At 36.9% G+C, this 576,716-nt stretch overlaps 25 protein-coding genes, 5 long non-coding RNA genes and 3 other non-coding genes across 59 annotated transcripts in view; 16 read left to right on the top strand and 17 right to left on the bottom strand.

Moving 5' to 3' along the window:
- Positions 1–11,943, top strand: part of mtmr4 (myotubularin related protein 4) — a 47,640-nt gene extending 35,697 nt beyond the window's left edge. For all 6 annotated transcript variants that reach the window (XM_055198198.2, XM_055198200.2, XM_055198197.2 and 3 more), the window contains 12 exons: positions 2,337–2,450; positions 2,634–2,812; positions 4,570–4,698; positions 4,779–4,890; positions 5,341–5,536; positions 5,675–5,860; positions 6,610–6,780; positions 6,980–7,134; positions 7,485–8,730; positions 8,857–8,967; positions 10,014–10,102; positions 10,228–11,943. In XM_055198198.2, coding sequence (XP_055054173.2) covers positions 2,337–2,450; positions 2,634–2,812; positions 4,570–4,698; positions 4,779–4,890; positions 5,341–5,536; positions 5,675–5,860; positions 6,610–6,780; positions 6,980–7,134; positions 7,485–8,730; positions 8,857–8,967; positions 10,014–10,102; positions 10,228–10,405 — 2,866 coding nt within the window. In that variant the 3' untranslated portion in view covers positions 10,406–11,943. The remainder of the gene's footprint in view (positions 1–2,336; positions 2,451–2,633; positions 2,813–4,569; positions 4,699–4,778; positions 4,891–5,340; positions 5,537–5,674; positions 5,861–6,609; positions 6,781–6,979; positions 7,135–7,484; positions 8,731–8,856; positions 8,968–10,013; positions 10,103–10,227) is intronic.
- Positions 1–77,929, bottom strand: part of LOC129439531 (uncharacterized) — a 91,403-nt gene extending 13,474 nt beyond the window's left edge. For 3 of the 4 annotated variants that reach the window (XR_008642827.2, XR_008642828.2, XR_008642829.2), the window contains exons 1-3: positions 77,848–77,929; positions 77,459–77,567; positions 20,160–20,333 (exon numbers count right to left, since the gene is read on the bottom strand). This is a non-coding gene — a long non-coding RNA (uncharacterized lncRNA). Of the gene's footprint in view, positions 1–20,159; positions 20,334–38,382; positions 38,578–77,458; positions 77,568–77,847 lie in introns of those variants that run through there. The other variant, XR_012365598.1, reaches the window with a different exon arrangement.
- LOC141348954 (carbonic anhydrase 4-like) lies at positions 14,571–27,831 on the top strand. Of its 2 annotated transcripts, none has more exons than XM_073861193.1 (8): positions 14,571–14,719; positions 22,972–23,016; positions 23,093–23,257; positions 23,331–23,476; positions 23,614–23,706; positions 23,791–23,857; positions 25,187–25,350; positions 25,633–27,831. In XM_073861193.1, the coding sequence occupies exons 1-8, from the start codon at positions 14,620–14,622 to the stop codon at positions 25,801–25,803; spliced, it is 951 nt and encodes a 316-aa protein (XP_073717294.1). In that variant the 5' UTR covers positions 14,571–14,619; the 3' UTR covers positions 25,804–27,831. The 2 variants fall into 2 exon arrangements, with proteins under 2 accessions (XP_073717294.1, XP_073717295.1); XM_073861194.1 differs by having other exon boundaries at positions 14,572–14,715; positions 22,968–23,016.
- A 1,143-nt stretch (positions 77,930–79,072) lies between the features above and the next one.
- Positions 79,073–86,181, top strand: LOC129439527 (carbonic anhydrase 4-like). Of its 2 annotated transcripts, none has more exons than XM_055198204.2 (8): positions 79,073–79,217; positions 79,995–80,039; positions 80,147–80,311; positions 81,022–81,173; positions 81,330–81,422; positions 81,516–81,594; positions 83,387–83,550; positions 84,500–86,181. In XM_055198204.2, exons 1-8 carry the CDS (start codon positions 79,157–79,159, stop codon positions 84,680–84,682), a joined length of 942 nt encoding a protein of 313 aa, XP_055054179.2. In that variant the 5' UTR covers positions 79,073–79,156; the 3' UTR covers positions 84,683–86,181. The 2 variants fall into 2 exon arrangements, with proteins under 2 accessions (XP_055054179.2, XP_055054180.2); XM_055198205.2 differs by having other exon boundaries at positions 79,074–79,217; positions 81,516–81,582.
- Positions 86,182–92,971: 6,790 nt separating this feature from the next.
- On the top strand, positions 92,972–98,830 carry LOC129439530 (carbonic anhydrase 4-like). Its single transcript, XM_055198208.2, has 8 exons — positions 92,972–93,077; positions 93,525–93,569; positions 93,649–93,813; positions 93,892–94,043; positions 94,625–94,717; positions 94,802–94,868; positions 95,673–95,836; positions 97,310–98,830. Exons 1-8 carry the CDS (start codon positions 93,014–93,016, stop codon positions 97,490–97,492), a joined length of 933 nt encoding a protein of 310 aa, XP_055054183.2. The 5' UTR covers positions 92,972–93,013; the 3' UTR covers positions 97,493–98,830.
- On the bottom strand, positions 97,352–109,216 carry LOC129439532 (uncharacterized). The gene is made up of 3 exons (XR_008642830.2): positions 109,085–109,216; positions 108,540–108,641; positions 97,352–97,488 (listed from the first exon to the last, which is right to left on the bottom strand). It is a non-coding gene; the product is annotated as an uncharacterized lncRNA (long non-coding RNA).
- gusb (glucuronidase, beta) lies at positions 109,149–122,401 on the top strand. Its single transcript, XM_055198202.2, has 12 exons — positions 109,149–109,423; positions 113,406–113,591; positions 114,351–114,532; positions 114,639–114,781; positions 115,439–115,626; positions 116,909–117,052; positions 118,525–118,703; positions 118,910–119,056; positions 119,574–119,658; positions 119,895–120,071; positions 120,212–120,347; positions 121,608–122,401. The coding sequence occupies exons 1-12, from the start codon at positions 109,232–109,234 to the stop codon at positions 121,769–121,771; spliced, it is 1,923 nt and encodes a 640-aa protein (XP_055054177.2). The 5' UTR covers positions 109,149–109,231; the 3' UTR covers positions 121,772–122,401.
- A 48-nt stretch (positions 122,402–122,449) lies between these two features.
- On the bottom strand, positions 122,450–126,322 carry LOC141358998 (uncharacterized). Its single transcript, XR_012365599.1, has 2 exons — positions 125,911–126,322; positions 122,450–125,868 (listed from the first exon to the last, which is right to left on the bottom strand). It is a non-coding gene; the product is annotated as an uncharacterized lncRNA (long non-coding RNA).
- Positions 126,323–126,853: 531 nt separating this feature from the next.
- Positions 126,854–138,979, bottom strand: vkorc1l1 (vitamin K epoxide reductase complex, subunit 1-like 1). Its single transcript, XM_055198210.2, has 3 exons — positions 138,685–138,979; positions 133,007–133,116; positions 126,854–128,024 (listed from the first exon to the last, which is right to left on the bottom strand). Exons 1-3 carry the CDS (start codon positions 138,873–138,875, stop codon positions 127,798–127,800), a joined length of 528 nt encoding a protein of 175 aa, XP_055054185.2. The 5' UTR covers positions 138,876–138,979; the 3' UTR covers positions 126,854–127,797.
- Positions 138,980–142,514: 3,535 nt separating this feature from the next.
- Positions 142,515–152,258, bottom strand: dhx33 (DEAH (Asp-Glu-Ala-His) box polypeptide 33). Its single transcript, XM_055198213.2, has 12 exons — positions 151,902–152,258; positions 151,438–151,598; positions 151,081–151,308; positions 149,617–149,787; positions 149,352–149,537; positions 149,161–149,272; positions 148,921–149,080; positions 148,276–148,364; positions 147,959–148,086; positions 145,922–146,125; positions 144,983–145,069; positions 142,515–144,901 (listed from the first exon to the last, which is right to left on the bottom strand). Exons 1-12 carry the CDS (start codon positions 152,107–152,109, stop codon positions 144,593–144,595), a joined length of 2,043 nt encoding a protein of 680 aa, XP_055054188.2. The 5' UTR covers positions 152,110–152,258; the 3' UTR covers positions 142,515–144,592.
- Positions 152,259–152,662: 404 nt separating this feature from the next.
- On the top strand, positions 152,663–155,979 carry rplp0 (ribosomal protein, large, P0). The gene is made up of 8 exons (XM_073861114.1): positions 152,663–152,711; positions 153,209–153,319; positions 153,563–153,738; positions 154,378–154,465; positions 154,554–154,703; positions 154,816–155,007; positions 155,367–155,498; positions 155,763–155,979. The coding sequence occupies exons 2-8, from the start codon at positions 153,266–153,268 to the stop codon at positions 155,919–155,921; spliced, it is 951 nt and encodes a 316-aa protein (XP_073717215.1). The 5' UTR covers positions 152,663–152,711; positions 153,209–153,265; the 3' UTR covers positions 155,922–155,979.
- On the top strand, positions 153,875–154,003 carry LOC129441223 (small nucleolar RNA SNORA63). Its single transcript, XR_008643400.2, has one exon. It is a non-coding gene; the product is annotated as a small nucleolar RNA SNORA63 (small nucleolar RNA).
- Positions 155,117–155,245, top strand: LOC129441221 (small nucleolar RNA SNORA63). Its single transcript, XR_008643399.2, has one exon. It is a non-coding gene; the product is annotated as a small nucleolar RNA SNORA63 (small nucleolar RNA).
- On the top strand, positions 155,550–155,677 carry LOC129441224 (small nucleolar RNA SNORA63). Its single transcript, XR_008643401.2, has one exon. It is a non-coding gene; the product is annotated as a small nucleolar RNA SNORA63 (small nucleolar RNA).
- Positions 155,980–160,044: 4,065 nt separating the features above from the next.
- On the bottom strand, positions 160,045–198,996 carry LOC129439539 (cytosolic phospholipase A2 gamma-like). Its single transcript, XM_073860805.1, has 18 exons — positions 198,795–198,996; positions 197,413–197,438; positions 197,139–197,250; positions 196,831–196,973; positions 196,212–196,413; positions 192,975–193,077; positions 192,581–192,721; positions 187,535–187,600; positions 186,288–186,356; positions 186,058–186,186; positions 168,588–168,653; positions 168,438–168,491; positions 168,201–168,329; positions 167,894–168,006; positions 167,703–167,800; positions 167,471–167,627; positions 160,539–160,701; positions 160,045–160,459 (listed from the first exon to the last, which is right to left on the bottom strand). Exons 1-18 carry the CDS (start codon positions 198,798–198,800, stop codon positions 160,293–160,295), a joined length of 1,944 nt encoding a protein of 647 aa, XP_073716906.1. The 5' UTR covers positions 198,801–198,996; the 3' UTR covers positions 160,045–160,292.
- Positions 198,997–220,799: 21,803 nt separating this feature from the next.
- Positions 220,800–225,428, top strand: LOC129439545 (membrane-spanning 4-domains subfamily A member 15-like). Its single transcript, XM_055198223.2, has 7 exons — positions 220,800–220,901; positions 221,392–221,542; positions 221,723–221,839; positions 221,933–221,989; positions 222,633–222,779; positions 225,023–225,157; positions 225,248–225,428. Exons 2-7 carry the CDS (start codon positions 221,393–221,395, stop codon positions 225,305–225,307), a joined length of 666 nt encoding a protein of 221 aa, XP_055054198.2. The 5' UTR covers positions 220,800–220,901; position 221,392; the 3' UTR covers positions 225,308–225,428.
- A 492-nt stretch (positions 225,429–225,920) lies between these two features.
- On the bottom strand, positions 225,921–241,723 carry LOC129439371 (cytosolic phospholipase A2 gamma). The gene is made up of 14 exons (XM_073860804.1): positions 241,698–241,723; positions 241,368–241,479; positions 240,220–240,362; positions 239,915–240,116; positions 236,939–237,041; positions 236,705–236,845; positions 236,306–236,371; positions 236,152–236,208; positions 233,296–233,418; positions 232,253–232,390; positions 232,068–232,145; positions 231,807–231,961; positions 227,481–227,658; positions 225,921–227,414 (listed from the first exon to the last, which is right to left on the bottom strand). Exons 1-14 carry the CDS (start codon positions 241,721–241,723, stop codon positions 227,254–227,256), a joined length of 1,683 nt encoding a protein of 560 aa, XP_073716905.1. The 3' UTR covers positions 225,921–227,253.
- Positions 241,724–244,894: 3,171 nt separating this feature from the next.
- rcl1 (RNA terminal phosphate cyclase-like 1) lies at positions 244,895–258,477 on the top strand. The gene is made up of 9 exons (XM_055198226.2): positions 244,895–245,063; positions 245,270–245,341; positions 245,459–245,634; positions 246,299–246,373; positions 250,141–250,265; positions 250,430–250,555; positions 250,984–251,140; positions 256,963–257,066; positions 258,102–258,477. Exons 1-9 carry the CDS (start codon positions 244,949–244,951, stop codon positions 258,253–258,255), a joined length of 1,104 nt encoding a protein of 367 aa, XP_055054201.2. The 5' UTR covers positions 244,895–244,948; the 3' UTR covers positions 258,256–258,477.
- Positions 258,478–262,403: 3,926 nt separating this feature from the next.
- On the top strand, positions 262,404–355,580 carry mcc (MCC regulator of WNT signaling pathway). 4 transcript variants are annotated; one of them, XM_073860239.1, is made up of 19 exons: positions 262,404–262,651; positions 263,696–263,940; positions 265,812–266,011; positions 305,656–305,769; positions 313,621–313,763; positions 320,976–321,124; positions 323,863–324,026; positions 327,631–327,837; positions 331,400–331,546; positions 331,907–331,996; positions 334,278–334,426; positions 334,552–334,692; positions 338,939–339,040; positions 342,235–342,417; positions 346,480–346,714; positions 349,202–349,399; positions 351,696–351,787; positions 351,888–352,010; positions 353,310–355,580. In XM_073860239.1, the coding sequence occupies exons 1-19, from the start codon at positions 262,518–262,520 to the stop codon at positions 353,488–353,490; spliced, it is 2,997 nt and encodes a 998-aa protein (XP_073716340.1). In that variant the 5' UTR covers positions 262,404–262,517; the 3' UTR covers positions 353,491–355,580. The 4 variants fall into 4 exon arrangements, with proteins under 4 accessions (XP_073716340.1, XP_073716341.1, XP_073716342.1 ...); XM_073860240.1 differs by lacking the exon at positions 262,404–262,651 and adding an exon at positions 262,847–262,880; XM_073860241.1 differs by lacking the exons at positions 262,404–262,651; positions 263,696–263,940; positions 265,812–266,011 and adding an exon at positions 278,322–278,686.
- Positions 355,581–357,130: 1,550 nt separating this feature from the next.
- ten1 (TEN1 subunit of CST complex) lies at positions 357,131–357,925 on the bottom strand. Its single transcript, XM_055197947.2, has one exon. The coding sequence runs from the start codon at positions 357,903–357,905 to the stop codon at positions 357,384–357,386; it is 522 nt and encodes a 173-aa protein (XP_055053922.2). The 5' UTR covers positions 357,906–357,925; the 3' UTR covers positions 357,131–357,383.
- A 1,853-nt stretch (positions 357,926–359,778) lies between these two features.
- ppp1cc (protein phosphatase 1, catalytic subunit, gamma isozyme) lies at positions 359,779–379,289 on the bottom strand. Its single transcript, XM_073860251.1, has 7 exons — positions 379,034–379,289; positions 366,536–366,668; positions 365,961–366,191; positions 364,999–365,103; positions 363,394–363,617; positions 361,126–361,260; positions 359,779–361,044 (listed from the first exon to the last, which is right to left on the bottom strand). The coding sequence occupies exons 1-7, from the start codon at positions 379,085–379,087 to the stop codon at positions 360,955–360,957; spliced, it is 972 nt and encodes a 323-aa protein (XP_073716352.1). The 5' UTR covers positions 379,088–379,289; the 3' UTR covers positions 359,779–360,954.
- Positions 379,290–382,568: 3,279 nt separating this feature from the next.
- On the bottom strand, positions 382,569–391,576 carry myl2a (myosin, light chain 2a, regulatory, cardiac, slow). The gene is made up of 9 exons (XM_073860554.1): positions 391,477–391,576; positions 390,849–390,943; positions 385,950–386,205; positions 385,293–385,390; positions 384,668–384,743; positions 384,458–384,562; positions 382,993–383,071; positions 382,866–382,914; positions 382,569–382,768 (listed from the first exon to the last, which is right to left on the bottom strand). The coding sequence occupies exons 4-9, from the start codon at positions 385,386–385,388 to the stop codon at positions 382,664–382,666; spliced, it is 510 nt and encodes a 169-aa protein (XP_073716655.1). The 5' UTR covers positions 385,389–385,390; positions 385,950–386,205; positions 390,849–390,943; positions 391,477–391,576; the 3' UTR covers positions 382,569–382,663.
- cux2a (cut-like homeobox 2a) lies at positions 389,427–397,986 on the top strand. Its single transcript, XM_055198233.2, has 11 exons — positions 389,427–389,599; positions 390,692–390,723; positions 390,859–391,024; positions 391,350–391,408; positions 391,489–391,525; positions 392,143–392,224; positions 393,805–394,311; positions 395,736–396,257; positions 396,569–396,757; positions 396,858–397,125; positions 397,250–397,986. The coding sequence occupies exons 1-11, from the start codon at positions 389,516–389,518 to the stop codon at positions 397,545–397,547; spliced, it is 2,244 nt and encodes a 747-aa protein (XP_055054208.2). The 5' UTR covers positions 389,427–389,515; the 3' UTR covers positions 397,548–397,986.
- A 7,313-nt stretch (positions 397,987–405,299) lies between these two features.
- LOC129439556 (phosphatidylinositol-3,5-bisphosphate 3-phosphatase MTMR3) lies at positions 405,300–422,156 on the top strand. Of its 3 annotated transcripts, none has more exons than XM_073860284.1 (19): positions 405,300–405,455; positions 407,971–408,055; positions 408,137–408,202; positions 408,410–408,526; positions 410,585–410,675; positions 411,053–411,211; positions 411,296–411,389; positions 411,468–411,581; positions 411,667–411,824; positions 411,905–412,039; positions 412,238–412,349; positions 412,437–412,632; positions 414,586–414,771; positions 414,918–415,231; positions 415,283–416,114; positions 418,146–418,256; positions 418,564–418,652; positions 419,134–419,160; positions 421,250–422,156. In XM_073860284.1, the coding sequence occupies exons 2-19, from the start codon at positions 408,053–408,055 to the stop codon at positions 421,434–421,436; spliced, it is 2,991 nt and encodes a 996-aa protein (XP_073716385.1). In that variant the 5' UTR covers positions 405,300–405,455; positions 407,971–408,052; the 3' UTR covers positions 421,437–422,156. The 3 variants fall into 3 exon arrangements, with proteins under 3 accessions (XP_073716385.1, XP_073716387.1, XP_073716386.1); XM_073860285.1 differs by lacking the exon at positions 405,300–405,455 and adding an exon at positions 406,220–406,317; XM_073860286.1 differs by lacking the exon at positions 419,134–419,160.
- Positions 422,157–424,377: 2,221 nt separating this feature from the next.
- cita (citron rho-interacting serine/threonine kinase a) lies at positions 424,378–524,679 on the bottom strand. Of its 5 annotated transcripts, none has more exons than XM_055198241.2 (50): positions 524,525–524,679; positions 523,326–523,426; positions 523,074–523,209; positions 521,727–521,902; positions 520,873–520,971; positions 514,395–514,537; positions 512,807–512,900; positions 512,329–512,535; positions 509,502–509,655; positions 502,155–502,341; positions 484,846–484,951; positions 483,044–483,187; positions 482,250–482,369; positions 473,237–473,407; positions 473,063–473,116; positions 471,393–471,446; positions 470,949–471,089; positions 470,441–470,566; positions 469,980–470,075; positions 464,829–464,945; positions 464,610–464,719; positions 464,256–464,430; positions 462,020–462,217; positions 461,798–461,851; positions 459,190–459,387; positions 458,864–459,057; positions 458,183–458,318; positions 457,845–457,949; positions 455,635–455,775; positions 453,527–453,634; positions 451,401–451,593; positions 450,027–450,191; positions 447,063–447,086; positions 446,117–446,254; positions 443,124–443,304; positions 442,933–443,024; positions 442,667–442,771; positions 437,907–438,076; positions 437,350–437,391; positions 434,580–434,660; positions 434,291–434,426; positions 432,615–432,754; positions 432,179–432,271; positions 431,976–432,084; positions 430,905–431,033; positions 430,745–430,825; positions 430,565–430,643; positions 430,299–430,478; positions 427,344–427,704; positions 424,378–425,553 (listed from the first exon to the last, which is right to left on the bottom strand). In XM_055198241.2, exons 2-50 carry the CDS (start codon positions 523,422–523,424, stop codon positions 425,530–425,532), a joined length of 6,366 nt encoding a protein of 2,121 aa, XP_055054216.2. In that variant the 5' UTR covers positions 523,425–523,426; positions 524,525–524,679; the 3' UTR covers positions 424,378–425,529. The 5 variants fall into 5 exon arrangements, with proteins under 5 accessions (XP_055054216.2, XP_073717225.1, XP_055054218.2 ...); XM_073861124.1 differs by having other exon boundaries at positions 427,353–427,704; XM_055198243.2 differs by lacking the exon at positions 437,350–437,391.
- LOC129422327 (uncharacterized) lies at positions 475,300–477,147 on the top strand. Its single transcript, XR_012365307.1, has 5 exons — positions 475,300–475,854; positions 476,395–476,477; positions 476,575–476,706; positions 476,795–476,895; positions 477,006–477,147. It is a non-coding gene; the product is annotated as an uncharacterized lncRNA (long non-coding RNA).
- On the bottom strand, positions 476,965–478,356 carry LOC141358837 (uncharacterized). Its single transcript, XR_012365308.1, has 3 exons — positions 478,111–478,356; positions 477,511–477,647; positions 476,965–477,191 (listed from the first exon to the last, which is right to left on the bottom strand). It is a non-coding gene; the product is annotated as an uncharacterized lncRNA (long non-coding RNA).
- Positions 524,680–527,212: 2,533 nt separating the features above from the next.
- rab35a (RAB35, member RAS oncogene family a) lies at positions 527,213–532,208 on the bottom strand. Its single transcript, XM_055198248.2, has 6 exons — positions 531,966–532,208; positions 531,567–531,617; positions 531,327–531,450; positions 528,602–528,726; positions 528,384–528,508; positions 527,213–528,121 (listed from the first exon to the last, which is right to left on the bottom strand). Exons 1-6 carry the CDS (start codon positions 532,015–532,017, stop codon positions 527,993–527,995), a joined length of 606 nt encoding a protein of 201 aa, XP_055054223.1. The 5' UTR covers positions 532,018–532,208; the 3' UTR covers positions 527,213–527,992.
- Positions 532,209–536,188: 3,980 nt separating this feature from the next.
- gng10 (guanine nucleotide binding protein (G protein), gamma 10) lies at positions 536,189–539,241 on the bottom strand. Of its 2 annotated transcripts, none has more exons than XM_055198256.2 (3): positions 538,985–539,204; positions 537,442–537,574; positions 536,189–536,796 (listed from the first exon to the last, which is right to left on the bottom strand). In XM_055198256.2, the coding sequence occupies exons 1-2, from the start codon at positions 539,063–539,065 to the stop codon at positions 537,449–537,451; spliced, it is 207 nt and encodes a 68-aa protein (XP_055054231.1). In that variant the 5' UTR covers positions 539,066–539,204; the 3' UTR covers positions 536,189–536,796; positions 537,442–537,448. The 2 variants fall into 2 exon arrangements, with proteins under 2 accessions (XP_055054231.1, XP_055054232.1); XM_055198257.2 differs by lacking the exon at positions 536,189–536,796 and adding an exon at positions 536,872–537,246 and having other exon boundaries at positions 538,985–539,241.
- Positions 539,242–539,700: 459 nt separating this feature from the next.
- On the top strand, positions 539,701–544,234 carry rabepk (Rab9 effector protein with kelch motifs). Of its 4 annotated transcripts, none has more exons than XM_055198252.2 (8): positions 539,701–539,801; positions 540,159–540,215; positions 540,305–540,459; positions 541,104–541,259; positions 541,357–541,530; positions 541,615–541,764; positions 542,181–542,330; positions 542,917–544,234. In XM_055198252.2, exons 2-8 carry the CDS (start codon positions 540,163–540,165, stop codon positions 543,135–543,137), a joined length of 1,059 nt encoding a protein of 352 aa, XP_055054227.2. In that variant the 5' UTR covers positions 539,701–539,801; positions 540,159–540,162; the 3' UTR covers positions 543,138–544,234. The 4 variants fall into 4 exon arrangements, with proteins under 4 accessions (XP_055054227.2, XP_055054229.2, XP_055054230.2 ...); XM_055198254.2 differs by lacking the exon at positions 539,701–539,801 and adding an exon at positions 539,822–539,949; XM_055198255.2 differs by lacking the exon at positions 539,701–539,801 and adding an exon at positions 539,979–540,053.
- On the bottom strand, positions 544,229–548,066 carry hspa5 (heat shock protein 5). The gene is made up of 9 exons (XM_055198251.2): positions 547,907–548,066; positions 547,115–547,265; positions 546,754–546,985; positions 546,529–546,666; positions 546,336–546,448; positions 545,860–546,250; positions 545,534–545,771; positions 545,284–545,451; positions 544,229–545,196 (listed from the first exon to the last, which is right to left on the bottom strand). The coding sequence occupies exons 2-9, from the start codon at positions 547,228–547,230 to the stop codon at positions 544,631–544,633; spliced, it is 1,962 nt and encodes a 653-aa protein (XP_055054226.2). The 5' UTR covers positions 547,231–547,265; positions 547,907–548,066; the 3' UTR covers positions 544,229–544,630.
- A 3,005-nt stretch (positions 548,067–551,071) lies between these two features.
- Positions 551,072–554,638, bottom strand: fastkd5 (FAST kinase domains 5). Its single transcript, XM_055198250.2, has 2 exons — positions 554,481–554,638; positions 551,072–553,694 (listed from the first exon to the last, which is right to left on the bottom strand). The coding sequence occupies exon 2, from the start codon at positions 553,680–553,682 to the stop codon at positions 551,265–551,267; it is 2,418 nt and encodes an 805-aa protein (XP_055054225.2). The 5' UTR covers positions 553,683–553,694; positions 554,481–554,638; the 3' UTR covers positions 551,072–551,264.
- A 5,382-nt stretch (positions 554,639–560,020) lies between these two features.
- On the bottom strand, positions 560,021–574,507 carry lzts3a (leucine zipper, putative tumor suppressor family member 3a). Of its 4 annotated transcripts, none has more exons than XM_055198258.2 (6): positions 574,010–574,507; positions 569,691–570,311; positions 567,036–567,608; positions 566,511–566,831; positions 564,100–564,351; positions 560,021–561,647 (listed from the first exon to the last, which is right to left on the bottom strand). In XM_055198258.2, exons 2-6 carry the CDS (start codon positions 570,219–570,221, stop codon positions 560,952–560,954), a joined length of 2,373 nt encoding a protein of 790 aa, XP_055054233.2. In that variant the 5' UTR covers positions 570,222–570,311; positions 574,010–574,507; the 3' UTR covers positions 560,021–560,951. The 4 variants fall into 4 exon arrangements, with proteins under 4 accessions (XP_055054233.2, XP_055054237.2, XP_055054234.2 ...); XM_055198262.2 differs by having other exon boundaries at positions 564,100–564,330; positions 574,010–574,501; XM_055198259.2 differs by lacking the exon at positions 574,010–574,507 and adding an exon at positions 573,729–574,003.
- Positions 574,508–576,716: the final 2,209 nt, after the last annotated feature.

Here is a 576,716-nt window from a genome sequence, read left to right as displayed (position 1 = left end):
ATTCACACTAATAGTAGCTGACCCTTACACTTTTGGGCTTCTAGATGAACTAAATTCAGGAAACATTTGTGGACTGATTTAAATTAATTTTTATCTAAAATGTGTAACTGTGAAAGAGTAGACTATACACGTAGTTCTGCTTATGACAAACATGGGCTTGTTACTGTCTTCCTTCAGCATGTGTTTGTATGGCTGTCCTTTAGAAAAGTGTGTGTGTGTAATAGTGCGAGACATGCCGTAGAGTTTTATAATTAAAGCAAGCCAGAACCTGCTGAGAGTCAGTGGCACACCAAAGAAACAGTTTCTGTTTAACTGGACTCTGTGTAAAGTCTGCCATTATAGGGTCACCAAAGTTCTTATGAAATAATTGGGGTGATTAGGACAGACACTGTTAGGATGAGACCAACATGGTGAGGGTGAGACAGACACTGTGAGGATGAGACAGGATGAAGATTAGTCAGACTTGGTAAGAGAGAAACAAACATTGTGAGTGAGACAGACAGGTTGAGGGTGAAACAGTAAAGTTGAGACAGACTTGGTGAGAGTGAGACAGACAGGTTAGGTTGAAACCGTGAAGTTGAGACAGATTTGGTGAGAGTGAGACAGACTTGGTGAGAGTGAGACAGACAGAGTAAGAGAGTGAGACAGTCAGGTTGAGGTTGAAACCGTAAAGTTGAGACAGACTTGGCGAGAGTGAGACAGACGCGGCTGAGGGTGACACCATGAAGTTAAGACAGATTTGGTGAGAGTGAGACAAACTTGGTGATAGAGTAAGACAGTCAGGTTGAGGTTGAAAGAGTAAAGTTGAGAGAGACTTGGTGGGATTGAGTGAGACAGTCAGGTTGAGGTTGAAACCGTGAAGTTGAGAAGGACATGGTTAGGGTGAGACAGACCTGGTGGGAGCGTGAGACAGACCTGGTGGGAGCGTGAGACAGACCTGGTGGGAGCGTGAGACAGACCTGGTGGGAGAGTGAGACAGACCTGGTGGGAGAGTGAGACAGACCTGGTGGGAGAGTGAGACAGACCTGGTGGGAGCGTGAGACAGACCTGGTGGGAGCGTGAGACAGACCTGGTGGGAGCGTGAGACAGACCTGGTGGGAGCGTGAGACAGTCAGGTTGAGGTTGAAACCGTAAAGTTGAGACAGACTTGGCGAGAGTGAGACAGACAGGCTAAGAGAGTGAGACAGACAGGCTAAGAGAGTGAGACAGACAGGCTAAGAGAGTGAGACAGACAGGCTAAAGGGGATCGCACACCGGCCGCGCAGCTCAGCGCCGCGTTGCGTCGCGCCTAGGAGAACTCGGAGGTATTGTAAACCGGAAGTGTACTTTAAATAGCGCGACCTTCGTCAGATAGCGTCTAATTCAAAATGTAAAATATACGTTAGCAGCCAATGTTAATCATTAATGATGTGGGAAAATATGATGTTATTTAATGTTAAACTATGTGAGTGGCGCTCTGTGGCGCGACAGGGATTAGAACAACTTCCTGAGTCACAGCTGGGCGGCGCGGACAGGCGCCATCTGGCGGCGCCGGTGTGCGTACACTCATAGAAAACAATGTCTTACATTTTTTTAGAACGGCGCGGCGCTGAGCTGAGCTGCGCGGCCGGTGTGCGATCCCCTTAAGAGAGTGAGACAGACAGGCTAAGAGAGTGAGACAGACAGGCTAAGAGAGTGAGACAGACAGGCTAAGAGAGTGAGACAGACAGGCTAAGAGAGTGAGACAGACTTGGTGAGAGAGTGAGACAGTCAGGTTGAGGGTGACAACGTGAAGTTAAGACAGATTTGGTGAGAGTGAGACAGACTTGGTAAGAGAGTGAGACAGACTTGGTGAGAGAGTGAGACAGACAGGGTAAGAGAGTGAGACAAACTTGGTAATAGAGTGAGACAGTCAGGTTGATGTTGAAACAGTAAAGTTGGGACAGACTTGGTGGGATTGATTGAGACAGTCAGTTTGAGGTTGAAACTGTGAAGTTGAGAAGGACATCGTTAGGGTGAGACATACCTGGTGAGAGTAAAACGGATACAGTGAAAGAAAGACTGAGGGGTAAGACAAACTTGATGAAAGCGAGACAGACAGGGCGAGACAGTGAGCCAGTTAGTTTGAGTGTAAAACAGTGAAGTTGAGACAGACATGGTTAGGGTGAGACAGGTTGAGACAGACTTGGTGAGAGTGAGACATACACTTTCACTCAAGTGGACCTGTGTTCATTTTGGACGCTGGATGTTTAAATGTGGTCATTTTTTTACGAAGCACCAGATTCATTAAAGTGCATCACAGACATGCAGTAAAAGTGTCTGCAAGATTTTCTGATGTGAGTTTGTTTTTTCTGCAGGTTGTGTTCGAGTTATCCTCAAAAACTACTGGTGCCTGTTTGGATCACAGATAAAGAGCTTGAGAGTGTGGGTTCCTTCAGGTCCTGGAAGAGAATTCCTGTGGTGGTCTACAGGTAAGACCAGCTGCTCTTCATCTTTCTACTTCCTGTTCTACCTCATCCACACTAAGAACGCTGAAGTCAGAGCAGCAGCCATATTTAATTTAGCATAAACCGAGTCATTGAAAGATTTAGTTAATGTATTTTTAGTTTCTTAATTAATTTGACTAACAACTACTTTTCTTCATACTTCTTCAGGCACCAGCGTAATGGAGCGGTGATCGCCCGCTGCAGTCAGCCTGAGATCAGTTGGTGGGGTTGGAGAAACACTGAGGATGAGTATTTAGTGACGTCTATAGCAAAGGCCTGTCAGCTGGACCCTGGACCACGAGTCTGTAGAACCAGAGGAGACGGACCAGACTCTGATAGTGACTTCGGTAAGATGGATTTCTAATAAATGTTTCATTTACTGGACATATTGGTGTCATACTGACAAATTAATCATTTAAAATAATAGTTTGCACTTGCAGAAGATGGCAAAAAATTTCATAATATTATCGGGTGCTTTTGCTTCTGAGGGGCGGTTTCCTGGACACGGTTTAGGTTGAGCAATGATCTGGCCTTAGTCTCTTTTTACAAACCTACCTTGCAAAAAACATTGCTGGTGGTGTGCATGTTGATACAAAACAATGGCAGTGCAGAGCTTTCAGTTAAGTTGGCACAAACATGCATTTTAGTTTGGGACTAAAGGTAAGCCCCGTCTGGGAAACCACCCTGAGTGTTTAGAGATTTACAGTAAAGAGCTGTGGGATTTGCCATGACGAAACCTGTTTAACATTCAAACACAATTACACAAGTTTTACTAAGTGACTGTGTCAATGGACACCCGGCTGCAGACTGACCTCTTAATGAGTTTTTTGAGTCATCACAGGCTAAATTTGGATTGTGGTTTTTATATGCTATATAATAATCCATTATCCACCCGAGTTGCATTAAATTTTGCAATTACGTTATGAATCGTCTGAGTCCCCATGAATAGCAACAGTCCTGAGATCAGGTTTTGGCCGGCTTCTTTAAAAGTCTCTTATCCTAATGGAAGTTTCTCCGCAGTGCTCCTCATTGATTTTCTAGCCGGACAGGCTGATAAATTATAACTGCACTCTTGTTGCATTAAAACCACACTCATCTCTATCGATTCATACCCAAGTCTCCTCCTTTTCACTCCCTTTCTGGCATACTATGCATACTTTTTCCACAGCACACAGTAGGGCGGGGTGTCAATACGTGTGATGCGGTATGCTATAATCAGGGTTCCCACGGGTCCTTGAAATCCTTGAAAGTTTGTCTGGGGGACAAAATTCAAGGCCCTTTGAAGTTTTTGAAAATATACATACATATATACAGGTCATTGAAATAGCTTGAATCTATTTTATGCTGGAAAAAATCCATATTATTCTCTGTGTAGTGTAGGATAATATCATAAAAATCTAGCCTTTTAAGCACACGTGCTAAACTGTTCACTTTAAATGCTTATATCTTCTGTATGCAAATGTTGATTCATACCAACATGCTTTTTTCATAGTTGTGTTTGACACATGAAAACGAAGGGAACGAGACGCTGCGTCTCCCTTGCCATACTTCCTGTGTCCCTGTAATGCCGTTTTTATTTCAGATAGCGATATACTTCCTTGCTCTCGCGTAACCCTGTCTTTGTCGTTAAGCCTCACCATTGGTTGAATTTGATATACACATTCAGACGCACTTACCCCTGGAGGCGTCCACAAAGTGTCACCGCAGTGGGAACTGTAACAATGTATCTTAAAAGGCAACACAATGTAACCTTGCACTCACTTGAAATGTGTCCCCACATTTAGTCCTTAAATTTGAGGGTATTGGAGCTAGAAAGTCCTTGAAAGGTCCTTGAATTTGAAGTTAACTAAGGTGTGGGAACCCTATTTAATGGTATCTGGACATTTCGTTATGCATGGGATACCCAGATGACCAATACATCTGCCAAAACATTTAGTATGGACCAGGGTGTCTTCTTTACTTATTGTTTGGTCATATGGCCAAACATGTGCCACTTTGACTTGGATTTGATGGGCGATTGCAGTTAAACAAACTGAGATCAATACTATCTATCATTTGTTGAATGTAAATTTGACGATCTGTTTTCGTTCTGTCTGTGTCTCAGACTCTTCTCTGACGGGTTGTCCTGGCTCAGACGCCAACGCTCCGGCCCAGAAGCTTCTGATTCTCGACGCCCGTTCTTACACCGCTGCTGTGGCAAACCGGGCCAAGGGCGGAGGCTGTGAATGTGAAGGTTTGTGTCTGATGCTGCTTTTGAGGATCTCGGTCTGACATCACGATAGAGTTTGTTGACTAATTTGAGTCTTTTTTTAGAGTACTATCCGAACTGTGAGGTGATGTTTATGGGCATGGCCAACATTCACTCCATCAGAAACAGTTTTCAGTCACTCAAAGCTGTTTGCAGTCAAATCCCAGACCCTGGAAAGTAAGTTTGCATCTTTTTGTTTTTTTCTGACAGAAATACACAAAACAGTTTATTAAACATGAACATTTCATATTTTTAAAAAACTACAATTTGAGAATCAATGCTCAAAAGTATGGCAGTTCCTAAAGTTGTGAAATGTGTTTATGGGTATCGATTTGTTCTCCATAGTCTCTCCAGAAAGCACTAGTTTGATCTGGATTCAATTTAGCTACGTTCAATAATCTTTCATTGACTGTGAGCTTTCTTTGCATTTCTATTGCTGTGCAAAAGACTATGATGTTATATTTAGCACTAATATCATGTACATGATCAGCCTCAATGTTTCATCCTGTCTGATAATGTAGGTCAATCTGAATCTAGGTTAAAGATGTTTGACTAGACACCCCGAGTCATTTGTGTAGATTTATTAGTCGTGTTTTTAACCCTTATTTCTCACTTGGTTCTTCCCAGCTGGCTCTCTGCTTTGGAAAGCACCCGTTGGCTCCAGCACCTGTCCGTCATGCTGAAAGCAGCCACTCTGGTTTGTTCTGCGGTGGAGAGGGAGGGACGACCGGTGTTGGTTCACTGTTCTGATGGTTGGGATCGAACCCCGCAGATCGTGGCGCTTGCGAAGGTTCTCCTGGATCCTTACTATAGGACCATAGAGGTAAAGTCATGTAAACCATACATGCAAGATCTTTCTCAACTTTATGCATTTCAAAATCTTAGTTGATATAAATGTCCTGTAATTCGGGTTAGATGTTATTGGATCTTGATCTCATGCGGGGTTTCTCTCTGATCTCAGGGTTTTCAGGTGCTGGTGGAGACGGAGTGGCTGGATTATGGTCATAAGTTTGCCGATCGTTGTGGTCATCAGGAGAAGGGTGATGATGTTAGTGAACAGTGTCCTGTGTTCCTGCAGTGGCTGGATTGTGTACATCAGCTATTGAAGCAGTTTCCCTGCCTGTTTGAATTCAATGAAGCCTTTCTGGTACGTAACCTGTTGCCTTTTCTTGTCATAACAACCAAACATGATTTTGGTTTTTGATGAGGGGTTTTTTTGTGATCGTTGCGGGCAAAAATCCTTGATCTTGCGGCACGTTTTCTTATAAAATGCGATGGAATATGCATGATATTTATGCAATGAAATTGTGGGAACTTGCAAAAACTGTTTGCAGCTTTAAATGCAACAAGAACCGCAGATTTACACGTTCAATGACACGTAAACAATTGCAAAAGTTTTTATTAAGGAAATCTAAAATTTTAGTTCATGCTATAAAAGGGTAAATGATTTACGCTAATATTCTGGCATGCAAGCAAATTAACGTGAAGTTATCATCCGGTAGTGCAGTTGATAATATAGTTAACGTTATAGTTATTGTTGAAGTGTGAACGGCCCTTAAGAGTCTATAAATCTTGTGGTGTGTTAACACCAGATGCGAATAAGGCGAAAAAATCACGCTTTTCAACATTTTGACTTAAATTTCTTATTTTTGCCTCCACAAGAGCAAGCTCCTGATTGGTTAAAAAGGCGCGAATATTTGACAAAGTTCAGATTTTCCATCGAATCACACATTACGGGCAACAAATGCTCAATTCGCGTTGCAAGATGTCTATCGCGTCTTTAAATTGACTTAATATCGCGCTTAACGCTTCATTTGCTTCTGTTGTAAAGCACCTTTAGTGTGTTTTAAATGTTTTTATTGTCATGATGTACTGAATGTTTTGTTGCGTTTGTAGGTGAAGTTGGTTCAGCACACATACTCGTGTCTATACGGCACTTTCCTGTGCAATAACTCAAAAGAGCGTGACGCTCGCAACGTTTATAAACGCACATGCTCCGTCTGGTCTCTTCTCCGCACCGGAAACAAAAACTTCCAGAACTTTCTCTACATCCCCTGCCATGATATGGTGAGACAGTAACAATGTGTGTTTCAATATATGTGCCTTTATTTTGTATTATATGCAACAAATCATCATAATCATTGTCCTTGAAGGCCAGCCCTTCTTGTAAATATCACATTGGATTGTTTGTCTGGGTTGATGAATAAAAACATTTGTGCAGAACAGTGAGTATTTTGGCTCAATTTCTATCTGTACTCTGTGACAGATCTTGCAGCCGGTGTGTCACACGCGAGCTCTGCAGTTATGGACGGCCGTTTATCTGCCGACTTCATCTCCTTGTACAGCGGCTGAAGATGCCATGGAGAACTACCTGAGTCCTTCTGCACAGGGCGAAGAGTTCACCTCACGATCTCTGGACAGGTAAACACAATTCAATGTCATTTCAGCACATAAGTCACTACTGGTCCAGACTTAAACTGTTAACTTCACTATTTGCTGGTAAATTACTTGACTAAATCTTTGTTTGGCTTTGTAGAAATTAATATGGCCAAAATGTGCAAATTTAATGTCAGATTGCTTCTTAAATGTCACAAAATCAAGCAAACGGAAACATTAGATGTAAAGCATTAAAAGTTAGCTGCATTATTAGTAAAGATATCAGTGCATCCTTATCCATCACATTGTAATCACATTCTGCCCCCTTTTGGAAAGATGATGTAGTACTCATGACTTTGTAATTTTTGACAGCCTGATGTTTATTTTTATCACAGAGTCCCCAAGACACGCTCGATGGACAACTTGGTGTCCGCTTGCGAAAATGTGACGCTCACCCGCACCTCAAGTGACCCCAATCTCAACAAACACTGCCAGGAGGGACGCTCGACTCTGGAGTCCAGCCAGCCGATGTCCATCCAGTGTGCCGGTTCGTCAGGAACCCCAGAGGACGTCCCAGTCGCTGGATTGTTAAATGATGACCAGGAGTTGGAAATCAGTTCTTCGGCATCTCATGAGGACAATGTGAGGGCGGAGCCTTGTCTGACAACCCAGCCCCTGCCATCTATGCCCCACCCTTTATCTTTAGATCAGCACCCATCCCTTACTGTTTTAGATCAACCTTCACTTCCAATCTCACCCTTGCCTCAGGAAGTGCAAGTCAGGCCTGCTGAGGTCACTTCCTGTACGTCCACTACACCAGATCCACCTCCCGTCAGTAACGGTTTTGCACACCTGAAGGACAACGGTCCGTTTGTAAACTCCGAGTCATCCACGGTGTTTGAACGTTTACCGGTGGAAAATTCAGAGGAAACCGTGGAGGAGGAATACGCCGTCCCTCCCGTTTCTAAAGCTTTGTCTGTGGAGTCACAGAGCCGCATTGCAGCAAAGATGACCGAGGCTATGCGAAACGGCGAACTGATCCCCGTCAAAGATCGAGTGCCGGCCGAATACGCCAGAGCGGCGCGACGCTTCATCTCACAAAGCCAGCTGAACGATCTTTCCCTGCTGGGCTCCCAGTGGGACAGCGTCCAAGGTCTCGTCCAATCGGCTTGCGGAGGCGCCATACAGAATGGGAGCTATCACGGACGCCGCTTGGCAAACAAGCTCCTCCGCGCCCACGGCGCAAGCTCCAACGGAGGACCGTGTTGCCGGCGGGACCCTTTGTGCACTCCCGGAAGTCCGGTTCAGTCTGGCTGGTTCTCCTCTGTGAAAAACACAAGCTATGCCGCTCTCTGTTCGTCCGCCGCCTCTTCGTTGGCAATGGGACCGTCTTTCCGGCAACTTTGTTCTCCAACCCCGGGTGGCTCTCCGGGTCTGTTTCAGACGCCCGGGTACGTCGATGACGATGGTTTGCCGGTGGCCGTGGACGCCGTACAGCAGCGCCTGCGTCAGATTGAAGCCAGTTATAAACAAGAAGTGGAGGTTTTGAGACGGCAGGTGAAACAGCTTCAGCTGAAATTGGAGAGCAAACAGTTCTGCTCGCCGCCCTCAGAGCCAGACGTCGACTACGAAGATGATATTGTGAGTTGTGTATGGATTTGTGATCACTGTGATTGCACATAAATGCAATGTCAGTGTGTTAAATAAAGTCGCACTTGTAATGAGACTAACAGTAGTGTATGTTGTGTCTGTGTCTTATTTCGACAGACGTGTCTGAGGGAATCTGATGGCAGCGATGAAGAAGACTCTCTGTCCAATCACAGTGAAGATCGTTTGAGTGAGGGCAGCTGGGATCGTGTGGAGAGGAAGGACACAGAGGTTTGTTTTCAGGACACTTACAACACTACACCAAACCATCATTCAGACTCATTTGTTATCATTTCAAAAAGTTGAATATTTTTTGAAATGTCTGTGCACACATTTAAAGTAGTTGTTCGAACAAATCTTTTTTAAAAGGTTTACCTAAATGACATTTAATGAATTTTCTGTTGAGGATTCAATTATATCATGGTTTATGATAACTTATTTGAATGCGTTATAATGCACTTGAGTATATACGGTCACTAATGTTATTGAAACCTAATGACATAAACAACACAGATGTCATAATGTTTAAAGGAATAGTCTACTCATTTTCAATATTAAAATATGTTATTACCTTAACTAAGAATTGTTGATACATCCCTCTATCATCTGTGTGCGTGCACGTAAGCGCTGGAGCGCGCTGCGACGCTTCGATAGCATTTAGCTTAGCCCCATTCATTCAATGGTACCATTTAGAGATAAAGTTAGAAGTGACCAAACACATCAACGTTTTTCCTATTTAAGACAAGTAGTTATACGGCAAGTTTGGTGGTACAAAATAAAATGTAGCGCTTTTCTAAGCGGATTTAAAAGAGGAACTATATTTTATGGCGTAATAGCACTTTTGGGAGTACTTCGACTCGCCTGAAAAGTCCGCTCACCTTCTCACTCTCATAATGGGAGAGGGAGGGTGTTACTGCGCCGAGTCGAAGTACTCCCAAAAGTGCTATCCTAACAAACCATACATCAATGTATAGTTTATTTACTCAGCTTTCAGATGTCAAAAGTATAAAAAAAGCAATCCAGAAGTGGAATCTATAGTTAAATTTCTTTCTATAGCACTTTTCACAATTTTGCATTGTAGTACAGCGTCTTTACAGTAAACACGTTTTACTACAGGCAGGCATATATTAAAAAGGAGGGCTTTGAATATTATATAATGCATGGTGTTAAATAATACCAATATACTTCCAAATCGTTTAATTTCAAATGATTTCTCACATCTGTGCATTTGTTTTATTTTTCACTTGTCTCACCTTTATTGTTGTTTTGACTGTCAGGTCACTAGATGGGTTCCTGATCACATGGCTTCACACTGTTTTAACTGTGACTGTGAGTTCTGGATCGCCAAAAGACGCCATCATTGCAGGTGAGTCCTCCTGTCATCATCCCTTAGGTTTGAATTTAAGCATGGATGTGCTTGATTTGATAGCATCTGATGTTAGGTGCTTGAATGCGTGATGTGATTATAATCCGTGTGTGTGTTTCTCACAGGAACTGTGGTAATGTGTTTTGTAAAGACTGCTGTCATCTGAGGCTGCCCATTCCAGACCAGCAGCTGTACGACCCGGTTCTGGTCTGCAACACCTGTTACGACCTTCTGCTGGCGTCACGTACGCGAGAGCTGTGCTCGCAGCAGCTCAAGAAGCCCATCGCCACAGCTTCCAGCTGAAACGGCCAATCAGAGCTCACCCAGCGAGGCCCTCCGCGGGGGCGTCCGTACAGATGCCCGATATTTAGCGGAAGAGTTGCTCTCTGCGTAAAGAGGGACGAGAGGACAGTCAAGAGACTGATCTATATGAGGGAGAGGATGGAGTCCAGACACACACGAGGAAGAGCGTGCTTTGCGATGAAGAGCGTTTTTAATCGAAAGCCTCTCTGCTTGAGGACTGCAGGATGAACCCGTCCACCGGTCGGACCTTTCGGTTCAGATGCCCGCTGTGGCGTTTCTTCATCTCAGAATCATCCCATCTGTGTCTCACCAAAGGACAATCACGTCCCCTCAGAGACAATGACTGGAAAGCCCTCTGTGTGTCCATCATGAGGCTCACTATTTAAATGAAAAAAGCTGCTACAGTATTTAAAAATGAATCGATTCTACTTTTCTATTATCATTTTGTGCACTATAAGAGGGGATTTCAGACCAAAATGGAGAAAATGCAGTCGTTTACTTGCTGTCGTCCGTTGATACGTGGCTGTACGAAGCTTGAATGTGTTTTTTGGGGGGGCGGAGTTACTGAAAAGATTTAAGCTGCCAGTTTGCATTGATTTGATTTCAATTTTGTGTCGTCTGTTGTTATCGTGAATGGGTTTGATTTTCACGCCTCAGATCTGCGCTTTAGCTTAAATGTGATTTGGGTTTTTTTTTCACTTTGTGATGCAAAATACAAAAGAAGTCCTGAAATGCCAAAATCAAGCTGGAAGATGACACCATTCATTTATTCAGATTTCATGTTTATCTGGTTGGTTGTACGTGCCATGTTTTCTGCTGTTCGACTTTAACTGGAAACAACTGAACATTTATGCACCGATAATGTGTATGTTGTGTATGTTAAGATTAAACTATAGCCACGTTACACTTCTCCGTCTGTTGGATATTTCAGAAACTTAGCCAGAATTACTCGTGTACTATTACTAATTTTATAAGAAAACCACTTTACAATAACTAACTGGACGGATGGAAAGACGTGAATCATTGGAAACTGGTGGCCATTGTATATGAGGGTTTCATTGGTTTGGCATTACGTTTTCAATATAAATAAGTGCTATTTTTCTTTACATTGTCATGTTTTCTATCCAACCCGGTTCCCTAAAATAAGTGTAATGTTAAATCGAGAACCTCAAAACAGTGCCATCTTTTTTCTTTTTAATATATTACACTGTTTACCTTATTTGTAACTACTTAACACGTTTAATGGTACAATAGCTAGATGCTTAACAAAGAGATAAAACATGACTTAGAAAACACTGATCACTAAAGAACCCATTCGGTTCTGCGTTACCTGATTGTTCATTTTTTTTCTTTTTTCATGGTGTTGATGAAGAAAACATTTTGATTTCGACTTTAAACGAAAACCCAGAAATGTGATGTATAGTTGGTCTGTAACGGTGGCTAAAATTTGTCACTTAGTGAATAATCGTTGTAAAGAAATGCACTGTACAAGTTCAATCCCATGAGTGAAATTAAAAGATGTATGTCTTTATCAGCCATCTGTCTCCAGTGTTCACTTCATGTTTACATCTTTGATGAATCCTAACAGAAGTCCACTTTTAGATGAATTTATTGTTCTACAATATAACAGATTTTTTAAAATTTTATATTCTAACATTAAGCTAATTGTATTATTTATTTGTATTCCTCAAATCTTTCTCGTAGTGGATTTATAATTTTGTATTATATAACACTGATAGTTGAATTCTTGGCATTTACTGATCTGTTAAGCATTGTGTTACATTTATAAATGTAAATGTGTAGCATTTGGAAACATTTATCATGTCTCAAGTGTTATTTATCATCTCAAGTGATTTTTCATTATTTTGTAACTATTCAGTATATTTACATATAATTTTTAATACATTTCAAAATATACAAAAAATGGCCAAAAAATATATGCACTGAAATATGTTTACAAAAATGAATTCACAATTATATTTTTTATAAATGTTTTAATATATTTTGAGAAAAAAATATATTTTTATCATTTAAATTATAGCATTTATATTAACATCGCATTGGAAGAAAAACTTAAACATAAGTTTGAAAATGAAATTTAAACTGCTCAAATGCAAAAATATATTTAGAATTTTATACATACTTATACATTTTATATTTATACTTTATACATTTAGTAAAAACTGTTATATTTTGGCAAGGAAAAAATATATCTTTTCGCTGTATAGGTGTTAATGTACACTAAAAAAATGCATTCAATTTACTACATTTTTTTAAGGTGGGTGGTTGCAATCAGTTTATTTAAGCTACATTTAAACAATAGTTTTATTGTTTTGTTTTTCTAATTTTCTTTGTTTAAATTGAGAGAAAGAAAATGTATATTGAAAGAGAGAAAAAAATTGAAAGAGGAAAAAATCTTAAAACGGAAGAATTTTGAAGTTGTGCTTTGGGGCTTCCATAGGATTCTGCAGTCATAGTTGTTGAATGATGTTTTAAACCTGAGCATCAATATTTAAATTTGTATTATAATGATTTTGCCAAAAAATATGAAAACAAAGTGATAAATCATGTGTAGTGCTGAGATACAAAGGTTCAATAATTGTACGGGGGAAAACACGTGCTAGCTAGAGGTTTTGTTTGTAATCATCCAACACAGAATGAAAAGTAGTTTGATACACAAAATAATTTGATAAAAACAAAATTTTATCTCATAATATTTCAAGATTAGCATAAACACAATGCCAAACGAACAGTTGAACAAACAGCTGAACACAGTCAAAATGTAACCCCCCCCCCAAAAAAAAGTGAACTCAGGTCAGTTTTATTATGCAAGTTCATAAAACATTCATCCTTCTGACTAATAACACCAATTTTGTCTACTTTTTGTTTATAGACAGATTTAATGACAAAAATGCGCATCAGTAAAGGGGAGTTAGTTAATAATGATTTGTTAAATAAAACTAAAACTATACAGAAAACACTTTAATTATGTTTAAATCAAGTTAAATAATTATTTTTTCTTAAAAACATATTTTTAGAAAAATCTTGCTTATATTTTGTAAAAAAAGTGTCAAATATTTAGACAGATCTTGTTACTTACACTAATTTGACCAGCAGGTGTCGCCAGTGTGTGTTGTGTTTCGAACGGTTCAAGTGATTCGAAGCTTCGAAAAGCTTCGTTTCTCCCATCACTAGAGAATTGTTCACCAAAACTAAGTTACCGGGTTGTTCTTTTTCACATTTTCTAGGTTAATAGAAGCACTTGGGACTTAATTATAGCACTTAAACATGGAAAAAAGTCAACTTTTAATGGAACATCAATTTTGACCCATACAATGTGTTGTTGGTGCTACAAATATAACCGTGTTACTTATGACTTTAAAATGAGAAGTGTTTGATTATGTTTATTTTTGATGTTTTTAAATAGTAACCTAGTTTAATTTTGTATGAGTTTTTATAAGAGTGTGACTCGGTTGGATCAGTTTTTATTGAAGATTTATTTTATCTTTTTGTAGAAAATAAGGAAAATATATATTTCAGGTTGAGCTCTACAATAAAATGTAATGTATAGTCGATCAACTAGGCCCTGTTAAAACTAAATGCATAGAAATTTTGTCTTACTAAATACTCTTTTTGGCTCTTTTTAATTGTGCTGCCTTAACTTCGTCCACCGCTAGATGTCACTATAACACAAATTCTCATTTTCTTCACATGTATGTGTTCTCACATTGACCACAGGGTCTACTGCACATTTAATGTATGTACAGGTCATGACAGTGTCACTAAATTTATGGACAAAGCATAAACCTACAGATCTTTTTTCTCTGAAATACTGGGCTAAAACTAAACCCCACAAACATCACAACTACAACAACTGTATGCACCTCAGAACTAAATACTTTAAATAAGATTAACCTCAGTAAATAATTCTAACATGTTATATGGGATTTATATCCTCAGTTGACTGTGTTATTGTTAGCAATGCAAAGGTCATGGGTTCGATCCCATGAATCACAGATTCTGAAGTCACTTTGGATAAATGTGGATCAATATGAATAAATGTTATGTGTATATATTTGTATATAGTGTGATGTCACCTGTGATATCAGAGGAACGTGTTGTGGGCGGAGCCAAATACTCAATGCTGTCCATTGACAGATATAGCCTATTAGAATAGAAGAGGAGATCAGACTCTCTCTCAGGGTCACTTTTGAATGAATCAGTGTTATTGCTGGAGTCACAGGACGCTCACAATGAAGTGTCTCATTTCACTTTACCTTCTGACATCAATTCTGCATTTATCCAGCAGTGCAAGTGAGTACACAAGATTCACTATGTATTGAATGATGGGTTTGCATTTATTTTATTAATTGATTATGCATTTAAAATTCATAAAGTGTAATGCAGTTTATTTACAAACCGAGATAATTAAAGTTTTACGATGTGTTGGATGTAACTGAATGAGTTATGCTAATTAGGATATTTCGATACCAATGATTATACAAAAAATATAAAAAATATATCAGCTTTATGTTTCATGAATTTTTATTTATAAATATATAACGTGCATTTAAAGGTCAACAGTTTAACTGCTATGCAAAGTTAATTCATTTTTAAAATTTTAAAGTGAATGCAAATAATTATTTTAATAGAAATCCCCTGCATGCATTTAGTCTGATTGAATGATCCAGTGACCAATATCTAGTATTAATAACAATAAGGTTTTAATTAAATAACAGGAAGTAGATTTGTGATAATGAAATTAATTTATTGTGCTTTTTTCATCACTTTATTCATTTATTTGTGTCAATACCGATTAAACATACAACTAATAAATTATGTTATTCAGAAACAAAAATAAGGACGAACAGCCTGTCTGCTTATTTTTTTACACCATTAGATATCTGTTTTTGCTGTTAAAGCAAATTAGATATTTTACACTTAATGTTAGTCAATCAGATGTTTACATTTTCCTACCTAAAGCAGTCGACCAGAAGCTGTTTATCAAATCATGAAGAGAAACCTTTACTGTCATCTCAAGCGCAAAACACTTAAAAAGTCTATGAGGTGAATGCGCGCTGTCTGTGTTCCTCGTCACCCTCATATGAAGCTGCAGTTTTGTCTCTTCTCTTAAGGACAGTGAGTCAGGTTTTGTTTTTGAGCTGTAATAATGCAGATTAATAAGTTATAGATCAGTGCTTATGATCCGCGTACATGCAGTCATACCAGGCACGAGCGCACAGGGTTCGAGTCTGGCTGAAGAATTTCTCTTTGTGTTAACCAGACAAAATACATTTTTAAATAACAAGAAGTTTATTTTTAATAACATGAATCTAAAATAAAATGATTAATAACGACTACGTTATTTGATGTATCCACTGATTACGATCACGCTGTCAATCATGCGGATTGTTGCTATGGTTACCACCTCAGCACCACGCAGCGTCATTTACTGACAGGTGAAAATACGCGCAATGACAAGCTAGCTATCTAATGCAATTAAAGCAGTATTTTTAACTTTGATAATAGACATCTATTTTAATATAAAATGAAAATATGAGTGATTGCGTTAGCAAAAATATTGTGTCATTAACAATGTTAGTTGATCATGATAATTTATACCTGTAGGAACTCTGATAGATAGTTGTGTGAACTTGAGATATGACATCATACATCCGCTAACATCATCTTGACATCCATTGCAAAAGAAAAGTGAAGTTAGTTCAGAGAAAAGCTCAATTTTCTATGCAATGACATTCAGCATTTCTAAGAATGACTTAAAGGGAAAGTTCACCCAAAAGTCATCATTTACTCAACCTCATGCTGTTACAAACCTGTATACATTTCTTTTGGAACATGCAGGAAGATATTTTGAGAATTTTTTGTAATCAAATCGTTCATGAGCCCCATGCATTTACTTCCATAGTATTTTTTTATCCTATTATGTAAGTGAATGGGCCTCTTGATTGGTTTGGTTACAAACATTTCTTAAAATATTTCTTACTGTTAATAAATTGTCAATGAGGTCACGATATCCTTAAAAGGTGAATTCATCTCCAAAATTACAAAATCTACTTTTAGATAAAAGTTCTTAACTCACACAGCAGAACTCGCAAAGTCACTTATCTAAGATTGCAGAGTTGATTTCTCAATTGTCACCTCATGTTACATCAGAGCGACGTACGTAAATCGTTTTTATGAAAATATAGAAGACATATCAGGGGTTTTCAAACTGGGGTCTGGGGTCCCCCAGAAGGCTGTAAGGCGTCCCCAGAAAATTTCAGACAAAAATTGTAAAAATCTACTATATAGGCAATTATTCTCCCCGCAGTACTTTTAAAAGTATACTGTAAAAAATGTCTGCAGAAATTACAGTATTACTGGCAAGTAGCTGCCAGTAACTTACTGTAGATTTTACATTTATGTTATTTACTGGCAACAGTTTGTTCAAAGTTAAATGAACATAAAACATTTCTTTATTTTCTACAGTAAGTTACTGCATAATTACAGCAAATTTTTACAGTATATCTTTATTATTACAGTATCTTCGTTATTACTGTAAAAGTATATATTTATAGTTGTGATGTAAATACTGTTAAATAGCGTTAACTTCTATATAATCTGCATGGCTACAGGGGCGGAGCCAGAAATTGTAGACATTGGGGGCTTAGCCCAAATCACTGTAAAAAATACTTTGCTGCCTTGAAATTTTTTGTTAAATTAACTCAGACTTATAAGTCAGGTCAACAGAGATGAGTTATCACAACTTATAAAATATAAAATTAAGTTGACTTTTCTCAACTATAAGTTATAACAACTCACCTGTAATTATAACAACTCATGTCTAGTCAAGATAAATAATAGTAAGTTGAAATGACTTGTAAATCCGAGTTGATTCAACAAAAAATTTTAAGGCAGCAAAGTTTTTTTACAGTGTAGATATATACACTAGATGTCGCCTTGGGGATCTAAGCATGCATCAAAACCGCCACCATTTTGGAACAGTCATAGGAAGTAGGAAGTAGCTAGGTAACGCTGCTATCTCTGCCTGTACTTCAAATTCATGGATGATTTTATTTCCGCTACACCATTGCCTATAATGACGCTGATGCAGGGCTCCCCTGTTTCAAGATGGCGGCTCTATTTGACGCATTCGTTCCAATGAACTCCCGTAGCCAAGGCGACATCTAGTGCAGTGCTTCCCAATCCTGGTCCTCGAGGCCCCCTCACAGAAAGTTTTAGATGTCTCTTTATTTAAAAAACCTGATTCACCTTATCAGCCTCCTTCCAAAATGGTTAACATGTCTCCCTAACAAGCTGATGAGTTAAATCAGGTGTGTTAAATAAGGAGACATCTAAACTTTCTGGGAAATACTGATCTAGTGTACATATCTATGCCCAAATCTAGGGGTTCCAAAGCATGGTCCTCTGCTGATATTTTTTCTCAATTTATGGCAGCTTTATAAACTATTTTTTAATCTAAGTGTTCTCTGTGTTGTCATTCTGAAACTGTAACATAACAATTTTTAACAATGACACTTAAACTTCTTTTATCCAAAAATAGGCAACATATGTTTGCTGTAGGCTAATCCAGTAACTGTAAAGATACAAAAGAAAGAAGAACAATTTTGACCACACTAGCAGAACAATTTCTCACCTGCTTATGTAGCTTTACAGTTACTGGATTAGCCTACAGCAAACATATTTGCCTATTTTTGGATAAGAGAAGTTAAAGTGGCATTGTCAAAAATTGTTATGTTACAGTTTCAGAATGACAATATCAGCCCCTAGATTTGGGATAAGCCCCCAATGTCTAGAATGTCTGGCTCCGCCCCTGCTCTGAACCTCTGTTTGAAACAAAAGATTCGAAAACGTTTTTGAGGCTTAATGAAACTTTATGAAGCTTAACTCATTCACCGCCAGCCTTTTTGAGAAAAGTTGCCCACCGGCATTTTTGTGATTTTAACAAAAGTTTCACAAAATTCCTTGCAGGAAAAATTATCTTCTATAAATATATAAACATACAAATTATATGAAATTAAAGAACACACCCTCTGCTTTCAAACAAACAATAAACAAATAAACAAACAAACAAAATGGGGAAAAAACGTTTCATTATATATTAATTTTTTCCACTTAATTTAACCACTGAAATATGGATATTTCTCTTCAAAAATACAACATTTTAAGCAAAAAGCTTAAAAAATTGCGTTTTTGTAAAGGAATTTATGTTAGAGATCAGACTCAGAATGACTATCAAACATAAAGGCAGTTAAAATAAATCATTAAATCTTTTTAACTTCCATTTTTGATAAATTCGGTTTGGCGAGATAACTCGTCAATGGCGGTGAATGAGTTAATTGCTTTGAAATTGCCCATCACTAGCCACAAGACAAACACGTCATCAATGAGTGCGTTTACATGCATAGTCTTACGCCGATTATGCTTAATAAACTGATAACACGTGGGGTCATGTAAACGCGTAAAACGGTTTTCTTTAATCGGGGAAAGCCCATAAACTGCGTAAGCAAAAACCGATCGGCACAGGTAGTTTTTTGCTCATTACCCCGATTTTGTGTGGCATGTAAACACCTTAACCGGTTTTCTCACGGTTTTGTCCACTTGCGCATGTCTCCGTGTGTGAAAGATAAACGTCACACGCGGAAGTAAGCACAAAGTAACGCATAAAAGTCTCTGCTCTACTATCAAAAATCTGTTTATTATAAAAAAACTGTTTTCATGCGTTTACATGCAAATCAATAAACCGCCTATGCAGACAACTGCGTTTACATGGGACTTGGAGATTTGTCAGGTTTCTTGCAGGCAGTGACGTCATCGCCTATAGTACATAATAGTCGATCAGCTATATTGTCTTAAGCTATATTGTTTTATCTCTTTTCGTATCTCCAGAACCTGTAAATATAACATCAGTTTTTATTTTCGCAGTTTCTCTGCCAACTGCTTTAGTTATCCGCTTATTCTGTGCATGTAAACGTACTCTATGCAGTGATAAAATGGCGACTTCCATCTAATGGTACATTTACACGGGACAGCAGTGTTAACGCTTCTTATTTACTTTGAATTGGTGATGTCATGCTTTGCTGAACTTTATATAGCAGCCTAAACATAGTCGCATTGTACAACATTACAAAATGTATTTGATAACAAATGCCTTTTAATGACCAAAAAAGGGTCAAAATTGCTTGAACGAAAATCTGTGTATACGTAAACCATTCCTGTGTGATTATGTATCAAACACACACTGATATCAAATGATTCACGGAGATATAACATATCACTGCTGGAGTTTTGTTTTGGTTGACGTGAATAAAACCTTGTTTGTTTTCTTTGTTTTGTGTCACAACAGCGTCAAGTCTTTGGCCCTTTGAAATATAACTGCACCTTTTGTTTCTCGTGCCGCTTTATAGATCAAAGAACCGTTTGTTAAATCCAACACGTCGCTGTGATCACGCAGATATTGTGCTCCATTGACCAGATTCAGTGCTGTTGATGATACTTTGTAGATTTTAAACAAGAGCAAAAAATACATGTTCATGTTCTTCTCAAACCAAACCAAAACTTTGAAAAGTAAACTTCCTTATGAGATTTTTGTTTTCTTTAAGTACAGAAATATGCTGGTGATGATGTCAACAAAGATCTAGCTAAGATTAACTTCAGACAACATCTGTATGTGGTTCCTGTTTATGCAAACACTTAACAACACAATGCTTAATGAAACAGAAGGAGCGATTACCTAATTTTCTCCGTGGTGACGTATATCCGAGTGAAACCGGCTTTTAAAATAAAATAAGGCAGGGCTGGATTTGTATTTGTCCAATGAGATCTGATTGGATCATTTGAAGTTGGGTCATGTTGCTAACTGCAGCGATCTTCTCCCAGACCCCGCCCACCTGCCAGACCATATGACCTGAAGTAAAGAGAGATCGTTTTAAGAAGGGGAGGAGATTTGGGTTTTTGATTAAAGATTATGAGGGCACATGAAAAAAAAACACAATATTCCAAAACAAATTTAGTTTTTCAGTTTTTATTCATAGTGACTTTAAGGTGTTATGAAAGGTTGTTAGGGTGTTGTTATGTGGTTGGTGTATACTGAGGAGGATTAATGTGTCGCAATGTTAGATTCTTTAAAGAAATAATCTCATCATGATTCGAGGATCATTCATGACTGAAGCATGAGTTACACGATTAAACATTTGTCCTTTAATTCTACTTTAAGGAAAATAACAATGCATTTTGGGGAATGGTAGCACACAAGGTTGACATTGTGAGTGTGGCGGGAATAGTGAATTAATTGGATTTTCATGTTCCTCTGGAGGTGGCAGGTCAACATCAGGTGTGAGGCGGAGAGAGGATGCTTTGGGTTTCTGTGCCCATTCATTTGCCCTTTCATTGACTTTCTTTGTAAATCGATTATCATGTGTCCGCAGAAGGAAATGACATCACAGATGAAGTAGAAAGACCTGGCAAACCATTGGTCTTTGTGACCACACCAGAAATAACAAAAAGGCTGATCATTTTGTTTCAAAAGGCGTGTACATTTTTCATAAATATTTCTGCAACATTTCCACCCTGCAGAGGTGAAGAAATGCATTGTGAAATGAAAAAAACAAGAAACATAAGCATGACTCTTGAGATGTTTGTGCTTTAGAGTCATCTGTGAGCCGATAAGAGAGATAACACAGAGACGTGAACCCTCGACTGTGATTCCTGTGTTTTAAAATTGTTTGAATGGTGAAGAATAACAACTAACATGTTGTAGATATGAGAACAATTCTTGGATTTGAGACAAAAACACATCACAATCAATTGAACGCATATTTTATAAACATGGAATGAGAAATCTCGGATATTGTAACTAAATATAAAATAGGTAATTCTTGTGATTTTTTAGGTCATTCGCAGGACAAAGTGTCATTATTTTAACCCTATCATAGAAAGATTGCAATTTGTTAAACCACTGATGGGGTCAGATACCTTTAGCTCCTAAAATTTGCATGCTCCTTGACGCGCAGTTACAGTTAACGAAATGTGACATCACCTCTTTAACTCTTTCCCCGCCATTGACAAGTTATCTCGTCATTTAAGTGAAAACATTTGCATAAAAACATGTTCCTGATGAGTTTTTATGTTAATTTATAAAAACTGAAGCAAAAATAATAATTTACTCATTTTAAACTCTGTGTATGTTTTGATAATCGTTCTGAATCTGATCTCTAACAAAACTCCTTTATAAAAATGCAATTGTTTCAGCTTTTTGCAATTTTTTTAAATTTTTGTTTAAAGAAAAATACCCATATTTAAGAGTTTATACGTAGAAAAATTATAGATAGGATAAAAAAAATTCCCGTTTTGTTTGTTTGTTTGTTTGTTTGAAGGTAGGGGGTATGTTCTTTCATTTGATATATTTGTGTGTTTATATAGTTTTAGAAGAAATTTTCTAGGAAGACATTTTGTGAAACCTTTGTGAAAATCACAAAAAAAATGCTGGCAGGCAACTTTTCAAAAAAGGCTAGCGGTAAATAAGTTAAATATATTATAGTGCTAATCAAAACATTATTGTAAAGAGATAAATGTCATTAAAATTTATTTAAAATTTCTTCTGTATTACACACCAAACACAATTAACTCTTTCCCTTCCAATGACAAGTTTTTATGGCAATCCATATTTTCGCTATTATACTGTGTTGAAAGCAGAGGGTCTGTACTTCCATTTGTTATATTGTATGTTTATATATAACATCTGCAAAATGTAAATATTCATTATATTTTGCTATCTGTATTTATGGAAGCAAATTTTCTGGATGCATTAAATTCATAAAATCATAAGAATTGCTGGCACTGGCTAGACGGGGAAAAAGTTAAATATGTGCTATATGATGTATCAAAAGAAAGTCACAGAAAAACAAACACATAGTGTACAGTAAGATGAATGAAGGCTTTATAACAGTGGTTCTCAAACTGGGGTCCGGGGCCCCCAGGGGGGCCGCGAGATGGTGCCAGGGGGCCCCAATATTATGATATTTTATAAAATACATTAATTTATCATGAATTCTGTGTAATTAAACCTAAAAAAACACAACAAAACAAACAAAACCAACAGCACTACTTTGTATAACTTAATATGTTTTGTTTAATTAAAATGTTAAATTTTAGAACAGTTTTTGTCATATATTTTCTTTGGGGGGGCCGCGAAGGAATGCACCGTACACAAGGGGGGCCGCATGCAGAAAAAGTTTGAGAACAACTGCTTTATAAGAATAGAGACTGAATTAAACAGACTTTTTTTTATAAAATTGTAGTTTTGTCTTGTTATGAAATATGATATTCCAAGAAGTAGTGAAATTAAATCGATTCTTGAATGAACTATTGTAAGGATGCCTCTCTGGTCACCCTGTGATGTCTCCTTTAACTATACAAACTCATTTATAGTATACAAACTTTATATACCAATAACTACATAAAAGTATAATAAATAAAAAAACTAGATTAAAATAAGAGCTCATATCAGTCATTGTTAACCGTGACTCTTCTGTGCTTCTGTTCAGATTGGTGCTACCAGACACAAGTGAGTTGTGGTGGACATTGTAAAGGTAAATCAAACACTTGATGTGAAAACTCAAAGAGTCTTAACCAAGTCTTAAGTAAACATCTCAATGTTGCTTGAAGGTCCAGAGCTTTGGAAGGACGTAAACAGAGACTGTGGAAATAACAGACAGTCACCGATCAACATCGTGACAAAGAAAACCAAACTGGACGAGCGTCTGACGCCTCTTAAATTTAACGGTTATGAGACCAAATTCGACAGCATCATAAAAAACACCGGTCACTCCGGTAAGACCACAGACTGAAGACCAGCAGAAACCAAAGTCTCTTACAGAAGTTAAAACTGTTCGGTCTGTTTCAGTTCAGGTGGATATACCCAACACACTTACAGTGTCTGGAGGAAACCTGGGAGACACATATAAAGCCGTTCAGTTTCATCTTCACTGGGGAACAAAGGGAGGACCCGGATCTGAACACACTATTGATGGAGAACAGTATCCTATGGAGGTACCAATAACACATGAAATAGATATGTGACCAAATATAAAGAATAATGCATGAACCAGCAATAGTAAAAATATATTCAATAAATGCAAGCAAATGCAGAAAATAATTGATGGTTTTTATTATAAATCAATTTTAAGCTGCATATCGTCCATATTAAACAAAGATACAACAAGATAGAGGATGCATTGAAAGATCCATCAGACATCGCAGTTCTGGGATTCTTCTACGAGGTCTGACGTTCACTTTTAAATGAATAAACATGAGATTTATTCAGACGTGAAGATTTTGAATACATTATGATTTTTTTCTGACAGGTATCAAACAGTGCAAACAAAGGCTATGACCAGCTTATAGATGCCTTAAAGAAAATACAGAACACGAGTAAGTGTTGTTATTACTCCAAACAACTTGCCTTTACTTATCACATGTATAGAATATTAACACCAGTTCAGCTTGAATTAACATTTTAATATATATGTAATTTTACTTAAATCCTTCAATAAAGGTGTAAAGGTGTAAGTGAATCGCGTAAAAACATACAAATTAGCCACCTTGTAAAATATGTACAAATTGCCATTGAGATTTTGTTGAAGTGTTTGTTATTGGAGCTGTAAGTCCAATTTTATTAGATGAAACATCTTTGTATAACAAATCGATTTTGTGTTAACTTCACTGTAATTCCTTATTATTATATATACCCATCAATCGTTTCATGTACCCATGCGCTCAGTTGAATCTACCGATAGGTCTATGCAGCCTCGCGTGAGGTCAACACATAACTCAGAACAGAGAGAAAATGAGCCTGCACGGGTTTAATTAGACATTGCAGAGATGAGAGATAGAGGAAACAGGAGAACTTTAGTCTACATTAACATCAAAAACATTATAAATGAAAATAAAGGTCTTTGACATTAGGTGCCCAGTTAAGAAAAACTGGATAGAAGATTAAAAACGTGTAAAAGATACAAGTATGTACAAGCATGTCACAAAGCTTGAATCAATTCAAAATTGTTTTCTTGAACATGACAATGAGTTCACTGTACTAAAATGGCCCCCACAGTCACCAGATCTCAACCCAGTAGAGCATCTTTGGGATGTGGTGGAACGGGAGCTTCGTGCCCTGGATGTGCATCCCACAAATTTCCATCAACTGCAAAATGGTATCCTATCAATATGGGCCAACATTTCTAAAGAATGATTTCAGCACCTTGTTGAATCAATGCCACGTAGAATTAAGGGTCAAACACAGTATTAGTATGATGTTCCTAATAATCCTTTAGGTGAGTGTATATTGCCATGCCACTTATCTCATTACATTATGCTATCTGGATATAAATTATATGTATGCATATTTTGCCTAGAATTACAGTAGTTAAGGGAGTTGTGTATGGTTCTTTGGTTCATAACTTCCTATTCTGAAAGTTTCATCAATTGTGCATAATGACAAGTACAGCAACTGCATAGAGTTAAGTCTGATTTTAGGTGTGCCCTTAATTTTTTTGCTTGTGCTCCTAAACTTTTCAAGTCAGAGGCTACAGTGCTCCATACAGCGAAAAATGTCTGGAGCCCTGAATGACTAGACTTTTTTTTTTTTTTGGGGGGGGGGGGTCAAATGTAGTAACCCTTAGAGCACTACACTGTGTTAATTCTAATCCTGGACTGACTACCAGCAGATAGGTGATCGACTTTTCTGTCTGTGTTGTTCTGCAGATGGAAACATGACTCTTCGAAAGATCTCGCTTAGCCAGTTCATTCTGTCAGAGGAGAAAATGACTAATTATTACCGTTACGATGGATCTCTAACCACACCAGGCTGCAATGAAGTCGTGGTCTGGACTGTCTTTGAAAATCCCATTCCTATCAGCAAAGAACAGGTATGATTGAATCACAGCAGCTTAGTTAGGATTTGTAGATTCTCTTAACATAGCTTTTCTTGTAATGGTTCAGCTATGATCTTAAAGAAAATGAACCATGGTTTTACTACAGTTAAAACCAAACAACAATGGTTACTGTAGTAACACCATGGTAACCACAAAATAACCATGGTTGACTGTTTGGGTACATTTGCGTGCACGAAAAAAAACTTACTATACTCTGCGCTTAATGCTTTGAATATGATACAATGATTTCATACAAATTCTTCTTTTTCCAAACAGCTTGAAAAATTTTCATCTCTGAAGTTCCATGATGGGAAGACAATGGAGCTAACATTTCGACCTGTACAGTCTCGTAATGGACGCGTAGTGTATCGGTCGAGCGGTCAGGTGGTCGTAGCCAGCGCTCTGCTTCTCTTTACGTCCGTCACTACAGCGTTCAGTCTCATCTGAACTAAAGGCGACCCGATCCAAACGACCACAATGAGTTCTCATCAAATCAACGGACCAACAATAGAAAACCCAAACTACAGAATTACAGCACATCAAATGACGAATAACATAATATCTACAGGAAACTACTGTAGTTAGTTAGTTAGTGTAGAAATAAGTCTTGATCTGACAGTGACTGCATGACTTGTGCTCTCAGTAGTGTTGGACTAAAGTCTGTTAGCACCTCTGTGAAGGGCTGGCAACAAAGAAATGCATGACCTTTCTGTATCATAGACACACACACACACAGGTTATATTTACAGCATGATGCTGGAAAGCTTTTGATCCAAGTTTCTGGATATGTCCCATATAAAAACACAAAGCAATACAACTACACACACAACTTCACAAACCTGAGCTCCATTACAACATGCCAGTGGCTAGTGGCATAAACTTCTAATGTTGCATTCACACCAGACGCGGAAGAGGCGGCAAGCGCGAGGGATTTACATGTTTACATATACAAGTCAATGCAAAGACGCAAATCGGCATCGTGCGGTACGCACAAATGGCATGGTGCGAATGGCCTAATGCTGCGTTCAGACCAGCCACGGTAGAGGCATCAAGCGCGAGTGATTTCAATGTTAAGTCAATGTAAAGACACGTTGACGTGCGTCTGGAGGTCTCACGGCACGATGAGGCATTTAGACGCGCGATAGATGCGATTCCGCCTCATTTGCGCGTCTAGTTCGCGCGAATTAAAAGTTGTCGCGGAAAACGCGCAAGTTGAAAATGTTAACTTTGGCGGAAAAACGCACTGTGTTAACTGATCAGGGGATTGCTCTAGTACTGACGAGATTACAGGAAGCGAGCGGAGTCGCAGAAGCCTACGGAAGGCCCTCCCATGACGCAAATGTCCACATGAATGTCTCAATGACTAGGATTTCACGTGCGGCTTTCAGGCGCGAATGAAGCGAGTAACCTCAAAATGTTCAAGCGGCAAACTAGATGCAGTAGACACGAATTTGACGCAGCTGGTGTGAACCCACGGTAATGCGCGACGGCGTGTTCCGCGTGAATTAAGCGTTGCTGCGGGAGACATGCAAGTTGAAAAATCTGAACTTTGGACGGATATTCGCGTTGCGTTAACCAATCAGGAGCTTGCTCTAGTAGTGACGTGATTACAGGGAGCAAGCCGAGTCGCAGAAGCCCCTCCCATTATGCGATTTTCCACGTGAATGTCTCGAATGACTAGAATTTCACGCGCGAATTAAGCAAGTAAACTCAAAATGTTCAAGCATCCAACTACATGCGAATAGCACGTTTTTGCTGCCGCTACCGCGGCTGGTGTGAATGAACGGTAAGACTAGTCTTAAAGGGCATGTACACTAAAGCGTTTAAACGTGGCTAAAAAATGGCATGTGGACACAGACTGTAGGCACTTTCCAGCTTTTTTCAGGTGAGCGCTTTGGTTGCTATGATACTTCTGCTTTTTTTATCAGTCATTGAACAATGCGCCGGTTGGTTGTTGGGATATTAGTCCCGCCCATCCTCTGCTGTGAAAAGACGGCCAAGTGAGTAGTGACATTGATTAGCTGAGCTTTTCACCAAAAGTTGAAAATTTTTCAACTCTCTGCATTCAGCGTGGAATAACCGTTGAGTGCTGGCGCTCAGCGCGGACAAAACCCGTCAGCTTCTGTCGAATGGAAAAGCGCGGCACTTCCATTGGAAACAATTGAAAACATACGCCAGGTGTGCACATCCCCTTAAAATTTGTCATTAGTCAGTATTTTTTTCTTGAAGACTGATCATAACTGTTTTAAATATGTTACATAGAAAGATAAGTCTAATTTAAATCCAAATAGTAAAACTGATAAGCTCTCACTAATTGCTAGTTGGTCAGACCAGCCTGATCTCACAAGAATTTGTACGTATTTCACAAGTTCGCTAATTCGTAAGTGAATCGTACAAAAACATACATTTTTATAAAAACCACTAACGAAACCCCACCTCTAATGTTTCAAATCCACTGGACTTTCAAGGCGATATAGGTGAGACAAAAAGTAGAAATTATTACTTTTTGTCTCATAATTATGACTTTTAAAGTCAAACTTATGATTTTTCCCTTCATAATTATGATTTAGCAGAGCATGATTTATTTTCGTTTGTGACGGAAATGGGCTTCCATACTATATGCACTGAACAATGAACAAAATGACACTGTATTAGAATAGGAATGAAACTATTTTCTAAAAAAGGCAGATGTATTCCTATGACACATTATGTTAACTTCACTTTTTACACAAGTATGTTTTGATGTTATTCCTATGGCTGCTGTTTTTAGTATTTGTGTTTTTTGTACATGAATGCATGGTAATGGATCTGATGTTTCTTTCAGACATTACATTTAAATTCAAAGCAGAGCACTTCCATTGACTGCAGTATTGTACCTTTGCACACTGTGTCATGCATTTGATGTTATGATATTATGATTGCCAATTTAAATGTGAATGCTGATGATGAATTTCAGTATAGAAATAAACTACTGTATTTCCTTTTTACATCGCAGATCTGTTTTTTTTTTAACTGGAAAGATTATTTTTCACTCTGTGGTGCAAGTGAAGTTTCAATAAGGTTTTAATATGCACACTTTAGTACTAATATGTACTGTACCTCTGAGGTACTAATGTGATCTATTTAGGTGCAAAAGTTTTTCATTTGGAAAGAGTACCGCCTACGTTATAATTACATTTGAAACTGCGCAATTTAAAATAGAAAATTGAAAATGTGCCCAAGGCAAACACTGCGGCGCTGTATGAGGTCATGCACACCCGTCGCCATTGTTTTTGGAATGACTTATCGTTACACAACAAAATTACGCTTTAACCATCTAGATGCTCGTACCCGTTATAGAGATTCTACATAATCATTTTATACAATCTGTCTGTAGTTGTTTCTTATTGTCACAAGAAACTTTCAATGCAAAGAATGTTGTCATTGGATTTTAGGTGCACCCATTAACTTGGGGTTTAATACAGGCATTATAATCCGACAGTATGTGCATATATGTACTCTGATACCCTGACATTCATCTATAACACAAACCCGGTGAGATGAGGTCAGAATAACCGACTGTGAATGTTAATCGCATGTGTTAGTCTCACATTTCTACATAAAAGTCTAATCCATCAGTCGACAACAAATATAAAGATCTAATCCTTTTCTAATGAACTCATATTGAGTGCTGCTATCTGTACAGGTGTGCTTTACACCCTCTTCAGAAAATCTCTGAGCCGTGCAAATACGCCACACTGAGGAGAAATAAAACCACGAGGAGAAAATAATACATTAAAAGGAAATGCCGTATATTTTGTAAACATGATTTCCAAGGTAAAAATTGAATCGTGATGTTGTGTTTATTTTTATACCCGAATTCCCGAGATGGACGAGCCTCAAACTTGAGAGAAATGACGGATGGGGGAAGGATTTCTGCTGCTTTATTAGTTTTCATCCACAACAGCTTCATTGCCTTGTGTTGCCATTAAAGTAGCAAATACTGTGTTTAAATAACATTTCCCAAAACACATACAAGTATGAACCTGGGGTCCTCCATTCTTTCTGACAATGAAGCACATGAACACAACAAACTCGTAATTACGACTTCATAAGTCGGAATTATGAATTTCAATAGCATGTGAAGGCTATAAATGATAATCTTTAAAACCTACAGTGTAAATTCTTGAAATATTTTTCAATATTACTGCAATATTGAAAGAGAAGAACACTGTAAAAAGTGTTTCTGTGCCTTAGTAGATTTAAACAAAAATTAATTGAGTAAACTGTATTAAAAAATTTAAATTCTTGTTTTTTAATCAAAATATGGGTTTAAATAACATAAAAATTGGAATAATTTGAGTTATTCTAAATGAACACATTATTGAGTAAATTCAACTTCATTTTATTATGTATAATGCAAATTTGTAAGAAAGAAAATTTTGTGTTAAATCTACATGAATTATTTTAGTAAACATAACTGACTAGGCAGTGGACTTGCAGTTCCCAGCATGCTTTGCATGGGACTGCATTTGGAAAGTAAAATTCGAATTGAAACTTTTTTTGTTTGTTTTAAACTAAAAAGAAAGACTTGTTAGTGTTTAATGTTCATTTATCTTCGATATTTGGAAGAGTTTCTGTTTCTTCTTTTAGTTTTGTAGTTACCATTGTTCAGAAGACTGGTGCTTGTGCATAGACTGCATACCGAAGCATGTTAAAGCAATAAGCCCCGCGAAGCAGTGGGTTACCAGTGCATTTTATAACGGCTAAGGGGCGTTGTTAGGCACGACGCGAAGCGGAGTGCCTAAAACCCCCTTAGCCGTTATAAAATGCACTGGTAACCCACTGCTTCGCGGGGCTTATTGCGTTTATAAAACGGTTGCTTCAAATTATGTATAGCAGGATTTCATATAATAAAACACAGCAAATAAGTTGTAATTATATTAGTACAGATATTAGTCTTCCGCCAAACAAAGTAGTTCCTCTCAAGTGTGTCTGCAACAGAGCGGTTCCCAAGCAAAACAGACGGAGCAAAGACACAATGAAAATATGATTCATTAAGACTGTGGTGTTTATTTTCATAAATTAACATTCATCTAATTTATACATTAACATTTATACCGTGCAACTGTTGACGTGTGGATATGCTTGGAAGCATGCTTGACACTTTCCCTGCCAGCGTTTTTTAAAAGAGTTGCCACCCAGCTTTAGTTAAACATTAATGCCTTCCAGAAAAATGTTCTTCTTTAGATATATAAACATACAATATATCAAATGAAAGAACAGACCCTCTGCTTTCAAACAACAAAATAAAAACGTTTCACCCTACCTTCAATTGTTCTTTTATCCTCTCAAATTTTGAGCAAAATGTTGGGATAATTCCATTTCTGTGAATGACTTTTGTTAGAAATCCGATTCAGATCGCTGATCAAAAAATACACTTGAGTTTTAAAGTGTTGAGTGAAAGCATCAGTGTTTGTGTAAGATCGCCACCCAGTGGATAATATACGGTACAACTACTCCTCACGGAAGCATTAATGATTAATCAACAAGAAAACTCAACAATATTTATTGACACTTATCTGGATATCGCCATTAATTGTTCAATTGTTGAGGATTATAATTAATACAATATAATATAATTAGCCCACCCAATAAATCAAAATTGACAACAAAATCCGACATTTTGACAGTTATTTTCTACAGTACACAACAACAGTGGCGCAGTGATACAAGCTATGTAATACGGTTTGAGCCGTGGGTTTACCGGTGAGTTTTATCACAGCTGAGAACGCGTTTCAACCAATCAGAATGAAGAACCAGAACTGGCCGTTTTATAATATGCTTTACAGCTGCCCAAAATGAAACTAAGTGGGTGCGTTGATTGAATAAACGTTTCGTGCCCTCATCTCACGGAATAAAAAACAACAACTAACCATAAATATGTTACCTGTACTAAGAAAAGTAGGTAAAATTAGTTAACTCAACTCGATTTTATTGCATTCATTTTAAGTAATGTTAGTGTGTTCAATATACTTAAAAAAGGTTGCAAGTTGACTCAACCTAAAACTTCCCATGCAATCACTTGCCTCACTTTTTATAAGTTAGATCTAGGTATTACTTTTTACAGTGAACCAGGATTGCATTTAACTGGAAACATAAATGACCCTAATTGAACTATTTTGGGTGTCAAAAATCCAAAGTGGCCATTAAGCCAAAATATAAAGCCCAAATTAATAAGGTAAACAAGATTTTGTTACACTTGTCTACACTTGTCAAATAGTTTGCACTGTGATGGTGAAGCTGAAATCTGTTTAAACAAACAGGACACTTCAAGGATTCCCATCAGAGGTTTCCTTATTTTCCAGGTTTCTCCTGAGGTAAATCGTCATATCTCCAGAGACCTTCTGCTTTCTCAGTCCTCTAAACTGAAGTCAGAGCAGAATCAAAAGAGGTTTTGTCATGAATAAGACAAGAAGAACTTCAGAGGACAAAAGCTTGTAGTGAAACAGAGATGACCTTTTACACACACACACACCCTGTCCTCATCTGAGGTTTTTGGGATGTTGAGGCTGAATGATAGACAGTAACACATATAAAGTTGTGTTAAATTGTTAAAGTTCATCTCTCCTGTTATCTGTGCCTCATTCAAACAAAGATGTCTATTCTACACCCTTAGAAAACCAAAATACCTCAATTTGCATCAATTAAAGTTTGGAGGGTTTAGCGATGGGAAGGTGATGATCTCCAGATAATTTGGAGAAAAATATATGATGGTCAAAGCTCAGAGATGTCCCAGATAGCAGACGACTCGGGGACGGATTTGCACCGCCAAAGCCAGGAGCTCCGGTGCAGATCTGGCCAGGAGTCGTCTGCTGTCTGGGGTGTTTGAAATCAATCACTTGTAAGTTTTCATATCAGTTATATCAGTTAGTGTGCCGGGGGCCCGGGGCATAGCCGTCATCTTAAAAGTGATGGGGACAAGGACATAAACTGTGACATATTATACCCAACAAATTCTTCATACAGTGGTATACCAGTAATTGATAAACAATTTAGGACCAAAAATAATTCAGACACTTTGACCTATATATATATATATATATATATATATATATATTTTTATAAAGACAGGTAAATGATCAGTAATAGAAAACAAATAATAAATAATATAAAAAATATGAGCAATTGTCCAAATAATTATAATATAACATGCATACAAATAAACAGTGCTTTTTATGTTTGTTTAGGTTGGTCTGTAGAAACATAATAAAATATAAAATAATACTGCATGCATAGTCTTATAGGGATGTTTTTCCAGACAGAGCTTAAGTCTAGTCCCAAAATAAAATGCATGTTTGAGCTGCACCTTAACTAAAAAAACATCTTGCACTGACGTATCTTAAATATATCAGTGCCATTGTTTTGTCTCAAAATTGATTTTTATTTTATTTTATTGTTTATTTGATAGTGACCATGCATATTCATGAACATTGTTGTATAAAATGCAGCATGTAAATGCAATTAGTTACAATAACAATTTTTCATATGTAATCCTTAGGCAGACTAACATAAAGACTACAATCATACAACATTCATTCACTGTAAATAAAAAAGAAAATAAAAATGCACACCAGTAATGTTTTTTTCTAAGGTATGTTTGTAAAACCTACTTCAATGTTCTAAAATAACTAAGGCCTAGTTGTTGATTAATCTAAACCCTGTTTGGGAAACCGCCCCATACTTTGTATAGTTTAAATTTAGAAAAGATTATTCCTTTTTGCAGTTATAAAAGTTAATCATTCAGGGCAAATAAATGATTTTTTCTGATTGTCATTGTTTGACTAACAGTAGAAACAGCATTCTTGCACTTTTGAGAGGAAGTGCACGGATCCAATAAGCTACTATGTTTAATTTCTCAACCGCTTACATTCAACAAGGAAACAATACATAAAATGACACAAGAAAGTCATGCCACGGAGACAAAAAACTATTTATAGAAATTGACACAAAATAGACATTCTTGCTTAAGGCACAAAAAAGCTGAATTTCGTGCCATGGACACAAATAAATTAATCAAATTTTTCGTGACTATAACATGACTTTCCGTGAGATCATGTTGATCTGTTACGTTCTGCTCAAGCCGCGCTGGTAAAAGTTGATCGATCAGCTTGGTCATCTGCTTTTTCGGCAGTAAAGACGATATTAACTTGATCCTGTCCGCATTGCATTGTGAGCTAATCTTCAAAACATGGTAAGAAGCATCACATTTCTGACTGACGTCAGAGGTATTCAGGCCAATCACAACATACTGATAAGCTGCCAATGAGGGACATAGTGCTTTTCAGATCGATGAGCTTTGTACAAAATCAGTGTTCCAGTAAAGCAAGTTAAATCTGGAGCAAAAAAAAAGTACGGTATGTGGAAAATAATGTGTTTTTGAACCATAAACCATGCAAACACATAATATCAAATACACAAAATAGCAATAATGTTTTAAGATGCAGGTTTCAGGCACGCACTTCAAGTGGGAGCACATGCAACAATTTCAAACAGCATGTGAGTAAATAGTAATTTTTGTGCTTAAATGCTTAATTTGGGAATGCCAAAAGCATGTGAAATAGTCCTTTGTGATGACGCGGCAATGACCTTCCCATTTTACTTTTCTTTTGAAGCTCAAACAGACGCATGTGCATAAAAGATGCTTCGCTCAGTTGTAATTGGGTTAATGCTAATTCCCTAAAATGTAAGTAACAAAAAAATACATGGCGGGAATGGTAATGGCGAGTTGAAAAGTGCAGTGAACGTCCCACGTGTCCCCCATGTAGTGTGCTACCAATGCATTCTACATAGTAAACTTCACTAGATTTTAAAACAGAGCCAAAGTGTGAAAGGTCAAGTGAGTGACTGTGGCATTTGCTTGAGCTCCAGGTTTTGGAGATGTGCCTGATCTTCACATCAGCAGCACATAGAGAGATCAGAAACTTTAGATGCTCGGTGTTAAACCAGATTACAAGAACAAATCTGATCGGTATGATAACACGCCGGCTGTCACGTCCAGAGTCAATGGAAAATGACTCCCAGTTCAATGCCCTTGTGTTTGTTTGTGATGTCAGAGAGGTTTGGACGTGTCAAAGGTCACATTTTTGAAACAAAGCTAACAGTAACATATTACTCATACTTACTGTGATATATTTTAGTAATAATCATGCTCATATTTACTCTCTATTTCAAGTGTAATCATACAAAATCAGCTAAATGCATGCTACAGTCATCCCTAAACTGTATTTTGTGTACTTTATTATTATCATCATCTACGCATCTTATGAAACTACAGTTTAATTCATTTGTCATACCACAGGACTACAGTATATCAAATAAAACGAGAGGATGAAACAACAGGATTTTTTATGACCTTTAAGATATATACTCCTTATATACATTCACATCAGTATGCGGTGAGCAACTATTTCATCTCATACAATATGAATAACTTAGTGGATAACTTTGATCTTTCCTGATTTCGGATAAAGTTAATTGTCGATCAGTTTAAAAAACAAAAAGCAGAGAGTCAGAGACTCCTCTCTCTAACATAGAGAGATACCGCGGTAAATGTAATCCAAATAATGGTGTTGTGATCAATGACCTGCAGACATCACAGTACGTGTCGTCAATGTGGATCTTATACTTTGACCTTCATCCTCTCAGGAGAACATTATTTGCTTTTAGGTTGATCAAATACACTGGCACTGTCATTTCAATGTACTCAATATTCATCCACAAAAAAATGTTACATAATAAATTTAATGAGGTGCATTTGTAGATGATAAAATGCTTGTGCTTCAATAGTTCGTTGTAAAATGTGGGGTGACAAATCAATCAACAATGTCTCTATTAATATGAGATTATAAATTGACATCATCATAATTAAAAAAATACATATGTACACATATTATTTTAGATTTAGAGTATTTTAGAGTATAACATATCACATGTGGACTTAACATTTTGTCACAAAGGTTTTGCTTTTGCAATTGGTTTGTAGCCTATCAGAATATTAATAGGCCAGCTGGTATGTATCCCATACCATCAGTATGTATAGGAATCTTTTATGCAGAGTGTATTTAGGGCACAAATGTGTAAAGTAAAGTAGCTCAACTGCAAACGTCTGGCATTCTGGATTACGCTTTGCTAGCAGAAGATCTTATATCACCGCTGTCCCATATCAATGAAATTCAATCAAGCTTTCAAAACAATGCAAGGTGAGATGAGAGAGAGAGAGAGAAAGAGAGAGAGAGAGAGAGAGAGAGAGAGAGAGAGAGAGAGAATATTTACAGATGAAACTACTGTAGATTGAACAAGAAAGTTTCTGACAATGTTTGCGAGTAATCTGTCAGTATTCTGGTTGCTATTGTTATTTGGTTGCTACCCAGACAGTAGGCAACTTTGGGCCAAATCTGCTCCAGATCCACACTGGAGCCGCTGACTTTGGTGCGGATCCGGCCTGGAGTCGTCTGCGGTCTGGGTAGGGTCTTCTGGGCAACCCATCCTCACCCCATGTCGTCAATATTTGACGACACTTGACCATTCGTCAATATGTGACGGGGAGGGTATACCTTTCGCGTCATTTTTTGACGAACTGGGGACTTCAATACTATTACGTCCGTTGCATTCTCTTTCCTATTTTCTTACCATTTTCGCGTCGGTTTAGGGTTAGATTTACATAATGACATCCCTACCCAAACCTAACTCTAACCCCAACGCCAGGTGACAACTGTTTAATTTCGCGTACACTGTTTAATTTTGCGTAATCTAACCCTAAACCGACGCGAAAATGGTAAGAAAATAGGAAAGAGAATGCAACGGACGTAATAGTATTGAAGTCCCCAGTTCGTCAAAAAATGACGCGAAAGGTATACCCTCCCCGTCACATATTGACGAATGGTCAAGTGTCGTCAAATATTGACGACATGGGGTGAGGATGTGTTGTTCTGGGTGGTTTATAGGTTACTGCTTCCTGATGGAAGTCAAAACAGCCCACAAACAGCAGGTCTGGTTGCATATTTCCTCAAGTTGCCCTGCTGAAAAAAACTATAGAAACCATCACAGATATTCTAATGGTTTCCATTAAAATACCATTAGGAACCATTCGCTTTTACCATTTAAACACTACAAAATTCCTCTTTGTAGTGTGTTTTGGGGCATATTGCAGGACAAGATACATGTTTTTAAACTCAAGTTTAGATGTTTGCCCAAAGCTAGCCTACAATCCATAACTTTTGCCTCTCAATCACCATCTCTGTTTGAACTAAAAAAAACTGCAGTGATTTGAAGAGAAATTGGAATTATTAGATTTTTTTGTACGTTTATTTTCGGAGTTTATAGTCTCTGCTACTCTGTGCAGATTAATCTGATGTTTATTATAACCGCATCAAAGTGGATCTGTCATTTACCGAGCCTTTTAGGTGATATTGGAGTAAAAAAATCTAAAGTTTAGTTTTATGTGCTAATACAAAACCTTGATGTGCAGAATTTTTTAGTTTAGTTTTTTAGAAAGTTTAGTTTCGCGTGTGCACGCGATAGTTTCACGTGCGCATACGAAAGGCCCTGTCCCAAATGGCGCACTTTATGTGGACTTTCGGTCGCGTGGCCTTAAATTGCGCATGCTCGCTTAGTCTACGAGTCCGTAGGGTGTCCCATCTGTCATTTTTACGCTTTGAAGTGTGCTCATCAGCGCCTCCTTTGCCCCCTTGATGCGGTCTTCAGCGAAACCGGCATTGCAGCAGTCTTTGCGCACTTTAGCAACCGAGAAGTGCTTGCAAAAGAGCAATCAGACCAATCAGATGACGGAAGGAAGGAGTTCACACCTACGGGCAACTTCTCTACCTATTTCTGGCGTGACGCTCAAGTCTGTCCCAAAATACGACTCTGGTGCACCCACGTGGACTCGCATCAAGGGTCCCTAAAGTCTGCACTAGATGATGTCATCAAAAGGAGGACCACAAGTCCGGAGTGTGCCATTTGGGACAGGGCCAAACTAAACTTTATTTAATTTTTGCTCCATGTCCCCTTAGGGGCTCCAACATCATTTACACATAAACATGACAAAAGTATCAGAAAAATGTACATTTTTCAACATAAACCACGTTGCTTATATTCTACCTGTTTAAAATTCCTCTCTGCTCCTGCTGATATTAACTCTTGTTTTAGCACAAGCTCGGTCGCGTTCCCTTTATGAATCGACACTCCAGTTTCAGCTTTCATTATTTTAACAACAGACGTAATAAAATGACATGTTTACATGATATTCCCCAGATGATCTTTACTTAAAACAGATTAAACCTTACGTTTTGTAGTTTTAAATCACAGATATAAACAAGAAGAATAGTGATGCATGACAACACTCATAAAAATGACAGAGAGATCTATGATGTGAACGCCTGCTACCCACAGAGTGTCTCCAAAATAATTCACATAAACACTTCAGGCACGTACACACACACACACACACACACACACACACACACACACACACACACACACACACACACACACACACACACAGTAAAGGTGACCTGAAACACATGCTGTTCTGGTCTTTGACGTCTATGCCAAGACAGACTTATAAATAAAAAACATCAATATACATGTGAAGTGTGCTTTATTATATTCCTAACAATATATGGTGAAGTTCAGCTGGTTTCAAATCAAACTGATATCTGGTGGAATGAGCTTGAAGAATAACGGATATGCTGTAAGACATTATATTATTAACAGGAAGCTGCTGTTTGTTGGCTGTTGTCCGACCCACACCAAAAAAAAAACACTTACAGCATCACAATGAACTTGATGAATACAAATAAACCACTGCAGAACTGCTGTCTGTAAGGGTTCATTCAGTACAATGTGTGTTGTTTGGTTTACAGGATTTGCTTGCACAAGTGTAAATATGACAAAACACTCGGACAGTGTGTGAAATAGTATTACAATAAAGTGCCCGTAGTTACCAAACGATTCATTAATAGTGTTCAAATAGACATAACTTACCGCTACGTGTTGTTTCAGGTTGGAATTTTTGTACGCTGAGATGTTACGTATTGGTGGACACAGCACAGCATGCATTGCATTATGAAACAATTTTTTTGACCTCTTGGATTGAAACATAGAGCAAATTTGAGGCAACGCGTGACCTGCCTCCGAAAGCTCGCACAATGCACACGCCTTCCTCTGCTCCTTTCATCTACACCCTCTAAAGGTGAAGCGTAGCCACCTCTCGCAACGCACACAGCCTCTCCAACGTCTCGTGAGACTTTCAAACAAGCCATATAACTTTTTTAAAATATATATATTCGTTAATTATTACCATTTGACAGTAGCATAGTAAAGGCCCCGAATATAGCAAAGTAAAATTATTAAAGATCAATGCGCCAGCATAATAATGTAACGCAACTCCCCTCCACGTCACTAGAGCGCGCCTGTTTTCCTGACACATTTGTCGCCCTAGGCAACCGCCTACTTCGCCTATAGCAATGGCCGGCCCTGGGTATTGATCGTCCCTGCTAAAATATATACTGTATCCTCAAAACAAGATTCCTTTACTTATTAGACAATAATATCAAAGTTGAAGTTTTATAGTTTTGGAGTCCATGTCTGTTAGAAGCGAGCTCATGGTAGTTTAATATAAAAGTTGATTAAAGAAAATAATTATTTTAAGCAAGATTAGCAAAAAATGGATGGTCTTGCCACTGCTGGCACTAAACACTAGCTTTGGTGATATATAGACAACAATCACATCTTTAAATTTAATAACAATAAACATTAAGTTTGATTTTGAATGCATTTTAGAAATGCTTAACAAATGTGTACCTTTTGTGATGTTATGTCAAGCAATGTTTTAATCATTAGTCTTAAATTATTTTAGTTTGCGGACACCTGAGGTTTCAAGTTTGATCATAAAGATAAGAAACTCAATGTATGTGTCTGTCAAATACAAGAAATATAAGTGTAAGTGCAAAATCGCATTTTAACTTTAGGAATAACTTGTGTAAAAATAGATCGATATGGAGCACTGCAGCATTAGTTTGATTGTTAGATGTTGTGTGAACGATCAAATTCAGTTAAGTTTAACAGCTTTATTTTTTATATTAATTTATTTTTCAATTTAAATAAAACTACCTCAGTGATCGTCACTATTGCACATTTTGGCACAAAATGCTGAAAGACTTTGACTGTTGCCATCATAAGACTGATTTTATGTGACATTTTGCACATAATTATTTTTCTTTATTTAAAAAAAATTATATTTTTGTTAGTTTGTTGTTGTAAATGTTCCAATTGGGACAGAGATTGTTAAATTAAATGTTCATGTTATATATTTTGGCTGCATTTGTAAGTAAAAATGTAACTGCTTAACTAGGCAGGTAATATAAAAATATTGATAAATGAATGGGATCGTATTGCAATCACATCAAAGAAGGGGTTTGGTGATCGCCAAAAATCATATCACTGGCGGAGAAAATCGATTTTGTATCGAATCGCAATGAACTGTCCGATTTACACCCCTACTTAAAAATCTACTACATTTTAAGTCAGATCTGTTGGTTTCTTATTTTCAGTCTTTTTTTCAATGCATTTCTACTCATTAAAAGTCAGAGCTCTCAGGTCACTCTGTCCCTGTATGAATCTCGGTCGCTGTGATCTTATTCTGAAGGAAAACAATCAATAGGAAATGGTTGAGTGCCAAACACGTTTGACTGAAGTCCTAGACACTAGAACCATGATTTTGAAAACATGTCCTCCTCTATAATGATGTCTAACAGTCACAGAATAACAAGAATAATGACATCACATAACCATGAATAAAACGCAATAATAAGTCCTGATAAATTTACTAACTCATGCAAAGTTGGACCCAAACAATAAGTTTGTCATTAGTTACACTTACAGTAGTCTCATTAAAAACTAACCATCTTGGGATTACATTTATGCATCTGGCAGACCCTTTTTCATGCAAAGCAATTTACAGTGCATTCATGCAACACACTTCAATCAGTCTGAATGTTAAATGGGAAACAAAGCCAAAACCTTTGCATTGTCAATAAGACACCCTGCAAGCAATTTTGAATTTTAAACGCTTTATAATCAATGTTGACTTTGCTAAAAAGTGAAAGTTGGATCTACTTAAAACATTAATTCAATTCAATTCATATAGCGCTTTTCACAATTGTTTAATTGTTTCAAAGCAGCTTTATATAAATAGATGCAGGAAAAAACACAGAAAAATCTTAAAAACATAAACAGCAGAATACAGCGGTTAAGATTAAGATTACCTCATTTGGTAACAGTAACACTTAAAAATTCAAGTTTAATCAACTTAAATTTTCTCACTTCTACATGAAAAAAATTAAGCATTTAAAAACTACTTCATTACTTCAATTGGTAACAATGTTTAACTTAAAATGAGAAAATGTAAGTTGAAAAAAAATAATTTTTAGGGGTAACCAATTAAAGATTACCTCCTTTCACTTTTTACAGTGCATGATAAAATCTCACATGTTATTTTGGACCAATTTTAAGTTTATTTTGACCTGGCATGGGTTACTCATATTTGGACTATATTGATCTATAGTTAACCTAGATGCTGAAATGATGAATATTGCTTGCTGGGTGATTTACCAAAAGTGAGCTACAGGAACACTAAAGCAGAAGTTTACTGTACATGTTTCTAAACTCCTCTTTTTAACAAATAGTGACCAGGTCAAGATATAAATGTAAGACTTAATGTAATTAAACTCTTTCATGCTGCCATACTATTGCTCAAAATGAAGGTATGCAGTAATATAAACTGATATAAATTCAGGTTTATTTTTCTGTTGTATTTTACACAGAAGTCACATGCGATTGTGTTTGTAAATACTATTTGGAGTTTGGTCTCTATGATCACTGTATGTTCCAGAATGTAACATATAGAGCAAAAGTCTTGTTTTAGCCAAGTTTTATTATTATTTTATAAAGATACAAACAGAAAACACAGATAATGTCTACAAAAAACCCAACACAGTCTCTCAGGAATTCATATGGATTTTACGAGATGGTCAATTTATTTAAATTCGTACAATCTCATTTGTATGTTTCAGTATGATTTATCTTCGCCCCTGTGACATTGGTGTCAGGGGTGGGGCTTTATGGTTGCTTTTTTTCTAGTATTTGTATGTTTTTGTACAATTCACATCAAATGAATTTATATGAATTGCACAAGTAGATTACATACAAACTCAATGCAAAGACGTGATCAGACGCGTCCTCGCATGGGGCGATGCGAATGACGCGATATGGTTGTCGCGTTTGCAGCGAAAACACGCGCTATTTGCTTCAAACACATCTTCGCCCAAGTTGAAAATATTTAACTCGAGCGAAAAATTAGCATGACACAAAGTTAAATCCCGAGAGTAATCTAGAGCGAATAACGCGATGCCCCGCATTTGGTATGTGTACGTAGCATTACTCACGGGATTTAATTTCGTGTCATGCAAATTTTTCGAGTTGAATACTTTTAACTTGGGCGAAAATGCACTGTAAAAATACTTTGCTGCCTTAAATTTTTTTGTTGAATCAACTCGGATTTACAAGTCATTTCAACTTACTATTATTTATCTTGACTAGAGATGAGTTGTTATATCTACAGGTAAGTTGTTATAACTTATAAATTTAAGTTGACTTTTCTCAACTATATTTTATAAGTTGTGACAACTAATTTCTGTTGACATGACTTGTAAATCTGAGTTGATTCAACAAAAAATTTTGAGGCAGCAAAGTTTTTTATAGTGTGCGTTTAAGGCAAATAACGCATGTTTTCGCGCAAGAATGCGTCTGATCGCGTCTTTGCATTGACTTTGTACGTAATCTACTCGTGCAAATTGTTGAACTCGCGTCTGGTGTGAACCCACAGTTCAATAGTCCACATTCAGATCTTAATGATTAATGGTAAACAAACTTGGCTTGCTGTCCTCGAAGGGAGCTCTGCAGCTGAGCTCTAAACCTTCAGAGAGAGCGAACCTGAGGCTTGAGCCCCAAGTTCAACCCCCCTTGCAACAGAAATGCACAGAGGAAGAAAGAGAGCAGTGAAGGAGGAGATGGGGAGGAGGAGGGATGCCGGAAAAACTGCAGCTGGACCCGGAGGCTGGAAGGCTGCCTTATGTACGTCCATAATGATGATTGACAGACCTGAATGTTTAGGCTCCTCTCGATCCTACGTTTAGAACTACAAAAAGTGTTTTAAACAATACTGTATCTCAAGTGACCCTCACGTATTTGAACTTCCTCTTACAGCAAAATGTTTGGCATTCAATCAAAGTTTTTGTAATTTTACACACGTTCTTTTGTCTTATGCACCTGCCTCTTAACATTCCCAGACCCACGCTCCGTTTTCCATCGGCAGGATTTATGATCAGGATGAAAGCTGAATGAAGACGCTGGGACTCACAGTGCTGCAAGACGCCACACTAACACCAATCCATCATTGAGTCTGTGATTCTCATACACACCCTAATATTAAAAAAATCAGTTTAGGAGAGATGACCCTTCACAAATCAAACACACAGGGCTCCATTCTACTGTATAATCTATTGAGCTCTTGTGTGGGACTCACACGAAAATGTGTAAGTAGTATTTTTATAAAATTCTATCAACAATGTTTTATGACAAATAAAATCCACTAATATGACAACATTAGTATGGTCAGCTGTTGGTTTGTACCTTGTTAACATGTTTTACACTGCAACTTTAAAATGCATTACACTGTGTAGTATGTAAGCTTATAGGGGCGGTTTCCCAGACTAGTTCTAGACCAAAACAAAAATGTAAGAGTTTTTTTTGCCTCATAATTCACATAAGTAATGTTTCTCGTATAAGGCATGTTTGTTAAAATTAGTTATATTTCCTTATTTAACTAAGGCCTAGTCCTGGCTTAAGATAATTCCTGTCCGGGAAACCGTCCCATAATGTTTATGCATGTTTATAATGTACACTGACTGTGTGCTGTGTATATATCTTGTACCTGTTTGATTTATAAATATACAAAGAACAAAAGATCACTTTCAATTATTATTAATTCCTGAACACATTAAAATATGTATTTTATTGATACAAGTTATTAATAAATTGATTTATTGCATTTAATTTAATAAACCATCAGAATCAGCCCTCGGATTGAGAAACGGCCTAAAGGGCTCTGATTCTATCGCTATTCATTTAACCGTAACTCCTCAACAATCAAAAAAATAAAATTGTTCCTAAAAGAAAACAATTGCGCTTTTTGACAATATATGGTGTATTACGGTACTTTCTTGCTTTGTGTCCGTCAATCGCTGCAGTTTTGTGGAGAGCTGAAGGAGGAGAGTGTTCACTGAAATAAAACTTCTGGACATCGGTTGCACATGATTAAATTAGGTTTTCTTAAAGTGAAATTAACATTAATGTAAATTAGTGCTGGACAAAAAATAATCGTGATTAATCACATATAAAATAAAAGTGATTTTTTGCATAATATTGTGTGTATCCTGTGTGTAATTATTATGTATATTTAACCACACACACATACATATGAAGAGTTTGGTTCCAAAACGCAATAAATCCATTTTGACAAATTTCTGTAAAAACGTGTTTTCTATACCAAGAAAGTGACAAGATGAAAACCAGTATTTTCTGTTACAAACTTTCACATAGCATCTTTAGGTTATAAAAACATAAAAAATTCAAATCCATAACTTGATTTTCAAAGATTTATTATAAAAACGAATTCTTTTTTCCACAAAATGCAATAAATCCATGACAGTTTTTTATTTCAAAATGCTATAAATCTATTAAATCAATGTATAAATGTGCATTCATCTTTACCATTTTATATTTATTTAGTTGACTAGTGGTATACAATGATTAAAAAATAAACATTAATGGCATTAATCAAAACACTTACTTTGTAAGAACACAATGTTTTAGCATGAGAAGCTTGATGCTGTCTGGAGAACAAGCAACCGAGTGCCTCTCGCGGAAATTATTAGCTGTTGATGGCTTACGTTTCTTTCCCATCACAGAAAACCATCACAGGTTTGGCAATGCTATTAAAGTATTATTTTGTTTTGTTTGTTGATCACGAAGTACAAAGTAGATGAGGAAAACTAGGACTCCGTGTACTCAGCGCGCCGCCATGTTTGTTTACACTGCGTGACTGGTCCGCTGTAATATCAGAAATGGATTTATTGCATTCTGTAAAAAAGCAGCAGTGGCGTTTGTCGCATTTTGGGAAAAAAAGGGAGAAAAGATGACAGAATATCACGGCGGGTATTGGATTTTGCGTAAAATTAATTATTTACTTTTAACTACTGACCTGATATAAGACTGATTTTGGCAGTAACTCATTTTTTTCAAAAATGGCGTTTATTGCGTTTTGGAACCAAACTCTTCATATATTCATTTCAGAAAAGTTTTATTTATAAGTTTTATATATATATGTGTGTGTGTGTGTGTGTGTGTGTGTGTGTGTGTGTGTGTGTGTGTGTGTGTGCCTGGTAATTATCAAGTTGTGGGGACCAATTGTCCCCATAAAGATAGGAATACCAGTGTTTTTGTGACCTTGTGGGGACATTTTGATGTCCCCATGAGGAAACAAGCTTACAAATCAAACAAAATGATGTTTCTTGAAAATGTGAAGTAGTAGAAGGGTTTCTGTGATGGTTGGGGTTAGGGACTGGGGTAGGTAAGGGGAATAGAATATACAGTTTGTACGGTATAAAATGCATTACGTCTATGGAATGTCCCCACAAAACATGGAAACCATAATGTGTGTGTGTGTGTGTGTGTGTGTGGGTGTGGGTGTGTGTGTGTGGGAGTGTGTGTGTGTGTGTTTGTGTGTGTGTGTGTGTGTGTTTGTGTGTGTGTGCGTGCGTGCGTGCGTGCGTGTGTGTGTGTGTATACATAATAATAACAGATTATTCTTTAATAATTAAAGAAGAAAAAATAAAACTTGATTTAATTATGTTGAACTGGTGTACATAATTAAATTACATAGATCCAACAATTTTTTAAAGAAAAAATATTTTAAGAAAACTTAATTTAATCATGTGCAACCGAAGATTTTTTTCAGTGTAGGTTTGTTTAAAATTTTATTTTTTGTGGACAAAGCTTTTCAGGAATGAACGGATGTAAGAAATTTAAGACTTTGGTATATTAAATTTAAGATCTAGGATAAAAATCTGGCCGTTTTTAAGACTTTTTAAGGCCTTAAATTTAACTTTCTGAATTTTAGACTTTTTAAAACCCCGTGGGAACCCTGATAATACAATATCTCAAAGAGAGTACAGATAGACATTGTTTGCCTGGTGGATGTGAAACCAAAATTTAGTAACTACATTAAAAAACCAACAAAAAGATCCAGCACACTTTAAATCTTGCAAAAGTATCAAAAAATTATTCTCCACAGCGTTTTGGACCCATGACCTTCATTATAAACATGAACAATGAATAATATTCTTAATCTTAGTTTATGTTCATCTCAACATTTACTAATCAAACATTGTATCTGATAACATTGGCTTATGCACAATGAATTAAAATAAACAATGAACAATTATATTCATATGAACTAGATAACAAAGATCATTGTTCATTTATTTTAGCTAAGCATTACAAAAATTACTAACTTAAAGTTCTTACACATAAAAAACACTTTGAAAATGTCAAAAATTATGAAAGAAAGCAAAGCAGTTTCTTTATATTTACTAAGAAAATGAAAGTCTGTAATTGAGTATTTTCTTGCTGATGAAAAATGAATGCAAAAGTTGGTTATGGTTATATATTAGTATAGAGGACAGGCGAGGTCATGATCTTTTAAAAATGCATTGTTTGATATCGAATCCAGATGGCACAGCAGACACATGCTGAGAGAACAACACATCTCTCAAACATAAACGCTCATTTATGACAGAACACAAAGCAGGAAGGAATGAGGAAATGTGAAAGTGTTTCCTGTTTCTGGAAACCTTTTGTTTCCATACTTTCCTAATCTCAATATAATGACATAAACTGACCACAGGTTACAAGGGCAAAAGTTTACACGAGTCAGACGTGTGGAGAGGTTACACAGCCATATGTTACGTTTCTGCACATTAATTTAGTTCAACACCAACTTCAATTTCTGATGCATCTTTAATCCTAGAATAAAATGAATGTAAGAGCTCTCCAAATTTAAAACAACTTGCACTGACATAATTAAAACACATTAAAATACATCAGTGCCCTTTGTTTTGCTTTAAAATTCACACAAGTAATGTTTTTAGTAAGGCATGTTTGTTAAACTAGTTATATTTCCTAATTGAACTATGGCTTAGTCCTGGTTTAAGATAATACCCTGTCCGGGAAACCGCCCCTTGAATACTTAAAGTTAGGTAATCCATTGCATGCCAACCATTTATTATAGAGATGATCTTTATTACCAACGTGATTTCATGAGAATACGTGTTTATTTTTACGTAAAATGTGGTTGTACATTTGCTTATGTTTTCATACACGGAAAAGTATAATATTGACGTGTTGACAGGACTACATTACAGTATGTTAAATTATTTACATAACATAAAGACATAAATATTTGTATGTGTTCATATTCATAAAAATCTAAATTATGGGTGGCACTGGCGTTTCTTACTCATATTAATGACATGTATTCAGTCATATTTTATTAATGCAGTTTACTAATTTAACTAATGGAATATTCATGACTTTTAGAGAATTACACAATATTAAACAGGACTACACTTTAAAACCTTCAAATGAATGACATTTCTATAATCATATAACCATTTTGTAATATTTAGTTTGTTTGCCATGACACGCACAAGGTGTTTTCTTTTATGTAACAATAATTACACCAAAACTCAACATATATTCACAAAAGATGTTATTTTATTCATCCGCTGTAATCCACATCTTTCAAATTCATATAATTGTGAGGAACAGATCCAAATTCAGTCCTTTATCCAGCAATCTTGATCCCAGTTCTCATCAGTGACTGTAAACGTCAAATCTTGCGTTCGTTATGAATTTGAATTTAAATATTGCGTCTCAAGAAGCTTTACGACACATTAATTTACGGCAGTGATATCAAACGCTCATTGGCTCTTGCGTGATACATCACAGACTTGTGACATTTCCGTCTTTCAGTCGATGAAATTTGAAATGCGCGACTTGACAGAGAGAATCTGGATTAACGTTCTGGTGGATTAATAACTTTAATACTTCAGAGAGGACCACGACTGCATCGTCATTTTAACTACTTTTGGTACTGCTTTTGAAATTTTGCAATAAATAAGCTATTGTGATTACACTTGTGAATTTTGGGTAGAACTGTATTAGCGGCTTAAAATATCTTTTAAATGCTATATTGTTTAAAAAAAATCTACACATTTCTGTCTACGTTGCATAAAATAAAAAGAATACATTATATATTAATTGTTTTGGTATATAAAGCGTTTGGGGTAGGATAACATTATCAAATAGAAATGATACAGCAATATTTATGGTTTGAGGGAATTGTAAATGTTTTACGTTTTGTAGCTGTAAAAACATAATAATGCTACGATTAAATATTGCTAATATATCTATTGTATATTTGTATATATAATAATATAAAAATACAAATATAATATAATGTAGGGCATTCAATGTTACAGAACATACTGTACTGCTAAACCTCTGACATTTTTATTCACAAGAGAATTTTTTTTTCTCTGGCTGTTGATCTCATTTTATTCTTAAAGGTCTCAGCTGGTCTGAAGTGAGTTGGTTGATGTGAATCTTTGATCTGCTGTCAGGTTCGGTCAATGTAAAATTAAATCAGATCTCATGTAAATGTGTGTAGGTTACTATATAGTCAAAGCTCATGGTTGTGACCTCAAAAGATAACATTTTCTAAATAAAACCATTTAAATTTCAACATATGTCTCGAATTGTCAATGTTATTTCAAGCTTACATAACACAACAAGCTCTGAGTCTTGCTGACCAATAGAATGAAAGAGTTTACATTTCAAACGATAAAGATAAAGATGTTTCCCTCATCACTGGTTTTCATTTTTTTCTGGTGTGTTGACAGCTGCAAGGGTCATGATCAGAGATAGAGAGATAGAGAAATTGGAGAGAGACCTGAATATACTCTTGTTTATCTCCCTCCTGTAGGGTCTGCTTAGGAGAGAAATAAATCATACATTTAAAGGACCAGTTTACACAAAAATTTAACTTCTTTCATTATTTAATACACATTTTAGCGCTGAAAACAAAAATGGAGAACCTGAAGAATTTTTATGCTTTTTCATATAACTTTTTAATATACAAAAGTAAATTAATAATAACCACATCCTTTTACTTATGAAAATAAAACTATTATTATACTTCACATATTTCAGGTAATTTCATCACTGTGTGGAAGATCTGTGAAGATTTTGTTAAACGACAAGAAAAGAGGAGAAAGAGCTGAACTCAGCAGCATCTTTGCCGAGGACTCATGTAAGTCTTTCTAACGCTTGAATATTTCATGACAGGCTTAAAGATTTCCCCCAACAGAAAGTTTGGATACACAAGCACAAAAAGCTGATGTTCATGCAGAAATCTCTAAAGTTCAAAGTTTTACAGAAACTACAAAAGAAACTTCTAGAAGAAGACTCACAAAAACAACACTACAGCCTACACTCCCAAAATCTGTTTGAGCACTTATGTCCCATGTAAAGTCATTTACTTAGAGAATTGTTTCTAAACACATTATAAATTATATAAATGTATTGCTGAAACACTTTAAAAAGACTGTGAATCGTGGAGTTACAAGTTAAACAGTATTTCCAAATTTCTGTTTAAGATTATTTGGGTGGGGCTAAAAGAGTAGCTCAAAGACACACTGGAGCCACCAAGCATGGCCCCGCCCCTAACACAACACGAGCATCCATTCAGGTTGTAGCACTATTTGAAAGTTAAGAGAGATGCAGTTTTCCCGCGAGTAGGTGTGGTTTCAGTGCTGACAGTGGATGAAAGCAGATATAGATCATCAAATTAACATGATCCACTTAGGGCTGTCACAATGATAAAATAATCATCTTATCACAATTGTTTGACCTCATCGCAATGATTTTAAGATCACCGCAATGATTGCACATCTCTTTAAAAAACACAAGGGGGAGCTGCAGCGCCTGAATAAACGAGACAGTATCAGATGGTGCTCCTTAACTGACAGTGTAACATGATGCATTGCAAAGCCATTTAATAGAGTGGAAAAAAAACAGCATTTAAAGAAATGCTGAAAAACTTTGATAAGCAGTATGAACTGCCAGGTAAACATACATTTCCAAATTTAGGGAAGTTAAGAATGCTATTCTTAAGGATGTGTAAGGAATTGATTTTTTGCAGCCACTAGAGACAAGTGCAGTACTAATATCACTTTAGTAGGATTGTCTACTATTTAAGGCCTGTTCTGGTATAGTCAATTTATTTTTTATTTCAGTTTTTTTTACTTCAGACACTTTATTGTGTTTATTTCTTATGAAGCATTTTCAGTTTTTGAAAGATATATTCATTAAATAATTACTTTTAAATATGTGTTATAAACCTGCAGATAAACCTTGCAAAATATTTAATTTAAATAAATTACAACAATGTGTGGAAATTATTTTATGAACAAACAAAAAAATTATGAGAATTAAATTTCAAAGCCCTAAACAGACAGGTTTTAGACAATTAACCGTCAGCCAAATTTCATAATTGTGACAGCCCAAGATCCACTAACATTTGACAAACAAAGTCACAAGTGTCAACTTTCAACATTATATCTATCATTTCTAATACTTACTTTAAAAATACAACATGAGCATAAACCATGAAACCAGGTTTTCTGGCTGCACTTTTAGGAAAGTTTTAATCTGTATTCAGTCATTGCGGCACATTTCTCTGAAAGCTATAGTTTTTAACAGCATGTTTTATTTAAGACATGAAACTTTTCAATGGAGCACTCGGAGCAGAAACTGCAAGAATAAGGCCAACAAAGCACTTTGTCACAATGATATATAAATATAAATAGACAAAGTGCATTAAAGATATATGAGCGCATATATGAGCGTTTCCCGACAGGCACAGCCGACACACAGCAATGACAACAACTGAGAATAAAATATACTAATGGTAGTTTATAGCATTTAAAGCACACAAAGCTTTTTATATGTGCAGGCTCAATTATATACAATCAGAAATATCAAAGAGTACGTTTAATCACTTCACACACTGGGATTTATGGTCAATTCATAAAAACAGCATTGGTCTCCAACATGATGCCCGTGGGCACCAGGTTGCCCGCATGAACTGTGTGAAATGCCCGCCAAAACACATTCTATTAATAGCCTTAATTTTAATTTTTTATATTAGCTTGGCTTTATTTAAAGGTGTAGCAGAGGATTTTCTCGAATTTTAGAAAAGAACCGCCTTCTCCACTTTAAAAAAAAAAATGCAATTGCGCAACATTCCTGATTGACAACTAGGAGGACCAATAGTCTTGATGATCCACCCGGAAAAAGAAAATCCTCCGCAATACCTTTAACATTTTAAACAATGATAAAACATATCAACAAGTAAAATAAAAAAGTTTTGAGTAGACTAAATCAAAAAAGTAGTTCTTTGTATGAAAATGCTATATAAATGCAGTCCATTTACCATACAGTGTGTCATTTTAACCAAAAAATGATTTTCAACATGTGCTAGTATTTCAGTTATACAGTTCCAGCAGGTGAACTACAGAAGAAGCAACCAAATGTACCACATTCACAAGCACCTTTGTCATAAGTTAAACAAGCAAAAGTGCAGGGTGAGCCAGAAGCAGCCAAACAAAACAGAAGTGACACGCTCTGCTGACTCCAAAATAACTCGAAGACCCAGTCAGTCACGAATCTGCAAGATCAGACGTAAAGAGGGACTGCATGCGTACACGGCTCTCTGAAGCAGATCTACGCTGTGACAGAGAAAGATGCTGATTTGAGAGGTTTGCAAGTGGTATCTAAAAATGCTTTGGATGTGAAGTCAGGTCATGCATTCAGAGTACCTGTGCACCAATTTACCCTGCCAGAAAAAATAACCAAAATATATGTACCCTAGCTGTCAGAGGTGGTACTCCTTCAAAAAGTACACCTACACATTAGTGTCTCAAAGGTGTACAGCTGGAGTACATACTCTATTTTGACCAGTGTATTTCCAGTACAAAAAAGATGAATAAAGTTTGCATAAAGAAACTCTAGCCTGCGGTGTATTTTAGAGCTGTATTTGCTCATTACAGAAATAGTATGGTTTGTAAACTTGACTGGTCCTGTAAAAGGAAATTTTGGACTTTGGATTTGGACACGAGAGTTTAAACACGTATCTGCTTTGTGCTGACCATTGTGTTATAGACTGTGTCTGAACAGAAAACCATAACAGAGATTCTTACGTAACTCTTTAGCAACAAATTTGTACCTAAGGTGACCAAACATACAGAAAAAGATCTTCCTTCCTTACTGTATCATATCATGTCCAAGTTTCTTTATCTTGAGCTCACAGCTTCATATCAGACATCACACACACACACACACACACACACACACACACACACACACACACACACACACACACACACACACACACACACACACACACACACACACACACACACACACACACACACACACACACACACACACACACGCGACAATGATTTTGTCTTGAAGGACTCTCTTCCCACCATTGTGACAGCAGCGTTTGATCTGAGCTCTTCATGTTTAAACAATTTCATCCTGACCCTAAACAAAGAGCTTTTGCACGTAAACACTTAAGTTAAATGAACAGAACAAGCAAAAATAAAAATTCATTTACTCCCCAGTTTTGACTTTTTTTGAAAAAAAATGTAACAAAATGTCTAAAGTTACTACATTAAGTAAGGGATAATGTAGAGGCAGCTGGTAGTTATCGGGAAATAAGCCCCAACAGTGTGATCAGGACCCGAAGCGAAGCGGCTGCCTCTACATTATCCCGCTTATTACACGGCTACTTGTCACATAAGAAAAAAAAACTGGACATGAATATGAATTTGAAACATTTTATTGGCATATTTGTTTTAAATTAACATTTTTATCCTTCCGCGAGACTTTGCACAGATGCATAAAATGATGGTAATACCTTATTAAGATCCTCTGCTTCATACTTGTCTGTCTCCATTTTTTCTCTTTTAGCCAGTCTTTGAGAAGTTTTAATGCCCATTCTGTTTTTTTTTTTGTGTGTTGGCTTCGTAGCTGTCATGCTCTATTTTGTCAAGTTCAGTCTCAGTAAGCTCTCTGTGTCTTGTCGTTGTTCGTTCTTCTATCCGCTGTTTAAATGTTTTGTTTTTTCCATACATGTTAAAATTAATGTCAAAATTTTCCATTCTTAATTGTGGTTGTCCAGTGTTTGTCACAAGATGGCGCCAAACAGTAATCTTTATTGGTCTTTATTGGCGTGGAGCGATTTTAATCGTACAAGTAGTACCGGCTATGCGTTATTACTTCAGAGCGGTTATTATTTGAAAAGAACGAACCTGCAAATGTCTTAACTGACCAATCAGAATCAAGCATTCCAGAGAGCCGTGTAATAACTAATGTTAACTAATGAACCTTATTGTAAAGTGTTACCATTACAATCAAAACTTTGGTAGAAAATAAAATAAGTTTGGAAAGTCAACGATGTCAGGTGAAGTGTCAAGATATCTAGCACATCTCATTATTGAAGTCAAAGCTGGTATTATATCATGGCTGTACCCATCATTGAGGTAAAGGCCTTCTAAGGTCAAAAAAAAATTATGCGACCTGAAATTACCCAAATCACTATTTATCTGAACCCGACGTGCATAAAATTTTGTTTTTAAAAGAACCCGACCCGAGACAAACCTGACAAAATTAGACCCAAGTCCGACCCAACCCAGTGGCAAATTTGTTGAACCAGATGGGACCAGCCAGACAGAAAGAAACCCTTGCCTTCAATTAGTGCTGCCTCACGATTAGTCGCGACTAATCATTTGCAGAATAAAAGTTTTTGTTTACATAATATAAGTGGGTTTACGGTGTATAATAATTATGTATAAAAACACACACACACGCACATGTATATAATTAAGAAACATTTGCATGTGTATATACATGTTTATATTTATATATAATTTGTATTATATATAAATATAATTATTTATTATATAAATATATTTTTTCTTAAAATTGTATGTGTGTGTATTTATATATACATAATTATTATACACAGTACACACACACACACACATATATATTATGTAAACAAAAGCTTTTATTCTGCAAATGATTCGTCGCGACTTATCGTAAGGCACATTTAATTTTGCCCCCTGCATGTATTTTCAATTGTTATCTGATAATGACACCAATGTAATCGCTAAAATGTGCATTCACACAAATGTGCAAAATTAACCTAGCACCAGCCACACAATGTCGCAATCACTCTTGGCAAACAAAACGGGGGTTGGAAAAGGACTTGATGCACACACGTGAGATAGTTCGGGTCGTCTTGGGTCCGTTTTACAAAAACACATTCGTTTTAAATGACTAGCGACCCAAGGCAGTTAACATTATACACGACCAGTGTCAGAGGCACACGTGAAACTTTTACGTGAAACCGGTTGGACCTCGGGTTTTCGGATGGATCCGTGTTGACCTCTACATTGAGGTCACCAAGGTCCAAACTAGAGATGCACCAATATATCGGCCAATAATCGGTATTAGTCAATAAAAGGCGATAATTTAAACAGCCAATATGGCCAATATACCCTGTCAATCAAAAGAGAACCGGAAAATGCAATGAATTTAAGCTCTCTGTATTGAAAATGTTAAGAAACATCACTAGTTTAATGTTCAATAATAATGGTCATGAATTTAAAATGTAATATTTAAAATGTAGTTAATGCAAGTTAATAACTTCAACCCTATAGCAAAAAAAAAATTCAGACCTCTGTATTTATAAAATCCGTCCCTGCATGACACATCTTGATGTAAAACATTTACATGAAGCATAAACACAGAAGATTTAAAGGCTGCTGTGGTTGGGGTGAGTTTGGTCTGAGGAACAGAGTTGTGGGGGGTTTTCAACGCCGTAAGGGTGAATAAAATTTTTTGGTGAACTTACCTTTTAAGGAGATGCCAAATTATAAAGTGTACGACTTTGAGTTACTGTTGGAAAAAAAGCTTATTTCATCCAGTACTAAAGGTCCACAAGGACACTGGAGTGTTTCAAAGTGTCCAGATCTTGTGGATGTGTTTCTCTTCAAGTGCCAGATAAGGTTGCAACAAATGTTAAAGATGTCTTCTCACATGTCTCTGTTTATCTTCACAGAGTTTAGAAGAAACTTAAACAGAGTTCACCCAAAAATAAAAATATTAAAGGGGCGGTAAAATATTGTTGATTTTATTGTTTTATACTGTTGTCTGATGTCTACTTATGATGTTTGCGTGGTTTTTACATTCAAAAACATCAAAAGCAATAAGTAATAGGCTATTTTGTAACATGGATTAGTGGCTCTCTGGAGAAATGGTTCGTTTGAAGGGGCGGGCAGCATTGAAGACCTGAACGTAAACACCCACTGCTATGATTGGACAGCTTCATTCCCCCGTCATTACACGTGGGGAAATGTTTTAAAAACATTAATGTGATAAAAATAGCAGCCGAACACAAATATGTTTGAGCCACAAAAGATTCTGGGTGCTAAAGATGATACACATAAATGACAATACGAATATTAAAGTAGAAACAAAACTCGACGTGACTAAATTACCGTATAAAACACAGTAAGCGTGCATCAGAATCTAAACTGCGGCTAATAAATCCTTATCAATAACTTTGTATATTTCTATTGTGCTTGTGAGGTTGCTTTTACATTCACGTAATGTTACATACCACAGTTATATGATAAAAAATAAGCTTTGTTGAGTGTTTGACCTTTCAAACACAACTCGCCTAAATTACCGTATACAACACAGTAAACGGGCATCAGAATCTAAACTGCGGCTGATAAATCCTTCCTTATAACTAACTTTGTATATTTCTACCTTTAAATTACAGTCGTATTGTTAAGGGTTGTACCTTTATTAATCGTTTAATGTTTTTAGTAAATTAAAACAGTCAAACAAACGGGTTTAGAAACGGATGTTACAACAGGACATATCAAGCAATCTCTTCTAACAAAGCAATAGTGAAACGCAGTAACTTAAATAAAGTAAAATGTCTTACTGTGTATTATACTGCTGTGTCATTGTTGTCAGATCCAATATAAGTGGTGCTTCTGAGTCTCTCTGCAAATCCAGCATCGACTTCTTTACAAATGAATCCGTGTACACAACGTTAACAAACACTCCCCACACGAGCTGGAACTTCTTCAAAAGCAAACTTTATCCATGCATTGCTAATGTTATGTTCCAAGCCTCCGAATTGAAGTATTTAGCTTCTGTGTTGTTCCCACGCGGTTCTTCCACAACCAAAAATGCGTTTCCATGGTATCATAACAGATCACCGCGTCAAAATAAAAGTCTCTCAGAAAAAAATGTATTTAAAAGTCATTTTGGTTACATTTGTCAATCTTTAAAGACAAGTTTACTTGTTGAGACACACGTGTGTCACGCGAAGCTTTGGGCAGGGCTACAAAAGTAGACGTGTCCTTTTGGTTATGGGAAGGTGTTTCAATTCTACTTTGACGTCATAGATTTCCGAATTCCACACTGGAGTTTTTAGCTGGCTTGGTGCCAAAAACGGTTATATTTCAGTAGCACGGACGTTTTCAGTTCTGAAACTTGCAGGATGTTCATTTAAGTATGATGACCTCTTATATAACAAATTATCAAGTTAAAATTGAGTTTTTGAATCACCGCTCCTTTAAACCTCATGTTTGAGCTTCTTGAACACAAAAGAAAATATTATGATAAATGATATAAGCACACAGTTGTTTATTGTACACTGGAGGTCAATGGGTACACTCTAAAAAAACAAACGGTTCTATATAGCACCAAAACTGTTGCTTTCAATCGTAACGATAGAAGAACCATTCTAGTGCCATATAGCACCGGTGAAGAACCAGTGAAGCACCAGTGAAGAACCAGCGAAGCACCAGCGAAGCACCAGTGTAGAACCATACAGGGGCCATATAGCACCACATATGGTTCTACATAGCACCACATGGCTCCACACAGGCGCCCCACCGGCGCCTCACCGGCTCCTCACTGGTGCTATATGGCACCAAAAATGGCTCTTCCATCGCCACGATCCAAAGCAACAGTTTTGGTGCTATATAGAACCTTTTTTTTTTTAGAGTGTACCATCAACTTGCTTACCATCATTTATCAAAATATCTTTGCGTTCAACAGAATAAAGAAACTCATACAGATTTAAAACACTTTTGTGTGAACTATCAATTTAAATAAATCAGGTTATTTTATGCATCAACATTAATGGAAAATAGATATTAGCTTATTAAAATATTTTAAAATAAAAATGATAGACCACCACTCGTCGACTTCACTAGTCACTGGATCCTTTTTCCAGCCGAAGGGACTCAGCATTGGGACTCCTCTAAGAGTCCGATCGTTCTGATTGGCTGTTTGACTTAGCCAACCAATGGACAGAAGTGACAAAGTAAGTCAAGAAGAAACACACTGAACGCTAATCCCCATTTTTTCATCTGGTAAATACTTGAATAGTCTAAAACCCCATTCACACAGATATTTGGTCCCAGAAAATGCCCCTAAAATTGCCAGACAAGCTTCTGTGTGAACGCAAACACGTTCCGTAAATCTTCTGGGATCGTTGCCGGAAAGAAGACCTAGTAAGCTACCTGATTGACGTACTTATATGTCAAAATGATTTCATATGAACTAAGAAAAACCATTACCGTCTACAGCCACAAGGGTCGGCTCTATGCTGCTCCTGTATTTATGTAATTCAATGGATTCAGGGATTCGGAATGACTTTGGGACCTTTTTGAACTTGATTTGGCTTGTCGTGTTAATTTAACATATTCAGCCCTTCAGGTATGTTCTGCATGCTAATAATTGTTTATGTTACGTTAACACGTACGGACACCTATTTAGCCTGCTGTTATCTGCTATTGTTTTGTTGAATAACTCCAGATTAAATGTCTGTTCTTCGGCTTGGATTTTGTGAAATAATTTTCTAAATAAACGCGACATTTAGTCTACTGCGACTTATATATGTTTTTTCCTCTTCAAAATGCATTTTGACTGATGCGACTTATACTCCAGAGTGACTTATGGTTCGGAGAATACACTATATGTGATCCGTTCTGGCAAAATGAGTCCCAATGCACACTTTCTAAATTTGAGCTACAGGTGAAAAAAATATAAATATTGATTTTGGTCGAAATTTAGATTTTTATAAAATAAGGACATTAAGCCCTCGTAACGATCTCAATGCTCTAAATAATCATTAAACATCTAAAATAATCTTTATTTGTATGTTTTCTGAGAGGTGTACCATCCTAAATGCTTGACCTAATACAAAGATGCATCTCTAATGCACCTGACATTCTGGTTTCAGTTTTAAAACATACAGAAATTAGAAAATAGAGTACAGGACTTGCTTGGTGTTAAAATAATTATTAAGAGAAATAAGACATAAAACGATCAGTTTTAAAAATATAAGTTTTGATAAGAATTCACGCAGATATAATCCGTTATGTCTTAAGTAAATGTTTGGTTAACTCAGGCGCGGAGCTATGGGCGGGCCTGGGCGGGCCTGGGCCCGCCCAGATTGACAGCTGGCCCGCCCAATCAGAAATGTAAAAAAATACTACTCTGTATAGTTAAACATGTATACTACTTTATGTGGTGTAATTTATCTATTGCATGTTATGTTAAAAACAGTAAAATTATAAGTAAGCCTGATAACTATTTAAAAACTATTAAAGCAGTTGAATGTTGCGTTATAATGAAATATTCCCGAGCAGCTTTCAGCCATGATCACTTTGAGAACTTTTTTTGCAAGCAAGTAGAAAACGTATTTTGAATAACAACACGTTATAAATATGTGCTGCGCGCTTTCCTCTCAATAACATAAACACACAACAAATATGACAGCGGGGTAAAAAATAGAAAGAAAACATCTGATCATAGTGATGTTGTTTGATATAGCAGCACTATAAGTCACGCCATGTTTATTGCTACACTTTATACAATATAGCCTATTGCTTTTAAGCAACAAATAGCCTATCATAACAACATATAAGCCTACTGTGTAATTGAGACATTAATTTAAGAAATGCATTAAAGCAGAAAGACGTCTAGGCTGCGGAAATATAGTGGGTTCACTTCAATCCACACCACAGACGTTCTTGGTTTGCTTCTTATTTATTAAATCGAGGCAATTGTTTGATCAAACATTGATTAATATTAAGATACAATTTATACAAAACGAAATTCACGTTAAAGAAAGTCTTTCTACAAAACAAACCTCGCAAAATCGCTTGCCCGACGTCCATTACGGGCTATGGCGAATTCCTGTCGGGCTAAAAAAAATGATGCGCCTTGGCCGTCGGGCGGAGGAAAAAATATTGTAATGTGTTTGCATTCTCTCAGATTTAGTTAGGTAATTATGTTGTATGTAATTCGGCGTCATCTTGTTAGCCATTACTATCCTCACTAACAAGTGAAACTGTCAGAAAATGAAGTGAAAGCATTAAATCCATTATTCCTTTTGTTCACGTCTGATATGCGCGCTCCTCGGCTCCGCTCTTCACGAGTTGCTCTTGTGCTCATCAAAAAGTATATTAAATGTTTATTTATTTGTCATTTCGTTTAACCCCAGAGTCTAACATTATTCTAGCAATTCCCTTTTTCTTTATTTATTTAGTAAGTTAACTTAAATATGTAAGAACGAAAATATATTTTTAGTGATTTGCATGAAGAGAATATGATGTTAGAAGCTTCATTTTAAGCATTTAGTAGCCGTATTTATTCAAACACTTTAATAGGTTATTAAAAAAAGTATAAGGTTTTTTGGGTTCATTTATATTTCCTGTCACTGTGTGCAGGTTCTTTTTTGTAGGCTATGAGAGCCCAATATTTTTTTTTTACCAAAAAGGCTTAATAAATGTCACGTTGCATTACAATTTAAAGTATCAATAATGTCAAAAATGTGACGTGCAGTTCGTGTGTGTGTGTATGCTGTTTAAATTAGTGTTCTGAAGTTTTGACGAATTTTATAGACTTGTTAAAGTTTCTTATTCAAAAGTGACACCCATAGATTCAGGCCCACCCGGACTTAATCCATGCCCACCCATATGTCACGTTCTGCATCCGCCACTGCCCCATAGACATGGTCTTGGTGTCATTTTAAATTTTTTTCTGAACCACTAGTTTTAGCATTTAACCATGCTGAAAATTTTACTCACATATCTACCTTTTGCACATTTTATTTATGTTCAAAAACTCTTTCTACAGTAGCTCTTTCTAATGGTTTTTTTTCTTTTTTTTTTTTTTTTTTTTTTTTTTTTTTTTTTTTTTTTCATAACAAAAAAAAAAAAAAAACAAAAAAAAACAAAAACAAAAACAAAAAAAAACAAAAAAAAAACAAAAAACAAAAAAAAAAAACAGATAAGACAAACAAATAATAAATACAGCCATTGCCCATACATAATATGTTGTAAGTATATGTGTGTGTAAAGAATGAGGGGATATTTAGAGTAATGCATACACGTTGAACAGTAGGTAATCCAATTAATAGATACATTTAGATAAATTCATACGGTTAGAATAGAGGTAGAAAGAAAGAGGAAAAAAATAATAATAATTATTTTATAATAATAATAATAATTAATAATTAATTATTTTATAATAATAATAAAAAAAATATATATATATACCAATAAATAAAAAGGGGGAGGTAGCACAAACAGAGGGGTTGAAAGATGAGGAAAATACATACACCACAAGCACCTAGCCTTGTGTGTTTTGAGGTATTGGGGACAGATGTGGCATCGGGCCCAAGGAGCAGCCCCTCATGGTCCCATAGGGTAGTTCCAACCTCAGGCCTGCCCTGTTTTGTTTGAATAATGATAAATGAAAAATGAAAACCTCTAATGTGTGGTGCATTTAAAAAAATGGACATGCAGTGGAGATTCAGACCCGGGTAGTGGTCAGGTCAACACACACGTCACACTTACCCTATGTTATATTTGTAATATTAGGTTGATATTGAATTAATATGTCGATCAAGAAATCTACTGGTGTTTAGTGCATTAAAAACAGTGTGATGTGCAGTGCCGAACCAGGTCATAGTAAAGCCCTTGCCAGCACACACGCCACACTTGCCCTATATTTTGGTTATGGTGTCGATATTATATTTTTAAAGTGTTTTAATAATAGCAATAATAATAATAATAATAATGATAATAATAAACGGAGGAGGCACGAAAAGCTGGGTCAGACTGAGGCTGGGAATAGAAGAGGAAAGATTATGGGGACAACCAGGTGGCAATTTCCTCAAACTCAATGCCACATCCATCCACCATCATCAGGCAGAAAATCAGAGGAGAGAAAAAAAAAAAGGGGGGGGGGACTGGGGACAGAAGGAAGATGGGGGAAAAGAGAATGAAATGTCGATATGTTTATAATCAGTACAATATTAATAATTATAATAATTAATTGATACTACTAATAACGTTATCAATGTCTCTCCCTCTTCTCAGAAATGTGTTTGGGGGAGAAAATGAGAAAAACAACAATAATAATGTCAAAAACAATAATACTACTAGTAATAATAATGATAATAACAATATACTTTTTTTTTTAAAATAGATAATTAATTAAATAGAAGAGTGAGGAGGGGAGAATAGATCCATGTATTAGTATAAATAATAACAATAAATACAAATGATAATAATGTTAATAATAACAATGGGTAAATAATGGACAATATATATTATGATTTTATATTTATAAACAAGTATATTAGGGAAAAAAAGGAAAAAGAAAAATGAGGAGGAGGAATGTGCGTGTATCCGGGTTCAAATGTCTAGTAAACTGAAGTATTGTAAAAATGGGTTCCAGATGTCAGTGTCCAAGTTATCTGTGGATGTAGTTTTTTCTAATGTTATGTATTCTATAAGTGTATTTGTCCAGTGGTTAATATGTAGACAGTTTTTTGATTTCCAGTTTAATAAAATTATTTTTTTTGGCGATAGTTAGAGAAATAAGTATAGTATTTTTATGTTTGAGTGGAAAGTTGTTTATTTCTGTAATATTGCCAAGCAAGCAAAGTGATGGGGAAAGAGGTATTCTACAGCCCGTAATATTAGAGAGGTTTTTAATAACAGACATCCAGAATGAATAAACAGGTTGACAGGACCATATGGCATGAAAATAGTCATCTGTGCTTTGCGATGTACATTGTGAACAAATATCTGTGTCCCTTAGACCCATGTTAAACAGTTTTCTTTCAGTGATATGTGTCCTGTGAAGAGTTTTATATTGTATGAGCTGTAGATTTGTATTGGTAGTCATAGAGAATGTATTATTACAGATTTCCTTCCAGAGATCGGTATTGGAGGAGAACGCTAAATCTTTTTCCCATTTTGCCATTGGTGTTACTATTTTATCGTCATTAATTGATATGAGTTTATAAAGTTTAGATACTAATTTTTTGAATGTTGTAATTTTTAAGATTTCTTCCATTACCTGAGAGGGGTTAAGTGGATTATTAGTTATATTGATCTTCGATTTAATTATGGATTTAACTTGTTGATACTGAAGGAATTGTTCCACTCCAATACCGTATCTCTGGGTTAATATTTTAAATGATGTGAATTTATTGTCCTGAAATAAGTGATTAAGATGAGTAATTCCTTTTTGTTGCCATAGGGGAAAATATATAGGTTTATTACTTATTTGAAAATCCGGGTTGTGCCAAATTGGAGTATGTCTCGATGGTGTTAGTGATGAATTAGTAATTTTATTAATTTTCCACCAGGCTGTGAGAGTCGAAGTGATTGTGATATTTTTAAAATAATGAATTTTTTAATTGAAGTAGGTAAAAAGGGAAGATCTGCTATTGATGTGCTGTTGCATTGATTTTGTTCCAAATCTATCCATGATTTAGTGTAGTTATTTTTGTTAATCCATTTAATCCTATATTGTAATTGGTTTGCTAAAAAGTAATGTTGAAAATTTGGAGCTTCTAGGCCACCTTGTAGTTTTGTTTTCTGTAATTTTGCCAGCGATATTTTAGGTGTTTTGTTTTTCCAGTAAAAATGAGAAATTAATGTATCTAATGTTTTAAACCATTTATCTGTGGGTGTTACTGGGAGCATTGAGAATAGATAGTTCATTTGTGGTAAAATCTTCATTTTGACTGTAGCTATGCGGCCAATAAGTGATAATGGGAGGTTAGTCCAACGTTTGAGATCATCAGTAATTTTCTTTAAAATGGGTGAATAATTAAGATTAAATAACTCTGACAGTTTGGACGAAATATTGATACCCAAATATGTAATGTTGCCCGTGTGGAGCGGGAGAGACTTATTATGAGCTGTAGAATCCCATGCGTCTTCGGAGAGAGGTAGTATGGTTGATTTGGTCCAGTTAATTGTGTAATCGGAAATCTTGGAGTAGGTATTAATAATTTTAAAGGTTTCTTCTAATGAGGTATGCGGGTCTTGTAAACATAATAATAGATCGTCTGCATATAGACATATCTTGTGTTCTGTATTTAAATCTTGTATTCCTTTAATTTTAATATTTTGTCTAATTGCTGCCGCCAGTGGTTCTATAAAGATAGCAAATAAGGAAGGAGAGAGAGGACATCCCTGTCTGGTTCCGCGATTAAGTGTAAATTTTTTGGACGTGATACCGTTTGTGGTAATTGTGGCCATAGGTGAAGTATATAATATTTTTATCCATTGAATAAACGAGTCTCCAAAGCCAAATTTGTGTAGAGCGTTAAATAGAAATGTCCAATTTACTTTATCGAATGCTTTTTCGGCATCGAGTGATACAATTATAGATTTAGTTTGTTTTTGTTGGGCAAGGTTAATCAAGTTGAATAATCTACGGATGTTATCTGAGGCATTTCTGTTTTTAATAAAGCCAGTTTGATCCTGATGAATTAATGTTGGAATGACTGACTCAATTCTTTTAGCTAATGCTTTAGTTATAATTTTTAAATCTGTGTTTATTAATGATAGCGGACGATAACTGGTAGGATACATTGGATCTTTATTTGGTTTTAACAAAAGAGTCATGTTGGCTGTGTTCATATGTGTCGGTATTGTGGACGTGCTCTTTATTTCTGCGACAACTTTACAAAATAGCGGTGATAAAATTTGCCAGAAGTGTTTATAGAATTCAGCTGGTAAACCGTCGGGACCGGGTGATTTATTATTAGGCATATTGTCTAAGGCTTTACTTAGTTCCTGTTTTGTGAGGGGTGCATCTAATACATTTGCCTGTTCTTTTGTTAGTTTTGGCAGTTGTATGTCTTTCAAGAAATTATCTATTTCCGTTTCGCCTGGGGTGTGGTCAGAGGAGTATAATTTATAGTAGAAAGTTCGAAATATGTTATATGTTATATGTTATAATGGTATTTTTTCAAAATCCTTTTGCACATTTTATTTATGTTCAGTAGCTATTTCTAGCTCAAGCAAATCCACAAATTTATAAAAGGATTAATTCTTTTTTACAAGGTCGTCTGTTGACTGCTAAATATAAAACCCCTTCAATATAGGAGTCGAGTCAGCAAAAAAAAATATAAAATAGAGTACCGGCACCTCTTTTGGGCCACTTAAAGCACTGACTAATATGTTCCTAAACATTATCTTTCCGTTACGTTGCATAATTTAAAAAGAATACATTACGTATTTAAACTAGGGCTGTCAATAGATTAAAATATTTAATCGCAGTTAATCGCATGATTTCATGAGTTAACTCGCGATTAATCGCAAATTAATCGCACATTTTTATCTGTTCTAAATTTACCTAAATGTAACACTTTTTAAGATTTTAATGCTCTAATCGCCTGTTTACATTTTCAACAGAGCCATCAGCCATAGTTTTATAAATGTTTTTGCCTTTAGAAGACCTTGTTCTTTCTCCATTTCTGCTTGCTGCTGCATCATTTGTGACCTGTGCTGGCAAATTGAGTTGGGATGAGCAAATTTTCAAAAATGTGTCATTTATATTTTAACATTCTCTATTAAAAAAACTTCAAAACAATTGGACCAATTGTTGGAATCTGACAAAGCATGACAGAACTATACCTGTTAATGCAGAGCAAAAACAATATCAGTATACATATATGTTTTTCTTTTATTGTTTAATTTTGACATTGAGACAGACCACTTTAAGACTGTAGGCTAATGCAAGGGTTTAATATAAATGACACAACAGATACTTTTCCTTAACAGTTAACCAAACATTCACTTCAGATATCATACCTGCGTGAATTCTTGTCAAAACAGATATTTTTAAACCTGTAATTTTGTGTTAGATGTCTATATATATCGAGCCCAGTCTCCTGAAGATGCGTATAAATAGCACGAAGTGTCACGCACTCTCGCGTTTGTGTGCATGCGTTTCAGACGTCTGTGTCAGACATCGCTTTTGAGCCTTGTCACTCTTAATAACTCTTTTAACATCAATCAGATCCCGAACTTTATCTCTCTTAATAATTATTTTAACATCAAGAAAGTCCTGCGGTCTATTTTCTATAATTTCTGAATGCTTTTTAAAACGAAACTAAAAAGTGAAAGAAGACGCATCTTTGCTTTATATGGATTTGGGACGGGACACCTTTTAGAAAACGTGCAGATAAAGAAAACTGCACGTGCAGAAAACGTGCATTTTAGATGTTTAATGACCATTTAGAGCATTGGATTCGCTAGACGAGAGCTTAATGTTCTTATTTTTATGAAAAGCTCCGACTCATCTAGACAGCGCCAGTCACTTGCTGCGTCTCAATTCCTCCAGCTGTGGGTCAAACAGAAATTGCGTGTTGCCTTAATCGCGCGTTAATAAAATTAGTGCCGTTAAAATGAATTTGCGTTAACGCGTTATTAACGCGTTTATTTTGACAGCCCTAATTTAAACATTTTGTATAAAAAGAGTTTGGGTTTAGGGTAAGGTTTGGGTTTAGCGTAAGGTATGGGGTAGGGTTAAGGTGGTAACATATCGCTAAAATGGTTAAAAAGAAATTATACGGCAATCTTTATGGAATGAAATATACGTAAATGTTTTACGTTTTTTTAGCTGTCAAAACGTAATAATGCTACGTTTAAATGTTGTAAATACGTCTATATTGTACGTTTTAGCATCTTTTAAACGTACAAAAAATAAGTTTTTTGTTGTTTAAAGTTACGTGTAATTACTACGTATTAACAGTGAGACCAGGCTGGTTCAACTGTTATCATTGTTCAGAAAAAATCTGATTACTTACAGATCATTCTATTCAGCTAAAGATTAATTTTTTGTTTAAAGGTGACATAGAATGATTGAACGGGGTATTTATCCTTGTTCTGTGATGTGACATGTAGACACATTTTTTTTGTTTGGGTCTGTAATGCCTTAGAAGCTTCCTAAAAACCTCTCTCAGATAGCTCTATCAGGGTGGGGGATTTTAAACAAGTGGTTTTGCACATATTTGGCTCCCCCTACTGGCTTAACTTGCAATCTCATTACTGATTGGCTGACTTTGCTGCCACTCAAAAAATGTAGCCAATTATTTTAAAGTGGAGGGGCAGTGAGATGCCTGTGATGTCATAAGCATCAGTTTTTCAGATTGGGCTGTTTTCTGGCTGACATTTCTAAAAGAGGAATTTCTATGAGACTGAGATGTTTAGTATGTTCAGCACTTTTGTGAATGTGTGTAGACTACCATTATTCAACAAAGACAAGGTAAAAATGTTTTTTTCATTCTCTGTCCCCTTTAAAGGCTCATTAAATTGTTTAACTATCTTGTAAATTAGATATTTTAATTAAAAAAAAACCTTTTGAGAAAGTCGAAAGAGTCCTGAAAGATATCAGTAAGATTAGTGCTGACAAAAGCGACTTTATTTCTACATTGGGTTTATTGAAGACTGATAAAATGCAGGCTAGATTGATATGTCATTTATTAAAGATTAGAAATACATTGACAATCCCACAATCGACCTCAAAAGCTCAGGGCTTGGCTATATATCAATGAACAAAACTCGCTTGCTCACCTTCATATCTTCACTTTGTTGTCATGTAAGATTTTGTGAGAATAAAGATGTGATGTTATAAAGATTAAAATCGGCATGAAACGGAAGTAGCGATTGTCTTATTTTCCTCGTGGTGACACATAAATCAGGGATGGGCAACTTCGGTCCTGGTGGGCCGGTGTCCTGCAGAGTTTATATGCATAGTTTCATATATGCATATAATGAATTACCTAAACACTAAACATTGATTATGAAATGATTACACTGAAAAAAAATGCATTTTTGTCAAATCAACATATATGTTCCTTTAACAAATTATGTTAAACAATTTCAAGTTTGGTAAACTTTAAGTCAAACCTTAAAATCATTGGTTGATTGACTTGCAAAACCAAGTTGTTTTAACTTCATACTGCATTTTTTACAGTAATAAATACAGAAAATGCAAGCAAACCAAGAATTAACATTGATCCCATAACTCAGTACTCATGACTACCATAGTAATAAAAATCTAATTTTTCTGCCCGTCACCGTCTTCTCTACAAAACTTTCCTCTGTTATTCTTACTTCAGGCCACGTTCCAGACTCTTTTCTGAGGCTTGTTTATTCATTGTTTGTTTCATTCTGTTCCTCTCTGTGATGAGCAAATCTTCCAGCCTGCTGATTTACCCCTGACCCACTAAACCCTGCCCACCATCACCTAACGTCTCTCTCTTCACCTGCCAGGTCATCAGCAGGAAGAGGAAGTTGAATTGTACAGACCTGCTTTACTCGTATCATCATCCACCACGAGTATACAGAGAGATTCTGTTCACAGGTCAGAGATCCAGAGTTTACTGCTGATCTCATTATACAAGACAAAATCGCCACCAGATATTGTGTATTATTACACGGCGCTCTGGAATGCTTGATTCTGATTGGTCAGTTGAGACATTTGCAGGTTCGTTCTTTTCAAATAATAACCGCTCCAAAGTAATAACGCATAGCCGGTACTACTTGCACAAGTAAAATCGCTCCGCGCCAATAAAGATCAATAAAGATTACTGTCTGTTTGGCGCCATCTTGTGACAAACACTCGACAACCACGACAAGACACAGACAGCTTACTGAGACTGAACTTGACAAAATAGAGCATGACAGCTACGAAACCAACACACAAAAAAATACAGAATGGGCATTAAAACTTCTCAAAGACTGGCTAAAAGAGAAAAAATGGAGACAGACAAGTATGAAGCAGAGGATCTTAATAAGGTATTTCGATCATTTTATGCATCTGTGCAAAGTTTCGCGGAAGGATAAAAATGTTAATTTAAAACAAATATGCCAATAAAACGTTTCAAATTCATATTCATGTCCAGTTTTTTTTCTTATGTGGCAAGTAGCCGTGTAATAAGCGGGATAATGTAGAGGCAGCCGGAAGTTATTGGGAAATAAGCCCCTTCAGTGTGATACAAGACCCTCCGCTTCGCGTCGGGTCCTGATCACACTGTCGGGGCTTATTTCCCAATAACTACCGGCTGCCTCTACATTATCCCTTACTTGTAAATGATAGCACGTAACATTGTGTAGGTTTATGCTGAGATTGTTGTGAGTTAGATACAGCTGGTATATAAAGGTCTGGGAACATCAGCGATGGGTCATTTGTGCAGCTGAGAAAATGATGTGCCAGAAATAAATCGTGTTTCATTCTCAGGATCCTGAAGGGTTTGTAGGGATATACATTTCAATAGGAACCAAAACTTTAAAAATGACAGAAAAAAATGAAAAAATGTATTTATATGTTTACATTTTCATATAGTATGGTGCCTAAAGATGCATCAACTATCTTGGAAGAAACATCAATCCATTCTCCAAACTCCTCTCTCTCTCTCTCTCTCTCTCTCTCTCTCTCTCTCTCTATATATATATATATATATATATATATATATATATATATATTATAAATATGTGTCATTTTGCTACATATGAATATGGTAATATGAACAGGTAAACAAACACACTCAATGGTTTAACAACAGAGGTTAAAGTCCTCTTAGCATCCATGTTGCACATTTTGTTATTCTTATGGTCATTGTAGTGCAAAAATGTTTATTTTCAACGGCGCCTGTCGTGAGCAGATTTCCCCATGTTTTGACGCTTTCCGCAAGTCTCCTATTGAAAATGAACTAGACACATCTATACCTTAAAAAAACGTTTTCTTTTTTCTTTTATTGTTTGATTGACATTGAGGCAGGCAGCTTTAAAGGAATATTCAATTTTCTAAAAAGAAAAATCCAGATAATTTACTCACCACCATGTCATCCAAAATGTTGATGTCTTTCTTTGTTCAGTCAAGAAGAAATTATGTTTTTTGAGGAAAACATTGCAGGATTTTTCTCATTTTAATGGACTTTAATAAAGCCCAACATTTAATACTTAACTCAACACTTAACAGTTTTTTTCAACGGAGTTTCAAAGGACTATAAACGATCCCAAACGAGGCACAAGGGTCCCATCCAGCGAAACGATTGTCATCCTTGACAAGAAAAACAAAAAATATCCACTTTTAAAGTACCACAATTTCTCGTCTAGATAGGTCGTGATGCGCCAGCGTGACCCCACGCAATACGTCATGACGTCAAGAGGTCACAGAAGACGAACGCGAAACTTCGCCCCAGTGTTTGCAAGTGTTGAGAAATAGGACCGTTCCTACGTTGTTGTATGTCAACTGATACTAATTAATGTCTTTGCGTCAGTTTATTGTTTAAAATGGTCCGCAAATTTGCGTTTTATATATGTAACACGTGACCTCCCTACGTCACCACGCATTTACGTTAGGTCGCGCTGGACCGGACCTAGACGAAACGTTGTGGTTTAAAAGTGAATATGTTTTATTTTTCTTGTCAAAAATGACAATCATTTCGCTAGATAAGAACCTTATGCCTCGTTTGGGATCCTTTGAAACTCCGTTGAAAAAACTGTTACGTGTTGAGTTAAGTGTTAAATGTTGGGCTCTATTAAAGTCCATTAAAATGAGAAAAATCCTCCAATGTTTTCCTCAAAAAACATAATTTCTTCTCGACTGAACAAAGAAAGACATCAACACCCTGGATGACATGGTGGTGAGCAAACCATCCGGATTTTTCCCTTAAGAAAATTGAATATTCCTTTAAGTTCTACTGTAATTTAAGGATCTAATATAATCTTACACATCAGATATTTTACCCCAACAGGTAACCAAATTTTTTGCGGAAATTCTTGTTAAAACAAATATTTTTAAAACTGTTATTCTGTTTAGATGTCTATATATTTGGCTCGTACGCCTGTGCACGCTTTGGATCGAGGACGATCATTTTCAAACCTTATCTCTCTTAACAGCTTTTTTAACATCAAGTAAGTCCTGCACCTTATTTGTAATTCCTGCATGTTTTAAAAGCAAAACCAAAATGTCAGACGTGAATGTGGATGGAGACCCGTGTCAGTATTAGATTAAGGGCAAGATTTACTAAAGGGGCAAATTGCACAATTCCAAAAAAAGCACAGATGGGAGTGGAATATCTGCAGGTTATTTACTAAAGAAGCGCAAATTAAATAACACAGACGCAACAGCTGATTTCCAATAATCAGTCCTTCCAGAAAAACGCAGAGTTTTTTTGTGATTGTTGCGGGCAAAAATCCACGATTTTGCGGCACGTTTTCTTAAAAAATGCGATGGAATATGGGGGATATTAATGCAATTTATGCGATGGAATTGCGGGAATTTGCGAAAATTGCGGAACTTGCAAAAACTGCGGAAACTTGCAAAAGCTGCAATGATGTTCACGTCACATAATCACGTCACTTCATAACGTTCCCATGGCAATAGAGGACACGGCTGCACTTTTGGGAAGTAAATGCAACATTGTTCAACTTTCTGCTAATATATATATATATATATGACTTTTTTGTGTGCGGAAATATGTAATTAATGCAGCGAAAGTGCGTCGTATTTGGAAAAAATGCAGCCCCGCATAAATATGCGGACTTTGGCTGATTATGCAATATGTTGCGCGATCGCACAATAGCGTTTTTCTGGAGGGACTGAAAAATGACCAATACAATATACTAAGAGCAGCGCAAATTAGTTCAGGGTCGCATATTTATTTATTTATTATATTTTTATTTTTCTGTTATATCTTTACTGTAATTGTAACATGAAAGCAATTTCTCTCTGAGATAAATAAAAAAAAATTATTTGAATCAGCACCACAGACATCGCTAACAAAGCCATAGTTCACTGAAAAGAACTGTGCCTCTCTGCCGCTCTCGCTCACTTTCTAATAACTTCATTAATAACTGCATTATGCTGCGTTTAAACCAACCGGGTTTAAGGCGTCAAATTCGTGCTACCGTGCCTAGTTTGCCGCTTGAACAGTTTGAATGCATTCGCGCGTCTAGAGCGCCGCGAGACCTCCAGATGCGCGTCAATGCATCTTTACACTGACTTAACATTGAAATCACTCACGCTTGGTGTAAACGCAGCATTAGAATGCTATCAACGGCTCAAGCCTCCATTACCAGCTTTAAAATGACGTTTTGGAACAAGCAAAAGAGCTGTTGGATGAGACGCAGAAGAAATAGTCCTAGGTGGGGTAACCGTTGTATAAGCGAAATATTTGACTCCGGACCTTTGAATTATTGAAAAATAATTGGGTGTGCATTATTTTTCTAATAATTCAAAACTTCAGACAAACTGGTCAAAGCACACAACAAACACACAACATTTCATCTTTGATGTTTCACCTGATTGCACAATACAGATCCATTATTAACACACATAAACATACTTTATTTTACAATACTTAAATAACTTCATCTGATCATAGAGGAGACAAGACAAAGAAAAATCTTAAGTTGCACTTTTAAAGTGCATGAGACTAAATGAAGATCTTATTTATGTTGCATTTAAGCATCAACTCTTTTCAAAGGAGTACACACTAAAAAATGTTGGGTTATTTTCGATCAGCATTGGGACAAAAGGGAAAAAACTCAGCCGTTGGGATAAACAACCCAGCGTAGATTAAATTACAACCCAATTGTTGGGTTCGTCCTTTTTTGACATAATGAGTGTGAATTATTCAAGCTTTTTCCCAGTAGATTTCAGCAGATGTTTGCATTATCTCTCAATTGAATCTTGGAGAAAAGAGAAACAATGGAGATCTCATTTATTTCCTCTATAATTTCTCAGTAAAGTTTCCTCCAGCAGAACATCTAGTGTAAGGTTAAGAAGTATTTTCCTCCCTCAGCATTATAAAGACAGAATGAAGGGATGTCCTTTCCTGCAGATGTGGCCCATATCAAAGTCAAGGGTGTCAAATAATGTTGACAGGCCTTTTCATGAACTTGATACGGCTCTTGACGCTTCTGTCAGTTTCACTTTTCATTTTTCAGCGAGTCTCTGTTTGAGAAACGTGGAGGTTTTGTTTAGTTCGGTCTAAAGCTGGCGGTGAGAGATGAATTTGTTCGAGTCTGTCTCTTAATTAGCATACTTCTGTTTAATCACACCGTCTTATTCATTATTCATCACCACAGTGATATGAATTATTCAACAGTCACATATCCTCACAGAGAAAGAAGAGGAATGTGAGGGTTTCTCTCATCCTCAGCATGAAGCTTCAGCTCGCCTTTCAATGTCAAACCATCATTATTAATCCTCTTATTTTCTTCATGCTTTTTCTCTATTTTGCTTTGAAGAACCAAATTGCAATAAGACATGCTGAAATGTATGTAGTTTTACATGTATACATTTTTTAAAATAATGCATATTCATTTTAAATAATAAATGCATTAATAATGCACTATTGTCTAACATTTAAATGTCTGACATAATTTTAAATTTAAACACAAATTTAGACATGGATTTTTTTCTAAAAGCATGAATCCTTCAATTTTTTTAGAAAACACATTGAAATTGAAAAATGAGCTTAATCTACGCAACTTTTCTGCTATGGTGCCACAAGAAGAGATGCAAGTAAATGTTGCCCAAACATCACCAGAGACCTACTACAGTTATACTCTATTAGTTGTGCTTTTCATCAACTGGGATGCATTTGCATAAGCCACCCACACACAGAGACACAAACACTGAGTGAAGTTAATGATGTAAGGTTGAAGCTGGTAGGAGGCGACGTCCCACTATAAACTCATGCTGTTTCTGTGCACCACAGCTGGGATGAGACGCAGAATCGCTTACATGAACTGGTTTGAACCATTTTTGGTTGTACACAATTTTATGCTATTTATACACATGCAAGGAAGAATTAGATTAAACCAAACAAAAAAAAACTTTCCTTGTGTGTTTTTGTTGATTCTGTAAATAGTAAACTTTTTTATTAAAGCATTTCACCAGCAACTGACCTTGATACAATCCGGCAGATGTAAATGACTTCACGGGTGGTGCAAATCAGTATTCACAAATCTCTCATTTTACGTTTCTAAACATTTGTTTTGGGAAACCTGGTGGAGTCATTTTCTGCCTGCGTAATGCAATCTCTCCAGTTGTGGATCGTTCAGTCCCTCGGGATAGAAAACATAAACATGGTGGATGACGGTGTATGCAAAATGAGTACAAAAAGGCGAGATGGAGAAAAATTATCATTCAGATTGTTCACTCGTGTACACACACACACACACACACACACACACACACACACACACACACACACACACACACATTGCATTTGACAGCATCCCTCCAGTTTCATCATGTGGCTGTAATGAGCTTCAAAACCAAAATAAAAACCATCTCAGATGCCTCATGTATCAAATTGGTTTTTCTGTGTGTGGGATTTGTTTCAGGGTTTATTAATATAAGCGAAGAAAGATATGAGGTTAGTCATGAATTAAAGTGCTCATGTTTTATTTATCAAACATATTCTAGCTGGATTTCATTTCGGGATCTTGTTCGGATATCCACAGAACATCAAAATCCTTTTTATTAAACTAGAATTCATTTTCCTTTCTATTCATGTAGGGAAACATTCAAATAGCTTTTATTATAGGTATAATATCAGTCAAAATCTGTGATTTGGGTTTCACTTTCGCCCTAAACCGCCGTCAGAGGGACATTTTGTTATGTCTTACACTAGGCTGTCATGAATTTTGCCTGACCGTTATTTGTCTAATAAATTGCGACAATTATGACGATTAATTGGCTGTGATAGGACTTTGACGGTTATGACGATTAATTGTATGTTTTATTCCTTTGACAATGAAATAATTTTCACACTTTGTTGTGATTACTTACATTAAATATTTTGCAAGGTTTATCTGGCAGTAAGTTTTAATACACAACACATATTTATAAGTAATCTGATACTGTCTCGTTTATACAGGCACTGCAGCTCCCCCTTGTGTTTTTAGAGAGACGTGCAATCATTGTGGTGATCTGAAATCATTGCAATGAGGTCAAACAATCACAATGAGAAGATTATTTAATCATTGTGACAGCCCTATTTACACCGTTTTTCTTTTTGCATTTGTAAAGAAATAATCCAGTTCGTTCAAGTTTTTTTCCTATACAAAAAATGCAATATATACAAATAGTATATAATATATATTATTTAGCACCTATAGTGTAAAACAATGTGTACTGTACAGCAGTAAAGGTGCTGTGTGTAGATTTTTAGCGCCGTCTAATGGTGAGATTGTATATTGCAACCAGCGGCTCAGTTCACAGCTCACATCCCCCCCCCCTGCACAAAACATGCCGGTGACTTTCATTTAGGATCCACAGTGTATGTAAAACCACTCATTCTGACGTAATAAAAACAGTACAGCTCATTTTTGTATTATACACTCCCTCCAGAAAAAGGTGATGCAATCGCATGATTCAATCCGGGGGCCGCATTTTTTCCAAATACGCCGCAACTTCGCAGCATAAATTGCAGATTTCCGTGTGCAAAATATGCAGGGCTTGCATGATTTCATAATCCCCACATTTTAGTAGCAAAAATCACATATATCTTAGCAGAAAGTTGAAAAATGTTGCATTTACTTCACACAAGCACAGCCATGTCCCCTGTTGCCATAGGAACGTTATGAAGTGACGTAACTATGCGACATGAACATCAATGAAAAGCTGCAAAAGCTGCAAACAAATTTCATTGCATAAAATTGCATAAATATCCCGCATATTCCATCACATATTTTAAGAAAACGTGCCGCAAGATCAAGGGTTTTGCCCGCAACAATCACAAAAAAACTCTGCGTTTTTCTGGAAGTACTGAATATAATATTGCATTTCTGTCAAGATATCCTTCCAATATTCACACATTGCACCTTTAAAATATACATTATTACAAATTGTTAAAAATTTTATGAAAGTCAAAGTTTTTGTCAATGTTTATAAGTTCACTAGCATAGAAATACATACAGACATGGACTGAAAGCTGAAAGTCTTTTTGAATTGATGGGGTATTAAAAGAGCATGATTGCAGAGAATGAAGATACGGATGAGTTGTTGGCACAGTCCAGGTGGCACTATGATGTCTTTAGTAGATTTTGTTTCCTGCACCTACACACACAATCTGCCACCAGCTGGAGGTTCTGTCTCATGCTGATACACTTGGCTGGATTTTCACTGTGATGCCGAGCAGAAATTTCATCAGTATATAACAGCACAGGTATAAAGAAAAATCTTCAAGCTCATACTGAGATATCCTGGATTACCAGACTGAGGAGGACTCAGCTTGTTTGCAACGCTATCTCATGGCAATTCGTATTTATTTTATGAGGTGGCTAATGTGTGTTAAAAATTCCCTTTTTAAATGAATAAAGTTTGAGAAGCTGAAATTTAAAATTATTAAGGGACTGTAAGAAAAGTCTGAGGAGGTTTTACGTTATTAACTCTGACACAAGCAAGTGTTATGTAAATATAAATCTCATACGACAGATGAGATCTTTTAAATGTCAATTATTATAGTAAAAAATAAATGTTTATATTTTGTAAAGATCAAGTATAAAACATAGTCAATCTCTGTAAGTTAAACATATTTTAATGTTTTACAGCTGAGTTTTGACAATTATAACCTGATGGGACCATTCTTCAGAAATGAAATAACCCTGCAGATCTCCACCACAAAAATCAATAATCATTTAAGACCGGGAGTAAATTTAAAAGCTGTTGATATCTGCTGAATGGTCTAAGACATAAAACCTATAGCATTAAACTTTTAAATCATCCCTTTTCTTCCAAGACAGGATGATATGTACATTTCTAAATCAAAGTGCCATTGTTTGGTGCAGTTAGCCGTATTACAGAAACGTTTCTGTGAATTTTGACATCGCCTCTGCCCCTCTTTCAAATGCACAAACATGCATTTACACATGTTTACACATTTTGTCAAACCGACTGAATTTAATTCGATTGCAGGTTACGACAATACAGTTTACATGGACCCTAAACATTGCAATCTGATTAAAATGTTTGTTTGCATGTAAATTACATATAATCCGAACATCTGCGCCAGTGCATAGCCAGGGTTGCCAGATTTCCAAATCAAAATCAGCCCAATGAACATTCAATACTAGCCCAAAAGCATCCCAATGTTTATTCACAGCCCAAATACCAATAACTAATCAATGAAATCCTTCAATCTTTAACCCACAGAAAGAAAATCAATTCGCTGGAACTGTTTAAGACAGTGTTTCCCAACCCATTCCTACGTGGCACCCAAATCTGTACTTCGCTAAAAAGCAGAGGACTTGGCAACGCAGTGCACAGCATCTCTCGTTGAGGTCATGCTTTATCTCTAGATATATGAACAAATTCAAAATTAAGTTGGAGAAAGTTGTTCTTCAGAAGTTTTCAGATATAGGCAATGCCATTACAAACAGACTATTTGGTCGCAAGTAAACGTACGAGATTTTCTTATCAAACTTTTTTGTGTTCTTTGCTTTTTTGTAAAAGTTGAAAATAAAATCACAAAGCAGTAAGAGCATAAAGTAAGGCCATAAAAGCATACGGTGCAGAGGACAAGATTTGTGACTACTCGTTGACTCCTGCGTGAATGTGTTTAAATGCAATTAAATGAGGTTTTATATGGATTACATTTATATGTAAATGAGAAAATAAAGAGTCTGCAATGTGTCTTCAGCATTGCTCATAAACAAACGATAATTTACTCAACCAAGATCCTTTACTTTGATTATAAAAGCATATGAATAAATAACATTTAGCAGAGAAGAAGAATTATTATATTCACATTATCAGGGCTGTATACGGGTGAAGAAGAGTGTGGGGTTCATTTTAGGAGCCCAAAATTATTTAATTAAAATTGACATAAAGAGCCAAGAGCAACAGAGATTCAGGAGGTCCAGAATTCCTATATAAGACTCTTCATAATGAAAGAGAGTCTGCAGGGAAACAGACAGGATATTAATTTTGTATTTGTCTGACATGATGACTGATTTTAACTGTTTATTTAGTTATTCAATAGATGTGACCTCACTGAGGACACAAACACAGGGAGACTCTGTCATTCCTTTAATTGTCCAACAGGGGGCGATCTACTTTGTGCAATAAATAATACACTCAGTAGTATTATTTATTTTTTAAACAAAATAGATATGCTGCCATTATTTACTTAACTGTCTCTCTAAAACATTTTTACAGTAACTAACCCTGTTACCCCACATGTGCACTTTATGCCAAATGTTAACCTTGCATTTCATTTTTCAGAATTGTACAAACAACATTCTATCTAAAGGTCTGCATTGAAAATTGTACACAATGCTGTATATTATATATGTATATTGTATAACACTGCACACTGTATGTTGTGTTCAGTCCATAATGTATTAAACATTGCATAAACTACTGGACTTACCTTCAACTTTGACATTCTCAGTCTGTCTGCAGTACCACCATATAACCGCCAGGAGCGCTGAAGAGAGCGCCCATGATCACACACAACGGTAATGTTGTGTAGTTTGTCCCTCAAAAAAATAAAATAAACAAAAATTAACTTAAACATTTAATGCATGGAGACCACTATATATTTTAAGAAAAAGCTTTTGATAAGACCTGATAAAGTGTAGTCAAATCTTTCATATTTAATACTTGGAAAAACAAGTTGCATTCGAGTAAGTTAAGTTACGTTAGTTAATATCAGTGACGTTTTCGTTACACTGACTCGTTTGTGGGTGCATTTGCTAAAACAGAGTTTAACAGTTTATGTATTTGTTTATAAAAGCCTTGACATTAGTATATATTTACCTGTTTAAATTAAACTGATTGCAGTAATAATGCCGCTGACTTCTCCTGCTTGTGGTCAACATTTCTTTTTCGCATGCGCACACAGCACGCAATTTAATATAAATGCGTAGCTAAAAGACTTTTAAGTCAATAGTATTTACCCGTGTTTACATATAAAATATAATATATAAATGTTTTACATTAATCTCATTGTTTCTGATTTAATTACGTCATATGCGTCATACGAGTAGTTGCCCATAGGGCATTTTTTGGCCAAAAATTTGTTTTGAATACATGCTAAATACATTTTTTAGGAAGTAAAGCTTAATTAAATATATTTTTAATTTGAAAATATATTTAGTTTTAACCTTCATATATTAACATATATTTTTAAAATGTATTTCAGGGGCAACAAATACATCTCTAATTTTACAACCCATTCTTGGCCAAAATATAATTATGAAACATATTTAAAATTATATTTTTTGCTATATGGGTAAAAAAAAGGTTTTAAAGACTTTTAGATGTTTTTTAATACTATTCTTGGTTTGATGTTTATTTTATTTATTTGTTTATTTATTTTTGTATTTTTTAAGAGAACTATATTTTTTTAAATAAATACCAAACTTTGCAATGTCAGAATCAACCAATCAATCATTTACAATGAATTAAAATACATAATAACCACAACCCCAAACAAATAAATTTATATTTATTAGAATCATTACCATTACTGTCAGTACTGTTTGTTAGCTGTCCTCACTTCATCCACCGCTAGATGTCACTATAACACAATCTCTTTCCATCTCATGCATGTTCTCTTACATTTGTTACTGTACATTTATAGGGTTAGGGTTGTAGTCCTGGTCAGTGTCATTGAATTTGTGGACAGAGCAGGTGTTACTCCAAAAGCACGGTAACTAAAGATCATCAGTGTCTATACCTGAAATACTGAGCTTGAACCAAACCCCTAACCCTAATTCAGATCATACTGAATTTTTTTATACACCTATCAAAGACCTATCAAACTTTAAATAAGATCAACGTCAAACTGGACTGTACTTTACTTTCATGTATATGTTACATAAAGGAGATGACAGAAAAATGTTGGTCATATGATTGTCCTGAATTATTTAAGCATGTGATAGATGTGTAAGCACTGATAGTGTGATGTCACCTGTTAACCGTGATGTTCTCCGTATCACAATGTGTTGTGGGCGTGGCCAATGACTTAATCCTGTTGATTGACAGATATGTTAGAATAAAAGATCAAACTTTCACAAGATCAAATTTTACTCATTGTCATTGCTGGAGTCACAGGACGCTCACAATGAAGTGTTTGATTTCATTTTATCTTCTGACATTGATTCTGCATTCATCCAGCAGTGCAGGTGAGTCCAATGAGTTTGCATTCGTTAATTCATTGTTCATTTATTCAAAAGTTTAATGTAGTTTTTTAAAAGTTTTTGACGCTTTGAATATAACATATAAAATTTGGATATTTCATATAAAACAACACTGCACACATGAAGTCGACATGAATTTATCCCAGCATTATACTTAATATTTTTAGTATCCAAATAAATAATAAAATTGATCAGTTTTATAATTGTAACACAAAAATTCATGTGCAAATAACTATAATGATGGCTTAATTTCGGAATTTGCCATCAAGCTTAAAGGTCTTGCATTACACAATAAACACATTTTACTCTAAACCTAAACAGACTTATTGTTACATTTTATTTTATCATGATTATTAAATTATCTCCTGTATGATATTCTGTGGAGTAAGGAGATGAAATCAGTTCATGAACGAGTATGAATTATATAAAAACGACACACCCTGTAATATACATGTATTTTAACAAATGAAGTTAAACAATTTCAACTTGTCAAGTTATGTCAACTTATCACAGGTCAAAACTTAAAATGGTAGGTTGAATCGACTTAAAAACAAGTTGTTTTAACTTTATGCTCCTTTTTATGCTGTGGTCAAATGTAAAGTACTCTTGAGTTATTGTTACAAAAAGAAAATTGCATTGTGACACAATACTGAATCAAAAAGCTTCAAATCATGCTGTTAAGAATTACAATTATTTACAAAAGTGAAATTAAAATGACAAAACTTAATGATTTAACAGTGACTCTCATGTGTTTCTCTTCAGATTGGTGCTATCAGGCACAAGCAAACTCTGGTGTACATTGTATAGGTAAATCAAAATTTTAACCTTTTATAGCAGGCACATCAAACACACACATTATTTTTCATCACAGTATCTAAATCAAGTTTAACTCAACATCTTCATGTTGCTTTAAGGTCCAGAGCTCTGGAAAGAAGTAAACGCACAATGTGGAAACACCAGACAGTCACCGGTCAACATAGCGACAAAGAAAACCGTACTGGACGAGCGACTGAAGCCTTTCAATTTCACCGGCTACCAGAACATATTCAACGGCACCATAAAGAACAACGGCCACACCGGTAAGACTGAAGAAGACCAATGTTTGTTCAAACCTAAATAAATTAACCTTAACCCTGAAAATGTTCCCCCTTTAATTGCATGATATCTCTCATTCAACAAGAAATTTTGAGGTTTCTCTACAAGTTTATAATACTGTTAAAACTAGACTGCTGAGTTAGCGCTATATGCTAGTTAATGCTATATGCTAGCGTTTAGACGTTAGGCTACAATTCATTTTTGCAGATCCATATTGAAAAAAAAAACTTACCACTCAGAAATGTCCATTAACAATCTCCAAACAACTGATTATTCCTCAAAATCGGTATCTTCATCTGATAAAGACTCAAACATAAGATCTGTTTACACACACACAGAGCTACTGAAGGAGCTGCTCTAAGAAACAGCCAATCAGAGCAGAGCTCAACATTAATATTCATGACTCTTTCAAATAAGGGAATAACCGACCATTTCATTTGTAAATGGACATGAAAAACTATCTCTGGATCATTTTTGCAATTTATAAAGCCACAAACCTTCTATCAGAGAACAATTTAGCAGATTATTTCAATGCATTTTTTGGCACCTTTAAGTAGATTTAACTTTTAGGCAAATTTGTCATTTTTAGGGCAGTGAGTTATCTTATGTTTTTTAAGTTGAATTAACTTGTCTGTGCTTACAGAAAACCTTTGAAAAATTGTAACATGGTGCAATGTCATCTTTTCCTTCTCAGTTGAGGTGGACGTATCACAGAATAACACACCTACAGTGTCCGGAGGAAACCTGGGAGACACATACAAACCCATCCAATTTCACTTCCACTGGGGAACAGATGTAGGAGCGGGATCTGAACACACCATTGATGGAGAACAGTATCCTATGGAGGTATAACACGTAAAATACAGTAGATTCTTACTGCAAATCTTAAAATGAGTTTTGGTTCAGCATTACCTGTTATTTAAGTTACTTGAGGTAAAAGCATAATTTATAGTGATTGTTATGAATAATTGTTATTATTGTATGTGTTAACTTTCCCATCAGCTGCATATGGTCCATATTAAACAAAGATACAACAGTCTAGAAGAGGCATTAAATGATCCTTCTGGCGTTGCAGCCCTTGGATTCTTTATTGAGGTCTGACAGAATCATTTCTGCACTTTTAAATGAAGAAACATTACATTTATTTAGACATGAAGGTTTTAAACACATATGATTTCTTTCTGACAGGAGTCAAACAGCACAAACACAAATTATGACCAGCTCATACAAGCCCTGAAGAGCATACAGAACGCAAGTCAGTCTATAAGTATAACAAACTGCTTTCACTTTAAACTAAATTAATGCAATGTTTGTACACAATTTTGCATATTTGAAACAAATGTTGGTAGCACTTTGTTTTACAGTACCTGTACTTGCCTTGTGCATATATGGTGGATGGGTTGTGCTTGCCGACAAATGTGTTGTGCTTACTTTTAGGTGTCTACATGGTGGTTGATTGGTGTCATTGCTGTGCTTGCCAGTGGTGCATACTTGGTAGTTGTTGTGTGGCTCTGGGTAGGTACTGGGTAGTGACATATGCATGCTTGTGGTGTGGGTATGCTGTAACTAACCAGAAACATTGCATACTTTCAAATAAATGTGCAATGTGGGTATTTGGTGTTTGCAGGCAAGTTGTGGTGGATGACAGGTATTTGTAGTGTACATGTATGATAACTAATATCAAACACTACTGTATACATGATAAGTGTGTGGTACCTGCAGGCCAGTGTAAGTTATACTTATACCATACGTATATGATAACTAAGAACAAACATTACTGATGTGCCATTTTGGTACTCAGACTCAGTATCTTTGTTCTTTAAACCAAGAATTAAATAACCGTATGCATTAACTACTGGTTCACTAGTACATCCATGATAACTGCATGGAAACAGGACTGTAAAATAAAGTGTTGCTTTTTACACAGTTATTACATAGGACCTACCACCTAAGATATAGCATCATATACATGTCACTGTCCGGCAAACTAACCATTAACTATCATAAGCATTAAATACTGGGTATATTCACTAGTACACACTTATTGTGTATATACAATTTGTAAGTACAAAAGTGTTTGATATTAGTTATTATATATGTACACTACGGGTACCTGTCATTTGCCATAACTTGCCTGTGGATGCTGGATGCGTATATTGTACATTTGTTTGTGGGTGCAGTGGTGTTTCTCGTTGGTTGCAGTATACCTACACTATGGGTGTGTATCTGTTGTTGCCCAGTGCTTATCTGGAGTTACATAATAACTACCAAGTATGTACTACTGGTAAGTACAGTAATGATACCAATCAATTACCATGTAGATAAAGTGGGTGCCACACATTGGTCGGTGAGTGCAGCTTGTTTGCCATGTATGTACAGGGTAAGTGCACATACTGTAAAATAAAGTGCTACCCAAATGTTTGCATAGAACTAACAACACAAGCAGCGGACTCTGACCTAATATAATTTGGCTTTTTTTAAAAACTGTCATTTCTCCCACTCGTGTTTAAATGACAGCAGACAGACTCGTCCACAGACCACCACCCCCTCAGTAATCAGGTCAGAAGCGGTGGAAAATGAACAAAAGAGACGGATTAAAATACCAGGTGTAAACGTGAACGTGTCTCTCTCGTCCACTTGTCATCCGATCGACCAAAACGCATCTTAACATCAGGTGTAAACAGCCTAAGAAGTGTGTCCTGTATGAACAAAAGGCAGAAACAATGCCGGGCGTGTTGTGATAACAATCTTCAGCTATTTGACACGAGGCAAAGATCAGGAATCTCTTCACTATGCGCTGAAACTGAGATCATCAATAAAACTGCAGATAAAAAAAGAATGCCCGTGCGTGGCTTCTCCAGAGAGATAACATCTTGATCCGTCTGGATGATAGAAAAGTTTAAAGCTGAATGTGTCTCCGTGTGGATGAGCTTATGTAACTTTAATTCCTTGTGTGTATTACATAAAACATTATGTCATATGTAATTCATATGGGTTGAGTCTTTTTGTCCCATCCTCGTTCCAGCTAATTTCATTTTTTTGTGTCTGTCTTTCTGCAGATAATATCACAGCCATTCTTAACATCTCGATCAGCCAGTTTATTCTGTCAGAGGACAAACTGACTAAATATTACAGATACAATGGATCTCTGACCACACCGAACTGCAGTGAAGCTGTGGTCTGGACTGTCTTTGAAAATCCCATTCCTCTCAGCAGAGAACAGGTACGACCGAATACATTCACAAATTGCAAACTTTAAAGGATTCGTCCATGAATTTTTTATCCCGATAATTTACTTCACCGTGTCATCCAAAATGTTGATGTCTGTCTTTGTTCAGTCGAGAAGAAATTATGTTTTTTTTAGGAAAAGTTAAATTTCATGCAGTTTAAAATTACAGTTTCAAGAGAGTTTCAAAGGACTCTAAACGATCCCAAACGAGGCATAAGGGTCTTATCTAGTGAAACGATTGTCATTTTTGACAAGAAAAATAAAAATATGCACTTTTAAACCACAACTTCTCGTCTATCTCTGGTACTGTGACTCGCCAGCTCGACCTCACGTAATACGTCATCAGGTCAAGAGGTCACGAATGACGAATGCGAAACTGCGCCCCCAGTGTTTACAAGTGTGGAGAAATAGGACCGTTCCGACATTGTTGTATGTCGAATGATAATAATTAATGTCTTTGTGTCAGTTTATTGTTTAAAATGATCCGCAAATGTGCGCTTCATATATGTAACACGTGACCTTTCGACATCATTACGCAATTACGTGAGGTCGCGCTGGTGCGTCACAGGACTGGAGATAGACGAGAGGTTGTGGTGTAGAAGTGCATATTTTTTGTTTTTCTTGTCAAAAATGACAATCGTTTCGCTAGATAAGACCCTTCGTTTGAAATCGTTTAGAGTCCTTTTAAACTGCATTAAAACTGTTAAGTGTTGGGTTATATTAAAGTCTGCAATGTTTTCCTCAAAAAACATAATTTCTTCTCGACTGAACAAAGAGATACATCAACTTTTGGATGACATGGTGGTGAGTAAATTGTGGATTTTTTTTAAGAAAATGGACTTATCTTTTAAATGAAGACTCAACCAGACTTGAACTTTTATTCAAATTCATTATTATTTAACATCGATTTTGACCATAACAAAAATTCCTGTTTTCCAAACAGCTTCTGGCATTTTCTTCCCAACTAAAGTTTTCTGATGGCAATCCAATGGTGGGAGTATTTCGACCTGTACAGTCTCGTAATGGACGTTTAGTGTATCGGTCGAGCGGTCCGGCAGTTCTGGCCAGCGCTCTGCTTCTCTTTACCTCCATCATTACAGCGTTCAGTCTGTCTCATCTAAACTAAAGGCCAACAAGAGAGAAACCAAACCTACAAACTACAGAATAACAGCACGTCAGATGTAACTTTCCCAAAATACTTTCATTACTTCGTAAGAAACCGAACAAATTAGCCAACTTGTAAATCATGAACAAATTCTCGTGGGATCAGTCTGATGAACTGAGTGAAAATGTTTCAGGTCTTTTATTATATGCATTGAACACTGACAGAAATCACATTGTATTAGACTATGAATGAGATTTTATGCAAACCCCAAATACCAGTGGCGGCCGGTGACTTCTTTTTTCGAGGGTGCGCCGAGCATGATGCGAAGTTCGTCACAACATGTATGTAGCCCGTCATGTGTGTGGTTCGTCATTTCAAAATATGTGTTCTGCGCATCGAGTGAACCTGTGTGCATGTTTATGATAAAAGAGACGCTAGCGTTTGCCAGATACTCGCATAATTTCAAGCGTAATCAGAGTTTAGTGTTAAGTTACTGTCTTATTTTGTGACAGGAGCATCTCTTTTATCATAAATGGTTTTGACATGTGTGCAGCAGGCACTTATTTTAACAAAACACGTGGTGCACATGGTTCACATGACGCAACAAACACATATTTTGAAAACACAAGTAACACACGACGCTCCGAACACATATTTTGAATTTGCGCCCCTTGGAAGAGCAGTCACCAGCCGCCACTAATAAATACAGGGAGATGTGCAACTTTTATTCGTATTTTCGAGCTTTACATCTAGAGCACTTTCCATCCTACCTTTGCACATTGAAAATGTTGGGTCTTTTTAAAATGCACTGATAAAATTATGGTTGCACATTTAAATGTGACTTCTGATGATATATAATGAATTACTTTTCTCTTTCTTTTTAAAATTAATTTATCTTTCAGCTTCAAACAAATATTTATGTTACAAGTTAACTTCTGTGCAAAGCAAGTGTTTCATTTTTTACAAATTGAGATTTTTTCTTATTTTGAAATTATTTATTTTCTGTAAAAATGTATATCTGCCTCAGATGTTGATGCTGTATAATATGAGCACGAAAACATAATCACAGAAAATTGACACAATTTGGTAGAAAACATATTTTGTAGAAACTTTATGTGACTTAAAATGCACAAACCAGATGCAGTAACACTCAACAAAGGGAGAAGGGACGGCTCTTTAAAGGAACATTTGATGTTTATTTTAATTTTCGTGTGCACATTTATGAAGAAACACCATTATGACATTACAATTCTGACTATGAAACATGCTTTAAAACTTAAAAAATAAAAAATAACTGCAGGGTATTGTAAAAGGCACTGTATAGGAATCAATCTGTATATGGAGAAATGATTTTTGTTATGATTTTATTTGAAATATATTTATATTCAGTACTTACCTGATAAAATGCATTGTATATGTCTTTACAAGCCACATCAGCAAATAATTATAATTCCTGTTATACAGTGTCTCTATGATTTACATGCTTATATTTTCTCTAAAATAAAAAAATGCTTAAATTATATATGTAGGTCTTCTTTATCACTTAAAAGAGATAATAGACATTAAAGATGTTTTTATTGATATATGCATTTAATTTGATCATGTCCTTAGTGCAAAGTCAACATCCACGAGAAATATAAACCATGAAATGATAAAAACCTCAAAATGTTTTAAATTCTGTCAAAAATTAGGCTAAACTGCATTTATTTAAACATATAAATCATGTGTAACTTTATTTATTTTCTTTTTTTTTTACAATTTTCTATATTTACTGTGTCGAAAGTCATCTTCCACCCTGTTCATATGTAATTGTTGCCTCACAAACTACAACAATTTCTACAATTTCAATAAGACCATTTTTAGGAAGTGATATTATTTATTTTTTTCTGCTGGGATTCAACTGTAAAAATTAGCATCAGCTCTCAATCTTATTTTTTTAATGTTATCCTGCTTGTCACACTCTTAAGCAGGCTATGTTATTGAGAATGTTTGTCTGGTCAAAAAAACATATCTGACATAATTATAAAAGTGATTTTTTTTATTGCAATAATAACAAATATAAGATACAACAACAAATAAAGTTCAAGCAACAAAACAAAGTGTGGTTTAATAATTTACATAAAATATCATACATACGAAACCATATAAAAACCAAATCATATAGAATTCAAATGGAGATCACATTAAGAACCTAAAAGAAATGAAAGGGAAGAAAAAAAGAAGGGAGGGCATAAAATAAAATGATAAACGTTATGTTTATCTGTAGAAAGTTAGCCAAATTTTCCCACCCTTATGGATTCAACCATGTTAGGTGGAAATTGTAATAGAATAAATAACAAATAATAAAATTAAGTTGTTAATTTGGAAATGATCATCATGTCTGTCCTCTAATTTGTAGTTATTTCTCTGTCCAGAACAGAGAGTTGTTTTGGAACTTGTCATTATGATTCTGAAAAGGAAACAGCTATTTTGTGTTCCTTCCCCAAATGAAACCTGGGAAAATTGTGCATAGTTTTGAAACAATATTAAACAGGTGCAGTTCCACACATCACAGATGACAAATCATGCAGGACAATGACGGAGAGCTCATCACTGTTAAAACCTGTCAACGCTGATGTTCCACCCTGTTATGCTCAGTTCCACCCTGTTAGACAAGTCTTCTTAAATAATCATTTCACACATAACGTTACATGTTTGACATACTTTTGACTTATTTTGGTTAGGAGCATTGACAGCACTGTAAAAAATACTTTGCTGCCATACATTTTTTTGTTGAATCAACTCGGATTTACAAGTCATTTCAACTGACTATTATTTATCTTGACTAGAGATGAGTTGTCATAACTTTTAGTTGACTTTTTTGTTGCTGTTGATTTCATTTATTTCTGTGTGGTTGTGACGCAGCTATCACTTTTTAATTCAAATGTATTTGATTTATTATTACAGTCCACAGATCAGTGAACATAAAAATATTTACAGTATCCCGTCACTGATCATTTCCTTTCTTCTAAGGGGTCCTGCCTTTGTGTCTTGGGGATTTAAAAAGTATCTCTTCCAACCAAGAGGGGTTGACATTGATACATTTTGGCATTGTTCAGGATTGTGACATTGCAAACTTTATCACCCTTGGGTTTAAATGATGAAAGATTGTTTAATATGTTGTACAGTGTCCCTTATTGTATATTTGATGACATAAGAGTTTGTCATTGGTCCATACTGTATGTAGTTGACATTTACTGGTTAGAAGTGTACTTAAATATTTCTTTAAAAATATGTTAAGCATTTTTCCTAGGCACCTGTATTTTTTATCAGTTTGTGTTGATTGATTTTTAAAGTCTCAAAAGATTTCATGATTTGTATCATAAGGTTAGCTGTCACAGCTGAGAAAAGCAAATCATAAGATCCAAGTGAAGAGCTTGTTTGACAGGCCTTGCTTGCCACTGTGACATAATCATTATTTCCTGTATGTGAATTCAACAGAATACTTCATGCATTCAACTGATGATCTTCTCCAAAACATCCTACTAACATAGTGATCTTAATCTAAATGAATGTCTCGTCTTTGTGTTGTCTTTTTTGTTCAATTAGCAGACACAATTAAAGTGACTTACAAGGCAGAACACATAATACAGTATTGAACACGTCACAATTTATTTTGGTACTGTAAATATATTTCTAAAGCTTTATTTATTTATCAAACATTTTCACCAGACGTTGGTAACAATCCACACATGCCAAGATATTAAACTATAGGGGCCCTATCTCAACAATCTAAGCGCATGATTTAAAGCGCACGACACAAGTGCACTTAAGGCGTGTCCGAATCCACTTACTAAATACAAGGAAAATGGTCTATGTGTCTTGCGTAAAAGGGTTGTTCCTATTCTTCCTATTCTTGTAATGAGTAATGGGTGTGTTTTGGGCGTAATTTTCCAATAAGAGTCCCATCCCAATAATTAAGTGTTTTAATAGCTGATAAATTATGATGCATGATCTGTCACGAACGGTGGAGGCAGAACCCAAGTGCAGACAAAAAAAAAGGGTTTGGGTGAAGTCATGGAGACATGTTCTGTACAAGTTCACTTTACGTCAACTTCACTTTGTACTGCTTCCGTCTTTCATCACCTCGCTTTCTGGATGGATATTGTTTCATTTCACATGATAATCTCAAGAGCGTGCGCGTTTGTCCTCGGGGTTCCCCCCACACATCAGGATTTCTGATCGTAAATATTAACCAATAAGACCCAATCTTACCCCCAAGCCACTTTTCTTTAGTTCAAAAACATGGTTCCCTTCATCTCAGTGGAATAAGTTTTTGTGACTTTTCCAGATTAGCTGTCAAGATTCATATAAAAAACTGGGCTTTATTCTGCCGTTCTAAAGAGGCGTAAAAAAGTTACTTAAATAGTCACTTTGGGGATAAAAATGACCCCAATTGAAATGATCAATGCATCCAAAATAAATCTGAAAATTTCAACACAAACAAGTAGGCCTGGTACTAGAGCACAAATGCAATAGAGAAAAGACATGCTCAATCACACACACACACACACACACACACACACACACACACACACACACACACACACACACACACACACACACACACACATACGCACACACACTTATATTCAGTCAAATTTCTGTGGCATTTTGTAAAAATAGACATTTCAAAATGCATCGAAAACTACAAAAAATTCTACTTTTTGAAATAATATTTATTTTTAATGTCCTTTTAATGTTTTACATAAATTCACAAAATGTATCACTAAAGTATTGATGTGAGCAGTTGGCCACATCCAGTAAAATGAATGGGTCTCTATGGGCATCTGCTGGTCGAAATGATTTATTTTTTCTAAACTGTAATTCTTTTATGTTTTTTTTCTAAACACCTGATGGCCGAATTCAACACAAAACATCTAGATCAATATCTAAAAACAATTTAAATCAAATTTAGATCATAATTTATGTGAATTTACAGGCAAGCTAAAGGTGTAGTTGAAGAATTGGTAAACAGGTACAAAAGTACTTCATATCTCCCAAAACACAACATTAATGTATAGATGGGAAGTAAACAAAAAAATGATATATTATTTGTATCATTAAAAATTTTTTTTGTAATCACTCTTTTAATCTCTGGGGTCATTTTTACCCCCGCTGAACTCTAACGTATAGGAAAATCGAGGCTTATGAGGGTTAAACATGTTTAATAGAACACGTGATCGGGGTGGCTCCAACGTTCTTAAATAAAATCAAACAATTTATAATAAGAAATGTTAAGGTCTTTTTGATGTTTTTATAAACACCAGCTAAACCAGCATCAGCACCAGCATTTGCACCAGCTAAACCAGCACCAAACCAGCTAAACCAGCATCAAACCAGCATAATTCCCATGCTGGTCCATGCTGGTTTGATGCTGTTTTTTTCAGCAGGGCTTCCTTGTTCCATTTCCAAAATGAGTCTTTCTGAGCTCTACCTATATATATTTTATATTTATACATTTATTACGTAATATTTATATTATATATAATTATATGTATATATTTATATGAAATTGCAGTGTTTGAAAGGCACAAGGCTGAAATGAACTCTGTTTTGAATGTGCTGTTTTGACAGCAGTGTGTTAGCATTTGAACAAAGTGCTGTAAATCCACAGTGTTGTGCAGGTTGTGTTTAAAGTAATGGGATAAGTGTGTAAAGTTTTGAAAACTGTGTTCAAGCAATGAAAAATGAACTAGAGTTTGGTCCACATGAGCTGCTGCTGTGCAGACTGTAGTTAGAGTTTTGCACATGTGACTCCAGTTGTGCCCACTGTCGTTTAGCAATCGAAAAAAACTGTAATTCTTAGACAGCTTTACGTTGCACATAAGTGGGGAAGTGATGCTTGGAACAGAGAAGTAGAGTCAGATCACGTCCCTGGTTTGTCCTAAATGACCTCTAGCCACAAGAAAGCATGCGAGAGTTTGAGGACTTGTCGAAACACTTTCCTAACATGCAAGATCATCAATCAAAAGTGAACATTGCCTAACAGGTCATAACAGCCAACAATATAATGTTTGGAAAAATAGGACACGGTACGACACAAAATTACTGTATGCATTGTACATGAATAGTATAACAGGATACGTATGATATGTGTTGCGATGCATTGCTGTAAATAATATACCATAACAGGATTTACGATTAATATAGCAGTTTGTATATATGAAGGTTATGCAAAAACAGGATATACGAGAAATATGGTTTGAGTATGTGTTCGTATTTAACTATATTTCAAAATAAATACCAAAATTTGCAATGTCAAAATTAACCAATCAATCAACCATTTAAAAAATAAAATACATAATAACCATAACAACAAACACATAAATCATATTTATTTTAATAATTATTTATTAAAATCATTAACATTATTATCATTAGTGGTGCTTGCATTTATGCAATTATTCCTCAGGGATATTATATGTTACGATCCTTATGTCTGCACAAAATTCCGGCACGTTGCTCATCCCGTACAGTTTGTCGTAGTCCCATGAAAGAGGGCTCAAATTGACCGGATTATTGAGGAGAGGTGTGCTATGGGGAAGGGTTTCAGAAAAATGACAAAAACACCCAAAAAATCAACCACTTTTGAGCATCCTAGCAACATAAAATTCAAACAGTTATATCTCCGCTTCAGAACATCGTAGAGGCACGGGGTTGGACCGTTTTACTTGTGCCTCGGAGTGTAATCACTGGCCACATCATTGGCCACTCCCAAGCCACGCCCCTAGCAACCAAATATGGGCACCCTTGCAACCGAACAAACAAAGCCTTATATCTCCGCATCAGAACATCGTAGAAACACGGGGGTTGGACCGCTTGACTCGTGACTAGGAGTGTAATCACTAGTGGATGCCAATTTTCTCCCTAGCAACCAAATACAGTACCCTAGCAACCGAATAAACAAAGCCTTATATCTTTGCATCACAACATCGTAGAAACACTCTGGAGGTTGGACTGTTTTACTCATAGCTCGGAATGTAATCACTAGTGGATGCCAATTTTCTCCCTAGCAATCAAATAAGCAACGCCTTATATCTCCGCATCAGAACATCGTAGAGGCACGGGGTTGGACCGTTTTACTTGTGACTCGAAGTGTAATCACTGGCCACATCATTGGCCACTCCCAAGCCACGCCCCTAGCAACCAAATATAAGCACCCTTGCAACCGAACAAATAAAGCCTTATATCTCCGCCTCAGAACATCGTAGAGACACGGTGGTTGGACCGTTTGACTCGTGACTCGGAGTGTAATCACTAGTGGATGCCAATTTTCTCCCTAGCAACCAAATACAGTACCCTAGCAACCAAATAAACAAAGCCTTATATCTCCGCATCAGAACATCATGGCGGTTGGATCGTTTTACTTGTGACTTGGAGTGTAATCACTGGCCACATAATTGGCCACTCCCAAGCCACGCCCCTAGCAACCAAATACAGTACCCTAGCAACTGAATAAACAAAGCCTTATATCTTTGCATCACAACATCGTAGAAACACTGAGGTCGGACTGTTTTACTCATAGCTCGGAATGTAATCACTAGTGGATGCCAATTTTCTCCCTAGCAACCAAATAAGCAAAGCCTTATATCTCCGCATCAGAACATCATAGAGACATGGCGGTTGGATCGTTTTACTTGTGACTTGGAGTATAATCATATACTGTCCCCAGAAATTTGCCACGGCAAGCACCACTTCACATTTTCTTCAAAAATGTACCTATCTAGTTACTGTTTATTAGGCTCTATTATATTGTGCTGTCTCACTTCAGCCACCACTAGATGTCACTATAACACAATCTCTTTTCATCTCATGCATGTTCTCTTACATTTGTTACTGTACATTTATAGGGTTACGGTTGTATTCCTGGTCAGTGTCATTAAGTTTGTGGACAGAGCAGGTGTTACTCCAAAAGCACGGTAACTAAAGATCATCAGTGTCTATACCTGAAATAGTGATCTTACCCTTATTCAGATCATATTGAAATTATAACCACAACATTTCATGCATCTGTGACCTATCAAACTTTAACTAAACTTTTAATTAATACATCAAACTGGGCTGAACTTCTTTTCTGTATGCTGAATAAAAGAGGTGACCGAAAATGTTGATTATACTGTCATTAATTATTCAAGCATGTGATATATATGTAGCACTGAAAGTGTGATGTCACCTGGTACCAGTGGGTATCACAATGTGTTGTGGGCGTGGCCAAAAACTCAATCCTGTTGATTGACAGATATGTTAAAATAAGAGATCAAACTCTCACAAGATCACATTTGATTTCATTGTCATTGCTGGAGTCACAGGATGCTCACAATGAAGTGTTTGATTTTATTTTATCTTCTGACATTGATTCTGCATTGCAGTGCGGGTGAGTCCAAAGGTTAAAATCATTTCATTCATTGTTTATGTATTCAAATGTACTAAGTTTAATATAGTTTATTTAAAAGTTTTGGATATAACATTTTACGTTTTCACGATAATTTGGAGATTTCATATGAAACAACACTGCTCACATAAAGTTGGCATGAATTTATCTCGCCGTTATACTTCATTTATTAGTATTATTTAATAATAGCTCAATAAATATTTTAATTAATAGCTAAAATGCAAAAAAATTTGTGAAAAATAATTTGTTAGTATTATTATTGTAATTTAAACAAAATGCAGGTGTCAAAAATTATGTGCAAATGATGATATTTACCAAATGCCTCCATATGAGTCTGTGGTTGTTTAATGGTTTGTATAACTGATATTAATAACAATAACCTAAGAGGATATTTATTTAATAGTCAGTGTTAACTGTGCTTCTGTTCAGAGTGGTGTTACCAGGCACAAGCCAACTATGATGATCAATGTAAAGGTAAACAAACATTTCAAGCAAACACATACAGTAGTCTTTACTATTCAAGTTTAACTTAACATCTTCACGTTGCTTTAAGGTCCAGAGCTCTGGAAAGAAGTAAACGCACAATGTGGAAACACCAGACAGTCACCGGTCAACATAGCGACGAAGAAAACCGTAGTGGACGGGCGACTGACGCCTTTCAATTTCACCGGCTACAAGAACATATTCAACGGCACCATAAGAAACATCGGTCACTCGGGTAAGACTAGACTGAAGACTTGTTAAAGAAACCTTTGAAAAATGCCATGACATGGTGCAATGTCTTTTTCTTTCTCAGTTGTGGTGGATGTAGCACAAAATATCATGGCTACAGTGTCTAGAGGATTCCTGGGAGACACATATAAACCCATCCAATTTCACTTTCACTGGGGAACAGATGTAGGAGCGGGATCTGAACACACCATTGATGGAGAACAGTATCCTATGGAGGTACCAATAATACATGACATACAGTAGATTACTAGTAAATCTCTGTTCGATGTGTAATTGGTATATGAGATTTGGATAAAGAGAAACCACATAATCACATCAATGCAAATATAAAAGCATTGCCAAATGGATTTAAAGGGATAGTTCACCCAAAAATGAAAGTGCTGTGATCGTTTTCTCATCCTCATGTTGTTGTAAATCTGTATAATTTTTTTCTGATGAACACAAAAAATATATTTTGATAAATGATAGTAAGCATACAGCTGATTGCAACCATTGACTTCCATATAGTAGGAAAAACAAATGCAATGGAATTCAATGGGTACCGTCAACTGCATGCATTTATGAAAATATATTCTTCCATAATATTTGTTTTCCTACTATGGAAGTCAATGGTTACGATCAGCTGTGTGCTACTCATCATTTATCAAAATATCTTCTTTATTGTTCATCAAAAAAACAACAACATGAGGATGAGAAAATTATGATGAATTTTATTTTTGTGTGACCTATCCCTTTAAACAGATAATAGTAAGTGATTGTTATAAATAAATGTTTTTATCTGTTAACTTTCTCATCAGCTGCATATCGTGCATATAAAGCAGCGATACAACATCATTGCAGATGCATTAAATGATCCATCTGGCATTGCAGCTCTGAGATTCTTTTTTGAGGTTTGATATTCATATTATTGCATTTTATTAATTAAATTTATATAGTTATGAAGGTTTTAAACACATATGATTTATTTCTGACAGGAGTCAAACAGCACAAACACAAATTATGACCAGCTCATACAAGCCCTGAGGAGCATACAGTACACAAGTCAGTATATAGGGTTATTATTTTAAACAAATTCTTTCACATTAAAACCACAATATGTAAGATTTTTATAATAAAATATCCCCAAAATAATATTTTATTATATTATATTTAAAGCAGTTTTGTAATTACTAGGGCTGTCAATCGATTAAAATATTTAATTTAGATTAATCGCATGATTGTCATGAGTTAACTCGTGATTAATCACAACTTAATCGCACATTATTATCTGTTTTATACAGCCCAGTCTCACGAAATTTCGTTATATAGTCACGTATTTTTTTATTCTTTTTTCATGCTATTATCACGAAATTTCGTGTTTTTTCGTGATCGTATAACGAATTCCTGTTTCGTGCGATTATCACGTATTGGTTACTCGACTGTTTTGTCCTATTTTCTTACCATTGTCGCTTCGGTTTAGGGTTAGATTTACATAAAATTACATCCCTAACCAAACCCAACTCTAACCCTAACGCCAGGCGACATATAAAAAATAAATCAGAAAAAATAGTATAGATCAATATATAAAGTGACATTCTAATGGAAGCACCAAATCTAACCCTAAACCGAAGCGACAATGGTTTAAAAATAGGACAAAACAGTCGAGTAACCAATACGTGATAATCACACGAAAGCGGGAGTTCGTTGTACGATCGCGAAAAAGCATGGAGTTTTGTGATGATGGCACGAAAAAAGAGTGGAAAAGTGCGTGACTGTATCACGAAAGTTTGTGAGACTGGGTCGAAATGTCATGGGTCGAGTCTTTTTGTTCCATCCAAAAAAATGTGTCTGTCTGTCTTTCTGCAGAGAATATCACAACCATTCGTAACATCTCGATCAGCCAATTTATTTTGTCAGAGGACAAAATGACTAAATATTACAGATACAACGGATCTCTGACCACACCGAACTGCAGTGAAGCTGTTGTCTGGACTGTCTTTAAAAATCCCATTCCTCTCAGCAGAGAACAGGTACAACCGAATACATTTACAAATTCAATTGCAAACATTAAAGGATAATTCCGGTATTTGGCGCTTTGAGTCTCATTTCTGGTTTGTTTTGGATGGGCTGCGGTGATGGACGCAGGGGTTTTGACGGTGGGTCGTGTCTTGACTTTTCGGCTCGTTTGGAGGCGTCTCTTGACTGCTTCGGAGTGGAGGTCGGTGGCCATGCACAAACATGTCATTGAAACAGCACTTGACGTTCATTTTCGGGGCTGTGCTGCTCACCGAGTGGTTCGTGGTGTTCGTTGATGATTAAAAACAAATATATTGGCGCAATGTATGATTTCAATCCGTGTTATTTGCTATAGTGGAACTATTTTTTCAGATACAACCGCGTATATACTTCCGCTCTATATTTGAGTCTGAAGCATGAATGAACGTAGTCCAACAAACTGTAATAAAATGGTAGCATACTTTCAAAATCAAGTTTATTTATAACAGTTACACCATCGAATATGTTTTTTTCATCAGCAGAACAATAAAGAAGATATTTTGCAGAAACCCCGTTGCTCCGTCATGCAAGTCAACAGATCTGCACACTTTAAGAGCTAAAGCATATATATCCAATACAACAGTAATCCCCCATAACTCCGTGTGACATATTGACATCTTGTGAAGCAAATCAATCAGTTTTTGCAATAAACTGAACGTTATTTACAACACTATTAGCGTAAATGCCAAAGCAGGAAGCGCGCTTTACGTTCAAGGCGATCTCTTCCACACTGGTGACGTTTGGTGGCTGTTGGCTATGGATGTTGGTCTCTCTGCGCCACCTATAGAGCGGGAGCGTGAAGAGCACTTCCTGCTTGGCAAAAGCTCTGCATTAACGCTGTAAAATATTTATATATATATTCGAATCTCAAAACTGAAAATCGAATGTCAACCCACGGAACAAATATTCGAATATTCTGGTCCAGCCCTACAAATATGGGAAAAATTTCTTCTGAGAGAAACCGAGCGAAAAAACTACAACCACATGTAAAAACAAACAGACCCTTTTCTGTTTCCCGGCAGCGGAGTGATATATCAGCGAGCAATAGTCTTCCAGAGAAGTCAATGGAATTTTACAAAATGCCAAATAAAACACGACAGAAACTGTATTTCGCTACACAACTTGTTTTTAATCATCAACGAACACTACGAACCACTCGGTGAGTAGTACAGTTTTGAAAATGAACGTTAAGTGTTGTTTTAATGACATGCCTGTGCATGGCCACTGACCTCCATTCTAAAGCAGTCAAGAGACGCTTCTAAACGAGTCAAAAACTCAAGACACGACCCATTGTCAACATTTCTGTGTCCATCACTGTAGTTCATCCAAAACAAACCAGAAATGAGACTCAAAGTGTTAAATACCGAAATTATCCTTTAAGTGAAAAAATAAACCAGATTGACCTGAAAGTTACATTGATCATGATCATAACAAATTTTTCCAAACAGCTTCGGGCCTTTCCTTCCCAGCTGAAGTTTTCTGACGGCAATCCGATGGTGGGAGTATTTCGACCTGTACAGCCTCGTAATGGACGTTTAGTGTATCGGTCGAGCGGTCAGGTGGTCCTGGCCAGCGCTCTGCTTCTCTTTACCTCCATCATTACAGCGTTCAGTCTGTCTCATCTAAACTAAAGCAACCCGAACACAATGAGTTCTCATCGAATCAACAGACAACAGAGAGAAACCAAACCTACAAACTACAAAATTACAGCACATCAAATTATCCAAATAAATATTCTGTCACAATTTTCTCACTGACAGGTCTTTTTAAAACCAACGCTATCTTAAGAAAAAATTCAATTTTGGAATTTTGGAAGGTGGAAAATTAATATTAATTTGCGTGACCACATTTGTACATATTTTGTACTATTTGCTTTTGCCTCTCTGACATTAGGGTTAGGGTTAATTATTGTTTTTAATACTTTGTGAAAAATCATAACTTGTAAAATAGGTATGAATTCTCATGCTGTTAAAATAGGATTTTGATTCTTATTTTTCCATAAAGAAAAAGTGATGTTACTAAACACTAAACAGTCACAACACCACAAGCAAATATTCCTTATATTCACTTTATAAAAAAAATACACTTAATACTCTTTGTAGATTGATGTTAAACTGTCTTAGGTCATTTTAAAAATACTGGACATATGTAACAATTTTACACAATACGCTAACATCTTACGCACAATTATTTTGTTTTACGGAAAATGTTTTGTGTCTTTTTTGAAATGCACTGAACACTGACAGAAATCACACTGTATCAGACTATGAATGTCATTTCATGCTAACTCTAAATACAGGGAGATACGCAACTTTTATTTGTATGATGCACAATATGTTTAACTTCATATTCTTTTGGCTTTTTGTCAGACTGATCTCACAGAAAGTCGTGTTATAGTCACAAAAAATTGATTAATCTATTGTGTTCATGGCACAAAATTAGGTCTTTTTCGTGTTACTCGCACAAATTTCTATAAATAGTTTTTCGTCTCAGTTACACAACTTTTTTTTGGTTTCGTTTTATGTATTGTTTTCTCATAGTTTTTTCCCTATTTTCTTACCATTGTCGCTTGGGGTTAGAATCACTTTCTGTTAAATTTTTAGACATCCTAACCCAAACCCCAACTTCAGGTGAGAATAGTTTTAAAAGCTGAAGAAAAACATACCATACATGTACAAAACATACATGTAGAAACCAATACATAAAAGTACATTCTAACCCAAACCCCAAATCTAAACCCAAGCGACAATGATAAAAAAAGAGAGAAACCAATACATAAAAGTACATCCTAACTTGACACGACAAAGACATTCGTGCTCAAGGCACAAAAAAGCTGAATTTCGTGCCATGGACACGAATAAATAAATCTAATTCACGACTTTCCGTAAGATCATGTTGCTTTTTTGTATATAAATGCATATTAATGGATTTGATGTTTTCTTCAGACTTTACATCTATTGATTCTCTCTGACATTAGCACTTTATTCTTCATTAACATAATAAACGTGTCAGTTTTCAATGTCAGAGTCAAAACAGATCTGCTTAACTTTGCTTTTACAGACTGAGAAATTTACTGCTTTATAAATGACTACACTTTGATTTCAGTTCTTTCATTTTACATATACAATTGATTTCAAATCAATTCTTTTTCATTGTTACTTTAACTTCTTATGTATCTTAAGCTTTTATTGTGACTTCCCCTAAATAATTCCACTTTAAAGATCTTTAAATTGTACTGTATCTCTCTATGTTTTTTTAGTCTTTCTACTGTATGTAAAACGCTTTAAATTAGCTTTATAAAGTGTCTTGTATAAATAAACCTGACAAAAGAAATAGTCCACCTTGTTTATGTGTTAAGTATGTCTACAAGAGCAATGCATAGACACTTACTTCAGTGTTGCCACATATAGATCTCATACACTATGAGGTATTTACATCAATGAGTGAATGACAGCTGACTCAATTAACTTTAACACTTCTGGATTGGCAGCCGGAGGGAAAATATTGTTGTAACAGTAATAAATAAAGTCTAACAAGAATATCTAGATGTATGACGGAGACGTAGTAGTGCTTATATTACTGATGTTTATGAGACTCATAAAGGAGGTATTCACTGAACTGTACACTACATGTAATAAATCAAAGGATGTCATATTCTGTGTTGATGTTTGTTTGATTTGGCACTGCTTACATTATTAAAAATACCCAACAGTAACAGTGAAATACTGAGCAATGTGCTGGGAAAATCTTGCAACTTTCTGTTACTGATGAGACTTCTGTCAACTCTCTATTTCATCTCATTCATATGCTTATGAAATTATAACAAAAAGGTTGTACTTGTTGTGATACATTGCATTCTTATTATTTTTTATTGCATGTATTATAAGTGTTCCTGTAGTAGCCAACTGCACTTTAAGTTGCTGTAGGTGTCTGCCACAGACATGTTTAAATGCAAATGCATGTTTTACTTAAACTATGATTAAAACACAACTACAGGAATCACTATTTATCATAATGGTGACTAATAAAACTAGAGTTAAAACCTCATAAGCGCTTTTGGACAAATAAGAAAAAGTCAATCTGGTTTGTATGAAGTAAAATATGTTTTCAAGTTGTTTAATCCTTCATTGTGAGATCGTGAGACGTGTTTAGTTGTTGATTTAAATTATGGCTGTAGCCTATCGATTTCAATTCAAATATTTGTTAGAGTCCTAAAAGATTTGATGGAATTTTATTGTCATAATGTCAGCTGTCAAAGTAAAGAAAAGCAAAACGTCTATTCATGAGAATAAACTCAAATGCTTGACTGACAGGCCCTGCAAGAATAAAGGGAAGATACTGTGACATATCAGTTATATTCATATAAATTATGAAAGACTTCATGCATTTGACAGATGACAGATAATTACTCAAAGTGACTTACAAAGCAGAAAATATAATATATATTACAAGCAAACCAAGGTCATCATGCACTCATTTTTTTTTAAAGGGGCACAGTGTGCACACTTACTGTAATCATAATTATTATGTAACATCCATTAATAGAGTACACTAAAACCTTCTTATAAGCCATATTATCATGGACTATGCAGACAAAAAAGGTAAAAAGTGTTTGGAAGTTAATTGAATTGCTATTTTACCCATTAATGAAAAACTGAGTGAAAACTCATATTTATTCATCCATTTGGCAGATGGTTTTATCCAAAGCGACTTACGGTGCATTACAAGGTAACATTTTTTATTAGAATGTGTCTTCCCTGTGTTTAAACCATGACTGAGTTATACAGAAACATATGAACTTTAAATTGATGAGATCATTGGTCACGTTTGTGATAACAGTACATTGTAAAAAATTAGCTGTAATTTTGCAGCTGGTTGCCAGTAACTTACTGTAGACGATAAAGACGTAAAATTTGTAATGTTCATTTAACTTTGAACAAATTGTTGCCAGTAAATAACATAAATGTAAAATCTACAGTAAGTTACTGGCAGCTAGTTGCCAGTAATACCCAATAATACTGTAATTTCTACAGAAATATTTTACAGTGTACATAAACAGGGAATAAAAGAACACTGTAAAAAAATCAGTAGAAATTTGCAGCTGGGTTGCCGGTAACTTACCGTAGATTTAAATGTATGTTTTTTTAAGTTAAATAAACATTAAACATTTACAAGTCTTTGTCTTTACAGAATAAAACTAGAAAAACAGCATCAAGCAAAACATTCTGGAAAACAAAATCTGAAGCAAAAAACAGAAAAAGTTTGATGATGATTTGTGGTTCCCAGAATGCTTTGCATGAGGCTGTTATTGTATAGTTTTATTCTTTAAAGATAAAGATTTGTTAATATTTAAAATTTATTCAACTTTGAACAAACTCTTGCCAGGAAATAACATAAATTTAAATCTACGGTAATTTACTGGCAACCCAGCTGCAATACCATTGTAATTTCTACGGATTTTTTTTACAGTGAAACCTTTGATGCAACTTAATGTAATATGCCCTAATTTTTCGTTTATTTCAAATTTAAATTTAAATGCATTAAAAAAATGCAACTTAAAAAAAGTTATTATTAGTAGAATGCATTTTTGCATCATATTTAAAGTCATAGTCAGAGTATATGAACGTAAATGTGATTCTGCGCTCCCTCTAGGGGTGAATCTAGATATAAACATTAAAAAATGGACTTTGAACCATCATCTTGGTACAGGTAAACTGAACATTGCGGTAGGTAGCTGCTGCGCTTTGAAAGTGTTCGTGATGGCATTTTTAATTTTATCAGACAATAATAATGGCATATTTAGCTTTTATATTACAGTACAAAACCGTAACATTGCCAAGAAAGAACAGATCAAATTGTTTATGTTATACCATTGAAGAGGGTAGAATGAATATAAATCACAGCAGTGTTAACACTGCAAAAAAATGCAGCAGTTTAAATTGTTTGATTTATTTTTTAAGTAAAAGTAACATAAAAATAAATGTTGATTTGACAAAAATCCTGTGTATTTTTTTACAGTGCAGAGATCCATTTGAAACTGTATAAATAATCCAACAATGTTATCTTTTAAAACATTTTTAAAACATTTTATAAACCATTTTTATTTCCCAACATTGTTATATATTTATTTTAAAACTGATCACACACACACCTGATTCAGTCTCCATTAATGAGCTAATGAGTTAAATCTTAGGCCACCATGCTACCATGTGTTGTTTCGGTAATGTTATAGTGATCATATATAATTATTTATCAGTCGCTTTATTAGAATACAACCATAAAATACAGGAAATTTGGATGTACAGTACTATTAAAAACTGATAAAAGTATAAGCTGAAGTGCTTCCTACTTCCACTTGAGCAATAGCAGGCAGCTGCAGGATCTCTTAAACCTTAATAAAATTAAATTCTAATCAAATAACTTCAGAACTTCAGTCTCCTCAAAAAAGCTCAAGATGTGTTTCGTGCCAAGAGAGGTCACACTAAATACTGACTGATGCTTGAAGTAGACATTTAGTTCAAAATTGAGTTTTAATTTTGTGTACATATTTCCTGTATTTTCTTATTGTATCTTAAAAAAGAGTGAAAAATAAATATGGATAGACATTAAAACTTTGTTTAAACAACAAAGCTATGAAGTATTTTTTACGTGATTAAGGTGTTGTCCCGGGTGTTTAGTTTTGTTAAGACAACTTTATTTTTTGACGCATATTTTTTGTCATAAAGTCACCTGACAAAGCCTGTTTGAATATAAAAAAGAAAAGCACATGATATCAAATTCCAGAGCTTGTCTTACAGGTACTGTATAGGAAGTACTTTGTGGCATGATACCCAGGCGTGGAGGTAGAAAATAATTTACCAGGCATCATTGCATGAGAACTGTGAGGGGTGGCACCACTAAAGCATTTAAAGCCTGACCTACCTATTCAGCGCATACACAATACTAAATGAAATAAAATGATTGATTTTGGCTGAAACTGACATTAATGCACACATAAATAAACTTACATGCAGTGGCAAAGACAGAATTGTATTTTTTAGGTCAGACTTGGCAAACGTGAGTCCTACATTTTTCAGTGTAATATGACTTCTATTTATGTAACCAAACATTCAGAACATTCCTTTAGCGTCATCTCTAATTTCTGTTTCATAATCACCCTGCATGACGTCAGTGGAACGAGTGGTTTTGTAAATCATTGCCCTTTTTATTTTTAAATCATCCTGTTCAAACTATCTCAGATCAAATTCAAATTAACCTCCGCCGAAATGATTTAACATGATTAATGTTCAATATTCATTTGTCGGATATAATACTAAATAAAATAGGCTGTGAAAAGTTGTATCAACTTAAAAAATTACTTCAATTGGTAAAATTGTACTTTAGTTTCACTTTTGGTGAAAAATTTAAGTTGAATAAACGAAATTTTTTTACCGAGCCTCTAAGGTGACATTGGAGTAATAAAAATCTAAAGTTTAGTTTCATGCGCTCACGCGAAAGCTTCATGTGCAGAATTTTGTGCGTGAAACTATCGCGTAAAATTTTTTGGGGTTTGGTAGTTTTTTAAGTGTTACCAATTGTAGTATTAAATGTTTCACTTTTTACAGTGTATATAAACTATTTGATTCAATGGCATATAGACGGTTTCATCGAGCGCACGTGCAGTGACGCGATTATGTGTGGAACTTGCGGTCTCTGTTTAATAAATGGTCTGACTAGTTGCTAAACCTTACTCTGGAACAAATACCTCGTCGAAAATAACTAATGTTTTGGTTTCCTAAAGACGAGGGAAGACGCCCATCATGGATTACCACTAACGCTTTTTGAAGGGAGGTTTGGCAGCCAATCTGTATAGTATACATTATATAATCCACATTTTACACCGTAACGTTAGCTAAGTGAAGTTTTTAACACACTTTAGCTATGATTTCAAATAAGGTAATCTGTAATACTTTTGATCAAAGCACACATACCACCTTTTGCCGTCCAGTCTGTTTATTTGGTTGCAGTACTCATCTTTTACTCGTTTAAGTCAAAATGTATATGCACTAAGCGGTCACCTAGGTCGCAAACTAGGTGGCGCCCTAGGTGACCGCCTAGTTTGCCTATGCCTAGAAAGGGCACTGCACCCTTGGCGTCCGCCGTTGCTAAACAACCACGAGCTGTGCTTTCCATGATGGCAAGGAAATACCGGCATGCGCGATCGCTCATTTGCACATCACATAAATCATATCATGTCACTGTGTGCGGTCGGTTAATGGGCGCCTTGTGTTTGCCCAGAAAAGAGCTTTAATTAACCTTTTAAGCGTCACCCCACCCTATTGAGTTAAATCTACACTCTTGGAGCTTTCAAACAATATACAGTTTGTCATGATTAGATAAGAATTAATATGCAAACATTGAAGTAAATGTAGTCGTCATGCTGGTTGGACAGTGACATTTGGCAGAAAATAATTTTTTTGAGGCACACTCCCTTCATAAATGAATCAATTACTCTCCCTACATAATTTATTTTATAAAACACTGTTGAAATGTCTATTCTGGAGGCTTAGACTTTTCCAACGATATATAGTTTGTAGTGATAGATTAAAATTTACATCAACAATAATAATGCAAACTTAGGTGTCCGGTATTCGGGACGGCGACGCTTAACAGTTTAAAGGTATAGTTTACTTAAAAATTAAAATTCTGTCATCATTTACTCATCATGTTGTTCTAAACCTGTATGGATTTCTTTTTTCTGATGAACACAAAAGAAGATATTTTGAGAAATGAACCATTGAAACACCACGGCACTAATGATTTTAGCTTTAAAATGTGTAATATAGTAACATTAAAAAGCATCAGAATTAACACAATACTGTGTTCTACCTTGCACAATGTGTGATTTCAACATAAGAATTTATCATTGTAAATTTTATCTCATTTTCTGCTGAAATTCTCATTACCGCAATGTGTCCGGCTGTGTTTGAACCTGCGTTATGTTGTAATTTAATCAAATTAACACAAAAATATTAAGAAATAAAATAAATGGATGTTTTGCTAGACTACTTTAGATGACAGAAAAAATATTTACTGAATATTCATGAATAATAATAATGAAGAAAAATTAGGAAAATGATGTGTCCATGCCTGATGTTCTCATCCTCCGCAACACTTTTTGAGAACAGTTTAAGTACACATACAGAATTTTAATAAAGTTTGATTTTGAGTGACCAAGCACATGGACCAGTTACTTCAAGATGGCTACCAGGAAAGATCATTTTTTTACAGTTAATTTGAAATATTGTCTTGTCAGAATGCTTACACAACATTTTGATTATCATTACCGCAACAGATGCTTATTAAATGTTAATTTAATTAATAGAAGCATAATACTTTGATTTTAAATGCATGCGCAGAATCTCCAAATTATGTTCTTTCAGGTTTGTCATGTCATGTTGAAAATATGTCAGTGTTGATGTTTTCTGACTGTTGTGGTAATGAGATTTTTTAGGACTAATTTTTTAAATTATGTTACAAAAAGTGTTAAATGATCACTAAAAGTTTTTAAATTAATGTTCCCATTTACTCCAGACTTTGTTTTTCAATGTCTGGTGGGGAAAAAAGTAAATTTAAGCAATTTTGACATTTTCATGCTTGACATTTTTAAAACCAAGTTTTCGTGAGAATCACCCAAGTCCATAGACATGTCATGCAGAATTGGCATGCGAGTGAAAAATGTAGAAAAACAGGGCAGAACTGATATGGTGTTAAACAGACAGCAGCTACACTGTATATATTTCTCTTAAAATGCTTACCATATATAAAAAAACAACAAATATATCTACTTTATTTCCAATGACTGGTTATGTGCTATAAGTGCTTTGATATCTTGTTAGCCCAAATCCTCAACTTTTTTTTTTTTTTAGATAAAAGAACAGCACAAAGGTTAGTTTCTGTAAGTGACCTGATCATCGTTCAATGACCTTATCATAATGTCCTGAGCACTTTTTTTTGTGAAATTAGGGTTTGTTCATGTGATAGGAGAGAAAACATGAACATTATGATAATGAAGCATTTCGAACATTCAAATTACTTTTAAATGTTACACCAAAAAAAAAAAAAAAAAAAAAAATTTTCCACACTCACAAACTCCCTCACAAAGTAAATACCGAACCAAAAGAAAACAATGACCTGAGGATTAAGCTTAGTCACATATTTTTAATAATGCCATATGGTTGCAGGGGAGAAGATTTGCAAATCGTTTGCAATTTGCAAAACAGAGGGCGCTCTTGGTTTGCCTAATGAGGCATTCAAATAAAGTGTTTACACAAGGTAGATTATGTTGCCATTATATGTCATTCAAAGTCTGACTTTCTTTGATCCAAGTTAAATAAATAAAAAAAATTCAAATGAAAAGCCAAAGCACCAAAATTATCATAAAAGTATTGTAAGTTAGAAACTCCCTTTCCGATTACTCCTAAACCTGACATTATAATAATAATGTTTATGTCCATACAATGACAACCACCTCGTATAGACCACTTGCATTTTATTGACTATTCTTTTTATTATAGATGTTTATTAATAATGTATATTACTATGTTATCTACTGTATATCATATTGTTCAGTGCATGGGTCTCAAACTCAAATCGGCTTAGGGTCATTATCTGAGATTCACATCTCATAGTATGTCTTAAGGCCATTTTAACTTTCAAGTGCTTATTTTTACACGGCAAAAAATGACTTTCTTACTTAGGATATATGTCTTGTTTTCAGTACAAATATGAAAAAAATTCTTAAATCAAGATGTATTTTCTTGATGAGCAAAATTACTTTAGAAAATAAGTCTAGATTTTAGACAAAAAAATATACAATTTAAATACATTTGTGCTTAAAACAGGCAAAACATCTGCAAATGGGGTAAGACTTTTTTTCTAGAATTTTTCTTGAATTAAGTGTTTAAAGGTGCAGTGTGTAATATTTAGAAGGATCTCTTGAAAGAAATGCAAATATACAAAACTATATTATCAGTGGGGTATAAAGACCTTTTAAAATGAACCGTTATGTTTTTATAACCTTAGAATGAGACGTTTTTATCTACATACACAGAGAGTCCCCTTACATGGAAGCCGCCATTTTGTGCCGCCATGTTTCTACAGAAGCCCTTAACGAACAAACTTTTTTACTAAGTTGTCTCAGACAATGACATTTTTGTCCAGTGGTGGCTACACTGTCAAAAATAAAGGTACGAAGCTGTCACTGGGGCAGTACCCTTTAAAAAAGGTCCTAATATGTACCATTTAGGTACAAATATGTTCTTTTAAAGGTACATTTTGGCAGTTCAAAGTACTAATATGCACTCTTTGGGTACAAAGGTGTACCTTTTTGAAAGGGTACTGTCCCAGTGACAACCTTTGTACCCCTACTTCTGAGAGTGTATCGTAGCTTCTTTATGCATTTCAGAAGCGAGGGTTGGGACGTGGACTGAACCGGTGGTTGCAATTTGAAACCTTACCACTAGATGCCGCTAAAATTTACACACTGCACCTTTAAGAAAAAAGTTTTTTTTCTTACCCCATTGGAAGATTTTTTACTTGTTTTAAGCACAAATTTATTTACATTTTCTATGTTTTTTATAAACAGGTGTAAACATAGATTTGTCATAAATAAAAAATGTAAACAGTGGTTACTTTACGTTTAATACACAATGGTTGGTGGTATTTTATTTTTACACCGTTGGTGCAAATATTTTATTTACCCTATCATAACTAAATGATTAAAACCTTTAACTAAACTAACAAATTCCTGAATATGTTTTTGCACTATTTTATTTCTTGTCAGACAGAGTTTCTTTAATTGAAACAGGATTTTTATATTACAACATAATTCCTACAACTCTATTTGTGCTATTCAACAGTTTTAATGAATTTACTTTTATAGTAATATGTGTAGAAAATATTAATAACTGAAAGTGTCTGTAAGCTTTTGTATAGTGTTCAATTTTATAGCATAGCAAGCTATATTAGGCCAATGTATTACATTATACAGTACATACTATAAAGTGTAAGTAAGTAACGTGATTGTCAAGTATGGAACGCATAGTCGAAATGTGACCTCAGCATGTATCCCATCCCAGTGACACACACACACCTCGAGCAGCTGGCAGCAATTCCTACAGCGCCCAGGAAGCAGGTTAATGTTCCTTGCTCAAGGTGACCTCATTTCCGACCAGAGTAACTGACCGCACGGTGACATGATATGATTTACGTGACGTGCAAATGAGCGATTGAAATTGCGCTTTCCGTTCTTCCTTGCCATCATGGAGAGCGCGGCTTGTGGTTGCGTAGCAACGGCATACGCCATATGGGAGCGCCACCTCTCTCGATCGCCTTAGAAATGGAAATGTGGCCCCTTAAATGGAAGATTAAATGAAATGCTAAACAAATAAGCTAGAAGATAAATAATTAATTCAAATAATTTGGGTTATGTTATATTTTTAACAGCAGGTGCGGGCCAGAGAGAAAGAGGAGAGAGAGAGAGAGAGAGAGAGAGGCGGGAGTTTGAGACCCCTGCCTGGTTTAGTGCATAATGTATTGTTCATTTCATGGACTGCTGATTATCTACACCTGACTTAACATGGCAACAAAACTATCTGACTAGCCAGGTTATTAAACACAACCCTAAAACAAACTTACCTGATAACTGAACACCCATCTTCATCGTTGCATAAGAGAAACTGCAGTAACACAATATAACCGCCAGGAGCGCTGCAGCGCTGATAATAATGATGTCCACCGCTGAAACAAACAAAATTATTTAAAACATTTAAAGCAACAACATTTCAAAAAAGCTTTTGATAAAACCAACTAAATGTTACCTCATTTTTTATTTTTTATTTCTCACACTGTGGTCTGGCAAAATAAGTTGTTTTAGTAGTTTTAAGTTTAGCGGAGAATTGTTTACTCTGACTTTTGTACATTTCTGTGCATTTCCCAAATCACTGTCTAAATGTTGTGTGTAAATGTATATGTAGTTTATGAATGCGTTGTTATTAATATAGATTATTGTTTAAATCAGACTGACAACAGTGATAACACGGCGTCTGTCTCCCCCTCGTGGTCAACATAGCTTCTGCGCATGTGCGCTTATATATTTACTATACCTGTAACAGCACGCGTCTTAATATTTTAATTTTACGTATTGTTATTAAGTCAAACCAGCGCCTTATATGTTTGCTCACTTTACAAACTGTTGACTGTGTTTAAACCTCGTGTCTTGTTGCTGATGCGTCGTGACGCTCGGAGAATGTCACGTGCAGTCAGGAAGCGCGGGACAGCTGATCTGCTACAGTGTAGTAGTGGTAACATTAAAAGGTGCACAGTGCGCTATGAGTGCATCGGGATCAAAGCGCACCGCGATTATCGCGCTACTGGTCGGTGTTTGTCAGGCGTTGTTTCCCCGCGAGTCTCCAAACAGAGAAGTGAAAGATGTGAGCGGGATCTGGAGCTTCAGAGCGGACCTCTCTCCTGACCGGAACCGTGGCTTTGAACAGGCATGGTACAAGAGTCCACTGGCCGAGGTGACAACAAACTTTCACTCAGTACAAAAGTTTCAGACCAATGGTGAAATGCTTTTTTAGATTTAGACTTCAGTGGGTTCTTGTAGGTTCTGTGTTCCTGTAAACTGCACTTTTTTGCAAGCTTGCGCAAGCACACAGGCTTTTAATTCAATAGGTTTTGGTGTTAAAGTTCTGTGAATAAAACCCAACATCTAAATGATGTTTTTGTAACCAGTACCAAGAAAACCTTTTAATTTAACACGTCAAACTGTGTGCAATATATATTAATTTATTATATTATTAATAATTTCAACTTTGCAGAATAAAAGTTTTTGTTTACATACTAGTGTATTGTGTGTAATAATTATTAGGTATGCACCGATACCACTTTTTCCATCTCCGATCCGATTCCGATACCTGAATTCTGAGTATCGGCCGATTCCGATACCTGCCGATCCGATACTACTGTATTTTTCTTGAGCAATTTAAATTACACCCAGACACACACACACAGACACACGCACACTATATATAAATGTGTATAGTGCTTTCTGCTAAATCTAGCATAATATAATTATATAATATATAATTATAATTTTAAAGTAAAATACAATAATTTAAAATGATTTACAAGTTATTATATATTAGTAATTATTAACCATGGCAGTGTTTAGGAGAAAATAAAATAGGCACGTTTGATCAAATAAGTATGCTAAATATATTTTCCTTAATTGCGCAAAAAGTCACAGTAAAAAAGCTTTAGTGTGCAGATGGTTATTTTTGGAATTATGCACTTAACCGGACCTTTTATGCACATTTCGGGTGCAGAATTGATGCGCCTAAATCATATTGCGTGCGCATTCTGCGCAATACTGTGCTTCCTGGGTGCAGCATTGATGCTCTAGAAGCGTCCTCACACTCACAGGGGAGTCCTCGCTCTGCAATGGAAAGTTATGTTCATAACTATTAAAAAACAAAGAGATTAGATGCATCGTGTGCTCAGCACATACTGAATTGCATCCATCCAACAGCTTACTGAGACTTTATAAAATAAGATCTTTTAAACAGCCTACAGTTATTGAGTGTTCGTGTGTTGAATGACGCGTTTCATCCGTCCGCTTCACCTGTGAATTAACTCAGCATGCATCCATCCAACAGCTTACTGAGACTTTATAAAATCAGATCTTTAATAAAGCCTAACGTTACAATTATTGTGTGTGTGCGTGTGTTGAATGACGCGTTTTCATCCGTCCGCTTCTCATCAGTGGATTAACTCAGTTTGCAAGTAAGTTACAGTGTTTCTGTGAACATTAATATCTTTAAATGTGCGTTTGTTCCTTCACATGAAGTTATTGAGTGTAAGATTACTTTGATTATAGTGCATAAAAACGTTTATGGTGCTTTTAAAATACTTTGTCGTTTTAATCGCTTGTCAGTGACAACCATGCGTAACGTGCAGTATCGGAATTGGATCGGTCCTGTTAGTCCGATATCCGATCCGGCAAAAAAGGCCGGATCGGCCCCGATACCGATCCAAAATATCGGATCGGTGCATCCCTAATAATTATGTATATAAATACACACACAAATGCAAGTATATACATAAGAAATATTTGCATGTGTATATACATTTTTATATTATATATAATTATAAACACTTAATATATAAATCAATTTTTACATGCATGTGTGTGTTTTTATATATATACATAATTATTATACACATTACACACACAATACATGATGTAAACAAAAACTTTTAATTTGCAAACGATTAGTCACGATTAATAATTTTGCAGCTTGTGTTAAAAGGTTTTGCAAGCTTTGTCTTTGACGTTTTCCAAAAGAGAACTGGAAACTAACATTAGAGGAACGTGTGTTTGCTGGAAACATATTGCTAAAAATACATTTAGCTTGAATGTTCACTCTCAGAAGAAAAGGTACAAAGGCTGTCACTGGGGTGGCACCCTTTAAAAAAAAGTACATCTTTGTACGTTAAAAGTGCATATTATTAACTCAAAATTACAAATCACAGATGTTGTAAATCCATGTGTAATGCTCATGTGAAGAAACAACCTAGTTTGTGTTGCCTCATTGAGTAGATGACTCAATCTTTTTGTCAAAATGAAAGGTTATTTCATGATTAATGGAGTAGTCCACCCAAAAACCATGGGGTCCATTTACTTTATAGTAGGAATAAAATAAAAATGAATATGATCAGTCAATGGGGACCATTTTTGGGTGAACTTCTCCTTTAATAACTCCATATTTTAAGAAAGACGGTTGACAAAACAGTAAAAGTGCAGTCTGTAAAGTAAAAAATTTTTCTACTGTATTATGTATGATAGATCCTGCTGACTTCCATCCAGTCGATAACACCACAATGATAGATCTAATTATGGCTACGTCCAAAATTGTTAGATACCACAGTTCCAACTTTAGATCCAGCTCACTAAATGAAGTTTATTTAACTTGGACAGCATACCAAATGTGCTTTAGCTGATTAACCTATTGATAACATGTTAATGACAACTCGTGAACTCTCTCTCATGTCAGGGAAAAATGACTCGGCCTATTACTCAAAATGTTGTGAGTTAAGCCACAATGCAGATACAGAGATAAAGGACAGATCAGAAGGCAGGACACAAAGTGCTGTGATAATAGTCCCTTTCACACATACAGTCTTTACTGGTAATTTACTGGTAAATTGCAGTTAACATGTCATGTGTGAACAGAACCTTTCCGGTAAATAAGTGCTCCCAATTTACCAGTAAGACAGGTTGTAAGATTACCAGTAATTTACCGGTAAGCGCTGTGTGTGAACGAAATTCTAGGATTACCGGCATTTAGAACGGACGACGTCAGACCGCGCTGACAGATCGGGCCAATCAGAACGTTTTTTATACAGGTGACGCGTTTACCCCCGAACTGTTTACGGACGTTTCCACACACATGCTGCCTAAAAGTCGAGCACACCTGAAGTTAACATCCACATTTCTTCACCAAAGTCGTTTAAAACAGCTTACCGTCTATTTGCCATATTGCCAACGTCCTTAGCACACCATCTGTGAAGCCTAATGTGCAAACGCAGGTTGACGCCGCCTCACGCAATTTGTTTGGTCACGAGCAACTTCGCGACCGTTTGCCACAGATGTGAAAACAACAAAATACAGACCGTGGATATTAAGTCATAACCCGCCGTTGTTCACAAATACGACACGGAGCTCGCCGGCCACGCGCCACAGGTAACTTCCGCTTCCTCTCTGAGTTTACCGGTATTTTGATACTCATGTGTGAATGATGTCTTACTGGTAAAAAGACGAAACCTCACTGCATGTGTGAACAGTACATTTTTGTATTTACTGGTAAATTCATTCTGGTAAATTCATGGTAATTTACCAGAATTACTGTGTGAAAGAGGCTATTAAAAATAAAGATGGTTTATTTAATAATCTTGGTTGCGTTCAATTCTCAGTTTAGCTTTGTCGATGGTCAGACTAACTTCATCTGACCAGAAGCAGATTTAGCAGGTGACATTATACCAAACACAAAAATTGGACATTTTTAAACAGTGGAAAAGTTTTATATAAGATATTTTAGATAAGATATTAATGTAATAGATGAAATAGAACACATTTGTTTGTTTCTAATCAGATCTATCATGTAGTTTTTCTTAAAACAACACTATGTAGTTTCTATGTAAAAATGACTTACAGCTCCCCCATGTGGTTGAAAAGCTTAACAGTGCCTGGTATCAGACACTCTTCTGCAGGCAGGGGGAGGGGCGTGGCTGTGTTTCCTACCCTCCACCGCCACTTTCAGAGTGTGCTTGTAGCAGCTAGGAGGCTGCTCAGGTTGCAGCAACAGTACAATTTGTCCAGTTAAAAGTTGTTCTATCACTGAAATAATTTTAGAGACATTATTTAAAGGTAAAAAACTACATAGTGTTGCTTTAAGTTTGTGTGTGTTTAGTTATTGTTTCTGTGTTTATTTACACATACAGACAGGTCCTGTCATCGACATGCCTGTACCCTCCAGTTACAACGACATCACACAAGATGCCAAAATCCGTGATTTCATTGGCTGGGTCTGGTACGAGAGGGAAGTTTGGGTGCCTGAACGCTGGATCCAGGACCAGGGAACAAGGATCATGCTCCGAGTGGGAAGCGCACACTATTACGCTGTGGTTGTATGTAAAATCTGTATAATCTCTATGTTCGTGTGTATGTCCATATGGGCCAGATGTTGCATCAAGCTATAAAATGTTGTGCACAATTAAGACACCTAAAAATGATAATGTCTTCTGTGAAACATAAAAGAAAGCGGATGGTTTTTATAGACCTGAAAATGGTCTTGTAACTACGGACCATAGACTGTAAAAAAGATGGACGTAGTGTCCGTGACGTCACCCATAGGTTTCTGAAGGTCGTTTTTGAAGCTTAAAGTAGGCGATGCCTGCTGTCGCCATCTTGGCCGTGCATCACCGCGCGTCACTCGCGGATATCCAAAAATGGGTAAAGAGGCGGGACTTGGGTGAAGCTAAGGTGGCTGGTTGCTGAAACCATGCACGCTTAGCTCGATTCTAGTAACAGCAGTGGCAGTTCAACCATCACCCAAGTGGCCATGCCCTTAATTATACAGAAGTTTAAGGCTTAATATCATTTAAACGGATGAGTTGCAAAAAAAATTCAACCCCCTCACAGTTGTGATGAAGGGCAAACTTAGCTATAGAGACCAAAAACACTTTTTGTACCAGGCATATTATTTTCTACTGTAAAGTCGGCCATTTTAACATGGAGGTCTATGGGAATTGACTCCCTTTTGGAGCCTCTAGTGGCCAGTCGATGAATTGCAGTTTAAATCACTTCTGTATTGGCTTCATCAGAGAGATCTGAAGGTTGCCCCTCACTCAGGACTGACACTGATCTGTGATGTTTTTATCTCGTAGTGGGTGAATGGGGTGAAGATTACAGAACACGAGGGTGGTCACCTCCCATTCGAGGCCGAAATCAGCAGTGCGCTCCTGCAGTCTTTCTCGAACCCGTGCCGAATCACCATCGCTGTAAACAACACTTTGACTTTAGAGACTCTACCACCAGGAACCATCCAATACTTGACTGACCGTACCAGGTGATGTCTGAAGTAACCAACTGGTCCATGTAGCAAATGATGCTAGAGCTTTTCTTAAAACTGTTTTGTACCAGTTTGTAATTTTTGTAAAATCTCTTGCTTACAGATATCCTGCTGGTTACTTCATTCAAAACACTAACTTTGATTTCTTCAACTACGCTGGAATACATCGATCTGTCCTGCTTTACACTACACCACAGGTGTACATCGATGACATCACTGTGGAGACGTCATTCGCTGATAACATTGGTAAGACTTTTACCAGTGCTGTTTTAAAACTGACATTTCACAAGACTTTTTTAAGAGGTCAAATAAATCTTTGGTATCCCCAGAGTACCTATGTGAAGTTTTAGCTAAAAATGCCATATAGATAATTTATTAAAGCATGTTAAAATTGCCACTTTTTTAGGTCGGAGCAAAAATGTGTTCTTTTAAAATGCAATTGAGTAATAAATGGCAGTGCTGTGGTTGGATAGTGCAGATTAAGGGGTGCTATTATCCCCTTATGACATCACAAGGGGAGCCCAATTACAATCAGCAATTTTTTCACATGCTTGCAGAGAATGGTTTACTGAAACTAAGTTATTGGGTTGATCTTTATCACATTTTCTAGGTTAATAGAAGCACTGGAGACCAAATTATAGCACTTAAACATAGAAATAGTCAGATTTGCATGATGTGTCCCCTTTAAAACGTGCTTCTGGTCTAAAATGAGCTAATGTCTTTGCCACATGCAATGTAAAATAGAGTAATACAACTATAACAAAGTGTTAACTGAGAGCATAATACAGATTCAGTCAGTAGAGATTTATTTATATTGAACCCATATTGTTTGTTTAAATGTAACCTCTGTACTTTGTTTTCCGTTTCTCACCTTCCAGCACACGTTTCTGTTTTGTGTTATAGGACTGGTCAGTTATAATGTCTCTGTGTTGGGCAGTCTTAAGTTTACTGTGAAGGTGACTCTGTCAGCAAAAGATGGACGATGTGTGGCCACAGCTAACGCAGCCAAAGGAGTTCTTAAAGTAACCGATGTCAATCTCTGGTGGCCGTACCTGATGCATGAAAACCCTGCTTATCTCTATTCAATGGAGGTTTGTGAAATGATTCAGTTGTTGTGCTCATTTGTGACACTGGACCACAAAAGCAGTCATAAGGGTCTTTTTATGGTTACTTTCAATAGCAGGGGACTATTTTCGGCTGTTGCGTAATATCAATACGCCTGCTGCAGCCATGTTATGGCAGCAAAGTCTTTGATTATTACGCCAGTTTGAGAGTATAGTTCCTAACCATATCTGCCTAGAAAATCGCAACTTTTAATTTTCTATTGGTCTTAGTACACGACTACAGAAGAGTCAAGTTTTAAATAGGAAAAATATTCAAACTCTTTGGTTGTTTTTAGCGCGATGCTAATAGTCTAATCAGATTCAATGGATTATGCTAAGCTATGCTAAAAGTGCTAGCGCCAGACCCGGAGATCAGCTGAATGGATTCCAAAACGGTAAAAACTGTTTAAAAATGTTTAACTCTAGGGAAGCTGGAAAATGAGCATATTTTTTAAATAAAGTGGAGATTCCCTTTAACATTTTAATATTATATATATTTAATGCCCTTTTGTTTTTGTTCTATAGTTCTCTAAAGAGCATGATGTTGATCTAAGAGTCTTAGGAGAACACATCTAAGAGTCTTAAGACTGAATGTTAATATATTTATCTGAGGTACATTTTAAAAAGCAGGGTAACTTCCATTTTCTGTAAATGAGAAGTAATACAAATGTCAGTTTTAAAGATTTGTTTCGATCAAACCACTAAAAATGTTCATGGAGGTTTTTGCTAAATCAAGTAGCTTTGGATGAAAGTATCACGCAAAAGCAAAAATGTAAATTGTATCACATAATTATGTTTAAAATTTTACAAATAGAATAAAAATGATCACATGATTTGGCATTTCACAAGCCCTAGTTCCTCATCAGTAGTCTGTCCAGGCCTGTTGCCATGGGGGGCATTAGGGGGCAGTGCCCTCCTCCCAGATAACACTGTGTGCCCCACTTGCCTCACAGCCAATGGCAAGTCTCCAGCAGCATACCGTACCTTTCAATACGTTTATATTTAGTTTTAGACATTCTGTTAATTAAAATAAAAGAGCTTGGTTGTGGTATAATACATAGTTGACGAAATGATATAAGATACAGTTATACAGTAAGCATGCAGTATTGTAGGTTTACATATCACTCGTTATTCTTTCGGCACAGCTGCGCATTGTTTGCAGTCTTAAAATCAGATTTTGGCAGTTTTGTGCCATTATCAGCTCATGTCTGCAGAAAACTCGCACGCAAAAAAAATCTACATTTACAACAACATTCGTTTTTTTCTGTAGGTCGAGGTTACAGCGGAGGACGGACAGAAGGATATTTACAGTCTTTCTGTGGGTATTCGAACTGTAAAAGTCACCAGCACACAGTTTCTCATTAACAACAAGCCGTTCTACTTTCACGGGGTCAACAAACATGAAGACGCGGACGTAAGTAACAGTAAGGGCAGCCAAAACCAGACTTTTTATACAAGACTGCCTTTGTCAATGAAAATGACATGTTATTTAAAACCCCATCTCTATGTTCCATATCAAGGGTTTTCAATAGGGTTGTCAAAAGATTAATCGCGATTATTTTATTTATATATTTATTTATTTATTTATTTATTTATTATAATACACACACATTCATGTATATATTTAAGAAATATTTGCATTTAAATACTATTTATATAATTTATATATATATATATATATATATATATATATATATATATATATATATATATATATATATATATATATATATATATATATATATATATATATATATATATATATATATATATATATATATATATATATATATATAAATATATATAAATATTTTATTTTTAAATATAATATATTTTTTTTAAATATACATGATTGGGTGTGTTTTATATAAAAATAATAATTATACATCGTACACACACACACACACACACACACACACACACACGTTATGTAAACACAAACTTTTATTTTGGACAGCCCTAGTTTTCAAACTTTTTTTATGGCACATATGATGAACCTTTAGCAAGGAACCCCTTTCCTAAAATATATATGTCCAGATTTTTATAAAGAAACATTTCAACTGTGTTAGATACGTAGTAATGGTGATATAAAGACAGCAAATTGTTTACAGAATTACATAATTAGCTACACAGACTTTTTACAATTTTTGCTTTGTCTTTTTTCCTATTGAAATTTTCTAGGGGAACCCAGATTATGTGGGACCATAATTATCAGAAAAAGAAATAGTCAATCTCAGTCATTTACTCTTGTAGTGTACAGAAGACAGGTGTGAAAAATACTAAAGGGATAGTTCACCTAAAAATTTTAATTGTGTCATTCTGTCACCCTCAAGTTGTGTTAAAACTGTATTTATTATTTTGTTCTTCTGAATATTTACGGTACAATCACACGGGCCATCAGTGTTAGCGCTTCTCATTTACTTTGAATGGGTGATGTCACGCATTGCCAAAGTGAATTGTGGATCCGTCTGCCTCGCGTCACTGATGTTGCTCACGGCAGAAGTTGAACCTTTCTCAACTTTTCAAACGCCAACGCAGGTGTTAGCCAATCAGATCACTTTATACGAATAACCTAGTGCAAAGCCAGCCCATTACGTTAATGCAAGACCGGAGAAGCCCTTCGTTAAGCGTTAACACTGTGCCCCGTGTGAATGTACGGTTGCATTCAAGCAAGAAACAGGAGCACCATTGACTTTAATAGTGGAAAAGAAAAATACTAAATCTCCCATCATTCCACTCTCCTTCATAGCGTCATCACAACTCGCCTTTCCAGTTTTGAAAATGCGACCTCAATTTGCGAAAAGTTACATAGTGTGCCTTTAAACCAAAATGTTAAAGAGTTCTCATCAGACTAAAGCTGTTGTTTGACTAATACTTGCGTCACAGATTCGGGGTAAAGGCTTTGACTGGCCTCTGTTAGTGAAGGACTTTAACCTGATGAAGTGGATGGGGGTGAACTCGTTCCGCACCAGTCACTACCCGTACGCTGAAGAAGTCCTGCAGATGGCCGACCGTCACGGCATCGTAATTATAGATGAATGTCCTGGAGTCGGTATTAAAGACATGTGAGACACTTGACAAACACATGACACTTAAAGCATCATTGTAAACAAACACTGTGTTATGACTCTTCCATCACAAGTGTTAATATATATATCTAGCAATGACCTAAATTAAGGATACATTTCACAGATGAAAATGAATACATGCCACTTTAAAGGCGGGTCAAAGACTCTGGGATTAGCTGTTTTGATTTGGTTTGTTACTCCAGACGCAGTTTTGGGAACGCTTCTCTGGCTCATCATCTGACGGTCATGAAGGAGTTGGTCAGACGAGATAAGAATCATCCCTCGGTGGTCATGTGGTCTGTGGCCAATGAGCCGGCGGCTGAAATGCAACCAGCTGGATTTTATTTCAAGTGAGACAAACTACATGTGAATCCTCCATCTACCTGTTTATTTCTCTGGCGTCACCTGTGTGTGTGAATCAGTTGTTTGAACTGAGTAATATATTATAAGCAATATGTGTGTGTGTTTGTGGAGGTGAAAAACATAGATACAGGCTCTTATATTTATTTAATTTATTTATACACATGCCACGACTCGCAGACTTCACATGATCTAATATCACTGATCTAAGTTTTGTTTTACCGTCTAAAACTAGGGCTGCATAACGATTAATCGCAACTAATTGGTTGCAGAATAAAGGTTTTTGTTTACATTATAGGTGTGTGTGTGTGTGTGTGTGTGTGTGTGTGTGTGTGTGTGTGTGTGTGTGTACTGTTTATAATAATTTTGTATATGTAAATACACATATATGATGTAAACAAAAACTTCTATTTTGCAAACGATTAGTTGCGATTAATCGTTATGCAACCCTTAACTGTATTTATCAACTTTAACTTAAACCAATTTATCTGGTGTGTTTTTCTGTAGGGAACTCGTGTCTTATACCAAATCTCTGGATTCCACTCGGCCGGTAACCTTTATCACAGACAGCAACTTCGCCAGAGATAAAGGGGTAAAGAAATTAAATTTGACATCATTTTGATCACAATGATCTTTTTCTAACATTATTGCAACCATTTTACAACCTAAAAATAACCTATTTGAATGAATGCTGTTGTATTAGGTGATCATTCTCTTTTGTTAGTTAGTGGCTCTTTTTATAACCCATTTTACCAACATTATGCCACATATTTAAGTGAAACAAGATGTTTTTTTTTAAAAAGGAATGCACTGTATTTTCTGTCCTAGGCCCCATATGTGGATGTCATCTGTGTCAACAGCTACTTTTCGTGGTACCATGATCCCGGTCACACAGAGGTTATCAGCATTCAGCTTAACACTCAGTTTGATAACTGGTATGGAAAATATCAGAAACCTATAATACAGAGCGAGTACGGAGCGGACGCCGTGCCCGGCCTACACAGCGTAAGTCTGTACATTTATTCTTCATACAATCTTCATAGCATCACAAAGATCATGACTGATGAAAAATAGATGAAAGCATCTGTCAAATGTGTTAAATGCATGGACAGCTGTGGTTGATGTTGATCTTTGTTGTCGTGTAGGATCCTCCCATGATGTTCACAGAGGAATATCAGAAAGCGGTCCTGCAGAACTACCACAACGTGTTTGACAAGAAGAGGAAAGAGTTTGTGATTGGAGAACTCATCTGGAACTTTGCTGACTTCATGACAGCTCAAAGTAGGAAATACATGAATTCTTTCTTTCCTTTTCTTCCTAACCATTTTTTTATGAAGGCACGGCACACAGCATGAACGGATAAGGACATGGAAACGTGCTGAACAAATCAGATTTTGCACTGATTGTGTGAGAACGCTGATGTAAATACTGTAGTGTTCAGTGTAGTACAATTCTAAGAATAATTTTTCATAATTTGTATTGCAACAAAGCAGCATTAGAAAACTTTTTTGGCACAAAAACGTTAAAAAAACAGAAATTGTAATACAAATTTTCTATCTATGAAAAATTGCCAAGGTAGAGTAACAGTGTTGACAGTAACAGGATTGGCAGTAATACACATAGAAACACACCCTCTCTTTTTGTGTTTCTCCCTTACACACATGCGTTACTGTCACTGTCAACACTGTTACTGTCACCTCTGTTACCAAGGTAGAGTAACAGTGTTGACAGTAACAGGATTGGCAGTAATACACATAGAAACACATACTCTCTCTTTGTGTCTCTCCCTCACACACATGCGTTACTGTCCCTGTCAACACTGTTACTGTCACTGTCACCTCTGTTCCAAGGTAGAGTAACAGTGTTGACAGTATGTAACAGGATTGGCAGTCATACACATAGAAACACACACTCTCTCTTTGTGTCTCTCCCTCACACACATGCGTTACTGTCACTGTCACCTCTGTTACCAAGGTAGAGTAACAGTGTTGACAGTAACAGGATTGGCAGTAATACACATAGAAACACACCCTCTCTTTTTGTGTTTCTCCCTCACACACATGTGTTACTGTCACTGTCAACACTGTTACTGTCACCTCTGTTACCAAGGTAGAGTAACAGTGTTGACAGTAACAGGATTGGCAGTCATACACATAGAAACACACTCTACCTTGGTAACAGAGGTGACAGTGACACGTGTGTGAGGGAGAGACACAAAGAGAGAGTAACAGTGTTGACAGTATGTAACAGGATTGGCAGTCATACACAGAGAAACCTACTTAACTCACTCACTCACTCACACATTACTGTCAACACTGTCACTGTACCTTGGCAACAGAGGTGACTCTGAATAATTTGGACAACAGGAAATCATGATTTTCAGCTATATAAGACACTTCCTACTGAAAATATGATATTGTTATGGCCTATAACATCTTGTGATCCATGAAAATAAGACTTGAAAAAAGCTGAAAAAAAAATATGACTGGACACCAAATGTACCTGCAATTATATGAAGTTGCATGCTTTGTTTCTTTGTAGGCATCACACGAGTGGTTGGAAATAAAAAGGGAATCTTCACTCGCCAACGGCAGCCCAAACCTGGGGCTTATCTTTTGAGAGAGCGTTACTGGAGGATCGCCAATGAGACCGGTGTACTGCCAACCTGGACCAGATATCCCTGCCCATCATGGGATCTGCTCTGATTCTGTTACACGCTGGAGCTTTAGAGAGTAAAGGTGAAAATGATTGTATTATGTAAGTGAGAGACGTGCTGCCTTATTATCTTCATGGGTCAATCAGATTCATGGCACTGTTGTTTTATATGGGTGTGGTTGTATAATGAAGTCATATATAACAGCTGATAGGATTTTATGTCATTATCCATGTGTCACACAGATACATTAGTGCACTTCTGATGTGCAAAAACACTATAAGAGGAGATCACCAACATCTTTCTATAAGAAAAGCCTTTTTCTGCTTATTATTGTTTGTATATTTCATTACATTCAAATGTGAAAAAAAAATGCTTACAACTTTTGCATTAAAATTATGATGCTTATTTTTAGGGTTATTGCAATACTTTTCATTAGACCTTTGACCTTAACTTAAACTCTACTTCTTACTTTCTATGAAAACCTTATGGTTTATCTGTCTGCACACAAGTATGATCAGTGTTTTGTCCATTGAGAAAGGTCAGATCAATGTGAAGTACTCTTTCTCAACATTTCAGTCTTTCTCAGGGATGTCGTCATGATTTTATCTACAAGTATGTTATCGTCATCGGACTATTCGCCTGTTTCCTTTTATGTACAATAAATGTTACACCAGTCTCATTTTCTGTCTGTATTTCTGAAGGATATAAATGGGTCAGAGAAGGCACATCTGGAGAAATGTTTTAATGACAGACCAAATCCACACAATAATGACACGTTTTTTCTCTTCACTGTCGTCTCCTCCATGCTGAATCACCCGATGTTCCCCTTTGTTCTTCCTAACATGTAATCATGTACGAAAATACAGCATTTCTTGAGTTTATATTTGGCAAATACAGAAGCAAACCTAAACACAAAGTTGTTTCCACAAAAATACCCCATGAAGTTGCATTTCTGAAAAAAGAAAAAAACCTGATGCCAATGAATCTCTGTTCCATCCATTTTTAGTTTTATCTTTATCTACTAAAATAAGCTATAACATTAACAGTCTGTACATTTACACTTACATTAGGAAATAAAATAAAGAGGAAAAGAAATAATTCTGTTTAATATTACAGTCACATCCTCAGGACAGATTCATCTGGTGGTTTTCTGGAAAGTTGACCCAAAGCTAAATAACACAAATATGAGTAAAAGAATAATGAAGCGGTTTCACGAGACATCTGGATTTGGGTTTAGTGAGTTTCTGCTTTCATGGTGGGTTTCTCCACACGCACACGAGACAATACTTCAGATATTTACAGATGGATTTATGAAGTTTCCATCAGAAAGGCAAACAAAATTCAATCAAACTCAAGGCTGCAGTTCCTCCACAGCCCGGTGGCATACAGAAGGCACTTTTACTGACATTTAAATTCGTGAAGGCAACCCTATTTGTAAAATTTTTGGGGGGTCCTGTTTTAACATTTTCAAGTCATAAACTCATATGCAACAAAACAACATAAAACAAAATTTACTTTACACATTCCCGGTCTTGCTATTTAGTGTTATTCCAGAAAAAATGTGAGTGCTAATATTTCATTTAAGTGGAAAAACTTTGCTTCAGCTTTGAGCAACTCTTACTCTCATCTGACATGACTTCAACCTACATATTTTTCATGTTAAATATCTTGGATACGCGATTCCCAAGTAAAATAAGTTTTACTTCAATTTGCTTGCATGACATTTATTTAAAACTCCACTGTAGAACTGAACTGTCAAACTATCTACCTTAAAGGGCACATATTATGCAAATCCATTTTAACAAGGTGTTTGAACAAAGTGTATTGGCAGTGTGTGAACACGACCAGCCTACGATTACGAAAAAAATCCACACGCTTCTTGTTTTTTAATCTCCATTAAACCAAAGCAGTCTCATTAGACATGCCGTTTTGATTCTCTTATCAATGTGAGGTCATATTGATAAAGCCCCGCCCACTTCCAGTCCTGCATTACCATAGTTTCCACCCTAAGCGAGTTGTACTAGATACTTTTGTTCTATTTTAACTGAAAGTGCTCAGCGGTCTGTTTGTAAAGAAGTGAGGAGCTGTAGCTCATTTGCATTTAAAGGTACAGACACCCAAATAGGGGCATTTTGGACATGCTATAATAAATGATCTGTGAAGTATTTTGAGTTGAAACTTCACAGACACATTCTAGGCACACCTGATACTTTTATTACATATTGTAAAAAGGCCATAATATGTGCCCTTTAAGATCGGTTAAGTCTGACTGCTGATGTCATCATAGAAAATCACTGCTTGTTTATGCGGATGCAGAAAGTATATTGGCTTTCAAGTTCATTGAGAAGACCGCAACAATAAGCCACACTCTTAAAAATAAAGATGCTTAACGATGCCACAGAAGAACCATTTAAAAAAAATAAGCTTTAATATCCAAAGAACCTTTCAGTTTCAAAAAAGGTTAATAAAGGTATAAAAGAAATGGTTTCTTCAAGCAGGGGTTTTCAAACTGGGGTCCGGGGCCTCTAGAACACTTTTGGAGAAATAATTTTTTTTAAATTTGCTTTGTATCTTTCTAGTGTTTCTAGTTCCTTAATACAGTTTCCTTTATCTCACTAACTAGGCTTGTAAGGCAAAATTCCTTGTAAAGCTGCTATAAAACAAGATTTATAGTCAAAGGTTGCTGAAGTGCAAATAAATAGAAAATAGTTTCATGTTTGTACTAGGACTGCATGACGTATCGAAAAATTATTGTTATTGTCATAACAGTGTATGCAATATCCATAATCGCAGGGAGCTGGGATAACTAACATTTATTTACATGCCTTGCATGCTTTGATTAGACCAATCAGAAGGGGCCATACTAAATACCTGCCAAGTAGGTCTTGCGCTCAACGGTAGCGCGTATGGTCTTAATATTGTACAGCCCTAGTTTGTACATCCAGTGACTCCAAGTGTAACCAATAATGTGTGTTATACATAAAAACCTATGGATATATATTTTAGGTAGAGGGTCCCTCACAAAAGGTGCATATTTGGGGGTCCTTGGTATCATAAAGTTTGAACACCCCTGCTTTAAGAAACCTTTGACTTAATAGTTCTCTGAGGAACCAATAATGGTTCTCCTATGGCATCACTGTTAAAAAAACTTTTATTTTTAAGAGTGCAATTGCTTAACACAAGCCACAAAGCATCAAATGGTTGAGAAGTCAGAACATTATACCAACTAGTTATAGCTCAACAAAGCAAACTTAACATTACTTCGTCACTGAACTTATGGTAAAAGCCAAATTGAATTTTGGTCCACGACAGCAAGGAAAACGTTTTACAGGACTCATATATTCAAACATTTGAAACACAACACATAGGACTGACTACATGTGTCCCATCTGTCAGATTTAATATAGACTCCTGACTGACGTCCAATGATTCAGAAGCTCTTCTGAAGGTTCACTAACTAATGCGACTAAGTTTTATCGCTTACATGTTCCAGTACCTAACTGTTGGTAAAAACTTCCGTGATCACCCTAACTATTTTAGGCATCACACAAGTTTTAACTCGCAATCACCTGGTGTAATACTGGGTTGTATAGTATAGATAAACTCAAAACCTCACATTTGTTTAAATACAGTATTGACAACTGACAAAATAACGACTTCAATATTTCATTAAACGTCTAATACACAACAAACGGTGGACGATGAGCAACAAGCAGTGATATCCACACAAATACAATTCAATGCACTTTCACTCCAAATACAAAAGACCCAACGTACAGCCAAAAAACTGAAGAGAAAAACATGGCAGCGTTCGATTTTCCTGCTGGCATTATCAGTGACCGACTCTCTCAACACCTGGAAAAATTGTGGGAGATTGAAATATCATCCCAGCAAGCAATTTTGGCTAACAGGCATCCAAACACAGCCTAGACGATGCAAAATATGGGCTGTTAGTAGACGTCAAACCATAGCCCAAAAATAAATAAATTAACAGCTTGTAATCACTTACATGATGGAATATCAAACATCTCACAAGTTATTTTGGCCCAAAACAACATGCAACCAAATTCAAGGTTAATTTGACTAGAAGTGGGTTACTCTTATTATTAATCAGGTCTATAGTTAACCTAAACAGTGAAATGACAGCTATTGCTTTGAGGTGAAATTCTTCATAGTAGCACAGTAGACGCAGCGAATGTGATGTGACCAGCACGCGCAAAACTAGGTGAAAAAAAACAATAAAATACAACAAAAAATATTTGTAGGTCTGAAAATTGAACTTGGGAGAATGTGTGTGGACTCATAATAGTTTAGGTAAAGAAATTAAACATTAAGTTAAAGTAGAACCACAAAACCTGCAGAAAAGATAGTTAACCAGGAACAGACTCAACTCATCCCAAATAATCAATCCGAACAGTTTTACAGCACCCATATTACTGTACGTCAGAATTACTGTAATTGAGTAAGCTGTAATAACTCAATTTATGCATTATGACACGAAAACTATTTGGCTACGTCTTCACAATTGCTAATATGTGACCCTGGACCACAAAACCATTTACAATGATCTTTTTTATATTGAGTTTAAACCAGTAAGTGGAAAAAAGTGAATTAATTCTGTGTAACTGGAACCTACAAACATGGACACATGGTCAAAAAAAATATTTGGTTATTATATTTAGATTCTTCCTAATACCAAATAGCTGAAAGAAATCGGAAAAAAGACAAACCGAAGTTTGGGTCTTACTGTGGGTTTACACCAAACGCAAAGCATGCAATCGCATCGCGTTGCTCGCTCTAGATTACTCGCGAGATTTAACTTCGTGTCATGCGAATTTTTCGCTCGAGTTGAATATTTTCAACTTGGCCAAAGACCAAGTTTGTAGATTTTCAAAAACTTCCCAAGCCCTTGAATTATTTCCCCCAGATTCACAAACTTTCAAGGACGTGTGGGAACTCTGCTTGATACAAATTTAGCAGTGCAACTGGTTTTGTGGTCAGGGGTCACATATAAAAGTGAATTAATGTAGCATTAAATGATTTTACTGTAATCAATTAAACTGCACATTTAAATAAATTGGGCAGTCTTAGGACGGCTTTGAATGTCAACAAAATGTCATTTTACAAAACGTTTATAGTGATTGCAGCCTTGAATTTGTTTCAAGACTGGACTTATTTAATGGCAGATAAGAGTACAAAGAACAGCATTTGCTAAATTTGCAGTAAACTATTCCCAAAATAGTTTTTCTTTTGAAAACAATGGCTGAAAGTGACTGACATGCTGTAGTTCGGGACGTTTTGTTGTACTTTTCCGCTTTAATGTTTCAACAGTGAGACACAACCTAATATTTGGGAATATTGCTTTGCGTCAGCTATTTACAGAACTGCAAAGAAACACATCGTAAAAAAAGTAAAGTAGTCACAGACAAATCTGATCTACACACATACAGCTCACATTCTTCCATGTTTTCTGAGTGGTCCTCTTCCAAAACAATAAAAAAATCTGTAAACATAAAATTACACTTTCATTTCTTGGTTTTAATAATAGCGATCTTTTCTTCTCTTGGAATCAACTCTGCAAACATCACAATCATTCATGTTTACCCTTTATAAACCTTTAAAGTCCTACTGGAATCTGCTCGGCTCATCGGGGAGCAAAGACTCTTCCGGTAGATTCAAGTAAACAGAATCTTGACGTTTTCTCCGTTATTTTATTCCTTAAAGAAAGGACCATCTCTGCTATTTGTACTGACTGGTAATTTCTGCAAGTGCGTATCATTTTCCGCCTGATCCCTCGCACCATCGAACCTCATTTTCATCTCGGGGAAACAAACAAAACCGACAAGAAATTAAAACAGAGATTTGTGTTTCTGTTGCCAAATCCTTCCTCACAATGCAATAAACCGGTGATCAGTGGCCCCTAAAAATGACAATTTTTTTCAGTTGTTTTAAACACGACAGAATGAACATTTGTTTGGAAGCAAGGTCTCCTGGTGGCAAGTCACAATTTCAGAGGTTTAAGGATTTTCCCCACTTGTTTCAATGTTGTTATCCTTCCATGTGTGTTTTTTTAGTCTAGTCTCTCTTGGCTTGGAGCTGCTGTTTCCAGGCCTCGTTCAAGTAAACCAGTCGCTTGTAGTTCAGCACAAACAGGATGAAGTTCAGTGCGTATGTGGTCACACAGATGAAGCAAAAGTCCTTCAGGACAAAGTAAAGAATATAGCCCAGATAGAGTGAACCCATTACTGATGCGATGGATGTGGTCATCAAAATCAAAGCAGCCATAGCGCTGGCTGTTAAACCTGTACACAAACACACCAGTTAGTGATCACAAAACTCATCATACAATTGCATTTGTAATATTAACATACACACTTCTCTTAAAATTCAGATATGGGGGTACGAGCAGAGATTTAATCTTGCATGAATATGCACCAAATGGTGTCAATGCTCAGATACTGAATTTAATCCTAATTTAAATCTTTCCCCGCCATTGACGAGTTATCTTGTCCATTAAGAGAATACGCTCCTCTGCCAATGACGAGTTTTTACGACTATACACATTTCTGCTATTGTCATCTAAGTGACTATTATACACAGCTTATACACAACTTGCAACGTTTTTTTTTTTTTAAACACAGGGTCTGTTCATTCATTTGATATATTGTATGTTTATTTATTTAAAAAGACAATTTTCTGGATTGCATTTAACTTTAACATTAAAATTTTGAAAATGATAAAAAATGCTGGAGCTGGCTGGCAACTATTAAAAAACACTTGCGGGGAATGACAATCAATAAATAATTACTACAGCTTTGCTATATATAATTATAGTATAGCTTATACGAACATTATAATTGTATAATATAACTTACAGTATAATACTGTTTTGCATTTTATATCTAAAATACATTTCTATACCCTTTTTACAGCTGTGAAATCTGAATCTTAACAAAATAATTAAATTGTGGCCATGTAAGATCACATTAATAAAGAACTGTTATTGTAAAGCAAAGTTGCCAAACTAGGGTTTGCAAACCCATAGTGGTCCACAAAAGAATTGCAGGTGGTTCACGAGTCAATGAAAAATAAATGAATTACAATTAAATCATAAAATAATAAATAAACATATAAATAAATTAATTAACTCTTTCGCCGCCATTGACGAGATATCTGGTCAATTAAGAGAAAACGCATCCCAGCCAATGACGAGATTTTCTGTCTTTCCGCAATACCACTATTATCCACCAGGTGGCGCACTTCCGCAACTTATACAACCCGGAAGTAGCGCCTCACGTGAAAGAGAAAGAACTCTGTGTATGTTTTAAAGATCGCTCTGCATCTGATCTCTATCAAAAGACCTTCACAAAAATGAAATTATCTCAGCTTTTTACTCAAAATTGGGTGTTTTTAAAGAAACCTACCCATGTTTGAGAGGTGATTACAAGAGAACTAATGAAGGTAAGATGAAACTTTTTTCTTTGATTGAAAGCAGAGGGTCTGTTCTTTCATCTAATATATTGTTTGGTTATATATTTAAAGAAAAACATTTTTTGGAAGGCATTAAACTTTTGTGAAAATCATGAAAAATGCTGGTGCTGGCTGGCAACTTTTTTTTAAAACGCTGGCAGGGAACGAGTTAATAAATAATTAACCCAATAATGGGTGGTAATAACAATAAGCATTTTGAAAACTCCTGTTGTAAAAATAGGTAAACACTTAACAAAGGGTTTTAAAGACTGGCATCAAAAAACAAAGGCGAGTTTGGCAAATTAATGTAACTTAAGTTACTAAACAATAGACATGAACATTTGTGCGTTATTGATAGTGACTAATTTTATAAAGCTTTAAAAGGTCACACTGTTCAAAAGTCGAGATGCAATAAATGATCGCTTTGATTTTGAAAATCTTGTACTCAACCAGTTTATCATTTATTTCTTGTGAACAGCACGTCCTGTAATGGCAAACACCCAGTGTTGTAATGTAACGAAGTAAAAATACTTCGTTACTGTACTTAAGTAGAAATTTCACGTATCTGTACTTTACTTCGCTATTTAAATTTATGTCTACTTTCACTTTTACTCCACTACATTTTCTAGATAAAATGTATACTTTTACTCCGATATATTTTCACTAAGCATATTCGTTACTTGTTACTACAAAATAAAATCAGAAGAAATGTGTGCGACCTCAATAAAGCAGGTTTTAGCGAATCAGTGCTTCTAGATTGATTTACGCACGCTCGCACACTCAATAAGGGAGGTTTTGGCGAATCAGTGCTTCTAGATTGATTTACGCACGCTCCGCACACTCTATTTCACGCACACTCTTTTTTAGCGTAGTGTTGCCAAAGGATGAGAAAGCACAACTGTAAGTGCAACAAAAGCACCTACTGGAGGACCTCCCATTATCGTAATCGACCACCCCGACGATGAACAGGGTGAGAAAGCTAACGTTATACATCCGTGGCCGTATTTGTAAGAAATGTTTTTGTACATTGGAATTAAAGATTCCCGATTACCGAATAAAGTGCCTCTTATGCCTAGCGAAAATCACTTACATTTTGTCATTTAAAAACTCCCCGTCCAACCTGAAGAATCACATCAAGGTACTTTAAAATAATAGTTATTAAGTAAAGCCACAATGTCAATGTGATTCAACATTAGTTATCATAAGCCGTATTAGATAATTATCTGTCTAATGTGATGGCCAGTTTTAATAAACGTTAACGTTACACCGCTGATTTTCCCATGGATTTATTTAATTCACAGAGAACTCTCAACTGAAACACGCTTAAATGTTTATGGTAACATAGCATAACTGCCGGCCAAATATTCCCTCCGGTAGGCTAATGTTAGATTGAGAAATATTTGTTAAAAACATGTTAATCAGTGGCAGGTTAGAAAGAAAGTGTTAAGGACTATATTCACGTCTTTAAAAGCATCATACGTTTTGTCAAACTTGAGATTTCCTTTTATGTTAATTAACTTAAAACTCAGTGGTTATAGGATAATGTTGTGCTAATGTTATACATTGTGAATGTACGCTTGCATTGTATCAAAGTCACAGTGCTTTCATTGCCACACAACGAGTTGGCAATTTTTTCTTAGTAGAGCAGCTAACTTAAAGGGATACTCCACTTTTTTCTAAAATATGCTCATGTTTTGAAAGAAATAAGTTATAATGTATATTTCATTTTTACCTGAAGTTCATACAAAAGTGAAATTTCTGCTTTTTTATTTGATGTCAGCTCTAAAAATATGCTGTTTGCTCTTCTAACTTAAGAGAATTGTGCCTGAAAAGTGCTGGAAAAGACAGATTTTTATTTGATGATTGAGATTAAGAAGATAATGGGAACCCTGAATATGCTTTACCATAAGAAAGCCACAATAAAGTTCACAATCAAAGTTCTAACCGCTTGCTTTTAAAAAAAAAAACTTTTTTACTTTTACTTCAAATACTTAAGTACATTAAATATCAGAAAATTACTTTTGATACTCAAGTACAGTATATATCAGATACTTTAAGACTTTTACTTAAGTAATATTTTAAAAGACAACTTTCACTTCTACCAAAGTCTTTTTCTAGTACAATACTTGTACTTTTACTCAAGTACTGCTTTCTAGTACTTTATACAACACTGCAAACACCAACACAATAAAAACTAAACAAATAACCACTAAATTAAATAACCAGCTTTGACTTTGTGTAAAGCACATCAGTCGATCTCACCCAGGGTCACCTCCCTCTATGTCTAGGGTGGGTGGGTGTGTCTCATAAAATGGGCGTGGTCTACGTTTTGGGAAGCTTGACCTTTTCCCTACTCAGTCTTGTGTCAATCCCTCTCTCTAACTAAACAAACGTTTCTGGAAAAATCGTGCTTGGCATGGGGGGGAGTACAGATCTGGTGTTTGACATCATTGTTTTACCTTTCATTTATTTATTAATTTTAAGGGCGTTTGACTTCGTCTTTGCACGTTCCACTTGTGAACACTGGATCTGTACTTCCGCTTACGCCAAGCGTGACCTTTCCAATGTCACTACGTAATGCATGAAGTCATGGTCGTGCATCACAGAGACAATTAAATATGAGTATTTGTAGTTAAAAAGTATACATTATAAATATTTTTTTTTTAAATGACCGATCTAAACCGTTTTGCCCCATTGAAGTCCACTATACGATGAAAAATCCTCAAAAACCTTAATTTCTTTTTGACTGAACAAAGAAAGACATAAACATCTTGGATGATGGGGGGGGTGAAAAAAATGATCATGAAATTTTACTTTTATGGGAACTTCTCTACTTCTTTAAAACACTGCTTACATGGTCATTCGATTTTAAAACTAAAACCATTGGTTGTATGTAAACAGCCTCTCCGTTCATTCAGGAAATAAAGGATAAAGTAAGCAGTTAAATGTAAAACAGGTTCTGGGAAGTACAAATTGGTTCCACGTTTGTAACCGTCCGTTTTCCGAGTGACACATGAGCATTATTCTGTAACAGTTTGGAGAAAAAGCTCACTGTGTCATGACCCTTCACACAGATGCTGATGAATACGAGTCAGCAAAGCCCACGTCACCCCTGACGAATAAGCTGGACATGGGTAAAAAATCCTCTACTAGTTATTTAACTGCTGATGTTTAGTTAACCTCAAACACACAAACCTCACACTGTATTTGTTTCTATTTAAATCGATGTGTTAAAAAAGAAACAAGTTAATACTCTGGCTAGTACCAGACCACATCTATTAACCATTCAAACAGAAATAATCTACCACTTTGTTCAAATAAACCTACACGCAAATCACACCTGGAAGTGTTATCATAATTCTCACATTAAGAAGTTTGTAGGTACAGACATTCATTATAGGCATTCTTTGCAGTTTATCCCAAGGATTTTTTTTAACATTTATACCATTATCGGATTTATAACTTATCAACCGAAATTTAGAAGTGTACCGATGATGGACACTTTGGCTATATCGTCCAGCCCTAGCACACAAGAATCTACATTTTAAAGTAAGGATCCAATTTCAGAATTGGAATTGATTTTTAATTCCCAACACTACTAGAGAGTGCAGTAATCTTTTCTACTACAAATTACTTCGCATTTAATCTCCACAAGCTAAAATCAAATATTCGAACTTTAGTCTGTTTGGGACAAGGCATAAAATAATTGACAGCAATCAATATCAGCCAAAATATCTGTACTGCTATTATCTTGCTCTCCTACACGTTCATCAGTGTCTGTATTATAGTGTACTGATATTAATGAGACTCGTACCCAGTAACAGTTGAAACACATAGAAGAGAATTCCATAGACACTATTTGGCTGATTTAATGCGCTGTCGTTCCCAAAGATGGATCCCAACAGTCCAAATCCTCGACCCCACCTGTGGAGAAATATGGAAAAAAACAAGTCATATAGATGCAGTAATAGAAATAAGAAAAGAGATTAGATCTATAAATATATAATAATAATGCTTTAAGCAGTGGCCTGGACGTTTTCAGAGAATACGAACCATAAACTGTAAAAAAAGATGGACGACGCTTTCTTCCATTGTAATGAACTGAACGTAAAATGTACAGCGTTAGGTGCTGACACGTTACGCAAAAATGTCAATTTGGATCAAGGGCATGCGCAGAAGGAATCGTCCGTGGAGGCGGAGCTGCAGAATCAACCATAGAGACAGAGCGCAGTTATGCAAATTTGAAAACCACGCCCACCGGGGGGGAATTCAATCCAACCGTCTCCATTGACTTTGTATTGCGAGAAGCCGCCTCCTTGTCATTTCTGGCTTATAACAAAAAACAGAATAATGCCTAAAAGCTGCTGTGTGACAATATGTACAGCTAACAAGCCAAAAAAACAAACAAATACGTTTTAATAAGCTGTCGACCTCAAAAAACAAGCGTTTAAAGACACAAAAGTGGAAACAGACAACTTTTCATAGTAATACTATTAGTAGAACTGCGTCCACTAGGGGAAAACTAAGTCGGCGATCCACTTTTTTCTCCTTAAAGGCTGGGTTTTGCGGCTCGACAGCTTGTGGAAGCTTGTTTCTGGGTTCTTTGGCTTGTTGGCTGTACATATTGTCACACAGCAGCTTTTAGGCATTATTCAGTTTTTTGTTATAAGCCAGAAATGACAAGGAGGCGGCTTCTCGCAAATCAAAGTCAATGGAGACGGTTGGATTGCTTGTTGGTTTTCAGGTTATGACGCGCTGCGCTCTGTCTCTATCCGCCCAGAGGCGGAGCCGCGGTATCAAACGTCCGCCCAAACCCTTGCACGCCAATTCAACCACACCCCTCAAACGTCTCATTCGACAGGCTTTGACAAACTAATTTCTTCAGTGTGAAATAAAACAGAAGTCGGAAATTACAATCACATGTCATAACGACACGCGCCATTTCTATAGCATCAAAGTACTAGCTAAAATGAAATTTATCACAAAAATGAACAACTGAACATATATCAGTGTGATAACAAGTAACAATTACCTTAAAGAACCAAAACCATATTTCGGAAAAGTGTAAATTATTTTTTTATTTTGACCCGAGTCCCGTTCATTCGCAAGTAGACAGCGGAGTTTACGACTTATACTGCAGGGGGCGATGAAAGCAGCTACACTTTTCAGGATGTATGAGGCACACCAGATACAAACACATTCAAGAAGAATCTCTGGCCCAAATCCAAAATAATTCAAAACACAATGATGAAAACATTAGCATATACCAAACAGTGTCTCTCTTTATCAATGCTAACAACAGTTTCTGTCACAATATCTTTGAGATTGAGTTTAGAAAAAACATAAATATTCATAAGGCCGGAGCGTTACCAACAAATGACTTTTACTTTCTAAAGAACTACAACAGAGCAAAAACACTCCAAACATACAACGGCATGAATGTAAACATAAAAAAACAAAGATAACAGTGTTATACATTTCTGCAGCTGAACACATGCAAAATGCAAATGTGCAATAATTACATCACTTTGTACAACACATGTTAAGGGATCACGTTACACTTTTGATTCCACTGACCTCCATTCATGTGAATGCGATCAAGTCTCAAGATTAAGTCTGAAGACTTGAGAATCACTTGAAGATATGTGACCAGAAGAAAACTGGTACGTCACGGTGTGCCCTTTCTCTCTACTGAAAAGCAAAGATGGACGAAGCCCTCCATGCCCATATTCGCAGTGACCGCCTCTTGACAAAGATGTCATTTTGTTGTTATCGTCTGACTGTCTTAGGGTCAGGCTTGCAAAGCTTAGTGACAACACATAAAAGAGTGACAGTTATAAAAAAACACATTAAATGCATATCAGGTATCAATGCATTAACCGTGTGTTTCATGTCATAACTGAAGAGGAAATGTGTGTGACAGTCTTAAGTGGAAGTTGCATTACCTCACTTCCTGACAATGTGTTAAGCCTGGGATACACTGCATGATAATTGGCTGTCCCAGACGAAAGATTGCCATCGTGAAACTATCGTCGCGATTTCTGTGATCGTGGCTCTCCATCGGTGGTCCTATGTCGTATCAAAGACGGCCGTTTTCCCGGTCTTGCGTTCAAAGATAGCCTACGATAGTTTTCTGGCAGTGTCAGAAATTTGGCATGATCACCACACAGTGTGTTTGCTGCTATGACCTGCGTACCGGTTTTTGTTTACCACGAGCGCATGCTGGTGACGTTGCGCAACGTGTGACACAGCCGCCGAAGCTTCCGTGTCATCATCGTATAGTCTACATGCCTCTCGTACCCGAGTTTAAACGATACATGTCGCACAGTGTGATAAGGTAATGATCTTATAAGAGGACAAAAATCATGCAGTGTATTCCGGGCTTTAAAGATAGACTAAAGCCATGCAAAAAATCTTTAGGTCAAGATTATATCTCGTCAAACATGTTTCTGGACAGGTTTAATTGAGGCTGAATAAATACATCACTAATTCTATTTTACTTTATTTACAAACAGATTAGTAAATTGGTGGTGGGATTATGGGCTGGTCTTTATCATCAGCTCATATATTCATAAGTGATGTGTTTTTATAATATAGTGTGATTTCAACTTAACATTTTGCAGTTGTGTTAAATTACTTAGTCCATTTTGGTCACCACTGTTGATATTGTTTATAATGCCTGGTCAAATAAACACATAACACTGGTTTATATTTCATCCCTCTGTTTAGTTAGGTGCATTTGGGTTATATCAGTGCAGCCATCTAAATCCTTGACTGCCAAACTTGACAGAAGAATTCAGTTTTGCATCCAGAAACTGCAGCGAGGAATCTAAAGCTGCGTGCACACCGCCAGCAACCAGCGACTTGTGCATTTTAATGGAAACTTGGCAACTTCTGGTGACATGAGCAAAAGTCACCATTGGAACCAGTGAAGGAGGTGGTGTTTACCTCATCGGTCTCTCATCAGTTACTGATAGGATGGTTACTCACAGGGGTGAAATGGATCACAGTTGATCCATGACCCATATAGAACCCACGGTTCGGCTTGCATGCAATTGGTGGATTAATACACAAATTTAAATAGAGAAAGTTTATCATCTGTGTGTGTTTTAAAGACTTGCAAATGTTAACACTCAAGTGATTTTAAATAATTTAAGCAGAAAAAGGTGCTAAAGTGAGCAGATGCGATTAAATGAGCTCCATTCAGATGTGATCATTCTGTATGTAAATAAAATGTAAATATGATAAAACGGTTATGTATGTGTATGTAAATAAAAAACCGGCTGATTGAAAGGTAATAAAAGCATAACAGTCATAATTTTTCCCACTCCCTTTTTTGATCCAAAAAATTATCCGATTCGTGCCTCAAAAACTGTAATGCGATCCGAACCATGATTATGTGATCTGTAACACCCCTAGTTACTCATTTGTTTATAATTGTTACTAGGACAAACAGTATTAGGACCTCACTAAAGAGACTTGCAACTTACACCGACAAAGTCCCTGTCGGTGTGCATGCAGCATAAGTGCAGCGAACAAGTCTGATTCACATTACATTAAGCCTGATACCATCACATCAACAAGCTGAAATAATTCTGCGCTACAAAACACTGCTTCTAATCGCAATAGTGAATGTGGTCAAATTCATACTTCAGCTTTACGGCAAAAGATATCGATCAACTCATGCAATCTGATTATTACAAATGCATGCACGTGTAAAACGCTGGTTCACTTTAAGAGTCAGACCTAAAGCCTGATTGTGTAACGTTACAAAAACCTTCACCCCACCGAAGCTTGTTTGGTTGTTTTCCCCAAGGACCGCTTGCTTTATCAGAACTTCCCACCGAGCAACACGAATTGGGAGGTCTCACTGTGAGCAAACACAATGCAATCGCCTGGTCCTATGAACTCATTTTATAGACTCTGACACGCAAATACACAGATCTTTCTTCATGGTAATGTCCTCGTTATCCTAAAGATAAGTTGGCATATCTATAGCTTGGCAGATAATGTAAGAGACACTATTAACACAAATTAGAACCAGGTTAAAAACGTGTTGCATACATCAACGTATCAAATATATTAATAGGCAGCATTATATTATAACCTAGTAATGTGTTTTTTATCTGTGTGCAGTCAGATACTTATCATGAGATTCTCCTAAAAGTGTGTCAGCAAAAAAACAAAACAAAAAAACAAGTAACAATTCACATGACTGTCATTGCTGATATATCTGCATCTTTATATCTCCCAAAACAACTGATCTTGTTGTTCCCACATTAGAGAAGTTAACTTTACACTAAAAAGCCACTTTTAATACAAAATGCAATAAATATATAAATTATGTAAAAATCTCGAACACATAACATCCCAGCCGGCATTTCAGCGGTGATTGGCCGTTGAATCAACGTCAAGGATAGGTTGAATCACTTTTTGATTTTACAAATCGAATCAACGTTGAACAAACACCTGACATTATTTTACCCATATTTTAATGTTAATTTTTAAGATATTTATTAACATTTTGCAACCGTTTAGCACATTGACATTATTTCAACCATATTTCAACGTTAAAGGTCGGTTATATGCCTGGTATGATGGTTCTCAAAACATCATTGATCTGTCACTACATACGAGCATATAAATAAAAGTGCACTAAACATAACTGCTGAAGCACACTATTAAGTTATTGATTTAGGGCGCATCATGCAGCTGTAAACTGCGAAGTGTGTCATAAATCAATCATACTGATTTCAAAGGTTACAAAAACCAAAGTTAAATCCTGACTGATGCAGCTCACTGTATTTTTTATCATATGAAAACAAACATTAAAACCCTACTAGGTGACTTGTGTTGAAGTTAACAGGGCTCATAAACTACATATATTCATGAGAAATACACACTTTTGGAAATTTTCATAAAGGTGTCAGTTAGCTGAAGAGGAAAATAAACCAACAAATTTTTGACAGAGTCACGCATCCGATTTACCAAATAACAGAACTAAAGGTTTATTTATTCATTAAATAATGTGAAAAATCATTACTAGAATTATTGTAAATTCAGATAGATCAATGATGTAGAACTCATTCACTCATTAGCACTGTTAGCATTAGCAGCTATTACACTGTGTTTCTGTTCATATAACAAAAGCCCCATACAAATACAACTAATAAATATCAATTTAATTTTCACACATTTATCTTTGCGTTTAACCAGACCAGACCAGAAGCTTTGCCTGAAAAGAGCGTAAATAATTATCTTGTAATTTTTAAAGATTTACAATCACAGTCAGTCAGCGGCCCGGTGCGTCTCAAATCCTCACGCGCTCCCTACTTAGACAACACCGTCAAGACAGCATCACAGTTTTATTCAAACTTCTACATTGATGCTCAAAAACATCAACACAAGTCTGAAACGACACGTCTACAACGCCCACATAGGCTGTCTAGGTAGGGAACTCGCCGGGTTTTGAGACACAGCCCTCTTTCTTACCTGGACGTGAAGACTTTGGAGCAGCTAACCGAGCTGCTCACGTCGCACATGGCGCGGTAATTGGTGTCGCGGGTCTTTTCCTGTTCCACATGAAAAGCGTAGAGGGACAGCAAAATTCCTGAGAGACACACAAGCAGCCGCACTATCCTCTCCCATCGAGGGGTGGACACTCGCAGAACGGGCGCCGCCATTTTTTCCCCGGCCTTTGCAAGAGCGCGCGCAGCCTCCCCAGGCTCAACCGTTGGGTGCGCGGCAGGAACAGGGCTGGGCGGGCGACGTGGAAAAGCGTCGGGACGTGTCATACTGAAAGGGGGCGTGGTTAAAGAGCGGATGCGTTTGTTTCATATGGCTGGGCGTGGTCCGGTCAGCAGGGCGTGGTCACAAAACGTCTCGCCATTCCTGGGTCAGCGGGGGCCGGGTCGTGTAGGGGCCCTTTGTACTCGGAGAGGAAATGAACTAGGCCTGATTTATTGGATTGATTCTTCTTTTAAATAATATGTAAAAATAATATGTTTAATCAGTAGATTGTTGATCAAAAGTTATAAATGATATTGTATACGGTCACTGTCATACATGATTTTGGCAGTGACCCTGGAGATATTTGTACACAAATACAATGAATAATTTAACATTACATAAATAATTAATGAGTATAAAACGTATTATAATAAGAATTATTTTAAGTCATCTTGATGGTTACAAGTCGTTCATGTGGCTTTTGATAATGAATTATGACTCTTTAACTACCCGTGGATTAACCATTAATGAAAACCATGCCTTGATATTATTACACAGAGTTTTATTGTTGCTTAAATAAAATGCATGACGCACACAGTTTCTGCATGTAATAAAAGTGCATTTGCAATGCTGTGGTTTCTCACTATTGCAGACCAAACCTACGCTGATTTAAAGGGGACATTTCACAATCCTTTTTTTAAGATGTCAAATAAATCTTTGGTGTCACCAGAGTATGCATGTAAAGTTTTAGCTCAAAATACCATATAGATAATTTATTATAGCATATTAAAATTGCCACTTTGTAGGTGTGAGCAAAAATTTGCAGTTTTGGGGTGTGTCCTTTTTTATGCAAATAAGCTGATCTCTGCAATAAATGGCAGTGTTGTGGTTGGATAGTGCAGAATAAGGGGCGGTATTATCCCTTTCTGACAGGAGCCAAATTTCAATCTCCTATTTTTACATGCTTGCAGAGAATGGTTTACCGAAACTGTTACTGGGTTGATCTTTTTTTACATTTTCTAGGTTGATCGAAGCACTGGGCGTCACATGTCATGTCAAAATATTTATCTGCTGCAGACACTTCAAAGGGTTTTATGATAAAAGAGACGATTCATAAAGGCCAACTTATGTTTGAGTGCATTGTTAAAGTGTTTTAGACATAAAATGCAGAAACCACAAAAAAGCTGCAGTTTTTCATAGACATGAGAGAATGTATTACAATGTACTGAAACTAAACGTAAGTGTCTATGTATTATAAGCCTGGCATGTTTAATCCTTACAGGCACCTCAGTTTTTCTTTAAAAAAGATGCTAATAACATAAAATAAACAACAGCAATGACACACCTTGGTCACCCCACCCCTAGACACATTAACCTCTTGTTAATGTAATAGATTTTGTATGCATTGTGTCTTTGTGACACAAGAAGTACACAATCCATTTCTTACAGAAATGCAGAATTCGTAATGAAAACAGGAAAGAATTACGTGCTTGTGGTGTTAACTTACATTTCTTGTGCATATTTAATGCACAAAACGAAAAGGCCAATGCGGAAGAGTATATAGTGATGATGAAATATCACACAAGGTAAGTGTGTTCGACTTCATGCGGCGCGAAAAAACTGACAGGAGGTTTACATCAAAATACCGCGAGAGCGATAGAGAAATCATACTAAAGAGTTTACTTTCGACTTGCTCTCGCGATACTTTGATGTCAGCCTCATGTCAGTCTGCGCAGCGCTGCACGATATCGAACACACCTACAATAACAAGAGCGCTCCGCCAATCACACGACGAGATTTAGAAACCACGTGACCTAGAGGTTTAAAAAAACGAGTGACATCACTGTTGTTTACTCACAGAAGACAAGCGCAGCGAGGTGTTTGCATTGGAAACATCATAAGCATTATTAGTCGGATAAACATTATGGCGACTGACATCGACCGATTGGTGTCATTTGAAGAGGCTCATTATGATCAATATGAGTATTATAACCTCGAGGAATATCACGGCCATGCCAGAGGAAAAGGCAGAAGTAAGAGAGAAATTGGACTGAACACGAATCGCCATATCCCTGCTGGACACGAAAGAAAAATCACAGAAAAACTGCACAACAGTGAAATGAAACGCAGGAGAACCAAGAGTGCATCGTCTTGATCCAATTAAAGCAGGTGTAAGTGATATTTTGTGTGTTTCTTTAAAAAAAAATTTTGCTTTGCACACTCGAGTCGTTGCTGCAAGTCGAGGCGAATCCTTAACCTAGTTTACATTGCAAGCAACTGCCATTTATGCCATCATCAGATTGCATAATATTTTCTACTTCTCCTTTTTATTTAATAATACTGACAACTTCTGCTTTTAATGTTATGGAATATTTGATGAATAAACATTAAATGCACATCTTTGGTTCTGTTGACAGTTTGTCTAATGCTTTGTTTTGCATTACAGATGAAGACTGGACTTTGATAAAAATACCGGATCGTGGTTCATTTGCTTGTTTTGCTTTTTATTGACCCTTCATGAAAGACGATACTGAACACAAGTGGTGGCGTCACTGGGCTTAAGACACGCGCATGCGCAACTGTTCCACATTCTGCTGCTGTCACGTGACCCGCCTGCTGTTAGAAGTGTTGACATGAAGCCTGTGTGTTTGTTTTGGTGTTAGCCTTTTTGGAAATGTGCTGTACACATGGTGTCACATCTTAAACTTTATAAATAAACTGTGTTGAACTTAGAAAATGATGTGTAAAACAAATCTGTAAACTTATATAATAAAGAATAAGATTATGGTAAGTCGTAAATAAAGAGTGTACTTCTCTGTTGTTGCCTCATTATTATGAGTATCCACATACACATGTAAGCATATTCAATGCATACATTTCTGTACCATGTCTTGCAATTACGTCATTTGCCTATTAAAGTGGCTAAGGTTTAAAGGGGTCATATTATGAGATTTTTCAAAAGATGTAAAATAAGTCTTTGGGATCCCCAGAGTGTGTATGTTAAGTTTTAGTTCAAAATACCCCACAGTTAAATAATTATAACATGTTAAAAATTATTTAATGAAATGCAAACACTGATCACCATAATGGTGGTTTGTTGAAATTGAAACTTAATTGTGCTGTCATTTATTATTTTCTCTCTCTGCACTAAATGGCAGTGTCAGTGGTTGGATAGTGCAGATTAAAGGGCAGTATTATTGTAATAAGACTTGTTACCTATGTCACAAGTTACCTAATTTTTAACATGCTTGCAGAGAATGGTTTACCAAAAAAGTCAGATTTTTACACTATGACCCTTTTAAAGGGATAGTTTAACCAAAAAGAAAAATTCTGTCATAATTTTCTCATCCTCATGTTGTTTTAAACCTGTATGAATTTCTTTCTTTTATATATTCATAGAGGTTTAGATCAACAGTTTGTAAGATATCAGTTTGCATCTTTTTACAGTTTGTAACATCTGTTTCTACACTATAGTTCTGTGACCTTCATAAATCTTAAACTGTTGCACATAAAATAATTTATAGACTACTTGTCCTAAATTACATACTAGAAACCCAAACATGTAAGGGCTCAGATGTAGACCGGGACACACATTTGAAAATGTCAAGAAGGTTTATTGCACTTTACTTATTTAAAGACGGCATCTGAAGTATTTAATTGTGTCATTTATAGTGGGCACATCTGGTTGGTTACATTTTATGAACAAATCAGGAGGAAGACATTCCTTTGGCTTTTTTAATATTCACAAATTAATAACAAAGGATTTAATAACAATGAGATCAAGCAGATACTCCTTTAAATAAAAAAATCTGTGATATTCTGTAATATTCATACATTTGTTACTTTTACAAACAAAAAAGCTTTCTTGCTCATGCTGTAATGGAAAATATAAGTACTAATATTAAACATCTGCACCGGTACGCTCTGCGTATCATAAAAACCTGAGTGAGCAGATTCTTCTGATTTCATGCACATCTAAAAATACATGATGTGTTGGATATGATTTGTGAAGCAAACAAAGCAGTATTACCTATAATACATGTGTGCATATTATATGCTTTTTTGCTACTTGTAATACAAAGTGGCATGCATTTTATTATTATGGATAATAAATCAATCAAATCTAGATCAAAATGCCAAGTCACCTGCACTGTTTTAATTTTACAGATTTTCCACCGGTTTTTGAAATACAGTTATAAATACAGAAATATACTGCAAATTTACATATCCACTGTAAAATTACATGAAAAACACGTTAATGTGCATATAACTGGACTTGGCATAGAAATTTAAAACAGGGCTTATAATGTGTTTTACAATAGATTACAGCTTTAACTTTGTTTCCACATGCTGTGTTTATAGTCTAATGGCTAACATTGTATTTCTCTAACATGTCTAACAGTTGCTTTTTTTTAGGAATCTAATGGTAATAGGTTGGTAAAAGGTTGAAATAAACTACATTTTGCAGTCAGTGTTACAGTACTTATGCTTCCAAGTTAGGAGCAGAACGTATACAATATCCACCTAGAAACTAAAGAGTAAACAGCAAATGCTACAGCTGTACATCTGCAGCTAGTGAAAGCCCAACATTTATTTAAAGGAAAATTTCACACAAAATTGAAATTCTGTCATTATTTTCTCACCCGCAAGTTGTTAGAGATCTGTATAAATTTCTTTGCTTTGCTAATCACAAAAGAAGATATTTCTAATGAAGCAGATCTGGGGCACCATTGACTTCCATAGGAAAAAATAATACTATGAAAGTCAATGGTGCTCAGAAATGGTTTGGTTACAAAATATATATTTTTTTGTGTTCTGCAGAGAAATATAAACAGGTTTAAAACAACATGAGGGTGAGTAAATAGCTACGTTTACATGGACACTTTTTTGTTTCAATCAAAATAAAATCAATTAGATTGATGAATCCAAACTCACTGATAACAGAAGTTTCATTTTTGGCTGAACTATCCCTTTAACTAAAGTTGCACCAACATCTGAAATCTTCACATTCTTAGTTTGAATGCAGATTAATAATCATGGAATGGTCTTTAAAATGTGCTTACTAATGTAATGGTTTTATCTTTTACACAGAAGGTAAAATATAAAACCTTGTTATACTGACTGCAGTTTCATTCAGAAACATTAGTTTCAGTCTTCACCCGATCAAATTAATGCTGATTCAGCTGGAACAAACTGGAAATCCTTTCTACAAGTTTGCTGAACCGGGATGATTTTTATACTTATGATCCCTGTAATAAACTGGTTGTGAGAAACAAGCAAGCATTCTAGACACAGTAAAGCTAACTTTCATCTTCATCAGTTTGTAAAAGTACTGCAGAAACATTCATGACATCTTTAAATTGATAGCAAATAGAAAGGACTCGCTTATAGAAAAGTTTTAGCTAATAAAGCTCTCAAACTAGTTAAACTCTTTAGCAAAACCGCCAAACATGTTGCATATTTGCACAAAATAGTGCAATCCCTCAAACCCCAAAAGCAAAGTCCAAAGAACATCCACTCCATTGTTGTATTAACAAAATACATATTGTGAAAAATCTGTCGCCTATGGCTCGAATAAGTTCATGCAGTCCGTTATAAATATTCAGGAGTAATAAATGTGACGTATTATTATGTGTCCTCCAGTCTAAAGTTTCCCAGCGCCTTTAAAGGGTTAACTCTTGGTAGCGCGAAGCTTACGGCGGAAATACTCTGGCGCGGCCTCCTGTAGCCAATCGGAATCCACCAAACACAGATCCCTCATGTAGCACCGAGACGTGTGCAAGAGCTCATTAAAAACCACGTATGCCGGTTTGGCATGAAACAAGACGGATGAGGGATGAATCGCCACGGACTGATGCGTGTCGAGAGCAACGTAACTGCCGTCCGGCTGCAGCTGTGCGGCGTTCGTGAACAAACCGTGAGCCAGACAGCGGCGGACATTCGCCAGTTCTGACTGAGACGATTCCAGCTTCATGTTCATCTGAAGAAAAAAGATATAATGTAATCATGCAACTTTGGTTACGCTTGCATTTGATTTGTTTACTGTGCTTGGCTCGCATACCTTGATGCAGATATCTCGAAGCTGGGCACGAACTTCAGACACAAGCCCCATATTCCTGCTGTTGACAAAGTTCTCTCGACACCATTCCTGTTGCAAAGTATGGAAATAGACACAGTGTAACATACAGTTCAAGATATGCAAATGATTTAGTCCTTCACATCTATGAGGTTATAGGAATGTAAAGGTTAAATTGTTTAAAAATAGTGCAGATGAAACACAAGATGTTGTAAACAGATTTTGACTGCTTTTGAACATCCAAGTCTTGAACTTCATTTTAAAGGTGCAGCGTGTAATTTTTAGCAGCATCTAGTGGTGAGGTTGCGAATTGCAACCAACGGCTCAGTCCACTGCTCACCCATCGCTTTGAAACGCATAGAGAAGCTACGATAGCCACCACCGTAAAAATGTAATCGGAGACAACTTAGTAAAAAAGTTTGTCCATTAAGGGCTTCTATAGAAACATGGTGGAACAAAATGGGGACCTCCATTTAAGGGTGTATGTAGATAAAAACATCTCATTCTAAGTTAATAAAAACAACGGTTAATTAAATAAAGGTCTTTAAACACCCCTAAAAATATAGTTTTGTATATTATTTTGCATTTCTGTCAAGAGATCCTTTTTAAAAAATTACACACTGCACCTTTAAAGCCATAGTTTATCGAAAAATGTTTCATTTTGTCATCATTTACTAACCATCAAGTTGTTCCAAACCTGCATGAATTTCTTTGTTCTGCCTAATACAAAGGAAGATATTTTAAAGAATGTTTGTAACTAGGCCGATCTGGGGCACCATTGACTTCCATAGGAAAATAAATACTATGGGGGTGAATGGTGCCCCAGATCTGTTTGGTTTGGAACTACTTGAGAGTGTATAAATGACAAAATATTAATTTTTTAGTGAACTAAAAACTACAATAAACAGGCCATAAGATTCGTACCTTGTTGCCACTGACTTTCTTGAAAGCCCTGTAGATATTTAGAAGGGTTATGTGGTCGCCCTCACTGGAAATGAATTTCTTGCGTACGGCGAGGACGTCGTCTCTTCGAGCGGGAGGATTGTAAAGGACAGAGTCCACAGAGAGCAAAGAAATGATGGTCAAAATCTCTTCAGTACAGCTGAAGTCAGGAGAGATCAGGAGAGTCTACAAATAAACACGGAGAACAAACCAAACTTTTATTATTGCTTCACTAAGAATTTAAAACACATTAGATTATATGTTGGCTCATATACATTTTAATTTTATCAATAGCAACATGCATGCTTAAAAAACATGACTATGGGGTGGTTTTCTGGAGAGGATTTAAGCATAGTCCCAGACTAAAATGCATGTTTGGGCAGTCTTAACTGAAAGGGTGATTCTCACGAAACCATTGAAACACCACAGCACTAATGATTTTAGCTTTAAAATGTGTAATATAGTAACATTAAAAAGCATCAGAATTAACACAATACTGTGTTCTAACTTGCACAATGTGTGATTTCAACATAAGAATTTATAATTGTAAATTTTATCTCATTTTCTGCTGAAATTCTCATTACCGCAATGTGTCCGGCTGTGTTTGAACATGCGTTATGTTGTAATTTAATCAAATTAACACAAAAATATTAAGAAAAGAAATAAATGGATGTTTTGCTAGACTACTTTAGATGACAGAAAAAATATTTACTGAATATTCATGTATAATAATAATGAAGAAAAATTAGGAAAATGATGTGTCCATGCCTGATGTTCTCATCCTCCGCAACACTTTTTGAGAACAGTTTAAGCACACATACAGAATTTTAATAAAGTTTGATTTTGAGTGACCAAGCACATGGACCAGTTACTTCAAGATGGCTACCAGGTAAGATCATTTTTTTACAGTTAATTTGAAATATTGTCTTGTCAGAATGCTTACACCACATTTTGATTATCATTACCGCAACAGATGCTTATTAAATGTTCATTTAATTAATAGAAGCATAATACTTTGATATTAAATGCATGTGCAGAATCTCCAAATTATGTTCTTTCAGGTTTGTCATGTCATTTTGAAAATATGTCAGTGTTGATGTTTTCTAACTGTTGTGGTAATGAGATTTTTTAGGACAAATTTTTTAAATTATGTTACAAAAAGTGTTAAATGATAAGTAAAAGTTTTTAAATTAATGTTCCCATTTACTCCAGATTTTGTTTTTCAATGTCTGGTGGGAAAAAAGTAAATTTAATTTAAAATAAAAAATGAATAAAATTTTCATGCTTGACATTTTTAAAACCAAGTTTTCGTGAGAATCACCCGAAAACAACTTGTGCTCACATATCTTAAAATATATAACTGACCTTGTTTTGTCTAAAGATGCACACATGTAATAATTGTGTGTAATGTATGTTTGTAAAAACTAGTCCTGATATATCCATGGCATAGTCCAAATCATGTCTGGGAAACTGCCCCTATATGTAAATATAATACATTTTGCAAGCAATTTTCTAGTTTGCATTGTTTTCTTTTTGTCATCTGCCAGTCCAGGTAATAATAAGTTGGATTTCCCCCATCTAGTGGTGAAATTGTATTTTGCATTCAAACAAATAATGCTCTCTAGTCTAGCACCTTGCTTTTTCAAATGCATGTTGCAATAAGGTAGCCGTTATGTACTCATTTCCTTGTACATTTCAGCTGGTTCACGTGTTCTGAACGAAAACGTGTTGTGGAAATGCATTACGCTAGGCTAGTGCTTTTTGTCCCTCTGCTATTACAGTTTTTTAATTTGGCGGAATGAGATGGAAGCCTCTTTGGACTTACCCGTTCAATGTAAGTAAAGAGAAGAAATTCTAAGCTTACAAAGAAAACTCAGATCATTGGCAGAGGTCATTTAACACCAATGAGGACATATTTATAAATAAAGACATTGATTTTAACTAATAAAATACTTTTTTAAACTACACATTGTCCGTTTAAAAGCAAAACATGTTCAGTTTTATAAACCGAAATCTTACTTTTGAGAAGCGAGGCTCTAGGGGGAATGAAGCCATTTTTTTTCCCAGTGGGGTTAATAACACCTGCTCATCTTTTCTGTTAACGGCCCCCAGTATGTCGAGCTGCTCCACTGCCTTTTGCATCGACTCTGTCCAACCACAAACATACAACTCTCTGTATTATTTAAGCAATAAGGCATAAGAGACTGTGTTTATCCTAGATACAGTCATGGATGAAGTTGGTATGCATGACATGTACTGTTTTAAAACACAGCACCACTAAACCATATTGGTGAGGTAGTACTTGATGAATTAGATTAGTTAGTCGTTAGTCTTACCAGGTGATGGTTTAGACATAAAGTCAAAGTTCAAAACATCAGGAACTCCTAAAGCCAACAGCTGCAGAATTACACTGGCCAAATTACACCTAAAGTTATATAGACAAGACAGAAATATCATCAACAAACTCACACTCTTTATACATGTTAAGACTTTACCTCCACATCTATGAGGTTACAGGGATTTAAAGGTTAAACTATTCAAAAGTCAGACTGTTTATACAGACTAAAAATAAAAATAGTACAGATAAAACACAGGATTTTGTGAAGAGCCACTAAAGCTGCTTGAACTTCATTTTAAAGGGATAGTTCACAACAAAAAAAAAGAAAACTCACCCTGAGGTTGTTCCGTTCTTTTAAATACCATGCCAACGTCTATGGCTATATTCATGGCGAGAATAAAGTCTAATTATATAAAGTAGAACGTTTGTAACCAAGCAGATCTGGGGCACCATCGACTTCCATAGGAAAAAATAATGCAATGGAAGTGAATGGTGTCCCAGATCCGCCTGGTTTGGAACAACTTAAGGGTGAGCACATGAAAAAAATTTCATTTTTCGGTGAACTACCCCTTTAATGCCTCTTTACAGCTGTGACATTTAAACTCAACAGGCTCATACATTTACATTACAGTAAGTTCTGCACCTCTGTATTTCAGGAACAGTCATGCTGGCAAAGTTGTCAAACTCTTCTTCGGTATAAAGGCGGTAACAGAAACCAGCGTCTTCTCTCCCAGCGCGACCCGCACGCTGCCACGCCTGAGCTTTGGAGACCCGCTGCACGGCCAACACCTCCAGACCACTGTCTGATTGATATAAACGAACAAAGATCAGTTTCCCATGATGCCTTTATACAGCAAGTGTTTATCCTTTCTAAGAGTTTTACCTGGATTGTAGCGTTTGGCTTTTACCATCCCTGTGTCGATGACATATTTAATACCAGAGATGGTGATTGAGGTCTCGGCTATATTTGTTGACAGAATAACTTTCCTTGAACCCTACAATGCGCAAAAAGAACTTGAATTATTTTTATGTCAATTCAAACAGATGATACGAGCTAGACACATCCGTCCTGACCTTAGGCGCAGGATGAAAGACCCTGAGCTGTTGAGTCGGAGGGAGTGAGGCGTAGAGAGGGATGACCGTCATGGGTCCGCAGGTATCGGGCAGGTGTTTGGAGATGTCTCGACAGGTGCGTGCCAACGCTTCAATCTCCTCCTGCCCCGTCAGAAACACCAGGATGTCGTGAGATGGAGGAGCTTCCTTTAATGAAACACAAACTTTAGATTGTTTAGGGAATGCATGTGAACGGTAATAAACATCTCTCATCTCTCATACTGACCTGATGAATTTGAAAAACAGACACCAGTGCTGCCTGCAGATAGTCAGACTGAGGCTGCTTGGTGTAATAGATCTGAATGGGATGCTGTCTGCCCTCCAGATACAGAACTGGTGATTTATTGAAGTACTGAGAGAACAAATCCACATCCATGGTGGCTGACATCACTAAAATCTAAAGATAAATAACAGCCATTTAGTCCCATTTAAAACTTGACTCTTCTGTAGTTACATCTGTAAGACCGGCGGAAAATTAAAAGTTGCGATTTTTTTAGACCGCTATGTCTAGGAACTATACTCTCATTCTGGCGTAATATTCAAGGATTTTGCTCCTGTAACATGGCTGCAGCAGGCGTAGTGATATTACGAAGCAGCCCTATCACTGCGTGATATCATTGCGCCTCCTGCAGCCACGTAACAGCGGCAAAGTCCTTTATTATTATGCCAGAATGAGAGTATAGTCCTAACCATATCCTAACCACCGGTCTTAATAAATTTGCAACTCTTTGCAAATTTTCCGTCTGTCTTAGTACATGATATAACTACAGAGTCGAGTTAAATAGGAAAAATATCAAAACTCTTTTTCTTTTTTTTACCGCAATGCTAATGGTCTAATCAGATTCAATGGATTATGCTAAGCTATGCTAAAAAAGCTATCAGCCGAATGGATTCTAAAACGGTAGGAATCAAATGTTTAACTCTAAGGGAGCTGGAAAATGGGTATATTTTCATAAAAAGTGGAGTGCCATTTTAAGCGCGAGTGATTTACATGTTAAGTCAATGCAAGGATGCTAGACATCCTGCGGTGAGATTCGCGCAAATTGAGAGTTTTGTGCGTTTGAGATGAAAAATCTAAACTTTAAATATTTTAAACATTCTTTGAATATAAATCTAAATATTCATGCCATGTTAACCAATCAGGAGCTAGCTCTAGTAGTGCCGTGATTATAAGGACGTAGCAAGCTGAAGCACAAATACAGAACAACAATGGAGGACAAAATCATTGTTGCTGTACGACACATCTTCGTACTTTTATAGAAGCAGGAATAAAAAGGATCTTGCTTGGACGAAAGTGAGTGAAGAGGTCGAACAATCTGTTAAGATGTAAAAAACACTCTTTACTCAATTTGAGCTATATATATATACACATAGAGACTACAAGCAAGCTATGCAGGCAAATTGAGCATATTCACGTCTGAATTTCATGCACAAATTATGCAAATTTCACAAGCGAATGAGAAAAGTTCCACGAGCAAATGACAAAAATTTAAGGAGAAAATGATGTGAGTTAACTTAGAATGTTCAAGCTTCCAACTATGCACAAATAGCACAATTTATTTGCTTCATTCACTCCTGGTGTGAACACAATTACAAAGTTAAAGAAAGTTGTCCAGCGGTGCTTGCAAGACGGCAAATTAATAATATCAATCAGCATTGCATTATACTTTGAAAATAATCAGAGTCAAACCTTTAGAGGTACTTTGTTTTGTTCTGTACGTTTGCGCTGGGCAGATTTCGCAACACCGAACAGCACATCAGTGTGTACGGTCCGCTCATGAGCTTCGTCCAGGATCACCACGGTATACCGCAGTAATAACGGATCACCTATAGCTTCTCTTAACAACATGCCATCTGTCATAAACTTCAGCTTGGTCTCGGATGACGTGACGTCTTCAAAGCGGACTGTGTAGCCCACCTGAGTAATAATAGAGTTAAATAAAAGATAACAACAAATTAACCAATAAAGTACTGCAATGAATCTATTTTCAAAAATATCTATTTTAATCAAATCGTTTGAGTGTTTATGTGATAAGTGAGTACACACCAGTTTTCCCAGCTGAACTTTCTTTTCTTCTGCCACTCGGCCAGCCAAAGAAATAGCAGCCACCCGGCGGGGTTGTGTTATTGCAATGATGCCCTGTCGCCCGATGCCAGCTTCATAAAGATACTGAGGTATCTGTGTAGTTTTACCTGAGCCCGTCTCACCTGTAACAAGATAACATTGTGGTCACTTGTTAGTAGTATTTGATAAATCAAGCATCTCTATTTCTCATAGTTAAGAATGGTTTCAACAAAACCCAAACGCTGCATTACTGCTGAAGTAAACACAGTGTAACACTACAACAACTAAGAGCATTATGACATATTGTTACAAGAAAACAAAATCACCCTAATAAACAATAACAATAACTAAAGTTAGTAAATGGTAAATTTGACATACAGTATACATCGACATTTTGAAAGCTATCAACCGAGACATGAAACTAAATTTCTTTGCATGTTTCATACCGATGAGTACAGCATTGTTCAGTTGTCTGAGTTTATTGATCAGTTGTGTTTTCGCCTGGTATATGGGCAGCTGTCTCCTCTGCGCGTCCACGCTGGCCGGTGCGTAACCCGCTCGTGGCAGAAGCATGCCGGGCTTCTTATCGAGGCGAAAGAAGGGAGACCCCGGCTTGAATCTCTTGGCCGGAGGAGGGTCGGGGTCGTGGGGCATGATCTGCAAGAAAGCCGCGGCAGTGTGTACTCGTCTCGCTCACTTCTAAGGGCTGATTTCGTAAATAAGAGACTGGCGGCGGAGAAGACTCGCACTGCAGTTGTTTACATCACCTCCCCACGTGGCTCAGAGACTGGTGTCGCGCGGCAATGACGTCACCGCATACGACTTTTCGAAACGCTTTTTTTATTCACACAAAATATGTACAAAAATCGAGAAAACATATACAACTCATTACTCACAAGGATATATTAAAAAGAAAACAATTTCTGCCAGGAGTATTGTAATATTATAGTTTATATTATAAATAACGGATAATATCTGCTAAATTGTTCGGTTAATAAATGCTTTATTTTTATTTTAATACAATATTTTTTTCCTATACATTTTTTGTGTATATTTAGAAAATTTCAGATATATAAAAAGATAAAATTATTTCACGTAAAATACTTTTTGAATCCGTCAACTTCACAGTGACATGAAAATGGACCAATCAGCGCACAGACACGCCTCAAGCTTTTTCTGATTGGATGTTTTTTTCTGGTAAAACAATTTGCAGCTTCCTGTGTCGGTCTCTTTCTTTCACGCGTCCCTACCGTGAGGTAAGGCCTGTTTTAGCTCAGTCCTGTCATGGGTATTTTTTTCAAAAGACGATGTACATAATGGTGTAATTATATAGTAAGCGTACATAAAATTGTTAGTTGATAAACATAGGCCAAAAATGCAGCTAAAAGTTGACGTATGAATCACATTTTTACCCTTAAGCATGCTAGCATTAGCAGTTAGCACCGCGCCATGTGTTGAGAAATGAGAGATTTTGTTAACTCTGCTGTTTCCTACGTAATGTTTCTCGATCGTCGTAAGACAATTGGGGTCGTAAACGTTGTACGACGGTCCTACAATGTTTCTCTATTAATTTGATGTCATTAGTATTGACTTAATATCATACAGATGTAGTAACTAGCTTTGCAGGAACGAACGTGTGGGTCATTTTGTATAATAATGAAAAGGAAACGCTTACATCAAATACACTTGTATGAAACAGTAACTGCAAGGTAGCACAACGTAAGTCTTTACACAAGTTTCTTTATGTTTTCAGATTTATCAACCTTGTCTTTAAACCGGCTGTTAACCGATCCTTGGAAGCACTGTCAAGATGCCCAGGGAAGACAGGGCCACGTGGAAGTCCAACTACTTTTTGAAAATCATCGTAAGTTTTCTTCCCTTCTGTGTATTGTGATGTGAATAAGAGCAGGATAAGTTACAGATCAGCTGTGTTAGTGCTGGTTAGTCGTTCCCCCTGCTAAAATTAACCTGTTTCATACTATCCCTGCCTGTCAACACCATAGACCTGCAGGGACGCTTTGTCTCAGACATCATAACACTTTTTATAAAGTTATGACCTCAATCAGGTCATGTTTTTTTAATTTTGTATTTTTATGTGTGTGTTTAGCAACTTCTGGATGACTTTCCCAAATGCTTCATCGTGGGCGCAGACAATGTCGGCTCCAAGCAGATGCAGACGATCCGTCTGTCTTTGAGGGGCAAGGCCGTCGTGCTGATGGGCAAAAACACCATGATGCGTAAGGCCATCCGTGGCCATCTGGAAAACAACCCAGCTTTGGAGAGGTGCGTATCAATCCTTAAACATCTATAAATACTAATTTGTAGTGCCAGCTATAAAAAAGGCATCCCTATTTCTGATTGGAGATGTTAATGTTAGCTTTAAAACACTTTAGATGTAAAGCTGGTTAATACCAGAGACATGCAGGATAAGTTACAGATCAGCTGATGCCGTGCTGGTTTGTCGTTCCCCCTGCACAAATCGATTTGTTTCCTACTATCCCTGTTTGTTTGCTACCCACAGCTCACAGGGACGCTTGGTCTCAGACAAATTGTAGTTTTAGCACTTCCTGTTAAAATGAAACAGTTTAAGCAGGAAGTCAGTTGCTTATGCTATATATGATATATTAAATGAATTGTGATTATTTCAAGCTCAAAGTAAATAAAGCTGGTTTTCTTTCAGACTGTCAGACATTGTCAATTAGTATCATAAATGACAAATGCCATAATACATTAGACAAGACCCTTAAAAGATGAGAATTTGCATTTAATTGTAGTTTTATATTAAAATATTTACATAATAAATTTGCAAATATCTGAACAGCATGTCTCCTAATTTATATAAAGTTTCAAGGATGTTTTTGTGGTGTTTTGCAGAAAGTATAATTTTTAGGTGAAATCTGACATTTTCCCATGTTTCCTCAGGCTTCTCCCCCACATCCGTGGAAATGTTGGGTTTGTTTTCACAAAGGAAGATCTGACTGAGGTCAGGGATCTGCTGCTGGCAAACAAAGTGAGTTAAACTGTTTATCTTTTTTCAGATTAACACTTATGTGGAAGCCAGCATGGTGTTAAATCACAAACCATCTTTTATTTCTCAGGTGCCAGCTGCTGCCCGTGCTGGTGCCATCGCTCCTTGTGAAGTGACTGTGCCAGCTCAAAACACCGGGCTTGGTCCTGAGAAGACCTCCTTCTTCCAGGCTCTGGGTATCACCACCAAGATCTCCAGAGGAACCATTGAAATCCTGAGTAGTGATGGAGGTATCCAGCTTTGGTTTGATCGAATGTTTTGCTGTGAATTTCTGTTTGTCAAATTCAGAAGTAAATGTGAAAGTAATGCATGTTTTACCCATCTTATAGAGTGATGTCCAGCTGATCAAAAATGGAGATAAGGTGGGCGCCAGTGAAGCCACGCTGCTCAACATGCTGAACATCTCGCCCTTCTCATACGGGCTGATCATCCAGCAGGTGTATGATAATGGCAGTGTGTACAGCCCAGAGGTGCTTGACATCACTGAAGATGCCCTGCACAAGAGGTTCCTGGAGGGTGTGAGAGTCTTAAACTACTGATGCATTTGAATAAATGCTTTGAATTGAGCTCTGACATATTTCAGAATATATTCTTGCTGAAGGATCTTTAATAAAAAACAATTATACATTTAAAGTGCAGGATAAGTTACAGATCAGCTGATGCCGTGCTGGTTTGTCGTTCCCCCTGCAAAAATCAATTTGTTTCCTACTATCCCTGTGGGTTTGCTATCCACAGCTCACAGGGACGCTTGGTCTCAAACATTGTGCCGCTTCATTTTAAATTATTTTTTGGACCTATCTGAATGTGACTTTCATTGATGTCATTCATAATCTGTAATCCTGAGTATTAACTTAAGTTTATCTTTACTCTTCAGGGTGTGAGAAACATCGCCAGCGTCTGTCTGCAGATCGGCTACCCCACACTCGCCTCCATCCCTCACACCATCATCAATGGATACAAGAGGGTCCTGGCTGTTGCCGTGGAAACCGACTACTCCTTCCCTCTGGCTGAAAAGGTGAAACCCTTTTGTTTTTGTGGCCTTTTCTTGGGTACGGTACAGATTTTTCTGCAGGATAAGTTACAGAACGGCTGCTCTGTGTTGTTCTGTCGTTCCCCCTGCGCAAATTGACTTGTTTCCTACTATCCCTGTCTGTCTGCACACCCCGGCAGGCAGGGACGCTTGGTTTCAGACAGTCCTAACACATATTCCTATATCATTCGCTACAACGTGAGAGCTGTAACATCCAGTCTGATGTGTTATGTTCTCTCTCTCCTTCAGGTGAAGGCGTTCCTGGCTGACCCCACCGCTTTCGCTGTGGCAGCTCCTGTGGCCGCGGCTGCAGAGGAGAAATCCGCTGCTCCTGCTGCCAAAGTGGAGGCGGCAAAGGAGGAGTCTGAAGAGTCGGATGAAGACATGGGCTTCGGCCTGTTTGATTAAACTTGCGAATGGATGCTTGGTCTGCAAGTTAAAGTCAATAAAACATCTGAAACAGTCATTTACAGTTTGCTGTTTCTATATTCTACGTACAAAAATTGTGCTGTCATTGTCTTTAAATTAATTGCATGATAAAATTTGCTTAGAAAGCCACTGAATCAGTGATGGTTAAATTATTTTCCAGCACCTTAATGCCAAAGTCATGACCCCATCAGTATAAAAAAAATTCTTTTGTTACAAAACTAAAATAATCTATCAAATTTTACATGATTGTAATATTATTTTATTTAAGGACTTTCTGCCCTTAGTAATGGTGTAGAGCAATTTTACTTGTAAGCTGTAAGCTGTAAACTTCACTTAATTACATTGATTTGCCGAATTTCATCTCAACTTTCCTAATGCAAATTTTGATTATAAATTTAATATTTTAGTGTCGTTTTAAAATTGTCACCTCAGTGTAGTAAAAAGGAGACAAGATGTGTGACCCTGGACCATGAGTTGTACATTTGCAGCAATAGCCCTCCTTAGGAAATTAAGTGAAGTTTCATGAAGATATTTTGTAAATTTCTTGTAGTAAATATATCAGAAATTTATTTTTTATTAGGATAATGTCCAAATGAAGTCCTTTGCAACATAATTTTAAAGGTGGTTTTCTCAATAATTCTCTTGCACCCTCTGATTCCAGATTTTCAAATAGTTCTTGGCCAAAGGTAAATGATTTCTAGAAAATTGTGATGTGGCAAAAAAGAGAGTAGAAAAACCACTGCAGGCTGCAATGCAAGTAGATCATAAGTAATTGGATTTCAAATAGTCTCATCAAGTCCAACACAGTATACGAGGGTTGGTTAGTAATTTTTTTTTAGAAATGTACAGATAAAGAGAATGGGGAAAAAAAAGAGATAGTAAGTCCTTTATTAAGAAGTAAGGTATTGGCAGAAGAGATGGGTTTTTAGCCGAGTCTTAAATACTGCTACAGTGTCAGCAGATTGTGTCATGACCAGCAGATCATTCCACAGTTGTGGAACAGCTCCTGAGAAGGTACGCGCTAGTGTTTTTCCCCTTTTTGAGATGGCAAGCCATCGCTCAGTGGCAGAGCGTACGGATCGAGAGGGTACATAAGGCTGTATACACGAGTGAAGATAAGGGGGTGCTGACCCAGTGGTGGTTTTAAAGGCCAGGAGCAGAACCTTAAATTTGATGCGAGCTGCTATAGGAAGCCAGTGTAACTTAACAAAGAGAGGAGTGACGTGCACCCTCTTTGGCTCATTGAAGACCACACTTGCTCTCAGGCATGTAGTGATGCGGGCAGAAACCGTGGGATCATCAGGGTGGAACGACAAGTGGAGTTGAGTGTCGTCCGCATAGCAGTGGTATAGGAAAAGCCATGTTTTCGAATGACAGAACCCAGGGATGTCATGTATATCGAAAAGAGCAGCGGCCCAAGCACAGAGCCTTGAGGCACCTCAGTATCGAGACGTTGTGGTTCGGAGATGTCACCTCTCCAGAATACCCGAAATTACCTACCTGAGAGGTATGACTTGAACCATAGAAGTGCTGTGTCAGAGACACCCAGATGTCACCTCTCCAGGATACCCGAAATGACCTACCTGAGAGGTATGACTTGAACCATAGAAGTGCTGTATCAGAGACACCCATAGCCATGAGGTTCGACAGGAGGATGCGGTGATTGATCGTGTCAAAAGCGGCAGATGATTTGGAGGCTGCCATTGCCTGCCTTAGGGCTTCAATGACTGAATATACATGAATTAATATTAATTCAATATTAATATTCTTCACACCTGTCTAAACGTTTTATAATAAGCAAATGAAACAGTTTTAGTTTGAAAAAAATATTTTATTTGATTTCAATAGAAGCAAAGCAACACATTTTCAACACAATCTTCAGATAATATAAATTTAAAGGGGTGGTTTCCCAGACAGGGATTAGCTTAAGCCAGGACTAGGCCTTAGTTTAGTTAGGAAATATAACTAGTTTTAAGGAACATGCTTGAAATCAAAACATTACTTTTGTGCATTTTGAGGCAAAACAAAGGGCACTGATGTGGTCACTGCAAGTTGTTTGCGGTTTGGGCAGCTCTTTATGTTTAGTCTAATCACTGTCCAGGAAACCGCCTTCAAATTTTTTTATTTAAAAACACTCAAGTCTCATGCATTTTTCTTTGGTATTTTATCTTATTTACGTGTAAAAAAAGAAGCATTATTTTGTTATTTTACTTGAATTAAAATCTTAATTTTAGTAAATTGTTAAAACACGATCAGAAACTTAAATTGTCACGCTTTATATAGTCAAAATGATATAATAATGACATACATAGCCTATAGCTAGTTTGTCAAAATGTTGAAACTCCCAAAAGCACACACACTAACTAATCCAAAACTAATCCAAATGACTCTTGTCAAACAATACAAGAGTTTATTTAGCGAAACTACAATAACTTCAAATCTCATTGGTTCTCATTCTCATGTAATCCCAGATGTATGACCTCCTTTCTTCAGTAAAGCACAAAGTTTTATGCATTCATGCCAAATAAAAAACAGATAACTTTGCTTTTTAAATTTTTCTAAAATCTTTGTGCATTCCAATTAATATCATCAAACTGCAGTTAGTTTGTTTTGATTTAAGCCTTCATAAATAAAGAAATACAGCTAAGCAGCACAATAAAACACGATAAAAACATGATAACATAATAATAAACATGTTTATTAGTTATCTCGTTTTGGAACCAAACTCTTCATTTATTCCAAATTTGTTTTTGGTGGAGTCCACATTAACTTATTAAAGTAATTTAATAAAATAACTTTTTTGATTGCTATTTTATAAAACAATTTATTCATTGATTTCAGCAGAAGCAAAATAATTTTTAACATATCAAACAGACCTGGGGCCGTATTCACAAAGAATTTTATCTTACCACTAAGAGTACTCCTAAATCACACTAAAAGATTTTAGCTAGGAGTTTTCTCTTAAAAGTTATTCACAACGCCTTTCAGACCTACTTTTAGTAAGGAAAAATGATTACTCCTAATCTAAGAGTGAGTCTTCGTTGCTACGGATGACGTCAATTCTCATGCACGAGCTGACTCGCAATGACCATGGTGATTGGTTGTTAGATGACCGGGCTGTCATGCGGAACATAACACAGATGCACCAAATTAATTACAACATAGAAATATGTCTGTGTCCTACACAAAATAATAATAGTAATGCCATCGAAATGCATATAAAAGAAAAGTTGTGAATGAAATTAAATTATATCAAGGTAGCCTAATACCCAAATGAAAACCGACAATTGCCTAATAATAAAAAACGATATTGCATTAAAACTTACTTGCTTGATTAATTTACATCCTATTAGCCTAAATAGACTACTTAAAGCAAGGAAATGTTTTGCCCATATTGAGGAAGCCCGCATTTTTTTAAAAGTAGTAATTATTTAAAATAGTTAACTGGCATTTTTATTTCAAACGACCCGACCGGCATATCATAAAAAATTTTTTTTTGGATGACTCGTAATCGCAGGCACCCGCTCATTTCGGATCAACCCGCGCATCACTGATGGGAGAGGATTTGTTTGCAGATCAATGCATTCCCGCTTGTGTCGCGGAACCTGGACGACTGCGAGAGGCGGTGCATGGTATGCATTACAATCGCAGTCAAGGGCTGCAGCCTTTAAACGGGCAAGCATGGCAACAGGTTGGCGTACAATATTAAATATATAATATCATTATTGTTTCATGTAATTCTAAAAACGTCCTGTTTGTCATGAATGTAATGAATTATGAAACAAATGTCATAAAAATATGCTTACATTAAAGTGTTCTTTTAAGTGTAGGCAATGCTTCTGAGTTGGTGAAACTGTCCATGTATGTGTTAATCAGCACCTAAGCCATTTTACGATCCTTTGTGAATAGGTCTTAGTGAGTTAGGAGTCCTCTCGACTTCTTTTAAGCTGTCCCAGACTTAGGTGCTACTTTTAGGGCTAAAATGCTTCGTGAATTACTTTTAGTGAAAAAAATTAGGAGTCCTAAAGTTAGGACTGACACGCCCATTATTTTTAGGAGTTGCTCCTAAATTCGCCAGTTAGGAGCTACTTTTAGCCTTAAAATTCTTTGTGAATACGGCCCCTGAAGTGTAACTTTTTAATTAGGGATGCACCGATATATCGGCCTATAATTGGTATTGGAAGATAAAAGCTTTGTTTAAAAACAGTTGATGATCATGACAGATTATATCATGACAATCAAATGCATCAGACAATGATAACAGAACTGCAGTTTGTTCACTCTGCGCTTTTCATTATTACGTTTTTGTATAGTATTTAGAGTATATTCAAAGTATTAAATGTAATCATTCTAATGCTTAGCTGATTTCACCCCAATGCACTTTATAATCTCATCCAGCAGTTTCTCTTTGTTGTTTGTGATGTTTTTGCCAGCAATATTCAGAAGAGAATCAATCCTTTTAGGACTGTAGGGAAGATGTAATATGCGATATTCTCTTCTCCACTCCTCAATATTAACTGCAGAAACAAAACCACACTGAAATCACAACACAGTTTCATTCAGGACTTTAAAACAACCAAAAAGATGAAAACTTGCCTCCGCAGTTGACTATGTTGAAGAGAGGGATGTGGATCACGGTCGGTGCTTCTCCATGGCCTTCAAACACATAAAAGTCCTTTGCGATCTCATTAGATGGTATATCAACTTTAGGGAAAGGGATGTTTTCTTTCTTGCACCTATCAGCAGCTTTCTTCACTGTCTGTAATTGAAGAATATGACATTATCACGTCATGCTGAGAGGAAGAAGTCATATAGTCATTATTTACTCTCAATCTCACTTTAAACCACATGACCTTCATCGCAAGACAAGAGGAGATGTTTCTCATCACACAGATCAGACATGCGCTTCACTTCTCCATCATTTATTGCAGATGTTATAATATAAACCAGCTCAAAGTGTACAGGTGTTGTGTGTTTATATAAACAATGAATAGGAAGAGTATGAGGAAGGTGTGATGGATGAGGAGGAAGAGTATGAGGAAGATGAGATGGATGAGGAGGAAGAGCATGAGGAAGATGAGATGGATAAGAAGGAAGAGTATGAGGAAGATGTGATGGATGAGGAGGAAGAGTATGAGGAAGATGAGATGGATGAGGAGGAAGAGCATGAGGAAGATGAGATGGATGAGGAGGAAGAGCATGAGGAAGATGAGATGGATGAGGAGGAAGAGCATGAGGAAGATGAGATGGATGAGGAGGAAGAGCATGAGGAAGATGAGATGGATGAGGAGGAAGAGTATGAGGAAGATGAGATGGATGAGGAGGAAGAGCATAAGGAAGTTGTGATGGATGATGAGGGAGAGCATGAGGAAGATGAGATGGATGATGAGGAAGAGTATGAGGAAAATAAGATGCATGAGTAGGAAGAGTATGAGGAAGATGAGATGGATGAGGAGGAAGAGCATGAGGAAGATGAGATGGATGAGGAGGAAGAGCATGAGGAAGATGAGATGGATGAGGAGGAAGAGCATGAGGAAGATGAGATGGATGAGAAGGAAGAGTATGAGGAAGATGAGATGGATTAGGAGGAAGAGCATGAGGAAGATCAGATGGATGAGGAGAAAGATTATGAGGAAAATGAGATAGATGGGGAGGAAGAGCATGATGAAGATGAGATGGATGAGAAGGATGAGCATGAGGAAGATGTGATGGATGATAAGGAAGAGCATGAGGAAGATGAGATGGATGATAAGAAAGAGTATGAGAAAGATGAGATGGATGAGGAGGAAGAGCATGAGGAAGATGTGATGATGATGAGGAAGAGGATGAAGAAGATGTGATGGGTTATGAGGAAGAGTATGAGGAAGAAGAGATGGATGAGAAGTAAGAGTATCAGGAAAAGAATATGCAATAGTAGGAAGAGTATGAGGAAGATGAGATGGATGAGAAGTAAGAGTACGAGGAAGATGAGATGGATTAGGTGGAAGAGTATGAGGAAGATGAGATGGATGATGAGGAAGAGTATGAGAAAGATGAGATGGATGAGGAGGAAGAGCATGAGGAAAATGAGTTAGATGGGGAGGAAGAGCATGAGGAAGATGTGATTTATGAGGAGGAAGATTATGAGGAAAATGAGATGGATTAGGTGGAAGATCATGATGAAGATGAGATGCATGAGCAGGAAGAGCATGAGGAGGATGAGATGGATGAGAAGGAAGACCATGAAGAAGATGTGATGGATGATGAGGAAGAGCATGAGGAAGATGTGATGGATGATGAGCATGAGGAAGATGTGATGGATGAGAAGGAAGAGTATGAGGAAGATGTGATGGATGACGAGGAAGAGTATGAGGAAGATGTGATGATGATGAGGAAGAGGATGAAGAAGATGTGATGGGTTATGAGGAAGAGTATGAGGAAGAAGAGATGGATGAGGAGGAAGAGCATAAGGAAGATGTGATGTATGAGGAGGAAGAGTATGAGGAAAATGAGATAGATGGGGAGGAAGAGCGTGAGGAAGATGTGATGGATTAGGAGGAAGAGCATGAGGAAGATGTGATGGATGAGAAGGAAGAGTTTGAGGAAGAAGAGATGGATGAGAAGGAAGAGTTTGAGGAAGATGAGATGGATGAGAAGGAAGAGCATGAGGAAGATGTGATGGATTAGGTGGAAGAGCATGAGGAAGATGAGATGGATGAGAAGGAAGAGCATGAGGAAGATGAGATAGATGAGAAGGAAGAGCATGAGGAAGATGTGATGGATGAGAAGGAAGAGCATGAGGAAGATGTGATGGATGAGAAGGAAGAGAATGAGGAAGATGAGATGGATTAGGCGGAAGAGCATGATGAAGATGAGATGGATGAGAAGGAAGAGCATGAGGAAGATGAGATAGATGCGAAGGAAGAGCATGAGGAAGATGTGATGGATGAGAAGGAAGAAAATGAGGAACATGTGATGGATTAGGCGGAAGAGCATGATGAAGATGAGATGGATGAGAAGGAAGAGCATGAGGAAGATGAGATAGATGCGAAGGAAGAGCATGAGGAACATGTGATGGATTAGGTGGAAGAGTATGAGGAAGAAGAGATGGATGAGATGGAAGAGCATGAGGAAGATGTGATGGATGAGAAGGAAGAGTTTGAGGAAGATGAGATGGATTAGGTGGAAAAGTATGAGGAAGAAGAGATGGATGAGAAGGAAGAGCATGAGGAAGATGAGATAGATGAGAAGGAAGAGCATGAGGAAGATGTGATGGATGAGAAGGAAGAGCATGAGGAAGATGTGATGGATGAGAAGGAAGAGAATGAGGAAGATGAGATGGATTAGGCAGAAGAGCATGAGGAAGATGAGATGGATTAGGTGGAAGAGCATGAGGAAGATGTGATGGATGAGAAGGAATAGCATGAGGAAGATGTGATGGATGAGAAGGAAGAGAATGAGGAAGATGAGATGGATTAGGCGGAAGAGCATGATGAAGATGAGATGGATGAGAAGGAAGAGCATGAGGAAGATGAGATAGATGCGAAGGAAGAGCATGAGGAACATGTGATGGATTAGGTGGAAGAGTATGAGGAAGAAGAGATGGATGAGAAGGAAGAGCATGAGGAAGATGTGATGGATGAGAAGGAAGAGTTTGAGGAAGATGAGATGGATTAGGTGGAAAAGTATGAGGAAGAAGAGATGGATGAGAAGTAAGAGTACGAGGAAGATGAGATGGATTAGGTGGAAGAGTATGAGGAAGATGAGATGGATGATGAGGAAGAGTATGAGAAAGATGAGATGGATGAGGAGGAAGAGCATGAGGAAAATGAGATAGATGAGGAGAAAGAGTATGAGGAAGATGAGGAAGATGAGATAGATGAGAAGAAAGAGCATGAGGAAGATGAGATAGATGAGAAGAAAGAGCATGAGGAAGATGAGATGGATGAGAAGGAAGAGTTTGAGGAAGATGAGATGGATTAGGTGGAAAAGTATGAGGAAGAAGAGATGGATGAGAAGGAAGAGCATGAGGAAGAAGAGATGGATGAGAAGGAAGAGCATGAGGAAGATGAGATGGATTAGGTGGAAGAGCATGAGAAGATGTGATGGATTAGGTGGAAGAGTATGAGGAAGAAGAGATGGATGAGAAGGAAGAGCATGAGGAAGATGTGATGGATGAGAAGGAAGAGCATGAGGAAGAAGAGATGGATGAGAAGGAAGAGCATGAGGAAGATGAGATGGATTAGGTGGAAGAGCACGAGGAAGATGTGATGGATTAGGTGGAAGAGTATGAGGAAAATTAGATGGATGAGGAGGAAGAGTATGAGGAAGAAGAGATGGGTGAGGAGGAAGAGCATAAGGAAGATGTGATGGATGATGAGGAAGAGTATGAGGAAGATGAGATGGATGAGAAGGAAGAGCATGAGGAAGATGTGATGGATGAGAAGGAAGAGCATGAGGAAGATGCGATGGATGAGAAGGAAGAGTTTGAGGAAGATGAGATGGATGAGAAGGAAGAGCAAGAGGAAGATGAGATGGATGAGAAGGAAGAGCATGAGGAAGAAGAGATGGATGAGAAGGAAGAGCATGAGGAAGATGTGATGGATGAGAAGGAAGAGTTTGAGGAAGATGAGATGGATGAGAAGGAAGAGCGTGAGGAAGATGAGATGGATGAGAAGGAAGAGCGTGAGGAAGAAGAGATGGATGAGAAGGAAGAGCATGAGGAAGATGAGATAGATGAGAAGAAAGAGCATGAGGAAGATGAGGAAGATGAGATAGATGAGAAGAAAGAGCATGAGGAAGATGAGATAGATGAGAAGAAAGAGCATGAGGAAGATGAGATAGATGAGAAGAAAGAGCATGAGGAAGATGAGATGGATGAGAAGGAAGAGTTTGAGGAAGATGAGATGGATTAGGTGGAAGAGTATGAGGAAGAAGAGATGGATGAGAAGGAAGAGCATGAGGAAGATGTGATGGATGAGAAGGAAGAGTTTGAGGAAGAAGAGATGGATGAGAAGGAAGAGCATGAGGAAGATGTGATGGATTAGGTGGAAGAGCAAGAGGAAGAAGAGATGGATGAGAAGGAAGAGCATGAGGAAGATGAGGAAGATGAGATAGATGAGAAGAAAGAGCATGAGGAAGATGAGATAGATGAGAAGAAAGAGCATGAGGAAGATGAGATGGATGAGAAGAAAGAGCATGAGGAAGATGAGATGGATGAGAAGGAAGACTTTGAGGAAGATGAGATGGATTAGGTTGAAAAGTATGAGGAAGAAGAGATGGATGAGAAGGAAGAGTTTGAGGAAGAAGAGATGGATGAGAAGGAAGAGCATGAGGAAGATGAGATGGATGAGAAGGAAGAGTTTGAGGAAGAAGAGATGGATGAGAAGGAAAAGCATGAGGAAGATGAGATGGATTAGGTGGAAGAGCATGAGAAGATGTGATGGATTAGGTGGAAGAGTATGAGGAAGAAGAGATGGATGAGAAGGAAGAGCATGAGGAAGATCTGATGGATGAGAAGGAAGAGTTTGAGGAAGATGAGATGGATGAGAAGGAAGAGCATGAGGAAGATGAGATGGATTAGGTGGAAGAGCACGAGGAAGATGTGATGGATTAGGTGGAAGAGTATGAGGAAGAAGAGATGGATGAGAAGGAAGAGCATGAGGAAGATGTGATGGATGAGAAGGAAGAGTATGAGGAAGATGAGATGGATGAGCAGGAAGAGTATGAGGAAGAAGAGATGGGTGAGGAGGAAGAGCATAAGGAAGATGTGATGGATGAGAAGGAAGAGTTTGAGGAAGATGAGATGGATGAGAAGGAAGAGCATGAGGAAGAGGAGATGGATGAGGAGGAAAAGTAGGAGAAAGATGAGATGGATGAGAAGGAAGAGCATGAGGAAGATGTGATGGGTGAGAAGGAAGAGCATGAGGAAGATAAAATGGATGAGAAGGAAGAGCATGAGGAAGATGAGATGGATTAGGTGGAAGAGCACGAGGAAGATGAGATGGATGAGAAGGAAGAGCATGAGGAAGATGAGATGGATTAGGTGGAAGAGCATGAGGAAGATAAAATGGATGAGAAGGAAGAGCATGAGGAAGATGAGATGATTATGAGGAAGAGGATGAGGAAGATGTGATGGAGTAGGTGGAAGAGTATGAGGAAGAAGAGATGGATGAGAAGGAAGAGCATGAGGAAGATGAGATGGATTAGGTGGAAGAGCACGAGGAAGATGTGATGGATTAGGTGGAAGAGTATGAGGAAGAAGAGATGGATGAGAAGGAAGAGCATGAGGAAGATGTGATGGATGAGAAGGAAGAGTATGAGGAATATGAGATGGATGAGAAGGAAGAGCAGGAGGAAGATGAGATGGATGAGAAGGAAGAGCATGAGGAAGATGTGATGGATGAGAAGGAAGAGTTTGAGGAAGATGAGATGGATGATGAGGAAGAGTATGAGGAAGATGAGATGGATGAGAAGGAAAAGCATGAGGAAGATGAGATGGATGAGAAGGAAGAGTATGAGGAAGATGAGATGGATGAGGAGGAAGAGCATGAGGAAGATGTGATGGATGAGGAGGAAGAGTATGAGGAAGATGAGATGGATGAGGAGGAAGAGCATGAGGAAGATGAGATGGATGAGAAGGAAGAGCATGAGGAAGATGAGATGGATGAGGAGGAAGAGCATGAGGAAGATAAAATGGATGAGAAGGAAGAGCATGAGGAAGATGAGATGGATGAGGAGGAAGAGCATGAGGAAGATGAGATGGATGAGAAGGAAGAGTATGAGGAAGATGAGATGGGTCAGGAGGAAGAGCATAAGGAAGATGTGATGTATGAGGAGGAAGAGTATGAGGAAAATGAGATAGATGGGGAGGAAGAGCGTGAGGAAGAGGAGATGAATGAGGAGGAAAAGTAGGAGAAAGATGAGATGGATGAGAAGGAAGAGCATGAGGAAGATGAGATCGATGAGGAGGAAGAGTATGAGGAAGATGAGATGGATGAGAAGGAAGAGCATGAGGAAGATGAGATGGATGAGAAGGAAGAGCATGAGGAAGATGAGATGGATAAGGAGGAAGAGCATGAGGAAGATGTGATGGATGACGAGGAAGAGTATGAGGAAGATGAGATGATGAGGAGGAAGAACATGAGGAAGATGTGATGGATGATGAGAAAGAGAATGAGGAAGATGAGATGGATGAGGAGGAAGAGCATGAGGAAGATAAAATGGATGAGAAGGAAGAGCATGAGGAAGATGCGATGGATGAGAAGGAAGAGCATGAGGAAGATAAAATGGATGAGAAGGAAGAGCATGAGGAAGATGAGATGGATGAGAAGGAAGAGCATGAGGAAGATAAAATGGATGAGAAGGAAGAGCATGAGGAAGATGAGATGGATTAGGAGTAAGAACATGAGGAAGATGTGATGGATTATGAGGAAGAGTATGAGGAAAATAAGATGCATGAGTAGGAAGAGTATGAGGAAGATGAGATGGATGAGGAGGAAGAGCATGAGGATCATGATACATCATCTTCTTTTAATTGAGCTTTATACATCAAAAGGATCTTCATCACTGAAATCCAGGGAAATGATGAGGTCAACGTCTCTCTCCTGTCTCAGCACTGAGATGTAAGGTGAGTTGTTCAATATACCAGCATCTTCATAGTCTCTCTGTTTACTGTCCCGAAAAATGATGGGCACACTATCATCTATCAACAACAGTATAGGGTCAGTGTTCACAGGATTATATCGATATAAACTGATAACACCCGGTCTATTCTCATCTTTCACTTGGTAAAGAAAATTGTACTTTCTGCCCCAGATCCACTCAGTCACAGACTTAATAACGTTCCCATAAACTTCTGTTAACAAAACACAAATACACTCATCAAAATCAAAGTCCCTTTATTTATTTTTAGGTTCATCAAAGATATTTATCTGTCTGGAAGATTAAAGTGATTGTAGAGACACTTAAACTTTCGCTGACTGATATGTGGACTTCAAACTCTCAGATACAGCCGCGGTGAGCCTCTTAACTGAGTCCAATAAACCGTCTGTTTCATCTATTTCATCTAATTCCAGCTGAAGTTCTGATAATAAGAGAAGACATACAATACTTTACATTTCTTCTCTGACGAATGCTTTGAAATAAATTAACAATGAATTTAATTACTACACTTGATATTTGTGTTGCCTTGTTTGTTCTTGGTTTGTGTCTGCACCGTATGAGCTTAAAAAATGTGTGATGAAAAAGTGTGACAACGAACTCAAAGCATTTGCTTACCTGATATCTTTGCTTTGATGGCTTCTTCATAAGGAGAAGTGTCTTCACCTTTCAGCGCAGCGAGATTCATTTCCACCAGATCCAAGAACAGTTGGTGGACTTCTTCTATTGTTGGAGACGTGCTATCTTCTGAAGAAAAAAAGTGTTGTGTTGTTGTGAGGATCATTGTTTTGCAAAATTGTAAAGCATTAGAAAAGTGATCATAAAATAAGAAATATGTGGATACTCGTAATTTACCTTCCAACTTTCCATCCACCTCAAAAATATTTTCTTTACTTCTATTAAAGAACCCTGTAAAAATCCAAAAGCAACCAAATTGAAGATATATATATGTAATAAATAGACATGAAATGTTTTCTTAGATGGAGTAAAGCCAGCAGCTGGTACCTTTAAACTTTTCCCATACGTATTGCGCGTTGATTTCTCCATCAGCAATACAACTGCCACACAGAGCTACAAAAACAAAAGATGACAATAAACAACTAATACATCAGATTTATTTTGCCAATGGCAAAAATATATGTATAAAACATATAATTGACAGCACAAGTGAGTTTCAATTTTAACAAACCACCATTATGGCGATCAGTGTTTTCATTAGCTCATCAGCTCATTTGCATTTAAAATGACACACCCAAAAATTGCAAATTTTTCTCACACCTTCAAAGTGTAAATTTTAACATGCTATAATACAGTTTTTTATGATTGCTATGACAGATTTTTCAATACTTTTAACAAGTTTCCAAAACTCTTAACACACTTAGCACTTCATCCGCCTATGTAAGCTATACTATTAACCCATTTCTTGTTGCTTTAACACAAAATGCATATAATTAACACAAATTAAAATGCTTGAACTTCTTTCACAGACAAGCTCAAACAAGACCAAAACAATTGATTTTTTATGTCAAATTTACAAATGCTTTCACACGGCATGTCAAAACAGATAACATCATGTGCTAAACCTGACTAGTCAAAGTAAACAGCTGTTTATATGATGAATTGAAACAAAATATATAGCCTGTATTTTATTTCTATTTGGAATGAAAAATAACTTATTGTACCAATGCAAATATATAAATCACAGCTGATTCAGGTTCTTTCGATTGCATGACCATATGGTATACAATAGAGTAAAAGAGAACCTCTTTAGGTCGATCTTGTCTGGAAAAGGAATAATATGAGCAACACAAAACATAAGATATATGGCTGCACAAGTCAATGGAAGACCAAATGGGTAGCAAGACCACCAGGACAAGGGAGAGGTTTTCGTCCAGTCCAACCTGGATGCAATAGATTGTGCATTCCCAGACATCACACCTGAACACTGTCAGAGGTGGATAAGACATGGCAAAGATTCCTGACAAGATGCCTTGCCAGAGAAGATATCAGGTGTAATGTGAATGAGAACATGTGGCCAAATAGAAACGCAATAGATTAGATGATGAGATTTTCTTTTTTTGCTTTAGTCTTCAGTGGCTTTTTCTGTTTGTATTTTTATTTATACTGTAAATGAAAGTTATATTGAATATGTTTGTTATCTTGCAGTAATGTCCTGTTGTAAATACTGTAAAGTCTTTACTGCAGCAATTCTGTCTGTCTATGTTTTTCATAAACTGTACTCTAAGATGGATGATTTATTTTTGTCTTGAATTTCTGCAGCAAAACAAACATAATGAATGCATTTACAAAACCCAACTAAACAAAAATATAAACAAGTTTTCAAAAGAAACTGCAGTGCAAAACTCAGTCTATAATCAATACAATCTACTGTCTATTGTATAAGGACAGACTGACACATAAAATAATGCAGGTTTTGTTTTTTCATCTGATGTTTGTGTTTTTATGAGATTGTGTTATGATTGACTAAATGTTTCTGTTGGAAGAGAATGTGTGTTGATGATTTGGCATAACTAGTTGATTCTGGGACATGTTTACAGTGTTTTGGTAAACAGTGTGAGAGTTTTGTTTACAATTTGTGATTTTGAGCATGAAATTAATGATTTTTGCAAGTTGTGTGTTGTAGGTGTGTTGCTGTGTTAAGAGTTTTGGAAACTTGTTAAAAGTATTGAAAAATCTGTCATAGCGATCGTAAAAAACTGTACAGTAAATTATCTATGTGGTATTTTGAGCTAAAACTTCACTTTTAAACACCAAAGATTTGTTTATCTTACAAAAGTCTTGTAAAATGTCCCTTTTAATGGACTAATTTGTGACGTTTACCTCTTTGCTTGAAGTTTATTCGTTATTTGTTAATATTTAGTTTAAATTATATTCTAGTTTACATATTTTAGTTTTATGTTACAGTAGTTTGCAGTCTATGCAGAGTTGGCCAGATGTTGTTTGTATACTTGTGTGTCTGACAAATAATCTTGAAACAATGAAGCAGCTTTACTTTTAACTGTTTTAAAACACAACATAGAGCTGGTCCTTACCTTGCAGGTAAAGCATGTCCATTTCAGGCTGATCCTTAATCATACAGCCACCCTTAAACTGACTGCCAAATTTGGAGACGTCCACAAACGCTCCAGTGATGGAATAACCTGCTTCACATGGGCTGATCTCAAACCAGGGATCTGCAGACAGACAACTCATTCATTTAAATATGACACACACGCACGCACGCACGCACGCACGCACGCACGCACACACACACACACACACACACACACACACACACACACACACACACACACACACACACACACACACATCTACCTCCATTATTCTGCTGTCTGCATCCCTTGTCAATCACATTATAGATGGGAAACGGGTCTTTGTCATGTCCAACCTGGTGCTCTGAAATTATGTGTTCGTCTATCTGAAGAGAAAAATATTATTGCAGAAGTGAAGTTTTCTTTATTACCTTTGCGTTGCCTTCTGAGAAGTAATAATACCTTTTGAATGTAAACAAATTATAGTCTACACTCAAAAAATTATTTTCAAAAAAGAATTTTCAAAAAGGGCCGAACCCAATCCGCTGGGTTGTAATTTAACCTGTGCTGGGTTGTTTCAATTTAAAATGCTGGGTTGTTTTAAGCCATTATAGGGTCAAGTATAAAAATTTTCTTGGTTCATTTACAGTTCTTTACAGACGCTAGGACACATTTCTCAAGTCCCAGGTCACTTTTGCAAAACTCCTCACACAGTGAGCACAACAGAAGTCTATGTGGGATCGATTATCATTGCTTTGGCACCAAATGTATTCAATGACTACATCTCTCAAATTTCATGAAATCTTTTCTCACTCAGACACAACATCTGCCAAAACTCTTTGTACATACAGGCCAATTTGCACATGCTTACATACTGTTTTCAAAACTGTTAAACTTATGTTCAAAACATTAAGATGATATAAAACTGAATAAGACAGCAATTTGCTACATTTCTACAATAATATTTTAATGAAATATATTTAAAATCTTAAATAAAATGCATATTTTATAAATACACATTAATTTATCTACTAATATACTATTGAAAATGTCATAAATAAATATTCATTGCCTTCTGTACAGGTGCATAAATACTGTCTTATTTTAATTTCTTTTAGACACTGCTTTGTTCTGTATTTAAATTCCTTCACCGCGACAGCCCTAGCTGCCATTTAAAAAAATACTATCAGTCGACTAAGGCAAAATCTAACAAATCAGATTCAACTATGAAAATCCTGAAAGTGACCCAAGTATTGAGAAATGTGTCCTAGCGTCTACAAAAAACTGCAATAGACCATTTAATTTTAAATGCAAATCCTAGGGTTATAAATGGATCTCAATGGAATGTAAAACCTTCTCTGGATACTTTTTGCATTTAAAAAAAGCCACAACCCTCGTGTGTAGATATCAGAGAACAATTTAACAGATTATTTCAATGCCTTTTTTGGCACCTTTAATACTGACAGAGTAAGATGGATTTTGTGACTTTTACGACTGAAAATGACAATATCTTGCATATACATACAAAGGCAAAAGGCAGTAACTTTGTTTTTGGTCGAAAATTAGTTATTGATATTTTTGGGACATTCAAGACCTCCTTTATTATGTGGATAAGTATCTTGAATCAATTTTGTTGTTTTTTCGAGAAAATAAAAATCAAGAAGAAAATAACTGACAACTAAAGTCACTAAAAAGTCTAAACTTTAAAGTCATTTTTCTCAGTTCTACACTCTAGCAAGTTAAGATCTTTTGTCTTTGTAGGGCAGTATTATGAAGGGATTTATTACCTCTTTCACAAATGAAGTGACGATTATCACTCCCCAAACATCAGTTAAGCTGAGCATGCCTTTCTCATCATAATATTTCTTCAGTTTGTAAAGTGTATCACGCCAGCCTACAGCAGAACCTTTATGTGTCTGTATGATCTTCTCCTTCACTGAGTTGACTTTAGTGGACCAGTTTGGCTCCTGATATAAAGATGTCATGCACCTTCATAAAATAAAGAGACTGATTATAGTTGATCTCATAGTCATCTCATTTCTGTGTGTGTGTTTGTGTGTGTGTGTGTACCAGGTTGATCCAGAGACTCCACTCAGATAAAGGATGCAGTCCAGTAGACCTATTTTTTCAAGTTTATCCAGAGATCCCAGTAAACCCAGCATGGCTCGTTCTCCTCCTCCAGAACCCAGTAGTGCGATTTTTGGCACATTGTCCTAAAACCCATGTACAACTTTCATACACTTAAAACCAAGAGCATTAATGACAAAATTTTTTCACAAGAAAGCAAAACTCTTAAGCAGGCCCGGCTGCAGGATGAAATGACTGAGGGGGCATGTGAAATTGTTGAGGGGGCTTAACTTTATACCATCAATGATACACTGAGATCTCCAAAAAAAAAAAAACATGCAACTGTACAGCACAGGTAACCAGAAACTCACTAATGATGATAGATCATGAGATATTATTTGATAGACTAGTAAGTGTGGATTAAGGATGTTTAAAATCCCTAGCCTATGGTCAGGACATGAATGGATTAAAACAGCAGATTTGCAAAGGTTTATTTATCTCCACATATAAATTAAAATTAGCAGGTAACTGTGCAGTATACCACATTACAGCCTATGTCCTATTTGATTTCCATATTATAGACGAGAGTATTTAACAGCAATAAACGTCTGCAATAAATATCCTAAATCTTTCTCAAAACTTTGAAAAACGTTGAAAAAAAAACTATTTTTAAAGGAACTGTATTCTTACAGTTATTCAAGATGCACACATTATTCCACATATGATTTGAATATTAGACAAGAGAATTTATATAATGCCAATGGACATCTCATATGGCAATAAATATCCACATAGGCTATAACTTTACATAACAGCATAATGAAATTAATAAACAAAGGAGGAAGCAGGATTGACATGTAAATTGTATTGTTATTACCGGAAAAACAGCAATATTACTGAAATAAACTAAATGCGCCAAACACGCTGTTAACCGCAAGTTTAAATAAGCAATAAAAGTGGATAAAACATTATTATCTCTTAAAACTTTATATGACAAAAATTATATTTAAAGGAAATTTATTCTTACAGTTATTCAAAGATGCACAAATTATTCCATATATTAATTCCTTATATTCCATATATTAAGCACGTTCGTCTCTGGCCTCGCTCTGTTATGTAATAGCTGATTGACAGGTGCGCATCTCCGTCTTTTAAACAGGTATAATTATAACCTTTATAACAATAGAGTGAACTTAATAGTTGCTTCCACTGTGTTTTTCTGATATGAATAACACACGTCGGCAAATTATTATTATTTGAAATTGAAAATAATTAGTTTTTATTATTTGCAAATTATTATCTTATTTGACTAGATTTGACTAGGGTGTATTTTACAAACTAGGCTATTGGTTTACCAGTGCTTATGTGTATTTAAATGTCTGAAATCTAAAATAAACATTATCAGGTTGAAAACACTGCATAGTGTTGATATATGACAGCGCTGAGCTCGTCCGTCTGGCTCAGCGCCAACCAACGCGAAAGACTTTTGAATCTGGCAGTAATGTCATGTTACTGAACATTCTAAATCCCATATGGGGATAAGTTTAAATTATTATTTAACTCAAAAGGATGGAAATTTTATTTGTAACCATGAATACAAAAATAAAACAGAGGGGGCACAAATCAGATCTGAGGGGGCAATGCCCCCTTTTGCCCCTCGTGGCGCCGGGCCTGCTCTTAAGTTTTGTCTTCAATTTGTTAGTATAGTAAATATAGTCAGATATATAAAGTATAAGACTAGATGTGACTGAATGTATTGTTTTACCAGCGTGCAGTCTATCCCAAGCTTTTTCAGACTTTGTTGAACAGTTTTTAATCTTCTGGTTACAAACTCTTCCTCGTGTTTATTCAGAGAATGTCCGATTCTCACCTCACCGCTGCAGGAGCGATTATTATATTACTATTGATATTTGACACATCAGCTATATTTGAATACAATTCATGTAATTTTAAAAGATTACTTTTACACTTTTTTAAGTTTTAATATTTTTGCAACACACATAATCAGATGATGTGCTTGTATTATCTTGAGCTGGATTTACCTCATCTGGAGTTTGGAGGCACTCATCTGGAAAACAATAAAACAGTAAAAAGGAGCTTTAATAGTAATTTGATATTCATACATGTCATAAATATTATAATTTGACACATGTTCAAGTAGCAGAAGCAAGCATAGCAGCACAAATAATCGTTAAATGCGACAACTGTTACACATTTCAAAGAATGAACCACCTTATACAGTTATACAGATACAGACATAAATATAAATATACACATGAATTCAAAACCATTACAAAGATAACACATGATATGTAAATACAACAAGCCTAGTGAATCTAAAAGTTCACTGTAAAAAAAAATGTGTTTTATGCCAACTTAACAAATTAGGTTAAATAATTTCTGTTTTTAAGTTATGCCAACTATACTAGTCAAAAACTTAAATGTTCAGTTGACTTGCAGAACCAATTTCATTAAACTTGCATGCAGCATTTTTTTCTTTTTGCACATTTCTAAGTTTAATCAACTTAATCAACTTGAAAATACAAGTCATTTCAACTATCTTGACAGAAAATGAGTTTACTTGATTTATTAAGTTACAGCAACTCATCACTTGTAAATCCCAGTTAATTAAACTTAAAAATATAAGTGCAAACAGATTTTTTACAGTTATGGCAATGAATTGTCATCACACCACTGATCTACAGGCCTTTCTTTAACATGATGCCCAGCTGATGTCTGACCGTCGACCACGGTATATATATATATATATTATTATATATAATTATTTTAAATGTTTTAATTCCCATAATTGTATACAACTGTACATATTATATAATATATCATCTATAGAATCAGCTATGTCTGGCTCTTTCTCAAGGGTTTTTCCCTCCTAACTAAAAAAGCCGGGAGTTTTTTCTCCTAGGAGTCAGCTGACATTGGCTTAACTTTGCACCCTCTTCTATATGTTACATTATTACTACGCTCGCTAGTATGGTTTAATATTAGACGCTGTATTCTGCTGCTTATGTTTTCAATGGATTTTTCTGTGTTTTCTCTTGCATCTATTAATGTAAAAGCTGTTTTGAAACAATTAAACAATTGTAAAAAGTGCTATATAAATACAATTGAATTGAATTGAATGTATAATTCTGTAAAAAACAAACAAAGCACCCAGATTTAAAATATAAGGTAATAAATAGACATTAAATTCGTTACTTTCTATTTCCTTAGGCCAGTAATTCCACATTAAATAATTTTCAGCCTCTCAGCAGTATAATAACTGAAATAATGATAGATGTCAAAAACCCCATGAATTAAATAATGAGGTAAACGCATCTAATGAGCAGTCCATAATAAGTCTGTCATGACACGGTAGGAGAGACAGGACGCAAACGCAAAGTTCGAAAATAAATAACATTTAATGATAAAACACGAGGGATAACACGAGGGATAACACGGTGCATACAGTGAACACAGGAACATCCAATACAGGGAACAGACGAGGTAGCAATGACAATGAACCGGCAGTCAGTATTGCACAAACACAGGTATAAATACACAGACTAATGACAAACAGGTGGAATGAATCAGGTGATTAATCAATGAATGTCCAGGTGACAACGATCAGAACAGAAATAAAACATGACACGGATTTAACCGTGACATAACCCCTCCCTCTACGAGTGGCTACCAGACACTCACATAAACACAAAACAAAAACAAAGTCTGGTAGCGAGAGTCCAAGGGAGGGGTGGAGGGCTTGGGGACCCTGGCGAAGCCGGCAGCCGCCGGGACGAAACCAACAGGACGGTGGGCCTGACAACTAGGGCTGTGTATTGCCAACAATTTCCAGATACGATACGTATCCCGATACAAGGGCCCCGATACGATGTGCATCACGATACAAGACTATTTTGAATTACATTTTTGTTCAGAATTTAGTAACATTATTACTATTATTGTTTATTGTACATTGAATAAGCAGTGTTGTAACAGTTGTCTTTTTGCCATTCATTTATTAGCTTTTGGGGTAACTCATAGAAATTCTTAAAATCTCAGAGTTAATACTTAACTTAAGAAAAAGTGTCTTACTCTAGGCATTATATTTGTGTCTCTCATTTCATTATTCTATATCTATGAATATATGTGTAAACATGCAGTCAGACTTAATACTATTTAGTAGAAATCAGATTATTAATGTGACAGCTATAGTTTGAAGTAGCTCTGTATCTCTTCTCCAGATGTACACTTTTCACATGCAAATCTTTGTCGTGTTTCTTCTCTAATGCGTTAGTACTGTTTTATAAGAGAGCAACTAATAAGTATAGGCTAAGATATCTGCGCTTTCATACTGAACTCACTGATTTTAAATACGCGTGAGAGAGAGAGAGAGAGAGAGAGAGAGAGAGAGAGAGAGAACGCGGCTCGCAGACACGTGCGCCAGCGAGACAGACACGTAAAGTGAAAGTATAACCCGCTACCTTTAACTCTACGTACTCCGCGGGCGTACACATGCGTCCTTTCCATATGGATCACGCATCAGCAGCGATTGGTCACGTTACTTTAAAAAGTGCATCTGAATCGATACGGAAGGTACTGTATCGATGCGCGCATCATCAGACGTACATGACGATGTATCGTCGTATCGATATTTTGAACACAGCACTACTGACAACGGCAGGAGAACCGGAGCGATCGCTCCGAGAACCGAGGCAGACGAATTACCCCCCTTCTGGGAATCGTCGACGATGAGGTGCCCCCCCGGAAATCATCTCCCGTCCCCTCGTGGAAATGGAGACCCTCACTCGGTAGCCACCCCGGGGAAATGATCGGGCGTGGTCTGTTCCGGATCCCCCTACGAGCGGGACGGTGGTCCTCCGAGGGACCGTCGACGACGACTCAACCGTTGGGGGACCGCCTGGGCCGATCCTCCTCCCGCAGGCCCGCAGGAGCGAGCGATCGCTCACGGTGGTCCCCAAGAGACATCGGGGCTGATGGGGAATGAACCCCGATGTCACTACTCCCCCTCGACGAAACTCCTGGGGGAGCCGCCCTCCGTGAACTTGCTGCGTCCTTGAATGGCCGGTTCATTCTGTCATGACACGGTAGGAGAGACAGGACGCAAACGCAAAGTTCGAAAATAAATAACATTTAATGATAAAACACGAGGGATAACACGAGGGATAACACGGTGCATACAGTGAACACAGGAACATCCAATACAGGGAACAGACGAGGTAGCAATGACAATGAACCGGCAGTCAGTATTGCACAAACACAGGTATAAATACACAGACTGATGACAAACAGGTGGAATGAATCAGGTGATTAATCAATGAATGTCCAGGTGACAACGATCAGAACAGAAATAAAACATGACACGGATTTAAGCGTGACAAAGTCTAGCTAAATAAGCTTAATAATGGTAAGAAAGGTTATATTTAAAGCTACTGTATACTCATATTCATGGAAACACTTTATAACACTGCTCCAATTCACAACGCACGGCGTCTCTGACCTCGCTCCGTTATGCAGGAGCGATGATGATCGTTGTTTGTCTTTTAACACTCGCTGCTTCTGTAGTAGCCTATAGACTTTTGAAACCATTGGGTGTGGTGTTGGCCTTATCCAATGTCTGACCAAACATCTTGAAGTTTCAGCCAGTGTTGCCAAACCATAGCTCTAAACAAGCCTTATTATTATTTATTATTCTCAACACTTATCAGGAGGGGAGATTGGGGCACAACCTAATGCTTTTTGGCTTTGGCTCTATCATTCAAAAAATATCAACACACACATCTCTGCTATAAATGAACACTTAAAGTTTTTTGTGGGACCTGCTGTTATCATTCAATTACATCGAAAGTGCCAGAAGTGCAAACGTTACAACTTACCCCATAGGTGTGGTTAATTGTAACAAACAAAGGGTTTGTTGTAACACCTGCTAGAAAATTTGGTTAAAAGACAAATATACTAAATATATACTAAAAGTTGATGTTGTATCTGCCTATAATAGATAGATATCCACACATTCATCCATTCGTGATCGTTCATCTAACCATCCTTGTATTATACATCAATGCATATAAATATATTTTTTTAAAGGGCTGCACAATTAAGACAAAAAAAGATAAGTTGTGAGTTATTTCCCCTGATATTGTATTAACAGTTATAATTTTAATGAACAGTATTTACATTGTTTTCATTTCATTATCATTGGATACTGGAGGCTTAGTTGTAACACTGTGTGACAACTAAACCCGCTTTGTAAAAATGTTTTCAATCGCAGCTATCAGTTACTAGGAGTTGCTGACATGTTTCAAAATGATGTTTTAGGTAACAAGACAGTGATTTAAATAATATAAAGTTGGTCTTGGTGACTTACACACCCAACTCAGAAATTGAAAAAAACTTGAGTTCCAAAAAACTTTCCAAAAAAGCAAGAGGACATATATATTCATAATCCATCACCTTTGAGCAAAAACAAGACTGGAGAAGGTGAAAAAAACAACAGCACCAAAGGGAAACTGACATATTTGTTATAAATGTATCTATTGGACAGAACCCAGCAGTGTGTTCTGTCCAATAGTGACCCAACCCTGGATTAAAAACAACCCAGAGTGTTTGTTTAAGATATTTAGTTAGTAGTAATAATAGTTAATATTTTATATTCAAGTTCTACTAATTTCCTGAGATATATTTGTTTAGGTAGAAATATGAATTTCATCAACTAGATTAAAACAATGCAAAGTGACATCGAAACAACGTCTTTTGCACGTCTTTTTTGAACGCCCAATTTTGGTCTCCTGAAGGTGCAGACCTTGTTTTTTACATCGTCTGCTAAACATCCAGAACTGACGTTAACTGGACCTCTGTATAAGGCCTTATTGTAGTCCAAACGTAGTCATTGTGGACGTCTTTTCTACATGAAATTTAAACTCATTTTAGAAATTTAGCTGTTTTTATAGACACTCATGTGCGATCACGCGATTGCACGTCTGCTCAGAACTTTACTTCCGGTTTCTGTTTGTTTATTGATCTGAGTAGTTGCTAAACTGAACTCTTGAACAAATACATCATTGAAAATAACAAATGTTTTGGTTACTTAGGTAATCTATGTGTTGTTTATTTTGCTTGTTATATAAATAAACTACTTTAAAAGGACTTTGTTGTTATTATTCTTATCGAAGTTTACCGGAAGTTACGTGTTTTCCACAAAAGCAGTTTGTTTATGTTGTTACTGCTGAAACCGTCTATACTGCTTCTAGGCTCTTTAGTCTCATTTCAGAAGGTGTCATACTGTTCAAGTTCATTTTCCTATAGCTTTCATTTCAACAGCAATGAAATGACATTTCTGCATCATCATCGGGTGTGGTGTTGGCATTATCAAATGTCTGATATCTTAAAGTTTCAGCACGTATAGCAGCACGGGTGACCCACTTTGTGAACGTGAGCGTCTTTTTATCATAAATGGTTTTGATGCGTGTGCAGCAGGCAAAACACATGATGCAACAAACACATATTTTGAAAACACAAGCAACACACGACACCCCGAACACTTATTTTGAATTAGCGCCCCTCAGTTGAGCATTCATGAGCCGCCACTGCATCCAACACTGGATTTGTTTTATAATAAGCAACTTAAACAGTTTAAATAAAAAACAAAAATTATTTCAATAAGCACAGCAACACATTTTGTAGATTCCCAAAGATTTTATAATCTAGGAAGCAAACTCTTGATCAAACATCTTTCACACGTCTTTCAAAGTCCACATCTTATAATGGAAAATATGCTGACAATAAAGACAGAAAAGATTATAAAATGATGATTATATATTCAGACTGTCACTATTCGGGTGTCCAGTCACAGTAAATGTAATCATGTTAATGCTCAGCTGATTTCCTCACAATGCACTTTTTAATCTCTCTCAGCAGTTTCTCTTTGTTGTTTGTGATGTTTTTGCCAGCGACTTCCAGAAGAGGATCAATCTTATCAGGACTGTAAGGAAGTTGAATTGTGTGATATTTCTTTCTCCACTCCTCAATGTCATCTGCAGAAACAAAAACCACACTGAAATCACAACCCAGTTTCATTCAGGACTTCAGAACAACTGAATGATCTCAAAACTCACCTCCACAGTTGACCGTGTTGAAGAGAGGGATGTGGATCACGGTCGGTACTTTCTCATGGCCTTCAAACACATAAAAGTCCTCTGGGTTATCTGCAGGCGGTATATTAACTTCAGGAAAAGGGATGTTTAGTTCCATGCATGTATTTTGCAGAGTTGGATGTCATATCAGTTCATATTGTAAATTTGACATTAAAAATGTATTGTTTTGGTCTTTTTTTTTTGAGCTTGTGTGTAAAAGACTTAAAGCATTTTAAATTTGTGTTAATTATATATATTTTGTGTTAAAGCAACAAGAAATGTGTTAATAGTATCGCTTACACGTGTGGATGTAGTGCTAACTGTGTTAAGAGTTTTGAAAAGTTGTTAAAATTATTGAAAAATGTGTCATAGCAATCGTAAAAAACTGTAAAAAAAATAGTAAATTGAATAAATCATTTTTTCAGTGTGATGTAATCTGTGAAATTGTCTTAATGACTGGTGCATGTGTTTAAACTGTGCACGATTATGAAGAATTAGTAAAGAGCCACAAATGACAGATGAAAAATAAGAAAAATAAGCTTTACCATTCTGCTTTGTCTCAAAAATCTTTAATTTTCGATCAAAAATGTGATCTGTAAAAAAGCTCTGTAAAAAATCAAAAGCAATCAAATTTAGGGTAATAAACTGTCATGAAATGTTTTCTTCAGTACAGATGTAGTAAAGCCAGAAGCTGCTACCTTTAATCTTTTCCCATACGTATTGCTAGTTATAATCTCCATCAGCAATACAACTGTCACACAGAGCTACAAAAACACAAGATGACAATAATGCCAATGCCAAAATATACAACAAGTTGTATCTTAATGTACTCATCTGTGACATTGCTTTCTATACCTCTCACATTACTTGAAGTTTTATTCTTTGGATGTAAATATTTATTGAAATGATAAATATTGTTCCACGAAAGCTATTTGTTTATGTTGTTACTGCTGAAACCATCTATATTATACTTATATTTAACTTTATGTTATACTTAATTTTTCATATTTTTCAGTTTCATCTTATATTTTGCAGAGTTGAATGTCATTTCACTTGAAATTGTATACATATATAACAAATAACTTTAAATAAAAATCTTTGAAAACATCACAATGGTAAAAAAACATTGTTTGTTAAGTGTTTGACCTTTCAAATGCAACTTGCCAAAATTACCGTAAACAACACAGTAAGCGTGCAACAGAATCCTAATCGCGGCTGGTAAGTCCTTATCACTAACTTTGTATTTTTCTAACATTATATTACAGTTATATTATGTTGAGTGTTGGATCTTTATTAATTGTTAAATGTTTTTAGTCTATTAAAAAGTCAAACATCCGTGTTTAGACACAGATGTTACACACAATCATGACATACCAAGAGATCTCTAACAAAGCAATAGTGACACATAATAATAAAATGTTAATTACAAACACTCTGTTTTCCCCATTCAAGCTGGAACTTTTTTAAAAACAAACTTCAACCACACGTTGCTAATGTTCCTGTTCTGAGAATGAAATAATTGAAAAATTGTCATGATGTATTTCTTGCTCATGTTGTATTTTGTTTCTGCTGGGATGTTGGGTTCCTTCCTTCTTTTTTTTGTCCGTGGCCAATCACATGCCTAAAGAATAAACAAGTTAAATTACAGCATGTCCCCCCCTAATGAGGCCGTAATATTTATTCTTGGGGAGTTCCCCAACCTCGCGGCCCCATCAGAGGCCATGTCGCCCCTCCAGCACCCTTCTCACCTTTTTCACCCTTGACCCGTTTTCATGCCTGGTAAATTTCTTGAAGTATATCAGAAATGTATTTTTCACTATTAAATGTCCAAATAAAGTCCTTTGCAACAACTTTATAAAAGATTTCCTCAAAATTTTGCACCCTCTGATTCTAGATTTTCAAATAGTTCTTGGACAAATATAAATGATTTGTAGAAAATTGTGATGTAGCAAAAAATAAATATTTAATGTAATGCAAGTAGATCATAATAATTGGATTTCAATTACTTAAAAAGGTAATACCATACCTTTACGTTTGTTCAGTTGAGAGGTTAATTAATATGCATGAATTGGTAATTAATATTCTTCACACCTGTCTAAACGGCATCCAATGGATTTGTTTTGTAATAAGCAAATGAAACTTTGTTTCAGTTTGAAAAAAGATTTTATTTTATTTCAATAGAAGCAAAGCAACACATTTTCAACACAATCTTAAGATAATATAAATTTAAAGGGGTGGTTTCCCAGACAGGAATTAGCTTAAGCCAGGACTAGGCCTTAGTTTATTTAAGAAATATAACTAGTTTAAAGAAACATGTTTAAAATTAAAAAATTACTTTTGTGCATTTTGAGGCAAAACAAAGGGTACTGATGTGATCACTGCAAGTTGTTTGCCGTTTGGGCAGCTCTTTAATTTTAGTCTAATCACTGTCGGAAAAAACGCCCCAAAATGTTTTATTTAAAAACACTTAAGTCTCATGCATTTTTCTTTGGTATTTTTTCTTATTTAACTGTAAAAAAAGAAGCATTATTTTGTTATTTTACTTGAATTAAAATCTTAATTTTAGTAAATTGTTAAAACACGATCAGAAACTTAAATTGTCATTCTTTATATAGTCAAAATGATATAATAATGACATACATAGCCTATAGCTAGTTTGTCAAAATGTTGAAACTACCAAAAGCACACACACTAACTAATCCAAAACTAATCCAAATGACTCTTGTCAAACAATACAAGAGTTTATTTAGCAAAACTACAATAACTTCAAATCTCATTGGTTCTCATTCTCATGTAATCCCAGATGTATGACCTCCTTTCTTCAGTAAAGCACAAAGTTTTATGAATTCATGCCAAATAAAAAAACAGATAACTTTGCTTTTTACATTTTTCAAAAATCTTTGTGTATTTCTATTAATATCAATTAAACTGCATTTAGTTTGTTTTGATTTAAGCTTCACAAATAAAAAAGCACAAAGTAGCACAATAAAAAACAATAAAAACATGATAACATAATAATAAACATGTTTTTACAAAAAAAAAGAGTTTTGGAACCAAACTCTTCATTTATTCCTAATATGTTTTTTGTTTAGTCTTTTTTTATTGTTAAGAGTGTCCACAAAAACTTTTTTGTTCGCTATTTTAAAAAAAATTAATTGATTTCAGCAGAAGCAAAATATTTTTTAACATATCAAACAGACCTGAAGTGTAACTTTTAAATTAGGGATGCACCAATATATCAGCCTATAATCGCTATTGGAAGATAAAAGCTTTTTTCTCACTAACGAACATCGAACGATTGTTTCAAAAACAGCTGATGATCATGACAGATTATATCATGACAATCAAATGCATCAGACAATGAAAACAGAACTGTTTGTTCACTCTGCGCTTTTCATTATTACGTTTTTGTATAGTATTTAGAGTATATTCAAAGTATTAAATGTAATCATTCTAATGCTTAGCTGATTTCACCCCAATGCACTTTATAATCTCATCCAGCAGTTTCTCTTTGTTGTTTGTGATGTTTTTGCCAGCGACATCCAGAAGAGGATCAATCATATCAGGACCGAAAGGAAGTTGCATTGTGGTATATCTCTTTTTCCACTCCTTAACTTTATCTGCAAAAACAGAACCACAATGAAATCACAACACAGTTTCATTCAGGACTTCAGAACAACCAAAAGAGATTAAAACTCACTTCCACAGTTGACCGTGTTGAAGAGAGGGATGTGGATCACGGTCGGTACTTTCTCATGGCCTTCAAACACATAAAAGTCCTCTGGGTAATCCACATGTGGTATATCAACTTTAGGGAAAGGGATTTTTTGTTCCCTGCACATTTCAGCAGCTGTCTTTACTGTCTGTAATTGAAGAATATGACATTATCACGTGATGCTGAGAGGAAGAAGTCATATAGTCATTATTTACTCTCAATCTCATTTTAAACCACATGACCTTCATTGCAAGACCAGAGGAGATGTTTCTCATTATACAGACCAGCTTAAAGTGTACAGGTGTTGTGTGTTTATATTAACAATGAGTGGGAAGAGCATGAGAAAGATGAGATAGATGAGGAGGAAGAGTAGGAGGAAGATGTGGTGGATGAGAAGGACGAAAATGAGGAAGATGTGATGGATGAGGAGGAAGAGTATGAGGAAGATGAGATGGATAAGAAGGAAGAGTATGAGGAAGATGTGATGGATGAGGAGGAAGAGTATGAGGAAGATGAGATGGATGAGGAGGAAGAGTATGGGAAAGATGAGGAAGATGACATGGATGAGGAGGAAGAGTATGAGGAAGATGAGATGGATGAGAAGGAAGAGTTTGAGGACGATGAGATGGATTAGGTGGAAGAGTATGAGGAAGATGAGATGGATGAGGAGAAAGAGTATGAGGAAGATGAGATGGACGAGGAGGAAGAGCATGAGGAAGATGATACATTTTATCATTTTAATTGAGCTTTATGATACCTCAAAAGAATCTTCATCACTGAAATCCAGGGAAATGATGAGGTCAACGTCTCTCTCCTGTCTCAGCACTGAGATGTAAGGTGAGTTGTTCAATATACCAGCATCTTCATAATCTCTTTGCTCACTGCTCTGAAGAACGGTTGGCACTGCATCATCTATCAACAACAGTATACGGTCAGTGTTCAATGGATTTTAATAATTAACAAACTGAAATAACACCCGGTCTATTCTCACCTTTCACTTGGTAAAGAAAATTGTACTTTCTGCCCCAGATCCAGTCAGTCACAGACCAAAAAACGTTCAAAGAAACTTATGTTAACAAAACACAAATACACTCATCAAAATCAAAGTCCCTTCATTTATTTTTAGGTTCATCAAAGATATTTATCTGTCTGGAAGATTAAAGTGATTGTAGAGACACTTCAACATACTCGTAGACTGAATTGTGGACTTCAAACTTTCAAATGCAGCCACAGTGTTGCTCATAAATGATTCCAATAAACCGTCTGTTTCATCTATTTCAAAGTCCAGCTGAAGTTCTGTTAATAAGAGAAGACATACAATACTTTACATTTCTTCTCTGACGAATGCTTTGAAATAAATTAACAATGAATTTAATTACTACACTTGATATTTGTGTTGCTTTGTTTGTTCTTGGTTTGTGTCTGCACCGTATGAGCTTAAAAAATGTGTGATGAAAAAGTGTGACAACGAACTCAAAGCATTTGCTTACCTGATAGCTTTGCTTTGATGGCTTCTTCATAAGGAGAAGTGTCTTCACCTTTCAATGCAGAGATATTCATTTCCACCAGATCCAAGAACAGTTGGTGGACTTCTTCTATTGTTGGAGACGTGCTATCTTCTGAAGAAAAAAAGTTGTTGTGAGGATCATTGTTGTGCAAAATTGTGAAGCATTAGAAAAGTGATCATAAAATAAGAAATATGTGGATACTCGTAATTTACCTTCCAACTTTCCATCCACCTCATCTTCTTTTTTTTCTTGACTTGGCATGGGCACTGTTGTAATGTATTCTTTAAAGAAAATGATTAAGATGTGAATACATATGCAAAAGGTGTTTTATTGTAAAATCCCAATAAGGGCCAGCAAACAAATCCAAACAGGGTATATCCAATTAGTGATGGTCGTTTTCGAAGCACTGCTTCATGAGGCTTCGAAACATTTACGAATCTTTTGTTTCGAATCAGTGGTTTGGAGCTTGTTTCAAACTGGCCGAAGTCACGTGATTTTAGCAAACGAGGCTTCATTACGTCATAACTGTTTCGAAACGTTTCGAAAATCCGATGGTTCACCACTAGGGGGAGTTGATCATATGACCAGTGTCTAGAATGTTTCAGTGAACTCGGGTCAGTTTTATTATAAAAGTTCATAAAACATTCATCCTTCTGACTAATAACACTGCCATTTTGTCTATTTATTGTTTATAGACAGATTTAATGACAAAAATGTGCATAATTAAAAGGGTAGTTAGATTTAATCATTTGTTTGCCCTAAATAAAACTAAAAACACATAATACACTTTTAACTATGTCTTTATTAAGTTAAATAATTTTTTTAAACATATTTTCATAAAAATCTTGCTATTATTTTGTAAAAAAAAGTGTAAAATGTTTGGCCATATCTGCTTTACACTATTTTGACCAGCAGGGGTCACCAGTGTGTGTGGTGTTTCGAACTGCTTCGAAAAACTGAATCAATTTTCGAAGCAATTGGTTCAATTGATTCGAAGCTTCGAAAAGCTTCGTTTCTCCCATCACTATATCCAATAACCATAAATCCAAATACAGGCTAGGGTTCAGGGCAGGCAGAGTAACAATTGAAATCCAGAAACAGGCACAGGTCAAAAACACAGGCGAAGGTAACAGAGAAACAGATCAAACAGAACACAGGCCGATATACAAACAGGATGTGGCGATGTAATAATCAGCCCAGAACAGGTGTACAGGAAGTGGCTTTATACAAACAGACAGGAAGTGTGAACTGTGACATGGCATGATGAATTTCAAAATAAAAGTCAGAACAGAGCAGAGTATCAAAATAAAAGTTCAAATAACAAAAATACACAAGACACAACCAGAACACAGAATAAAACCTTACACCTGTTAAAATCCAAGAACAACCAAATTGAATATATAGTTAATAAATAGACATGAAATGTTTTCTTAGATGGGGTAAAGCCAGCAGCTGGTACCTTCAATCATTTTCTTTGCGTATTGAATGTCGATTTCTCCATCAGCAATAGCACTGCCACACAGAGCTACAAAAACACAAGATGACAATAAACAACTAATAAATCAGTTCTATTTCTTTGGCTACAGACCGCCAGATGGACTGAGTGGATACCTTCACCTTCCTCTTCTAATCGAGAACCCAATATAACATCTGTCACCTGGTGACCTTAATGACAGGCCTGACTATAAATAGCTCCCTACACGTCATCACTTGTTCTTTCGTCTTCTCGTCTATTTTGAGAACCTGCAGCGGTGGCAGTGCAGCTTTCTAGGACAAAGTTCCGCAAGCTGTATCCTGCATAATTACACAATTACTTTAGAGGGTGAGAGTGTTTTTTCCAAACCGCCCGTAGGAATTGATTGACCTTAAATTGTTTATTGACAGAGGTAGTGGTGTTTCCAGTTACCTACATTTAACATGAGTTTGTCCGCGCAATGCTCGTCTTGTCAATAGAGCATGGAGCTTGAGGATCCTCATGACCAATGCCTGAACTGTCTCAGCATTGATCATCTTACAGAGGCGCTGGAGGATCCATGCATGCATTGCAGCGTGATGCCTCTAGAAGTAAGATGCGTTTGACTCGCAGCATTTAAAATGATTAAGGAGGGGGCTGTAAAACTAAAAGCATCGGCCTCTGCTCCGCATCGGCAAAAGAAAAAAGAAGCCAAGAAGGATCTTGTGCATAGAGTAGATGAGTTGGCTGATGGTATGGGGAAAATCCAGGTGTTTTTGTCTAAATTACAACCCCAGACAGCCTCTGAGAGTTTTGAATTGGGTAGGGGGGAGTCTGAAGCCCCGTGCCTTCCACAACCTGATTATACAGTCTCCTTGGATGATATTGACCTTGTCTCCGTGGCAGCAACAGACTCGCTGCTCTCGGAAGATCGGTTTAAAAAAATACAAATCCTCTCGCAGGCAGCGTTGAATCGTTGAGGCCGGCGGCGACGAACAGGTTTTCAGTTTCACAAATCCGTTTTTGGCATTCAATAACAACAAATCAATGGTTTCTAAATACACTTTCACAAGGTTACAACATACAGTTTTGTCGCCGGCCTCTCGCGAACACTGGGATTCGTCTTTCAATCATGACAAGCCCAGAAAAGCACAAAATTCTTTGCACAGAAATTCAAACATTACTGGTGAAAGACGCGATCAAAGAAGTAAAACCACCTGCGGCAACACAGGGGTTTTTCTCCGTTTACTTTGTCATTCCAAAAAGGATTTGAGGAATCTAAATAAGACTTTTTCCTGCGATTCCGGTTCGAAGCGAAGACATTCTAATTCAAGGTGCTCCCATTCGGGCTATCCTTAGTCATTCAGGCCGCTCTTGCACCCTTGCAACAAAGGGGCATTTGCATGCTTCCATACCTAGACGATTAGCTGTTGTGCGCAGAGAACCCTTCAAAATTGACAGACAACTTGCAACAACTGTTGAATCATGTTGTGAATATGGGGTTTGTAGTCAATCGGGCCAAATGCCAGTTATGCCAGTTACGGCGTCTCTTACAAAGATAAGAGCACAATTTTTTTTGCCTAATAACCGGGATGACACTAGGCATACTGGTGACGAGATATCCAACCTTGTTACAACTAGTGGGCATGCTGGCTGCAGCGGCACCTGTGATCAGGTTGGGTATGCTGCACCTAAGACCACCTGTCAGTAAAAATTCAGAAGTACACACTAGTGAGAGTGACGCACACTGCGCGATGGGCACTACAGCCTTGGCACAGCATGGAGTTCCTTCTTCGCAGGGTTCCTATGGGTCCACCCCTGGCGAAGAGGGTAATTGTTACCACAGATGCGAGTCAGCAGGGGTGGGGAGGATTATGGAAGCAGATAGGAGTCAAAGGAGTTTGGGGGTAGAAGCTCCGTTTTCAGCATATCAATTATCTATGCTGAAAACGGAGCTTCTCCCCCCAAATTCCTTTCTATGTTCCTAACGCTACGATATTTTCAGAATCAGCTGATCCACGAACATGTGTTAATACGGTCAGACAATATGTCAGCAGTATTCAATATAAATTACCAGGGGGGCACAATATCACTGAAGCTGCTACAGGCTGTGCACAAGCTCTGGTTATGGGCAGATATACATCTAGCCGCATTGAGGGTAGTTCACATTCCGGGGCAGATAAACATGGTAGCGGACGCTCTGTCACGGAGTATTCCGCTGTCAGGAGAATGGCAACTCCACCCAGAAATAATTCCGTTAATCTGGAACACATACGGCACGGCAGTGGTGGATCTGTTTGCCGACAGTCAGTCGTCTATCCAAAGTTTTTCTCTCTGAGGAGGGAAACGGAGTCTCTAGGACAGGATGCATTAGCCCACAATTGGCTGAGTGGTCTCCTATATGCATTTACCCCATTTCCCCTGATTTGGTTAGTTCTCAGTCGCATTCGTATAACGAGCCAACCGCTATTATTAATAGCCCCGTGTTGGCCGAGCAGACTGTGGTTTCATCGGGTCCTCCAGTCCGGTTGCCTTGCAGCCCAGATCTTTTGACACAGGTGAATGGCAAACTACAGCACGACCAACCTCAGACTTTGAAGTTGTGCGTTTGGCTGTTGGGGCCACCCCAGCCTTTTGGTCTGTTCTCAAGGGGTCAGGGACTCTATTAAAAACGCTTGGGCACCACCGACTAGAGCGCTGTATCAGAACAGGTGGAAAATGTTTTTGAAGTGGTGTGGCGAAAATCAAATAAGTTCCCAGTCATGCACTATAATCAATATTCTGACATTTTTGCAAACCTTGTTAACGTTGGGTCGGTCATACTTCACAATAAAGGTTTATGTGGCAGCATTATCAGCGCACAGAGGTCTCATAGACGGTATTTGTGTCGGGACGCATAAATTAGTGGTTGCTTTTTGAAGAGGTGTTAACCAACTAAACCCCCCTTGTAGAATTATGATTCCGCAATGGGATCGTAATATTGTCCTAGAAAGTCTTTGTACCTTGCCATGTGAACCACTGTCTACAGCTGATATTAAATGGCTTTCTTTAAAAAACGCTTTTTTGTTGGCCATTTCATCGGCAAAATGTGTGAGTGAGTTACACGGACTCTCGGTGGAATGTTTAAAATGGGGTCCAGAAGACACAAAAGTGATGTTGTGGCCGAATCCAGCTTTTTTACCAAAGGTGTTGTTGAGTAATTTCGCTAACACACCTCTGATACTACAGTGCCGGCATTTCACTCTGACAGGGGAATGAATCAGGAGCTTTGTCCTGTGAGATCTCTGTGTCTTTATGTGGACAGGACGGCTTCTTTGAGAACTACTGACCAGTTATTTTGAAAAGGAAGACTGGCTCATTAGATAATGGAAGTCATTACGTGCTCTTATGCCTCCGCTCACAGAATTCTGCCCGATCCAGTGAAATGTCATTCCACACGCTCTGTGGCAAAATCTTGGGCGGCTTTGCGGGGAGTGCAGCTCGCAGATATTTGCGGAGCTGCAACTAGGGCCTCACCGTCCACGTTTTCCCGATTCTACAGACTTAATGTGGTTGATGTTCCAAATAATTGCGCAATAGCAGTGCTGGGCGAGGAAGCCAGTCTTAAAATTGTTTCATCTGGAGATAATCATTGAAACTGAGATATTAAGAAAAAAATTAAAGAATCTCATGCTTCTGTGGTTTGGTTGTTTAATTGTCATTTACATTTATAATGTTTGGTAGACGATTCTATGCAGAACAACTTACAGACCAGGATGGATATACCGTTTATTTTTGTTGCTATTTCATTACCTATACAAAAGTCATTCAGGTAATCAAGGGCTGTTTACACTTGGTATTAAGATGTGTTTTCATCGATCGGATCACAAGTGGATGAGAGAGACATATTACGTTTACACCTGGTATTTAAATCCGTCTCTTTTGTCCACTTTCGACCGCTTCTGTGCTGAATACTATGAGGGGTGGTCTGTGAGACGGTGGGCGAGTCTCTCTGCTGTCATTAAAACGCGAGCGGGAGTAATGATGAGTTAATATGGACGCAAACTAATATTATGTCGGAGTCCACTGCTTGTTTAGCAAGTTAACATGCTGCACAGTGTTTTGTACATGAGTATGTACGAGCTTTCTTTGAATTGTCAGCGCAATTGATGAAAAAGGATCGCACAACTATCACACGCTTTCAAAACGAAACTACGGAGATCAGCCGCTTAGTTTTATCAATGAAAGGCTAAAAATAGCGCTGTTCACCGAATGTTCACGCCAGAAGTAAAAAAAGACGTAAAACTTGTGTTTAATACCTCAGATTAGATAAATGGGCGGAGAGAAGGCGGTCGCATGTGGCTGTTCAACAGCATTCAACCACATGTGCGTTCCGCAACTCCAAAGCGATCCGATCGAAAGTGGTTTCGACCACCTCTGGATGTGGTTGAAAGTGGTCGAAAGTGGACGAGCTCAAAACGTTTTGAACACTGTTTACACCTGGCATTAACGGCGTCCACTTGTTATCCGATCGACGAAAACGCATGTTGGTGCCAAGTGTAAACAGCCTCAAGTAACCATATTTAAGGGTGTTGCATGCTGTTAGACCCTCGTGACAGATTTTATATTCGTCTTCCACTCGGTCCATCTGGCGGTCTGTAGCCAAGGAAATAGAACCACGGTTACCTATGTAACCAACGATTTATTTTGCCAATGGCAAAAAATGTATATAGAAAAAAATATAATTGACAGCTCAAGTGAGTTTCAATTTTAACAAACCACCTATATGGCAATCTGTGTTTTAATCATTTCATCAGCTCATTTGCATTTAAAATTGACACACCCAATTGTTAATATTTAAGTTAATATTTAGTTTATTATATTATTATTATATTATATTATATTTTAGTTTTATGTTACAGTATCTTATAAATAGTTTGCAGTCTATCCAGAGTTGGCCAGATGTTGTTTGTATACTTGTGTGTGTCATAAATAATCTTGAAACAATGAAGCAGCTTTACGTTTAACTTTTTTTTAAAACACAACAGCCACATGCATAGAGCTGGTCCTTACATTGCAGGTAAAGCATGTCCATTACAGGCAGATGTTTAATCTTGCGGCCGGCTTGAAAATTGCTGCCAAATTTGGAGACGTCCACAAACGCTCCGATGACGGAATAACCTGCTTCATATGGGGTGATCTCAAACCAAGGATCTGCAGACAGACAACTCATTCATTTAAAACATGACACATCAAAATGTCCCCACAAGGTCACAAAAACACTGGTATTCCTATCTTTGTGGGGACAATTGGTCCCCACAACGTGATAATTATCAGGTACACACACACGCACGCACGCACGCACGCAGGCACGCACGCACGCACGCACGCACGCACGCACGCACGCACGCACACACACACACACACACACACACACACACACACACACACACACACACACACCTACCTCCATCATTCTGCTGTCTACATCCCTTGTCAATCACATTATAGATGGGAAACGGGTCTTTGTCATGTCCAACCTGCTGCTCTGAAACTTTGTGTTCGTTTATCTGAAGAGAAGTGAAGTTTTCTTTAATACCTTTGCGTTGCTTTCTGAGAAGTAATAATACCTTTTGAATGTAAACAAATTATAGTCTACACTCAAAAAATTATTTTCAACCTAGTGTTTGGTCAAAAAGGGACGAACCCAATCCGCTGGGTTGTAATTTAACCTGTGCTGGGTTGTTTCAATTTAAAATGCTGGGTTGTTTTAAGCCATTATAGGGTCAAGTATAAACATTTTCTTGGTTCATTTACATTTTTTTACAGACGCTAGGACACCTCTCTCAAGTCTCAGGTCACTTTTGCAAAACTCTTCACCAGAGTTGGGTATAACGCGTTACTGTGTAACGCATTACTGTACTCTAATTACTTTTCCTGATAAGGCAGTAACGTAACGCTTTACATTTTAAATGTATGTAATTTGATTACAGCTACCAATGACAACAAAATTACGTTACTAGCGTTACAAATTAAGCGTTGAAAAATGAATTAAAATGTATTTTAAAATGACGTTTTGCCGTTGCTCAGCAACGTCTGTTAACGAGCATGCGCGCAGTGTCAGTTAACGAGCATGCGCGCAGCGTCAGTTAACGAGCGACGCAAGCAAATGGATGCTGTGTGAGCGGTGGTTGATCATTCAAGTGGAATACAGACAATACATGTCCAAAGTGGGCTTTGCGCGATGACATCTGGTCTGCCAGAAGCGATTGTACAGGTGTGTTTTTAAATTACTATAATGTACAATAAGGTTTTATTTGTTAACATTATTTAACTATGTTATTTAATCATGAGCTCAATGCCTGCACTGCATTAATTAATCATATGTTTATTTAAACAATTACCAAAACAACTTTGTTATATTTAACGAACTAACATGAATATTAACATTCTTTAACTTGACCAAAAAGCCCTCGCGAATCCGATGACGTGTTAAAACTCTAGTTTCTGTCTCCGCGACCGCGAATGAGTGTAGATAGATAGATAGATAGATAGATAGATAGATAGATAGATAGATAGATAGATAGATAGATAGATAGATAGATAGATAGATAGATAGATAGATAGATAGATAGATAGATAGATAGATGTAGAATGTTTAATGAGAAATGTTAAACATGTGTAACTTATTATAAAAGCTACAAATATTTATTCATCATTATGACCAGTAATTTAAGGAGAGGGCAAATCACACCAAAATAGCTTTAAGCAGTTAAATATGACCTTCGTTGTCTCGTCTCTTGTCTCCGCCCCCTTCTTCTCCCTGTTAAAAGTTTAATCATTAGTTCATTACCCTCACTTGTTTTCTCCTTATCCTGTTTAGTTTTTCATATTTAATGCCATTGTGTTCTTAGTCCTGTGCTCGTTCATTTTGTACTGTTACTGTGTGATTCTGTCTAGTGTTAGAATCATAGTCAAGTCTAGTTTAATGCTGCCTTCACGTGCTATCGTAATTATGGTAAATACCAAAATCCCACTTGGAAAATGCACATGAACACCCCTCATGTGGTATTTTCCACTGGGCAACTCGTAAAATATTTTGATGCCCCAGTTGCCGAGATGAGATTACCTTTGACCTTTTCAAAATGGCGGAGAGCAGCAGCAACGTCGTGAATGGTTGAATGACAACAAAAGCAATGGTAAATACCAGTTCACAAATGGAAAATGCACTTGAATGCAGCAAACTGGTAAATTCTAGTTAACAAATGGTAAATGCGCTTGAACACAACACGCTGGTTAATACCAGTTCACAAATGTAAAATATCATCTTTCCCATAGCACGTGAAGGCAGCATAAGTCATCTGTGAGTATTCCGTGTTTGTTCTGCCCCCACGTGGGCTCTTGTTTTGTCTGTGTTATAATAAAGTGTTTTCTGTTCACCCCCGTCATCGCCTGCGTTTGGGTTCATCCGTCCTTGTTTCTGACCGTTTCACTTTGTAGCTTTTTTACATTTGATGTTGTCAAAGTAACTTAAAAGTAAAGTAATTAGTAATTAGATTACTTTTTGCATGTAGTAATCAGTAATGGAATCAAATTACAATTTTAAAGTAGTAATTAGTAATTTGTAGTGGATTACTTTTTTTAAGTAACTTACCCAACACTGCTCTTCACACAGTGAGCACAACAGAAGTCTATGTGGGCTAAACTGAGGATCAATTATCATTGATTTGGCACAAAATGCATTCAATGACTACATCTCTCAAATTTCATGAAATCTTTTCTCAGACACAACAAATGCCAAAACTCTTTTTGCACATGCTTACATACTGTTAAGAAACTGTAAAACTTATGTTGAAAACAATAACATAATACAAAACTGAATAAGACAGCAATTTGCTACATTTCTATAGAAATATTTGAATGAAATATATTTAAAATCTTAAAATAAAATGCTATAAAACAATTGGCCAAATGGAGAAGACCGAGTAGATTAGCATTATTATTGTATCTGTATCAGTGGATGGTGTGTATTCAAATTCTTGTATTTTGGAATTACTCTACATAAAATATTGATGAATTCTGCATCATGTCTGATTCATTCCAGTAACATATATTGCAGTAAATTATAAACAGAGATGTGTCCTTGTTTTACACAAGAAACATTGTATAATGCTACATGTTGTTAGTGTTTTTAGGTCATTGTTTTGTGGGTTACAAAGTGTGTTTGTCAGCTGTCAACCTTTGCTAGTGTTGTGAAAGAATGATTTGATCTGAGACCTGAATAAAGTGTTTTGTTAGTTGTAGTGCATTTTGAATGTAAAATGAACTGCTTTGCCAAGCGGAAAGTTGGTTAGGAGAACTGTGTGAAGAGTTTTGCAAATGTGACCTAAGTATTGAGAAATGTGTCCTATTGTCTGTAAAAAAACTGTAATAGACCATTTGATTTAAAAGCAAATCCTAGGATTATAAATGGATCTCAATGGAATGTAAAACCATCTCTGGACATTATTTGCACTTAAAAAAGCCACAACCCTTCTGTGTAGATATCAGAGAACAATTGAACAGATTATTTCAATGCATTCTTTGGCACCTTTAATACTGACAGAGTATGGTTGAAACAACCTAGGATTTTGTGACTTTTAAGACTAAAAGTGACAATATCTTGCATAAAGATCATACTGTATATTATGAAGGGATTTATTACCTCTTTCACGAATAAAGTGATGATTATCACTGCCCAAACATCAGTTAAGCTGAGCATGCCTTTCTCATCGTAATATTTCTTTAGTTTGTAAAGTGTATCACGCCAGCCTACATCAGAACCTTTATGTGTCTGAAGGATCTTCTCCTTCACTGAGTTGACTTTAGTGGACCAGTTTGGCTCCTGATATAAAGATGTCATGCACCTTCATAAGATAAAGAGACTGATTATAGTTGATCTCATAGTCATCTCATTTCTGTGTGTGTGTGTGTGTGTGTGTGTGTGTGTGTGTACCTGGTAATTATCACGTTGTGGGGACCAATTGTCCCCACAAAGATAGGAATACCAGTATTTTGTGACCTCGTGGGGACATTTTGATGTCCCTATGAGGAAACAAGCTTATAAATCAAGCAAAATGATGTTTCTTGAAAATGTGAAGTACTAGAAGGGTTTCTGTGATGGTTAGGGTTAGGGAATGGGGGAATAGAATATACAGTTTGTACGGTATAAAATGCATTACGTCTATGGAATGTCCACACAAAACATGTAAACCAGAATGCGCGCGCGCGTGTGTGTGTGTGTGTGTGTGTGTGTGTGTGTGTGTGTGTGTGTGTGTGTGTACCAGGTTGATCCAGAGACTCCACTCAGATAAAGGATGCAGTCCAGTAGACCTATTTTTTCAAGTTTATCCAGACATCCCAGTAAACCCAGCATGGCTCGTTCTCCTCCTCCAGAACCCAGTAGTGCGATTTTTGGCACATTATCCTAAAACCCATGTACAACTTTCATACACTTAAAACCAAAAGCGTTAATGACAACATTTCACAAGAAAGCAAGCACTCTTAAGTTTTGTCTTCAATTTGTTAGTATAGTGTATATAGTCAGATGTATAAAGTATAAGAATAGATGTGACTGAATGTATTGTTTTACCAGTGTGCAGTCTATCCCAAGCTTTTTCAGACTTTGTTGAACAGTTTTTAATCTTCTGTTTACAAACTCTTCCTCATGTTTATTCAGAGAATGTCCGATTCTCACGTCGCCGCTGCAGGAGCGATTATTATATTACTATTGATATTTGACAAATAAGCTATATTTGAATACAATTCATGTAATTTTAAAATATTACTTTTAGACTTTTTTGAGTTTTAATATTTTTGAAACACATATAATTAGATGTGCTTGTATTATCTTGAGCTAGATTTACCTCATCTGGGGTTTGGAGGCACTCATCTAGAAAACAATAAAACAGTAAAAAGGAGCTTTAATAGTAATTTGATGATAAATTTCATAAATATTATAATTTGACACGTGTTCAAGTAGCAGAAGCAAGCATAGCAGCACAAATAATCGCTAAATGCGACAACTGTTACACATTTCAAAGAATGAACGATCTTATGTTGTACATATACAGATATAAATATAAATAAACACATGCATTCAAAACCATTACAAAGATAACACATGATATGTAAATACAACAAGCCTAGGAAAACTGAAAGTTCACTTTAAAAAATGTTTGTTTTATGCCAACTTAACAAATTAGGTTAAATAATTTCTGTTTTTAAGTTATGCCAACTATATACTAGTCAAAAACTTAAATGTTCAGTTGACTTGCAGAACCAATTTCATTAAACTTGCATGCAGCATTTTTTTTCTTTTTGCACATTTCTAAGTTTAATCAACTTAATCAACTTGAATTTACAAGTCATTTCAACTATCTTGACAAGAAATTAGTTTTCTTGATTTATTAAGTTACAGCAACTCATCACTTGTAAATCCAAGTTAATTAAACTTAAAAATATAAGTGCAGAAAGATTTTTTTACAGTTATGCAATGAATTGCCATCACACCACTGATCTACAGGCCTTTCTTTAACATGATGCTCAGCTGATGTCTGACCATCGACCACGGCTGCCCGCATTTTATTTTTTTTAATAATTATTAAACAGTTATTTAAAATGTTTAATTCCCATATCCTCTATAGAATAAGCTATGTCTGGCTCTTTCTTAAGGGTTTTCCCCCCTAGGACTTTTCCCTCCTAACTAAAAAAGCCAGGAGTTTTTTTTTCTCCTAGGAGTCAGCTGACATTGGCTTAACTTTGAACCCTCTTCTATATGTTACATTATTACTACGCTCGCTAGTACGGTTTAATATTAGACGCTGTATTCTGCTCCTTATGTTGTCCATGGTTTTTTGTGTTTTCTCTTGCATCTATTAATGTAAAGCTGCTTTGAAACAATTGAACAATTGTGAAAAGCGCTATATAAATACAATTAAATTGAATTGAATTAAATGTATAATTTTTTGTAAAAAAACAAAGCAACCAGATTTAGGATATAAGAAAATAAATAGACATTACATTTGCTACTTTCTTTTATTCTTAGGCCAATAATTCCATGTTAAATAATTTTCAGCAATATAATAACTGAAATAACAAAGATTTAAGGAAGCAGGATGGATGTCAAAAACCCCCATTATGAATTAAATAATGAAGTAAACGCATCTAATGAGCAGTCCATAATAAGTCTAGCTAAATAAGCTTAATAATGGTAAGAAAGGTTATATTAAAGCTACTGTATACTCATATTCATGCAAACACTTTGTAACACTGCTCCAATTCACAACGCAGGACGTCTCTCGGCTCGCTCCGTTATGCAGTAGCGATGATGATCGTTGTTCGTCTTTTCACACTCGCTGCTTCTGTAGTAGCCTATAGACTTTTAAAACTTAATAAATGAATTTCTGCATCATCATTGGGTGTGTGTTGGCCTTATCCAATGTCTGACCAAACATCTTGAACTTTCAGCCAGTGTTGCCAAACCATAGCTACAAGACCAAGCCCAAAACACGCCTAATTATTATTTTTTATTATCAACACTTATCAGTAAATGAGCCTAAAACACATTAATATGAGTTTACACGTTACAAAAATCCTCACATTTCAAAAAAGCAAGAGGACATATATTCATAATCCATCACCTTTCAGCAAAAATAAGACTGGAGAAGGTGAAAAAGACAACAGCATGAAGGGAAACTGACATATTTGTTATAAATATCTAGCTAAATAAACACTGCTGGGTTAAAATGACCCAACTGCTGGGTTGATTCAACTCATGGTTCTTTTTTGAACGCCCAATTTTGGTCTCCTGAAGATGCAGACTAGAGGTCTTCTTGGGTCCAAAGAAATGTACCCGATACAAAATGACCCAAATCACTTTATACCCGAACCCGACATGCATAAATAACTAAAAAGAAAGACCCATCCCGAGACAAACCTGAGAAAATTAGACCCGAGTCTGACCCGAACTAGTGGCAATCTTTTTAACCCGACTGGACCCGAATGTAAAGGCACAGTTTCATCTGACGCACGTGCGGTCACACGATAAGCTTTATCCCGAACTTTACTTCCGGTTTCAGTTTTTTTAAAGGATTAGTCCATATTTTGAAAGAAAAATCCAGATAATTTACTCACCACCATGTCATCCAAAATGCTGATGTCTTTCTTTGCTCAGTCGAGAACAAATTGTGTTTTTTTTAGGAAAACATTCCAGGATTTTTCTCGTTTTAATGAACTTTAATGGACCCCAACACGTAACAGTTTTAATGCAGTTTAATATTGCAGTTTTAATGCAGTTTCAGTGGAGTTTCAAAGAACTCAAAATGATCCCAAACGAGACATAAGGGTCTTATCTAGCAAAACGATTGTCATTTTTGACAAGAATAGAAATAAAGAATATGCACTTTTAAACCACAACTTCTCGTCTAGTCTATCTCCGGTCCTGTGATGTGGCAGCGCGACCTCACGCAATACGTCATCACGTCAAGAGGTCACGGATGACTAATCGAAACTACGCCCCCAATGTTTACAAGTGTGGAGAAAGAGGACCGTTCAGACGTTGTTGTATGTTGAGTGATAATAATGAATGTCTTTGTGTCAGTTTATTGTTTAAAATGGTCCGCAAATGTGTGTTTCATATATGTAACACGTGACATTTCGACATCATTACGAAATTACGGGAGGTCGCGCTGGCGTGTCACACGACTGGAGGAAGATGAGAAGTTGTGGTTTAAAAGTGCACATTTTTTATTTTTCTTGTCAAAAATGACAATCGTTTGGCTAGATAAGACCCTTATGCCTCGTTTGAGATCGTTTAGAGTCATTTTAAACTGCAATTTTAAACTGCATTAAAACTGTTAAGTGTTGAGGTCCATTAAAGTCCATTCAAATGAGAAAAATCCTGGAATGTTTTCCTCAAAAAACATAATTTCTTCACGACTGAACAAAGAAAGACATCAACATTTAGGATGACATGGTGGTGAGTAAATTATCTTTTTTTTTTTTTTTTTAAGAAAATGGACTAATCCTTTAATGGTCGGAGTAGTTGCTAAACTGAACTCTTTAACAAATACCTCGTAGAAAATAACAAATGTTTTGGTTTCTTTTACATCTTGTTTTATTTTGCTTGTTATATAAATAAACTACTTTAAAAGGACTTATTATTTATTATTTAATTGTTATTTAGTTTACTGGAAGTTACATGTAGACCACGAAAGCCGCTAGTTTATGTTGTTACTGCTGAAACCGTCTATACTGCTTCTAGGCTCTTTAGTCTCATTTCAGAAGGTGTCATACTGTTCAAGTTCATTTTCCTATAGCTTTCATTTCAACAGCAATGAAATGACATTTCTGCATCATCATTGGGTGTGGTGTTGGCATTATCGAATGTCTGATATCTTGAAGTGACCCACTTTGTGAACGTGTGCGTCTCTTTTATCATAAATGGTTTTGATGCGTGTGCAGCAGGCAAAACACATGATGCAACAAACACATATTTTGAAAACACAAGCAACACACACTGAAAAAACAAACTTTTTGGTGTAGTAATATTTATTAGATTAACTCTCATAATTTCTACATAATAATATTAACATTTATTGAGAACTAGATTTTCCTAAGTAAAGTGATGATAAATACACAATTTATTCATGTAATAAATGAACTGTGTGGGAATAGTAAGTCTTATTAGATATTTTCTTGTATTATTTAACTGTTTTATAGTCACTGCACATAGTCCTAAAATAATTAAGTACATTTTAATCAAAAACTTTAGTAGATTCAAGTAAAAAAATCTTAGTTCATTTTACTTAAAAATATTAAATCCATTCAACTAAAAAATCGAAGTAAAATTTACTTACATTTATTTGCACATGTTGTAAGGAATACCCACAATTCTTTGCGCCTGAATATTTTTATTTTTTTAAGCTTTATCACAGAATAAGAACTGATTAGAACTTTAACTACTTAAATATTTGTTAGCAAAATGTCATAAAGGTTTAAGCTCTTATATTATTGATGTTGTTTTGTTGTAAATAATAATTTTGTGAAGCCACCGTTCAGGTGATCAGTGTTTCTGTACATGAACCCTGTTCAGAACATCGTATTGTAATTCTCTCCACAGTGCTGATAATGCATGTCAGAAACACAGTTTGTGTGCGTTTCTGTTCCGAATCAAGTTTATTCATGAATTTTGTGTTATAATGCCATTTATAACACTAAAAATAACTAGGTCCATAGGAATATGTTAAAGAAAATAACAAACAGAAAATACGATTTATTTAATATTATTAGGACAGCAATGCTTCAATTAAAAAAAAACCTAATAGACTTTCCCTAAACGATTAAAATAAATCTAACTTCTAAATAAATAATTAAGTAACATTTAATTAATTATTTAACATATGTTTTATCATGCAATTTTAAGTAAGTTTTAGTAGGTTTTACTTATAAAAAAGCAGTAAATTTTACTTTAAAAAAGTTAGTGCAAATTGTTACAAGGATTTTTTTTAATACATTTTTCAAGTTGTTTTTTTCAGTGCACGACACCCCGAACACTTATTTTGAATTAGCGCCCCTCGGATGAGCAGTCACGAGCCGCCACTGAATCCAACGCTAGATTTGTTTTATAATAAGCAAATTAAACAGTTTAAATAAAAATAAAAAAAATATTTCAATAAGCATAGCAACACATTTTTTAATTCTAATTAACATTTTATAATCTAGGAAGCAAACTCATGATCAAACATCTTTCACACGTCTTTCAAAGTCCACATCTTATAATGGAAAATATGCTGACAATAAAGACAGAAAAGATTATAAAATGATGATTATATATTCAGACTGTCACTATTCATGTATTCGGTGTACAGTCACAGTAAATGTAATCATGTTATTGCTTATGTGATGTTAGCCCAATGCACTTTTTAATCTCCCTCAGCAGTTTCTCTTTGTTGTTTGTGATGTTTTTGCCAGCAACATCCACAAGAGGATCAATCTTATCAGGACTGTAAGGAAGTTGCTTGGTGTTATATATCTCTCTCTCCACTCCTCAATGTCATCTGCAGAAACAAAACACACTAGAATCACAACCCAGTTTCATTCAGGACTTCAGAACAACTTAAAGATTTAAACTCACCTCCACAGTTGACCGTGTTGAAGAGAGGAACGTGGATCACGGTTGGTGTTTTTTCATTGCCTTTAAAAACATAAAAGTCCTCTGGGTACTTCACGGTATATCAACTTCAGGGAAAGGGATGTCTAGTTCCTTGCACATTTTAGCAGCTGTCTTTACTGTCTGTCATGAAAAAATACATGTGATTTTCAGAGGAACCATTCATACTTTTATCTTATTTTTTATTAGAAAACAAGAAGTTTCCCACCACACTGACTGTTCACACAAAGATAGACATGTGCTTTGCTTTGCTGGTTTTTGCACATGTTTTCATTTTGTACACAAAGTTGTACTCTCTGCCCCAGATCCACACAGACACACAAATGCAAGAAATCAAATCTGTTGACAAAACACAAACACACTCCTCGAAATAAAAGTTCCTTCATATGTTTTTAGGATCATCAAATAAGGGAAGGGAAGTTTACCCTAAAAACTTGACACATCTATGACAAACAATTATATATGATCACTATAACATTGCAAAAACAACAAATCTAATTCTGGCATGGTGGCTTAAGACTTTTGCACAGTAGGCCTACATCTTCATTTATGTTTTAAGTGCAAAATGGTTTTAAAATTCACATTTCAGCTATTAAACTGTATGTGGTATCTAGCAGAAAAACTGCAGGATCTCTTAAACCTAAATGAAATTAAATCATAACTTACAAATTTAAAGAAATTAGTCTTTTTACTTTATTCTGCTTAAAAACCCTCAAGATGTTAGTGCCAAGAGAGGTCTCACAAAAACACAGACAATGCCTTTTTTTTTACATATTTCCTGTGTTTTCTGTTTGTATCTTAATAAAATAGATTGAAAAATAAATATGGATGGACATTAAAACTTCTAAAATAACAAGTCTGGTGTTGACTTTGCACAGTACCGTATTAAACAGACTGATCTCACGGAAAGACACGTTATACTCATGAACATTTTTATTAATTTATTTGTGTCTATGGCACGAAATTCAGCTTTGTTCATGCCTTGAGCACAAATGTTTTTTTTTTCATTTCACTCGCAGAAATTTCTATAAATAGTTTTTCGTGTCTGTATCACGACTTTCTTTCCGTGTCATTTTATGTATTGTTTTCTCATTGTTTTTTACTATTTTCTTAGCATTGTTGCTTGTGGTTGGGGTTAGAATCACTTTCTGTTACATTTTTAGACATCTTAACCCAAACCCCAACTCCAGGCAAGAATAGTAAAAAAAAACCTGAAAAACATGTAAAAACCAATACATAAAAGTACATCCTATCCCAAACCCCAAATATAACCCCAAGCAACAATTATTTAAAAATGGGACATGATTAAGAAAGTGGTGCCACGGACACAAAAAACTATTTATAGAACAGTGACACAAAAAAAAAAACAATCGTGCTCAAGGCATGAAAAATTGGACAAAAATAAATGAATAACATTTTTTATACCATGACTTGCCGTAAGATCATGTTGATATTAAAGCTACTAAAATACCTGCATGGTTAAATTCACCCAGCTGAAATTATAATGACATTAAATCTTATACACTGTTAACCCAGAAATGGTCTTTACTTAAACAATCAAGTTAACATCACTTAATAGTTTTAAAGCCAAAACTTAAAAAGTTAAGTTGATTTAACTTTTAAGCTTACAAAATCCATTAAACTAAAACATTCATGTAAAATGAACTTAAAATTATTAGTTCATGTTGTGAGGAATACCCCTAATCCATTGCGCCTGAAAATTTGGATTATTTTCTGACAGAATAAAAACTGATAAGAACTTTCTCTACTCAAATATTTGTTAATAAAATGTCATATAGATTCAATCTCTTATATTATTGATGTTGTTTTGTTGTAAATGTTAATTTTGTGAAGTCACCGTTCAGGTGATCAGTGTTTCCGTACATGAACGCTGTTCAGAACATTGTATTTCTCTCCACAGTACTGACAATGTATGTCAAAAACACAGTTTTGTGTGTGTTTCTGTGGAGAATCACGTTTATTCAATGATTGCCTTAAAGTCAGTCATTAATTTTGTGTTATAATACCATTTATAACATCAAAAGTAATAAAAAGTGATAAAAACTAAAGTGATATGCAAACAGGTTTCCTCACAAATTTCTAGTAATGTCAACTAATCCGGGTTAAGAGTGCAGTAATATTGGAAGAAATTAAAACATTAAGTACATTAAACTTAACATTTTTTGTTATTTCAACCAGGCAAAATTAACTTTTTTTAGGGCAACGAGTTTCCATAAATTTTACGTTCAATCAACCTGTATGATTATTTTTGTTAAAACTGATGTGCCTTTAGATAATACTCACTGTTCTTGTCCTGGGACTTCACCAGCAATGATGTTAATAACAGTACAACTGTTAGTGTATCTCTCTATGCAGAAGATCTCATTATATAATGTCCTCAAACAAGACAAATCACGCCTTTAGGACAAAGCATATTTCTGCAGAAGAGAGAAACATGTAATGTCACATACTTTCACAGATAATAAGAGGCTGTTAGATTAAGATGTGTGTTGAAACTTCATCTAATGTCATGATCTTTATTTGATGTCTTTCACATCTCTTTGATCTCTTAAGACATAACTGTGTTTATGAGAATACTTGTCAGGCTGTTCATTTGATCATGTTTCCTAAGAATTGAATCCATGACCTGTTGTGCTGTTAATGCAATACTCTACCAGTTGAGCTACAAAAATGCCCTTTTCTGTTGAAATGCAGGTATTTACATAATTCTGGGTGTCTGGGCCCATTTAAGTGCAAGGATGCGTGAAAGAGTGCAACTTCTGTGTGCAACTTACAGTAAATGAATTAATACATTTGATCAGTATGTTTGTTCCCTGGTATTAAACATGCAACCTTTTATGCAGCTAAGGTACACTGCAAAAAAATGACTTTCTTACTTAGTATTTTTGTCTTGTTTTAAGTAGAAATATCCAAAAATTCTTAAATTAAGATGTATTTTCTTGATGAGCAAAATGACCTCAAAAAAGAAGTCTAGTTTTTAAACAAAATTATACAATTCAAGTGAATTTGAATTAGAATTATCTGCCAATGAGGTGAGAAATAAAATCTAAAAATAATTTTTATTTTTTTCTTAAACACTTAATTTAAGCAAAAATGTTCACCCCATTAGTAGATAATTTTGCTTGTTTTAAGGACAAATTCCCTTAAATTGTATATTTTTTGTCTAAAAACTATACTTATTTTGCTTTTGTCATTTTGCTGATCAAGAAAATACATCTTGATTTAAGAATTTTTAAATATTTCTACTGAAAACAAAACAAAAATACTATGTAAGAAAGACTTTTTTGCAGCGTATATTTCGACCAGTTGAGCTACAGAAACACCCCTATCTGCTTAAAGGCTTCTGCAAAAGATAGCAATAATAACAAATATTTCCAAAGAAATCATACACCCATACACTATCAATGCAAAAAAATTACCATGAAAAAACTTAAAGGTCACGTTTTTTGTGATACCAGTTTTCAGACTTTAGTTAGCGTGTAATGTTGCTGGGTAACACTTTATTTTACAGTGTCTTTGTTTCACACGTTACATGTAATTATTATAGTAATAACAGTTAATTATGCATAATTACATGCAACTAATCCTAAACCAAACCTTATTCCTAACCCCAACCCTACAGTAAGTACATGTTGTTGAGGATTATTACTTGGTACTTAAATATATAATTACAATGTAACAGTCACGCCTTAAAATAAAGTGTAAGCTGTTGCTGTTAGAGTTCAATGCCAAGTGATATATTTTGTTTAACAGAATTCACTTTTCACACGGTTTGGCCGGTTTGGACTACAGCTCTCTACTTCACGTTGAATGACGTCAATATAACAGTGGCCAGAGTAATACAGAAGTTTTCCAAGACTATTTTCACTCGGAACAGGATCAAAGAAGTTGAGTCCTTGTGCTGTGTGTCGAGAGCAGAAGCTGGCTTCAAAAACAGACGCATGAGTGCTGCCAACATTACTTTACAGGTCACAAATGAAGAAGGTCAGATTGTCAGTGCTCAGACAATACACCGCACACATCAACAAATCGATTTGGATATCACCACATATGCTGGACACCTTCTGATCCCAAACGTTTATGTTTAAGTTTTGTCTCATCAGACTACAAGACATGGTTCCAGTCGTTTTTGCTCTTGGACAGGTTGTCAGCAAGTGTTTGTTTGCTTTCTTGTGAGACAACTTTAGGATTCCTTTTGGGACAACAGCCATTCAAGTCAAATTGTTGAGCACTGACAATCTGACCTTCCGCGTCCTGTAAAGTAATGTTGGCAGCACTCATGCGTCTGTTTTTGAAGCCAGCTTCTGCCCTCGACAAAAGTAGTTGCATTCAATGCAATTTTGCTTTGTTGATGGTCGGACGTCTGACTTGAAACAGATTTAATACGTGGGATTATAACAAAGACATTCTCGTAACGTTAATAAAAACCTTGAAATGGAGATTGTTAGAGATTCATATCAGCATTAAAAGACAACACAGCACCAATAAAAGATCATTTAAGAAAGTAATGAATAGAATAACTACATAGAATAATAAGATATTACTGAATTAATAAAATAATGTTGTAATAGATGAAGTGTTTGTTTCTACTCAAATCTATCAAAAGGACCTGTGAGGGCTACCATAAGTGGTGCTATAGCACCAATTCTGGTTCTTCATATATGCTATATAGCACTAAAATGGTTCCCCTACTGTATGATTACAAGCTTTTAGTGACCATTTTTTTGTGTATTTCTAGCAATAGCCAACCATACATTACTGTATATGGATCAAAATTATAGATTTTTTAATGCCAAATATTTAGGATATTAAGTAAAGATCATGTTCCATGAAAATAGTATATAATTTCCTAGTGTAAATATATATAAACAAATGTATTTATTATTAGTAATATATATTGCTATGGACTTCATTTGGACAATTTCAAAGTTGATTTACAGGATTATATATATGTAGGGATGCACCGATAGGATTTTTTTGGGCCGATACCGATTTAAACAGACAACTTCTGGCCGATACCGATGCCGATATTAAACACTTGTATATAATACTATACAGTTGGTCTATTAGCTAGTTTATTCCTGCATCAAATTATTTTTACTGAACATGGATTGGATCTAATTAACATTCAACTGACCAACATAATAAGAGAGGCATAAATTAAGCTAAAACAAATATAATACGAGAACATGACAACCTTCAAATATGGTTTTTGCTATTCAGCATTTCTTTTATTAACAACATTAACTCGTTTTTTTAACATATAATGGATTTCTTTAATAAACATAAATAATGCCAGTGCTATTGCTTTAAACAGAGTATAAATATTGCTACTTCAAAAAAAGTTGGACTTCTTTTCCCCACTAAAGTGCAGATTGTTTCTTTTATTGTCCAAGACATTTGAGCCAGCTCAACAAAGGTTTTCTGTCGGTGCTTAAGTATAGTGCACCAGACAGACATGCAATTCATTGCCTTTATGCAGTTAATTTAATAAACAATCTGTATCGGCCTTTCTCGTGCTATTGCCGATATGCCGATGGTCTCAAATTCATCAAAAATCGGCCAATAAATACTCGGTGCATCACTAATATATATTAGTGTATATATCATATGTAACTGGAATACAATTAAAGGTGCTCTAAGCGAAATCACGCATTTTAGACCATAAAACATTTTTTGTTACATCTCCTCACTATCTGCTTGCTACCTGTCCCCTGATCAAACTGTAAAAACACGATCTCTGTAGACAGCCCAGGCTCCACAAACAGCAATAACAACACAGTGGCCAAACCTAGCACCACGAAACATAACAGTGTTCCAGCCAATAAACAACAAGAAGGATTTGGGGGTGGGGGTTGGGCGCGTTCACGAAAGCACGGAAGGGAGAGGGAGGGGGAGGAGTTAGCTACACTCCATTTGTTTGAAAACAGTTCAAACATCAACAAAAAGTGACGTCGCACAGATGCCTTTAATTGAACTTTTGTTCAGTGCAAAGGTTCATTTATATCCATGTATTAGTCATTTAGTATTCAGCATCCAATGCTGCACTGTAAAAAATGCCTGTGAAATCTACAGTACTTAACTGTGTTCGTGCACAGCAAATAACTTTAATAAACTTCACAGTGGATTACAGTATATTCAGTGTGAAATCACAGTAGTGTTTTAAAACTGTAAAAATCACAGTAAAAAGGTATGTGCTGTAGAAAGTCACAGTGAATAAAATATCCTGCAAAGATTCACAGTAACCAGCAATGTACTGTAGAAACTCACAGTAACCAACATTGTACTGTAGAGACTCACAGTAGGGGTGAGCAGGGGCGAAAGTACCATTTTCCAGAAAAACTTAATTTTAAAAGATAATGTTTTAGACAGATATATTTTTGCTGTGATCAGTAACTCAAGTGTGGACTATGAATTCCAGGTGAAATTTTGGAAACAAAATGGCCTTAGACTCTGTCAGCAGGGACGAAAGTAACACACAGGTGGCTCAAAAGTAACAGAACAGAACAAGATAGATTTTTGTGTTACACTTGTTTTAGTAAATAAACATGATCTTGTTTATATGTATTTTCTGTTAAATTTTGGTTTCATCAAATGTTTCTAAAGCAACCTGACAGTATTGATGTCTAATCTTATTCAGGATACAAGATACACAAAATGAATTGAAGAAAATAATTTCTTCAATAATCTTTGTTGGGAAAACATTTTAAAGTATATTTGATTTTGTATTATTTTAAGTATTATTAGATTTATTTTCTATTTCTTTAAAGGAGAAAGTTCACAATGATTATTGTTTTGTCTACAATATGGTACACACAACATCCCATTTAATATGTTACCACACTGAAATAAATTGTAGGTTACACTTAATACTAATACAACTATAAATAACTTTTCAACTATGTCAACCAACTTTCACTAATTTGCAACTATATTTCAACTGTCTAACTGTCCTTAGAGTGTTAGTAGACTGTTAGGGTTATGGAAGAGGTTAGGGTTAGTGGAATAAGTTGACATGCACCTGCAAATATACTTATAGTCAGTTGAATGTCTGTTGAGGGATCATCACAATAAAGTGTGAATAGATATTAAGCAGACAGTCTACTAATACTGTAAAGATTGGTAGGATAAGTAGTTGCAAAGTTACTTATAATTAGTAAAATGTCTAAAGTGGACTATCGAAATAAAGTGTTACCTAATTGTATTGGTTGACTCGTCATGTTGCTTTGAGTATAATTGGTTAATATGACTGTAGTTCAGTAAACTGGCCAATGACTGCTGGGTGAGAACTGGTTTAGTTTGAACAAACTGAGGGTGCATCCCAATTCAGGGACTGGATCCTTTTAAGGCCGCGGACTTTGAAGGCAAGGCTCAATATTTGAAGGCAGCAGCCTCTACCCTTATGCAACAAAAATATACTGCAGTATATTGGAAAATATAATGTAATATATTAGGCAATATATTCCCGTATATCGGATTTAATATTAATATTTCCCAATATATTGTAATATATGCATAGAAAATATAATGTAATATATTAGGCAGTATATTCCCATATATAGGATTTAATATGTATATTTTCCATTATATTGCAGTATATGAATAGACCATACATGTATATATTGATACAAAATATATTGGAACCAAGACCAAAAAGGGCACTATGTTTTTCCATGTAATAGTTTGTCTTTATATGATTTAATATACTGCAATATATGCAGGGGCGTCGCTAGATCCCTTTTACTGGGGCACATGCCCCAGTGTAAATCTTTTGTGTCCGGTGTAAATCTCAAGTTTAAATTTGAGCAGTTAACTAGTGTATTCCTATACAAAGATAATCGCTGCAAAAACAGATGTATATGCAATGTAATTACCCAATTTACGCTTGCAAAAGCGACGAAGCAGTCGCATTGACTCGTGCACAAACGTATCCATGACCACGCACGTCTTTGCGTTCATCTGAGCACAACCGCATTCAAAAGGTGACGCCACGCGAGTGACTTAGCTTATGAAAACATGACCAGACTAAAGAAAGTTTCTAAATAATAATGTTAATCTTATTTTGACTCGATCATTATTGGCTTCTTTAGATTAACATGTTTTGTGCAATGCAGGGTTTGCGAAGCAGACAAGAGAGATGATGAGTTTAAAGGAGGTAAGACAAACTACATCCTCACCCGGTCAGGTCTGAAACATTAGAGGAAAAATCTCAGGAAAACCTCTTGTCTTGATTAGTTGTAGAACACATTTTCAGGCGTCACTTTTTTTTGCTGTGTTTTAGTTTAAAAATTCAAAAAAGTTTTTTTATATGCAGAATTAATGTAAATTAATGTTAAAATCTTTGAATATTATTATCTAATAACTAATAATCTTAAGAACATCTTACATCTGTCTCAGCAACAATGCAATTCTACAGACTTGTCTGTAGAATTGCATTGTTGCTGAGACAGCTGTAAGATGTTCTTAAGATTATTCACTGTGGTATTTTGAGGCATCATGAATATGAACTAAAATGCACTTTTAACATACTATCTCTGTATTAAAAAAATTATTTAGTTAACACTTGTATTAAACTTGAACACAACTTTTATACAACGATGGGTTCAAGTTTACTACAAGTGGTACCTAAATAAATTTTTTAAATACATTTTTAGCACATTTTAGTTCATATTTAGTTCATTAGTGTCTCAAAATAGCACAGTGAAGTACACTTAGATGATCTTAAGAACATCTTAAGAAGTACTAAGGATGAATTTTTAGTATATTAAGTACAAAATTTGTGTGTGAACATAAAGCACTTTAAATATACTATGGAATATTAAATAACCTGGGTTAAAGGCGGAGTCCATGATGTTTGAAAGCCAATGTTGATATTTGAAATCACCTAAAGAAACACGCCCCTACCGCAATAGAATCTGGACCTTCTGTTGATAGACCCGCCCCACACATACGCAACCCGGCATTTGATTTGATTTGATTGGCTATAAGTGTGTTTTGGTAGTCGGCCCGTCTCCTTTTCTAATGCGTTTTTCAAACATCGTGGACTCCGCCTTTAACACATGAGTCAGTTTTGGTGAACTGTTACTTCAAAACTCTACACACAAATCCTTACATTTCTCAGTGCTTACATCATCTGGTCATATGGAAAGCACTAGCATTCAATGCTGTTCACTCAAGTCAGCACAGCTTAGGCTCAATTAGCAAGCAATTACCAAGGTGAAAACACTAAAAGTCAAAATTGAACATACATCAATCAGATGGGGCCTGAATCTGTTCACTGAGCTTTGGAACAATAGATCCACAGAGAAATGAAGGAATAGGTGGAGGAGGAGAAAGAGGACATGGTGAAGGAGAAGGGAGAGGACATGATGAAGAAATAGGTCGAGGAGGAGGAGGCAGAAGAGGAGGGAAAGAAGGAGGACGTGGTGAAGAAGGAGGGAGAGGACATAATGAAGAAATAGGTCGAGGAGGAGGCAGAAGAGGAGGAGGGAAAGGAAGAGGAGGAGGCAGAAGAGTAGGGAAAGAAGGAGGACGTGGTAAAGGAGGAGGGAGGGGACGAGGAGGGAGGGGACATGAAGAAATAGGTCTAGGAGGAGGAGGGAGAGGAATAGGATGAGGGAGAGGAGGAGGGAAAGGAGGAGGACATGACGAAGGAGGAAGAGGACTTAGTGAAGGAGTAGGAAGAGGAGGAGGACGTGGTGAAAGAGGAGGAGGGAGATGAAGGGCAAGGTGACAAGCAGTCTCAGATGAAATTCAAGCCACTTTAGTTGACCATGTCCTGGTCCATGACTATGAGGGAAGCGGAGAAACGAGTAAAGCCTAATTTGAGTCGCTTCACTGTTGCCTCCATCTTCAGAGCCTTCAGGGAAGAAAACAGAGAGATGTACTTACAGTAAGACTGTTCTGTACAGTAACTTTAGTGTGCATACACTGTTGGACTATGCTACTGGAATAAAGAAATGCATCAAATTGCCTTCCATACAGATCATCATATCAGTAGATCAATATAGTCTGTGATGTGGATGAGATTCTCTGGCCTGACCCAGAACTATGACGGGATGTTGAGGCGAAATAATAAAAAAACATTACAGTTGTGCTGTGTATAGCACATTAATGAATAAAACATTTTATTAGCAAATGCATACATTGATTGTGTCTTTTTGGTCATGTGAAAAGGTTTTTGAGGGGGAGAACCACAAGCAACTTACCAGTTTTGGATATGAAGAGTTTGGTTCCAAAACGCGATAAACGCCATTTTTGAAAAAAATGAGTTACTGCCAAAATCAGTATTATATCAGGTCAGTAGTTAAAAGTAAATTCTTAATTTTACGCAAAATCCAATATCCGCCGTGTTATTCTGTCATATTTTCTCCCTTTTTTCCCAAAATGCGATAAACGCCACTCCCCCTTTTTTACAGAACGCAATAAATCCTACAGCAATGAATGAATAAATTCACGCAATGTAAACAAACATGGCGGCGCGCTGAGTACATGGAGTCCTAGTTTTCCTCATCTACTTTGTACTTTGTGATCAACAAACAAAACAAAATAATACTTTAATTGCATTGATAAACCTGTGATGGTTTTCTGTGATGGGAAAGAAACGTAAGCCATCAGCATCTAATATTTTCCCTGAGAGGCACTCGGTTGCTTGTTCTCCAGACAGCATCAAGCTTCTCATGCTAACACATTGACCCCAGAGGATCTTATGAAAAACTGTACATAATTTTACTCAAAGTCAACGAAAATCGAGCAGGACCAAAAACATTTTACAGCTGATCTCTGTGAAAGACGTTAAGCGACGACGTCAAGTTATAACCGCAATGACAGCTTCTTAATATGACAAAGTAAGTGTTTTGATTAATGACATTAATGTTTATATTTTTAATTAGTGTGAACAACTAGTCAACTAAATGAATATAACATGGCAAAGATGAATGCACATTTATAAAGGCTATTGATTCAATAGATTTATAGCATTTTGAATAAAAACTTGTCATGGATTTATTGCATTTTGTGGAAAAAATAATCCGTTTTTATAATAAATCTTTGAAAATCAACTTATGGATTTGAATTTTTTATGTTTTTATAACCTAAAGATGCTGTGTGAAAGTTTGTAACAGAAAATAGTTGTTTTCGTCTTGTCACTTTCTTGGTATAGAAAACACGTTTTTACCAAAATTTGTCAAAATGGATTTATTGCGTTTTGGAACCAAACTCTTCATATATTGTTTTGAATTGATTGCACCAGTGTGTAATACTATGTTGTAGTGTGTGTGTTTTTGAAAGCTTGTGTGTGTTGTCTGATGGAAAAGTTTGGTATTTCAGTAAGAGTGAATGGTTTTGAGTGTAGAGCTTCATTTTGACCTGAAAATATGATGTTTGGAGTATTGTGTGAGACTTTATGGAATCGTCTTTACTGTTTTGAGAATATGAGGCATAGTTTCAAGAATTGTGTAAAAATGTTAGGTATAATGAAGATGTAAATTTTGCAGTAATTGTTGAACTGTAGAATAGTGGGTTAAGCAAAGGACATTGTATAGAAGTGTTGCACACTGATTAAGGCGCAAGGAGAGGACAGGACACGTAAGAGACACTAACAACAAGGAGGCTGATAGGTCCTGACCTATAGTCCTAACTCATACTCCTAATCAGTAGGTGGCGGTACTGCACCTAAAAGTTGTTTGCCAACCACAGGTAAAACTCGAGAAGGAGACTGATCGTTGGCATGCTCTCAACCCAGGAAAAACTTCAAGCTTTACAAGGTACATAGTTTTCAGAGGTGGTGCTTTCCAGTTTTGATTGCATGTCTTCCAGGAGAGATTTTTGTGAATCAGAGGGGAAGGAGTGAGAAGGGAGAGAGTAATCATTGTTGTTTTGTTCCACAGATGCTGTTTTAAACCAGTTTCCACGGCCAAAGCTGATGTTAGAAAATCCATCAACAGTAGAATATGCGAGCTAAGACACCAGGTGAAGTGCAAAAGCATATATAAATCATTTAAATCAGTGAAGAGCCAAGATGGACTCCTAACCAGGATAAAGGCCTGTTCTTTTGGCAATTTATTTCTTTGCTTTTCCATGTTGCCAAGCTCCTTGAAAGTTTGTTTATTATTTATTTATCTATTTTTGTCTGTGCATTTTGTTTGTATTGTATTTTTAACTGTATAACGGCACTGCTGAAGTTTGAAATAAATAGACATTGGTCATTTAAATTGCTTTAATTTATATTTTGTATATTTTCTGTTTAATGTCACTCTTTTAACATGTAATTTATGTAAATGTAATGCAAGACATTTATGTAATGTAAAGCAAATCACATTGTCTGACCATGTGCAAAACCTCTTGTGGTTGTACTAGGTCTGTTTAGCTCTCTACCTCAAATTGGTTTTAGTATGTGTGCCTGATGAAAAGAAAATAATAGATTATCCATTAGTCTGTGTTAATATGTGGTATAAATGTGTGTACATATTTTTATGTATATATTTCTATATAATTTTACATGTTATTTAAAATACATTCTACCATATAGTAAACATGCATGTGCCACTATATCTGTACATATATTGTTAATACATTTTTGCATATCAATCGGACTACAATATGGCGGATGTTTATGAATATAATATTGCATATATTTTGAGATATATATAAACACATATATTGTATTCACGTACAATATATTAAAAGCGACAATTATTTATATTTATCAATATACTCCAATAAATTACATATATATAGAATATATATATCAACATATTACTCATGTATTTTACAATATACTGCAATATATTGCATACATTTAGAATATATGTATCAACATATTACTCCATATATTGCCAATATATACTGCAATATATTACATACATTTAGAATATATTTATCAACATATTACTCCATATATTGCAAATATATACTGAAATATATTACATACATTTAGAATATATGTATCAACATATTACTCCATGTATTGCCAATATATACTGCAATATATTACATACATTTAGAATATATGTATCAACATATTACTCCATATATTGCCAATATGTACTGCAATATATTACATGCATTTAGAATATATGTATCAATATATTACATACATTTAGAATATATGTATCAATATATTACTCCATATATTGCCAATATATTCTGTAATATATTACATACATTTAGAATATATGTATCAATATATTACATACATTAAGAATATATGTATCAATATATTACATACATTAAGAATATATGTATCAACATATTACTCCATATATTGGCAATATATACTGCAATATATTACATACATTTAGAATATGTGTATCAACATATTACTCCATATATTGCCAATATATTCTGTAATATATTACACACATTTAGAATATATGTATCAATATATTACATACATTAAGAATATATGTATCAATATATTACATACATTAAGAATATATGTATCAACATATTACTCCATATATTGGCAATATATACTGCAATATATTACATACATTTAGAATATATGTATCAACATATTACTCCATATATTACCAATATATACTGCAATATATTACATACATTTAGAATATATGTATCAATATATTACATACATATAGAATATGTGTATCAATATATTACATACATTTAGAATATATGTATCAACATATTACTACATATATTTCCAATATATTATGGGATATATTAAATAGTATAATGAGATGTATTTACTCAATATATGAAAACGGCAATAATTGCAGTATTGTATAATATATTGCAATATATCACTTACATATATATAATATATTCTTATATAATATATCATGATATATATTACTATGTAAATTTCACAATATATGGAGACACATGAAATATATTGTCATGTAATATATTGAGAAATATATTTTTGTTGCATAAGGGATAAACACCACAAAGTGAAATGAAATGAGACAGTCTAGCCTACGGGGGCATCACTTGCTTTTCCCGCCAACTACGCTTGTCACTGGGACACAAAAGCTGAGACCTATCAGACTTTTAAAAATAAATATGGTGGCAGATTTTTTTATTTTACTTTAGAAAATATAACACATTGATGCAGATTAAACTATCCAACAGTATGTAAAATTCACCAACCTTAGAAATATACAAATGCAAAACGCAACACACAACATTGCAGCAATAATATTAATTAACATCACTAAAACATAATTTATAATAGTAAAACAGACACAAGGACCTTTAATTAGCAAAATATACACTTTTATTTAACTACAGTTTTGAATGTTTATTTCAAAATACCCAGACTTCATATTGAATTTTGGGATAGCCAAGGCTGTGAAGGATACATTTATGGATCCTCGGTAGGGCTGTAAAGATTTATCGTGCAAATGCGCGTTTTCTCAATTAATGAATTTGCATGAATTACGGTGAAATGCCGCCACATCCAAATGCCAGGGGGCGCTCTCGTGCAGAAACTCCCTTTGTGCCAAAGAAGAAGTAGGCTAGCATTGCAAACGCTATTCCAGAAAATGTCTACAGGAATATTTATATTGCTGTTCTTCAAATAGTTTCAGGTATTTTCATGATAATAAAGAATATTTTGAATGATTTTGTTTAACGAGCGTTGCTTTTTAAAATGCACGTTATAAACGACTCCGACTCATAATGATTTTAGATTGATAAGGACTTCTTACTGACCAAAACGCCAAAGTACACACACAAGCTGTGCATGAAACACTGAATCGCGATGCATAATCAGGCAGGTCTTTTTAATGGGACAAGCTATATATCGTTACAGCCCAAAGTCTCGGTTTCAGGGGAAAAGGCCACAGTAAGAGGCTTTTATATGAAGGTACCTTCGAATTGTGATAGCCTTCGTCACGGCTCGGTGATGTCATTTGCCTTCATATACGGCCTTGGAAGGCCACAGCCCCTGAATTGGGATGCACCCAGTAAGTCTGTATAAGTGCCACACACAAGTACGGTTTTAATAGTGTTGATTGTAGCTGTTTTTTATCTGCCTGTCAAAAGCTTGTTTTAACAATAAACTGGAATATGGACACAGATGATGGCTTAGATAGGATCTGTTTAGCCACCTAAGAGTATTGTTGGCGATATTATGTAAGAAAATATTTTTCTTGTACGAACCTAACATAAGTGTTTATGTCCTTAATTATGAAAAACAATATTAAATATTTAATTTTATATAAAATACACATGGTAGGCTAATAGATACTTTAAACAGTATTACACTGAAATCATCTTACTGGCCATATGCTGGTGAGACATGAGAACACATAAGCCCTCTGAATGGAGAGCAGTCATGCCCATTAGAGTTTTACCAGTGGCTAAACCTGCACACAGAAAATCAAATTGCACCATTTTTTTTTTCATCAAAGTGAAGTGTGTATAAATAACATAATAAATAACTTTGTTCACATATATGATACATATGATATAGGAAAAGGTCCATTGTTTGGAGTCATGTTATTCATTTAAACATCTGATAACTAGTTCACTCAAAGCTGATATTGTTTTGTACTTAAATGTCAATACAGGCACGTTTAATGTACATTAAACAATAATGTGTTTAAGCATGTTGAATAGAATTAAAACATAAATTCTAAATTTCTAAATAGTAAATCTTGTAAATATGTTTATTCATACTGTAGGATCCAGTAGATTACTAGCAATTTAAATGAAAATAGCTTTTCAATCTCTTAACATTGTCTGTTGTGGTTTCACTGACCTTTTTGGGCATGTTTTAATGTTACTTATACACTGTAAAATTAGGATTCTGAATTTAGAATCATTTTTAGAATCAATGGTTGTGTTGTGCACTAGAACTATTTATTTTGGAGTGAAAATATTGTAGACATAAATTTGTTTTGCATTTCAGTTATTATACTTCACAGTAATATTGGGTTTAATAAGAATTAAAGGAAACTTACAGTTTACTTGCAGTGTACTTTTGATTGATAATTAATTATTTTGTTTTATTTACAAATTGTCCTGTATATCTACAAACTGAATTATATTTAATTTTTTAAGATGCATTTCTTGGGAATTCATACTTTTTCATCCAAATTAAAATGTTATTTTACAAATGTTAGCATGCATTTATTGAATGTATTTGACTGTAAAACAGCAGCATTTTCCCTCAAATCAGAAAACTTATTGTATTGTTTTGTAATTTAGCATATTTAAATTAGATCATTAACGTTGTGACGTAATCACACAAGATACATGTTTTACCACTCATTACATTGTGACTGTATATTTGAGTTTAAATTAGTTTTACATGTTTTCTTAGCCATTTTATCCTTTTGCTATTTTATGTGTGTATGTCTTTTATTTTGCCTAATCTGGCTGTCATGTGAGGGGTCACATGACATGGAACTTTGTATAAAAGGAAGGAGCAGGAGCACATGGTTAGCTGACGCTATAGCTAAAACAAGCGGTTGCTGGTGTGTGGAGTTTGTGTAGCCTATTTGGGCTCACCTTTCCAGTTACGTTTTATGGACTTTGGATATCACTTTCTTGGATTTTATATACACCGTGGAAACTTTGCACATTTGGACTTTTAACACGCTTGGACTTTTATATTGTTTTAGATTTGTTTTTTGTATTTCCTTCTTTTAACAGTCTTGAGTTTTTAAATGATTGTAACTCAGCCTTTAAGGCTGACCATTACAACTTTATTTTAACATTGATGAATGTTTACAGAAAATAACTAACCAATCAAATGCTGTAGGGAAAACCACAATGAACTATATATTAAAAATATATAATCTCTGCTTAGTTACTTGTCAATGACTGCCAGTAAATTACTGTGGAAAAATATCACAGTAGTACCTGGCAGCCATTGACAATAGTAACTTACTGTAGAAAAGAAATCACAGTAGTTAACTGGCAGCCATTGACAAGTAACTTACTGTGGAAAAGAAATCACAGTATTTAACTGGCAGCCATTGACAAGTAACTTACAGTACGGGAAAATCACAGTAGTTAACTGGCAGCCATTGACAAGTAACTTACTGTGGAAAAGAAATCACAGTATTTAACTGGCAGCCATTGACAAGTAACTTACAGTACGGGAAAATCACAGTAGTTAACTGGCAGCCATTGACAAGTAACTTACTGTATGAAAAAATCACAGTATTTAACTGGCAGCAATTGACAAGTAACTTACTATAGAAAAAAATCACAGTATTTAACTGGCAGCCATTGACAAGTAATTTACAGTATGGAAAATCACAGTAGTCAACTGGCAGCCATTGACAAGCAACTTACTGTGCTTTTAATGTAAGTTACTTGTCAATTGCTGCCAGTCAATCACTGAGAACTTCACAATATGTTTTTTTACAGTGTATAGTTTTTATTGCAAAAAAGTTATAAATGTAACTATTTTTTAACCAGCTAAAGGTACATACTGAAGTTGTTTTATTGTTTTATTGTTATTTAAATATGTACTTTTATCTTTTTTTTTTTGTTTGTTTTTAGGGTGACTATTACCATCTGTCTATAGGGACTACAGGTGAAAAATAGCCATTTGGCTAACCCTGACATATTGGCTTAAATGTCTATTAATATGCACTGTCCCTGTAATAAATAAATAAATAAAATAAATAAATAAGCATTTAAAAAGCTCTGGGCATACAGCTGACCAATTATTAGTAAACAAAAACTTTATTAGATCAATTTGGTTTTGAACTGTATAAATGAAATTGAATTAAATCATTCTATTTTTAAAGTGCCATAATTCTGGAGTGACAAAAAAGAAGAAAATAGTGCTTGTGCATAACAAAGAGCATCAGTGCAATAAGACATGTAAAAAATTAATAAATCAAGAAAGATTCAAAAACAGTTCAAACTGATTTAAAGAGTTTAAAATATATTATTTTATATGTAGCCTGTACACAATGTATAAGCCTTGACATCATAATAACATTATCTACCATTTATCAAAAAAATAACTTTTTTACACTCTCATTAGTCCTCTAACCTCGTGAATTACCTGTCATGTGTAAAGTCGCTTTAAATAAGATGAAACACATTAAGAGAAACTTCCTGTAAATTACCTTGGCAAGCTCCTTCTCAATGTTTCTTCATATCAGTCCATACACTCACACACGCAAAGACACCGTAACAGCAAACGGGCAACGTCAACAAATCACTTTTCAGGTAAAATATTTTATGCATCAATTACATTAAAATGGCATCTGTATTTATATGAAGAGTTTCGCTGCAAAACAAGATAACTCCGTTTTTAACATTTTTGTCAAAACATGTTTATAATTATGTTTTCATGTTATTATTTTGTTTTATGGTGCTACTTAGCTGTATTTTTTAAGTTATGAAGGTTTAAATCAAAACAAACCAACTGCAGTTGTATTGATATCAATTGGAATGCACAACCAAAAAACGAGATTTCGAGAAAAAAAAAAGTTATCTCGTTTTGCAACAAAACTCCTCATATGTCAATTTTATGACATTAATTTAAATATTTTTCTTGATTGTAATATTTTTCCACCAATAAGTTAAAATAATAAGCATATTAACAATACAACATTAGTTTATTTTTAAATGTGAATTGAACAGATACCATATAACTGCAGTATAAGCACTTAAAATGCTTAAAATTACACAAATGCTTTTTCCTAAACTTTGCTAGAATGTCGAGCCAAGTGATCTCAACTGACAACGGTAAAGTTGTCATCCAAATAAATCCACTGATAAACCAAGAAAGTGCTGAAGGAAAAGATAAGAGAGGAACGTATGCACCCCTCCAATGGTTTCTTAAAGTACAACCAAAGTCACTGGGGGTAATGTATTTTTCTTAGTAAGATATTTAGGGCTATATAAATACTGTATGCACATAAAGTTTTATCTCGACATATTAAATCTTTAGTTTTATGTACATATTCATATATGACCATTGTGTCAGCTGTGGGATGTTTATAATAAAAATAAACGGTTTTAAGACTCATATGTGCTCTTTATAGACCGTCCAGATTATGATTGGAGTGGTGACCCTGATGATTGGTATTGTGGTCACCATTAAAATTGACCATTTCATGTTAACTGCCATCAGTGGCATAAACCTCCGGGGATCTTTCACTGTAAGTTTCATTTCAGTGTTTTACTTTATTACTTACTGACATTAAAAATTATTTCATTATTATCGTTTAATATTTTCTCTTGTTCCCTCTCAGTACATCATTGCTGGGTCTCTGTCTGTTGTTGCAGAAAATAAACTCAATTCCTGTGTGGTTTGTACTGTCCATCTTAACCCATTTTAACTCTGCTTTTTATGTTGCTGCTGATGATTCACACGCTTTTGTTCAAAGTCACTGTGTGTAAAACAGGAAAACTGGGTGTACAGATACGTTGAAATCAGCGTCATAAAAAGCACCCACATGTTCCATGGTAAAACCTCAGTGGTCTGAAACTAGCACATTTATTGTTGCCCTAAATTCTTTGCCCTACTTAAGGGGTGTGTGTGGGTTGCTACAAGTACACTTAGGGGTGGTTTTCCAGACAGGGATTAGCTTAAGCCAGGACTAGGCATAATTAGTTTAATTATGAAATATAACTATTTTTAACAAACATGACTTACTAAAAACATTACGTGTGTGCATTTTAAGGCAAAATAAAGGGCAATGATGTATTTTAAGATATGTCAGTGCAAGTTGTTTTCAGTTTGGACAGCTCTTACATTTATTTTAGTCTAGGACTAGTCTAATCCCTGTCAGAGAAACTGCCCCTTAGTGAGTTTACATGTTATGTTTATTAAAAAGTCTCTAGATTTATTTTTGCACAATACATATTCACCCCTTTTAACTAACAAATCAAGATATTTCAAATCTATTTTAGTCCTTCTTTTTCTTTGAAGTCTCTTATTTCTCTCTGTAGGTAAAAGCTTCACTTGGAATGAATGTGATCAGTGCCATAACTGCAGGTGTTGCTATTATTCTGTTGTCCATAAAATTGCAATTTATGGCGGAATGGCGCTATAATTCCATAAAGAATGTAAATGTGCGTATATATTCAGCCTTTCAGGTAATTACTTTTACTACATTTACATATTTTTTTTTCATTTGTTTTATCAAGTACAGCTCAAAAAAGCATTTTGGTCTTGGTCTAGACCTAAGCCCGGGATACACTGCACGATTTTTGGCTGTACCATCGTGAAACAATCGTGCCAATTTCTGTGATCGTGGATTTAATCAGTGGTCCTGGTCCTATGTCGTAGAGAGGTTCAAAGACGGCCGTTTTCCTGGTCTTGTGTCTAATGATACGCCTATGATAGTTTTCTCACAATGTTAGAAATTCAGCATGATCAACACATAGTGTGTTTGCTGAGCTGCGGTATTTATTTACCATGCTGGTTAAGTTTGTGCCAACGTGTGTCCCAGCCGTTAAAGCCTCCGACTATAGGTGTCATCATCATACAGTCTACATGCTTTTCGTACCAAAGTTTAAATGGGGTACTTTTACAGGAGTGTAAAAATCGTGCAGTGTATCCTGGCTTTAAGCACCGTTTGGGAAACCTGAGAGAGTTCATCAACTGGATTAAAGTAATGCCTTCAACTATAATTATAATATTTAGAACCTCACAAAATCCAGTGGATGGGATGTTATTTGTTAAATTATTTTCATATATTGTATACCTAAAGGGATAATTCACCCACAAACGTAGAGCTGGTCCTTCCAATACGCATGGCACTCTTGCCCTTAAAGGAATAGTCCAGATAATTTACTCACCACCATTTCATCCAAAATGTTGATGTCTTTATTTGTTCAGTCGAGAAGAAATTATGCTTTTTGAGGAAAACATTTTAATGGACTTTAATAGACAAAAACAATTAATACTTAAAGGCGGAGTCCATGATGTTTGAAAGCCAATGTTGATATTTGAAATCACCTAAACAAACACGCCCCTACCCCAATAGAATCTGGACCTTCTGTTGATAGACCCGCCCCACACATACGCAACCCGGCATTTGATTTGATTTGATTGGCTATAAGTGTGTTTTGGTAGTCGGCCCGTCTTCTTTTCCAAAGCGTTTTTCAAACATCGTGGACTCCGCCTTTAACTCAACACAGTTTTTTTCAACAGAGTTTCAAAGGACTATAAACGATCCCAAACGAGGCATAAGGATCTTATCTAGCAAAAAGATTGTCATTTTTGACAATAAAAATAAAAATTATAAACTTTTATACCACAACTTCTTGTCTAGATCCGGTCGTGATGCGCCAGCTGACCCCACGCAATACGTTATGAAGTCAAGAGGTCACAGAGGACGAACGCAAAACTCCGCCCTAGTGTTTACAAGTCTGTTGAAAGAGGACCTTTCGGACATTGTTGTATGTCAACTGATACTAATTAATGTCTTTGTGTCAGTTTATTGTTTAAAATGGTCTGAAAATGTTTGTTTTATATATGTAACACGTGACCTCCCTACGTCACTACGCATTTACGTTAGGTCGCGCTGGACCGGACCTAGACGAAAAGTTGTGGTTTAAAAGAGCATATTTTTTATTTTCTTGCCAAAAATGACAATCGTTTCGCTAGATAAGACCCTTATGCCTCGTTTGAGATTGTTTATAGTCCTTTGAAACTCCGTTGAAAAAAACTGTTAAGTGTTGAGTTAAGTGTTAAGTGTTGGTGTCCATAAAGTCCATTAAAATAAGAAAAATCCTGCAATGTTTTCCTCAAAAAAGATAATTTCTTCTCGACTGAACAAAGAAAGACATCAAAATTTTGGATGACATGCCATGGTGGTGAGTAAATTATCTGGATTTTTCTTTTAAGAAAATGAAATATTCCTTTAACTTAATGCGGTGCTGCACAGACCAGCTGGCAAATGACATCATTGTGCCACGAGAGCCATTCGAAAGCATAACAAGCAGTCAGATCTCACAATAATTTAAGTTGTCAGTCGGTCTGTGCAGCTCCACATGCAGTTGACGCCCCTATCAAGATGCATGTGATCAAACCGATCATGACCCCCTTTAACTTCAATAGTATTCATTTTCCTACTATGGAAGTCAATAGGACTCATAATCCCTCAAAATAATTTCCTTTGTGGTCATCAGAACAAAGAAATGAAGATATGTTTGTAACAACATAAGAGTGAGTAAATTCTGAATCAGAATCTTCATTTTGGGTGAACTGTCCCTTTTCATTTTTTTTTAAATACTGTGTTGCTCCTCTTGGCCAGGTCACTTCTGTAAAATAAATTTTTAATATCAAGAAACTTTTATCTGGTTAAATAAAGGGAAAATTATTATTTTTGTAGGTTTTAGGTTGTGGGATCATTGTAGTATTGCTGCTGTTGTCTGTCCTTCAGTTCATTCTTTCCATCTGCATCTCGGGTTTTGCCTGCAAAGCCACCTGTGGGTGGTCTTCAGTGGTCAATGTTTCAATAAACCAGGTAAACTATTTATGATGTAATGACTACAATGTATACCCAGTGTTTCAAGCAGTTCAATCCTAACAAGCAATAATTTTACTCTTTTTGCAGAGTGTATCAGAGAAAGAAACAACTCCACTTAACATGCCACAACAACCAAGGAGAAATTAACAGAATTGAAAGAAATACTTTTCTAAAAGATGAGGTATAAAAATAAATTGTCTTTATGACATGTGTTCAATACTAATTCTGAGGTTTTAGTGGAGTTATTAACATAACATGTCTGTCACTCCACAGAGATCCTGAGTCACAGTGATGAAATCCTGCAATCCAAATCTTGCAGATTTGATTTCTTATATTGTATTCATATGTTGTTTTAAATTGTCTTGCTGTTACAATGAAGTTTGCCTTTCAGTTATACCAGAGCAAAAATATAATTAGTAGCTTCAGCTTTATGGTGTTTGTAGTTGTGAGCACATTATCATATTTTGTTAAATAAAAATATTTGAACAAATGATCCATCTACAAGATCTATCCCTGTGTGACCAGATGCCCACATACCAGATAGTTTCAGCGGCAACAACATTAACAGACAGCTTTTGTGGCCCAAACTTAACTTTCAGAGTAGATTATTTCTGATAATATAGCTGCAAACCCCTGGGTCAAACCCAACAATGGCACAAACAAACAAACATCAGGTAATGATCATGGTGTCATGCCACCCCCATGTCTCTAACATGTTCTGATGCAGAGATATAGGTCTTGCTGTTTGAAATATAGAATTGCATTTTAAATCTTTGTAAAATTTCTTGGCTGTTTCATTTAAAGTCACCATCATTGCGATCAGGTCAGTGTTTGCATTTCATCAGCTCATTTGCATTTTAAAGGACACACCCCAAACAGCAAATTTTGTCTCGCAACTACACAGTGGTAATTTTAAAATGCTATAATAAATTATCTATGGTGTATTTTAAGCAAAACAATACACTGGACATTTTGCTGTGTGGCTAAGTTGGGTTGCGTACAGCTATGTCATCCCAGGAATGAAAGGGGAAAGTGGGGAAACATCCTAATTGTAGGCTATGTGTGACAGGTGGGAGAAACAGTGGAAGACGTACTTATAGACTGTAGTAAATATGCAGAAGAAAGAAAGACATTAATGGATACATAGAATATAGGTAAGCTAGAATGTTTTTTTTTTCTTTATTAATTATCGTGGATGGAAGGGAGTTGGGCTTTGCTTTAAACAGAGAGAAATATGCTCTATTCTTGGTGCATCTGGATTCAAAATCAGGTGGTTTTTAAATTGTTGTATGCTACTGTTACTGATAATATTATTCCTAATGTAAAAATACAGTTAAACTTTGTTAAAAATAACAAAGAAGCTAGGCAAAAGCAAACATGTTAACTGCAATTTTCATATTTTGTCAGTGAAAGGCCTTTAAGAAGATTCATTATAAAACGGGCAGTTCTGGTTCTTCATTCTGATTGGTTGAAACGCGTTCTAAGCCGTGATAAAATACCCCGGTAAACCCACGGTTCAGACCACATTACATAAGTATCACTGCGCCACTCTTGCTGCTTACTGATTTATGAAAATAAACACCACAGTCTTTAATCATATTTTTAATTTTTCTATGTATTACTAGACTAGACTTGGTTTTAAATGTTTCCAGCATTGCTTGTCGTTATTGTATTTTTACTAGTAAGAATTACACCCAGAGCTCAGGAAATATGTTCAAACAAAAGATCAAAATGGCTTCCTCAGGCAAAAGTCAGATCTTTATTGGCACTTAACAAACCTTGCATGTTTTTGAGGATATTGAAGTCCTGAAGTCATTAGATTAGAATTAGAAAATTATTTCATTTAGATTTAAAGGGATAGTTCACCCAAAAATTTAAATCCTGTCATCATTTACTCATTCTCATGTTAGTCTAAACCTGTATGAGTTTCTTTATTCTGTCGAACCCAAAAGAAGACATTTAATATCATAGATGCAGTAAGCACACAGCTAATGGTACCCAATATCTTCCTTTGTGTTCAACAGAATAAAGAAACAGGTTTAGATTAACATGATGATGAACTATTACTTTAATTGTCGTAGTATTAAATGTAATTAATGCTTGCATGCAGTTTGTGTAATGATCTTTTTAATCTCCTTCAGCAGTTTCTCTTTGTTGTTTGTGATGTTTTTGCCAGCGACTTCCAGAAGAGGATCAATCATATCAGGACGGTAGGCACGTTGATTGGTAGTATATCTCTCTCTCCACTCCTCAACTTTATCTGCAGAAACAGAAACACACTGAAATCACAACCCAGTTTCATTCAGGACTTCAGAAAAACTGAAAGATTTAAACTCATCTCCACAGTTGACCGTGTTGAAGAGAGGGATGTGGATTACGGTCGGTACTTCTCCATGGCCTTTAAACACATAAAAGTCGGGGTCCTCCACAGACGGTTTATCAACTTCAGGGAAAGGGATGTTTTGTTTCTTGCAGATTTTAGCAGCTTTCTTCACTGTCTGTCATGAAAAATGTTTGTATTGTGTGTATTTAGGTTTTATTTATATGTACATGGCATAAGATATTTTATTCATTAAAAACAATGATTTCTCTGGGGCATCACAATATTTTTTTTTTTTTGATAGGCTAGTTTAGCTTGTGGCTTTGAGTATACTCATTGGTGGATGCCAATTCACTCCCTAGCAACCAAACAGAGTTCCCTAGCAACCATTTAGCGAGACCTACAGTACTGTGCCAAAGTCTTAGGGCACCACCACCAGTTGTTTTAGAAGTTTTAATGTCCATCCATATTTGAAGAGTTGAAGAGCAAAACGAGATAACCACCGTTTTTTATTGTTCAGAAATCTCGTTGTTTGGTTGTGCATTCCAATTAATTTCAATTCAATTGCAGTTGGTTTGTTTTGATTTAAACCGTCATAACTTAAAAAATACAGCTAAGTAGCACCATAAAACAAAATAATAACATGATAACATAATAATAAACATGTTTTGACAAATATTTAAAAAAGTGGATTTATCTCGTTTTGCAATGAAACTCTTCATTTATTTGTCAATCTATTTTCTAAAGATACAAACAGGAAACACAGGAAATATGTACAAAAAAAAATAAATGTCTTCTTCAAACATGGGTCAGTATTTAGTGTGACCTATTGTAGCACGAAACACATCTTGAGCTTTTTTGAGGAGACTGAAGTCCTGAAGTCATTTGATTAGCATGAGAAATTAGGATTTAGTTTCAGATATAGGTTAAGAAGATCCTGCAGTTGCCTGCTATGGAAGGGGAGTTTATCCAAAATACTTGACACGTTATGCTAAATACAAGCTTCCTGTGTTGTCTGGTTGTATTCTAATAAAGAACCTGAGAAATAATTATATATGATCACTGTAACATGGCAAAAAAACAAATCTTATTATGGCATAGTGGCCTAAGACTTTTGCATGGTGTATATCTCATCATATTAGTGCTAGTTTCACTCATGGCTTGGAGTATAATCATTGGTAGATGCCAATTCACTCCCTAGCAACCAAACAGAGGTAGCGACTGTTTCACAAGACATGTATCTCTGCATCAGAACATCTTAGGCTTGGAAAGTTTCACTTGTGGCTAGGAGTATAATCAGCTGTTTAGTGAGACCTATATCTCTGCATCAGAACATTGTAGAGACATCAGGGGGGTCTCTTTTGAGTTAGTTTAACATTATTGTCACATTTTGTGTCCCAAGTTTTGTCACGGCAAGCACCTATCTAAAAATTGTAATCCATTTTACTTCAGGACAGGAACTTCAGCATCCTGTTATTTTTGCATTAAAGGTGCAGTGTGTACACTCCAGGGGCATCTAGTGGTGAGGTTGCAAATTGAAACCAATGGCTCAGTCCACTGCTCACCCCTCGATTTTGAAACACATAGAGAAGCCACGATAGCTGCCACCGGACAAACATGTCATCTTCGGAGACAACTTAGTAAAAAAGTTTTCCGTTAAGGGCTTCTGTAGAAACATGGTGGCACAAAAAGGTGACTTAAGGGGGTCCCCCGGTGTATGTAGACAAAAACGTCTCATTCTAAGGTAATACAAACATAACTGTTCATCATTAAAGGTCTTCACACACCTCCAATATAGTCCTGCATTTTATTTTTGCATTTCTGTCAAGAGATCCCTCTAAAAACTATTTTAAGGCTTGTTTTCAATTTGCAACAGTTTACATGTAAGAAATCTTAACAGGTCCCTTAAAGGTGCAGTGTGTAACTTTTAGAAGAATCTCTTGACAGAAATGCAATATAATATACATAACTATATTATCAGGGGTGTATAAAGACCTCAAATAATGAACAATTATGTTTTAATTACCTTAGCATAATACGTTTTTATCTACATACACTGCGGGTCAGGGACGTGCACAGACATTTTGAGGGGCAGGGGCTCAAGTGACATAAAGGGCACTTCTCAAAATTATGTATATTTTTTTTCTTTTTTTTTTAACAAATAGTATATATATTAACGCAATTCTGACTTTCTTTTAAAAACATATTAAAAAAGTTAATTAATTTTATCTTCCTCAAACTCACGCAATTGTTTAATTTTCAAAAGATGTCTACAAAATAATCAGTTGTTCACACAGACACCATGGTCTCCTTAGTAGTCTAGGTTTATAGAGCAGGAAAGGAAGCCATTACACAATGTGCATGTTTTGAAAACATTAAATTACACATTAATTACAAATTTGTTAAAATGCTAAAAACAAAGTTGTGACTGCTGAGTTAGCGCTACATGCCAATAAGTGCTATATCATTTGCTAGCGTTTAGCTGATTAGTTGTTACTCAAAATGTATTTTTGTCTGATAAGGGCTCAAAATATAAGGTCTGTTTACTAATATGAGCTTCTGGCATGAGCCTCAGAGCAGAGCAATCAGAGCAGAGCTCAACATTATTATTCATGACCCTTTCAAATAGGGCAAAAATAGACCATTTATTTAAAATGACAAATTCTAGGGTTGTAAATAGACATGTAAAAACGTTTCTGGATAATTTTTGCACTTAATAAAGCAACATTCCTTCTATGTAAGAACAATTTAACATATTATGACAACACATCCTATGGCACCTTTAATCTTAGGTTTCATATTTATTAGGGTTACACATGTCAGAAACAGCAAATATAGATTAGGCCTATTTTATTTGTATTTTATATTTTACTTTTTTGTGATGTCGGTGAAAATTCAGACTGGGCAAGTAAAATACTTAACCATCAGATTACTTCCCAATCTACTCCAGCACTAACAGACATTACACAAAACGCAAACAAAAAAGCTTACTACTGCAGTTAGCAATTATATTATTGTTTGTACTTTATTATTGTATGAGCAGTCTGTTTAAACTACATACACTAATATACTGTTACAAGTTTGCAACTCTTCAAGTTAAAGGCGGAGTCCACGATGTTTGAAAAACGCGTTGGAAAAGGAGACGGGCCGACTACCAAAACACACTTATAGCCAATCAAATCAAATCAAATGCCGGGTTGCGTATGTGTGGGGCGGGGTCTATCAACAGAAGGTCCAGATTCTATTGGGGTAAGGGCGTGTTTGTTTGGGTGATTTCAAATATCAACATTGGCTTTCAAACATCGTGGACTCCGCCTTTAATATGGGATTGCCATGGAAAACAATTTCCCTGAATCGTTATGTGTAACAACGTGTCCAATATTTTGTGCATAAAACTGTTAATATAAGAATGCTTTCTTCCTCACACACTTACCGGTAGCTGCCTGCATAATCATGCACATGATCGCGTCTCGTTCAGGGCAGGCTGAGCTTTGGCGCTTGAAGCGCGAATGATGCAGCACGAGTGTAGACAGAACAATCATAACGCGAAGTAAGTTAGAGAGGCGGGAATAAGGAAAGGTAAAGCCAATCATATTAGCGATTTGAATTTTGGAGGCGGGACTCATCTGTTAACCATTTGTGTGCCACAAATAGCGCTATTTTTCTTTATAAGAGTTTAAATCTCATTTAAATGATTTCTGAATAAATTCATGTTAAATTAAATAAGCAACAAGTAAAAAACACAAGAAACAGACAGACATCAGTTGTTATATGAATAAAGATCATAGTTTTGTTTTTTTTAAAAAGCACCCCAGAAAAAAAGGGCACTTTCTCTCCAGGAATAAAAAGGCCAGGTGCTCAAGCCCCCTTTGATGTCTATGTGTGCACGTGCCTGCTGCGGGTCTCCTTACATGAAAGCCACCATTTTGTGTCACCACTTCTCCACAGAAGCCCTCAACGGACAAACCCTGTTTAATAAGTTGCCTCTAATGTAGACATGTTTGTCCAGTGGCATCTACCGCAGCCTCTCTATGCGCCTCAAAAGCGAGGGGTCAGCTGTGGATGAGCCATTGGTTGCAATTTGCAACCTCACCACTAGATGCCGCTAAAATGTACACACTGCACCTTTAAATGAAGTGCCAAGAGACAAGAATCAGGGACTATGTGAAGATGTAATGGCAAATGTAAATGTATGCATTGTACTGTATGCCATAATTTATAAATTATGCGCGTGCGTGCGTGCGTGTGTGTGTGTGTGTGTGTGTGTGTGTGTGTGTGTGTGTGTGTGTGTGTGTGTGTGTGCGCGTGTGTGTGTGTGTGCAATACCTCAAAAGGATCTCCCTCACTGAAATCCAGGGAAATGATGAGGTCAATGTCTCTCTCCTGTCTCAGTACTGACATGTAAGATGAGTTGAGCAATAAACCAGCATCTATATAATCTCTCGTCTTACTGTCCTGAAGAATGGTGGGCACTCCTTGATCTATCAACAACAGTTGCATTATACCTCGATAATAAATCACATTTACTCAATGTACACACTGTAGCCTATTATTAACTGTTGAATAAACACTTGGTTATACTTTTACCTTTCATATTGTGCAGAAAGTTATACTTCCTGCCCCAGATCCATTGAACCGTGCACTTAATAATGCTTGAACACATATCTGTAAACAAAATAAAATAAGTTCCTTGTTGGTTTTAGGGTCATCAAAGAAGATATGTGATTTATGTATTCATTTGTCTAGAATATAGTGAATGTGAGCGTAGGGACACTTCAACATATCAAACGGCCAGAAACTAAACCAATGCCTCCAATAGTTACACACATCCAGACTGAACTGCATCGTATGCTTTTCAAGATTGGTCGTTTCCATCTGAAACACCAGTTGACTTTTGTCTCTAGTGTGTTCTGTTAAAAAAGAGGAAGGCGTACATTAACAGAAAATGTTTGCAGTGATGCATCTGATTAACTAATAAGAATACAAAACATCCTAATTAACTTGATCATTGCCTAACTCAGATGTCAGTGTTCAAAATCACATTTGATCTATTTTAATACCAGCAGGTTTAAGTACTGAAAACTAGTATGACTGCACCGACACAAACTCACAGGCTGAGGATGATGCATTTTTGTAGGCTAACCCGGTTGTTAGTGGGACACTGGTTCCCTTGACAGAAAGCCCATTCATTTTTTTATAGACTTTTGGATTATAGCAAAAAAATAAGCTCTGTGTTTAACAAAAGTTTATTTAATGTACACGTTTTGTCCAACAAGTCAATCCCCACAGATAAACACAACTTCCATGAAATTTGAAGTCCAAATGCATTTGCTAGAAATAAATAAAATGCAAAAACAAATTTAGACTTTAAACATTCATAAAAGTTGTGTTTATCTGTAAAGATTAACTACTTGTACAAAATGTGTACATTTAATAAACTTTTGTTAAACACATATTATGAGGTACCCTGAGATTCCCACCCCTAGTTGTTAGCAATTCACATCGCTTTATCGGATCACCGGCAATCTGAAAACCCCTTAAGGCAGACAAGATGAGACAAACTAGCTGATTGTCTAACACTCAATGGGGCAGTTTCCTGGACAGGGTTTAGATTAATCCAGGACCAGGCCTTAATTATATTAAGACATTTAAGTAGCTTTACCAAGCATACCTTACAAAAAAAACCCAATACTGCATCATGAAACAAAATAATTCAGCAAACCTCTAAAAATTACACACACACCAGCTTTAAGAAATAATCACTGGAAGAACGAAGAAGCAATGTGACAACTACATGAATTTGAATGCACTTGACCTTGTAGCTTTGCTCTGATGGTGTTTTCGAGATGAGAAGGATCTTCGCCTTTCAACACCAAGAGATTCATTTCCACCAGATCCATGAGTACTTGATGGATGATGTGTACAGGTGGAGTTATGTCTTGGGAGGAAAACATATACAATAAACGAATATGAACACACTACAATATTTCTTACTGCAAACACTTCACTGTCAGATTAATAAATATCAGAAGATATACAAAAATAATGGCATCCTTATTGAAGTAAAACAATTGAAAGTGATGGGGGGAAATTACAATATTAAATAAATGTTTCCGCTAATACACACTGGACACAATTATTGGCAAAAAGTAAAAAATCTATCAAGTATATTCCCAAGATATTAACATGGTGACTAGAAACATGATGGCTTTCTGTTTCAAGTGATAATAAATTTTAAGTAACACAAATGCCCTTAATCAGCCATCACCATAAAACCAAAGATTATAGTTTTTGTGTGCAACCAAAGATTGTTGAGCTACAGAAAGTAGACAGTGGCTTTAAGGAAATAGTTAAACCATAAAAACGCCTATTTCTTGCTTATACCATGCTTGTCTATTTCGTCTTAATGCTGAACAAGAAAAATAATTTGAGTGGACAAAGACTCTCCAAGGATCACAGATGGAGAACTTTAGAAATCAGTTGAACCTTGGGATCAGAAAGCTTTAAAATAAATTAATGAAAACAGCACCTCCATAACAACAAGTTGTTTGGGACACAGTTTAAGAAATCCTCTGCTGCATGCAAAAACAAACTCCAGTATTATTTTTCGCCAAACTGAAACTTTAACCGGGAGAATTTGCAACGAATTCTTCAACATCATCAGATGACAAAATTCAAGATGCTGTTATCCTTGCAAATGGAGGAAGCAAAAAGTATTAAATAAAGGGAGGCCAATAATTATGTCCAGTGTGTATTAGAGAAAATCATTTATTTCATCATGTAATCTCCCCCTTACTTTTAATTGTTTTACTTCAATGAAACTTCAATTTTTTGTGATTTTTTTTATTGAAGCTCTAAAAGAAGATACCTTGTAGATTCATTTCACAGTTTTCTTTGTTTATATTTACCAAGGATGCCAATATTTTTGGCCACAAATGTATGAAGTTTTTCTATGGTGTTTTATATCAGCCTGAGCTCTGGTAATGTGGACCAAATGTGTCTTCTGTGTACCACCAAAATAATTTAACTACAAATTTTGTGAATTCAAGTGATGGTGCTGTTTCACAAATACATAAAAACATTTTGGAGACTAGAATAAAGTTAATACAGTGGCTCCATGAGCACTAAGCTTTGTTGTAGATGTTGTTTTGTGTTTTTATGATCACAACGTGGGTTGTAATATCACTCTTAAAATGGCTGGGATATTTTTGACCCATAATGGGTAAATATTGGACAGAACAAAAAATTACCCCATGCTGGGTCAAAAATGACCCAATGTTGGGTTGTTGTTATGTAGGGTGGCCATTCGTGCCAGTTCCGCCGGACACGTCCCAACATGTTTTCGGGTTCGTTCTCCGGAAGTCACGTTGGTCCACGGCATGTGTCATCAAGGTTTAATATTTCGGGTTTAATTTCAGAAAAGCAACCGTTACAGGATGAAACTACAATGATTGTATGTCTTAAAAAAAATAAATCTTAATTTTCTAATGTATTTTTAACTGAAATGTGAGAACCTCCATGAAGTATGCGGTCGAGCAATGCGACTTCCGGAGAACGCACCCGAAAACATGTTCGGGACGTGTCCGGCGGAACTGGCACGAATGGCCACCCTATTGTTATGCAACCATGTGTCACGGTAGGAAATCCAATGTTTCCTCCGTGTAATGTTTTGTGTTTGTGTTTGTACTCACGTTGTGTCCATGTGCTCGTTTGATTAAGTGTTGTCACCTGTGTAGTGATTACTCGCTCCAGCTGATCCTAATCATCCATCAGCTACATATACTCACTCATCTCTCTTCCTGTTGTCAGATCCTCATTTCATGTTGCTGCAATCACTTGGATTATCGTCTCTCGTCGTCGTGTTGGATTTGTGTTCGTGTTGTCGTCTCCGTGTGAGTGTTTGGTTTGTTCCTGGTTCTATCCACTGGCCATCATCACACTCATCACCGACTTCACGATTCAACACTCTTCACGCCACCGTAGACCTTCGATCACCATTGCCAACATCCTGGACTCAGCCATTCACTCTGTTGTTTCATTGTATTTACCATCATTATTAATAAATCTGTGTTGATCGTCTGCGCTTGCCTCCTCCACTTTATTGTATCGTTACACCATGGGGTATAATAACCCAGCAGTTGGGTTAAAAATAGCCCAGCATTGGGTCAATTTTTAACCCAGCACGTGTTCTGTCCAATATTTACCCATTATGGGTCAAAAATAACCCAGCCATTTTTAGAGTGATGTGTGTCTTAATGCACTCTTAGAAAGGATGTGTTAATTTTTTACACATCATTGTGCGGTAAGCTTTTAACACATTATGTGTAATTTTAACACATTATGTGTCATTTTGTGTTCAAGTATAACACATGTTGTGTTAAAAGTAACACAAAATGTGTTGTTTCAATAATAACACAGAGATGGGTGGATTCCAGGATGACGCAGTTAGTGTGTTGTCCCAGAATCAACACTAATGTTGTTTTTAACACATTCGTTCTAAGAGTGTGGTCTGTTGGAGTAAAATTGTGTATAGGATTTAAAAAAGTATGACACAAGCAGCAAATATGTGTAATAACAGAGTATCTGCATATAGGCATGACTGAGGAAAGATTGATGAAGAAAAAATTAAATACATGTCCTTTATCAATAAATGAAAGCAATAATGTTTTACCTTTTTTCCTGTGGCCCGATAACTCTTCATTTTCTTTAAATAAATGTTTAAATAATTCTGAGGGAAAGCAGAATGAAACAGAATTGACATGTCAATAAATCGACTTTGAATGTTTTATTCAGTATAGATGAATGAAGACAGCAGCTGCTGGTACCTTTAATTTTTTTCCAAATGAATTTTTTGTCAGACTCTCCATCAGCGATACAACTGCCACACAGAGCTGCAAGCAACACCACCAAACAACTAATGCATCACATTTACTTTTAGAGGTGCAAAATAAATAAAAAAAAGTAATATTGTAAAAATATGTATATGTAATGAAATATTTTATATTACTCATGTTATCAGAGAACCGGGGTTACGTAGGTAACCAAACGTTTTTGTTGTACGAATCTGTACTTTAACTCAAGCATGTCAGGTACATCAATAAATTAATCCTCTGACAGGCATGAATTTATGTGACATACAAAAATATTCAATTTAAACTCATACTTCCCAGCTAATATTCAAGTACATAATTTTGATCTGCTGGTCTTATAACAGACTTTGTTACCTTGCAGGTAAAGCATGTCCATTTCAGGCTGATCCTTAGAGTCACAGCCATCCTGAAACTGACGGCCAAATTTGGAGACGTCCACAAACGCTCCAGTGAGGGAATAACCTGCTTCATGTGGGCTGATCTCAAACCAGGGATCTGCAGACAGACAACACATCTCAATTCATTTATTTTAAAGCTGACACAAACACTCCCCTCACTCTCTCACACACAAACAGACATCTACAGTACCTCCATCATGGTGCTGTTTGCATGCCTTGTCAATCACTGTATAGATGGGAAACGGGTCTTTGTCATGTCCAACCTGCTGCTCTGAAACTTTGTGTTCGTTTATCTGAAGATAAAGATCAAATATTATTGCTGAAGTTTTTTATAATAAGGAGACCCGATCCACATAAATGAATGCAATTTTGTTGCATGCTTTTACATTAGAAATTATTTTTTAATCTTTAAATTGAAATTAGCTTTTGAATTCCAGATTTTTTTGTGTGGTCTGACATTTGGACTGTATGTGATATACTGTATGTTTAAAAGATGGTACGGGTGGCACAGTGGCTCAGTGGGTTGCTGTCAGAATCCTGCCAGATCCTGTTTGTATTTAGATCTAGTTTAGCATGGCAGGGTTCTGACAGAACATATGTTTTATGTGTAAGATGCGTGGTTTTAGTATTGGTTTATTCTGACCACGCATTTCCAGGGTCTCATCACTTTTTCCCCGATCCCTTACTTGTAATGATTTCCAGGTGTATGTAATTTACTTTGTCCCTATTTATTGTCCTTGTGTTTGCTGTTCTGTGCACATTCGTCTTGTCACATATCTTGTTGGTTCCTGTGAAGTCTTTGCTTGTTTTACGTTTGAAAAGTTTAGTTTTGTTAAGTTTAGTGTCAGTTTAGTGTCGTGTAGTGATGGCAAAATGAGGCTTCCTGAACCGCTGACACTTCGCAGCCCATTGCTTCACCAAAAGGTTAATTAACCGAAGCTTTATTCAGCATTGCTCCCTAGTGACACCTATCTACTGTGAAAAGAAACAGCGGATAAATAAAATACATTTTATGCAATGACCTAAGCAGATTTTTTAAAATTGTCTGGTTATAAAATAAAAGATGCATGTTTTTCGGTGTGAATTTTCTTAGGGTGTCTACAATAAATTTATTCCTTAAAGAATGACTAAAAAAAGTATGAGCTAAAAAGTAAGACTTTGTTTAGTACAGTGTATATGAGAGAGTATTCTGGGGTGGGATAAGAATTGTTACTTTGTTTGTTTATGTGTGTGTAAAGTGAAACCATTAATAGTTTTAGTGCTGTGTAGTGCTTATGGGACTGGGGGTTCAGAGAAGTATTATTGCTGTATGTCAGCTTCTTATGGCACAGCAAGCATTTCACCTTGAAACATGAAATAATGGACACGAAGACCACACTGTCATAAAGTGTGACTTATAATTATTTTAACATAGTAAAATATAACAATTACACATACTTTATTGTGAGCAACAATTTCAAAATACTCCCAGACAAGGGAGTATTTTCTCTTTCTTCAAAATCCAAAGTAATCAACTAATCTTATCTAATACAACAATAATATATTTTAGCTAATAATTAATTACAATATATATATATATATATATATATATATATATATATATATATATATATATATATATATATATATATATATATATATATATATATATATATATATATATATATATATATATATTATAACTAATTTCTAATTATATAGTATAAATAATAATATAATCTACTACTAATAATAAACTCTCCAACACACTGCTTCTACAACTCCTGTACCTATCCAACACTGAAACGCCACAACACCCACAAGGTAGCGCGAGTTTCGATACTCAGACCGACCCGATGACGTGTTCCACACAAACCGAGGCCTCGTTTGTCATCGTCACGTGATTTTCACGGAAACGATACAAGCCTCGAATCGGGGCTTCATCTGGAACGCCCCTTTTTGCTCGACACAAGCTCCGGAGCCTCGCTTCAGATGTCACATCACTAGTGTCGTGTTTCCCTTGTCTTGTTTTGCCCCCTCGTGGGTTTTGTTTTCCCTGTTTACCCTGTTATTCAATAAATTCCTTTGTCGTCAATCGTCCACATTTGGGTTCGTGTCTTGTGTCTCCAAAACCCTGACAGGTAGCACTGTTCTTTCATAGCAAGAAGGTCCTGAGCCCCGGCTAGGTCAAATGGTCTTGCAAGTTAGGAGAATTTGGAGACACCAAATTGCCCCCTGCAACATGTTTATGGATTAGCTTGTGTGGATCAACTTGTGTTGATCATTGACCTTAGATTGGAAAACATTAAAAAAATGGTAAAAGGATATAAATATCAAGTTATTCAGAGGACAAATGTGACCAGTTAAATATCGCATACGCATTTAAAATATTACTAATCGCCGCAACACTATGTAGTTTCCATGTAAAAATGACTCCCCCATGTGGTTGAAGCAACAGTTCAATTTGTCCAATTAAAAGTTGTTCTATCACTGAAATAATTTTACCATACCTCATATGGGTAATATACTATTGCTGCAATAGTTAGCCTGTCTGGAACCGAGCTGACTTAAACCACTATAATGTATTATGTATTATGTATACTATAATAAACACTTGCATTACATGCGAACGGCCTCTACGCTAATAGAACTCTGTTTTTGTTTCCCTGTCTCGTCCTCGACCCCGAGGACAATGAGACAAACAGACAGTTCCTGTTGCTGTGAAGGTCATCGCACCACTGATCTACTGGTTGTCCTTCAACGTGATGCCTAGCCGATGCGCGGCCAACGACCACCGGCTGAACCAGTTTAATCCGCTTACCCGCTTCCTATCCCTACTGTATCTATATATATATATATAAATATATAATAATTCCTCCCAAGGGTTTTTGTCCTTCTAGGAGTTTTTCCCACCGGGTTTTTTCCTAGGGGGTTTTTCGTCCCATGGAGAGTCAGACAACTTTGGCTTAACTTAGCACTTTACTGTATACATTACATTATTAATACGGTTGCTTGTACGGTGTAACCTTAGCCGCTATATTCTACTTCTTATATTATCTATTGATTTTCTGTGTTTCTCCTTTACATCTACTCATGTAAAGCTGCTTTGCAACAATTAACACTTGTGAAAAGCGCTATATAAATAAAATTGAATTGAATTGAATTGAATGACAGAAGGATTTATTACCTCTTTCACAAATGAAGTGACGATCATCACTGCCCAAACATATGTTAAATTAAAGATGTCTTTCTCATTGCAATATTTCGTCAGTTTGAATAATGCATCACTCCAGCTCACACCACGACCATTGAGTCTGTGAATGATCTTCTGTTTTACTGAGTCGAGATGAGTGGACCAGTCAGAGTCCTGATATAAAGATGTCATGCACCTTCATGAGATAAAGATACTAAGATAAACATTATAGATTATCTCATAGTCATCTCACCTGTGTGTGTGTGTGTGTGTGTGTGTGTGTGTGTGTGTGTGTGTACCAGGTTGATCCAGAGACTCCACTCAGATAAAGAATGCAGTCCAATAGACCGGTTTTCTTTAGTTCAACCAGAGATCCCAGTAAACTCAGCATGGCTCGTTCTCCTCCTCCGGAACCCAGTAGAGCAATTTTTGGCAAACCATCCTAAAACCCATGTACAACATTCATACACTTAAGACCAAGAGCATTAATGACAACATTCATAATCTGTGTGGGGTCAATGGCAAATAACGCTCTCTTGGCAGATGGCAGACAGCGCCAGGGGGTGTTTCCCTAAGTGCGTGACAACACATAAAAATAACATGTTTAACTGCATGCAGCGCTGCACAGATTGACTGACAAATGAAATTAAACCCTGCGTCCCAATCTGAATAGTAGCCATCGTACATAGTATTTGAAATTAGAATTTGTTTGTTCCAAAATCATAGTATGTTAAAATGAGTATCCATATAGTTCCCGGATGGTTAGGTGAAAATTCAAAGTGTAGATCTACGGACACTCAATGTCACACAGGGATGTCACACACCAATCTGTTGGCACAGCGCTGCATGAAGTTGAGAGCAAGGGGGCCCCGTGTGGTTCTGCAGGGCCCTACGCAAGGCACGTTTATTTGTATAGCACATTTCATACACAGAGCTCATTCAAAGTGCTTTACATAGACATGAGAAAACAATATATAAAAGAAAAATATACACTCTAAAAACAAACGGTGCTATATAGCACCAAAAGTGGTTCTTTGCTCGTAATCATAGAAGAACCGTTTTTAGTGCCATATAGCACCGGTGAAGCACCAGTGAAGCACCTGTGTAGAACCATATAGTGCTATGTAGAACCATATTTGGTGCTATAGTGGTTCTATATGGCCCCTATATGGTTCTACACAGGTGCTTCACTGGTGCTTCACCGGTGCTATATGGCACTAAAAACGGTTCTTCTATGATTACGATCCAAAGCAACAGTTTGGTTCTATATAGCACCGTTTGTTTTTTTAGAGTGAGAAGAGACACAGTAAAATCACAATAAAAACAAAGATACGTGATAATTTAAAATAACAATTAAAAGAAAATAAATCTTTTACACAGTGTGCGTACCTTGCTAAGATCTGCTCTCAGTATAACACTAGATGTAAGTTCATATTGATAATTTTACCTGAGGACACTGTATCCCAAGCTTCTCCAGACATTTTTGAACAGTTTGTATTCTTTTGGTTACAAACTCTTTCTCAAGTTCATTCAGAGAATGTCCGATTCTCACCTCACTGCTGCAGGAGCGACACACAGATACACATACATGTATGCTATGTCACTATTGGTATCTGACACATTTGCATAAAAGACTTGAGTACAATTTAGCTTGCATTTAATTTGAAACAATTACTTTTAGAAAATTAATTTTGGGATTAATTGTCTACTCTAATTTTTGTTACATATATTTACACAAATTGGGTGATGTGTATGTATTGTCCTGAACTGGATTTACCTATCCTGGAGTTTGGAGGCACTCATCTAAAAAAACAATAAACATTAAATTTTGAAAACAGTAAAAAAATGCTTTAATAATCGTTTCATATTTATATAATTAATTCATGAATATAATTTTGTAATAATAAATGAATTATATAATTGTGTTTCAGTAGCTCAAATGCATTTGCATCATAATAAAATATAAATAAAATATATATAAAATAAGCATTTATATAAAATTGTCTGACAAAAGCATCAAACAATTCTGACAAGTAATTTAAATGGCACATGCAACATGACAACAATAATTATTTCATATTTTACTTCTGCTGAGACTCTCTCTCTCTCTCTCTCTCTCTCTCTCTCTCTCTCTCTCTCTCTCTCTCTCTCTCTTTTAATGTACATTAAAATGATGTATAGGTATATTAAAACATATACTCATTGTTCCTGTAGAATCCTGTAGACTTCAACATCAATTTTGTTTCTCTATTTGGGCAGGTGAGACTCTTTATAGATTTCTGAAACCTGATAAGCTAAACCAATCTCTACATCATCATTGGGTGTGATGCTGGCCAGTGAAATATTAAGTCAATCATCAAAGTCTGAAACCAGGAAAGGTTTAAACATTTCTTCTTCCATGGAATTTCATTGGAAAACAGCTTAGTTGATCTCTGTACACTTTAAATGCTGTGTTAAAAATTAACCAAACCTTAACCCTAGTAAACAACAGGAACCTCTCCATGTGGCTATCAGTAAAGAATTGTTTATAAGACTCTAATAGACTATTTGTTTTTAAGGTCCTTCACAATTTAGCCCCTGTGTATCCAGTATGGCAGTGGTTCTCAAACTGGAGGCCGTGGACCCCTAGTGGTCCCTGAGACGATAAAATACATTCATTCATAATTCATTCTGTGTAATAAAACCTGAGAAAAAAAGGCTATTAACCAACCACAACACATTTGATAATTTAATATGTTTTGTTCAATTTAAATTTTACGTTATGGAATATTTTATTTCATAAATTTTCTTTTGGGGGGCCATGAAGGAATGCATTGTACACAAAGCATGCCGAAAAAGTTTGTGAACCACTGCGGTATGGCATCAGGCTATACACCCTCCAAATCCCTGACATCAGAAAATCTGTGTTAGGATACAGTTTAATTATACATTTTTACTAGATCTTGAAAACCATTAGAACTATGGTAAAATTACCCCCTTTTTAAATTTCTCGGAGTTTCCATAATGGGGTTTTCCATTACTTTTGCATGTTTATGTGATATTTGTGTGTGTTTAATTTGTCCTGTATAGCGACTCAGTTTTATCTGTTTCAGAACAACTTGTATTAAATTGTGCTGTAGGCTACATAATAAATAATAACGATAATAATATGGGCAGATGACACTCAGTCTCTACATCACTGGGTGTGGTGCTGTTGGCCAGTGAATTATTTAGTCAAATAGAAGTTTTAAACCTTTTTTCCTTGTAATTTCCTTATGAAATACAAAAATAGATCTTTGTAACAAATACATAATTATTTATTTAAAGTTTTACCTACTTTATTAAGTAAGTTACATCATCTACATTACAGTAGCAAATGTATCAGATTATCAACATGTATTACAAATGTGCTCATTCTGAAAACTAAATACAGATTTATACTTTAAGTGTATGTGCATGCAACTTAATTCATCTTGTACAGTCTATGGCATGTATTTTGAAACAGGCAGGATGAAGTCTTAAACATTAACATTTGATTCAACAATATATAATGTTGACTCATCAAGTCATTAACAATGCTGGGTAGATTACTTGGAAATTGTAATCAGTGATTATAAACTACAAATAAAAATATTTAATATATTCTGAGTCTTTTTTTATTACATTTAAATTACATTTGACTGTTTATTTGATGTCACATTTATTGTTTGTAATGTGAGTCATTTTTTATTACATTTAGATTACATTAGACCCCTGTTTATTTGTCACAAATTAAAGTATGATTATATTGCATGACAATAAAAATGTGTCTTTCAGTACAAAAAGCAAGGAAATATATTCCATTCTTAATTAAACAAGACATGTTTGTAAGTGCATTTGACATTACATTTCATGTAAATCATGAATAAACATATCAGCAGTGACATTATTAATATTTTAAAACACTACTGATTTTTACTGATAATTGTTTGTTAGGGTTTGCTTGTAAGATTTGTATAAGATTTTTCAAATTTTATGCAGAGTAACATTGGGATGTGTACATACTTCGTAGGAAAACAAGGATGGCAAATTATTTTTCTATGAAATATAGGGTTAGGTTAGGGTTATGAGTCCTGTATGAGACTGCATATATTTGCACTAATCCAAAGATTGCAGAAAATACATCAAATACAGACTGTACAATACGTTATGCTTATTAAGCAGGTGGTGCAAATTATGTTAAAAACATCAATAAAATGGTAAATTTATATAAAAAAAGATTGAAGTTCAGAGTTCAGTTTAAAACTATTTGAAGTTTGGAGTTTAGATGGTTCAGAATACAGTTTTAAAGGTGAGTTTTAAATGTATAGTGCATGTCATGGTAAAATTATTATAAATAACGTTACATTTAATTATACTTAATGTTATGTATTTGTTGTAAAAATATATAAAGTGCTTTTTATATAGGGGTGGTTTCCCGGACAGGGATTAGCTTAAGCCAGGACTAGTCCTTAGTTTAAAAAAGAAAATATAACTAGTTTTAACAAACATGCCTTACTAAAAACATTACTTGTGTGCATTTTGAGGGAAAACAAAGGGCACTGATGTATTTTAAGATATGTCAGTGCAAGTTTCAGTTTGGACAGCTCTTACATTTATTTTAGTCTAGGACTAGTCTAATCCCTGTCTGGGAAACCGCCCCATAATGTCTAAAACCTTTAAAGGTTTCAGAATTGATCAGTAAATGTAAAATGGAGATTTTAATTCCTCTGAAGCAGAGCTTCTCAACCAGGGGGCCTCAAAATGACAAGTATTTAATAATAAGACAAAATAGCATGGAAATAAACTAAACTATAAAAGGATATTTCTTAAATATTTAATTTCGTAAATCATTGTTAGTTTGTTTGGGGTTTTTTGCGTCCTCTTGCGGTCATTTGATGCACAGCGTTTTTTTTGGCTCTCGCGTTCTTATTTTTGGTTTGTCCCTCGCGGTTTGTCGTTACGCGTCAGCACAGCAGTGAGCGCAGGCGCAGTAGGAAACACGTGCGTAGTGTGTGTATTTATCACATCATGGAGTTTGAGGGCTGCAGCTGCTTCAGACAGAGACTCGTGCTGTCCACACTGAGCGGAAAACGCGTGAAAATCAAAAACATCAGATCTAAAGATGACAACCCCGGCATGCGAGGTGCGCAAACACATAACTTAAATATAATTACACGTTATTAAACACGAGTGACGCAGTAAGTTAGCCTGTGGACAATTATTGATGTGTGCGATTAACACATTACATGCAATATAAAACACGTTTTCACAGCACGTGAATGTTTAAATGCCTTTTTATATGTCAGGATATTTTTTATTGTAGTCAATTTCTTGTGTTTTGTCTCTTAGATTTTGAAGCGAGCTTCATTCGGTTACTTGACAAGGTGACCAATGGCACCAGAATTGAAATCAACCAAACAGGTCAGTCCTAGTGAGAATGCCTGTTTTATTTTTTGATTTGATTTGTAGTTCTGGATGGTGAGTGAGTAACCATGGAAACAGTCATGATGTCAGTGTCATGTATGTTTTATTGTGTAGGAACGATGCTCTTCTATCAGCCCGGGTTGTTGTATGGAGGATCTGTCGAACATGAATGTAATTCCCAGCGGTCGGTGGGTTATTATCTGGAAGGTCTACTGATGTTGGCTCCCTTCATGAAGAGTCCTCTCAAAGCTGTGTTAAAGGGAATCACCAATGACCCTACAGATCCATCTGTAAGTCACCTGATGATGGCATATTTACAGTATGATTGCACGATATTGAAGAAAATATCTGGGAAAGAAAGCATCACGCTCTCTGTCTCTGCAGTCTATCTGCTATTTGCATCGACCCATGACAGCAAAACACTTTGTTTGAGATGTTGTAATACTGTAATACTGCAATCATGTTATTTAAAGGGGCCATATCATGGAAATCTGACTTTATCCATGTTTAAGTGCTATAATTGGGTGTAGAAAAGAAAGTGATTGTATAAATCTAGAAAAGGGTAAAAAGATCAACCTAGTAACTTAGTTTTGGTAAAGCATTCTCTGCAAGCATGTGGAAAAAATAGCTCATTAAAATTTGGCTCCCCTTGTGATATCAGAAGGGGATAATACTGCCCCTATCCAACCACAGCACTGCCATTTATTGCAGAGATCAGCTCATTTGCATTAAAAAGGACACACCCAAAAATGGCACATTTTTGCTCACACCTACAAAGTGTCAATTTTAACATGTTATAATAAATGATCTATATGGTATTTTGAGCTAAAACATTACACGCGTACTCCGGTGACACCAAAGATTTATTTTACATTTTTTAAAAGTCTTGTGAAATGTCCCCTTTAATTCTTCATTTGTGATGTGTAATACTTTGTTTCTTTCTCTTTTCTGCAGGTTGATCTTTTGAAGGTTACCGCTCTTCCTCTGATGAAGAGGTTTGGTATTGATGGAGATGGTCTAGAAATAAAGGTATGACAGGAATAACTTGTAAATGAACCAACAACAGAAATCCTTTTTAAAGCAAATCAGTCATCTCTCTGACTTGTCGTTTTTATCCACCTAAATCTAGTTCAGCATTTTGTAAATGAATCTCGACACCTCAGTACTGCTCTTGTAAGTTGTGTTTGTGAAATGAGCAAGAAACGTGTGTGATGTTTAAAGAAATTCACATTAAGACAACAACATGATCAATGTTTACAACATGGATCCTTGAAAACGGCAAAAAATGCTGTTATATGAATGCAAGGCCAGTAGATGGCAGTCATTTTTAGGGATGCATCAACTAATGCAGGAGTTTTCAAACTTTTTGTGTGTGTGGCCCACTATTTGTAATTAAGAATTTTCGCAGACCACCTCATAATACTCATAATAAAATATGTCTACACAAAGTCCTAAAATATTCTGCACCTCTAAATAGGCTTACTAGCACTGAAACTATAACTGGTCATCACATCAGTACAACAGGTTTGTTAAAAGAAGTTTACTGCACAAAACGGCTGCCACATATTTTATTTATTTATTTACTCAAGCGCCCGGGGCATGTTTCATTTGGACAATGGGGTTATTTCCATAGCAATGGAGTAGAATGAAATCCATACAGTAACAAGAACACTTGAATATAGTCAACATATCAAAACCTTTGGCGATTTTAGGGGATTATTAATCTTCATACAAGTCCACTTAACAGCACATCCGCAAAACATTTCAGAAACGCGAGATCAAGAAACTAACTGGAAATTAAAATGATAACAGGCCTTATTCATTCCATTTATAAACATTCGTTTCATATAAATTGCCTATAAAGGCCTATGAATTAATGACTTCTTAATTTCGAACAATTAAACAATGAATTAAACAAAAGACCGCAACACATGAAATATCCATCAATAAAACAAAATATATAAAAATAAAAACAAGTTGTCAAAAGGAAAAGCCATTGGAGTCCATTTGCCAGCCCGATATGAATATACCCCTTTGCCCCTCCACATCTTTCCCTTCCTCTTTTTATCGTCTTTATGATATAGGCCGATATTGGATGCAAGCCGACTGCCACTGGCCTATTTTAGTAATCACATAATAACTTGACAATTTAATTTAAAATGTATATCAATATAGGCCTACATATTCTTAAAAAAATCTATTATTTTATATTTTATTTTGCCTTTACACGGACCACCTGCAGCACCCTCACGGACCACAGTTTGGGAATGGCCATACGAATGGATATAATCAATAAAAATCAGTAACAGGGAACTACACTAACCTTTTCCACTGGTGGCACTTGCGCTACCAACTTTTTCAGTTACTGGCGCAAAATATGATTTGGTCGCACATATTTTTTTCAAGTTATGTTAAGGCGCTCTGGATAATAATGAACAATAATGAAACTGTATTGCATACAGATATGCTTTTTATTTTACTTTCCATCTTTTAAACCACATGCCTTCTTGTTTTCTTAAACGTTGCAGTCGTGTTTCCCACAGACATGAAATTTACTTGGTGGTGAAAAGGGCAATTATTACCCACTGACAAATAATGGTCTACTATACATATGACGAAGAACTAATAATGTGTGACACAACACAATACTTTGATTTATTGAAAATTAATATTAATTTCACATTATATTTCATTAATCTAACCACCCCAAACTTTCTTTGCCATTAACAAAGCTGACACTGTTTGTCAAAGCACCACGAAAGCACTTACTGTTTTTGCACTGATATATGAAGCAATTAGACCCCTTTTATCAAACTCAATATAATACAATACTATGTATAGTATATTAATAGACAGTGCAGGTCTATAGATTATAAATGTGACTGATGTTATGACTGATGTTATAATGGTAATAATTACTATTAGATAGGCACTTTTACTGCTTCTGTTCTATCTTTCTATTTCTCTCTTGCCGATTTAAAAAGCTTAATCCACTCATTTTTTCAGATTTAAAAGTCTACTTGCTGTCCCGGTGACAGATTTACATTGCTTTGCTCGTTCAGTGCAATTGGCTTGACATTAGCATTGCTCTTTGCTACAATCTCTGTCCAAACTTAATATGGATATGGTTTTAGAAAAGATATGGTTTATTAATAATAAGATTATTAAAAAAATGTGAGAAAGCAAATGCAGCGCGTGGTCGTAACAAGAACCATCGCCATAGAAACCGAAGGCACGCTAAAACAGCACTCGAGCTTTAGCGCAGTAACGCTCATGGCCGTTTTCCGATCGACTCGGGTTATAAACACAACATTAATCAGACTTGGGACCCAAAGTAATTAAACTAGGACCTAACCGGACCCGACAGACCACTTAAAATATAAACCCGGAACCATACGGGTCCCGCGTCCTCAGTGAAGAGAGACCTCTGCTCAAGTTCAGAAACATGGAAGACACTGCGCTTGCGTCGCGTCGCACCCAATTCATTGAGAAACAGCTGAGCACGCAAACGCACACTGATAGGGAGAGACACGACGTGCTTTCACGCAAAATGAAGCCAACGTGTTGATGGCTCAGAGCACGTTATAAAACGTATTCTTAAAATTCACATTTCTGTTTTAATAAATGCTCATAGTAAATCATAGCATATTGTCTAAAACATTAGGTAGCACATTTGCGACCCATTAAAAATTAGGGTCGCAACGGCAGTTCAAAAGGTCGCATATGCGACCGTTTTGGTCGCAGTGTAGCTCCCTGAGTAAGAAAAATGGTCACATGCCACCACCGTCGGACAACAATAATGTATGAAGCAGACCTTCATACAGTGGAAACTGTGCGTTTATAATTAAAGTCAGGTGTTGTTGTTTCATACGGAGTTCTAAATTGGGCTACTTTGATGTTTTTCTGTGGGGTTAAGAATTTGGTTCATTAGTTGTTGGTGTTTGGGCTGTGAATAGACATTGGGTGCCTTGTGGACTAATTTTAAATGGCCATTGGGCTGGTTTTGTTATGTGGGTCTGGCAACCCTGAAGGACAATGACAGAAGCAAAAGCACAAACGAATGCTGGTTAATAAAGGTTTCATTTCATTTCCTTTAATATAAATGAGTTTGTATTTGTTAAAGGAGTAGTTCACTTTCTTAAAAAAATCCTGATAATTTACTCACACCATGTCATCCAAAATGTTTGTCTTTATTTGTTCAGTCGAGTCGAAATGTAAGTTTTTTTCAGGAAAGGATTCCAGGATTTTTCACACAATAATAGACTTTATTGGACCCCAACAGTTTACCGTTTCAATGGTTTAAAATTGCAGTTTCAACACAGCTTCAAAGGGCTCTAAATGATCCCAAACGAGGCATAAGGGTCTTTTCTAGTAAAACAATCATCATTTTCGGCAAGAAAATAAAAAATATGCACTTTTTAAGCACAACTTCTCATCTTGCACCAGCCGTGTGATGTGCCAGCCTGACCTTGTGTAATGCATAATCATGCATAAAGGTCATTACATATGTGAACCATTTTACACAATAAACTGACACAAAGACATTAATTAGTATCATTCCACATACAATCACGTCTGAACGCTCCTCTACCGTTACAGTGTTTACAAGGGTGGAGAAAGTTTCACATACATCATCCGTGACCTTTTGACGTGATGATGCATTACGTGAGGTCGAGCTGGCACGTCACACGGCTGATGCAAAAAAGTCTTTGAAACTTCTTTTCAAAAGTTTGCATTTTCAGGACCCCCAAATATTAGCATGTGAAGAGCCTCCAAATCTCCCTGTCTGTTTGTAGGTGGTAAAGAGGGGCATGGCTCCCAGCGGGGGTGGTGAGGTGCATTTCTCCTGTCCGGTACGCAAATCCCTGAAACCCGTGCAGCTGACAGAGCCCGGAAAAATCAAGAGGATCCGAGGAACAGCGTATCCTTCCACTGAGACGATAAATTCATTTTCCTCAGAGCTTTCAGTCACCACAGATAAATTCTGGTTTTAGGGATTTATAGATTTTCTTTTTAATTGATGAACTGCTTGTTTTATATATTTGTACCTATAGTTTTGTTTGATTTCTTGACCCGTTGGGTCAGTGTGTCCGTGCGGGTTTCTCCTCAGATAGCCAACAGGATCGTGGACTCTGCTAGGAGCATCTTAAATAAATTTATCCCAGACATCTATATCTACACAGATCACATGAAGGGGTTGAACTCTGGAAAGTAAGTTACATTTTATCAATGCCTGTAGATGGCGACATTCCCTTAGATCAGCGTTTCCTGGAGACACACCAACAGTGCACATTTTGGATGTCTCTCACATCTTGACCCCATTATTTTCCATCTTGGAGTCTCTAGTAATGAGCTGATGAGTGAATTCAGGTGTGTTTGGTTTCACTCCAGGAACAGGGTTGGGAGACATTGCTTTAGAAAGAATTTATCTTAAGTTTTACATTTAATACTTGGCAGAAAAAGTGTTGATTTTGTATCATAATGATTTCTTTAGCGTTAGTTTCATCTTTTACACATTAAATGGTGCATAGACAATATCCTTTAACTGTGGTAAAATTTCTGTAACGCACACTTTCTCATAGGATATTGGTTTAATGTAAAGTGTCACACTTGCGTTAATCGACTCTGTTTGTTTGTAGGTCTCCGGGGTTTGGTCTGGTTCTTGTGGCAGAAACCCTGAATGGTACGTTCCTCAGCGCCGAGGTCATGTCCACACCGCAAGGACAGGGTGATCAAATTCTGCCGGAGGATTTGGGAAAGAAGTGTGCCAAACTGCTGCTGGAGGAGATCTATAGGGTGAGTATGACCCGGACAACCATACATCAGACATTCGTTTCTCTTCCACCACACAAAAGCAGTCATGCAGAATGTTAGTTATTTTCTTTAAGACGTTATAACCCATGATGTTTAGCTGTTTTGTCCTCAACTTTTTGTCCTCGAAAGGCTTCATACTGACACACTAGAGCAGAACTGAGATGTTGTTGAAATCCACTGAAGCGTTTTGCCTTGGACACCCAGAAATCAATGAAAGGCATTTTATGGCCGTGTTTACAGTCCACTGGTGCAGAGGCATGCTGGGAAATTTAATATTGGTCTGTAAGTTACTGTACTGATAGCAGAAACACACGATAATAATTTAGTAGTGTTTGATTGTATTCCTTATAGTAGGACTGGACAGTAATTTCACAATTTTCACAAACAGTGATATGATATATATTTTTTTATATACATAACATATAATTCAAGCAACTAAAAGGTTTTTATCTAGTACGTTTTATATTCAGGGTTCCCACGGGTCCTTGAAATCCTTGAAAGTTTGAATCTGGAAATAATTCAAGGCCCTGGGAAGTTTTTGAAAATAAACATACATGGATACAGGTCATTGGAAGTGCTTGAATCTGTTTTGTGCAGGAGGTTTTCTGGAAAAAATCTATATGATTCCCTGTGTAGTGTAGGATAATATCATAAAAATTCTAGACTTTCACTTTAAATGCTTATATCTTCTGTATGCAAATGTTGATTCATACCAAAATGCTTTTTTGCATAGTTGTGTTGGACACATGAAAACGTCTCGGGGTTACGCATGTAATTTTTGTTCCCTGAGAAGGGAACGAGACGCTGTGTCTCCCTTGCAATACTTCCTGCGTCCTTGTAACGGCGTCTTTGGCAATATTTCAGATAGCGATATACTTCCTGTCTCCTGCATCACCCTGTCTTTGTCGTTAAGCCTCACCATTGGTTGAATTTGATATACACATTCAGACGCACTCACCCCTGGAGGCGTCCCCAAAGTGTCACTGCAGTGACGCAGCGCGAGTTCCCTCGAAAGGAAACTGTAACAATGTATCTTAAAAGGTAACCTTGCTCTCACTTGAAATGTGCCGTCACATTTAGTCCTTGAATTTGATGGTATTGGACCTGGAAGGTCTTTGAAAGGTCCTTAATTTTGAAGTTAACTAAGGTGTGGGAACCCTATATATTTCTTTGATAATTGATTTAAACTTAGGAGGTCTTTCACAAAGCGCTTTAGTGGTTGCACTTTTCCGTGACGTCTTCTAGCAATCATGAGCCGCGCTCTCCTGTACGGTGAACAAAACCGAATGTGTGTTTGACTTTTAATTGCTCATCTGCATCTAATGTCAATCATATCATTGTCACCATGCGATTAAGTAATCTGTTCGGGACTGAAGGGTGTTTGCCCAGAGAAGAGCTGTCAATCACTCAGAAACACGAGAAGGACATGCAGGGTTAATTCGCCTCAGTCGCAGAGTCCAATGACGACACCTCATGGGGGGAAAGCTGGAGATGTAATGCACATATTGAACTATGGATGAGGAAAAGAGGCTTAAGCCATCAGGTGCCCAGGTTAGGAAAAGAGGAAAGACGAGGAGAAACGTGCATTCGTCGATTGTTCGTCGATGCCATGTTCAAGTACTCATGCCCATCCGTACGTTATGTAACATTGAATACTAACATTCAAAAGTTATAAAACACTTTCACTTATTAATATTTTTTCACAAATTCCTAAAATAGCAAATTGATCAAAACTTGAAAATAATGGAACTAAGAAAGTCAATACTGTGACTGAAGAAATCCATAATATGTTAAAACAGAAACATTTACAGACATCTTGTGCTTTTTAAAATGTTAAAATAGCTCTCTGTGAGATGTTGATCTCAGAAATGGCCCCAAGCCTATTTGAGTTTGAGACCCCTACATTACTTATTATATAATATTATAAAGGTGAGTCTGAAAGTCTTGTGTTTATTTAACCGTGATATCACATTTTTTGTTTGCGTGAAGGTTAAACACGAATTAAAGGTTTAACCTTTAATATATTTATACCTTTTTTATTTTAAATTTGGTATCATTTTATAGGAGGAGGTTTCATAGACGTGGCATTTTTTTCAGAGGCTTTGGTATTGACATTTATTTTGGGCCTTCTTTGCAGTTTTTCCTAAGGGCTTTTTTAATATGCAAATCCAGCCTGATCTCACAAGAATTCGTACAAATTTGGCAATTTTGCAAAATGAATTCATACGAAGTTATCGTGCAAAAACATACAATTCTCATGAAAATAAAACAACAACAAAACAGAACCCCGTCACGGGTCAATGCAAATCGTACCAAAACTTTTGAATGTGGTCATATGAATTAATACAACTTACCCAACTCGTAAAATATGTACAAATTCTCCTGAGATGGCGTTGGCATACCGTTGTCAGATTTATATAGTAACGACTAAATTAAAAAGTGTTATGATAAAAATTTTGGCCATATCGTCCACCTCTGCTTGATGGTGTCCACACTGGTTTTTTTTCGACAAGTAGTTTATAAAGTCTTTTTCCCACATGCTCGCTTTGCTGTTTTCCTTGCATGTGTCTGCTAAATTCCTTATTGTAAATAATTTGTGTTTAAATCTGGCGATTCTGTGTTTTCTGTTTTATTGTGAATACTTGCCCAGCATGTGTATTATGGGATGTTGGGGTGTTTAATCAGATCAGTTAATGTTTGAAGGAGCTCCAGCCGGTACACAACCACCCTCAGATCTGTGTGCGTGTGTGTTTGCGTTGAGGTTAATAAGTAGTTAATGTTGAGTCTCTGTAGTAAACATCTCATGAACACACATCAGATCTGATGCCACACTGAAAAACATCACGTGAGTTTTTTGATCTCTTCACAGACTGATTTTAATTCAACTTTAATTGTGGCAATTAACTTCAGATTTTGTTTGCTATTAAAGGTCCACTTTTAATATTCTAAATTAATATTTATTTAAAACGTAAATTTTTTTTATGCACTAAAGTGAATCTAATATACAATTTTCGTTATTCCTGATTGGTTACTTGAAAGAATTTGAAAATAAATTGTCTTAATATTAGCCGTTAATAATTAGTAAGGGAATTGCACAAAAAGGTTGCGCATAACTGATCAAAACCTCTTTTTTATGTTGACATAAAAAGACAATAACTCAAATCTTTAATAGCATTTCATTTTGATTAAAGATACAGAATTACAGTCAGTTTGTTTGGTAACATGAATGTTTTAACCGCCGGACTGAATGTGTACGTGTTTGTTTGGCCAGTGACATATGGGGTTGTATTGAAACCTTGTGTTATTTCATGCTGCATCGCTGACAGAGGAACAGAAAGTTACGTCTTATTTTATTATTAAATTATTACAGCCAAATTGAAAATTACAACCATAACATGATTTTTTATTTGTTCAGGTATTTGGACATTTAAAAATTGTACATTTATGAATTTGGCAGGTGCTTATATCCAAAGCGAACAGTGCATAATATATAATGAATATTAATTTATTACCATACTGATATCAATAATCTTCCAAGTTAAGTTATGTGTTTGTTTATTTAGTGTTGTCATACGATTAATCGTGATTAATTGCATAGAAAGTAAAGTTTGTGTTTGTATAATTTATGTGTGTGTACTGTGAATAATTATTATCTACACATTAATACACACGTGTTATGTATGTATTTAAGACACATTTACATACTATATGCTCTATTATATAAACTCTTTTTGCGATTAATCGCGATTAATCGTTTGATTAATCGCTTTGTTAAAGTGCAATCGTTTGACAGCACTATTATAAATATGCACTACTTGATTTTTACATTGTGTGTCATTAAATGTGGTCTGACGACCATCATAAACAGCTTTATCAGTAGATGTTTTGTTATTTTATTTGTCGATGGTCGATCTTGTTTAGATTCAGAATGATTGACGTATGCGGTTGTTTGTGTATGGTGTGTTTTGGCATGGTTGTGAGGTTACTGCCACGTTGTGTCCTTGGATTATGTCAGAGACGGTGGAGTATTGACCCCTTTTATAAAGACATTTATATATTTTATTTAAAGTCTGATATTGGTCCAATAATAATATTTTTTGAATGGTCTTGAAAATGGGCTTCAGTTTTAAGTTTGGATTGTGACCTGGCTTCATACACGTACGGGTCTGTTGATCTCTCATTCTGATGATCTCATGGTTAAAAACATGAGAGTGCTGGTTACGCAAGTCTGACAAAGACATCCAGTGTGAGCGATCAGATAATTACATTTGACAATTTCTACACCGTCAGACGGTCAGTAAGACAGAAACACGGTGTGGTCTCTGGATCAGGGAGAGGTTTTATGTAACAGGAGTGTCAGGGTTTGATATCTCAGGAGATGTTCTTCTACTGTACTTATTTATGTAGGTTGAGGAAAATGTTTGGGACTTTTCCAGGAACCGTTGGCCGTTTTGTGAAAGTTTCTGTGCGTTTCGTCTCTATCATGAGACATTGGCTCGTATGAAACTAATATCAGTTGCTCCAGTATTAAAGCAGATGAAGGACATTTTAAACAGACTGACATTGATCTGGATGTGAATATTCACTATTGGATGTTACTTGAATATATTCAGCATTTTTGGTGAGGATTAACCTTATTGTTCTTCAGTCTATTTGTTTTAATGCTGTTTCTTTAAATGGGATTTTTTTTTTTTTTTGATTTGGTGTAAACCATACAACTGTGATGTTCAAATCTACTGGAACGATCATTGAAATGCATATATGGTATCATTTATCATTCTTCAGGTTTATAGATTATATTACATTTATTGATTACATACTAGGGCAACACAAGATTTCGTTTCGACATTGCAATGCGTTCATCTTCAAATCACAAAACAGAATTTCTTTCTGTATGTCTTTGCCTGTGTTACACTATTAAAAACTGTTTAAAATGCAAAGAGCTTTACAAGTCGTCTGCAGATGTCAACCAATATTTCTCACATCGTATATACATTGCAGAAAAATCACAGTTTCCCCAAAAATCATGCAGGCCTATTACACACCATGTTACGCCATATGAAATCAATGAAAAGCTATTGAATACCATTTCTGTACCACATTGTATATTTGTGCAAGATAAAGAAACAAATAGATTGGTAGGTATTGGCATATTTACCTATTTGCACATCGATTGAATTATGTAATTGCTTAATATGGATTTTTTTTTTTGAGAACACCAAATTTAATCCAAAATAAAATAGTTTTTGTTCTGTTTTAGGGCCGCAAAACGATTAATCGCGATTAATCGTCTGCATAATAAGCTTTTTTTTACATCTGTGTGTGTGTCTGTGGTGTACAATAATTATGTATTTATAAATACACACAGATGCAAGTATAATTTTAAATATATATTTTAATTTTAAGGAGTTATTTTTATATAAATATACGCATGTAAATATGTCTTAAATATATACTTCCATGTGTGTGTATTTATATAAATAATTTACATTATTTATATAAATAATATGAATATTTATATAAATAATTATACACACACACACACGATGTAAACAACAAAAAATTCTGCAAATGATTAGTCGCGATTAATCGTTTTTCAGCCCTATTTTGGTTAATGTATTGGTTTAATTTTAGATCAGATTTTGGAGAGGTGATCGATTAGAGCCGTGCATTACAACATTAGCTTAAACTTTCCCACAGTGATTTAATTATGTACAGCATCTACTAGCAGAGGTTAACTGGACCAAACTAACCAGTGTAACTCTGACCCCATGATTTAACCTCGTTCTTCATCTCTCTTCCAGGGTGGCTGTGTAGATTCAACCAATCAGAGTTTGGCGTTGTTATACATGACATTAGGACAACAAGATGTTTCCAAATTCCTTCTAGGACCCCTTTCACCCTACACGTAAGTCTTTACGCTTTCATCATCACCTGTTATTCTTCTGGGATTGTAGTTGTTGGTTATCGACTGTTAAGAACATGAGTAATATATTTATGTTCATTATTGTATTAATTCTGTTCTAGTTTTTAGCGGTTCGGGTCAGAGACGTCCTGTGGCTCTAGCGGACATGAATTGTCCATTTTCAGTTATCATGGTACCGGTGCTGTATGTCTATCAAGTACAGTACTATGATAACTGAAGATTGATCGTGCCAACACATGTTTCATCTGTGCTGGACCAACTTTCGTTGCAAGAATTTGTGAAATTGTTTGTTTTATGAAACCTCCTTACATGATGATTTAGTTGTGTTATGGGGTCCAGACGTTTTGATGGCATATTTTAGGTATTGACACAGTTCTGAAGAGAGATAAATAACTTTATATATCTTATATAAAGGTCTAATAGTTCTTTTTTTATTGAAATATAAGTTCTGGGAGTTTGTGAAAAAGGTTTTATTGCATGATTTCCATTGCTGGCATCGCTCACATCAGAGAGGGTCCAATTATTTTTGATTAGATTAAAACCATGTGTCATGTTGCACAGAACAATTGTATGGCTCACATGTACTATAGTATTACCATGGTATTTTTTAAAGTTGTTTGAAATGGGGGATAGTGAGGTATGAGGTCTTACTAGCTGCCTTACCCTTCGAATTGCACAAATTAAAAATATGCATTAACTCTCATATATCGCCAAAATGTTTTTACGCTCCGGTGTGGTGGTTTTTCAGGCAATTCGAAAGAGGAATACATCACAAAACTGAGGCCCTAGTCCACACATTCACGTTTTTGCCTCCTTTGTAAAAATACATTGCTTCTCCCGAATGTGGGCTTTCCTTACTATTAATGCTTGAGTAATGTAGACTTACAAACATCCATTGCCACAACATTGAATAAAATATTGCAAAAAATTTATCTGTAATGAAAACCAAGCTACTATGAATTAAATTGATGTAAGTAATAAATAAGTTACTAATTACGTTTGCTTTCCTCCCTGCAGTATTGAGTTTCTCAGACACATCCGAGACTTCTTTCAGATTATGTTTAAAATGGAACCACAGAAACCCGGAGATGATGAGCGAATAGGAGGAGAGAAAGTTCTGATGACGTGTGTTGGAGCCGGATACAGCAACATCAGCAAAACCCTTAAATAAAGACTCCAAACATCATCGTCTTACAATAGAAGAATGCTTTTTACTTCATGTTTCTATCATTTAAGTATTTGACTGAGGTGACATTCCCAAATATTATGTACATTTCTGACAAATGGCTGCTGAAAGTTAGTATGTTAATTTTTTTTATTTTTTTTTGAGTAACTAAGTTGATTTTCAAAGTGAAATCTGAACAATAAAAGCAGTGTGCCCATTTTTACTGAACGTTTTATCGTGAGGCTTGTTTTATTATACTGCATTTTTATTCTTTATAACTGATGATTATTTAGACAATTAAAACAAATTTGTTTTTCAAAACTCAATTTCAGGGGGCTGTTGCAGTGCCAAAGTAGCATGATGCATTCTCAGAGTCTCCAGCATATTAATATTGTCTGCAAATGATGTGAAATATCCAGGAAATCAAGTATTTGAAAATGTGCAGGTTAGAGAGGTCAGGTGTAGTGCAGAGTATACTGAGTATACCGACTTCTTCCTTAAAAATTGGGGGCATAAATTAAAGCAACACTAAAGAGTTTTTGCTCTTTGCTCCCCCTACAGGTTAGAAGTGGAATTGTCCATTACCAATGTCGTAAATAATTTAGCCTACTGCAGCATAGCTGGCACTGATTGGATTGTAGGTCTGCCGTAAAGCAAGTTTTTGTAGTTTTCACTCGGAACTAAAGGACCCTGACCCGACGGTTGGAAACTTGTTTGGTGCGGTTTTGGCCGATAGAGGGCTGCAAAGCGAATGTGAAAGTGCCGTTCACCCTGTTTCGAGTGAATGAATGACTGGAACTTTTTTGGAAACATTATTTTAAGCTAAAAACTCTTTAGTGTTGCTTTAAGAGTATACACCCACTTCTCCAAGCACCACTACACCACTGGGTTCAGGTAAAGTCTTTTGAGACTTACATAGCGAACGATGAAACAAATCGACAGCATATCTTGATAGGTCTTTCTTTCTGTTGCCTTACAATTAATCTCTGTCTTCAGTTCAGTATATCACTGTAGTTCATTTACAGTGTAGTGTAAATGACAGTGTCTAAAAAACAAAAACAAATATTACATTCATTACTTTATAAACACATAATAATGCCTAAAAAGTAATGTATAAATTATTATAGTTGGGTTTTTTGGGAGGGGAAGCTATACAGAGACTACACCTTGGCAACTTCCCATTGCATTTAAAGGGATAGTTCACTTTAAAATGAAAATTCTGTCATTTTCTCATTCTCATGTTGTTTTAAACCTGTATGAATTTCTTTTTTCTGATGAACACAAAAGAAGATATTTTGATAAGCACGCAGCTGATTGTAGCCATTGGCTTCCATAGTAGGAAAAACAAATACGATGGAATTCAATGTGTACTTAGCAACCCGTTCTCACCAAGATGCGTGCAAATGGCGCGCAGTGTGGTTGTCGTGCAGTGGATGCGACAAATTCTGATTTTGCGTGCATACGATACACCTGTCCTTCCCATTCACTTATATGGCGATTCGTTTTGTGTCATTTTATTTATTGTTTTCTCATTTGTTTTCTGTTTTTTTTACCATTTTCGCTTGGGTTTAGGGTTAGAACAACTTTTTGTTATATAAAAATGACATCCACTCCAAGCGACCATGGCTTAAATATAGACAAAAACATAGAGAAACCTGTATATTAAATAACCTGCTTAAACAAATCTGAAATCTAGCCCTAAACCCAAGCGAAAATGGTTTAAAAAACAGATAACAAATGAGAAAACAAATAAAACGACACGAAACGCAAAACCGGAATTTGGCGTATTGCGCGATGGTCGCACTGCGTGTCATTTGTGCGCATCTTGGTGAGAACGGGTAGGTACTAACACATGTGTGCTTAACATCATTTATCAAAATATCATCTTCATCATTTATCACAACACTTCCATAATATTTGTTTTTCCTGCTGTGGGAGTCTATGGTTACGGCAGCTGGGTGATAACCATCATTTATCAAAGTTTCTTCTTTTGTGTTCATCAAAATAAAAAACTACGGCTGTCATAAGATTAATCACGATTAATTGCATACAAAATAAAAGATTGTTTTTGCATAATATATGTATGTGCACTGTGTGTAATTATTTTGCATCTATAAACACACACACATGCATGTATTTGAGAAGCTTTTACATGTATATGTATTTATTTGGATTTTGATATATTTTATATTACAATTAAATGTAAAACATTATACATAAACACATTTTTTCTTAAATTTATATTTGTGTGTGTGTATATATATATATATATATATATATATATATATATATATATATATATATTATAATTGCACACAATAAACACAAACTTATTTTGTATGCTATAACTCTTTTGACAGCCCTAAAAAACCTCATACAGAATTTTCATTTTTTGGTGAACTACCCCTTTAAATACAATGGGTAGTTGCCAAGGTGTCTCTGTATAGCTCAGGTCCCTTATTAAGTGTTTTGGATGTTTTTGCCTGTTTTCATCTGCCAGGCAAAGATTACAAATCTGGTCAAGATTGGTAAAAATGATAACCGAATTTTCATTTTTTGGGGGAACTATACAGTCAGTTTTGGAACAATAACTATTTTAAAAAGTGTTTTTCCCTGAAACATATTTTGTGCGGTAAATTATTATAAATTGATGAAGTGAGTTAAAAAGCAAAATGAAGAATCTATTATTTCTCCTTTCTGTTCAAATATTTAAAAAATGTCCTTTCTGAACCGATCAGCTTCCTCATCTTTTTTTACTTCCTCACTTTGGTTTGTATGGATTGTTGATGTTTTTGTTCAGAATTGTTTGAGAGGACTTGCTGGTTTAAAAGCTTCCTATCATTGTCTTCAGCCTTTAGTGGCCTTTCTGATAGTCTGTCATTTCATGCATGCTTGCTTTGCATTTCCTCTTGTGCAGTGGTCCTTAAACTGTGTTCTGTGGAGGATTAAATAGACTCACGGGTTAATTAACACGACCCGAACAATTATTTTAAGTTAGTGAAGTTTTGTGTTCATTTTAAATCCCTCAGGTGTGGAAGGGAAGGGTTGCTCAGTCCTGCAAAGTTTTGCAAAGCATAAGGGTTCAGGAAAGCAGGCACTATTCTAGCGAAATAGACTTTTGAGGTGTCATGAAATATTTTGATAAAAAAGTAAATGCTATCAAAATAAAAAGCATACAGTTACAAACATCTCTTTTTTGCACATGATTTTAAATGACATCATATAAACCAATTTTGTTGTTTTTTCCAGATTTAAGGGGGAAATTTTCATTACCGCAACGCGTCCATGACTGGATTTGGGTTCTTTGACATGGAAATATTTATAATTAAAAAATCAACAAAAAAAAAAGCTTCAGTGCATGTTATACTATAAACATTTACAGTAAAGAAACAGGTTGGTGATCATTGGTAAATGTAGAGACAATAATAAGGAATATAAATGTGTCCAAGACCAATTTTCTCATCCTCCGCTCCGCAACAATTTTTAATCATTGTTTAAGCCCTCAATGAACTAACATTTTCAAAAAAAAATTGTTGGAAGGGACATAATTGACTGTGACAATTCTTTCCAGATAAAAGTTGAAATTTTGTTTGTCATAGTACCTAGACAACTTTTTAGTTCTCATTACCGAAACATGAGTTTGTAAATGCATATATTTAATAGAATATTATGTTACGGTAATGATAATTTTTGATAAAGATCTAAAAAATGTAAATAATTCTATAGGAAATATTTTTTAAATCTTCTAAAAATAATGGTTATAGTAAGTTCAGACCTTAATCTTATATGTGCAAAAAAATGGCTTCAAGGGCTTTTAAAACACCTTCTAAATCTGGATTTTGCGAGAATCACCCAGAAACGTGCACCTGTAATACTAAAGATTATTACTAGTTTCTTTTTTTTAAATGATAACATTTTAATAATACGTAGGCTATAAATTCAGGGAAGGAAAACATTGTTAAATTACAGACAATTTGAATAACAATACAAAAAGAAAATATCAATATTGGCTTGCATAAACAATTTACAGTTATAAACCGAATAATTAACTGAGTAAGAAGTTTTAAGAAAAATTTAAGTTTTAAAAAACATTTTAAAAACAGTGTACATTTTTTGTTATTTATATACTATACTAACTAGTCAACTAGAGTCACATAACTTGATAGCATCACTAACTTCTGCATGTGTAAAACTCGACCCAACCCCAAGAAACGCCCCACGAGGCTGCTGAAGCATCGATCACGGAGTGCGCGCCCGCGTGTGCGTTCATGATGGCGGCCGCTGGAGCGGCGGAGGCGAGCGTCAGCAGCGGTAGCAGCGACTCCTCGAGCACCGCGGACGAGGAGCGCGTCCGGCGACTCTTCCAGACCTGTGACGGTGACGGGGACGGATTCATAAACCGGTCAGAACCGACACACACGCGACACGCGCGTGCACTGAAGAGTTCACGCGCAGAGTAAACTTTGCTGATCGGATGCATCTGTTTGACGTCACGAGCGCTTGATACAAAAATGTTGCCGAATGTAACGCAACAATTTACCACAAAAGTAATGCGTAGTAACAAACAAAACTTGTAAGTTTATGAAGTTGCTTCGCGTGGCACTGAAGGTTTGTTCACGTCGGAAGTGACGGTAAATCTTGCAACTCATCCGCCAAATTTTACAGTTTACTGCTCAAGTTTCTGAACTGACTACTCGTAAAGTTACACTTTAATGCGTCGCTTAAAGGGGAATGTTATTGCATTTTGTGATGTCAACCCTCATGTTGAGTTTGGGGTCTGAGAGAGACCCACCGTGTCCTTTTATAAGTCTAGCCTAGAAAGGGTTAACACATTGGCGTATAAAGCTTACATTACTTCTGTTTCTGCATTACAACGAATGCATAACATGATTTTTATCATCCTGAAATGTTTTATCCAAACCAACTTAGTGCTTCAGTATGTGTGTTTACGAACCCACAACCTTTGCGTTGCTAATAAAGGGCTGTCTACCTCTAATTGAGCTACAGGGATATGCTGCACTTATTCTTTGTCATCAAAAAGAGAACAAAATAAAATTAAATAAAAATATATTCTGTTTATAAAACATTATTACTACCATTATTGTTATTTACTCAAACAACAAATGGGACTCTCAAACATAATTGTAACAAATTTTAATGCCAGATGTACTATACCGTAATGTATTGAACTCATCTGGTAAAATCGAATCATAAAAACTTTGTAGATTTTGGCACATTTTATATACAATATATAAACACAAAAAAGTCAATGCAGTTTCTTTATGAAACACTTTCTTTAATATCTCTGAGAATGTACATTATCTTTTTTATTTGTATATTTTCATCACTAACTATGCAGATGTGCCAACTATGCATTATTTCTTATGGAGAATAATCATTAACACCGGTCCTGTAGTAATAAAGGTCTGTTTTCTTCATTCGTCAGGAATGATTTGTTGATGGTGTGTCGTCAGTTGAACATGGAGAATTCTGTCCCTGAGATTATGGGTCAGCTCGGAGCAAATGAACAGGGGAAGATTTCTTTTGAGGACTTCACACGCTGTCGCATGCGGTTGTTCAATGAGATCCGTAAGGAAGAAGGACAGCTATCGCTTCTTTCCGGTGACACGGAGAAAAGGAAATGTCAGGAACACATCGCTTCGTGGCCAACCAGCAGCGATAATAGCTTAGGTTTGTTGTTTCTTTCTGTTTTAAAGGTAACATGAAATCAGACTTAACTTTATTTGCTTTCTTACTTGTAAACCGCCTGTATAGCTCAGTGGTAGAGGCGCAAAAGGTCATGGGTTTGAACCCAAGGAAAACCCATACAGATAATAATGTATACCTTGTAAGTCGCTTTGGATAAAAGCAGCTACCAAATGCATAATGTACTTCATCAGGGTTTTTTTGCACATTAACCAACAAAGTAGTTTATTGAGAATTAACATTAATGTAATAAGGTTACAACAATAATAGCAAATAACTATCGATTAACTTGGGACATTGGATATGCTCGAAAGTCCTTCATAAACCACTGCTGCGAATTTCCTGCTGCAGATCGCCCACTTTTACCATCCAATCCCTAATGGCTGAAATTAAGAGATGCTACACATTATTATTCTCATTGAACATTTTATATCTCTTAATGCATTTATCAGATTACACTGGTTAAATGCATCGCAGCCCTCTATTGATCAGTAGGGTGCATCCCTTCGCCCCCATCAAAGAAAATTCAGGACATAAAACAATCTCAAATTATATAATGTTGGTTAGCTTAAATTCTGAGGTTTAAATGCACCGAATTTATGGGACTGTGACCTCCTTGGCACCATCTCATGCCCCCCAGTTTGAGAACCACGGTTCTGGCTTTAAAAATGTGTTAATACTTTACAATAAGTTTGTATTTGTTAACAACTAGTTAAACTAGCAATGAACATTACTTCTACATCATTTATTCATCGTAGTTCATGTTCATTTCGGCATTTACTAATACTAATAATTTTAAACATTAAGCATTGTAATTGTTAACATTAGGGCTGTCACAATTATTAAATAATTGTTCAACCTCATCGCGATGATTTCAGATCACCGCAATGATTGCACATCTCTCTAAAAACACAAGGGGGAGCTGCAGCGCCTGTATAAATGAGACCGTATCTGATGGCGCTCTTAACTGCAATACCTTGCAAAGCCATTCAATACAGTGGAAAAACAGCATTTAAAGAAATGCTGCAAAACTTTGATAAGCAGTATGAACTGCCAGGAAAAACATTAATTTCCAAAACAGCAATTCCAAATTTTAGGAAGTGAAGGACGTTTAAGGATTTGTAAGGAATTGATTTTTTTGCTGCCACTACAGACATGTGGTCCAGTACTAATTGGCCTTAGTAGAATTGGCTAGTATTTAAGGCCTGTTCTGGTGTAGTTCGTTAATTTGATTGCATTTTTATTTTCAGTTATTTTAGACACTTTATTGTGTTTATTTCTTATGGAGAATTTTCAGTTTTTGAAAGATATATTCATTAAATAATTACTTTTAAATATGTGTTATGTGTATTCATATTTAGTGCCATGTAAACCTTGCAAAATATTTATTTTAAATAAGCACAACAAAGTGTGAAAATTAATTCATGAACAAAAAAATTATGAGAATTAAATAAAACAGACAATTAATCGTCATAACCATCAAAGCTCTAAAACAGGCAATTAATCGTGATAATCATCACAATTTATTAGGCAATGAACCGTCAGCCAAATTTCATAATCGTGACAACCCCAGTTAACATTAATTCATGCAATGTATTGACATTAACACTAACATTAACAAGAATTAATACATGCTGAAAACAGTATTGTTCAATGTTTGTTCATGTTAGTTAATGCATTTACTCATGTTTAATAATACAATCTTATTGTAAAGTGTTACCAGACATTTTTGTGTCATGGTTAATTCTTGACTGATGTATCCATACGTTCCTGCAGAATATCCCTCACATTTAAGCTCTGTTTGCAGTATGTTTTAGTCTCCTGACAGCTGTTTGTATATGCATGCATTGTTTTAGGTGCTCGGGAGAGTTGGGAATATGATTCTGGAGCAAGAGACTTAATGACTCCAGACCTGCAGATCTCACCTTTGCTTCAGAAACTAACAGAGCAACCCAAAGTACTGGAACCTTCACTTGACCTAAACCATCTCATGTCACAGTCGCAGGCCAATCACAGCGGTCCATTGAGCGGCAGTTATCTGGAGCTGGCCAATACGGTAAGTGGACTCTTAAAACACTTGCGTTATACATATACAGCTTTATCACACTATGAATTTGTTGTTTTCTATAAAAAAATAAAAGATGATGAACATCTCCAAAAAATCATAAAGCAACTCAAGAGCCCTGTTCAGTTGGGTTTTTTGTGTCCGTGTGTTTTTATGGTCTGTAGACGGCGCTCTGTTTCAGCATCTGTAATCTTCCACACAGATTGTTATTGTTATGGATGAGAGCGTTCCTGATTGTTTCCTATCTACAGTAGATCTTATTTCTCCGGCTTTGCTTCTTTGTTTTGGTTGTTTTCCATGAAGTCTTTATAATTTCATGTTTCAAAACCTAGTGATGAAAGAAAACCAGTTTTGTCTTGTCACAACACACTATCAGATCATTTGTATAGATTGGTCAAATATATCATGTTGCTTTGTGTAAGAGACTTTACAGATGAAGTCAAAATAAATGAAAGATATACTGAAAAGCTGCTGTTTGTTGTAACATCTGGTAAACGGTGGTTTCAGCCATCTGGTTTGTAGTGGAAGTGAATGTACTGAGCCTCGAGGTGGCTCACTACTGTAATCTATTTACTTTTATGTTTTTGTTTTGTAAATCACATTATTATATTAACTCACTCTACGGTGATCACATTATTCCCATCAGTGAACTTGTATTGAACCTGTAACATCCTTTAATGAATCTATAAAGGGTTTTATTTCCTTTATACGTAATACAAGGTTATAAGATTAATTTCTTTTGCTTTTTGGATTAAAGTATGACCCAAACTTGTACTTCAGTAGGGGTGGCCGATAAACCAGTAGGTATGATAAACCAATAGAAATTTGTCAACCTGTAGAAATTTTGGACCAACGTCACGTTGTTGTGCTCGTGATTATGCAAACTTAACGTTTGTAGATGTATTTAAGCACCACAGTTTTAAATCAAGTGATTTTAAGCCATTTGTGTGTGAGAGGAGCGCGTAAGCCGCGCATTCGCTGCTCATTGAGCTTGTGAGTATTTTTGCCGCTTTATCGGCCTTTAATTCACACATGCGTCAAAATTCCCATCTTTGCAAGTATCCTCATAAACATGACAATTTAGGTCTTAAAGGAATAGTCAATTTTCTTAAAAGAAAAATCCAGATAATTTATTCACCACCATGTCATCCAAAATGTTGATGTCTTTCTTTGTTCAGTCGAGAAGAATTTATGTTTTTTGAGGAAAACATTGCAGGATTTTTCTCATTTTAATGGACTTTAATAGACACCAACAATTAATACTTAACTTAACACTTAACAGTTTTTTTCAACGGAGTTTCAAAGGACTATAAACAATCCCAAACGAGGCATAAGGGTCTTATCTAGCAAAACGATTGTCATTTTTGAAAGAAAAATAAAAAATATGCACTTTTAAACCACAACTTTTCGTCTAGGTCGGTCCAGCACGACCTAACGTAAATGTGTAGTGACGTAGAGAGGTCACGTGTTACATATATAAAACGCACATTTGCAGACCATTTTAAGCAACAAACTGACACAAAGACATTAATTAGTATCAGTTGACATACAACAACGTAGGAACGGTCCTCTTTCAACACACTTGTAAACACTGGGGCGGAGTTTCGCGTTCGTCCTCTGTGACCTCTTGACGTCATGACGTATTGTGTGGGGTCACCTGGCGCATCACGACCAGATCTAGACAAGAAATTGTGGTTTAAAAGTGTATATTTGTTATTTTTATTGTCAAAAATGACAATCGTTTTGATAGATAAGACCCTTATGCCTCGTTTGGGATTGTTTATAGTCCTTTGAAACTCCGTTGAAAAAAACTGTTAAGTGTTAAGTATTAATTGTTGGTGTCTATTAAAGTCCATTAAAATGAGAAAAATCCTGCAATGTTTTCCTCAAAAAACATAATTTCTTCTCGACTGAACAAAGAAAGACATCAACGTTTTGGATGACATGGTGGTGAATAAATTATCTCGATTTTTCTTTTAAGAAACTTGACTATTCCTTTAAGAGAAAGTAAGCAGCTAAAAGAGAAAACGCATATGTAATGCTGCGTACACACCAAATGCAAGCGTCACGTTCCTCGTTCTAGATTACTCGCGGGATTTAACTTTGTGTCATGCGAATTTTTAGCTTGAGTTGAATATTTTCAACTTGCGCAAAGACGTGTTTAAGGCAAATAGTATGTGTTTTCACATCATTTGCATCGGCCCGCTGCGCGAGTTTGCATCTAATCGCGTCTATTTACATCTAATCGCGTCTACACTGCAAAAAATGACTTTTTTACTTTTTGTATTTTTGTCTTGTTTTCAGTTAAATATCTACAAATTCTTAAATTAAGATGTATTTTCTTGATGAGCAAAATGACCTAGGAAAATAAGTTTTTAGACAAAACATAAAATTTAAACGAATTTGTGCTTAAAACAAGCTAAAAAACTGCCAATGGAATAAGAAAAATATTCTTGAATTGTTTATGAAAAAAAGAAACTTTTTTCAAGAATTTTTTTCTTTTTCCATTATTTTTACTAAAAACAAGACAAAAATACTAAGTAAAAGTCATTTTTTCCAGTGTATTCATGTCTATTTGTGTCTATTCGCGTCGAATTGCGTCTAATCGCATCTATTCGGGTCTAATCGCGTATATTTGCGTCTATTCGTGTCTATTCGTGTCTATTCATGTCTATTCGTGTCTATTCGTGTCTATTTGCGTCTTTTGGCGTCTATTCGCGTCTATTCGTGTCTAATTACGTCTATTCGCATCTAATCGCAACTAATCGCGTCTATTCGCATCTATTCGCGTCTTTGCATTGACTTTGTATGTAATCTACTCGCACAAATTGTTGAATTCACGTTTGGTGTGTACGCCCCATTACAGAAATTGGATCGGGAAGTTTAGTCTTAAAGGGGAAGTTACCTAATTTAGCTCCTGTCTGTCACTCATGCTAAACAAACAGCATTGACAGATCATTTCACTGCTCTTGACTAAATCACTTTTCTATCTTTATTAATATATATTAGGGCTGTCAAAATTAACGCGTTAATAACGCGTTAACGCAAATTCATTTTAACGCCACTAATTTTATTAACGGAGATTAACGCAACGCGCAATTTCTGTTTGACCCTTGGTCCAGCCCATAGTTGAATGAACAGAGACGCAGACAAATGTGACTTTCTCTAAATGAGTAAAAGGTTTTCATAGAAATAAGAACATTAAGCAAATCGTCTACCAAATCCAATGCTCTAAATGCTCGTTGGACATCTGATATGATCTTTATTTATACGTCTGAGAGGTGTAACGTTACCGTCCTCCTAATGCTTAATCTAATACAAAAATGCGTCTCAATTCATTTTGGTTTCGCTTTTATGCATGACTTAGAAAATAGACTGCAGGACTTGATGTTAAAAGAGTCATTAAGAGAGATAAAGTTCGGTACCTGATTAATGTTAAAGAGTTATTAAGAGCGACAAGACTCAAAAGCGATCCCCTCACGCTGACTGACTGATATCTGAAGCGCGTGCATACAGACGCGCGAGTGCGCGACCCGGATATATAGACATCTACACAAAATTACAGTTTTACAAATATCTGTTTTGATAAGAATTCACGCAGGTAGGCTCTATAATCTGTTATGTTTTAAGTAAATGTTTGGTTAACTGTTGGGTAAAACTATCTGATGTGTAACATTATATTAGATCACTTAGATTTTAAGCAGTCTGTCTCAATGTCAATCAAACAAAAGGAAAAAAAGTTGAACATACATTGATGATGTTTTTGCTTTGTGTGTGCTAAATCTATTAGTTTTACCAGTGATTTTAAGGTATTGATGTGGTAATATAATGTATGGATGTGGAAATGTTTGTGGTAATTTGACTCTTTCAACTTCAAACACGTGTAGTTCTGTCATATTTTGTTATATTTCAACAAATCATGCATTGTTCTATGTTTTAATAGAGAATGTCAAAATATGAACAACCATTTTTTTTTTAATTTGCTAATTCCGACTCAATTTGCCAGCACATGTCACAAATGATGCAGCAGCAAACAAAAATGGAGAAAGAAAAATCTTCTGAAAGGAAAATTCATATACAAAACAATGGCTGGTGATTCTGTTAAAATGTAAACAGGCTGTTGTTAACATACATTTGCATAAAGCATCTATATATGTATATATGATTAGAATATTAAAAATCTGAAAAGTGTTAAATTAGGGTAAATTTAGAATGGATAAAAATGTGCGATTAATTTGCGATTAATCGCAGTTAACTCATGAAATCATGCGATTAATCTAGATTAATTTTTTTAATCTATTGACAGCCCTAATATATATATATATATATATATATATATATATATATATATACATTATTATGTATTATCCTTATTTCACCACTGACTGTTTATCTTCAGTAAGCTTTTATTTGTTTTTTGTTTCTTTTTTATGCATGTATGGGTTTTTTGTAAGAATTAAGACAATACTTTGTCATTAAAGATTTTATAACACATAAACCTTATTAAAAGAAAAGATACTCTACCATGATACATGTTGTTACCATAATATAAAATGAATCCTATTGTAATATAAGATTTTGGTCGTATCCCCCGCCCCTACCACTAAGTTTTGTTAGATTTCTCCTCCTTATCATGATGATGATATCGGTAATGCACAATATTCATTAAAGTGATTGCAGGAGATGTGATTTACTGCCATGGATTCTCTTGAGGTTTGTGTGTGTGTGTGTGTGTGTGTGTGTGTGTGTGTGTTCAGGGTGAGTCGTGCTGTGATTGTTTTGTGTTATCAGCATCTTCTGGCTGCTCCACACTGACATATGGAAACTATTAGTGTAAGTGACATTTGTGTGTGTGTGTGTGTGTGTGTGTGTGTGTGTGTGTGTGTGTGTGTGTGTGTGTGTGTGTGTGTGTGTGTGTGTGTGTGTGTTTATAGTGCTAGAAGAATGTGTCTGGAGTCGTGTGATGGTTTTACCGGCTCTGATGTGCTGTTGTATGGCTGTTATAGAGTAGATCAGGTTACTGAAAGCGTTTGAGAGAACATTATGAGCAAGCTGTTCTGTTGCGATGCGTCTCTTTTTATGCGGTTTCTGCTGGTCTTTTTTTGGATATTTGCTTCAACAGCAGTGTAAGGTGGATTAATGTTGGTTTATGTCTGCATTGTCAAAGCAAACACATGCTGTACTGCATATTTTGTTAAAAGCTCCACAAGTCATCTACTGTAGATTGAGTTCAGGAAGATTTATTGAGACTCAGTGCATTAGGGTTTGTTTTTTTGCCGGAGGTCACAGTTCTCTTCATTAGAAAGTTTATATCAAGGTTTTATTGCGTAGTTAAAGATGGTTTGTGGGAAAGCGTGCTTCCCGTTTTATGTCCGGCTTTTTTTCGGGCTAATTAATTTCTTTAGGAATGTGGAGGTAAAAAGAGTGTTTTGTGTTTTACGGCAGAACCGAAGAACAGCTGCTATAAGTCGTATATATGCTCACATTTGTGCGCCTCTAGGCTTTTTTTATATATTTGAGTTATAATGAGATTTAAGGGTTAGCCAAACAGCGGTGTTGTAGAGTAAGAGAGCAGATTTCCTTACGGGTTGACTCTAATCTCTTATGCTCTCATTACACTAATGCATGTCACCCATTTGTCAAAGTCACATTTAATGGAGCCGCTGCAAACCAAATTGTTCAATTCGTGTCACTTTAAAGTCTTCAATATATAGATTGCGCCTAGTGAAGGATTGAAATGTTTCGAACAGGGACTGTTTTTAACAATTCGTGGTTGTAATGTAACATTTAATGATAATATTAATGAATGCTTTGCATTTTCTCATTTAATATACATTTTTATAAATTAATCAAAAGATTCACATCCTAGGCTCATCTAAATTAATGAAATGGTCTGTTATTACCTTATTTGGAAGGGTCATTAATAATAATGTTGAGCTCTGCTCTGATTGGCTGTTTCTCAGAGCAGCTCCTTCAGTAGGTCTGTGTGTGTGTAAACAGATCTTATGTTTGAGTCTGTATCAGATTTTGAGGAATAATCAATTGTCTGGAGATTGTTAATGAACGTTTCTGAGTGGTACGTTTGTGTTTTTTTTCAGTTTGGACCTGCAAAACTGTAACGTCAATAGTAGAACTTCAGCCAAAACGCTAGCATATAGCATTAACTAGCATATAGCGCTAACTTTGTTTTTAGCATTGTAACAACACTGTAATTTATTGTGTAATTTAATGTTGGGGGCTCAACTGTAACGTCCCAGTTGGTGTTATGTTGAGATTGGCCTATTTTTCAGCTATCTTTTGCATGCACAAGTAGGACAATTGTTTGACCTCATCGCGATGATTTCAGATCACCGCAATGATTGCACATCTCTCTAAAAAACACAAGGGGGAGCTGCAGCACCTGTATAAACGAGACCATATCAGATGACTTTTAAAAATGTGTTATGTGTATAAATATTTACTGCCAGATAAACCTCGCAAAAGATTTAATTTAAATAATCACAACAATCTGTGAAAATTTTTCATAAACATAAACATTTATGAGAATTAAATATCAAAGCAATAAACATTCAATTAATCGTCACAATCGCCACAATTTATTAAACAATTAACCGTCAGCCAAATTTCATAATCGTGACAGCCCTATGCATGAGGTTTACATAAGAAGGAGTAAACAATCGTGTTTAAGGCATGTACACAATTTATTATTCATCTATGCCAACATAAATACAGTTTTACATTCTATGGCACCTATTATATTGTCAGCCTGATGAATCATAAATATTTTGGTATTCTGTGTCCAAAATAAAATATATAATTATAATAATTATAAGTGTTAGCATTATGAATTATTGATTATTTTTATTTTATTATGGTGTAATGTTGTAAAACTCCCATATGAAAATAGCCTTTGGTGCTCATATGGCATTAAAAATAAATGTATTCTGTGTCCTAAAACTTTGTTTGCTTTAAATCAAAAGTGTGGTCTGGGAATTTGGACCTCACTTTGTCTTCGTCTAGTTAGACATGTTAAACAAAACATGTTTGAACGTTTATCCTAAAGTTTGACCAGATGTCTTCTGTCAGTCGTGTTAAGAAAGTGCCGGCATTCAGCTCAACACAGAGTAAAACCTCCATGTGCTTAACACAACAAGATCAACCAATCCAATCATGCCGTGAGCTGATCCACGATGCTTTCCACACCATTAGTCTCATGTCATTATTGGGTTAGTTAGGACTAAGAGCCTCTCTGATGTTGACACAGTGATCCGACTAAAGGCCAGCAGTGAAAGATGAATCGGTTTGACATTTGTTTAAAATCTGTTCATATTTGTGCACTTCACACTTGTTTATTTAACATTCACTGAAACATTGAAATCTTATTCTATGTATTATTTGTTAACTGATCTGTTGGTGGAGATATGTGATGCATGTGTGCATTTGGTTTGGGCTCAAGTCAGATCGATCATGTAATTTAGGTTGTTGTTTTCTTCAGGTTTTTTGTGCCGTCTGCTGTGTCAGGCACTTTCTTTAACACAGACTCGTGGATTTTGCTTGACCAGAAAAGTGTTTTGTGTGTGCTTATCCTTTAGAAAACAGATGTAAAGAAGCATCACCATCATGGGAATGGTTTGAAATGATAAATGGGAATTCTGTTGACGGCACAAAGGTTTATAATTACTTCACCAGAACGACTTAGTGACATCTCCTTCCTGTATTTTTTATTTATTTTATGTATTTTATGCTTACACCTGCAGTTTTTTACAAATAGACTAAAATAAGTTGGATTTCATTCAACAGTCTCCATTCACTCTTGTTGTATGAATAAAAATGTACATTTTGAGGCTGTATATCTTATATTTGCTGTTATGAATGATAAATCTGACATGATGTCTTGAGTCAGATTTAAATACTTTACGTTGTGTAATTTTAAGGAGGATCTATTGACAGAAATACAATATAATATACATAACTATATTATCAGTGGTGTATAAAGACCTTACATAATAACCTGTATTGTTTTTATTACCTTATGCTACGTACACACCAAATGCGTAGCATCGCGTTGCCCGCTCTAGATTACTCACAGGATTTAACTTTGTGTCATGTGAATTTTTCCCTCGAGATGAATATTTTTAAGTTGCGCAAAGGCGCGTTTGAGGTGAATAGCGTGTGTTTTTGCGGCAATTGCGCTGCCCAATTCGCATCGCCCCGTGCGAGGACTCGTCTAGTCGCGTCTTTACATTGACTTTGTGTGTGATCTACTCGCACAAATTGTTATACCCGCGTTTGGTGTGTATGCCTCATTATGCCATGTACACACCAAATGTGTAGCATCGCGTTGCCCGCTCTAGATTACTCGCGGGATTTAACTTTATGTCATGCTAATTTTTCGCTTGAGTTAAATATTTTCATCTTTGTTAAATGGCGCATTTGAGGCGAATAGCACGTGTTTTCGCTGCAATCGCGCCGCCCAATTTGCATCCTTTGCATCGCCCCGCGTGAGGACTCATCTGCCTTGACTGCGGAGGAAGTAGATTTCCGCGACGATTGCGTATTTCCGGTCATAAATACGGAAGTTGTGAGTGAGGTCTATTTACAATCTCACCACTAGATGCCACGAATTAATCTACACAGTGGACCTTTAAGGTGTGACGGTTATGAAGATAAACTTTTAACAGTTGTTGTTTTTGTTGTTTATCATTAAACATCTTTATCATGTGGTGTCTTGTGTGACAAGACACAACGGTGCATTTGCTGTTGCATTCTGGGTAATTGATAGTGTAGTCGTGATTTCCAGACCACTGATGAGGGTGTGAGGCCATACTGGGCGAGTAATTGTGCATAACAGTGATATTCCCGACTGAGTGGATTGATTAGATGTGTGTGTGTGTGTGTGTGTGTGTGTGTGTGTGTGTGTGTGTGTGTGTGTGTGTGTGTGTGTGTGTGTGTGTGTGTGTGTGTGTGTGTGTGTGTGTGTGTGTGTGTGTGTGTGCGCGCGCCCAAGCGAGCGAACACAAGTGAGAGAGATTGAAATGGAGAAAAAAAATTGACTTGTTGATAAAATTGTAAACATTTTGCTGTCTTCATATCACAATTACTATTTATAAAAAATATGAATATATATTTTAGGAAAAGGGTCACTTTGAGTAACAGTTTGAGTAAATGAAGACAGATTTCTTGTTTTGGGTAAATGATTTTTTGAGATGTGTCAAATTCACCTGTGTACTTCACTAGAGGGAGCTGTTGAATTATTAGACACAATTCAGTATGTTAAAACATCAATATTTGCTTTCTTTTAGCAGAAAATACTTCATATATCTCTCTACATCAAAGTAGCTTAACTTAAAGTGATAATCCAGCCAAATATTAAGATAACCCCATGATTTACTCACCCTCAAGCAATCCAAAATACATTTGTCCCTCATCTTTCAGACGAACACATTTGGAGTTATTTTAGTAAATGTCCTTACTTTTCCGAGCTTATAATGGTGAAAAACAGAGATCAGGGAACAACTTTTGACTTTAAACAGAGGTAATCCACACGGCTCCAAGGGGTTAATAAAGCCCTTTTGCGGGTAATTGATGCAATATCATATAAATATCCAAATTTTAAACTTTATAAACTATAATTGCTAGCTTCCGGTAATGACGCCATCTTAAACGTAAGTGTTTTTTGAAAGGGACTTTGGGACGTACCCATGGCAGCAAGCGCGTACTACGCTAAAACGTATTAATCACTTCAGTCCAAGATGGCACAGTTACCGGAAGCTAGTTATTATTATATAGTTTTTTTTAAGGTTTTAAATACAAAATCGCACGCAGAAGACCTTTGTTAACTCATTGGAGCCATGTTGATTGCTTCTGTAAAGGATGAATGCACTTTTTGGGGTTAAAATTCAGAAGTTGTTCCCCGATCCATGTTTTCTACCATTAAAAGCTTGGAAAAGTAAGGACATTTACTAAAATCACTCCAAATGTGTTCGTCTGAAAGATGTTGGTCATATGTATCTCGGATTGCTTGAGGGTTTGGATTTACTGTTGATCTGTACCCTGACCTTAATTTTTTGTGTGAAGGATGAAAATCCGAATATAAATGACTGGGGCCACACTCAATTCAATTTTATTTATATTGAGCTTTTCATAATTGTTTAATTGTTTCAAAGCAGCTTTACGTTGAAAAAAATCTATACTTACCACCTATTTAATTCATAATTTTTGTCCAAAGTGAGTGAATGGTGACTGACAGCTAAAGCGATGACAGGAAGACTAAAGGAGATGTTTAAAAGAATAGTAATGTTATGTCCAGTGATGATGCGGTACATCAGGCTGAGCGATTAAAAAAAACAAACAGAGACAGTCATTCAAATGCACTTATACTGGGATTCATACGAGAAGATATTTTAAAATCAGAAAAACTACACACACTTCCCCTTTAATGATTATATAAATAAATTAAAGGCAAGACTTGAAAGCAGAAGTGAGTGAGAGAGAGAAAGAAAGAGAGAGAGAGAGAGAGTTTGTAAAGATTGAATGAGCAGAGAGGAGAAAGAAGATGAGCTGAAAGTGACTGATCATATTCCAACAGATTGACGTCTGACAGACACACACTCAGTGTGTTCTTACACACAACATACACACAGATTCAGACACACAACACACACACAGATTCAGACACACAACATGCATACCGTACATACACTCAAACACACACAGATTCAGACACACAACACACAGACAGAGAGATTCAGACACACAACACACATACACACTGATTTAGACACACAACACACACAGAGATTCAGACACACAACACACAGACAGAGGGATTCAGACACACATACACACTGATTTAGACACACAACACACACAGAGATTCAGACACACAACACACACACAGAGGGATTCAGACTCACAACACACATACAGAGCGATTCAGACACACAACACACACACACAGAGTGATTCAGACTCACAACACACATACACACTGATTTAGACACACACGCAGAGATTCAGACACACAACACACAGATTCAGAAACACAACACACACACAGAGGGATTTAGACACACAACACACATACACACTGATTTAGACACACAACACACACAGAGATTTAGACACACAACACACACACACAGAGGGATTCAGACTCACAACACACATACAAAGCGATTCAGACACACAACACACACACAGAGGGATTCAGACTCACAACACACACACAGAGGGATTCAGACTCACAACACACATACAGACTGATTTAGACACACAACACACACATATTCAGACACACAACATGCATACATACACTTAAACAAACAGAGATTCAGACACACAACACACACAGAGATATTCAAACACACAAACACAGATTCAGAGGCACAACACACATACATACATGCAAACACAAACAGATTCAGACACACAACACACACACGGAGCGATTCAGAAACACAGCACACATACAAACTGATTTAGACACACAACACACACAGATTCAGACACACAACATGCATACAAACAGAGATTCAGACACACAACACACAAAGATATATTCAAACACACAAACACATAGATTCAGAGGCACAACACACATACATACATGCAAACAGAGAAAGATTCAGACATACAATGCACACAAATACACACAGATTGCGCACACACACACAAATTCAGACACACAACATGCACACAGACTCTTTCATACACGCACAAAAGATGCACACACACACAGAGAGAGAGAGAGAGAGTCAGACACACAACAGGCACACACAAAGATTCAGACACACAACAGGCACACACAAAGATTCAGACACACAACATGCACACACAGATTCAGACACACAGCATGCACACACAGATTTAGACACACAACATGCACACACAGATTTAGACACACAACATGCACACACAGGCTCTTTCATACACACACAAAAGATGAACACACACAGATTCAGATGCACGCACTCTCTAAAACACACACTTTCTCATACACAAATACACTAACAGACTCTCAAACACATACACCTATTTAGACACAACAAATGCGCACTCTCACTCACTCTTTCTCTCACACACAAATTTTTTTACACACACAAACACACTAACTGACTCTCACACATTGATTCAGACACACTTACACACACACACAAGACACACTGTCCTGTGGCCCCATGCAGCTGTGAGGCCCAGAGGAGCTCTCTCTCTCTCTCTCTCTCTCTCTCTCTCTCTCTCTCTCTCTCTCTCTCTCTCTCTCTCTCTCTCTCACCCTCACTCGCTCGCTCACTCACAGGCTGTGTGTGTGTGTGAGAGACGGAGCAGCGCAGAGCTGCTGCCGGGAGTCTCGTGCTGGCTTTCGGAATGTGCGGAGCAGTGTGTGGATTTAACTCGCTCTAGTGTGGATTACTGCTGGAATTGCACTTGGAATACTGCAGGATTTTCATTGTAAAAACAAGGATGTGTTCCTCTCGGAGCGTGTGGATTACACAGGCAGGAGGAACCTGAGAGCGTTTTTCTTCCGATCAGAGGCATCTGCCCTTGCGCTCGCACCAGCAGTGGGTCACTATCCCTGCATTAGCGATCTGCCACGAGAGTTTGGAGACCATGAACTCTGGAGTGGCAGTGAACGGCGGAAGGGAAGCGTCAGTCGATGGACAGGAGGTAAGAGACGTTAGAAAGAGGTGAAGGTCTGTCCTTGAGAAATGCAGCGCTTGTCTAAAACAATCTTTGGAGTGCATGTCATCTCCTGCCCTCCTCGCTGCATTAACACGCTAAAGAGACGCGTGTCAGGACATCTTCAAACGCTCCGCTGACACACTGAAGACTTTTAGTCTCTGATGGGTCGTTGATCTTGTATGGCCGTGTCTCTCTTAAACTTCAAAAGGTTAAACACGCGGTGACGTTGAAGGAATGTGTCTGCATGCTCAAAGTCTCATTCTGCAAACTAAAATAAGAGAAAGGTTATTGAAAGGCTAGACCAATAGGTATCAATGGGTGACATTTGCAGGCATGTCCTGATGGGATGTTTCATGCCATAACATCATGCATAGTTAACTAGTCTAATCGGCTTTTGAAAGGAAGAAGAAACTCTTTCCATATCTTCTGTTGTGCATTAAAGGCTTTGGTGCAAATGCATCTATCACATTCGTGACTACATGAAATATGGATTCACTTGAGGCATACAGGGATGTTGGATACAGTGCATATACATTTGTATAATTTTGTTTAATAAATAATTATGGTTTGGTGTTGGGTCCAGGTCCAATATGTCGCTGGATGTCCTGAAGATCTGGGTTTAGATTTATTGAGTATCTAGTGTTTCAATTCTTGATTAGGGATTTTCTTCAGATAAAGGGGGCGGCAGAAGAAACAGCTGTCTCACTCCACTTGCTTGTAATAACTTGTCTGTGACCTTGCATGTCTTTATGAGTTCTGTCTCTTAGACTACAATCTTGTCATCCAACACCAAAGGACATGAAAACAATACTTAATAGAGAGCACTTTTAACATAAAGCTAGCGTAACATTTTAATTGGCCGAGCACGTGTTTGTCTAAAATCTGGAGGTTGAGTTTATAGGAACAGCTGGTACTTGTCAAGTAACTCCGGTTGTGTGGCCGAGGGAATAAAAGCCTGAGGATGTTTACAGCGGTTCACATGCATTGATCTGGGATGTTTTAGACGTGTAGGGTCTTGAGGATTTTTCCAGCAGAACGTGTGCCATGCTGTCCATTATAACAGATAACAGTTGTGTTAATGTTTAAAATGTGCAACTATTATCATGTGTATCCATAATACATTACATATAGTTCCTTGATTTTTTTTTTGAAGCCCATCAATCATTATATAAAGTTTTTCGGCGTGCCCCCCAGTTTGGAAACCACTTAAATTAAGTAATTTATATCTTTCCAGTAGGTTAATATGTCTTTTAAAGCGAAGTTATAGGTTTGGGAGAGAAAATGATTCATATTTTGAGCATATTTATCTGTAAATTGTATTTGAATGTAAACAGCAACATGCAGGCTCCACATCGATATCCAAGATGATAATTGGTTATTTAATATGTAATTACTAATAATATGTACCAACTTCTGCGTGCTGCCATTTCATATCTAAATGTATTTACAATAGCAATTAATCGCAAATAATCGTTTGCAGAATAAAAGTTTTTGTTTTCATCATATATATGTGTGTGTGTGTGTACTGTGTTTAATAATTATGCATATATAAATACACACACACACATGCATGTATATATTTAAGAAATAATAAATATACATATAATTATTAAACACAGTACACTCACTTATATGATGTAAACAAAAACTTTTATTCTGCAAACAATTAGTTGCGATTAATCGGTATGCAGCCCTAGTTTACAATCAAACACAACGTTTTAAAGGCTGAATTCTAGTTAGAATATTTTTTCTCACAATCGTATTGTTTCATTTCAAACAAGTGGCACTATTTAATGCTTCTGTATAGCTCAGTGGTAGAGCATTGCATTAGCAACGTAAAAGGTCATGGGTTCAAACCCAGGGAACACACACGCACACACATAAAAATGTATACCTTGTGTTGGATAAAAGCGTCTGCCAAATGCATAAATAAATAAATAAATAATGCCATTACAAATCTAGGAAGAGTCAGGATATTATATAATATTAGTGCTGTCACAATAATTACATAATCGTCTCATTGCGATTGTTTGACCTCATCGCGATGATTTTAGATCACCACAATGATTGCATATCTCTCTAAAAAACACAAGGGGAGCTGCAGCGCCTGTATAAACGAGACCGTATCAGATGGTCTTCTTAAATGACAGTTTTTGGAAGATATATTCATTAAATAATTACTTTTAAATGTGTGTTATGTGTATTAAAATGTACTGCCAGATAAATCTTGCAAAAGATTTAATTTAAATAATCACAACAATGTGTAAAAATTATTTCATGAACAAAACAAAAAAGAGAATTAAATGTCAAAGCAATAAAACAAACAATTAATTGTCATAATCGTCAAAGCCCTAAACAGGCAATTAATCGTCATAATCATCACAATTTATTACACAATTAACGGTCAGCCAAATTTCACAATCCTGACAGCCCTATTTAATATAACTCTTAAAGTGTTCATCTGAAAAAGAAAGTCATATAGGATTAGGCATTAAGGTAAGTATTTTATGGGCTAATTAGCTTTTTGCAGTGAACAATTCCTTTAAAATATCCAAAAATTCATTAGCATAGTGTTTTTTTTTTTAAATGTAGAGATATGTACCGTTTGTCCGCATTATCCTCGGTTTATGTTTTAATGCACAATAATTAATCTGTGTGTTCGGCATCATGGTGTGATGCGCAGACGAATCAGCGTATGTCATCAAATTGTCATGAGAGCGACTCGATAGTACTGCTTTTGTAGCTCTTTGTTTGTACACTTTAATGTCACCCTCCCGATCTGCGCAGCTGTAGTAGTTGTAATTTCTTTCAGTCTACCTTATTGGCTTTTGTTGTGATAATTATAAATCTTTATTGCATTACATTTAGGGATGCACCGATAGGATTTTTTGGGCTGATACCGATACCGATTTAAACAGACAACTTCTGGCCGATGCCGATACTGATATTAAACACTTGTATACAATACTATAGAGTTGGTCTATTAGCTAGTTTATTTCTGCATCAAATTATTTTTACTGAACATGGATTGGATCTAATTAACATTCACCTGACCAACATAATAAGAGAGGCACAAATTAAGCTAAAACAAATATAAAAAGACAGCATGACAACCTTCAAAGGTGGTTTTTGCTATTCAGCATTTATTTCATTAACAACATTAACAAATTTTTTACATATAATGGATTTCGTTATGCAGTTAATTAATAAACAATCGGTATCTGCCTTTCTCGTGCTATTGCCGATATGCCGATGCTTTCAAATTCATCAAAAATCGGCCGATAAATATCGGTGGCCGATACATCGGTGCATCACTAATTACATCATCTGTGAACATGACGATGATAACTCACAACGTCATCAAGCTACGCTTCTATTGGATAAAAAAACATAATGTGCCTTTAAATGATAGTCTGACGTTTTTGTTTTTTCATCAGGCTTGAAGTTTGTGTCTGGTAATGCAAGTTTTTCGTTTTTTTTTTCAAAAACCTGTTGTAATCGACAGCAAGCAATGCTCCGAGTTGGCTTCAAAGGAACTGAACTGTTGTTTTCTGCAGGGTTTAATGTCTTTATGCGTTAGATGACAGGAATGCATCGTTCTCACGCTAGACGGCTTGTGTCCTCCTCCGGCCAGGAGACACAAGACAGGCTTCTCTTTATCTAACGTTCAGTGTCTTTCCTCCCTGCAGGCAGGCAGCCAAAAGCCAAGTGTTGTTTGATAAGCACAGGGTTGCTGTCTATTTTTATCTCTCTTTTACCTCTTATGCTGATTTAGTGCCTGCGTGCAGCCTTCTGACTTTGAGCTTTGAAAGCCTCTTCAGATCAGACGATTTCTACTCAAACCTTTTTAAACAACCTTTCAATGGTTGTAAGGTCAAAGCCTCGAGCTGTTGAATCGAGACTAATGTTGAGACTCTGGAGATGAGTTTAAAGCGAACATGTGAAAGTGCTGACTCTCTTCTCATCACAAATCCAAGGTCTTTGTTTCACCGATGTCCAGGGAAAACAAGCACAGTTCAGTGAGCTAAAAACATTTTTATTCAGCGATGACCTCAGTTACTGTATCTGCTTCACACTTAAAGAAAGAAAAAACAGATCATGGAGCCTATATGGAGACCTATGAAGTTAAATTTCTGTGTGAATTGTTTGGTGTATATTATCTATTTTTATATGAAGAGTTCAGATGCAAAACCCTCTAAGTGCGTCTGGCATGTTTTTTTTTTTTGTAAATCAGACTGTTTAGGTTTACTAATTTCACTTAAAGTGCACCTATTTCATTGCTAAAAACAATGTTATTTTGTGTATTTGGTATAATACAATGTGTTTGTGTGGTTTATGGTTAAAAAACACATTATTTTCCACATATCGTACATTTTTGTAGCTCCAGATTTCACTCTCTTCCTGAAACGCACAGATTTGAAAGCTCTGTGTCTCTGATTGGCCATCAAATCTGTACGTTGTGATTGGCCTGAATACCTCTGACGTCAGCCTGAAACGTGACACTCCTTACCATGTTTGAAAGATTCACTCACAATGCAATGCTGACAGAAAATATCTTACAGGCCGTGAGTCCAAAGCGGGAGGGATTATGATAATGATTGTCTTACATCACCAATCCCAGGAAGTAAACTGTTGCCTACAATCCGTGTGTTTGTTGTAGTCCAAGAAAAGAGATTTACGTTACAGACGATAACTCGCGTCATTGTTTACTTTGGGGTTTGTACGTTTGGCATATTGTTAAAGGACAAGTTCGGTATTTTACACTTAAAGCCCTGTTTTACTGTATTTTTTTAAGAAGAAAGGTTATTGTTATAGGAAGGTTATAGGAAGAAAGTCGGTTATTAGTATTAGTAGTAGTATTAGTAGTAATTGTATAGTATATTGATAGTATTTTGCCATTTCATTGGTATTTAAAGGATCACTCCACTTTTATAAAAAATCCTCCTAATTTACTCACACCAATGTCATCTACGATGTTTATGTCTTTCTTTGTTCAGTCGAGAAAAAATAAAGTTTTTTGAGGAAAACATTCCAGGTTTTTCTCCATATAGTGTACTTGAGTGGACCTCAATAGTTTACAGTTTCAGTGCAGCTTCAAAGGCCTCTAAACAATCCCAACCGAGACATAAGGATCTTATCTAGCAAAACAAGCGTCATTTTTCGTCAAACCACAACTTTTCGTCTTGCACTAGCAGAGCGGCGCACCAGCGCGACCTTACGTATTACGCAATCACGTCGAAAGGTGACCCATGACGTATGTGAAACTACCCCTCCAGTGTTTACAAGTAGCGTTCAGATGTTGTTGTATGTGGAATGATAATAATTAATGTCTTTGTGTCAGTTTATTGTTTAAAATGGTTTATTGTTGGAAAAAGTGTGCGTTTCACATATGTAACAGGTGACCTTTCGATGTGATTACATAATACGTAAGGTCACGCTGGCATGTCACGCGGCTAGTGCAAGACAAGAAGTTGTCGTCATATTTTTATATATTTTTTGTGAAAATGACGATGGTTTCACTTGATCCCTTATCCCTCGGTTGGGATCAATAAGAGCCCTTTGAAGATGCATTGAAACTGCGAACCGCTGAAGTCCACTGAAATGGAGAAAAATCATGTGATGTTTTCCTTAAAAAACAAAATTTCTTCTTGATTGAACAAAAAAGACATAAACTTCTTGGATGACATGGGGGCGAGTCTTTCTCCGCAAAAAATGCATGAAAGGTTCTTTGCAAAAACCTTTTGGACAAGACATAGTAAACAGTTGCCAAATCACTAAAGAAGCACTGCAAGCGATGAAGGTCAGGATTCAAAATGTAAAAATGAACAAACACATTAGTGGGCACAGTAATACCTGTGGTAATGCCAAATTCCTGTCATCTTCTGTAGACTTAAGAGGACTTTGCTGAAAAATCAATGTGGCGTTTAACAGCTTATGCAAACAAACCTATATTTCTGAATGGCCTAAAGCCAGGATTAGGCAGATTTGAAGCAAATGTATTTGATGAATGTATAATACGTTAATCATGCAAACACATAATTGAGTTTATTTTCTACCTCATATCTTCAGCCTCCTACTTGAAACCCTGTTGTGGTTTGTTTTGATACGGATGCTGCTGAATGAATTGTGACCTGGGACAAAATAACATTGATCCCCAAATTTCTCTTCTCTTAAATACTCATTAAATGCTCTTGATTGTTAATTTTGGTTAAAATAAACCTGTAAGATATGAAACATGAAGCTATTTTTCTCATGATTTGTCACCAGACTGTCAGACTCTGAGCGATCTCAATCTACTTGTTGCCTCGCTTTATCACTTTCTCTTTTTCACCACCAAACGTTTGAGCTGTGTACTAATGTCCACTTATTTACCGCCACCTCGAGGGTCAGTCTTCCATCAGACTGACAAACGGTCGTGCGGAAACCCCGCGACCTATCATGGCCCATGCAGTAGTCGGTAGATTCGTGGGTCATAAAGCTCTCCGCTCTGATCGATGTGAAGGAAGATTGTGAAAGTGGTGTCAGCGTTGTTCGTTCCTCAAAATGAAAAAAAGAGAGGTTGTGTTTTTTTTTTGACGGCTTGGGCGAGCTGCCACTTTGATTTATGGATCTTCTGTAGGCAAGACAAACTCACTGGAGAGGAAAGAGGGTTAGGCCGGGTCTCCGGCGCAATTTACCGACCTCTGCTTGAGGAGGCCTGAACAATGAGCTAGTGTTTATATGAAATCAGGCTTTTATTTAATATCAGTTTAAAGCAGGATTTATTCAACACTGGGGGCTGGTTTATCTGCAAAACATTGGTTGGGCACCTAGGCTTGAACGCATTACTTAATAACGTTAATGGATTGATGTTTAAACGCAGTGTTGTACCGCAGAGCCAAACCTTTTCCAAATAAACGAAACTAAATTACTTGCAGATTGAATTCTTATTAAATGACGGTTTAATAAATAATAATAATTTGTCACATTTCATGACATTTAGTAAACAAAACTATAAGTAATTGCATCTTATTAGGTGAATAAGAAACATGTGCTGAACTCAATTTGGTTTTAGTGTTTTATAATCCTGTGAGGCTTTGACATAACAATGAATGTTTACAGTCAACCCTAAATCTTGAATCACTTCTATTAGATGAAATGAACGTGTTAGTGCTTCAGCCAGTTGTTATTAGATTTACCGTCATCAGTACTAAATGCTTTTCTGTGTCCAGTACACCAAATCCAAAGAGCTGTTTACAAATCTCATCAAAGATAGATGCATTTTACCAAATGATTTCATTTGTAAGTTTTTGTAATAATGAGTACTGTGGCAGATTTTAAGACTAATAATTGATTTCATAGAAATGCAGACACTCATATTGGTTATAGTTAGCATTCGATTCGCTTACTGATCACTTTTCTAGATTGAGGATACGCTGCATTGCATAGAGCAATTCCTCTCAGCCATAACATCTCATCTATTTATAACATTCATACAGATGCTGGTGTGTGTCACTGCTCTAGTGTTGTGTTCAGAAGTGTGCACTGGAAGTGTATTTTTAGTGTGCACTAGAAGTGTAAGGTATGTTAACGTTTTACTTTCAAGTGGAGAAGTGTGTGTTTTAGCATGTTCTAGAAGTGTACAGTATGTTTTACTTTGCCGTAGAGAAGCATTATGCTATAGTGTGCACTAGAAACAAATACATACAGTAGATTTTACTTTCCGATATAAAAGCATGTGCTTTAGTGTGCACTAGAAAAGCATGTGTTTAGCATGCACTAGAAATGTAGAGTATGTTTTAGTGTGCACTAAAGGAAATGTGCTTTTGCGTGCACTAGATGAACACAATATGTTATAGTGTTAACTAGAGCAGTGTTTCCCAACCCATACCTACGTGGCACCACTCCCAGGATGTTTTAGTTGTCTCCCTATATAAAACACCTGATTTAACTCATCAGCTTGTTAATTAGGAAGACATCTCCAATATTCTGGGAGGAAGCTGATGAGCTGAATCAGGGGTGTTTCATATAAGGAGAGATCTAAATCATCCTGGGAGGGGTGCCACATAGGACTGGGTTGGGAAACACAGAACTAGAGAACATGTGTTTAGTGTGCACTAGAAGCGTAGAATATGTTTTAGTGTGCACTAAAGGAAACATGCTTATGCATGCACTAGAAGCCTACAGTATGTTTTAGTGTGCACCGGAGAAGCATGCATTTTAGCGTGCACTGGAAGCGTACAATATGTCTTAGTGTGCACAAGAGAAGCATGTGTTTTAGCGTGCACTAGAAGCATACAGTATGTTTTATTGTGCACTAGAGAAGCATGTGTTTTAGCATGCACTGGAAGTGTACAGTATGTTTTATTGTGCACTAGAGAAGCATGTGTTTTAGCATGCACTGGAAGTGTACAGTATGTTTTAGTGTGCACTAGAGAAGCATGTGTTTTAGCATGCACTGGAAGTGTACAGTATGTTTTATTGTGCACTAGAGAAGCATGTGTTTTAGCGTGCACTGGAAGTGTACAGTATGTTTTATTGTGCACTAGAGAAGCATGTGTTTTAGCATGCACTGGAAGTGTACAGTATGTTTTAGTGTGCACTAGAGAAGCATGTGTTTTAGTGTGCACTAGAAGCGTACAGTTTGTTTTAGTGTGCACTAGAAAAGCATGTGTTTTAGCGTGCACTTGAAGAGAACAGTATGTTTAAGTGTGCACTAGAGAAGTATGTGTTTTAGCATGCACTAGAAGCGTACAGTATGTTTTAGTGTGCACTAGAGAAGCATGTGTTTTAGCGTGCACTAGAAGCATACAGTATGTTTTAGTGTGCACTAGAGAAGCATGTGTTTTAGCGTGCACTAGAAGCATACAGTATGTTTTATTGTGCACTAGAGAAGCATGTGTTTTAGCATGCACTGGAAGCATACAGTATGTTTTAGTGTGCACTAGAGAAGCATGTGTTTTAGTGTGCACTAGAAGCGTACAGTTTGTTTTAGTGTGCACTAGAAAAGCATGTGTTTTAGCGTGCACTTGAAGAGAACAGTATGTTTAAGTGTGCACTAGAGAAGTATGTGTTTTAGCATGCACTAGAAGCGTACAGTATGTTTTTGTGTGCACCGGAGAAGCATGCGTTTTAGCGTGCACTGGAAGCGTACAATATGTTTTAGTGTGCACTAGAGAAGCATGTGTTTTAGCATGCACTAGAAGCATACAGTATGTTTCTAGTGTGCACTAGAGAAGCATGTGTTTTAGCGTGCACTAGAAGCGTACAGTTTGTTTTAGTGTGCACTAGAAAAGCATGTGATTTAGCGTGCACTTGAAGAGAACAGTATGTTTTAGTGTGCACTAGAGAAGTATGTGTTTTAGCATGCACTAGAAGCGTACAGTATGTTTTTGTGTGCACTAAAGGAAACATGCTTATGCATGCAATAGAAGTGTACAGTATGTTTTAGTGTGCACTAAAGGAAACATGATTTTACACTAAAAGCATACAGTATGTTTTAGTGTGCACCGGAGAAGCATGTGTTTTAGTGTGCACAAGAGGTGTACAGTATGGTTTCAGTGTTCACTAGAGAAGCATGTGTTTTAGCATGCACTAGCAGCATGAACATACAGTATGTGTTAGTGTGCACTAGTGAAGCATGTGTTTAAGCATGCAATAGAAGCATGAACATACAGTATGTTTTAGTGTGCACTAGAAAAGCATGTGTTTTAGTGTGCACTGGAGAAGCATGCGTTTTAGTGTGCACTAGAGGTGTACAGTATGGTTTCAGTGTGCACTAGAAAATAATGTATTTTAGCGTGCACAACAATTGTACTGTATGTTTTAGTGTGCCTAAAGGAAACATGTTTTTGCATGCACTAAAAGCATACAGTATGTTTTAGTGTGCCTATAGGAAACATGCTTATGCATGCAATAGAAGTGTACAGTATGTTTTAGTGTGCACTAAAGGAAACATGATTTTACACTAAAAGCATACAGTATGTTTTAGTTTGCACCGGAGACGCATGTGTTTTAGTGTGCACAAGAGGTGTACAGTATGGTTTCAGTGTGCACTAGAGAAGCATGTGTTTTAGCATGCACTAGCAGCATGAACATACAGTATGTGTTAGTGTGCACTAGTGAAGCATGTGTTAAGCATGCAATAGAAGCATGAACATACATACAGTATGTTTTAGTGTGCACTAGTGAAGCATGTGTTTAAGCATGCAATAGAAGCATGAACATACAGTATGTTTTAGTGTGCACTAGAAAAGCATGTGTTTTAGTGTGCACTGGAGAAGCATGCGTTTTAGTGTGCACTAGAGGTGTACAGTATGGTTTCAGTGTGCACTAGAAAATAATGTATTTTAGCGTGCACAACAATTGTACTGTATGTTTTAGTGTGCCTAAAGGAAACATGCTTTTGCATGCACTAAAAGCATACAGTATGTTTTAGTGTGCCTATAGGAAACATGCTTATGCATGCAATAGAAGTGTACAGTATGTTTTAGTGTGCACTAAAGGAAACATGATTTTACACTAAAAGCATACAGTATGTTTTAGTTTGCACCGGAGACGCATGTGTTTTAGTGTGCACAAGAGGTGTACAGTATGGTTTCAGTGTGCACTAGAGAAGCATGGGTTTTAGCGTGCACTAGCAGCATGAACATACAGTATGTGTTAGTGTGCACTAGTGAAGCATGTGTTAAGCATGCAATAGAAGCATGAACATACAGTATGTTTTAGTGTGCACCGGAGAAGCATGTGTTTTAGCATGCACTAGCAGGATACAGTATGTGTTAGTGTGCACTAGTGAAGCATGTGTTTAAGCATGCAATAGAAGCATGAACATAAAGTATGTTTTAGTGTGCACTAGAAAAGCATGTGTTTTAGTGTGCACTAGAGAAGCATGTGTTTTAACATGTACTAGCAGGATACAGTACGTGTTAGTGTGCACTAGTGAAGCATGTGTTTAAGCATGCAATAGAAGCATGAACATACAGTATGTTTTAGTGTGCACTAGAAAAGCATGTGTTTTAGTGTGCACTAGAGAAGCATGTGTTTTAGCATGCACTAGCAAGATGCAGTATGTGTTAGTGTGCACTAGTGAAGCATGTGTTTAAGCATGCACTAGCAGCATTAACATACAGTATGTTTTAGTGTGCACTAGAGAACATGTGTTTTAGTGTGCACTAGCGAAGCATGTGTTTTAGTGTGCACTCTGATGGTTCTGTAAGCGAGTGTGTAGAGAGATAATTCACCTTTCACAGACCATTAAGCTGGAAAACTGTCGTTTGGGCACCTTGAGTACTTTTTCCCCCTGCAGTCAAAATAAACAGACTGTTTACACCGCACTCATGCTTCATGTGAGCACACCTCTGAGGACAAAATGGCCTTTATTTCACTTCTGAGTGACTGTAGTTTTATAGCTGACTGTTGGTTTTGTGAGGTTTCTAGACCCTAGAATATAAATGTAACCGCTCTGATTGGCTGCAGCACCGCTGAAATGTATCTGACAGTTTTAGTTAGCAGGTTTGTGTAAGATCAATGCTCAGTCAGTCTCCAGCAACAACTGCAAAACAGCCACCTTAGTTTGTTATCACAATGTAACTTTATTATACTTGGTGGAGCAATTAGCAATATTTGTATATTATGGACCAATTTGTGCCTCATATCATAAAAATGTGCAGATTTTATTTCCAGTTGTTATTTATGTTGACTTTGTGTTTTACATTTACTGAAAAACTTTTGATATCAAGATATTTCGGTTTAATTAAAACATGCTTTTAAAAACAAAGAAAAGGTGCAGTAGAGAAGTGATCCAGGTCTTTGTAGTTACTGATGCATTTGTGATTGAAAAAGACTTTCCTTTTGCTCTTTGATTATTTATTGCAAACTTAACTACATTTAGAGCTCAAAGCAGTTTTGAAGCAACACTTGTTTTCAATTGGAAATGTAGGAGCAGCCAAGTCTTCAATGAAAAGTTAGAAACAGGTTAACTGCTGTATTGATATGGAAACTGCCGTCTGTATAGTTATGGTTTACTGTGAAGCATTTTTGTTCAGTCTGACCTGACCTGAGCTGAGCTGTTCTCCAGACATTCAGGGTGGAGATCCGTTTCCTGATGGGAATCTTCAAAATGCCAGACTGTTGCTCTCTTTCCATGTGACTCTTTATGTACTGTGGAAATACTGTAAATGAACACACACACACACACACACACACACACACACACACACACATAGGAGCTCAGCTATAGCAATTTTTAAAACTCTTAAAGGATTACTCTTTTATAAAAAAAATCTGATAATTTACTCACCCCCATGTTATCCAAGATGTTTCTGTCTTTCTTTCTTCAGTCAAAAAAAAATTTAAGGGGGAAAAATTCTGGATTTTTCTTCATATAGTGGACTTTAGTGGACCTCAATGGTTTTCAATGCCGTTTAAAATTGCAGTTTCAATGCATATGGGTCTTATCTAGCGAAACGAAAGTTCATGGAGAGCCACCATGTGCTGTAGCGATGGCAGTGTAGTAGTTATTTAATCTTCATGAAAACACTGAAATGAATCAATTGAGCACATTTAAGACAAACTCATAGTGTTTCTTGTGAGATTGAATGCCAGAATTTATTTACTGACTCATCTGTTCCTCTACATCTGTGCCTTTATAAATATTCAAATAAATATATCATATCCAGGGTGCAATTTGTGAACAAATCTAAGGTGGGATGTTTTTTTTTAAATATTTTTATTTATGAAATGTATATATTAACCTTCTAAGACCTGGTATGTGGACATAATTTTTTTGTTGTTTGCACCATAATACTTAATTCTGTGTAACTGGAACCTGTTATACACAAACGTGGACAATTACACTGCTTCAAGTTCAAAGAAACATATTTGGTTATTATATCTATTGGTTCTTCCTAACCCCAAAATAGCTGGAAGAAATCTGAAAGCTCGGGTCTTAGGAGGTTAATATAAATAAATATAAAATATTATAATTATTCTGGTTATTAAAGGGTAAATATGATGCAATCTGACTATTCCAAGTTTAAGTGCTATAATTGGGTCCCCAGTGCTTCTATAAACCTAGAAAATGTGATAAAGATCAACCCAGTAACTTAGTTTTGGTAAACCATTCTCTGCAAGCATGTGAAAAAATAGGTATTTGAAATTTGGCTCTACTTATGATGTCAGAAGGGGATCTTATTATAATAATTACGTCTCTTAATCTGCACTATCCAACCACGACACTGACATTTAGTGCATAGATCAGCTCATTTGCATTTTAAAGGGCAAACCCAAAAACGGCAAATTTTTGCTCACACCTACAAAGTAGGGCTGTGAATCTTTGGGTAGACAGCGAATCAATTCGATTCACGATTTAAAGGTTTCCGATGCGATTCAAAAACGATTTTTGCTAATCAGAACGATTCAATTCGATTCGATTAACAATGAAATTTGATTCGATTCGAATATTAACGATTCTGTTCTGTAAATTTTTGTATACATCTGCATCTGAGGAAATAAAATAAGTATTTGGGAAATTCAAGACCATTTAATAGATTTTCAATAACTTGATTCAGGACTTCAGTTTAATAGCTTAACTTCTTAGGACTGAAAATACATTAAAGCAAGTAAACCAAGAAAAATAATACAACTTCTACATATTCAATGCACCATAAGCTCTTATTGTAAACATTGAATACATTTCCTGAACATTTAGGACATACAGCAAAGTGTGTAAATACAGCAAAGTGTGAGTAGCACTTCTCACGTCTGACCATGAAATACTAGCTGCTTTAGGTGCAGGTATGTCTATCTTAATGGGATGGCGTCTTTGGAGATGGTTGCTAAGGTTCGTTGTATTTCCAAAGTATTTTAACTCAGATTTACAATGTTTGCAAACTGCAACGGACTTGTCAATCTTTCCAATTACTTTGTGAAAACCGAAGTAATCCCAAACCTTTGACCTCATGTTGGCTGGTGGGTTGCAAATTTCTCCTTCGTGTCCCTCCATTTGTGCACTGTCTGCTGCGTTTATTCAAATGACAGCAAACAGGCCTGCCGCGAATTGAAGATTAGTGACGTAATGCACTGCGTCACTGCAGTGGGTGCGCATTTTACGTCGCAGATGTAACTAATTTAAGATTTTTTTTTTATCCATCGTATTTGTTAAATAATCACGATTCATTCGATCTTTAAATATAAAATCGAAACAAACGATTCAAAAATCCAGGTTTCAAGATCGATGCATATGCATCGGCAGGATTTGTAATCGATGCATCGAGAAAACGAATGAATCGTTACACCCCTACTACAAAGTGGCGATTTTAACTTGTTATAATAAATTATCTATATAATATTTTGAGCTAAAACATCACTTATGTACTCTGAGGACACCAAAGATTTGATTTACATCTTGTAAAATGTTCCCTTTAAGCAATTTCTTGAAATAAAATATGTATAGAAATATCTTACTCGCACCCACCCTGAGCGAGAGTCTTACTGCTCCGGTCCGGCATGAGAGTCGGACGCTCTAACAAGGAAGTCTTTATACTTTGCATTAGACATGCAAAAACACTTGTTTATAATTATAATATTTAATAGAAAAAATGCAATGCACAACGTACTTCAATATAACAATAAATAGACTATATATGCCTACTTGGGTTTGATAATGGATTTTTTACCTGTTTTTTTGCTTTCCTGTGTCATCCTGTAAGTTCTCGTTGATTAACGACGGTAGTTTCTGCCGTCTCATCCTCATTGGTAATATTACCTGGATTTGTTTTGGAACGGTTCTGTAAAATACGATGATATACTGCTTGGAATTCTTTTCATTTATTATTTGGCAGCATTTTTACTCATATTAAATTATCTTTATTATGGGCCGTTTATATGGCTGTTTGATGACCATTAATCATGGTGGGATACATTTTATAAAAATAATTAATCAGAGGAAGGGATATAAAGACCGGAGGGGGGATAATCCCCCCATGAAATCGCACCCTGATCTTATCATATAATAAAGTTGATCTTTTTAATATCCATAGAAAAACACAAAGCCCACATGAAATAAAACATTCACTTGACTACAGTTGTTTTCAAGTTTATCTTCGAAACTTAAGTGTGTCTTTAAAAGTAGTTTGAATTGGAGGATCAATCACTTTTGGTCACTGCTGCATGTATATGAGTACATTGTATCACTAATATCCTTTACAGATGCTGTTTTGGGGTCCTGATGTGCGGCAACACTAAAATGTGTGTCTCAGTGCACACCTCTACTTTTACATCGCTTTGATGTTGTTAAAGATGTTGTCCTTGGGTCACAACCTCTGACCTCTAATCTCCCTGGATTTTAGAAATCTGAGAAATGTTTGTAGCTGCAGGATTTTAGACTTTCTCAAACGCCAACATGAAAGCAAATCATACTGCATGATTTGATGCACAACCCCTATTGTGTCTCTTTGGTCTTTATCTTTTCTTAGAAAGGTCAGTAGATGGAAACAGGAAGTTGATGGGTGGTGAACAGGAAATGACCCTGATCTAAAACTATGAGGTGATGTTTCAGAAGGGTGCACACTAGAATTCTTACAGGGTTCCCACGGGTCCTTGAAGTCCTTGAAAGTTTGTGAATCTGGGGGAAAACTTCAAGGCATTGGGAAGTTTACACATACATATATTTTAATCTATTTTATGCAATAAGTTTTCTGGAAAAAAAATCCATATTATTCCCTGTGTAGTGTAGGATAATATCATAAAAATTCTAGACTTTTTAAGCACACGTACTAAACTGTTGGCTTTAAATGCTTATATCTTCTGTATGCGAATGTTGATTCAAACCAAAATGCTTTTTGGCATAGTTGTGTTTAGGTCTCGGGTTACGTATGTAACTGTTGTTCCCTGAGAAGGGAACGAGACGCTGCGTCTCTCTTGCCATACTTCCTGCGTCCCTGTAACGCCGTCTTTGGCAATATTTCAGATAGCGATATACTTCCTGGCTCCCGTCTCATCTTGTCTTTGTCGTTAAGCCTCACTATTGGTTGAATTTGATATACACATTCAGATGCACTTACCCCTGGAGGCGTCCCCAAAGTGTCACCGCAGTGACGCAGCGCGAGTTCCCTCTAAAGGGAACTGTAACAATGTATCTTTAAAGGTAACACAATGTAACCTTGCTCTCACTTGAAATGTGTCCCCACATTAAGTCCTTGAGGGTATTAGACCTGAAAAGTCCTTGAAAGGTCCTTGAATTTGAAGTTAACTAAGGTGTGGGAACCCTGTTCTTATTATCGTTAATGACTTAATATCGTGCTGTATTAAGGGCTGCAAAACGATTAATGGGACTATATTATGTATATGTGATCCTGTCAGTGAAATTAATTCTGTATAAAGCCTCAAAATCTTTGAGATTTTCAAAGTTTGCTTTCAGTCATTGACTTCTCATTGGTCATTGGTCACTAAAAACCCACAGCAGTCAGTCTCTAGTCTCTAGTTAGTATGTCTACTTACAAGACATCAGAAAAATAACAAAGCCCCCCTCCGCACACACACACATATGCAGACAATCCCTCCCTATCCTGGCAGGAAGGAAAGGGCGACGTAAACATCTAAAGGAAGTGCAGTGTGTGCAGGCCGTGTGTACTTTACTATAGAGGACTTCAGTGATCGTCACCAGACACTTTATATCGGCTTTATATCATTCACATGTGAACAGTATGTGAGCGACTCAGAAGTGTGCGTTAGAAGTTTAGCAGCAGCAGCAAACCCGCTGGACCTCACGAGAGAGACGAGACTTCATATCAGCGTGCCAATCAAAGGTGAGCGCGCTGGCACTTGGCAAGCGACGACAGGGAAAATGCGAGACTCTGGAGAGGTATGCGGCAGGCGTGTGTGTGTATGTGTGGGTATGTGACTGTGGTGGGTGGCAAAAATGTTTCCCAGCATTCCTGTCGGACTACACAGGCACCTCTGACATGATGTTGGGAATTAGCAGTGTATGTGTGGTATTTCAGAGAGCTGCTTTGAAGCCGTGTTACTGACATTTCAAAGTTTCTGTTTTGTTATATAACTGCTTGTTACTCATCTGCAATTCAAATACATTATGTAATAATTCATGCTGGCAGGTTGAGGCTTATAAAGTATGGTGTTTATTATAAAAGTGTTATAGTTATTTAGTGGTGTTTGCTATGGCAGCATCTCTACCGCGCTCTTAAAAATAAAGATGTGACACAGTGCCATTGAATTATTTTTGGCAGCTTCATGAAGAACCTTTAACATAATTCTGAAGAACCTTAACTGTTTTACAAAAGGTTTGGTAACACTTTACTTGAAGGGTACAGCTGTAAAGACTTACATGATGCCTTCATAATCATGACATGACACATGTCATTAACATGAAGAAGATTTTTATGCACATTTATGACAGCTGTCATTGAGTGTAATTGAAGAGTTTCGTTGCAAAACGAGATAACCACCATTTTTTTAATTGTTCAGAAATCTCGTTTTTTTTGTTGTGCATTCCAATTAATTTCAATTCAACTGCAGTTGGTTTGTTTTGATTTAAACCTTCATAACTTAAAAATACAGCTAAGTAGCACCATAAAACAAAATAATAACATGATAACATAATAATAAACATGTTTTGACAAACATGTTAAAAAATGGATTTATCTCGTTTTGCAACGAAACTCTTCAATTCGTTCAGTTATGTCCTTTTTAATCCAAAGATGAAAAGGTTTGGGATGTCTTTGTTATGACAACTTGACATTACCAAGACAACATTTTGCCAGTTTTTGCTAGTGATACAAATTGAATTTGTCATTAAAATGTCATTAAGTGTTAATAATCTGTCAAATAGATTTATAACTGGGTCATGAATATTTTTCTTGACCTCAACTACAGTGGAACAAATATAATGTGTCATTAAAATGTCATTAAGTATTTTATAACAACATCATAAATATTCTTAAATAAAATTGATAAAAGTATGTTTTATTGCATTTTGAGACCTATTTACCTAAAATTAAATAAGAACAGTACAATTGTGGGTTAAGTCATCAGGGTTCCCACGGGTCCTTAAAATCCTTGAAAGTTTGTGAATATGTGGAAAAAAACTTTAAGGACCTGGGAATACATGAAGAGTTTCGTTGCAAAACGAGATATCCACCGTTTTTTTAATTGTTCAGAAATCGCGTTTTTTGGTTGTGCATTCCAAATTAATTTCAATGCAACTGCAGTTGGTTTGTTTTGATTTAAAACCTTCATAACTAAAAAAATACAGCTAAGTAGCACCATAAAACAAAATAATAACATGATAACATAATAATAAACATGTTTTGACAAAATTGTAAAAAATTTATTTATCTCGTTTTGCAACGAAACTCTTCACATAGATACAGATCATTGAAAGTGCTTGAATCTATTTTGTGCAGGTTTTCTGGAAAAAATCCATATTATTCCCTGTGTAGTGTAGGATAAAATCATACAAATTTTAGACAAAGTTGAGTTTGACACATGAAAACATCTTTGGTTACGTAACTGTTGTTTCCTGAGAAGTGAACGAGATGCTGCATCTCCCTTGCCATAATTCCAACACCATCTTTGGTAATATATTAGATAGCGATATACTTCTTTACATTAAAAATGACATAATGGAACAAACGACACTTAACGACGTTTATAAATCTGTTTCATTTTTATGACACATGTCATGATTATGAAGTTGTCATGTCAGTCTTATGCACCTTCAATTAAAGTTTTACCAAATGTTCTTTGTATTAGAAAGGGGGTTCTTTAAAAGTTATAAAAACTTGGTTATTTTAAGATCTTTTGACAAATTGAAATTTTGATAAAAAAGTGTTTTGGGGGAACTGTAGATGTTGAAACATGTTTTTTGGCATATTGATCCCCATTGGCAAAACAATAGTTTTACTGCAGTATCCGTGATTTATCCATGCTTCTTTTTGTTAAACTTTTTGGTTATTATTACTCTGGACAAGTTTTACACTGACAAGATTTATTTAGTAAAACTTTAAAATAAGTTTTTATTTGGGCAATTCCATGCAAATGTCAACCTTATCATAAAAAGTAAAGTTTTTAACCATACTGATATCTTAGATATGACCTTGCAAAGTCTCGGTTAAAGATTTTTATCATGTTTCATAGTTAAGTGTGTGCAAATTTCAGAATTGTCATCATGACAGGGAAATGTCACATCCATAACGTTGTTTATTCCTCATAAATGCGCATGCAAAAATTTAAATAAATATGAAGAGCCATCCGTTCTCTATTTGTTGCTTATTATTGCTTCAGGTTTGTGCATTTTAACCTTTTAGGCGTCACCCCACCCTATTGAGTTAAATCTACACTCTTGGAGCTTTCTAATCAATATACAGTTTGTCATGATTAGATAAGAATTCATATGCAAACATTGAAGTAAATGTAGTCGTCCAGCTGGTGGGACAGTGACAATTAGCAGAAATTTTTTTTTGAGGCACACTCTCTTCATAAATGAATCAATTACTCTACATAATTTATTTTATAAAACACTGTTGAAATGTCTATTCTGGAGGCTTAGACCTTTCCAACGATATATAGTTTGTATTGATAGATTAAAATTTACATCAACAATATTAATGCAAACTTAGGTGTCCCATATTCGGGACGGCGACGCTTAACAGTTTAATTCACAGAACTCCTACAAAGTATGTTGTCTCCCAAAAACTATAATAGAAAACATAAGAGATTTTTCTGCTGTCTGGACTCTATCATCAGAGGTTTAGGAAAATATAAACATATGTTTTAATATACTGCTAATAAACACATTCTCTTTTATATTTCAAGTTTTGACTGCAAATGTCACATCCATAATTCTGGAATTGCTGATTTGTCACCATTAGTTAGCTAACATGAACTAACAATGAACAATGACTTTACGTCATCTCAGTTCATGTTAGTTTCAGCATTTACTAACACATTTTTATAATCTAAAGTTGTAACAGATTAGTTGTAACATTCACTGTCATAAACAATTGTATTGACATTAACACAGCTTATAAAGACTGAACATCTATATTGCTTCTTGTTAGCTCGTGTTAACTAATACATTAAATAATGTTAACAAATACAACCTTATTGTAAAGTGTTACCATTTATTCTGACTTACGATTACTATGGCACTCATTTTTACAACAACTTCACTGGTTCACCTCTTTCCTGAGTTTAATAAACAGAGATCAGGTTAAATGTGTATACTATGTCTAAAATAAACAGCTGAAGATGAATATACAGAGCGAGTGTTTAATGTCTGAGTGTTAGTTACAGGTTTCTGCTGAGTTGAGTATCGAGTCTCTGAACTGCTTTAATGATCCGGTTTACTTCAGTTAATGAAATGGAAAGAGAAGTTAATGGATTAGAAACCTGAAATGCTGGGCTGTGTGACTTCAGATCCAGAGTCAGCAAAGTCTGTCTGATTTACTTTGCTAGCTCGATGCAATACCAAATCATTGTGCTGTGTTTAAAGGAGTGTAATGTGCAGATTTTCTTTGAATTTGTGTAGTTTTCATCATGTTTTTAATGATTAAATAGCACTGTTTAAGGTTTACAAAACCTTCTGGTTTTACAGGGAATCATAAACTTATTTATTGATCCCTCATCTTTTAATGGAGAAGGAATTTCATGTTTTGTTTTTTAGCAACAAAGCGTCAGTCATTCCTTGTTGCCGTGAAGCGCGGAAATGTGAAAAGACGAACGCATCGCGAGCATGACGAGAGCGAGACGATTACAGCCAAGGTTATTACTGTATTTTTTGACGACGATCCGGATTCAAATGTAACTCCACCGCCGGAATATAACTTCGCCTGTGCTTTTGTTGTGTTGTTGTATTGTTTTTACAAAGACAAAACAGAAACACAGATTTCAAACACACTTTTTTTGTCTAGAAATATATTTTTAACTTTAAGAAGTAAAACAACCTTACTGAGTAAAGTAACTTTATGCAATTTATTTGTTAACTTATACCACGGGTCTGTTGAATGCTGCATTCTGATTGGCTGAGAAATGTTCTATGGGTGTGGATTATTTTTCTGTAAACCGCACACCTAATTTTTCAAATGTCTTAAAAATAGGCACCAGAGTAATGTTTGTGGTAACCGTGGTATAAGCGGAATAATTGACTCCGGTCCTTTGAATTATTTGAAAATAATGCACACCTGCGGTGTAACGGCACTCCGCTTCGCGTCGTGCCGCATTACCACCTTGGTGTGCATTATTTTCTTATAATTCAATGGCCCGTCGTCAATTATTCCTTACTTATTCCCCACCATTGACGAGTTATCTCGTCAATTAAGAGAAAACATTTGCATGAAAAAATGTGTTCCTGATGAGTTTTTATGGTAATCTAAAATGCCGCGATTATCCACTAGATGGCGCTTTTACCCAATTTATAAAAAACTGAAGCAAAAAATTATTTATTAATTTCACACTCCGTATATGTTTTGATAATCATTCTGTATCTGATCTCTAACAAAATTTCTTCAAAGAAAAGGGCAATTATTTCAGCTTTTTGCTAGAAATTTTTTATTTTTTTTTTTAAATCCATATTTAAGAGTTTATAAACAGCAAAAAAATACAGATAGGATGAAAGTTTTTTTCCCGTTTTGTTTGTTTATTGTTTGTTTGAAAACAGAGGGTTTGTTCTTTCAATTGATATATTTGTATGTTTATATATTTAAAGAAGAACATTTTCCTGGAAGGCATTTTGTGAAACTTTGTGAAAATTACAAAAAATGCTGGCGGGCAACTTTTCAAAAAAAGGCTGGTGGGGAATGAGATAAGAAATTAAATACTGTTTTTGTCATTAATTAAACATGTAATTTATAATCTTTTGTTCGGTTAAAGAAGCAGTAATTATTTACCTCATTACATTTTTTTTAAATTAAGAGAATATTGCATAACTATTTTGAAAAATAAATGTTAATTTATATGTTTGTGTAAACTTGAATAATTTTGTATGTTTCTTTCTTAATTCATATTTTCTCACTTAAATTATATATTTTAAATTTCGGTAACATTGCTTTCTTAATATGGGCATCGGCCATAAAAAAACCCATATCTGTCGACCACTAATCAGTAGCGCAAAAGGACATGAGGTCACACCCAGGGAATACAAATGTATACTTTGTAATGCACTCACTGTATTTCGCTTTGGATAAGAGAAGATCAAATATTGTCAGGCTTTCTCTGACTCAGATACTTTATTGTTTGAGTACATTAAAGATGAGGAGACATGAAGGTTATATGTTATATTAAAGGGGCTTGGCTGTACACTTCTCAATGCTTTTAACTTAATTGTGACCCCCAGAGAAATGACATTGACATACGGTCTGTATTGATCATATGGGGCTTTACGTCGCTTATGTCCCACACGAGTGTTTCATCAGAGAAATGAGCCGAGCGTCTGTACAGTAACACACACACCACAATACATCTGTGTGACTGGTTTTAATAACCACTGTCATAAATATCCTCTACAGCTTTTTCTGCATTATGCAATTTCCTTTGTTCGTTTTATTTTGTAGTCAACAGTTGAAGGAATGACTTGTGTACTGATAGATAAAAGTGTGATCAAACAAGACTGAATATTTAAACAAGCAAACGAGTGTTCAATGTCATATGCAAAGAACCTGCAGTGTTGGTTTTTAAAATACAAACTAAAAACTGCTGGGTTATTTTCAACCCAGCTTTGGATCTAAAAGGACAAACCCAGCCCATTGGGTTGTAATTTAATCAATGCTGGGTTATTTCAACCTATTGTTGGGTTAAATATAAACATTTTATAGTTTATTTTAACCCAACAGGTTGGGTTCATCCCTTTTTGACCCAACGCTGGCCTGTAGCTAGCGTTGCCTGTATTTAGTTTAATATTGTTACTTACTCTACTTGTTTTTTATAAATAATAATCAACTTATATATTTCAAAAAGTCTACACAGTTAATGTTTATGAATTGCGCAATTCAAGTAAAAAGTCAAAAGACTTAGTGCTGTTTGATCCTCTACATAAAAAAGTTGGGTTATTTGCGGCAGTGTTGGGTCAAAAATAGACAAACCAATCCGTTGTATTAATTTAATCCGGAAAAAGTTTATACTTGACCCATCAGTGGTTTAAAAACAACCCAGCGTTTGGATTTAAACAAGCCAGCATAGGTTGGGTTCTTCCCTTTTTGACACAACCCTGTGTTGAAATAACCCAATGTATTTAAAACACATTTTGGTTTCAAAACTCTCTTACCTTGGACTCGGTTTGTTTGCGATTTATTGCTGGAATGCTTGACGGAAAGTTCTTTAAAGTTCTTGGGAAACGCATCGGATTGAAAACAATTTCTAACACATGGAGTCGTGCTGTGACTCATAATGGATTCAATTAGCCGCTATTGAACGACCCCCTTGTGATGCATTTGCAGTCTGGCAGACCGCCTGCTATAACCGCATTAGATGAATGAAGCGTTATTATGTATCTGAGCACGGCAACGTTACTGCGTATCGAGAGGTGAGAAAAACGAGCGCTGATTCACAAACGCTTTTGTACAGCTGAGAGGATTATTATGCTAATCGGTAGATTTATTATACTCGGGTTTTCAGAAGAGAGTTCGTCCATCATCGCTCTCCTCTTTAAAGCTCTTTAATGTGCTCCGATGTCAAACATTTGTCTTTCTGCAGCGACATTTCTTTTGACAAACAACAACAATTAAATCACAGACTCACATGTGTTCGATATGCAAAAGTGTTCCTGTAGCTTATTTAATAGGGATGCACCGATACCAATATTCGATTACTTCAAATGACTACCGATATTGATAGATAGCAATTGTTTTGCTTTTTACTCTTTCTTTTCAATTATTATTGTCATTAAATCCTAGAAGTGTAAGGCGTACAAATTGCAATTCTGTTGGCATTGTCACCCATTTCAACATAATCACACATAGGGCTGGGACAACCCGATGACGTTGACGCAAAATATGCGCGTCGATTTGTCAGACCCAAAATGGCGGCGCCAGAAAGTAGTAGCAACGCGAGTTGTTCCTCGCAAGCATAGATATGTACACTAGGGCTGTTTCTCAATTCAAAGAACGGACTTGCGTCCTCGTGGAGATCGAACTTGCCAGGCGACCTCGGAAGAACGAACTCAGAAGGTCGCAAGAACACAGAACGCACTTATGAGAATTGAGATGTGTGCGATCTTCCTGTTGGTCACCTGACCTCCGCCATTGTTTTGCCGCAATGACTTATGGAGCGTGAAGCGATTTTAGCGCGCAAGTCTACACTCGATGCATCCTCGATATCAAGAACACATCCGGGTATTTTCATGCGTCCTCTGTACTTGCGTTCTTGAGAATTAGAATGAACTTCGACTGTTAATGATGACGTAGAGCAAGGACACGAGAACGCAAGATCGCTGAAGAACGCATATTGAGAAACAGCCTAGAGGTCGCCTTGGCTACGGCAGTTCATTGGACTGAATGCATCAAATAGAGCCGCCATCTTGAAACAGGGGAACCCCACATCAGTGTCATTGTAGGCAATGGTGTAACGAGAAAAAAAATCACCATAAATCATCATGAATGCGATTTTCTTGGTTTTCTTTTGGTTCGTTTCAACAGACAGACATGTATTTAGCATTGACACCAGAAAAAAATTAAAGTTTTCATATTTTGAAAATCTACTTTTTCTAACTGTAATGCATAGTGCTAGTAGGCCTAACATCAATACGCAGCACAAAAGTTTGGCAACGTCTATTAATTCGAAGTACAGGCGGAGATAGCAGCATTACCTAGCTACTTCCTATGACAAGACCCCTGTTCCAAGATGGCGGCGGTTTTGACGCATGCTTAGAACCCCAAGGCGACATCTAGTGTATATATCTATGCTCGCAAGTGTGAGCAGTGCGTAAGCGGCGCGTGTTTTTTTCAGCGCCCATGTTAACAAGCATGCACACCGCACGCATGAGCAGCGCTGCGATTGTTTCTGTGTCGGTTCTGCTGCGCTGCTCACGCTTAATTAAAGTGACAGTGGTTTGTTTATGGTTTAAATGTGTATTGACGCGAAAAAGTGTAATTTTACCATAAAATCATGAATGTGGCGCCAAGTGTGTTTTAAACAGTCATCACTTTGAGCAATTTAACAGAAAGTAATGAAATATTTAAAAACACACTGTAACCAGAAGACTGCGCTGTAATTCACTCTCTGCCCAGCACTAAATGAGTCCTCATCTATCTTAATAAACTTATGAGAAACAGATTTAATAATGTATGTGCTTCTTAAGTCTATAATTGTGTTTATATCTGTCATTACATGGACTAGAACAGCACGAAAACAATGTGGATTAAACAAATCACAGTTATTAAAATTATACTGACCATCAAAAGGCACATTGAAGAGGTTTTGCTCATAAATGCATGTCAAATAAAGTAATGTGAACTTGAGATTTTTATACTGTTACTAAACTGCACAGTATGCGCTGCAAATGCTTTATTTAATGCTACCTCTGACTAAGACTGCATTACTTTGCACTTGTATAGTATTTTTTTTATTTTTTGCAGTGTTAAGGACTTCATGTTTTTTTCATTCAGATATGTAAATTAACATGTATAAATTGCTATTAGTTAATTAATGGGGAGATTATCGAGAATCGCTTCGAATCGAAATCGAATCGGACTGATAAAATGAATCATTAGATTAATTGATGCATCAGAAAAAAATTTGCACAAGATTAATCGTTTAAAAAAAATAATCGCTAAATTAGTCGTTTACAAAATAATCGCTAGATTAATCGTTTAGGAAAAATGTTTATCCCAGCCCTAATCACACAAGTTGAGTTCTGATCCAGTTTTTCAGCCCTTTTCATTGACAGGATATAATCTGCCTTGATCATCGACTATTTTTAAACAATTGGACAATGTGGAAAAAATTGTTTTTATCTGTCAATACCAAATATTTGCTAATATATCATGCATCTCTACTCTTTTAGCATCACAAAAGGTTGTGGGTTCGATCTCAGGGATATCTATAGATTAACGTAATCGTTAACATATTTATTCAATTTGAAAAATTCAACTGGAAGTCCTGGTTTTATTTATTTTAATGCAACATAGCCTGCTTTATTTTGTATATCTATAACTGTCTCTGATGTGTTTCTGTTTCTGTGCATGTGAACCTGATGAAAGACCCTTAAGTCCGTGAGTGCTTGAATAATATCAAACTATCTACAGTCTTATCACGGTCTGTTTCTTATTTTATTAGAGAAACGTGTGTTTATATCAGGTCAGTAAAGCAGACCTCTTCAACTCCAGCTGTGTTTCATTTCCTTATGTAGGGTTTTTTTTTCTCACGTTGTCGCTGTATTACGATCTGAGGGATTTTCCAAGGTTTCTTTAAGTGCGGTATCTTTGATGATATCCTCAGTTCTGTGTGTGTTTTTGTGTATTGCTTGTAAATACATTGGGAAATAAAGTCTTTCTGAAAGGATTGGGTGTGTGTGAGTGTATTTGCTGTTTATTATGAACTCTCAGGATCTGGCACAGTTGGTTTTGGTTTTGGCTTTTCCTCTTTTCTCTCCACTGTGAAATAGATTTGATTTGCTGATCCCCTGTAGAATAGAAGTGATGATTCATTTTATTTTGGCAACTAAATTGTTTAGTTATGGATGCCAGTGCATTACAAGCGAAGCTGATGTCCGGCTTGTTTGTTCATGTTGTGCTTTGAATGTGGAGTGAATAATGGCGTTCACAATGCCATGAATAATAATGGCGTGGCAAGCATGGCCGCCTGGTGGTGCGACGTCCCTGAACTCTCGTTTTTTCATAATCGGCACAGACTCGTTTTAAACCTTTGACTAAGATTTGTTCTTTGAGTTTTTAGGTTTATAGTGAATTTGTTTATGTTTAATATACTGTACAGTAATATTTGTGTTGTTTGTTGTGTTGTTTTAGCTTCATGTTGCTGCTCTGGCGTCTCTGAAGGGTGATGTGGTGGAACTGAACCAGCGACTGCTGCAGAGCGAAAGAGAGAGAGACACGCTGGAGAGGAGGCTCGCTGAAGCACAGGTCACAAACACACACACATACACTTAAACTTACACGAACACTCAATGCAACACTCAAAAATACACTCACATACACACACAAACACTTGAACACTCACACAGTCAAACACACAATCAAATGTTCACACACATACATACATTCACACACAATCAATCAAAAACACACACACTTACTCAAACATACAGACACTTGAATACACCAACACAAAATAAAACATGCAAATACACACACACACACACACACTCATACTCAAACACACACATAACCATGCACACACATATGAACACGCGCACACATACACATGAACATGCGCACACACACACACACACACACACACACACACACACACATATGAACACGCACACACATTAACGTGCACACACATATGAACATGCATACACACATGTGAACACGCACACACACATTAACGTGCACACACATATGAACACGCACACACACATGAACACGCACACACACATGAACACGCACACACACATAAACGCGCCCACAAACACAAATGAACATGCACACACATGAACACACACACACACACACATTAACGTGCACACACATATGAACACACACATAAACATGCACACACATATGAACATGCACACACACATTAACGTGCACACACACATTAACGTGCACACACATATGAACACGCACACACACATGAACATGCACACACATATGAACATGCACACACACATTAACGTGAACATTAATATGAACACACACACACATTAACGTGCACATACATATGAACACACACATGAACATGCACACACATATGAACACGCACAAACGGATGCGCACACACACACAAAAGCACATTCATACAAACACTCACATACACACACAAACACTTGAACACTCACTCAGTAAAACACACAATCAAACATGCACACACACATGAACGCACACACAAACACACATATGAACATGCACACACATGAACACACACCTATCCTTACACACACACGAACACACACCTATCCACACACACACGAACACACACACATTAACGTGCGCACACACTCGAATACGCACACACACATACATACAAAAACATACACACATACAGATTTTTTAAGCTACTGAACTGTCTATAGGTCAGTGTTTTAATTCATCACAGGTGTGTTCACTGCAGCATCATTATGTGAAAACACATCTCAGTGATTGTTGTAGTGATGCATCATGGGAGATTGTGTCACTCGGCTGAGGTCAGATTGTTAAGGGTGTGTGTGTGTGTGTGACGTGTTTTCTGTGAAATTGTGTCTGTGTCATCTTCTGTGAGTAAATGTTTCCATTTCACGTTAAATAAACGTCTCACAGTTTTCCTCTCATTAGGTTCGCATCTCTGGAGATGTGATTTGTCATTCATGTGGCATCTCTGATTCACACACTAATGTTGAGAGCCCCAGTTATCACCTCCAGAAGACGCTGTAAATAATCCTAAAGTCTGACATACAATTAATGACATCACATCATGCCATGTGAACAACTATTTGGGGAATCATTTCATCTTTTTTTTATAAATAACCAGTTTGTTTGTTGTCGGAGTCGTTACATGTGTAAATCCATATACCTGTATATTAGATGAAGGTTACATCTTGTTGTTTAGTTATGTTGGACTATGAGCTCTTCAACAGCATCTCAGGCATGACTGGTAAACACTAAATAATAACACTGTTGTGCTTGTAATTGGTTGCATGAGTGTTTATTGTGACACATCGCAGTAATTGAGTATCTGACAGCTCATTTTTCTTGGGTACATGCGGGGTAAAGCACATCTGGATTCATCTAATGCTGTGCTTTCAACAGATCCCCCACAGTAACCCTGTCTCATCTCTTCTCCGGCAGTGAGACAGGCTCCATCTGTCGCCAGTTCATTATGCTGTGAGCGAATGCCTGGTGTCAGTCGTGACTGACCGTACTACAGCGTGAACCACCTGTCTGAGCTGTCAGTCGAGGTTTAGCACCGGTCCACTGTCCTATAGTATGTTGATTGATGAACAGACTGGAGTATATGGAGTGGTTAAAATGCAATGCTGCTAACCAGAACGTTGCTGGTTCGAACCCTGTAAGAAGGAGACCTTATCAGCCAGTAGCTGGGTTTCCATCCAAATCTTTTTAAAATTAGCAAAAAAAGAAAAACAAAGAAATGCGAATTGGGTGCGTTTCCATCAAGTTGTTAAAGTGATTAATGGTGTTATTGGTAACCAACAGTAAATAAAACAAGGCACGCTTACAAAATGGAGCTAGGACTGCATTTAGTTTCGATTGAGCAAGTTAAAAATTTACTAGCAGCACAGCTTGTAATTGCTGTGCACAGAAGAAGGAATTCAGCATTTTTGATGCAGGCACCAGCAGCAAGGGCATTATAATAACGTCGAGCCCCATATATGGTCAAGACATCCTCATCTGATACAGCTAGACGATCAGTGTCGTGGGTTTAATGTTCGCTACATCAGAATCTATTCATCCATCTTACAGCATTCGCATTTACTCTTTATCGCATAAGTCAAAAACGATCTCCTGCAAGCTGAAAAACGCTTTTGCGAATTAAGGGATTTTTATTCGAAATTTTGCATTTCTATCACTTGTTTCTTATGTGATACTTCAAATGCACATAAAACCCAGCTTGTGACAGGTGACACTATGATAAAATTACATATTAAAGAGCATCTATTTCATTGCTAAAAAAACAACGTTATTTTGTGTATTTGGTTTAATACAATGTGTTTGCGTGGTTTATGGTTTAAAAACACAGTATTGAATTATGATAATGTTGGTCTTGTCTTCATCACCAATCCCAGGAAGTAAAAGGTTGCCTACGATCCGTGTGTTTGTCGTAGTCCAAGAAAAGAGATTTACGTTTGACACGATAGCTCGCGTCATCGTTTACTTTGGGGTTTGTACCTTTTGCACATTGCTAACATGTACTAATACACACTTACACACCAAAGGAAATGTAAAAATGTGAATCGGACAATATGTGCTTTTTAAACAAAAATATCGTATTCTCTGACTACAAGCCACTATAGGCCGCATCATTCAAAAATGCGTCATTAAGACAAAATAACATATATAAGTCGCAGTGGACTATATATCGCGTTTATTTAGAAAATTATTTCACAAAATCCAAGTCGAAGAACAGACATTTAATCTGGAAAGGCAAATTATTCAACTTAACAATAGCAGACAGAACAGCAGGCTGAATAGATGTCTGTACGTTAAAGTAATATTATCAGTTATTTAAACGATAAACCATAGCATACAGAACTTACCTGTAAGGTTGAATTGTCTAAATTAACCCAACAAGCCAACTAGCGTGAAGTTCGCAGACTTCTTCATTCCGCATCACTGAATCTATTGAATTACATAAGTACAGGAGCAAAAAAAAACGCGGCTTATAGTCTGAAAAATAAGGTAGTTGAGATACTAGGGCAGGGTGTTGAGACCAATTTGTCAATTCGATTCTTTTGCATTTTATTTTGGTTCGATTTTGATTCAATCCCGTATCGGTTAGTAATCAATATTTCGCTAACATTTTAGTTTTTCAGACATGGAATTTATTTGGTGTGCTACATTCCTATGGGGCATTAGCGTTAACGCTTGACGGAAGGCGTGTCTGAAGAATGGACAACAACCAATCACAGTGGCCGAAACAACTACATACTCCTTAAACGTTTTTAAACGTAATTGGCTAACTATGCATTAGGTTACTGCATAACGCATGCGTTGGCGCTTGAAAATTTGAGAAATGTAAAACTTCTTCTGCGAGCAACGGCAGTGATGCAGCGCCGACGGATCCACAAGTCAGTTCGGCAACGCATGACATCACCCATTTAAAGTAAATGAGAAGCGTTTGTGCTTACACCCCGTGTGAATGTACCATAAGATCTACATGTAATGCACGGATCCAATATACTGTTACACATGCGTTTTCTTACTGAATCATTCACATTTACACAACAGACCACCTTTACGAGGATAATTGTGGAATTTTGAAAATAATTTGTGTAAATATTTCCGTTTTTGTGCATTGTCTAAAGCCTTGAGATGCGTCTTGCTGGTTCCTTTGTTTGAGAAACCTCATGAAGCTTTGCCTCGGGCACATGTACTGACTTTTGACCTGGACCTCTCATACCACTGAGAGTATGAAGGTGTTTTGACCTTTGACCTCCAGTCTGTTTCATTGAGCACTGTTAAGGGGATCCATTCTCTCTGTGTTGAGTACTGTGTTGCCTTAAGCTTGTTTTCCCATGAAGCGGCACTTATCATCCACTCCGAGTTCTCTCACGAAACAAAGCTTGTGTTGTTGCCAATGTGAATTAGTGTTGAAACAGAGCCATAAATGTCAACCGCAGTCCAAAAAACAGAGTACTGAATCAATGAGGTGCTGATCATTTAGCACACAACCGCTTAATTAAAGACTAAAATGAAAAGTGAGAACATATACCGATGTAAAGTTACGATTTACAATCTTAGCGCTGTGAAATCTAGCGTGTTGTCTACATAGGCAGCTGTCTTCTAAGCCATCCAGACTGTATTACAGCTTTATTAAGGTCACACTATTGTAGTACACCATGCATCATGTAAATTGTGCTTCTCATAGGAAATGTAGGGTACATATTCTGTTGTGTTATAGTAAAAAAATGTATTAATTTATTTGTGCTATTGACACGATTTTTCACTGTTTTTCGTGCCCCAGGAGCACGCATGTCTTTTTAGTGGGACACAGCACAAATTTCTATAAACCGACTTTCTGTTTCATGTCATTTTTTATCATTGTTTTTCCTATTTTTTAATCATTGTCTCTTTAGGTTAGTGTTAGATTCAGGGTTTGCGTTAGAAAGTAATTTTATGCATTGGTATCTACATGTTTTTCGTCCGCTTTTAAAACTATTCTCGCCTGGAGTTGGGGTTACAGTTGTGGTTTAGGTTAGGATGTCGCAGAAAGTGACAACATCAAGTGACAATGGTTCGTGCTGTGCACCACAAAAAAGACATTCATGCTCAAGGGGCACGAAAAACAGCGGAAAATCGTGTCAATGGCACAAATAGATTAATAAAAAAAACTATAACATGAATTTCCGTGAGATTTGTTTGTGCATATTTGATAGTTTTTGCCTATAGATACAGGTCGTATCTATAAAGATTGGTTAAACTCTGTAAGCTTTACAAATCCCTTTGCTGTTTTCCTCAATTTTGTAAGGTCGCTTCGGATAAAACGGTGTCTGGACATGCCTAAATGTAAATCCAGCACAGTTGCTAAAATACTGAAAACATAAAAATATAATGTAGTACACACAATGCAGAAATGTTATGTCAAATTGACCCTTACGAAAATTAACCATAGTTTTTGTGGCAAAAGTGTAGTGTGTATTGTTTATTATTTTTTTGGTGTATTGATTACTATTAACAAAACTTTGGTGATTTTGTGGTAACCATGGTTTTACAACAGTAACCATGTTTTTTTGGTTTTAACTAAAACCATGCTTAATTTTCGTAAGGGGATATAAATGTGCTGTGTGTAAATTTTAACTGCATCTAGCGGTGAGATTGCGAATGTCTCAGTCCACTGCTCACCCCTTTTGAAAAGCATAGAGAAGCTACGGTAGCCGTCACAGGACAAACATGTCATCGTCTGAAACACGTAGTGACGAAACGCGCTCTGTAGAGCAGTTTGTCGTTTATAGCGGCTCATTCTAAGGTAATTAAAATAAACAGTTCTTTGTGTAAGGTCTTTATACACCAATATATTTATTTATATAATATTGCATTTTAGTCAAGAGATCCTCCTAAAAGTTATAATGATGCACCGAACGACCGGAAATGGTTGATTTTACATATGACCGGCCTCAGCCCAACTCAAACGTCGCAAGATTCTGTAATTTGATGCAGTTTGGGTAAAAGCGCAATGTTTCATACTTTATTTTATAATGAAAATTAAGTTTTTTGTGAAAGAAAAGTAGATTTTTGTTTGTAGCCTATATGTTGACAATTATAGTCCTCAATGCGGTAGAGGCGGCAAAAAGTCTGTGTATCCGCTCGCTTCCTGTAATCACGTCACTACTAGACCAAGCTCCTGATTGGTTAACGCAGTGCAATTTTTCACCATTTGCGCGGCAATTTGTGGTATTTGTGTGAATTACACTGTAAAAAATTTCTGTAGAAATTACAGTATTAATGGGTATTACTGGCAACTAGCTGCCAGTAACTTACTGTAGATTTTACATTCATGTTATTTACTGGCAACATTTTGTTCAAAGTTAAATGAACATGAAACATTTTCAGACTTTATCTTCTACAGTAAGTTACTGGCAACCAGCTGCAAAATTACAGCAAATTTTTTACAGTGTAGACACGCGAATAAGGCGGATTCGCGTCTACCGCGCTGTGTTAAACGCCTCATTCGCGCTGCGAGACCTCCAGATGTGCGCAAACGCTTCTTTACATTCACTTAATATTGAAATAACTCGCACTAGACATCTCTAGCACAGCTGGTGTGAACGCAGCATTAGAAAATCAGACAATTCCAATCGTTGCATCTCTAAAAAGTTACAGTGTGCACCTTTAAAGGGACACTTGACCCATTTGCATTATTCTGTGTATAGTTAGAACCCCAGTTATGTTTTTGAATGGTCGTGCATAATTTCCTCAGTTTTCCGCTGAGACAGGAGAAATACGGATTTCAGTGTTGTACTTCCTTCTTTTAATGATGTAAAAATCATCATTTTGCATCATTGAAAGAAGGAAGTCAAATATCTTTGTAGAGGGGGTGAATAATCGGTATTGGATAAAAGCATTTCCCACACTATCTAACATCAGCCGACTGGCTAAAAACAGCCGATGATCAGGGCAGATTATATCTTGGCAGTAAAAATGGGAAGATTTCACAACATAATCATTCGAAACAATGAGTAAAAAGCAAAACTTTCAGTATCTATCTGTATCAGTAGATGTCATTCTAAGTAATTGTATGGGCACAGTCTGTGCATCTCTAATATTTATCTCACCTCATCTGGCATCTTCATGATGATTTTATCTGAGCTTACCGCAGTGCATTCTGGGATTGTCTTATCTATGATGAGATGTGATGTTACTTCTGACAGATATCTTATAAGTACGCCGCTGTCTATCCTTTGAAACCATCACTAATGATATCTGAAAAGGTTTTGTAGTTAGTTTTTTTTTTTGATTGAAGAACAGTGTGTTCCTCTTGTGTCTGTGATTTATGAATAGAGTCATTGTGCAGTAATTGTCACTCTTGTTCGAGGTGGATTGTGTGTTTTACTGCTATTGTCTGTCATCATTTGGACTGAGTGATTGACTCAGAGTCTTTAACTCAAGCCAGAAAAACATACCATTCCTTTAAGGTCATTCAGAAATATACACGCATTTAGACGAGGATGGCATTTGGTTTCCCCTTGACTTAAAATCTGTGTGTTTCTCCACCCCATCAGGCCACTGTGATTCTGCTTTAGACACCAGCCAGTTAAACTGAATCTCTTGCTTTTTTGTGTAAATTGATTAGTATTGAGTAATAATTGCTTTGATTTTCCATATCTAATCGACAACAAACCAAATACACATACACCATTTTGTTTTTGCTTTTCCAAAAGTAAAGTAAACTGTTATAATACAAATGTTTTACTTGAATACAACCATGGTTATTTTTCGTAAGGGTTCACCTCATGTGCATGTGTGTTTATGTGAGAGTGTGTTTTGGTTCACAGCTTGTGTTTGTTTATTTATGTCACCTTGCAGTTTTCCACATGAATTCACAGTGTAACTTTGCATTATTAATCTCTGTCACTCTGTGTGTGTGCGTCTGCGCAGTTTGAGCAGTCGCATCTGCAGCAGGAGCACGAGGATGTGCAGGAGAGGACGACTCTACGCTACGAGGAGAGAATCACAGAGCTGCACAGCATCATCGCAGAACTAAACAAGAAGATCGACCTGCTGCAGGGGACCACAATCAGGTACTTAAAAAATATATATATGAGGAGTTTGGTTCCAAAATGCAATAAATCCATTTTGACTAATTTGGGTAAAAACGTGTTTTCTATACCAAAAAAGTGACAAGATGAAAACCACTATTTTCTGTTACAAATGTTCACATAGCATCTTTAGGTTATAATAACATTAAAAATTCTAATCCTAATTTGATTTTTAAAGATTTATTATAAAACCTGATTAATTTTTCATTGACTTAAAGTAAAATAATGTAAAGTTTTTCATAAGATCCCCTGGGGTTAATGTGTTAACATGACAGAAGTTTGATGCTGTCGTGTGAGAACAAGCAACAGCCAGCATTTTTTTACATTTTGATGACTTAAGTTTCTTCCCCGCCACAGAAAATCACCACGTTTATCAATGCCACCAAAAGTATTATTTTGTTTTTGTTTGTTTGTTGATCACGAAGTAGATGAGGAAAACTAGGATTCTGTGTGTATTCAACACGCCACCATTATTGTTTACAATGCGTGGAATGGTGCGCTGGGATTGGTTAAGCGGATTAATTGCTTTCTGCAGAGAAGGAGGACTGGCATATGTCACTAGGCATGGGCCGGTTAACGGTTTCAGGGTATACCAAGAGTCAAGGTTTCAAAACCACAAACATTTGTGTGATACTGTTTCCAAGGTTTACACAAAATTAATTATATCATTAAGTCATGTAATTGATTTGATGTTTCCAGTTAACTCTTTTCTTGCCAGTGTTTTGACGGTCAGCGCCAGTATCTTTTTAGCCTGACTACGTCAGACTTCGTACTTCCGCTAAATTTCATTACGCTTCTGTACTCAGTCTGAGATACCTCCCATTCAAACCGTTTTCCCCCGGTCTCAAAACGACCGTCCAATCAACGAACAGAGGGCGGGCTGAGAGCCGTGACGTAGACGCTAAACGCCGAATCACGGTTGTAGTTTGTTGTGGACATGGAGACACAGAAAGCTATTTGCTCTGTTGTGGAGAACCGGCACTTGCCAACTTAAACCCGAACAAGAAAAGTGTTTGTTAAACATTTGAATGGAGATTATGTTGTTGCCCTACTCCCGACAAGTTTTTGGAAAAGTTTAATTTATCAACTTTACCGATCGTCAGCGAGAAACTGTATGCAGCACAGCTTGACGTGCACAACGATCGAGAAATCATGGAATGGAATTATATTGTTCACAGTTAATGGTGGAGGATGCGTGGGCAAGCATTCTTTGGTGACATTCCTGATTAACCAGAAAATAAGGTAGGAAGATTTAATTTACATATGGTTATGGTTGTCTGGTGGAAGAGTTTGAGAGGAGAGAGGGGCGTTCCTCCCGTTAGACGTGAGTGGAAAGCCACCGTAAGGATAGTGTTCAACTAGCTCTGGCCCGATTTACTTTACATAATCTGCAAAAGTCGTTCATAGCCATGTTAACTCTGGTATTTCGCTCGATGGGTTTGTTTTCACATCATACGTGTATTTTACAGCAGAGATTCGATGCGGCTGATCCGGCACATAAAGCACATCATATCCAAATGTTATGTGTGATTGGCTTACGTTTAGACCAATGATTTTAAACTTCAGACAAGCCCCTCCCACGAGAAGGAAAACGATTGTCAATTATGCCCAGCCAGACTCTGTCTATGAAGCGAAGCAAAATAGCAGAGGATGGTATTACCAGGCTAGTATCTTTTTAGGATTTTCACAAAAGTTTAATGCCTTCCAAAAAATTTTCTTCTTCAAATATATAAACATACAATATATCAAATGAAACAACTCTCTGCTTTAAAAAATAGGTTTAATCCTATCTTAATTTGTTCTCTTTTTATCAACTTTCAAATATTAGTAGGTTTCTTCAAAAATACCAAATTTTGAGCAGTAAGCCGAGATAATTGCATTTTCGTAAAGGACTTTTGTTAGAGATCAGATTTAGAGCGATGATCAAAACAAGACATTTTTCCTGTTTTTGGATTATTTAGTGTTTTATAAGTTGGGTAGGAGCGCCACCTAATGGGTAATAGTGGAAATATGGATTGCTGAAAAACTCGGGAAGTGTTTCCTCTTAATTGACGAGATAACTAATCAATGGTGGGGAAAGAGTTAATATATATTACAAAAACGTTTTTGAATATTAAAATGTAAATTTATTTTTACCTGGCATGCATGTTGTACGTTGCTTAAAAATAAAATGTATTGTGTCTAGTTAAAAAGTTGATTTTTTACACATTTTAGTGTTGCAATGGCAATACCGCAACACCGTAAAACTGTTGTACTTTTATTTAAAGGGCATCTTTGGTCCAATTCACGATTTTAAATTTCCTATGGTGTGTAAGTGTGTATTAGTACATGTTAACGCTAGGCAAAAGGTACAAACCCCAAATTAAACGATGACGCAAGTAATCGTCTCCAACGTAAATCTCTTTTCTTGGACTACAACAAACACACGGATTGTCGGCAACAGTTTAATCCTGTGATTGGTGACGTAGTAAAGACAGACATTATCATAATTCCTCATGCTTCAGACTCATAGCTTATAAGTTAACACTCTGGGGTCGACTGCGGGCGCCGCAAACTCTTTATTTTTCAATCACTCCGCAAAGAGACTTGGATAACTCTGCTGATTTTGGACATACAGATATGATTTATACATCATTTAAAACGTTAATGTGTCTATTTTTTTCTATCCACTCCCAATAAAAACAGAATGTTGTTCTTTTCGCAAAATTAAGAAAATAAACAGGATGCTCGTTTTGTTCTCTCTCCCTCAGTGAAGTCCTTTCAGAAACACGTCAGAAAAATTAACTGTAAATTAACGAATACTTGTCATAGAAACAAAAGATAAATGTCTACATAATGCTTGGAATGTCAGCTTTTAAATGATATAAGTGAAATCGAAAACAGATATTGTCATTCGTTGTAAACTGTATTAGAAGAGGGAGATGTACCGTCTCTCTCCTGTTACCTGTTTATCTGTAATGAGATGAGATCGCCACACCCCCGCGCCATTAAAGTGAACGAGCAGAAACATCCATATGCATAACTCGTGCCTCCTGCAGTCAATGGATACGCAATCCACAATCCAGTCTCCCCATTCCTTGTTGTTTCATCCGATTGCACCAAACACGACCTCTGAATCCTTATTTACTTTTTACTGCACAAAAGTAAACCTCTCGCTGGCCAACCAAACACTAACCACCCTGTGTTCGTTTTACAATGGTCAAACAGTACCTTTACCATGATTAGGCTACTATGGTTTTTAAAAGGTAAATTACACTTTTAAAAACCATTTATACTTTTAAAAGTGTCTTAGAAATTGTAAATCAATATATTGTTTTATGTGAATGAGTAGGCAGAATGATTTTCACATCATTTTGAAGAAAAAACTCTAGACTACTAGATCCTGCTTCCCTAAGTGTTGGGAAAACATGTTTAGAATGATTTTTGTGGACTTATATCAGTGACTTAAAAATTTTGCATACGCATAAACATTTTTCTCTCAAAAATACAAACATGTACATACATGTTGATTATATAATATTGTAGCCCAGTTTGTGCTGAACGCAGTGTTATGAGACTTTTGCCATTAATATGTTTTTAAGCAACTGAAAAAAGCACAAATGTCAGTGCATGTCAAAACTTCCCCAGGGCCCTAAAACCCCCTTAGACCCCAGAGGGTTAAATCCTGTTATGCACTGCATTGTGACCGCATCTTTCAAACATGGTAAGGAGCGCCATATTTCCGGCCAATGTCAGAGGTATTCAGGCCATTTGCAACGTACAGATTAGCTAGCCAATCAGGGATACAGGCGTTTCAAAATCGATGAGTTTTGTACATAAATCCATGCGTTTCAGTAATAGAGGGAAATCTGGAGCTACAAAAATGTACATTATGTGGAAAATAGTGTGTTTTTTTTAACCATAAACCACACAAACACATTTTATACCAAATACACAAAATAACCTTGTTTTAAGCAATAAAGTAGGTTTACTTTAAGGTTATCATACCGCCAAAATCTTATACCAGCCCATTCCTACAGTACACACACATATTAGTCTCATAAAGCCGGTCTGTCTCAGCCAAAACTGCCCAGAAGACATCCCCACAGTTCATTTAGTTTTTATGATCCTTTTAGGTATGGGTTGATATCCATTTACATTTATGCATTTGGCAGTCGCTTCTATCCAGAACAATTTACAGTACATTAACAATTTATCATTATATTTTATCCTTAAAAAATCAAACCTATCCCTTGCCGGTCCCGTTCCTCTCTCTCCGCCGTGTACTTTCCGGTCATCTTTGTACATTACAGTCTGTCAATTAAAGGTGAAAATGCCCCCCAAAAAATAACTTAAAAAAGAAACCGTGGTTGAAAATGAAAATCTCTCTGGTGAGCTAGTTAAGCAGCCTGGTGGGAAAACCATCAAGCTAACTGATGGTTTCCCAAACCACAGCATATGCTGGTGACCAACAAACACAAACTTTATTGTAACCATACACAGACTGTACACATTTACACAACAGTTGTGAGTGGACCACACACACATACAGTACAGTGAGCGCAGCTGCCGAGGTCTCAGCGTCTGCGGTGGTCCTGTCTGCTGAAGACACCTGCAAGAGTTTTACCCTTCAAATGCAGCCCTGTACCATCGTTGATGTTACCTCAGTTTTATGTTACGGTAGGCAGCATCTTAACTGGAAAGGGAATATATTTTGCTTGAATTATACAAAGCTTATTTGTAGTACCATTAAGATATTTTGCATTCCCATTGTGACAGTGATGCACACAACCTCTTCAATTTCCCATTCGGATGCTTGAAAGAGCATTCTGATCCTGAAGTAGTCAGCAAAAAAATTACCCTACTCCCTATACAGCTCATTAATATTATGTGACTGTGTTATGAAGAGATACAGCTCTTGGTTTACTTCGAGTTTGTGTCCGTGTGACCTGCTGTGTATGCGTGCGTGTGTGCATGTTAATGAGATGAGCTTCAATGAAAAGAGCTGCTGTTTAATTAGAGACGCCTCATATGCATGCAGCAGGTCAGAACGTTTGCATCCTCATTAGGGAAATTAGAATATGCGAAATATCTCCAGGCCTCCGTTGACTCCAATGAATTTCCAATTCATGCCTGAGTTAGTGCGCTGTAATGTGGTGCAGTCAACCCTGCTGGAGTTTTATGCAACATTAAAGGAGATATAAAATATTCTGCATGCCTGTAGCTTTCATTTTTCCCCACTTAGAGGAACAGTGCTCTCTGAAATGAAAGCAATGTCATAATTATTCACCCCCTTAAAGGGATACTCCAGCCAAATATCAAAATTACCCCATGATTTACTCAACCTCAAGTCATTTGAGATAAATATGACCATCATCTTTCAGAGGAACACATTTGGAGCTATTTTAGTAAATGTTCTTGCTCTTCCAAGCTTATGATGGGAGAAAACTGTGATCGGGAACAACTTCTGACTTTAAACCCTAAAAAAGTGCATTCATCCTTCACAAAGGTAATCCACACGGCTCCAATGGGTTAATAAAGGTCTTCTGCAGGTAATCGATGCAAGTTTGTAAGAAAAATATCCAGATTTTAAACTTTATAAACTATAATCACAAGCTTTCAGTAACGATACCATCTTGGACTTGATTCATGACAGTCATTGTGCAACGTACCAACGCTCACTACGCTAAAACTCTCTCGTCCAAGATGGCATTGTTACTGTAAGCTTGTTATTATAGTTTATTAAGTATGAACAAATTTTCTTAGGAAATCGCATAGATTACCCGCAGAAGATCTTTATTATCCCCTTGGAGCTGTGTTTTTGGGGTTTAAAGTCAAAAGTTGTTCCCTGATCCCTGTTTTCTCACATTATAAGTTTGGAAAACCGAGGACATTTACTTAAATAACAATAAATGCGTTTGTCTGAAAGATGATGGAGATGTGTATCTCGAATTACTTGAGAGTAAGTAAATCATGGTGTAACTTTGATATTTGGCTGTAGTATCACTTTAAGTCACCTGTTTGGAATATGACCCTTAGTGTGATATTTTTGTATTTGTGTATATTAAAATACTTTCTCCAAAGCCTGTATAATGTTCATGGTCAACTATAATTAAGCCAATATTAGACTGACGTGTGTAAACATTACCACTGTGGCACTTTCAAAACATTGCTCGGTTTAAAATTACATGACATTGCATTACAATTATGCATTTGCCAGACGCTCTGATACAACGCCTTTTGCAATGCATTACAAGGTATACATTTTGTTTATACATAGTGTTTGTGTGTTATAACATCATCAGTGTTTAACATTATATAACAATGCTCTTTATAGGCCTTGGTTTGGGAATGTTGAGAAAGTTTTGGGAAACATGTTTGGGAAAATAATTTTCCAATCGTTTTTTTTACATGCCAGTCGCTTAAAGGAATAGTCTACTCATTTTCAATATTAAAATATGTTATTACCTTAACTAAGAATTGTTGATACATCCCTCTATCATCTGTGTGCGTGCACGTAAGCGCTGGAGCGCGCTGCGATGCTTTGATAGCATTTAGCTTAGCCCCATTCATTCAATGGTACCATTTAGAGATAAAGTTAGAAGTGACCAAACACATCAACGTTTTTCCTATTTAAGACGAGTAGTTATACGAGCAAGTTTGGTGGTATAAAATAAAACGTAGCGCTTTTCTAAGCGGACCCAAAAGAGGAACTACATTTCATGGCGCAACAGCACCCCTGGGAGTACCTCGACTCGGCGCAGTAACACCCTCCCTCTCCCATTATGAGAGTAAGAAGGGGAGCGGACTTTTCAGGCGAGTCGAAGTACTCCCAAAAGTGCTATTACGCCATAAAATATAGTTACTCTTTTAAATCCGCTTAGAAAAGTGCTATGTTTTATTTTGTACCACCAAACTTGCTCGTATAACTACTCGTCTTAAATAGGAAAAACGTTGATGTGTTTGGTCACTTCTAACTTTATCTCTAAATGGTACCATTGAATGAATGGGGCTAAGCTAAATGCTATCGAAGCGTCGCAGCGCTCCAGCGCTTACGTGCACGCACACAGATGATAGAGGATGTATCAACAATTCTTAGTTAAGGTAATAACATAGTTTAATATTGAAAATGAGTAGACTATTCCTTTAAATATTCCAATTTTTTAGTATGCTTGTTTCTTTTTAAATCATGAGTTTTCTCTGTGTCTCTTTTAGGGAAGAAGATGAACTTTCTGAACTCCGCTCTGAGCTCAGTCACAGTCAACAAGAAGTTAATGAGGATGAGCGGAGCATCGATCAGGACCCGGACCAGGCGTCCATCTCGCTGCCTGAAAACCAGTCCACGCTGGTAACAGTAGACATGGGTGAGACATCAGAAAAATATTTCATTTTTCATTTTCTGGTTTTACTTTGGAGGAAAACTAACAATCTTGCTTGAAATGTTTACCATAAATGATAAGTTGGTGGGCGAACGCATCAGTTGTGAACCTGGAGAAGTTGCTGTGTCTGAAATAGCCCATGTGCCCTCAATCACTATTCCCTTAATTAATCAACTAATATAGTTCACTTGAAGGATGACGCCCGCAGAATTTTTTTTTGTTTTTTGTAAAACTTGAATCCAGCTTTATAATTCACATGATTCAATATGAAACTGCTTTAGTCTTCTCACTGATTCAAAGTCAGTAATGATGTTATCTGTTTATCTTGTGTTGCTGATCTTACTTTATAGAGATGTTTTCTTTTGTTTTTACACTTGATCAAGCTAGTACGCTTGACGTGAGCTCTTTTAACGCCCTCAGCACTCAGGTTGCTGTCATTGTTTTTGCAGTCATGCGTTGCGCCTGTCAGTCGTGCAATTTTTTAACATTCCCAGCATGCATCACTCACATCTTTGAAGGGAACAATCAATTTAGAAAACTTTTATTTCAGGGATATTAAAGGGATAATTTTACCATAAAAGATAATAGTCATGATTTGGAAATATTGTTAAATGTGCATATGTAAGCACAATTTTTTCCAGGTTTGATGTAAGTGGTGCTGAATACTATTGGATTACATGACAAATAATATGTGGCAACCCAACATAGTTGAAAGGAGTTTATCTTACAAACTAAAAACAAAACAAAAGCATTCACATCAACTTAAATTGGCTGCTTGGCTTAAAAAAATCATATGAAGAAGAATATTTTGGAGCTTTGGTGGGCTGACTTTACAAATATTTTTTTCATACAAACTAAACAACATGTTTTACATATAGTTTTTTTATCCTAGTGCTTATCATGGGTTTAATTTTATTTTCAAAATGATGAATTTTGTGTCTAATTTTGAATGATTCTAGAGAAAGATTTTATGTTGATTTTGTATACACATGTCATGTTACAGTATACTTGCGGTCCTGATAGGAATATTAATACGGCTTGAGATCAATAATCTCCTCATGCTATCAGTTGATTTTATTGACTGTGTGAGTTGACTCAAAGACTCTGTTCTGCTATGAAACGCCCACTTTCATCATCCAGATACAAAAATCCATTCATTCATTATTCATTAAGTATCTTTGTTCACTCAGTACATTACAGATGTAAAATACCTTATTAAAGAGATAGTTCAGCCAAAAATGAAAATGACCCCATGATTTACTCACCTTTGATATACACTCACCTAAAGTATTATTAGGAACACCTGTTCAATTTCTCAGTAATGCAATTATCTAATCAAGCAATCACATGGTAGTTGTGACAGTTTCGATGCATTTAGGGGTGTGGTCCTGGTCAAGACAATCTCCTGAACTCCAAACTGAATGTCAGAATGGGAAGAAAGGTGTGAAGCCACAACACGCACAACCTTGAGGCGGATGGGCTACAACAGCAGAAGACCCCACCGGGTACCACTCATCTCCACTACAAATAGTAAAGAGGACAAATTGGACAGTTGAAGACTGGAAAAATGTTGCCTGGTTTGATGAGTCTCGATTTCTATTGAGTCATTCAGATTGTAGAGTCAGAATTTGGCGTAAACAGAATGAGAACATTGATCCATCATGCCTTGTTACCACTGTGCAGGCTGGTGGTGTTGGTGTAATGGTGTGGGGAATGTTTTCTTGGCACACTTTAGGCCCCTTAGTGCCAATTGGGCATAGTTCAAATGCCACGGCCTACCTGAGCATTGTTTCTGACCATGTCCATCCCTTTATGACCACCATATACCCATCCTCTGATGGCTACTTCCAGCAGGATAATGCACCAGGTCACAAAGCTTGGTTTCAAATTGGTTTCTTGAACATGACAATGAGTTCACTGTACTAAAATGGCCCCCACAGTCACCAGATCTCAACCCAATTGAGCATCTTTGGGCTTCGTGCCCTGGATGTGCATCCCACAAATCTCCATCAACTGCAAGATGCTATCCTATCAATATGGGCCAACATTTCTAAAGAATGCTTTCAGCACCTTGTTGAATCAATGCCATGTATAATTAAGGCAGTTCTGAAGGCGAAAGCGGGTCAAACACAGTATTAGTATGGTGTTCCTAATAATCCTTTAGGTGAGTGTGTAATCAATATTTAAAACTTTACCAACTAAAATAACGAACTTCCAGTAACGACCAAATAGGTGTGTGCAAGATATATATCGTTAGTGATAATATTGTTGTTGTTTTAACAGTGTGCAAAATTATATTATAGAGTATATCACTTGCTTTACAAAAAACAGCCTTTAAATTCAATTTGCATGCGCATTAAGAGCATGATGTAGCAGCACATTTGATTACGGCGTGTGTATGACTTAAAAATAAAAATCAACGTCCCCTGTTGCCGAGTGGATTACGTCTATAAAGGATGGTTGGCTTTTTAGGTTTCAAATCAGAAGCACCATTTACTACCATTATAATGCTTGGAACAGCCAGGACATTTTGTGTTCATCTGAAAAAAAAGAAAATCATACACATTGAGGATGAGTAAATGATGGGGTGATTTTCATTATTGGGGCGAACTATCCATTTAATTCAATTTCTTGTTGAGTTATAGTATTGAGAAAAGCCCAATAAATGGCATTTGAAGACACAAAATGAAAACAACCTTACACGTTTTGCATTTCCTCGGCAGATAACTGCAGTGATCTGAACTCGGAGCTGCAGCGAGTCCTCACGGGGTTAGAGAGCGTCTTGTGTGGACGCAAGAAGAGCACATGCAGTCTGTCTGTGGCCGAGGTGGACCGACACATCGAGCAACTCACCACAGCCAGTGAACACTGTGATCTGGCCATTAAGGTAAAGAAATAAGCCCTGAAACACTGATGAGACTCATCTGACAAAAAACGGACAATAGCTTCATTACGGTTTTGATCCAAATCCAGTATAAATACAGATCGTCTTGCTCAACTATTAGAGCATTACACAAAGGTCATGGGTTCAAACCCAGGAGACACACTTACTGAAATGAAAAAAAATGTATAGATTGAATTCACTTTGGATTAAAGTGTCTGCCTAATGCATAAATGTTTAAAGTCATAAGAGCATGTGTAAAACCAGATTCTCAGCAGCTAATGCTTGTTTTGATGGTTTATAATCTGACTACGGGCGCTCTGTACTAATGCAGTTTCAGTAGTTGATCGAAGTAAGAGATCAGATAAATTGAATAACTCTACATTTCATATTCATACCCACCCACTTCATGTTGGTATTATAAATAATTGAATATTGGGTGTAGAGTACGAGTCAGCTCCGGTAGCGTCTTCTTCATCTTTCTGTACAGGAGGATGATTTCCTCATTTGTTGCAGACTGCATTTATTTGAGTTTTTCCAGTTGATTTTCTCCTTCATGCCTCCAGCGTTCATTAATGTCTGACGCTTCAGTAAGGTTCAGTTTATTGGTGCGTTTGAACCATTAAAGTTTCTCTTCTGAGTTACTCTCCCACAGAGTTGTGTGAAATACTCTCACTGTGCGTCTTATGTGATGTGAAAACGTCTTCATGCAGAACAGCAGGTGTTTTTCACTGCAGATATTGCTGTTTCTGCTGTCTTAAAGGAACAGTTCACCATTTAATCCTGACGTGCTTACAAAACCTGTATGAATTTGATTGTTCTGGGAAACAGCAAGTCTGTCCATCTGTTGATCTGTCGTTTTGTTTGTGTGCATGAATTTGTCTGTGTCTTTCCATTTGTTGATATGTCTGTCTGTCTGTCTGTCTGTCTGTCTGTCTGTCTGTCTGTCTGTCTGTCTGTCTGTCTGTCTGTCTCTGTCTGCCCATCTGTTGATCTGTCTTTTTGGCTGTGTGCGTGAATCTGTCCTTGTCTGTGCATTGGTTGATATGTTTGTATTTCTGTATGTTGATCTGATTTTCTGTCTGATTTGTCTTTTTATCTGTCCGTCCATCTGTCTTTTTGTCTGTGTGTGTTTCCGTCAATCTGTCTGTCTGTGTCTGGCCATCTGTCTTTTTGTCTGTGTGTATCTGTCTGTCTGTCCATTTGATGATCTCTCTGTCTGTTAATCTGATTTTCTGTCAATCTAATTTTCTGTCAGTCTGTGTCTGTCCATCTGTTGATCTGTATGTCTGTCTGTGTCTGTCCATCTGTTGATCTGTATATCTGTATGTCTGTCTGTCTGTGTCTGTATATCTGTTGATCTGTCTGTAGGTCTGTCTGTCTGTGTCTGTCCATCTGTTGATCTGTCTCTATGTTGATCTGATTTTTTGTCTGTCTGTGTCTGTCCATCTGTTGATCTGTCTATCTGTATGTCTGTCTGTGTCTGTATATCTGTTGAACTGTCTGTAGGTCTGTCTGTCTGTCTGTGTCTGTCCATCTATTGATCTGTCTATCTGTATGTCTGTCTGTGTCTGTCTATCTGTTGATCTGTCTGTCTGTCTGTGTTTGCCCGTCTGTTGATCTGTATGTCCGTCTGTCTATCCATCTGTTGATCTGTCTGTCTGTCTGTGTCTGCCCATCTGTTGATCTGTCTGTCTGTCTGTGTCTGCCCATCTGTTGATCTGTCTGTCTGTCTGTGTCTGCCCATCTGTTGATCTGTCTTTCTGTATGTCTGTGTCTGCCCACCTTTTGATCTGTATGTCTTTCTGTCTGTCTGTCTGTCTGTCTGTCTGTCTGTCTGTCTGTGTCTGTATATCTGTTGATCTGTCTGTAGGTCTGTCTGTGTCTGTTTAGCTGTTGATCTGTCTGTAGGTCTGTCTGTCTGTCTGTCTGTTTGTCTGTGTCTGCCCATCTGTTGATCTGTCTATCTGTATGTCTGTCTGTCTGTCTGTGTCTGTCCATCTATTGATCTGTCTCTATGTTGATCTGATTTTCTGTCTGTCTGTGTCTGTCCATCTGTTGATCTGTCTATCTGTATGTCTGTCTGTCTGTCTGTGTCTGTATATCTGTTTATCTGTCTGTAGGTCTGTCTGTCTGTCTGTCTGTCTGTCTGTCTGTCCGTGTCTGTCTGTCTGTCTGTCTGTCTGTCTGTCTGTCTGTGTCTGTATATCTGTTGATCTGTCTGTAGGTCTGTCTGTGTCTGTTTAGCTGTTGATCTGTCTGTAGGTCTGTCTGTCTGTCTGTCTGTTTGTCTGTGTCTGCCCATCTGTTGATCTGTCTATCTGTATGTCTGTCTGTCTGTCTGTGTCTGTATATCTGTTGAACTGTCTGTAGGTCTGTCTGTCTGTGTCTGTCCATCTATTGATCTGTCTCTATGTTGATCTGATTTTCTGTCTGTCTGTGTCTGTCCATCTGTTGATCTGTCTATCTGTATGTCTGTCTGTCTGTCTGTGTCTGTATATCTGTTTATCTGTCTGTAGGTCTGTCTGTCTGTCTGTCTGTCTGTCTGTCCGTGTCTGTATATCTGTTGATCTGTCTGTAGGTCTGTCTGTGTCTGTTTAGCTGTTGATCTGTCTGTGTCTGTCCATCTATTGATCTGTCTCTATGTTGATCTGATTTTCTGTCTGTCTGTCTGTATCTGCCCATCTGTTGATCTGTATGTCTGTCTGTCTGTCTATCCATCTGTTGATCTGTCTGTCTGTCTGTGTCTGTCCATCTGTTGATCTGTCTATCTGTATGTCTGTCTGTGTCTGTATATCTGTTGATCTGTCTGTAGGTCTGTCTGTCTGTGTCTGTCCATCTGTTGATCTGTCTATGTTTGCCCGTTTGTTGATCTGTATGTCTGTCTGTCTATCCATCTGTTGATCTGTCTGTCTGTGTCTGCCCATCTGTTGATCTGTCTGTCTGTCTGTGTCTGCCCATCTGTTGATCTGTCTGTCTGTCTGTGTCTGCCCATCTGTTGATCTGTCTTTCTGTGTCTGTATATCTGTTGATCTGTCTGTAGGTCTGTCTGTGTCTGTTTAGCTGTTGATCTGTCTGTAGGTCTGTCTGTCTGTCCATCTGTTGATCTGTCTGTATGTTGATCTGATTTTCTGTCTGTCTGTCTGTGTTTGTCCATCTGTTGATCTGTATGTCTGTATGTATGTATGTATGTATGTATGTATGAATGTATGTATGTTGATCTGTCTGTAGGTCTGTCTGTCTGTATCTGTCCATCTGTTGATCTGTCTGTGTCTGCGCGTCTGTTGATCTGTCTATCTGTCTGTCTGTCTGTGTCTGTACATCTGTTGATCTGTCTGTACATCTGTATGTGTGTCTGTGTCTGTCCATCTGTATGTCTGTCTGTCTATCTCTGTCCATCTGTTGATCTCTCTGTCTGTTGATCTGAGTTTCTGTCTGTATGTGTCTGTCCATGTGTTGATCTGTCTTTTTGTCTGTGTGCATGAATCTGTCTGTCTGTCCATCTGTTGATCCGATTTTCTGTCTGTCCATTTTTTGATTTGTCTTTTTGTCTGTTTGTGTCTTTTCACCTGTTAATCATTCTTTCTGTCTGTGTACCCTGTCTGTGTAGACGGCAGAGGAGATCGAAGGAGCTCTGGGTCGGGATTTCTATCCCAGTCTCTGCGAGGAGCGTCTGCGCTGGGAGAAGGAACTCGCCGGACTTCGGGAGGAAAACGAAAGTTTGACAGCGATGTTGTGCAGTAAAGAGGAAGATCTGAACCGTACCAAAGCCACCATGAACGCCATCAGAGAGGAGCGAGACCGCCTGCGCAGAAGGGTGAGTGACGATCGCCTTCCAATCACGTTAGATTATTTAAACACGTGACAGCAAAACAAAAACTAAAAATTTTAAACTGAGCTCTTCCATTCTGGGATGTTGTCTTATTATAGTTGCTGCTAGTAGATAAATGTGTAGTGAAGATGTATGGTGATACTCAAGCATTTAGATGAAGATGGATCATCTCCTCCTGCTGTGACCCCATCAGCTCTTAACAAAGAGAGAAAATATCAATATTTAACAAGTGAGCTGCTGGTGTGTAATGGGCAGCAGTGAGCGAGTGTGGTTGTGGTTTCTTTAAATGGATCACAGTGACCATTAAAGCATTATGATACACACACGCACACATACACTGAAACAACAGCTGACCTGTGGTAGCCAATCAAACGAACCGTCGCCACAAAGCCAACCTAGCAATCATGGTCTCGTCGGCCTGCCGTGACTCAAACGACTGTGGCGAGCTTGTTTAAATATAGCCATGTTTCTTTAGCACGCACGTCAGGAGTCTCATGATGAATCTATTTACTGAGCTTAAATTAACATCTCCAGTGTCCTCATATCGCTCTGGAAAGTGCACGCCACTCCTGCAGGAAAAATGGAGAAATCCTTTCGGATCGATGGGACCGCTGCTTTTTAGATTCGGTCTGTAATCCAATCTGGCTGTCTGAAGCCGGTTAGAAAGTTAATGTGATTAGTGCTGAGATGCATAGAGTGAGAAAGGCCAAAGGGTTTTGCAGAAACATCGGGGTCAGATTCATGACACGCGGCTGCCTGCATCACATTAGCTATAATGAAATCTGTCCGGTGGTTGGCTAATTGGTGCGATGCATTGCGCGCTCTTTGAGTTTACTGCGGAGACTCGTGATCAGATTATTGAGTTAAAACCTGGAATGATGAAAATGTCATTCTGTTAGATATGAAAATGTCAGAGTATGCGTCATAACACAAAAGATTACAAGCATCAGTATACTGTTGAAATAAAGCATTTGTCAAGGTAATGTTTTTGGTTTTTTGAAATGAAACCGTGCACTCTGTGCTGTCATTGGTAGCTGAAAGCTTAATAAAATATTTAATAAAGAATCATGACCGGCATTTCAGTTCTGCTGAGTTCTGTGCACTGATGTACAAGAGAGGAAAGTTTGGTGAAACTTGTGTGTGTGTGTGTTTGTGTGGGTGTACTTGTGTGCATGTGTTTGTGTGTGTGTGTGTGTTTTTGTGCATGGGTGTGTGTTTTTGCTTTTGTGCATGTGTGCATGGGTGTGTGTGTGTGTGTGTGTTTGTGTGTGTGTGTGTGTGTGTGTGTGTGTGTGTGTGTGTGTGTGTGTGTTTGCTTTTGTGCATGTGTGTTCTTTTGTGCGTGCTTGTTGTGTAGGTGTACTTGTGTGTTTTGTGCATGGGTGTGCCTGTTATGTGTGTGTGTGTGTGTGTGTGTGTGTGTGTGTGTGTGTGTGTGTGCTTTTGTGCGTGCTTGTTGTGTAGGTGTACTTGTGTGTTTTTGTGCATGGGTGTGCCTGTGTGTGTGCTTGTGTGTACTTCTGTGCTCTGCAGGTCAGTGAAACTTGTGTGTGCGTTTGTGTGCATGGGTGTGTATGTGTATGTGTGTGTGTATGTGTGTGTGTGTGTGTGTGCTTAGGTGCTCTGCAGATGTCAGTGAAACTTGTGTGTGTGCTTGTGTGCGTGCTTGTTGTGTGTGTGTGCTTGTGTGTGCTTTTGTGCGTGTGCTTGTGTGTGCTTTTGTGTGTGTGCTTGTGTGTACTTCTGTGCTCTGCAGATGTCAGTGAAACTTGTGTGTGCGTGCTTGTGTGTGTGTGTGTGTGTGTGTGTGTGTGTGTGCTTGTGTGTGCTTGTGTGTGCTTGTGTGTGCTTGTGTGTGCTTGTGTGTGCTTTTGTGTGTGTGTGTGTGTGTGTGCTTGTGTGTGCTTTTGTGCGTGTGCTTGTGTGTGCTTTTGTGTGTGTGCTTGTGTGTACTTCTGTGCTCTGCAGATGTCAGTGAAACTTGTGTGTGCGTGCTTGTGTGGGTGTACTTGTGCGTGTGTGTGTGCGTGTGTGTGTGTGTGTGTGTGTGTGTGTGTGTGTGTGTGCTTATGTGCTCTGCAGATGTCAGTGAAACTTGTGTGTGTGTGTGCTTGTGTGCGTGCTTGTTGTGTGGGTGTACATGTGTGTTTGTGTGCATGTGTGTGCTTTTTGTGTGCTTGGGTGTGTGTGCTTGTGTGTGGGTGCGTAAGTGTGCACTTGTTTGTGTTTGCTTGTGTATGCATGCTCGTGCTTTTCTGTGTGTGTGTTTGTGCGAGTGCACTTGTGTGCCTGTGCAGTGGCATGAGTGTGCGCTTGTGTACAAGTGTGTACGTGCGTGTGTGTGCTGGCATATGAGTGCTGGTGTGTGTTTGTGTGAGATGGTATTGGGCTGGACACAGCATCAGTTTGTGATCCTTAGTCCTTTATTTGTCCTTTGGCAACATTTCATCTGGCAGCAGAACTGCCAACATCTTTTCCTATCACACACACACACACACACACACACACACACACACACACACACACACACACACACACACACACACACACCTTATACTGTATTAATAAGAGTGTTAATGCCCCTGTGGTAAATGTTGTTTTATTGTCTATTTAATGTTTATCTGTTGTGAGTTTAGTGTTTCTGCAGACAGTGATGTCTATCTGTCAAAGATCTTAAATCTCTCACAAATCACATCTTTAATGCAGCTTATATAGAGTCATCTCAGATAAAACATCTCCAGCACATGAAAGATTAATTACAACAAAATCTACAGATACTGAATTTACCCCACGCTGCTCAGAAACAAGAACAGGCTCATTAAATGCCCCTTAAAATCATTTTCAGGAGCCAAATACTGATTAAGTTATTTAATCACTGTCATAAACACACATTAACATAACCCAGCAGTATTTCAGTGAGCTGTGTGTGTGTGTGAGAAGACTCTTTTGAAGATCTTCTTCTTTAAGACAAACTTTAGATCAGTGGTCTCCAACATGGTGCCCGCAGGCGTCAGGTTGCCCACACGAAGTTACCCGCCAAAGCACTGTTCTATTAATAGCCTTAATTTTATTTATTACATATCTTAATATTACCTTTACTCTAAAAATGGCTGGGTTATTTTTAAGCCATGTTGGGTAAATATTGGACATAACATTACCCGAATGTTGGGTTGTTGTTATGCAACCATGGGTTACAATAAATACAGCATTGGGTCAGTTTTAACCCAGCTGTGTATTCTGTCCGATATTTACCCAACATGGCTTAAGAATAACCCAGCCATTCTTGGAGTGTTGGCTTCTTTTATGTATGTTAACACTTTAAACAACGATTATAGATTTCAACAAATAAAATAAAATCAAACACAAAAGTAAAAGTATAACACAAAAGTTTTGAGTAGACTATTTCAAAAATTAGACCTCCATATTGTTTTATCCATTGTGGTAGTTGTTGCTCTAAAAAAGGTTGGTGACCTTTCATATAATGTTAGCTGTATTTTATAATAGGATTATAATGTACTGTGCTCTATCTCTCTGTGTATTTGTGAAGGTCCGTGAGCTTCAGACGCGTCTTCAGAGCATACAGCCTGGCGGTCCGTCAAGTCCTGGCCGTCTGACTCCAGCGGGTCGAGCTGTGAATCCCAGCACAGGAGAGCTCAGTACCAGCAGCAGCAGCAATGACATCCCTGTCGCCAAGGTTACCATATTCCTCTCATCCATCATTTCCATCTATTATGTTACTTTTAAACATTTTACCACTTCTGTTATATATATTTACAAATCCTGTGTTAACATTCCTATTTGCATATCTACAAGCTTTTTCATTGTTTGGGAAAATTCAATTGCACGTAAATATTTAATGATTGGTTGTTTGTCATTGCACAACGTTCTTCCTTCTTTGTACAGCAGGATTTAATAACCCATGCTTGTCTTTAGTTTTAAAACTACAAGTGTGAAATGTAGCTTAACCTGGGTTTAAAAATGATATTAAGGGTAGTCTGAAATCTAAAACAAGCAGACTGCCTGGCTGATCATGTGCTTCTCAATGTTTTTGCAGGTGGCAGAGCGAGTAAAGCTGTCTAAGACACGATCAGAATCAATATCAGTCGAGAGATCCGTCCTGGGCTCTGAGATCAGCAGCATTGGGGTGAGAGACACACACAGAGAGAGAGAGAGAGAGAGAGGGATGATTAGAATAGCACACATACCACTTATACTATTTCTGGAGTACTGTATACTTTTCACTACTTACAGTTTTTTTGATTGTAGAAAAGTAAAGAGAGATTTTAAGTTTCTCGTGTAATTATAATTGTCATATGTACTTTACAGTAACTGTTTTATTAAAGTTACTTTAAAACTCCTTGTAAACATAGCTTTGTAGACTATGCCTATTGTTAAAGGATTAGTCCATTTTCTTTAAAAAAAAATCCAGATGATTTATTCACCACCATGTCGTCCGGAATGTTGATGTCTTTCTTTGTTCGGTCGAGAAGAGGTTGTGTTTTTTGAGGGGGGCATTCCAGGATTTTTCTCATTTTGATGGGCCCCAACACTTAACGGTTTTGATGCAGTTTGAGATTGCAGTTGGAAAGGACTCTAAATTATCTCAAACGAGGCATAAGGGTCTTATCTAGCTAAACGATTGTCATTTTTTGGCAAGAAATATGCACTTTTAAACCATAACTTCTCGTCTTCCTCCGGTCCTATGACGCACCAGCGCGACCTCACGTAATTGCGTAATGATGTCGATTGGTCACATGTTACAAATATAAAAAAATTTACATTTGCAGACAACAACGTCGGAACGGTCCTTTTTCTCCATGCTTGTAAACACTGGGGCGTAGTTTCGATACGTCATCCGTGACCTCTTGACGTGATGACGTATTACGTGAGTTCGCACTGTCGCGTCACACGACCAGAGAAAGACGAGAAGTTGTGGTTTAAGAGTGCATATTTTATTTTATTTTTATCAAAAATGACAATCGTTTCGCTAGATAAGACCCTTATGCCTTGTTGGGGATCGTTTAGAGTCCTTTGAAACTGCAATTTTAAACTGCATTAAAACTGTTAAGTATTGGGGTCCATTAAAGTCCATTAAAAGGAGAATAATCCTGGAATGGTGTCCTCAAAAACATAAATTCTTCTCGACTGAACAAAGAAAGACATCAACATTTTGGATGACATGGTGTTGAGTAAATCATCTGGATTTTTTTTAAGAAAATTGACTAATCCTTTAATGTTAATGCTCTCTCATTTGTAGTTCGCTTTGGATAAAAGCATGCATAAATGTACATTTTTTGTGGCTAAACTATGAGTGAAGTCACAGCTAATGGATGTTGGTACAAATTAATAAAAACTTGAAGATTAATCAAAATTATTTATACAAATATTATGATGACAAAAGTTGTAATATGGTGACGTATACATCTATCAAATTAAAGAGGAAATTTTATCATAGTTTTTACTCTTATAAAAGCTCAAAACTGATAGGATACATGCCAGTAAATGATGTATAAAATGACATTTGAGGTCTGTATGTTTACTAAACTATAAATTTGCGTCTTGTATTTAGTGTATTAAAATGTCGTGATTACTAAAGCAGTGGTTCTCAAACTGGATGCTGCAAGATGGTGCCAGGTTTTTTATAATATTTTATAAAATACATTACTTTATCATAAATTCTGTGTAATTAATTTAATGTTTCGTTTAATTAAAATGTTAAGTTTTAGAATGTTTTATGTCATACATTTTCTTTCGGGGTGCCGTGAAGGGATGCACCGTACACAAGGGGGGCCGCATGCTGAAAGAGTTTGAGAACCACTGCACTTAAACACAACAGCCATATGTAAAGTCCCCCTGTAGTCAATAATTTTATCACTTAAAACTCATCTTTGAGCATCATAATTGCATATATAAAAATTTTACCTGTCACAGTAATTTCTTCATGCTTTAAAACACCTTGAAAGTAACTCTACACCCTTGCCTCATTTAGTATATGCGGATCTATAAATATGCAAATTAGTCCCCGCCTCTACTCTTTCGCACTAATGCAGACCATAGAAATATACAATTTTATGGAGAAAATACTTGCAGAAAAGCAATGGTGTTGAATGATGAATTTGTGTTAAAGCATATTAAAAACACCACACAGACATAATCCACAGGGGGACTTTAAAAATAAAGGTGCTTTACGGTGCCATAGAGGAACCATTTTTGGCTGAATGGTTCCAAAGGGAACTTTTAACATCTGATGAACCTAACAAGGTTCTTTGTGATGAAAAATGTTTATCATATTATAAAGAGGTATGAAAGAAATGGTTCTTTATGAAAACAAAATTTGTTCTTCAATGACGTCACTTTAAAGAACCTTTTTAAGTACCTTTATTTTTTAAATTGCAGATTCTAGTGCCGTGTGTTATGTGTTACAGGTGTCCAGTAATGTCGCTGAACATTTAGCACATTCTCTACAGGACTGCTCAAATATCCAAGAGATCTTCCAGACGTTGTACTCGCACGGTTCTGCCATTTCTGAGAGCAAGATCAGAGAGTTTGAGGTGGAGACGGAAAGACTCAACAGGTTAGTTTGCCTCCCAGTGTCTATAAATACATATCAGTGTCTCAAACTTCAGTCCAGATGTTCAGTGGGATTGTTTGTCTGGCCTGTGACTTTAGATGAGTAACTGTTGTCTCTGTCTGTCTCAGTCGTATCGAGCATCTGAAGTCTCAGAATGATCTCTTGACCATAACGCTGGAGGAATGCAAGAGTAATGCAGAGAGGATGAGTATGCTGGTGGGCAAATATGAATCTAACGCCACAGCGCTCCGTCTGGCCCTGCAGTACAGGTCAGTATACTTAATAATTAACACAGATCATCCTGTTCAAAAGTGCTTGAATCTATTTTATGCAAGATGTTTTGTTGGAAAAAATCCATATTGTTCCCTGTGTAGTGTAGGATAATATCATAAAAATCCTAGACTTTTAAGCACACGTGCTAAACTGTTCGCTTTAAATGCTTATATCTTCTGTATGTAAATGTTGATTCATACCAAAATGCTTTTTTGCATAGTTGTGTTTGACATGAAAACGTCTCGGGTTACGTATGTAACTGTTGTTCCCTGAGAAGGGAACGAGACGCTGCGTCTCCCTTGCCATAATTCCTGCGTCCCTGTAACGCCGTCTTTAGCAATATTTCAGATATCGATATACTTCCTGACTCCCGCGTCACCCTGTCTTTGTCGTTAAGCCTCACCATTGGTTGAATTTAATATACACATTCAGATGCACTTACACCTGGAGGCGTCCCCAAAGTGTCACCGCAGTGACGCAGCGCGAGTTCCCTCGAAAGGGAACTGTAACAATGTATCTTAAAAGATAACACAATGTAACCTTGATCTCACCTGAAATGTGTCCCCACATTTAGTCCTTGAATTTGAGGGTATTGGACCTGGAAAGTCCTTGAAAGGTCCTTGAATTTGAAGTTAATGAAAGTGTTGGAAACCTGTATTAAGAATCAAGGGGATGTAAACTTTTGATCATGGTTATTTTTGTAAATGCTGTTATTATTCGGTGTTGCGACTTATATGTAAGCATCTGTTATAGTATGTAAAATAGTTCAGGTACTTAATTTGGGATGAATTTATAGACATTACCAATAAGAAGAAACACTTAAGATGTTCTCTAAATCTGGCCCTTACATTTACCAAGTGATGCAAAAGTATTTACCCAAAGTTTTTAACCATACTGATATCTTAGATGTCAATATTTGGCGGTTTAAATACCCATGCAAAGTCTCTGTTAACGTTTTTAAAGCTTTTTTCCATAATAAAGTGTGTGCAAATTTCAGAATTGTCACATATAATGGAGAAATTTCACATCCATAACGCTGTTTCGTCCTCATAAATGCGCATACAAAAAAGAAATTAAAAAAATAATATTTTTAAAGAGCCATCCGTTCTTCATTTTTTTAATTCACAGAATTCCTACAAAGTATGTTGTCTCCCAAAAACGTTTGTCCTTTTTTTGTCACATCCATAACACACACAAACACACACACACACACACACACACACACAGATATACTGTATATATTACTTTTATCTAAAATAAACTGATATTTTTCTGATATCTGGACTCTATAATCACGGCTTTAGGAAAATATAAACAATATAAACATATTTATGAATAAAGACAATGATTTTGATTAATAAAACACTTAAAACCCTTCTTACTGTCCCTTTAAAATGTCTTCACTTGAAAAACTGATTCATAAATCAAAAATTAAGAATTAGAAAACTGCCTGTAAGACACACAAAGACATTTCTTCTCTTTCTCTCTTTATACAGAATCTCCTGATGCGCTGCTTGATGTTTATGTAGATCAGCTGTGACTTTCAAAGAAGTCCTAACCTTCCAGAAGAGTCTTATTATAATTACAGATCATATATTTACATATAAGCTGTGTGCTGCATACAGTATGAGTTGATTCTAAAGATGCTGTTAAACAGGACAGAAAATCCTCAATGTGACAGTTAATCCCACACCATCATTATATGATAAAAGACGACAGTAGTGCTGAAATCTCTCGTATGCACTCCTGAAGGGTTCATTTGTATTCACGGTGAAGAGTTTTAAAGCCTTAAATGCTGTTAAAGAAGGTGAAACGTCTGTTCCTGGATCAGCCACTGAATCTTTAAAATAAATCAAATTTATTACACACTGAACAAGCAATTGTTAGCATCGCTAGACACCCGTTTAGTTATCTGGAAAGATCTACAGCCCTCCACATTTAAACTGTGTGTTACATTCTTACATTAAAGATACATTTTATCTTTGCATTTGCAATCTCCTATACAGTCTTAACACGGCTAATACATTATACACTCACCTAAAGGATTATTAGGAACACCGGTTCAATTTCTCATTAATGCAATTATATAATCAACCAATCACATGGCAGTTGCTTCAATGCATTTAGGGGTGTGGTCCTGGTCAAGACAATCTCCTGAACTCCAAATTGAATGTCAGAATGGGAAAGAAAGCTGATTTAAGCAATTTTGAGCGTGGCATGGTTGTTGGTGCCAGACGGGCCGGTCGGAGTATTCACAATCTGCTCAATTACTGGGATTTTCACGCACAACCATTTCTAGGTTATACAAAGAATGGTGTGAAAAGAGAAAAACATCCAGTATGCGGCGGTCCTGTGGGTGAAAATGCCTTGTTGATGCTAGAGGTCAGAGGAGAATGAGCCGACTGATTCAAGCTGATAGAAGAGCAACTTTGACTGAAATAACCACTCGTTACAACCGAGGTATGCAGCAAAGCATTTGTGAAGCCACAACACGCACAACCTTGAGGCGGATGGGCTACAACAGCAGAAGACCCCACTGAGTACCACTCATATACACTACAAATAGGAAAAGAGGCTACAATTTGCACGACCTCACCAAAATTGGACAGTTGAAGACTGGAAAAATGTTGCGTGGTCTGATGAGTCTCAATTTCTGTTGAGACATTCAGATGGTAGAGTCAGAATTTGGCGTAAACAGAATAAGAACATGGATCCATCATGCCTTGTTACCACTGTGCATGCTGGTGATGGTGGTGTAATGGTGTGGGGGATGTTTTCTTGGCACACTTTAGGCCCCTTAGTGCCAATTGGGCACCTTTTAAATGCCACAGCCTACCTTAGCATTGTTTCTGACCATGTCCATCCCTTTATGACCACCATGTAGTCATCCTCTGATGTCTACTTCCAGCATGATAATGCACCATGTCACAAAGCTCGAATCATTTCAAATTAAAACATGACAATGAGTTCACTGTACTAAAATGGCCCCCACAGTCACCAGATCTCAACCCAATAGAGCATCTTTGGTATGTGGTGGAACGGGAGCTTCATGCCCTGAATGTGCATCCCACAAATCTCTATCAACTGCAAGATGCTATCCTATTAATATGGGCCAACATTTCTAAAGAATGCTTTTAGCACTGGTTTGAATCAATGCAACATAGAATTAAGGCAGTTCTGAAAGCGAAAGGGGGTCAAACACAGTATTGGTATGGTGTTCCTAATAATCCTTTAGGTGAGTGTAGAAATTTTAGAGAAAAATCATTTTTAGGGTTTTTTAAAGCAATTTATTGATTTAACAAAGGCAATTTATTTTGTAATCTTATATCGAGATCTAAAACGAAGAACAGAGGCGCAAAAATCTCATTTCCATAATGACATAAGACATGCTTTTTTCGGAACGTTAAATATTTGCGCAAATACTAGTAAATTGATAAGCACAAATCTTATTAAATTGTGTTTCATTTAAATCCTCCAATAAATTTTGCCTCTTAAGGGAAACTTCTACAAATGCATATGCAATGAAGTCGGTCGCAAAAGTAACGTATTTTTATCGTGAATTTTTTACTTTGTCTCTTTAGTAAATCTTGATTGTAGTTTTTTACAACAAAAGATGATTTGCGCTGGTGCAAGCTCTTAGTAAATCTGACCCTAAATGTCTGATAGTCAGATTATAATCTATTTACAAGGGACAATAACATTTGCAGTAATACTGTATATATAATAATTCTCCCATTTTCTAAGGTTCCACCATCTTTTTGGTGAAGCTGCTATGAAACAATGCAAAATTGAACAAATGCGCTTCATAACTATACTTGACTTGTGATGCTATTTTATGTTGCCTTTATGTGATTTTGTTTACATTGATGATTAACTGCAGAGGCTGTTAAATTTGATGCCTCTGATTGGCTGATTCTCTGATGATGCGTTAGATCAGACCATCTGTGTTGGGTTACACATCTCACTGAAGCAGAAGGTGGAGGGTTTGATTGAATTTCGTCCTCAGAGACTGATGTTCGGAGGGTTTTACATGAGCGGGAGCGCACAGTCAAACCCTCTTAAGACAGAGACGATGCCAAATGAACACAACATGACAATTAATCACACACACACAGCTCTCACACACACTTAAGCAAATCAACAGGATAAACATTGTGATGGGAACGTGTGTGTGTCAGATGTCATTATGTGTGCTTGTGTGTTTCAGTGTTGTGTATCATTATGTGTGTGTTTGTGTTGCAGTGAACAGTGTATTGAGGCCTATGAGCTGCTATTGTCTCTAGCAGAGAGTGAACAGGGACTGGTCCTGGGTCAGTTCAGGGCTTCTGGAGTCAGTGCTGTCGGTAAGACACACAAACACCATTTATATACAGTATATAACATATTTTATAACATATTCATGTTATTCAGTTCTTACAGCTCTTAAATGTATATCCTGTAATAATTACAGTTTCCTCTGCTTCTCTGTTTTTCTGTCTCTCTCACTATTTCTCACACTCTCTCACTCTTATGGGGCGTACACACCAAAACAAAAATTCAGTGATTTGTGCATATACAACACAACTTTGTAATGAATTAGCGAATAAGAACGTTAATGCAAAGATAGACACAACTCGCACAGGCCGATGCGAAAAATGAACACGCGCTATTCGCCTCAAATACGTCTACGCAACAGTGAAAAAATATTCAACTCAAGCGTAAAATTCGCATGACACAAAGTTAAATCCCGCGAATAATCCAACAAGGAAAGCGATGCTTTGCGCAAATTGTTGAATTCGTATTTGGTGTGTGCGCCCCATCAGGCTATATTTACATTACGCTGTGTGCACACCAAACACGAAGCATCGCGTTCCTCGCTTTGGATTGCTCGGGGGATTTAACTTTGTGTCATGCAAATTTTCAACTTGCGCATAGATGCGTTTTACGCGAATATCACATTTTTGTGGCAATCGCGCCGCCAAATTCACGTCATTCGCATCGGCGCGGGTTTGTGTCTGTTGATGTCTTTTTCATTGACTTTGTATGTAATCTTCTTGCGCAAATTGTTGAATTCGCATTTGGTGTGTTGAATATTTTTAACTTACGCAAGGTGTTTGACGTGAATATCACGTTTTCGTGGCAATCGTGCCACCAAATTCCCCTCATTCGCATCATCACGCTCGAGTTTGCATTTATTGACGTCTTTGCATTGACTATGTATGTAATCTATTCGTGCAAATTGTTGAATTCGCCTTTATTGTGTTGAATATTTTCAACTTGCACAAAGTGTTTGACACGAATATTACATGTTTTCGTGGAAATCGCGCCACAAAATTCACGTCATTCGCATCATCACGAGCGAGTTTGTGTTTATTGACATCTTTGCATTGACTTTGTACGTAATCTACTCGCACAAATTGTTGAATTCGCATTTGGTGTGTTAAATATTTTCAACTTATGCAAGGTGTTTGATGTGAATATTACATGTTTTCGTGGCAATCGCACCGCCAAATTCCCCTCATTCGCATCATGCCACATGAGTTTGCGTTTATTGACGTCTTTGCATTGATTTGTATGTAATCTACTCGCGCAAATTGTTGAATTCGCATTTGGTGTGTTGAATATTTTTAACTTACACAAGGGGTTTGACATGAATATCACATGTTTTCGTGGCAATCGCGCCACAAAATTCCCCTCATTCGCATCATCCCAACCGAGTTTGCGTTTATTGACGTCTTTGCATTGACTTTGTATGTAATCTACTCGCGCAAAATGTTGAATTCGCATTTAGTGTGTTAAATATTTTCAACTTGCACAAGGTGTTTAACATGAATATTACATGTTTTCGTGGCAATCGCGCCACCAAATTCATGTCATTCGCATCATCACGCGCGAGTTTGTGTTTATTGACATCTTTGCACTGACATTGTACGTAATCTACTCGCACAAATTGTTGAATTCGCATTTGGTGTGTTAAATATTTTCAACTTACGCAAGGTGTTTGACACGAATATCACATGTTTTCGTGGCAATCGCGCCACCAAATTCCCCTCATTCGCATCATCACGCGCGAGTTTGCGTTTATTGACGTCTTTGCATTGACTATGTTTGTAATCTACTCATGCAAATTGTTGAATTCGCATTTATTGTGTTGAATATTTTCAACTTGCACAAAGTGTTTGACACGAATATCACATGTTTTCATGGCAATCGCGCCGCCAAATTCACAACATTCGCATCGCCCCGCGCGGGTTTGCGTCTATTGACGTCTTTGCATTGACTTTGTATGTAATCTACTCGCACAAAATGTTGAATTCGCATTTAGTGTGTTAAATATTTTCAATTTACGCAAGGTGTTTAACATGAATATCACATGTTTTCGTGGCAATTGCGCCACCAAATTCACGTCATTCACATCATCACACGCGAGTTTGTGTTTATTGACATCTTTGCATTGACTTTGTACGTAATCTACTCGCACAAATTGTTGAATTCGCATTTGGTGTGTTAAATATTTTCAACTTACGCAAGGTGTTTAACGTGAATGTCATGTTTTCATGGCAATCGCGTTACCAAATTTACGTCATTCGTATCACCCCGCACGAGTTTCCATCTATTAATGTTTTTTCGTTGACTTGGTTTGTAATCTACTCGTGCAAATTGTTAAATTCGCATTTAGTGTGTTGAATTTTTTAACTTACCCAAGGTGTTTGACGTGAATATCACATGTTTTCATGTTTTCGCGGTAATTGCACCGCCCAATTCGCTTCATTCGTATTGCCCCATGTGAGTTTGCATCTTTTCGTGTTTTTGCATTGACTTTGTATGTAATCTACTCTGACAAATCGTTGAATTCACATTTCGTGTGTACGCCCCATTAAGGCTTTATTTACATGACAACGATATAGAAAAATGCACACGGTGTGCCAGGCCAGTAGGTGGTAATGTTATTTTGTAAAGAAATCTTACGTGCATGCACACATATGCATTCATATACAGAGAGTCAAATACAAACAATTTGTACAATAGATTATAAAGTGCCAAATTTTGTAAACTTTTTAAAGAAGTGTTATGGTTGTGAAAAACTTGTTTTCAACCGTTTTTAAAATTTTCTGGACCAAAAAACGGCATTGTCATGTGACTGAACAGCCAAGCGCATAATAAATTTCATGTATTTGTCTGAAACCATTGTTGTATAAATAACCCCATACACACACTTTTGTCTCTCTCTCTCTCTCTGTCTCTCTCTCTGTTTAATGAGCATGCATCATTTCTAATCATTATTCTCCAACACTTCATTAAATGATTTATTGTTGTAATCTGTTTGTATCTCTGCTGCTCTTCACACACAAGCATCCAAGCACATCAGCAATAAACAGAAATAAATATTTGTTAGGTTCAGTTCAGATCTAGTCATAACATGTCTTTAAACTTAAACCACCACGCAAATACTATTTGTGGACATGCATCATACTAAAGTACTGTATAAATAATCATGGCATGTTTGTTAAGTGTTTTAAATGTGTTTGGTCTGTGTGTGTGTTTGTATATAATGTCGGAGAGCAGGTGGGTGAAGAGAGCATCACACAGATCCTGAAGAAAGCTCACGACAGAAGAAAGACTGCAGAAATCGCCGCCAAAGACCTCCTGATCAGACTGGACGGCAGCTGCGGCGCCGGGTTTGCAGTCGCAGGTTGTAGCGTGCAGCCGTGGGAGAGTCTGTCATCTAACAGTCACACCAGGTGCACATCTTTTATATATACTTGTGAACTATTCATCTGTTAAATACGTTATGAAGCCGTGCACACTGGGAATTAAACCCATGACCTTGATGTTGCCAGCATCATGATGACATTTATTCTTCCTATAGTTCTTCCTTTATTTCGGGATATTTGTGAATGGTGTTTGTGCGTGATGTGAATGCTGTGGGGATCCTCTGCTCTTCTGTGCTGTTTTATATTCTGGTTCTGGTCCGGTTGTTGCCCATGACAACACAGACTCAGTGCTGAATATATGTGCCGAGTTTCCCCATGAGCTTTAATGTAGACTCGGTGCAGAACAAATATCTTTCCAATAACCCACCTGTCACTCTTACTTCAGTCTGAGCCGCTGGGCTCCACCAAAAACCCATTGTGCTTCATTATTTCAGGGGTCTTAAAGTGACATCTCTTGGAGAATGAGGGTCGTACAGATTTGGTTGGTCATTGTATGACTTTGTATTACAAATACCTTTTCAATGACTCGTAATGCACTTTTATTTGTGTGGCTTACAGTATATCTGTCCAAAAGAGATGCTGTATTGCTAGGCCATGTGTTTGTGTGTGTACTGTAGGATCAATAACATGTTAAATATGTATTTTATCATTGCTTATGAGTATATGAATACAGCAGAAAAAAGATGTCTCGGGGGGGATAAACACACAAACAGGAGGATGCACATGATGGAGACCTGCGTTTCGATCTGCTGATGGCATTTATCACAGCACGTTTTGTTTTATTTTTTAAATGAGAAATAAATGAATTCATGGCTGTTGTAACAATGTTGTACAGCAGTGTGTAAATAAATGCAAGGTTTATGATTTAAATGCATGCGGGTGATTCTCACGAAACCATTGAAACACCACGGCACTAATGATTTTAGCTTTAAAATGTGTAATATAGTAACATTAAAAAGCATCAGAATTAACACAATACTGTGTTCTACCTTGCACAATGTGTGATTTCAACATAAGAATTTATAATTGTAAATTTTATCTGATTTTCTGCTGAAATTCTCATTACCGCAATGTGTCCGGCTGGGTTTGAACTTGCGTTATGTTGTAATTTAATCAAATTAACAAAAATATTAAGAAAAAAATAAATGGATGTTTTGCTAGACTACTTTAGATGACAGAAAAAATATTTACTGAATATTCATGTATAATAATAATGAAAAATTCGGAAAATGATGTGTCCATGCCTGATGTTCTCATCCTCCGCAACACTTTTTGAGAACAGTTTAAGCACACATACAGAATTTTAATAAAGTTTGATTTTGAGTGACCAAGCACATGGACCAGTTACTTCAAGATGGCTACCAGGTAAGATCATTTTTTTACAGTTAATTTGAAATATTGTCTTGTCAGAATGCTTACACGACATTTTGATTATCATTACCGCAACAGATGCTTATTAAATGTTAATTTAATTAATAGAAGCATAATACTTTGATTTTAAATGCATGTGCAGAATCTCCAAATTATGTTCTTTCAGGTTTGTCATGTCATTTTGAAAATATGTCAGTGTTGATGTTTTCTGACTGTTGCGGTAATGAGATTTTTTAGGACTAATTTTTTTAATTATGTTACAAAAAGTGTTAAATGATAAGTAAAAGTTTTTAAATTAATGTTCCCATTTACTCCAGACTTTGTTTTTCAATGTCTGGTGGGAAAAAAGGTAAATTTAAGCAATTTTTACATTTTCATGCTTGACATTTTTAAAACCAAGTTTTCGTGAGAATCACCCGCGCACACTTTTCTCAATGCAGATCGGTTCGTCTTCTTTTGTACCATCAGATGATTGAAGGTCTATTTGTTCCTCTGGATTTCGGAGACATTTCTCCAATAACCAGTCATTGATTTTCCTCCATTCAACCAGACCGATCGCATCAATGTCTGTTAGAGATGTTGAGAGGTTGAGGTGATCCTGTTCTTCTCATTGATGGGTAGTTAGATGTGTTTAGCTGGATTTTCATGCAAAATGTTCTGAGGGTTCCTTACGTTTTGATGGCGACTGATAAAAATTTCCGGTGCCTCCTGTACAAAGCATTCACATTCAAGCTTTTGTTATTTTTAATTAACGTGTGATCTGTTTTATGGCAGTAATCTTTTCTTGCTTATTGAAGTGTGTGAATGATTATTAATATGTCTGTTGTGATGAAGCACAGAAAACCGTAACGACTCAGCCGCTATTGTTTTATTCATTGACGTGCAGGCGGTGAACGGGGACGCTGACAGACCTGCAGACGTGTTTTTATACAGCGGATGATAATGGGAATTGTCATTGTAATGAGGTGGATGGTTAATTGAGGGAAGGAGAGTCATTTAGAGGAATTGTTCACGCTTCAGTGTGATTGTGTGGTTTATTCATGACAAGACTTTAGAATGAGCAGCAGATTTGTTAGAAATTGACTTCAGCAGGTAGATAACAGTTCGTCTGTCGGCAAACAATAGACAGTATTACAGTTACAAGAAACAAACATCTCTATGCATTACAGTCATTTTACAATACAGAATTTAGAGGGATAAAATGTCATATTGTAATTAAAATGTACAGCTATAAAAGATGTCACTTTGGTGGAACCCTTTTAAAAAGTACACCTTTGTATTTAGTAGTGCATATCAGTACCTATTATGACCTTTTTAACGATACCATCAAATATGGGCGGGCATCGGATACGGGCATCAAACATTATGACATTTTTTTGCAATTTAATTTCTTGATTTTATAAGTGATGCCCATTTTTCATGAGTTTTGTGTTTCCAAGGTTGCATTTACACTGCATGTTTTAAGTGACTCAATTCCGATTTTTTCCCGCATGTGGCACAGATCGGATATGACCCACGGACATGTAAGCAGGGGAAAAGTGCTTAGATTCTGATATTGTCCTACAGGTTTCAGGCCTCATTTATATGTGGAAAAAATCGGATACATGCATTCGCGTCCGCAAAGTATTGGATAGTCTCATGTTAGGGGAATGGTCTACTCATTTTCAATGTTGAACTGTGTTATTGCCTTGGCTGGGAAGAGTTGGTGCATCCCTCTGTCGTCTGTGTGCGTGCACGTGGGCGCTGGAGCGCGCTGCGACACTAAGATAGCATTTAGCTTAGCCCCATTCATTCAATGGTACCATTTAGAGATAAAGTTAGAAGTGACCAAACACATCAACGTTTTTCCTATTTAAGACGAGTAGTTATACGAGCAAGTTTGGTGGTACAAAATAAAACGTAGCGCTTTTCTAAGCGGATTTAAAAGAGGAACTATATTGTATGGCATAATAGCACTTTTGGGAGTACTTCGACTCGGCGCAGTAACACCCTCCCTCTCCCATTATGAGAGTGAGAAGGGAAGCGGACTTTTCAGGCGAGTCGAAGTACTCCCAAAAGTGCTATTACACCATAAAATATAGTTCCTCTTTTAAATTCGCTTAGAAAAGTGCTACGTTTTATTTTGTACTACCAAACTTGCTCGTATAACTACTCGTCTTGAATAGGAAAAACGTTGATGTGTTTGGTCACTTCTAACTTTATCTCTGATTGGTACCATTGAATGAATGGGGCTAAGCTAAATGCTATCGAAGCGTCGCAGCGCGCTCCAGTGCACGCACACAGATGATAGAGGGATGTATCAACAATTCTTAGTTAAGGTAATAACATAGTTTAATATTAAAAATGAGTAGACTATTCCTTTAAGACGTGTCTTGTATAATCATTTAATTTGTGTCCATTGCTTATCGCGACATTTTACTTTCTTTGTGGTTTAAGCTGTTTCGGGTCAGTATGTCTACCTTGAATTTTTTTGCCAAGTGTTTAGTGTAAATGCAGTTATCAGATACGAGTCGCTTTTAAAAGATAATCGTCAAAATCGGTTCGTCAAAACATCAAATACAGGCAACAAATTGGAATTGGGCAACAAGAATTGGTTTGTAAATCCAGCCAAAGAGGGAGGATTGGTGTTGTTGGTTATCTTGTCTAACTCGTGTGTGTGTGTGTGTGTGCGTGCGTGCGTGCGTGCGTGTGCGTGTGTGTGTGTGTGTGTGTGTATAGCACCACCAGCTCTACGGCCAGCAGCTGTGACACAGATTTCTCTAAAGAAGACGAGCAGAGGTTGAAGGATTACATCCAGCAGCTGAAGAACGATCGCGCTGCTGTCAAACTGACCATGCTGGAGCTGGAGAGCGTTCACATCGACCCATTGAGCTGTGATGTGAAACCTCGCGGTGACACGCAGAGACTCGACCTGGAGAACGCTGTACTCATGCAAGAGCTCATGGCCATGAAGGTACAAACTTAACTTTCAAACTCTATCAATTTAGGGCTGCAACAACTTATAGCACTTTTTCTTCATACAATGCGAGCTGCATGTTTATCAGGCGCTTCTTTTTCTTACCATGTGACCAGCTTGTTTAAAAGCAAGACAGCGTTGCCAGATTTGCAGTGTTGCCAGGTCCTCTGCCTTTCAGCAGAGTTCTGAATTGAATTGTTCCCGCAGGTTGAGGTTTTTCTGTGGGCTAGAGATGGATGGATTTGTTTCATTAGTTATTAGTATTTGGGCTATGAATAATCATAGGGGTGCTTTAGGAATGATTTTGAATGGCCATTGGGCTGGTTTTGTTGCACGTGTCTGGCAACCCTGAAGGACAATTACGGCAGCAAAAGCGCAAGTAAATGTTGGTTAATAAAGGATTAATTTCATCCTTTAATATAAGTGAGTTTGTATTTGTTTAATTGTTGTTGGGTTTTCATAAAAATAATATTGAACCACAAACTAATAATCTGTTTTAAAGTAAGTTTATTACTGTAACAATGCATGTATATCACTTTTATATCATAATGGCTTATTTATTTTGTTATTAATGAATAATGTTAATTCTCATTAAGGTCTAAAGTTGAAGATTAAAAAAGATATTATTAATCTGTGGCAAATGTTCCTCACCAACACATCTCTGAAGACTCAATTTGTTTTGTTTGTTTATCTTTTGACATTTAAAGATGTTTTACTATTTAAAAGCTGCACAAACTTTTTTATCTAAAGCTTGAAAAATATCAAAATTAACTCATTCCCCGTCAGCCTTTTTCAAAAAAGTTGCCAGCCAGCATTTTTTTGTAATTTTCACAAAATGCCTTATAGGAAAACTTTTTTCTATAAATATATATACATGTAAATATATCAAATGAAAGAGCATAGCCTCTGCTTTCAAACAAACAAACAAACAAACAAACAAAACGGGGGAACGGCATCTTATCTTCGTTTTTGTTTTGTAACCTCTTAAAGTTGCGTAGGTTACTTCAAAAATGCCTAATTTTGATCAAACAGCTGAAGTAATTGCAAAGGTTTTTTTGTAAAGGAATATTGTTAAAGATCAGATTCAGAATGAAGATCACAACATACACAGAGTTTAAAATGTATTAAATTTGTTTTTGCGTCATTTTTTATAAATTAGGTAACATTGCCATCTAGTGGATAATAGTGGCATTACAGATTACCATAAAAACTCATCAGGAAAGCGTCATTGGAAGGGAAATGTTTTCTCTTAATTGACGAAATAACTCATCAATGGCGGGGAAAGAGTTAAAAAGATTATATTATTAAAACTCTGTAGTAGTGTATGGCTTTTGCACTTTTAAAAGTACACATCTGCACGTGAATACCTTACTTTAGTGCCGTATTTAGCTATAAGTGAAAAATCTAATTGAGTATATTTATGTTTTTATCCGATAAGTCGATTAATTGAAGGAAAAATATTCGCCCGATTAATCGATTATAAAAATTATCATTGGTTGCAGCCCAAATCTTAATTAGGGGTGCTCCGATAAATGTCAAAATACACTAATAATACCTGGCTGATCGCACAGCCGATAATATTCACAGCTATTTCATTTACTACGGCTTTTGATCAGTAAGTTCTTATCGATCTGAAATCACTGTTAGTTTGAGTCGTTTATAATATGTGTTTGAAAAAACAACACTCGTCAAACATAATCATTATACAGATTCTTTATTATCATGAAAATACCTGAAAAGGTTTGAAGAACAGCAATATCCTTAAGTCATTTCCCGAAGCTGCGTGTGTATAGTTCTTCATCTGCAGTGCATATTGAGTTTCTGCACACAAGCGCTGCTTTTCGATGTAGCGGCATTGCACCGTGATTCATTGAGCAGCATAGCAAGCATCATCAGCAGATATATCGGTGTTTAGTTTATTTATTATTTTTAAGTTTGTTGCCTTCACTCATTAACAGATCTACATCTCATTCTTCCCTTTAACCTTCACTTTTACGCCCAAACTCATTTGCATGTGCTTTACTATAGTAATAATCACTGTACTGTGTCTTAATCAGGCATGGGCCGGTATGAGATTTTGGCGGTATGAGATAACCTTAAACAAAATACCACAGTTTCGCATTTTCCTAGTTTTGTGGTTTTGCCATTGCAACTCTAAAATGTGCTATTTTTAAATGTTTGTGTATATAAACAACTTTTCAACTGGACACAATACACTTTTTTAAGCAACATATAACATAAATGGCAAGTAAAAATAAAGCCTTTAAATTATAATATTCTTTCAAACAAATTGTAGCTGTAATATTAAATGTTAATATCAAATCAATTACATGAATTTTGTGTAAACACAACTTATACCTTTAAAAACGGTATCACAGAAAATTTTACTGGTTTTGAAACCTTGACTCTTTAAATCCTCGGTATACCTTGAAACCGATAACCGGCCCATTCTTCGTGTTAATGTTCCCGATGATTTTTCTGCAGGAGGAGATGGCCGAGTTGAAGGCTCAGTTGTATCTGTTGGAGAAAGAGAAGAAAGCTCTGGAGCTCAAGTTGAGCACACGTGAAGCTCAGGAACAAGCGTATCTGGTTCACATCGAACATCTAAAATCTGAGGTGGAGGAACATCAGGAACAGAGACGACGATCGCTAAACTCCACCGGCAGCAAAGACAAGAGCAGGGTAAATATGATTTATAGTATACATAAAAGCAGCTGAACGCCACCTCCATCAAAGATGAAATCATGTGATTTATAGTATATACACTACACACCGTACGGTTTAAACACTTGTAGTCTTGCACATCCATACAACCAGAAGGCCAAAGACCAGAATGAATGTGATTGTTTTCATTACTGACCTGCAATGATTCATCTGTGTTTGAATAATTAAACATATACAACATGAGCGCTTTATGATATGAAGTATGTGTTGTGTTATGGTGCCTGACTGGGTTTTGATGTTTGGCAGCAGTAAGATTTCAGGGTCTCTCGTCGGTCTGTGAGATTTAAGAATATAAGAAAAGATCTGCAAGCAGTCTGCAGATTTCTGTTTGTGTTTTCTTCAGCCAGAAGCTCGAGTGAATTATTAAAGACTCTTGACTTCACCTCGTCTACTTCACTTTTCCTTCGCCTAAAACCAGCTGGGCTTATATGAGTGTTTATGTCGGGTTCAAGTGCTCTAGAAGTTCAAATGAAATGACATAAATATGATATTGAACTTCTTACGTGTATTGTAATAAGGTTTAAATCAGAGACTGTTTAGTCTAAAGTTCAGTCTGGATTTATATTTTTACTTCACTAGTTTAGTGAGGATATCTCAGACACATCTATCTTTAGCAATGCTCCTGAATGTAATCTTAACACAAACCTGTGGACCCGGTTAGACTCATGACTGATTTATGAAGATCATTTACAAAAATCTGCTCCTCTTTAGATAAACCGTACCGTATGTAGAAAAAACATCTTTCATTTCTTATGTTATATCTCTGACAGTCTGTCTTATCAGAGGATGTGAGGTTATTTCTTAATGTCAGCTCTTATTTATTATTTTTTATTGAATTGACAACAATCATCAATCAAACACTTAACAATAATAATATAACAAAGACAAAAATATGCTAGGGGAAATTTATAATAAAATATTAAATAAAGTACAGATTTTAAACATTTTCAGTGCCTTTTGCTTTAAAGAAAATCTTATTGAATCAATATAAAGTTTCATTTCTTTTTTATGTTTTTTTTCTTCAGATTTCTGAAAAATACATTTTGCTAATAGAAGAATCAGATTTATTATGTAAATACTATTGGTCGTATGGTAATCTCTTACAAGTACATGTTTCCAAAATAAAACAAAGCCACCATCAATATTCTTAACAATAAAATCACATTTTCCCAAAAGGGTTTATGTCAGCTCTTATTCCTAAAACCATTAATAACAGTGTGAGATGTGTGCGTGTGCAGGTCAGACCAGCCCATACAGCAAAAATATATTTTTAAATATATAAAATATATTTCAAAATATAAAAAAAAGATTTGCATTCTAATATATATTTTATATATATATATATATATATATATATATATATATATATATATATATATATATATATATATATATATATATATATATATATATATATATATATATATATATATATATATATATATATATTAGAATATGTTTGCAAAAATATATTTTTCACTGAAATATTTTTGGCCATTTTTGAAATATATTTTTAAATAATTATATTTTAAAGAATTAAAAATTAAATATAGCCCTCATGTTTTTCAATCCAAGGAAATATATTTACGTCACATTGGGAAAAAAACATTGTTACAAACCTGTACACATATTAAATATAGTTTCAACTTCAAAAATAAACTTTATAAATTAGTTTGTATTTAGTATATATTTAAAAGATAATTTGGCAAGAATACATTTTTGCCATATGGGATGTAAAATTAGAAATTTATTTGCTTTCCCTTAAAATACATGTTGAATATTTTGATATATGAAGGTTAAAACTAAATATATTTCCGAATTCAAAAATATATTTTATTGAGCATTACTTTCTATAAAATGTATTTAGCATATATTTAAAATATCTTTTTGGCCAAATAAATGTTTTGTATGGGGATTCAGGTAGACAGACGCCCCCTTGTGGACCTTTAAACTTTTACACGCCTTCATTTCACATTTTCTCTTGAGCTTTTTCACCTCTCTTTCTCTGAAAATAAAACTAATTTTTGAAATGTCAAGTTAATAAATAGTGAACATCTAATGTCATGTCATTTAAAAGCTCATTGTGGTTTTCGGTTTACTAAACGTCGTGTTTGGACTGGTAAAGAAGTTTTGTTACAGTTCTTTAAACAGAATTGTAAAATAGGCCTATGTTAATGATTGTAAGATTAGTTTAAATTAATTATTTATCTGTAAGATTATAAATGTCTATGCCTTTGTCTGTGTGTGTGTTCAGGACTCTGGTGATTCTCCTGCGATCAGTCTGTCTGATGTGAGAAGTCTGAATGACAGCGATCTCGCGGCGGAGCTCAGCAGCGCCCTCAGGAGGTCAAACATCATATTTATATTGCTGCACATTGATCCGTTTAAAAAATAAAAATAAAAATATTAACATTAACATTCATGACATTTGATTTTTATTTTAAAGAGAGAAGAAGTTAAAGGCTCGTGTACAGGAGTTGGTCACTGCTTTAGAAAGACTCACAAAGAGCAGTGAAGTCCGACATCAACAGTCTGCTGAGTTTGTCAATGACCTAAAAAGAGCCAACAGGTAACACGACATACTTACATTTACACAACACTGGATTATTAGTCCTTTTAGTATTTATTACATTTTTTTTATATTTAATAATAGTTAAATAACAACAAATAATAGTTTATTTAAAAAAAAAAGTTTAGGCTTTGCCGATTCCCATACGGCACACATTTTTTTAGGGCTGTCAAAAGTTTAATCGCATACAAAATAAAAGTTTGTTTTTGCTTAATATATGTGTGTGCACTGTGTGTAATAATTTTTTTATATATAAATACACACACATGCATGTATGTATTTAAGAGACATTTAAATGTGTATATTTATATATGTTTATATATATTTATTAAGATTTCGATACATTTTATATTATATATACATTAAAAATCTATATACATAAATAGCATTTTTCTTAAAGATATATATTGTATGTATGTATTTATATATACATAATAATTACACACAACACACACACAAATATATTATGTCAACACAAAAATCGTGATTAATTTTTGACAGCCCCACATTTTTTTAAAAATGAAGCTTAATTAAATATATTTTTATGTGAAAATATATAATTTTTAATCTTCATATATTAACGTATATTTCAAAATTATGTTAGGGGCAACAAATACATTTCTAATTTTACAGCCCATACTGCAAAAATATTCTTCCTGGCCAAAATATGAATGTTTGTATTAAATGTATAAGTATGTATAAAATATTAAATTATATTTATATTATTTTGGCAGTTAAAATATATTTAATTGTAATCTTTTCAAACATGTTATGTTCATGTTAAGTTTTTCTGCCAATGTGACATGAATATAAATGCTTAAAAATATATTTATTCTTAAAATATATTTCAAAATTTAAATAAAATGGCCGAAAAATATTTTGCTGAAAAATACAATTTTGTAAATATATTTCAGTAATTTTTTTTGCTTTTTTGTATATTTGAAAATATATTTTTTGCCATATGGGTTTCCAGTGTGATTTTGATCTGATGGTTAACATTAGTTAATGCATTTGAAAAAGCATTTATAAAAATTAACATTAACCAAGGCAAATACAGTAGGCTACATATTGTAAAAGCAACTTTCAATTGTGATATCATATAAGATGTTGTGGTAACAAATGCAACTTTTATATATGTTATTAAGTAGTTCTTTAATATCATGTTAAAACTATATGAAATTTTTTTTGCTTACTAAAAAAAGTTTCTGTAGTTGCAGACCAAAAAAGATTTGTTTACATTTCGCCTTTTTTGAAATATATTAAACACCAGTATGCTGACGTTGTGTTTGTGTTATGCAGTAATCTGGTGGCGGCGTATGAGAAAGCAAAGAAGAAACATCAGAACAAACTGAAGAAGCTGGAGTCTCAGATGATCGCCATGGTGGAGAGACACGAGACGCAGGTGCGGATGCTAAAACAACGCATCGCTCTTCTAGAAGAGGAGACGTCACGACCGCACACCAATGAGACCTCGCTCTGATAAACAGACAGTTTACTCCCATCACCGCCGTGCATCGGACAGACATCACCCAAAGTCAACTGACAGAGATATACAGCCAATGAGAGGTCTCCAACATGTCAGGAATAACCAATAGTATGGCAGAGGTCCAACGACAGACGACAGTCTTTCAGGGCACACACACACACGCGGCTGGACGTCTCTTCACAGTCATGTGACAGCTGTCAATCATGCTTTGGAATAAGAAGTCCTGTACTGTTTTTATTTAGAAAAGACTTTAGACTGGAAAAAAATCATAATGAAAGAACTTTTTTGTAATATTTGTTACTATATGACTGCGTTCTTCTTCCAAACATTTTGGACGCTACTTTGTGAAGTAAACAATCACAACCTTCCTCACACACATTCACATTTACTCACCATTATTTAGATCAAATCTGTATGACTTTCTCTCTTCTGTAGAACATAAATGATATTCAGACCGAATCTGAATCATAAAATATGATTAAAGTATCATATACTGTACGTATCTTGTGTGATAAAGTCTTTTGTTTACATTGGTTTAATGTCTTTGTGTATGCAGAACAATCTGCTAAGCAAACACTTTTTTTAATAGTTTTACAGACAAAAGTAAGTCATACAGTATTAAAACCATATTTAGTAAATGAAAGCATTTTCATTAAGTTTCAGTTTTTAAAACATAATGGCCATTTTTATCAGTCATTAGTTTTTAATGTATCAACTCATTGAAAGATTTCATGATGCTTTATAATATTTTACAGTCTATCTATGAAGCAGAATTTCACATGATGTCATCAATCATCATTTTCATCATATAATGTCATTTACATATTCAATCTGAAGAGTTTTACAGCAGCTACGCACTTGCAGTAAACAAGACATTTACATAATTTAGCACAGCAGTTCACAAACATTCGTTGCAAAAAAAAATTATTTTGATAAGAAGCAGTTATTTTGCATAATGATTTGTATTGTGGCATTTTCATGACGATGGGTTTTATATATGTTGAAATGCAAATCATTTTGGTTTAAAATAATCGTCTTTATTTTTTACTTATATGATTTTGTGATGAAGTCAGGGTGTTCCTCACAGATTATTAAAACAAGCAACCCGTGTGTGAATATAAGAAAATATTCCTCTATAAATTATAAAGTGATTTATAAAGGTTTAATCTGTGTTGTATTGATTGTTGATGTTTTTACTGTTTTCAGTGGAAACGTCTGCAGTTTCGTGACTTGAGGGGGTTTTCTTTTTGACCAAAGCTAAAATCCGCAAACATAGGGCAACGTAGATGCCGTATGAATATAAATGTACAATTGAGGTGAATCATTTCTTACACTAAGATTACAACTAGATGATGTAGCTTTTACATTTGTTTGCATGTGGATACAGTACAACAAGAGGAATGTGATATCATTATGTCAGATTTAATTTAATGCAAACTAATGAAGCAGGTCTGATTTACTCATACAAACACATTTAAAGGACACTTTTTCACAGGATCACCACATTGCCTTCTTATAAACTTAATTTTTTTCTGCATTGAAACCTCAATAGCTGCTGTACTTCTGTGGATTATAAAATGCTGTTTTATTCCAAAGGTTTTGAGTTGCGGTGCCATTTATGCATAAGCATTTTTCATCCGTTTTAAATACATTTTTAAGTGCTGGACATGTTTGAAATCTTAAAGCAATAGAAATCTGCTCACTCAGTCGGACTGTTTTTATACCAATCTGCCCACAAGACTGTAAATGTGAACAGGCATTTATTATAGTGATACATTATTCATAATGCAGTTTGACCTCTCTGTGATAAACTGATTTACATGTCTGTTATTGTAAGGATTGATATTTAGGTATGAGAGCATTTTAAATGAATTCTTACAAGGAAGACTACATGACAGCAGCGCTTTCTTTTATGAAAAGTATATGCATATCCATTTCAAAACAATGGGCTAGAGAAACTACAGTGGGGTTTGTGAATTGTACCTAATTTGCACAGATCTGTTTTTGAATCAAATCTTTGCAAACATTTTTGTTTTATTTTAATACAGAATGTATTTGTTTATATAATAAAATATTAAATCGTGCGAGTGGCGTGTTCGTTGCTCATTTAGTGTTTAGATGATATTGCGTCTCATAATGAAACTTTACAATGTATGAATGATGATACATTTACTGGGAATCGACTCGGAAGGAGAGTGGTCAGAAAAATACTTGCATTGTAATAAAAGATTACAATTTTATGATGCCTTAAGCACTAAGATCAGTGGCACCCAAAACCACTTCGGATGCAGTGACAGTTTTGTTAACACATTGCATTTCTGAAAAATGTGAAATGTGGTCATTAGACAACTATATCGGTACGCAGGAGATCTTGAAATTGAATGAGGTAATTTATTAAAAGTGATCTTATTTAACAAAACAGATATCCAAACTAAAATTCGCTTTAACCATCAAATATCTTAATGAAAAATATGAATATTAATTGAGGGAGCATTAATGTTATGAAGTATTTTGCGGATTTAGCATATATTTAAAATATATTTTGGCAAAGAATTTTTTTTGCCATATGGGACGTAAAATTAGAAATGTATTTGCTTGCCCTTGAAATATATTTTGAAATATATGTTGATATATAAAAGTTAAAACTACATATATTTCCAAATCTACAAAATGTATTTAGCATATATTTAAAATATATTTTTTTTTCGTATTGGATGGTACGGCAGGTGGGCGGGGTCCGGCGAAAAACCGCAGCAATTATCAACATGACCCAACTTCAAACGATACAATCAGTTCTCTAAGGATGAACTCAAGTCCCGCCCTACCTTTTATTTTCATTTCAGAAGCCATTTCACTCGGATATATGTCACCAAGGGGAATATAAGAAAATCGCTACTTCCCTTTCATGGCGACTTTAAGTTGCTTTTTTTTTCAAAACGATAGATAGACTGAAGCTGAAAGAGGGGGTTTCATGACCCTTTAAAACACCCCCTAATCCAGTGGTTTTCAAACTGGGGGCCCCAGTTTTATGACATTTTATGAAATATATTAATGTATCATGAATTCTGTGTAATTAAACCTAAAAAAATTAAGGCTACTAACCAAAAGCACTACTTTTTTGTATAATTAAATTTTTTTATTAAAATGTTGAGTTTTAGAACAGTTTTTGTCCAAATTTTCTTTGGGGGGCCGCAAAGGAATCCACTGTACACAAGGGGGGCCGCACGCTGAAAAAATTTGGGAACCACTGCCCTAATCTACTCATTTAATAGAGCTGCATAATGATTAATCGCGACTAATTGTTTGCCAAATAAAAGTTTTGTTTACATCATTTATGTGTGTGTACTGTGTATAATAATTATGTATATATAAATACACACACACACATGCATGTATAAGTTTAGGAACAAAATATATTTATATAATAAGCATTTATACTTGTATGAAAATGTTTTTTATTTTTTAATAAAGATGAATGTGTGTGTATTTATACATACACAATTATAATACAAAGTACACACATTATATATATATATATATATGTATGATGTAACAAAAAACTATATTGTGCAAACGATTAGTCAAGATTAATCATTATGCAGCCCTATAATGATAAATAATCCACAACAACACATTGATGCACAAAGTGATTGATTCAGATGTAGTGCTAACATACATTCTTTTTCTTTTAACGTTTTATGTGCTAAAACCTTTAAAAAGTTGATCACAATCATCTGTTCTGCTGCAGTTCTATGGGGCTCGCAGTAACATCCGGGAACTTTAAGAGGCTCCATCATTTGACATTGCTGTAAATCTGTTCCAAATGTCGCAACTCTCTTTCAGTGGCTCTGGTTTCTGATGTCATCATTACATAGTTTCTTTTACATTTAGGGGGGATGAGGGTTCTCATTTTGGGAAGCTTGCACACTGTTCTCAGGTCTTCTCTCCTCAAAGAAGCATCTCTGCTCCGTAATGGCCCGTTGTATTAATGCGAGGTCTACACCATCAACACAATTCAGAGCACGTGCACACAACACAACTTCACTAACACCCTCAGTCTTTTCAATCTCTCCAAGAACAAGATACTGAGCTCCATATATCGGAAGAAAAGGTTCAACAAATGTTGTTCGCACAGACACCTGGCACTTTTTGGATGACTGCTGGGCACTAAGAACGACTCTGGACTCCTCTGGCTTGTAGCTTGTCAGTCTGCCATACGTTCGCACGGATGCACCCTCTGTCAATGCGTTGATCTCCCATGGGAGGTGAAACACCGCTGGATGAGGCAACATATTCATTTGAGAAAGTAAATCTGTGGTAAAAACAAAACGAGCGTTTGGTCGTGTGTAAACTTTCCACGGATCTTTGAATCTGCGACGCAAGCTGATGACGCAACAAACACGCCCCATTCCGTTGACCCCGCCCACACGTCAAAACAGCGCCACAAAGCGAAACGGCCCAAAAATATATGAAGAGTTTCGTTGCAAAACGAGATAACCACCGTTTTTTTAATTGTTCAGAAATCTCGTTTTTTTTGTTGTGCATTCCAATTAATTTCAATGCAACTGCAGTTGGTTTGTTTTGATTTAAACCATCATAACTTAAAAATACAGCTTAGTAGCACCATAAAACAAAATAATAAAATGATAACATAATAATAAACATGTTTTGACAAAAATGTTAAAAAATGGATTTATCTCGTTTTGCAACGAAACTCTTCATATTTTTAATATACATTTTTAAATATATTTCAAAATATACAAAAAATTGCCAAAAATATATTTGCTGAAATATATTTTGGAATATGTTTACAAAAAAAATGTTCACCAATATATTTTTTGGCCATTTTTTGTTTATTTTTTTAAAATATATTTTAAAAAATAAGTTAAATTTAAAGCATTAAAAAATGTAAGCCTACTTTATGTTACGAACCTATAAACATAAGTTTTTGAAAGAGTGAAATTAACCTAAAAAAATATACTTTATAAATTAGCTTATATTTAGCATATATTTTGTCAAATACTACTTTTTTAGCCATATTGGATGTAAAAGAAATGTATTTGCTTGCCCTTGAAATACATTTTGAAATGTATGTTGATATATGAAGGTTAAACTAAATCTATTTTCACATTCAAAAATATATTCAATTGAGTATTACTTTCTACAAAATATATTTAGCATATATTTCAAAATATATTTCTGGCCAGAGAAATGCATTTTTTGCCATATGGGAAGTGAAACACACAGTTGATCAGAACGCAAAATTAAAGAGTTGCAAATAAATTAGTTGATTTGCAAAACCATTGTTGTGTTGCAGAGATCAAAAGCATCAAAATCCTCAAGCTTATTTTACAGCAGTCATTGATTTTTTAATTTAAATTTGCAAAAATACTGTATTACAAAAAAGTAAAGATGTAAAATCTTTATTTTTGTTCTGTGTTATTTATATTTGTGAATTTTATTCTTCCTTTGTAATACAGTATTTTTTCTTAATGCTTTATTTTCTTTTGTGATTCTTTATTTTTGGTTGCAATAAAAACATTATTGCTCAATTATTTATTTTTCATGTGCAAAACTTTCTTTTGTTTTGCAATTATTAATTTTTTTGTGAATACATGATTGACTATTTTGACTTTATAAATACCTCTACTAAAAACTTTACATTTGTAGTACATTTATTTTGTGCTAAATTAAAGTGTAGATTTTAAACATATACTAATTAAAAGTATAAGTTCTACTTCGGGGAGCAATTGAAACTGTATACTACATACTAGTACACAACTTTATGTTCTTGGGCCAGCTTCCTGGACAGGGTTTAGGTTAATCTAGGACTAGGCCTTAGTTATTAGACATTTATGTAGTTTTTACAAACACACCTTACAAAAAATAATACTGGTGTGCATTTTAGGACAAAACAACAGCACTGATATATGTTAAGATGCGTCAATCAAAGGTGTTTTTAAATTAAGGCAGCTCAAGCATGCATTTTAGTCTGGAACAAGGATAAGCCCTTTCCCTATTTTTTGTATATTAGGTACAAAATTAGCATGAGAAAATGGTACCTTTACTAAGTGTACTTAAAGTGAATTTAGTGCACTTTTCACGTGCTTTCACTTTCAAATGAGGACTCTTTGAACCATTGTTATAAGGTCATAAAATTATGAATGCAAGCTTATTACGTCACTTTGAATTAATGTAAAAATTACTCTCATAACATTACTTAATGAGATAAAAAAATTAAAGAATTCAAGTTGAATTTGAATAACAACAGTGGGCAATCTCTCACCTCTCCCTTTGATTTATTTCGCAAGTATAACAATTATTTATAAGTGTGGAAAACTTGTGAATTATTGCCCTGACTGAACAAAACAACTCCTGTATATTTACAGTGGGTTTAGGTTGAACAGAATCAATATGAAATACTGTAGAAATTTGCACGAAAAAAGTTTTCCTGATGTGATATACCTGATGTGGAGCTACATTACTCTGAAGACATGCTGAATGTTGCATGCCCTGAGAAAGCCTTGCGTCCTATTTCTAATACTAGATGCATGCAACAAAAAAGTCCTTTAGAGAGAAATCAATCAAACATGCCCATAATGCGAAAACTTCTCGAGTTACATGAATTAACTGGTGGTACAAGACGCAATGGAGTAAGAATACAAAGCATCTTAATAAAAACAAACAAGATAAAACAGCGATAAACATATCAGACTAAACCTTTAGTTGGTAACCACCTGAATATATCTTGACTTCATTTAAAATCACACATACACACATTCATACAACACTCCAGACTTATTTCATACATCCACATACGTACGGTTCAATCCTGCCTTCAAACTTTTAAAAGAACTATAATACAAAATAATGACAAATGCATTGTAAAACATTAAAAAACTTTGACTGAAGTGAACTGAATATCAAATTTCATGGCACAGTCAGAAGTAAAAAAAAATAATAATCTAAACAGCAAAAATGCTTTAGGTGCTTAAAGTTGAAATCATACAAGACTTAACATAGGTGCTTTGTGTGCTGTTTGCTTCATACTAAAGTGAAAGCATTTCATTGTTCAAAGTGGTCTGAATAAGCCATTAGGAGCAAATATTTTAAACATTTTAAAATTCCAGCGTTTCTCCCAAAATTTATAAACAAGGAGACAGCGTTGCCATGTGTTGCATTTGGGCGAAGCTTGCTTGGAACCGAGATCCTGAAGAAGTTTAGGTTATAAAAGCCGTTTTGTGTCTCCCAAGAAAAACATTTCAATGAAACTAAAAGCACTTCTCTAATACCCGAGTGGCCACTTCATGTGAAAAGGACAAAAGATACAACAAGAAAATCGAAATAAAAGATGCAGTCAACAGTTCTGAATCAGTCAAAGTGACCGAAACCAGAGCACGGCGCGGCTCTCAAGCTGTGACACATGTATGATAAAGTCCTGCTCCGTCACCGCACGCCTCATTTCTTGGCCTGCTTGGTCACCATGTTTCTGGGTGGAGTCACTGGACGACTCGAGTTTGGTTTCTTTTTCTCAGCTGGTTTCAAAATCTTTAAGAGAATAAATACATTTGATTAGAAGAGAAACAAACATAAAACGATGCATTGATATATTGTAAACTGAGACGGTACCTGAAAAGAACACATGAGGGTCTCATCTACACTCATCATGGCACCAGCGTTGTCAAACTCTCCACAGTAGTTTGGAGCAGAGAAAAGAGTCACCAGCTGTCTCTTAGCAAAAAACTCATAACCGTCTTCCACCACCTACATGAATAAAATAAGCAGAAGAGCTTCAGGATTCACACACTTAGTTTACCTATGGAAAATAAATAAACATCAAATCTATGTCATTTACTAAATAATACAATAATTTATGATCTCACTGATGCACATGTATAACCTAAAAATCCTTATTTATACTCACTACCTGTTCATTATATTGATGAAGCATGACTGCCACCTAGAGGACAAACCCATAACTTACATCTGAACATTGGCACTGCTTACAGATGATGAGTATTTTATGACCGAGTCTATCAGCACATGAATAAAGTTCAAATGTGGATACTTTGAACTTTACGTATCTATTAAGGTATAGAAATGCAATGTATTGGCATGTTAAAACGCTCAGATGAGGGAGAATACTTTATAGAGGAGAGCAACATGGAGCAAATTATTTATGGTTGCCAAGCAACACTGGGCGATGCCAGACATCACCTCCTCCTTACATTAATCTTATATTAGAAACAGAGATTACATAACACAGCAACAGAGTAAACAGAGTAAACAAGAGTGTTTAGTGGTTGCAACTACAGGAACAGCAGACATCAGATGATCCGACCGCTGACTTGAGAGTATTCACTCTTATAATATAAAAGACAAAGTGTTGAAGACTTTATCTTTTGTAGACAGTTTTTGGCATTTATATGGAACCCAGTTTCCAAAAACTAGACATTCATTTAATATGAGAATGAAGATGTGAGTTATCTCTATAGGCATAACGTCTGATCCAGGTGGCTTCTCCCCAAAAACATCCTATTTATACATAAAGACACCACAACTTGTGAAGTGACATAAAAATCTTACATAAAAAGCGTTACATTAAGTGTCTCAAAACAAAACTGTGTATTTATAGCTTTTAAATAATTGATGTGATGAACTACACCAGCAGTTCTCAAACTTTTCAGCATGCAGTCCCCCTTGTGTAGGGTGCGTCCCAATATAACCCCTCCCTCAAAGACATAAACAATTTCAATCTTGGAGTTTAAATTAAACAAAACATTACATTTGATAAAAATGTTGCCTTATTTATCTGAGGTTTGATTACACAGAATTTAGGATAAAATAATGGCACGAAACTGGGGCCATAATGAACATCTTACGCCCCCCCGGCACCCAGTTTGAGAACCACTGAACTACACAAACCTGTAAAACTGCATCATTTCCAATATTCTGCTAAACTTACATGAATATTAAATACACATTACTATTGTGCTTTATTCGCATTTTCACACTGTCAAGGTTCCCACCCTAAGCCAAATGACTTTTTCCTGACTAAAAAGCTGAATTTTCATGACCTGATCTGAGTTCATTTTTTTTTTAATTTAAATGCGTGAAATTAATAAGCAATGCCAATAAATGGGTGTTTAGATTGTAGGCTCACTTGAAATCAGTGGAGGCTTGACCCGGAAATGTCATTCCTTACGTCACAACTTAAAGGCGGAGTGCACGAAAACAGTGCACGAAAACACTTTGGAAAAGGGAGTCGGGCCGACTATAAAAACCCACTTGTAGCCAATCAGCAGTAAGGGGCATGTCTACTAAACGACATCGTGCGTATGTGTGGGGCGGGTCTATCAAAAAAAGGTCCAAACTCTATTGGGGTAGGGACGTGTTGTTTAGGTGATTTCAAATGTCAACATTGGCTTTCAGAGATCAGATCATGCACCCCGCCTTTAACTAGCGGATTTTGATAAATGCAAACTAAAATTTAACGCAGCAAACAAAATAAAATCATCTGACTTTCAATATCTGGAATATGCCTTTCAAAATTCCATGACCTTGTGTGAAATTCATTTTATCCTTCAATTTTTTTGATATTTCATATTAAGTCCCCCACTAAGTTAATAAATCTTATAAGATGCAAATATGCATAAATAATAATACATTCACACTTTTACCACTGCAGCCCTTTCTGTTTTCTTGTTTGTATAAGTAGCATATCAAAACTAAATCAGAGACCCAGCACCGTGTGATTTGTTAGCTTTACAACTTAATCAAAATAACGCAGCAGTCAAATTCTAAGAATTTGCTTTATTTACGAGGAGCTCTGTTGACCCGCAAACTGAGCTCAGCAGAAGATGAGAGTCGTCCCTAAAAAAACAAAAACAAACTCACCTGATGGGCCCTGCAGATGAGATCCAGGTCATGTTTATGGAGGAACTTGGCTACCACTTCAGCTCCAAAAGTAAAGGACACACCTCTGTCATTCTCTCCCCAGCCCAGCACGTCTTTGTCTGGATCAGACCACAGCAGATCACACAGGAGACCCTGATCTGGAACATCTGTGGGTCTCATGATCCTTCTGATCTGTTCCATAGACTGCAGATCTGGAGACAGGCCTGAGCACAACCACGAAATCACATAATAAATGTTAGTTTCAGATTTGGATCTATTTAATGTGATGTAGTCTGTAAAACTGTATTGCAAGTTGTGGTTAGTGTTCTAAAAGAATCATTAAGTAAAACTAGAGATGCATTTGTGGCAAAATCTGATTATTTTCAAGTCATTTTAGCCAATAACCGATGCCGATATAAGCCAGCAAAAATTGTAACTTGTAAAAACAAGATTTTCATGTTTCCCACTATTTATTCGGAATTACTCGTGATTTCCAATGCACATGTATAAACCCTGGGTTGTATTTATGCGATCAACAAAAAAATAGCTAGAAATAGGCATGCAAGCCATTAAAAAAATACTTACCTCTAGAACGGATGAAAATAATATGGACTTTACAGAGTATAGATATCACATTTGACACTAAGGGTGCACTCAGACTATCCAAAACAAACCATGCCCAGACCGATTTGACCCCCAAATCCTGGTTCATTTGACTAGTGTGATCGCTCTGTACCGTGCCCGGGTGTGATTGTTTATTGTGTTGATTGGCTGTCGTGAAACACTGCAACATTAAGGGCAGACTAAAGTTTATAGTTTGTAGTAAACGCTTATAGTTTGGCAAACTACACAGCCACCACTAAAGGGGTTCACACACCAAACGAGAAGTGCCGTGCCGCGACAACTCAGAGGTATCGTACACCGGAAGTGCACATTAAATAGAACATGGTTAGTCAGATAGCGTCTACTTCAAAATGCAAATATACGTTAGCAGCCAATGTTAATCGCTAACGATTTGGGACAAATATGATGTTATTTAATGTTAAACTATGTGAGTGGTGCAACAGGGATTTGAGCAGAGTCACATTGGACAGCCGTTGTCGGTGTGCGTACATTCATAGAAAATAATGTGTTGTTTTTAGATTCATATCGCTTCTCGTTCGGCGAGCGACCCCCGTTAAGACCTATATGTGAACTTACGGTACTTTCACACGTGGCACAAGCGTTAACGCTTCCCATTCACTTTTAATGTGTGGCGTCATGCGTTGCCGAACTGAATTGTGGATCCGTCAGCGCCGCGTTGAACATTTCTTTACTTTTCAAGCGGCAACGTGTGCGTCAGCCAATCAGATCGCCTTATGCAAATAACCTAGGCAGAGCCAGCCAATTACGTTTATGGAAGACCGGAGGAGCATGTGTTGCGGCCACTGTGATTGGCTGTTGGCCACGCTTCAGACAAGCCCTCCGTCGAGCGTTAACGTTTTTGCCCCGTGTGTATGTACCGTTAATGGTCATCATTGCATATAAATATTGAATAGTCTGTGTTTATTTGGCAGGTGGACAGCTCTCGGTTACATCATCTTGCGGTTATGGAGCCACACCCACCTCCATGACAACAAAAGATCTTCTCATCCACAATGGCGGCGATGGGCAGACAGTTGAAACAGTCAGTGAAGGTTTTCCAGAGCTTGATGTTATAACGTCTCCTGCCTGGACAGCAAACACACAACACCATAAACACACGCATGACTTATTTTAAAATGAACACTACTATTTATTAAGCCATTACAGTGTAAAGCCTGAAGTACACGTATGTGAGGATCAACGCACGGCCTGATTTTTGTAACCGCACACACTTTGCACGTGCAGGTCGCGAATTAAGGTACAAGTGTATGTAGTATAAAGGCCAGGAGAGGCAATGCAATTTGTCGCAATGTGCATGCGTCGAATGTTTGGCTACGTGTATAAGTGCGCATACGCAAACTATACTCCAGGCTTAAATAAAGAAAGAGGTCTGCAGGGAAGCTGCATGCTAAAAATACACATCATTGCCTCTGCACAGAATGAGCATCATGTGAAATCCTGCTCCATTTACAGTTTAACAAAAAATGAAACTCAAAATCTGTCTCAGCACTGGATTATATTAACCTGAATAACCACATGACATTTCAAATCCTTGTGTACAGACAGGATTAGTGATTATAATATACAAACAAAATAATGATATTCACAGAATAAAAAGGTTGTCTGTATTATTTACATTAGACTTCAGTGCTGTTGAAAACAATGCCTATGTCATTGAGTTATTGCATCAACTTCCTGAGAGGTCTGTGATTGGCTCAAACTCAACAACAGACTAACTTCTTACATCACAGTGTCCTAACTGTGTCCTATCCATGTATCAATGATGCTTCCTTTACAGTAAATGATATGCAACGTGTCCGGCAATGCTACATATATGTAACCGGAGCTTATTTATTAAATGTTCAACAAAGATTGTAAATGTATGCATGAGCCCACACGTGATACTTTTATTTCCATCAATCGAGCCTCAAGTGAATACTCACACTCATCATAAAAGCCATAGATACGATTGATGGAGGCACACTCGTGGTTCCCCCTCAACAGGAAGAAGTTTTCTGGGTATTTGATCTTGTACGCCAGCAGCAGACAGATGGTTTCCAGAGACTGCTTGCCTCGGTCAACATAGTCCCCCAAAAACAGGTAGTTGCTCTCAGGTGGATATCCTCCATACTCGAAGAGCCTGAGAAGGTCGTAGTACTGCCCGTGGATATCACCTGTGGCGATGAGAGCATCTTATTTGGTGTTTTGCACTATTTAGCGTGATTACATCATCATCAGGTCACATTATTTAATTATGTAAGTGAACTGATTACACAAATCTCACAGAACATCTGAAACATTTCAATTAATAAACTAAAAATAATTTTATGTTCGGGTTACAAAATAGGACTCCAAGCAAATTAAATAAATAACATGGTTGCACTTAAAAAGTGGGACACGGCTTAATTTTGTGTTTAGTAATTGAGTTTCAATGAACGTATGATTTTAATAATTGAGATTGTAAATGAGTAAGAGTTTGTGTTTATAATATTAGGAGATGCTTTTGTCTATTCCTCACCACAGATCTTCAACGGAGCCTCAAGCTCCAGCAGGATGGGTTGACTGAGGAAGATTTCACGAGATTTCAGACACAACCCACGGATCTCATTCTCCTGTAGCTGGACGTTCTTGCCGGGCTTCGATCCCCTCACTGCATTCACAAAAACAAAGATAGCTCTTTGAATCATCCATCAGAAAAATATACAAATATACTACATCACAAATAATCATTTCATAACTGTAATCACGTGTAATCACAAATTGTACAAAAACATCAAAGCGGTCAGTAAACATTTCATAGCAACCGCAAAATCTTATGCTTTTAAACACTCTCCTTTAAAGCTAAATATTAATATTAGACAAATCCCTGAATCGATTCTTTATGTGTGTGCTTTACTTCAGCCAAAGCTCGACAATAAGAAGAGCCCGATGGTCAGGGCAAGCATTATGCCGAGTTCAGACTGCAAGTAGTCAGGTTACAGATCTTTTCACACAGCATGACTATCAGAAGTAGGCATGGGCCTTAGTGATGCTCCGATCGATTGGCCGCCGATCGTAATCGGCCGATAACGACATTAAATGACGCGATCGGCACTCGCTAAATTTGCCGATCTCATGAGCCGATTTTTCTGTTTACTTTTGTCATCATAGCGTTCCTGATACGGCTGCAATAAGAGACCATTTTACACAGTGCGAGCATTTTGTAACCTATTGCTCATGTGTGACGTGCAGATTTGGATTTCCCTCTCTGCCTTTAACAGAGATAACTTTATGCGTATTTTCTATGAGGACGCGCGATGCGTCTTCACATCCCTATCAAACAGTGTATACAACACATATCTATCGCGGACAATTGCATCCTCGTGCCTAAAGTTTATTACTTGCATTCGTTTTAAAGTTTTGAAGGTTTAAACATCCATTTTCCTCACAGCTGCTCTTGTTTGCGGACTATGAGGACGCGCTCTGGTCCTCAGCGCAATGCGTCTTCACATCAGCGTATACAACACATATCTATCGCGGACAATTGCATCCTCATGCCGAAAGTTTATTACTTGCATTCGTTTTAAAGTTTTGAAGGTTTAAACTTCCATTTTCCTCACAGCTGCTCTTGTTTGCGGACACCCGCCGCACGCATACACAGCAGCCTGTCATCAGTGCACGTGAAGAGAATGATCTTTCCCACGTCTTAAAGCTACAGTATCCTAATTCATCTCTCAATAAAATTACTCTGTGCTCATCAGTGAAAAACTGTTGTACTTCATACGAATGCGTGTATATTTAATTCATACAGTAAAGACTGTGAAGTGTTTTATTTTAATCACTTTTAACAGACATAAACCTTTTTAAAGGCATATTACATTTCTCTTTGCAAGAAGAAATATTTGTTGTGCTTATTTATTTGATTCTCTTATTAAAACAATAATACACCTAATTTATAGTTAATTTCATTTCTACAAATGGTGCAAACTCTGCTAGATTATAGATAAAAGATTCCCATTCCACTGCCATTCTGTGATCGGCACTGATCGGCGATCGGCAGATCATGATTTTGGTGATCGGTAATCGGCCCCAAAAATGCTGATCGGAGCATCTCTAATGGGCCTATACTGACAAACAAAATTAACCATATTATGGCAAATGAAACAGAAACCCCTTTTTGGGATACTCAAACACAACAACAAATTAAAAGCTATTTTTACCCTAAAAAGACAAGAGATCTGTTCACTGCACCACCAGACAAAAAAACTGGACACAAGCTCATGTGATATATATATATATCGTGAATAAGTAACGGCTGAAGTAATCTGATGTAAAATACAACCTAATTTCAACATATAACGTTATTCTGTAAGAGTTTCTCCAAAAAACAGGCTTTAAATGATTGATTATTACAATTAGCAATACAGGTTTTTTCACTTAAAGCATTTTTGTCAGAATTGTAACTTAATCTCATTTTTCCAAGAGAAATCAGGCAAATAAGCATAATGCTGCGTGTGAGTCAAGACTGCACTCAGGAACTAAAATGAGTCGATCCTCTGTAATGCAGCTTTCTACATCTACAACAGGGACTTTCTGTGATCTACTAGAAACTTTTAGCAAAGAAATCAGAAGTAGGTTAGCGTTACTGAAGTCATCTACCATCTGCAGATGTGCCCTACTTGAGAAGGATCAAAGAAAACTAAAGGATTCAAGTCTAATGTCCAGAGCAGACCGGATCAGCCCTGCATCCCCTTCTCCCGTTCGTCACTTTCCTGCGTGCCACATCCATTTCATTTTTATGACACATAAGCTCCAGGGAACAGTCAAAGCCCTGCCCGTGTTGCCCTGTTACTGCCCGCCATTTCTATTTATAACACTTGTTTTGAGCAACTGGCACCTAGAGACGCAGCCCAATACTGCAGATCAGGACTACTTTATGTTGGTTACTGGAAGAGGGCGGGATGGTACATGTTTTAAGCCATGGTGTAAACTTAAACCGGTGCATCACAATGTGTCATGGGTTGTAGCCGGTATAGACAGGGTGTAAGTGCACACAAAAACTCTCTGGAATGAGAGACATTTCAAGCTACACCTTCCTACTTCTCTTAAGCAATGCATACCTGTGTACCCACATATCAATATACATCAATTTGCGTAACAATTATGAGAGAGGTTTACTACAGTATTTATCTATCCTACTGGTAATGCATTACTATATGTTTCTGTATATTCAGATTTCAAAGATTTTAAGTACAATGAGTCTAGTCATGTGTCTGGTTTATCTATTAAATGAAGAGCAAAAGTAATTACAGTAACACTCTTTTCACAATATTGTACCATAACATAACATGCAATAGCTAAAATATCTGGAAGAAAAAAGTAAAAACCGGATCTGTTTGAATTCACAATTTAAGCTGTTAGTGAATCGAGCTATCATAACTGAAAACAACTTGCGCTTACATATCTTGAAATTAAGGGTGTCACGATTTCGATTTTAAATCGAAATCGATCGAAATTAAGTCACAGCTTCGAACTTCGAATTAAAAAATGGGATCGTCGATGCTGCCACGCCCCCATTTCACGTCTGGTCGGCTTGCCAAGCGAGGAAAAAAACTCTCAGAGATGCCTTTAAAAATATCTGTCCAGCAGAAAGCGATCATATTTTAAACACGAGGGATGTATTGCTACAACTCCTTGAAATGCATATCATAAACAGGATTAACAGTGATCTGACTTTGGACAGAGCGCAGCTCTCTGCGCGATAGTGAGGGAGGCGCAAAGATGCAGCGGGTTATATTTTAAACAAAAGGATAGTTTGCCTCAGCTTGCATGAAACGCATAAAACTGAACAAATACATAAGGATTACTACTTTAGTTTATGTTCAGACTTCGGACAGATGCGAGAGCGTGTGCACGTGAGACAGAGAGAAGCGCAGCTGCTTATATGCTGGATTTATTTCAGATGCTATGAGTCCAAGACACACGCATTAAGTCCATGTGCATTAAGTCCATGTTAGAGATGCGCGGATGGACTATTATTTCATCCGCAACCGCATAACAAAACTCATCATCCGTCCACCATCCATCCGCACCAACGTTTCTGACCAGTTTTCAAAACCGCACCCGCCCGCCATCCGCTGACTGGGCGATGCAAGACGCTGCTGATGACAGCCGCGAGACTAGAAAGCTCTAGAATATCAGCAGTGAACTCCGTCTCCGATTTACGCACAGGGACAAAAATAAATAAATAAATAGCCTAAATTAAATGCACAAATTACATAGCCTGCACTCCTGATTTACCACTTTGTAAAACTTATTCCAGGTCACCCTTTTCTGACCTTCTATTTCCTTTGTTTTTAATTCTCATTTTTTGAGTTTGTCACGTACCTCCTTCGCCGGCGTTGATAAGAGCTGTGTCAAAATGCATCCTCATTTCTCCGCGCTGTTAATGATAGAACGAATGGATCCTTAACAGCTGAGGATATCCCAAACAATTAAAAGCTTTATTAAATAAAAGTGTGTATTTATTAGAAAACTTTTTCTTGTCACTGTGTTTTAGTATTATAAGTTATGTTTTGTGTTAATATTATTCTGTTTATGTTGCGTATATTTCTAGGTTGATTATTTGATATGCTGTTGAATAGATTAATCTACATCAATGTGTCATATGTTCTAAAATAAATTATCATTTTTCTGATTACATATTTATTTTAATAAGTCAGAAATAGGGCTGCACGATTAATCGTTTTTAAACCGAAATCGCGATGTGAATGGATGCGATTTTCGAATCGCAAGAAATGCGATTATTTCGATTCAAAACTATTAAATATAACAATCATCTAGTACGCAGTTTTTGACAGTTCGCTTCATGCGCATTTTACGTTTGATGCAGTTTAGACCAATAGAGTGCATGAACACTGAGGTGCTGACTACACGTCATCACACCATTTGGAAAACATGAGCGAGCAGCAGTTCAACTCCTCAACAAAGTGTACGGCCATATGATTTCCGCGATGCGGAAAACACGGACAGAATCGCGAAATGCATACAAATGGAATTAACTGCACAACGCGGAATGTCATGAAGTTGGCAGATTTTGGATTCAGTCATTTTAAAAACGCATTATAACTCATTAACCGGCAAATGAAAGGACAGAAATGCGCGAAAACATTTCCCTTTTGTGTAATGTTGGACTTAAAGAAAGGTGTATATACGTCCGTTTCTGGTCATGCATCGCAAACAATGACAAGCGCCTCATCAGACTATAAGCAGGTTTCATTAAAGCCCGGAACACAGCAGACGAAACAGGTACATTATACTTTCTTGCACGCGCACATCTGCACCGCTTTGAATATTTACAGGCATGAGGGTTCATGAAGCGCGCACACAGAGAGCAGTCAGCACACGCGTGATCACTAAACTTAAGTTTTCTTTCTTGTCTAAGTGAACATAAACAGCTGGATGTTTATCAGTATATTGAAGCAGAGCAGTTTTAAAGCTGTCTTGTGTCTTAAAGTGACAGTAACCTGGTGCTTTCTGTGTTAGAAATGTTTATTACACACCAAAAATTAAAAGCACTCCTTACTCTTAACTGAACAAGCTTCTGCAGCTCCACATTTAAAATCCTACAGTGAGGACTGTGCAGTGTTTTATTTGTATTTTTTGCTTATGTTAAATCATAGATTCTAATAACTAATATATTTACATATATTACAGATGCCTGAAAAGTAAAACAAGATGAGTATAGTCTTATGATTAAAAGAAAAACTAAACATTTGCTTGTCAGATGCATTGTTGTAGTGACAGCCAAAATACATTGGCCTATATGTTATTTTAAATAAAACTTTCAAAAAAAAATTTTTAAATTGTATTTTTTTATGTTCTGAGAAGTTTGTCTGCAGAATAGCAAAGTCCTGCAGAAAACTTGGTACAATGTTTAAGAGGTTTTAAATAAACAGTAGCACAGCATCTTTCTTTGGTGCTATTAAAACCACCAAAACAAACCTGGATGTACCTCTTTTATTATATACTAATGAATCGCACTTTAAATCGCGAATCGCAATTTTGATCAGAAAAATGGCAATTAGATTTTTTCTCTGAATCGTGCAGCCCTAGTCAGAAATGTCTCCGCTGTTTTCTGCTGACAGGTGCGGTGGGCGCTACTGGGGGCGTGTGCAGCAGGTGACGCAAATTGTGCGTCCTCCGAATACTAGACCGTCTCATTTCAGTTCTCTTCTTGAACTTCTGTGGCTGCCACTATGAAAGGCAGAGAGGTCGCATGCTTAGAAGGACACAGCTAATAACAAGCAGTCGACCGAATTTAATTAAAATATTATTTTTCGTCACGTCATCCGCCCGATCCATGTAACTGCCAACCGCGCATAGTCATGTGTGTGCAAGAAGGAATCCTCTCTCTACAAGCTCTCGCGTTAAGTGAAGCCCACAAACCCCCATGCGAGTTGTGCAATGTGCATGTTAATGTTAAAGTATTATAATAATAATAATAAAAATTGGCATATCATTTTTTTCTAAATTATATGCCATATAAAAAATATGTAAAAATCGAGAATCGGATCGAATCGTGACCTTAGAATCGAAAATTTAATCGAATCGAGGATTTGGAGAATCGTGACACCCCTACTTGAAATATATCAGCACCATCATTAGGGGTGCACCGATATATCGGCTGATGATGCTTGCCATGCTTCTCAATGCAGGGCTCGAAATTGCGACCATTTTGGTCGCATATGCGACCGAAATTTAATCTGTGCGACCTTAAAATATATTTGGGAGCATTTGTGCGACTGCCCATTTTGTTGTGACGCGAGTTGATTGTGATCCTGCGTGCTGGCGCTGTCCCAGGTTCAGTGTTCTCTCCAATGATACATAACCAATCAAATTTCACCATTAAGTTCTTGCGTTTAATGAAGACCGCAGATTGGCTAATATGAGCGTCAGTCATTCCTTGTTGCCGTGAAGCGCGGAAATGTGAAAAGACGAACGCGTCGCGAGCATGACGAGAGCGAGCCGATTACAGCTAAGGTTATTACTGTATTTTTTAACGACGATCCGAATTCAAATGTAACTCCACCACCGGAAAATACGAGTTGACGTTAAACCTTTCAGAGAGAGTGGCTTAAAGATTTCGAGTGTCTCCGCTATGAAAATGTAACTTACTGTGTTTACTGTAAATCCTGTAAAACAGCGTTGATGGCGGAATCAAAACATTTTAAGCGCCAGACGTACCTTGCTTAAACATGGCGAAAGTGCCAAAAACACAAGACGTGTCATGACAAATGTGTTTATTATTGATGGAGACACCGACCTGTCTGTCAAAGTGTGTTTGATGGTGTATGTGCGCATGCGCTGTTGAATGGCCATTCGACAAACATCCTTGTGGTCCATGTTGCTGTGGAATACGACAATGCTGATGGTATGTTTTTGTTGTATTTTTTAAAACATTGCCTATTTAGTAGTAAAAGCCACCTGGTAATGCAGTTATCAATACCAATATATATTAGCCTTGTATATTAGGGTCACTTTTGTAATGTCACAATTAATCAGTGTTTTACGTGTTTGCTAGATTTTCTATGTAATCTTAAAGGGCCATTTCACCGATAGGAACATTAATCTTTATGGAAAGTGAGTCATATTTGTAGTCAAAATGTAACATAAATGTAGAATTTTGTGCCTATTTGACAGAGAAAAGACAAAATGTGACTTTAGAGCACATTTGTATGAAAAACTACAACTGCCACTATGCACCACAATGCACAGCTCTGCAAGCCACTCCCATTACTCAGAACACGGCTCAGACATGCTATTATGTACATAAATGCCACGTTAGTAAAACAAAGAAAATAGCCACCACCACTGTGTCTGACTGACACCAATCATGATTTACTTTTAAACGTGATGTTACATTGTGGTACACACAATAACACTCTGGCCTGGTGTGTAGCAAAGTCTTATTCAAACAGTAACGTGCGGTTTCAGATCCGCAGTACAAATGTCTTTCCAAGTACTTAAAAAAAGTGTATGCAATTTAAATGTTTATTTAGTTTTACCAATTTTCTTTTTGTCTCTCGTTTACTGTAATTACATTTGTGTTATTATTGGCCTCACTGCTCTCACAATATAGACATATAAAACACCGCTCAGATATGCTATTGTGTACATAAATGCCACGTTAGTATAACAACGAAAATATAAACACTCACTTTAGTCAGACGTCCGTTTGTCCCTGCATCCTCCACACAAACGCGTCCCCTGCATAATATCTCCACAGACGCGCTGCCTCAGCTCTTGGAGCTTGTGCTCGTAAACCGAAACACGTCTTTGAAATAAGCACGCGACCAGAAACATTCACAAAACAAACGTCCATATCCTTATCTGATCCAGAAATGTTAAACCGAAAGCAAACGGCGCGAGTCCGTCCAAGCTTATATACTCCGCAGCGCGTCTGCTCGTAAACCGAAACATGTCCGTGAAATAAACGTTCCAAACGCGCGCAAACTTCCTCTCTTGCATAGAAACCTTCACCAAACAAACGTCCATATCCGTATCTGATGCAGAAATGTTATAAAGAAGCCACACAGCGAGAGAACAGGCAAGCTTCTCTACGCAGCAGAGGCCGATGGTTGCTGCTTCTTCACCGGGCTCCTCTACCCAGCCGACGCCCAGGCTCCGGCCTACTCCTCTGGCTTCTGTTCCTACATCTGCCTCAGCTCTTTGCAGTATTGTGGCTCATAAAGGTGCAATGTACAGCGGATTAGAGCATCACGCTTGTAAAATCACCCTCTTCCATGTAATATTGATTAACTTCCACTGTTATTGTAACATGAATTCTGGCTCGCTCCACAACTTCTGTTTAGCTTAGCTTAGCATAAAGATGGCGGCTGGTCGTTTTTTTTCGGTCTGTGTTCGTATATTTTCGTAAGTCCCACCCACTTATCTGTAATTGGTCTGAAGCGTGAATGGGTCCCACCCATAGCCCCCACCTTGGAAAAATGAGGAATGAGTGTCTGTAGTCTTTCACACTCAATAGAGATACAGGATTTCCTTCTTTCAATGACGCAAAATGACGATTTTTACATCATTGAAAGAAGGAAGTGCCTCACTGAAATCAGTATTTCTCCCCTCTCAGGGGAAACTGAGGGAATGGTGCACGACCATTCAAAAACATGACTGGGGTTCTAACGGTACAAAGCTTAATGCAAATGGGTGAAGTTTCCCTTTAATCATGTTACCTGTAATTGTTAAATTATTATTGCTGCTATACTATTTCAACAGCATTTGGGTATTAATTTAGGAATTTATGCAGCACAAAATAAAATAAAATAGAAGACCAAATTTTAAATGCTGGCCATAGGACGTGTAAAGCCCGGTGGTGGTGTTTTATTTTTAATAAAATAAATCTATTAACATTTACATTGTAGTTGTGGTGCTTTTTAATTTTTGGATGGATGCGCCTAAATTTTTGCTGGTGCTCCTAACTCTTTAAAGTTGGGAGCACCAGTGCTACCAAATAAAAAAGTTAATTTTGAGCCCTGCAATGAATTACGGTGAATGCCGCTACATCCAAAAGCCATCATGATAATAAATAATATGTATAATGATGTGTTTGACGAGTGTTGCTTTTATAAATGCATGTTATAAACGACTCAAACTAACAGTGATTTCAGATCGATAAGGACTTACTGATCAAAAGCCGTAGTACATGAAATAACTGTGAATAATATTGTCTGTGCGATTCAGAATAGTTATTAGCCACGTATTATTAGCGTATATCGGCATTTATCAGTGCACCCCTAACCATCATTTTGTGTCAAGATGCACACCAGTAATGTCACATTTAGAAAAATAATTTAACTAAGACCTAATCCTTGCTTAATCTAAGCCTAAGCATGACAATCATGTTTCAATGATGGGTGAGTATCCTACAGAACATGCAACACCCTCTCTATTCAAGACAATCAGACAATTACTAAGAGTTTTGATCATAAACCATTCATGAATCTGTGAACACCCAAAAGACTTTGAGCTCTGTATATTCCCCGCCTATGAACTATGAGTCGGAAACTGGTGTGCGGTTACATAACAGTAACAGACTGCCAAGAGAACAGCCGTATTAATACCAGCGCAGCAGATAAAGATGCACGCCTCGTATCCTCGCCAGGTTTTTAGGCTGTATAGCAATAAACATGCAGGTGATGCGATTGGCTGACAAGATGGAAAACAACAGGGAGAGGTTTCGAAGAAATGCTGAGAGCTGTATAGCGTATCGTGAGTTCAGCCCATATAAATAAAATGTTTCTGGCTCTAAAACAGTGCTCCTTTAAAGAGGGTTAACTCAAAACAGTTCTTCTGCAAAATGTTTAATTATTAAAACACTGTTGTTTATTCAAGCACTGTTCTGCTGGAGCAGAGAAAACGTAGACAATGTAAGAGAGAGACAACGTTTGAAACGCTATATATACTGAAATGTTATATTAAAAAAACATAAACAGGTTACACTATTTTAAAACATAAAATGCAGTATGAACTCTGACATAGAGCTCAGCCACCTTAAGACTCTTGCACATCGTAAAAATGAAGCAATCTGATGCTTCAGCAATACCATAATTGTGCCTTTACGAGGTACTAGGTCGATACACACATAATGATAAAAAATGTATACCTTATAATGCAATGTAAGTCACTTTGGATAAAAGCATATGCCAAGTGCATAAAACTATGTACATTTACAATCAGCACTTCTGAAAACATCCTTTGTTTAAGGGCTTTAGTAGCAAGAAAATTAGATATCCACAAAATAATGTAAGAAAACAAACAAATGCATTCTGTCTGTGTGGATGTTTTTTTTTTGTCAAAATAAAGCACAACAGTGCACGGCCAATTTTTCAGCTCTCGTGGTTCCAGAAGCATTGTGCCAATTTTAGGGCACCAACTTCATATCCCAGTAATTTTGGGATGAATGACGATATGCACAGAATATCTCAGTATTTTCTACAAAGTAATATTTATGTTATCATGCAAGTCAAAGGCTCATGTGAGATGTAACAATCACCTTTATTAAAACGAAGTATGGTTAAAAAAATTGAAGACATGCGACATTAGTTGCATAACATCGATTTAGCAATTTTGCAGTAATTACCGCAGACGTATCGCCTGCAATATATATGCAATATGGCCCAGCTTGTCAGTAAACTATGAATTTGTGCAGTAAATGCCGATTTGAAAGAAGGTAATGGAAATTTACTACTAATCAAGGAACCGGCTTTACTGACGAGATGCGCGTGACAATTAGGGCTGGGTATTGGCAAGGGCCTCACGGTACGATACATATCACAATACATGTATCATTGTACAATGTATCAAGGTACGGTATAATGCATTGCATGTTGCGATATTCTTTTCTCCCTTTTTTTATGTAAAAAAAATAGGGCTGACATTTTTACTTTTTTAAGAAAGCCAAAGTGCGTCCACACAAAAGTAGGGCTGTGCAAAAATATTGATATAGCTAACTATCGTGATAGTTTGCTGTATCGATAGTGTATCGATATTTCTATCGCTACTATCGATATTTTAAAACCATCAAATTCCTCTGTGTGCGTCAAACGACCTCCTCTGCCACTGCTGTAGTTGTCACTGTCCAGTTGTCTGCCATTTACGGCCATTCAGCCAATACTTCGGAGGCATGAAAGCAGCTCAGAGAAAGGCTTTCGGATGCACTTCAAAGGCAGCGTGTTTGAAATATAAACAGAGAGCGCCTTTGTGATAACTAATTACATATTTGAAAACTACAATACTAATTTCTCGCTAGAAATGCAATTAAAATGTGTAAAAAGAGAAAATCTACCTTTATTTACACTGAATTTGTGCTCCAGTCGCTTCCTTGGCCGCCATTTTATTTTTTCGAACTCGACCACTGTTGTCATGTGGTTTTTCCATCAGTAAAGGCGGTGACAAAGGGTCACATGGATATTAAAGTCATTGACATGAGAGTGCACTGCCCCGTGTCAATGTTTTGAATGGCAATTTTCTCACGATTTACAAGTAGTTGAAAACATTACAGATATTGATAGTAATCAGCTGGACAAAATATATAACACTGGCCTAGTGGTTTTTGGACATTTTACTGCAAATATCTTACAAATTGCACCTTTAACATCTGACTTCTCTTCATCTGTGTCATTGTGCCACAACTTCCATATATTCCCATGTAATTTCCTTGGAAAGTTTCTAAAATTCCCAAAATTTTGCAACTCAAGATGTACAATATTCGCTGTTTAAAATTAACATGAATAACGTTAATCCATTATGAAAGCATGTTATACTAACTGACAGACTCCTAAAATAAATGATTGTACATTTATAAGTTATTTTTGCACACACACAGTGTGAAAAATCCCTGAACATTTAATATATACAGTTAACGTTACACACATCATACATTCCAGTCTTTATTATTATGAATGGGTGTAAAAAATGTATTGCACAGGCATTGCTATGACTTAATAGGACTTTATTGACAAAATTCCAGGTTTTCTAGGACTCTTGGAACTTTGTATGACGTCAACCCGTAAACGACGCTTTGAACGGTTAAAATAAAAAAAATAAAATTTTATACTGCTAGCTACACGTGTAGTGTACTTTGCATGTTTATAGTTTTTTTAAAGAACTGTAATCCCTGACAGAGTTCGCATCCTAGTACGTAGGGAACACTTCTAAACGAGCAAACAACAACCTACAAATACCAAGGTACTCGAATGCTCAAACCTCACAAAATATTCCCATATAAAAACCCAACTAAAACTGAAAGGGAACTTTGGGCCAAACCCCACCGTACATGTCAACGAAAACAGCTAACGTTAATGCTTTGCTAGCCCTGCTAGTTCACCTAAACAACCAAAAAATAAGCCTGTTACAGCTAAAACAGACAAACAAATAAATGCAAATGCAATAAGAACAACATGTATGGTATTATTTCTCTCAGGTGTATAAGATTTTGTCGTTGTTCGACGTTAATACTCACCTCGAGCAGGCGCTGAATGATGCTGTCTATGTTGAGTTTGTCGATGTCAGCCATGACTAGCCGAATAAAACACACAAACACCGCCGCCTAAAGCGCACGACAGCTACAACTAGCTAAAATAAATACTAACTTATGAACAAAAGATCTGATAAACTATTCTACACTTGAGATGAAAGCTCGGTTTGTAGTGGGCCGTCAGATGCGCGTGCTGCGGTTGTGGTGGCACACCGGCTCGGCGGAAGGATACTCATGCAGCAGCGGCAGCACATCTGCTGGAAACAGGCCGCGGATGAATACCGCGCAGCTACAGGACTGATGAAAATAGGACGAGGGAGTGGATAGAGCAGAGTTGACAATTTAATTTCAATTTAAAAAGTCAAAATTTCTCATTTAAAAATATTTTACTATTCTAAATTTACTTCACTGTTTTGCAATTGACAAAACTTCAACACGTACACACAAACATTGATAACAAGTTGAACATCCTATTTCAACATGTTTTTAGAGGAAATTACGTTTTATTTGGATATTTCACCAACACATCAAATTGCATGAAGGACATGGACAAAGTGTGTCTAAATAAACCACAGCAAAACAACACTTGTTTTATCAGTGCAAAAACATGTGTCAATAGTTTCAATAATTTCAGAGTCAGACAAATATCTTTCAATTATACACATACATTTCATACATTTTTATTAAACATATCTTACCAATATATTACCAAGTCATATACTACTGTGTTGAATATAACTAGCACAAGCACTATATTACTCGGATTAGCCAAAGGATGAACTAATATCATATTCATTTTGACATATATATCTTGGTAATTTAATGTGACAAACAACTAGTACTAGTAAACTATTTTAAGACTATAAGACAGAAGACAGCTGCACATTAAACCAAACCATGCCCCACATTTTTTTACTAATCATCCTATGAACTTTTTCATTATTTAACAGACGTAATAAAGACACTTTGGCGCCCTCTAGTGTTTGTATATATCAACATCATTAAGATTGACTTCCTTTGATGGAAAATAATATCAGATGAAAATGATATTTCACTGCTTTAAACAAAACAACTACTCCATTTTCTTACAAAATATTTACTTTTTTTTTTAAATAGATTTTTGCTTTAGACATTATTTTTTTATATGTCCTGCCTTGAGTCTCAATACCCTGAGAGTGTTTCAATAGCAGATCATTTTAGTTGAGTAACACAGACTTGTGTATGTTCATATTGAGCAATTCTTTAATTAACTATCTTTTTCTTTATTTATTAACATATTTAAACACACATTAAACTAAATAACTCACTGATAAAGTCAAATTAATTAATCATTTGATTACATTTGACATATTTAATGTGTGTAAGGTTCACCGTGCATTTTGGAAATGCATGTTTCAAAAGTGTTTAATTTGTTACATTAAAACTGCTAAGATGTATACAGCATAAGCATACTTACTAGGCTTTATTTAATATTTTATTTATTTTTAACAGCTTGTTTCAGTAGTGAAGTCATGTCATTCTGTCTGGAGCTGTCTAGAGTCATATCCAGACTTTAAAAAAAAGCCCACCACCCATAATCCTTTGTTGGTCAGCTTCAATCTGTTACCAACAATACAGCAGCACACTTCAGCCTCAGGATTAAATGAGTGTGGCATTTAAGTGCTTCCCAAACTCTCCATGATATTCTGGTCCCAGGTGCCTCCTACAACTCAAATCTGTGGGATGTCCCACCTGTCATCTGCCAAAAAGAAAACCATAGACACATACTGACACTGTAGTGCAAGTAATAGCACATCTACCCTAAAGCTCCACGTTTTACGGTAGGCTATCATTCATGTTCCAAACTGGAGTTACGCATTGGTTTTAAAAGCGCAAACGGTTGCCCACTGAGTTACGCACTTAATTTGAGTAACACGCACTTTTGTTAGGAGTTACCTAAAGAAACGTGCCCTAATTATAGTGAAAGTATAGCATATTTGTATTGACATATAAATAATATGTTAAAATATGGTTCCTGTTGTGGGACAATTGCAGCCTATTTTTTTTTTTGACAGCGCACCGTTACGCACTGAATTGCGCATTTATTCAAATCATTAAAGTTAGTGATGCTCATGTTCCCAAACACCAGCAATGAAAACATTAGGATGGTATGCAATATCATACGGAGCACAGCTCAATCAGACACTCTTTCTTTTCCCAAAGGAAGCAGCTCGCGCCGGGACGCGTGGCATCAAACAGACAAGCTTCGTATTACATTACAGTCCGCGCACAGAAATAACAGCACGGGCCTAAGACTTTATCCCAGCAAATAATAAAAGCAGCGCCACCTGTTATCAGAATTCATACAGCGAGGGTCAAGAAACACACAGAGCTTTAAAAACACCACACACGAGACAGAGCTGTATGTCTGCCTAATATTTTTGTGAAACGGTGATATGTTCTTTGGTGAAAAACAATTCTGTAATGCTGAACCATTGAAACTTTTTTAAAAAGTTAATATGCATTTGAAACTATTTATTACAATATAATAAAAGGGTAGGGCCTTCAGCAAATCAGTTTTCCATTAGATGTACATGGGAAGATGTCAAAGGCTCACAAGAGGTTCTTTGTAGTTGCAAGTTTGCTCAGACTAAAAAGTTAATAAAGAAATGGTCCATTGAGGAGCAAAATGGCATCGCTACCAAAAAAAATTCATTTTTTAAAATGTACTTTTAAACGAAGTATTAAACTTATTAAAAAATTCACTGTTTCATTTCTAATGATTTGTAATTGTCACACTGTTATATTAATAACTATGTTTCTATGTTTTAAACTGTATGCCTATATTTAGGATTTAGTGTAATGGAGGCCATGTGATTTGAGTTTTATTCATAGTGCAAAATGCTGAAGTTTAATAGGATTACAATAAAAGGATTGTGCAGACTAATTGTTCACTAATGGACAGAATGACCCAAATGTACATCACTTGGAAAACAACAGAAATGGAGAAGAATAAAGGTAATTTGCTACAAAGACACATACAAGAGAAAAATGTACTGTAACATAACCGCTGCAACAAACTTACTAAAAGATGATAATCTAAAGACATCCAATGACTTTCATTAACAATTTCACTGTCTTGGTGTTTATCTAATTGTAAGTATTTGCAACATCTTTCAGTGCTGAAATAGTTTTTAATAGTATGTGTATGTTTATAACCCACAGTATATGTCTCTCTGAAATACTTTATTATAATTGGTCTGTACCGAAGTCTCATTCTTCTTATATAATTTTCTCATATAATAAAAAAATCTATAATAAAACCATTTATTTACATTTTAATGCCATGCCAGCTTCTATGGCTATATTCATGATAACAACCAGTATTTAGTAATAATTTAAAATGTTCTTAAACACCTAAGGGGAATTTAGTAACTCCAGTTCACCTAATCTACAAGACTTTAGGGTCTGTGGGGTGACACCTGACATGTTAATTTTACAAAAACAGACAATTTTATATATTGAAAAATATTCCACAATATTTTAGTAACTAAAAATGACTTTATTCACATAGTAAAGCCTGTCGATCATAAATAAGTGGGTGGGTACAAACACACAGTAAGCACTGCTAATAAACTATTCCTGATCCTTGTCCTCTCCGTGTGTAATGATGTGAACCAGATTTTTGTAGTCCAGGTTTCCCATAGCATCTGGAGGGAAGGCGATAAACATCTGCTCCATCTGTGGAAGAGAGAACCATCAGTGGAACTGTCATTGTATCCGTGGCAACCTGTCACCATCACTGTCACCTGTACAGGATGTTTGAGAGCTCCCTCACCTCTTCTGGAGAAAATCTGTCTGCTTGTGTGGTCAACATCTCTGTAACACTGAACAGAAATGCATAAAAACTATTTTCATCTCTGTTTGTCTAAAGTGTTAAAATAATGAAATACGGAATATCTTACTATTCCTTCTTCAGAATTCCATTTCCCTCCGGATCGAATACTTTAAAAGCGTTTAGGATGGTTTCCTCTGGATCAGCACCTGTAATATAACAAACTTCAATCACTAAAAACACATCAATGAACAAATCTAGATGTCAAACAATACATAACGGCCTGTTTGACATCATAATCTGTAAATTTAATTAGCTCAATTTATTTCAATTTTTTAATTTTTATGTATAAATATCATTATTGATGTAAGGAATAATTGACAATGGGCCGTTGAATTATTTAAAAACAACCCATACGGCAAAAAAATAATTATCTGACCAAAAATATATATTAAATATATCCTAAATACATTTTGTAGGAAGTAATGCTCAAATATATTTTTGAATTTGGAAATATATTTAGTTTTAACCTTCATATATCAACATATATTTTAAAATGTATTTCAAAGGCAAGCCATTAAATTTCCAATTTTACATCCCATATGGCAAAAATGTACTATACATTAAATAATGTATTATATATTCAAAATATATTTAAAGGTGCAGTGTGTACATTTTAGCTGCATCTAGTGCTTAGGTTGCGAATTGTAACCAATGGCTCAGTTCACTGCTCACACCTCGCTTTTGAGGAGCTACGGTAGCCCCCACCGAGTCTTGTCCGTCGAGACAACTTAGATCCCTTAACGGACAAACTTTTTTACTGTAGAAACATGGCGGCACAAAATGGCGGCTTCCATGTAAGGGGACCCTCGGTATGCAGATAAAAACGTCTCATTCTAAGGTAATAAAAACACAAGGGTTCATTATAAAAGGTCTTTATACACCCCTGACAATATAGTTTTGTATATTATTTTGCATTTCTATCAAGAGATTTTTCTAAAAACTACACACTGCACCTTTAATTTTAACCATTTTAAAATGTTATTTTTACAGGTTTATAACCTATAATACATGAATATATTTCCTTAAATTGAAATATATGGAGGGCTAAATACATTTTTAATGCTTTAAAATTAGTTTTTAAAATACATTTAAAAATATACAGAAATGGCCAAAAAATTAATCTGCAAAAAATAAATTTTTTGGTAAACATATTCCAAAAATATATTTCAGGAAATATATTTTTGGGCCATTTTTTGTATACTTAAAAAAAAATTTTTTGCCGTATGGGAATGCACACCCAATGTGGTAATGCGGCACGGCACCAATGATATTCAATAGTCCATCATTCCTTATACTATGGCTACTACAGACATTGCTCTGGTGGTTATTTTTAAGACATTTGCCAGGTTAGGTGTCCGTTTATCAAAGAACATTTCTCAAACAATCAGAATAAAGCATTCAACAGCCCAATAGTATAAAAATACCAATATACAACATCTTTAAAGTGTTATCTACAAAGGCAGCTCACTAGATTTTAAAGCAGAACTCTTGTGTGTTTAAAAAAAGTTTTGGTCTTGGTCTTCAATTCTTACCCTTGAGTTTCTCTCCAAACATAGTAAGGAAAACTGTAAAATTGATTGGCCCTGATGCCTCCTTCAACATGTCGTCAATCTCTTCTTGTTTCACATTCAGACGTCCTGTCAGTCAAATGACAAAATAGGAAATATTATAAAATATATTAGTGATGTGAAAAAAACAAAATTTTGCTTATAGACGCATCTTGAAAACTTGCATAAACCAACCTAGAGCTGCAAACGTGTCTCTCAGATCATTTTTGTCAATGAATCCATCTCTGTTCTGATCCATGATGGTAAACGCCTGAATACATGCGGAGAAACATTTTTTTATCCAACGAGGAAAATAGCTCATTACTCAAAGGTTGATCGTGGGACACTTATTAAACTAAAAAAAATCTTTGATTAGAGATATTTTTGTCTTGAAAATACCATTTGGAGACATCTCTATTGTATATATTTTAGTCTGGTGGTCTGGGGTCTTTTTCTCATGGAAAATCAAAATACTCAAGCTAAAGTTTCTGTTGTCTTCCAGCTGAATTCCATGAAGATATTAAAAAGTTTTCATTTGTGCCTTTTCGTTCCTTATGGAATATTATGAACCTGGCACAACACCAGTTGTTTAGGAACACGGAGACAATGGCACACCTGTGTCCCAACAGAATTTGGCCTGTTAAGAAGCGCCTCTATAAATATATGTATCGGCTCTCAATAGGGATCAGACAGGAATATCAGATTCCACAGTGGGGGTCACAGCGGGCGCCTTTGAGACAATATCAGCTGTGCTCATTATGAATGACTCGATAGGGACGGATCAAAAAAACAAAAGGGAGAAATACACGAGCCATCAGACCTCTTTGAACTCCTGGATCTGAGCCTGTTCGAACATGGAGAAGACATTGGAGTTTGCTCCTTCTGCAGCCCTTTTCTTTGCTTTCTTGGGTGCCATGGATAAAAAACAAACATTCAGGTGACCGATATTTATACACACACACAGATCTGAGATCAGATTGAACAATGCTAGAATAAGATGCCATAGCCAGTTAAGACCACAGGTTGTTAAACTGGAATCTGAATTACTAGAAGGTGAGGAATTTATTGAATTGCAAACATGCAACAGAGGAATTTGTTTAGTTTAAATCCAAACCTTGTCGAATTAATCATCCTGGCCAATATATATATGAATAATCATTTAATGCATTGCATGCATTTTTTTAATCAATGCATGCATATTTTTAATCAATGCATGCATTGCATTAAATTATTATTATTTATTATACAAAAATATATTTATAGTATGTGTATAATGAATAAAATAGAAAGAAAAAGAAATGTATATATATATATTTTTTTTTAATCAATGCATGCATTGCATTAAATGATTATTCATTATTATACACATACTCACAAAAATGTATACCTTGTAAGTCGCTCTGGATAAAAGCATCTGCCTCGTGCATAATGTAAATGCAATATGCATTTGTAAATCTCTTTTGGTTACTCACCATGGCTGTCGTAGGATGGAGGCGCGCAGAACAATGACAGACTCCTGAACTGCAGCTGAACAATCAAGTTCAGACGGAGGCCTTTTGTAGATGATCCGTGCCGTTGTCTACTGGCTGATATAAATAACACATGTCCTCTTTAGGAAGTGACAGGTAGATGGTGGTTCTTCATATACGCTCGCACGCAGGCCTGTACCCCCAACCTCAAGGTCCATTGTGTTTTAGGAACAACAGTGGTTTAGAATAACAGGGTCTTACTCTCTGGAGGACACATGGAAGAAATGTCTGGTCATTGCTCAGCTGTCCGATGTTCATCTTACCTCCTCATTTATTTCAGGTTTTCCATAATACTTCAGCTTCAGTGTAAAATGACCATTACTAACAATTTTACTGATGTATATCAGGGACAGAAAAGGTTGTGATACATACCAGAATGCAAACAGCTGGTTGATATGGATTTGGGATAATCATTTCAAAAGTAGAGAAGTTTTAAAGTTTAAGATGAAGATTTACATTAGAATGAAATGCATTGATGAACAAAACGTACATATTGACTTTAAAGAGCATTTGGTTGTCTTAAAGCTTAATGCACAGTGTGCACATCACCAAAACATGCTTGTTTACAGTGTGTTACTTTTATACACGTCCTACATTCACATGGAACCAAAAATGGCCCTTTAAACGGCATTGCTGTGATGGACCGCTAGCACCTTTTATTTTCCTTAATATCTCCTTAATTTCTCAATTGTTATAATCTCACACACGCTCTCCTAGGCCTTCACCATTGCTTTCAACAATGCTTAAACTGTGCTCAGATAAAGAGCTTGAATATCTGAACAAAAAAATATTTCAGTTCTTAGAAACATAAACTCATTGTGAAAGTGAGAGACCCTTGTGTAGTTTTGCTGTCTGCATACTGTAGTACATATTAACCTGTCAGTAACACAATGCACGGCTGCCACATGCAGGGCAGTAATGCGTGACTCGCATATTCACATGCCATACCTATTAGCAATGAGCTGAATTACTCTACAGGCGTTAAACAGCTGTAATGACACTTCAGTTTCCCCATTGATGAATGTCGCTCTGCATGTTATTATCTACAGCAATTAATAGACAGAAATGTTTGAAATGATTGACGGGTCATCTTGTGTCCTTTATTAAAGACAAAGAGGTCTGGGCCTCCAAAAGCAACTTACAGTGCATTACAAGATCTACATTTTGAGTAGGCTGTGTGCATCCTCTGGGTTTGAACCCAATACCTTTGCACTGAGCTAAACAGGAGCACCTGTCTCTATACAAAAGTTCATAGGTTCAACATGGAAGACAATGCACTGAATTAATGCACTTTGTGTCGCTTTGGATACAATGCATAAATGCAAATGGGTTTAATAATGTACACATAAATATGAACATTTTATCACTTTAACAGTTCACAAACATTTTTATCATACCTTCCCTCATGTAATTTTAAACCAGTGAGTCTTTTGAGATTTAGCAGAATTAACTTCAAACAAACTGTAACACGCCTTGACTATCTTATGGCTTTAGAAGACTTGAAATATAAAACCACAGTACTTTTACAAAGCTTTTATAAAAATCCTCAGCTGTCACCAAAGTATGTGCATCTACAGTGGTGTAGTGGTGTCTGGAGAAGTGGGTATACTTTTAATTTATGCCCCCAGTAGAAGTGGGTATACCCCATGCCATCAAATAAAGAGGTGGGTATACTTCGTATACCTGCGTATACCCTGCACTACACCACTGTGCATCTATATTAGCATTTACTATTATAAATAATAATAATTATATTATCCTTAATACCATGCATTGCTTTCAAAATTTCAATTTGATCTTAAAGGGATAGTATGCCAAAAAAATGAAAACTCTGTCATCATTTACTCACCCGTAATGTTTTTCAAACCTGTATATATTTCTGCTAAATACATACAAAAAAATATATTTTGAAGAATGTATAAGCAAACAGATCTGGGGCACCATTGAATTCCATATTAGGAAAAAATAATACTATGGAAGTAAATGGCGCCCCAGATCTGCAGATTCGGTAAACTGATGCTTTAAAGGGATAGTTTACCAAAAAATTCTGTCATCATTTAGTCGCCCCCGTGTTGTTACAAACCTGTATATTTCTTTGTTCTGATGAACACAAAGGAAGATATTTCAAGAAATGTTTGTAATCAAAAAGCATTCGTGGATCCCATTTACTTCCATAGTATTCTTTTTTTCTACTATGGAAGTGAATGGGGTCCACGCACGGTTGTTTAAAAACATTTCTCAAAATATCTTCCTTCATGTTTATCAAAGAAATGTATACAGGTTTGTAACAACATGAGAGTGAGTAAATAATGACAGAATTTTCATTTTTGGGTGAACTACCCCTTTAATAATTAGTGAAATATTTTTTTCTAAATGTAAGTTTTTGCTCCTGTATAACTACATTAACAATCATGTATTTGCATTGCTGTATCAGTGATATCATGCAGTTAAATCACTGTAATATTTCCATAATGAATTATGATTGATTCTCATCTCTACTGCTTTTTTTTATAAATTTTTCTGTAAGTTTACCTAAATCTTTTATTAAAACTGTTTAAAGTTATAATAATAAGCAGATATCTCCTTCATCTAGGGCAGTTATTGACTATTGATCAGTTATTGAACTGTGCATGTGTGAGTTTGGCTATATTCTCATGCTGTAGCCTACTGTAATAATATGACATCATGGTTACATTAAAAAAAGAGATTTGGTTTCTTCTGTTTGAAAGCCTCGGGACTAAGTTAAACACAACAGCTGTGTCTAGTGAGCTGACTATATAAACAACATTGATATCCAGGTATGCCGCTCAATTTTAATACTGAACTTGCTCTATGCACAGCTTGGAAAATGTGGCAAATATGTGTTTATTTAAAATAAATTAAAAGATTATTTAGATATTTCACATGCTGTCAGAATGAATGGCTAAATCAAAGAATTGAGCAAATCAAAGAGTAATGCACAGAGTTTATTTAAATTCATCTGAGGCTCTGCTGTGGAAAATCAATACTGTGCACTGAGAGTTTCAAATCAATAAACAGGATCAATACAACCAATAGCTACAATTTATATAAAAGACTTTGTAGTTACCACGCCAAAACATTGCTGTGGATTTGATTTTTATTTTTTTTTTGTATAAAAGAGGAATTTGATTGCATGCTATTAGCTGGAAAATTAAATCTGCTCTTGAAATCTGTCACCATCAAAACTAATTTTAGTCTAACATTTTAGCATGTAAAAGTATGTGAACTAGTATACAATAATATACATCTCTGACATAAACATAAGGAAAATCAGATTTCTGTAATTGCATTTGAATATCCTTAACAGCAATGAGAACAAATCCAAGCACATGCACCCCGCAGACTGATTGATTGATTGACTGATTGAGCTCCGCCCACAGCTGATCTATTGATTAATTGATTGAGTTCTTTGGTTGCAGGTATTGATTGGATGTATTGATCGGATGTATTGATCTTGTGTTGGGTGTTTGACTCGTCTCTCAGCTCGACTCAGATGTTAGTGAAGCACGCAGTCAGTAAGATCCTCTTTGTTCAAGAGACCAACATGGAAACCAACAGCACTTTCAACAATCATATGGTATGTATTCTGTTTTTCTTTACTTTATGTTTACTGGGTCAGGATTTGTTTGCACTTGTTTGGTATATAATGTTGATTGTATCTGAAACTGTACATCAGTTAATGGGGTGACTGACAAAAAACATCAATGTAGTTTTTACATTCAAATGTACGTTAATGTCCCATTATATCTTTGGCCAAAATATAATATAATATAAAGATTTGCTAAATACATTTTGTAGAAGTAAAGCTTAAATACATTTTTAAATTTGAAAATATATTTAGTTTTAACCTTTATATATATATATATATAAACATTTCATTAAAAATGTATTTTAGGGGCAACAAATACACTTATAATTTCACCATACAGTACAGCAAAAAATATATTTTTCCTAGGCAAAATATAAAAGTTTGTATAAAATTTACATTTATAAGTATATTTTACTTTAAAAATTAATTTTTAACTTTATAATAAAAATATAATAATTAATTAATGTAATAATTAATTTTTTATGTTACCAAGTTAATAACAGACAATGTTTTTCTTCCAATGTGACCTGAATATAAATCCATAAAATATATTTCAAAATGTACAAAAAAAATCCAAAAAATATATTGTATTAAAAAATCAATTTTTGTAAACACATTTAAAAATGTATTTAAAAATATATTTCAGCACATACACACAACACTTTTTTTTAAAAATATATTTAAAATCATATTTGAAAATATATTTTTTTGACATGTGGTGTTTTTTGGATGTTTTTAACAGTTTTTTTTGTGATGAAGTGCTTTACACGCAAAACAACTCTTTTTTTACACAGTAAATATAAAGTTTACTTTTTTTTAAAAAATACTGTTTAATAATTTTTTAACTTTGATGCATTGATTTAATGATTTTTAGGTTTTCTCTCTTTCTTTTAAAAGGATGATTTTTAAGTTATTCCAAAGTAAAATCATGACGATCACCATGCACATTGTTAATGCAAGATGTTCACTGTCACGAGTACACAAGTGACACTGAGATGTCATATCTCCTTTTCTGTATGGTTTTAGATAAAACCCTTTTTTTAAATCACTGACCATGTCTATCTATCTTCATATTAACAGGAGCTCAGCATCTTTCCGGCAGCATCACTGTGGTAACACTTCATTAGTTCTTGTCAGATCTGAGGCTTATGTTTATATTTTTAGATGATGCCTTAATGTGAATTAGTTTTCAACATGAATTCAGTATTTGACTGAAGGTTGTAATGGTGTATTTTACTCATGTGTAGCTCTGAAGATCTGGAGATGATGGTGGTCAGGAGAGATCGTGAGATTCTGCATCTGCGTGAGGAAGTTTATCGTCTTCAGCTAATGCTGCAGGAAATCAAAGAGAGAACAGCCAATCATATTACACAGCTACAGCAACAACTAACCAATAAAGTACAAGATATTCAGGTAGAGTACAGTTCATCATATATGATTATTGAAAAATTTACCATGCCTTTCTTCAAAAATATTCTGCAATAACAACATCAAAAAACAACACTCTGAAAAATGCCGGGCAATTTTCAACCCAACAATGGGCCAAAAAGGCCCTGTTGGTTTGTAATTTAACCTATGCTGGGTTGTTCAACCCAACATACTGGGTTGTTGCCCATTGCAAAAAAGAGTGGGTGTGTTTGAAATGACATGAGGGCAAATAATAAATGATGGATTTTTAAAGTATGCATTAATAGTAAAAAGTATGCAATAATAGTTTGTGTGTGCGTTTGCTTTTTAGATACTTCAGGCCAAGTTAGATTCACAGCAGGATTATATGAAGATCAAAGCTGAGCTCAGGTCTCATATTTATCATTTTTTTAACATGATGATCAAAATTGTCTGGACAACATTAAACCTGTCTTTACTGGTATCTGCAGCAGTCTTCAGACCGCCGGTAACCCTCATGATGTGCAGGTAAGACAGCCGCTCGCAAACCCTCCATCACCACCAACATTTCCACAGTTTATTGCTGTGAATGGTGTAGTAGATAAGATTTAATATATCAAACTATTTAAATGTGACACAGACATACACATCGATTTAGCCTTGTAAACGCACATCAATTTAGTTGCATCAATACATCAGCAGCAATGTTACCATACAGAATGTGAGGTTGTATATTGACATTAACTGAGTGAGTAATCATTGTCACTACTAGATAATTACACACATTGAAAATAAGATCCTAATATATTTTTACTTATAACTAAACAGTACACGTGTGAGCTTGGAAAATAATGTTTACAGTAGGAAAAATACAAAAATCTTGATGGGACATTCTGAATTTTGGGATAAAAATAATAATAATTTTGACCCATTCAATGTATTGTTGGCTATTGCTACAATATGGCTGGTTTTGAGGTCCAGGGTCACATATTTATAATGGTGTGAAACAGGATGCGAGGCTGACGGTTGTTTTCCACAATCCTAAACGTAACTTTCAATGCCTACAGTCACATTATTTGATGGTCACATTATAATTTTTTTGTAAATACACCTGCAGCTTTACTGACCAGTTCTCTCTCTCTTAGGTCTCTGAGTCACCATCAGATGTTAACAGCATCTCAGAAAGACAAAGTGCAGCTTTATATGTGCAGCCCATCGGTGACAATGGTAACTGTTTGGCAATTAATGTTATTTGTTCTATCAGTTTGATTTATAGATTAATTGTCTTTGTTAAGCATGTTTGTTGTCTCTACATACAACACAGAGTATGCAATGGTCACCTAATATGGCAAATTTGTGTGTGTCTCTTTAATTACAAATTAGCAAAAACATACTTTTTAAAAAAAAGACGATCACCATACTGCGTTGTTCATAATGAAAAATTATGTAAATATTTAAAGTGGACATTTCCCAATACTTTTTTAAGATGTCAAATAGTGCTGTCTCACGATTAGTCGCGACTAATCGCTTGCAGAATAAAAGTTTTTATTTACATAATGTATGTGTGTGTACAGTGTATAATAATTATGTCTATATAAATACACACACATACATGTATAATTTTAAGAAAAAAATATTTATATGATAAATATTTATATCTATGTATAATATAAATTATATATAAATATAAACGTGTATGTATGCATGCAAATGTTTCTTAATTATATACATGCGTGCGTGTTTGTGTGTATTTATACATAATTATTATACACAGTACACACACATATATTATGTAAACAAAAACTTTTATTCTGCAAACGATTAGTCATGACTAATCGTGAGGCAGCACTAATGTAAAATATATCTTTGGTGTCCCCAGAGAACGTATTTGAAGTTCTAGCTTAAAATACCATATAGATCATTTATTATACCATGTTTAAATTGCCAACTTGTGTCATTTAAAATCCAAATGAGCTCTGCACTTGATGGCAGTGCTATGGTTGGATAGTGCAGATATCCCCTTCTGACATCACAAGGGGAACCAATTTTTCATTTTAACATGCTTGCAGAGAATGATTTACCAAAACTAAGTTACTGAGTTGATCTTTCACATTTTCTACTTTGATAAAAGCAGGGACCCAATTATAGCACTTAAACATGAAAAACAGATATATTTGGTCTTTGAACACAAAGTGACATCATTTTGCTCAGAAAACCCAAACGCAGAGTGTTGAGGTTTAATGGACACACACAGGTGACACAATTATATACATTTTAACGTATAAAAGTTAATTTCTTATATTAGGTGACATGAAAGTATCACTTACTGTTTGCATAAAAACACGTCTCTGTAGAAGACTTTTAGTAACTAAGCAATAGGCTTTATGCCCAGCTGCACTAATTCCTGAACTTCAGCCAGCTTCTTGTTTCCTGTCTGCCATTATTGGACAAACTAATTAATCCAAATGTGCCTGACCTCAGTAGTCACAAACAAACTGATTAATCCAGGTGTGCCTGACCTCAGTAGTCACAACAACAATATTCAGACACATCTGGATTAATCAGTTTGTCCAATAATGGCAGACAGGAAACAAGGAGCTGGCTGAAGTTCAGGAAGTAGTGCAGCTGGGCATAAAGCCTATTAAACCTTAACTTAACATGCTGTCTTTCCAACATCATGTATGTCCAATATTAATCTAGGACATCTTCATTACATTTATCAAAATACAGTAAAGCATAGTGTTGGTTATGCAATTGTCATTAGTCAACAACAGTCTAGTAATGTGTTTGTCTTTGATTATGGTCAGATCCTGTTGTCAAGATGGAGTTGAAGACACCGGTGGAGATTGATCAGGAATCATTAAATGAATCATCTGCGGTCAACAGGAGATCATCATCATCTTCATCATCATCTCTATACCTCCAAACAGCCATTAAAGAAGAGCATGACATCACTTATCTGACATCCCAAGAGTTTCCCCAGGATTGTTTTTTAAAGCACAGTATCAGTGATGAGAGTGAAGTTTATAACACACAGACTGATGAGTTTATGGACCAGGATGAAGATCAGCTTGACACCACCAGAATCACCCAACAGGTGAAAGAGATCCTTCAGACACACAATATCGCCCAGCGAGTGTTCGCCCACTATGTGCTGGGTCTTTCTCAAGGGACCGTGAGCGACATACTGTCCCGACCCAAACCTTGGAATAAACTGACCGTCAGAGGTAGAGAACCGTTCATAAGAATCAAACACTTTCTGTCAGATGCAAACGGCATTCAAACGCTCAGGAACATCCAAGATCGACTGAGAGGTGAGACAGATACTTATAACTAAACTAAAGTTTTTTTGTGTGTTTACAGTGCTAAACATAAAACAATTAGGCTTTAAAATACATTCAATAATCCATTTGTGATCTTTGAACAAAATGGATAAAAACCCTTTAAAGTGTAACATTTAAATAATATAGTTTTTATATATTTTTAACTCTCATCTCGCTCACTCTCGCTCTGGTGCGCTCTCTCTCTCTCTCTCTCTCTCTCTTTCTCTCTCTCTCTCACTCACTCTCGCTCTGGTGCACTCTCTCACTCTCACTTTGGCTCTCGCTCGCTCTGGTTCACTCTCTCGCGGTCTCTCACTCTGACTCACAATTGCTCTCTCTTACTCTATCTCTCTCGCTCGCTCTGGTTCACTGTCTCTCTGGTTCACTCTCACTGTCTCGCTCACTCTTGCTCTGGTTCAATCTCTCTCTGGTTCACTCTCGCTCTTGCTCACTCTCGCTCGTTCACTCTCACTCTTGCTTGCTCTCACACTTGGTCTCTTGCTCACTCTCGCTCTGGTGAACTCTCTCTCTCTCGCTTGCTCGCTCTCACTCTTGCTCTGGTTTTGCTTGCTCTCGCTCTGGTTTACTCTCGCTCGCTCTCGCTCTGTATCACTCTCACTCTCTCTCTTGCTATGGTTCACTTTCGCTCTAATTCACTCTCGCTCACCCTCACCCTGGTTCTAGCTCTCTCGCACTCTTGCTCTGGTGCACTCTCTCTCACTCTCTCGCTCGCTTTTGCTCTCGCTCGCTTTTGCTCTCGCTCACTTTTGCTCTGGTTCACTCTGCTCAATCTCACTCACTCTCGCTCTCTCTCTCCCTCTGGTTTACTTTCACTCTCTCACTCTTGCCCACTCTCGCTCTGGCTCACTCTCGCTAGGGTTCACTCTCGCTAGGGTTCACTCTCTCACTCTTGCTAGGGTTTACTCTCAATAGGGTTCACTCTCGCTCTCTCTCACACTCTCAGTCTTGCTCACTCTCGCTCTGGTGCACTCTCTCACGCTTTTTCTCTTGCTTACTTTCGCTGGGGTTCACTCTCGCTCTGTATCACTCTCACTCTCTCTCTTGCTATGGTTCACTCTCCCTCTAATTCACTCTCGCTCACCCTCGCCCTGGTTGTCGCTCTCTCTCGCACTCTCGCTCTGGTGCACTCTCTCGCTCACTTTTGCTCTCGCTCACTCTTGCTCTGGTTCACTCTGCTCAATCTCACTCACTCACTCTCTCTCTCCCTCTGGATTACTTTTGCTCTCTCACCCTTGCCCACTCTTGCTCTGGTTCATTCTCTCTCTACCTCTGGTTCACTCTCTCTCACCCTTGCTCGCCCCTCTCTCTCTCCCTCGCTTGCCCTTTCTTGCTCTCTCTCTCTCACCATTTACTAGGCTAACTCGGTGTATATGTATGTTTGTGTCACATTTCAGTGGAAGAGTATGACAGGAGACCTTCAAGGGATGGAGATACATCAGACAACATTATAAGAAACATTCTTGAGCAGGCCAAACAAGAGATGAGCACTTCAACTCGTACAACGAAAAATATCTGCACTACACAATGTGACAATTCCATGATGAAGCAGAAAGACGTTGATTCGGGGAGACTGGATCCCAGCAGTCTATCCCGAACGGTTTTTGTACAAAGCATCATCCAAAAAGTCCAAAGTGAGATTGATACCACAAAACCATTACACTCTCGTTCTTCTTCTCTCTCCTCCATTGATTGCTTTTCGAGTCAAGGTACGTCACAGATGTTTACTGTTGAATCAGACTGGAGTAACCATGGATTTTACAATAAAATGGCATCAGTGCAGTTGGGAAAAAAGACAACAGCTCTAGAGGAAGTTTCTGATGATCGTACTGGTATCAACACCAGTCTGGACATCGAGGAGTTAGACACATTCAACATCACCAAAAGAGTGAAGGAAGTTCTCACAGTCAACAATATAGGTGAGGAGACGGAGTGGTTTACATGCAAAGGATACAGGTGCATTATTTCTGTTTGGCAAGTCTGACTCTCCTTACTGCTCATACTCAGAGAGTTGTGTTAGGCGTGATGAAGTGCATACCAAATTGCATACTTATGCACTAAATTTTGTATTATAAATATTGTACAGTAAATTGTATGTTCACACTGGAACGTGCACTTTAAGTACCTGGATGACCAAATAATCTGAAACCGCATACTTTATAGTAGGCGAAAAAATAGTATGTGACAAAAGAAGTTTTCTGTGTAGATTTATTTAAGCGTCATGTTTCAGGTCAACGTCTATTTGGGGAGGCAGTACTTGGTTTAACACAAAGCTCTGTATCTGAACTGCTGTCTCATCCCAAACCCTGGAGAAAACTGAGTGTGAAAGGGAAGGAGAATTTCATTCGTATGAATCTGTGGCTCCAGGACCCTCGCCATGTCCAAAAACTGAACGCTATGAAGATAATGGGCCAGAGAGGTAAATGTGTGATTGGCAAAAGTAGATGACTGTAAAAAGAAGTAGTCCAAGTAGTTTGTGTGAAATAAATTGAGTAAAATGTTTAATGATTGCATTGCAGCTCATCTCAAACGTTCTCTGATTGGATCAGAAAGCGAGACGCAGGGAACGACGTTGGATGCAATGGGAAGCAAGCTTGGTGTTACTGGTTGTTCAGGACCGTTTGATGTGTCCAAGAAGCAGCGTGCTGTTTTCACACCTCAGGAGAAAGAGATTTTAAAAAAGTCTTATCAGCAGGAGCCGTACCCCTCTCAAAAGACCATAAAGTTGCTCGCAAAACAACTAGGCCTTAAAATTAGCACTGTTCATAACTGGTTCAACAACTACAGGTTAGTAAAGGATCACCACAACCTGTCTTTTTATATGGGTTATGCAAGTTTTGTGTAAATGGAAAGTTTGACCTTGAAAGAACTGAAGGTAATTTAAAACCTTTTGCTGCTTTTATCTAACCAGGTCAAGGTCAAGTAGACGGGATAGCTGTTATGGAGGAAGATCCTATGAACCTGTACACAAAATCCAGAGTCCAACCAGTCCCAAAAATCTTGATGCAAGTTTAGTCACGATAAAACAGGAACCAGTTGATGCTAGAATAGAAGAAGATGCAGGACTACAAAGAGATGAAGAACACAGTATTTATGTTTCTGTTGGCGTTCAATCTGGCATGAGGATAAAGCGAGAGGAAGCTGATGAGTCAATGTCTCCTGGCCCTTCTTTATGGGGGATGCATTCATCTAATAACTTCAATACGTAAAGCAAAGATTTAAGTCAAACAGTAAGTTGAAGAAAAACATCAGGAACGCAATAAAAATCTTAATGAACTTGCAATGTCTTATGCACACATCTGCACCCTAATTCATCACTGAATGTGATCCATTTTGAGCTATCTGACACTTCACATGCATTTACATTTGATTTCACTATTTGAATTTTTTATCATTTTGTAAACTCGTTTGAGAACATTTAAATCCTTATTGTGAAAACATAAAAAACTGTGAATAATAGTATGAAAATTAGTTAAAGAAAAAACGTAAATATAAGCACTATTTGTACCTTTAGTTGTATTTTTCTGAAAGTAATGCTGTCGTTTGGACATATTCATCTGTGCTTATTTTTTGTTTTTTGTCTTAATACAATAAAGGTTTGCATTAGAAATGCAAATACATTTTCAAAATTAAATTGAATGAAAAGCTTTTACTGAGTTTGTAGTCGGTTAATATTTTATTACTTTTTATCCTGATAAAAGTGCCCCAAAAGTTCTTAAACGTCTAATGACTGGTCTCTGTGAAATGTATATAACTGTAGATTACAGCAGATTTGATTCAGTTAATCCACCCAGGAAGACCGGACTTAAGCCTAGTCCCAAACTAACAGAAATGTTGGTGTTGTCTCGATCGAAAACAACTTGCTCTGACATATCTTAAAATATATCATGTGAGTGTTGTGTCTCGAGGAATACACCAGTAATGTTTATTTATAAAATATGCTTTTAAAAATAATCTAAATATCCTAATTTAACTAAGGCCTAGTCCTGGTTTAAGATAATCCCGATCTGGGAAATCGGTCCTGAACGAATTTACCACATAAATGCAGGGTGTCACATTTCTTTAAATGATGAATTTGTTATTAATACCGTTCACTGTGCTGGCCATTAAGTATTATTAAAGCCAATAAACCAGTTCTGTAGTTTAGTTCATAATCTGTTCAAATTCTCTATACAAGCTCAGTCAAAATCACTTTGTTCTCGGTGCAGTGATGGTTTAAATTTAATCAATCAAAATATATATGTTAATCGCTTTATGGTTTATGGATATTAACCCATCAAAATTTGATTTGTGGATGGAAGCCTGAAATTTTGTTTTCATGGTCTTAGTAAATTTTTTTCGTTTAGGTTTTTTATTTTCTCCTTTTTCTTGATGTGATGTATTAATATTCTTTGTTTATATTTTCTTCTGACCCTGAAGACCCTACATCAATTATAGTTTAACTATGGTATTTTAAAAACCATAGTAACCACAAATTTACCAGTGCCCCACTACAATAACCATAGTTTAGCCCAGTGGCAGCCGGTGACTTCTGTTTCAAGGGCGCTCCATGTGAAGTTCGTCACAACATGTATGTAGCCCATCATGTGTGTGGTTCATAATTTCAAAATATGTGTTCGGTGCATCAAGTGAGCCTGTGTGCATCACGTGTCTTGTCAAAATAAGTGCCTGCTGCAGACGCGTCTAAAGGGTTTATGATAAAAGAGACACTCACGTTTGCCAGATACTCGCAAAATCCAATGCGTAATCAGAGTTTACTGTTAAGGGAGTGTCTTGCATGTATTTTGTGAACTCTGTTATCCTAAACAGTTTTGATGCGTGTGCAGCAGGCACTTATTTTGACAAAACACGTGATGCCCGTGGTTCACATGACACAACAAACAAATCCTTGCTGGAAAAAAAACAAAGCCATTACAGAAAATTCTAATGGTTTTATTGGGAATTTTATTGGTTCTAATGGAATATGGCCCAAAACACACTACAGTGTAGTGGGTTTAATGGTAAAAGCTAATGGTTCCTACTGGTATTTTAATGGAAACCATTAGAATTTTCTGTAATGGTTTTATTGTTTTTTTTTCAGCAGGGATATTTTGAAAACACAAGCAACACACGACACTCCGAACACATATTTTGAATTTGCGCCCCTCGGATGAGCAGTCACGAGACGCCACTGGTTTAACCATCATTTTTATTAAAAAAAAACACAATAATATAAATGCTAAACAAAACATGGGTTTATCATAGTATGCTCGGTGCATCTCTTGTGACGCGTCTTTATTTTTATACAGACTGGTCTTTTTGTATCTTGATCGTGCTCCTTGTCATCATCGGTAAAACACTCCCAACACAAAAAAAGTCATCTGCAGTCGACGATTCACAATGGAGATGTTTATATCTAAACTATATCTAAAATCTGAATCTCTCTTGACAAAAATTCACAAATTACATCAACATCAATAGCTAATTGTCACTAGACTTGCTGATATAACTTAAAGAATAATTAAATTAGATCAAACTGCGTTTGTAAATTTCTGAAAAAACGTGTAGGCAAAGGCCTATTATATGCCTATTATGTCAATGTGCGTCAAAATTATATGTCAATTATTTATTTAACCACTTCTTATTAATTATGCAACTTAAACTTGAAACAGATGCTGATAATAACATTAGACGCTGAAAAGCTATTGATAAATTTCGCAGTTAAATGTACAAAGCACATTGTTTAAATTAAATATTTATTCAATTGTTTTAATAAATATATTTAATATATATAATAAATAATAAAGTAATGTATTTAATGATATTTATTAAATCATTAACCTTCACACCATCTTTAGCCTTTTGCCATGTACTTCATAACAGTGACGTCTAACTGCATGAGCGTGTGCTCAACTAGGTCCGCTTTTATGCAAATACTTTTTGCTCCCGGATTTCTGATTGGTTCACAAGCTATGGCGTAACTTACTTCTGCAGGCAGATATGTGAGACTGCTATGATGTCTGTTCAGGAGACAAAATCGCAACAAAATTACTCAATTTCTTAAGAATGATGTTTAGTACGAGGAATAGTGATCTGAAATTACCAAAAATAATATTTAGGATTTTTTGCCCATTTTGCCTTTGATTTAAACAGTGATAGAGGAGAGGACAGGGAGGAGAGAGGGGTATGGAAACGGCAAATGACCACGAGCCGGGAATCAAACTCGGGTCGCCAAAAGTGCAAAAGCACCATCACATATATGAGCGCTACCCACTAATAACTTTAAACAATCTGCTCCGATGCCGGATTTAAAAAAAAAGAATGTGTTATTTTTGTGTTGTTTTTATATTTGTTTGTGTGGGCGCTGCGTATCACAAAAGAAAAAATAGACAGACATTTCACTTAAAAAACACTTAAACTCGTAAGAATCCAATTCCTATTGAAATTTAAAACTAAGCACACTAATTAATAATAAACATCCATTTTCCGAACCATAACAAGCTGTCCAACAAATAATACTGACATAGCGTGTAAATATTAAACATATAAATAAGATAATATTTTAAAAGATGTGACCATTTACTTCACAAATGTTACAACAAAATATCTTTAGGGTGTTGTATGAAAAATATTACTTCTTAAATTTCTGTATTTACTAAACTTATTACGGATGTAACGATTCAATCGCGTATCCCATTAAAAATCGATTCGCAATGCTGCCATTCTTTGTTTCATGCTTGTGCGTGTACTACGCCATTTGATCAGTAGGAAGTTCTTATCAATCTAAAATCACTATGAGTTCGGAGTTGTTTATAACGTGCATTTAAAAAAGCAACACTCATTAAATAAAAATCATTCAAAATATTCTTTATTATCATGAAAATACCTGAAACAATTTGAAAAACAGCGATATAAATTTTCCTGTAGACATTTCCTGGAATAGCGTTTGTAATGCTACTTCTTCTGTGGCACAAAGGGAGTTTCTGCAAGAGAGCGCCCCCTGGCGTTGGGACGTGCTGGGATTTCACCGTAATTCATTCACTGAGAAAACGTGCATTTGCACGGTTAATCGTTACACCCCTAAAACTTAGCACTACACTGAAGGGAATTTTAGACTTTATCTGAAATAGAAAAGATAATTCCCGATAAAAATAATATTTGTAAAGCAATTATAAAAATATAATGAAAATATATACATATTAATATGTTTATTGGTTGTCATGGTTTTACTACAGTTAACAATGGTTAATTTTGGTAAGGGTGACGCTGTAATGCTGTGATTATTACGTTTCAGAGGCTATAAAACTCAGCGCGCCCTTCATTGTTTCGTGGGTTTACAGTTCGGCGTGTGTTCTGGTGCTTTTTAAGTCCAATGCTATTTGCAATGTTTTTTCGTGCGTGTTTGTTTGTTGTTCGTCTTTGTTTGTTTGTTGTTCGTCTTTGTGTTGACTTCATTATGAATCCTGTCATCGCATTTGTGCGAAGACCGGGGCGCTGTCTTTCTATGGACAAGTTTCTCTCTGGGTTGGATAACGAATCGACTCTTGTTTATCAAGAATATATAAGTTAATATATTAACATATACGTTTATTGGTTGCCATGGTTTTACTACAGAAACAATGGTTAATTTTCGTAAGGGTGACGCTGTAATGCTGTGATTATTACGTTAAGTTTCAGCAGCTATAAAACTTAGCGCGCCCTTCATTGTTTCTTGGGTTTACAGTTCGGCGTGTGTATTGGTGCTTAAGGCTATTTGCAATGTTTTTTCGTGCGTGTTTGTTTGTTGTTCGTCTTTGTATGGATTTCGTTACGAATCCTGTCATCGTCTTTGTGCGAAGACCGGGGACCTGTCTTTCTATGGACAAGTTTCTCTCTGGGTTGGATAACGAATCGACTCGTTTATCAAGAATATATATGTTGATATATTAATATGTTTGTTGGTTGCCATGGTTTTACTACAGAAACAATGGTTCATTTTCGTAAGGGTAATGCTGTGATTATAATGTCAAGTTTCAGAGGCTATAAAACTCAGCGCGCCCTTCATTGTTTCGTGGGTTTACAGTTCGGCGGGTGGAATGGTGCTTTAGAAGTCTAAGGCGATTTGCAATGTTTTTTCGTACGTGTTTGTTTTTTTGTTCGTGTTACGATGGATTTCTTTATGAATCCCATCGTCTTTGTGCGAGGACCGGGATGCTATCTTTCTATGGACAAGTTTCTCTCTTGTTTATCAAGAAGAATCGGCCCGTTGTTACTATCCAAAGAAATTTGTCTGCTCATGAGCTCACCGAGCCCTGTAGTTAAATCCATTATAGATGACATTTTCAGTCAAAGAAACTTCCTTTACATTTGGGGGCTTGCATTTAACAGCCTGTGCAATATTATCTTTCAGGACATCAATGGTAACAGTTGAGCATTTTCTAACTTCAAAGAGAGGCTTAGGAAAGTTCAATGAGTAGAGTGCGACATTGTCGGCCAAGTAGATTGATGACAATGAGGACTGTGAACCAGGTGGCAGGATGCCTAAAATCCAGTACAGGTCAAAGATTTTGTGTTTTTTGTGTGAGGTGCCAAGGGGATTGCAAACCTCAAAATCGTCTACATACAGAATAATTGAAATTGCACACTCGTTTGAGAAAAGGCTGTGTTCTTTAAAGATTGCACCATCCCAGAAACATCTGTAAACCCGCTTGTCACTTGACACTGATTGAAGTTTCTCCTTTAAAATAAATGAATTGCTGAGGATAGTCTCAATTCAAAACCCGCTGCAATGTTTTTAGTACAAGAAGATATTGAAATGACTTTTGTTCTTCTGATCAATTACATATTCCACTGGATCCACAACAAAGAAGTTACTTTTATAATATTCGCTGCGCCTCAATGCAGTAGATAATGGGCCGTCTTTTCCAATAGCAAATTTAATAGGATGTGAGGTACAGAGTTCTGTGGCTAACTCTTGGACAAGTGACCCATCTACCTGACAGTTATGATTCACTAAAAACTGAGTGATTGTCTTTTGAGTGACTGGAACAGACACAAACCCAATGCAGGTCCTCAAGGAGTACGTTTACAGCTGCACATGACACCAATTATGTTCCAAATTCAGTAAAACTGAGGCTAACTTTAGGTCAAAATCTTCTGTCAAATGTGTAGGCTCTCCAAAAGTTGGTTCCTCAAATAACAAATCCTGGTTCAAATCAATGTCACCGTTAACTGAATCCAAAGCAGAGGGATTGAAGAGTAATCTGTGAACGATTCCAGGTTTTATATCTCTTACTGTACACACTTGTGTTTTCTCCATTTGTGAGTGTGAAAACTCCCATAAATATTGGTTTGATATAAACAGTCAACATGTATACAAGAAACAGATTCATTATTTTTTAAATGTTGGCCAATGTGGTGAAAAAAATCTGTTTCAGTAGCAAGTTGACTGTAGGCACAAACTTGGCACTTAAAATGTGAGATGTCTTCTGTTGATGAGTGTGGAGTAGGATGTTGTGTACACAGATGTTTCAGTAGAGCATTACATGTTTTGCAAGAAAATGGGCAGTTTACATGCAGGCAGAAATAAGACTGGTGTCTTCCATAATGTTTATGACTGAGTTTATAATGTTTTAGTAGTTCAGATCTTCTGGTAAGGTTTCCACACGAGAACTCCAAAATTCTGCAAGAGAGTAAGAGAAGTAAGTGAGTTTACTATTAGGGCAAGAAAGAAGATTCAATTTTCCTAATAAACATCACCCATTATAATAATGTATTTTAACTTTAATGCAAACAAAAATGTGTACACCCACACACGGGCACGCAAACACGCGCGCGGGCACACCAGGCATGTGTCAACATTAACAGACAACGTTAAAATATTAAGCACTTATATTTATCATCAACTAAATTCAGAAGTATTTTACTGCAGTTCAAACATTTATTAACGGGAGTGACTGCTGCTTTGTTCGACAGAGTGAAAAAATGAACGTAAACTTAATGTGGCTGTATTGCCGCCTAACGTTACTAAACTACAGTTATTTTGAAAAGCAACCGACATTACCCCAATGGCGCCAATTCAGCAATACTACCGTAAAAAAGCATAAATATATGACCACATGGTCGGTGTGGCAAGTCAAAACTGCGTTAAACGTTAACTTACCATTAATCACACGTTACCCACGTTACCCTGAATCAATTTTCGAAGCAATTGGTTCAATTGATTCGAAGCTTCGAAAAGCTTCGTTTCTCCCATCAGCGCATGCGCTGGCCTGCGTGTAACCTTAAAATTGTATATTCGTCCAAACAAAAGTAGCTTAGTTGAGCTTTTAATTAAAAATATTTATGTTTAACAATATTTTGAACGGAAAAAATATTACTTGAAAAAAACAACAAATAATATTACACTGAATTAAAGACAAATTATTAATTGGATGAAGTACTGCTTGAAATACTTTTTACAGTGTAAGAACATTATATAACATGTTAATATGGGCACTAAACACGTTTTCAGTGCTTTTTGCTTGTTCCAAATATTTATATATAAATAAAATTCATTTATAAAATGGAAAAATTTGTTTTTATTTTCCTAATAAAATAAATAAATGTATAAAATATTTTTTGCCAGATTTTCATCCTGAACCTAGGCAGTGTCCAAAATAGGCCCCCGTTTTGTGCATTATTTGAAGGGACAGCCATTTTGCAGTGGTGTCCGAAATAATAGTAAACACTATCAAGTGCACTCATTCAAACACTAGCCGCTACTCACACGAGGAAAAAAATCCGCATCTGTGCTCAAGATGGCGCCCGCAGCTCTGTCGGCGCACTCATTTTCCGAATTAACAGGAATTAACTCACTCGTTATCATTTAATCCTGTAAGTGGACTGTACTATTAGTAAAGTTATGTATGTAACAACAAATCAGTATATAGAGTGCAACTTACACATTACACAGTCCCAAACACAAGCGTGCTCTGTCCGCGCTCGTACGCATTTACGTCACGACGTCATCGTCTCAGCTGACCCGAGCAGAGCAGCTGAGAGCGGAGCGTCATGGCGGTGTAGTGAAGATCACACTCAATGTTTACAATCGGTTTACCGTCACATTTTTCGTTTCACGCCGGTTTGACAGCAACCCCAAGCGACCGACGCGATATCAGGTGAGTGTGCGCGCATGCATAGATTTTCTTGACGGGTTATTGTGCAGAGGAACCGGTGTATGTGGCGGGTTCCGCCCTCCAAACATAAACAACAACAACACAAACACCGAAGAGTTCATGTCAGAAATTAACATCTGATCACAGTACAGTGTGTCGTGTTTGTAATGCACAGATGTGAACTGTTAAAACGGGTGCAGTGCTGCACAGTAAGTGAGATTACTATTAAGAAATAGTAAACTAGAAATGCTGTCTGTGTAGTCAACTTGCATTTGCAGATATGTTATTTACTGTGGTTTCGTGTTAGATTAAATATTCTTCTTGCATTAATGTAAAGGCTTATTCAAGTAATTTAAATAAATATGCAATATCACAATAGCAACAAACAATAAGGTGTTGATAATGAAGAAGATATTTGTTATTAGTGAAAGGTTGAAACTGCTGAGGTTTTCTGTTCATTTTACTTTGTCATCAACATCAGAAGCGTTTTGTTTGCATGTTCTTTGATTGTTTTAGGTCTAATTCAATAACCGTGGGTCAGTAACTGTAACATGGGTTAAGTTTGACCAGCCCTTCCCATTGAAGTAAAACCGGTTTCATTATCCATCCACCCTAATGTTTGCTATTACTGTCATTGAATTTTGATCAAAGTTTCACGTTGCAGAGCCTGTGAGTCTGACAAACATTCAAAATGATGAATTATTTACTGTTTTTTATTTTTGAGAAGGATTGAAGAACAGCTATAGCTTCATAAACATGCTACAGTTTACCTTTATAATCGTTTGTTGCAGATTTTCTCTGTACTAACACTAACACCACTGAGTTTGTGGATCCAGACGTCCTCAGCGATTCGCTGGCATCACAGGTTAAAATCTCAATGCATGGAATGTGTTCATGTTTGTACATGTGTGCTATAGATGGAGGGTGAAGCGTGTAAACATGCTTTTGTGTATTAGATCTGATCAGATCACACAGATCTGTGTGAACAGTTATGCATGATGCCCATCTTGGTGATGGATTAAAGGGATAGTTCAGCGGAAAATGAAAATTGATTTACTCACCCTCAAGCCATCCTCGGTGTATGATTATCTTTTATCAGACGAACACAATCTGAAGTATATTAGATAATGTCCTGGCTGTTCCAAGCTTTATAATGGTAGTTAATGGTGCTTTGCTGATTTGAAGCCCAATAAAGTCCATCCATCCTTCACAGACGTACTCCACACAGCTCCAGGGGCTTAATAAAGGCCTTCTGATTAGAGCTTTGAACCAGATTTTCCCCAATTGGTTCGTTCCGAACAGAAACAGTATTTTAACGTTTCCGGTTTTCGGTTCAACCCTAAAGTTGACGTTCCTAAACCGGTTAGAACAAAAAATACAGTTCCCGAACTGGTTAATAACGTTCCATGTCAGCTGTGGGACATACAAATAGGCTGATCATTAGGACATTAAACTTAAATTATTAGTCTACATGCATTTACAAGAAAATAAAAGTGTGTGTTCTACTTTCAGTGTTTGCTGTGGTATTGAAATTATTATCAGGATTGTAAAATTTCAACTTTTTTTTAAATTTGGTATCAGGCTGAACCAACAACCTTAGTTGAGAACATTAAAGCCTCTGTCATCCCATGACTTCTGGAATTGATCACATATTTTAAAGCACTGCAATATATTTTTCTGCAGATTGTTCTCACGTTTCTGCGAAGGAGATTGACATTTATAAAAAATTTGAAGACGAAACATACTGTAACATGAGGAAAACAAACACCACATACTATAAATAAAACAGCTAAGTGTTTTAAAGGTAACATATCATAAAATTAAGTGCTTTAGTTGGGTCCCCAATGTTTCTATCAACCTAGAAAATGTGAAAAAGATCAACCCAGTAACTTAGTTTTGGTAAACCATTCTGCGCAAGCATGTAAAAAAATAGCTAATTGAAATTTGGCTCCCCTTGTGATGTCAGAAGGGGATCTTATTATTAATACCGCCCCTTTACCTGCACTATCCAACCACGGCACTCCCATTTAGTGCAGAGATCAGCTCATTTGCATTTAAAGGACACACCCAAAAACGGCACATTTTTGCTTAAACCTACAAAGTGGCAATTTTAACATCTTATAATATTAAATAATAATCTTGTGAAATGTATGTACGTCTCGATTCTGCTGGTGGAAGTAAAACACGCTGTGCAGATTTAACTTGTCCTGACAATAATAAAATGTGACTTTTGAATTCACTTGAATGAAGGAGTTTTGGCATGCGATCTTGTTTCACATAAATCTTTCACATTTATATTTTATTTCAAATAAGCACACCGCCCGTGAAAACCAGTGGTGTGAAATATTTGTTGTACCGCCTTTAATTAATGCAGATGTGAATAAAATGAAGACAATTCATACATTTCATCTAAAGAAAAATATAAAGATCACTATGCCCTGTTGGTTTACTTTTTATTGTTTATGCTCATTATATATAAATATGCTGTAAATAAATGTGTCCTGTTTGTGACTGTCAGGTTATTCGGTGTGGTGAAGGTCCAGGACTGTGGCCTGCTGGTTTCTGCGCTGTGATCCTCTCTGCCCACCCTTCCTGGGGCCATGGTAAAACCCCAAAATCTCTTTATCCTCATTTACTTAGAAAGAAGTTGCACTGCTCTCAGATCAGCACTGTGCGTTTTTTAGGTTGAAGAGGAGGAGCAGAGTGTGAAGGTCAATGGCAGCCCTGATCCACAACACCAACAATTACAGGTGAGTACAGAATAATACTGCTCACAGAGAAACATGCACCTGGAGTTACGAAGAATCAAGTGGGGTTTTTTTTAAATATAGTTTAGTATCTTCTGGACAGATTTTCTCTTTTTAAAGGCCACTGTTTGTATTTTTACAGATGACTGATCTAGTTTTATTTTCGTGAGTTCAGTTCCTCTTGTTTTAATACGGTTGATGAATGTTCAGGTCTTATTTCCGTTGCTGTATGGTGAGCGTGTGGAGTATGTGGGAAGGGCTGAAAGGTCTGTCATCACTTTAACCAGCTACCGACTTCACATCGAACTACAAGACAACATCATCAACGTGAGTGTTTGCATCTCGAATGCCGAATCGAATGTAGCATCTATATCTATATGTACATATATATCTCCCAAGGGTTTTTCCCTCCCAGGACTTTTTTTTATTTCCTCGGCTAAACAGCTCGGGGTTTTTTTTCTCCTAGGGGGTTTTTACCCCGGGGAGGCAGCCTTCTTGGGCTTAACTTAGCTTCCTCTTCTAGACGTTACATTAGTAATACGCTCGCTTATAATGTCGAGTTATAGCCGCAGCAAATTTGACTATGCTATCGTGTATTATGTTGTGCTATCTGTCGTTTTTCTGTGTTTTTACTGCTTCTATTAATGTAAACCTGCTTTGAAACAATTAAGTATTGTGAAAAGCGCTATATAAATAAAATTGAATTGAATTGAATTGAATCTATGTACGTATATATCTATGGCGCGATTGAGTGTAGACGGGAACTAATTGGCATATTAGTGGTTATGCTGCATACTGAATGACGCAAGGGTGTAGAGTTAAATGCAAGCTGATTCAAATTAGGGGTGTTACAATTGATTCATCAATTAAATTTCTAATTCCGGGTTCACACCAAACGCGGTAGAGGCGTCAAAAACACGATATTCGCACGTAGCTGGACGCTTGAACATTTTGAGCTTACTTGCTTCATTCACGCGTGAAATTCTAGTCATAAGAGACCTTCACATGGAAATTCATGTCATGGAAGGGGCTTCTGTGACTCGCTTCATGTAATCATGTCACTACTAGAGCAAGCTCCTGATTGGTTAACGCGGTGCGATTTACCGCCAAAGTTCAGATTTTTCAACTCGCCCGTTTCCCGCGGCAACACTCAATTCGCGTCATTCGCGTGAAATACACGCGCGAATGAGGCGGATTCGCTGCGAGACCTCCAGACGTGCGTAAACACGTCTTTACATTAGTCCCTTTCACACATACAGTACTGGTAATTTACTGGTAAATTGCAGTTAACATGTCATGTGTGAACAGAACCTTTCCGGTAAATCAGTGCTCCCAATTTACCAGTAAGACAGGTTGTAAGATTACCAGTAATTTACCGGTAAGCGCTGTGTGTGAACGAAAATTATAGGATTACCGGCATTTAGAACGGACGACGTCAGACCGTGCTGACAGCTTCGGGCCAATCATAGCGTTTTAATACAGATGACGCGTTTACCCCCGCACTGTTTACTGACGTTTCCACACACATGCTGCTTGAAAGTTGAGCACACCTGAAGGTTACGTCCACATTTCTTCACCAAAGTTGTTTAAAACAGCTTACCGCCGAATTGCCGACGTCCTTAGCACGCCCTCTGTGAAGCCTAAAGTGCAAACAGTACTGTTGTTAAAAACGCATTTTCGGTTTGACGTCGTCTCATTCGATGTTGTTTGGTCATGAGCAACTTCGCGACTGTTTACCACAGACATGAAAACAACAAAATACGGACCGTGGTTATGAACGACGTGGATTGTTTACAAATACAACACTGAGCTCGCCGCGTGCTACAGGTACTTCCGCTTTCTCAACGAATTTACCGGTATTTTGATACTGATGTGTGAATGATGTCTTACTGGTAAAATAACGGAACGCCACTGCGTGTGTGAACAGCACATTTTTGTATTTACTGGTAAATTCATTCTGGTAAATTCATGGTAATTCATGGTAATTTACCAGAATTACTGTGTGAAAGAGGCTATTGACTTAACGTTGCAATCACTCTTGTTTGACGCCTCTACCGCGGCTGGTGTGAACGCAGCATAACGATACGATGCACTGATGCCACACCTAATCAATATGAGGTACCTTTATTTTGACACTCTCCGCATCCTAACTTCTTGACGTAACGTCCATCTACGCATTTCCGCCATAGCTCGCATTTTTGTTTACTTTCATGTGCTAGTGTCAGCAAGTGAATGCAATGCAGCAAAAGAAGCGGCTGTAGCAGTGAAAACACCGTAAAAGAGGCAGAAGACGTGACTGCTATCAGATCAAAATTATCGATTATAGGGGGACTTTAAATATACAGTTTTGATGCTGTCCTGTGTCTCTTTGTGTTGATGTTTTAGGTTCCTCTACAGGTAATAGAAAGCGTAGACTGTCGTGATATGACGCAACTGCATCTCACCTGTAAAGACGGCAAAGTTATCAGATGTCACTAACACACTTATCATCTGTTAAAATAGAGCTGCTTTGCTTAACAAATGTGTCCTGCCTGTATCTTATTTTACTACAGTACATGTTGTGGTTAGTCATAATGAAACAGTATATGCAATGCGGTGAACTTCCATTAGTGAAACAGAGAAATAATGTAGTTGAAACTCGATTTTATGCATTAGTTACTGAAAATGATTCTGTGATGGCTGTGATATGTCATTGGTTCATCTTTTCCATCTGGTCTTGGTTAATCAGAAATGCAGAATGTTATTACACTTTAATAAAATAAATAATACATTAATGTTGCATTGTTATTATTGTTATAAACAAACCTGCTGCACAGTGATTGGCTAACTGATCTTTTGTGTTTAGATGTCACTTCATGTCGGTAGAACAGTGTCAGGATTGGTTGAGAAGGATAAGCGCAGTGGCACGTCCGCCGGGCAGGTTGAAGGAGCTGTTCGCCTTTACGTTCGTCTTGTGTAGCACCAATTCTTCTGGAGAAGAGAAAGTGTTGCATGATGGGATATGCCGTGCAGGTGCGCTTTTGCATTTCAAGCTGATATGTAAGTTGATAGCGAGTGTGTAGACAGTAAATCTTTAATATGTGATACCAATGACAGGAGGACACGAGCAAAGGTTTAAGAGTGAGATGGAGAGGATGGGCTTTCACACCCACAGTGCCTGGAGAATCTCCAACATTAACAACAACTACAGGTGACACACGTCAAACACACCGATTCTCATACAGCCGCATGTGCAACATATTTTTGACTCATGTGTGTGATGTCTCAGGTTATGTGCCAGTTACCCCGAGCAAATCCTCGTGCCTGCTGCGGTCACAGATCAGCAGCTAGAAAACGTGTCAGCTTTTCGATCTTGGAAGAGAATCCCAGTTGTCGTTTACAGGTGCATGTCGGAGGTCATTTACATTTCTGCATGTCATTAAAATTTACTGAAATAAACATATGTACCGAATTAACATTTATCTCAGACACCGAAGTTCGGGCGCTGTGATTGGTCGCTGCGGACAGCCGGAGGTCAGCTGGTGGGGTTGGAGGAATGCAGACGATGAGCGTTTGATACAGTCCATTGCTAAAGCATGTGCCGCAGATTTGCCGACGAGCAACGGCTCTTGCATCCACGACTCTGGTAAGCGACGTGACTCTTATTGGTTTGGACTGGTTTTGTTTTTCCTCCATCATCCCAACTGCTCATCTCCTGTGCTTCAGATCCTCACACGGCCAATAGGAACACAGAGTTGGCACCAAATGCCACGCCCTCTCAGAAGCTGCTAATAATGGATGCACGTTCATACGCCGCTGCGGTAGCCAATCGGGCGAAAGGAGGCGGGTGTGAATGCCCAGGTAAGGATGCTGCCTAATGAGTCGTCTTAAGGGGCGGTCACACTACACTTTTTTCAATTGACTTCTATTTACATGCATGTGAATGGAGATATCATGACATGTCACAGCATGGCTTTTCCCCACCCATACCCGCACTAATGTCTGAATATTTGCATGCTTAAAGTCGAGTGTGATAGCATCATGTGTGTATTTTTGTAGAGTATTACCCCAGCTGTGAGGTGATGTTCATGGGGATGGCCAACATTCACTCAATTCGAAGGAGCTTTCAATCTTTGCGGACCGTCTGCGCTCAAGTTCCCGATCCGGTGAAGTGAGTGTTCAGTTTTCCCATCACATATCGTAAACGGTAACGATCCTGTTTTAGCATGTCCTGATATATTCCTTCTTCTCATCACAGTTGGTTGTCTGCTTTGGAGGGCACAAAATGGCTGCAGCATTTGTCTCTGTTACTGAAGGCGTCACTGCTGGTGGTGAACGCAGTGGATCGAGACCACAGGCCCGTCCTCGTGCACTGCTCAGACGGATGGGACCGGACGCCTCAGATCGTGGCACTGTCCAAACTGCTCCTGGATCCGTTCTACAGAACCATTCAGGTCTTTTTAAACACTAACATTTACTTTAGGGATGTTCATATTAACCGGTTAACCGAAAGTAGTAATTAATGACCAATTAATATTATCAGTTAAAAGAAAAAAAATTGTTAAAGCACGGTGAGTTTCGCCACTTTTCTATCACTAATTTGTGAATGTCCAGTAAATAATGTGAACTATTGCTGCCCTGATGGTCTGGTAAAGTAATCATTTGTACTGCATATGTGTCCATGGTTTGGAAGCTGCATGGAGACGTCCATGCGCAAGATGACGCGGCCCATCTCGCGTGTGTTCAGACAGATCTTTACCGATCGTCTCTGCCCTAGACCCTGACCATACATCTCTCTTATTTTACACAAACAGAGAAAGACGACGCAAATGCAAAATGTGTTCTGCTTTAGAAATGGCCACTGTGGTAAATGAAAAAGAGACGATCCGCCCTCTTTGGATATTAATTCTCGGGATTGATCATGTGCTCTTAATGTAATGTTGCGTAAAAAATTTGATAATGTAGGAATCAACTGTATTTTTACTCAATGACAATTTAATATTAAAATCTTATCAGTTTACGGTTAATGTTCGGTTAACAAGCTGCGGTTGTCGGTCGGGAAAATTAACTGAAATGAACATCGCTGAGACTGTTTGGATGGTGGTGCATCCAAGAATCACTGAATCATTGATTGAAACCAACATGATCTCACGGAAAGTCATGTTATAGTCATGAAAAATGTGAACAATTTGTGTCCATGGCATGAAATCCAGCTTTTTTCCATGCCTTGAGCATGAATGTCTTTTTCGTGTCAATCGCACAAATATCTATAAATAGTTTTTCGTGTCTGTGGCACGACTTTCTTTTTTTCTCATTTCTCATTTTTTCCCCCTGTTTTTAAATCATTGTCGCTTGGAGATGGGCTTTGGGTTAGGATGTCTAAAAATGTAACAGAAAGTGATTCTAACCCAAGCGACAATGGTAAGAAAATAGGAAAAAACAATACATAAAATGAAACGAAAAAGAAAGTCATGCCACGGACACGAAAAACTATTTATAGGAATTCGTGCGACTGACACGGAAAAGGCATTCATGCTTAAGGCACGAAAATTAATAAAAAAAATTGTGACTATAACATGACTTTCTGTGAGATCAGTCTGATTGAACCTGTGAAACTGATTCACAAAAACGAATCATCAATTCTCAGATGCTGTAACTGCTGGGATAAATCAGCAGGGTTCCCACGGGTCCTTGAAATCCTTGAAAGTTTGTGAATCTGGGGAAAATAATTCAAGGCCCTGGGAAGTTTTTGAAAATATACATACATAGATACAGATCATTGAAAGTTCTTGAATCTATTTTATGCAAGACGTTTTCTGGAAAAAAAAATCCTGTGTAGTGTAGGATAATATCATAAAAATTCTAGACTTTTTGGGCACACGTGCTAAACTGTTCGCTTTAAATGCGAATGTTGATTCATACCAAAATGCTTTTTTGCATAGTTGTGTTTGACACATGAAAACGTCTCGGGTTACGTATGTAACTTGTTCCCTGAGTCTCCCTTGACATACTTCCTGCGTCCCTGTTATGTCGTCTTTGGCAATATTTCAGATAGCGATATACTTCCTGGCTCCCGTGTCACTCTGTCTTTGTCGTTAAGCCTCACCATTGGTTGATTTTGATATTCACATTCAGACGCACTTACCGCTGGAGGTACCCCAAAGTGTCACCGCAGTGACGCAGCGCGAGTTCCCTCGAAAGGAAACTGTAACAATGTATCTTAAAAGGTAACATGATGTAACCTTGCTCTCACTTGAAATGTTTCCCCACATTTAGTCCTTGAATTTGAGAGTTATTGAACCTGGAAAGTCCTTGAAAGGTCCTTGAATTTGAAGTTAACTAAGTTGTGGAAACCCTGAATCAGAGAAACTTGAGAACAAGTATGTGGATTTCTTCTGTCTTCGCAGGGTTTTCAGGTGCTGGTGGAGATGGAGTGGTTGGATTTTGGTCATAAGTTTGCCGATCGCTGCGGTCACGGTGAGAACGCGGATGACGTGAACGAGCGCTGTCCTGTGTTTCTACAGTGGCTGGATTGTGTGCATCAGCTCCTGAGACAGTTCCCATGTTCCTTTGAGTTCAACGAGGCTTTTCTGGTACGGCGTCAATTCTCTTTGCTTGATTCTTGCATAGTTATTGTCATCGTGAAGTATAATCACAAGACTATCAGCCTGAGCTACAGTTTACCTATCGCTTCAAAACCTGAGCTTTACGCGAGTCTCTATCGGCTGTGTGTCTCCAGGTGAAGTTAGTGCAGCACACGTACTCCTGTTTATTCGGGACGTTCCTGTGCAACAGTCTAAAGGAACGTGAGGAGCAGCAGGTTCAGGAGAAGACCTGCTCTGTGTGGTCTCTGCTGCGGCCTACAAACCCAGCCTTCCTCAACATCCTCTATTCACCTCGCTCTGAGACGGTTTTGCACCCAGTGTGTCACGTGAGGAACCTGATGCTGTGGAGTGCCATCTACCTGCCTAACTCCGCCCCCTCTACGCCCTCCGATGAGTCATGCATGCCGCACTCCGCCCCCGTATCACCTGAGGACACACCTGTGAGCAGGTAAATGATATACGATATTTTCACAAATATTTCTAAAATGAATTTTCTCAGGTTACCAAAGACTCGGTCATGTGATGACTTGCCATCAGCTACTCAAAATCACCGCAGCAGCGACCCCAACCTGAATGAGACGTGGCAGGACCACCTGGCGATCACAACAGAATCAAACAGTTCGCAATGCAGCACCGATGACAGTCACAGTACATCTGAGATGACGCTGGACCACAGACTCGTCTGCATGGAAACATTAAGCGGACATCTGCCGGGACACAGGACAGAAGGGGCGGAACTCTGTGTGGAAAACGGAGTGACCGACAGCCAATTAGAAAACGTTTTGCAGGAAGATAACATGAAGTTGGAGTTTCGAATCAACACGTCTGCCCTTAGTAGTCCTGAGGATTCTGCTTCCTCAGATGGCAGTAATGTGAGTGCTGAAGACCAAACATCTGAGCATACTGATGATCCAACCTACCAACCGACATCCCAGATGCTGTTGGCCGCTCCTGATGACCTAGCAGTGGATAATGATGTTACAGCCAGTCATGAACCCACCACATCTCTCACAGAGGAACCACACTGTCCAAACAGCACACACCAGTCTCCTGATGACATCATCTGTGGTGATCATCAGTATAACAGCACTGATGTGCAGACGGCAACTGGAGACGACGCTTCCCTCACGCTACCCCACAAATGCTCATCGGGTTTTTCAGAGCAAGAGCCTGCGGTCACCCAGCGTTCAACAACATCAGGAGATGAGGATAAAGATGAGCTGAGACTACACAACGATGTTGTACAGATACGGCAGATGGATGCGGAGCGTCGTCTGCAGGTGGATGCGTTGAAAAAGCTCTGGAGTCGCCTGCACGTCAATGGAAAACTGGTGAGGATCAGATTTCAAGCGTTAAGCGCGAGTGATTACATGTTAAGTCAAGACGCGATAGACGTCCTGTGGTGTTATTCACTCAAATTGAGCGTTTTGGGCTCACAAATCTGAACTTTGGCGGATATTTGTGCCGCGTTAAAGGTGCAGTGTGTAAATTTTAGCAGCATCTAGTGGTGAGGTTGTGAATTGCAACCAATGGCTCAGTCCACTGCTCACCTCTTGCTTTTGAAAACACATAGAGAAGCTACGGTAGCCTCCACGGACAAACATGTCATCGTTGGAGACAACTTAGTAAAAAAGTTTATCTGTTAAGGGCTTCTGTAGAAACATGGCTGCACAAAATGGCGGCTTCCATGTAAGGGGACCCTCGGTATGTAGATAAAACGTCTCATTCTAAAGGTAATAAACACATAACGGTTCATTATGAAAGGTCTTTATTACACCCCTGATAATTTAGTTTTGTATATTATTTTGCATTTCTGTCAAGAGATCCTTCTAAAAATTACACCGCACTTATAACTTGCACTAGTATTGACGTGATTACGATGAAGCAGCTGAGGCAGAAGTACAAAACAACAATGAAAGACAAAATCATCGTCACTGTATGTGGACACCCGGAGCTTGTACTTTTACTGTGGGCTCACACCAGATGCGTTTGAGGCGTCAAATTTGCGTCTACCGTGCGAAGTTGGACGCTTGAACATTTTGAGTTTCCTCGCTTCATTTGCGCGTGAAATTCTAGTCATTCGAGACATTCACGCGGAATATCGCATCATGGGAGGGACTTCTGCGACTTTGCTCACTTCCTGTAATCACGTCACTACTACAGCAAGTTCCTGATTGGTTAACGCAGCGCCAAAGTTCAGATTTTTGAACTTGCGCGTTTCCAGCAGCACCACTAAATTTGTGTCATTCGCGTGAACTAAATCCGCAAATGAGGTGGATTCGCGTCTACCACGCTGTGCTAAATGCCTCATTCGCGCTACCAGACCTCCAGACGCACATAAACGAGTCTTTACATTAACTTAACTCGGGCTGTGCAAAAATATCGATGCAGCTAACTATCGTGATGCATTTTCCCACGATAGTGGCATTTTCCCACGATAGTGTATTGATATTTCCATCTCTACTATCGATATTTTTACAACATTTCAAAACCCTCTGTGTGCGTCAAACGACCTCCTCCACAGCTGCTGTAGTTGTTGCTGTCCAGTTGTCTGTCATATACGACCATTCGGCCAATGTCTCAGAAGTTAGCGGGAGTGAGAAAATGGCAGAAAATGTAAAAATGCCTGCAGCTTTCAAAGCCGACATGGGGACGCACTTTGGCTTTAAGAAAAAAAATCAGCTCTATTTTTATTACATTTTTGATAAAAAAAAAGTAGTAGTATTGCAATCTATCGCAACACACAGCACATTGTATCGTACCGTATCGTGATATGGATTGTATCGTGAGGCCCTTGCCAATTCCCAGCCCTAAACTTAACATTGAAATCACTTGCACTTGACACCTCTACCACAGCTGGTGTGAACGCAACATTATAGAAACATATACACATTGAGACTACAAGCTAGCTAAAGCCGGCAATTTGAGCATATTCGCATCTGAATTTTATGCACGATTGACGCAAGTTAACTCAAAATGTTCAAGCGTCCAACTACGTGCAAATAGCGCAATTTATTTGCTTTATTCATGTCTTATGTTAACGCACAGTAATGGGGCATACACACCTAACGCGAAGCATCGCGTACTTTGCTCTAGATTACTTTCGGGATTTAACTTCATGTCACGTAAATTTTTCGCTCAAGTTGAATATTTGTAATTTGTGCGAAGACACGTTTGAGTTGAATAGCGAGTATTTTCACGGCAATTGCGGCGCCCAATTCGTGTCATTCGCATCGCCCCGCACGAGTTCACATCTATTCGCATCTTTGGATTGATTTTGTATGTAATCTACCCTTGCAAATTGTTGAATTTGCGTTTGGTGTGTACGCCCCATAACACTTCCCGTTTTTTCTCTTCTGCAGACATCGTTGCCGGATGGCGAGAATAACTTTGATCCTGGCTGTTTACCGCGGTGCAGTACTGAACTGCTGTCAGAGTCCAGCTGGGAGCAAATCGAACAACAGGACCCAGAGGTGAGCTGTGAGGAAAAACCCTGAGCACAAACACACAGACGTACTGAAGTCATAACAGCAGGTGTCTGTGACTTTAATTCAGATTATTTAGTTCACGGGGTCGAACCCAGGGAACACAGATACTGATAAAATGTAAAGCTTGTAATGCACTGTAAGTTGCTTTGGATAAAAGCATCTGCCAAATGCATAAAGTCACAATGAAATTGAAATGAAAAACTGTCATTTGTTTGAAACTATTGTGGTATTTTGTACAAATGACTTATCTGTGAGCTCTCATATTCTTTAATCCTGCTCTGTTTGTATCCAGGTAAGACAGTGGTACTCGGATCACCCAGCATCCCGTTGCTATGGATGCAAGAGGACGTTTTGGTTGGCTGCAAGAACACAACACTGCAGGTACAAATCTGATGAATAAATCACAGCCTGTGTATCCAGTTTGTATGTCAATACTTTCAATCTCTTTTCTCTGTACCGCGTCTCGATGGCTCCCGACCCTGTTAGATACAGAAACAAGCACTGGTGGCCGGTGACTTCTCTACTCGCAGGACTCTAACATAACACTAAACTCTGTTTACACATGAGTTTAAGCGAGTATCTGGCAATCCTAAACCCCTTAAAAGCATCTGCAGCAGGGACGTATTTTGACATTACGCGCCAAACCCACATTTTGACATGACAGGCTAAATACATGTTGTGACGAGCTTCGCATTGTGTTCCATCGAAAAAAAAGTCACCGGCCGCCACTGGAAACAAGCCTTTCACACTTACCAAGTTAGGCGACACATTTCACTCATGATAACACGATCCAGCCGTCAGTCGATGCCGTGGATGAGTTTCACTCTTTCCTGTTCTTTGTGTTTGTGTATTTGTGCTGCAGTGGCAGAGAAGCTGTTGAGGAGGACTGGTAAGATCTCCTGCGTCTGTCTCAGCTTGTCTCATGCTTCTCAATGGGTCTCATTCATTAAGCAGGCGCACGCACAAATTTGTGCATACGGATGTTTTCACAAACAAATCATGATTCAACAAAAACCTTTTTATCTAAATGTCTTCTAAATGTAAGAAAACCTAAAACCACTCGTACGCAATAATCACATATGCTTTAATCAGATACTAGGCTATAATTATAATGTTTATAATAATGTTGATATATAAAATTTACATGATTATATTTTATATTATAATATTTTCTGTATTATATAGTCTAATACATGATCTATATTATTATATACATTATATTATAGCCTACTTATTTTTTCTCTACATATAAAGATGATGCACGTAATAACAAATCTTTACGCTTTCCTCACTTTTTAAATCTCTATGATAGCATCTGCTTAAAGGGACACTTCACTAGAGTTAAACATTTGATTCTTACCGTTTTGTAATCCATTCAGAAGATCTCCGGGTTTGGCGCTAGCACTTTTAGCATAACTTAGCACAATCCATTGAATCTGATTAGACCATTAGCATCACGCTAAAAAAATAAACAAATAGTTTCAATATTTTTCCTATTTAAAACTTGGCTCTTCTGTAGTTACATCGTGTACTAAGACCGACAGAAAATTAAAAGTTGTGATTTTTTAGGCAGATATGGTTAGGGACTATACTCTCAAACTGCGTAATAATCAAGGACTTTGCTGCCGTAGCATTGCTGCGGCAGGCGTAGTGATATTACGCACTGCCCAAAAATAGTCCTCTGCCATTAAAAGTAACCAAGGGGACTATTTTCGGCTGCTGCGTGGTGTCATTGCGCCTGCTGCAGTCATGTTACAAAAAAAAAGTGGAATGTCCCTTTAATGCCTAATGTAAACATCATGTAAATGTAATGAGAAGTCTAAACGTCAATCACTTGATCTTCTGTCTGTTTTATTTAAGATACAGATGTGTGTCTCTGTCATATTAATTAAATGTCATATTTGTTAACGCATCCAATATTTCATTAATGTTAATCCGGTCATTGGACAGCATTGGCTTTCTCCAGCGACAGCAAAACTTCCCAAATAAAAAATGTAAGTAAACAGAACTTAACCGATAATAAATATCATCATGGATTTCTTTTTGTGCTCTTTTGCTTCTATGACAAACTGCTAAAAAATGTCTGTGAACCAGCGCTGCGGAAAGCCCTTATATGGAGCTGGTTTGGGCGTGTTTTATGCAAATGACCAACCTTGTACACGTGGCTCATATATAAGACTCCAAATTCACTAACGCATGAACAAGTACAAGAACAAACTCATGTGCGTACGCACGTGTTGTGAATTAGGCGGAAAGTTTTTGTGAGAACTTCAAGTGTGCGTATAAATACAAAAAACATACGCAATTATTAGTGAATGACACCCAGTGTTTGTTTACCTGTTCTCCATCACATCCCTGTGGTCCAGGTAAAGAGGTTCTCTCAGGTGACTCCAGCATGTTTTACAAACTCCAGATGCAGGATGCTTTTGTTGCAAATGTATTATTTGCCTATATTGCCTGTTTTTTCATTGATCCTTGTTTGCACAGAACTTTAAAGGAATACTTTCATAAAAAAATCTGATAATTTACTCACCACCATGTCATCCAGAAAATGAGGATGGTTTCGCTAGATAAGACCCTTATACCTCAGTTGAGATCGTTTTGAAGCTGCAGTAAAACTAAACTGTTGAGGTCCACTATATAGAGAACAATCCTGAAATGTTTTCCTCAAAAAACTGAATTTATTGTTTGGATCCTAAGGAATGAATGGGGCTAGGCTAAATGCTAACACATTCACAACGCGCTGTACAAAGATTAAGTGCACGCATTGAATAAAGATGGGTATGTATTAATTTGTCTAAGTTGAGGTAAGAACATAGTACAATATTGAAAAACGGTGGTGTTTTCCTTTAAAACAGCAAAATGTTGCTGTTCTGTGTGTGTGCCAGTATTGTAGTAAAACCAAAGAGACCCAATCTGTGTAAAACTGTGTATCAATACTCCTGCGCTTCATGTATGTTTTCTTTTCACCCGTCTAGGAACTGTGGAAATGTGTTCTGCGCCAGCTGCTGTGACCAGAAGGTGGCGGTACAGAGTCAACAGCTGTGTGAATCAAAGCACGTGTGTCAGGTGTGTTACGGGCACCTGCGACCCTCGCCCGTTCCACCTGCACTGCCCCCTGCTGACCTTGAGCTGGAGAATCCCATTGCTGCCAGTTCCAACTGATGGGATATTTTAATAATTTGTTTTAAACCTGGATGACTTTCTTCTGTGAAGCACAACGTTCATGTCAGAGTTTCAATGCAATGAAATCAAAAAATAATTATATAGTCTTCTGAACACATACATTAGATCTGTAAGAAGATGTTCCTCCTGTACAGCTGCCAAATCTTATTCATGATTTATTTTGTCATGATCATGGAGGTCGTGAGAAGGGCTGCTTTAGAGTTTCACAGAATTAAAGTCATTCTGGTTTTGTATTGGTGAACTGTCACTATAAAGGCATCTTCATTCCATTCACACAAATTGTACCTTACATCTTAATTCATGTAGATACTCTCCGAGTTGGCCTGGCTCTAGAAAACGAAATTGTAAAATCTAGAGCCGAAAGATTTTGCACACACTTGATTATCTGTACATTAAATATATCTATATGTATATTATGTCACATGTACAGCTAATGATGAGCATTACGTGATTGAAAACTCAATAGAAGTGCAGTTGGATTTAATAATGAGCAATACATGCAGGATCTTCAAAACATCGATATGTTTGGATGACGTATCTTCAGTGTGTCTGTTGATGTAAAAGTCCTAAAATGCTGCTCTTCATCTCAGATGGTTTCTGTTCTGGAGCCGTCTGCTGTTAATGCTGTCGCTTATGGAGTCCACAGGGAGCTCTGAGACGATTGTGTAAATGAAATAAAAGCTCAACACACTGCCAACCTGACTGCTGTCTGACTGATGTACTAGTAAAAAAAAAGTTTATGATGCTTGTAATGGTCACTGAAGGGTTCACATTATGGTAAATAGATTTTATGTAGTTAAAGGATTAGTCAATTTTCTTAAAAAAAAAATACAGATAATTTACTCACCACCATTTCATTAAAAATGTTGATGTCTTTCTTTGTTCAGTCGAGAAGAAATTATGTTTTTTGAGGAAAACATTCCAAGATTTTTCTCATTTGAATGGACTTTAATGGACCCTAATACTTAACAGTTTTAGTGCAGTTAAAAATTAAAGGACTCTAAACGATCTCAAACGAGGCATAAGAGTCTTATCTAGCGAAACGATTGTCAATTTTGACAAGAAAAATAATATATGCACTTTTAAACTACAACTTCTCGTCTGTCTCCGGTCCAGTGACACGCTTGCGTTTCATATTTGAGCTAGCCTAGCCATATTTGTTGTTTAAAAGTTTGCAGCTCCTAAAAAGTTCTTATGAAGCCTCTTTTTTGTGTTCAGCTGTAAGTAATGGTACAAATAAGTATTTTTGATATATAAAAGCTTGAATTTTATTGCGTTTCACCCACTGATCTATATAAATGACTGGATTGCACATAGAACGCTTAACGTAACAGCGTGAGGTGAAGCCAGCGCAGAGTTCGAGCCGCCATCTTGGTATACCCAACCAGCAGATGGCATCATTGACTTCCATTCAAAATCATGTTTTAAATTCACCCGCTTTACAGCATATCAGTCACGCAAGATTATTTTTAGGGATGTGTGTATGTAAATTAACTGTTAATTCTGGTGTTATTTGCAATGTTTATGTTTTAATCGGGCAGGAAAATGGATTTATAAAAAACTGTTAAGGTGAGTGTGTCTGCTGCGTTCTGTTAATGACGCGGGTATAAATAAAGTTTTTTCGACATTCAGCTACAGGGTCAGCGTTATTTCTCTAAATAAGTTTAGGTAACTTGTAAGTTTAGATAACATCAAACCAGCAAATTATTGCAAGCACATACGGTACAAAGTATGATTATTTATTTAGATTTCAGAATGAGCACGTTTGTCATTAATACTAATGCTGCGGTCTGTCTGCTGATCTGATACTGTAATGAAGATGAATGTATAATAACTGATTAAAAACTAAAATGTACAACTTTCAGTAAATAACTATGTACATGCTTAGGACGTTTGTGTTGTTATAATGTACAGGGTAACTTCGGATATAAAAACGAAGACTAGTAAAGTGATGTTTTATCATTAAAATCTGATCGCGTCCATTGATTTAATAGAATGTTTGTGTATACCAGTGCTTCTCAAATAGTGGTGCGGGACGCCCAGGGGGGCTCATGAGACCCCGGGGAAAATACTTTTTCAGGAAGTGTTTTTTTTGCATCGTCACTTAAAGACATTACACCCCAATCACGCTGATAAGCCGCTTGAGTTTTTTATTATTATTTATTGATTATATTTAATTTAATTTTTCAGTATCAAATGGTCAAAAAAAATACTGTAAATAAGGATTGATTTTTTTATTTCAGGCAAATTGATGCATTTTAAGTCTTTTCTGTTACAGACTAAAAAAAGACAGAAAATAGTTGAGAAGCACTGAGGTATACCAACATGGCAGCGCGGTGGCTTCACAGTTGTGACGTCATGCGCAATCCAGTCATTTATATAGATCAGTGGTTTCACCCCATTGGAATCGAAACCAAGCATCGTTAGGAATCAGACCTGATAAGCGGAATCGAATTGGGATCAATAATTTTAAACGATGCCCAACACTATGCTTGACCCAATAACTGCTGCCTTCAGTTGTGTTTCACATATATATATGAACTCTTTCCCCACCATTGACGAGTTAACTCATCAATCAAGAGAAAACGCTTCCCTGCCAATGACGAGTATTTCCGGCTTTCCGCAATACCGCTTTTCCACCAGGTGGTGCAACTCATACAACCTGAAAGTAACGCCTCACGTGAAAGAGAAAGAACTCGGTGTATGTTTTAAAAATGATCGCTCTGAATCTGATCTCTAACAAAAGTCCTTCACAAAAGTGGAATTATTTTTGTAATTGAAATGTACCCATATTTATCTGGCGGGGAAAGAGTTAAACGTCTTCCATATACTGTAGTAGTCTCAGTAATCTTAAATAACATTATAAAGTAAACATCATTTTTAATAACCCACCAGAAGAAAAGACAAGCAAAGGTTGAGATAAAGATAGATCTTTGTTTAATAGTGGCTATAGATAATGCTATTTGACCATAATTATAAAAAAGAAAAGATCAAACAAGATACGCTACATCTCTGGTCAGCAGTTTGTTAACATCGGCGGCATCATTTAGCGCAAAATGAAGAGCATCAAAACACAAGAAACAGAAATGAAAAGCAGAAACAGAAGAAACCCTTTGAATCGTCTCCATGCGACAGTCAAGACATCACCGCACGAATGAACTGAATGCTGTTAATAGATAACGCTAAATAGAGATTCCTGTGCGTCGCATGAAATAACAACAGAACTGTGATTCATACATTCTTATCCTGAGATCAAGAGTTCATCAGGGCCTGAAGACAAAATCCCGGTGGAAGCGAAGCGTTCTCGCTCTGTGCTATTGGAAAAAGCGGACGACACTACAGCAGATTTCTTTAATTGTCTTCAAAAAACAAACACATTTGTTGAGCTTGAAACGGAATCGGTCTACGAGTGTTACAGGCAGATGCACACCAGCTTGATTCAAGCGAAATGTTTCACTTTAAAGCGTCATGGACATTTACATGGTTCAGATTGAGACATCCAAGACGGGAACGTTACAAACGAGTTCTCGCATTTCATTTCTTAACAAAAATAGACACGGCTCAACAAGCCTTGATATTCGCTTTTATATCGTCTCGTATAAAATCACACGGGCCTATATACAAGAGTGACTTGACATTCGGAGATTTTACAAAGTTCCCGTTTCATCAAGACGTCACTGGGGATTCTGGGGAAGTGCGGGAAGGGTGACGGACAAGAAAGAGGAAACCAAAAGGAAGTAAGAGGTACAGAAATATCAGGACGAACGACGAGCAAAACTACATCTCATTCTTACCCATTCTTATAGTGTTTCTCGTTCACTGAACATCAGATCAAGTCATCTAATAATACTTTCAGAAATGTTAGCGCTAGCTGGCCAGATCTTAGTGTTGTTAATAAACAGTGTTAATATTAATCTAAGGCCATGTAGAGCCAGACATTGTGCTCTGTGTAAGATTGACATCACTCAAATGAGATTGGACGTCACGTGGTCACATGATTCCTGTCCGTGGTCGGATGTTTAGACGAATCGGATGTTCTGGGGGCGTGGTCTTCGGATACAGCGCTGATCATTTAAACCGATGACTGATCCCACACCTGCTGGACACAAACAAGATGATTATATAATTGCAGGTACATTTGGTTCCCACTCCAAATTTGTTTTTTTTTTTCTGCTTTTCTCACATGGTTATATTTTTATTACTTGGTACTCATTGTCATGATCACAAAATCAGGGTTTCCACTCTAAGCCAAATTCACTGACTTTTCTCTGACTAAAAAGATGAATTTCCATGACTTATGTGCGGGATGCAGTGAGCCTGGGTAATGTAGTATACACTGGGAGTTTATAAAAATGCAGCTTAAACGTGTGAAATGAATAAACAGTGCCAATAAACAGATGTTTAAATTGCAGTCAGCGGAGGATGGGACCTGGAAATGGTATTCCGGGTTAACAAATAGTTAACAAGCGGATTACATTTTGATAAGCTAAAATTTAAAGTGACAACCCAAATTCCTGATATTCCATGACTATACTAAACCTTTTCAATTCCCTGACTTTCAAAGTCTGGAAGAGACTTTTTAAAATTCCATGATTGATATTCCAGAAATTCCATGACCCGTGGGAATCCTGGGATTACATTTTAATAAATGCAAACTAAAATTTAAAGTGACAAACAAAATTCCTACTATTCCATGACTGTACTAAAACTATAACATTTCCTGACTTTCAAATTCTGGAAAATACTTTTTAAAATTCCATGATTGATATTCCAGAAATTCCATGAGCCATGGAAACCCTGGGATTACATTTTGATGAATGCAAACTAAAATTTAAAGTGACAAACAAAATTCCTGATATTCCAGGACTATACTAAAACTTTTTAATTACCTGACTTTCAAATTTTGGAAAATACTTTTTAAAATTCCATGATTGATATTCCAGAAATTCCATGACCCGTGGGAACCCTGGGATTACATTTTGATAAATGCAAACTAAAATTTAAAGTGACAACCAAAATTCCTAATATTCCATGACTGTACTAAAACTATAAAATTCCCTGACTTTCAATATCAGGAATAGACCTTTTAAAATTCCATGATTGATATTCCAGTAATTCCATGAGCCATGGAAACCCTGGGATTACATTTTGATAAATGCAAACTAAAATATGAAGTGACAAACAAAATTCCTGATATTCCAGGACTATACTAAAAATATAAAATTCCCTGACTTTCAATATCAGGAATAGACCTTTTAAAATTCCATGATTGATATTCCAGAAATTCCATGACTAGTGGGAACCCTGGGATTACATTTTGATAAATGCAAACTAAAATATGAAGTGACAAACAAAATTCCTGATATTCCAGGACTATACTAAAAATATAAAATTCCCTGACTTTCAATGACTGGGAAAGACCTTTTAAAATTCCATGATTGATATTCCAGAAATTCCATGACCAGTGGGAACCATGGGATTACATTTTGATAAATGCAAACTAAAATTTAAAGTGACAAACAAAATTCCTGATATTCCAGGACTATACAAAAACAATAAAATTCCCTGACTTTCAATGACTGGGAAAGACCTTTTAAAATTCCATGATATTCCAGAAATTCCATGACCCGATGGAACCCTGGGATTACATTGATAAATGCAAACTAAAATTTAAAGTAACAAACAAAATTCCTGATATTCTAGGACTACACTAAAAATATAAAACTTCCTGACTTTCATTGTCTGGGATAGACCTTTTAAAATTCCATGATATTCCAGAAATTCCATGACCCGATAGAACCCTGCAAAATATTACAGGGCATAGCAATCTAATATTTTCTAAGATGTCAGTAATATGAAAGAATTGTATTTTTAAGCCTTTCTGACCTTGTTTACCGTGTTAATGGGTGTGCGCGCCGATCCCGTGTGCAGTCTCTGTCGAGGTTCTTCGAACGCCCGGCCGGGCGACCTTTCTCTGCGCAGATCCATCACCCGCCCTGGTGAGCGGTCCAAACGAGGGTCCATCATTCTCCCGGGTGATCTCTCTATCCTCTGCTCTGTGAGACGCCCCGGTGACTTCTCTCTATCGAGGGGCCGTGCGGGAGATTTGTCACGGCGGAACTCGGTCCGAGCCTCCCGGTAACGGTGAGGGGTTCCGGGTTGATGGATCCCCTCCTGTCCGGCAGGCGTTGAGGCCAGACGTTTAGAGATGTGCTCATTGTAAGAGGGAGGGCCGCGCTTGTTTGGGCTGTGGGAAACAATAAAGAGCACCGGGTGAGAATTCAAAAGTGCGAGATTGTAACTACAGTAAAACTGGTATACTACAGGTTATCTTGGTAAATGTTTGTTGTAGGGGTGCACCGATACAAAACGTCTGTGTCGATACTGATATTCGATTACTTACAATATAATTTACCGATACTGATAGATGCTTTTCACGCCTTGTTTCAAATTATGTCATGAAATCTAAGTGTTGTCATTGTCACCCAATTCAAAATAATCACACAGTATCAGTCCTGATGCATTTGATTGTCAAGATATAATCTGGCCTGTCCCTCGGCTGTTTTTTAACAATCGATGTCTGATAAAAGTTGCTTTTATTTGCCAATACCGATTATTATCGGCCGATATATTGGTGCATCCCTATTTTATGAAGGGTTCACGTATAGAGAATTTTTTTTACTGTGCTGTAAGATTTCACCAGTGAAAGTTAAACCACACAACCCATCTGCTGTATAAACCAGTGACCATTATTAAATCAAAACATTACTCACCACAAAACACGTTGTCTCATAAACACCATCACAATCATAAATCAACAAATGTAGAGATTAACAAACAGTAAGAACTAATGTTGAGACATCATCATATGAGTTATTGGACATCAACAGAATCAGATTCAAGAAAATGAATCATGTAGAAATCTCAATTGTATAAAATCTGCTAACATTTAAAATATGTCATAGTATGTTATATGACAGATGATATAAATGTGTTTAGATTTAAAGGCCCCATGAAATCAAAACTGACTATTTTTATTTTTTAATGGAATATTGCATTCTTTATTGTCTTTATTCTAAACTATTTATTACGGTGGCCCTGAAGTGCAAACCACAACAACAAATTAAAAAACAACAACAAATTAAAAAAACACTACAACAAATTAAAAAACACCACAACAAATTAAAAAAACACTACAGCAAATTTTGTTATGGTTTTTTGTTTTGTTGTAGTGTTTTTTAATTTGTTATAGTGTTTTTTTAACTTGGTGTTGTGTTTTTATTTTGTTATGTTTTTTTATTTTGTTGTAGTGTTTTTTAATTTGTAGTTGTGTTTTTAATTTGTTGTTTTTTAATTTGTTGCAGTGTTTTTTTATTTGTTGTGGTGTTTTTTAATTTGTTGTTGTTGTTTAGTAATTTGTTGTTGTGGTTTGCACTTCAGGGCCACCGTAATTTAGCCATGTGGGTCTTTTTTAAATTCTGAAAATTTAATTTCACCCTCTTGTGACGATAATTTCCTTTGATGACATCAGCTAGACGGCTTGGGCGTAGCGTCTGTTAACCCCGCCCCCTCCAACTTTCAGTCTGCTGCGAGTTTCATTTTTCAAGTGCCTACTTTTCTATATCCAATCAAATCAGAGTGGAAAACACAAACCACGCCCACTATTTTCCGTGTGTGATATAATGTGCATGTGGCGCCGCAAGAATCGACAGCAGCCTGACAAATACATTTTGGAAAGAAAATCTGTCCAACTTTAGGAGGCACTGCAGCCGCCTCACGATCACATGTGGCATCAAAGTTCCGCGAGAGCAAGACGAGACGCTGTAGTTGCCTCCAAACCAGCTGCAAAAGCTTTGATGGTGACATACTTTTTTTCTTATTGGCCAGACTCGCTGACAACAACAATCATGTGCGTCATGTTTTTATAACAGTAAAATATAACTTTAATATGTTATATATTTATTAAAATAAAAGTGAAAAGAATTTAGACTTCAATTTATTGGTATTTAATAATATATGCTTATCCGTAACTCGTTTTTATTATTATATTTCATACAATATAAAGCAGCACACATTTAATACAAAGTTGCTAAAATGTTTGCATATCTTACAAATATTACATCTGATCCACTTCATATGTGATAAAAAAGCAAACAGTGCGACCACAAAATCAAGCAGCAAGTGTCCGACTTGACAGCCTTCCCCATCTGGAGTCGGCAGATCTCGCCAGTCGATTTACTCAAAAATATGTCACAATATTGAAGTCGATCGCGACTTCCTGTTCGCAGAGACTTTAAGCTTTTAACAGCATAGTGAATGAATTCAGGTTGTTTCTTTTAAAACAAACATCTTTATTTATCAATTTTAAAATTGCTGCACTGTCACTCCTTCGAACAAATAAAAAAAGCTCCTTTCTTCCCCTGAAGAAAAGGGAGAACGAGTAAAAATCTGGACCAATGACAAGGGGCTTCACAGTGGATGTGGCATACAGTTTTGGAAAGTCTTTATTTTTCTCTCCAGATGCTTTTTCACTGTTCACAGATGTTAAAACTTTCACCTAGACACTTTTCACTGCTCCATAAGGTTGAATTTCTTTTAACATGGAGTCTTAGAGATTATAAAACTGTCTGACTGGCGTACGTGAACTAAACAATACGTGTACATCACCATGACTTTATCACCCAATGGAGAGGCAGTCTTTTCAAAATTAATCCTATCTCAAATCTCATGCACCTTCATTGAAGATCACAGCTGTAGGGTTGTGATGGCAGGATCGATCGGGTCCTTATAAAACTGGATATGAGCCCTATGTGTAGTCAATAGTGCAGCGTATCAACTGACCTGCGCGTGGAGCCGTTCCTCTGCGGTTCTGCGGACGACCCGTCCTGAGTCAGGTTTCCTTTACAGCAGATAACACGCAGTTTGTTCTGGTAGGACGACGCCAGGTACACGGCACCGGATGAGATGGCCGGGCCCAGGTACCGAGGGTTAGGAATGTCCAGGTGAGCGTAGGCATGTGGACTGAACACACACACAAACAAAGACACGATTCAACGTTTGTCTCTTCACAGAATAAAAATAAAAAGACAAATCTGAGCGTTTATTACCCAAGCGCAGAGTGACTCTGAACCTCAATGACATCCAGCGAGTTGAAGTAGGTTACAAACAGATAGGGCTCTCTGTATGCTGTTAGGAAAAGTCAGCAAAAGATTCGTATTCATTCTTTGTATCTATTGATTTAAGGCCACCAGTTCATCTTTAATGATCAACATTCAACACAGTTTTACCGAAGGACAAAGGCAGGCGACTCCATTTGATGTCATCGGTGCGACTCCTGCGACCGTACGCGTCCACAAACACTCCGAATTCTGTATGAACGATGACACGTTTATAATCGACACAATTGCACATTTTCTCATCTGTTATGGCTTACGGTCACACACGCACCGTGGAAGCAAAGCAGATATTCGACTTTCTGAGGGGAGCTGGACACCTGGATGATGGAGATCGGGAAACTGTGAGAGGAGGCAGCGAACACAGCCGAAGCCAAAGTCACGTCGTTCTTATCCAAGAACTCTGAAAACACACAAAAATAATCAATGATGAATTAACATCAGTAGTGAAGAAAAATAATATGTATAATTTATATCAAAGATATTAAGATTGAGCACTGTTATTGCTTTCGACTCATGCATTTGAAGTATAAACTGCGAAAATTTCCACCATCTTTTTGATTGACTTAACGACGGGCTGTTCACACTTGCAACTGCATCAGCGCTGGATACCCGACCCGTGATAATTTTATGTTATGGACCTCAGCATGAGCTTCTCCACAGTGTCATCTGTATTTTCAAATGCACGTGCACTTGAAGTTCAAATAGATTTGATTGGCTGTCAATGGTTTATCGTTTGCCAGTTGAAAAAAAAATAGTTCAGAAAGTGATCCCAACGATTTCGTTCATTGTATCTTTATCATTATAGTGAACTCCACTATTCTCTTTAATATAAAACGTTTTTTTAAACTTTATTTTTATAGTTATCGTTATAATGTGAACAGTCTTTAAACGCTGAAGTATAGTCAATTATTTAACATGTATGCAAGGGTACAGTGCGTGTGACGCCATTTTTGTCATCAGAAGAGTGCACGAATACTGTTTGCGCACCGGCAGATTTTTGAAACCCAGCGAACATTGTACATTTCCCAGGAGTTGCATTGCATTTTGTCGCAATGCACATGGTTCAGAAGTCTGTTAAATAAACTATACTTTGCAAAGTGGTGTGTTCAACTGTGCGCATACATTTGCGTAGATCTAAAAAAAAGACTATACTCCGGGTTTAAGTGGACTACAGGCGATGATAAACCTGACAGATCTCCAAATCCCATGCAAAGACTGTTTTCTGACGTTTATTGATTTGCATGTAAATGCATGAAAACTATTTTTTATAATATGCTGATTTTTGACTGACATCCAGTGTGTTTGGTGCAGGTACACACATTCAGTGTGTTGATCGTCTCACCTTCGAGCACATACTGCTTCATCTCAATCTCATAGAATTTATTTGTGCCGATGATGATGCTGTAGCCGGTGAAGTGAATACAACTGCAGGGTTCAGACGTCTCAATCTCCTACAGACAGAAAATCATGTGTCAATCTTCAATTCAACATGCTATGGGGTTCAATTCATTTTACACAAAAACTCAGTGGTTGTTTATACATCACCTTTCTAATGCAGAACTTGTTAAGTGTGTCATTGTAGCGTAGTATGGTGATTTTATTGGGCATCGCAGCACAAATACACATCCCATTTTCAATCTAAAACACACAGACACTTTATTCTTTAATATCTTGTTATCACCTGAACCAACAGCAATACTCATACAGTACAAATGACATGTTTATCAATAGATCGAAAATGACATTATCATGTGCTCCTGTATAACTCAGAAATAGAGCATTGCAAAAGGAGTGCAAAAAGTCATGGGTTTGAATACATACTTGTAATATGATGCTTGTAATGCACTGCAAGTTGCGTTGGATAAAAGTGTCTGCCACATGCATAAATGTAATCTTTTTTTGTCACATTAAACACAGAGAAACTGGTGCATGTTTGTGCGAGAGTGAGTGAGCTGATGGGTAACGTGATAAGTGTAAATACCTTTCCAGAAGCAAACAGATGGCAACCCTTCACTGCCTCAAAGATATATGGACTGAGATCCAGCTGTGCGGGTAAATGAGACTGAGCCAGAGACTGTTTGACCCGTTTAATATCCACCAGACACAGAGCACGCTCCTCACCTAAACACACAAACACAAGTACACAGAGAGAGAGAGAGAGAGACAGTCAGTCAAGTTAAGAGCGCCATCTGATACGGTCTCGTTTATACAGGTGCTGCAGCTCCCCCTTGTGTTTTTTAGACAGATGTGCAATCATTGTGGTGATCTGAAATCATCGCGATGACACGATAGTTTAATCATTGTGAGAGCCCTAGCAGGCACTAACAGCAAGGGCATTACGACGACATCGAGCCCCATATATGGTAAAGACAACGTCAGCAGAAACAGCTGCGAGTGTAAAAACATTTTTGCGAATTAAACGATTTTTATTTCAAATTTTGCATTTCCATCATTCGTTTCTTATGCGATACTTCAAAATGCACATAAAATCAGTGTGATGGAAACCCAGCTAAAGAGAGAGAGAGAATTAGAATTTTTAGGACTTTAATTTTGTTCACTCAGTCCTCATACTAATATACTAATACCAAAAAACCAACACAACGACGTACAACATCAAAGGCTTATAACATCAAAAAATCCATTACACATTACACTCTAGAATTGGCGTAAATATAAAAAATATATTCAAACATTGTACAAAGAGCTTCTTCATTACACCACTGATCAATAAGAAAAACTAGTGCTGGGCAAAGATTAATCGCATACAAAATAAAAGTTATTTTTTTGCAAAATAAATAAGTGTGTGCTGTGCGCAATTATTATGTACTGTATATATAAATACACTCACATTCATTTATATATTAATTTCTATTTTTATATATTCTCTATTATATATATAAATTAATAGAAAATTATTTATAAATAAATAAATAAAATGTTTATATGTATGTGTGTGTTTTTAAATATACATAATAATTACACACAGCACACACATATATATTATTCAAGTGTGTGCTGTGCGTAATTATTATGTACTGTATATATAAATACACACACACACACACATTTATTTATTTAAGAAACATTTACATGTGTATATATTTATTTATATTTTTATATATTCTGTATTATATATAAATTAATAGAAAATGATATATAAATAAATAAATAAAAATGTTTATATGTATGTGTGTGTTTTTAAATATACATAATAAATACACACAACACACACACACATATATTACGCAAAAAAACAAAACTTTTATTTTGTATTTTATAAGTCTTCTGAAGATAAGCACAACTTCCTGTCCTGTATTTCTTTCAATATTGTTCTTTCTGCTGACATAAAGTTTAGCTTGACCGACTATAAAATAAAATGTTGGCTTTTCTTTCTGATGGAAAAAGTATATTTTTTCGTCCAAAAATAAAAGAAGAAAACATCTCCCATTATTCCCATTTACTCTTTATCACATAAGTCAAAAACCACCTCAAAAGAGCATAAAAACTTTTTTATGAATTAAGGGATTTTCATTCAAAATTTGGCATTTTCATCACTCGTTTTATTATGCAATACTTCAAAATGCACATAAAATCTGGGTGATGGAAACCAAGAGAGAGAGAGAGAGAGAGAGAGAGAGACAAACAAACAGAACTGACCAGTGATCATAAGTAGTTTGTCAAGGTCTTTAAGAATCTGGATCTGGAATACTGAGTCCAGTCCTGGGATGTGTGTCAGTGAATTCTTAATGACATTGAGAGCATACAGACCCTCTTCTGAACCCACCAACACAATCTGAAACACATACACATACAGTACACACGATCACGTGATTGAATACACGAGGGGTTGATTACATAGAACACATACATGTTTTATCTGAACCAAGTTTAATGTAAGAGCGTTTTAGATGATGGTTCAACTTATGCAAGAACGCATCATACGCACCTGGTCAGTCAGAGGTAAAGTACAATTTATATCCAGCCGGTCATCTCCTTCTAACTTCAGTAAAGAGTTACCCAACAGCTTCTGTATATGATGAACCAAAGACAAAGAGAGAGAGAGAGGTACAGAAAAAGGTTAAAATAAGACACAGGTTACTCACTTCACTCTTTAAGGACACATTAAACTGCGGGGACAAGCGAGAGCATTCAGATGAGCAGAGAGGTCAGTCGAAGCAGCACAGAGCGACACTGTTTGCTTTCAGTGTCTGCCAGTGTTTCATGCAGGATTTGTCTTTGCGTTTGGGTTGTGTGGTGCTCCCGTTTTCCATTGCATAGTACCACACGGGTCAGGTCGTGACAGCTCTCTTTACTTTGGTTCAGTTAGCTTTTCCATTGAGTTTAGTACCACTTCATAATTGAAGGGATTATAGACGGTTTCATCGGATGCACGTTCGGTGACATGATACGCGTCTGTTCCGAACTTAAAGGAATAGTCTACTCATTTTCAACATCAAAACATGTCACTACCCCAACCAAGAACCGTTGACACATCCCTCCACCATCTGTGCGCGTGCACGCAAGCGCCGGAGCGCGCCGCGACGCCTCGACAGCACCCAGCCCAGCCCCATTCATTCAATGGCACCAATCAGAGACAAAGCCAGAAGCGACCAAACACATCAACGCTCCTCCCATCCAAGACGAGCAGCCACACGAGCAAGTTTGGTGGTACAAAACAAAACGCAGCGCCCCTCCAAGCGGATTCAAAAGAGGAACTACATTCCACGGCGCAATAGCACCCCTGGGAGTACTTCGACTCGGCGCAGTAACACCCTCCCTCTCCCATTATGAGAGTGAGAAGGGGAGCGGACTTTTCAGGCGAGTCGAAGTACTCCCAAAAGTGCTATTAATATAGTTCCTCTTTTAAATCAGCTTAGAAAAGCGCTACATTTTATTTTGTACCACCAAACTTGCTCGCACAACCACTCGTCCCAAACAGGAAAAACGTTGATGTGTTTGGCCACCTCCAACTCCATCTCCAAATGGCACCACTGAATGAATGGGGCCAAGCCAAATGCCATCGAAGCGTCGCAGCGCGCCCCAGCGCCCACGCGCACGCACACAGATGATAGAGGGATGTATCAACAGTTCTTAGTTAAGGTAATAACATATTTTAATATTGAAAATGAGTCGACTATTCCTTTAATGGTCTGACTAGTTGCTAAACTGAACTCTTGAACAAATACCTCGTCGAAAATAACAAATGTTTTATTTTCCTATGTAATCTACGTTTTGTTTATTTTGCTTGTTATATAAATAAACTACGTTTAAAGTACTTTGTTGTTATTTTTCCTGTACAGGGTTTATCGGCAGTTACGTGTTGACCACGAAAACCGGTTGTTTATGTTGTTACTGCTGAAACCGCCTATAGGCGTGTCGTTGTAGTTGTGCTGCCTACTGCTGTGACATCATATGAAAAGTGGGAGCGAGCATCGTTGTAATGCAGTGTTTCCCATACATTCATTTATTTCTCAGTCTGCCAAAAAATCCAAATTAACCACCACAAATAGATGTTTGCACATCGCGTTTATCCCGATCTCACAGGACAGTTTGTGCACAAACACCAGTGACGTCAGTCAACGTGCTTCACTGAGCCTGCAAAAATGCTGTGCATACATGTGGACGTGCCTATTGCGGGTATGCTGCCACAAACTGCAAGTCTGGAAAACATTGGAATTGTGAATGTTTTTCACCGCTAAATGGAGTTTGGGAACTCATAGATGACAACAGGTTTGCTGAAGACAGCTCACGCATGAATGTAAAGCAAATCTTGCATTTAGCAAATACGCTGGTAGTGCCGATTCTCTCAGACTAATCAGTGATCTACAGTGTTTTCACCTCACATTTTAGTATCAGCTTGGAACCCCAACCAAGGTGGTCATAAAAAATATTTTGGGTACTATGTACTGTTCCCAGAGGAAAAGCCCCCAAAAGTGAGCAGACACAACTCGACCCGACCTGTGGGGTACTATGCAATGGAAAAGCGCAGGAAAAGCGCATCACTGCAGGAAACACAAGCTACTGTCTAATGCTGGATTCACACCAAACGCGGTAGAGGCGGCAAAAATGCGCTATTCGCATGTAGTTGGACGCTTGAACATTTTAAGTTTACTCGTTTCTTTCGCGCTTGAATTCTAGTCATTCAAGACATTCACGCAAAAATTCGCTTCATGGGAGGGGTTTCTGCGACTCCAGTCGCTTCCTGTAATCACGTCACTACTAGAGCAAGCTCCTAATTTGTTAACGTGGCACGTTTTTCCGTCAAAGTTCCAATTTTTCAACTTAAGCGTTTCCCGCGGCAACGCTCAATTCGCGTCATTTGCGCGAACTAGACGCGCAAATGAGGCGGATTCACGTCTACCGCGCCACGCCAAACGACTCGTGCCGCGAGACCTCTAGATGCGCGTAAATGCGTCTTTACATTGACTTAACAATGAAATCACTCACGCTTGACGCCTCTATCGCGGCTGGTGTGAACGCTGCATAATATTTAGATCTACTGTTTCCTGGAGCTCAGGGATGAAGACATGACCTCATGGTCTGATAATGATGATGATGATGCAAGCAAAGGGCACACCATACATGAGGAACCTGCATGCTTACACACACACACAACGGTAAATATGTTTTTTGTGTATGTGTTGCTGTCTCTCTGAGCGTTGAAGGACCCAAGCAACAAACACAATGACACATCAGCACACCTGTGATGTCATTACCTGAACCATCGGTGAGAGATTCTTCTGTCGTTTTGCACCTGCCTACAGTATTCACAACACAACACACACTTGTAGTGTCAGAGTATCACACACAACGAAACCAGATAACTACTGTCTGCAAACAGTAACGTTACGGTAAGATTATGATATCATATCGCAGTTTAGTTGCATTAAAATAAGTAAAATACATTAAACTACTGCAAAGTTATAAGTTGTTGTGTTACGAAGAGAAGGGCATCATTGCTTGAGTTTTTGTAAGAAGTGAAAACTCTGCAATTTTATTTGAAGATGCTAATGCACAAAAATGACAGTTTTAATGATGTACTGCATCTGTGGCACGGCTTCAATCATTACGGTTTGTTACTCAGTTTGTAAAAACAAAAAATATATAACGGTTACAGTAAAGCAGGATTGTCTAACTAGTATTTGTGTTTTTCAAGATGAAATCTGAATCTACATTTTCCTAGTAGGAACCATGATTGGCCAAATATTTTGGATTCAAAGGTTGCACATAACCTGAAGTGATCCAACAAAAGACAAACATACTCTACACTTACAGCATCTGATTCTGTTTTCTCACGAGATCCTCTGCTGCCCGCGATCACTGACTCCAGAACAGCCACCCAGCGCTGCTTATCAGGAAAACTGGGAGCCATGAAGTAGAGAGACTGACCCGGCCAGCATGTGGTGTGAGGATGAGACTCCAGTTTCAGTACATATGGGATATCTGCACATAACACATACACAAGTACACACATTAATCTGCGTCATACCAGGGACCTGTACTGTAATGTTCATGAGTGTGCACTTCAGGTTTGACTAGGGGTGCAATATTCTGGGAATTTTCAAGGCTGGAAACTTTCCATGGGAATTAACGGAAATATATGGGAATTCACGGGATAAACTGGGTTTTCTATAACAGGGAACACAGCACAACAAGATATAATGCAATTTCAATTCAATTTCTACCCTGCACATTCCTCACATGTATTAATGTTTTTTTATGTTTTTCATATTAGAATGATTTCTGAAGGATTTTTGAACAAATAAATCCAGGCTTGATGAGCGTAAGTATCAGGATTCTTAAAAATTTGTATTACCTTGCATGCATGTCTGCTTATGACCAAAGAAAATGTTTATTTATGTTTGTATATGATATAGTTTATGTACATTTCCCTAAATTTCCAAATTATTCCTATAAATTCCCGTTAAGTTTCCAATTTGGGATATTTCCGGACACTTTCCGCTAGTGATGCACCGATGTATCGGCCACCGATATTTATCGGCCGATATTTGATGAATTTGAAACCATCGGCATATCGGCAATAGCACGAGAAAGGCCGATACCGATTGTTTATTAATTAACTGCATAAAGAAATCCATCATATGTAAAAAATGAGTTGATGATGTTAATAAAATAAATGCTGAATAGCAAAAACCACCTTTGAAGATTGTCATGCTGTCTTATTATATTTGTTTTAGCTTAATTTGTGCCTCTCTTATTATGTTGGTCAGTTGAATGTTAATTAGATCCAATCCATGTTCAGTAAAAATGATTTGATGCAGAAATAAACTAGCTAATAGACCAACTGTATAGTATTGTATACAAGTGTTTAATATCGGTATCGGCATCGGTATCGGCCAGAAGTCGTCTGTTTAAATCGGAATCGCCCCAAAAAAATCCTATCGGTGCATCCCTACTTTCCGCCTCTTTGCAACCCTTGGTTTGGCACAATTTGAATCAATTACATTGAAACGTGCATTACAGTAATTATAGACCTATAGTGTATGAAAATATATTAAAAGGTGACAAAATATGATAAATAGTTTATGGGTGGATGTACTATTACAAAACTGATGAATAATCAAGTAAAAAGCTCTGAAGATCAGACACATCAGACTCTTGTATGCGGACTCATATTACATGAATGCATTATATAGACATAGTGCACAAGTGCATACAGTTTATAAATAAATAAGGGAAATAAAACACATAATATGGCAGCCTTACAGTAAACAGAGCCAGTAGCTGCGTTTCCATTACCCTTTAAATTACGAATAAAAAATACAGCCAATGGAAACACCTAAATGTCGTAAAAACTCCCATATATCGCAAAAAAGTTTGTATGTTCACATGAGGTGGTTTTTCAGGCAATTCGGAAAAGGTGTATTTCGCAAAACTGCAATAAAAACAGTTTATTCGCATTTCCAGGTCACACAATTATTATTTGAAGATGACGTGTATGTGTACTAAAATCTACAAGAAACATCTTGATACGTGTCTGCTCCCAAGTATCACAGACTTTCCTTTCCAATAATGTTTGCATAACACTCCTGCATCTCTTTTGATTTCATATAATGCACTATTACCTCCAAGAAACACCTATACGTAAGTATTCCTAAGTATAAGAGGCTTTCCTTGGCATTGATGTTTGGATAATACTCTTATGTCTCCTTCGCTTAACAATAATGCCTAGTGCGGTAGATGTGATATTAGTAAACCTTTCCAACATCAGTCAACAGGATGTTTGGAATTACTTATCGCAAAAGGAAAAACTAAGTTTCAGTCGCATATCATTGGTTAAAGGGACATTTCTCAAGACTTTTTTAAGTCCTTTAAAATGCAAATGAGCTGATCTATGCACTAAATGGCAGTGCCGTGGTTGGATAGTGCAGATTAAGGGGCGGTATTATCTCCTTCTGACATCACGGGGGAGCCAAATTTCAATGACAATTTTTCACATGCTTGCAGATGTGGTTTAACAAAACTAAGTTACTGGGTTGATCTTATTCACATTTTCTAGGTTGATAGAAGCACTGTCGAATTCTTTCATGGAAACGCCGTCATTTCACATTAGTTTTTGTCAACATTTAGAAAAATAATGCTAAAGTTTTGCGCAAATCTGTAAAGGAAACGCAGCTAATGATACTTCTGAGAGAAGCATTGAAGCTCTCTATGTGGCGATTCAGAGATTTTTTCAATATATCTGCGTGGTAGGGCTGGGCCATATATCGAGTTTTGTTAGTATATTGGTATTTTTCCCAGCAGGATACAGGATGAAACACCATCTATCAGTAAGGTATGATCCTCAATCTTTGCAACAGAAGCTCTGCCAGAAATGCACAAACAGCTTTCAACCAGCTGTATATTTTCAAACAGGGAGGAAAACCCAGTCTTTGAATTTATTTTCATCATACGCTGTTTTAATAAAGGTGATTGTGACATCTCACATAAGGCTTTTGACATTTTTATAATATTTATTTTTATAATGACTTAATATTACACTTATACAGAGATATTGATTGTTTATCGTTGCTCATCCCAAAATGACAGAGATATGAATTTTGGTAAGTATCGTCCAGCCCTTTGGCTGAGTGGAGTGGCCTACTGTAACAAAAAGGGATTTTGTTAACCCTATCCCTTAAATATAACAGTCTTTAATCATATTTACATATAATACATTTGCACAATTATGGCGATATCCAGATAAATGTCAATAAATATTGTTGAGTCATTTCGTCAATAAAGAGAAAACGTTCTCTGGGTTGTTTTTGTATTAAATGGATATTTCCGCTATTGTCCACTAGATGGCAATCTTACCCAACTTAAACACTGACGCATTTACTCAACACAACAGCGTTGTGGTGGATTTAGCGTAACGTGTGAGTTTTGATGGCTCTCAATCTGATCTCTTACAAAAGTTCTTCACAAAAATGGAATTATCTCCGCTTTTGAAAATTTGAGAGGTGATAACTGATAAGAGAACAAATGAAGGTAGGATGAAACGTTTTGTTGTTGTTGTTGTTGGAAAGCGGATGGACTGTTCTTTCATTTGATATTTTATGTTTATTTAAAGAAGATAATTTTTCTAAAACTGGGTGGCAACTTAAAAAAAAACAGTGATGGGGAAAGAGCATGCTTCCAAGCATATTTGATCATCACTTCAACAGTTGCACAATATAAATAATGTATATTTTAGATGAATGTTGATTTATAAAAATAAACACCACAGTCTTAAATTATATTTTCATTTTGTCTTTGCTGCGTCTGTGTTTCTTGAGAATTGCACCCTGTTGCAGCCACACTTCATTCTGAGGAACTACTTTGTTTGGCGGAAGAGCAATATTTGAAGAGTTTGGTTCCAAAATGCAATAAATCCAAAAAAAAAAAAAAAACGTTTTCTATACCAAGAAAGTGACAAAATGAAAACAACTATTTTCTGTTACAAACTTTCACATAGCATCTTTAGGTTATATAAACATAAAAAATTCAAATCCATAAATTGATTTTCAAAGATTTATTATAAAAACGGATTATTTTTCCACAAAATGCAATAAATCCATGACAAGTTTTTATTCAAAATGCTATAAATCTATTGAATCAATAGCCTATATAAATGTGCATTCATCTTTGCCATGTTATATTCATTTAGTTGACTAGTTGTACACACTAATTAAAAATATAAACATTAATGTCATTAATCAAAACACTTTGTGATATTAAGAACACTGTCATTTCTGCGGTTATACTTGACGTCATCGCTTAACGTCTTTCCCAGCGATCAGCTGTAAAATGTTTTGGTCCTGCTCGATTTTCGTTGACTTTGAGTAAAATAATGGAAAGTTTTTCATAAGATCTCCTGGGGTCAATGTGTTAGCATGAGAAGCTTGATGCTGTCGGGAGAACAAGAACAAGACGGGTCTCCCGAGTGCCTCTCAGGGAAATTATTAGATGTTGATGGCTTACGTTTCTTTCCCGTCACAGAAAACCATTACAGGTTTATCAATGCAATTAAAGTATTATTTTGTTTTGTTTGTTGATCACGAAGTACAAAGTAGATGAGGAAAACTAGGACTCCATGTACTCAGCGCGCCGCCATTGTTTGTTTACATTGCGTGAATGGTGCGCTGTAGGATTTATTGCGTTCTGTAAAAAAGGGGGAGTGGCGTTTATCGCATTTTGGGAAAAAAGGGAGAAAAGATGACAGAATAACACGGCGGATATTGGATTTTGCGTAAAATTAAGAATTTACTTTTAACTACTGACCTGATATAATACTGATTTTGGCAGTAACTCATTTTTTTCAAAAATGGCGTTTATCGCGTTTTGGAACCAAACTCTTCATTTGTACTAATATAATTACAACTTATTTGTGTTTCATTTTGTGAAACCCTGCTATGCATATGAAGTAACCGTCGTGCCTAACAACGCCCCTTAGCTGTTATAAAATGCACTGGTAACCCACTGCTTCTTGGGGTTTATTGCGTTATTGCATCCCTGCATCACAAACACTAAGAAACATGCGTGTCTCCTGACCTGATTTAGCCGTGTTGATGAGCTCAGAAGCGCCAACAGCTCCGTGTACGGTCACATCACCATCTGGCAAACACAACTCAAACTCTTCCTGCGGCTTCACAGCATCTGAAGAATACATGACAAGATTAAATGAGTGATGGAGACCGATTTATGGACTTGAGCAGCATGTGAGTTGAACCATGTCATATATACATAAACACAAAGAACTGAACATCCACCTTCTTCACAAAACCATCTACCATTTGTACACACACACACGCACGCACCTTCTGTGAGTTCAGACTCATAGATTGACACTTTAGTTCCATCCAGCACCACATATTTCCTCTCCCAGCCCTGCTGTCCTCGTTTCCCGTTCCTGCAGTACAAAAACACACAAAGTCACATAAACGCATGCAGTTTAATATATATTTATAGTAACACATTTACTGCATATGCTGGAATTAATATGATTCACCTGGGCTGTTTCATCCAGCCCTCCAGACGCACGTGACCCGACGCTTCTTTAACCTGCAGGGCGGGTGAGCTGCTCTTATCCCTACACAGAGCCTCGGTGAAATGTGTAGCGTACTCGGCTGGAAGACCGCAAGTCGCAGGGAGACACGGCGAGCACTTGGGATGACAGAGAGTACGACATTCTGAAAGAGAGAGAAGAAATGAAAAAGATGACCTTTTTGATACAGATTTTACCACAACACAGCTGTAAAACAATCCCGATATATATATAAGCATGTGAGCCGTGAAATGTTTACATTTAAGAACAAAAAATAGTAACACTTTACATGAAGGGGTGGTCATAAGACTGACAACACACCTTCATAATCATGACATGACACGTGCCATGAACACAAATAAGATTTTATGCACATTTACGACAACTGTCATTAAGTGTCATTCATTCAATTATGACATTTTTAATTCAAAGACATTACCAAAACAACATAACTGACCACTTTTTACTAGTAATAAATATAATTTGTCATTAAAATGTCATTAAGTGTTAATACTTTGTCATATAGTTTTATAACAGCGTTATTAATATTTTTCTTGACCTCAACTACAGTGGTACAATAATAATAAATGTCATTGTGTTAATACTCTGTCATATAGTTTTATAACAGCTTTATTAATATTTGCCTTGACCTCATCTACAAATATATTTTGTTATTAAAATGTCATTAAGTGTTAATACTTTGTCATATAGTTTTATAACAGCGTTATTAATATTTTTCTTGACCTCAACTACAGTGGTACAAATATAATTTGTCATTAAAATGTCATTAAGTGTTAATAGTCTGTCATATAGTTTTATAACAGCTTTATTAATATTTGCCTTGACCTCATCTACAAATATATTTTGTTATTAAAATGTCATTAAGTGTTAATACTTGGTCATATAGTTTTATAACAGCTTTATTAATATTTGCCTTGTCCTCATCTGCAAATATATTTTGTCATTAAAATGTCATTAAGTGTTAATACTCTGTCATATAGTTTTATAACAGCGTTATTAATATTTTTCTTGATCTCATCTAAAGAGGTACAAATATAATTTGTCATTAAAATGTAATTTAGTGTTAATACTCTGTCATATAGTTTTATAACAGCGTTATTAATATTTTTCTTCACCTCAACTACAGTGGTACAATAATAATAAATGTCATTATGTGTTAATACTCTGTCATATAGTTTTATAACAGCGTTATTAATATTTTTCTTCACCTCAACTACAGTGGTACAATAATAATAAATGTCATTATGTGTTAATACTCTGTCATATAGTTTTATAACAGCATTATTAATATTTTTCTTGGCCTCATCTACAGTGGTACAATAATAATAAATGTCATTATGTGTTAATACTCTGTCATTTCGTTTTATAACAGCGTCATTAATATTTTTCTTGACCTCAACTACAGTGATACAATTATAATTTTTCATTAAAATGTCATTAAGTGTTAATACTCTGTCATATAGTTTTATAACAGCGTTATTAATATTTTTCTTCACCTCAACTACAGTGGTACAATAATAATAAATGTCATTATGTGTTAATACTCTGTCATATAGTTTTATAACAGCATTATTAATATTTTTCTTGGCCTCATCTACAGTGGTACAAATATAATTTTTCATTAAAATGTCATTAAGTGTTAAAAGTCTTTCATATAGTTTTATAACAGCGTCCTGAATATTTTTTTCACCTTAACTACAGTGGTACAAATATATTTTGTCATTAAAATGTCATGAAGTGTTAATACTCTTTGAAATAGTTTTATAAAAGTTTTATAACAATTGTTTCTTAATTATATACATGAATGTTTGTGTATATATATATATATATGTATATGAAGAGTTTGGTTCCAAAACGCAATAAATCCATTTTGACAAATTTCGGTAAAAACGTGTTTTCTATACCAAGAAAGTGACAAGATGAAAACCACTATTTTCTGTTACAAACTTTCACATAGCATCTTTAGGTTATAAAAACATAAAAAATTCAAATCCATAACTTGATTTTCAAAGATTTATTATAAAAACTAATTATTTTTTCCACAAAATGCAATAAATCCATGACAGTTTTTTATTTCAAAATGCTATATCTATTAAATCAATGTATAAATGTGCATTCATCTTTACCATTTTATATTTATTTAGTTGACTAGTGGTATACAATGATTAAAAAATAAACATTAATGGCATTAACCAAAACACTTACTTTGTTATATTAAGAACACAATGTTTTAGCATGAGAAGCTTGATGCTGTCGGGAGAACAAGCAACCGAGTGCCTCTCGCGGAAATTATTAGCTGTTGATGGCTTACGTTTCTTTCCCGTCACAGAAAACCATCACAGGTTTGGCAATGCTATTAAAGTATTATTTTGTTTTGTTTGTTGATCACGAAGTACAAAGTAGATGAGGAAAATTAGGATTCCGTTTTCTCAGCGCGCCGCCATGTTTGTTTACATTGCGTGAATGACTGGTCCGCTGTAATATCAGAAATGGATTTATTGCATTCTGTAAAAAAGGAGCCGTGGCGTTTGTCGCATTTTGGGAAAAAAGGGAGAAAAGATGACAGAATATCATGGCGGGTATTGGATTTTGCGTAAAATTAATTATTTACTTTTAACTACTGACCTGATATAATACTGATTTTGGCAGTAACTCATTTTTTTCAAAAATGGCGTTTATTGCGTTTTGGAACCAAACTCTTCATATATATATATGTGTGTGTGTGTGTGTGTGTGTGTGTGTGTGTGTGTGTGTGTGTGTGTGTGTGTATGTAATAATTACACACAGCACACACACATTAATTAGGCACAAACTATTTATTTTGTATGCGATTAATCGCGATTAATCACGATTAATCGTTTGATAACTTTGCATTTTAACAATGATCAAATGTGTGATTTTGTCAATATTTTGTGAGGCATATTTTTGATATTTACCCAGGCATGTGGCAGCTTGCCGGCCGAAGTGTACGGTGTCCAGGCAGACAGCACATTTCGCCGCCCTCATATTCAAGCCCACTGTGAAGCGATGAGGAATGTTGTGATGCATCCGCTCCTTTACTCGCCGTCCGTACTCTACGCCACCACATACAGAGACAGACGGACAGAAAGATTATTATTATTATTTAGCTTTAGTTTCTGTGTCTGTGTAGACAAGCATGGAGAAGCGGCAGCTTTACAGGCCTCAGAAATCTAAAATCTCATTCACGTCCAGCAGTAACACGCTTGCATGTCCATCTTTATCTCAGCAAACAAACAAGCAGGACAGTCGAGGGAAACGACTGTTGACATGCAGCGATCCGTGCGCCTTCAGACCGAACGAAAGAAAAACAACAAAAACAAAAATCATGGTAAAGCACAAATCCTAAGAAAAAAAGAGAGTCAGTCTGCTTATGAAAGCTGGTGCGGTGAAACCACATGCTAAAGAAACATTCAGAAACTCGACCAGCAAACCAGAGAGAGAGAGAGAGAAAGGGCTGATGGGTTTTTATTTTGAGACCATCAAGATCCCCCAACACAATTATATTTTTTATTTGTGTCAAAATATAATACCAGGTTAAAGGATTGTTCAGAAGAACATTTTCTTTAACGGGTACAAGGTTCCTACAGAAGCCATGTCATACAAGTATTTTTTGTGGTTCCATGGTTCTCAGGAAGAGGTTCACGATTACAAAACCTCTCGATTTCTTTCTTAAAGAGAGAAGACAACAGTCTATCACTGAGGAGATCTCATTGAGATATTATGTATTATGAGTAGAGATAAACCCCATCAGTGAACAATCCTGAGAGCAGTTTAACTCCAAGCATCTGAACTGATCTCAGATCAGAACAAAAGCGAGAGAGAGAGATAAAGAGAGATGGTGTGAGAGAGACAGAAACTTACTTTCAAATGTGACTCTCCTCTTCTCTGGAATAAATACAAGAGAAAATCTCTCAGATTTAACCAAGCAGGATGCAGTGCAAGAAAGATTGATGGACCAAACACAGATACACAGAAAGACAGAGACAGACACAAGGAGCGAGACACACAACCCTCACAGAAATTGACAGAATATAGAAAAACTAACACCAGGATGAAAAACTAAAATGATCTACAGATGAAAGGAGCTTTAATGACATCATTACCTGGGTCACAGTAACATACTGTTATCCTGAACAAATGTATGTAATGAAAAAACAACATCCCAGCTTTCAGAATATGAAATGGGAAACATATGTTTCCCCAAGAGAACGTTTAGTAAGTTGCGTTGTATTGTAACTAGGGCTGTCAATCGATTAAAATATTTAATCTAGATTAATCGCATGATTGTCATGGGTCAATTCATGACTAGGGCTGTCACAATAATTAAAAAAATCGTCTTGATTTTAGATCACCGCAATGATTGCACATCTCTCTAAAAAACACAAGGGGGAGCTGCAGCGCCTGTATAAACGAGACTGTATCAGATGGCGCTCCTAAACTGACAGTGTAACGCGATAAATTGCAAAGTCATTTAATACAGTAGAAGCATTTAAAGAAATGCTGCAAAACTTTGATACGCAGTATGAACTGCCAGCTAAAACATACATTTTCAAAACAGCAATTCCTAATTTAGGGAAGTGAAGGATGCTATTCTTGAGGATCTGTAAGAAATTATTTTTTTTTGCAGGCACTACAGACATGTGCTCCAGTACTAATATGACCTAAGTAGGATTGTCTACTATTTAAGGCCTGTTCTGGTATAGTCCGTTTATTTTGATTGCATTTTTATTTTCAGGTATTTTTTAGACACTTTATTGGGTTTATTTCTTATGAAGAATTTTCAGTTTTTGAGAGATATATTCATTAAATAATTACTTTTAAATATGTGTTTTATGTGTGTTATTAATATGTGTATTAAAGGTGCAGTGTGTAACTTCTAGAAGGATCTTGTGACAGAAATGCAAAATAATATACAAAACTATATTCATAATGAACCGTTATGTGTTTATTACCTTAGAATGAGACGTTTTTATCTACATACACCAAGGGTCCCCTTACATGGAAGTGGCCATTTTGTGCCGCCATGTTTCTACAGAAGCCCTTAACGGACAAACTTTTTTACTAAGTTGTCTCTGACAATGGCATGTTTGTCCGGTGGAGGCTACCGTAGCTTCTCTATGTGGTTCAAAGCGAGGGGTGAGCAGTGGACTGAGCCATTGGTTGCAATTCGCAACTTCACTACACACTGCACCTTTAACACTTACTGTCAGGTAAATCTTGCAAAATATTTAATTTAAATAATCACAACAAAATGTGTGAAATTTATTTCATGAACAAACATAAAATGTAAAACAGACAATTAATCGTCATTACTGTCAAAGTCTTAAAACAGTCAATTAATCATCATAATCGACACAATTTATTAGACAATTAACCGTCAGCCAAATTTTATAATCGCACCAGCCCTACTCGTGATTAATTGCAACTTAATCACATATTTGATCTGTTCTATATTTACCTAATTTTAACACTTCTCAAGATGGCGTGGACAAATATGAATGCTTTATGCAAATGTATGTTTATTCTTAGTGAAAGAGTTCATTTTGAGAAAAATCCAGTTAAAGATTTTTTTAAAGCGTAACTAAACCCCTGGTCAGAGCCTGACTCCACCCACTGGCAATATTTGAAAAATGCAAGAAAAGTGGGCAGATCCCAAGGAGATAGAGGGGACGAACTATGTGTGTGGTGAGATCGTAATAAGGGCGTGGTGATCTTGAACCTGCTTAAGTCACGAGTCATTTTTGGACCCAACATCCAATAGGAAAATACAACTGCAGTAGCCACCGTTCAACCTGAAGAGGGCAGCACTCAGACGTTTTACACCATATATTGTAGTATTAAAACACTTTATATCCAAATGTCAAAAAACTTACTAAAATCAATGAACAGCACTAATAAAGCCCCATTCGTACAGATTATTAACTAAAAAAAGTTGGTTTAGGGTTTAGTGACTCTTTAAGGTTCAAAAGCAAACTCACTGCATCCATACCTTAAAATCACAGGTAAAACGAATACATTTGGCACACACAAAGTCAAAAAACAATATCAATATATGTTCAACTTTTTTCTTTGTGGTATTGTTTGATTGACATTGAGACAGACAGCTTTAAGGTCTACTGTAATGCAAGGATCTAATATAATGCTGAACATAAATCAGACATTTACTTTATTATTTCTGCATTAAATCTGTCCGTCTGTGTGCATGCTTTAGAAGATTGTTTTCATGTCTTGTCTCTCTTGATAACTCATTAAACATCAATCAGGTCCCGACCTTTATCTCTCTTAATAACTATTTTAACATCAAGCAGGTCCTGCACTTTATTTTCTAATTCCTGCATGTTTTAAATCCGAAACCAAAATCTCAGACGTGCAAGTGGATGGCATTTAGGACGATACATATTTACTGTCTAAGGCTCCGTCTTAATTTTTTTAACAACAGTCTAGCCCAAAAGTCAAACAGAAATTGCATGTTGCATTAATCGCACGTTAATAAAACTAGTATCGTTAAAATGTATTTACGTTAACGCGTTATTGACACATTCATTTTGACAGCCCTAATTGTAACATTATTTTTATGAGGTCCGCACATTATATCCATAATTCTTCTCATGACTATAATGCATCTACATTTTTATATTGCTACCTGTACGTACAGTGATTTTTAATCCGTTATAGTTATAGGCAAAAAACATGGCTATAATGTATAAATACTACATTGCAACAATGAATCATTGAGGTTGGGGTTACTCACTAGCCATGAAAATAATGTCAAAGGGCATTTGAAATAAAATCGCAGTGTTCTTGACAGCCCATTACCATACTGACCCTCTGGTGTGGAGTTCTCTTTGCGCCGGGCCGAGCTGGAGGGATTCAACAGACTGCTGGGATTGGGCTGTCGCTCTGGAGATTTCACGATGGCCGACATGAGGATCTGCTGACGAGCCGCTGGCACGGACGGAGGCACATGCTCCTGAGCTTTAAAATGAGCCGCTGAGACAAACAGAGAATCACAATTAATTTACATTACCTTCTTAAAGGGCACATATTATTCCCATTTTTATAAGATGAAATATAAGTCTAGAATGTGTCTGTGAAGTTTCAGCTCAAAATACCTTACAGACAATTTGTTATGGCATGTCTAAAATGTCCCTATTTGGGTTGGAGCAAAAAAGTGCTGCTTTCATGCGTGTATCTTTAAATGCAAATGAGTTTCAGCTCCTCACTTACTTACCAACAGACAGTGAGTGCTTTTGAATAAAAATAGATCTGATTCCTGTGAATAAAGTCTGCGATAATAGTATATTTAGCTGCATTTTTAGAAATCACATTTAGAAAAGCTTTTGGGTAAAATTACTCACTCGGTCGGTGGCCGTGGGCGGGGCTTTGTTTTTTGTGATGTCACATTAACAAGAAAATTCAAACATGTCTAATAAGACTGCTATGGTTTAATGCGGATAAAAAAATAGAGGGTGGATTTTTTTCATTTTAGGGTTGTTGTGTTCACACATTGACAACACACATTTATGTTCATGAACACTTTGTAAAAGTGGATTTTGTATAATAGGTGCCCTTTAACTCTTTCAATTAAGAGAAAATGCTTCCCTGCCAATCACGAGTTTTTACAGGAATCCATATTTACGCTATTATTCGCTAGATGGCACTCTTACCCAACTTATACAACCCGAAAGCAACCTAACCTCCTAACCTTATGTCAAACAGTTAAAACTTAGTGTATGTTTTGATCATCATTCTGAATCTGATCTCTATCAAAAGTCCTTCACAAAAACGCAATTATCTCGGCTTTTTGCTTAAAATTTTGTATTTTTTAAGAAACCTAGCCATATTTGAGAGGTGATAAAAATGTTGTTTTTTTTGTTTATTTGTTTGAAAGCAGATGGTGTGTTCTTTTATTTGATATATTGTTTGTTTATATATTTAAAGAAGAACATTTTCTGGAAGGCATTAAACTTTTGTGAAAATCATAAAAAAAAGTTGCCGCTGGCTGGCAACTTTTTTTGAAAAACACTGGCGGGAAAGAGTTAAAACCAAACGTACATAACACAAGATCCGAAATTTCTTTCTGATCGATCTTAATCAAATCTTAAGGTGCTTCTTGGTCCGATTATGCCATTAATCTGATTACAAACGTTGGTTGCATGTAAACGTAGCTATTGAGACACATGAGCTTATGTTTCTTACCTTCTTCTCGAAGAGTGCGCAGCTCGATTCTCATTTTCTGTAAGGCTTCTTCCAGCTCCGAGCAGCGAGATCTCTCTTTCTCAAGAGCCACTTTCATATCACTGTACTGTAACGGTATGGCAGACTGAGCCGCCGCGGCTGTGGCCCCGTTAGCTGTGACGCCAACCTCCTCACGTCGACGGCCGAATATTCCCTGTTACAGAGTGACATTAATACAGATGATCAGTACAGAACAATGTCTGCATCATTACACAAAGGCAGAAGTGTTGAAAATGTGTCCAAAAGTGTAAGATCATACAAACCAAATCCAAGACGACGCAATATATTTTTAAAGAGCACCTATTTCATTGCTAAAAAACAATGTTATTTTGTGTATTTGGTATAATACAATGTCTTTGCATGGGTAATTGTTAAAGGAATATTCCATTTTCTTAAAAGAAAAATCCAGATAATTTACTCACCACCATGTCATCCAAAATGTTGATGTCTTTCTTTGTTCAGTCGAGAAGAAATTATGTTTTTTGAGGAAAACATTGGAGGATTTTTCTCATTTTAATGGACTTTAATAGACACCAACAATTAATACCTAACACGTAACAGTTTTTTTCAACAGAGTTTCAAAGGACTATAAACAATCCCAAACGATGCATAAGGGTCTATCTAGCAAAATGATTGTCATTTTTGACAAGAAAAATAACAAATATACACTTTTAAACCACAACTTCTCGTCTAAATCCGGTCCAGCTCGACCTTACGTAAATGCGTAATGACGTAGGGAGGTCACGTGTTACATATATAAAACACACATTTGCGGACCATTGTAAACAATAAACTGACACAAAGACATTAATTAGTATCAGTTGACATACAACAACGTAGAAACGGTCCTCGTTCTCAACACTTGTAAACACTGGGGCGGAGTTTCGCGTTCGTCCTCTGTGACCTCTTGACGTCATGACATAATGCGTGGGGTCACGCTGACGCATCACGACCGGATCTAGACGAGAAGTTGTGCTTTAAAAGTGTATATTTGTTATTTTTATTGTCAAAAATGACAATCGTTTCGCCAGACAAGACCCTTATGCCTCGTTTGGGATCGTTTATAGTCCTTTGAAACTCCGTTGAAAAAAACTGTTAAGTGTTGAGTTAAGTATTAAATGTTGGGCTCTATTAAAGTCCATTAAAATAAGAAAAATCCCGCAATGCTTTCCTCAAAAAACATAATTTCTTCTCGACTGAACAAAGAAAGACATCAACATTTTGGATGACATGGTGGTGAATAAATTATCTGGATTTTTCTTTAAAGATAATGGAATATTCCTTTAAAAAAACATTATTTTCCACACACCGTCAATTTTTGTAGCTCCAGATTTCACTTTCTTCTTGAAATGCACGAATTTGAAAAGCTCTGTGTCCCTGATTGGCCAGCTAATCTGTGCGTTTCGATTGGCCTAAATACCTCTGACATCAGCTGAAAATGTGACGCTCCTTACCATGTTTGAAAGATTCGCTCATTATGCAATGCTAACAGGAGTTAACTTACAGGCTAAGAGTCAAAGCGTGGGAAATTATGATAATGACGGTCTTGTCTACATCAACAATCCCAGGAAGTAAACTGTTGCCTACAATCCGTGTGTTTGTTGTAGTCCAAGAAAAGAGATTTACATTGGAGACGACAACTCGCGACGATAACTTTGGGGTTTGTACATTTTGCATTTCATTAACATGTACTAATACACACTTACACACCAAAAGAGATGTAAAAATGTAAATCGGACAATAGGTGCTCTTTAAATATAAACCGACTTTGACATCACAGTGTTTGTGAGCTTTTGATCAACTTTTGACTGCATTTAATTCCATTATGTTTAACAGGATAGTAATAATAATCTACTGTAGATCTGATCTGCTGTCCATAAGAAAAAATATCAAACATAGACATAAAACCAGAATCATTTATTCTAGACTCCCCGCTGTTCTGAGTGAAGACGACGCAAACATTAATTTCCCACTATAATGAGTTCTGATGAATGAGCTTCACGCCGAGACACCCAGAGGAAAAACTTTCACTGTAATGGGCTTGTTAACGTAAGCGGTTTATGTCAGTCTCTCTTTCTCTCTCTCACCTTCTTCTTCTTGGTGGGTTGATCCATCTTGGCCTGCAGGAAGTCTATGAGTTTAGTTTGCTGAGAGATGGTTCCTTCCATTTTCACCTTCTCATGAGAGTACACAGCCTAAAAAGACACGAGACAAAGATGAGAGACCATAGGGTTCTGATGATCAAATAACCAAAAACTATTCACTAAGAAAATACTGTAGAAAGATATTTTAGGGACCAACACTTAAATCAAAATAAACCCTATTTACTAAAACATAATCTTGCACATCTTTGTTTTTTTTAACAGCCTATTATTTTAATTTTATATTAGGGATGCACATTATTATTCGAGAGGCACATCAATATTACCAGGCGATATTGGCTTGTAAATCAATTATTGTCAGTGGCCAGATACAGAAAATAAAAGTGATATGATATGTCGATACGTGACACTGGGATATTAAGTAAAGATCATGTTCCATAAAGATATTTTATACAGTATGTGCAAAAGTCTTAGGCCACCACCACCAACCTTGTTGTTTTAGAAATTTTAATGTCCATCCATATTTATTTTTCACGCTTTTTTACAAACAGAAAATACAAAAAATATGTACAAAAAAATTTTAATTAAATTTTCAGGACTAAATGTCTTCTTTAGGCATCGTCAGTGTTTAGTGTGACCTCTCTTGGCACTAAACACGTCTTAAGCGTTTTTGAGCAGAATGAAGTAAAAAGACTAAGAAATTAGGATTTAATTTTATTTAGGTTTAAGAGATCCTGCAGTTTCCTGCTATTGCTCAAGTGGAAGGGGAGTTAACCCTAAAAACTTGACACATCAGTTAAAATTTTTATACAGTTTTTAATATATATATACATTTCCTGTATTTTCTGGATGTATGGAGGGTATGCACTTGATGTCACCTTCGTTAAAAGTGACTGCAGTTACGCCCAAAAAGTTTGGGCGACAGTATTAGCATAGCAATAAAAACGCGTCTAAAATGGGAAAAGTAGTTGTGTGATCAACTGTGCGTAGCCATATGTCAGGTATGTAAAATTTTGGGATAAAAAATGCACCAATGAATACTAGGGCTGCCTAATGATTAGTCACGACTATTTGTTTGCAGAATAAAAGTTTACATAATTATTATACACAGTACATCAACAAATATTATGTATATATAAATACAAACACATGTATGTATGTATATTTTTAAGGAAAAATATATTGATATAATACATTTTTTATTTATATATTATATAAATGATATGTAAATATACTGTAAATATATTTTAAAAATGTATTTATTATTACCGGTAGTAATATGATTGATTTTCAACTAAATATTGTCCTATCCTAAAAAACCATACATCAACGGAAAATTTATTTATTAATTTTATTTTTAAAAATTGACCCTTATGACGTTTTGTGGTCCAGGGTCACATATAAAGAGGGTCACACGCTATCGGCTAAAATTGGTTAAAAAATATCAGCATAAAAAATGTCAATAGCGTGCAGCACATTTTTTTTTTGTATATTAACCTTCTAAGACCCCGGCTTTGGTTTTTCTTTTTTTCAGATTTCTTCCAGCTATTTGGGGTTAAGAAGAACCAATAAATATAATCGCCAAATATTTTTTATTGAACATAAAGCAGTGTAATTGTCCACGTTTGAGTACAACTGGTCCCAGTTACACAGAATTAAATATTATGGTGCAAAAACAAAAAAATCTGATGTCCATGTATGTGGAAATCCAGGTCTTAGGAGGTTAAAAAAATGTTAACGCTTAAAAAAACACAATAAAATCAACAATTCAGAAATGTGTCCCATTATAATAAGTTAGACTGCTGTTTTATTTAGCCTTTGATGACTGATGTTGATGAAAAGTACCTCACTTTTATAAAAGAGAGTTTTACTGCGTTACATGCTGAGTTCAGCATCAAACGTTTTTAGTTCATCCTTTCTCTCTTTGTGTGTGTGATGGTTTTTGAGGCAGTGTTAATATCATCTCATTAATCATGTGTGCTGAGTCAATGAGAGCTGTCAGTGTGTAATTATAAAGTTGGGGATATTTATAAACCTTTATTCACATACTCAAGGCCGAGTCACTGAGCTCAGCTGAAGATCTATATATGTACCTGTATGTTCTCTAGCTGATACTCCAGGTCGGTTCTCTCAGTTTTAAGCAGATCTGTCTGGTCCAGTGCATCCTGAAGGCCCTGCGTCAGTCTGAAGATGTGTGTCTTCTGTAGATCCATCTGCTGCTGAAGTTTACCTTGCTGAGATAAACAAACACATACACAAGATTGCTGCTCACAATTTTAATCATTCAAGTTCATCCTGTGAAAAATTCCTATAAAAATGTAAAGTTAAAGAAATAGTGAATGAATCAACATAACATTAAAGGTGCTAAAGAATGCATTGAATGTTAAACTGTTGTCTGATATCTACATAGAAGGTCTGTGGCTTTATTAAGTGCAAAAAGGATCCAGAAATAGTTTTACTTGTCCATTTACAACCCTTATGCTGCGTTCACACCAAACGCCAATAGAGCGTCGGCACGAATGATTTCAATGTTAAAGGTGCCGTGTGTCATTTTTAAAAGGATCTCTTGACAGAAATGCAATAAAATACACAAAACTACATTATCATGGATGTATAAAGACCTTTTTTTATAATGAATCGTTATGTTTTTATCTACATACACCGAGGGTCCCCTTACATGGAAGCCGCCATTTTGTGCCGCCACATTTCTACAGAAGCCCTTAACGGACAAACATTTTTGTCTCCGTTGATGACATGTTTTTCTGGTGGCGGCTACTGTAGCTTCTCTATGCGTTTTAAAAGCGAGGGGTGAGCAGTGGGCTGAGCCGTTGGTTTTAATTCGCAACCTCACCACTAGATGTCGCTAAAATGTACACACTGCACCTTTAAGTCAATGTCAAGACACGTTTACGCGTTCTCGCGGACGTGAATGACGCGAATTGACGTGGGAATGAAGCAAATTCACGTCTGACGAGTAAAAAAATTTGAACTTTGGCGACAATTCGCGCTGCGTTAACCAATCAGGAGCCTTCCTGCTATTGGTGGCAGGCCCGTCCGGGGTCACTCTTGCCCCTCCTACAAGAAGCGGAATTCGCCTCAGATGCATTCAAAATGTTCAAGTGGCAAACTAGACGCAGTAAACACGAATTTGACGCTATATTCGCATTTGGTGTGAACGCAGCATTAGAATGAAATGGTCTATTCTTTTCTTATTTGAAACGGTCATGAATAATAATGTTGAGCTCTGCCCTAATTGGCTATTTCTAAGAGCAGCTCCTTCAGTAGCTCTGTGTGTGTGTAAACAGATCTTATGTTTGAGTCTGTATCCGATAAAGATACAGATATTGAGGAATAATCAATTGTTTGGAGATTGTTAATGGATGTTTCTGAGTAATAAGTTTGTGTTTTTCAGTATGTACCTGCAAAACGTAACTGTAACGTCAATAGTAGAACTTCAGCCTAAACGCTAGCATATAGCATTAACTAGCATATAGCGCTAACTCAGCAGTCACAACTTTTTAGCATTGTAACAACATTGTAGTCAGTGTTTTGTTGAATGCACGATCCTAACATAAGAAGGAGGAAACAATCGTGTTTAAAGCTCAAGATATGTCATTACCAAGTACGGAGCTTGTATTATTCATCTATGCCTCAGTAAATACAGTTTTACATTCTACGGCATCTTTAACAAGTCAAACAAATACTTGTGCTTTTCTTTTAAACTGCATGAGACGCAATGAAGTCCAAAAGTTCGTGTTTAATTTCCCTTTTTCTTTTTGGCATTTCAAATGTGTCACACCAAACACAGAGAATTTTTAACTTCTCATTTCACAATTTTCAATTTCTATGGAAAGTCAAGTTTTAAAGGCGGGGTGCATGATTTTTGAAAAACACTTTGGAAAAATGAGTCGGGCCGAGTACCAAAACACACTTGTAGCCAATCAGCAGTAGGGGGCGTGTCTACTAACCGACATTGTTGCCTGGGTTGCGTATGTGTGGGGCGGGTCTATCAAAAGAAGGTCCAGATTCTTTTGGTTTAGGGGCGTGTTTGTTTAGGTGATTTCAAATGTCAACATTGGTTTTCATAGATCATGCACCCTGTCTTTAAGGTGGATTGTGGGATTGACGGTAGTGAAGGAAAGAGACTCACAGCACATACCTTGTATTGTAAAAATGAACACTATACATCTATGAACACTAAAATGCACCCCAACTGGTCATTCAAGGAGGAAATTAGCGTTCATTTTATGAATCGACAGTTATATGTACTCATTACAGTTCATGTTCAGTGTTTGTGTCACACCTCCTCCATAAGTCTTTGTTTGAGTTCTCTCTCCGTCTCTAGTTTCTGCTGAAGACTCCGTGCGTTCATCTCCAGCATGGCATGTTTCTTCTCCAGATCATTCAGCTAAAAACACAACAAGAGTTAAACAGAAGATAGATCAGGACGAACAGAAGGATCGTGTTATTCATAATGCTCCGTAAATAACCAGCGACGTGTGATTGGACGTCTCAATGTTTCATTAATCTCCATCAAGCTGTAGCAGTTAATCACGGCTTGTTAAAATCCCATATTGATATGAATATTAATAAACAGGAAGACAAACTGTGTGTGTGTATGCGTGTGAAAGACAGACTCAGAGTATCAGACAAGCTTTCGGCTTTAAGTCTTTGCTCTTTAAGTGCCTGCTGTAAAGCCACAATTTCAGCCTTGTGTTCCCGCACAGCCAATTCGACCGCCTGCCGAGACTCTGTGCTACGCTGATCCGCCCGTAACCTGCAATAATAATGACTTTAATTTCATCTGTGTTGAGTCTGAGAGGGTTTGTGAGATTGTGAAAGACTGGCAAATTAAATAAAAAAGTTTATTTAAAAGCAACTTGACAAATTAAATATTTTCAAGCACTGTAACGTAAAATGTGTTTTATGTCTCACTAGCTGGGTTTCCATCACCATTTTAAAGTATCGCATAATAAACGAGTGATGGAAACAACAAAAAATTTGCTAAAGTTTTTATGCTCGCTATAATGCCCTTGCTGCTAGTGCCCGCATCAAAAATGCTGCATTCCTTCTTCTTTGCACAGTATTCAGTTTGGCTATTACAAGCTGCACTGCTAGTAAATTTATAACTTACCCAATTGTAACTAAACGCAGTCCTAGCTCCATTTTCTAAGCGTGCCTTGTTTAATTTACTGTTGGTTACCAATATCACCATCATTTGCTCAAACAACTTGATGGAAACGCACCTAATTGGCATTTTTTGTTTTTCTTTTTTTGAAAAGATTTGCTTTACGTTTGGATCATGGAAACCCCAAGTCTTACCGATTTTGCTTCTCGTTGTCCAGCAGTCTCTGCATGTCTCGGGTTCTGCGCTCTGCCTGGTTCTTCTCGTCCTCCAGAGCAGATCTCCAGTTCTCCCATTGCCTTTCTTTCTCCAAGAGTTCATCATTTAGACTTTCCAGTTCCACCACCTGCTCTTCCAGCATACTGCATGTGGTCTTCAAAGTCTCTATGTTCTGAAACGGACCGGCACAAACGATAATATAAAAGCACTGAACTTTTGATCTAGACAATCCAAAGAGTTTATGTGACTTCTCCTTGTGGTCCAAGTTTTGCGTGCTAGTGTGTGTATCCGTGTGCTTATGTACCTGTTTCTGGTTGTTGAGGTGCATCTCTCTGTCAGCAACCTCGCGACGCAGGCGGTCCACATCTTGATCGAGTTGGATCCGTTCCTCGTTCTCCACCGTCATCTCGTCCAGTTGTTTGGATAGGTAGAAGTTCTGTCGGTTCAGCTCAGCGTTCTCTTGGGTCAGCTGGGTCAACTGCTCCTCCAGGTCTGTGATTACCTGCCATCATCATCATCATCATCATCCGCATATTATTTTCATTAGTATCCAATCTACCACAATCACTTCTCTGTTACCTAACCACTGAAATATTCCAGATTCAACACCAATGGAGTCAAGTTAATCAATAGAAATATCAACATCAAGTTATTTTTGGTAAAACAATATAGTTTAGTAAAATCTAGATAGATGTAGATGGAATATAGATGAAGGCATAAAGAGACTTATTACTATGATGTCACATCTAAGGGCAAAGGGTTTGAGACTGTCAACCAATCAGCCTTCTTGTTCAGCTTTACAGGGTTCCCACACCTTAGTTAACTTCAAATTTAAGGACCTTTCAAAAACCTTCTAGGTCCAATACCATCAAATTCAAGTACTAAATGTGGGGACACATTTCAAGTGAGAGCAAGGTTACATCGTGTTACCTTTTAAGATACATTGTTACAGTTCCCTTTTGAGGGAACTCGCGCTGCGTCACTGTGGTGACACTTTGGGGACGCCTCCAGTGGTAAGTGCTTCTGAATGTGTATATCAAATACAACCAACGGTGAGGCTTAACGACAAAGACAGGGTGACGCGGGAGTCAGGAAGTATATCGCTATCTGAAATATTGCCAAAGACGCCGTTACAGGGACGCAGAAAGTATGGCAACAGAGACGCAGCGTCTCGTTCCCTTCTCAGGGAACAACAGTTACATGGGTGATTCTCACGAAACCATTGAAACACCACGGCACTAATGATTTTAGCTTTAAAATGTGTAATATAGTAACAATAAAAAGCATCAGAATTATCACAATACTGTGTTCTACCTTGCACAATGTGTGATTTCAACATAAGAATTTATAATTGGAAATTTTATCTCATTTTCTGCTGAAATTCTCATTACCGCAATGTGTCTGGCTGTGTTTAAACATGCGTTATGTTGTAATTTAATCAAATTAACACAAAAATATTAAGAAGAAATAAATAAATGGATGTTTTGCTAGACTACTTTAGATGACAGAAAAAAAATTTACTGAATATTCATGTATAATAATAATAATGAAGAAAAATTAGGAAAATGATGTGTCCATGCCCGATGTTCTCATCCTCCGCAACACTTTTTGAGAACAGTTTAAGCACACATACAGAATTTTCATAAAGTTTGATTTTGAGTGACCAAGCACATGGACCAGTTACTTCAAGATGGCTACCAGGTAAGATCATTTTTTTACAGTTAATTTGAAATATTGTCTTGTCAGAATGCTTACACGACATTTTGATTATCATTACCGCAACAGATGCTTGTTAAATGTTAATTTAATTAATAGAAGCATAATACTTTGATTTTAAATGCATGTGCAGAATCTCCAAATTATGTTCTTTCAGGTTTGTCATGTCATTTTGAAAATATGTCAGTGTTGATGTTTTCTGACTGTTGCGGTAATGAGATTTTTTAAGACTAATTTTTTAATTATGTTACAAAAAGTGTTAAATGATAAGTAAACGTTTTTAAATTAATGTTCCCATTTACTCCAGACTTTGTTTTTCTGACATGCTTGACATTTTAAAAACCAAGTTTTCGTGAGAATCACCCACATACGTAACCCGAGACGTTTTCACGTGTCAAACACAACTATACAAAAAAGCATTTTGGTATGAATCAACATTTGCATACAGAAAATATAAGCATTTAAAGCAAAAAGTTTAGCACGTGTGCTTAAAAAGTCTAGCATTTTTATATTATCCTACACTACACAGGGAATAATATAGATTTTTTCCCCAGAAAACTTCTTGCATAAAATAGATTCAAGCACTTTCAATGCCCTGTATCTATGTATGTATATTTTCAAAAACTTCCCAGGGCATTGAATCCCCCTCCAGCCTCACAAACTTTAAAGGATTTCAATGACCCTTGGGAACCCTGTAGATAGTAAAAGCTTCATACCAGCAAAATAACTAATGTAAATCTGAGTCTTTAGACGTGAATTACTGCAGGAAAGTATTCAGATAAATTACACTGCATCTAGTCTGACTTCTGTTTGACACTCCTGTGTCCAGAAGGGATGACTCAAGGTCAGACTGATCCAGGGTCTGTGGTTAAGGATAAAGGAGACATTAAAGATCTGCCCGTGCTGACAGGTTGATTCTTCAGTGGGTATTGATTCTTTCACTGTCACTTACTGGCTTAAGACCAACAAAACAAAAGAGAAGACCTGTACAGATCTTTTCCCTCTTCGGCTGTTTAAATCAATATTTTTATAAGCCCCTCGTCCAATCCCTGAAGAATTGATTCCCGCTCACTAGAGTCATGCAAAGGTAGCACTACACTACTGCACTTCTTTTGAAACCAAAGACCTCAGTCAGAATTAAAACAGCGGTAGTGCAAGGGCTTGTGGGTAATATTAGTGCATAATGCTCAACTTACCGAACAGCTGTCTCTCAAAGCATCAAACTTGCGTTGAATCTCATCTCTGTGGGCCTGAACGAGTGTAACAGAAACACAATTACTGTCCGTTGGCACATTTGTAACATTTCATTTTATTTATAGTCAATTTTGCTATTCTTGGAACTTTGACGGACACAAACCAAAACATCACATTATTCATTATTAACTAATTTAGGTCTGCCATCAAGTAAAGTGTCTCACTCTTAGAGCGGTGATCTCCTCTTCGGCCTCTGCGGTCGTCTCCTCCAGTTCGGTTTTGGCCTGCTGTAGTTGACTCTCTAAAGCGTGACGCGCCGCCTGCAGACTGCTGATCTGAGACTCTCTCTCCTGTAATGACAGTGTCAGTTCAGACACCTGTCTCTTAATCTCCAGCTTCTGTTCCTCGTGCTCCAGACCCATCTGAAACAGACACATCAGTCACACAGCTGTAAGTACAAACATATCACTGCTTTATATGACAAACATCTCGTTAGCAGTCTTTTAGAAAGAATAAACATTTTAACTATTTGACTAGTTTATTATATTTCTATTATATTACGGCCTGAACGTGCTCCCGTTCAAATGTTTTAGCCTGTCAGCAAATTGATCTTCCAGATGTACCAGACAACAACAAAATGCCTGAATTCCCTTCAAAACCATTAACCAAGCCCAGTGTGTCCACTGGGAAGCAAAGTGGTGGTCAGATAAGACCAATATCACTGCAGGCTTGTTCCCAGACAGCAGACGTCTGGGTTTAAGATGCACACTGCAAAAAATGACTCTTACTTCGTTTTTTATTCGTTTATTATTTGATCATGATGTATTTACTTGATCAGCAAAATGACCTAAGAAAATAAGTCAAGTTAAGACAAAAATATATAAGTTTTAAGTGAATTTGTGCCTAAAACAAGCAGATAAAATCTGCCAATAGGGGTAAGAATTTTTCTTGAAATTTTAAGTGTTTAAGAAAAATTTTCAAGATTTTCTTTCTAACCCCATAAGCAGATTTTTTTTTTTTTTGCTTGTTTTAAGCACAATTTTTTTTGTCTAAAAACTAGACTTATTTTCTTAGGTCATACATCTTGATTAAAGAATTTGTTTATATTTGTTCTGAAAACAAGACAAAAATACTAAGTAAAAAAGTCTTTTTTTTGCTTTTAAGATTATGTTGGACAGTTGTTAACAAAATGTATATATTTTTACAGAAATAAAGTTATTTTGCATTAGAAATCTAATTTCGGAAACATTTGTTTGTCAAAAAAGATTTTTCAAATCTGGATTAGTATCATTTCTAGAATACTTGTCACAATCAAAATAAAATGTCATGCTTTGACAAAACATGGTTAGACAAATTTTTTGATGTTCAGGTTAACTGAGACTTTATTAAAGTATTATTTATCATAAGAAGATTTCACTGGTAGAGAGCAGTTTACTAGCCATATAGACCCGTTTGCCACTGAACCTGCATTAACGACGACAGTGGGGCTTCTGGCCTTAGTCAAACGGGCCGACATGTTTTATTTTCTTTTAAAGATCGGATGGTGACCCATAGTTTCCATAGATACCTTCGCATTGGGCCCCCAATTTGCTAAATCCTCAACTGTGGGTAACATACTTATGTCGCAATAGTTACCCTGTCTGGAACTAAGCTGATTTAAACCACAACACTGTGTGACACTTGCATTACATGTAAACAGCCCCTACGCTAATAGGATTTTATTTCTCTCTCCCCGTCTCGTCCTCGACCCCGAGGACAATGAGATCAACAGACCCATATATATATATATATATATATATATATATATATGTGTGTGTATGTATGTGTATATATGTATGTGTGTGTGTGTGTATATATATATATATATATATCTCCCAAGGGTTTTTCCCTCCTAGGACTTTTTTTATTTCCCCGGCTAAAAAGTCCAGGGGGGGGGGTCTCCTGGGGGGGTTTCAACCCGGGGAGGCAGCCTTCTTGGGCTTAACTTAGCACCCTCTTCTATACATTACATTAGTAATATGCTCGCTTATAATGTTGATTCATAGCCGCAGCAAATTTAGCTGCTTATGCTATCGTGTATTATGTTGTGCTATATGTCGATTTTCTGTGCTTTTCACTGCTTCTATTAATGTAAAGCTGATTTGAAACAATTACCAATTGTGAAAAGCACTATATAAATAAAATTGAATTGAATTGAAAAAACTAGCTATTGAAATATTTGCATTTATTTTCACTATACAATTTCCTATGACTTTGTAAGACTTATTATGATTTTTCTAAAACTGGAATATTGGTTATGAATACTGAATAAGTATTTCAAGGTTTTTCCATGACTGAACAACACTTTTGGCCGATTAAGTAGTGTATATCGGTCCTAAAAGCTTCCATACACAGTAAATCAGCTAGTTATTTAAGTAATATGGTTGTTTAAAATTTTAAAACCAGTTAATCTCTTCTCACCTCTCTGAGTCTGGTCTCCAGTTCCATTATCCGACTCTTCCTGGTCTGTTCCTGCTGGCTCATCTTCTCCAGATGTTCCTCCAGTTTGGCATTCTGTGCTTCCAGTTTCCCTGCCTGTGACTCCAGATAAAACTTCTGTTGTCGTAACTCTGAGATCATTTCCTCTTGCGCTTTCCTTAAAGAGACACCAAAAGACGCTGCAATCAAACTGTGAGCACCTGATGTTTCTTACTTCAATTGACTTCTCTTACTTTTTAACCACCAAACCTCTTTACTAAATTAACCTGCAAGACCTCAAAGCAGGTACTACTAACTAGTAAGACAAAAAAAGTTAATGCTGATCTAAACTCTTTCATGTTCTTCTGTGTGTAAATGCTGCTGTTGGCAGCAAGTTTATTTGCTTCTGAGAGTTCAGCGATCCTCTGCTCCAGACTCTTCATTTTATTGTCCATGGCATTGATGGTCTTCAGAGAGAAACACACAACTGTAAAGTCTGTCATTTTGTCTGACGTTGAAATACTGTCTGGTTTTCTGAACATTCGTGTAAAGTTGAGTTTGATTCGAGACACTTACAGCTTTCTGTTCACTGATGAGTTTACATTTTTCACGAGCTTCTTCCTCATGCTGAGCTCGCTTCTGCTCCAGACTTTCTTTATCTGCCAGATCCACTTTCATTTGCGCCTCCAGAATCTAAACACACAACCACAAACAAATCATACACAGAGACACACACACACACACACACACACACACACACACACAAAAACATATGAAGAGCTTAGATGCAAAACCCTCTAAGTGCATCTAACACGTTTTCTTGTAAATTAGATTTAGTTTTATCAGACCCTTAATGGTTTCTGACAACAAAACCGGTATTTTTAACCCTTATGTGTTGTTGGGGATGTTTTCATCCACTAGAGGGTTTTTTTAACTCTTAATTTGGCCACAACTTTTTCCCTGTTTTATCAAATTGAATGATTTTTGGTGAAAAATCTTATATTTACATATATTTTAAGAAAATGCTTTGAAATTTTTTAAAAACTCAACGATATACCGTGGGCAAATTTACTACCCTTTCGTGTTGTTAGTGGATGAAAACATCCACTAAATTCAACGGCTGTAAAAATTTATCAGATGAATATTTTTTCAAATTTTTTTTCATAAATCTGTTAATCAACCTCAGTACTGATCAAAACTACCAAATCTTCACAAAAATTCCATGATTTTAACCCTTTAATTGCCAAGTTTATAAGGTGTGTCACTGATTTGGGGAAAAAACACACACAAAATGACTGATTTTCAATATAAAAAGTGATTGTAAACTGGATTTTTGTTTACCTTTTTCACAGTCTTGGGCATGCCAAAGATTGGTAAAAACATTGGCTTTGAAACATTTTTAGTTTTTGTGTAGCATCAGTTTTAATTTTTTCTCCCTCATTTATTGTTAGTGGCTGTTTTTTCCCCATTGACTTCCATTATAACCACATTTTTTGATTGAAGAGCTATGACACCTTTTTATCATGCATTTTTGAATGTTGGTGTTTTTTCCTTTTGCTAAGATGTCAAATTTGTAATTTTTACAGTTTATCACAATGTGGCACTATTAACCCTTTAGTAGCCCTGTGCAAAAACAAAGCTTAATTTCTGACTTGTACATTGAGTTATATGGAGTATAACTCCATAATAAAAGAATATTATTATTGTGTGTGTGTGTGTGTGTGTGTGTGTGTGTGTGTGTGTGCGTGCGTGTGCGTGTGTGTGCATGAAAAAAAAGATATTCTGTAAAAATCTTCTCTGCATTAGACATTAGATTTATGAACATCATTATTATGAACACATAAGTGTTTAGTCATTCCAACAGGACTTGCAGCATATCACTTGGTGCTCTCTGCAAGTTTGTCTGGAGGGACAGCAACTCATGCACGAGGGAGGTGAAAAGCTGTTTAGGAGAAGGCTTTCCTAGAAGACCTGGGAAAATCTCTGCAGCAATATTGAGGAGAGAGCATCACCCTCGCATACCAGTTGCTGCACTGGTGAGAGAGATTCAGTCTCCTGCAGCTGTCTCTCCAGACACAAATCCACAGACACCAGCAGCTCAGGAGTGAAGAGGGGAACATGCAATTGGTGCAAAGAACAAACATGTCAGCACTTGCATCTGTTGTGGTGGACACACTTTCGGAGAGCACCAAGTGATGTGCTGCAAGTCCTGCTGGAAATACTGAACACACACACCTGCACACATACACACTAAAAGTTAGTTTGATTGTTTAGTTCTCCGTCCATCCTCTACTCTTGCTTCATTGTTCAATTTATTTGAAGTTGTTTTTGTGTTCATAGTAAATGATGTTCATAAATTTTTACAGAAAATCTTTCTCACACATGCTTTTTCTACCATACAAACTGTATATTCTATTCCCCTTACCCGCCCCATTCCTAACCCCAACCATCACAGAAACCCTTCTACTACTTCACATTTTCAAGAAACATCATTTTGTTTGATTTATAAGCTTGTTTCCTCATGGGGACATCAAAATGTCCCCACAAGGTCACAAAAACACTGGCATTCCTTACAATTGGTCCCCACAACGTGATAATTACCAGGTACACAAACACACACGCACGCACGCACACACACACACACACACACACACACACACACACACACAAATATGATTTTATTATGGAGTTATACTCCACAAAACACAATGTACAAGCCAGAAACCAAGCCCTGTTTTTGCACAGGGCTACTAAAGGGTTAATAGGGCCACATGGTGATCAACAGTAAAAATGACTAATTTGACCTCTTAGAAAAAGGAAAAAACACCAACATTCAAAAATGCATGATAAAAAGGTGTCATAGCTCTGCAATCAAAAAATGTGGTTAAAATGGAAGTCAATGGGGAAAAAACAGCCACTAACAATAAATGAGGGAGAAAAAAATTAAAACTGATGCTACACAAAAACTAAAAATGCTTTAAAGCCAATGTTTTTGCCGGTCTTTTGCATGCCCAAGACTGTGAAAAGGGTTTAAGAAAGTCCAGTTTGCAATCACTTTTTGTATTGAAGGTCTGTCATTTTGTGTGTTTTTTTTCCCCAAATCAGTGACACACCTTATAAACTTGGCAATTAAAGGGTTAAAATCATGGAATTTTTGTGAAGATTTGGTGGTTTTGATCAGTGCTGAGGTTGATTGGCAGTTTTGTGTGAGGAAATTTGGAAAAAATATTCATCTGATGCATTTTTATAGCCGTTGAATTTGGTGGATGTTTTCATCCACTAGCAACATGAAAGTGTAGTAAATTTGAACAATGCACAAGGGTTAAGTGACTAAGGTTGGTATTAAACAGATTTGAAGCGAAAGTATTTGATGAACATATAACTAGTGATGCACCGATGTATCGGCTGCCGATATTTATCGGCCGATTTTTGATGAATTTGAAACCATCGGCATATCGGCAATAGCATGAGAAAGGCCGATACCGATTGTTTATTAATTAACTGCATAACGAAATCCATTATGTGTAAAAAATTAGTTAATGTTGTTAATAAAATAAATGCTGAATAGCAAAAACCACCTTTGAAGGTTGTCATGCTGTCTTATTATATTTGTTTTAGCTTAATTTGTGCCTCTCTTATTATGTTGGTCAGTTGAATGTTAATTAGATCCAATCCATGTTCAGTAAAAATAATTTGATGCAGAAATAAACTAGCTAATAGACCAACTGTATAGTATTATATACAAGTGTTTAATATCGGTATCGGCCAGAAGTTGTCTGTTTAAATCGGTATCGGTCCAAAAAAAACCTATTGGTGCATCCCTACATATAACACAAGCCGAGAGCATTTGGTTAATATTATTCAGTGCAGAGATATAGAAAGAAAATAATTGACAGCACAATTGAGTTTCAACAAACCACCATTATGGTGATCAGTGTTTGCATTTCATCAGCTCATTTGCACTTAAAAGGACACCCACAAAAACAGCCCAATTTTGCTCACACCTACAAAATGGCAATTTTAACATATTATAATAAATTATCTGTGTGGTATTTTGAGCTAAAACTTTACATATGTACTCCGGGGAATACCAAAGATTTCTTTTACATCTTAAAAAAAGTCTTGTGGAATGACCCCTTTAAAACAAAAATATATAATAAATGAAATGTTTTTATTTATTGTGGAGGGGAAGATTAAATGTAGATAAAATACAAGCCTAAAAAAATTTTGGATTTTCCAAAACTAAAGTCAAATGACATTTAAATCCAAAACTTTCCCTGATCACACATTTACACCACCGTTCAAAAGTCAAATGTTTCTCATGGGCAGAACAAAATGTTTTTGTAGCCTAAATTTAATTGTGCCAACATATTAATTTCTTTTATAAAAAAAATATTTTTGAAATAGATGACTGAGTAATAAAGAAAAGCAGCCAACACAAGCCTGTAATTAATATGAACTACTTCAATGCGTTTAAAAATATAAAAAGCCGTCAAGCTGACATTACTGCAAACACTAGGGAACGGTTGAATACATTAAAGATGATATAATATAATATGATTTTAATTTATTTTGAATTCATTTGGTCTCAAAATAATTGTCATACTTATATTTGTGTTATTCCATTATTTTGATGAGTTTGCTATTATTATAAAACAATGAGTAGGTGTTGTAAAATTGTAAAAAGTAGTGTATAAATCACTAGCTGCATTTCCAATAAAGATTTGTGAAAAATGTAGCATTATTTTCTAAATGTCATCAAAAAACTACTGCGAAATAATGGCGTTTCCATTAACCAATGTTAGATGCCGTTCACATATTGCATATTTTGCGCGCTCAAATTTGTTATTTCAAATGTGGGTGTGCGGTATGCATGCTCATAAAGTGATGCGGTCGCATCGCACACGCAGAACGGCGCGCTCGTTTTTTCCAGGCGCGTCCTCACCGCATTGAGTTAAAAAACACTTTTTATGCAAAATTGACGTATTTCCATTTGCCGCATTTTCAATTCGCTATTTCAATACGCAATTTGAATGGTAATTGAAACGAAGCTAATGTTTCTGTTAACTCTTTCCCTGCCATTGACGAGTTATCTCGTCAATTAAGAGTAAACATTTGCATATAAAAAAAAAACGTGTTCTGATGAGGTTTTATGTTAATCTGTAATACCGCAATTATCCACTAGATGACACACTAACCCAAAAAACTTTAAAAATTATTTACTAATTTTAAACTCTGTATGTTTTAATAATCATTCTGAATCTGATCTCTAACAAAATTCCTTCACAAAAATGCAATAATTTCTGCTTTTTGCAAAAAAAATTTTTTTAAGAAAAATACCCATATTTAAGAGTTTATAAGCAGAGAAAAATATATAGATAGGATGAAACAGTTTTATCCTGTTTTGTTTGTTTGTTTGAAAGCAGAGGGTCTGTTCTTTCATTTGATATATTTGAAAAATTTTCCTGGAAGGCATTTTGTGAAACATTTGTGAAAATCAAAAGGCAACTTTTTAAAAAAAGTCTGTCGGGAATGAGTTAAAATTTAAACAATGTAACCAAATTTAAATAATATGTAGTGTTGCACTGCACAAGATTCTACTTAAACTTTAATAAAATGAAGTGAATATATTCAGATGATGTTACATCATTGAATCAAAAATACAATGAAGTGCAACGATCAGAATACATGTGGCTTCAGATGGGTGTGGTGTGTGTTGAACTTTACCTTGATCTTATCCTCATAAAGTCGCTCTTTTTGGACCAAATGAGTTTCCATCCTCTGAGCCGTAGCCTGAGTTTCCCTCAAGTTCTCCTCAAGCTCCTAAACACACACACATAAAGCGGTCAGATATCATGTAGACGCTCCATCAATTGCTGAAGTGAGAAAGAAACTTGCTTTAAGAAGCTGTATACTGCTGGACGGTGCGCCATTAAGATGTGTGTGTATTATTTCACTGATGTGTGTGCGCTGCAACAGATGGGACATCCTGAGTCTTCTTCAACGTGTGTGTGTGTTTGTGCGTTAAAGTGTTAATCCATATGTAAGTAATGCAAAGAGATGATGAAGTGTGACTGTGCAGAGACCAAACCGGAGATAAATCTGTGACGTGTTGCTGTTTAGGGTAATTTGGTTAAGGAGGAGGCGTGTTAGCGGTTTAATCTTTGTTAGTCTGATCCGTCTCTCACCAGTATCTTCTCAGCCATCTGTTGGATCTGCTGGGATTTTGTCTGGATGTCATCCTTCAGTTTATTCTCTCGACGCTCTACCATCTCCAGACGCTTGACTTGATTTTCCAAAGTTTTTCTGCCCTCCTAAATAGAAACAAACACATTTAAGGCGCTGCTTTGAATCAGACTGACTCACAGCACTTTACTTCATAAATAAACTAAGACTTTCTTGCATTATGCATTGGAAATTGGAGCTTCACACTATTGAAGGGGAAAACTTGCCAAATAATGCAAAACATGGTATGAAATTAGATAATGCTTGGGTTACTAAAATCAATTTGAATTTAATAAAAATCATCTTTCACACATCAGAGCGCACACAAGAACTAACATTTGTGTTCCAATATCTTTGCTAAAACACTGACTATATATAACCTTTTGATGTCCAAGATTAACCTCACCACTGTAAGTGTGTGGCATTTACACTGTAGATAATCCATCACTAGTGTAAGGTAAACCGTGATACCTCAGTCTCTCTAAGGCGTCTGCGCAGCGTGTCACTCGAGTCAGATTTGCTGCGCAGGCGCTCGAGTTCTCTCTCCAGACGCTCTTTGGCCTGTCGGATGTTCTGCAGCAGTTCTGTTGCTTCTGTGCTTGCCTTCACCGCCTGTTGGGTCATAAGTCAAACATTTTCAAAATCAATTAATGCATATATTTTGCTGTAAGAATGTCTAGGTTCAATAATAAACATTCATTTGCATTACAATAAAATTCACATGATGTGTGATCAAAGTTGCCCATCAGCTGCTTTACAATGGCTTTGAACGTGGCTCATTTAATTTTACTCTGATAAGAAAGCTTTAAGCCGTCTCTCACTAGATTCTGATCTGAGAACAGATTACATTCATTCATTTCTGGTCCATAAAGCTGAGGCATTAGGAATGATGTTGGATCAGAAGACATATGGCACCTTTGAGAGTTTATCCTGCAGCTCCTGAATCTTCAGCTGCTGCTCGGCATTTGTCTGAAACACAGAAGCTTCGTAACATCAGCAATGCACACGAGTTCAATGTTTAATCCATAACACACAAAGGAATAAATGTTTTCTTTTTTTGGCCCAATTTGCCTTTATTTGATAGACAGTAATTATGTACAGGGTGGAGAGAGGGGTATGGGATCGGCAAAGGACCTCAAGACGGGATTCGAACTCGCAACAATTTCCTGATACAATACGATGCGCATCACGATAAGAATTTTAACGTTTTCTTAAAAAATGCGACGGAATATGCAGGATATTTATGCAAATTTTCTTGCGGGAACTTGCGAAAATTGCGTGAACTTGTAAAAACTGCGGGAACATGCTAAAACCACGGGGGAACTTGCTAAAACCGTGGAAACTTGCTAAAACCGCGGAAACTTGCTAAAACCGCGGGGGGCGGGGGGGACTTGCTAAAACCGGGGTGGGGGGTAACTTGAAAATACCGCGGGGGAACATGCAAAAACCGCGGTGAACGTGCAAAAACCGCGGAGAACTTGCAAAAATTGCGTGAACTTGCAAAAATTGCGTGAACTTGCAAAAACTGCGTGAACTTGCAAAAACTGCGGGAACTTGCAAAAACTGCGGGAACTTGCAAAAACTGCGGGAACTTGCAAAAACTGCGGGAACTTGCAAAAACTGCGGGAACTTGCAAAAACTGCAGAAACTTGCAAAAACTGCAGAAACTTGCAAGAACTGCGATTGGGGTTTGCAGCTTTCCAAAAATGTTCACGTCACGTAAACTTCATAACGTTCGAATAGCAACAGGGGACGTGGCGGCGCTTGTGTGAAGTAAATGCAACATTTTTTACTTTCTGCTAAGATATTTGACTTTTTGCTAGGACAATGTGAGGATTATTAAATCATGCAAGCCCTGCATATTTAATCTGCAATTTATGAGGCGAAAGTGTGACGCATTTGAAAAAATGTGGGCCCCGCATAAATATGCGGACTTTAGCTGATAATGCATTGAATCATGCGATCGCATAATCGCGTTTTCTGTAGGGACTGTAATAAATGCACGCAATATCTTAATTATATATTGCTTACAATGACGCGCCGTGCAGTTTTTTGTGCAACGCTACTTTTACTTCATGACTCGCCATTTGCAACAGTTTAGGTTAAGGTATCTGCGTATCTTAGGTGTGCATTCGCGGACCCGGCAAAGTATACCACCTACATTTTACTCAACGTTCTCCGTGGGTCACATTGCGTGCGTCCCTTCTGTATATGGATGAACTACAATCGATTACGCTACTTTCAAAAGTGCGTCAGAATCTATACCGAAGTTGCTATATCGATCCGCGCATCATCAGGAGTCCACAATGATATTTTAAATACAGCACTAGTTATTTATTAGTTTAGGTCACTTAATGTGTAGAAAAAGTCTTGATGTAGACACACACTGCATTAAAGTCACACATTACACTAGAGAAACATTTAATCATGAAGTGTTTGAAATGAAGGCACTTGAACAGTGACATCTCTCATACTATGAAGAGCATGCTGAGTATCATTTACAATGACTAATGCCCACACACAACACACAAACCAACTCGTGGTTTTATAGCACAGTCCTGGTTTCTATCTGTGGTTGCTCTTACCTTCTCCAGTTTAGAGAGCAAGTCCTCGACCTCGGCTTTACCCTGTTCCTTTGCCTAAAACGCACAAAAACAAAGCACATTAATTGACAGCGCATACTGATACATATACATAGATTATAATGATACACAATCACAGATGTTCAATCTGTGTATGATCATCATTATCGCACAGACCTTCTGGATTCTCTGCTGGTATTCGGCAGCTTTTCTCTTCAGCTCCTCGCTGGTCTGTCGTGACTCTCGTAGCTCAGTCTCGTACAGATCACTGCGACGACGAGCGGCCGACAGATCTTCCTCCAACTGTCTAATGGTGACCTGCATCTCCTCCAGCTGTGCATGATATTCCTGAACCAAAACACATCCTACTGTTATCACAAACACTGCTTAACTCAAATGCAGAAAAGAAACATAACTGGGTTATGACTGTAAATGTCATTAAAGAAAGCATCCCTTTATGCTGTGTACACACCAAATGCAAAGCATTGCATTCCTTGCTTTACTGTGGGTTCACAACAGACGCAAGTTCAATGATTTGCGTGAGTAGATTACATACAAAGTCAATGCAAAGTTGCGATCAGATGCATCCTCGCGTGGGGCGATGCGAATGACAGTGTTTTCACGCCCTACCCGCCTCAAATGTGTCTTCGCCCAAGTTGAAAATATTTAACTTGAGCAAAAAATTAGCATGACACAAAGTTAAATCCCGCAAGTAATCTAAAGCGAGTAACTCGATGCCCCGCGTTTGGTGTGAACGTAGCATAAGATTACTTGTTAACTACGTGTCATGCGAATCTTTCACTTAATGGGGCATACACACCAAATGCAAGTTCAACGATTTGCGTGAGTAGATTACATACAAAGTCAATGGAAAGACGCGATCAGAAGCGTCCTCGCGCTGGGCGATGCGAGTGACGCGAATTGGGGGGCGCAATTGTTGCGAAAACACTCGCTATTCACCTCAAACGCGCCTTTGCGCAAGTTGAAAATATTCAACTCAAGCAAAAAATTCACATGACACAAAGTTAAATCCTGCGAGTATTCTAGAGTGAGCAACGCGATGCTACGCGTTTGGTGTGTACGTAGCATAAGTTGAAGTTGCGCAAAGACACTTTTGAGGCAAATAGCGCGTTTTTACTGCATCTACTCGCTTCTTGTAATTGACTTTTTATGTAATCTGCTCGCGCAAATCATTGAATTTGGGTTTGGTGTGTACGCCCTATGTACTTAAAGGAATAGTCCATTTTCTTAAAAGAAAAATCCAGATAATTTACTCACCACCATGTCATCCAAAATGTTGATGTCTTTCTTTGTTCAGTCGAGAAGAAATTATGTTTTTGGAGGAAAATATTGCAGGATTTTTCTCATTTTAATGGACTTTAATAGAGCCCAACATTTAATACTTAACTCAACACTTAACAGTTTTTTTCAACGGAGTTTCAAAGGACTATAAACGATCCCAAACGAGGCATAAGGGTCTTATCTAGCGAAACGATTGTCATTTTTGACAAGAAAAATAAAAAATATGCACTTTTAAAACACAACTTTTCGACTAGGTCCGGTCCAGCGTGACCTAACGTAAATGCGTAGTGACGTAGGGAGGTCACGTGTTACATATATGAAATGCACATTTGCAGACCATTTTAAACAACAAACTGACACAAAGACATTAATTAGTATCATTCGACATACAACAAATGTCGGAACGGTCCTCTTTCAACACACTTGTAAACACTGGGGCGGAGTTTCGCGTTCGTCCTCTGTGACCTCTTGACGTCATGACGTTGTGGTTTAAAAGTGTATATTTGTTATTTTTCTTGTCAAAAAAGACAATCGTTTTGCTAGATAAGACACTTATGCCTCGTTTGGGATCGTTTATAGTCCTTTGAAACTCCATGAAAAAAACTGTTAATTGTTGAGCCAAGTATGAAATGTTGGGCTCTACCAAAGTCCATCAAAATGAGAAAAATCCTGCAATGTTCTCCCCAAAAAACACAATTTCTTCTCGACTGAACAAAGAAAAACATCAACCTTTTGGATGACATGGTGGTGAGTAAATATCTGGATTTTTTGTTTAAGAAAATGGACTAATACTTTAAGATTTTATTTTATTTTATTAATAAGAATGAATAGAATTAGCTTAATTTTTATATTTTTAGTTTACACGTTAATTTTAGTTTAATTTTTAGTAACTTTGCTATGCTTTGTTATTTTATTTGTTTTTAAAGAGCACCTATTATGAGATACACGTTTTTAAACATCCTTTTGTGTGTAAGTGTGTATTAGTACATGCTAACGATATTCAAAAAGTACATACCTCAAAGAAAACGATGACGCGAGTTATCGTCTCTAACGTTCGAGGACTACAAAAAAACACTCGGATTGTAGGCAACAGTTTACTTCCTGGGATTGGTGACGTAGATAAGACCAACATTATCATAGTTCAGCCCTCTCTGCTTGGCTTGGGTACGCCCTCAAAGACGGGGGTGGAGAGCGCTGAGTCAGAAGAGAGCTAAAATGGCGGAGGTTGGGAGTCCCTGCTTTGACCCTGTTTGCAAACTCTTGTTTCATTGTTTAAGCGATTAAATCTCTCGAGTAGACGCTGTCTCTTTAGATGCAAGGGCAAAATAGCACTTTATGGACTAACACAGAGGACATCATGTTTAATACGGTTCCGGAAAAATCCAGTCAGAAGTTGTTCACGGAGTTTTCACAATAACTGCTTCTCATGAACCGAAGCTGCGCGACGTCTCCTCCTGAAAGTTGGATTACCGTGCACTTCTGGATCACAGGCTGTAAGTATTCATGTTTATTATTTGCCTTTACTGTAAGTTACGTTACCTGTAACCGGAGCTTAACATTATGTGCTTGTAGAGCTCAGATATATATCTATGTGTAGAGCTAAGCTTGCAAGCTAATTGTTTTGTGTTGTAATAATGTATTTCATAAACAACGTACCATATTTACACACGTGTGTGTTGAATTATGCAGACTATCGTTTTTATCGATGTTTATTTAGACGTGTTTACAAACTTGCTAAGCTGTTCCAGCTAAACTGTTACCGGTAAAGTTTGTTCTCATGATCAAACTCAAGAAACTCGAAGTACAGATGATTTGTTTAACGTGATATGTATTTTACTGTTGTTTTTACTTTAAGCTTTCTTAGATTTTGAAACGAAGTAAACACGTAATGTGTGTTGCTAATGTTGGGCCATGTAACATGTAATACATTAACGTTTTAATGAATAGTCTAACGATTTATAATCGTTGTACTCTATTGTTATAATATGTCTTTTTGACTGAATACATGTTTGTTTTATTTGTGTATATCCTAGATTCGCAGCTGGACACATCCTTCTACACTGTATGCAAACATGCAACATCATTACACACAGTACAAGGCATATGAGGAGCAAAGGTGTGTAACACATATGATGTATTTAGCTAGTGAAACCACTACCAGTCTTAAATGTATAACTGATGATGACAAAGTTTTTTTCTCTGCATAATCATAGGAACCCAGGCAGTAGCATCGTTTCACAATGTTTCAATCACCATCATCAGTGGATGCCTTTGCCGTCCGTAGCCTGAGATTTCAGATTTGCAGCAAAAAATGTGACTTTCCCATTTATTGGAATGCTGTGCAGGTATTTAGGTATTTTAGTAACTGTGTTAAATAAAGTAAAGTAGTATTTACTTTTAGAATAAATGAATTGCATATTTATATTTTTACAGGTTGTACCTTGCAGCCATCCATTACAATGTCACCAAGCCATAACAAAAGCAGGAGAGGGAAAGTACAAGGCTATGTTCCCAAAACACACAAGTGACATACTGTAAGCAGTAATGTTTTATTTCAAATACATTCATAATTAAAAACTTAATGTATGAAATAGGGAAATAAATGATCAAAACAAAAGATTTATTGACTGCAATATTTGTACAGTTATGTGGATGATGTGATCAGGCTTGTGTTTGATGAGGTATTTGAAGATAAGCTGAAGGAAACCCCGATTCCAATGGACCTGGCATCACAGTTTGAGAGACCTTCAAAGGAGGACGTGATTGCATGCCATCTTCAGTGCAGGGGTCGTCGGAAGCCAACATTCCGATCAGGAAGCTCCAAGCATATCTGGAGAACAACACATGACAGGATGATAACCCTAAAGTGTCGTCTTAGATAGCACCAGCTGACAAAGCTTTGATATGCCATTTATCTGAATAGATAGCTGTAAAAAGTGAATTGAACAATTTTTTGAAAGAAGAGCACAATATGGTTACTAAAGTATGTTTATTTGTATATTGTTTAACAGTTAAATATATATTTTTAATAAATAATCTTTTGACTGACTACTATATTTTCTTTAAAGTTACATCTTTTGTTCTTTTGGGTACTTTGTTACTATAATAATACTTTAGTGTTATTGGTTTAAAAATGTAATAAAACTTACTCTAGTCCTGCGCCTCAAAGGCTTATAGTCGGTACAATAAATGTTCTGTGTGTAGGGATTTAGACAATTTGTGCAAAACCTGGATGATGAATCACGCAGGTAAGAGGCCCTGGAACCTGTTGCATTCTCCTTAAAACCTAATAAGTAAAAACATAGCACAGTAAAATAGTATGTAAGCAGTATTTTATAATGAAGTTTACTATAGTAAAATAATGTAGAAATTACCAAGTGAAATCGTTTTATAATCATTTCAACAAATACTTTCTATGTGCTACATTTGGTGTTTCCATATAGTTTGCACAGTAATAGAGTATGTAAACAGTCTTTTATAATACATTTTACTATAGTAAAATAATGTAGAAATTACCAAGTGAAATCGTTTTATAATCATTTCAACAAATACTTTCTATGTGCTACATTTGGTGTTTCCATATAGTTTGCACAGTAATAGAGTATGTAAACAGTCTTTTATAATACATTTTACTATAGTAAAATAATGTAGAAATTACCAAGTGAAATCGTTTTATAATCATTTCAACAAATACTTTCTATGTGCTACATTTGGTGTTTCCATATAGTTATGTAGTACGTTATAATTACCTTTTGGATGTCTTTGCAACACATTTTCGTCTTCGTTTAGCATTCTGGCAGAGCTAAGGACACCTAAAAAAGTTAAATCCAATCGCATTCATTGACGGAGATCGTTTATATCGTAACGGCCTTCTGAACTCTCTGGATCGAGCTCGAAGTGGTAAGGCAGTACAGACACCATCGTTTATAGAGAAATATAACGCTTGTTTACGTTGCCTCTGAGGCTGTGACTCTCTCAGTCAGAACCGGTGTGTCAACCTAGTCAGGGGCGTAACCTTTCAAACACACGACGAACCCAGCTGACCAATAACAGTTGAGTAGTCATCTGACCAATCCGATTACACTAGACATTTTGGGAGGCGGAGACAGGAACTAAACCGAGCGTTTTTCAGACAGTGGGAAATCGGTGAGGTATGTAAGCAATTTATAAGACTCACAATGCATTAGTTCAAGTTTTAATAACATGTATGTACTATGGGATACTGCATTTACGTGCTAACGTGACAATTTATTAGCATAATTGTTGCTCTTTAACAAATATAGATTCAAGTTAAATGTAAATGTTTTATTTCCGTTTTAGTTGTGTTTCATTTAATAATTTTTGTGGCTATGCTTAAAGGCGGAGTCCACGATGTTTGAAAAACGCGTTGGAAAAGGAGACTGGCCGACTACCAAAACACACTTATATCAAATCAAATCAAATGCCGGTTTGCGTATGTGTGGGGCGGGTCTATCAACAGAAGGTCCAGATTCTATTGGGGTAGGGGCGTGTTTGTTTAGGTGATTTCAAATATCAACATTGGCTTTCAAACATCATGGACTCCGCCTTTAAACGTATTTTAAGACAACATTTCTAATGATCATTTACTTCAAGCTTTTTAATTAGGCCAATATTCAATTAACAGACATGTTTTTGATCATTTTTGTTTTAATACCTTTTAGTTAATGATAATATCCCTGCTTGACAATGTGAAGTGTCCATGCTAAACATCAAATTGCAAAACAAAATCTGATTTGTATGCACAAACCTAGGAATTGAGTGCTTTTATGATTATAATTACAAACTAAGAGGAGACAAAGTAGGTTATTTAATAGTTAAAAGTCAAATCATTAGGGGCGGTTTCCAGACAGGGTTTAGATTAAAGCCAGGACTAGGCCTTATTTGTATTATTTTTTCTTCACAAATACCTTACAAAAACATATGGTGTGCATCTTGAGACAAAACAATGGCACTGATATATTTTATGCTATGTCAGTGCAAGCTATTTTCAGTTAAGACAGATGCACTTTAGTGTTCTTCAGAGCAGCTCCAGAAATACAAACCAAACCCAGAGAAACACTGAAAATGTCAGAATTGATTTGGTTTGTGTCTATAAACAGTTTAATTGTAATAAACGTTACCAGTTATGGGTCACCTCCATATAACAGGCAGACCTTACATACACATACTGTACAGTATGAACCTAAAGAGTCAAAATGCATGGACACAAAACAGTTTAGATAGCAGACAATGGAAAATATTTCAAGACCAAACTAAATTCAGATTTATTGCTTTTCACCGGGGATCTGTTATAATAATCAGTTTGCTCCATTTCATCTCCATGTTGTCACAGTAATTACTGTCAGTTTGATCGGGAGCGTTTCCCAGATCTGACCATAGTAAGGGATTAAAGTGAGAACAGGATTTTCCTTGTTTGTAACTCAATGTGTGAAACATCATCCCCCATAATGTCATGAGCTCAGATTTCTAATGCAAGTTAGGACCCATCACAATAAGGTTATTTGATGCCTTCTGTAGAAGAGTAATTTCAACACCATAACCCCATCTTATAATTCTGCACAATACATACACTCAAAGCTTTATAAACAATTATCATCTCTGTTTCCATAAAGATGACACTGCTGCTTTAACACTAAGACAACTTAAAGCTCGCTCTTCTCATTTCTCTGCAGTCAGGAGTTCATTTACCTTTACCAAAAACCAAATCAAAGGACCATGATGTGATTCATGAATCTTCTGTGGATTCTCTTCATGAATCTTAAAGCACCTTCACTGAACATAACCTAGTGACCTAACAGCTATAGTAAATCACAGCGAGGTTTAATGCAGAAGGGACTTTGCTTTAAGGACTCAATGAACAAATGACACAAAACCCTTGTACAGAAGAAGTGGCAATAAAGTGAAGTGGACAAATGATGATAAGAGATTAGCAGGCATGTCGATGACTCTCAGCAGTCTGTTCTCAAATACTGGAAGCAGTTCAAAGTCAAGCTAACAGAAGACTGAAAAGAAAAGACCAGCCTAAGCTGATTTTCCAGCTTGGCTTTCGCTGGTTAAGCTGGTGTAAAAAGCTGATTTAGGAGGGGGTCCACTTTTTAGTTGTGGTTGGGAGACCCACCCTCTAAAACCAGATGACCCACCAACTTGACCAGGCAGGAAGACCAGCTTTACTTGTGTTGACAGGCTGGGAGGACCATCACCAACTTAAACCAGCTAAAACCAGCTTAGCCAAGCTGACCAAGCTCCCAAAACCAACCTAAGCTGATTAGGTGGCCTTAGCTGGTCTCCCAGCTTGGCTTTTTCTAGTTAAGCAAGCTGGTTTAAGCCACTTTTTTAGCTGGTCAGGTTGGGAGACCAGCTGACCCACAAGCTAAAACCAGATGACCCACCAACTTGACCAGGCTGGCAGACCTGCTTTGCCATGCTTCCAGCCTGGTCAAGCTAGTTTAAGATGGTGGGTCAACTGGTCTTCTAGCCTAAGACCAGTTAAAAAGTGTCCAAAACCCCTCTTAAACCAGCCTGTTACACCAGCCAAAACCAGGCTGAGAGACCAGCTAAAACCGGCCTACGCTGATTGGCTGGTCTTAGCTGGTCTCCCAGCTTGGCTTTTGCTGGTTAATCAAGATGGTTTTAGCCACTTTTATAGCTGGTCAGGTTGGGAGACCAGCAGACCCACCAGCTAAAATCAGCTGATCTACCAACTTGACCAGGCTAGAAGAGCAGCTTGATTTTGCCAGGTTGGGAGGACCACCTTTAACTAGCCAAGACCAGCTTAGCCAAGCTTCCAGCCTGGTCAGTCTGGTTTAGACTGGTAGGTCACCTGATCTTCCAAGACTAGCTAAAAAGTGTCCAAAACCCCTCTTAAACCAGCCTGCTACACCAGCTAAAACAGGCTGAGAGACCAGCTAAAACCAGCCTAAGCTGATTGGCTGGTTTAAGCTGGTCTCCCAGCTTGGCCTTTGCTGGCTAAGCAAGCTGGTTTTAACCACGTTTTTAGTTGGTCAAGCTGGTCAGGTTGGGAGACCAGCACACCGTCCAGCTAAAATCAGCTGACGTACCAGGCTAGAAGACCAGGTTGACCTGCAGGTTGGGAGGATCACCACCATCCTTAACTAGCTTAGACCAGCTAAGCCAAGCTTCCAGTCTGGTCAAGCTGGTTTAAGCTGGTGGGTCAACTGGTCTTCCAGCCTAAGACCAGTTTAAAAGTGTCCAAAACAAGCCTGCTACACCAGCTAAAACCAGGCTGGGAGATCAGTGAAAACCAGCCAACCAGGGCTGGTTAGGCTTGTTTTAGCTGGTCTTTTCAGTAGGCGTGGGACTCAAGGGGTCAAGATGGTCAGGTTGGGAGACCAGCCGACTCACCAGCTAAAACCAGCTGACCTACTAACTTGACCAGGCTAGAAGCCCAGCTTGACTTGCTTTGCCAGGTTGGGAGGACCATCACCATCTTAAATGAGCTAAGTAGGGGTGGAAATGCATGGGTGACGTTTAAACCTTTAAACCTCGAGACTGTGTCCTAACTACAGGCTCCATGTTAATCTAACCAATCCTAACCAGCCTTGGTGGCGACATGTGACCGATTCGATTTCAGTAAGAGTTTCTATTTCTCTGCGATGTCGCTGCTGGGACAATAACACAAAGTCTGTACTATAATCTCAACACTCTCTTCTCATTGGCTGTGGTTTTTGATTGATTTTGTCGCATACCTGCAGTCACATCGTGTCTGGTGTGGACTAGAATAGTTAGGACATGGTGTGATCCGACAATATTACATTAGATGGTTATGATGTTTCAGTACATTAGTAGGTATAAATAAGGTACTATACTAGGGTACACAGTGATTGTGAGGTGAAATGAGTTTGCTTACTTGTTCTTTGATCTCCTGGAGTTTGTTGCTTTGTTCTCTGATATCATGGAGGAGCTGTAGAGCTTTGTCATCTTCCTGTGAGACTTCGACACGAGCCTGTTCCAAACTACGCTTAAGACTCTACACACACACAAACACATTGATTGTGTTAAACTGAATGCAAAAAATGACAAATGTGCTGAGAATGATGTATTTCCATAGATTACGTAACATCGATGTTACTTTAAATCAGTGCTTCTCAAATAGTGGGGCGGGACCCCCAGGGGGGGCTCAAAGCGACAGCAGGGGGGGCGCACGAGACCCCGGGGAAAATACTTTTTCAGGAAGTGATTTTTTTTGCACTGTCACTTAAAGATATTACACCCCAATCACGCTGATAAGCCGCTTGAGTTTTTTATTATTTATTGATTACATTTAATTTAATTTTTCAGTATCAAATGGTCAAAAAAATATTATACTTTAAATAAGGATTTTTTTTCAGGCAAATTGATGCATTTTAAGTCTTTTTTGTTACAGACTAAAAAACAATTTTAATAAAGTTTGTTGTAAGTTGATCGATATTTCTATTTTTGTGTTTTCTTTAATGTAAATAAAGATACAATGTTTTGCAGATTTGTCATTTTATAGACAAATTATACTATTTACATGCGCGGCAGAGAGTTGGGGGGCGCGAAATGTTTACTTCTTCCTAGGGGGGGGGGGGGGGGGGGCGTGACAGAAAATAATTGAGAAGCACTGCATTACATAAATACATCACTTACATCACAGATACAATCATATTGTCTGAGACTCACGCTGCATTCGGTGATGTAGGTGGCGAGGTCTTGCTCCAGAATGCTTCTCTGGGTCTCGGAGGCTTTGAGTTCCACATCTTTCTGCTGGAGAACTGACTCTAGGTCAGTCATTTTACGCTGAAACCGCGAGATCTCTTGCTCCATCTGAGTGGCCACAAACACAGGGTCTAAATGCATTTTACAGCACCGCTCGGATAACCTCAATAAACAAACACATCTATGAAGTCTATGAGACAACTGTAATGAAGGGTTTAAAAATAGAAATGTAATGTGCAGTTTGTAATTTTGTTACGGTACTTCAAAGAATTCGTATGCATTTTGTGAATTGTTTAGTGTACGTTAAACTTTTTCTATGCTTTTTCTATTGGCCCACTTTCCAAATGAAATGTTGTTTCAATAACAGTATTCCTCATGTCACTTGCCTCATGCCCTGTTCACTATTATACGTAAAGTTTTTCAGTCTTGTTGCTAAAGGTGCATATCTGAGCATTTCTTGACACACTTTCTGTGTCAGGCAGTGCAACCGATGTAAAACTATAAAAAAGCTAAATTTTATCAAAAACATTTTAATTGTATTTAAAAAGTATATCTATGAATTTAACAGCACAGGCAAAAGCTTATGGTTCAATGACGTGACGTTAATTATTTTGTCTCCATATGGATAAATCAAATGTTAATTTGCAGATTACTTGCATACTTTCCTTTTTTCAGGACCAAGTTTAAAATGTCTGGTTTCATTTCATTTTGATAGAATATTTGAAAAATAAATGCAAAATGTCAATGAGGTGTAAACGGTCTGTGTCAATTGGTGTAACTAGTATTTTTTAAATTAAAACATAAATATATTCATAAAAAACTGGAATAAAATATAATCATCTAGTTTAGTGTAATATGATTTTTTACATGCATTTTTATATAATTTGTCAAACATTATTTAGAAAACAGAGCTGTTTTCAATATATGTCAGGACAAATATTACAAAAACGCATTAAAATGTACATTTAGAAATAACTAATACATTTTTTTATGATTACACTTACATGCCATCAAGATAAAATATTTAATATTTCTCATTCTTTGGCACAATTGGCGATTACATCATTTAGCATTTAACTTTCATAAAAAGGATGCAAATGTATTTTTTATTGAATAAAATTAACATAAATACACTGTGCATTGAAATAAACCTGATGCATGCTTTAAAAAAAAATCTTAATTTCTTATCTTGCCAAACCGTTTTTGTCACCGACCCGTATACCATCATCCAAGTAAAATACTCAGGGCTCCAGACAAACTTTTTTCACTAGGAGCACAGTGGACCCCAGCTGAAAATTTTAGGGGCACAACCAGAAAATTTAGGGGCACACACCGTAAATCAACATGCTAACCAATTATTCACATTTCTACTAATTTCCACTGTATTACTAATAAATACTTTGATGATAGATGCAGAAAGTACAATGTGCTGTTTCAAATTCAGTGTTACATCACAAAAAAAGGTCAAATTTACTGGTCACACATGTGCGACTGGATGTAAAATTCAGTGGCACACTCTCAAATTTTGGTGGCAAAATGCGACCATTTGGTAGCAGTCTGGAGCCCTGATACTGTTAAACAAATTCATTGCAAAGGTCAGGTGGTGCAACCAGAAAGTCAAAGGGTGCAACTTTTATGAACGCTCTTGCCCCAAAGACATCCATTTTAAAGGCTAATTTGATAAATATCAGAGGTTGTCGAGCCCAACACATCTCATTCAGCTTGTGTTTAGACAGCGGCTTGTCTCTCTGTCACTGTATTCCTACCTTGTGACATTTGTCTTGAGTATCTTGCAGTTCTTTGTTTTTCAGATGGAGTTTTTTTTCCATGGAGTTTGTTTTCGCAGGAGAGTTCAGCCCTGCGGCAACAGACCTGAGGACACAAACACAATATTTACATTCGATTTATCATCTGACACCTTCTGCTATGATCATTCAACCGTATTACAATAAAAGTCTAAAGCCCAGGATACACTGCAGGCGATACGCATGTAGATTGTACGATGATGACACCTATTGAATCGAAAGCTGTGACGGCTGCAACACATCCTAGCCAACATCATCAGCATGCGCTGGTATGCATGTCGTAGTAGACACTGCGTGATCATGCTGACTTTCTGACAATGTCAGAAAACTATCGTAGGCTATCTTTGGTCGCAAGATCTGGAAAACGCCGTCTTTGAAACTCTCTCACTGTACGACATAGGACCAACGATTAAGAGCCATGATTACACAAATTGCCATGATTTTTTCACGACTGTACTCTTTCATCTGGGATAGCCAAAAATCGTGCCGTGCATCCGTGCTTAAGACCACATTAAAAATTAAAAGATTTTCCATCTGAATCTGTATTTTAAGTTAATTTTACGATTTCTAGTCTTATGTTCGAAACCTTTCCCATAAACAAAAATATCAGTAGTGGTTGGGATTTTAGGATAATTAAAAAAAACTTTTATCCAGCAATTTGGTTGTTCTCAAATGTCAAGGTAGTACAACCACAATCATGGGCATAAACAGTAAACATAATATTACATCATCCAGTGAACCATTTAAAAATAAAAATACAAAAATACATAAAATAGCCATTTTAATGCAATGGATAGACTGGTACTGTACACTTTCTGTGTCAGGTGGTACAACCGTTGTAAAACTAGAAAAAAAACTATTTTATCGAACACGTTTTAATTGTATTCAAAAAGTATAATTATGAATTTAACATCACAGGCAAAAGCTTATACCAGCATCCAAATAGACGTCTGTTAAACAAATTCATTGCAGAGGTCAGGTGGTGCAACCAGAAAGTCAAAAGGTGCAACTGTTATAAAAAACACTGAGCTAAATCATTTTAATAAGCCAATAATGTAGATAATATTTTTAATTTTAATAAATACACACTAAGGTTGTCTATAATTGGTATTATATATTTTTTTTAACTATTGTTCTTACATTTATAGTTCTCAAGTGTTAGCTTTATGGTCAAGTTGTTTAAAACTATTTTCATGATTACAAATTACACTATGAAATAAACAAACAATCATCATGACACATTGGTCCCGACACACACAAAAAAATTCAAAATATTTTTTTAAAAGCGTGTTTTGTTATTGACCCATACATTATTTTAACTGTAACTTGTTATAAAAAATACTGTAATAAAAAATAGAAGCATTTTTACTAGTATACGCAGACTGTTACACCCGCTGTATTTACAAGACAGGTTTCAAAAACAAGTCTATGAAAGTGAGAATCTCTGCAAAGTGCTGGTCAGCCTTTCATATTCATTACACACTCCATTAGCTTGATGTGAACGTGAATTCATTATTTATTCAAACTATAGAACAATGTCTTTATGTGGTGCTTATTAACCAGCATGACATAAATGTGATATCACGTGACATTTCAACAGTCCAGATGACGAAATCATAAAGATCATGGTCATTATTAATACTACAATAAGTGTTTCAGAACAAAACATTTACAGATGCTCACCAAAGGCAGGTTTATGAGCAATCCTTTGAAGGTTTCACAGATTCACAGAAAAGAAGAAATGAAAACACTATTATGATAAGACATGGATGAGATTCTGATGAGATGATATGAGCAAACAAGGTTAGCTTATCTGCAAAACTTACATAGAAAAAAACAGCATATGTTGATTTAGGGAAAGGGTCGTCATGTTAAAAGTGTTAAGGTGGAACTAGAAATGTTAATTATTTACAAGCAAACATACATTAACAGTTCTCTAAAATCTGCCGTTGACTGTAGGTCTGTGTTTGGGGTAAAGAGATTTACATATGGACTACTTTAAGATTTTATCCTAGGATGCATGGATGCTGTCCTCAACTGGAAAGACACAATCTGATCTGTTCGGTAAAATCTTACCGATAACACATTTGCAAACTTCTTGTGGTAAAGTCATATCTAAGTACAAACTCTGATTGAAAGCCGGTTCATCTATCATGTACTGACTTACAGAAGTCTCCCAAGTTAAACAAACAACTCACTGGTCTGAAATTGGTTTGTAAACTTACGTAAAGTGTTAATAAATCCTGTCATACAGTAGTGTTTTAGTACAGTGTTCTGAATACATCAAGTGAAAAATGCACATGAACAAAAACCGTCAGGATCCATCGTCATTACAAAAACTGAATGTTTTTTTCTGGAACTTGTTCTTAATTCCCAAACAGAAACGAGGCAAAATGAGGCTACATCGTCTTATTTCACGCTATGTATGTAATGCCAATATTCCTCCCATTCGTAGACATCCTGAGGGCTAAACTCAAATCTCTCTCGCTCTGCCATTAAAGAGTGCCTCATTACATCTGAAAGTGCTGAGGAGGGGCAGAGAGAGAAAGAGAGAGACTAAAGTGCTGAGGAAGAGAGGGGGAAGAGAGAGATACACACCACTACAGTGAGGAAGAGGAGGGAGTGAAAGAGAAAGAAAGCCCACTAAAATGCTGAGAAAAAGAGTGAGAAATAAACACCACCACTACAGCACTGAGGAAGAGGAGGGAGAGAGTGAGAGATAAACACCAATACAGTAATGAGGAAGAGGGGGGAAAGAGAGAGAGAGAAACTAAAGTGCTGAGGAAGACGGGGGGAAAGAGATACACACCACTTCAGTACTGAGGAAGAGGAGGGGGAGAAAGAGAGCTCACCAAAATGCCGAGGAAGATGAGGGAGAGAGTTGAGATAAACACGACTACAGTACTGAGAAAGAGGAGGGAGAGAGTGAGAGATAAACACCAATACAGTAATGAGGAAGAAGGGGGAGAGACAGAGAGAAAAACACCACTAAGGTACTGAGGAAGAAGAGGGTGGAGAGAAACTAAAGTGCTGATGAAGAAAGGGGAAAGATAACACACCACTACAGTACTGAGGAAGAGGAGAGGGAGAAAGAGAGCCCACCAAAATGCCGAGGAAGATGAGGGAGAGAGTGAGAGATAAACACCACTACAATACTGAGGAAGAGGAGGGAGATATATAGAGAGAGAAACTAAAGTGCTGAGGAAGAGGAGGGGAGGAGAGAGAAACATAAATGCTGAGGAAGATGAGGGAGAGATAAACACCACTACGGTACTGAGGAAGAGGAGGGGGAGAAAGAGAGCTCACCAAAATGCCGAGGAAGATGAGGGAGAGAGTTGAGATAAACACGACTACAGTACTGAGGAAGAAGAGGGGGAAAGAGATACACACCACTACAGTACTGAGGAAGAAGAGGGGGAGAAAGATAGCCCACCAAAATGCTGAGGAAGATGAGGGAGAGAGTGAGAGATAAACACCACTACAGTACTGAGGAAGAGGAGGGAGAAAGATAGAGAGAGAAACTAAAGTGCTGAGGAAGACGGGGGGAAAGAGATACACACCACTACAGTACTGAGGAAGAGGAGGGGGAAAGAGATACACACGACTACAGTACTGAGGAAGAGGAGGGAGAGGGTTAGAGATAAAGACGACTACAGTACTGAGTAAGAGAAGGGGGAGAAAGATAGCCCACCAAAATGCTGAGGAAGATGAGGGAGAGAGTGAGAGATACACACCACTACAGTACTGAGGAAGATGAGGGGGAAAGAGATACACACCACTACAGTACTGAGGAAGAGGAGGGGGAAAGAGATACACACGACTACAGTACTGAGGAAGAGGAGGGAGAGGGTTAGAGATAAAGACGACTACAGTACTGAGTAAGAGAAGGGGGAGAAAGATAGCCCACCAAAATGCTGAGGAAGATGAGGGAGAGAGTGAGAGATACACACCACTACAGTACTGAGGAAGATGAGGGGGAAAGAGATACACACCACTACAGTACTGAGGAAGAGGAGGGGGAAAGAGATACACACGACTACAGTACTGAGGAAGAGGAGGGAGAGGGTTAGAGATAAAGACGACTACAGTACTGAGTAAGAGAAGGGGGAGAAAGATAGCCCACCAAAATGCTGAGGAAGATGAGGGAGAGAGTGAGAGATACACACCACTACAGTACTGAGGAAGATGAGGGGGAAAGAGATACACACCACTACAGTACTGAGGAAGAGGAGGGGGAAAGAGATACACACGACTACAGTACTGAGGAAGAGGAGGGAGAGGGTTAGAGATAAAGACGACTACAGTACTGAGTAAGAGAAGGGGGAGAAAGATAGCCCACCAAAATGCTGAGGAAGATGAGGGAGAGAGTGAGAGATACACACCACTACAGTACTGAGGAAGAGGATGAAGAGTAAAATGCTGTGAAAGATGGGGAGAGAGAGAGAGAGAAAGAGAGAGAGAGAGAGAGAGAGAGAGAGAACTGAATTGCTGATTATGCTGGAAGTCCAAACCTCCTTCTGCTTGAATGCAGGTAATAAAAAACTGCCCACTACTTCATTTACATATGTGAGTGTGCTGAGGTCTGATGACTGCAGTTCATAAACTCTTACACAGCTAAACTTTAAATACAGTTAGTATTATTATTATTATTATGTACACTTATATTAGGATCATGTAGTTTAATGTTCTTATTCGGTCAAATCATCACCAATGATCAAGTCAAAATTTACACACAAAAAAAACACTTCACGCCAAAATCCATGACAGGATAAAACATCTAAATATAGAGGTGAAGATAAACAACAGTATAGCAATGAGGACCATCTTCCTTACCTTCCTTTAAAATCGGTAGATAAAGATAAATATTGAACCTCAGCGGCTACAACAACACGCTTACGAACAGAAACACTCAATAAAACCCAATGCTGCAGTCGAGGGTAAATGTGAATCAATGGCAGAAGCTCATGATGAACATCTTTAACTGACTTAAATGAGAGCTAAACCTGCAGGACATAACACAACAATCTTAACCCTGATAAACATGCTAAGAAATCGACAAATGACATCCATTCCTGCAGATTCAAATCTTTCAATCTTGTTATATTACCATCTGAGATCAGTGTAGCTGTTTGTGTATCTCAGTAACTCAGATGGATTTTACAGACACTTTCAGCTCTGATTGACTTATGGCTTTGATACAGAGCAGAATACCGTAAACACAGGGTTCCCACACCTTAGTTAACTTCAAATTCAATAACCTTTAAAGGACTCCAGGTCCAATACCCTCAAATTCAAGGACTAAATGTGGGGACACATTTCAAGTGAGAGCAAGTTACATCATGTTACCTTTTAAGATATATTGTTACAATTCCCTTTCGAAGGAACTCGCGCTGCGTCACTGCGGTGACACTTTGGGGATGCCTCCAGGGGTAAGTGCGTCTGAATGTGTATATCAAATTCAACCAATGGCGACGCTTAACGACAAAGACAGAGTGACGCGAGAGTCAGGAAGTATATCGCTATCTGAAATATTGTGGCGTTACAGGGATGCAGGAAGTATGGCAAGGGATACGCAGCGTCTCGTTCCCTTCTCAGGGAACAACAGTTACATACGTAACCCGAGATGGTGTCATGTGTCAAACACAACTATACAAAAAAGCATTTTGGTATGAATCAACATTCGCATACAGAAGATATAAACATATAAAGCGAACAGTTTAGCACTTAGTGTGCTTAAAAAGTCTAGAATTTTCAAGATATTACACTACACAGGGAATAATATGGATTTTTTTTCCAGAAAACTTATTGCATAAAACAGATTCAAGCACTTTCAATGACCTGTATCTATGTATGTATATTTCAAAAAACTTTCATTTTCCCCCCAGATTCACAATCTTTCAAGGACCCGTGGGAACCCTGTAAACAGTACAGTACATTACTGTATAGCTCAGACTGAAAGAAAACACTAAATACAAAATCCACATTAAAAACAACTTTAAAGACCCACTGTGGTGACATAATTTAAGTGGTTACTTCCCTTTAAAAATAGCAAACAGTGTTTAGTTTACTCACAGCCTGGAATTTGATGAGAAGCTGAAGTGCAGAATGATGTCATTGATCCATTACATTACATTACATTACATTTATGCACAGATGCTTTTATCTAAAGCGACTTACAGTGCATTACAAGGTATACATTTTGATCAATATATTTGTTCCCTGGAGATCTGTATTTGCCGGAAGTGAGAGACTGTTGTTTCTGAATTATCTTCTAAAGCCCGGAGTATAGTTTAATGTTTTTATGTGTACGCGAACGTACGCACACGGACGAATGCACAGCCTTGCAAAGCATAGTTTATTTGACTTGTACACCGATGTTTGATGCAAGCACATTGCAACAACATGCAATGCATCTTCTGCGACCTAAGTGTACAAAGTTAGTACGCACAAATACAGCAGAAATTTACACAATTTGTGCCACGTACGCGGACGCTAGCTTATTGCTAAGAATTGAACTATACTTCTAGCTTAATTGTAAATTGTGTCAATGCTTTGAACCACACTAGTTTATAGATATCCTTAAAGGCTAAAATCTTAAAGTGCACCTATTTCATTGCTAAAAAAAACTTTATTTTTTGTATTTGGTATAATACAATGTGTTCGCAAATTCCGTACATTTTTGCAGCTCCATATGTACTGCTTTCCTCAAACGCTTTGATTTTGTACAAAACTTATCGATTTGAAAAGCTCTGTGTCCCTGAATGGCCAACTAATCTGTACATTGTGATTAGTCTGAATACCTCTGACGTCAGCCGGAAATGTGACGCTCCTTACCATGTTTGAAAGATTCGCTCACAATGCAATGCCAACAGGAGTTAACTTATAGGCTGTGAGTCAAAGCAGGAGGAATTATTATAATGTCGGTCTCGTCTACATCACCAATCCCAGGAAGTAAATTCGTCTGTTTGTTCTAGTTCTAGTTCCATTTACGTTGGAAACAATAACTCCCGCTATTGTTTACTTTGGGGTATGTATTTGGTATTTGGGGTATTTTGCATATTGTTAAGATGTAGTAATAGACACTTACATGTAGTTGTACCGTAGTTGCTCTTCAATGCTAAAATCCAAAAAAACTTATAATTTGAATTAACAGGGACCTTTAAGCCATTTGTGTTTTTGTATAAGTGTTTCAGTAATTCGGAATAAGAAAAGTACTTCTGAATAGAGACATGTAAAAAAGAAAGCACACCCTCTTTGTATTCTATGATTTTACATATCAGGTTTTTTTATATATATAATAATACAAAATAGCTTATTCTTAAGCTGTGTGCATACTGCCAGTGACTAGCATGTCAGGACGTGGGCGTGTCCAGCTACATGACTAAGAAAAGTTCAACGACTTCAACCTAAAACTAACGGCGAACACAAAGTGTGGGTGCTTCCCAGCGTTTTTTTACATTGGTTGCTTTGATACTTCTGTTTTATTTATCAGTCGTTGTACGATGCACCAGTTGGTTTTTGTGGTATTTGTGCCACCCCTCCTCCACTGTGATTGGACAACTGGGGGGCAGGACACACCAATGTTTCTTACGCGGCTGAAAACGCCTGAAGGACGCCGAATGCCAGCTGTTTTTCAGCTGATCGCCAGCCGAGAGCTTTGGTAGTTGTGATACTTGAGCTGTTAGCCGGTTGGTTGTTGTGATACTTGTCCCGCCCCTCCTCCACTGTGATTGGACGGGTGTGTGAGAACTGACATTGACGAGCGGAGCTGTTCACCCAAAGTTGAATCTCTTTCAACTCTCAGCGCTTAGAGCTGAGCCCGGAAAAACCACAGAGTGCCGGCTTTCAGCGCGGAAAGAAACGCTAGCTGCTGGCTTGTTTAAAAACGCAGGGCTTTAATTGAAAACAATTGAAAACACGCACCGGATGCAGCTTTGGTGTGCACGCCCCTAAGGGGTTGTGCACACTAAAACTTTTTAAGGCAGCTGAAAATGCCCGGACAACGCTGAATGCCAGCTGTTTTTTCTTCAGCTGAGTGCTTTGGTAGCTGTGATACTTTAGCTGTGAGCCGGTTGGTTGCTGTGGTAATGCCCCGCCCCTCCTCCACTGTGATTGGACGGGTGTGTGAAAACTGACATTGACGAGTGGCGCTTTTCACGCATTTTATTATTTTATTTTTTTCAACTTCAGCGTGGAGGAAAACCGCTAGCTGCTGGCTTATTTGAAAAACGCAGAGCTTCCATTGGAAACAATTAAAAACATGCGCCAGCCGCGGGCGTAAAAGCTTTGGTGTGAAAAATTAGCTGCAAGTTAAAAAGTAAAAAAATGTTCCAGGCTAAATAAGAAAAATGGTTAACGCAGACAAAACCACCAGACACTGACGTTTTTCTAATAGCGCAGCGCTTCCATCCGCTTATTAAGTCTGACGTCATGCAACGCTTCTGGGTCTAATCTTAAATGCCATATAAGGGAATAACAAAAAAGCACACTAATATACACTCGTATCATAATAAAAAATAACCAAAAACACCCAATCCTAATTTTTATCTCCATAACAAAATCCAAGATGACCAGACATGGACATAGACTGGAGACTGCAGTGTACTGTACACTGCAAGTTTATAAATTATTTGCTTAAATGTGTAATATAAATAAACCATGCTTAAAATTCAGCAGTTTAAATAATATCCTCGATTAAAACGAGTTGAGGCTTGGACCCGGAAACAGTAATCCTTATGTCATGACTTAATAAGCAGACAACTGAAAACATACGCAGGCCTCACGAAAAAACACCTTGGTGTACAAGCTGCCTTATGGGCGCCTCCTAATGACCTTATTAAAGGAGACGGGCAACAGACAGCTACAAAATCGCTGGCAATGTGCACGCAGCTTCAGTAACTTAATCGTTTTCTGCCACTTTATCGGACACTGAAGTTAAAGAACACTGAAGTTATTTTCGTAAGTTATATATATATAAAACTTTCAAACTTAGGTAGCGTGCACACCAAAGCTTTTAAACGCATCTGAAAACGCCTGGAGGCTGCCGAATGCCAGCTGTTTTTTCAGCTGAGCATCAGCTTTCTTCAGCTGAGGTCTTTGGTAGCTGTGATACTTCAGCTGTTAGCCGGTTGGTTGTTGTGATATTTGTCCCGCCCTTACTCCAATGTGTGAGAACTGACATTGACGAGCAGAGTTTTTCACCCAAAGTTGAATATTTTTCAACTCTCGGTGCTCAGCGCAGAAAAAATCTGAGAAGCGCTGACCGTTTTAAAAAACCCAGCGCTTCCATTGGAAACAATTGAAAATATGCGCAAGCCGCGGGGATAAAAGCTTTGGTGTGCACGCCCCCTTACTGTACTTTGTGTTTTAAGGATGACAGTAAGAAGTTATGGACGGAGATATAACTCAACTTTATATTTGGGGTAATGTTGACCTCTCAGCCCTTTAAGAGCAGTGAGAACAACTACTGTCGAGTTAAGAGGCTTTTCGGTTCCTCTGGAGAGAGAAGATCTGTATCCACAGATACATTCAGTCATGTTTTAATATAACCAGCTGTGAAATGGAAAACCTTACAATCGGATCGGTTCCCCTTGAGAGAGACCATCTTAACACAGAAACCGTTCTGGTGTGTTTCGGTACAGGTCTAAATATGCTTTCCCTGGCATCGTACCAGTGGGGTCTAACAAGATTAGTGGTTCTCCCTGTTTGCTGTAAAGTAGTCCATTACCCAGCACTTTAGAGAGCTCCCTTTGGAAAAACATCAGACACATCCCAGGGGTCTGATCAGCAAAGCCCATAACTGACTTGATAATCGGGTGTTTGGACTCGCGGCGTAATTATAGTCTACGCAATTTAAATTGGGCCTTTTGAGTCGTACAAACCCAGCACCCCTTTATAGAGTCACATTCGGACAGAACAAAGAATTTCAATGCAGTAATATTTTAGTATATACGAGAAAGCACGGCGTGCAGATAACCTTTGAGAATTACATTCCACATTAGCCGGCATCAATAAAGGTTTCAGCAAAAATTCAATAACTGCAGCATTACAATAGCGGCACCACTGCAGTATTGATACTTGAAACACGTCATCAGCACAGCCACAAATTCAACAATACACGCGCAAACACGTCAGAGACTCTCGCTCTTTTTGGCCGAAGTGGTCGAAGGTTGCTTTGGCTAACTCCCCACATCCATCACGGACACACGCGCAGTTATGCATTCTGCGAATACAGTAGCTATTGATCTGTTGGAACGCTGATGCGTGTATTCTTATCCTGCCCGACAGACCCAACCGACACTGATTCATAGCCCATGTTCTCACAATGTTCCTGTGGCGACACTGCGGCGCTTACACATGTTGCGCTCTATTGATCAGTCATTGGAAAAGGTCAAGTTAATGAGCATGCACGGTGCTCTTTGCTCCTGTGAGCTTTTATAGTCAACTTGTCTTGGATAATAAACTGTTGACGTCAGAGGAAACGTGATTCATCATAATAGAGCCTGATCAAAAATACATGACTAGTGAGTCAGTGCACAGTATAAAAACTGCTAGATTCTACAGGAAAATGCTGTTTTTAACAGTAAACAGTAAAATACTGATGAAATGGTTTCCCAAATAAAAATAAGTTAGGTTCCAGGGTATCAATACGGTAACATACCGTTAAATATAGGGGAGCTTTTAATTAACGGTAGTAGAACTGTAAATTAACAGTAGATTGCTGGCAACTTAAAGGATTAGTCCTTGTTTTTTTAAATCCAGATAATTTACTCACCACCATGTCATCCAAAATGTTGATGGACCCCAACACTTAACGGTTCTAATGCAGTTTAAAATTGCAGTTTCAAAGGACTCCCAAACGATGAATAAGTGTCTTATCTGGTGAAACGATTGTCATTTTTGGCAAGAAAAATACAAAATATGCACTTTTAAACCACAACATCGGTCTATCTCCGGTCATGTGACGTGCCAGCACGCCCTCACGCAATACATCATCACGCCGAAAGGTCACGGATGACGTATGCGAAACTCCGCCCCAGTGTTTACAAGTGTGGAGAAAGAGGACCGTTCAGACGTTGTTGTATGTCGAATGATACTAATTAATGTCTTTGTGTCAGTTTATTGTGTAAAATGGTCTGCAAATGTGCATTTCATATATGTAACACGTGACGTTTCGACGTCATTACTCAATTACGGGAGGTCGCGCTAGTTGTGGTTTAAAAGTGCAAATTATTTATTTTTTGGGCGAAAATGACAATCGTTTCACTAGATAAGACCGTTATGCCTCGTTTGGGATCATTTAGAGTCCTTTGAAGGTGCAATTTTAAACTGCATTAAAATGTTAAGTGTTGGGGTCCATTTAAAGTCCATTAAAATTAGAAAAATCCTGGAATGTTTTCCTCAAAAAACATAATTTCTTCTCGACTGAATAAAAGAAAGACATCAACATTTTGGATGACATGGTGGTGAGTAAATTATCTGGATTTTTTTTAGAAAATGGACTAATCATTTAAGGGCCATGTATAACTTTTTTTGGCGTCCTCGTGGCTTTGCAAGTATACTCATCGCTGTTGGCGCAGATGGCCGCGTTCGACAAGTACGCAATAAAAATGATCTGCGACATTTACAGTACATTAAAAAAATTAGGATAGATAAAAAGAAAAATAGCGGATCCACCAATGCAAACAAAGTTTAGAACAACCAAAAAGAAAAACAAAGAACAGGAATCAAAATGGTGACAAAAATGCTCCACAGCTTTCTGTTCTTGGAAGAAGTAAAAATAAAATAAAAAAGACAATGGTTTGTGTGCAAATGCTGTCTATTGTCTTTGTGTAATTGTTTGTAGTGTAGTTTCTCATCTCAACATTTTCACACCTTTGCGCTGTCGTATGCAGACTATCCAGATGATGAAAATGACGTCATGCGGACGGCGCGCATACGCAGACGGCCCGAGTATACCTTCGGCTTTAGCTGCCAGTAGTTTACCGTTATGTAACAGCACACCGAAACACGGGTACAAAGATGAAGACTTTTGGAGTTTGACTAGTTGTTTTGAGGAAGGCAGTGAACGTTACACAACAGCTGCTTTGATGCCTCCAGTCGTTGTGTTTTATAGAAAACAAATATTAGGATATAACTTCTGTTCACACAGTGACAGAGAAGCAGCATCTCTAAAAGCACAGCACTCTATTTTAATGCCATTCCAATCTGGTTTTTGGGAAAAATCATATGTGTAGTCAATATCTTGTTACCACCATAATGACTTAAGTTCATACAAGAGTATCTGTCAGTAAAGACAGAGATTAACTGGCATTTAACCCACGATATCCTTGTAAGAGTTTAATTGAGTTCACCAGTCAAATCAACAATGCGGTCTTTTCGACTAACCATTAAACCGTGAGTCAGAGTCAGAAGAAGAAGAAACCACCTACACAAGATGAACCTACGGCAGACAGCAGCACCACCTCGCCGGAAACAGTCTAATTAAAGCTGCTGAAAACAAACCGGTCCTCCTCAACATGACAGCTTATTACTGCACTTTAACAACACACTGAGGGAAAGGAAAATGCGATTACTGCCGTATCAAATATAACCAACATAATATTATACGTTGCATTGTGAGCCAAGTAATTCTCACAATGATAAATGTGGACTTTATCACCATGAAGGATGAAGGAGAAAAGGAAAGATTAAACAGTACTTCTGCACACGACACTGATATCAAAATATTGATCGAGAATAGGACCGTGAGACATAGCGAAATCAATGCGTAATGATTAATCACGATAAATACACATGTAAGCATTTCTTAAATATATACATGCATGTGTGTGCATTTATCTATACAAAGTTATTATACACAGTTCACACACAAATATGATGTTAACAAAAACTTTTATTTTGCTATAGATTAATCGCGATTAACCGTTATGCTTCACCACAGGGAAAATCGTAAATGTTCATACTGCAATGGTTTGCAATAACCAAAGGATTTCAGTACGTTTTAGCAGCATCTAGTGACCAACAAACAGCCTCTCATTTTCAAAACGCATATGGTAGCTGCCACAGGACAAACATGTCGTCGTCTGAGACAACGTAGAGACGAAACGCACTCTGTATAACAGTTTGTCCGTTTAGGGCTACTGTAGAAACATGACGGCGACTTCTATGTAAGGAGACCCGTGCTGTATGTAGATAAAAACAGCGCATTCTCAGGTAATAAAAAAACAAAACAGTTCATTATATAAAGTCTTTATACAGCACTCATTATATAGTTATGTATATTATTTTGCATTTCTGTCAAGAGATCCTCCTGAAAATTACACAATGCACCTTTAACTTGAAATTTTACTAACCTAAAGCAATTTTGTATCATGATTCATGACCGTATAATATTCAGCAAAAGTTAATACATATTGCAATTGTTTTTAATATTGTGCAACCCTAATATAAAATACCAAAATTGTACACCCTTTAGTGCTGGGCAAAGATTAATCGCGATTAATCGCATACAAAATAAAAGTGATTTTTGGCATAATATATGAGTATGGGCTGTGTGTAATTATTATGTATAAATAAATACACACACACACACATTCATGTATGTATTTAAGAAACGTTTACATGTTTATATATATTTATTTCTATTTTTATATATTCTATATTAAAAATAAATTTAAAAAAATTATATATAAGTAAAACAATTCTGAAATGAATATATGAATGTGTGTGTGGTTAAATGTACACAATAATTGGACACAGTACACGCACATATATTATGCAAAAAATCTCTTTTATTTTGTATGCGATTAATCGCGATTAATCTTTGCCCAGCACTAACACCCTTCAACAAATAAATTCCAATTGACTGGATTTCAATTCGGATTTCACCAAAATAAAATTCTGTTAACAAAAATCATGCAAAGTACAACACACCAAAAGCACTTTTGAGTAAAACTAGACAAAAGTATAATGTCTTTTTAGACTACTTTAAATTTTTAAGATGGTAAGTAACCTTTTAACCCATCTTTCTACATATTTTCAAAATGACTTAAACATTGTAACAAATCATTATAACAAATCTAATAACATAAAGGTTGTTGTATCGTAAAGGGTATACATACACAGTGTTCCCACACTTTAGTTAACGTAAAATTCAAGGACCTTTTAAGGACTTTCCAGGTCCAATACCCTCAAATTCAAGGACTAAATGTGGGGACACATTTCAAGTGAGAGCAAAGTTACATTGTGTTACCTTTTAAGATACATTGTTACAATTCCTTTTTGAAGGGAACTCGCGCTGCGTTACTGTGACTCCAGGGCTAAGTGCATCTGAATGTGTATATCAAATTCTACCAATGGTGAGGCTTAACGACAATGACAGGGTGACACGGGAGCCAGGAAGTATATCACTTTCTGAAATATTGCCAAAGACGGCATTACAGGGATACAGGAAGTATGGCAAGGGAGACATAGCGTCTCGTTCCCTTCTCAAGGAACAACAGTTACATACGTAACTCGAAACATTTTCATGTGTCAAACACAACTATGCAAAAAAGCATTTTGGTATGAATCAACATTCGCATACAGAAGATATAAGCATTTAAAGTGAACAGTTTAGCACATGTGCTTAAAAAGTCTAGATTTTTATATTATCCTACACTACACAGGGAATTATATGGATTTTTTTCCTAGAAAACTTCTTGCATAAAATAGATTGAAGCACTTTCAATGACCTGTATCCATGTATGTATATTTTCTAAAACTTCCCAGCAGGGCCTTGAATTATTTTCCCCAGATTCACAAACCTTCAAGGATTTCAAGGACCAGTTCGGAACCATGCATACAGTATCATTACAGCAATGCAAAGATTTGCATTACATTTATCCACTACATTTATTACATTTATTTGGCAGACGCTTTTATTTAAAGGTGACATAGAATAATTGAACGGAGTATTTATCCTTGTTCTGTGATGTGACATGTAGACAATTTTTTTTTTTTTGGGTCTGTAATGCCTTAGAAGCATCCTAAAAACCTCTCTCAGATAGCTCTATTAGGGTGGGGGATTTTAAACAAGTGGTTTTGCACCTATTTGGCTCCCCCTACTGGCTTAACTTGCAATCTCATTACTGATTGGCTGACTTTGCTGCCACTCAAAAAATGTAGCCAATTATTTTAAAGTGAAGTGCAGTTAGATGCCTGTGATGTCATAAGCATCAGTTTTTCAGATTGGGCTGTTTTCTGGCTGACATTTCTAAAATACGAATTTCTATGAGGCTGAGATGTTTAGCATGTTTAGCACTTTTTGTATGTTTGTGAATGTGGGTAGACTACCATTATTCAACAAAGACAAGGTAAAAATGGTTTTTCATTCTCGGTCCCCTTTAAAACGACATACAGTATGTGTGTTCCCTGGGTTCGAACCCATGACCTTTTGCACTGCTAATATGCAATGCTCTCCACTGTGCGATATACATGAAATCAAATATAATGCACATACTGAAACTGAACTGGTTAAGATAAACATGAATGAATGAATGAAAACCATGAACTCTTTTACATCATGAGGGCACTGAACTTATAAATAAGCAAAGAGATGCACAACATGCTTGATGTGACAAACATCACATACTGCTACAGCGACACGCGCATCAGGAGAAATGACTAAGAAGAAAGGAGATGAAGGACTTACACGCGGTATATTACAGTCACGACACAGGCAAGATCCAACACAACTGGACTGAGCTCAGAGCATACGACACCTGCAACATTGACATGCACTGTCTGATTTCTTGCTTTTTAAAAATGCATGTTTGTCTATAGAAGACATGAGCAGTCATGCAGGAGAAATGAATTTATGTCATGCAAAGGAAACACTGCCGTGTGCGTGTTGAAAGAGATATACAGCTACTGCGACAGGCCACGCGCACATGCGTGCATGTGGCATGCCGTCGGCGCATTTCTCATTAGTGGTCTCTTTTTACGACCATCGCTCACTACAGATGTTTTGTTTGCTTCAAGAGAGAGGCACCGAGCTCACATCACAGCACGTCTCCGGCGGAGCCAATCCACCAATCGGCACCCGCCATCCAGCATTAACATTCCCACGCGCGCTGCCTTTATGAAGACGCCAGTAATGTGACTCACAGAGAGAGAGAAAAATCTGCATTTCAGGATTAGAAAAGAAAAAGAGCAAGACTGGATGGAGGGAGTGGACGCGGAGAGGAAATTCACTCTGGTTACCATAGTAATACCTTCCGGATTCATCATCGTTCTGAATGATGTTATGACGGTTTCTCTCACTTTTCCCTGTGACATTCCTCTCAATATTGTCACCTCTTATTTCAGCTCCTGGGAAAAACGTGTCCCATAATGGGAAAGATCTGATCTAACGTGTCGTGATTCCACTGTAATCTGACTCAAATGCATTTACAGATGCAAGGAACCACTGAGCTCACAAACACAGTGAAGCTCACAAAAACGTGATGTGTGAACAAATTATAGTTTGCATGAGAAAACATGAGAAGCGTATAGAAGTCAACAAAGCATTTTTCTGTAAATTTTCATTACTGTACTACAATGACTCAAATCAGCATAACAAACACTGCCGTGGTGTAAATTAAATCAAATATAAAAAACAAGATTTTATTGCATTACAGTAAATTGGGAAATAAAAATAATGCCATGAGGCAAAAAACATAATGGTCTTAAAATTAGGTTTAGTTTTATTAAGCAGATTATAAACAACCACTTTTGATTTTAGATTGAAATATGAGCCGAGACTCGTGCATCAGTAAACACCAACCCAAAGGAAATGGAGTGAAAACAACAGATTCAAGGTTTTACTACATCGCAGCAAACACACAGTTGATCAGGAAAACCAAATGTTTACATCTTGTGTGTATGATCATATCACACACAACACACACACACACACACACACACACACACACACACACATACAGAGCAGGAGGGTTTCCCACTCCCCTGCATTCGCATGTCAACATACAAATGGGAAATCATGTGATGGTTTTAAAAACATTCACAGTAACGCACACCTACACACCCCCGTGAACACACACACACACATCTCATTCATCTTATAGCCGCATGCTGTGAAAGAGTGCGAGACCGCAGCTTTCTACAGACGAGCATCATCTCACATTCCTCCTCAGTGTTGCCTGGTGACAGTCGCCGTGGTGATGCAACCGTCTCCGTACCAATGGACCACCTGTGACTACACAAGTAAAATCTGTGCGTGTACTCACTCAGACTTGGCCAGTGCGCTCAGGGCCCGACTGAAGCACCACCCTACAAAGGGCAGGTCTCGTCCGTTGAAGCCGTCGCGAGGGAGATCTCGCTGGGCAGCGGCCGCGGGGCGATGGGGCCTCTCGGGCTCCTCAAAATTGGAGGTGTCATCGTCGGAGCGCAGAGACGGAACGAACGGAGGGAGCGCTGAAGGAGACGAGAGGAGAAAACATGTGAGATGATCGTTGAGCCACACAGCAGAGAAAAACAGACTGGGGGGAGAGAGAGAGGGAGAGCAGGGGAGAGAGAGAGAAGGGGGGAGAGAGGGGTTTCAGTGATGAGACTGTAGCGCAATAACTCGCTCACCCGCTCTCTCTCTCTCTCTCTCCCTTTCACTGCAGCAGTGTCGGCTAATCAGAGTGAGTCACAGCTCAACCCAATGCAACACACATACAGATGCGCAGCGCTGCATCTGCACACACACACACACACACACACAGCTGTATTAACACACACTGTATCTGCAGCTCAATGCATACATAGGTATGGGTCTCATATGGGCTCATACGTTTACATGCTAAAAAGGTGCAAACAAAATATTTTGTCTTATTTCTAGAAAAATATTCAAACATTCTTAGAAAGAACACATTTTTTTATCTTGAATTAACTTAAAGGTGCCAAAGAATGCATTGAAATTAAATTGTTCTCTGCTATCTACATAAAAGGTATGTGGCTTTATTAAGAGCAAATGTCCATTTACAACCCTAGGATTTGCCTTCAGAATGAAATGGTCTATTATTACCTTATTTGAAAGGTCATGAATAATAATGTTGAGCTCTGCTCTGATTGGCTGTTAGTCAGTAGCTGAAAGCTCTCAAAGCAAACAGACCTTATGTTTGAGTCTGTATCAGATAAAGATACAGATTTTGAGGAATAAACAATTGTTTGGAGATTGTTAAATGATAATTCCGGTATTTAACTACAGTGATGGACACTGACATTTTGACAATGGGTCGTGTCTTGACTTTTTGACTCGTTTAGAAGCGTCTCTTGACTGCTTCAGAATGGAAGTCAAGGGCCATGAACAAACATGTCATTAAAACAACACCTAACGTTCAGTTTCAAAACTGTGCTACTCACAGAGTGGTTTATGGTGTTTGTTGATGATTAAAAACAAATATTTTGGCGCAATGTATGATTTCAATCCGTGTTATTTGCTATAGTGGAACTATATTTTCAGACACCTCACAACTGCGTATATACTTCCACTCTATATGAAGCGTTTGCAGTCTAGGGCTGTCAAAATTAACGCGTTAATAACGCGTTAACGCAAATTCATTTTAACGCCACTAATTTTATTAACGGAGATTAACGCAACGCGCAATTTCTGTTTGACCCTTGGTCCAGCCCATAGTTGAATGAACAGAGACGCAGACAAATATGACTCTCTCTAAATGAGTAAAAGGTTTTCATAGAAATAAGAACATTAAGCAAATCGTCTACCAAATCCAATGCTCTAAATGCTTGTTGGACATCTGATATGATCTTTATTTATACGTCTGAGAGGTGTAACGTTACCGTCCTCCTAATGCTTAATCTAATACAAAAATGCGTCTCAATTCATTTTGGTTTCGCTTTTATGCATGACTTAGAAAATAGACTGCAGGACTTGCTTGATGTTAAAAGAGTCATTAAGAGAGATAAAGTTCGGTACCTGATTAATGTTAAAGAGTTATTAAGAGCGACAAGACTCAAATGCGATCCCCTCACGCTGACTGACTGATATCTGAAGCGCGTGCACACAGACGCGCGAGTGCGCGACCCGGATATATAGACATCTACACAAAATTACAGTTTTACAAATATCTGTTTTGATAAGAATTCACGCAGGTAGGCTCTATAATCTGTTATGTTTTAAGTAAATGTTTGGTTAACTGTTGGGTAAAACTATCTGATGAGTAACATTATATTAGATCACTTAGATTTTAAGCAGTCTGTCTCAATGTCAATCAAACAAAAGGAAAAAAAGTTGAACATACATTGATGATGTTTTTGCTTTGTGTGTGCTAAATCTATTAGTTTAACCAGTGATTTTAAGGTATTGATGAGGTAATATAATGTATGGATGTGGAAATGTTTGTGGTAATTTGACTCTTTCAACTTCAAACACGTGTAGTTCTGTCATATTTTGTTATATTTCAACAAATCATGCATTGTTCTATGTTTTAATAGAGAATGTCAAAATATGAACAACTATTTTTTTTTAAATTTGCTAATTCCGACTCAATTTGCCAGCACATGTCACAAATGATGCAGCAGCAAACAAAAATGGAGAAAGAAAAATCTTCTGAAAGGAAAATTCATTTACAAAACAATGGCTGGTGATTCTGTTAAAATGTAAACAGGCTGTTGTTAACATACATTTGCATAAAGCATCTATATATGTATATATGATTAGAATATAAAAAACCTGAAAAGTGTTAAATTAGGGTAAATTTAGAATGGATAAAAATGTGCGATTAATTTGCGATTAATCGCAGTTAACTCATGAAATCATGCGATTAATCTAGATTAATTTTTTTTATCTATTGACAGCCCTAGTTTGCACACTCCCGACTACTTGATGGCGACAACCACTTTGCCGTACAAGGACGCTGAACGGAACTCGGTGTCTTCCGTATAGACAGTCAATATCGAGCTCAACTTCAAACCTAAGGCTGGTCACTGAGCCATCAAATATGGGAAAAATATATCGGCGGAGTGATATATCAGCGAGCAATGAGTCTTCCAAGAGAAGTCAATGGACTTTTACAAAATGCCAAATAAAACACAACAGAAACTGTATTTCGCTACACTAGTTGTTTTTAATCATCAACGAACACCACAAACCACTTGGTGAGTAGCACAGTTTTGAAAATGAATGTTAAGTGTTGTTTTAATGACATGTTTGTGCATGGCCATTGACTTCCATTCTGAAGCAGTCAAGAGACACTTCTAAACGAGTCAAAAACTCAAGACACGACCCATTATCAAAATTTCAGTGTCCATCACTGTAGTTCATCCAAAACAAACCAAAAATGAGACTCAAAGTGTTAAATACCGAAATTATCCTTTAATGCACGTTTTTTGAGTGGAAAGTTTGTGTTTTGTTAGTATAGACCTATAAAACGTAACTGTAACCTCAATAGTAGAACTTCAACCTAAATGTTAGCATATAGCATTAAAGGTGCTCTAAGCGAATTCACGCGTTTTAGACCATAAAACATTTTTTGTTACATACAGCAAACATCTCCTCACTATCTGCTTGCTGCCTGTCCGCTGATCAAACCGTAAAAAAACGTGATCTCTGTAGACAGCCCAGGCTCTACAAACTGCAATAAAAACAAAGTGGCCAAACCTACAAACAGAAACCATAACAAAGTGTTCCAGCCAATAAACGACAAGAAGGATTTGAGGGTGAGGGTTGGGCGCGTTCATAAAAGCACGGAAGGGAGGGGGAGCAGGAGGAGGAGTTAGCTACGCTCCGTTTGTTTGAAAACAGTTCAAACTAGGGATGGGCACGGATATTCGAATATTCGATCAGCAATAATAATTCGAAATTTAAAAAATGGTATTCGAATGTTTGTTTGTTTTTGCCACCAAAGGGTTACGTTTAAATACTTTTAAATACTTATTTAATGCTTTTTCACTTCATCTTTACTGTCTTTTACAGACTTAAATGTTAAATATACAAGAACATTAATTTGTATGTATTTCTGATTGTTTGGCAATGCAGATTGCAGACGAATTTAAGTTTTTCCTTTTATCTCCGGGTTTGTCCGCGGCGAGGGCTCACGTGTTATTAAATGTGCTTCTCCGCCGCCCGCATCAACACATCATGAGAGATTTGTAAGCTTTCTGTTATAAAGTCTACTTTATTTTGTTAATCACGAGACAGACACGGAGACCGAAATGAAACGGAGAACATTTATCATATGCAGTGCTCTATCGAAAATGAACCGGATGACTGCACATGTCAAAGCTCCGTCTTTGTGAACAATAAGATATCGAGCCAGCTTACGTTATTTGTAAAATAATGTTAATACAGATATTCAATCTTGTTCAATCCGTCTGTTGTTTTTATCGTATAACCATCATCACGAGGAAGAGTTTTCTCCGCAACACCGGCATTATTGTATCTAGTCAGAAGAACGGCTTTCACCGAAGCAGGTAGGATAAATATGGTTTCCTTTATTCACAAATACATGTCAAACTAAACTGAGAAGATATTTATATGGCAACTGAGCAGTCGGTTATGTAGATGTATTTTTTCGTTTGCTCCGGGCTCTTATTTGGTGTTTTGAGTCTGTTTAAATGATGATAGCCCTTAAACTTTAAATTTCGCAAGTCCTCAAACTTCGCTTAGATTTGGGGTTAGTGTATAATATTTGGTATAATGTAAGATCAAACAGTAATGAATTCATACTAACGACCGACTTGAAACTAAGGATTTGAGTTAGACTTCGCTCCGCATGGGGTTTTAACGCCTTTTTTCTGTAGGATATTTTTTAAGAAGAATTTAAAAAATATATATATTTTTTACAATGTTCTTAATTTAAAAATACATATATATATATATATATATATATATATATATATATATATATATATATATATATATATATATATATATATATATAAGTTTATATATATAAATATAAGTTTAGCTTGTTGTGGATATTGGAAATTATGACAAAATGAAAAATACAAAACACGCATGTCTTAATTGACAATTTAAATAAACGAATATTCGAATATTCGTTCTTTATGAGCTTAAATATTCGAATAGTAAATTACTGGAAAATGCCCATCCCTAGTTCAAACACCAACAAAAAGTGACATCACACAGATTCGTTTAGAGCCCCTTTAACCAGCATATAACACTAGCTCACAGTCACATCTATGTTTGTTTTTAGCTTTCCGTCCCTCCAGAAAAACGTGATTATACAATCGCATGATTCAACGCATTATCAGCCAAAGTCCGCATATTTATGCGGGGGCTGCATTTTTTCAAATACGCCGCACTTTCACAGCATAAATTGCAGAATTCCGTGCGCAAAATGTGAGGGGCTGTCATGATTTCGTAATCACCGCATTTTGGTAGCAAAAGGTCACATATATCTTAGCAGAAAGTTAAAAAAGGTTGCATTTACTTCACACAAGCGCAGCCATGTCACTTGTTGACATGGGAACATTATGAAGTGATGTGAACATCATTGAAAAGCTGCAAACCGTTTTTGCAAGTTCCCGCAGTTTTTGCAATATACAGTGAAATTAAATTGCAAAAATATCCTGCATATTCCATCGCATTTTTTAAGAAAACATGCTGCAAGATCATTTAATGTTGGGGGCATACATGTCGACTGTAACGTCACAGTTGGTGTTATGTTCAGATTGGTCTGTTTTCCAGTGGTCTTTTGCATGCACAAGGTTTATATAAGAAGTGGGAAACAAGGCTCACGATATGTCATTAACATTTACAGAGCTCTTATTATTCATCTATGCCTGGATAAATACAATTTTACATTCTACGGCACCTTTAAGTTCCTTTATCGTAAGTAACCCATTGGCAAATCTCATTTTTCTTATTTATGCTTAAAAAAGATGATAGGTCACATTAACTTTCTTAAAGGGACAGTTCACTCAAATAGTCATTATTTATGATGTTGTGTTTCTTTTGCCCGTGGAACACAATACACAAATACAATTTTAGATAAATAAAAACAAAAAATAATGATGATGAAAGAAACACAAGCATTATTGTTTATGCTATTATATGCTATTCTGATAAATTCCGATAGCTTACTGTAGCGTCTCCATCTCAATAAACAGTATCAGAAAATTTGACAAATGAATCCTTGAGCTAAATTCAGGGTTCCCACACTAACTTCAAATCTTTCGAGGACTTTCCAGGTCCAATATCCTCAAATTCAAGGACTAAATGTGGGGACACATTTCAAGTGAGATCAAGGTTACATTTTGTTAACTTTTAAGATACATTGTTACAGTTCCCTTTCAAGGGAACTCTCGCTGCATCACTACAGTGACACTTTGGGGACGCCTCCAGGGGTAAGTGCGTCTGAATGTGTATATCAAATTCAACCAATGGTGAGGCTTAATGACAAAGACAGGGTGACGCAGGAGCCAGGAAGTATATCGCTATCTGAAATATTGCAAAAGACGGCGTTACAGGGACGCAGGAAGTATGGCAAGGGAGGGAGACGCAGCGTCTCGTTCCCTTCTCAGGGAACAACAGTTACATACGCAACCGAGACATTTTCATGTCAAACACAACTATGCAAAAAAGCATTTGGGCATGAATCAACATTGGCATACACGCATTTAAAACGAACAGTTTAGCATGTGTGAATTAAAGTTTAAAATGTTTATATTATCAACCTACACTTCAGACAGAATTATATGGATTTTTTCCCAGAAAACTTCTTGCATTAAATAGATTCAAGCACTTTCAATGACCTGTATCTATTTATGTATATATTCAAAAACTTCCCAGGGCCTTGAATTTTTTTCCCCGGATTCACAAACTTTCAAGTATTTTAAGGACCCGTTGGAACCCTGATTTTTATCAGCATGTGTGGAACATGTGTTTGAACCCATGACCATTTGCACTGCTAACGCAATGCTCTATCACTTCATATTTTGCTCATACTTCCACCTAACTAAGTTAACCCAATCCTAAAGCAGACATTATAGGCAAGCAGCTCATTGTCGTACCACAGACTTAAATAGTCAAATTAATTCAGAGCCTCTGTGTTTAACTTTAACCTACAATCTCAGTCTGGGCTCAGAGACACCACACATTACAGCCCACTGTGACAAATCCATTGATAACACAGAAGAAATAATCACTTGGGCTTATTAAGGGCTACAGAAATTGTTGTGTAATGGATAGCACCTATAATTTACAGTTACATGGAAAAATTACTTTGAAACACATTTATAAAGCTGGAGACAGACAGGAAACACGCATTGCATAAGCACACAATAGCTTTTAAATGCATCTTGTGTCAGTCCTCAACACATCTAAGTGTGTTGCTGTCACAAACATTAACATATCGTGTCCGCCTTGGTCACTTCTTAGTCAATAACTGTCATAGACACTAATGTATAATTACTTGATTACATCTTATGAGAAAACAGCGGTCAAGGTTTGTTTTGTGCATCCACTACTATGCATGCATCAGTTACAAAGTACACGCTAGCATGTGTAAAAAAGGTGGTATAACAAGGACTACTCATATTGACTATGAATGGGTGTCAGTGCAAAACTCAAAACAGACTTTAAAAAAGGGGAAAGTGCATCTTACCATGTCTCACATTGTTCCAGTCAATGGAGGAGAAGAACGGATGGGACCGGAGCCCCTCGTACCCCAGTCGCTCCCGTGATCCACACAACAAACTCTGGATCAGGTCCACAAACTGAGCGCTGGCCTTCGGTTCCTCCGGGAACTTCAAATAGCGCTGCAAACAAAACGCACATTGTGATGCATGTATGTGCATGAAGAAAAAAAGGAAATTAAAAATTTTAAAATTACATTAAAGAAATATCTCTGTTTGGGCATTTCTATGTTCACCATTCATGGAAAAAGTGTGTTTAGGAAGCCAAAAAAATAAACCTAATGGAAAATAATGACATAAACTCTTAAATAGGGCTCCAATACTAATCCATAAAATCGATAATAAAATTTGTTGTTAAAAGTTGAAGATTAAAATAAGTTTATTAATCTGGTGCAACATTTCCTCACCAGCACATCCCTGAAGACTCAATTCGTTTTGTGTTTTGACATTTAAAGAAATTTTATAATTTAAAAGCTGCAAAAAAAATTTATTTAATGCTTAAAACATCAAAAAAATATATATTAGTAAAACTCTACGGTTTGTGTTAGGTACACTTTTACAAGTGAATACCCTAATGTAGTCCTTAGATACAGAAGAGGATTAGGGCCACTGGTGAAAAAAATATTTGAATTCTGACTTTAATCTCAGAATTCTGACTTTAATTCTGAGATTAAAGTCAGAATTCTGAGATTGAGGTCGGAGTTCTGGGATTAAAGTCGGAATTCTGAGATTAAGGTCGGGGTTCTGAGATTAGAGTCAGAATTCTGAGATTAAGGTCAGAATTCTGAGAATAAAGTCAGAATTCTGAGAATAAAGTCAGAATTCAAATATTTTTTTCACCAGTGGCCCTAATCCTCTTCCGTACTTAGATATCGATAATAAGTGAAAAATCTAATAAAGTAATATTTGTGTTTTATTTGATTAGTCGATTAATCGCAAAATAATTGCCCGATTAATCAATTATGAAAATAATCGTTAGTTGCAGCCCTACTCTTAAATTTATATCACAGTCATAATAAAAACATTATAAATATATAATAATGCTTTACTTTATGTAGATAACAAATGGATTCGAATTGGTATCCGTTTACAATGGGTCAATTAAAGGCAGGATAGGCAGGAATTATCTTTTTTACAAATTTGTTTAAACAGTCTTTATATACCAATACATAATTAAAATGTAAGTACTCTGAAAAAGAGAGTATAAAACTCGAGTGCCTGTAGACCTCTCACGGCTGTTTTAAACACAGCTAATTTTTCCATTCAGGACGAAACAAATAATTGGCTTGCGCGACTATCACTCTCTCTCGCGACCCCTGTTGCTACGGGATCTGCCCACACATGCGCACATTCGATTGATTTGAACGTGCACGAGGCACTCTAGGAAGAGCAAATGTACGGGAGAGAAAGAGCATTTAGAACTCACAGTACCTGCATATCCAGTCAGCGAAGGCAAACGAGGCAAAAAAAGGAATAAACAAAGAAATCAAACGAGAGTAAATATCGTGTGCCTTTTCCTCGAGTCGACGATGCGGTAGCGGTATTGTCTCTGGAGTGTAGTCCTTATCAGAGTCAACAATGCAGAAACTCTTCCATGCAAAACACCGTATATTTTATGAATCTTCCACGAAATTCACCTTCATCACAGTGTAACTGATGGTAATAAAAAAAACTTGTATCAATGCAATCTGTTTTTAGCTTTGTCTTATAAAAATAACATGCTGGTTTGTTACCGAATCAAACAAAATATATTGTAAACTTAACCAGTATCGATATGCTAGCTTACTAGTGAGTACTAAAAGCCATCCTATTTGTTTATATTCCTAGTGATAAAGTTAGGTGTATTATTACATGTGATTGTGACATGATGTTACTACATGCACCGCAATCCTTCCTCTCCGCTCGTCTGAAGTAAATGCTTCTTCCAGCAGAGCCGGTCGGCGTCGCAAGTTCATGTGTTTTGGGGGCGTGGCTTACGAAGAAACCCAGAAGGGAGGGGGTGGAGTAAATGGAAAAATGAGCTGTGTTTAAAACAGTCGTGAGAGGTCTACAGACACTCGATTTTTATACTCTCTTTTTCAGAGTACTTACATTTTACTTATGTATTGGTATATAAAGACAGTTTAAACAAATTTGTAAAAAAGTTTTTAAGATAATTCCTGCCTATCCTGCCTTTAAGATGAAATGCAACATGAATAATCAATTAGTTTTGGGGATTACACAAATAGGTTGACAAAAATTGTTATGGTGCGTTCACACAAGATGCAGAAGAGGCGGCAAGCGCAAGTGATTTACATGTTAAGTCAATGCAAAGACGCGAATAGGCATCCTGCGGCGCGATAAGCGTGAATGGCGAGTTCCACGTGAATTGAGCGTTGCCGCGTGATTCCCGCAAGTTGAAAATATGTACTTTGGCAGATTTTCGCACCTTGTTAACCAATCAGGAGCTTGCTCTTGCAGTGAAGTAATTACAGGAAGCGAGCAGAGGCAGAAAAACAAAACAACAATGGAGGACAACCATCATTGCTACACAAGACATCTTCTTACTTTTACAGGAATTAAAAGGATCTTGTTTGGAAGAGTGAGGAGGTCGAACAATCTGGTAAGTTACTCAATTTGCGCTATATAAGCCCCTACCATGACGCAAATTTACGCGCGAATGAAGCGAGTAAACTTAAAATGTTCAAGTGTCCAACTACACGCGAATAGCGCGTTTTTGCTGCCTCTTCCGCATCTGGTGTGAACGCACAGTTATAGAGTAGAACATTTACAATCCATTTTCAGCCTCAGAATCACCTGAAAGTTCAAGATATTATTGATGGTTTTTGTTGAGGTCCCATCAGAAAAAGGTGATTTCATGTAGACCATTTCATAAGCAATGACGCCAAGGGACCACCAGTCACTTTCAGGACCGTAGCTGCACGTCAATCCTCCGTTTAGCGCGGACAGAATCTCTGGGGCCAAAAAATCATGAGTCCCCTCTGGAAGTCTGGAAGACGTCACCTGTACCACATAACAGAAGCTTTCTTCAATTCACCTGCATCAAAGCTACTTTAAAATATCATGTTAAAAGACCAAATTTAATAAATCCCCCCTGTGAGTCAGTGAGATTAAAAACGGATCATAAAGTTGGACACTTTCTGCAGAATCTTGTGGCTCTCATCGCACAAAATGCCTGGCCATCGTGCACTGCCTGAAGTCAGACGCTGATCGGTCTGCGCAGCGGTGCATGAAGTTAAACACGTCTTATCAGAATGACATCATATCATCTTACCGTTCTGTTAGCGTTCAGTCTGGCAGCTGATCCAAAGTCAGCCAGTTTAATGTGACCTGTGCGGTCGATCAGAACATTATCTGGTCTAATATCTCTGTAGTAAGATTGAGAAAACAAGACATTTATGAGAAACATGCACTAAACAAAATAAATTACAAACTCATAAGTATAATTACCTATTTAATTAATAGGGAAACTTAACTCATTCCCTGCCAATAATGAGTTTTTATGGTAATCCATATCTCCGCTATTATCCACTAGGTAGCGCTCTTAACTAAGTTATAAAACACTGAAGCATTCACTGATCCAAAAACAGTAAAAATTCTGTGTATGTTTTGATCATCGCTCTGAATCTGATCTTTAACAAAAGTGCTTTACAAAAATGGTATATTTGAGAGGGGATAAAACGAGAAAAGATGAGGATAGAATGAAACGGTTTAATTTGTTTGAAAGCAGAGGGTCTGTTCTTTTATTTGATATATTGTATGTTTTTATATTTAAAGAATAACATTTTCTGGAAGGCGCAGAACCATAAAATTTTCGTCCAATCATTGCATTCGATCCGAATGCAATAATAGGATGTCCCACTTGCATATCACATTGTTCATTGTTCACATTGTTATTATCTCCCGTCAACAATAATATTATTGTTTCTACTAACAAATTTAAAATGGGGAATATCAATAACGCTTAAGAAATGAATTAGATTTTGATATTTTATAGGCATTATTTTTATTCCTCGTTTTTAATTTGTGCATAGAAACAAAAACATAAATATTAAGTCTTAATATCTTTTATCGTTTTGGTTACGTAAAGAAATAATGAAATAAGTTGTCACTACGTTACGGAGCCCCTAAGGGGACATGGAGAAAAAATGAAATAAAGTTTAGTTTCGCATGCGCACGTGAAACTATCGCGTGCGCACGTGAAACTTTCAAACGCAAACCTATTTCACGTGCGCACGCGATTGTTTCACGTGTGCACGCAAAACTAAACTTTAAATTCTGCACATAAAGGTTTCGCGTGAGCACATGAAACTAACCTTTAGATTTTTTTTTACTCCAGTGTCACCTTAGGTTAGGGGCTCGGTACTACGTCCTACGCTGGAAAGGCAATCTTTCGTGAACACACGTTGATTGTTAACGGAAGCTAGTTATTTTAGTTTATTTTTAATATTAATATTTTTCTTATAAAATCTCATCGATTGCCACAAGTAGGCCTTTATTAACCCCCTTAAGCCGTGTGGACGATTGATGGACTTCTTTGCGCTTCAAATCAGAAGCACCATTTACTACCATTAAACAGCCAGGACATGTTCTAATGTAACTCAGATTGTGTTCATCTGGAAAAAAAGATTATTATATACATCGAGGATGGCTTGAGGGTAAGTAAATCAGGGGATCATTTTTATTTTTGGGTAAATTATCCCTTTAAGATGTTTTTTCCAGGTGGTGGAATCACAATGTCAGCTCAACATTCTGATGTCTGTCAGCTCTCGGCGAATGAACAATGGCATCGTCTATTGACCCAACCCTAGCCTCTCCAAAATTCCCAACCTTACCTTTAACATCAAGATTTATCAAGTTACCTGTGAACATATCCCATCTGATGGACAACATGAATGGCCAGTACAAGCTCTGCAAGATAAAACTGAGCCATAGACTCATCAAACTGATCTTCATATCTGTTCATTAAAGTCATGAGATCACCACCAGGTAGATACTCCATCACCTATAAACACACAAAAACAGGCAAACATTCAGAATTGCAAACAATCAAGACACAAATCTTTAACTAGATGAATGTCAGATGCACATGGGTACTTGTTTTGATTAGTCTGTTTGTTTCGTATACGGCAGCCCCCAAAATACTTAAAGGTGCAGTGTGTACATTTTAGCGGCATCTAGTGGTGAGGTTGCGAATTGCAACCAACGGCTTAGTCCACTGCTCACCCCTCATGCTCATCTCCACATTTTTGTAGCAAAAAGTCACATATATATTAGCAGAAAGTTGAAAAATGTTGCATTTACTTCCCAAAAGCGCAGCCGTGTCCTCTATTGCCATGGGAACGTTATGAAGTGACGTGATTATGTGACGTGAACATCATTGCAGCTTTTGCAAGTTTCCGCAGTTTTTGCAAGTTCCACAATTTTCGCGAATTCCCGCAATTCCATTGCATAAATTGCATAAATATCCCGCATATTCCATCGCATTTTTTAAGAAAACGTGCCGCAAAATCGAGGATTTTTGCCCGCAACAATCACAAAAAAAACTCCGCGTTTTTCTGGAAGGACTGACTATGGTATCCACCACCTGAAAAACATGTCATCGGAGACAACTTTGTAAAAAAAGTTTGTCTGTTAAGGGCTTCTGTATAAAACATGGCAGCACAAAATGGTGACTTCCACGTAAGGGGACCCTCGGTGTATGTAGATAAAAACGTCTCATTCTAAGGTAATAAAAACATAATGGTTCATTATAAAAAGTTCTTTAAACACCCCTGATAATATAGTTTTGTATATTGTTTTGCATTTCTGTCAAGAGATCCTTTTAAAAATTACACACTGCACCTTTAAAACACCTTTAACTTTATAAAGAAATTTTTTTAAAGTTCACACAGGTGATCACATTAAATATAAAACGTGTTGCACATTTGACACAGATAGTGTGAAAATTACATTTGCCATTAATGCAAAGAGCCCAGACACAATGTGACATTACATAATAATCATCTTTGTGTAATGCATGATACCCAAACACAAAGCGTCTGTGTCCAACCCTCACTGACAGTTTATTAACAAGCACTCGTCTTAATCACACATCCACATGCTTAATAAAATCCTTTCATTACACCATTAACCTTTTCATTAGACAATAAGCCCATACAATGTGAAAACAGCCCAGACACATGTTGAAAAAACTGCTTGAATGCAACACGCAGCTGCAGGTACGAATGGATCAGGAAAGATGTGAAAGGAGTGAAAACTAGTTAATTACTTTATAATGGAGCTAAACGCAGAGCTATCTGATCTTAAAAAACATCAGAGAAAAAATCAGGCACAAAATAAATGCATGCAAATGTAAACGCTTAATTATTTAGTGATTAACAGCAGTGCAACGTCTTCATAAATGAGCAGTCGGCATAAATCGAGTTTGAGTAATACATAAATCAGAATTTTTTATGAAGATTAGAAAGCACAAAACAGCCAAAGTGATTTAACTGCAATATGAAAGATGACGTATACACATAAAAGACACAGATTTTATAAGATCACACTTTTCTCAGCATTTCTCAAAATTTATTCAATCTATATTTTAAGATACTGCTTTGTCTCATTGACAAGAACCTCTCTTATGTTCGATGAAAGATGCAAACAGATAAAAACCACCTCGCACAAGTTTGCGTCCACATGCTCGGACAAACACGCACGCGAGGGAGAGAACATGAATGGAAAGCAAAGCCGCTGGGACACGAGAGGCAAACCCGGAATTCTAGTCCGCGTATCCTAGCAACAAGCTAGCGAGGGTCTTTTCAGCACAGGCGAAGACGGATTACGAACCCCCCCTCCTTTCTTTTGCCGGGGGCGTTGGGAACATGGGAGACAGCCGAAATAGAAAATCGTCTGTCATGCCATCATGTGTTTCTGCCCTCATACTCACCCGTCCTGCACGGGGGGCAACAAATCATTTGGCACTAGGACCACATCTGCACTTGCCCGGTCAACATACATGACAAATGTATGAAATAAGGGTTATAAGATAAGATTGACTGCTAGCATGAGACTTAAACCGGTGCCCTTCGGGGATACATGCCTGACTCTCTAACTATTAGGCCATGAATGACATAGAATTGATAAAATAACTGATAATTAACAAAACATGACTTATAACTAGTTAATAATCTACAAATATAAAAAAGGAAGATATCTTTGTTTATGTTCTGCACTTGTGCAAGGGCAAAGTTTTTCTCCTCTTAATCCTCTGATATATTTTGGTCGGATGTCTGAGCGGGACTGCGTTGTTTTTCAGATCAAAGAATCTTTGGTTAATTGTAATGCAAGAGATTCACGCAGCAAAGGATTTTGAGATTGGTTGCGTTTGATTGAGTTTGTTCTGCAATAACAAGCCGTAGCACTGAACGGTTCAGCTGAAACGATTAAAGCTCTCTTCATCGAGACAGGGACACTGTGTTCTTCTTTTTTAAGAAACAGGAGGATGTTTGTCTCTACTGACGGCCAACTAGAGAAGAGATGTCAAGAAGTTTAAAGAAGTATTTCTGAGTATATTATCTCTATCTCAGGTGTCTCTCACTATTGTGTATAAGATCATTCACAGTAAGGGTTCACAGCATCTTGTTGATTTGTAGTGATTGAGTGACAGCGTACGTTGTTAATGCAGTGACTCCCAATAGGGGTCCAGACAGGGGTGAGATGGATAAAAGCAGTCGAGTCGAAACAGGAACTGTCAATCAACATCGCACAGACAGCGATACAAACTCTGAAGCTTTAAGCATCCGAACTGGCTGAGCAACAAGCAAGTGGACATTTTGGCAGTCGGCTTTTAAATGGTACCTGGTCCCTGACTATAAACACATACATGGCATAACAGATAACACTGGGCTTGGCTATATGGATGTGAAATTAAAAACTGTACAAATGTCAGAGTTTTATTAAACTTGGAGGTAGAGCTGCATACCGATTAATCGCGACTAATCGTTTGCAGAATAAAAGTTTTTGTTTACATAATATATGTGTACGGTGTATAATAATTATTTATAAATAAATACACGCACATGTAGATATTTAAGTATTTACATGTGTATATACATTTTTATATTATATATAAATATTTAATCTATAAATATTTTTTTTCTTAAAATTATACATGCATGTGTGTGTATTTATATATACATAATTAATATACACATTACACACACATATATGATGTAAACAAAAACTTTTATTATGCAAACGATTAATTGCGATTAATTGTTATGCAGCCCTACTTGGAGGCCGCCATTTTGTTTACATAACAATATATCATAAAGTTGCGATGAAAAAAACATTTTATTAGCGGTAAACATGGGAAACAAGTCTTTAATCAGTTATAAATGCAGATTGTAAAATGACGTGAAGGTGGTATGTGGTCTTGGCACCTGCATGCCATTAAAAATACAAGAACATCAACTTTTTCTGTTCAGCCTTGAATTATGAACCGGAGATTAACATAAATGATGAACAATACAAAAACATGTTTTATGATTAAAATAAAGATGATCTGAGAGGCAAGACGGTGGGAGTGGGGACCAAAACATTTTCACACAAAAAATCATAGTAGATGCCATAGTAAACTGTAGTAATATTTTACGACAACCATTACACGTCATAGACCTAGAATGCACTATACGTGAAAACATGATGGCAGCCTCCACATCTTAAAGGGACACTCCACTTTTTTTGAAAATAGGCTCATTTTCCAGCTCCCCTAGAGTGAAACATTTGATTTATTTGGTTACTTTCAATAGCAGGGGACTATTTTTAGGCAGTGCGTAATATCTTAGTACACGATGTAACTACTGAAGAGTCAAGTTTTAAATAGGAAAACTATCGAAACTCTTTGGTTATTTTTGAGTGCGATGCTTAATCAGTCCCTCCAGAAAAACATATTTCTGGATATATTGCATAATCAGCCAAAGTCCGCATATTTATGCAGGGCTGCAATTTTCAAAATACGACACACTTTCGCCGCATTAATTACATATTTCCGTGCACAAAATATGCGGGGCTTGCATGATTTCATAATCTCCGCATTTTCGTAGTAAAAAGTCACATATATATTAGCAGAAAGTTGAAAAATGTTGCATTTACTTCCCAAAAGCGCAGCCGTGTCCTCTATTGCCATAGGAATGTTATGAAGTGACGTGATTATGTGACGTGAACATCATTTCAGCTTTTGCAAGTTTCCGCAGTTTTTGCAAGTACCGCAATTTGAGCAAATTCCCGCAATTCCATTGCATAAATATCCCGCATATTCCATCGCATTTTTTAAGAAAACGTGCCGCAAAATTGAGGATTTTTGCCCGCAACAATCACAAAAAAACTCAGATTCAATGGATTATGCTAAGCTATGCTAAAAGTGGTACTGCCAGACCCAGAGATCAGCTGAATTGATTCCAAAATGTTTAGAATCAAATATTTAACTGTAGAGGACCTGGAAAATCAGCCTATTTTAAAAAAAAATGGAGTGTCCCTTTAAAATGAGTTGTACGTGTGACAGGGTATTTCTGGGCCAAACTCACGCCTCCTCTTTCCTTTCGGAAAGTTTTTTTCGAACATGGATAGCCGTTATTAGGGCTGTAACTATAAATCGCTTGTCCCATTAAATACCTATCTGAAATCGAATTTGAATCGCAAAGCTGCAATTCTGTGTTTCATGCACAGCTTGTGCGTGTACTACTGCATTTCGGTCTGTAGGAAGTCCCTAATATCAATCTAAAATCATTATGAATCAGAGTTGTTTACAACATGCATTTAAAAAAGCAACACTCGTTAAACAAAACCATTAAAAATATTCCTTATTATCATGAAAATACCTGAAACAATTTGAAGAACAACGATATAAATATATCCCTTTAGACATTTCCTGGAATAGTGTTTGTAATGCTGCTTCTTCTGTACCACAAAGGGAGTTTCTGCACGAGATCGCCCTTTGGCTTTTGGATGTGCACGGATTTTACCATAATTTATTAAAATTCATTCATTGAGAAAACGTGCATTTGCACGATTAATCGTTACATCCCTAGCAGTTATGTATCAGTGACCCCATATTCCTTATATGGGCACGTCCCCTGGAAAAGCACACCCACACGTCAATCAGAGTGAGAATGACGTGACGCTCATTATCATTGTTCCTTTGAGTAGAAGTCACAGGCATCACTGCACGCGACAGCTTTGTTTTATATCAAGACTTAACAATGGCAAGAAAGAAGAAAATTTAGTTATTAACTTAGTTATTTAGTTGGATATAGCTTGTTTATACGGGTTAGCACCAGAGTTGTGCATGTGTTTGTTTAACGCTGGATGTCGTTAAATTAGGGCGATCCCAATCGGGTCATGAGTCGCAGGCGAAAAGTAAAACTGCATCAAATATCTGTGTTTTGTTGGCAATCGCAGCGTAAGTGCTTATAATGTAAACGACAGAAACATCTAGTAAATCAGTTATCCAGAGATAGTGGGATAATGTTTTGTTTGTGTTGCTTGATTGTGACTCACTCCTCCCGCTGGACGCCTCCAGGATCTCTGGCTTTTCCGGAAACAATCACTAAGGTGATCTGTCTTATAAATCTGATAAAACTAAAGACTCTTTGGAGATATTTGTAATACGACTTGTAGGTACTCAAGATTAACATGAGATAAGCAGAAACAGCGTGTGTTATGTGAGCTTTAATGCGTTTCTATCAATTAATTTTAGTAATAGAAGGCAAATATAACGTATTAAAACATACAATCCTTCATAGTCGAAGTACCCTTTAAAAAGCTTACAAACCCCACAAGATACAGTACATTCATACATACAGAATAAGTAAGTAAATGCAGTGAGCTCCTCTCCAGGCCTACATAAACTCAGATGAAGTTGCATCTGAGGCCACGAACACTTACAGTATCATGCGACTTCACGAGACAGACACAAACATCCATTACAGAAAGACAGACAAAGAGTCGCGTCACCTGCTGCTGCTGGAACAAAGATACTTTTAGAGAAATGAGACATCCACACTGCCAGTCAAGCGTACAGAAACTACTCACTCTTTTTAATATTACTGCCTTCCAAATTATATTAAGAGTAACGTTGAGACTTTATAAATGGAGCTTTGAGATTTATACAAAACAAGTCTTATATTTTAGTTTAAAAGCAGCCTGAAGAGTGTAAAACTAGTTGGAGGGTTTAAAAACATTGGTATGCATGTTTGCAATCTCACGAACCCTGACCTCATTGCTCAAAGCCCAAAAATGATATGTGTGACCATCACCTGAAAGACTTTGCGTTGGTTTAAGCACATCACTCACCAGATAAACATGATCCTGGTCTTGAAAAGCGTGCTGGAGTTGTGGGATCCAAGGGCTTGCGTTCAAGGTTAAGATGCTTCTTTCTTCATCAAATGACACCTACAACAGATATTTATAAATGGGATGGACCAGAAACAACAGAAATATAATCATCCTGTTATGGATAAACATACAACCGCTACTAATTTTTATTTTTTCTTTGTAGTTATGACTACAAAATTCAAGATTTATCACATACAGTTATACAGTAAACAACTTGTAGTGAAATGAAAGCCCAGTTAGCTTCTTTGTAACCCTAACATATTAGTAATAATAAAGTTTTGTGGATGGTGATATTGGTTAGGGTGACCTAAATTCATATCTCGTTTTGGATGAATGTCAATATCCATTTCTGCTTTTTTCCTCTATGGTGTCTGTACCGTCGCTTTGAGATTGCTTGCTGTTATTATTAGATTTCGTTCTCCACAAGTCTAAGAAATCAACTATTTTAGATATATTTGCTCCTAAATAGTATGTGAAAGTAAAAAAAAGAGATTTATATGGCAGTCACTTCTTGTCTAAATGCCCAGAATAAGCTACCGTTCTTGCAGCTCATTTTGTAAAGCATTGGATTAGCAGTGCTAAAGTTCATGGGTTTGATTCCCAGGGAGCACTCGGCATGATAAAATGTAAACCTTGAATGCACTGTAACACTTTGGACAAAAGCATCTGCCAAATGCATATTTAATGCAATGTAATACACAGCACGGACCAGACGTCATGCTGTTATTTATTAAAGTCAATAGTCTGTAGGTTTGAACTAGGTTAGTAAAATCTTGTCCAATCCCCAGCCAGATAATCTCAGTGAATCTCACCTGGTCCTGAGAACGTAGACAGCTTTTTTCCATGATCTTCATGGCATACGCATCTCCAGTAGCTCTTTCCTTCACAACCTGCACCTCAGAGAAACGTCCTCGTCCCACGACACCCCTCATATCAAAATCCTTCTTACAAGGAAGCAGTTCCTGAACTTCAGCTACCACCTCAGAGTCTAAAACATACAAACACATCTAGGGAATTACAGGAATATATGGTAAATAATGGGAATAAATTGGGAATTAAAAAAATCCTCCATATATCACTTAATTTTCCAGGCCTTGACTATCACAAAAGCCACACTTGCTGCATTTGAGCCCAATGACTAAATCAAGTCAAGTAAGTTTTGATGATAAAACTTGGATAAATATATTTGATCTATGGTATTATAGTTTAACTAGCAAACACCAAAATGTGTTTATACAGTAGCCAGCTAGCAAGACAGTAAATCAGATATCTAAATGTAAGCTAGCACTATTATAAGAAGTATAATCATGTTTGTTATGCTTTTGTTTTACTCAATTAGAGAATTAGTCAAGGCGTCATCTTTGAAATTTGTATTACCTTGGATGACCAAACTAAATGTTTATTTTTCTTTGTATGATATAGTTTATATAAATGTCCAAATAATAAAATTTCCAATTTGAAATATTTCCAAAATTTCCCAGAATATGTTCCCATGGAAAGTTTCCGCCTCTTCGTAACCCTAAACACATCACATTACAGTCTGCGAAACAACAGGCTGATCATGAATCATTGGGTACAGCATATCAAGAGGGAAACAAGATTTTGGGGTTGTTTCCCGGACAGAGATTAGCTAAACTAGTAAAACTAAGGGCTGGACTAGGCCTTAGTTTAATTAGGAAATATAACGAGTTTTACAAACATGCATTACTAAAAACATTACGTTTGTGCATTTTGAGGCAAAACAAAGGGCACTGATGTATTTTAAAGGCGGGTTGTATGATTTTTGAGAAACGCTTTGGAAAAGGGAGTCGGGCCGAGTACCAAAACACACTTGTAGCCAATCAGCATTAAGGGAGGTGTCTACTAACCAACATCGTTGCCTGAGTCTATCAAAAGAAGGTCCAGATTCTATTGGGGTAGAGGCGTGTTTGTTTAGGTGATTTCAAATGTCAACATTGGCTTTTAGAGATCATGCACCTTGCCTTTAAGATATGTCAGTGCAAGGTGTTTATAGTTTGGACAGCTCTTAAATTTATTTTAGTCTAGGACTAGACTAATCCCTGTCCAGGAAACCGCCCCTTTATGTCTAGGTGCACAAAAGTTTAAAATAACATGCGTAGCACTCATTGCTGAGACGTTAAAGCAGGTTTAGGGCTTACATTTATTGACGAAATTGGCCACATGTTTGATCTTCATGAGCTCTGGTGACGTGCACTCTTGATAGAGCAACAGCAAAGCATCGATCAGACCTTCTCTGGTCACTCCTGTAGAGTCTGATGCACTTCTGCACTTACCCTAAAAATAACACATGCATGTGTATTACAAACATATAACATCTGTTTCGTGAAAGCACTGTGTGATAAGTTATGAATCGTGACATTTCGTATAAGAAACACTGAAAACAGGTTTACCTGCAAAAGCTGATTGAGTCGAGTGCAGCGGCTCGTGATGGACTCGACTGCAGATAGATCTTTAACACTGCTGTGACCTCCATATTTAAACTTCAACATCACTGTAAGACAAACATCATAAATACCTTTAATACAACTTGGGGTACAAAGTGTCTCTAATGTCCACTGTGTCAAATAATGAGCTACCTACCTATATATACACAACATCTGTGCCTACTGTCTATTAGAAACATGTTTTTATATATTAAGGACTTCAGGGCTGTCCAAAGATTAATTGCACACAAAATAAAAGTTGTTGTGACAATGATGTGACAAATACATTTTTAGATGTGCAAACGTAAACTATACTTTATTGACTATTTAGACAGAAGTGTTGCATAATGTATTAAAGGGCTGTTACTTAATCACGATTAATAGCATACAAATTTAAAGTTTATTTTTGCATAATATATGTGTGTGCACTGTGTAATAACTGTATATATATCAATACACATAAGAAATATGTATATATTTATTTATTTAGATTTTGATATATTTTACATTATACAAATAAATAAATAAATAAATATAAAACATTTTTCTTAAATGTATGTTTGTGTATGTAATGTATGTATTTATATATACTACATAATAATTACCCACAATACCTACACAAATATATTATGCAAATACAAACTTTACATTTGTATGCAATTAATCGCAATTAATTATTGACAGCCATGCAATACATTATGAACCACTTCTGTCTAAATAGTCAGTAGTTTATTTACATGATGCAATTATTATTAGGAACATTTAGACTTCTAAAAATGTATGTCACATCATTGTACAAATTTTACCACAAATATAAACTTTGTCTGACACATTATCAATGCAAAATATTGATGATCCAATAAAAAGTTAATGTCTACGTTTTGTGTCAAGTATTAAAATATTTGAGGAAACTGAGGGACTGTCACTACATTCAATTAAACAGATTTCACAAAACAAACAAACACAATTCTGCAAACAAACACTTACAATGTTAAACAAACACCTTTGTAATGTCTATTTAGTTACAATATCGACAGCTGTGCTACAAATGATAATGTATAATGTAACAGTGACTGTCAAGTAACGTTACCGTTAAGATTGTTAACAGTCGTGTTTAAAAGATGCAAGTTTAATCACAATTGTAAGAAAGCGAAATATAAACTCACCGAATGTTCATGTGAAAGTGTGTGAGATGTGTACGTAAAGGTGTATATTATTACTGTAGTAAATTCAGATGAATCGCGTTCAGAGAAACATGACTGCTGTGATAACAAACGTTTAGCACTTCCGGATAAAGTTCAAATTTTGCGCCTTGAACGAGACAGCCGATTGGTCCACGGGAAATATACGTCACATAGCTTTAGACTAAGCTCCTCCCACAAGCCTTATGTTCAGCGCGAGTTATTTAATGATAATACATTTATTATTAATAAATTACTAATGTATTTATTTATTTTATTAAAATATTTATTTATTTAATCATTATTTATGTTCGTGTGAAAATCGTTTGCACAAATAATTTTAGTGAAAAAAATCGAACACGAAAATATTATTTTAAATATGTAAATACAGAGAATAGTTATGAATCCTAAAATGTTAGATAAAACTTTTTATGAAATAATTAAAAATAAAATATTTTTATTTGTATTGTTATGTTTGTTTTCTAAAAATATATATTAAAAATATTTAAAAAGATACAAAAAAAGATTAAAATGATTCAGACATAAATTAAAAATTAAATGTATTGTAATTAATTTAAAAATAATTATATAATTCAAGAAAAAGAAATAATATTGATTAGAATCAAAATCCCATTAACAAATAATTGAAAATCGAAAGAATAACTCACAAGAGTTTTGGTTAAGGTTATGTCAAACAAATAGGCTTGTGATGTTTAAGCTTTATTCATTTAGAATCCTTTATATATTTATAATTTACTAACGTTTTACTAATGTTGAATTCACACACATATCACACTAAACATATGACTACAGTAAACAGCAATATTTCAGATATTTCTCTTGTTGAGATGCATCGGCCTGTGAAGATCTGGTTTCCCTGGTGATGCCTGTTATCACCATGGCAACAGCCTCTTTAAGCTGTGATGGTAAGAGACATGGGAAATTGGAGAACAGAAGCAATTGAACAGCTGTCTGAATGAGAAACAATCTGAGCTTAAAATCCTTAACAAGACAATATTAGGACTCATCATTGCTTAATAGGATTTGACAGTGGACATGATACTCTTGAATAAGTTGAACTGATGTTGTGAGTCTAGATCAATAAATCATTAAATCAGCTTGTCTCATTTGAGATACTTTGTATAAATACAGCAAATAAACTAATGTGACAATGACCTGCAAGGATATTACCACATATTCTGGATTGTGAAAGTGTCTCTTATTTGATGCGTGACGTCAAATGTCGTTTGGGCTACTGTAATAATAATTTTTGTCTTTTGTGAGTGTTAAAGAGGACATTTCACAATACTTTTTTAAAGATGCCAAATACAGTTTTGGTGTCCCCAGAGTACATATGTGAAGTTTTAGCTCAAAATACCATATGGATAATTTATTATACCGTGTTAAAATTGCCACTTTGTACGTGTGAGCAAAAATGTGCCGTTTTTGGGTGTGTCCTTTAAAATGCAAATAAGTTGACCTCTGCACTAAGTGGCAGTGCCATGGTTGGATAGTGCAGATTAAGGGCCTGTATTATCCCCTTCTGACATCACAAGGGGAGGCTTAGCAAACTTTTCATATGCTTGCAGAGAATGGTTTACCAAAACAAAGTTACTGGGTTAATCTTTTTCACATTTTCTAGGTTGATAGAAGCACTGGGGACCCAATTATAGCACGTAAACAGGGAAAAAGTCATTTTTCATGATACATCCGCTTTAATGTGGCTGCCGTCTACTCAGCTGTAACAGATGGAGCAGACACGCATCTATGACCCCTCGGGTCAATGCACCAGCAGGACGACAAATGATTACATCTGGAGCTAAAACTACGATGAGAATTCATAAATATCTACAGTCAGAGCAAAACACACATTTTACGTAAAACTGACTGTAAAAATTTTTTTTGCCAGAGCTTAAGTCATCAGACCAAGTTTTTAATCACCATCCATGTAATTTTTTAACCGAATTGACTCTCTTAAGGCCATAATAATAAGCCTGTAATGCTATAGCAGGTGGTCTGAACTCTATATTATGGCGCCGTCTTGTGGCGAAACTACTGAATAATAAAATAGACACACAATGTTCTCTTAAAATTTTTATTATCATTAGATTTGTGGTGAAACAATGAATATTTTCCAGTGTACACCAGATCATTTCACTTACACAAACAGATGCATGTGTCAGTGTCCATATGCAAACATGCATGTCATGTGTAGGTGCATTATATAGACTCTGATATGAACACAATTATGGTTGGATAAGGGTTTGCTGCAGGTTCCCGGTGACGTACTGCTCTATAATTTCTCTCCCAATACGTGTGCAAACTGAAGGAATAAGCTGTATGTCACCATAATTTCAAATGCAGGTCCGCATCACTTTAACCTTAAAAACAGCAGCAATGCTGGCACCTGTGAGTAAGATCTGAGGAGTCACATTAACAACAGCAGTGAACTTTCCTATCGGGTTCCTCTTTTGACATGGAAAACCAGGCATCCTGGAAGCTCAAAATATCCAAGGAAAACTTTAAACGGTTAGTTTATGTTAAAATGGTCATCATTTACTCACCCTCAGGTCATTTAAAACCCATATGACTTTCTAAGTGAATGCAATGCACATGCAGAAGTGTGAAGAAATATTGACAGTAATATGAGTCTGAATAATACTGCCAAACACATGGAGTTTGACAGCTGCTGGTCACGGTTTGCTTTTATTGTATCAACATCTTTTCCAATCCATCAAATGAAGAACGTCATGTAGGTTTGGAACGACACGCGGGTCTGTAAATGATGACAAAATTATTCCTCTATAACTGTAGCATCTCGGGCATCTTATTTTATGTATAAAACATTTTTTTCAATATACACATCAGGTCCGACTGTGTGTCAATGCACAGAGGTCCATTAATTCATCTGCAAATACAACAATGTTCAGTCTATGGCACAATATCTACTAAACACTACTGTGTTTGATTGTATATTTTGTTAGTAAAAAAATACAATTTTACAAAAATGAAAGACAGAAATAAAGCAGAAGGCAAAACAAGAGTCTCTGGGTAACTGACGGAGCAGCGCACGTGATCCATAACCACTGACAATCACAGGAGCATGAAACCATGATAACGTTTCTCTTCTGTTATTCCAATGTCAGACTGAATGCCACATTATTCACACTGCAGGTTTGGCATCGACGCCACTTAAACAGTGGACAAAAACGTGTCATTCTCCAATTTAAAAATCTAGTGGCTGCGGCATTCCGAACGTCTTCGGGGAAAGATGAAGGGGGACGTATGCACCGTTAATCCATTTCTAGTAAAATACTCGAGTCTGCAAAATGGGCTCACGGTTAGTAAATCTCTACAGATGATCTGTCTCTCTCTTGGGTTGGTTTAAGGGTGTTAAGTTCTCCGGCTCTCGTCAGTTCAGTGGCAAGCGTGAGACTGTGTCTGTCGAGTCCATCAACAGCATTTCTTCTTGCGTTTGTTGCTCTTGCCGAGTTTGACCACCTCGTTCTGCTGCTGTTGCTGCTGTTTGGCCACCGATTCTTTGCGGGCCTTCAGTACGAGCTCTGTGATGCAATTAAACATCTGACAAACACACAAAGAGCAGCACATCAGTAACAAACCCGATATATGCATACTCGAAACACATATGCTTTTATTTAAAGTGAAATATAGTGCATTTAAAATGTATATGTTTACTGGGAATCAAACCTATGACCTCTCATTTTGCGAGCAAGCACGTGGCTGTACTGTCGACAATTTCTGTGTATTTCTTTCAGTTTAGTTTTCTGAATGGACTGAATAGGAGCTCATTACGAGTTAGATCAGAAATCTGAGCTTGACTTACATCCTCAACGTTGACGTTCTCCTTGGCGCTGGTCTCGAACAGGTGGATCCCCATCTGCTCGGCAAACTTCTGCGCGTCGTTGGTCTCCACCACTTTAGAGGCGGGGTCGTCGTTCTTATTTCCCACTTAACCCCGAACAGAGTACACCAGAAGTCAACAAACACAATACATACAAGAACATTATTAAAGGCTATATTTCATGGAAACGACACACTTACCTAATATTCGACAAACATCGTCACAGTTTTGATTGATTTCATGAAGCCAACGTTTGACGTTTACAAACGACTCCGCGCTGCTGACATCATATACCACAATAACGCCGTGTGTGCCTCTGTAGTACCTGAAAGAGATCACATGACCAAAACACAATGACATCAAGAGTCTAAAGGTTTATTTATTCACCATTTAAACACAATGAGTTCAGCCTCTTTCTTACACAATGGCACAGGATAAACACATGCATAAAGGACAAACCTGCTCAAGGAGCGAAACATTTGAAACACTTTAATCCCCAACAATCCCTGTCATTTTATATCCATTCAGAAGATATAAAGAGCTTCACAAAATACTGTAACTGCACCCTGAATGTTTTTGTTTTTTAGATCTGGACCTGCAACTCGACAACAAACTTAACTACACAAACACACAACCTTGGGATTTAACAAATGGACCAAACACAGAAACCAAATTGCATCAATCAAATGAAATCACTTTCCCGTGATTTACAACATTGACTACAACATTTATCTGTTCTCAAGTCAAAATATTGATTTTGTCATTTGATGTTAACTTGTCGTCACTGCTAAATCCTGAAGTATAGTCCCATTTTTACACATACGTGAGGGTCAGCTGTACGCGCACCGTCTGGTTTTTGGAACCGTGGGTACTTTGTACCGTAGGTCGCGCATGCACTTACATGAGTACGTGAACGTCACCACATCAAATAATGTTGCACATTCAAATTGGGCGTACACACCAAACACAAATTTCAATGATTTCGTAGACTACATACAAAGTCAATGCAAAGACGCGAATAGATGTGAGCGAAATTGGGCGGCACGATTGACGCGAAAATACATGCTACTTGTCTCAAAAGCGTCTGCGCGCAAGTTGAAAATATTCAACTCAAGTGTATAATTCGCAAGACACAAAGTTAAAGGAAAACTATATTGACGGAAGTTTGAGCGAGAGGGGGAGTAGTCAGTAGTAATGTTGTTACTGCGCGCCAAGGTCGAAGTGCTCTTCCGCCATACAATATACTTCATAATTTTTATTCGCTCAAAAAATCGCCATGTTTTATTTTGTGCCACCATACTTACTCGTGTAACTACCCATGTAACAGTCTTTAAACAGGAAAAACATGAAAGTGTTTGGTGGCTTCTAAATTCATCCCTGTTGGATCCTAAGGAATGAATGGGGCTAGGCTAAATGCTAACACATTTACGACGTGCTGTTCAAAGATAATTGCAAGTTTCGAAAAAAAATAGGCATGTATTAATTCGTCTAAGTTGAGGTAAGAACACAGTAAAATATTTAAAAAATTGTGTTTTCCTTTAAATCCTGCGAGTAATCTAGAGCGAGGAACGCAATGCTTCGCGTTTGGTGTGTACGCAGGATAAGGCACTTCAGTGGGCCTTTAAAGGTGCCAGATAGCAAAGATGATGTTTGTGGCCCTGTTCACATCTGGCATTAAGATGCGTTTTGGTCGATCAGATCACAAGTGGACGAAAAAGACGCATGCCCGTTCAAACCTGGTGATCTCTTTTATCCACCGCTTCTGTCCTGATTACTTTCAGGGGATGTCTATGGGTGAGTCATTAAAACACAAGGGGGATAAATGACGGGTTTAAATTTAAACAAAACTAAAAGAGGTGGAGAAAAGATGTTTTAGTTTATCTTAGTTTAAGATACTACGTGGGTTCACGCCTGAAGTCATGTCCGATGTAAAAAACATCCGGTCAAATGAATTTTCGATACCCCTAAATGTGGAACAAGTTTTAAAACATTTCACACCCTGTTTAGACCTGTATTTAGCATCATCCACTTGTGATATGACTGACGCATCTCAATACCAGGCGTAAATAGCCTCAAAATCCTTAACACACACAGAGCTGTTCGAGCGTGTCAGGAGGCTTAAAGTTTGTTACATTTTTCCCATAGCCGGTAACAGAGTCATCCACAGTGATGAGCTGAAATTCACTTACTCTAATAGGAGACAATGAGCATACCAGCTAACAACAGCATTTGTTCGACATGCATTGTGTCTGACAACAAAAGCCATAACCAAAACCACACAAGTTTGTGTCTTCCCTTGAAATTAACACAACTGACAGTAAGTGAGATCATGATAATAAAAATATTACTTCTGCATGTTTGGTGTGACTCTCAGCAAACCTTAACAGTAAAAATATGTACAGTTCACATGCTTCTGCAAATATTAAACACCGAATCCAGAGACTTCATTCAAACGGATGAGCATCAAACACCTCTCAGTACATTGAAACTACATTTATAGAGCGTGTCAAAAGGAAAGCAACTTCATCTTGTGGTTTTTACGCTCAGCGAAAGAGGAAATGAGACGCTTTAATGCCACTCTCTCCATGCTTCTGTCTGAGACAACATCTGCAATGTCTGTAGGTGTACAACAGCATTTAAAATCAACCGGTCTGGGAAAAATCAGCCGAAATTATTACATAAAAGCATCCTATATAATGTAAAGAACATTGTGTGAAAATATAAGCTTGATATCTTATTGACCGAGTAAGGTTATGTCAATGACTGAAATTAGATGCTCCTCATTAACTTCACCCTGGATTTCAAAGACAGGGTCACATATTTACATCATTTAACAAGTTTATTGACTCGTAATATTAAAGGTCATATCTCTTTTAGAATACATTTGACTTTCATGACAAGACACAAGTACAACAGTACACTCACGTTGAGGTGATGGTACGAAACCTCTCCTGTCCGGCTGTATCCCAGATCTGCAACTTGACTTTCTCTCCATTGATTTCCACCGTCCGAATTTTAAAGTCCACACCAATTGTGGTGATGTAGCTACCTGAAACACACATAAAACCCACAATGGCTGCTGTATGAAAGCAGTAAATACTGAAAGATAATGTGCATTGTAAAAAACTTGATTTACAAGTTCATTTTCATTACATACAGTCTTACCTGAAAAGGTGTTGTCAGCAAATCTCAGCAGTAAACTACTTTTGCCTACACCTATAGACAGACAAACAGGTAAGTGAAAGATTTACACTGAATTAATAAACATTCACAAACTCACCTACTTATAAAACCATATTTACTGTATAACCCGACAGACACTACATCTGCATGCATGTCTATCATATTAACACCTCTCTTGACAAGCCGAAAGACATCAACAACCTTGTAAACCTGTTAAACTATACTTTATAAATGCCAATAAAGTCTTAAGTTGATCCCTCGTATTGTGTGTAAACGCAGTGCATAAGCCTCATCTCAAATACTTGTATTAAACATGAGAGAATAGTGGCTAGAAGCGGGCTGAGGCCTGTTTCCCGTCATAAAGCCTCGGTGTTTCCTTACCGCTGTCACCGATGATGAGCAGCTTGAAGAGGTAATCATAGTCCCGCGCCATGACCCCCGATCCGCTCCGTACAGAGAGCCCGTCCAGCAACCAAACCACCTCCTCCTCTCCGGTGGAGAGGCAGCTGTACAGTCGCTTTAACTTCTCAGGTTTATTTAGTGAGATTACGCGATGTACCTCAGCCTCACACACCCATCGTCTCCACAGCGAGCGGATCTGATGCTGCACGCACTGCAGCGCAGCCGCTCAAACAAACCCCGCCCACAGGAGCGCATGATGAGCTACTGCGCAGGCGCAGAGCGTCGCAGTAGTGCGGCAGATTCTCCACAAGGAGGAACCAAAGAGTTATGCTGTATGTACAGTGTGATCATCATAAAGCATTTATTTAAAAGTGACACAAATTAATTTAACAAAATATCAACCCAAAGCAACATTTTAAAAGAAATATACCACAGCTAAATATGATTAGGGTACATTTATAGGTTAAAGGGGACATTTCACAAAACTTTTTTAAGATGTAAAATAAATCTTTGGTTTCCCATAGTATGTATGTGAAGTTCTAGCTCAAAATCCCATATAGATCATTTCAGTGGCGGCCGGTGACTGCTCTTTAGAAGGGCACAAATTCAAAATATGTGGTCGTTGCGTCATGTGAACCATATGCATCACCTGTCTTGTCAAAATACATGCATGCATGTGTGTATCTGGCAAACGTGAGGTTCTCTTTTATCATAAACCCATTCGAAGCGTCTGCAGCAGGCTCGTATTTTGACATCCCACGTGATGCACATACATTTACGTGACGCGCCGAACACACATTTGATTTGGAAATGACGAGCCACATACAGGACGGGCTAAATACATGTTGTGATGAACTTTACATCGTGCGCCCTCGAAAAAGAAGTCACCGGCCGCCACCGGATAAATTATTATAACATGTTAAAATTGCCACTTTAGTCGGAGCCGATGGTGTAGTGGACAGTGTTCTGGCATATAGTGCAGATGCACTTCCGGCAAACCAAGTTTGATTCCTTTGCCGATCCTATGCACCTCTCTCCACCCTGTACTTTCCTGTCATCTCTTGATTACTGTCTGTCAAATAATATATTTTTTTTAATTGCCACTTTGTAGGTGTGAACAAAAATGTGCCGCTTTTGGGTGTGTCCTTTTAAATGCAAATGAGCTGATCTCTGCACTAAAGGGCAGTGCCGTTGCTGAATTATGCAGATTAAAGGGCGGTATTATCCCCTTCTGACATCACAAGGGGAGCCATTTCAATAGCATGCTTACAGAGAATATCATTCTCTGCAATATCCTTAGTTGCAGCAAAACTAAGTTACTGGGTTTTTCTTTTTCACATTTGATACAAGCACTTAAAGGCGCTCTAAGCGAATCTGTGCAACATCACTTTTTGTTAATGTTTGAACTGTTTTCAAACAAACGGAGCGTAGCTAACTGCTCCCCCTCCCTTTTGTGCTTTCATGAACGCGCCCAACCCCCACCCCCACCCCCAAATCCTTCTTGTCGTTTATTGGCTTGGACACTTTGTTTTGTTTCGTGGTGCTAGGTTTGGCCACTGTGTTTATATTGCAGTTTGCGAAGCCTGGGCTGTCTACAGAGATCGCAGTCTTTTACAGTTTAATCAGTGGACAGGGAGCAAGCAGATAGTGAGGAGATGTTTGCTGTATGTAACAAAAAATGTTTTATGGTCTAAAATGCGTGAATTCGTTTAGAGCACCTTTAAACATTGAAAAAGTCAGATTTTCATGATATATCCCCTTAAACAGTTAAGTGTCTGTCTGTGCAGTTACGAATGTGTTGTTTAGCGTAACACCTTGCTTACTAGCATGTTTTTCATGCACTCAGATATATATGATTTATACTGATATACCTGGTATATACCAGCTAATAAATGTAGTCTAAAATTTGAGTGCTCAATCTGCATTTGAAAGTCAATCTGCATCTGAGCTAGCTAAACCAAGTAAAATTATTCAAATTTAAGTCATTTTAGGATGCCAAAGTCACGTTTAATCATGTAAACTGTATTTTACCAGCAACAAAATTGTGGCCAGTAAAACTGCTAAGTGGCTAGTAACTTTGGAAAACAACTAGCCACTTTGGCTGGTGAGCAAGTTAATGTCAAGGCCTGATGTACAGTATTTGGTGCATAACAATTAATCGTGATTAATCTATAGCAGAATAAAAGTTTTTGTTTACATCATCACGATTAATCGTTATGCATCCCTAATTCACACTCTGGTTTTAGTGAACGTAGTAGAAAACGAAATCAGAATATACTATGCATACAGAAAACTCACATAATATGCACTAAATGCTATATACTTTAACAAATGTAGCAACTTGGTTTTGCAAGTCAATTCAACCTACTGTTTTAGGTTTTGACTTGTGATTAGTTGACATAACTTATAAAAACAAGTTAAAATTGTTTAACTTAAGTTAAAGTAACATAAAATAATTGTTGATTGGACATCATTTTAACACCGTATACTGTATACACCAAATAATAACAGTATGTCTTTTAAGAATCTATATTTCGATTAATTGTTTTTTTACGTGGTCGATTCAAAATCGATTCTCAAAGGCCACAAATAAATTTTTTTTTAATGAAATAACCTGATCCTGTTTGATCAAGGAATGCAACTGTTCTGACTGTTCTTTTTCAGCATACATTTTTCATCTTGCATCAAAATTGTATTGTATCTAACATTATTGTATGCATTTCAAAATTAGAGATGGGTTTTAATGTACCCAAGTGTACCTAAAATAAAAGAGTTTAATATACAGGTTTGTGGCTCTTAGTCTATTTTTATTAATTACCCACTTGTAAACTTATGTTCACTGTTCTATTTTATAAATGTACACTGTAAAAATTTGCTGTAATTATGCAGCTGGTTGCCAGTAACTTACTGTAGAAGATAAAGACTGAAAATGTTTCATGTTCATTTAACTTTGAACGAACTGTTGCCAGTAAATAACATAAATGTAAAATCTACAGTAAGTTACTGGCAGCTAGTTGCCAGTAATACCCAGCAATACTGTAATTTCTACAGAACTTTTTTACGGTGTAGTATTTGTATTAAATCTACATTTATTGAGTTGAATCGAGATTTAAGCATAAAAATCGATCCGAGAATCGGAATCGAAAGGAGAATCGATTTGATAGCTTGTGAATTGAAATCGAATAGATCTGGAACATCTGAATCGATACCCAGCCCTACTGTATAAGTCCTTTATAAGAGTATGAGGCCATTTAGCAATGGTGGATTCAGCTACAGATGGTGCATATACTCATACCGTCTATGTCATTGTATTGTCAACCCTCAGCAGTTTAGCTTGAGGTAACAGAAGTAAAATTGCCCAAAGTGCTCTTTTCCAACGCTTCCTCACTATAGCACGAGAGAGGGATGTGAAACTATTAAACACATTTTTTAACTGGAGAATTTGTTTATGAACAATATGTCCGGTTTACTATTATAACACACTCATGTGAAGTTATAGCTTTATCTGAGAGGTTGTTACACAATAGGCATTGACAAAGCCAAACACAAATATTTGCATTATGTATTTAATAATTTATGCATTATAACCATTCATATATATATATATATATATATATATATATATATATATATATATATATATATATATATATATATATATATATATATATATATATATATATAAACTCCCAATATCCTTATAAAAGTGCAACTACCTCCAAAATACTGTGAAGGAACAGGAAGCAGACACTTCCTTTTTACTCAAATGAGAACATAGATAGATAGCAACTATTATAAACTAAAACACCTAAGATCTCCATGCACAGACCAGAAACTTTTAGACAAATTAGTAATATATCATTCAGGGAATTACTTTGAATAATTTGTTTCATTAAAAAAAAATTCAATCAGAGATCATGTAAGCAATATGCAAGCAATATGCACGCATGCATGGGACAATTCAACTATTTTGCAGACTAAAAGACAGAAATACACAGAGAGATTTCTTTTTATTTTTAGGTTGATTGGTCACAGAGGTTTTGTGTCCACCCAGACAGATCTGATTATATCCAGAGCAACAGGGTCTTTTTCTGCCCATATAAGAGGAAATATGTTTAGTCTGTCGAGTTCTTTATCTTGTACATGTTGTTTATAAATGCTCTTATGGCTCTTCCACTTTACAATCAGCACAGAAAACTCTGAATCTTTTACTGCAACTTTATTTCAGTTGCACAGGAATGAACGCATTACAGTACAGCAGGAGGTTATTGCAGTATTCATTAGATGCTGCAAATTTCTTACTTCAGATCTGTAGAGAAGATGATGCAATGTTTGTGACCAGTGACAAGACTCTTAAAACACATTCTGGTGAATAACTTGCAACTTAAATGACACTTGGTATTTGGTTAATGTTAACCAGTAGCAAACTAGGTTTTTTTTAATGCTATTCTGTTATTTGCACACAAGTGTTTTTTTTTATTTAGTTCATTTATAACCTTTTTATTTTTGGATGCTTGGACACAGGAATTTGCATTCTCTCCCTGACAGCAATAAACTCCGGGGCAGATCCGCAACGGATCCAGACCGGAGCTGCCGACTTCGGAGCGGAGCCTATTGCTATCAGGGATGGTTAACAAATACAATTAAATAATACAAAAAGCTGCAAGATAAACATGTTACACAACAAAATATTTGAAAATGAAGGCATCCATCTTCTTAAACATCCGTATTCGCACAATACATCATAATGATTTACATAAAATATCACAAAAATAAAATATCAGTCTTCCCTTCCTTGATCTCCATTCTCCTGTGAAAAGAAGGCCAGTGCTATAATCAATTGAAAATTTGACATGTTTCATCTCATGCAAAGCTAAGTATAGCATCAGACCAAAGTCTGTCTTCTGTAACTATGAAGAAAAACCCAGACTCACAGTGGTCAACAGCAGAAGTATGACAGACGTTTCCTGAATCTTAATGTCTGCTGGCTACAGTAATGCCACACGCCATGACTTTTTATTACTTTGTACAATACTTTGTTTTAACACAAAGATCTTTAAAACAACGGCATCTATTTGAGGTTGCAAAATTGATTACATCACACACAATAGGAAATGCATAATCTCTTGGAGGTATCACATACCAAACCCCCAAGACTTCCTGTATACTAACTCCGTTCTTCTGTATACTTAACTTCCTGTTGATGATACAAGACTCTGAACAGTCCTGCTTTTTTCCAAACGGCCAGCCGGATGCAGGACTAAAAATAATATACCACACAGCTGCATATGACCATTGAGAATATCTGGGTTAAATAAGTTTATGTCTATATAGACTGCATGTAACCTCAAGACAAATATGCATGCAGTTGGTTTATTTATTTTAATAAGTAAACAGAAAACTGTTACATTAATGTTGCATTAAAAAATTTGATTTCATTTAAAGAAACGTCTACCTTTAGTCTAGAGGAGAGCACACGACCGTGGTTCTCTAAATGGATTACTGCCCGCTGGTACTCCCACCAATAATGCATCTTTACTGGCATTCTGGAGGCAGTATTGCTGTAGATCAGCCGCGGCCTGAGAAATCTGCATGATGAAGACAAAACAGATCTATGGTTCTGCTTCAGGACCTTCACTTTTAAAAAATAAATAAAGTTTTTTTTGACTAAATGGTTCCATGAAGAACCTTTTTTGTTGCACAAAAGCTTCTTTAGATAATAAAAAGGTAAGAAATAATTTTTTTTAATGTCTGAATGGTTCTTTGAGGAAGCAAAAATGTTTTTTTCCTTTTATTTTTAAGAGTGTAGATTTTACACCTGTATTTGATTTGAATGGCTGTGCTGTTTATGATATTTTAGGAGGAAGGTATGGCGTCGTGTCACATAACCTGCTGTCAATATTTGCACCTGTCTCATTTGTGTATGCTCTTCTGTGTAAGGCTAATTTGCATCAAACCCTACAAAAGTCGTTATAAAGATATGAACGTCTGATACATAAATTCACAAGCAAGGGTTTTTACTTAGTGTTAATGTGGTGTAAGATAAAAGTCAGAAGTGAAAATGAAGGAAGAAAGAAAAAAGGCTCACAAAAAAGATGAAGTTTTAGATATTTCCTCATATGCAATATGATGGCGATAACAAAATAACCATTTCGGTATAAATTACAGTATAACTGCCAGCAGTTTGCCAGTAACTTACTGTAGTTTTAAATTTATGTTATTTACTGGCAACAGTTTGTTCAAAGTTAAATGAACATTAAACATTAACAAGATCTTATCGTTACAGGAAAATATATAAAAGTACAGCATTATGCAAAGTGTTTCTGGGAACCAAAATAAAAAAAATTTAAAAAGTTGACGAGGATTTCTGGTTGTTTTCTTTTTTACAATTTTACACTGTAAAGACGAAAACGTTGTTATTGTTTAATATTTATTTTTCTTTGAACAAACTGTTGCCAATAACGTAAATATCAATCTACAGTAAGTTGCTGGCAAACTGCTGCATAACTACAACAATTTTTTACAGAAGCAAAGCAGAAGTATATGGTTTGAAGTAAGCACAATAAACCTGATAATATCTTCTTTCAAAATCCACCAATATTTGAATAAAATAACAACTAAAATAACAGTTATGCATCACTAATAATTATCATTTATTAAACTTTATTTAAAATGATTATTATTATTTCAGCTATCATACTTTAAGATCTTAGTGAAGATCATCATCATCATGAATATCAAGCAAACACTGTTTGAATGTTTCAAACTAATAAAATCATAAATACAAACAAACAAACAAACAAACATTACAGCATGATTAAGCCAGTAATTTATTTATTTATTGCCAATGCTACCATGATACAAACACACATATCTTTTTGAATGAAAAACTTCATCTACAGTACACTCACACTATGAAGTTGTGTTTAAGAATGTTGTCACTAATTGAAATTAAACATGTATTTGTATTATTTATATCATGTGATTGACACACTTACTTTGATTCTCTCCACGCTGGCTTCCAGTCTCAGCTGTTCAACAGTTCGTCTCATGCTGCTCAGGTTTGAGTTTGAAGACATCTTAATTTAGTGTCAAATATAACCAGGAAGATCTAAAATCCAACGTGTCTGTCTAAAGATGTCTCATGTGTGTATGAGTCTGACTAACTGTTGAACTCTACTAAAAGAGGGCTGGTGCGGGCGTGGTCGAGTCTGTAGGCGGAGTCACGGGCGTGGTTTCAAGGGCTGGATGGAATGGGTGCGTGTGTCCAAAGTTATCGGCAACGCCCCGTGATGTTGCGTCCACAAGCTCACGAGCTTGAAGAGACAACCCTCAGAAGTATTGGGTTTTGTCCGAATCTGAGAGTAGATGAGATTCAAATTTTCCGTAATATTTAAAAGCTTAATTAAAAATATACCTTGCATGTATACATTTATCCTAATTAACAAATGTATTTACGGTCTTGCAATTGTACTCTGTAAACAACCTCTGTCAGCAACCACAGTAGTTTGTGTGTCTTTTTTTGTCTTGTTTTGCGCAGGTTTTATGTGCCCATCTGTATAACATGGAAAGGATTTATTTGTAATGAATGTTTTATTTAGCATTATTTAATTGGGATGTTTAGACAGAAGCTACGTGCATCTTTTAGATTTTTTTAGAAGCGATTCCAACTTTTATTATGAAAGCATTTCCGTTTAGTCTTTCATTACAGTAGCGGTTTGTACACACTACTGACTTGCGTATCCTTCCCATGATTCTTCATTATTCTGTCTCTGCTGCAGACCGTTTCCAATATTAATCGGTGCATTTATGAAGGTATACCTACATTTGTGAATAAAAAACCCTTTGCTTTCATGTGATATCGCGCGACAACGCTGCAATGTAGATCACGTCATAACGTTCACGTGTAGCGCTTCGTGCTTTCGTGTAACGATGGCAACGGAGCTGTCGTCCATTGAAACAGGTTAATGATAGCTTTACTTTAAAAAATCAGTTCTCAATCAAGACGTGAACGTTTATAGTTTTTGCGAATGTTTGGCTTTGGTTCCTTTTGCATGACTCTGTGAAGTAAAACACAACAGACAACTATGACACTGTCACGCAAGGCGTCAGTTTAAATGCAGATATTATATTGATGTTCATACTGCTGATGTTGTTTTTTAATATATTTAGGTTAATGGAGCTCCTTCCAATTCTTGAGCCTGAGGAAAAGCCTCAAAACAGACAATGGTATTGAGTGATTCATTGTTTATTTTCCTTATGTTCTCTTTCTATTCATGTATAAACTTTTAATGGCTGTCTTTATGTTTTGTGAACAGGTACGTTGTTGTACCCACAGGTGCAGGTCCTGGTGTTTCTGTGGGTCATACATGCACATTTTTGCATTCAAATGATGGGGGCAAGGGACGAATCGTAGTAGTTGGAGGAGCCAATCCTAATGGAAGCTTCTCTGAATCTTACATCATAAATCTGGGTATTGCAGTCCATCAGACATTTTTATGATAAAGCTAAACATTGGTGACTTATTAAGTAAAAATAAAAAAACACACAGAAAGAAGAATTAGCATAGTATGAAAATGAGCTTAAAGTGTCAATAAAAGTAGGGCTGCAAAACGATGAATCGCAACTAATCGTTTGCAGAATAAAAGTTTTTGTTTACATATATGTGTGTGTACTGTGTATAATAATTATGTGTATATAAATACACACACATGCATGTATAATTTTAAGAAAAAATATTTATATTTTTAAGTATTATAATTATATATAATATAAATTATATATACATATAAAAATGTATATACACATGTAAATATTTCTTAAATGTATACATGCATCTGTGTATGTGTATTTATATATACATAATTGTTACACACCGTACACGCACATATATGGTGTACACAAAAACTTTTATTTTGCAAATGATTAGTTGCGATTAATCGTTTTGCAGCCCTAAATTAAAGAAATAGTGGTGAACTGGGTTTATGGGTTTTGTAATGGCTGATACCAATATTGAGAAAGTTTGGGTGATATAATACAAATGTAATTACAGTATTATATAATACAATGACTTGATAACATATAACATTTAAGTATGATAAATCGAATCTTTTACAGATACTCATGAATGGGACATTCCAGATTGGGACGGGCTGCAGGCACGTTATGAACACTGTAGTTTTGTTACGGAGGGCGACCCGCAGGGCCTGTGGGTGTTTGCTGGGGCCGAGCAGAATGGAAACCGCAACTGCATTCAGATTTTGCACACATCAGGTTGTTAAATGCTCAATATAAACCGAATACATGACATGGCCCGCATGTGCCTTTCACATTAACACAATTTTTTTTGGTTTTGTGTCAATGCTTACAGACAATAATAAAGAACATGGTTTGTGGAAGAAGGTCCAAGTGAAAGGATCTCCTCCTACAGCCAGAACGTATCATACAAACTCAGCATGCATTGGAAACCGACTCTTCGTTTTCTCAGGAGGAGATGCTGGCGCAACACCCGTTACTGATCCCCAAGTCCACGTTTTTGATACAGGTTTTATAAATTACTAAACTGGTCTTGAAAACCATTGCATAAGGCTTATGAACATGCACACTAGATTTTCTCCTCTGCTTGCAGTCAGCGAGACCTGGATGCAGCCGGAGACCAAAGGGACGCCTCCCGGTCCACGGCACGGACATGTGATTGCATCGGTGGGATCAGTTCTCTATGTTCATGGTGGAATGGCTGGAGAGAAGTTTTACAGTGAAATGTTCTCATTGGACACAGGTGAGTCTGTCCTGATGTAGCTCACCTAGGGTTGCAAAGGGGCGGTAAGTTTTTGGAAACTTTCAATGGGAACTTAACGGAAATTTATGGGAATTATTTGTAAATTTATAGAAACTATATCATATACAAACATAAACATTTTGGTTTGTCATAAGCAGACGTGCATTCTTTTGAACTGTAGTGTGTATTGTTACAAAAGATTTTTATTCTCATTCATTTCCATGGAAAGTTCCCAGCCTTAAAAAAATTAGGTGAAATTTTTCAGCTTTTGTGGTTAAAGGGAAATATCTATTTTAAAGGACACAGAATATATTCCTAAGAAACATTTTGTTGAGAGAAAGGAAAGAACACCTGTAAAATTATATTTATTTATATTTATCTGTTGTATTTCATTAATCTTCTCTCAATTTTGTCAGAAACTATGAAATGGGAGAAGGTAAAAGCTAAAGGAGATATTCCTCCAGGAGTGGCAGCCCATGCATGTGTTACATTCGGGAAAAACATCTACATCTTTGGAGGAATGACATCAGAAGGAGCATCCAATGCCATGTATAAGTTTAACTGTGGTGAGTATCTATACTTAATTATACGCAAGACATATTCATGGACGATTCTGTAAAATTCAAGGATGAAATTCCCAATTATCCACCAAAAACCAAACTGCACACGGCCACATAAGTTAATGCATGTATTTTTAGAATGAGCGTAACTTCTAATGGATGCTTCTCATATTCTTATGTCATACATGTTGTGGCTGGCATTAAATTTAAAGGACTAGGGCAGCACAATATAGCGAAAGCAAAGAAAATATTGCAAATGTGCATATCGCAATAGTTTGGAATAACTTAATAATTGCAATACTTCTAAAGGTTATGTATAGTCAAAGTTTTAATGGAGACCGGGACATGAACCAGTGTTTGTGTGTGCTTTAACTGGGTGGAGGATGATCAACAATTAGAAAGAATGTAAACATGAATGTTGTTACATGATTTTCAGTATTTAAACATTTTAATGAGTTTAAATTGATTTAAGAAACTTAAGGCGCTATCATAATGCGTATCTTTTATCAAGTTATCGCATTTTTCTTTAAAATCATGCAGCCCTTCATGAAAACATATTTGGAAACAACATGTATTACTTTTGTCGTCATAGACAAACAGCGATGGACGCTGATGAAGTTTGAAGGAGATCTTCCTCCTGGCAGACTGGACCATTCCATGTGTTTAATTCCTTGGCGTGTGAAGACTACAAGCGATGAAGAAAACGCAACTCAAAACTCTGAAACTGATGTAAAACAGCTTTGCTTTGCTTTTGGAGGCATGGACACTCAGGGTGTGATATTCAATGATTGCCTTGTTACTGTTATTACATGACTGTTCTGTACTTTTTAAAATACATTTTTCATTAATTAAATTTTGGGCCTAAAATCTTATCATACATCACTTACCCCTGTGTCGTTCTAAACCACCAAGTCCTTCGATTGTCTTCAGAACACATTTTTAGATATTTTTGATTAAAATCAGGAGGCTTGTGTCGGTCCCATAGACTGATGTTTGATGTTCACAATCAAGCCCAGAAAAGAATGAAAGACATCATCAAAAAGGTCCATCATGTGCCATCAGAAGTTCAATAATAATAATATTATGAAGTGACAAGAATACTTTGGTGCACAATAAAACAAAACAAATTATTTTACTTTATTCTCCTCGGTTGTTCAGTGCGCATTCACGAGCAGACTACAACGCATGCACCGTGACCGGCAGAAGTAGTTGCCAACGTTTTTGTTTTTTCACTTTTTATTTAAGCCATTATACAAACAATAATTAAACCACCTGTATAAATGCACAAATTACTTTCCAGCATATTCTGTGTCTGTATGTTGGCAACTACGTCAGCAGGTCACGGCGCATGCACCGTGGTCTGCTCGTGCACGTGCGTGGAACAACCAAGGAGAAGAAATTGTTGAATAAAATGGTTTTGTTTGCACACAAGTGTTCTTGACACTTCATAATATTATTATTGAACGACTGATGGCACATGAACCTCTTTGCAATGTCTTTCATTCTCTGGGCTTGATTGTGAAAATACAGTCACAAGCCTCCCAGTTTTCAAACAAATCTAAAAATGTGTTCTGAAGACACTAAACTAACCCTTCAAGTTCAACCTAAACTTGAAAATCTTTCAAACTTGAGTAATAAAAGTACCAAATACTGTAAGCCAAATGTGGTACAGATGACAAGGTTGAAATGGTTTGAATAGTTGAATAAATGCATGCTTTGTGTTCTCATTTGTTTTAAACATTTGAAAACTTAAATAATTGTAAGGTTAACATTTTCACTACCTTGTTTCTTGAACTGCATATGTCTACACAATGTATTTTTGGGAAAAATGTGAAACCTTATGACTTGTTTAAACTGAATTTTTTTATTGACATGACATTTGAATAAAAAAGGCAAACAACTGGTGATCATTTTGTATGAAACGTTTATTTTGTTATTGTAGTAGAAATGTCTTCTACATTTGCCAGATTTTAAATAAATAACTTTTCTGTATGTGACATGACATTTACCCAGGCCCCCCCAAACCCCAACTAGCCCACCCCGAACCCCCATTGAACTGCCTGAGAATAGCAGCATCGAGCCTCAAACCAGGCTGACAAAATCTCCACCGGAGTGAAGAAAAAAACACAAAGCAACTCTAACGCTCCACAAGTCTTTTCAGAAGAGATATGTGGCTTCAAGGTTATCCCCACAATCTACATTTTTACAAAAATGTTCATGAAGTCCAGTATGTACACCTATGCCACATATCTAGGGAGGCGAGGGCATCAAGAGATCTTAAACAAAAGTCAAGATGTGATCACAATCTACAACTCATCTTTATCACCCTGATCGTCGCCCTCTTCTGGCGGAGGGCCGCCCGCGCTGCCGTAGAGCTTGCTAACGATTGGCTGAACGACCTCTTCGAGTTCTTTCTTCTTGGACTGAAACTCTTCAATGTCAGCTTCCTGGTGGGACTCCAACCACTCGATCTTTTCCTCGACCGCCTTCTCGATAGCCTCCTTATCTTCAGATGACAGCTTGCCGCCCAGCTTTTCCTTGTCTCCGATCTGGTTCTTCAGAGAGTATGCGTAGCTCTCCAACTCGTTACGGGCGTCGATGCGCTCCTTCAGCTTCTTGTCCTCATCGGCGAAGCGCTCTGCCTCGTTGACCATGCGCTCGATGTCTTCAGGCGTCAGGCGGTTCTGGTCGTTGGTGATGGTGATCTTGTTTTTGTTGCCTGTGCCTTTGTCCTCGGCGGTGACTCGAAGGATGCCGTTCACGTCGATCTCAAAGGTGACTTCGATCTGAGGGACACCTCGAGGTGCGGGAGGGATACCGGTCAGGTCAAAGGTACCCAGAAGATGGTTGTCTTTCGTCAGAGGACGCTCACCTGAAAAATTACGAGTAGGAATATGAAAACTTGGACATGTCAGGCACAAAATACATTTCCTTTTCAGAGAGGACATAGTTTGCGTACCCTCATAAACTTTGATGGTCACGGTTGGCTGGTTGTCAGAGGCGGTGGAGAAGATCTGGGACTTCTTGGTTGGGACAACGGTGTTCCTAGGAATGAGTTTTGTCATGACGCCACCAACAGTCTCGATACCCAAAGTCAAGGGGCACACATCCAGCAGCACAAGTTCACCTTTACAACAGAAATTTTATTATAAACCATCCTGGAAAGTAATTTGAAGGCCATTGTCGAGCTTATCCACATGTGGACCTACCTGTAGTCTCTTCTCCTGAGAGGACTCCAGCCTGTACAGCAGCTCCGTAAGCTACGGCCTCATCTGGGTTGATGCCTCTGGATGGCTCCTTGCCATTGAAGAACTCTTTCACCAACTGCTGGATCTTTGGGATACGAGTGGATCCACCAACCAAAACGATCTCATCGATGTCAGACTTCTTCAGGTCGGAATCTTCCAGAACTTTCTGGACTGGTTTCATGGTGGAGCGGAACAAATCCTGTTAGGGAAAAGGAGAGATGAGGTTAATTTTCTGAAAAGTAAAACTTAAATGGGTTTAATATACCACTAACATAACATGTTCCTACCATGTTGAGCTCCTCAAACTTGGCACGGGTCAAGGTCTCGGAGAAGTCTTCACCCTCGAAGAAGGACTCGATCTCGATGCGGGCCTGGTGCTGGGCAGACAGTGCTCTCTTGGCCTTCTCCACCTCACGACGCAGCTTCTGCACAGCGCGGTTGTCCTTGCGCACATCCTTTCCGGTTTTCTTCTTGTACAGCTTGATGAAGTGCTCCATGACGCGCTGATCGAAGTCTTCGCCACCGAGGTGAGTGTCTCCGTTGGTGGCCACCACCTCAAACACGCCATTGTCGATGGTCAGGAGGGACACGTCAAAGGTGCCACCGCCAAGATCGAATACCAGGATGTTCTTCTCACCGTCCCTTTTGTCAAGGCCGTAGGCAATAGCGGCAGCAGTTCTGTGAAAGCAACAAAATGTTTGTTTGTTTATCTTCAAGTTAATAACATGCTTAAAAAACAACCTTCAGAAGTGATTATACTTACGGCTCATTGATGATTCTCATGACGTTCAAACCAGCGATGGTACCGGCATCTTTGGTGGCCTGGCGCTGGGCATCATTGAAGTAAGCGGGTACAGTGACCACAGCATGTGTGACCTAAAAAAAAAAGTTGTTATATATTGAGCCCTCACAAATGATGTGGTTATCAATATGATTGTGTGTAGCAAAGACTTTACCTTCTTTCCCAGATAAGCCTCTGCAGTTTCCTTCATCTTAGTCAGAACCATAGCCGAGATCTCCTCCGGTGCAAAAGTCTTCATCTGGCCAGATCCGATATCTAACTGGATGTGAGGTTTGTTCTTCTTCTCGATCACCTGAAATGAGACAACACGGGCATTTAGCATTCCACTTCCCATGCATAGCCTCGCCCCAACGCAATACGGGTTCATGCACGCACGTACCTTAAAGGGAAAGTATTTAATATCCTGCTGCACAGCGGAGTCGCCCCACGTACGGCCGATCAACCGCTTGGCATCAAAGACGGTGTTTTCGGGGTTGGAGGTAAGCTGGTTCTTCGCAGCATCTCCAATGAGACGCTCGCCTTCATTGGTGAAAGCCACGTAGGATGGAGTGATTCTGTTTCCTTGGTCATTGGCGATGATTTCAACGCGACCATTCTTGAAGACTCCCACACTGTTAGATTTAAGAAACAAAAGATTAGTACATACTTGCACTTGTTTAAATGATTTAGTGGCATTAAAATACACTTCATCTGGTGTAATTCCTGAATTCTTGGACATTTTGAGGTTTTTTCATTCTCACCATGAGTAGGTTGTCCCAAGGTCTATTCCAACCACAGTCCCAATGCTATCCTTCTTGTCCTCCTCATCGGCAAACACGCTGCCGGTCACCAGCAGGAAAAGGCAAAGCAAACGCATTTTGAAGTGCTGATCTGTCAAACTTCTAGTGCTTTCTGTTGGGAGTAAAAAATGGTTAAATGTCACAGATCAGGTCAAGTATATCATGCATTAGACTTGAATGAATCTTTATTTTTTTGCAATCAATCTACATGCAAACATGAGAGGAACAATCATACATTTTTGATTACAAAATAAATCAACTGTACAGATAGATGCACTGATGCAAATGGCTACTGGAAAACGATAGCATTGTTAAAGCGGCAATGATCAGTGATTTAACGTTAACCAATGAGTAACCGGTATCTAGTTCGACCTCGTGGGTGCTCACTCATCAACCATCATCAAATACTCTCTTTACATTTTTTTTAATACGTGTTATTCAACTTGTACGTTACTTCAAAATATTAATGAATTATGCCTTGACATTCAACTCTTATTAAAAACTATTACATCAAATAACGCATATCTGCTCCTAGCATTAGCGGTTAGCAAGTCACCAATGAATAAACTAACCTAAAACAAGTAAAAGCTTTAAACTTAAGCGAAACATTAATAACTTTATTATTAATAATCTCACAATTCCAACAAACCGATTTTAAACACCATCATTCTGTACCGTTAAATAAAATTGTAAACGACTGCATAGCAGATTAATAACCAGACATGCAAGCATAAAATGAGATAAAAATCTTACCTAATAATTGAAGTATTTAGTAAATAATATCAAGGGCGTAGGCGAAATGTCTCTCTCGTGTCTCTCAATGTGTTTCTCGTACTTTCTCTCAGTGTGAAGTGTAACGCATGTTGCTGCGCTGCTGTATATAAGCCGTCACCGCGTCCCCGTCGTGGAGCCTCGTCATTGGCCAGAGAGCAGCTCGTTGGAAGACGCCGATTGGCCGAGCCTTGCACGGTGGCTCGCGCTGATTTGCACACGTACTGTGGAGGCGACGTCATCAGATGAGTCGAACTGTAAGCTTTTCATTGGATGGCGCGTGTGTCATTTTTTGGAAGGGGCGGGGCGGAAGAGATGCGGCATGTGAAGGAGGGCAAAAATTAAAACATCTAGAAAGACACTTTGAAATAAAGAGCTACATTTTTTATATAAACAACACATACACTTAGTTTAACTTGTATATCTGTTTTAAATAATCTAGTAGCTTTATTTGCGTGGTAAAGTCTTTACATTGCCAAAGTATAAGAACGTTCAACATACATTTTAACGCAAGAAATACATATGCTAAAATATTACAACGTACCGTATATGGGGAGTGTATACACAGTAAAATAAAAGTACTAATAAAGTCTCTGTCAAAATTAATGTCCTGCAAATGTCAAGGAGAGCCGGTCATTATAGTGTTGTCAAAAGCAGCATGTTATTATGAAGGAATCTGTGATGTAACATACGTGAAGGGTAATGTAAATACTGACATTTTATGTGAGAAGAAAAAAGAGCAGATAATTTACGAGAGACATGAAACTGGCAAAGTTTTATACAAATGCTGTGATTCATTGGTCAATATTGATAAAAACAAAATAATTTAACCGAGAACACAAACATGATGTTAGATATTATTATGTAAAGCAAATGTTATGACTCACTCAATCATGATGATGCAATTATAAGAAACACCTGTCACAGATTTCATTTTTTAAACTAAACTTACATCAGGTTCTTTTAACCTATTCTTTTGACATATTATTGATCTTTTTAGTTGTCAGAAAAACAATTATGTCAATTAAGAATATTGCAATAATGTTTAACATTGTGTTTTATGTCAACTGAATTTCATTTACAGTATACCACTAATAAACTGCATAAAACATGTGATCAGCTGTGGTCATGTTATTACATTTGTGTATGGGGTAACAACTGTTATTTCTCAGGTTTTTCTTTTAAAGGATTTTATTATTTCCTTGTATTCACTATAAAATCATGAATCTGTGTTTGGTAGGTGCATTCTTAAGACAAAGCAAATCTGGCAGACAAGTAACACAATGAAATACTTAATTCTTACCATAAACAAGAACAGGAAGCTCTTAATCCGACCATCAAATCAACCGCAGCATATTCACAGTCATGTATGTGTGTTTCTCTGTGTATGAATGGCAGTTCTATTACATACTGTCAACACTGTTACTCTACCTTGGTAACAGATTTTGACAGTAACTGAGTTGACACTGACTAATTTGTACAATAGTCATGAATTTCAGCTATATGACACACATCATATTGTTATGGCTTGTAAAATCTTGTGATCCATGACAATTAACTATTTCAATAATTATAACTATTTGAAAACAGACAAAAAATTATATAATCACCCATTAAATTATATAACTTAACCTCTCGTACATATCAGTTGATCACAGTTAAGCAGTGTCATTTATTATCAATACAATTACCATCTTTAAGTCCATGTAAATTCCGATATTAAACGCGCAATGAAATTGAAATGAAAAACTGTAATTTGTTTTGTAATCAGTGTTGGGGGGGTAATGCATTACAAGTAAGGTGCATTTCATAATAATATTACTTTTTTGAAGTAACTAGTAAAGTAACACATTACTTTAGTTACTTTTTAAAAAGAGTAATGCAGGTTACTTTGAGTCAGACACGAAGATGGCAGGCCAGAGCTTGACATTTTTGAGATGGAAATATGCCATTTCTGAATGCAGATCTTCTCATTCATAAAAACACTTGCAAGTCCTGAAAGAGATCAAGCCTCAGTCAAGTAAGAAAAGTAACTTAAAAGTAACGTAAGTACTTTCCATGAAAAGTAACCAAGTAACGCAGTTAGTTACTTTTTTGGGGAGTAACTTAATATTGTAATGCATTACTTTTAAAAGTAACTTTCCCCAACACTGTTTGTAATATTGTGATAGTTTTTTACAAATTACTTATCTGTGAGCTAATTTTTTGTTTAAAAAATTATGTGCCCTCATAATCTTTAATCAAAAATGCAAATCTCCTCCAGTCCTCAAAACGATAGGCTTGTTCGACTTTATGCGGCTCCGCAAGAAACGACATCAAAGTATCGCGAGAGCGATTCGAGAAACCACACGGAGAAGTTTAATTTCGACTCCCTCTTGCGGTACCTTGACGTCGTCCGCCTGACAGTTCTTGCGGCGCCGCATGAAGTTGAGCACACCTAATCTCTCTTTATCATCTGGTCATATGGTATGGCAGGTGGGCGGGGTCCAGGAAAAGATCGCAGCGATTAGCAAATAGCAACATGACACAACTTCAAACAATCCAATCAGTTCTCGATAGACAAATGCAAGTCCCACCCCACATTTTCTCATTTCAAAAACCGTTTTACTTGGATATACGTCACCACGAGGAAAATAAGACAATCGCTACTTCCGTTTCATGGCGACTTTAAATGTGTCCTCAGTTTGTGACACCACAGAAAAATGTGATATTAACCACCCAGATAAATTTGACTTATTAACAAAGGCAAATAATTAAAATAAGTTATCAAAATCTTGGAAAAGCAAGCAGATTTCCCTGCTCTGGGGGCGTGTCCGCTGTCAGTGCTGAAACCACACCCACTTGGAGAAAGCTGCCAGTCTCTCTTAACTTTCAAATACCGCTACAATGGATGAATAGATGCCCGCGATTGTGTTAGGGGCGGGCCATGCTCGGCGGCTCCAGTGCATCATCGAGCCACCTTTGTAGTCCCACCCAAAAAATCCCGAACACGGTGTAACTCCATAATTTAGTACTACATAGTTCAGAGTCTTTGTAACGCGTTTCAGCAATACATTTCTAACATTTATAATGTGTTTAAAAACAATTCTCTGAAATGACTTTAGACTTTAATTATGATATTGTGCTTATCACAAAAAACTTCACTAGAACTTGCAATACTATTTATTTAAATTTAAATTACAATGCTTATGAAGCAGAACTAACACATACTGTCCAATACAATCATTCATTTATTGATTAACAGATGTGACATTTCATTAAAACAAAACAATTCAGTGGCTTGCAGAGATATGTTTACTTTATATGTGTATAAAAAATAATTAGTCCTTAAAGATTCAGTCTATTTTTTGGAATTAACCGAGCTAAAAATCTTGCAGTGTAGATAAGCGAGCTTTTCCGCATGGGAACGTCGCAGCAACGGAAACCATTCCCAATGAGGTAACTCCACAACTCTGTATCCAGCAAGCATGAGATGTTTTCTTTTCAAAGCATGTAATCCAAGCAACTGATGACTTCTGTAACAAAACTGATTCCTGTTTGTCACCTGAACAGCAAGCCGTACAATAGACGGTTTAGATTTGTCCGGGTGAGATGAGCTAATCCCAGATTTTGTCATGGCCACAACAAGGTCATCGGTCAAGTCTACACCTACATTGAAGATACTCTCTCTCTCACTGACCGGCTCAACTTTACTGGTTGATGGATTCTGCAGTGGCTTGTCGGACCGCCGTGGCGAAATCTTTCTGGAGTTGGTGAGTTGAGCTAGCAGGTCATCAGTTAGAGGCACTCCGGACAGTTTTTCTCCCCAATGTTGAGACGAGGCTGAACATTTGTCTTTTAAAGGAGTCTGGTGTTCAGAAGACATGGGTAGAGGTTGTTCACAATCATCCAAATGTACCTCCAGGTCAATGGAGCGCAAATGCGGCAGGATCATGCGTTTGCGCACAAACATCTCTCCACCAAGAAGTTCCTGCAGCATTGCTTCTGCCTCGAGAACCTCTGGCTTTTGGCAAATATCCGACTGTGCAAAATCCCACAATTGTTTGGTCACTTCTGTTCTTATTGACTGACTGAGCCTTGGGCCCATCCAGTTAGGTAACTCTAGGCCTACAGATTCATCTAAGGTGAACAAGTCCTTTTTTAACTCGAGCTCCTGTGAACTGCAAGCCTTTTTAACAAACTCGGTGCTCAACGCCAGGCTAATCAAGTCATGTGGAAACTGACCCACAAAAGCTAAACCGAGCAGACCAGTCAGCAGATGTTCTGGAAATCGTTGAAATTCGGCTTGACGTTCGCGCAAGATTGCAGTGAGACATGGATAAAGGTTGGGACACTGGCTGGGATGGACGCCTAACGTACCGAAGGCCCACAACATCTTGGCAGCATCTTTACTTCTGCAGTGCACGATGACTTTGGGCAGCTGCTCGGCAACTGCCAGAAGGATGCGATCGTCTCTGTAGTGCAGAGCGGAGCAAGCCAAGACGACGTGCATGAGTCCCTGAACACCCATTTGAGGAGCACGTCCAGGTATTTCACATCCCATGGCCTCCAACCACGGAAGATGGTCAAGGTAACTAAAACGCATGAGTTTCAATACATTCACTATTGCAAAATCACTCATGTCCTTGACGACGGCATGCGACCCATCCACAAGCCTGCGCGCCGCTCTCTCGGACAAACGGATTTGCGCTTTGAAGAGTCCTAAGCAAACAGCACCCAATTCTTCAGCCTTCAGCTGGTTTAAGTGACGCATGAGTAACGATTCGATGGGTTGAATGATGGTATCCGAACATCTCCTTCCTTCTCCTATGATGTACAAGAGTTGAACCAGCTCTGGTGGACCCATCTGGGTAAAGTACTGGTTGATGCTATCAAAGAGTCTCTCCAGATATTGAGGTACCGACCGACCGAGGCAGCGCCACAAGTCAGCGGCGAGCAGCAACTGGTGAAGCTCCATCCCGTTCGCTCTGCGGCAAAACTCGGTTTCGAACAATCCCAACAGACTGTGGGAATAAGGCAATCGCAAATTCACGAAGGCCTTTAGGATGTCCAACAGCTGCTGGTGAGTGAAAGTCTGCAGGCTTTCTACGCTATAACGCAATAACATGTTGAATCGCGTGTCACCTCGAACAACCGCAGACCGTTCGTGGGGCAATTGGGCGAGTTTGCATAAGAAATTAGTGACATCTGAGGGCCCTATGCTGCCTTTCAGGACACTGACTTTATGAAGAAGTAACAAGGCCTCATCGAGGTCAATAGTAGATGAGTGCTGGGACTGGGAAAGATCATGCGTCATATTGCGGTATTCGGGTCGACATCTCTGAAAAGCCCGTGAGTCACCTTTGATGCTAAGATCTTTGGTGGTGTATGCTGTGGTTTCGGCTCTTCGGTTAGATCCAGATTTACTGAAAGCCAAATTTAACAATGTGTTCTTAGCGCTGGAGAGCTGTCGAGATGAACTAATACTGTACAGGTTACTCTGTTGTCTGTAAGCTGGATTGAAGGGAAGATTCGGGTATGATTCCTCTTCGGCATTAAAATGACCCGGGGCAAAAGATTGGGATGTTTTGGCCCGGTAGTAAGCGGATGGGTTGTACACCAGCGTGCTCGATGTCGGCTCCTCGTTTTCATTTCCTCCCTCCGTTTCTTCATCTTCTCTGTTTGATGGCAGATGTTGAGATCTAAAAATGAAGATGCGTTGCATGTGGGCATAAAGACTTCTCTTTGCCTCATGACGAAAGAGCAGCGTTGCAGACATCAATACCGGACACTGAAAAAGAGGATGAAAGTTTGGTTTTATTTAAACAGTATTACAGTAAACAGTATGGTCTTTACTTATGGACCCTTTTTCAGCTGGTCAGGCTGGTTTCAGCTAAGACCAGCTTGACTAGCTAAAAAGGGGACCAAAACCCATCTAAAACCAGCTAAACAGTTGACGGTACCCATTCATTTCCATAGTAGGAAAAACATATACTATGGAAGTCAATGTGCTTACCATCATTTATCAAAATATATTGTGTGTTCAATAGAATAAAAAATAACTCACTTTAAAAAACAACCTAAGAGTGAGTTAATGATGAAACAATTTTCTTTTTTTGGGGGGTGAACTATCCCTTTAATCTAAAACCTTATGTCAAATATTATTTAGAATGAATTATCATTTATTCAGTTTAAGAAATAATTTTCTTAAACAGAAGTGATCGTAAAGATATTATCTAACCTTAACAATACCACACCAACAGATTATTAATTATAATCAATTGATCCATAACAATTTAATGAATATAGAAATTATGCACTTCTGCTATTTGGAAGAAAAAAAAAACACACACAAGATCACACCAAGTAAAATGAATTGAAGTTGAATTGGTGCAGGGTTTAAAAGAATGAAATAAAAGTGACATAAATGAACGCATGTGCTGTGTGGTGAAATGTCATGAATGAAACAAAACTGCATGAACGTCATGTCAGCGCGTGAACGTCCTTTACAGCTACAACAACTGTTAACAAACACACTAAACATTGAGCGCAAATAACAGTAAAACGATAAACTTACCTTCAGTGTGTATTCAGCAAATCACATATAAATACTGAAACGACTATTAAGATTTAATATCAAATATATCCAAAGTCATTGCTTTAAGCATGTGTGTATGCTGTAAAGTGTATGACGTCACAATACGGCGTCTCAGAAGAGACAAAAAAGTGCGGCGGAGAACGCGTGATTTTATTAACTGCAGAATTTCTCATGTAAAATTAGCGACTCACTATTTAACATTTATTCGTCCTTTGTGTACTTGAGGGTTATCGTAGTTACCAAAGTAATTGTCAACACTCATAAAAACATATTTCTGTAATAAAGTACCTGAAAGAGCACTAAAGGTTATTTGACTGTTTGAAGAAATTCACATTGTCTGCATGAGCCATTTCTATTAAAGAGATAGTTCACCCATAAATAAAGATTCTTTCATTTTTTTGTTGTTCTAAACCTGCATGAATTTATTTTTTTCTGATGAACACACAAAATATATTTTGATAAATGATGGCAATCACACAGCTGATTGATACCATTGACTTCCATAGTAGGAAAAACAAATATTATGGAAGTATTGTGATAAATTATGAAGAAGATATTTTGATAAATGATGGTAAGCACACAGTTGACGGTATCCACTAAATTCCATCGTATTTGTTTATCTACTATGGAAGTCAATGGTTACTATCAGCTGTGTGCTTAGTACCATCATTTATTAAAATATCTTGTTTTGTGTTCATCAGAAAAAATAAATAAATTAAGTTTCATAACAACATGAGGATGAGAAAATGATGACAGAACTTTCATTTTTAGGTGAACTATCCCTTTTAAGGTCTAAGTGGTTGCATTCGTCTCCATAATGACCAAGTAAACAGGGCTGAATTTTGGGAGTGACAATCACAAAATAAATGTAAATGCTTTAAGTATCACTGCATTTACTTCAGATCTGATGAAAGAATCACTATGTGGTCCTATACCTGAGACCCATAAAACATGTATTGTCTTAAAGTTAAATTAAAACTGTACTTACTGTTTAGTTCCTATTTGTGACCCTGGGCCACAAAACCAGATGCATGGGTAGCCTATATTTGTAGCAATAGCAATAAAGAAAAACATGTATGGGTAAAATTTAGATTATATGCCAAAAATCATAATGATATTAAGTAAAGATCATGTTCAATAAAGATGTTTTGTACATTTCCTATAGTAAATATATACAAATGCATTTATCATTAGTAATATGTGTTGCTAAGGACTTCATTTGGAAGTCTTTGTACTTTTTTTGCATCCTCAGATTCCAGATTTTCAAATAGTTTATCTCGGCCAAATATTGTCCTATCTTACACTGCATAAAATTCCTTTTTAAGTATTTTTGTCTTGTTTCAGTAGAAAATATCTAAAAATTCTTGATGAGCAAAATGACCTTAAATAAGTATAGTTTTTAGACAAAAAATATACAATTTAAGTGAATTTGTGTTTAAAACAAGCAAAAAATCTGCCAATGGGGTTAGCAAATTTTTCTTGAATTAAGTGTTTGAGAAAAAAGTTCAATATTTTCTTACCGCATTGGCCATGTTTTAACACAAATTCACATAAAATTTAATTTTTTATTTTTTGTCTAAAACTAGACTTATTTTCTTAGGTCATTTTGCCTATCAAGGAAATGCATCTTAATTTAAAGGGGACATTTCACAAGACTTTTTTAAGGGGCAGTATTATCCCCTTCTGACATCACAAGGGGAGCCACATTTCAATTACCTATTTTTTCACATGCTTGCAGAGAATGGTTTACCAAAACTAAGTTACTGGGGTGGCCTTTTCACATTTTCTAGATTGACAGAAGCACTGGGGACACTTTAAGAATTTGTAGATATTTGTACTGAAAGCAAGACAGTAAATTTTTGCAGCGTAACAAACATACATAAATGTATCAATATTTATTCAGCTTTCAGAAGTATACATCTCAATTTAAAAAAATTGACCATTATGACTGGTTTTGTGGTCCAGGGCCACATTTATAGTTATATAAATCTGGACTGCATTCACTTCAAATAAATAAATAAAACATCACTGTCACATTTTTCTTCAGACGAAACATAAAGAGAATTTTTTTTTCTTATTCACATCTTTATTATTTAAATTAATATTTGCTAAGATATGCTTTTCCCGAGCAAATTCTGAAAAAAAGAAAGGGGATCAAATGAACGTTTACAAAACCTCGGTGCCGTTTTGCTCAACCATACATTTCAAGAACTGATAAATAAAACATAAAGACATTGGACTCTTGAATGTATGACTTTACAGTAATACAGCCGATCAAAGGTTTTCCGATTTATATGTATATTATATTCCTATAATAATAATAGTTTGAAAAATAAAAGCTGACATGTCAGTCTCATTACTTCACAAAAGTATTCACACGCATTAGCTCGGTATATTTGGATAGATTAAGTTCTGTACACATAAGGAACAGTGATATTTACATGCAGTCGACTGCCTTTGTCTCTACCAAGTACACAGCAGGACACAACAGAAGCACATAGCAGCAAATGCGGCCAAAGACAGCAGAGGTGTGGCGTCCATCTAAAGCTCCATCCGGTCCGTTTCCCTTATAACACCTAGTGTCATAAAGTGTCATGATTATCTTAAAAATGTCATCACTCTAGTAATGACAGAAAATAAGAGGCACAAGCATCTGGAAAACGTATAAGAGCCATGAGCGACATAAGGCTCCAAGTCTTCCACATCAATCTTTCTATTGCGTTTCTATATAACGTAACAAATAAATAACCTGACTGTGACTTCTGTATATACTTTGTGCTTGTTTCATTTCAACAGAACAGAGACAGGCCAGATACAGTTCATATTTACTGTAAGGGTGGCTTGCTAGTGCTGGGATATGACCAAAAGCAGTATCATAAAAATGTTGATCATTCGAGGATTTATGCATAATAGGGATTGGTTAACAAGCAGGGCAAAAGTCATAGATTTAGGAAACTTTTTATAGCTTATGCGCTACATTTAAAGACTTTGTGACAAAAGGTGTTCTGTAAAATGTTACCACTATACAATACTGAACCACTTTTGTCTGTCGTCAGAGCCCGTATTAAAAATTATGTCAAAAAGCTATGTTCAGGATGGCATACTACTCACGATATCTCTGTCGAGTATGCAGTGTCCCACAATGCAATGCACTCACGTATTTCCATACCAATACTCTCCTACTTGTCATATTATTGTTATAGACAAATCTTTGTGTTTTACGATAAAATTACAAAAATAATTGCATTTTTATTTCTGAGATGATAACAGGACACCAATCTCTGACTAAAATGATGAGGTCATCCAAAATAGGACTCCATCATGTTGTTTCACATACTATTCTTGGAAAAAAATTATACACAGCATAGTATTCAGTTAGTTAGAAAGTATCCAGTTATCATAAAAGAAATAAAAATGATTGTACATATTAGGGATGCACCGATATATATCGGCCTATAATCGGTATCACAGGGGGGGAAAGCATTTTTCCCACACTAATTTTAAAAACAAAATTACTGTTTGTACACTCCAAACTTCTTGGATTTCATGTCATAATACTTTGAAACTAAGAGTAAAGAGCAAAAATTATCAGTATCTATTGGTATCGGTACCGATTTTTGTAACGGTGCATCCCTAGTGCATACTACAGAAATAGTATGGTAGTATGCATCCAAACGTCTATTTTCATCTCCAAACTACCACAAAATTGAGATTTCAGTCCCATTCAAATACTTCCACATCATTTTCTGTGCACTTACTCCAAAACAATTAAGTTATCACTTCGATCTACTGCATATTAACATTTTTTCAAAGTCAAATATTCTATACTTTCAGTAAGTATACACTGACACATATTATATGTTCATTTTGGAAGAATGTAAAGTCATATTCAAATATAATCACTAATTCTTTAGATAGTCCGACCAGTCGCCCTCAGCACAATTTTGGCTCAGCCGCTCATCCGGCGGCTTCATAAACCAAACCTCAATCTCTACCTGTTGTTCATAACAACGGCGTCCAATACGGTCTGAGACCAAAGCATCGAGTGCACCAACATACATCATTTTTTAAATCTTCATCTCTCTGTCTATTGTACTATACATTGCTCAAAACATAGAAAAAGGGCAAAAACAACATTCAGGTGATACAGTACGTTCTGAGATGAAATAAATATATGTCCTCCACCACTGCTTTGGGTGATAGAGCAGGAGGGTTGAGCGCTTCTGTATCGCACCGGGCCTTAGGATGTGACACACGCTTTACGCAAGCACGTAAACAATTTATTAGTGGGAATGCAAAGCATAATGCAACCACCGTATGCGTTTTGGTCTCTCTGTTTTGGAGCTTTAAAAATGGGGCACTATCCAATGCCATTATAAAGCTAAGAGAGCCAGAATATTATTATTTAATATAACTATGGGCTACCCTGCTAAAAAACCATCACAGATCATTTTAATGGCTGCCATGGAAACTATAATGGTCTCTACTGGTTTGTCTTGGGTTTTATTGGCGGTACAGCGGTCCAAACGTTCGTCTGTGTGCTTGCGTAAAGTTTCTACTGCCCTTACAGTCCGACAAAAAACAACAAAGCAGTCCAGACACTCAGAGACCGGCACCAACATTTGGTCCTCAGATTTTTAAGCTGTGATGTTGCGTTGTATCTAAGCACCATAGGAGACTCCCTGCAGATGTTTTCATTTCTTAACTGTTGTTTCGATTGTTTGTGTCCTGCATATTACACTTCTCAAAAGTGAAATCATAACTGATCATAGAATATCCTTTGATATATTTAAGAAAAATCAAGTTAATCTGCTGCTTCTTTAAAGGTGAAGTCTGTCTATTTCTGTTAACACACCTATGCTGCATACACACCAAATGCAAAGCATTGCGTTTCTCGCTTTAGATTACTCGCAGGATTTAACTTTGTGTCATGTGAAGAGTTTTTTTTAACTTGCGCGAAGATAGGTTTAATGCTGCGTTCACAAGTGATTTCAATGTTAAGTCAATGTGAAGATGCGTTGACGCAGGTCTAGTTTGTGCGAATGGCGCAAATTGAGCGTTGGCGCGGAAAAAGTGCGAGTTAAAAAATCGGAGTTGCGTAAGTGAATTTCAGCGTGAATGTCTTGATTGCTATAATTTCACGCGCGGCTTTCACGCACGAATGAAGCGAGTAAACTCAAAATGTTCAAGCGGCAAACTAGAAGCGGTAGACGTAAATTTCACGCCTCAAACGCGGCTGGTGTGAACCCACAGTAATACTACGTACACACCAAACGCGGGGCATCGCGTTACTCGCTCTAGATTACTTGCGGGATTTTACTTCGTGTCATGGCAATTTTTCGCTCGAGTTGAATATTTTGAGGCGAATAGCACGCGTTTTTTGCGGCAAAAACGTGCCGCCCATATCGCGAGGACTCGTCTGATCGCGTCTTTGCATTGACTTTGTATGTAATCTACTCGCGCGAATCGTTGAACTCGCATCTGGTGTGAACCCACAGTAAGGCGTGATAGCACGTCATTCGCATCGCCCCACGCGAGTTTGCGTCTATTCGCGTCTTTGCATTAATTTGTATGTAATCTACTTGCGCAAATCTTTGAATTTGCACTTAGTGTGTACGGCCTTATTACATACCAGTTTCATGTGAAGTAAACCATTTCTAGGTTGATTTCCCAAAATATGGTAGGGTGACCATACGTGCCATTCTTCCCGGACGCATCCCGTCCAGGATTTCGGTGCGTCTTCCGGAAGTCGTATTTGTTGACCGCATACGCCATTCAGTTAAAAACATAAGATATACAAACATAGTTCCATTCTTACCTTAAAATGTAACGGTTGCTTTTCTGTAATAATAATAATCCTCTATGACGTATGCGGTCGACAAATATGACTTCCGGGAGACGAACACAAAATCCTGGAAGGGATGCGTCCGGGAAGAATGGCACGTATGGTCACCCTAAAATATGGCAGTCAACACTATCATATAAGTCCAACCAATGGCAGATGGAGGTTTTAAAACAGTCTTTTTTTATTTCACATTTGGTAGTTCCAAAAATGACACACCTCACCTTTAAAAGCTTATCTTTAAAATAGACCTCTAATGAAAACACACTTCAAGCTAAAAGCTAAAACAGTCAGGTCTCAACCTTAGGTCTGAATTGTTACGCCTCCCTTAAACCCCTGAGTGTTAAATCCAGACGTGTATCTAGTTCCTTTGGGCCAGCACCTCTATCCTAATCCAATCGACCAACCCTCCGCCGGCTGATAAGGCCACAAGTGCGCATAACCAAACAACAAACCAGCTCTCAACCCAAACGCCTGCCCCACACAAGCAGGGCATCCTTGGACAGTCCTCGGAAGCTGTACGGTCACCGTTCATTTATTTTTTGGACTGTACTGAATGCTATTGTAATCGGGGCTTTACTGCATCACAGAGTTCACGTTCGCCGCGGTCAGATCTCCGTCGACTCGATCCTCTCCAGCCGAGTTGGAACCGGCCACAGCGGCGCCAGTTGGTGCAGCTCCGGCAGCGTCTTGTCTTCCACTGGAGGAGTCGGCGATGTGAGCGATATAGACACGGACGGCGGCACCTCCTGCGAGGCCGCGGAGGGAGGCGAGGCGGGGGAGGCGATGGAAGCCTGGGGTGACGTGGTGATCTGACAGCCCAGCTTATCCACTCGCTCCTCCAGAGCCTGGTTCTTCTGCAGCATCTCCACGTAACTGAGCTGCAACTGCGCTTGGTATTTAAGCACTCGCTCCTTTTCTTCTTGCCAGGTTTGGCGTTCCTGGGCGAAGGTGAGAGCCTGTCGTTCGCGCTGCTGCCGCTCCACCCGGAGCTCGCTCTGCAGCCGCTCCAGCTTTCGCAGCAGGTCGCCCGACTCCTGCCACTGGACCTTTGAGTCGTCGCTCTGGAGGGTGAGAAGCGTGTCTGGAGCCGGCAGGGCGGGGAGCGGGGCGAGCGACGCGGGCGTGTCCGGAGGGCTGAGTGGCGAGAGAAGACGCTCTCGGCTGCGGGACGCCACCAGCTGACCCATTTCAGGCAGACCGGGTTCGCCGGCACGACTGCCGCTGCTGAGCTCATTGAGGGCTTTCTTTAAGCGCGTGACCTCCGTTTCAAACACGCTTAGTTTGTCCCTCAGTACGGTGACCTGCGGGAATATATGGGAGAGATGCAGATAACAGGGTCAGATATACATGGGACACATTTACTAACACAAGTTTACAAAAGAGATCTCATCTTTGTTTATCATATATAAGAAAGGGCCAAGCAGGTGATTCAACTTCCGAACATGTTGTAAAATAACATAAAATGGACAACATGTCCAAATGATCACAGATGAGATGTCTTTAATATCCCAATAATTTCTCAGATATTTCTTCTGAGAAAAACATTCAAAAACGTATTGAGCTCAGATGTCAAGTCTGCAAACAAAAGTCAACATTTTCGATTTCAAAACATTTCTCATCAAATTAACCCAGATCAAGATTATTTTAGCTTTGTTCTTCTGTTTTTTCCTATATTTAATTTTAGAAAAAACATCTAATAGCAATAATCCTCATTTTCAAGATTCATTCTCAATAAATGAATAAAAAAAAAATGCATACAAAATATGAAACACAGCTGAGTGTTATGTGACCCTGCATGCAAAAAATTTTATATCATGATTATGGTGACCAAAATGATTGGTTATCAGTATTATCGTGGCTTTGTCTGAGTCAAAACAGCAATCATCTATCAGCACAACTGGCCTTAAACAAAACAGCAACAACTCCATCTTAAGCAGAAAAACCAAGAAAGCTGCTATATACATGTGGCATGGCTGTTTTTTGTTTTCAAATAAATGTTATAATTTCAGAATTTAAACCCAAAAAACAAACATTTATGAAATGAGACTTAATGAAACACACCTGCGCAAAACTAAATCACTAGACAGGCTAAATAAAAAGTGCAAATAAAAAATAAATAAAATGGAATAATAAATAAGATTTAAATAAAAGTGCAGAGTCCCTCTGTGACAGTAGGCACCCATGCACTTTATCTGCGTGCTATCAGGCATTAGACAGTATGAAAAGAAAATGCCATCGAGCCTTTCAGACACATTCATATAACAGGTTTGTGCCCGAAACAGAAATCGGCCAAAATAAAACAAAAAACTGTTGTGCCAGCCGTCACTTCAGCAATCCCAGAAGAAACAGACAAAGATAAATGGCACTTGAACTCATCAGATACCATCATTCAATGGAAAAGGAGTTGCGGTTTTGTCTAAAGAAATGTAAAGTTAACACCTAATAACCTATGTTAACTCATTCTCTGCCAGATATTTTTGGAAAAGTTGGCAGCCAGCATTTTTTATAATTTTCACAAAAGTTTCACAAAATGCCTTCCAGAAAAATTTTCTACTAAAAATCTAGAAACATACAAATATATCAAATATATCTATTTTTTTTCCTCTCTTATAAACTCTTAAATATGGGTATTTTTCTCTAAATATAATTTTTTTTAGCAAAAAAGCTGAAATAATTGAATTTTTGCAAGATTATCAAAACATACACAGTGTTTAAAATGAGTAAATAACTTTTTTGGCTTCAGTTTTTTTCATAAATTGGGTAAGTGCGCCATGTAGTGGATAATCGCGGTATTGCAGATGAACATAAAAAAATTCAGAAACACGTTTTTATGCAAATGTTTTCTCTTAATTGATGAGATAACTCGATAATGGTGGGGAAAGAGTTAATATACTGTGTACTCTTTTGGACCACACGTTTTAACGAATGAGCCCTGTAAGCAGAAATACGTGAAGAGATGTGAATGAATTGTGTGTTGTTGTTATTCTATTCCAAATGTCAACAACTGCAGATTATTTTGTATGTTGCTTTTGTATTCCTAATTTAAACATAACAACCTCCACATTTTTATGATACACCTGCCTGCGTCAGATTGTTGCTACCTTTGGTTGACGCAGGACTGAATTTACTGTGAAAATCAGTTACGGTTAATAAAACGTTTAAACGTATTTTGATAAACCATAAAACCAGTAATCATTTCATCCCTAACAGTAACATTTTTTGTGATTCACTGTTTTCTACATAAACTCATCCTGCATACTGTAAAGAACATTCTGTGAAAATATAACCTTGATTTCTTTAAAGGGGACAAGACTTTTATAAGATGTCAAGTTTTTTGGGTCCCCAGAGTACATATGAGTACAGTAATGAGCTGATCTCTGCACTAAAGGGCAGGGCCGTGGTTGGATACTAGTGCAGATTAAGGGGCGGTTTTATCCCCTTCTGACATCACAAGGGGAGCCAAATTTCAATGCGCTATATTTTCACATGTTTGCAGAGTATGGTTTACCAAAACTAAGTTACTGGGTTGATCTTTTCACATTTTCTAGCTTAATACAAGCACTGGGGGCCCAAATTTAACGGTCAGATTTTCATGATATGTCCCCTTTAATATCCATTAAGATCATGTCAAAGATTGAAATCAATGAAATCCTTAGATTTTATTAAGTTATGAGACTTTAACCTGGATTTCACAGTGAGGCTCAGATATTCAATAGGTTAATAATGAAATAATGAGTTGTGTATCCTCTTTACCTCAGCCAGCATGCTCTGTAGTTCAGCCTCACATCTTTCCAGCTCCAGTGTTTTGGTGCAGAACGACTCTTTAAGGCTGATCTCGGCCTCTTCTCTCTCTCTCAGTTGAGCGTTTAGCTCTTTCAGTTGCCCTCTCAGTGCCACCATCTCACCCGCTCGCTGCGTTACTTCACCCTGACTCTCTCTCAGCTGCTGCTTCAGTAAAGAGATTTCACCTGCTTTCTGACACACCTGCGAGAGCACATAGACCATCTGTCATCGTTAAGTTTATACTTCATATAGGATTTTATTCATCTATCATGTATTTATATTTACATTCATGCATTTGGCAGATGCATTTATCCAAAGTGCAATAAAGCTATATTTTATCAGTATGTGTGTTCCCTGGGAATCGAACCCATGACTTGTGAGTTGCTAATGCGATGCATTACCAATTGAGATAGAGGGACACTTCAGCAGTAACAACATAAACAAGCGGCTGTTGTGGTCCGCACGTAACTTCCGGTAAACTCCGCTAAGAATAAATAACAACAAAGTTCTTTAAACGTAGTTTATTTATATAACAAGCAAAAAACAACACATAGATTACCTAGGAAAGCAAAACATTTATTTTCTATGAGGCATTTGTTCGAGAGATCAGTTTAGCAAATAGTCAGACTATAAAAAAAACGAAACCAGGAGTAAAGTTCGGATGCAGACGTGTATTGCGTCAGCGCACCACGAAATGCGAAATGACTATTGCGAAATGACGCCGTTTCCATTAACCAAGGTTATGCGACTAAAACGTAATTTTGAAGTAATTTCAAAAACCATGCAGATGGGTGTGTTCGACTTCATACAATGCTGCGCAGCAGACCAACGTGGATATGACATCAAAATACAGCGAGAGCGACTCGAAAGCATACAGAGCAGTATTTAGCAATATTTTAATATAAATATTGCGGTATTTTGATCGTTTCTTGTGACACCATATGAAGTCGAACACACCTCTTTTATCTTGTCCTCCAATTAAATATACCGCCAGTGGCGGCATTCGACATTTCTTCTGAGAGGCGCGAATTCAAAATATGTGTTCGGAGTGAGTGTCGTGTGTTGCTCGTCATTTCAAAATATGTGTTTATTGCGTCATGTGAACTATGTGCATTATGCATCAAAATACAAGCCTGCTGCAAATGCGTCAAATGGATTTATGATAAAAGAGTATATAACTTAAAGGCGGAGTCCACGATGTTTGAAAGCCAATGTTGATATTTGAAATCACCTAAACAAACACGCCCCTACCCCAATAGAATCTGGACCTTCGGTTGATAGACCCGCCCCACACATACGCAACCCTGCAAGGATGTTGGTTAGTAGACACGCTCCTTACTGCTGATTGGCTATAAGTGTGTTTTGGTAGTCGGCCCGTCTCCTTTTCCAAAGCGTTTTTCAAACATCGTGGACTCCGCCTTTAAAACTAAACTTTGATTACACATGACATTAAGCGAGTATCTGGCAAACACGAGTGTCTCTTTTATCATAAACCCTTCAGAGACGTCTGCTCGTATTTTGACATCATATGACGCAAGGAAAACATATTTTGAAATGACGAGCTTCGCATCGTGCGCCCTCGAAAAAGTCTTAAAAGTCATGTGACTTTTACACAGCTGTTAGGGCTCATTATAGTTGTGCGCACGTCCTACGGCATAGCTGCGACGGCATAGTATACACGTCGAGTTTGAGCTAAATCACTCCTCAACTTGACCAATCTTAGTTCTCACCGTCGCAAACGGAAATACCTATGACAGCGTTTTTTTAACCGATGGGAGGGGTTCTAGTGGACCAATCACAAAGCTTGCGGTTCACGTAGAACTGACGCGCTGTTAAAAATTCGGCGAGGTGCACGTCAGGCTACGCAGAGGCTATGGACAACCCACAGCGTAGACCTTACGCACGACTATAAATTGAATGTGAAAAAAAGTTATCATTGCAGTTTTGCGATTCCTTTTCGAATTGCCTGAAAAACCACCTCACTCGAGCGTAAAAACATTTTTGCGATATATGTGAGTTTATTTAAAATTTCTGTGTTTCAATGGAGTGCATTTTCAATTCGCTATTTCAATTTGCGCAATTTGAAGGGTAATGGAAGTGCAGCTAGTGATACAATCACATACCAAAGGTTTTGATTGATTGATCGAAATAAATGCAAATGGCTGGCAAAAGCGATACTGACCAGTGTAAAAATAAATAAATATCAGTTACTAAGTACATAAATATCTGTGTCAGATACACAAAGGTATTCACAGTGCAAAAGGTTGTGGGTTTGATCCCAGGGAACACAGATACTTTAAGTCGCTTCGGACAAAAGCACTTGCCGAATGTTTTGTTTGAATAGTGGTCACTAATATCTCAGACAGTATGCAGTCACTCACCTCCCACTTGGTTTCCTCAAGTCTGGGCAAGATATCAGCCTGTTCCTTCCTAAAGTCCAAGCACTTTTTCTCCAGCTCTTCTCTCTGAGCGAGCAGCAAAGTCATTTCATCCTGCAGTCTGCGTTTGTCCTGCTGCAGACGGCTGATCTGCGCCTGCAGGGCCTGCTGCGTGCGCTGAGCCCGTCGGGTCACCTGCTGGAGCCGACCGGCGTAGTTCTGCCTCAAATCCTCCATCTCGCGCTCCCACACGCGCTGCTTCTCTTCAAACACCTGGACGATGGCTGCCTCGCTCTGGTCCAGGTTACGTCGCATGTGGAGCACCTACGAGGAGGGCAAGGAGTCTTTATGCCAGTGGACAATTTATTATCATTAAAGTGTCTAAGATGTCTAGTTAACAAAATGACAAAATCAAAGGTGCATTTTTAGATCTGATCCAAGGACTTTTCTTACAAATGCTCAGACTGAAAAAGTTTAAAACGTTTCAGTGGTGGGCTGCAAATTTTCTCACTTTTTCGGCCTACTTACTTCCTGTTCTCTCTCCCACAGACGGTCCTCCAGGTCTTGAATGAGATCGTCCGAGGATGGAGAAGGACGCAAAGGAGCAGGAGCGTCGCTCATGTGACTCAGCCGTTGATACGACGAGGAACTCTTGCCAGAAGAAGATCGGCCACTATCGGACGCGCTGACGCCATTCTGATATCCCGGCTTGTCGAGTTTATCCAGAGCGACGGTGCCCAGCCTGTTGATGTGGCTGGTGGAGGCACTGAGGGGTCCGAGCGCAGGAGGAGGGCCGTAGCTCGACCCCGTGTACGTGGGCAGACTGGTAAGCGAGTTCCTCCCAGAATCAGACAGACTGCCCTGACCAGGCCTGCCCGCTCCCGTGTGTGTTCCCCGACTACTGGGACTGTCCTGTTCCCACTGCGCTCCGGACGGGTTCTGCCCTCCTTTTTCTCCTCCGCTGCCTCCACTTCCACTGCTGCCCGGACCAGCGCTCGTACCCGAGCTGGTCTGAAGAGGACACACCAGGTTCTGCATGGAGTGAAAGCTCTTGGGCACTACGGGTTTGAAGGCTGACGGACGCACCAAAGAGTCATTCGTCTGTAGGGACGAAAAATAGAAATTCACAGTCTAATCTGTGGCATAAAATCAAAGGATAAAAGTTTAAAATGTTATAAGGTACGTTTTGCACTTTTTATGGTGCGTTTATACCAGATGTGATTTACATGTTAAGTCAATGCAAAGACGCGATAGACATCTGGCAGCACGAATGAGGCGGCGCAAATTAAGCATTTCGGGTTTTTGACGTGTGTAACGCGTTCACACAAATTGTGAGAGTTGAAAAATCCGAACTTTTGCGGACTTTTGGCGGAACTTTTGCAGATATTGACGCCGCATTAACCAATCAGATGCTTGCGCTAGTGGTGACGTGATTACGACAAAGCGAGAGGAGGCAGAAATACCAAACAACAATGAAGAATAAAATCATTATACCGCTGTATGTGGACACTTGGAGATGTATGATGCATTTTCGTATAAAAACAGGAAAAAAATAACTTACTTGGAAGAAATTGAGGAGGTCGGACAATCTGGTAAGTTGTAAAAAAACACTTTTTACTCAATTTGAACTAAATCAGCCCAGTCTCGCGAAATTTCGTGATAAATACGGTTTCATCGGACGCACGTGCGCTGACGCGAGTCAGGATTGGATCCGAACTTTACTTCCGGTTTCGTTTTTTTTAATGGTCTGACTTGCTAAACTGATCTCTTGAACAAATGCCTCGTCGAAAATAACAAATGTTTTGGTTTCCTAGGTAATCGATATTTTAAAAGGACTTTGTTGTTATTTATTCTTAGCGGAGTTTACCGGAAGTTACGTGCGGACCACGACATGCGCTTGTTTATGTTGTTACTGCTGAAACCGTCTATAGTCACGGAATTTTTTGATTCCTTTTCCGTGATACTGTCGCGAATTTCCACATTTCTTCATGATCGTATCACGAATTTCTGTTTACCTGTCACTGTCACGCATTGGTTACCCAACTTTCTTGTCCCACTCTCTTACCATTGTCGCTTCGGTTTGGGGTTACATTTACATAAAATGACATCCAAACCCAACTCTAACCCTAACGCCAGGCGACAATAGTTTAAAAATCAGAAAATATAAAAAATAAATCCGAAAAAATAGTATAAACCAGTACTTAAAGTGACATCCTAACGCAAACACCAAATCTAACCCTGGACCGAGGCGACAATGGTTTGAAGGTGGGAGGAGGCAGTTGAGTTGCCGGTGCGTGACAGTGACATGAGAACAACGTGAGAGTTCGTGACAGTGTCACAGGGAAATCAAGAAGTTGCGTGACTATATCACAAAATTTCTTGAGACTGGGTAGAACTAAATATATATTGACAGTACAAGCTATCTAAAGCCAAAAATGTAGCATATTCGTGTCTGAATTTCACGCACAAATTTCACACGCAAATGAAGCGAGTTAACTTAAAGATGCAGTGTGTAATTTTTAGAAGGATCTCTTGACATAAATGCAAAATAATATATAAAACTATTTTATCAGGGGTGTATAAAGACCTTTCATAATGAAACGTTATGTGTTTATTACCTCAGAACGAGACGTTTTTATCTACATACACTGATGGTCCCCTTACATGGAAGTCGCCATTTTGTGCCACCATGTTTCTATAGAAACCCTTAATGGACATTTTTTTACCAAGTTGTCCCCAATGACATGTTTGTTCGAAGGTGGCTACCGTAGCTTCTCTATGTAATTAAAAAACGAGGGGTAAGCCGTGGACCGAGCCATTGGTTGCAACCTACCAGCATCTCACCACTAGATGCCGCCAAAATCCACACACTGCACCTTTAAATTTCTCAAGCGTTGCTTCATTCGCGTCTGATATGAACGCACAGTTAGTGATGAGCTTTCTGTATCATTCACTTTTTTAAGAAGATATGGCTCATAAGACATTAAGGATATATCACAAATCTGTCTGTGTTGAGCGAGAACAGATATGTGAATTGACCGCCGTTAGGTTGGTGCCTCAGGGCAAATTTGGACCCAGGCGCCACCACCACACAGCCAATGTGAGCCAACCTATCAGTCTGTGCTACTTCACTGATGTCGGTGTCCCTACTTTTAGATGAATCATGGATCATTGTTACCGTACCTGTGCATGCTCCAGCTTCCCAGAGACGGGCAGAATGTTTGGTGGGTTTTGATTATCAGGTTTGGCTTTGTTTTTCTCTTTGTGCTGTGGTGCAGGTTGATGATTGACGTTTTTCTCATTTGTCATAAGCACTATGTTGTTACCGCACAAGTCCAGACTCTCTCCTCTCCGGTGGCCTTCTCTCCGTGACCCGCCGTTAGTGAACACCGTGTTGGACACCAGCCTCTCACCGTTGACCGTTTGCTGACGGTTGGCATTTTGAGCCGCGGCGCGTTCGGCATCCGCATGACTGCGAGCGTTGGCGTGGTAATCCCTTTCGGCGTTGTAGCTACGCTCGTCGGCGGAGACGCCTTTCGCTTTGGTGCTGGGCCCAGGGATGCGGTCGGCGCTGAAACTTCGGTCGTCCAGACGGCGACGGGCTGAGTTGGGAGGCGGTGCGGCCACCAGGGGACCGTTAGGGGTGGTGCGGGTGCCCACGCTGCGCATGGTGATGGGGCGTTGACTGGAGGCCCCGCTCCCTACACTGCCCATGCCAGGAGCCTCGAGCGCTTCACTCCGCCACCCTCAACGGCAGCACACAGGGGCATGAAAGTTTCGGGAGCCGGACCGCACGCACACACACTGCAACAGAAACACACACAGGTTAATATATTACTATATATTATAACTTATAATACTATATTATAAAGAATCCTGAGGTGTTACCCAGCAAGCATTAGCCGTAATTTCTACGTAGCCCACTACTAGCCAAAATGAACTTGGTAACTTGTGAGATGTCTGATATTCATGATTTCATTTATTTTATATAATTTATTTTTGGGACATCTATACAATTTTGACTGACAGATGGCTATTAAATTGCTTTGGACGCAAAATTGCTTGCTGGATTTAGTTATCAGGCTAAAATTTACTTCATAGCACCACTTCGATCAAAACAATATTACACTAGCATACTAATAGAAAGCAAGGTTATTCTGTTATCTGATATGATTGAAAACAAACAACATACTTGGGTCTTATGAGATTTAAGAAAGCCGAACGTCCTTCCGAAGTTAAACATTCATCGGATCATTCAAAAATCCAGAAGAACTCTATATATTTCGACAACTCATGATGAGCAAAACAATCTTATGAATCCCATACGCAGTGTGTGTGTGTACAGGTTTGATTATCTGTGGAGTTAAATATTAACTAAAAACAATTCATATTTTATGCAACCGATGTTATACTTCCTGAAAATAAATGTCACTCCTCTCGGACAGCATGCTTTTACTTATACTTTTACTTTATGCTTTACTTATCATATCACCCTACTGATTACATGTTAATTTAAACTCGTGAACTGTCTGCTAATAAAGCAAAAGATCTGATGTTAACTACAGTCACTTTCATAGAAGTTGGTCAGGAAACTCCGAATAGGATTTTTGGCAATAAAGTAATTTATTTAGAAGTAAATATGGATTCATCTTTTTTTTACAAAGTTACAGAAGTTGGTCAAACAGGAGCAGTGAGTGATTTTCTCTGTTTTTTAAGCTTATATTATAAGATCAATGCAATACAATTTAATTCTATAAGGACATAAACAATTGTTTACTATGATACCTTGACAAATGTTTTGTTTATTTGTCCGTTCCAGCCAAAAAGACGCAAACCTAAATTCATTTAAGCTCTGTGCACTGTGCCGCAAACACAGTGATCCAGTCCAGCACAGTAAAACTAATCATCATACAATAAAAAGATCACTTCAATAAAAACAAGGCATTTAGTTATGTAAAAATATTGCAAATGGAAAAGAAAGGCTAGTATTTATTAAAAACTTTATCAGTCCACAGAAAGACAAACAATATTCTCTTAATATTTGAGAATTATAATAAAATAAACACGTTCATTAACCAGAAGGGAGGGAGTGAAAATAGCGCATTAAATTTGAAGTGGCCAGTCAGATGTCAGGGGGGTCAAGTGCCACCCCGAACCCCCTCTGGCTCCGCCACTGATGGCATCATATAGCACCTTTATTTTTAAGAGATTAATTTCTTTCTTTAGTTGAACATAAACAAAGATTTTTGCATCAATGCCACTTTATTATATTCAGGACATTGCATACGGGCCATGAGCTGAAACATAAAACAGCAACATGACATTCAACAGGAATGGCATGGAATATCAAAAATCCATTGCAAATTTGTGATGCTGTGAGGATAAAGTCTCATAACCTATAATGAGGGGCATGGACGTTTTATTTCTTAGTAATTTCTTTGACATGACATTTAGGATGTTTTTTTTATGTAGAAAACAGTAGGGGAGAGTGGGGCACAAACTAACGCTTTTTGGCTTTGGCTCTATCATTCAAAAAATATTTAAGTAAGATGAATAAATTTTTTACACAATCAACACACATCTCTGCTACAAATGAACACTTAAAGTTTGTTTGTGGGACCTGCCGTTATCGTACAATTACACCGAAAGTGACAGGAGTGCAAACGTTATAATTTACCCCATAAACTGTTGTAACACTTGCTTTAGTTCAAACACAAATAACTCAACAAAATTCTGTCTATATAAAAGAGGATATTGTTTATATATCTGCCTATAATACATAGATATCCACACATTCATCCATCCGTGATCCTTCATCTAACCATCATTGAATTATGCAGCAATGCATAGAAATAGATTTACACAATTAAGACCCAAAAAAAAATCATAATTGTAAGTTATTTCCCCTGATATTTTATTATCATTTCATTATCATTGTATACCTGAGGCTTAATTGTAACACTGTGTTACTGTAACTAACCCTGCTGTGTAAAAATTTTTTTAATCCCAGTGTTATATTTAAGGTAACAAGACCGTGATAAAAATAAAATAAGGTTGGATTTGATGCCTTCATCACCCAACTCAGAAAAAACAAAAGATGAAGAAATTTACTTCCATGCCTCCAAAACACATCAAAACTGACAGTAAGAGAAAAAGACCAAAAGCACAGATTGAAGCTGACTTTTCCCCAAAATATGTAATTCCAGAGCTGATAAAGCTATTAAACTTTAAAGAAAAATGACAACGATTTATAATTCTGCAACAAACTGCAACAATAGAATCATTCACAACAATAACAGAAATTGTGTGTATAAGAAAGTGTTTAAAAGTCCATCTGTGTTGGTCTCTCTGATGATGCTGCAGTATGTTTAAAGTTGTTTATGGCTTCACTGAACGCATGTTAACAGAGCTCGTCCATCCAGGCCGCGCGCGCAGCAGTGCTGCAGTAGCGCGCACTGTCCAGCAGGGCGCCGCGGGCACGTGCCGCCACACTCACTCACTCATTTACAGCATTACATCATCGCTCACATGCTTCATATATCTAACGCTTACACACACACACACATGAGCGCAGTTCACGCTACACATCGTCTGTCTGATGCTAAACACTGTCAGGATGCTGAATGCATCACCTGATGTCTTACATTCATCAACAGAGAGATGCAACATCCAGGCTCCATCAATAATACAACGTCAGATTCATATACTTACGATGGCACAAACATAGCAGACCTAACGCACGTACACGTCTGTGAATAAAGAAAAAACGCACATGCATTTGTAAACATGCAGCTCAAATGAGTGGCACTCTGCATCATCAATGCAGTGCACTCGTTGCATTGCAGGACATTACATAGACGAGAAAATAAAGATACGCACAATGAAACGCAAGCTTGCCTGTTAAAACACAATCCAGAGGCCTGTACACAAACGCCCCCCGTGCATGCTTTACATATGACATCAGAATCACAACAGCTCAATAAATGCACGAAAAGAACAGCATTTACTTCACAAGAAGACCGCGTAACAAGACATCGTTTATTTACAAGCATTTAACGCCACGAATGAACGCAGGGGATGCGGGCCTCGCGACGCAACTAAGCAGTTATTATCGAGCCGACAAACGCATTCAACAGCCTGCGCGTGTCATAAACACGAGCCATAAAAACGCCTCCATTTAGCGGCAACGCAGAGGACGCACAATGAAGAGACAGCGTTCACCTGACTAAAAAAACAGTAACACCACCGAGGGATCCATTCGTTCGGTTTTCCTCGCGTTCACCGTGGCCATTACATAACGCGCGTTATTGCTCATGCAAAATGATGCGACCAGCCTTCGGGACCGCCGCATCCGCATCCCTCCATCAGCATCAGCACCACCACAGCATCGGTAAGCAATAACACGCGTCCGCGCGTCCTTCTGCATCAAACCTTTCACTGGAGAGTTAGGACGCGGGTGAACGCGGGTGCGGATGAGACTCGGTTATTCCTCATATACTCACTGTCTCAGCGCGGGTCTGTCTGTCTCTCTGTCCGTCCGTCGGGCCGATGCTCGGCTGCTGCGGCGTAAATGAACGTGTGAACTACGCGATGCGCTTCCGCCCGCGACAGAGATGAAGTGATGGCGGGGAGAGAGAGAGGTGCGCATCAGCTGAGGGACACACCCACCTCAACCCCGCCCATTTTGGACACTGTCAGCCCCGCCCCTTCTGTTTTGAGCGACAAGATCCCCCATAGGGTGTCTGTCTGAAAGCATGGCAATACCACAGCAGCGCCTATCGAAATATACCGCGCGTATCGCGATAACCGGATAAATTTTATTAATCTGAAAAGTTATGCATAATCAGACCTTTTGGTTTAAGAATACATGTTTTTTAATTTGCTTTTAAGCATTTTTGTATCACATTATTTAGCAAGATATCGCATTTTTCTTTAATATTGTGCATCACTATACCGTAATCATCATATGATCTATGTTGGATGGATGCAATCTATCTGTCCATCCATCCATCCGTCTACTAGAAATATACAGAAAAGCAAAATAAAGAGAGTTTAGTGTGTTGTTCAAAGCATTCTCCTTAAGTTAACATTCATGATACACCTACATTTCATACAACCATAATGTGGTTGGCCAACCCACAAATACCAGAATCTACACGCAGAATGTATAACACATTTGGAGATGAACAGTGCTTATGCATCACAGATGATCCATAAATACAGTCAAAGTGACAGCACAGATCCTCAGGGTAAACATTTGCCCCACAATATTTTCCTTGTGTGTACATCACACGTCATTTTCTGAATAGTTATATTACGTGCTAACCATGATTTTAACACGCATAACCCGCACCCTCGACCCATGACGACAGCGAAAACCACCGGTTATACAACTGATTAGACATAATACAATGATCGGATCTATTGTTAGGTCTTTATCTTCTGTCTCTGTGTGTTTTCTTTCTCTCCATTCACAAATTCATCAGTGACATCAACAACTTCTCAAGGTTACTATGGCGATGGTCTCCATCCAACTGGAGCTCAAGCTGGTGTCATGTGACAGCAGGTGGCGAGGCAACGGTGATGGAGAGAAAGAGAGAGACTGCATGGAGTCTAATTAGAGAGAACTGAAAAAATTAAGGCACAGCGGAGCTTAACTTCCCATTATTCCTCTCTTATCATTCATAGTTCATTTCAAGAGAGCTGCGTTTGCAACAGGCGCAAGAGCTCATGGACTCGAACCCAGAAAACAAACATAGGCCTACTGTAAAACAAAAACAAATGATACCTTGTAATGCACTGTAAGCCGGTTTGGATTAAAGTGTCTGTCAAATGCAGAAATGTAAGTTGTGGAAAATTGTTTTTTAATTATTAAAAGACAATACATTTTTACATTTAGCAGATGTGACTTACAAAGATTAGGAAACAATACAGCGATTTGTCATAGGGAGGCAATAATACAAAAAGTGCTTAGACCAAGTTACAAATTTTAACTATACCTGTTTTTATAAAAAAGCAGTCAATATCTATTTGTCAAGAATTGAGTTTTTAATAGTTTTTTGAATGTTGCAAGAGATGTGATTGACCAGACAGACGGGAGTTTTTAGAAATAAAAATTTAATCACTTTCTAAAACGAAACATGTTATAATTCAGATTTGACTCGGAAACTAAACCTGAATGACATTTAGAGACATTCATGCAAATTCATACACTGAAAGAAACTTATACATCTGTTGTGAATTATTTCCAGAACATTCAGTGATTTTTAATTACAATCAGCGATATTTGTCAAAGTCACAGATAGAAATTTGTATTTGCAAATTAACAAACATACTTCACCTCAAAGTCAACATAAAGCAGATTCACAAAATGTAAGAATTACAGAAACGCTCATATCACAAGTTGTGTGACTTTGCCCAATATTGTAACTTAGTTTAGAGAAACTACTTAAAGGTGCAGTGTGTAATTTTTAGAAGGATCTCTTGACAGAAATGCAAAATAATATACAAAACTATATTATCAGGGGTGTATAAAGATCTTACATAATGAACCGTTATGTTTTTATTGCCTTAGAACGAGACGTTTTTATCTACATACACCGAGGGTCCCCTTACATGGAAGTCGCCATTTTGTGCCACCATGTTTCTACAGAAGCCCTTAACGGACAAACTTTTTTACTAAGTTGTCTCCGAAGATGACATGTTTGTCCGGTGGCGACTACCGTAGCTTCTCTATGCGTTTCAAAAGCGAGGGGTGAGCAGTGAACTGAGCCATTGGTTGCAATTCGCAACCTCACCACTAGATGCCGCTAAAATTTACACACTGCACCTTTAAGAAAAATGCTGTAAATACATCCGAGTAGGCAAATTTACTAATATCATTTTTACCTTTTTTCCCCACAAAACTTACATTTGACAAATTGACATTGCGAATTGAAAATGCAGCTAATGGAAACATGTCAATTTAGCAAAAAAGTTTTTAAGCTCGCATGAGGGGGTTTTTCAGGCAAGGTGTATTTTGCAAAACAACAATGGCAAGTCACATCATTATTATTTGAAGATGACGCAGTATCAGTATGTATTAAACCTCACAGAAACAACTCAATACGTGTCTGCCAGTGGCGGCTGGTGACTGCTCTTCCAAGGAGTGTCATGTGTGTTGCTCGTGTTTTCAAAATTCAATTTGTCAAAATAAGTGCCTGCTGCACA

The sequence above is a fragment of the Misgurnus anguillicaudatus genome, chromosome 22, assembly GCF_027580225.2.
Source record: "Misgurnus anguillicaudatus chromosome 22, ASM2758022v2, whole genome shotgun sequence".
Taxonomy (NCBI): domain Eukaryota; kingdom Metazoa; phylum Chordata; class Actinopteri; order Cypriniformes; family Cobitidae; genus Misgurnus; species Misgurnus anguillicaudatus.
This window is presented reverse-complemented; position numbering and strand designations above follow the sequence as displayed.

Bases quoted from the DNA above. Each gene is read 5' to 3' on its own strand.
- LOC141348954 (XM_073861193.1), top strand. From the start codon at position 14,620: ATGAATCAGTGTTATTGCTGGAGTCACAGGACGCTCACAATGAAGTGT. The intron at 23,258-23,330 runs GTAAGACCACAG...GGTCTGTTTCAG, and splicing joins AAAAAACACCGGTCACTCCG to TTCAGGTGGATATACCCAAC. The intron at 23,477-23,613 runs GTACCAATAACA...ATCAATTTTAAG, and splicing joins GAGAACAGTATCCTATGGAG to CTGCATATCGTCCATATTAA.
- LOC129439527 (XM_055198204.2), top strand. From the start codon at position 79,157: ATGAAGTGTTTGATTTCATTTTATCTTCTGACATTGATTCTGCATTCA. The intron at 81,423-81,515 runs GTCTGACAGAAT...TCTTTCTGACAG, and splicing joins CCCTTGGATTCTTTATTGAG to GAGTCAAACAGCACAAACAC. The intron at 83,551-84,499 runs GTACGACCGAAT...TTTTCCAAACAG, and splicing joins TTCCTCTCAGCAGAGAACAG to CTTCTGGCATTTTCTTCCCA.
- LOC129439530 (XM_055198208.2), top strand. From the start codon at position 93,014: ATGCTCACAATGAAGTGTTTGATTTTATTTTATCTTCTGACATTGATT. The intron at 93,814-93,891 runs GTAAGACTAGAC...TTTCTTTCTCAG, and splicing joins AAGAAACATCGGTCACTCGG to TTGTGGTGGATGTAGCACAA. The intron at 94,869-95,672 runs GTCAGTATATAG...GTCTTTCTGCAG, and splicing joins GAGGAGCATACAGTACACAA to AGAATATCACAACCATTCGT.
- gusb (XM_055198202.2), top strand. From the start codon at position 109,232: ATGAGTGCATCGGGATCAAAGCGCACCGCGATTATCGCGCTACTGGTC. The intron at 119,057-119,573 runs GTGAGACAAACT...GTTTTTCTGTAG, and splicing joins CCAGCTGGATTTTATTTCAA to GGAACTCGTGTCTTATACCA. The intron at 120,348-121,607 runs GTAGGAAATACA...GTTTCTTTGTAG, and splicing joins TGACTTCATGACAGCTCAAA to GCATCACACGAGTGGTTGGA.
- vkorc1l1 (XM_055198210.2), bottom strand. From the start codon at position 138,875: ATGGCGGCGCCCGTTCTGCGAGTGTCCACCCCTCGATGGGAGAGGATA. The intron at 133,117-138,684 runs GTAAGAAAGAGG...ATTTCTCCACAG, and splicing joins TCCAAAGTCTTCACGTCCAG to GTGGGGTCGAGGATTTGGAC. The intron at 128,025-133,006 runs GTACGAGTCTCA...GTTTGTGTACAG, and splicing joins TGTGTTTCAACTGTTACTGG to GTTTAACAGCCAGCGCTATG.
- dhx33 (XM_055198213.2), bottom strand. From the start codon at position 152,109: ATGCCCCACGACCCCGACCCTCCTCCGGCCAAGAGATTCAAGCCGGGG. The intron at 151,599-151,901 runs GTATGAAACATG...ATCTTGTTACAG, and splicing joins GAACAATGCTGTACTCATCG to GTGAGACGGGCTCAGGTAAA. The intron at 149,273-149,351 runs GTCAGGACGGAT...TGCGCATTGTAG, and splicing joins TCTTTCATCCTGCGCCTAAG to GGTTCAAGGAAAGTTATTCT.
- rplp0 (XM_073861114.1), top strand. From the start codon at position 153,266: ATGCCCAGGGAAGACAGGGCCACGTGGAAGTCCAACTACTTTTTGAAA. The intron at 153,320-153,562 runs GTAAGTTTTCTT...GTGTGTGTTTAG, and splicing joins ACTACTTTTTGAAAATCATC to CAACTTCTGGATGACTTTCC. The intron at 155,499-155,762 runs GTGAAACCCTTT...TCTCTCCTTCAG, and splicing joins CCTTCCCTCTGGCTGAAAAG to GTGAAGGCGTTCCTGGCTGA.
- LOC129439539 (XM_073860805.1), bottom strand. The intron at 197,251-197,412 runs GTAAATCTAGCT...TCGCTCCTGCAG, and splicing joins GCCTCCAAACCCCAGATGAG to CGGCGACGTGAGAATCGGAC. The intron at 193,078-196,211 runs GTAATAAATCCC...ACTTCTCTTCAG, and splicing joins TCACTTTATTCGTGAAAGAG to ATAAACGAACACAAAGTTTC.
- LOC129439545 (XM_055198223.2), top strand. From the start codon at position 221,393: ATGTCGAGCCAAGTGATCTCAACTGACAACGGTAAAGTTGTCATCCAA. The intron at 221,543-221,722 runs GTAATGTATTTT...TGCTCTTTATAG, and splicing joins TACAACCAAAGTCACTGGGG to ACCGTCCAGATTATGATTGG. The intron at 221,840-221,932 runs GTAAGTTTCATT...GTTCCCTCTCAG, and splicing joins ACCTCCGGGGATCTTTCACT to TACATCATTGCTGGGTCTCT.
- LOC129439371 (XM_073860804.1), bottom strand. From the start codon at position 241,723: ATGAGTGCCTCCAAACTCCAGGATAG. The intron at 236,372-236,704 runs GTAACAAAGTCT...TGTTGCTTGCAG, and splicing joins GGACATGCTTTACCTGCAAG to CTCTGTGTGGCAGTTGTATC. The intron at 227,659-231,806 runs GTATTGCACACA...TTTTCATGACAG, and splicing joins GTGAGGGAGATCCTTTTGAG to ACAGTGAAGAAAGCTGCTAA.
- rcl1 (XM_055198226.2), top strand. From the start codon at position 244,949: ATGGAGTTTGAGGGCTGCAGCTGCTTCAGACAGAGACTCGTGCTGTCC. The intron at 245,342-245,458 runs GTCAGTCCTAGT...TTTATTGTGTAG, and splicing joins AATTGAAATCAACCAAACAG to GAACGATGCTCTTCTATCAG. The intron at 257,067-258,101 runs GTAAGTCTTTAC...TCCTCCCTGCAG, and splicing joins GGACCCCTTTCACCCTACAC to TATTGAGTTTCTCAGACACA.
- mcc (XM_073860239.1), top strand. From the start codon at position 262,518: ATGATGGCGGCCGCTGGAGCGGCGGAGGCGAGCGTCAGCAGCGGTAGC. The intron at 339,041-342,234 runs TAAGACACACAA...ATATAATGTCGG, and splicing joins TCTGGAGTCAGTGCTGTCGG to AGAGCAGGTGGGTGAAGAGA. The intron at 349,400-351,695 runs GTAAATATGATT...GTGTGTGTTCAG, and splicing joins GCAGCAAAGACAAGAGCAGG to GACTCTGGTGATTCTCCTGC.
- ten1 (XM_055197947.2), bottom strand. From the start codon at position 357,905: ATGGGGCGTGTTTGTTGCGTCATCAGCTTGCGTCGCAGATTCAAAGAT.
- ppp1cc (XM_073860251.1), bottom strand. From the start codon at position 379,087: ATGGCTGACATCGACAAACTCAACATAGACAGCATCATTCAGCGCCTG. The intron at 366,192-366,535 runs GTGAGGAATAGA...TCATCGCCACAG, and splicing joins GGCTCCGTTGAAGATCTGTG to GTGATATCCACGGGCAGTAC. The intron at 365,104-365,960 runs GTGAGTATTCAC...TTTGCTGTCCAG, and splicing joins CTATGGCTTTTATGATGAGT to GCAGGAGACGTTATAACATC.
- myl2a (XM_073860554.1), bottom strand. From the start codon at position 385,388: ATGGCACCCAAGAAAGCAAAGAAAAGGGCTGCAGAAGGAGCAAACTCC. The intron at 384,744-385,292 runs GTCTGATGGCTC...GCATGTATTCAG, and splicing joins AGATCCAGGAGTTCAAAGAG to GCGTTTACCATCATGGATCA. The intron at 382,915-382,992 runs GTAAGATATTCC...ATTTCTGTTCAG, and splicing joins GGAATTCTGAAGAAGGAATA to TGTTACAGAGATGTTGACCA.
- cux2a (XM_055198233.2), top strand. From the start codon at position 389,516: ATGTTAGTGAAGCACGCAGTCAGTAAGATCCTCTTTGTTCAAGAGACC. The intron at 389,600-390,691 runs GTATGTATTCTG...TCATATTAACAG, and splicing joins GCACTTTCAACAATCATATG to GAGCTCAGCATCTTTCCGGC. The intron at 391,526-392,142 runs GTAAGACAGCCG...TCTCTCTCTTAG, and splicing joins GTAACCCTCATGATGTGCAG to GTCTCTGAGTCACCATCAGA.
- LOC129439556 (XM_073860284.1), top strand. The intron at 411,825-411,904 runs GTAAGCGACGTG...CCTGTGCTTCAG, and splicing joins CTCTTGCATCCACGACTCTG to ATCCTCACACGGCCAATAGG. The intron at 418,257-418,563 runs GTGAGCTGTGAG...GTTTGTATCCAG, and splicing joins TCGAACAACAGGACCCAGAG to GTAAGACAGTGGTACTCGGA.
- cita (XM_055198241.2), bottom strand. From the start codon at position 523,424: ATGTTGAAGTTTAAATATGGAGGTCACAGCAGTGTTAAAGATCTATCT. The intron at 471,447-473,062 runs GTAAGAGCAACC...TCTGTGTTTCAG, and splicing joins TGCTCTCTAAACTGGAGAAG to ACAAATGCCGAGCAGCAGCT. The intron at 443,025-443,123 runs GTGAATCATATT...TTTGTACTGCAG, and splicing joins GGCTGGATGAAACAGCCCAG to GAACGGGAAACGAGGACAGC.
- rab35a (XM_055198248.2), bottom strand. From the start codon at position 532,017: ATGGCGCGGGACTATGATTACCTCTTCAAGCTGCTCATCATCGGTGAC. The intron at 528,727-531,326 runs GTGAGTGTACTG...GATCTCTTTCAG, and splicing joins TTTCGTACCATCACCTCAAC to GTACTACAGAGGCACACACG. The intron at 528,509-528,601 runs GTAAGTGTGTCG...TTCGGGGTTAAG, and splicing joins CGATGTTTGTCGAATATTAG to TGGGAAATAAGAACGACGAC.
- gng10 (XM_055198257.2), bottom strand. From the start codon at position 539,065: ATGTCTTCAAACTCAAACCTGAGCAGCATGAGACGAACTGTTGAACAG. The intron at 537,575-538,984 runs GTAAGTGTGTCA...TTCATCATGCAG, and splicing joins CCAGCGTGGAGAGAATCAAA to ATTTCTCAGGCCGCGGCTGA.
- rabepk (XM_055198253.2), top strand. From the start codon at position 540,121: ATGTTCATACTGCTGATGTTGTTTTTTAATATATTTAGGTTAATGGAG. The intron at 541,531-541,614 runs GTTTTATAAATT...CTCTGCTTGCAG, and splicing joins AGTCCACGTTTTTGATACAG to TCAGCGAGACCTGGATGCAG. The intron at 542,331-542,916 runs GTGAGTATCTAT...TTGTCGTCATAG, and splicing joins CATGTATAAGTTTAACTGTG to ACAAACAGCGATGGACGCTG.
- hspa5 (XM_055198251.2), bottom strand. From the start codon at position 547,230: ATGCGTTTGCTTTGCCTTTTCCTGCTGGTGACCGGCAGCGTGTTTGCC. The intron at 546,251-546,335 runs GTAAGTATAATC...TTGCTTTCACAG, and splicing joins ATGAGAATCATCAATGAGCC to AACTGCTGCCGCTATTGCCT. The intron at 545,452-545,533 runs GTAGGTCCACAT...TCTGTTGTAAAG, and splicing joins CTCAGGAGAAGAGACTACAG to GTGAACTTGTGCTGCTGGAT.
- fastkd5 (XM_055198250.2), bottom strand. From the start codon at position 553,682: ATGTCTGCAACGCTGCTCTTTCGTCATGAGGCAAAGAGAAGTCTTTAT.
- lzts3a (XM_055198258.2), bottom strand. From the start codon at position 570,221: ATGGGCAGTGTAGGGAGCGGGGCCTCCAGTCAACGCCCCATCACCATG. The intron at 564,352-566,510 runs GTGAGTGACTGC...TAACGATGACAG, and splicing joins TTGAGGAAACCAAGTGGGAG to ATGGTCTATGTGCTCTCGCA. The intron at 561,648-564,099 runs GTAAAGAGGATA...ATATTCCCGCAG, and splicing joins TACAGAGCATGCTGGCTGAG to GTCACCGTACTGAGGGACAA.